Here is a 572,203-nt window from a genome sequence, read left to right as displayed (position 1 = left end):
ATAGAAATCAAGAAGGTATGTGTAAACAGGTTACAGGCCCTATGGGAGAGCTTACTACTATTATTCTGCTAAATGGACATAGTATTGAACGGACTTCTAATGGTGTATGGTTATACCTTTAGTATAACACTTTCCTCAGCCCTCATTCAAGAAGATCATTTTCACAATAGATGGTAATAATTAACACAGGAACCCAGAATGGTCAAAGTGGAGAGAATGAGAGATTGTAGAAGGTTCAACTCTAAATGGGGCATTCCAGCCCTGTTCCCAGACCTAAGAGATCACTGAGCAAGAACAAACAGGAGGAAGGGTAGTAAGAAGCAGAGGAGGTTTATGACTACAGGGAATCAGTGCTTTCTGGACACAACAGGACAGGCATGCATTCGAACTCACAGAGATTGTGGTAGCAACCAGTGTAGACCTAGGCAAGTTCAAGCCATACAAAACCCCAGCATGGAAAAGGCAGGGGTCATAAGGTCCCACCCCTAGCTAAGAGGGAGAGTCCGTTTTCTTTAAGGGTATGACCTCTGGGAATTGCTAGAAGATACATCCCTATTAGTCTTGAGTCTTGCATAGTTTTGCTTTGTGCACCAGATTGCAAGTCTTATCTTTTTCCTGAGACTGATCGGTGTTTGCAGGTCGACATGTATAAAGTGGGTCAAGGGCACACTGTGTGTATCATGTAACCTTTCACCGTGAAAGAGACTGGTTTCTTTGCTCCTTTTCCCAGAAGTTTTGGCCTTTGGCACCGAACTTCTCTTTTGCAGTAGAGTTCATTATGCCTGGAGGTATCATCTGGGTTTATTACGTCTTCCCCATGAGAGTAGGAGCAAGGAAACTGACACAAAGAGGCTGGTGCTCATGCTGCTTGCTCTGCTGTGAGCAGAAAATACAGACTCACCTGCCCCGAATCTCCTGACTTCTGCCAGCATCCGTGAATCTCTAGCAGGTTAGCTCATTGGCTCTCAAGGAGGCTAAAAGAATCACAGATGTTTTACGGCTCATGACAATATAAAACCAAAGGATTGCTACCCTGGTGGGGTTCTTTTGTTATTTCCCGATCCCTGAGATAGAGTGGGGAATCCTTGAGTCTTCCTTCCACACACTGAAATTGCCAACAGAGTAGAAAATTCTAGATTATTTTAACCACACTTTTTTTTTTTTTTAAAGTAGGCTCATGCTTACCCAACACATCCTTTTGGCCAATAAGCCATCTCCAAGGTTTATTCCTTTTCTTTTTTTTACTCCTTTCATTGTATATTTAGGTGGATATATTCATCGTGGAGGTCTGCACCCCCTGTAGCATAGCTGAAGCCATTGTGTTCCATGCCTGCCTGATATTTCTTATTGTTGCTATGGTTTACCTGCCAGTCATTGACACAGGGAAATAACTTGACTCAGAGGAGGAGCATCTTGACCACATACCGTGTTGTACTCTGTATGTCCAAGGCTTGTTTTTAGAAATTTGACAACTGGAAGCTTCACTTAGGACCAATCAGAAGAAAGGGCAGTTAGGACTTTCTGTCTAGCTAGCCAAAATAGTTTGAGTCAGAGCCAACCACCAGGCAGCACTTCTTCTGCGCATGAGCTTATTGTGTGTGGTTTTTTTTTTTTTCTCTATAAGCTGGCCCTGAGAAATGTTTAGAGCCATAACCTCAGCCTCTAAATTCTGAGCTATGGCTCTGATCAATCAGTCTTACAGTGTGTGTTTAATAAACCATCCTTGTCTGAGATAAGTATTTGTGTGGTTTGTGGGGCAACTCCTGGACACTGACCTCAGGATCAATCTGTCTGAGAGACTTGTTTTATTACTTTCAGATTTCACTCAAATTTTCAGGACACAAAGAAAACCCAGGTGGTTCTTCATATGACTATAACATAAATGGTCTCTATCTGCATTTCCAGTAGAGTCTCTGTTCCTTTCTGAAACCACATATGTTCAGACTTGACTATATGCATTTCTGTTGCTTTCAGATTCCTACTAGAATGGCTGTTGAGCTCCACGTACAGCATTCTAGGGCTTTTGTAGCCCAGAGCTCCAAACTCTTCAACATTCCACTTGCAAAATAGTTCAGAAGAGCTAAGAACCCCCACGGTCAGAATTCTTAGAGCAACAATGCTACTGCTTGCTACCAATTCCTCTATGAGTTATTTCTCTGAGGACTGTGGTGAACTACCTGGCAGAAGCGGTCTAAAGAAGAATTTCCTTTGGCTAACAGTTTGAGGGAATACAGTTCATCATGCTGAGAGGAAAAAAAATGGCAGCTAGAGAGTGAGCAGCTGACCATGTTGTACCTGTAGCCAGAAAGTAGAGAAGGATTATTGACAGTGCTTATGTGGATTTCTCCTTTCTCTCTTCTTGTATTTAGTCCATGTTCTTGGCACATGAGATGATATCGTCCACAACGAAAGTGGATCTTTTCTCCTCAGTGAATTCTTTCCAGAAATTCCTTATAGATACACTCAGAGTGTATCTCCCCAAATCTAGTCAAGTTGACAGGACGCAACTAAGGAAGAATCCCAATGGGATTTTTTTATGTGAGAAGTCTGATTATGACTTTATGATGAGTCAGTTTACTGGACCCTGTAAACTGTCAGTGTAAGCAATATGATCACTGCCAGTGCCAGACTGTGAAATCAGATGACACCATCATTGCCAAAATAGTTTCTTAGCTCCTTTCCTTTGCTGTGTTATTCACTTTAGTATTAGCCATGGCAGAAGCAGCCGCTGAAAAGTGGTTGGGTTGTATTATCCAGCTGCTATGAATCATATGGAGAGTGTGTGTGACCTTTTGGTACAAGATGAGATTTTTGGGTCACAGTCAAGACACACCAGTGGCAAACTGCCCAGACATGAGAGGGTCAAGATGCTGGAAAGCTTAAAAAAAAAAGAAGAAGCTAGTTAGCTTGATTCAGATTTCTGAAAAGCTTATCATAAAAGCTTTACAGTATAAAAATATCCTGTTATAAAATTTTCAATCATAAGACCAATCATTTCTGGATTATACTTTTTTAAAAAAGAATCACTGATTGACACCAGATCCAATGTAGGTTATTTTAATGATTATGTGTCACCTCGGCTGGATCATTGTGTCAGCTTGTGTGTGTCATCAAAATTAACTCTGGGTGTTACTGTGAGATGGTCATTTCCAGATAACAGCTTGTTTGGGCCATGATCTAATTAGACAATGCCCACACTATAAATAAGTCAAATGTATACAATGTCAGTGCTATTCAGGAGCACAAATGAACCACTGACAAATGTGACAACATTTTACAAATCTCAGAATTGTTTATAGTAACATAAAAGGCTGCATATAGGATGATGATTTTAGATATTTTTGTCCCCGCCGACTTTGTTGTATTCTCTATCTTTCCTGGTATTCTCTATCTTTCCACTTCATCCTCCATTTCAATGTTGAAAGCAAAACAAAGCCAGGTATGATGGCACATGCCTTTAATCTCAGCACCGGGAAGTTGGGGGAAAGAAGATTTCAGATCTCTGTCACATCCAGGCTCACCTAGTCTACACGACAAGTCAGCCAGCACTGTGTAGTGAGACCTTGTCTTCAAACATAAATGTTACTATAAGACATAATCCTTCTGACACTCAGGAAAACATAAAACTACACCCACATAAATCAGTCCATTGGTGTCAACATCTATAGTTAAGAATGGGGTATTACTTTCAAAGGGTTTTAGGAAAACATTCTCTATCTTGATTATGGTGATGATGTGTAAATATATGTGTGTTGAAGTCCGATGTGCCATAGCTCTCTGTATTAAAGCTTTCTTTCCATTACCAGGACACCATAAAAAATAATGAAGGCAGTAACTGGAGAGGTAATCTAGTTTATACATGCTGCTGTTATACTGTATTTCCAAGTACTTTAAGACAACAGACAGCAAACAAGGCTTTCACTATCCCCGGTGGGAAATGACTCACTCCTTTTATAATAAGAATTTATCAGAATTTAGATATTCTTTAATTTTTAATTTTAAATATTGGTCATTATATATGTATTGTTTGTTAATATAATGCATTATACCATATTAATATAATATGATAAATAATAGATAATAGAATAGTTATATGAGTAATATGTAATAGAATTACTATATAATGTATTCTATATAATATACTAAATGTTTAATATTTAAATAGAATGTCATTTTTCTATTTTATTTTATTCTATTAAGATTCTTCAAGGTTGCTGCTGGATTTCCAGCACATTCTAGATCCTCCACTGCAGGTGAATGGCTTTACTGTGACAGACCAAATCTTGTGAATCAGATTCCATCTAACTGAACCTGACCTAAGGTTAAACTCAAGTTTGCTAACGAAGTGGTGCTTAGTACCAGTTTGCAGGTTACCCCTAACAAGACCTTTGTCTAACACCAATTTCCAGGTTACCTCCCAACAAGACCTGTGTCTAACACCGACTTCCAGAACATTTCACAATAAATCTGCACCTCCAGGTTACAAGCCTGCCCCTGCCCCTTCACTTTCTAGCGACCACCAATCAGGAGGAAAGCAGAAGTTAAGCCTATGGTTTGGCTCCCAGCACCAGTCAATTATGTAACAGGCCACAGTGGCTGCTCAATCAGGTGTGTGCCAGGATAGATACCCGCTTCTTGCCTCTATAAATGCTTCCCTAAAACTAGGCTCAAGGTTCTGCCTGCCCATCCTGCTGTGTCAGGGCTGGCAGGGGACCTAAGCTCAAACTTATAATACAGAGGCCCTAATGCGATTGCGTCAGAATCAGCTCTTTGGTAGTCTTCGGTGCCTGATTGCCTATGGTCTCTAGTGAACCACCAGCCTGCCCAGCTTTCAATTGCACGCATGACATACTGGTGCCAAAGTGTCGAAAGCTTGATAGACTTCCAGGCTCCCCACTGATCACATTATCAATTCCCAGCATGCATCAGCTGACACAGCGGGCTTTTCCAAGACCAGCTTATAACCTCAGAGGTCCTTGGGCAATCCCTCTGTTAACGGAAGTCATTTGGGCCAGGACACCGCAATGCCTCATGTGCATTTCCTCCTCTTGTGGATGGACTTCACAGCCCCTGTGGGAGGATTCCAAATGCCATAGGATTAAAAAGGAATAGGCCAGCCTTTAGCCTCTGTGATGGGCCAGTTTCAACTGTCGGGTAGTCAGGGCTGAGGCTGATGCCCGTAAATCTCTTGGGAACTTCCTGCTGATCCCCCTAATTCAATGTAGTTGTTTCTTTGGTTTCATTTTTTTTAACGTGTGTGTGTATGAGTGTGTGTGTGTGTGTGTGTGTGTGTGTGTGTGTGTGTGTGTGTGTGTGTGAGAGAGAGAGAGAGAGAGAGAGAGAGAGAGAGAGAGAGAGAGAACTTTTAGAGTCCAGAAGACGGCATCAGATCTCCCAGAATTTGAGTTATAGGTGGTTGAAATCTGCCCAATGTAGCTGCTGGGTACTAAACTCAGACTCTAAAGAGGAGCAAGTGCCCTCAACCCTCTTAACAGTTGAGCCATTGGGGTTGGGGATTGGGGATTTAGCTCAGCGGTAGAGCGCTTGCCTAGCAACCGCAAGGCCCTGGGTTCGGTCCCCAGCTCCGAAAAAAAGAAAAGAAAAGAAAAAAAAAACAGAACAAAACAAAAAAACAAAAACAAACAAACAAAAAAAACAGTTGAGCCATTGCTTCAGCCTCTCCCCCACCCCTCTTTGACAGAGTCTCACTGTGTAACCCTGGTTGTCCTTGAACTCCAGACTGGCCTCAAACTCACAGAGCTCTGCCTGCCTCTGCCTGGTATTAAAAGGAGGAAACCATGGCCCCTGGCTTAAATAACTTCTTTTTTTTAATTTATTTATTCTTCTCACATACATTACATCCTGACAGAAGTTTCCCTTTCTCTACTGCCCCCAATCCTTCTATGCCACCTCCTCTGTTCCCGAGATCCAGTCCTCCTGTGTTTCCCTTCAGAAAAGTGCAGGCAAACATAGCATAACCAGTAACTAGGTTCAGACTCATATAAAGGCTTGGGTAATGCAACCCAGTAGGAGGAAAAGGATCACAAAAGCAGACAAAGACGCCCCTGTGGTCCTTTGAATAGAAATGGCCTCCAGAGATTCCTGTGTAAGAATGCTTAGACCATAGGAAGTGACTCTTGTTGGAGGAAGTATGTCACGAGGGGTGGGACTTTGAGTTCACTTATTACTAACTGCCAAAATCTCTGATTTTTTTTTTCCCAGCATCATACCTGCCTGTACTCAGCATGCACCATGACATTAGTGGACTAAACCTCTGTATAAGCCAGACTCAATTAAATGCTGTCCTTTATAAGAGTTGTCATGGTCATGGTGTCTCTTCACAGCATTAGAAACTCTAAGACCCCACCACCACCACTGCCAACTCCCACTTTTAGGACTCCCATAAGAACGCCAAGCTACACAACCATAGCATGTAGGCAGGGGACCTAGCCCCAACCAATTCAGGGTCAATGATGGTTGCTTTAATCTCTGTGAGCTTCTGTGATCCTTAGTTGATTCCGGTGGGTCTTCTTCTAGTGTCTTTACTCCTTTGGCTCCTATAATCTTTCCTCCCCTTCCCCCTCTTCTGCAGGATTCCTGAGCTCTACTTAATGTTTGCCTATGGGGCTCTGACTTTTTTGTTGCTGTTGTTGCCAGTTGTGTTTGGTCCTACTCTAGACCTCTGGGCCATCTAGCTTCTTGGTTCCTGGTCATCTAGGCAGTGTCAGGGATGGGCTCCCTCTTAATGGCAAGGGCCTCAAGTTGGATCAGTTACTGGTTGGCCACTCCCAGCAGTCTTTTGCCACCATTACCCCAATGCATCTTGCAGGCAGGACAAATTGTAGGTGGAAGATGTGTATCTCAGTTGGTGTATCAGGAAGCCTTGCCTGGTTGGCGGAGGAGACTCCTTAGAACATACAAGGATGACCCTAGTGAAGACTCCTAGTAATGGGGAATAGGAAGCCTGAATTAACTTATTTCTGTGTAAACAAACAAACAGCCCTTGGAGGAGAACTGCTATGCTATTATCTTTCTTAAGTTACTAACTTCATAACACTAAGCAGCCACAAAAAAGGGTAAGGAAAAAACCAGTTTCTTAAATTATGGCCTTATAGCTTGTCTGGTACCTTCCATAAATTTATAAACTCTGAAACCCTTCCCGTTTAGCTTCTTCTGTGATTGTAAAGAATTTCTTTTGCTCTACGGGATGGTGCTGGTCTCTACCAGGCTCCCGGTTCCACAGCTGCAATTGGTCAGTGTTAATAAAAAACCCAATTGTGGGCATGTTTTTGTGCATGGTATAAAGTTTATCCTTGTGTTACTAAATGCTCATTTCTGTTGCAATCTGGACATGGCATTGTAATGCTTATTTTCAAATATCTCCTGTTTCAAGATTGTGCAAACAATGCTAACCACTTATACTCTGCCTTGTCAATAAAAAGCTAATCAGCCAACGGCTGGGCAGAAGAGAGAATAGGGTGGGACTTCTGCCAGCTAGAGGGAGAGAGGGGTTGAAAGATCCTGAGACTCGAGCTAGGATCTTTCAGGGTGACATACTCAGAGAAAACACCTGAAGTCCGAAAAGCAAGACCAATAGCCAGATTAGCCTAGTGGATTAGAATAGATCAATGACTATCTGGGTCTTGTGCTGTAAAGATTGATTAAACAGTCTTAGTCTCATCCATTCAATAGCCAGGGAGCGGGGGTTAGAGAAAAACCACATGCTTTGAAAATTACTATTATATCCAATTACTTCATAAAGCAAAAACTAAGACAAACAAGAAATTAAATAAAAATAAAAACAAATAGCAAAAACGCCAACAAACTTTTCAACTAAATTATGCTCTTGGTCCTTCACTGTTTCCCACTATAACACTTGAAATGTTCACTTAGCTGGGTCAAGAATCAAGGCAGGTCCACTTGTTTACATTTTTTTAAACACCTTTCTTTTTTTTTAACTATTTACTTATTTATTTTACATATATAAGTGTTTCTTCAGAGGGCATCAGACCCCATTACAGATGGTTGTGAGCCACCATGTGGTTGCTGGGATTTGAACTCAGGACCTGTGGAAGAGCAGTCAGTGCTCTTAACCACTGAGCCATTTCTCTAGCCCTTGTTTACTTTCTGATCCACATTTATTACTCTGCTACAATGTAGAACAGGATACTATAAAATGCTATATTCTATAAAACCTACCTTGTAAATTGAACTTTAAGACGTTAATGTTACATTTTTTAAATTAAAGAGCGACTTCGATATTTTCTGCTATCAAAGTGCTTGACATTTGTGCTCTTACGCCTTACTTGACACCTAACAAAACACTTATAAAATTCCCTTTCATCTCTTCTTTCTTCCTTTCTTTTATTATCTTGTTCAGAACTGTCTGTACTTTCATGGCTTTTGTTAATATCAGAAATGTAATATTAGAATACTTTCCTACGGGGTTGGGGATTTAGCTCAGTGGTAGAGCGCTTGCCTAGCAAGCACAAGGCCCTAGGTTCGGTCCCCAGCTCCGAAAAAAAAAAAAAAAAAAGAAGAAGAATGCTTTCCTACTATGGTAAATTTTCTAAATCTTCACCTCCAAACTATAAATAAGGTGCTAGGGAAGGAATGGTGAACAGAACATAAAGTGAAATTCTTGTATTGTCTAGTTAATCTTTTATTTTGAGAATTCCATACATGTATGAAATATGATCATATTTACCCCTTCAACTCTCTATAAATCTCTAAGACAAACCCTTCCAATTCCTTGTTGTAATCATTTTGTAAACCACTAAGATCCATGCCTTAGGGTTTCATTGCTGTGAAATGATACCATGACCAAGGGAACTCTTATAAAACATTTTTTTTATATTGAGGCTGGCTACAATTTCAGAGCTTTAGTTCATTATCATCATGGTGCAAAGCCTGACAGCTTCCAGGCAGACACAGTACTCTAGAAGGAGCTGAGTGCTCTACATCTTGATCCAAAGGTAGCCAGAGAAGGAGACTGTCTCCCCACACGCAGCCAAGAGTGACTCTTCCTCCACACTGGGTGGAACTTGGGCATAGGACCTCAAAGATCACCTCCTCAGTGACACACTTCCTCCAACAAGGCTACATCTCCTGAAAGGGTCACTTCCCGTAGGCCAACCACATTCAAACCACCACATTCCACTTCCTGCCACCCACAGGCTTTGTTCAAATGAGTGTATAGGTGACATACCTAGATATAACATAATGTAAAAATACATTAGTCCAATTTCAAAAGTCCTCATAGTCCACCACAATCTCAACGATGTTTAAATGTTCGATGTTCAATCTTCTGAGATTCATGCAATCTCTTAATTGTTATCCCCTATAAAATTAAAATATGAAAACACATTGTGTACTTCAAGCATCAAAGAATGTATGTTACTATTCCAAAGCATCGTAGTGAGAAAATACTGGACCAAATCAAGCTGGGCAAACTCCAACCTCTCTATCTCCATGTCTGATGACAAGATGCTCTTCAGATCTCCATTCCTTTCCTCTTTGTTGACAGCAACAAACTTCTTTCTCTTGGGCTGGTTCCACTCCCTGTTAGCAACATTCCTCAGCAGGTGTCAGGTATCTCTTACATCTTGAGTACTCCAAGGCAACTTCAACCTCACGGCTTCTTATTCTAATGTCTGGGATCCACACATGATCTTCTGGGCTCCTCCAAAGGGCATGGGTCACTTCTCCAGCTCTGCCCTCTGTAGCGCTCTAGGCTGAGACTGACTCAAGTCCACTGATGTTAGTGTTCTTGGCGGTCACCCCATGCTACTGGCATCTCCAATACACTGGGGTCTTCTGCTGCAACTGGGCTTCACCAATAGCCTCTCATAGGCTCTCTTCATGGAGCCAAGACTTAACTTCTTTGCATGACCCCTTCAATCTTGGGCTGTCAACAGCATCTGAAGCTGCGCCTTTATCAGTGGCCTTTCCAGTCCTCTCATGGTGCCAGGCCTCAGCTGCTCGCCATAACCCCTTTGTGCCTTCAAATCCTGTATCACCTGGGTGATTCTCATACATTACTGGGTCTAGCTGCTCACACGAGAGACAACCTTGGCTGTAGGGGGAGGAGCTGATAACTAAATCACGTTCCCTCATTGGTTCTTGATTGGGTCAATAAAGATGGCAGAAGCTAATTGCTGGATGAAGGATAAGACAGGATTTCCAGACTGGATAGGAAGAGAGGGGGATGGAGGAGGGTAGGCGAGTCAGACCAGGCTATCGAGTGGATAGGAAACTGAAGAGTTGTAGGTCTCTCAGGGCAACGACAGTTTGTAGCCTCCACAGGCAGCTGTGGAGGCTAAAGAGGATGGGACAGGATATTCTTCGCCTAGCCTTTGAGTTACCTGGTCAGTTTTAAAATATAAAAGCCTCTAGTGTTTTCCTTCCATGGGGCTAGAGGGAGCTGGGTGACATGGCTATTGCTAGCTTTGGGCAAGGAACAAAAAGCCCAGGGTGGCTCGGTGAAGCTAGCAATGGGAGCTGGGTGAGACAGAGCAAGGAGGAATAGGCAGCACTCTTGGAAAATAGGCAGTGACTGTTCTTGAAGCAGAGCTGGGATCTTGGAAAAGCATTAGCTAGCCAAGGGGGTTGACTAACTGGCCGATGGCTGCTGATTTCAGAGCCTAGCTGGAGCAAGTGTTCATTTTTTAAAAAAATTACAGGCATGTGACTGTTTCACTCCTTCTTTAAAAGGGGAACAAGAATACCCTTAGGAGGGAATAGGGAGGCAAAGTTTAAAACAGAGGCAGAAGGAACACCCATTCAGAGCCTGCCTCACATGTGGCCCATACATATACAGCCACCAAACTAGATAAGATGGATGAAGCAAAGAAGTGCAGGCCGACAGGAACCAGATGTAGATCTCTCCTGAGAGACACAGCCAGAATACAGCAAATACATAGGTGAATGCCAGCAGCAAACCACTGAACTGAGAACGGGACCCCTGTTGAAGGAATCTTAAAAAGGACTGAAAGAGCTTGAAAGGGCTCGAGACCCCATATGAACAACAATGCCAAGCAACCAGAGCTTCCAGGGACTAAGCCACTACCCAAAGACTATACATGGACTGACCCTGGACTCTGACCTCATAGGTAGCAATGAATAGCCTAGTAAGAGCACCAGTGGAAGGGGAAGCCCTTGGTCCTGCTAAGACTGAACCCCCAGTGAACGGGATTGTTGGGGGGAGGGCAGTAATGGGGGGAGGATGGGGAGGGCAACACCCATAGAGAAGGGGAGGGGGAGAGGTTAGAGGGATGTTGGCCCGGGAACCAGAAAAGGGAATAACGATTGAAATGAAAATAAGAAATACCCAAGTTAATAAAGATGGAGAAAAAAAATTACAGGCAACACATTGCCACCTTTGGACACACAGCTTCTCTGCGCTCTCAGAAAATACTTTTAAGAAGATTTCACCTCAATGCTGCTGGCTTTTTCTTAATCAGTGTTAATTTCTTAACTCCAGCTAACCAGCATCAATTGACCCAGTAACCCCTTCTATTCTTGACTATGAAACTAGAGCCATGTGGCTGAAGCTGCTGAGCTCTACTTGCTGAAACTGGAACACCCCACCTCCCCACCCCCCCGACCCCCCACCCCCCCCACCACACCCCACCACACCCGCTTCCCCTAGGTCTGTTACATCCTTTACTGCTTAGACTTGGCTGTCCTAGAACTTGCTCTTTAAATGACCTTGAGCTCAGAGATCTACATGCCTCTGTCTCCTGAATGTTGGGATTAAAGTCATCACCTCTCAACCTAAGCTTTTCTCTACTTGGAATTTACTCTATACCAGGCTGGCCTCGAAATCAGAGATCTGCTTGTCTCTGCCTACTGGGATTGAAGGCATGTGTCACCATGCCTAGACCTAAGCTTTTCACGGCCACTATGCCTCAACGTCCTGATCAAAAGTATGTGCCATCCCTTGTCAAGTTCCAAATAGAAAGCCAGGTCTTCTAGCCCTAACCAGGTAATAATAATGCCTAACATGATATAACTATTCCTTGCTCAATTGCAAACACATAAACAATGAGCATAGCTGGGTGGGATTTGCCCCAAGGTCACCACTCCCTTAATTCCACTTAATATCCTTCAATGAAGGATTTAGCTTCATTGTACTTCCTGGTTCTCTCTTAATACTTGGACCACACATTCTGTAATTTTTCTTTCTATGCTTGCCATACTTGATCAAAATGCTCCTTATAAGAGCTAATCAGAGGCCAGAGTCTAAACTTGGTTGATTTCAGACTTCCTTTGTCAATGCAATTATTTTGAATCTCTTCACCTTGGCCTCAGGCAGACTCTTTGGACAAGGGCAAAAAGAATCCATATTTTCACCAAAATATCACAAGAACAGACTCACAGCATACTAAAATTCTACCTCTTTGAAACAACTAGTGCCAGACCCCCACAGTTTAAATTATTCTCATTATCACCGTCTTCTATGCTTCTACTAGTATGGCCCATTAAGCTCCATTTAAAGCTTTCCACTGCTTTCAAAAGTCACAAAATCCACATTCCTCCAAACAAAAGCATGATCTGGTCTATCACAGCAGTACCACAACTCCTAGTACCAATTGTTACAGTTTCAGAGGTTCAGTCCATTATTTTCCTGGTGGGAAACGTGGCTGCTTCCAAGCAGATAGAAGGCTCTAGAAGAAGCTAAGTGTCCTACATCTTGATCCAAAGGTAACCAAAGAAGGAGACTGTCTTCCTACAGGCATTTGGGGAAGATTCTTATATGGTTCTTGAGCACAAAACCTGAAAGCCCATCCCCACAGTGTCACACTTCCTCCAACAAGGCCATACCTTCTCATAGTGCCACTTCCCATAGACCAAGCATATTAAAACCACCACAAACAGTGTAGCCCATATGTATATGACAGTGAAACACAGTAATGGACAAGTAGTTGCCTTCTCAGAAACAAGTGATTCTCACTCTGCAAACAGTTATGAGCTCCTATTAGCTCTTCAGTAAAGACTTAAAGATCATCAAACCCACCTTATGCTTGGATTTCGGCTGGCTTGATCTTGCTCAGGTCTTGTGGAGATAACCACAGATGCTGTGAGTCTGTGAGTGTGATAGTGTTGTTGTATTTGGATGGTAGCATTTCACAGCACTCACCCCAACTCCCACGCTTCAGCTCTTAATTTCTGCCTCTTTTCCTGTGCTATTCCCTGGGCCTTGGTTGTGGTGAGGTGTTGGGATTGCTCTGGGGCTGCTATGTATTCAAACACTAAATACTGGCCTCCAAGATCTGGTTGCCCTCTATGAGGAGATCTTCCTGTACACCAAGTGATACTATGTAACCTTGCTCTCCAAGTTAATTGGTCATTAAAAGGTTAAAGTATGTGACTGGGCAGTGGATAAAGGCAGGTAGGTTTTCAGTTACCTAACCGGGGGTCAAGAAGAAAGGACACCAGGAGAGGAGGAAGCTATCATGAGAGGAGATGGACCATGAACATGCGGCCAAGAGAAACAACAAGTAACAAGAGGCATATGGCTGGGACGTAAGTTAGAACAGCTCCATAGCCTGCCCAACCTAGGTTTACAGCTTATAAATAAAATACCTGGAGTGTATGACTTTTATACAGGCCAGCTAGAATGTATAATTTCACTTACAGTGAGGTTACCACAGATGTTTCTTTTAGGGCTGAATATTCAGTCTTTTATTCTCAGCATTTGACCAGATATGATCTCTGCCCACTGCAAAAATGAAGCTTCTCTGACCTAGGTTGAGAGCAACCAAGGTCTATGGGTATACATATTTAAAAGGCAATTTGACAGCAAGAGTATTTATCAAAATACTAATAGCAGGTTCTACTCTGGGGCCTATGGCCTCCCAGTCAAGGGCTTTATAATACCAATTTACAACCAGAATTACAATACCATTAAATTCCCTTTTGTGAACCAGGCTTCAAATCCAATAATAAAGTGGCTGGTTACACCTTAACAGTCATGCCACTGTTTCATTAGTGGACATAATTTACTTGGAAGGTCCAGGTTCCAATGCTAGGTAGGACCATTGATATCTTTCTCCCTCATCAGTCTGCTTAGCACGTTCCAGCTCTCTGATAGCTAGCCATGAGAGGAAGTTCCCAGCACACTTGAGGTTGGCTTTTCTGTGTCCTACATCCATAGCATATGGTATTTTCAGCAATCGCATCTTACGAACTTAGAGTGAATAAAAAAGAACATTGGCAAAATCTCCTTTTATTTTATTACAGTGTTTCTCTATCTCAAATTTATCCTCACTAAATATCTAGCTTCTGAAGAATGCTGCACAAGACGTGAAGCATCATTTTTTTTCAGATAAAATTTGTGTTATCCCATAAAATTATTTTTAAAGTTTCTCAGGGTTACAATACAGATATAGTTTCGAAACTAAAGTTTACTTTACTTTGCAAGAATGTGCATGTGAAATTACCGCCAAGTAGAAAATAATTTTGTTATAAATTTTATTCATTTATTGTGTGTATGCTTGTATGTGTGCACACATGCACTTACACACTCACCACACACATGCATATCCTGCATTTGAGCACTTGCTGAATAGTCAAAAGAAGGTGTCAGGTCCCCTGGAGCTGGACTTACAGTCATTGTGAGCCATTGATTATGGGTTCTAGGTACCGAACTGCTATCTCCCAGAGATCCCAAAACCACTTTTACTCACTAGGCCATACCTTGACTGGCTCAAAGCTCAGTATCAATATATAGATCAAGCTGTCTTGGAACTCACAGAGATCCACTTGCTTCTACCTCTGCCTCTGGAGGAACAGTGTCCAAGGTCTGTGTACAATGCGCTGTGCTAAGTCTTGTTTTTTGAGACAAGATCTTTTGTTATTATTTATTTACTTATTTGTTTTCTTTTTTTTTTTTTTCTATTCTTTTTTTCGGAGCTGGGGGCCGAACCCAGGGCCTTGCGCTTGCTAGGCAAGCACTCTACCACTGAGCCAAATCCCCAACCCCTATTTGTTTTCTTTTACTTATTCATTTTACATCCCATTCACTGCCCCCCTCTTGGTGGTCACCCTCTTACACAAGCCTTTCTCCAACCCCCCCACCCTTCTAACTCTGAATGAGTGGGGGACTCCTTTGATTTCCCCCAACCCTGGCACATCAAGTCTCTGTGAAGCTAGGCACATCCTCTCCCACTGAGACTAGACAAAGCAGTCCAGCTAGAAGGACATATCCCACAGAAAGGCAACATCTTTTGGTATAGCCCCTGCTCCAGTTGTTTGGGACCCACATGAAGACCAAGCCGCATATCGTTTACATATGTGCCAGGAGGCCTAGGTCCAGCCGATGTATGTTCTCTGGTTGGTGGTTCAGTCTGTGAGAGTCCAGGTTAATTGACTCTGTTGAGTTCCTTTCCCCTTCAGGACTGAAATTCTTCCTCCTATTCTTCCATAAGAACCTCCAAGCTCCATTCACTGTTTGTTCTGCGTCTGTCTGAGTCAGCTGCTGGGTGGAGCTTCTCAGAGGACAGTCATGCTAGACTCCTGCCTGCAAGCATTATTTCAGTAATAGAGTCAGGGATTGATGCTTGCCCATGGAAGGGGTCTAAAATTGGTTGAGTTATTGGTTGGCCATCCCCTCAGTCTTTGCTCCATCCCCTGATAAATTTTGGTATGAGTCCATTGGTGTTCCTCCTTGATTACAGGGGGTGGCCTCTTCAGGGCCCATATCCTCAATGCTGTGAGTCACAGCTAAGGATACCCTTGGGTGCCTCCCTTATCCCAGGTCTCTGTCTGTTCCTGGAAATGCTCCCCCACCTCCCCACCCAAGTCAATTGCAGATTTTCATTAATTCTCATGGCCATTTGGCCATCTGTCCTGTCCCTTCCCACACCTGTTCATGACCTCCCATTCTCTTTGCTATTTCCTCTCCCACCCAGCCCCCTCCCATTAACCTATTATGACTTTTTTGGGTCTGTGTAGTGTAACTGTATTTATGGATAATATTTACTCATAAGTGAATATATACCATGCATGTTCTTTTGGGACTGGATTACTTAACTCAGCATGATATTCTCATGTTCTATCCACTTGCCTGCAAAATTCATCTTGTCTTGTTTTTTAATAGCTAAATAGTGTTTCAGTGTAGGTGACCCTTTTACTCTACCCATTCTTCAGTTGAGGGACATCTGGGTTGTTTCCTGTTTCTGGCTACTACAACTAAAGCTGCTGTGAACACGGTTGGGCAGTATCTTTGTGGGACGGTAGAGTGTCTTTTGGGTATATGTCCAGGAGTGGTATAGCTAGGTCTTCGGGTAGACTATTCCCAGGTGTCTGAGAAACCGCCAAATTGACTTCCAAAGTGGTTCTATGAGTTTGCACTTCTACCAGCAGTAGAGGAGAGCTCCCACTTGAGTTTTTGATCTTAGTCATTCTGTTTGGTGTAAGGTGGGATCTCGGGGTTGTTTTGGTTTGCATTTCCCTTATGTAGCACTAGGGATGTTGAATATTTCTTTAAGTGCTTTTCAGTCACTTGAGATTCCTCTGTTGAGAAGTCTCTCCTTAGCTCTGTATACTATTTTTTTAGTTGGGTTATTTGCTTTTTTGGATTCTTACTTCTCGAGTTCATTATATATTTTGGATATTAGTACTCTATTGGATCTAAGTTGCCATTTTGTCCTATTAACAATGCCCTTTGTCTTACTGAAACTGAAGGTTTTCAGTTTCCTGAGGTCCCATTTGTCAGTTGTTGATCTTAGAGCCTGAGCCATTGGTGTTCGGGAAATTTTCCTTTGGGTCCATGAGTTCAAGGCTCTGTCCCATTTCGCTTCACTTCTATTAGATTCAGTGTCTCTAGTTTTATCTTGAGGTTCTTGATCCACTTGGTCTTGAACTTTGTACAAGGTGATAAATATGGATCAAGTTCTTTTTTCTACAGGCAGAATGCCAGTTAGACCAGCACCATTTGTTTTCTTTTTTTTTCTACTTATGGTTTTGGCTACTCTGTCAAAGAACAAATGTCCATAGCTCTGTGGGTTTATTTCTGAGTCTTCAGCTCTATTCCATTGATCAACTTGTCAGTCTCTAGACTAACATCATATAGTTTTTAATCACCATTGCTCTGTAGCATAGCTTGAGGTCAAGGATGGTGATTTCTCCACAATTTTTTTCATTGTTGAGAATTGTTTTTGCTACCCTGGGTTGTTTTCTGTTTTTCCATATGAAGTTGAGAATTGCTCTTTCCATGTCTGTGAAGTATTGTGTTGGAATTTTGTTGGGGATTGCATTGAGTCTGTAGACTGCTTTTGGTAAGATGGCCATTTTTACTATGTTAATCCTACCAATCGTAAGTATGGGAGTTCTCTCCATTTTCTGAAGTCTTCTTAAATTTCTTTCTTCAAGGATTCAAAGTTCTTGCCATACAGATCTTTCACATGCTTGGTTAGAGTCACACCAAGATATTTTATATTACTTGTGATGGTTGTGAAGGGTGTTGTTTCCCTAATTTCTTTCTCAGCCCATTCCTTATTTGTATAAAGGAAGGTTACAGAATTGTTTGAGTTAATTTTATATCTAACCACTTTGCTGAAGTTGTTTATCAGATGTATGGGTTTTCTGGTAGAAATTTTTGGGTTGCTTATGTATACTATCATATCATCCTCAAATAGCGATACCTTGACTTCAAGTGTTGAATTTTGTCAAATGCTTTCTCAGCATCTAATGAGATGATCATGTGATTTTTTTGGTTATATACTGTATTATGTTGATGAATTTTCATATATTGAACCATCCCTACATCCCAGGAATGAAGCCTACTTGATCGTGGTAAATTATGGTTTTGATGTGTACTCAGATTCAGTTTTTGAGACTCTTATTGAGTATTTTTTTTGCATTCATATTCTTAAGGAAAATTGGTCTGAAGTTCTGTTTCTTTGTTGGGTCTTTGTGTGGCTTCGGAAACCGTGGATTCATAGAATTAGATTAGGTAGTGTTCTGTTTCTATTTTGTGGAATAGTTTGAGGAATATTGGTATTACCAATTCTATGAAGGTCTGGTAGAATTCTGCAAAAAACCCATCTGGCCCTGGGCTTTCTCTTTTTGGGGGGGTTCTGGGGGGAAGTTTTTAATGACTGCTTCTATTTTCTTAGGGATTATGGGGTGGTTTTGATAGTTTACCTGTTCTTGATTTATCTTTGGTATATGCTATCTGTCTAGAAAATCATCCATTTCATCTAGATTTTCCAGGTTATCAAGTATAGGTTCTGTAGAAAGGTCTGGTGATTTTTTTTAATTTCCTCAGTTTCTATTGTTATGTCTCTCTTTCTTTTCCGATTAATTTGAAAACAGCCTCTGTGCCCTTTAGTTAGTTTGACTACAGGCTTGTCTATTTGTTGATCTTTTCAAAGAACCAGCTCTTGGCTTTGTTGATTCTTTGGATTATTTTCATTGTGTCTACTTGGTTGATTTCAGCCCTGAGTTTGATTAATTCCTGCCATCTTGGGTGTGTTTGCTTCTTTTTGTTCTAGAGCTTTCAGGTGTGATGATAAGTTCCTAGTATAGGATTTCTCCAATTTCATTACACAGGCACTTAGTGCTGTGAATTTTCCTCTTAATGCTGTTTGCATTATGTCCCATAAGTTAAGGTATGTTGTGCCTTCATTTTCATTGAATTCTAGAAAGTCTTTAATTTTTTTTTATTTCTTCCCTGACCAAATTATTATGGAGTAGAGAGTTGTTCAATTTCCATGAATATGTGGGCTTTCTGTTGTTTTGTTGTTGTTGAAGTCTAGCCTTAGTCCATGGTAATCTGATAGGATGAATGGAATTATTTCAATCTTGTTGTATCTGTGGAGGCTTGCTTTGTGTCTAATTATATGGCCAATTTTGGAGAAGGTTTCAGGAGATGCCTAGAAGAAGGTAGATTTTTTTGTTTTGGAGTGAAATGTTCTGTAGATAGCTGTTAAGTCCATTTGGTTCATAACTTCTGTTCAGTTTCTATTTTATTTAATTGGTGAGAGTGGGGTATTGAAGTCCCCCACTATTATTGTATGAGATTCAATGTGTGATTTGAACTCTAGTAAAGTTTCTTTTACAGATGTGGGTGCCTGTGCATTTGGGGCATAAATGTTCAGAATTGAGAGTTCATCTTGGTGAATTTTTCCTGTGGTGATTATGAAGTGTCCTTCCCTACCTCCTGTGACAACTTTTGGTTGAAAATCTGTTTTATGGGATATTAGAATGGCTACTCCAGCTCGTTTCTTGGTACTGGTCATTTGCTTGGAAAACTTTTTCCAGTCCTTTACTCTGAGTCTGACTTTGCTGCTGAGGTATGCTTCTTGTATGGAGCAAAATGATGGATGGATCCTGTTTGTTAGCTTATGTTCTGTTATTGGGGAATTGATCCAATTGATATTAAGAGATATTAAGGACCAATGGTTGTGAGTTTCTGTTAATTTTGTTGTTGGGGGTGTTAGTGTGTGTGTGTGTGTGTGTGTGTGTGTGTGTGTGTGTGTGTGTTTGTTTCTCTTCTTTTGGGTTTGTTGGAGATGATTAACTTCTTGTGTTTTCTTCTGTGTGAACACCCTACTTGTGTTGAAGTTTTGCTTCTAGTATCCTCTGTAGAGCTGTATTAGTAGAAAGATATTCTTACATTTGGTTTTGTGATGGAATATCTTGGATTCGCCACTTAGGGTGTTTGAGAGTTTTGCTGGGTACAGTAGTCTGGATTGGTATCTGTGGTCTCTTAAGGTCTGTAAAACATCTGTACAAGATTTTCTGGCTTTCGTCATCTCTCTTGAGAAGTCTGGTGTAATTTTGATAGGTTGCTTTTATTTCTTATAGCTTTTAATATTTTTTCTCTGTTCTGTAAATTTAGGTTTTCTTTTTCGTTATTATATGGCAGGAAGATTTTCTCTTCTGTTCAATTAATTTGGTGTGGTATAGGTTTAGGGAAGTTTTCCTCCATGATTTTGTTGAAAATGTTTTCTGGCCCTTTGAGCTAGGAAGCGTCACTCTCTTCTCTTCCTATTTTTCTTAGGGATGATCTTTTCATTGTGTCCTGAATTTCCTGGATATGTTGGGTTAGGAACTTTTCACCTTTTGTATTTTCTTTGACCAATATGTCCTTATCTTCTATGGTATCTTCTATGCATGAAATTCTCTCGTCCATCTCTTGTATTCTGTTGGTGACGCTTGCGTCTGTTGAGACAGGGTTTTACCTGGGCTCACTGGGTAGGTTAGGCAGGTAGGTTAAATCATTGGCCAGCAACCCAATGATCTATTTATACACACACGCAAGCACGCACGCACGCACGCACTCGCGCACACACGCACGCACTCGCACTCGCACTCACGCACGCACGCACACACCCTCACTCTCATTTTTGTGGAGGGTGAGGTGCTGGGATCTGAAGTCCTCAGGCTATCCTGTGGCAGGTACTTTATCCACTGAGCCATTTCTTCAGTCTGGTTTCCCCTGTCTCCCGCCCTTTTGTTTTTGCTCGCTGGTTATAGAACTTCTTTTGCAATAGTAGTTTCTCCCTCCGTGAGAAGTCACGCATTTGTGTTTTGTCTTTCCTGAGAACTGATGTCCTTCGGTACAGCCATACAAGGACGTGTAAACAGGAAGTCAGATTATTGTTACTTGATAAACTCAGGAAACACGTGCTCTTACATTGCATATTTTTTCAGCTTTTTGTTCGTTGGATTGATTTTTGTGCTAAGGTCTCATGGTGTATCTCTGGTGGTCCTGCAACTCACTATGTATCCTAGCCTGGCTTACAACTCCCCTCACCGACCTCCGTCTACTCAGTGCTGGGATGAAAGGCATTCACTACCATGCCCAGCTTACGTTAATATTTTTACAACTATCCTAACTGCTAATTAGTACTTTTGGTTTACAATATTTGTTTGTTTTCTAAATAGATCTTAGCTTTGTAGCTTAGGCTGGCCTCAAAATCGAAACCCTCCTACTTCAGCTTCTGTGCTAGCACAGTAGTTGTACAAAACCATAGCCAGCTCTGGAAGGGATTTCATTTCTTGTTTCTCTGCTGGTTCCAGGTCGACTTCCAGATTGTCTGGGATTATACCTGCTTGTTCTCCTTTACAGGAGCCGTTTCTCAGTGGTTCCTTTTTTTCTTTCTTACCCTTACCATGAACGGATACGATCCTTGGTTGTTCCGTCCTTTCGGAATGTCTTTCTGCCTGTGTTTTTCTGATGTTGATAGTGAGACAGCGGGACCTATGCATAGGCAATACCTGTGCTCAGAGCATCACATCAGGAGACCCACATGTTAGCTTACAGGTGATTCCACTAGGCTCCTGTTAGGAGCCTAGCAATGGTTTATGTCATCTCCTACCCCCAAGTGCTTCAGGTGTGGGTTACATATAAAAAGATTGACCTGCCACAGCAGTTCTCCCCCTCCCCCTCTCCCTCCCCCTCTCCCTCCCTCCCTCTGTTCCCTTGTGTTCCCACCTGTCTTTATCCCCCTATCTGTCCTTCCCTGTGTCCCATCCATTTCTCTACCCTCGAGGCTCTGCTCTGGGCTGTCTGCCTGTCTGCCTGTCTGCATGTCTGTTCATCTGACTCTACCCCTGCTCCAGGCTCTCACCACCCTCTCTTTCCCTAAATAAACTCCCTTCTATACCAGGTCTGTTGCACGGCATAACTTCTCAGCAGCACGTCTTGCCGTGTGTCTGTCAGATATCTCCTTGCCGCAGCATTATATTTCAAAACATCAGTGCTGAGACTTGGGGGTGGGGCTCTTCCAGTGCATCCAGGCACACTGTGCCATGCCCCCTATGTTCTCTAGGATTGGCCATGTGTAGTTGGTGCCCTTCAGTATTTCACTGCATGGTTTTTTTAGTTTTAACTTTTAAATATCAGGCCATCTGTGAGAAAATGTGTTGTAATAAGTATTTAAGACCAAGCCTGAGATTTGTTCCCCACCTTCGTTGGTTCTTGGATAAAAAATACACTCAGTATTTATATTTAAAATAAGCCTTAAGCAGCACAAGAGCTGGGCAGATACCTAGCCTCTATGCTATTGGAATCTACTTTCCTATTGATAATCCCAAATTATTACTTACTACTTACTATGTTGTATCTGGGCTGCTCTTAATTCCAATTGACAAGCCCACAGAACCATGTTTTTTAAGGCTTGCCTAACACATGGTGGCTTCTCCTCCTCCTACTTGCACATTTTTCTCCTCAAGCTCCTCTTCTGATCCCAAGCTCAGGAAATGGAAAACCCCACTTATGTCTCTTCTGCCTAGCTATTGGCTGTGGGCATCTTTATTACCAATTGGAATCAACTTAGGGGCAGACTCACAGGGATCATGAGTAGACTTCAGGTCTTCAGGGCAGCACTTAATGTGGTTAAACTGGTCCTGAACATGACAATGGCAAGAGAGCATTGGACAAGGCACATTGCGTTCCTACAAATACACTTTTATAGCAGCTTTACTCTGGCCATGGCACTTGGGCATCATGGGACCTAGAACCTATACCGTGAATAATGGAATGAAAATCACATTTGAGTAAATCAGATTAGATTGAAAGTATCCCTGGAGTCATCTCTGACAAATCCCACCCTCCTCCCTGGATAAGGAAGTGCTTGCTTGCTAGTCCATCATCCTAGAAGTACCATGAGATCAGCTCTGGCTTGGTCTGCTCACTTTCAGGTGTCTGTGAGCACCGTTGACTTAAAAGCTTTCGAGGAGGCCTAGCCTTACCTTTCTTCCGTTTTGTTGTGATATAATATATGCATGTAACTGTTGCTGCCTCCATTCCGTGCAGATAAGAGGCACCACACTTCAGTGAGCTGTGCTGACAAGGCGGCGAATGTGGGCAAAAAGTCCCTTGTGTACTTCTCTGTCCCAGAGAGACTTACAACCACGGCTTGACTTTCTAACATCTTTGATTCCTAATTCCCTTTACGATTTTTCACTTTTGTAAATAAGTAAAAAAAAAAAAATGAATGAATGAATAAATAAATAAATAAAAGAATCTGTGCACCGCAACAATCGATTTCTACCACTCCCTGCTCCAAGATGATTTGAATTCTGCAAGACTCCCTGAGGAAGTATAGACTCGGGGAATTCTTATATTCCAGACAGAATAGAACTTTACATGCTCTATCCCTTATATGGGTTTCAAAGGCATAGCTTACAGGAAGCACCGAAGAAGCCAGAATTGTTAAACATGCGTGCTTTCTGTTTTCAACAGAAGGGAGATGCCTGCCTGTTTTCTTGGAAGTGCTAACTGATATTTGCTGATCTTTTGCTATTCTGTGGAGCCAGCCTTCACCCCGAATCCACACACACACACCACCCGTACCCCAATCCTGTACATAGTTTACATGCTAATCCTGAGCTTTATCTCTCTGTGATTTATTTATTGTATATAAGTATACTGTCGCTGTCTTCAGACACACCAGAAAAGAGCATCAGATCCCGTTACAGATGGTCGTGAGCCACCATGTGGTTGCTGGGATTTGAACTCAGGACCTGTGGAAGAACAGTCAGTGCTCTTAACCCCTGAGCCATCTCTCCAGCCCTGCTAGAACTCATTCTTATGGTAAAGGTCACAGGTGCTTTGCAAGGGAGTTTCAATGCAGTCACTCCTAAAGCTTCGTTGTGATAATTGTAACACGGAGACTTTTTTCCTCAAAGTTTCACTGTGTTGAAATGTGTAGGAAAAACAGTCAACGGCTTGGTTAGACTCCAAAGTTTTTGACCTGGCTCCAGTTAAAGTTGATTTCTTCTTAACTTCACCCAGATCATTTCCCTGCCAATCGTGATGCTGATGCTTGCAGACATCCCTGCAAAGGGGCTGATAATTTCCACATTTTATACTTGCAAAATACTTTAGCAGGTGTGGAGATAAGGGATTTCTGGAGGTAGTGATCTGTCTTTCCATGTTGATCTTGTGTGAATTAACGAAGGATAAATCATATTTGAGAGGATATTATAATACATGCCCACACACATAACAAATAGGCAAAAGATTTAAACAAATCATGAATATGTTAATTAGGCAATCAGAAAAGTAATGACTCCAAATAATCAATGAATTGACAGTTAGAATTATACGAAATTAAAACAAAGGAAATAAGGGAGAAGAAAATGGGAGGAACTCTGTCAGATACATATTTAACAAGATTAATATTTAGAACATGTAAAGTGATAAGTTCCCTCTGCCAATGAAATGAGCCAATTCAAGACAAATTAAAGTATATAAAGGCAGGTTTATTGGGGAAAAGCTCATGGGTGGGTTTACAGACTTTATAGGAAGAGGTCAGTGTAGTTGCCATGGAGAAGGAGACAAAGGGGACATAGAAGAGAAAGAAAGAGCATGCATGTGAAGAGAGAGGGAGAGAGAGAGGGAGAGGGAGAGGGGAAGGGAGAGGGGGAGGGGAGAGGGAGAGAGGAGGGGAGGGGGTAGGGAGGCGGAGGCGGAGAACTGGAGAGGGAGGCGGGAGGCGGGGAGGGAGAGGGGGAGGGGGAGTAGAGGAAGAGAGAAAAATGTGTGAATTATATAAGGAAGTTGGCTTTTTTTTTCTTTTTTTTTTCTAGAAGGAAGTTGTTTCTTATAGGCGATTCTTTTAGGTTTCTCCCAGGGACCTAGCAACAGCTTACCTTTTTACTCGTCACCATAAACTGCTTCCAGTTTCAGGGCAAATTCCATCTAGAGTCCAAGTCCTCCACATAGCTCTGGTTCTCTGCCTGCCAGAATGGATCCACCCACCCCTCTCCCATTCCTCTTCCTGGAAAAAAAAAAAAAGATTATGCTGTGAACTCTTGTCTAAGGATTTATAAATTGCTCATTAGGTATGGGTTAAAATTTATATAATCTGCAACAATATTTGGCTTTATATAGCCCTTGTTTTTTTTTTTTTCTTTTTTCTTTTTTCTTTTTTCTTTTTTCTTTTTTTCGGAGCTGGGGACCGAACCCAGGGCCTTGAGCTTGCTAGGCAAGCGCTCTATCACTGAGCTAAATCCCCAATCCCTATATAGCCCTTGTTAAGAATATGTGTATGTGTGTATGTAACTAAAATTCAGCTCTCTGTGTATGTAATTTGGATTTAAGTCTGTATATGTGTGTATGTAATTTGCATGCAGCCCTCATTTTAATATATATATATATAAATTTAATTATATATATATATATATATATATATATATATATATATATATATAGTGTAAACACAAGGGTTTCACTCTGCAGAAGTCCAGCATGCTGTTGTTGTGGAATGTGGGAACCAAGCAGACAAAAGCTATCTTAGAAAACATCAGGTGCCTAGGACTTCCCACCCGGGAGCTCCACAAGGATTTGCTGAGTAAACATCCCATTCTATAAGTGTCACAACCGCAATAGGGCCAGGATCCCCCACTATTCCCTCTACAGGGCCAAAGATATCTCCCTGCCGGAGCTTGAATGTATGTCATACTTACTAGTCAATAGATTTAAAGGTCAATATGCTTAGCCAACAAGTTTAGACTGTAACCTTGCTGATGTAATTTGTACCCCTAAAATGGTATAAAAAGTGTGTGCCTTTGTTCCCGGGGGTCGCCTCTGCCCCGATTGCAAAACGACTCCAGTGCACTGGACTAGTAAAACCTCTTGTTTTTCACATCGATTTCTGTCTCTGTGTCTCTGTGGGTGGGGACATCCTGGACGCAGGACTCAGTGGGCTTTTCTTGAGTTTTACATTGCCTCCCGTTACCAAGATAGACAACCAAGAGAGCTCACAAGCCTGATTTAAAGCACATTAAGGAATTCCGGGGTAGGTGACCTTTCTCTTACTCCATCTCTAGGGACCTGGGCATCCATGTTGTTCACATGGCTTGCAGCTTGCCATGTGACTTCGCCATCTTGGGATGACCACGTGGCATAAAACCCATTATAAAATATCTTAGTCCTGATAAATTCTTGTAAGTTTCAAACTTAAGGACAAAGGCTGCCTTAGGCAAACCCCAGGTGGAATTTAGGAAAACACCCTGTTCCAGGAAATGAGCTAACTGACCTTAGCAGGGGGCCTTCACTGCCCCCTCTGCATGCCAAAGATATTTCCCCACCAAGGGCCTCCAATGAATTCAAAGGACAATAGGTGGCCACCAATGAAATAAAAAAATAATAGCCCCCAGCAATGAGAAATAACTAACTCATGCTGTAACCTAAAGCCTATACCCTGAAACAGTATAAAGGGTGTGGTCGCCTCTGTCTCATTTACAGGGTCACCCCAGTGTACTGGATTATTAAAACTCTTGCTTATTGCATCAATCTTCATCTCTGCGTTTTTGTGAGTGGGATCTCCTGGAGTAGGGCTGATCGGGTCCTACAGTCTCAGTTTATTATTGTATCTCTTCTTAGACTAAGAAGGCAACAAGTCCCATATTTTAAGCTGGACGGAATTTTTATATGATGATAGAAATTCAGTTATATTTTTACAGCACACTGTGTATTTGACTCAATCCTGGTTTAAAATATTTTTTTTATAATGATGAAATTTCAAGCTTATAGATGCCTATTCAGATTAACAAAAGCTAATTTACAATGTATGTTTAACTAGTGTTTGCTAGTACATGGCCACTGCACACTGTTGGGGTCCAGGAATCACTTCACAAATCACGAAAACAGTGATCTCAGTCAGACAGGGGTAGTTTATTGAGCATATGCAACAGGACTCTTCAGCCAGGGCCATGGTCCAGATTCAAGAACTAAACCTTGACATTGAGTTAAGTTCCTACAATGTTTTTAAACCCCAAATCCAAAAACATCTGTGCCAAGTTACTTCAACAATCAGGATTTAGGGGTAGGGGATTTCCATAGGAACATGTCTTTGTTGTACGTTTAACCTGTTTCCATTGGTTGGGGTATTTAACTGTGGCAGGGGACTTGCCTTGCCCAACACTCATGTCTTAACTCACCAACCAGGATGTCAGTGGCCCACATACATATCTCTTTCTGCTGAAAGAGTCAGAGTTGGGGTCAATCTGAGGCAAGTAGGAAAATTCCACCACAAACCTCCAAGCACAAAAAGACCCCTCCCTTCCAGGGGGAGTAGAGCTAGTTTAGTTGCTGGAACAGCTACGAGTTAAACTGTTGAACAAAGCCACCTGTGACTCCCCAACCAACCCCCTCAGAAAGTCCCAGATGGTCCACTGACCATGAGTCAGTTTGAAGGTCGCTTCACCCCACCAATAGTACCCTGCCTAGTTACCATTGTTCAAATTCTGCCCTTATTGTTAGAAATCTGCCTCAATCAAAGGTATATAATTCCCTGTTAGTCTGCTTAGGGTCTTCTCTTTCCGAATGGAGGCAACCCCAGCGCGTTTAATCAATAAAGCTCCTCTTGTTTTTGTGTTGATCACCACCTCTGTGAGTCTCATTCAAGGGGTCCTGGAAGGGATTCAGTTTGGACCTCATACTGCCAAGTAGGAAGTCAGTTCCCAGGGTGGTCTTGGGAACTTCAACTTAATGAACCACTACTCAAAATGGAAATCTTATTCTAAATAGTTTCTTATATTGGTGTAAGTGTCTCTCATATGTTGGGGTCCATCCCAGGGACAGCTTATACCATAAAAGCTTATACACAGGTGTAGGAAGTGCTGTTGGGTGGTTGGTTTTGTTTCAAGCTTACTGTGGGTAACTATACAAAACAGTTCTTCTGACTTCTATTATGATCGATTTCCAAAGGCATAGAACACAACAGACCATGTAATCAATCTTAGCATTAGAAAGTTTCCTAGTAACAGCAGAAGCATATGAAAAAGTTTCCTTACAGTGGCAGACTAGTTCCTAGGTCTTAACATTTTACCTAGGCCTTAACATTTCATTTAGGCCTTAATATTTTACCTAAGTCCTAACAATACTTGTTTCTGACTGGTCTGGAATGTGTGAATGGATGTTATTTCTTTCTCCTGCCACCAGCTGTGGGATGATGTCACAGGTGAGGCAGGCACAAGAGAGAATGAGGCCTGTCATTGGATGAGAAGGAAGGATGGTGGGAGAAAAGTTTGAAGGAAGAGGAGACGGGAGAGAAACCAGCGGAAGAGAAAATGGAAGCTGACATTAAGATTCTGTGCTGTAGGGGTTAGGGATTTAGCTCAGTGGTAGAGCGCTTGCCTAGGAAGCGCAAGGCCCTGGGTTCGGTCCCCAGCTCCGAAAAAAAGAACCAAAAAAAAAAAAAAAAAAAAGATTCTACGCTGTACCTTTACAGGTTGTTATGAATGTTCTTAAGGTATGGATGTGTACAGGGCTTTGTATGTTTAGGTGGGCAATTATATCTTATCAACTGGATCAGAGGTTATTGCGTTCTTTCTTGTGGAGAATTGTATTTGGGAGGGTGTGTGTTGGCAGAGGGGTCACCACTGAGTTGGGATGTGTGTTTCTGGCATGGAAACCTGCCTTGGGAACTAGATGGGTAGAGAGATGGCTGCCAGGCTCAGAGGGAGGCCTTCGGCAGTATGATATGGGATGGAGCAAAGCGGGTGAGAGGCTTTGCTGACTGAGATGAAGATGTCTAGCAGATATCTGTGGTGTCGGACCTAGTGGGGGATTAAAGCATTTTATTTTTATAATTTTACAGCAACACCAGCCACCTAGGCTATCAATTCACTGGCTACCGGATCAAATATAATAGGAATTCAAGTATTATTTAAATATGTACAATTTTGAAGTTGTTTTATTACTATTCTACTTTATTGCCAGTTCTGAACATGGGTTATTCGCTCAAGTTTTTGAAGCACAGCGTCAAAACCATAATTATTGATTTATAAATTACTGGATTAATCCTAACAGTGATCACCCCCTCCAAGGACTCCAAGAAAATATGGGCGCAACAAGGAAGGATCCTACCTGGATGGTGGTACGCAACTGGGTAAGACTGAGCTAATGCTTTGCCTGCTGCCAGAGCCAGGACTGAGCTGTGGACAAGCAAAGGACACCCAGAGAGTTAATTGTCTCATGTTGCCTAAAACAAGGTGACGTCATTTCTCCCATGTTCCTCCCCCATAGAAAACTCGACTTCTCATGTGATGGCCAAAGACTGCTTCTGCCTACACTGCCGTGGAGACCATATGAACCTGGGACAACCGTCAGGGTAGTAGACTATGGACTAATCTCTATCATTTTAGTTAGTATATGGCATTTAGATTATAATTTATCCTCCTCAGTTCTCGGGTCACATTGACGGCTAACCTAACTGTACTTTGACAGCTAGAGAACAATAAACAACTAGCTCCTTACCTCAATGTAATCCACCACCGTGTCGTTTCATTGGTCAATTCGTTAGCGAGTTAAAACCACTAGATCTAGGGCTGGAGAGGTGGCTCAGTGGTTAAGAGCACCGACTGCTCTTTCAGAGGTCCTGAGTTCAAATCCCAGCAACCACATGGTGGCTCACGACCATCTGTAATAAGATCTTGTACCCTCTTCTGACCTGCAGGCATATGCAGGCAGAATACTGTACATAATTAATAAATAAATCTTTAAAAAAAAAAACTAGATCTCTTATTTAAAAATAAAACCAGGTTTGCCTTGCTCACAGGCTTCATATTTAAACGGTTTTCAAATTTTTATTATGCCTTTATCTAAATGAACTCTCTTTACAGTGATTTTCTGTGCCTCATTTATAGCAAATAACTGGGTAGAAAAGTGTAACGTTTATGTACGGTTTGTGGATATGAAATGTTAGGTTATGGGGTTGGGGATTTAGCTCAGCGGTAGAGCGCTTGCCTAGCAAGCGCAAGGCCCTGGGTTCGGTCCCCAGCTCCGGAAAAAAAAAAAGAAATGTTAGGTTATGAGGGTCTAAGAGAACGTTTTAGGGTCTAAGAAGGTGTTTTAAGGTTCATGAAATAGCTTTTCCTAGGCGGCTGCCGAAGATGGCGGAGGGGCAGGTTCTAGTATTGGATGGCCCGGGGCCATCTTCTGGGCCGCCTGGCGGCCATTGTGGCCAAGCAGGTACTGCTGGGCCGAAAGGTGGTGGTTGTACGCTGTGAGGGCATCAACATTTCTGGAAATTTCTACAGAAACAAGTTAAAGTATCTGGCCTTTCTCCGAAAGCGGATGAACACCAACCCGTCTCGAGGCCCCTACCACTTCCGAGCCCCAGGCCGCATTTTTTGGCGCACTGTGCGAGGCATGCTGCCGCACAAGACCAAAAGAGGCCAGGCTGCCCTGGAACGCCTCAAGGTGTTGGATGGGATCCCTCCACCCTATGACAAGAAAAAGCGGATGGTGGTCCCTGCTGCCCTCAAGGTTGTGCGGCTGAAGCCTACCAGAAAGTTTGCTTACCTGGGGCGTCTGGCTCATGAGGTCGGGTAGAAGTACCAGGCAGTGACAGCTACTCTGGAGGAGAAATGGAAGGAAAAGGCAAAGATCCACTACCGGAAGAAGAAGCAGCTCTTGAGGGTAAGGAAACAGGCAGAAAAGAATGTAGAGAAGAAAATCTGCAAGTTCACAGAGGTCCTCAAGACCAATGGACTCTTGGTGTGAACCCAATAAAGACTGTTTGTGCCTCAAAAAAAAAAAAAAAAGGTTCATGAAATAAAGTGAAAACTTAACTGGTATAAAAATTGATTTAAGATACATAAAAGAATGAAAAATACTTTAGATTTCTTTCCCCATGCTATGCTCCTGCTGTATTAAGACTTCAAAACTTCAGAGTTCTACCATTGATCAAAAAAATTCTGATAAATTATTAGTGCAGCTCTGACAAAGCCTTCCACTATACGAGCCACTATCATAATCCCAAGTTCAAGATTTTAAATTCCCTAAGATTGTCTTTTAAGTACAGACTTAAAAATATTTCTCATTGTACCAAATTTATATAGTGATGGTTTGCATTTGCTTGGCTCAGGGAGTGGCGCTATTAGAAGGTGTGGCCTTGTTGGAAGAAGTGTGCACTGTGGGGTGGGCTTGGAGACCCTCCTAGCTGCCTGGGGATGCTCAGTCTGTTTCTGGCTTCCTTTTGGTGAAGATGTAGAACTCAGCTCCTCCTGCACCATGCCTGCCTGGATGCTGTGATGCTGCCATTCTGCCACCTTGATGATAATGGACTGAACCTCTGAACCAGCCCCATTTAAATGTTGTCCTTTATAAAATTTACATTGGTCTTCGTGTCTGTTCACAGCAATAAGACCCTAAGAAGGAAGTTGGTACCTGGTGTGGGGTATTGCTGTGATAGATAGGCCTGACAATTCTTTTGTTTAGTAGAACGTGGATTTTGGGACTTTGCATTTGGAAAGCAGTGGAATGCTTTAAATGGTGCTTCAGGGGCTTTCTTAGTAGGAATGTAGAAGACTTTGTTACTGAGAGTAATCTGGCTCGAGATGGTTCAGTGAAGAAGAATTTCAGAATGTGGCCTAAAGACTGTTTTTGTGGTATTTTGGGGGAAAAAAATGTGGCTACTTTTTGCCATTGTCCAAGGAGTGTGCCTGAGGTTAAGGTGAAGAGACTTAGATTAATCGCTTTGAAAAAGGAAGACTCAAAACAGCCTGGTGTAAATTCTGTTATGTGGTTACTAAAATTCAGTCTCATGAAGAGCCTTTTAATGAAAACAGGGAAGTTGAGAAAGGAAAAATACAAAATATATGACACCCGGAAGTGACATGGAACTGAATCCTGTGTTCAAGAATATTAAATCGAATTAAGGGAGTAATGACCTTGGGGCAAGATCCCACCCAGCTAAATTAGCTCCAGGAACTAAGTACAAACCTTTAATCCCAGGAGACAAAGACAAGCAGGTCTCTGAGTTGTAGGGCAACCTAGTACAAAGCAAGTCCTGGGTGAAGAAAAACTTAAATCCATGCGTGGTGGGACACACCTTTAATCCCAGGAGACAGGCATGCAGATCTCTAAATTCAAGGTTAATCTACAGATCGAGATCCAGGACAGCCAAGTTTAGGCAGTGAAGGAGTTAGAAAAGAGGAAGCTAGTTATAATGTAATAGAACAAAGGGGCCTTGTTCCAGCTCCTGCAAGCACCAGAACTCAGCAGCTTCAGCCATGTGTCTCTGGCTTTATGTTCAAGAGGAGAAGGAGACTACTGGGGCAATTGATGCTGGTTAGCTGGAGCTAAGAGAGAGATCAGGATCACTGAGGTGAAATCTTCTGGGAAGTGGTTTTTGAGAGCTGTGTTCCATAGAGGCCAAGGTTGTACCTCCTGCTGCGGCTGGACTTGGTAATGTGTAAGAGTCACCCAGGTGGTACTGGTTTTGAAGGCATGAAGGGGCCATGAAGAGCACCTGAGGCTGGGCGCTGTGAGAGGCCGTGGAAGGCCATTGGTGAAGGTGCACCCTCAATTGCAATTGATGGACTGAAGGGGTCAGGCAAAGGAGTTGAGACTTGGCACCATGAAGAGAGCCTAGAAGGGACTATTGGTGAAGCCTAGCTGCAACAGAAGACCCCAGTGTATCGGAGATGCCAATGCCATGGGATGATCACCAAGAACAAGAGAAACAGTTTAGTGTGGCTCGACCTGAAGTTAAACTGCTACAGAGGGCAGAGATGGAGAAGTGAAGCCAGCCCTTTAGAGGATCATGTGTGGATCCCAACATTGAAACAAGTGTAACATTGACGCTGCCCTGGAGACCCAAAGATGTTAAAGATGCCAGAGCCGTGGGCTATCTGCTGAGAAAAGTTGCTAACAGGGAGTGAACCAGCTCAGGAGAAAGAAGTTTGTTGCAGTCAACACAGATGAGAAAGGAGTTGAAGATCTGAAAACCCCTTTAACATCAGACATGGAGATGGCAGAGTTTGGAGTTTGCCCAGCTGGTTGCCTGTCTTAATTCAGAGATTACAGTTAAGTGATTGGATGGATCTTGGAAGAGACTTTGAACTTTGGACTTTTAACATTGTTAATACTGCTATAGACTCTTGGTGACTTTGGAAGTTGAACTAAATGTACTTTTCTATTATGCTAAGTTTAGGTATGGCCTCCATAGACTCATGTGTTTAAACAAGCATACGGAGGCCAGGGAGTGGCACTATTAGAAGCCTTGTTAGAGGAAGTGTGTCACTGTGGGGGTTGGCTTGGAGACCCACCTCCTAGCTGCCTGGCTGTTCCTGGCTTCCTTCGGGTGAAGATGTAGAACTCAGCTCCTCCTGCACCATGCCAGCCTGGATGCTACCATACTGCCACCTTGATGATAATGGGCTGAACCTCTGAACCTGTAAGCCAGCCCCATTTAAATGTTCTCCTTATAAGAGTTGCCTTGGTCATGGTGTCTGTTCACAGCAATAAGACCTTGACTAAGATATATATGGATACATTTTTCTTGATAGAGGGAAGAAACCTCTCTTTCACAGCATACAGTCATACTGAAAATCAAGACCAAGGAAGCTTTTGTCCCTTTTCCTCTATAGAAGCTTTCACCTTAAAGAGTCTTCACACTTTTCACAAAAAAAAAAAAAAAAAAGAATTGTTTAGCAAGCTTCTATTATGACACAAAAATACATGTCAACTGTCTTTTTTTTACAATATGAACTTCAGTAAAGATTGCAAACAATGGTAATGCTAATATGTCTAAAATTTATCTTTTAGTAAACTTAAAGAAACTTTATGTAAGCTTCAGGAAATCTGCAGGTAACTCCTTGGTGCATTATGTTTTATAACAATAAACCTAAGAGATTTTATCTTCTGTCTCTGCACATGTGTTTCAGTATCCTGCCAAGGAATCTTGCATTTCCTTGAGATCTACATCCAGGTCAGCTCCACAATGGCTACCCACAGTGCTCCAGTCTCACCTCGAAGACAGTTTCAAAGGCACCTGCACCTTCCTAGCCACCGATACACTCACCAATCCTGGACAGCAGTGAAGCAGCCAGCTCTTCCAGGACTTGTGAGTCCCCAAAGACAGTGTCACCCTCAGTCAGCAGGAAGTAGTCTAAAGAACACAACACCCTCACTCCCGCCTCACCATAACTCCTCCTTAGTTCCTCATTTTTAATTAAACAAGAAGGAATGTTAGCTTACAGGTGATTCTGCTTGGCTCTTCCCAGGAACCTAGCAACTTCCATCACCATTTGCCACCATTACACTGCTAGGTGAGAGAGTGCACGAAAGAACTGCTCAGTGTAGCACTATGTCCAGTTTGCTGAGGAACTGCCAGACTGATTTCCACAGTGGTTGTACCAGCTTGCAATCCCACCAGCACTGGAGGAGTGTTCCTCTTTCCACACACCCTCCCCAGCATCTCCTGTCACCTGAGTTTTTGATCTTAGCCGTTCCAATTGGTGTGAGAATCTCAGGGCTGTTTTGATTTGCATTTCCCTGTCGAGTAAGGATGTTGAACATTTCTTTAGGTGCTCCTTGGCCATCCGATATTCCTCAGTTGAGGATTCTTTGTTTATCTCTGTATCTCATTTTTTTTATAGGATGGTTTGGTTCTCTGGACCCAGCTATACCATTCCTGGGCGTATACCCAAAAGATGCTCCAACATATAACAAGGACACATGCTCCACTATGTTAATAGCAGCCTTATTTATAATAGCTAGAAGCTGGAAAGAACCCAGATGCTCTTCAACAGAGGAATGGATACAGAAAATGTGGTATTTACACAATGGAGTACTACTCAGATATTGAAAACCAATGACTTCATGAAATTCTTAGGCAAGTGGATGGAACTAGAAAATATGATCCTGAGTGAGGTAACCCAGCCACAAAAGAACACACATGGTGTGCACTCAGTGATAAGTGGAGATTAGCTCAAAAGCTCGGACTACCCAAGAAACAATTCACAGATCATACAAAGCTCAAGAAGAAGGAAGGCCAGAATGTGGATGCTTCAGTTCTTCTTAGAAAGGGGAACAAACATCCTCATGGGAGGAAATACAAGAACAAAGAGTGGAGTAGGTACTGAAGTAAAGGCCATCCAGAGACGCCCCACCCGGGGATCCAGCCCATATGCAGCCACCAAATTCAGTCACTATTGCTGATGCCAAGAAGGAAGTGCTTGCTGACAGGATCCTGATATGGGTGCCCCCTGAGAGGCTCTGCCAGAGCCTGACTGATACAGATTAAGATGCTTGCAGCTAGCCATCAGACCCCAATGGAGGAGTTAGAGAAGGACCTGAAGGGTTCTGCAACCCCATAGGAAGAACAACAGTATTAACCAAACAGACCCGCTAGAGCTCCCAGGGACTAAGCCACCAACCAAAGAGTACACATGGAGGGACCCATGACTCCAGCCACATATGTAGCAGAGGATGACACTGTCTGGCATCAATAGAAGGAGAAGCCCTTGGTCCTGTGAAGGCTCGTTTCCCCAGTGTAGGTGAATGCCAGGGTGTTGAGGTGGGAGTGGGAGGGTGGGAGGGGGAGCATCTTCATAGAAGTAGGGGGAGGGGGTAACAGGGAAAGGGGATAACAATTGAAATATGTAAACTATCCAATAAAAAAATGAAAAAAAGAACTGCTCACCACCCTAGCTCTCCCTCTCTGTTACTAAATGTTCCCAGCTGTTCTCTCTCTCTCTCTCTCTCTCTCTCTCTCTCTCTCTCTCTCTCTCTCTGTGTGTGTGTGTGTATCTGTCTGTCTGTCTGTCTGTCTGTCTCTCTCTCTCTCTCTCTCTCTCTCTCTCTCTCTCTCTCCTCCTCTCTCTCCTGTCTCCCTTTTCTATCTTCTTGGCCCTGCTCCCGTCTGTCTGCCTGACTCATGTCTACTCATTTTCCTCTATTCCAGGCCCTCACTCCCTTCCCTTCCCCCAAATAAACCACCTTTATACCAGGTCTGATGCACAGTGTAATTTCTCAGGGGGATACTTTGGCATGGGCCTGCCAGGTAACCCCTTGGTGCATTACGTTTTATAACAATACATCTAACAGAAGATTAATGTTCAGAATACAAAGTGATAAATTATCTCCACAGAAGAAATGAGCAAGTTCAAGAAAAATAACAGTATATAAAGGCAGGTTTATTGAGAAAGAGCTCTCAGGCGATTTCACCAACCTCATAGAAGGGGGTCAGTGAGGTCACCAAGGGGAGGAGGGAAACAGAAGAAGGAAGAAGAAGAAAGAATGAGAAGTGCACAAACATAGAGAGAGAGAAAATGCTGAAGGGCGGAGGGATAAGAGAGAATGAGAGAGAGCAATGGAACACAATCCAGCGAAATGTCTGGTTTATACAGGGAAGAGCTGGGCTGGAAAGTTCAGCATAGAGGGTGAGGTATGCCAGCCATGTCCTGTAACAGGTAGGGACCGAGGGATGCTGGGAGAACCTGAAGATAAGGTACCTTGGTGTGTCAGCTGCTTTTTCTGGGTGTGAAACCCGAGATAAAGAATTAAAAAAAAAGTCAAATGCGAAAATCCCCAATAATATAATCAATAAGTGGCTAAGTGAATTGGGTAGACAATTCGCAAGAGGCACAAATGACCAGTAAATATATTAAAACTTCTTCAACATGCTCAGCCAGCAGGGAAAGGCAGGCCAAAAACCACCATAGAATTCCAGTTCACCCCAGTCAGAACTGCTATCCTCAAGAACACAGACCCATGCTGGTAAGAATGTGACAGAGAAGAAGCCCTTTTGTACCATTAGAATGAAAGTAAGATGGTGAAGGCCCTGTGGAAGTCATCGGGGAGATCCTAAGAACCAAACAAACAATCCAGCTGTATGTATCACTCTGGCAATCTACCAGGACCATGGCATACCACAGAGACCGCTGCATGCCAACACTTAGTGTGTCTACTCCTAACAGTCAAGCTCTAGAGCCTGCCTGTGTGCTCATCAACAGATAAATGGATAAAGAAAATGAGGGCACTCACAATGGAATTTTATTCAGAGATAAAGAAGAATGAGAATTGTCACTTGCAGAGTTGGAACGGGAGTGAAATAAGTTAGATTCAGAGAAGCTAATATTATGTTTCTCTCATGTGCAGAATACAGAACCTAAAATAAGAGAAAGGAGACGCTTTGTAACAAGGAAGAGGGCTAGCAGCAGGGAAGGGGGTCGGGGTGGGGAGCCAGGGAGGGTTGGGGCTGAGTCTGATCAAAGAAATGTATGAAAATGTCATAATGAAGCCTGTGATTATGTAAATCGAATGTGTCCTAATTTTAAAAGGTGATCGATTTCATTAGTCTTTAGATTAATGTAAATCAAAGCCACAAGGTGTCACTGCATGCATATTAGAATGGGCCAAATTGACTGGTGGGGCTGTGGATGTAGCTCAACGGTAAAGGGCTTGCCCAGCATATATAAAGCCTTGAAATTTTAAATTATTACTATTTCTTTTCAAGGTTCAAATATGATTACATCATTTCCCTCTTCCTTTCCTCCCTCCCAATTGTCCTACACATCCCCCTTTGTTCTCTTTCAAAAAAGTTCTTGAATTTTATTACCTGAATGGGATGGGGGGGGGACAAACAAATAAACAAACAAATAAACAAGGATCCTCAGGGACCATGGTGGGGGCCTGAAATTCCCACATTCTTGTTAATGTGAGGAGTGTTGTGAGGTCAATGCCAGTGTCAACAACATAGTCAGGCCTTATGTAAAAACCCAACCCAAACAAACAACACAAAATCTGAGCACCCCAGGTTTTCACAATCGGCTACTGCTGGCGATGTAAAATGATATAACCAGTGTGCAAAACAAGTTGACAGTTTCTTAAAAGGTTACATAAATTTTATCTTGTGGGTCCTGTTATTATTATTCACAAGAAATGAGAGCATATAAAACTACAAGTGTTTGCAGATGACGAGCTATAAGGGCTAATTTATAATAGTCCCAAACTTGGAACAAACTAAACATTCATTGATGGGTGAATGAATAAACAAATCGAAATATGTCCCCATAATAAAATACCAAATTATGATGTTTAAGAAAATAATGGGGCTGGACAGATGGCTCAGTCGTTAAGAGCACTGACTGCTCTCCCAGAGGTCGTGAGTTCAAGTCCCAGCAACCACACGGTGGCTTACAACCATCTGTAATGGGATCTGATGCCCTCTTCTGGTGTGTCTGAAGACAGCAACAGTGTACTCATACACAAAATAATTGTTCTGAGAGAAAGAAATCTGACAAAAATAAATAGGTGAATAACATCATTTGGTAAAATTCTTTAAGATTTATATGTACAGAAAGTAAATCAGAGGGAAAGGCTTTAAGAAGGAGCCTAAGAGAGGAGAATCTTGTGATGATATGATCAAACTATACATATAATACATACATATGTAAATACATATATATATCATATATGTACACATACACATATACACATGCAATAATTAGTCAAAGTAAAAGAGGCCATGAATTTGAAGGAAAATGTGAAAGGGTATATGGGAATGTTAGAAGGGAGGAAAAGAATGGGAGGGGGATATTATAATTAAATTATAATTTTTTTTTTTTTGGTTCTTTTTGTTCGGAGCTGGGGACCGAACCCAGGGCCTTGCGCTTCCTAGGCAAGCGCTCTACCACTGAGCTAAATCCCCAACCCCAAATTATAATTTCATAAGAAACAAACAAACAAAAAACAGATACCTATACCTCTAACCTTTAATGTCTCTAGGGTACGCATTGAGCTAAATTTACAAAATCTGAGTGTAGTCTGTTCAAAAGGCCCAGAAATACCGTTTGGGGGAAACCAATTTTTTCACTTGGCCACTGTGCCCTGAGCTGCTTATATAAACAAGGACTATGTAAGGGGAGTTTAGATGTCAAAATCCAAATGTTCGTCATGTTAACACAGTGCAAGAGAGCATACATATATATCAGTACAGGAGTTAATGAATTAACTGAATGAGATTAAGCAATCCAGCCCAGGTGTCCTACTTCTACATGAACTCCGGAGAACTGAAGGCTTTCTTTCCCTTTTTTTTTTTAGATTTATTTATCATATATAAGTACACTATAGCTGTCCTCAGACACACCAGAAGAGGGCATCAGATCTCATTACAGATGGTTGTGAGCCACCATGTGGCTGCTGGGATTTGAACTCAGGACCTCAGGAAGAGCAGTCAGTGCTCTTAACCACTGAGCCATCTCTCCAGTCCCCGAAGGCTTTCTTTCCAATGAGTGCATCCACTGCTATCTGCAAATACAGAGATGTGCGAATGAACTATGTGCTACCTACAGGACTTCAGAACTGTTTCACTCCTGTCCTGGTCATACAGACCTCTGTGTAAACATCTGCTCCCCTCTGTTGTGCACACTCAGATGCTGAGGACATGTGGAGCTGGAACGGAAGTGTGGTAAGGAAAGGCATCCTTAGGCTGCCTGATCCACTGTGGCCTCTTCTACTGTAGATCTAAGTGACCAACAGTCAGCTGTCACAGGTGCCTGCCCCAGCTTTTGTCCATCTGTGGTAGCTGGTTTTGACACATTCAAGATGGATACACTACTGAAGCTGGTAAGAACAACCATGGGCCATTTTGTGAGCTCTGACTGTCACATGTTCACATAGCTTTTGAGTTCTTTGAAATGAAATTTTTTTTAATAGTAAATATAAACTTGCTATTTTGGAGTTCCTCACAGGCTACTACTTTAAACAATTTTTAAGATTTCATTTGTAACATGTGTTTGTGTGTGTACATGTGTAAAAACCCAAGAATTACCATATTTTATACAAGTGCATACATTCCATCAACAAGCAAAGGATCAAAATGAGGTACAAGTAAAAAGCAGCCTTCATTTACCATGGAAAGATTAACAAGGACCCAGGAAGAATATAAAATTCCATTTGTGATTATCTGAGTGCTGGGGCCCATAACACCAATTACTAAAGTCGTATGTAATATTTTGCAGTATAGAAACACTGTTAATTATGACGTCAGAAAATTCATAAAATAGAGCAAGACTGAGTTAGTTAGAACACAATGGTCTGAGTGATACTGAAGTCCCTTAATCATTTATTCCCCTCCATTAGGGGATCTGGGCAAGAGGGGTGGGCCTCAGGGATGGTAGGTTCGGTAGTTAAGCAGTTTTGTCAGACATACATCAGTTTTCTTCCATCCAGAGTTAGCCCTATCAAAAGGATGTGTATCAACTTGGGTACCAAGCTTCCTTCTGCTTCTGTAGTAGGGGAGGAAAAAGCTCAGTGATGTATATGCCTCTATCAGTTTCTTGGCTACCCTTGATCACAGGCCCAGCCTGGGAGAGTAGCTATGGTCACAGAAGAGCCATTTAGTCCTTAGTTCAGCATCTGTAAGTGCTCTTTTTAGTACAGAAAATGGCTTACACTCATTGAGATAGTGACCCAGTCAGTCCTTGAGGCTGCTGCTGGTTATCGCTCAGAAGCTGTTGGGTGTTTTTGTTTGTTTGTTTGTTTGTTTGGTTTGGATTTTTGACTATTCCTCTGACAGAATGGCTTTCTACCCCAGGGTATTGTCCAATCACCATTGTCTTACTTGTCATATAAAAATCCCAAGAAGCTCAAATAAAATCAGACCAACTCCTCCACCTTCCAGGTGAGGGAAGGTCTGTTTTCAGAAATGTGGTCTGTGTGTGTGCCAGAAATGGCACCTTTCAGCCATAGCATAGTAGGAAGGAAATGGGGTGGGGGTGAGGGGGAGGTGAGTAAGGATGATGGCTGGGAAACCACAGCGTTCACCATGGACCCACACAGTGTAAATAATACAAGACTTGATAACCTTTTATCAGTCATGTAAATGATACTTCAGAATTGCCTCAAAAGAATTGATTAAAAATACTTAAAATGTCAAAGAAGTTTGCTAAGCCAAGAAAGGACACGGTCCAACAGGGAGGATTATGGTTAAGTAAAACACACTGAGGGGTTTGCCTATTATCTTATATGTACAACATATGAGTGTGTGACTGTCTACCACACATTCCCAAAACTTTAACGTATTCAATAGAGGGTAAAGAGACGCTATGCTTACACATGGGTACCAAGGGAAGCCTCCTCCATGTCAGGCGCTGACTACGGTATGTACTCTTTATGAGCGAGCACAGCGGTGACGCCAGTTTTACAGATGAGAAGATTGAGATGTGAAAGGATAAGTAATCTTCTGAAAACACAGCTTGGAAGCCTGAATCTACGATGCAGCCCTATGTGTGCTAACTGATTCAGCATCTTGCTCTAGCTTACAAAATGTTCAACATTATAATTCTTAGAGTTGTACTGTGCTACGACATACAAAGTATTACACGAGGTGCCAGTAACCACAAAGCACAAATAATTACCTTCTATTACAACTGAATCCCTCCCTTCCTGCCTAACCTATCAACACCACCGCTGCAGCCAACACCACTGCCTCACTCTGCCACTGCCACTGCCGCCGCCTCCGTCGTCGTTGTCGTCGTCGTCATCATCATCATCAATAGGGGCTCATCATTCAACAACCCTAGCTGGCTTGGAACTTGTTATATAGGCCAGGTTGACCTCAAACTTGAAGCGGTCTTTCGGCTTCTACATCTCAAGGTAGTGGGGTTACTCTAGCACCTGACTCAACCCGGGGGCTTACATTCTGAAATCCAGAAATACCTGCAGAATGCTCTGGAGGGAGGTGGCAGACTGCCTCATCCCCCTCACCCCCGCCCCCCAACTGGAGCCAGGATTAGGTACAGACCACAACCAAATACCAATTTCCAAACACAAAACAAATGCAAGGACATCTGTTATTAAGCAAGGCAAAGGGAGGAAGGGTCTGAATCTGAATTGGGCATAACAGCAGCAAATAGCCTTGCAAGTGTAGATTTTCAGAGGGTCAGAGGAGGTCTGTGTCAGAGCGAGCTGGGGTGTGTTGCTAAGTTCTGTTTGGGCATTTCAATTAGGTTAGTCAAATGAATGGATTTTGATTCCTGGACCTTGGGGTTTTGGTCTTTGGGTCTTGGTAATGAGTCTCAGGAATGAGTCAGTGGCCAAATCAGGGAATGGCCCTTGGTGACTAGCTTTAGGGATGTAATCTAACAGTTAAGCAAGGTGAAGAAAGATAAAGGCAAAAACTCTTGGTTCTGTTTCCCATGCTCGGGTGTGTTTGCCGTGGTTTGGCCTTTTAGAGCCCTTCAACAGTGACTGCTGAATTTTGTCTGTAAGTTCCAAAAGATACAAAGTTTATTATAACTGATACAGGCATAATGGGAGAAAACGAATCTTTTTTTTTTTTTGGTTCTTTTTTTCGGAGCTGGGGACCGAACTCAGGGCCTTGCGCTTCCTAGGTAAGTGCTCTACCACTGAGCTAAATCCCCAGCCCCGAGAAAACCAATCTTTTTTTTTTTTTTTTTTTAAATTTATTTATTTATTTTGTATATGAGTACACTGTAGCTGTCTTCAGACACACCAGAAGGGGACATCAGATCCCATTACGGATGGTTGTGAGCCACCATGTGGTTGCTGGGAATTGAACTCAGGACCTCTGGAAGAGCAGTCGGTGCTCTTAACCACTGAGCCATCTCTCCAGCCCGAGAAAACCAATCTTAAAACGAGCTCTTGCTAGTAGGGGCAAGGGTTCCTTCCTTCCTTCCTTCCTTCCTTCCTTCCTTCCTTCCTTCCTTCCTTCCTTCTTTCCTTCCTTCTTTCCTCCCTCCCTCCCTCCCTCTCTCCCTCCCTTTCTTCCTTCCTTTCCATCTGTCTGCCCGTCTGTCTGTCTTCAGAGTGTCTCACAGTATAGCCCTGGCTGAACTGGAAACCACTATGTAGAGCACGCTGGCCTTCAGCATGCAGAGATCTGCCTGTCTCTGCCCCTGGAATTAAAGGCATGTGTCACCATTCCTGGTTGCACTTTGCTGTTTCCATGTTGTATTCTTTCTTTAAGTAGCCGACTGTCCTGTCAGGTCCTGACCTATTAAAGACTCTGGTAGTAATAGCATGTTAGGACTTATTGCAGTGGTTACTGTTGGTATCAGGAACCACTCTCACCTCAAGCAGTGATATCGCCTGGTCACCTGCACATCTGTTGCCACGGCAACGGCCATACAGTCCCAGCATAACTTTGGTTCAGCTCCCACCTTCAACTGGGAGTAGTTAGGTCACGTTTCAAATAAAAAGGCAGAGCCTTTCTGCCCCTTTCCTCTTCTTTCTCTCTCTTCTCCCTCTCTTGCTCCTTCCCCCTCTCCATTGTCCCAATAAACCTTCTCCATGTGGCACGGTGTTGGCTTGATCTGGTTTGTCCCGACGCTAGCTGTGATTTCTATCCCAACAGTTACAATGAAGCCTGTACCTGCTTAGCAGCTGTCTGTCTGTTTAGTTCCTTTAGCTCCATCATCTGGTAGTTTATTGTTGCAGCGAGGTTTTGCTACACCGCTTTGTGCTCCTGGTGGGCCACACTTCCAGGCACCTGCCCACGGAATCTTTGGATCCGAATGAAAACCACACGCACATTAGCTTATTTTTAACATGCTTTACTAGCTCAGTGGTTGGGCATTTCTAAGCCTCCTGATGCTAGCATGCTCTTCTCTCTGGTACTCCTAGCTCAACACCTTCAAAATCTACTTTTAACTTTGCTTCCCTGTTACCTTCTGTGAAGAAGTTTCTGGGCAGCCTTCCCGGGGGCCACTTTACCTTTACTCCTACATTTCAGATGATTTGCAGCTCTAAATCTGTCTCCCTCCCCGTCTCCCATACCGATCCTCCTTCCCCCTCCTGCTTCTTAGTCTGTGTAACTCTAAGGGTCCCGCCCAATCTCCCTTTGCCCAGCCATTGGCTGTACAGCAATTCTTTATTGCCAATCAAATCCAGCTGGGGGCAGGCTTCCTTTAGCCTGCATACCTGACAGTGCAAACAGATTTTTGGAGGGGGGGGGGGGTAACACAATTAGCAAGAGAACACCAGTCGCTACAGTTTATCAAATGGGATTTATTTCTCATAGTTCTGGTGGCATAGAATGTCAATGTGTCAACAGACGTGGTATATTGTTTTTGATTTTGCTGTGTCAGCACATGGTGGAAAGGGCGAGGCTCTGCTGGAGGATTCTGAGCTTATTCACTAGGCTCTGCCTGTAGACCATAGCAGTCGCCATTCTGACCAGCACTTCTGAAAGAACAAGGCAGCAGCAGGCTGGAGGGTGGAGGTGAATTTAACTCCCTGGTTTTGGTACCAGATGAGTGAAGAAAAGAAATAAAAAGGAGAGGAGAGGAAAGGGCATGACTGCTTCTATGTATGGTGGAGGAGAAAGTTTATTATAAATATGTAGGAGAGCATAGTCAGAGGAAGGGACATCAGGGGGGGTCCAGAATGGTCATGACCCTGAATCATGTGGGGAAATAGGGAGGGGAAAGGAGAAGGGAGAGAGGAGAACGATGTACAGCAGCGAGGAGGACAAAAGAAGGCAGGGGAGTGAGTAACCAAAATATCTGTCTGGATTATGTAGGGAAGGGCCTCTGAGGAAAGGGCAGCCCAGTCTCTGGGTTAGAAAGTTCAAGGTAGAGGCTAGTATATGTCAGCCATGCCCTTTAACAGGTAGGGACTGAGGGATGCTAGGAAAACCTGGAGGCCAGATCCACTTTGATATATTAAGTAGGTAATCAGCTGCTTGTGTCTGGTTTGAAACTTAACCGGAGGGAAAACCGTAGCTCTAAGGCAAGCTGACCTCAGACTTTCCACAGATCTCTGAAGCATCTTCAGTTGTGAGCCATTAATGGAGATGAGGAACTATCAGGCAGCAGCAAACAGCTAAAGCCCTGAAGGTCAAATGTCTGGATAAGAAGGCATGGAGGGAAAAGGGGGGGAGCCTGGGTGCAGAACTGTTTCCCTCCAGTGAGCACCGGTGCTTATATGAAGAGTTGAAGATGCCCCACAAAAGAGGGCAACATGAGAGCAACGGGAGAAAGGAAGTCATGGGATGGTGGGTGCATGATGGGTGGGTGCAAAGAGGGAGCAGCTATATTTATGACTCAATAGGGGATGAAATCTCCATTCATTCTATCACCATATCCCTGCCTCCTCCGTCCTCCTCCTCTTTCTCTTCTTTTCCTTTCCCCCTCCTCCTCTTCCAACTTCATTCCCTCCCCCTGTGTGCAAGCATGTGTGTGTGTGTATGTATGAATGTATGTATGCATGTATGAATGTATATATGTATGTATGTGTGGTGTGAGTGTATGATGGGGTGCACATGTAACTGTGCACATGCAGCTATATGCATGTGGAGGTCAAAGGTCAATACTGAGTATCTTGCTTGCTTGCTCTCTATCTTATGTACTGGAGAAGGGTCTGCCCTTGAACCTGGAGGCAACTGATTCAGTTAGCCTAGCTAACCAGCTTATTCTGAAAGTCTCTGGTCTCTACCCATCTAGGGACAGGATCAAAGGTGGGTCAAAACCACCCAGTTTTTACTCAGGTGATGGAGATCCTAATTCCAGTCCTAACATTTTCCTCAAGCTTGAACAGCAAACATTTTACCCGCTAAGGCATCCCCTAGACCCCAGCCCTGTGTTTTTTCTTTGGGTCGTGAATTGAACTGCATTACTGCTACATTACTTGGTTTGGGTAAGTCCTGTTGCTTTAAACTCCATGTTTGGCTATCTGTCTTGGTTCACTTGCTGACTTCTGAGGCTCCAGGAGGCACAGATCCACTTGAAATCCTACCTAAACTTAGAGACATAAAGCCCACCAAGCCCTTGCCTCTGCTGGAAAGTTGGTACTTAATGCTTTCCATGGACCAAGTGCATATTTTACACGTTCCGGAATCTTTGGGAATTTTTTTAAGAGGAAGTGTTTTCCTTCATTTTGCAGATCAGAGGAAGATGAAAAAAAATTACCTTTGGCAAATGGCATTGCAAGAACCCAGGTTTAACAGAGATCTCTATACATCACCTGTCTGCAGGGCCCCAAAGGGCCTTGGGCTCATTCTCCATACCCGATTCTCCTGGGCAGTTTTCACTGTCTAGATAGAAGAGGAAGTCCGGTGAATCAGAATCTTTTCCTGTCATTTCCTTCTCATTCAAATCAATCCATTTTGTTAAAAGAAAAACGTAACACTATACTAACACAAATATTGTTAGAGACAATTCAAAGCAAGAAAAATTAAGGGATTAAGGATACTACCCCATCGTTTAACTCAGAAACAGGGGCCGTCAATCCCAGGTCAGGATTACTGGGTGACTGCCAAGTTCTTACTCGTTTTCTCTGCTCACTGTCATGCGGTCCCTCTCCTGTACTTCCTTACCAGCCTCTAGGATTAACTCGCATCTGTTGTAGGGTTATTGGGGAGTCCAGTGTCCGCTCTGCCACAGGGCTCGGGCCGCTTGGGGAGGCAGGTTTGGTTAAGGAGGCAGGATGCAGGAAGTGGACCGCGCTTACCCCACTCCCCTGCCCAGCTGGTGTCGGGCTGTGGAAAGAATCTGGACACTGCTCTGGGGGTGGGGAAGCGTGGTCCGTGGTGCAGGACACAGTCAGAGCTGGCTCAGGAGTCCCTGGGCCTGCAAGGATGTCTATCCTTGGGCATCCAGGAACCATTGGGATGTCACAGAGGAGCTGATAATGGACTGGGTGCTACAGGCTTGGGGGTGGAGGTGGCTGGGAGTGCAGGGAAGCCTTCCTTGGGAGATTAAATGGCGACTCTGTAGGTAATGGCCTTCTCTGTGGTTCCCCATGGCAGATCTTGATGAAAAGAGACAGTTCGTGGTTTTAAGGCATTTATTGTCATGACGGAAAGTGGATGAGTAAAACCGTACCTCACTTCTCAGATTGGGCATGAGACTAAATACCTTTTGCACGGAGGAGTGTCTGGAACGAAAAAGGTTACTGGCTAAGCCTCTAGGCCTGTAGATACCTTATTATAATGGAGATCTGTCTTGAGCCTATGTGACCTGTGGTCATGTCCTCTACCTGTGGAGGGGCTGTGGGCATTGCTCTTATGTGACTGATGGCCACGAGTCTATGGAGGGCTGCGGTTGGTTTCCCGTAAGTCAGGCGATTGCACCTACCATCCCTTTCAGGGTCACCGGGGATTCAAATCTCCTCAACCAGGAACCAGGGTGCCTTTCATGATCTGGTGTGGACCAGCCTCACAATGAAGTCCTCAGATGCTCTGGGCTAAACCTTCAAGTATTACGGCATTAAGGATTTAAATTGACCACAGAGCTCAATGTGTGATAAAAATATGAAATAGCTACCAGACAAGTGAATGCAATTTTGGACTGCATTAATAAATAATTGTACTGGAAAAGGTTCTGCAGAAGTTCAGATATGAAACTTTTATAAATAATTATAAAACAATGTGAGGCCATATGCTCACATACAGTCACAAAGTAAAACAGAAAGAAAAAGAGCCTAGAAGAGGAACTGACCTTTGAAAAAGGCACTGCAATACTGGTTGACAGGTAGACACTGAAGCCAGGCATCTTAGGCGAAGCAAAAGAGGGAAACAACTTGCTGTATCTGTGGAAAAGTTAGGTAGGGGCAACAAGATGGCTGCCAAGCCTGATCTGAGAGGTCTGATTCCCCAGGACTCACAAAAAGAGAAGCAAGTCCTGAATATTGTCCTTTCCCTCTTCATGCATGCTATAGTTCTCAGCTAGCTAACTAACTAACTAACTAACTAACTAACTGACTGACTGTGGTAATTTGAATAGTTTTTGCTCTCATAGACTCATTGTGGAATGCTTGGGCCACAGGAAGTGGTACTATTAGGTGGTGAGGCATTGTTGGAGGAAGTGTGTCACTGTAGGGTAGGCTTGGAGGTTTCCCATGCTCAAGCCCTACCTAGTGTGGACCACAGTCCTTTTCTACTACCTGCAGATACAAATTCAGAACTCATGGCTCCCTCCAAGTCTGCCTGCATGCTACTATGTTTCTCACCATGATGATAATGGCTAAGCCTCTGAAACTGTAAGTTAGTCCCAATTAAATGTTTTCCTTTATAAGAGTTGCCTTGGTCATGGTGTCCCTTCACAGCAATGAAAGCCTAACTAAGAGACTAACTAACTAAGTATGAATGTAATTTTTTAAAATATCTTTAAATTTTATTTATCTGAGTACACTGTAGCTGTCTTCAGACACACCAGAAGAGGGTATCACATCCCATTACAGATGGTTATGAGCCACCATGTGGTTGCTGGGATTTGAACTCAGGACCTCTGGAAGAGCAGTCAGTGCTCCTAACCACTGAGCCATCTCTCCAGCCCCATGAATGTAATTTTAAAACTTTAAGAAATAATGTAAGATAAGTTTGAGCTCTGGTTATAGCTCACTGGGTAGAATGCTTGAACAACAAGCATGAGACCTTAGTTTGATCCCAGTGCCCAATAACCTGGACATGTTATAAAGAGGCAGAGGTAGGGGGATCAGAAGTTCATGGTCATCCTTGGTTCCACAGAAAATTCGAGGCCAGTCTTAACTACATAAGATTTAGTGTGTTAGCTGCTTTTTTATTGCTTCAATAAGGCACCATGGGCAAGGTGACTTGTAGGAGAAAGAGTTTATTTGGGATTATGGTTCCAGTGGGTTCGAGTCCATGATGGCAGATTGGAGACATGGTAACTGCAGGAAGCTGAGATCTCACATTTTGAACCACAAGCAGCAAGCAGAGAGTAGCCATTCCCGGAGACATAATTCTTCCAAGTAGCTTCACACCTCTTAACCTACCCAAACAGCGCCACCAAATGGAGACCAAGTATTCAATTTTCTGCGCAGATGAAGGACATTCTAATCCAAACCTCTACATGTTACCAGAAAACAACAACATTATAACCCCTAAAAACCAAAAAAAGCCAGGAGAGATAAGTTGGTTTGGTGGCACACACTTATAATTCTGGGACTCCGGAGAGATAAGGACAGGATGACTAGGAACTCAAAGCCATCAAAGGTGACAGGGAGAATTTGAGATCAACTTGGGCTACATGACGTGTTTTGGTTTTCATTTTTAAAGATGGGAGAGGCCTTTTTGAAATTGGAAGATAATTTTTAAAGATGGGAATCCAATCATTCCTGTCCTCTAACACTGTTTCTTCTTAGCTAGGCAAGTGATAAATGGGTATTCTTGCTATCCTAAGTCATTGGTTAGTTTTGGAGACTGTCAGTCTTAGCTGTCTGACTTCCTCTGGCTCAGCTGTAGAAAGCCATCCTTGCCTGTGTGAGGCTGGCCCAGTATCTATAGACCCTCAGCTAACCTTTGTCCTGTCCTATCATCTCAGGCATCTACTGTGAGCACAAGACCAGCCCTCCCAGCCAACCTCCTGTTCCCGTCACCAGGCTGGATTCACTCAAAGAATGCTTCCCTAAATCTTTTGTTTTTAATAGAGCTTCCTCGCTGATGAAAGGGGAGCTTATTGAAAAGAGAATTTATTTTAATGGTTTCTTATCAGAATAGCATAAAAATGATTGACAGGGCCTAAGGGCTAAAAGCAGCTTGGTGGTCAGGCCAAGAAAGGAACCTGCTGTTCTAGCCTTTTCTCTACACCCTTGTTTCTTTCTTTCTGCTTCATTCATCTCTTTGTTGCCTGGCTTCTGCTGCTCACTTGTATGTAGAAAACGTGGCTACCAGCAGCTCCTGGGTCCAGGAGAAGGAGAGCAGGGAAGAGACTCTGAGTAGCCAGTTTTGATACAACCACCATAGCAAGTGAGGTAGGGGCATCACTATGACCCTGCCCGTGTACTACCTGACTACATGTATGGAGGGGCAGCTCACAGGGAAAGGGAACCTAGACCAGAAACAGGCAGAAGCTGCCAGCCACATCCTCTAAATTAAGCTGCTTGTCAGATATGGCAGGCCCTGGCCACAGGTGTGAACTCTCGTTTTGTTTTGCCTGGTGTAGCTGAAACTATGTTGTGGATTTACATGCACGGAGGCTAGAGGTCAGCCTTAATTTTTGTTTTTCAGAAGCTGGAAGTGTGTGTGTGTGTGTGTGTGTGTGTGTGTGTGTGTGTGTGTGTGTGTCTTCACCGTGCATGCACACAACTTGAGTTTGGGTTCGTGCTGAGGCAAGAGAGAGTGTCAGATCTACTGAAGCTGGAGTTGCAGTCATTGTGAATCGCCCACTGCATGTGCTGGAAACTGAAGTCCTCTCTCCCGAAAGAGCAATAAGCAGTTTTAATCACTGGGCCATACCTAGGCTGGCTCAGAGCTCAGTCTCGATGTGTAGATCCATTTGCTTCTGCTTCTGCCTCTGCCTCTTGAGTGATGCGGTCCAAGGGACCTGGGCTCACTAAGTAGGTTAGGCAGGCTGGCCAGAAACCCCAATGATCAATCTCCTCAACCCCCTTCTCTGTTCTTTTTTGGTGGTGGTGGTGGTGTTAGGATCTGGGATCCTCAGGCTATCACGGCAAGCACTTAAATTACTGAGCCATAACTTTAGCCCCTCCTCTCTTTTGGTTTTGTTTGCTTGTTCTTGTTTAGAGACAGTCTCTTATATCTCATGCTGGCCTCAAATTCATTATACAGCTAAGGCTGGCCTTGAACTTCTGATCTCCTGCCTCCTCCTCTCGAGTGCTGGCCTGACAGAGGTGCATAGTCTCATCTGGCTGAAGCGTAAGTTACTTAACGGTGAAGGCAGATTTCTTTTTTTTTTTTTTTTTTTTTTTTTTTTTTGGTTCATTTTTTCGGAGCTGGGGACCGAACCCAGGGCCTTGCGCTTCCTAGGTAAGCACTCTACCACTGAGCTAAATCCCCAGCCCCTGAAGGCGGATTTCTTAAAATTGTATCCAGCTGATCATTCGGTTTCCTGGGTGCATTAACTCCAACTCAAGGGCTGACTAGTGACACACGGACGGTGGCTGCAGCACTGGATAATGTAATAGAGAGACGACCTCCAGCATGGTAGCCCAACTACACAGCTTTCTTTTAGAGCACAGTCGTCTTTGCTTCTACCCGCAGAAACCCCACACATTGCAGTTTTGGACACTTCCTCTTGGGTGGCAGAGTATGTAATTCAATTCCCTAGTAAGCTGGCAAGAGTTTCTAAATCTCATTTGAACCCTGAGAGAGGCCTAACCTCATTACACCTCCATTTCTAGTCTTACTTACCTCAAAATGTCAGTACTAATTAATTCAATCACGTTTCTCCCTCTCATCGGGTGGGGTCAGGAGACCATTGCAGTACTCCAGTCTGTAGGAAATGGCTGGTCCACTTCTGTGGCTGGTTCCTCCCTAGTGCTGTGTGTTTGTTATCCACACATCTTCTAGCCTCTCTGCAAAATCACATCTTCTTTTCATAGGATAGAGCGATGTCTCGAGGGATGGCGGCTGATCCAAAGCCTGCCCTCTCCAGCCCTTCCTACCTCTAGATATGGCTCGGGAGTCGGTCCTCACCGGAATGTGGGAGACTTTTATGTCACCTTCAGAGTAAAATTTAAAAGGATCTCTGTTCTCCTGCTGTCTTACCCTGCCCAAATGGAAAAGTTCCTGCAGCTCCTGGGGACTGTGTAACCCGAGGATGAAACGAACTTGGATCTTCAGAGTACTCCACGGAGAAAAGCTGGTGAGCATGAAGGACACCCGCAAGGAGGCTCGACTGTGAGTGGGCAGAGAGCTGCTGAAATCTGGGGGTTGGAGCTGTGTGTAGCATCCCCTCAGACGAAAACTAACTCCTTGCCTTCAACTCCCTCTGGTTGTTCGATAGGGTCCATCCTTCCCCAGCCCCCGGAAGAGGCTCCTTCTACCACGCCCCACAGTGTCGGAACTTGGTCCTGGTATTTCTTAGGTCCTTGTTGTATCTTTCAGGTCCCTTTTCCTTTACAGTTAATCCAGCCAGTGTTTCCTAGCATGAGGAGTTGTCCTTGACATTATTATTTAGACTGTGCTTAAAAAGAGAACTTGAAGACAAATGTGAATATCAGCATTGGTATCCATAGCAACCGAAGAAAGAGATGAAGTTATATATACATCCATTTCTCTGATACCAAGTTGGAAACTACTAATCTTTCCAGGAGTCCTCTCTCGCTGTCTACAGTTCTGCCCTTCATCCATCCTGTTCCTGGGAGATGTAGGGATGTGAAGCAGATGTAGCACCAAAGGCCAAACGAAGGCTCACCCTAGAAGTTACATCACTCGCTGCTTACATCTACCCAATGTGCACACAAAGTGCACACAAAGTGCAGTGTGTTAACCCTTTAAGTAAATATTTAATGATTTATTGATACTTCACTTCAGAGCTGTAAGGAAATAAACCACATGTTCTCATATATGTGGAGTCTAGCCATATATATATATGTATATATATCCAATAATATTATATAAAGCCAATAATATATTATAAATATGTATATGCATGTATATGCAAACCAATGTACATGTTCATACAGAATGACATAGTAGGCAAAGAGAGCAAGAGGGAGTAAGTGTAAGGGATGGTAATGGCAACATTAAGAGAAGATATGTAAAGTGATCTCTAGTTCGAAGTCCATTATGGATTCCTTTGGTTCTGGTGGTGGCTAAGTGCAGACAAATAACATTTGATGCTAAAAATAGAAAATTAATTGTGAAGCTTTCACAGCTTCTGTCTGGAACTCCAGTTCCATCTCTAAGTTCACTACGTGGTATGGGTCTGCATAGCTTTAGCGTGTGATGATTTTTATTTATTTGCAAGGATGTTTGAATAATAATCTATGGTTTGAAAGAAGATCTTTGTAACTTTATATTTCCAAAAGTTCTAATATACAATGGGGTTTTTTTGTTTTTGTTTTTTTTTTGTTTTGTTTTGTTTTTTTTTTTCGGAGCTGGGGACCGAACCCAGGGCCTTGAGCTTCCTAGGCAAGCGCTCTACCACTGAGCTAAATCCCCAACCCCATATACAATGGTCTTAAGTGTCTCGAGTATTATTAATTGTCTGAAGAGAGCTTCCCTGTCCACAAAGCTTCCTAGGTTTCTGGGCTGCTTGTTAGTTTTGTTGTTGCCCACCCCTGACCAACAGACAAAAATAGCAGAAAATGAATTGTGGGAGGCAGTAATGCTGTTTTTCTTTTTTCTTTTCTTTTCTTTTTTCTTTTCTTTGAAGATTTATTTATTGATTTAATGTTTAGGAGTACACTGTCACTGTCTTCAGACACACCAGAAGAGGGCATCGGATCCCATCACAGATGGTTGTGAACCACCATGTGGTTGCTGAGAATTGAACTCAGGACCTCTGGAAGAGCAGACAGTGCTCTTAACCACTGAGCCATCTCTCCAACCCCTTTTCTTTTCTTTGAGACAAGAGTCTCTCTACTTATCACTAGTTGTTCTGGAACTCTCTGTGTAGACCAGGCTGGCCTCAAATTCACAGAGTCTGCTTCCCCTGAAATTAAGGACATACAGCTCCTCCAGCACCATGTCTGCCTGGTGGTTGCCATGCTTCCCACCACAATGATAATGGACTAATCCTCTGAAACCGTAAGCCAACCCCTGCTAAATGTTGTCCTTTATCTGAGTTGCCTTGGTCATGGTGTCTCCTTACTGCAATGGAAACCCTAATTAAGACAACAGGTAAACATTTTCTGTTTGTTTTTTACAAGTTAATCACAATACTCAGGGGACATGGTCATGGAGACAGTCTGAGCCAAATAACAAGGGATGTGATTGCTCTGACTGGAGGAGCATCTCTATCCAGTTCTGAGACTGCCTTGTGAGGGGACTTCATCCCTTTCTTACAACTGTATTCTCTCTGGGTCAGATACCTGCTATGTCTTTCACACAGGAAGCTTAATTTACTCTTGTAGGGAAAGCTTTGTTCAAAGATCAGTGAGAACCCCTCTGTTCCCACGGTCTCTTATCTGCTGAAAGTCCCTGGGCCACCTTGTATCTTCCCACCGAGAACTCCATAGACAGGCTCTAAGAGGTGATTAGGCAAGCCTTTTCTGTTCGTTCTCATTTTACTTTATCTATCCTTTTGAGAATTTCATACATGTATACAATGTAGTTTTATCAAACCTTTCTCTCCTCCTCCCAACTTCTCCCAAATCGTTCCCCACAACCTCCTGCCAACTTTGAGTCTTTCCTTTGGCTCTATAGTCCTCTGAGTCTAATTAGAGCTGCCTCTATGCTCACGGGTAGAGGGAGCCATCTGCAGGTGGGTGGGCAAAAATGGAGGAGCCACAGTCCTGAAGAAACCAGGTTCTTCCTCCTATAGCCCCATTGACTGCCAATAGCAATCAGCTTGGGGTGGGGGCTTTGTGAGCCTCCCACCATCCGTGTTAAGCAAGGATTTCTAGTGTGTGTGTGTATCTGTCACAGTGTGCATGTGAATGCTAAGAAAACAACTTTCAGGGTCTCGCTATCGTGAGTCCCTGGGATTGAACTCAGGTCTTCAGGCTTGGTGGGCAATTGCCTTTACCAGCTGAGCGGTTTGGTCAGCCTGAACGAAGGGTTTTAAAGAACACCGAGCTAAAGATTGAGAGCCGTCATCCTATGACCCTATGATTGCTACGCACCTTGGTGATTGTAGCCCAGTCTAGGCGCTGTTTCCTGTTGAAGTCAGCTTTCTGAAGAGCTGATGAGAATCCCCTATGCTGATGGGTGGACGTCACGTGCTGGCACATGGGCACATGGGCTCGCATTGTAAGCAGATCCCTTGATTAGGCTCTGGGAAGCTTGTCTTCTGCCCTTTCAGTAAAGTTCTGTTCATTTTTGATATTGAACTTGGGGGTCATAGCCTGTACCTCAAGTCACTCTGGCTACCCATCCTCAGTAAGCGAATTAGAAGAGCCAAATTAAAGTGAAAAGTAGAAAAGGAGATTTATTGAATGTGATCATGTTGGGAAGAGGGATGAAAATCTAGGGAAATCCCAGCTTCATCTTCGGAGGGTCCTGAAGTGAGAACAAAGTTTAAAGACAAGGCCCTGGTTATGTACATGTGGTCCTGGTCAAGGTCTGGTCTTGCCTATGAGGAGAGGTGTTATGAGTAGCAGAACTGGAAATCTCTTTCTGAGTTTAGGTTTCTTTTTCTTAGCCCACCCCACCCCCATCACACTGCTGGCAGTCGGTTGTCTTTTCCTTCTCCCAGCATGAGATTCCTGGTGAACGCTTTATTTCTTTGGGTGTCCATTGTCTGATAGACAGGCAGTGTCTCTTTAGAATGTCTTCACCTCAGCCAGGTGGGTTGCATTCTAATTCTGCTTCCAGCCGCTCTTCTCCTAACCCCCCAGCCGAGGTCACCCTCAGCCTGCTACTTCTGGCAAATGTAGGCTGGGGATGCCTTCCACAGCCTTTTCTGCTTCTGGTTTCTCTCTTTTACCAAAAGGTCTGAAGTTTTTGGTCTGGCACTTGAATTTTACAACTGCGCCCTCTTTTTTCTTCAGGGAAGGGCAACCATTGTAATTCTTAGCATTAAACAAACAAACAAACCACCACCAGTAAATTTTAGTCAAGCAGGTTTTATGCAGCCCTCTTGACCACTGCTCGGATATTTTAGTCCTCAGCGGATGCAGCCTGCACCAGTGCGTACAGGGTATTCCCCTGTTCTTAAAGAAGAAGGACGCTGAGCTGGGAGACCAATTTTACTTTTGTTTTTTCAATTAATTTTTTCTAATATACTACCTAAATTAAGCTACTTTTGTTCTTGAAGTTTTGTTTTCAGAGCATTTAACAGAAATCTATCCATAGCTTTCTTACTTAATAGTAAAAAATGGGTTATTAACATTAATGCACCTATTACTACTCCACTGTCTTTTTTGGATGAAATAATTTCATAATAATTTATTACTGAGAGATGGATTTGGCTTTAGTTATATGACAGGAAATAAGAACAACAACACAGTGAGAGCACTTGGACTTGGGATTTCTACCCTATTTCATGAGGTTTATTGAAAATAGACTACATTCTAGGAGTTAAGATTCCTGCATCCACGTCCACATACTACCCGCTTTTTAGTAATTATGAAACCAGCTATTTCCAAATAGTTTTTAGCTCCATTCTCCCAGTCTTCAAGAAAATGACAATAGACTCTTTATCACCTCCAGAAAGTTATCAGAAAATAGCCAATGGAAAAGTTTCAATTGGGAAAATGTCATGAAAAACCAAATGTGAATCAGAATAGCAAAGAAAGTGCTTCTGGTATTACAGGAAGCAGGAAGCAGGAAGCAGGAAGAAGCAGGAAGCTGGAAGCAGGAAGCTGGATGGACAGGCAACCATTAAAAAAAAATAGTGAGAGGGTATGGTGGTTTGATGAGCACTACCCCCATCATTCCATCTATCTGAATATTTGGTCCCCAGTTAATGGAACTGTTTGGGAAGGATTACAGGGTATGGACTTGTTGGAGGAGGTGTGGCCTTGTTCAAGGACATGTCACTGGGGATGGGCTTTGGGGTTTCAAAAGCCCATAACAGCTCCTTCTGTGGAGTAGGATTTAAAGTTCTCAGCTACTCTTCCAATGCCATGCCTGTTTGCTTCCTGTCATGATGATCATGGACTGATCCTCTAAAAATATAAGCAAGCCCCCAACAAAACGCTTTCTTTTATAAGAGTTGCCATGGTCATGGTGTTTCTTCACAGCAACAGAATAGTAACTAAGACAAGGGATATGCTCCGACATGAATATACTGTGTGCACTGATGTGCTCTGAACAGCTGGAGGGACTGACCTAACTGAGGCATTGAGGGAATGAGGAAATGACAGGTGTACGTCTAGAGAAAAGCTGGGATCAGGTGGTCTCACTTCTCAAAAGGGAAACCACGGCATCTGCCCCACCCCTAGAAGTTAAGCATATTTATTATATACAGTTGAACAAGGAAGCAGGGTTCATGGTATACAGATGAATCAAGGAGGCAGGTATGGTAGATCTCCCTAGGAGCAGTCACTTTAGGGAAGAAGTCTTCTGGCCATAAATATTTGATGGTGGTGGTGGAGTGAGAAAGCTATAGTGGATATTTTGTGCTCACACTGTCGGTATTTACACGTTGATCAGAGGAAAGATTCACCATGTGTCTGAGCCTTACCGGGGGGTAAGTCTTTGCCACTCACATGGGGTTGAGTCATTGAGGTCCTTGACACAGCCATGCCCATGTCACCCATACACATTCACATTCACTCATAACTTTTCTCTCTCTACAGTGTGTGAGTGTGTGTGTGTGTATGTGTGTGTGTGTGTGTGTGTGTGTGTGTGTGTGTGTGTGTGTGTGTGGTATAGGCACCTGTACATACACATGCAGACAGCAGGAGAGAATCAGGTGTCTTTCTCTATGGTTCTCTGTCATATTCCCTTAGGATAGGTTTTTCCATGAACCTAAAACTTTCTATTTCATTCAGATTGGTGACTAGCCAGTGAGCTCTCAAAATTTTGTCTCTGCACTTCAGTGCCCGGCCTACAGGGATAGAGCGCCATGTCTAGTTCTTCGTGTGGGCTCTGGGGATTGGAGCTGAGGTTCTTGTTCTTATCTAGTAAGTCATCTCCTGAGCGCTTACATCTTAATGAATCAGAAGTTCATTACTTTTCATTATAGTCCTTGATGCCTCAAAACTACAAGAACCAGATTCTTTATTAAAAGCTGTTTTCCATAGCCTAATTCAGAGGCTAGAAGCACACACTTCACTACCCTAGATTTTGCGCACAAAAGTCAAGTTAAATGAAATCCATTTCTTTAGTCACACCTTTAGAAATCTGAATCTCGGGCCAACTTAGAGCTAAAAGGAAAACTAGAAACAGTAAAAAAACAACGAGGAGATCACCGAGAGTCGGTCACATAAAGACAGAGCCTTTGACGCGTCCGTACCAACACAGGTAAGACTACTGCTCATCATTACTTGTAAGTGGGAAGCTCGGCCTGTGCGACTCCTCAGTGCTCACAATTTTCTTGGTAGTAGGGAAGTGACAGCAGCCCCTTTGCGTCACTTTGCCAGGCTTTTCATCTCCATGCTGTCCCAAGGTAAATCAGAAACATGCCTCCCAGCAGAACACACCTCACCACGCAACTTTGATGGAATAGCTTCTACCCAGGCCCTTGTAGAACTTATTTTTCACCTCAAAGATAAAAGACTTTTGTTGCTAATTTATAATGGTCTTAGCATGTTGGAAGGCAGTTTTTCTACTGGATTTATACTCCCATTTTCAATAAACTGCAAGACAGAATCCTGTGTGTCTTGAGTCTGGGTACTTGGGTGTGTCTTTCTCTTTCTCTGCACACCTTGTGACCTGTTGTCACTTACGAAATACAAGTGCAGCAGCACCAGCATCCTACTGTCTGAGGTTCTTGTCAGCAGGGAGATGCTGGTCCCCTACTACCTCAGCTTTGTTGCCTGAAGTTGGAGTAGGGCGTGCGGTGGGGGTGGGGAGTGATGTGGAACAGTGTTCTGAGGACCCGCCATGTCCGTGTCACCTAGAGCCATTAAGAATTCATCAATCTTAGGAAACTGACTTAAGGCACCAGCCCCTGTGAGAAAGTATATTTTACACCAGATGCTTGAATTGTCAAGTCGGCTCTGAGGCGTGACACACACCAGGGCAGTGTTGTTACCTACCCGCATACATTCGAGCTTCAGGGATTGTCTTTTAAAGGGAAGAGAGTAATTTTTGGAACAAAGACAGGTTTTATTGTGGACTCAGATTTATGTTCCTTTATTTTAACCATCGCAATGCTAGTTCGGGAGCTATTTTGGGAATCCTCCCTGTTTGCAGATTCACTTTTGGATGTCTCTTACATAGTCTCTTCCCCCCTGTAGGTTGTAAGAAAGGCTTTGCAATGCATTCCCGTGAGACTTCTCACACGTGATAAATGAGATTCGTGCAGTTTTCTCATTCGCACAGTAACTGCCTGAAAGCCAGGAAGTGGAGTGAGGGGGCGGGGCTGAGTGTGACAGATTGATGAAGATGAGAAGAAATGAATCCGGAGAGGGAAGGTGGAGCAAACCCAGGAAGAGTGTAAAAACCAGAAAAGCAATCCCAAATTGGATTTAGAGATGACAGAATGACACGGTGAAGCTTTCTGTAGGGACAAAGTTGCCAGGTTGCCATGTCTGAGGCAACCTGGAGTCTCTGCAAAGTGGGAATCAAAAAAGAGCTGGAACTCATTTGTGGATATTGCAAGAGAGACAGGGACTGACACAGGGGCAGGCTGCCTAGGGTAGCTTCTCCGGGTCTGCTGTCTTAGTCAAATATTGAGATTTGGGCAAAGGAGACGTTTGTTTACACATTATTAATTGCACACTAAATGAATGAGTCCAACTTCTCCTAGTGCTCCTGCTGGAATCCAGATTTCAATGTCCCTCACTCCCGGTCTGGTCCTGAAAGTTACTTAGGAGTGTTCTAGGTGGTCCTAGTCTTTAAATAACACCTCACACTGTATTCCTCCCCTTTTCCTCTGCACTGAGCAATTAAAAGAATAGTGACTAGAATCTATATCTGGCCCTGAGAAATAACCCTAGCATCTGGGTTCACTGGGGTCTTGGGCTCCATGTTTTTGTTTTTGTTTTGGGGTTTGGTTTTGGGGTGTGTGTGTGTATGTGTGTGTGAGATGAAACTGTTGATACTGCTTCTCCAGCCCTGTTGTCTTTGGAAAGATTGATTTCTTTAAATCTTAATTATTTCATGGGCAATAGAATTAGGTGAAACTCCATCGACTCACCTAGGTCCAAGGTTTCTATTGAGAATCAGATGAAATAAGGAATACAGATAGACACATAGAGAACTGCTTTATAAAGTAGAAGAAACACCATCCATATCTAGGTATGATGATAACATTATTCTTACAAGTTGTGTACTGTATCACTCTTTGTTTTTTAACTTCCCCTCTTTTGTATATATTCACAGCATATGCATTTGAATCTTGGTAAGTAAAATTGCAGCTTCATCAGAAAAATTTTTTTCCTACATCATCTTGAAAGTTTTACACAGTTAGATTTCAATTAGCGCTGTTGTGTCTTTATGAATATCAAATCTTCAATATACATGAAGCTTGAACTATAGGATACAAAAGGAAACATCTGTGTAGTTCAGGCTGACCTCAAACTCACACACCTCCTATCCAAGCCCCTGGATGCAGAGAGTCCAGGTAGGGACCACCACATCTGGCCAGGAACTGCCTTTATAATGAGCATCTTTCTCCATCAGTGTCAGCATCCTCAGACAAACTGAATTTAGTCATCCCCAGAAGGCTCAAAGACAGACTTATTTTTTTAAGACAAAGATGAACTTAGTGTCAGGGTTGTGCGAGAATATTATTGCTGTCCTGTCTATTACCATCTCACCGAGAAGCCAAAGGCATCTTACAAAATGTGACGGCGATACTCATCATGTCCCCCTGGGATGAAGGCTTCATTATAAACAATAAATAATAACTGTGCTGTTTTGTGAAATGTCTCCTACAAAGCTATTTGTCATGCCTTGTCATGGATTTAGAGGGGAATGGTTTACTCATGGGAATTAGGGAAGATTGTGAACGTCTATCTGTTAGAGTTTTTTTTACTGAAGAAGCAAATTGTTGAACACTTCTGTACCCTTGAAAGTTGTCTCTCGAAATTATCATTTATACTTTCAAGTTAAGAGAAACTTAGACAATTGTTGTGGTTTGCCCTGAAGTTATCTGTATTTTGATGCTAATTCCATGGCCCCAAGGACAGCTGCCTAGTCACATACTCCGGAATCAGGTGACTTCACCAGAACCTTTTCCCCATTGAATTTGTAAAGTACAGGTGAGGGGCAGGTACAGGATAGAAGGAGGCCTGTCATTGGAGGAAAAGGAAGGATGGGCGGGAGAGAGTTTGAAGGAAGAGGAGGAGACTAGAGAGAAAGAAGAGACAGGAGGGAGAGGGGGGCTGAGAAGCCGTGGCAGGACAAGATGGCAGGTGATGTTAAGATTCTGCTCTGTGTATTTACAGGTTGTTATTAATATTCTCAAGGGATGGATGGTACCGGGCTTTGTATGTTTAAGTGAGCAATTATATCTTATCAATTGGGTCAAAGATTATTGTGTTGTGTGTTCTTTTATGTGAGGGTTTGAGTGTAGGAAAGTGTGCAACTGGGATGTGTTTCCTCCAAGATATCTAGCAGATATCTTGGGCACCGTGGTGCGGACCAAGCGGGGTAAAAGACACCGATACTTTGATACTTTTTTATTTTTATATTTTTACAACAACAAACAATAGCCATATAACATAAGGGAAATATGAACCAATCATCCCATTCACTGACTTACTGAAGGTGGCCAATCCAAGCGAAGTTGACTACTGGTATATCTTCTAACAGAATTGAACAAGTCTTGAGCAGACACACTTGCTACTATGTATCCTGATCTCTTCTGTTGACAAGACAGCTTCCTGAGGCAGATGCAGTCCATGCATGAGCCTGTTACTGAGACTTGCACGGAAGAAGACTCTGGTCTGTCTTGGGCATTGCTGCTTGACTATTGCCAGGAGAATAATGGGGTTAATTGTGAGAGGAGAATGTTAAAAAGAAACGGGGTCAAGAGGCTGGATTAGCTCATGAATGAATTTTAATTCTGTCCAAGTTACAGCCATAAACGAGTAGATACTTGAGATAGAAGAGTCAGAGGTTAAAGGACCAACAGGCCAGTTCATAGGAAAGCAGGTAGGGATGTGCTGATGAGCTGAAAATTGTAGGGTATGACAAAACAGAAGGGCTGAGATAACCAGGAAAGTCTTGGAGTAAGACCCACCTTTCAGTTCTTTTTCCGAAGACCCCAAGGCTCCCAAGACCTTGATCCTACCTGGGCTCCAGTTACCGTGTACTGTGTCTTCAACTTTCTTTCTCTTATTTGGATGTCTCACAAACTTTAACCTATTTGAATTAATAATCGGTTCTTAGAAACCAAAAATATTCCCTTAAGAGAATGTACACATTGCTCATGTCTGCATGCCCATCATAGAAAAAAAAAAAAAAAACAGCCACAGTTACTTTAAAAACAACAAACAAACAAACCACAAAGGTATTGCTAGAAGATGATCCTTCAAGGTCTTACTTAGTGTCTGCCCTGTTGATATTTCGGTTTTTATCAGGCTAGTAGAGTCTTTTAGCTGTCAAGTGAAATTCCTTATTGTCTTCATTATTATTTTGTTTTAATAGCACGGATAATGGAAGGGTCAAAAGTGCTAGCTGTTCTAGCAGAGGAAAGGTGTTCCACTTCCAGTATCCATATTCGGTGACTCAAAGTCCCCTGTCACTCCAGTTTCAGGGAATATGACACCCTCTTCTTGCCTCCTCAGACACACACACACACACACACACACACACACACACACACACACACACTCTTCCAGAATTTATTTTATTAGTTCATTGAGGTTTAAGTTGTATTTCCCACAGCTTTTCCAAACTACCCTCCCTCTCCTATCTAACCACCTTTTTTGTCATCATCTAAAAAAGCAAGCAAACAAACACACCTTTAAGATTGATTTGTGTTTCTCCCAGTACTTTTGGATGTGTGCTCTTCCAATGAAGAGTGATCAACTAGCCAGGGGCTACACACTTAGAGAAAACTGACTCCTTCCCAGCACCTAATGATTGCCAGTTGATCTGTGGCTAGGAGTGGGACTTTTTATACAGCTCAAAATGCACTCTGGGATTTGGTCTGGCTTGGGCTGGCATAGGTCTTGCTCATGCTGTCATAGTCTCTTTGGGGTTATATGTTTCTTTAGAGTTGTCTACCTCCTCTGGCTCTTAAATTCTCTCTGTTCGATGTTCTACAGCAATCCCTGAGCCTTGGGAGAAGTGTGCTAGATGTTCCCTTTAGGACTGAGGATTCTGTCATCTACTATTCTCTGAGCTCTGGCCAGTTGTGGGTCTCTGTGCCAATAATGATGTACTGTGAATGTAAGTTTCTTCAGTGGGGGTTCAGAGATGTTTTGATCTATGGGCCTAACAGTAAGTTTTTAGACATTAGTTGAGACTATGTCCATTTAGTAGCATAATAGTAGTAGACTCTCCCTTAGGACCCATTAGCTATCTAGCCATAGGTTATAGGCCCAGTTGTGGTGAGAGATACGGGTTTCATCTTGTGGAGTAAGCTGTGAGTGTAATTAGTTACTCCCATAATATCCATGCTGCTGTTGGACCAGTGTCTTGCCAGGCCAGTCATTGTTGTAGCTCACAGTGTTCAGAGCTGGGTAGAATTGTTGATTCCCTTTGTCCTCTGGCAGTGTGCATAGCAGCTTCTAGTCTACTTTCCAGCACTGGGAAAGCTATCCAGTAGTGAAGAAAATTCTGAGTCATTGCCAACATGGACTCATCGTATCTTATGACTTAGTCATGGGTGTCTTTAGTAACAGGGTCTTACTATCAAGTTCTGCAGACTAGCCAAGAGTGACAATAGCCTGTTTGGGGATGTATGGGACTTGACAGTTGAATAAGTTTAAAAGATGTAACCTGTTCCTGGCTCTGGAGTATTTTTGTGTTAGTCTCTGATATCTAGTACAGGTACTGTTGCCCTGTATTGTCTGGTGCTCTCTCCATCTCTCTCTCTCTCTCTCTCTCTCTCTCTCTCTCTCTGTATATATATAATATATAATATATATAATATTAATATATATAATTATATATGCCTTTATATCTTCATACCTTATCTCTCATATCTCTTCATGTTTTATACCTTTATATTTAATCTACATTTCATAACTTTCCTTTATATTTTAGGAAGATTTTCATAAAGCATGGAGAAGCACATATTTGAGAATTCCAGATGCCCCTCTTTTCCTAGCCCATTGTTCTGTATTATCTACATACTATGTTACTCCCTACTCTCTCATTAGTAGCACAACACACACCCAAAACACTTGACAGCTTATGCTACGCTTTCTTCCTAAAATGACTAAAATTAGTGATCCCATTCGGGCTGCTCTCCTGCACCTATGCCACCGGGGGCTTCTTTTTATTCATGTGTTTATTGAAGAAATCTGGGTGGTATCATGAGTTCATGGAATGAGCGACTTCTGAGTAGATAGTCCGTTACTTTCCATTGCAGTGACAAACACTGTGACCAACTTGTAAAATAAAACTAATTTGGGGCTCAGGTTTCCAGAGGGTGAGTCCATGCCCATCATGGCAGGGAGCATAGCTGCATGCAGACAGGCATGGTGCTGGAGGAATAGTTGAGAATAGTTGTGTCTTGAGACACAACCATGTGGTAGAGAGAGCTAACTGAGAATGGCATTAGATTTGAAACCTCAAAGCCCACGCCCAGTGACATGTCCTCCAACAAATCATACTTCCACAAACTAGGGGTCCAATAGTCAAACGTATAAGCTTAGGGGAGGGGCATTCTCATTCAAACCATCATAGATGGTTTTTTTTTCCTATTACTGTGATAAAATATCCTGACCAAAGAAACTTAAGAAACAGAAGAAGGGTTGTTTTGGATCATCGATTATAGTCTATTATAGCAAGAAGGCTGTAACAGCAGGAAGTTGAGGAAGCTGGTCACATCACATCCATAACCAGGACAGAGAACAATGATAACCACATGTGTATCTTAGTTATTACCTTATGCTCCGCTCTGTTTCCTTACCTTATACAGTCCAGGAATTTCAGCTTGAGGAACAGTCCAGTCCACAACTAACATGAATATCACCGATCCGTAAATATAATCAAGATGATCACTTGCAGGCATTCGCAGTCCTGTTTCCTAGGTGATCCTAGATGCCGTCAGACTGACAGCACAAACCATCATGATGTCAACTATGTCTTATATGTTTTTTTCTCCAGCAGTAATGCTTTTGAGTTATTTTTCTTCCCTGACTTTAGGAGTATTTTACAAGTCAAACATTCCTTACATGTTTATTTATATATTTATTTCATTCCTAAGGGTATGCTTATAGTTCAGAATATAGCCAACAGTCAATATGAGTTCCTGATTAGTGTGAAAGAACTTAGCATCCCAACGTGAATTCCAGCTGAAGTGAAACAAATGCATCAGTTCCCGCTTACCTTTCTTCTGGTGAAATATTAAGAATAGCTCAGAAATTCCATGGACACCATCTGGTATTTGGGGTACACAGGGTGTACATCACTGTAGTTGCTGTCCCTCTGGTGATTTGAAATTTCCAGGGCAATCTTGATATGAAGATGCTCATTTCCCAGTGGCTGCACCTCAGGGTTTTGATAAAATGCTTGTTATCCCCATAGCCAGCCAATTGTCCTGTCCTTTATTGCTGTCTGAATTTGGATTTGGTTCATTTTAACATCTGTTTCCAGGGAGACGGACTCCTAATCAGCCCTATGGAATGGCTTTGGAAGGGTCCAAGTTTGCTTCCCAGAAACACGCACCCGTGCACGCGCGCGCGCACACACACACACACACACACACACACATACACACACACACACACACACATACACATACACACACATACACACACACACAGACATTCATGCATAACACACTTAAAATAGTAAAAATAACTTAAAATTTCTTTATCCAAATTTTAATTGAAAATTTTTAATTAAGATTATCCAAATTTTAAATAATTATTTTATCTTTGCATATGAGTTTTTGCTTGCATGCAAGGGAGGACCCAAAAGGGGTTCAGGCAGGGAAGTGAATCTATGAAGAGTTGAGAATGATAACCCCATTCAGATCAACTTTGTCAACTTAGATCAGATTTTGGGGAGTCTAATGTCGGGTGGCTCATTGCCAGTGTAATTAAAACACAGTAGAATTTGGGAAAAAGTTTCCAGGCAACGGTCATTCAAATTCCAGGTGCGTAATAAAGCTTAAGGTATGATGACATAGAAACTCCTTTACAATGTACATATGACCATGAGGGTGGGTTCTATAGCCAAAAGGCCTAGAATCTAGTGTGATCTCTGACTAAGGTAACTTGAAGGTCAGAGGGCTATAAAAACGCATGTGACATCTCCCCTATGGATGGATTTAACTTCGAGCCAAAGATAACAGTCTATGGAGGGAGACTCTGGGATAGGTATTCTAAGGAATTTGGGTGAGATTTGCCTCTATAGCAAAAGGTAGGTTAGGGCTGCCTTTGGTCCTTAAAATACATCCAGCTTTCTGGGAGGAAAACCAGTTACTTTGTCTACTCCATTGAGAAGAGTCTCCTGTGTATTTAACATTCCTTATTTCCCTAGTAATCTGTGGACAGAAGGACCTTTGTGCCTCCAACCGTATGTTTCTCAACCTTGGAGGCCAAATAGGAGTGTCAGATTCTGAGCTGCCATGTAGGTTCTGTGAATTGAATTCAAGCTCTGTGAAAAAATAAAATAAAAAACAGTGTTCTTAACCACTGAGCCATCTCTGTAATCTATAAATTAAAACTAAAAAACTGTCAATATATGTATATATGTATCCATCTATATCTATCTATTGATCTATCTATCATATCTATCTCTATCTATCTCTATCTATCTATCTATCTATCTATCTATCTATCTATCTATCTATCTATCTATCTATCATCTACCTCTTGTGTGTTCTTGCCTTCCAGGTGCACTTGTGGAAATCAGTAGCTAACTTGAGGTCGTTGGTCCTCTCCTTCCACAATGTGATCCTGGAGTAGAACTCAAATAGCAAGTTCCTATATCCAGTTAGCCATATGACTAACCCTTCTTTAATTTTTGATTGATTTGATGTGTGTTACTACTACCAAACAAAAATGAGGAAGTCTGGTGATTTGCTCCTGTTGTGCTAAGTGACAAAAGTTTCATCAGCAAGGTGAGGGCAGCCTAATGGCAAACTTTCCTATTCTTAGAGAATGAAAGGAAGCAAAGGCCCTTTTCCTTGCCTCCTCTGATTTGTTTTGCCTGTGTGGGTGCTGTGCTACCATGGTTTGATACCTACATTGTTACTCTGTAGGCTGGACATAATTTTGACTCTGATGATTTAGATGGATTTCCAACAAACCTGGGACCATCTGTAACTCTGCCCTTCCCTTTCTCGTGGTGCAGCTTAAACAACATTTAGATTACTCTTTCCTAGATATTTCCGGTCCTCATAGCTGAATGCTATGCTACACTGGCATTGTATAAGTAGTTCTGATTTTGGAGATATTAATGATAAACAAGTATACCCACAGTACCTCAGAGAGGTGCTAAGGCCCACTGACATGCTCATGCTACGCAAATTGAAAATTTGGTGAGCAATCTAACCATCTAATTGTGACAGTAGACTTCTATAGGCTCACTGAAATGATGGTCAACAGTAATAACTTTGTATCATATGTATGTTATCAATAAGAAATAACCTGTTATGAATAGAGTTTTATCTAAATCATTGACACCTTGAAGTGCTCAGGCACAATCAACATGCAGCCTGCAGGCTACCTGGAGCCAAGCATCAGTATGAAGTCAACCCAGAACAAAACCATAGACTCATGAGATTTTTTTTCTTAGCTTTTCTCTGCAACTTGATTGCATGGATTTGCAGATTAAACTTTGTGGATGACAGTATGCTGCAGTGTCAAAGGTCAAACCAGTAAAGTAAGAGGGTTTTGAGAAGCTAGAAACGGTTCTATTATTTGGACAAATTAGAGAAAGGGCTTGTACAGAGAAAACCAAGACCAAATGAAGTCATGAGGATAAGATGGGGTCTTAGTCCATGTGTTAGACTCTAACGGGACTAGGGTCTTTCTATGAGAGGAAGAAATGCTAAGTGGTTAGAAATTCAGCTCAGGAAAGTACTGTGAAGCCTGTGCAAGGATCTAAGGTTAGATCACCAATGAGAGAGGGGAGGGGGCTGTTTACACACAGAGAAAAAGGCTTCTGGAGGCGCGGACACCGCTGAAAAGTGATTCTAAGCCGACAAGAAAGGCCTCATAAAACTCAACCCACCAACACCTTGAACTTGAACTTCTTGTTGCCACAACTGTCTCTGTTGTTTAAGATGCCTTATCGGTAGCCTTTTGTTATGGCAACTTGAGCAGAGTTTAAAACAAAACAGAACAAACAAACAAACAAACAAACAAAAAAGCAAGGTTGCATAATCACCAGCAATGCTACAATCTCACATACCATTGAGAAGACATTTCCAGGGCTGATTAATTAACAGGTCAATAATGAGGGCTGGGGTGTGGGTTTTTCAGTTTTCTGCTCTACTGTCTTCACTGGGTTGACTTTTAGCTCTGGCTTTCGGTGTACAGAAGGAAGCTTTCAGTCAGTTCCAGGACTCATTTAGACACACAGTCCCATGCAACAGAGAAGTTGGCTTCCCATGAAAACCTCTTTTTTTTTTTTTTTTGAAGATTTATTTATTGCATATGAGTACACTGTAGCTGTCTTCAGACACACCAGAAGAGGGCATCAGATCTCATTACAGATGGTTGTGAGACACCATGTGGTTGCTGGGATTTGAACTCAGGACCTCAGGAAGAGCAGTCGGTGCTCTTAACCACTGAGTCATCTCTCCAGCCCCTCTTGAGAACCTCTTTAAGAGTGAAGCATCTCCCAGGGAGCAGCCTCTTCCTTGGACTCATTAGCATCAATTCCTTTATCTCAACTGTGTCACATTTTTTTTCTATTCTCTTTTTTTTTTTTCCAGAGCTGGGGATCGAACCCAGGGCCTTGCGCTTGCTAGGCAAGCGCTCTACCACTGAGCCAAATCCCCAACCCCGCTGTGTCACATTTTTTAACTGCTGCATGCCTGATTCAGAGGAATGGGCTTACTGGGATGGGATCACATCAACTGTGATTCATTGCCTAGGACCAGGGAGTTGGCAGGAAGATGGCAGTGTCTTGGGTAAGTCACTGAAAGGCACTTCTTGAGTGACCCAGTTGACTAACCTGTCATGTCTTCTGATCTGGGTAAGAAAGACAGGATGGCCAGGAATAGCCAACAAGACTGCACAAATCCCTTTGACCCCGTTCCACATTTAGTAAGCGGGTTTCTGATGATTACTCAGATTCCCTAACTACCTTGATATCTGATAGGAAGTACCCTGGATAGCGGCTGATATAATTACTGTGATGGAGCCTTGCCTGTCATAAATGAATAACTTCATGTTCTGACTTCACAAAATAGTCTCGTGAGGACAATTAGAGTAAATAGTCTGTATTTACCACCATTCAGCACGGCCTACTGTGTGTGTTAAAGACCCACAGAGGAAGTCACAGCCTATGTTTCAGAGTCATGTCCTGCACGTTTGTCTCCCTAGCCAGAGCTCAAATCCCAGGGCAGCTGCTAAGGTCACCATGCAAGGAATGTGTTCCAGGCAGCATACCCGGTTTTTCCACTTTGGCCCCTGGAACTTCTCTTGTCTAACTTTCCTTTTCTCATTCTGCTTCAGCCACGCTTGTCCTTTAACCCTTAAAGCAAATTTGTTTCTCTTGTTATTGTGGGAGGAAGTTTCACAGAAGCAGGGAGGGATGAGGGACAGTTCTGGTGAAGATTTTTCTCTTTCTCGGTCAAAAATTAGTCTCATCACGTATTTTATAAGCCTGTTGAGCTTTTGTTATTTTTTTTTCCCCACACTGACCTGACCTTGAGTTTGATTTTCCTAGCCTTTCAGTTTGTGCTAACAGTCCATTATACTCCCCAGTCCTGTGGGGAAGCAGGCACGTCTGTGTACACAGACATTCAGAGTCTTACTTCCCTTGAATAAGGAAATAGCAGCACTAACATTTCTCTCGACGTGATCTTGAAGTACCAGTTTATTAAAGATTACCTTTCCCTGCTCCTCCTGGTATTCGTCTGAAAGCATAACCGCCATTTCTCTCAGACATCTGATCTCTTATCCTGCCAAGGGTGAGGATTCCGGTGTCATGTCGATGCCTGAGCCTTCTAAGGCAGGCCATTTATAGCTTTGCTTCATGGACATAATTTTAACCTTTTCAAAAGCAGCAGGGCTGACTTCAGAGGAGAGGGGAAGCACATTGTAGACAATGGCTTCTCCCCTAGTCTGAACTGAACCGTGGTTTGGGTCAGACAGTTTTCTAATTGGTTAGAAAATCCACTACAGGCAAATTCCGATTGGATTTTACAGCAGTTCACGAGGCAAAAATCTGCTTCATCTGCACAAAGGCTGTGATTCCTTTACATATGACTACCACTGGAGGACCGGGCAACCAGTAGGGTGCCTCGTTCTCGCCAGCATACCAGGCAGATTGTTAGAGAAAGGCTACAGAGTTCCATGGCTCCTTCTCATTGATCCATTTCACTATCGCCAGCATTAGCCGTGGGATCACAAACAGGGAAGTTGCTGCTGTCCAAAGCAGCATTCATGGGGAAGGGTGTAGGTCACACCAAGCTTGCACAGCAAGCTCTGGTTTGATCCCAAATTTGTATGAACTGGGTGTGGTAGCCTGTAATCACTGTGTGCGGTAAGCGAGGCAGTTCAAGGTCATCTTCAGTCTGGGATACATGAGAGACCTTGTTTTACAAAAAGTAAAACAAGCAAAGCAGTGCGAAACAAGATGTGTTAGCACCCTCCTATGATGGCCAGCATCCACAGGTGTGCTAGCACCCTCCTATGATGGCCAGCATCCACAGGTGTGCTAGCACCCTCCTATGATGGTCAGCATCCACAGGTGTGCTAGCACCCTCCTATGATGGTCAGCATCCACAGGTGTGCTAGCACCTTCCTATGATGTCAGCATCCACAGGTGTGTTAGCACCCTCCTATGATGGCCAGCATCCACAGGTGTGCTAGCACCCTCCTATGATGGCCAGCATCCACAGGTGTGCTAGCACCTTCCTATGATGCCAGCATCCACAGGTGTGCTAGCACTCTCCTATGATGGCCAGCATCCACAGGTTTGCTATGCCAGCATCCTCCTACGATGCCAGCGTCTACGATGCTAGTACACACCTCTAGTCCTAGCATTTTGAGACATAAGGACTGTGTATTCAACACCAATCTTGACTACATCGTGAAGTTCCAGGCAACATGAAGTATACAGTGAGACCCTGTCTCAATAAACAACCAGACAAACTCAAAAAAAAAAAAAAAAAAAGAAAAAAAAAAGAAAGAAAGAAAAAAAAAAGAAAAAAAGCAGCAGGTGTTACAACTGAAACCCAGGGTAAGCTTTTTTTGTCCATGTGGGAAAAGCCTATAGCCTTCCATTTTAGTAGGTGACTGAGGAGTAGAGAGGGAGGCATGGTCTGGAAACACTGTTGGAGGAACGCACATTTGCTGGGCTGAATGATGAGCTGATGTAATCTGAGAGAACCAGAGGTTGTGGGGGATGGGGAGGAAAAGAACTAAGGCTTAAAAATATGATCCTGTGAACTTGGGTTTTAGGACGGTACCCTGAAATTCATAAACACCGGTATTGATTTAAAAAAATGTTCAAAAGTCACTTCTAAACTTGGCTCAGTGATATGCAGTTATAATCTTAGCACTTAGGAGGATGAGGCTGGAGGACCACTGGGAGTTTGATGACAGCCTGGGAAACACAGTGAGTCAAAAGCCAACTTGGCTATTAGAGTGAGACTTTGTCTCAGAACAAAACCAGAAAAAAACAAAACAAAACAAAACAAAACAAACAAATGATAAAACCAAAACGCCAAACCAAACCAAACAAAAAAAAAATGATGAGGTAGGAAACATGAGTTAAGTAAAGGACAGTGATGTCTGAAAATGTCATAGTGAACCATAAATGTTATATTGTAACCAAAAAAAGTAATCAAAAAGATGAAGGAAATGGTTGGTGGGGATTTGGAGGAATAGGGAGCCTTAGACACTAGTGTCAGGAATATGAATTAATATAGCCACCAGAGAAGACAGTATGGAGGGTGTTTAATTTCAAGAAATTTAAGACAGTTCTAGTAAATCATTCAACAATCACAGATGTGGCACGTGTGTCCGAGTGCTGTCTGCAGTCCTATATTCATTGCAGTGTTAGTCATAGTAGTTAAGACTTAGGAACACACAAGAAGTATATTTAAAATGTGTACATTTACAGTCTATAATGTATATGTATTTCAACTACATATATACTGAGCAGTGACTAAATCCAACAAATTTACATATGTATTCACTCACAGAGTTACTGCATGAAAATGGAAAAAAAGAAAAAAGAAAAAGAGAAAGAAAAGGGAGGGAGGGACCTGACTGCTTCTGTATATGATGGAGAAGAGCGTTTATTATAGATAACAGGGATAGCATAGGTTGAGGCAGGGATGTCTGGGAGAATCCAAAGTGGACATTCACAGACTGATCTGAACCACATGGAGAAGATGAAGGAGAAGGGACAGGGAAGAGGAATCAGGTGCCACAGCCAAGAGGCCAAAGGTACAAAAAGGGCAGGTAACCAAAATGCCTGGTTTACATATGAATGGGGGAAGGGTCTCTCAGACCCTGGGCTGGTGGGGTATGCTAGTCATACCTTGTCACAGATAGAGAGCTGGAGGCCAGATCCGCTTTGATGTTAGGTCGCAGCCATTTGTCCTGGGTTTGAAACGTAACAGTTACCATTTCATAGATATAAATTCAGAGTATCCACTCTTAACATTTTTTCTAGCCTGGAAGTTTACGCCTGTAATCCCAGACCTCAGGGAGCTGGAGTAGGAGACTTTTGAGTTTGAAGCTGTCAAGAGCTCTAATGAAACCCTTAAAAAGAGAACTCGTGTTATTATTAACAGTGGTCACCTTGTGCCACAATGGGGCAGCACACCCTAACAGTGTCAGTAAAGGCTGTGGATACAGAACATGGCATTCAGGTGCACAGTGAAATCCCATTCGACCATAAAGGAAGGAAACCTTGCCATTTGCAGCAACATGGATGAACCCAGAGGACGTGCTAATGAAAAACAAAAAGTCTGGCATGGGAAAGCAAATGCTGTGGGATGCCACCCAGAACATCCCAAGACCTCATTCATGGGGAAGCTAAAATGTTAATCTCATGAAACAAAGCTTTACTAGGGGGCTGTACAGTCTGAGGCCCTGAAGCTGGGGAGAGTGGGTCAAAGGAAACAAAGTTCAAATTATACAAGAGTGAGTTCAAGGGACTCATTGTAGGACAGACTCACCATTGTAACACGTATTCTTTTTAAGGCTTTCCTTGTATAGGTCAGGCTAACTTCAAAGTCTAAAGTCTCCTACCCCAGCCTCCTGAGTTCTGGGATTACAGGCACACACTGAAGCCTTGAAAAATGCTCGGAGAGTGGATACTGTGTATTCTCACTATGAAATAATAACTCTATGAGCAAACACACATGCTGGATATATATACATAATAAATATGTTTGTTTTTGTTTAGTGTGTGTGTGTGTGTGTGTGTGTGTGTGTGTGCATGTATATTAGGGCACATGGCATATAGCATGTGTGTATAGGTCAGAGATATCTTGATGAGTTAGTTCTCTCCTTCTCTCATGTGGTTTCTGAGGATCAGCAGGCTTGGTAGCCTTTTCCCTTTGAGCCATTTTACCAGCTTTAAATAGAGATGGCTTTTATTAATTAAAACTAAAGTTATTTAAAAGCATGTCTTTTTTCCTTGGGTAAATTACTTTTGCCTTAAAAAAGATCTATTATACTTTTTAATTTGCGTGTGTGTCCCGAGAGTGCAGAGGAGGGCCTGGACCCCCTGGATCTGGAGGTACAGTGGTTAGGAGGTACCAGATGTAGGTGCAGGGAACCGAACTCTGTTCTGCTGCAAGAGCAGCAGTCAGCCTTCATCGCCGAGCCAGCTAGCCAGACCCCCTTATATTCTTATTGTTTGAGATGAGCTCTTCTTATTAATTCAGGCTGTCCTAGGGCTTTTCTGTATAGTGCCGGCTAGCTTCAAGCTCCCAATCCTCCTGCCTCTGCCTCCCAAGTGCTGGGTTACTAGCATGTGTTCATGAATTCCAACCCCTTGACTAAATCTAGAGTTCTCTCCTCACTTGTCCGTTTCTTGAGAAAGGAACTTGGAATAGCCATAGCCATCCCCAGTGTCCAAGTACAGAATTGGTCAGGCTCCCGGCATCAGCAAATAGCTGGAAAAAAGAGGAAAAGAAAGGGTGGAAGAAAAAGAAAGAAGGGGAAGGAAGAGACAAAGAAGGAGGGGAAACTTCTCTTCATCAGGAGAACTGAAAACAGCAGAAAAGCAACCCGGAGAGCTGTGGCGAGAGCTGTCTTCCTTCTCCCTTCCACGGGCACCTTCTTTGGAAAGCTTCTCTTCTCTGCCAACACACCTTGGGGTCTTCCACCTGCACACGACAGCTTCACGTGGGTACTTTGTGTTGTAGAAAAAGAATGCGGTACTGAATAGTGCAGTCTGGAGTCTTCCACATGCGCTTGAACATGGCCCATCGCTGCCCCACCTGTGGGGAGAAGCAGGCAGGTTTTAATTTTTGTGTGTGTGGTTTAATTTCCCAGAGAATGACCCTCATGAGACACAAGACAGCTGGATAAATATTTGTAAAGAAATTAAAGCTTTTTAGATGAGAGAGAGAGAGAGCGAGAGAGCGAGCGCGAGCGCACGGGCGAGCCAAGCCAGGGCAAAATCTTATTAGAGTTGATGCATGTGATGCCCATTACTGAAAATGGGGTCTTTTGTGGGACATGCAAATCATTTTTTGTTCTAGTAACATTTTCATGATGCTAATTTAAAACATATTCTAAAAATAAATGCATTTCTTTGACTTTAGGGAAGCCTAATTTTAGGAATATACTTGATTATTAATTACACAGTCCTTTCTGTACTCTGGTAATAAGCTGCACACATTTTCTATACCCCTGCAAACACTTTCAGTCCTCAATTTCCCCTCCGAGCCTTCTTTCTGAAGCCTGTGTACATCAACACGAGTTATATACGGCTCAGCTGCTGGTGCCAGCGTGCAGCATTCCTTAGGATCCTCTAGGATGGATGTGTATTGTGTAGCTTCAGAGGACAATGCCTCTTTCCTCAGGAACTGGCTGTGTGACACAGGGCTGCTACTGTGGGTGTGAATAGAGATGAGGTGATTTCTAAGTCCCCGGTGGCTGCACATTCCATATCTATCATCTGTCATCTTCTGGTTTTTTGTTTGTTTGTTTGCTTTTTATTTTTAACCAAGGAAAGGAACAGGAGTCTCTCGGAGCATGTTGTAACCCCAGAACCCACTAGGGCCTCTTCATCCCTTCCATTCATTTCAAACATCAGGTACCAGATCTAGAGGTGTGTGTGTGTGTGTGTGTGTGTGTGTATGCATGTGTACACATGTGTGGTATATGCATGTAGTATTTTCTTTGTGTGCATATATGTGTACACACCTGTCATGTGTATACATGGTATGTGTATATATATATAGTATATACACACGCACACATGTACATGTATGAGACATATTCATATGGTATGTTTTCTGTGTGCATATGTATAGATGCATGTGGTATGTGTGTATATGTGGTATTATGCATGTGTATACTTGTATAGTGTATTCATGTGGTATGCTATCTCTGTATTATATGTGTATATTCATGTGGTATATGAGCATATGTGATGTGAGCATATGTGTACATGTTTAATAATAAAGACACTTAAGCCCAGACTGACTTAGGCTTTGACGAATTATTTATTAATCCAGTTATCACTGGCCACAAGTTCTGTCATGTTGGCAGATCTCCAGACCTGTAGAACTAGTAAAGCTGGCATGGACTATACCCTTGGATCCAGAGGACAAAGCTGACCCTTTTTACTATGCTACCCTCTAGAAACTACCCTTCCATTCTTTGATTTTTGTGAGTGACATCTTTTAGAAACCTCATATAAGTGGAATTAAGTTCTGGAAACCACAAAAATGCCCATCAGTGGAGCAATGGATAATAAATATGTAGTAAAAAGATGCAATGAAATATTGCTAAGCCTTTAAATTGCATTCTGAATGTCATGGACAAACTAGGACGACCTTATGCTAAGTAAAACAAGGAGGACAAAGACTGCACAGTTCTGTGGGTGAAAGACTAAGGTAGCCTTGTGAAGGAACATTTCACTGAAGCAGACACAGGGAAGAGGATGTTCTGCTAAAGCAATCACGTGAAAGGGCATATGATGAAGGATTCTTTGCTAGTGACAGGCATGCATTGGTATGCCTTACCTTGTGTAGTTGAGCTGCATTTGTTGAGACTCCATAAAGAGAAATGCACCAAAAAACTTGTGGTGGTGTGCCACAGTTTCTTGCCTCATTTGCAGACTCAGGCTGATTGGCAGAGTGATGTCAGCTGAGTCAGACCCACATGTTGAGGCAAGACACATGCTGAGGTAAGACCTGTGGAGGGAACATGATGTTTGGAAGGTGTAAATAGGACTCAATGGACAATGACGGACCTGAGTGTGGCTTGCTTATAGAGTTAGCTATGTAACACTTGCTATCTCTCATCTTGCTGATCTTCCATTCCTTGAGAGAGGCACAGCCAAGAACTTCTCTGGACATTCCTCCTGGTCCCTCTTGCTGACTCGTGCTGAGGCTGAGGCCTGGCATTGCTGCTAATTTGTTTTTGCTATTCTGACTCTTATCGAACTGGACTACTGGTCGACCCATGAAGTGTTTGTGAGGGAATGAGCTGCTGCTTCTAATCTGTGAACTGAACCACCGATTTCACAGACAACACAGACAGGAGTTGCTCCAAAGAACCTGTTTAACTAGGTCCACTTCCCCCAAATCTTTCCTTTTCCACTACCTCTGGCGGGTAATGGGCTACAAGGGAGGTTAAAGTGTTTTCGAGCCATCATTAAAAATAGGTGCTTGAAAACATTAACTATACCGGTGACTCCTAACTTGCTTTAGACACCATAATGACTTTTTATTTGCTTAGAATTTTGTGTGAATTCAGCCTCATAACAAGTCCTCCAACTGGCTGGCCTCTAGCTTTGGGTTTGATTTTGTTCTGCAGTCTACCTCCCAACCCCAACTTTGAGTTTTGTGTATCCCAGACTGGCCAATGGTCACCTTGAACTTCTGATCTTCCTGCTTCCACTTGGCCCAGGGCTAGGATCGCAGGCCTGTGCCACCACAACTGGTGTGTACAGTGATGAGATGGAACTCAGGACCTGTGTTCGCTAGGCAAACACTCTGCCAATTGTGCTACATCTACACTCCTCCATTTATCTTCACAGTTAGACTCAGTACTCACTTTGTCATTCCTCTTGATTATATATTTTATTAACTTTGGTGATTTCATAGTACCAGGAACTAACACAAGTAAAAGTAACAAAATGCCATCTGGATATAGTTTATCTTCTTATACATCAGGAAAGATTTAGTATAGACTATGGATAACTTAGACATTTTGGCCCAACCTCTTTTGGGTCTACAAGGCCATGATGGCCTTTAATGTACTCAGTGGTTGGGAGGAAAATCCTTATCACTCTCTTTGTCTTTGTTTCATGTCTTGGGCAACCTAATTTCTCTTTCCAAGACTGGTTTAAAAACCCCATGTTCACTTTGTGAGGGATCCTTTATCTTAGATAACATCAGCCATCAGTTCCAACTGGGTGTATCTCACTGACATATGCACTGTAAATCATGTGGGATAAGAGATGTCATTACCATATTTTAACATCGGAGAACTCTCTCCACTCCTCTGTCAGCACAAACACCTTGCAGCCCTCTGGCACACAAAGTGACAGTCTCGGAATTCATTTGCATGTTAAATGCTAGTGTGAGAGGAGAAAAATCAGGTTAAAAAAAAAATCGGTTGGGATCTACAGCCTGAGATATATATTCACATTTTAGATAGAACCACAATGAAAGGCTAAAGAGAGCTGTAGTTCTCTGAAGTGGCTATATCTGTGTCAAGGACTCTGCAGACTGCCACGTTGGCTGAGCGGAACATCAAGACTGTGAGGAGACAGAAGGGTATAGCATAAGAGCCAACGCTATCTTGGGCTGGTTTTTAGTTGTCTTTGATAACCATTAACCTTTAATTACCCTAATATCTATTCAACTTTTAGATCAAACTCTCAAAACCTATTTCTGAATTTGACATATTGCTGAAGCTCCCCAAACTCCAAAGTTAAGAATGCTAAAGATGAGGTCTAAATCCTATCCTGTGGTAGCCACCTCCCTGATAATACAGTTGTGGTTCTCTGGGAAGCAAGTTAACAGTTTTGGAATTAAGTGTCTCATTAAATGCTAGCGTTAGAGATGCTCTATTGTTAGAGAGGCTCTTCTATGAGTACAAAAGATGTTCCTATGGCTGGATATGTCATTCAGGTCACCTTAGATCTATTTGCAGTCCTGGGTTGTGGTCACTCATATTCTTCCCAGATTAAAGGATGCTCTTAAAGGAGTGTTGGCGGATGTATGTTAACACTAGTAAATCTCAGGTTTAGATATAATCAATGCATATTAAAGGTTGTGATCTTCCTCACATTGTTTGGGATCAGTTCTTTCACCACCTGTGTCGTACATGTCTCTCTTGAAGCACCGTTGGTAAAGTGAACATGATAGAGTCCTCCAAACTTTTGTTTTATTTGTTCTGGGGACCCATTTTGTAACCCAGGCTACCCTGGGATTTGTTGCATCCTTCTGCCCCAGACTCTCAAGTGCTAAGATTATATAGTGAGCCACTATGCCTGACTGTCCCCAACGTTTTGATAGCCACCTTCCCTACTTGAGTCCACTTTTCAGACCGCTTGGATAACTTGGCAAAATTAAAATCTAATTAGTGTACTTTCCATGCCAAGGTTTTCTCGATATCACCACCCTTCTTTTCTGACTCTTTAGTCCTTCTTTTGCCTACATTGCCTAACTTTTTATTATATTTTTTTCAGTTTTTTTTTATTTATTTAATACTTAATAATAATTCTTTGGTTTCCGGGCAAACATCCCCCTCCCCCTCCCCTTCCTTATGGGTGTTCCCCTCCCAAACCTCCCCTCATTGCCGCCCTCCCCCCAACAGTCTAGTTCACTGGGGGTTCAGTCTTAGCAGGACCCAGGGCTTCCCCTTCCACTGGTGCTCTTACTAGGATATTCATTGCTACCTATGGGGTCAGAGTCCAGGGTCAGTCCATGTATAGTCTTTAGGTAGTGGCTTAGTCCCTGGAAGCTCTGGTTGCTTGGCATTGTTGTACATATGGGGTCACGAGCCCCTTCAAGCTCTTCCAGTTCTTTCTCTGATTCCTTCAACGGGGGACCTATTCTCAGTTCAGTGGTTTGCTGCTGGCATTCGCCTCTGTATTTGCTGTATTCTGGCTGTGTCTCTCAGGAGCGATCTACATCCGGCTCCTGTCGGTCTGCACTTCTTTGCTTCATCCATCTTGTCTAATTGGGTGGCTGTATATATATGGGCCACATGTGGGGCAGGCTCTGAATGGGAGTTCCTTCAGTCTCTGTTTTAATCTTTGCCTCTCTCTTCCCTGCCAAGGGTATTCTTGTTCCCCTTTAAGAGAAGGAGTGAAGCATTCACATTTTGATCATCCGTCTTGAGTTTCATTTGTTCTAGGCATCTAGGGTAATTCAAGCATTTGGGCTAATAGCCACTTATCAGTGAGTGCATACCATGTATGTCTTTCTGTGATTGGGTTAGCTCACTCAGGATGATATTTTCCAGTTCCAACCATTTGCCTACGAATTTCATAAAGCCGTTGTTTTTGATAGCTGAGTAATATTCCATTGTGTAGATGTACCACATTTTCTGTATCCATTCCTCTGTTGAAGGGCATCTGGGTTCTTTCCAGCTTCTGGCTATTATAAATAAGGCTGCAATGAACATAGTGGAGCACGTGTCTTTTTTATATGTTGGGACATCTTTTGGGTATATGCCCAAGAGAGGTATAGCTGGATCCTCAGGCAGTTCAATGTCCAATTTTCTGAGGAACCTCCAGACTGATTTCCAGAATGGTTGTACCAGTCTGCAATCCCACCAACAATGGAGGAGTGTTCCTCTTTCTCCACATCCTCGCCAGCATCTGCTGTCACCTGAGTTTTTGATCTTAGCCATTCTCACTGGTGTGAGGTGAAATCTCAGGGTTGTTTTGATTTGCATTTCCCTTATGACTAAAGATGTTGAACATTTCTTTAGGTGTTTCTCAGCCATTCGGCATTCCTCAGCTGTGAATTCTTTGTTTAGCTCTGAACCCCATTTTTTAATAGGGTTATTTGTCTCCCTGCGGTCTAACTTCTTGAGTTCTTTGTATATTTTGGATATAAGGCCTCTATCTGTTGTAGGATTGGTAAAGATCTTTTCCCAATCTGTTGGTTGCCGATTTGTCCTAACCACAGTGTCCTTTGCCTTACAGAAGCTTTGCAGTTTTATGAGATCCCATTTGTCGATTCTTGATCTTAGAGCATAAGCCATTGGTGTTTTGTTCAGGAAATTTTTTCCAGTGCCCATGTGTTCCAGATGCTTCCCTAGTTTTTCTTCTATTAGTTTGAGTGTATCAGGTTTGATGTGGAGGTCCTTGATCCACTTGGACTTAAGCTTTGTACAGGGTGATAAGCATGGATCGATGTGCATTCTTCTACATGTTGCCCTCCAGTTGAACCAGCACCATTTGCTGAAAATGCTATCTTTTTTCCATTGGATGGTTTTGGCTCCTTTGTCAAAAATCAAGTGACCATAGGTGTGTGGGTTCATTTCTGGGTCTTCAATTCTATTCCATTGGTCTATCTGTCTGTCTCTGTACCAATACCATGCAGTTTTTATCACTATTGCTCTGTAATACTGCTTGAGTTCAGGGATAGTGATTCCCCCTGAAGTCCTTTTATTGTTGAGGATAGCTTTAGCTATCCTGGGTTTTTTGTTATTCCAGATGAATTTGCAAATTGTTCTGTCTAACTCTTTGAAGAATTGGATTGGTATTTTGATGGGGATTGCATTGAATCTGTAGATCGCTTTTGGTAAAATGGCCATTTTTACTATATTAATCCTGCCAATCCATGAGCATGGGAGATCTTTTTATCTTCTGAGGTCTTCTTCAATTTCTTTCTTCAGTGTCTTGAAGTTCTTATTGTACAGATCTTTTACTTGCTTGGTTAAAGTCACACCGAGGTACTTTATATTATTTGGGTCTATTATGAAGGGTGTTGTTTCCCTAATTTCTTTCTCGGCTTGTTTCTCTTTTGTGTAGAGGAAGGCTACTGATTTATTTGAGTTAATTTTATACCCAGCCACTTTGCTGAAGTTGTTTATCAGCTTTAGTAGTTCTCTGGTGGAACTTTTGGGATCACTTAAATAAACTATCATATCATCTGCAAATAGTGATATTTTGACTTCTTCTTTTCCGATCTGTATCCCCTTGACCTCCTTTTGTTGTCTGATTGCTCTGGCTAGGACTTCAAGAACTATACTGAATAAGTAGGGAGAGAGTGGGCAGCCTTGTTTAGTCCCTGATTTTAGTGGGATTGCTTCAAATTTCTCTCCATTTAGTTTAATGTTAGCAACTGGTTTGCTGTATATGGCTTTTACTATGTTTAGGTATGGGCCTTGAATTCCTATTCTTTCCAGGACTTTTATCATGAAGGGGTGTTGAATTTTGTCAAATGCTTTCTCAGCATCTAATGAAATGATCATGTGGTTTTGTTCTTTCAGTTTGTTTATATAATGGATCACGTTGATGGTTTTTCGTATATTAAACCATCCCTGCATGCCTGGGATGAAGCCTACTTGATCATGGTGGATGATTGTTTTGATGTGCTCTTGGATTCCGTTTGCCAGAATTTTATTGAGTATTTTTGCGTCGATATTCATAAGGGATATTGGTCTGAAGTTCTCTTTCTTTGTTGGGTCTTTGTGTGGTTTAGGTATAAGAGTAATTGTGGCTTCATAGAAGGAATTCGGGAGTGCTCCATCTGTTTCAATTTTGTGGAATAGTTTGGATAATATTGGTATGAGGTCTTCTATGAAGTTTTGATAGAATTCTGCACTAAACCCATCTGGACCTGGGCTCTTTTTTGTTGGGAGACCTTTAATGACTGCTTCTATTTCCTTAGGAGTTATGGGGTTGTTTAACTGGTTTATCTCTTCCTGATTTAACTTCAGTACCTGATATTTGTCTAGGAAATTGTCCATTTCCTGTAGATTTTCAAGTTTTGTTGAATATAGGCTTTTATAGTAAGATCTGATGATTTTTTGAATTTCCTCTGAATCTGTAGTTATGTCTCCCTTTTCATTTCTGATTTTGTTAATTTGGACACACTCTCTGGGTCCTCTCGTTAGTCTGGCTAAGGGTTTATCTATCTTGTTGATTTTCTCAAAGAACCAACTTTTGGTTCTGTTGATTCTTTCTATGGTCCTTTTTGTTTCTACTTGGTTGATTTCAGCTCTGAGTTTGATTATTTCCTGCCTTCTACTCCTCCTGGGTGTATTTGCTTCTTTTTGCTCTAGAGCTTTTAGGTGTGCTGTCAAGCTGCTGACATATGCTCTTTCCTGTTTCTTTCTGCAGGCACACAGCGCTATGAGTTTTCCTCTTAGCACAGCTTTCATTGTGTCCCATAAGTTTGGGTATGTTGTACCTTCATTTTCATTAAATTCTAAAAAGTTTTTAATTTCTTTCTTTATTTCTTCCTTGACTAGGTTATCATTGAGTAGAGCATTGTTCAATTTCCACGTCTATGTGGGCATTCTTCCCTTATTGTTATTGAAGACCAGTTTTAGGCCGTGGTAGTCTGATAGCACGCATGGGATTATTTCTATCTTACTGTACCTGTTGAGGCCCGTTTTTTGACCAATTATATGGTCAATTTTGGAGAAAGTACCATGAGGAGCTGAGAAGAAGGTATATCCTTTTGCTTTAGGATAGAATGTTCTATAAATATCTGTTAAGTCCATTTGGCTCATGACTTCTCTTAGTCTGTCTACGTCTCTGTGTAATTTCTTTTTCCATGATCTGTCCATTGATGAGAGTGGGGTGTTGAAATCTCCCACTATTATTGTGTGAGGTGCAATGTGTGTTTTGAGCTTTAGTAAGGTTTCTTTTACGTATGTAGGTGCCCTTGTATTTGGGGCATAGATATTTAGGATTGAGAGTTCATCTTGGTGGATTTTTCCTTTGATGAATATGAAGTGTCCTTCCTTATCTTTTTTGATGACTTTTAATTGAAAATTGATTTTATTTGATATTAGAATGGCTACTCCAGCTTGCTTCTTCTGACCATTTGCTTGGAAAGTTGTTTTCCAGCCTTTCACTCTGAGGTAGTGTCTGTCTTTGTCTCTGAGGTGTGTTTCCTGTAGGCAGCAGAATGCAGGGTCCTCGTTGCGTATCCAGTTTGTTAATCTATGTCTTTTTATTGGGGAGTTGAGGCCATTGATGTTGAGAGGTATTAAGGAATAGTGATTATTGCTTCCTGTTATATTCATATTTGGATGTGAGGTTATGTTTGTGTGCTTTTCTTCTCTTTGTTTTGTTGCCAAGATGATTAGTTTCTTGCTTCTTCTAGGGTATAGCTTGCCTCCTTATGTTGGGCTTTACCCTTTATTATCCTTTGTAGTGCTGGATTTGTAGAAAGATGTTGTGTAAATTTGGTTTTGTCATGGAATATCTTGGTTTCTCCATCTATGTTAATTGAGAGTTTTGTAGGATACAGTAACCTGGGCTGGCACTTGTGTTCTCTTAGGGTCTGTATGACATCTGTCCAGGATCTTCTGGCCTTCATAGTTTCTGGCGAAAAGTCTGGTGTGATTCTGATAGGTCTGCCTTTATATGTTACTTGACCTTTTTCCCTTACTGCTTTTAATATTCTTTCTTTATTTTGTGCGTTTGGTGTTTTGACTATTATGTGACGGGAGGTGTTTCTTTTCTGGTCCAATCTATTTGGGGTTCTGTAGGCTTCTTGTATGCCTATGGGTATCTCTTTTTTTAGGTTAGGGAAGTTTTCTTCTATGATTTTGTTGAAGATATTTACTGGTCCTTTGAGCTGGGAGTCTTCACTCTCTTCTATACCTATTATCCTTAGGTTTGATCTTCTCATTGAGTCCTGGATTTCCTGTATGTTTTGGACCAGTAGCTTTTTCTGCTTTACATTATCTTTGACAGTTGAGTCAATGATTTCTAGGGAATCTTCTGCTCCCGAGATTCTCTCTTCCATCTCTTGTATTCTGTTGGTGAAGCTTCTATCTACAGCTCCTTGTCTCTTCTTTTGATTTTCTATATCCAGGGTTGTTTCCATGTGTTCTTTCTTGATTGCTTCTATTTCCATTTTTAATTCCTTCAACTGTTTGATTGTGTTTTCCTGGAATTCTTTCAGGGATTTTTGTGTCTCCTCTCTATGGGTTTCTACTTGTTTATTTATGTTTTCCTGGAATTCTTTCAGGCATTTTTGTGATTCCTCTCTGTAGGCTTCTACTTGTTCTCTAAGGGAGTTCTTCACGTCTTTCTTGAAGTCCTCCAGCATCATGATCAAATATGATTTTGAAACTAGATCTTGCTTTTCTGATGTGTTTGGATATTCCATGTTTTTTTTGGGGGGAGAATTGGGCTCCGATGATGCCATGTAGTCTTGGTTTCTGTTGCTTGGGTTCCTGCGCTTGCCTCTCGCCATCAGATTATCTCTAGTGTTGCTTTGTTCTGCTATTTCTGACAGTGGCTACACTGTCCTATAAGCCTGTGTGTCAGGAGTGCTGTAGACCTGTTTTCCTGTTTTCTTTCAGCCAGTTATGGGGACAGAGTGTTCTGCTTTCGGGCTTGTAGTTTTTCCTCTCTACAGGTCTTCAGCTGTTCCTGTGGGCCTGTGTCTTGAGTTCACCAGGCAGGTTTCTTGCAGGGGAAAAGTTGGTCCTACCTGCGGTTCCAAGGCTCAAGTTTGCTCGTGGGGTACTGCCTAAGTCCTCTCCGCGGCAGCAGCAACCGGGAAGATCTGCGCCGCTCTTTCCGGGAGCCTCAGTGCACCAGGGTTCCAGATGGCGTTTGGTGTTTTCCTCTGGCGTCTGGATGTGCACAGAGTGCAGTCTCTTCTGGTTTCCCAGGCGTGTCTGCCTCTCTGTAGGTTTAGCTCTCCCTCCCACGGGATTTGGGTGCAGAGAACTGTTTATCCGGTCTGTTTCCTTCAGGTTCCGGCGGTGTCTCAGGCGCAGGGGTCCTGCCGCTCCTGGGCCCTCCCCTACGGGAACCCAGAGGCCGTATACAGTTTCCTCTTGGGCCAGAGATGTGGGCAGGGGTGGGCAGTGTTGGTGGTCTCCTCCGCTCTGCATCCTCAGGAGTGCCCACCTGACCAGGCGGTGAGGTCTCTATCCCACGGGGTTTGGGGGCAGAGAGCTGCTGCGGGCCGGGATCCGCGGGTCTATTCTATTTTTTTAAAAAGATTTATTTATTTATTATACAAAAGTACACTGTAGCTATCTTCAAACACACCAGAAAAGGACATCAGATCTCATTACAGACCATTGTGAGCTACCATGAGGTCACTGGGATTTGAACTCAGGAACTCTGGAAGAGCAGTCAGTGCTCTTAACCACTGAGCCCTCTCTCCAGCCCCCCCCTTTAAAAATTTATTTATTATATATGAGTACATTAATAGCTTTCTTCAGACACACCAGAAGAGGGCATCAGATCCCCTTACAGATGGTTGTGAGCCACCATATGGTTGCTGGGATTTGAACTTTTTATTCTTAAACTATTTGTGTGTGTGTGTGTGTGTGTGTGTGTGTGTGTGTGTGTGTGTGTGTGACAACTTTCAGGAAACAGTTCTTGGTCATGTGGATCTACCTAAGGTCATCAGGCTTGGAGGTCCTTGTCTCTTGTCTCTTTACTCCTGCATTTCATGCTGACCCGACTGCTGCCAGCTCTCCCCTTGTTGTCCTTGACCCTCTTCAGCTTGCTTGTTATCTTAGGACAATTCATGCTGCCAAAGCTTCCTTGACTTGTTCATTTGGCTTCCTTGCTAAGAACGTCATCTTGCAAATTCTCTGTAAGGCAAACATTTTCTTTTCTTTACCGTCAGCTTAAAGAATTAATTTTTTCAGGGAAGGCTTCTCCTCCACAGTAGCATTTTAGTACCCATATCATGCAATTACATTCTGACCTCAAGAGTGACACCTACATTTGATCCAAACTGGATCCTTTTTTCCTCTCACAATTGTTAACTCAATGATAACACTGAGCTGTGGTCAAAGAGCAGTGACTTTTATTCTTGCCCAAGAATAGGAGAAGCAAGAAGCAGGGAGATACACTCAGAGATTAGCCTGTAAGCCCCTGAAAGTCAGAAGCTCTAGATATTGGAACATGGGGTAAAAGAAAGAAGAGGCTAAGGGAGGTTCATTCCCGTTTCCCCCAGAGACTTGTAGTATAGTACCTTTTGCGTCTTTTATTGTTCTTTTGTTCTCATAGCAATTGCTAGCTAATAGCTGTGGGATACATCCCTTAACATGCAGATGGGGTTAAAATGACAGTAGTGAAGGTCTACCTGACCATTGGGTGATCGTTTTATGCATACCTTCTGAAGAGATGAACAAGATTAGGGCAGCGTATACATCCTCAGAGGTCAGAAAGGTAGCACAAGGTGGCAAGATGTACCAGCAGGCCCCAGGCATTGCCCTGGCTTTCGATACCAGATTGAAACTGTTGAGGTCGAAGCATCCAGCTTTATGAATTGAGGAGCTGTTGGGATTTCTACCTCTCCAACACGCATGCAGGGGCTGTTGTTGAACTGACAGTTTGTAAGCCAATCTAATAGATCTGTTCTATCTGTAATGCATGGACAAGGGCAATTGTACATGCGTGAGCACACCTGTGTGCATGCGTACACACACACACACACACACACACACACACACACACCATTGGTTCTTGCCCTCTAGAGATCTCCCCCTGCCTAACACAACATAGTTCCTACTTTCGAGAAGCTGCAGTGTCATGTGGGAATCACTCTTTTATAAGATCAAGGCAGGACTTGTTCCCCTAGCGGAATCACTCATACTTTCCTGTTATCCTCTCTTTCCTCTACCACCAGGACTTCCCTTTTCCCTCAGCACCTTCTCTATCAGGGCACCTTGCAGGAAATGATGGCATTAAAATTGCCAAATTAGAAACAGAGGCTTACTGGGTCTCAGACATCAGGGTGCAGCACAGTTACCTGGAAGGTTTTAACAACAGATTGCTAGGTCTTACTCTCTCAACTTCTAATTCCATTTCGTGTACCACCTGAAAGAATATTGCAGAAACATCTGTCAAGCCTCTCCTGGATTCCCATTGGTAATGGTATAGCAAGCTGGTTGAGGCTTGGCTAGAGTAGTCCAATATGGAACAATAATGCAAAGCATTTGTAAGAACGTTCTCTTCAGAAGCATTGACGATCTGACTCTAGTTAACTCTTTTGTAGAGTGTTAGCCTCTATCCTGTGACATGTTGGAGGGTATTCAACTCACCCTCAGCCTGACCATTGCTCGCTATTGGCCGTTTCACTCCAGAGTCTTTCCTGACCTCTCAATAACTTATGAATACTGAGCACAGCACACTCCCTCCTGTCTCTGGATAAAAAACCCCAAATGTCCCACACGTGTCCAACATAACTTCCAGCGAGTTGATCCATATCATGCAATGAGGCTGAATTAGAAAAATCATTGATTAATTTGTCTTTGTAGAAGAAATTTTATGACAGGACGGGATCCAGGTTGTCATGGCTACTGCTCACTGCTCTTGTCTTGGTTGAGGGAGATACTAGGGGGATAGAAAGGATGCGAAATGTGCATTTTGTGTAGAAAGAAGCAAGCACCTATGAAGTTGCAGATGGGGCAGATTTGAAAGCAGGTGAGCAATCGTAATTGTTAAAAGATTAGCACTGCCCTCCTTAGGATCAGATACTATTGCTGTGATAAAACGCCATAACCAACGGAGAGTTGAAGAGAAAATATTTATTTAGCTCACATTTCCGCAGTATGGTTCACCAATAAAGGATGCCAGGGCAGGAACTCAAGCATGGCAGGAACCTGAGGGCAGAGGACATGGGGGACAGCCTCATACTGGTTTGCTTCCCATACTTTGCCCAACCCATATTCTCCTAGCACTCAGGACCACTACTCACAAGGGACTGATCCCTTCCACATAAGTAACCAATTAAGAAAATGTCCTATAGGCTTAACTTGGGCCAGATCTTATAGAGACATTTTTCTCACTTGAGGCTCCTTTTTCTCAAGACTGTAGCCTATGTCAAGCTAACATAAAACTAGCCAGCACAGTTGACTCCTTGCCAACTCAACACACAAACATATCACTGTTAAGCCATAGAATTTCCTTTCTTGTTCATCCCCAAGATCGCACCTTAATAACAACATTACCATATAAACATTCCAAAATTTTAAAGTCTCAGTCTTTAAAAGTTCAAACCCTTAAAACTTAGTCTCTTTAAATCAAAGTCTCTTGAAAGCAAATGTCTCTCAACTGTGGGTGCTTATAAAATCAAAAATAAATGAAATACTTTCTTACTTCAAGAAGGAAAAACCAGGGCCCAGTCACAATCAAATCAAATCAAAACAAAAACAAAACTTTAACTGTAAATAACTCAGTATCCAATATCTGGGGTCCACTCATGATCTTCTGGGTTCTTCTGAAGGCTGGGTCACTTCTCTGACTCTGCTTTCTGCAGCACACACAGCTTTTCTTCTAGGTACAGCCTGGTTACATTTCTTCACTGCTGCTGTTCTTAGTGGTCATTCCATGGTACTGGCATCTCCAAAACACTGTAGTGTCTTGCTGAAACATCCACCAATACATTCTCCTGGGATCTTTTAAGAGACTCTAACACTGGCACACAGCGCTGAGCCCCAGCTGTTTTTCATTATCCCTTCATGTCTTCAAACCTAGTAGCACCTTTGTGACTTTTACACAATCAAGTTTAGCTGCTAACACAAGGTGTAACCTTGGCCACCACTAGAACACAGATTTTGTGTGGTGACCTTGAAGAAACACTTCCAGTAAGACTTTACGTCAATAATGCTAGGCTTTTCTTAGTCACAGTGTATTTTTTTTTAGCTCCAGGTGACCAGCATCCATTGTCCCACCAAACCGAAGATTTTATTTCAGTGGTTCTGGTATCTTGTTTGTCATAGGTGATTCTTCATCTCCAGCTCACCAGAGCCACATATTTTTCTAAGACAAAATGGCAAATGGCCCTGATATAGTCATTAAAGGACTCTCAAATTTCTCTCTGAAATTTCACAATTTAGGCCACCATCATCTGCATTGCTCGCAACATTTTTATTATTCAAGCTTCCACAGAACAGTTCACCAAGGTTTGAACAGTCAATGATTTTTTTTTTCCAGCCCAAAAAAATCCAAAATCTTTTTGGATCAACAATTCTTCCCCAAACAACATGGTCAGGTCTTTTATAGAACTACCCCACTGGTACCAATTTCCGTTCTAGCTGTTGCTGTAATGAAACACCATGACTAAAGCAACATGGGAAGGAGAGGGTTTATTTGCCTTATACTTCCATATCCTAATTCAACACTGAAGAAGTCAGGGCAAGAAGTCAAATAAGGGAGGAACATGAAGGTAGGGAATTGATGTAGAGGTCATGGAGGAGTTCTACTTAATACCTTGCTTCCCGTGGCTTTTTTTTTTTTTTTTTTAGCCTGTTCTCTTATAGAATGTAGGAACACCAGCACAAGACAGACCCATATGTCTTCTAAAAAATGTATGGAGATGCTAGATTGGGTATTTGGGTTTCAGGAACTGAAAGTTTTAAGAGAAACTTGTTAAATTCAGGTTACAGCATGAAATACCTACTATCCTTTTCCCCATCTTTACAGACAAGGTCTTATGTAGCCCAGACTGACTTTATAGCTGAGGATGATCCTGAACTTAAAAACATGTACTTATTGTTATGGTTGTGTGAATATCTGGGTAGGACACTGTGCAGGTCATCTGGTGTATTTGAACATCACAGGACAGCTTTTTATTCTTGAGTTCTACCTTGCTAAGCAGGGCCTCTGTCTTGGCTTCTTCTGCGCTGTGTATTCCAGGCTAGCTGACCTGTGAAATTTTACATGATTCTTCTGTCTCTGACTCTTGTTTTGATTATAGGAGTGCTAGAACTACAGAGGTATGCCACTGTATCTGGCTTTTTATGTATCTTCTGAACATGGAATTCAAGTTGTTATGCTTTTTGGCAAGCACTTTTACTCAACCAGCCAATTTTAGGAACTTTGACCTTGAACTTCTGGTTTTCCTACCTTCAGGTCCTAAGTTCTAGGATTATAAATTGTAACCTCATGCCTGGGTGCTAACCAGACACGCTACTAAATGAGCTACATTTCCTACTCCAACTATTATAATTTTAAATGTTTACAATTGAATTGAATTTTCCACGAAGTATGTTTTGGCATACATCATTGTACATCATGTAAAGATTATCTTTGCATTATTCAAATGCTGATTTCTGTGTCCCCATTGGTTGCAGTCCTTATTCTGAGAACTTTCTGTCTCGGTGTTGAGTTCCTCTTATCTCCTGATTGGTCAATAAAGAAGCTGAGTAGCCAATGACCGAGCAGGAGAGAATACAGCTTGACTTAGCGAAAGGGGAGGGCGTAGAGAAGTGGGGGCGGGGTGTGCTTTGGTGAGAAAGGTCAGGAGACACCATGAGAAAACGCCTGGAGCCCAGAGAGTCAGATCACTACTGAAATGCAAGGATCATGGGGATTTTGATTGGGAGGTAGCCAGATTAGTTTAGAGAATTAACGTAGAGTAATTTTGCTCAGTCGTTGTGCCCTTAACGGTCGTTAAATAAAACAGTCCAATCTCCATTATTTGGGAACTAGCTGGGTTAAGAGAAAAACTGCGATACTCTTCTAAAATGACACTAACATGTAGGTGGGGCAAATAAAATCTCTTTAGGGACAGTAAGTAAATGTAGTAAATGTAATTTGATTGTTTTGGATTACTGAATAGTTCACTTTGTGGTGGTTTCTCCACCGTCATTCTTTGGACCGAGCTTGTCTAATACAATCTGCTTAATCGTTCTTAACCATCAGCTTCAAAAACAATTTTGAAAAATGATGTTGTGGATTGAACCTATTAGACTCACACAAAGTTGCTAAGGGGTTTACCTCTAAATCATAACCCAATCCACATTTATTTATTCATTCATTCATTCATGTATTTATTTATTTATTTATTTAATGTGTATGCACATATACCACAGCATATCTGTGGGGGTTCCAGGAAAACTTACAGGCGTCAGTTGTCCTCTTTCACCATGTAATTACTCGTGATCAAACTTAGGCTGTCAGAGTTGGCAGCAAGCACTTTACTCATGGAGCCATCTCCTGGTTCCCTGTTTAATTTTTATTTGTGTGCATGTATGCGTATGTTCATGGGAGTGTGTGCACATGTGCATATGTGTGGATAGCATTTGATGTTGAGTGCATTTCTCACTCATTCTCCACATTATTAATTATTATTACTATTATTATTATTACTTATCACCATCATCACCACCACCATCATCACCATCAGTGACATCATCATCTTCATTTGGTTTTTGGAGACAAGGTTTGTCTGTGTAGCCTCAGCTATTCTGCTCTGTAAACCATTCTGGCCGCAGAGGCTATCCACCTGCCTCTGTCCCTGGGATTAAAGGGAACACCACCACTCCAAATTTTGTCCACTTTATTTTTGACAGTTTCTCACTGAACCTAGAGCTCATCGTCTCGGCTAGACTAGACAATGAGCTCCGAGAACTTGCCTGCCTCTGCTCTATTCTACTGCAGAACTGGGGTTATAAACATGTACTGCTGTGCCCAGCTTTTTACGGTGGATAGTGGGATCCAAACTCTGTTCCTCAGACTTACACAGCAGGCACTTAATCGACCAAAGCAATTCCGTAGTCCCCACTTTTATTTTGGGGTAGGATCGATCATTAAGTTGCTCGGGCTGGCCTTGAACTTGCTCTGTAGTCCAGGTGAGCCCTCAGCCCTCTTGTGTTAGCTTCCTAAGTATCTGGCATTCTAGGCTTGATTTCCTATTTACCCTTAGAATAAAACACAAACTAAAACCTGACGTTCGTGGTGAAATGACATCTTTTGTTAGCTGCCTTTCTTCCTTTGTTTCCTGTCACATCTGTTGTAGGAATTTGTATTATATTTGAATTCGAGAGACCAGGTTAATCGATATCTCTAGACCCTTTCCTACGTCCTGGGTGCCTCATTTATTTAGGTCTTCGACATTTACAGATTCGCTTCATGTCCTCACCGTTGATAATTTTTTTTTTTTTTCTGGATCTCTGCAGACCACGGTTACCTCTCTCTGTGGTACTTATTGTCCCTCACATTCATTTTGTATGCGCTCCAGACTGCTTTGTTGTTTTATTATCTATTCTTTATGTGTGCTGGTTTTGTCTCAATAAATGTTTGGAGTTGGTGAAATATTTAGTGGCGTAGACCGCTTCAGAGTCTAGAAAATGAAAGAGCGTGCTCATCAAAGGATATGCTGCTTAAGAAATCATTCGTGCCCTTGAGTAATCCTGTGGCACTGTACTGAAAAGTCAATACACTTTGGTGAGTCAGTTGCCCGGGTGCATCCTAAGACCGATGAGGTCATGGGCTCAACGAGCTAGAAATACTACTCCACGCTAAGATTATATTTGTAGAGTGAGTCTGTGACAAGGAAGGCAAGATATTTATATTTGTGTGGAAGCTTTTAGATAAGTTCTTTTGCCTGCTTATATCTTCGGAAAACCATCACAGCTGCGGAATAGTTTCTATTTACCAAGTTGGACGTTCTCTTGAGTTTCCTGACTCTTTAGAGTTCTTTTTTTTTTTTTTTTTTCCTTTTTTTTGGAGCTGGGGACTGAACCCACGGCCTTGCGCTTGCTAGGCAAGCGCTCTACCACTGAGCTAAATCCCCAACCCCTAGAGTTCTTAATATCAAGCTATCTGTCATATTGCACTGTTTTAAAGGCAGCTTGTCGTTTATTATTTATTTTCAGTAAAAACTGCTGCTCAGTATGTAATAGTTTCACACCTAGGGTATTGTCACCCAAACCTTGTAAGATTCCAGTGTGACAAGCTCTTTGTCCCTTCTGTGTAGTGCTAACCTAGTGTGTTGGGATTAGTGTGCCCTTTAGATCAATTCCCTGAGTGTGAGATACTCCCATGCTCTTTGTGGAAATCTAATTATGATGTTGACTTTTTCTTTTCGTGGGTCCTAGCTCTAATATCTTCAAATGACATTTCTTATTACCTCTGTGAGTGAGAACAGCTGACTCCCCCACCCCCCCAGCCTGACTCGCTCTCTATAATGAGGGGAAGCATTGCCTATTAGTATTTCTGGCCAAGTTCCAACACTAAAGCCTATTACTTCTTTTCAGGAAGGAATTTAAGCCAGCCTGCAATTTTTTGAATGTAGAAGCATCCACTGTTCTTTATCTTTGGTCTCCATTTCGTTTGCTCAAGAATTTCTTTGCATCTCCTACTTGGATCCTCCAATTATGTCACCTAGGTACTTAAGAATTCCGCCAAGAATTTGTCTGACTGGGACTTTGAAAATGGTGTAACATCACTTGTGACAGCAAGGTAAAAAGGATGCTGACACGAGCAGCCTTCCTCCTTCTCTTGTTTTGTGAGGACCCAGCCTTCTGCCCAGATGTACTTCTGGCCCCAGGACAATAGTTTAAAGCAAAATCAGACAATACAACAAAAGTAGCTTCATTGTTTGTTTATTTTGTTTTGTGTTAAGTGGTTTCTTTTTTCTCATGTCTTTAGCCTAATGGTCCATCCTGATTCTGGAGTTAAGTGGCAGATAATGGGTCTACTCTTATTGTCCATCTGTTTTCCCTGCGTGCTTTGGATACATTTTCCATAACAGTTTAGTTTTCTCAATTTCTACCTTATTTAAACACATTCAACAAAGTTGCGAATGACTAGCTTGAGTCTTTCCAAACTTCTAAAATCACCTGCGATTTATAGATATTTTTCCCCCTTGTTTAAATGTTTGTAGCTTGTTGTCTCTGAAGACCCTTTTGCACTTCCAGCTGCCCAGCCTTCAGTTTTAGCCGCTATTAAAAGAAAAGTTATTTAAACATCCCATTTCTTTTCTTAATTATGAGCTTTCTCAATTTATTTAAGCAAGTTTTCGTAATATTCTATGCTTTTCTAAAATATGAAAATGCTGGTGAATATGATGGCTCGGCAGGTAAAGGAAGGCATTCTCCTCAAAGCCTTATGATAGAGTCTGTGAGGCTGTGCACTCTCACGAGGGAGGGAGAGCCAACTTCTGTATATTATTCTCTGGTATTCACATGTGCACTGCAGCGTGAGAATGCCCACGTCCATGCAAACGAAAATAAATAAATGCATGAAATAAAAATGAAATATGAAGATACACTAAGCACCTGGGCTTGGAACACAAACATTCTGATTAATAGATGAGTCTCATCAATTATTTCTACCAGAGTGTGTACAACCTTCAGCTGTATGACTATTTCCCAGGTGAAGGTATATATGATCTGTCCTTAAAGAGAAGGTCATATGGGCTGATGGTGTGAATAAGCGCTGTGTGTACCATAGAAAATGTAAATGTAACAAAAAAGACTTGAGGGCAGCCGTGAAGTCCAAACTGCGCTAGGTAATGTGGATGTGTAATAGAGACAAGGTCGCACTCTTCTTGGAGGCGAAGGAATTTAATACAGATATTTAAACGACAATACAGGCAAACATGTATGGAGAGAAGTTAATAGATCGTATTTCTGAGCAAGAGTTCAGTGTGAGGTCACTGGGTGGGAATGGTCAGAGCTGCCACCATGAAAGAGCTGACACTACCTGATGGGGATCATGCAGTGACAAGATAGCAAAGGACAAGGGAGAAGGCCTGACAGGGAGGAATACTCATGAGAATGCAACCTGCAGCTGAGAAGGCAGAAGATCCTAGCAGGACCACTGTCACTTAGAAATAGGACGTCACTTCGAAAACCTTTGTTTCTAAGCAAAACCATTGAATACAGTGATCATAAGACTAAGGAATCTTGAATTATCCCCCAAATAGGCTGGAAATATTGGGTATATTATAAATCTCTTTATACTTCATTTTACTATAATGTTAGGAACAGAAATTCCTATTGCTTGGGCTTAGTGTAAGTAAAAGACGAATGTTTTAGAACAATGTTAGTTACTCAAACGCTTAGCTACCATTAGTGAGATGAATGCTGTTCTAATTGATTATTATTGGCATTATTAAAAGTACATGAGGAAATTATAGGGATGATGATAGCAGCCAATCCTGTCTCCTCAGGAGTATGGAGGAGACATATCTTGTGTGACATATCTAAGCTCACCTTTGAAATGCCAAATATGCCTCTATAAGCAATTTATTTATCATTTATTTATGATATTGATTATGAAAATGATTCTTCTCTTATATAATAGATACCTACTGTAATTTCCTTCCCTCTAATCTTCCCAGACCCTGCCACCTCTCCTCCCCACTAGATCCACTCTTACTCTGTCTCCCCCAGAAAAGAGCAGGCTGCCAAGAGACAACAAACAAACTCGGTAAAATGTATTATGGGTAGGAATCATTTCACTGATTTTTTGTTTGTTTTTGACCAGTCCTGTTTGGTTCCACCTTAGGTTTCTGGGCTATTCAATTTCTAGTTCGTGAACATCCAAGCAATGTTAGACATGGGGGTCTTTCTCATGGAGTGTGTCTCTAGTTAAATCAGACATTGGTTGGTCACTCCCACAATTGCCCCAGCATATGTTACAGACTGAACAGATTTTAGTTCAAAAGTTTTGTGGATGGTTTTGTGTCCAGATTTCTCTTTCAGTAATTTGCAGAGTACGATTCCACACCAATGAGACTAGAGCATAGAGGTGAAGGCCCCATGTAAGCACAAGCTCAACTTCTCCAAGTTAATGACCTCCTCAGTAATGGGGCCCCACTGTCAGTTTGCTGAGAGCAACTCTCTGTCCCAGTTTCAGCATTGGTTATTTGGAGATCTCTACTAGATCCTCTCAGCCAAAAACTCAACCAAAACCAACTCATTCAGGACAGGGGGAGCTTCTCCTGTTTACAGAAGATGGCAGTCTCAAGCTTCATATCTCCCATTACTAGGAGTCTTTGCTAGGGTCACCCATATGAATTCCAGAAAGGTTCTACTGCACTATTTTTCTACATCACCCTCCAAATGCCTCCCAGTTGTATTCATCTCTTCTAGTACTCTCTTCATTTGCCCTCTAGTTCCCTCCTGTTCCTGTCCCTACCTGCCCCAGTTCACACACAAGTCTATTCAGTTTTCTCCTCCCAGGGAGATATGTATGCCACCCCCTCGATCCCTTCTTGTTACTTAGCCTCTCTGGATCTGTGGATGAATAACATGATTATTCTTTGTCTAGCAGCTAATATCCACTTATAAGTGAGAGCATATTATGTTTGTCTTTCTGGATCAGAGTTACCTTCCAATGATTCTTTCGCTATCTTTTCTTTAGTTTGGATAAGGGTTTATCATTCTTGGTGATTTCCCCAAAGAACCAACACTCTGTTTTGTTGTTTCTTTGTATTGTTCTCTTTGTTTCTATGTTATTAATTTCAGCCCTCAGTTTGATTATTTCTTGCTATCTACTCCTCTTGGGTATGCTTACTTTTTTTTTGTTGTTGTTCTGGAGCTCTCAGGTATGCTGTTAAGGTATGCTAATAGGAGATCTCTCCAAATTTGTTTTATGTAGGCACTTAGTACTATGAATTTTTCTCTTAGCACTGTTTTCATTTTATCCCATAAGTTAAGGTATGATGTGTATTTATTTACATTGACTTCTAGAATGTCTTTAATTTCTTTATTTCTGTCCTGTCCTATTCTTTTATTCAGATTTCTTTACGATTTCCATGAGTTTGTAAGGGTTTTGCTGTTTTTGTTGGTGATGTCCAGCTTTAATTTATGGTCGTTTGACAGGATACAGGGAGTTATTTCAATTTTTTGTATCAGTTGAGACTTGCCTTATGACAGAGCTTGTGTTCAATTTTGGAGAAAGTTCCATGAGGCACTCAGAAGAAAGTGTATTCTTTTGTGTTTTGGTGACATTTTCTGTAAATATGTTAGGTCCGTTTGGTTTATAGCATTCGTTAGCTCCATTATTTCTCTGTTTAGTTTTTGGTTGGGTGACCTGTCCATTGGTGAGATTAGGGTATTGAAGTATCCCATTGTCAGTGTGTGAGGGTCAAATGTGATTTAAGCTATAGTAGTATTTCTTTTGCAAAAAGTGGGTGCCCTCATGTTTGGGGCATATATGTTAAGAACTAAAGTTTCATCTTGGTTGACTTGTCCTTTGATGAGTATAAGATGTCCATCTCTTTTGATTGGTTTTGGTTTGAGTTTATTTATTTATTTTTTAGATGTTAAAATGTTTACACCAGTTTATTTTTTAGGTCTATTTGCTTGGAATATCTTTTTATAAATTTTTACCCTGAGGTAAATAACTATCCTTGATGTTGATGTGTGTTTCTTGGAGGTAGCAGAAGAAAGGATCCTGTTTTTATATCCATTCTGTTAGTTTGTGTCTTTTTATTGAGGGATTGAGTCCATTGATTTTGAGAGATATTGATGACCAATGATTGTTAATTCCTGTTATGTGATATTCTGTGTGTGTGTGTGTGTGTGTGTGTGTGTGTGTGTGTGTGACTTCTTTTGGTTTTGCTGATGTAAAAATTATTCATTTTCTATGTTTTTATGGTTGCAGTTAACCTCCTTGGGTTCAGGCTTCCTTTTTCTTTCATAGGACTGGATTAGTAGATTAAACATAGCTTAAATTTGACTTTAGCATGAGATATTTTATTTCTCTTTCCATTTTTTAAATCGATGGTGATTTGATGTTTGTTGGGTATAGTAGTCTGTACAGGCATCTATGTTTTTTTAGCATCTGCAGGATGTCTGTCCAGACCCTTTTGACTTTTAGAGTCTCCGTTGAGAAGTCTGGTGTAATTCTAATATATCTGCTATATCTGTTACTTGACATTTTTCTTCTTGCAGCTTTTATTATTTTGTTCTATATATTTAGAGTTTTGATTATTATGTGATAAGCAGATTTTATTTTCTAATCCAATCTATTTGGTATTCTATATGCTTCTTGTATCTTTATAGGAATATGCTTTTCCATATTAGGACATTTTTTCTGCTATGATTTTGTCAAAAATATTTTCCTGGGTCTGTGAACTAGGATCTTATCCTTCTCTTTCTATTATTTTTGTCTTTTCACAGATTTCCTGGATGTTTTGTATCAGGAATTTTTCACACTTAAGATTTTCTTTGATTGACATATCAATTTTTTTCTATCATCTCTTCAGAGTGTCTCTCCCATCTCTTGTTTTCTGTTTTTGATGCTTGCCTCTGTAGTTCTTGTTCTCATTCCTAAATTTTTCATTTTCAGAATTCTCTCTGTATTTTATTTATTGCTTCTATTTTTCACTTTCAGATTTTGAATAGTTTTATTCATTTCTTTTAACTGTTGGGTTTTTTTCCTCACTTTTCAAAAGGGTTTTATTTCTTTCTTCCAATTGTTTGTTTGTATTTTCCTGAAACATTTTAAGAGGATTTATTCATTTTTCTCTTTAAAGTCCTCTATCATATTCATATAGGGAACTTTGTGGTCTTTTGTTTGTGTTCATATTGCTGGACTATCTCAACCTGTCAGCCACACAAAGAGTGACAAAGATCCTTCTTACTAATTATGAATGCTTAGGTCTTATAGACTATGCTTTTCCCCAACTAGCTGCTATAATTTAAATTAATCTGTGTATACTAATCTATATTCTGCAACATGACTGATTACCACTCCTCAGTTTTGTACATCCAACTTCTTCTGTTGAATTGTCTGTCTCCCCAAGATTTTTCCCAGAGTTCCTTTCTCTGCCTGCATGTCCAGGCTTTTCTCTCCTGCCTTGGTATAGGTCCTTGGTTTTTTATTAAACCAATCAGGAGGGAATGGAAAAGAATATTTATAAAAAACTGAGACAAGTGATGCTTCATAAAAATAACAATACTAAAGTCTGGCCTATACTCTATTCTCTGACAGCACAGAAATCAGTGCTTTAATAATACAAAGACAATCTTTACAAAGTGCACAAGGAGATTATCCCAACTCTTCAACAATGCTGGAATATTCAGGGCTTGCTGTAGTAGGATAGGTGAGACATATTGTACTGGTTGTTTTTGATTGTGTGTTCATGCTGGCATCTGGGCATCTGGGTTTTGGGTCATTATAGGCCTAGGTATTGATTTCTCAGAGGTCAACAGAGGATGTTCTGTGGGATCCACAGGAATCTTTAATAGAGGAAAAGGGAGGCTATAGCTGGGATGAACCTGAAGGATTTGGTCTGCTGGAAGGACTGAGAGAGCAGAGAATGTCTGTGGATAATGTGTTTCTATAATCCTTTTTTTAAAAAGATTTATTCATTTATTATATATAAGTACACTGTAGCTGTCTTCAGATACACCAGAAGAGGGCATCAGATCTCTTTACAGATGGTTGTGAGCCACCATGTGGTTGCTGGGAATTGAACTCATGACCTCTGGAAGAGCAGTCGGGTGCTCTTAACCGCTGAGCCATCTCTCCAGCCCCTTCTATAATCCTTTTAAACAAAACAAATAAACTGAGTAAAATGGATTGTCCCTTTCCACTCATGGTCCATCATCCTTTTCCAATTGATTTTGATAGTCAGAAACCTTTGCCTCCTTTCAACATCACTAATGATGTCAGCATAAGTCAATTCTGCCTGATCATATCTAAACTGTCTTGCCTGTTTGTCTGTCTGTCGTCTGTCTGTCTGTTTTGCTGTGTGTTCTTAATTGGCCTCAAACTTATGGCAATCCTCCTGTCTCAGTGTCCCTGTGTTGTGAGTATAGGTATGTGCTACAAAACTCCCTCTAAACTCTTTTATATCAAAGTGTGTCATAAATAATATAGATACAGAATAGGGCTGGGGTGATGACTCAATAGCACTTGCTGTGAAATCGAGTACCTGGGTTCAAATACTCAGCACCCGTGTAAAAAGCCAGCCTTGCCCTGGGGTGTGCCTGTAATTCCAGTGATGTAGAGGGCAGAGACGGGAGGATGTCCTGAGTCTGCCATCTACTAGTCTAGCTCCAGCCCCAGTGAGAGACCCTATCTTAAGAAAACAAGGCAAAGAATGATAGACCAGGACAGTCTATATCTTTCTTTGGCTTCTACACATGCACAGGGATGTGTAGCCATTCACACATGTTCATAGAAGCCACTCACATATAAGAGACTCTCCTTTCTACCTGCTAGGTGAACAAATGTAGAATAAGAGATCTCTGGGTCTTGCCAAGTATGCTTTTTTTCTACCCTGCTAGTCACTATTCATCCCCTCAGCTCCTATGACGTGTCAGGAATGTAGATCAAAGATGTGTCTAAGTTCCTTTCTAGTCTCCTTTCAAATCCCTTACTGGGGGACAGAAGAGAAAGGGAGGAAATGAGACACTCCACAAGAAAAGAGATGGGAATAACTGATGCTTGGGACTGCAGAAGCAGAGCCAGAGTCAGTACCAGTTCAGGGTTGCAAATGTGGGGCCCACCATTCTTTACATCCTCCTGTACAGTCCCCACAGCAAACACAGATGGAGGCATAACATCCTGAATTGATGTTGTAATTAAAAGTAATGGATTCCATTCTCTCCCCGACCACAAATTACTTTATGAAAAGGCACACGAGAATAATTTAACCAACCAGTGATTGAGGAAGTAATTTTTCCTTGTTTTAGGTAGCTATTTCTTCTGAATTGAAATGATCTTTCCTGGAGGGAGGAGGAAGGCTACCAGCTACTAAGACTCGGGATGCTCTGGAGGTTACAGAAGTCAGGAGGTCACTTTTCAAGGCTCACATGCAGCAAACAGTGTTAGGGGACAGGGGGCTATCTTCAATGGAGCCTTCACTGTGCCCAGGGAGAACCACAGACGCAGCTCTTAAGAGTCACAATTGCTGGATGCGCCTTTCATGGAAGCAGCTGCCTTTGAGTCATTCATACGCACGTAAGTAATCCTAATAAACTGACTGGTTTACCAAGTTAAACTTGGGTGGAACCATTTCTTACGGTGTCTTATCTGTGGTGAGTAGACTTTTGTTTATATCTTCTTAGGGAAGGTCACACAACACAAAGCTGTGTCAATACTCTTAAAAACAACAAACAAACAAACAAACAAACAAACAAACAAAAAGCCCCACTGTTGCTCAAGGTAGAAGTCAGTTTTATCATCTTCTTGTAGGTTTGATCACTCAGGATTGCAGCCAATGGCTAAGTCCTTGAGAAGATGATGTAAAGGTATAAGTATTATCCAGTAAGTATTCCCAGTACTTAAATTATAAAGTGTATTTATTCATGTGTTCTTCATATTTTGGGGGAAATAATTATTAATTAAAAAATGGGCCTGGTGATATGGTTCAGTTAACACAATGATTGTGTACATATATGAGACCTGAGCTTAATCTCTAGTACCCACATAGTTCAGGGGTGGTGACAAGGCCATGTAATCTTAGAGCTAAGGAGATGGGGGCAAATGGATCACTGGGGTTCAGTGTCTAGCCAGTCTAATCCAATTAATAAGCTCCAGGACTCACAGACAAACTTTGCTTAAAAAAAGAAAATGTAGTGTGGTGGTTGTCTTAGTCAGGGTTTCTATTGCTGTGACCAAGTACCGTGACCAAAAAGCAAAAAGGGTTTATTTAGCTTCCATTTCTATATTGCTGCTCAGTATTGAAGGAAGCTGAGACAGAAACTCACACAGGGCAGGATCCTGGAGGCAGGGGCTGATGCAGAAGCCATGGAGGGGTGCTGCTTACTTGCTTACTCCCAGTGGTTTGTTTAGCCTGTTTTCTTGTAGAACTCAGGACCCCCAGCAGAGGAATGGCACTACCCACATTGTGTTAGGCCCTCCCTCCCCCATTGATCTCTTATTGAGAAAATGCCCTACAGCTGGATCTCATGGAGGCATTTCCTTAACTGAGACTCCTTCCTCTCCAATGACCCTAGTTTGTTTCAAGTTGGCACAAAACCAGCCAGTAGAGTGGTATTCCTGGCGAGAAGCCACCACTCCCCTCGAGAGATAGCAAGTAGGTGGGTACTATCCAAAAAATACCATCTCTGATTTCTGCATGCATGTGTGAATATATCTGGACACACACACACACACACACACACACACACACACTCCCACTCATACACACACAATCACACACATTTTGTTATTGCACTGAATACTCTCTGTTTTAACTTTGTAGCATTATTGGATGAAAAAATGCCATACTTTTTTTTTTCCTAAGAAGAAACGGTAACTCTGACTTACCAAATTAAATAAGATTGGTTAAATACAGTAGTTGAAATATTATACGGCAGGTTCCTTTGGTTTATTGTTAAAATAGCTTGCGAACGAAGACATTAGGTCTTTCTTTCTTTCTTTTTTTCTTTCTTTTTCTTTTTCTTGATGGAGTTTAAAGAAGGAAAGGAATGTAAAAGAACTGTATGGCATGACCTCCTGTGTCCTGGGCAGAAGACTCACTGTGGAGTAACCAGCACTCTGTAGTCCTTGCTTAGTGATGCATCGTACCAGATTTAATATTAACTTCCATAAATAAACCACTTTAATTTTAATAAATCCAAGGATGCACTGACTTTTACAAACTTACTGACTTCAGAGAACTCTAGATAATTTGAAACACCATTCATTTTCTCTGATAAAGAATAGAACAGTTTACAGTAACATTTCTGCTAATATATACCAGCATGGTGTAAGAAATAATAATTTAGCTATGTGATTCCAATAAATTATTTAGTCTTTTGGGTTTTTTTTTTCAAATTCATCTGTATAACAATAAGTCTCAGAAGGGTGCAATGTGGACTATTATAAAACTATGTCTTTGTGATCCTAAGTTTAATTTGAAACAACAGCAACAATGGGAATGGTTAATAATGTCACAACTATATAATAATGACAAAATATTTGTAAAATGTTGATCATAACACCTTGAAGACAATAGGTGGCAATTAGTACTGACGTGTAACCAGCTCTTAAAACTGGGGCGGGGGGGGGATAAATAGTAATTTTAAGAGCCAGTTGTTAAAGGGTTGGGGATTTAGCTCAGCGGTAGAGCACTTGCCTAGTGAGCACAAGGCCCTGGGTTCGATCCCCAGCTCCGAAAAAAAAAAAAAAAAAAAAGAAAAGAAAAGAAAAGAAAAGAAAAAAAAAACCACTTTGGAAGAGCCAGTTGTTAAACAAATAAATTAACATACTCATAATTAAATACAATGTAGTAAATATAATACTATCAATAATAAATTTATCCCATGCTACTGCTATCTACACTCCAAGGCTACTTACAACTGCTGTGTAGTATTACAACATGGTTGTAATCCATTATGCTATTCCTTGAAGCTCTGAAGGCAGAAACTACAGGATGGCAGCTTGAAACTATGATGGGAATATTTATACCACAAGTAACAGCAAATGTTGAAAATCTAGACTAATTATCCCAAAGATAAATGGTGTTATTCGCTTGCTGTAACTCATGTTATTGCATGCCACTCAAACAAGCAAAACAACAAAACAACACTTTTTCTTCATCTTAATGTATGTAAAGTATTGGATAAAAAGTTGCCTAGACTGTTTCTGGAGAAATTAAAGTTCACTTTGATCTTAAGTGGATTAACTTGACTCTTATAAGGAGAAGCAGCCTAAGGTACAACTCCCATGGATGTCCTAGGAAGGTACTATTTTATTCAAGGTCATTTCTACTAATCGTGGATAGAGATCATTATGATTTTGATGTGAAACAAGCCCCACACGTTTATATGCTTTAGTGCTTGGTTTCCAGCTGATGGCTCTCTTTGTGAGCTTGTTGACTTTTAGCTGGAGAAAGTAAATCACTGGGCAGGGTTGGCCCAAATTTCAGTCTAGCTCTGTTTCCTGATTCAGTGGAATGTGAAGAAGTCTGGATTTCTTCTTCTTCTTCTTCTTCTTCTTCTTCTTCTTCTTCTTCTTCTTCTTCTTCTTCTTCTTCTTCTTCTTCTTCTTCTTCTTCTTCTTCTTCCTCTTCCTCTTCCTCTTCCTCTTCCTCTTCCTCTTCCTCTTCCTCTTCCTCCTCCTCCTCCTCCTCCTCCTCCTCCCTCTCCTTCTCCTTCTCCTTCCTTCTCCTCCTCCGCCTTCTCCTCCTCCTCCTCCTTCTTTGTCGTCGTCATCGTTGTTGTTGTTGGACAGTGTGGTGGTTTGAATATGCTTGGCCTAGGGGGTGGCACTATTAGAAGGTGTAGCCTTGTTGGAGTAGGTGTGGCTTTGTTGGAGGAAGTGTAGCGCTGTGAGGATGGGCTTCCTCCTAGCTTCCTGGAAGTCAGTCTTCTAGCTACCTTCAGAACAAGAGTTGGAATTCTTAGTTCCTCCATTGCCATGCCTGCCTGGACACTAACACACTTCCTACCATGATGATAATGGACTGAACCTCTGAACCTGTAAGCCAGTCCCAATTAACTGTCTTCCTTTATAAGAGCTGCCATGGTCATAGTATCTATTTACAGTAGTAAAACTCAAACAATGACCTACAGGGTTTCAGTAGGTCTCAGTCTCACCCAGTCTGATCTCAAACTCAGGATCCACCTCCCTTTGCCTCTGCCTCTTGCTCTGCCTCCCAAATGCTGTGGTCATAAGCACATAGCACATGGAGACACACCAGAGATTCTTTTACCATGCACAGCGTGTCCTTCTGGTGTCCTTTCTTAAGGCTGTTATAATAAACACTTTAATAGAAATGTGTTTCTCCTATTCCAAAGTGAAAGTTGCAGTACTGTAGGTCTCTGGTGATCTTTCACTTCCTCAATCACATACAAGGAAATCTCGTTTAGTTATCAATATGGCGCATCCAAAAGGGGGTCTATCTGTGCTCTCTCATGAGGCACTGCTTCCTAATCTCCTCGGGAAGTCCATACCTAGTGTCTTAGTTAGGGTTTTCCTGCTGTGAAGAGACACCATGACCAAGAATTCTTGAAAGGATAACATTTCATTGGAGCTGGTTTACAGGCTCAGTTGTTCACTCCATTAACATCAAGGTGGGAGCATGGCAGCATCCAGGCAAGCATGGATGCTTAGAGTTCTACATCTTCATTTGAAGATTGCTAGTAGAAGACTGACTTCCAGGCAGCTAGGATGAGGGTCTTAAAACCCATATCCATGGTGAAACGTTTTCTCAAACAAGGCCACACCTACTCCAAAAAGGCCATAACCTCCTAATAGTGCCCCTCCACAGCATATTCAAACCACCACGCCTTGTAATACATCACACCAGTGGTAGGTTTTAACGGATGCATTTTAGATGAGCCTACTAGCTAAGTTGCCCACTAGCATCCATCAAGTCTTCATGGTCCAGATGCTTCCTGGATTATTTAAGAGCAGATGGTTGCAAACCGAAACCCACAGACGAAAGTTCTGCTCCAAATCCCCGCATTTCTTTTATTAAACTTCAACTGCAATACGGCCATTTCCAGCTGTTTGTGTCTTCGTTGACTGACTGCTTTCAGACAGTGCTGTGTAATTCTCACAAAGGCTACATGGCTCACAGAACCTGCACTATTCATTGTCTGCCCAGTACAGAAAAGAATGAGCTGGCAACTGTTCTAGACACTGCAAGGGAAGAAAAACCTCTTGCTGCCTCCTTTTTAGGAAAGCATAGAAGCGACAGGGAAGTTTCACAAAGACAACAGGCGGAAGCCGCATAGCAATATGACCCTTGAATATTGAGGTAGGCATTTAAGCAGAAGATCAGCAAGGAAGTACTTCTCAGAAAACCCATTCATAGTTTTAGGACAAAAATTTAGCCATTGGTTCAATGCCATATACCTCTTGGTTGTCATGTGGGGTTTGGTTTGAGGTCACCGTGTTTAGTGTAAGAGATGCAAACGGAAATTGTAACTGATGCTCAAAACTTGCTCACTGTCAGTCAGAGAGGTAGACACTGACTGAAACAGCTCAGCCACTGGTAGTAGTACTTATCCGTGGAAGTAACTGTGAGCGTGGGTCCAAGTTTGTTTCTTGAGGACTAGGTCCCTTGCCTTGGGCGTCATCATTTTGCCCATATTGATTCTGGCCCATGGGTATTTAAGAGGAGGAATTCTGTATTGTGTCCTGTCACATTTCATGGGTCTAGCAGATAGCTTACTCTCAGCCTTTTGGGGGCTGGCATTTTGTTGACTTTCATGTGCTCAACAGTGAGTCTAGCAAAGACCGCATGTCTTTGCATGATGGGAGCTGTGCACTGTAAACTTTGTAATTCTTGTGTGCAGCACTGGGCCAATTCACAATAGTAAATGGAACAATTACCAGCTGAGTATTGGACAATGTTACCCAGGTAAATGAAGAACACAAAGGATTATGGATAAAAGGATTTGATAGTTTGCATATGTTGGGCCCAGGAGTAGAACTGTTAGGAGGTGTGGAGTAGGTGTGATCTTGTGGGCACAGACTTTAATACCCTTGTCCTAGTTGTCTGGGAGTCAGTATTCTGCTAGCAGCCTACAGTGAAGATGTAGAGCTCTCAGCTCCTCCTGCACCATTCTTGCCTAGATGCTGCCATATTCCCACCTTGATACTGGACTGAACCTCTGAACCTGTAAGCTAGCCCCAATTAAATCTCGTCCTTTATAAAACTTGTCTTGGTCACGGTGTCTGTTCACAGCAGTAAAACCCTAACTAAGACAAGGGGGTACCCTGCAAAAGGGGTAGATATAATTGGTGAGATATACATTCACATCTTGTATTCATACTTCTAAGTTTTCCACTGTCATTTGTTATTAGTTACGGTTGAAATGGGTCATGAAAATGTATTGCTGGCAGCATAGCTTCCAGGTTCCTTTGGAAGCTGGTTGCATGGGCCCATAGTTGTCCGTTTTCTGTTTGTATTTCAAAATACCCAAAAAGGAGCACTTCCTAAAGGAAAGAGGTTTATTTAAATCATAGTTCTGGAAGGTCCAGAGCAAGACACTGGCATTAGTTTTATTCTAGTGAAGTCATCGAGACAGGTGGGCTCACAGTGGTGGGGCAGTGGGCAGTAGAAAGAACACGCATTGACAAGGAAGTTGAAACAATGCCTTCCTTTATAACAACTTGCTTTTGCAACAACAAGTGCTAAGTCCCACGAGAACTGCCTTAATCCCTTCTGTGTGTACCTGCATTGGTCTAAAGGTTATCCCTTTAGGTCCCACCAACTTAAAGATCATTACCATTAGGAGTCATGTAGGATTAAGCATCCAGTGTAGGTACCCACCTGGGGGAAATGAACCACATCCAAGCACAGCAGGGTCTCATTCCATACACGGTAAGATGTGTATCATGTTTATTTTCCTTGAGACACATTCAAGCAACCCTTCTTGCAGGTGACTTGTTAACCCAAGAAGAAGCCAACTTATTTTAACTCCCTTTCACGTCTTCTCTCTGTTCTAACCGGAGAGAGATTTTTGTTATTTCATGGTTTTCTGATGAAAGATGTCACGGGTGGGAAAATCTTCAGCAGCCCTGAAAGTGTCGGAAACTTTCAAAGAGGAAGGAGAACATGCTTTGAAAGCTGAGTTAAAACCTTTCTCTTCTGAGCACCCTTCACAGCCTCAGGTCTGGTCTTTTCAATTTGGCTTTTGAAGTTCTGCTATCTTTCAAGCTTAATTCCTCTTGGAGTGTGACCAACTTACTAGAGAAGCTACATTTTTTTTCAAAAGGAATATTGAAGTCAAAGTATTCCATGGGAATATGGATTAGCAACCCTGCATTTTTTTCCTCTTGTTTGCTCTGTACAGAAGTAGATTCTCTTGCTGGCCTGGGCTTCCCTTGCTTTTGTTTCTTAAAAGAATTGACAAGGATGAGCAAGGTGAACCTTTCCTATGTCCCAGCTCCCACCAATAAAATACCTCTTTCTTCCTTGACGTTCTGTTTGAAAGAATGTATGTCAAGAGATGATATTACATGTTCCTAGAGGTCAAATGACAGATACCACTACAAGGTCAACACCTTGCATCCCAGGGAGGCCTTGAACTTTCATTTCTCCAGTCTTCAGCTCCCTTTGATTACAGACCTTCTCCAGTGGGCTCAGTTTCATTTGTTTTCGCTGTTGAGATTTGATCCTAGGACTTGGCAAGACAAGTACCTTCTGCTTGAGCTGTAACTCATCTGCTACCAGCTTATGAAGACCCAAATGTACTCAACTAAAGAGTAGGATATATCAAGGTATGTGACATCTTTGTAAGAATAGTGATTGAGCTTGGCTTGCAGACAATGCCAATACTCAAAGTTTGGCCTCTTTGTTAATGTGAGGCCTTAAGGAAATCGCCTTTCTTACCCTCCATACTACCTGGTATATTGAATACCATCCACAGCAGATGGTCTCTGAATGCATTGTGCTTTGGGTGCTGTTTTTCATCAAGTAATGAAACTTAGAGATTCTTGATACCATTTAATAAGTAGATACCATTTTTATTTAATATTATATAATTTCCTATGATCTAAATTATGCATTAACTGAAGAAGAGGGGATATAGATGACATATTTGCTTGTAATACAGAAGAAATGTCAAATATGTCATTTCATCAATTATGATAAATTTGTCAAAACAGTAATGTCAATACCTGTGTTTTGGGATCTAGCTTTCAACCCACGCTGTTTGTCAGAATCATCTTGGGATATTTAAATATAAATATCAAAATGCCTAGGCTTCTTCCCAGATCAATATACTGGGGTCTTTAAGAATGTACTTGAGACATCAGTTTTCCAACACAGCCAGGGTCAAGAACTGCTATGTTGACCATCAAAGCATCAAAGAAAAGAATTCACCTTTTTTTGAGCAGCTCTTCTTTCTGAATTGTTCATACACCAAGAACCTCCTTATATTTTCTCACCTGTCCGTATATTTCCTTTACTTGGCATCCTTCTTAGTGAGGAACAATGGGAAGCAAGGAGCTATGGCAATTTCATTTTTCATATTTAATTGCAACAAGTAAAGGAATATTGAAATATGCTTGTTTCTCATCTATGGGCCAAGGTGTCTGTGTGAGCTTTGGAAGGGTTACAGGTATTCCAAGAGGAGTTGGCCAGAGTCAGTCTACTAAGGAGGATCCAGAGGCTATGGTGACATCTTTGACATGTTTTCTAGGTTTCTAAATAAATACTATCATGTTGTACACATGTTGTACATTAAAGAGCGTAAGAAGATTTATTCCCCATGTTCTGCTCTAAAGTCAGATTCTAAGGGCTCCTGCCATTTAGGTTATGAACATGGCCTTCCTTCATGCTTACTACCTTTCTCACAAAGTTAGTTATTTCTGAGTAGAATCACAACCACAAAGATAAGCACAAGAAGAGATGAACTCCTTTGGATGGTGGGACTCACATTCGGAGGTCAGGTCCCAGCCTTGTTACTGTCTGTCACCAATTCTGCCTTTCAGCTCTAACCTCTATCATGTGAGGGGTAAAGACTGATTTGTACCTCTTTGCTTCTCTGAGAGAATTATCGATGAGATATTGAAACAGTTCAATGAACAGATGCCAATCTTACGTGCTAGCCTGCCATGATAGATGCATGTAACTCTAGCGGCTTATGTGGTTGCAAGTCAAGAACTTTTCATGAATTCATACTTGTTGCTTCTTTATTTGATGATTGTTCAAAATCATTAATGCATCAAAATCTGTTCCTAAAAGATGCGATGTGTCTATGTCTGTATTGTCCAATCAGGCATCTGAGAGGCAATAATCAACTAGTTTGATTCATGGAACAACACTTTTAATTTGCAGCTAGCTCTGCTATTGGAGAACAAGAATTTTTATTTTATTTTTTTTTATTATCTTGAGTATTTCTTATATACATTTCAAGTGTTATTCCCTTTCCCGGTTTCCGGACAGACATCACCCTCCCCCCTCCCCTTCCTTGTGGGTGTTCCCCTCCCAAACCTCCCCCCATTGCCACCCTCCCCGCATAGTCTAGTTCACTGGGGGTTCAGTCTTAGCAGGACCCAGGGCTTCCCCTTCCACTGGTGCTCTTACTAGGATATTCATTGCTACCTGTGGGGACAGAGTCCAGGGTCAGTCCATGTATAGTCTTTAGGTAGTGGCTTAGTCCCTGGAAGCTCTGGTTGCTTGACATTGTTGTACTTTTGGGGTCTCGAGCACCTTCAAGCTCTTCCAGTTCTTTCTCTGATTCCTTCAACGGGGGACCTATTCTCAGTTCAGTGGTTTGCTGCTGGCATTCGCCTCTGTATTTGCTGTATTCTGGCTGTGTCTCTCAGGAGCGATCTACATCCGGCTCCTGTCGGTCTGCACTTCTTTGCTTCATCCATCTTGTCTAATTGAGTGGCTGTATATGTATGGGCCACCTGTGGGGCAGGCTCTGAATGGGTGTTCCTTCAGTCTCTGTTTTAATCTTTGCCTCTCCCTTCCCTGCCAAGGGTATTCTTTTTCCTCATTTAAAGAAGGAGTGAAGCATTCACATTTTGATCATCCGTCTTGAGTTTCCTTTGTTCTAGGGATCTAGGGTAATTCAAGCATTTGGGCTAATAGCAACTTATCAATGAGTGCATACCATGTATGTCTTTCTGTGAGTGGGTTAGCTCACTCAGGATGATATTTTCCAGTTCCAACCATTTGCCTACGAATTTCATAAACTCGTTGTTTTTGATAGCTGAGTAATATTCCATTGTGTAGATGTACCACATTTTCTGTATCCATTCCTCTGTTGAAGGGCATCTGGGTTCTTTCCAGTTTCTGGCTATTATAAATAAGGCTGCGATGAACATAGTGGAGCACGTGTCTCTTTTATATGTTGAGGCATCTTTTGGGTATATGCCCAAGAGAGGTATGGCTGGATCCTCAGGCAGTTCAATGTCCAATTTTCTGAGGAACCTCCAGACTGATTTCCAGAATGGTTTTACCAGTCTGCAATCCCACCAACAATGGAGGAGTGTTCCTCTTTCTCCACATCCTCGCCAGCATCTGCTGTCACCTGAGTTTTTGATCTTAGCCATTCTCACTGGTGTGAGGTGAAATCTCAGGGTTGTTTTGATTTGCATTTCCCTTATGACTAAAGATGTTGAACATTTCTTTAGGTGTTTCTCAGCCATTCGGCATTCCTCAGCTGTGAATTCTTTGTTCAGCTCTGAACCCCATTTTTTAATAGGGTTATTTGTTTCCCTGTGGTCTAACTTCTTGAGTTCTTTGTATATTTTGGATATAAGGCCTCTATCTGTTATAGGATTGGTAAAGATCTTTTCCCCATCTGTTGGTTGTCGTTTTGTCCTAACCACCGTGTCCTTTGCCTTACAGAAGCTTTGCAGTTTTATGAGATCCCATTTGTCGATTCTTGATCTTAGAGCATAAGCCATTGGTGTTTTGTTCAGGAAATTTTTTCCAGTGCCCATGTGTTCCAGATGCTTCCCTAGTTTTTCTTCTATTAGTTTGAGTGTGTCTGGTTTGATGTGGAGGTCCTTGATCCACTTGGACTTAAGCTTTGTACAGGGTGATAAGCATGGATCGATCTGCATTCTTCTACATGTTGCCCTCCAGTTGAACCAGCACCATTTGCTGAAAATGCTATCTTTTTTCCATTGGATGGTTTTGGCTCCTTTGTCAAAAATCAAGTGACCATAGGTGTGTGGGTTCATTTCTGGGTCTTCAATTCTATTCCATTGGTCTATCTGTCTGTCTCTGTACCAATACCATGCAGTTTTTATCACTATTGCTCTGTAATACTGCTTGAGTTCAGGGATAGTGATTCCCCCTGAAGTCCTCTTATTGTTGAGGATAGCTTTAGCTATCCTGGGTTTTTTGTTATTCCAGATGAATTTGCAAATTGTTCTGTCTAACTCTTTGAAGAATTGGATTGGTATTTTGATGGGGATTGCATTGAATCTGTAGATTGCTTTTGGTAAAATGGCCATTTTTACTATATTAATCCTGCCAATCCATGAGCATGGGAGATCTTTCCATCTTCTGAGGTCTTCTTCAATTTCTTTCCTCAGTGTCTTGAAGTTCTTATTGTACAGATCTTTTACTTGCTTGGTTAAAGTCACACCGAGGTACTTTATATTATTTGGGTCTATTATGAAGGGTGTTCTGTCCCTAATTTCTTTCTCGGCTTGTTTCTCTTTTGTATAGAGGAAGGCAACTGATTTATTTGAGTTAATTTTATACCCAGCCACTTTGCTGAAGTTGTTTATCAGCTTTAGTAGTTCTCTGGTGGAACTTTTGGGATCACTTAAATATACTATCATGTCGTCTGCAAATAGTGATATTTTGACCTCTTCTTTTCCGATCTGTATCCCCTTGATCTCCTTTTGTTGTCTGATTGCTCTGGCTAGAACTTCAAGAACTATATTGAATAAGTAGGGAGAGAGTGGGCAGCCTTGTCTAGTCCCTGATTTTAGTGGGATTGCTTCAAGTTTCTCTCCATTTAGTTTAATGTTAGCAACTGGTTTGCTGTATATGGCTTTTACTATGTTTAGGTATGGGCCTTGAATACCTATTCTTTCCAGGACTTTTATCATGAAGGGGTGTTGAATTTTGTCAAATGCTTTCTCAGCATCTAATGAAATGATCATGTGGTTCTGTTCTTTCAGTTTGTTTATATGATGGATCACGTTGATGGTTTTCCTTATATTAAACCATCCCTGCATGAAGCCTACTTGATCATGGTGGATGATTGTTTTGATGTGCTCTTGAATTCGGTTTGCCAGAATTTTATTGAGTATTTTTGTGTCGATATTCATAAGGGAAATTGGTCTGAAGTTCTCTTTCTTTGTTGGGTCTTTGTGTGGTTTAGGTATAAGAGTAATTGTGGCTTCATAGAAGGAATTCGGTAGGGCTCCATCTGTTTCAATTTTGTGGAATAGTTTGGATAATATTGGTATAAGGTCTTCTATGAAGGTTTGATAGAATTCTGCACTAAACCCGTCTGGACCTGGGCTCTTTTTGGTTGGGAGACCTTTAGTGACTGCTTCTATTTCCTTAGGAGTTATGGGGTTGTTTAACTGGTTTATCTGTTCCTGATTTAACTTCGATACCTGGTATCTGTCTAGGAAATTGTCCATTTCCTGAAGATTTTCAAGTTTTGTTGAATATAGGTTTTTATAGTAAGATCTGATGATTTTTTGAATTTCCTCTGAATCTGTAGTTATGTCTCCCTTTTCATTTCTGATTTTGTTAATTTGGACGCACTCTCTGTGTCCTCTCGTTAGTCTGGCTAAGGGTTTATCTATCTTGTTGATTTTCTCAAAGAACCAACTTTTGGTTCTGTTGATTCTTTCTATGGTCCTTTTTGTTTCTACTTGGTTGATTTCAGCTCTGAGTTTGATTATTTCCTGCCTTCTACTCCTCCTGGGTGTATTTGCTTCTTTTTGTTCTAGAGCTTTTAGGTGTGCTGTCAAGCTGCTGACATATGCTCTTTCCTGTTTCTTTCTGCAGGCACTCAGCGCTATGAGTTTTCCTCTTAGCACAGCTTTCATTGTGTCCCATAAGTTTGGGTATGTTGTACCTTCATTTTCATTAAATTCTAAAAAGTTTTTAATTTCTTTCTTTATTTCTTCCTTGTCCAGGTTATCATTGAGTAGAGCATTGTTCAATTTCCACGTCTATGTGGGCATTCTTCCCTTATTGTTATTGAAGACCAGTTTTAGGCCGTGGTGGTCCGATAGCACGCATGGGATTATTTCTATCTTTCTGTACCTGTTGAGGCCCGTTTTTTGACCAATTATATGGTCAATTTTGGAGAAAGTACCATGAGGAACTGAGAAGAAGGTATATCCTTTTGCTTTAGGATAGAATGTTCTATAAATATCTGTTAAGTCCATTTGGCTCATGACTTCTCTTAGTCTGTCTACATCTCTGTTTAATTTCTGTTTCCATGATCTGTCCATTGATGAGAGTGGGGTGTTGAAATCTCCCACTATTATTGTGTGAGGTGCAATGTGTGTTTTGAGCTTTAGTAAGGTTTCTTTTACATATGTAGGTGCCCTTGTATTTGGGGCATAGATATTTAGGATTGAGAGTTCATCTTGGTGGATTTTTCCTTTGATGAATATGAAGTGTCCTTCCTTATCTTTTTTGATGACTTTTAATTGAAAATTGATTTTATTTGATATTAGAATGGCTACTCCAGCTTGCTTCTTCTGACCATTTGCTTGGAAAGTTGTTTTCCAGCCTTTCACTCTGAGGTAATGTCTGTCTTTGTCTCTGAGGTGTGTTTCCTGTAGGCAGCAGAATGCAGGGTCCTCGTTGCGTATCCAGTTTGTTAATCTATGTCTTTTTATTGGGGAGTTGAGGCCATTGATATTGAGAGATATTAAGGAATAGTGATTATTGCTTCCCGTTATATTCATATTTGGAAGTGAGGTCATGTTTGTGTGCTTTCATTCTCTTTGTTTTGTTGCCAAGATGATTAGTTTCTTGCTTCTAGGGTATAGCTTGCCTCCTTATGTTGGGCTTTACCCTTTATTATCCTTTGTAGTGCTGGATTTGTAGAAAGATATTGTGTAAATTTGGTTTTGTCATGGAATATCTTGGTTTCTCCATCTATGTTAATTGAGAGTTTTGCAGGATACAGTAACCTGGGCTGGCATTTGTGTTCTCTTAGGGTCTGTATGACATCTGTCCAGGATCTTCTGGCCTTCATAGTTTCTGGCGAAAAGTCTGGTGTGATTCTGATAGGTCTGCCTTTATATGTTACTTGACCTTTTTCCCTTACTGCTTTTAATATTCTTTCTTTATTTTGTGCGTTTGGTGTTTTGACAATTATGTGACGGGAGGTGTTTCTTTTCTGGTCCAATCTATTTGGAGTTCTGTAGGCTTCTTGTATGCCTATGGGTATCTCTTTTTTTAGGTTAGGGAAGTTTTCTTCTATGATTTTGTTGAAGATATTTACTGGTCCTTTGAGCTGGGAGTCTTCACTCTCTTCTATACCTATTATCCTTAGGTTTGATCTTCTCATTGAGTCCTGGATTTCCTGTATGTTTTGGACCAGTAGCTTTTTCCGCTTTACATTATCTTTGACAGTTGAGTCAATGATTTCTATGGAATCTTCTGCTCCCGAGATTCTCTCTTCCATCTCTTGAATTCTGTTGGTGAAGCTTGTATCTACAGCTCCTTGTCTTTTCTTTTGATTTTCTATGTCCAGGGTTGTTTCCATGTGTTCTTTCTTGATTGCTTCTATTTCCATTTTTAATTCCTTCAACTGTTTGATTGTGTTTTCCTGGAATTCTTTCAGGGATTTTTGCGATTCCTCTCTGTAGGCTTCTACTTGTTCTCTAAGGGAGTTCTTTATGTCTTTCTTGAAGTCCTCCAGCATCATGATCAAATATGATTTTGAAACTAGGTCTTGCTTTTCTGGTGTGTTTGGATATTCCGTGTTTGCTTTGGTGGGAGAATTGGGCTCCGATGATGCCATGTAGTCTTGGTTTCTGTTGCTTGGGTTCCTGCGCTTGCCTCTCGCCATCAGATTATCTCTAGTGTTACTTTGTTCTGCTATTTCTGACAGTGGCTAGACTGTCCTATAACCTGTGTGTCAGGAGTGCTGTAGACCTGTTTTCCTGTTTTCTTTCAGCCAGCTATGGGGACAGAGTGTTCTGCTTTCGGGCGTGTAGTTTTTCCTCTCTACAGGTCTTCAGCTGTTCCTGTGGGCCTGTGTCTTGAGTTCAACAGGCAGGTTTCTTGCAGGGGAAAAGTTGGTCCTACCTGTGGTTCCAAGGCTCAAGTTTGCTCGTGGGGTACTGCCTAAGTCCTCTCCGCTGTGGCAGCAACCCGGAAAATCTGTGCCGCTCCTTCCGGGAGCCTCCGTGCACCAGGGTTTCAGATGATGTTTGGTGTTTTCCTCTGGCGCCTGGATGTGCACAGAGTGCAGTCTCTTCTGGTTTCCCAGGCGTGTCCGCCTGTCTGAAGGTTCAGCTCTCCCTCCCACGGGATTTGGTTGCAGAGAACTGTTTATCCGGTCTGTTTCCTTCAGGTTCCGGCAGTGTCTCAGACGCAGGGGTCCTGCCGCTCCCGGGCCCTCCCCTATAGGAACCCAGAGGCCTTATACAGTTGCCTCTTGGGCCAGGGATGTGGGCAGGGGTGGGCAGTGTTGGTGGTCTCCTCCGCTCTGCAGCCTCAGGAGTGACCACCTGATCAGGCGGTGAGGTCTCTCTCCCACGGGGTTTGGGAGCATCGAGCTGCTGCGGTCCAGGATCCGCCGGTCGGAACAACACTTTTAATTTGCAGCTAGCTCTGCTATTGGAGAACAAGAATGAGTGGATCATCCTTGATTTGTTTACTTTATTTGTACACTTATAACTTTATTTAAATAATTACTTCAACTTATTCAATAATTATATTTTAATAGTTATGATTTCCCTAAATGTGTCAAATTGAATACAAATGATATTTTCTCTGGGGTATTGTGTCTCTGTAGGTCCCTGCCATTCTTTTGAGTCCCTGTGTTTCATTTTAGAAACTGCCCACTTTAGGTCCGCCATATTGTGTCTGGCACTTTCCAAGGATAAGAGGCATTAACATGCAAAAGAGGTAGAATTCAAATATAATTAACAACAAAAATGAGCTCTAATTTCTATGCCATTAGTGAACTAAGACTTTCACTTGTAAAATTCTAAAACAATGAATATTCAAAGCCTTGATTTAATGTGATGATAATGGCAATTACTTTATTGTTTTGGTCATTGTTTTTGAAACTTCAACTCATGCTTAATTAAGTATAAAATTAATCATTTAATAGAGAGTACTTAAGGATCCATGTTACCAAGAGCCAAGAGTGCTAACATAAGTAGGTAGGTGTTGACACTTGCTGACTTACTATTATATATTACAAACCGTAGAGGACAATGCCACTTGGTAGCTGACTCAAGAGAGTCTTGAAGAATTCTCTTTGAGGTTTTTGTTTGGTGGTTAGAATTTGCATTTTGCAATTTATTAAAGTATACTGGGCTTTTAGCAGACTAGAAAACTTTGCATTGCATCTAATGTTGGGGACCACATCTGTCTGGTGAGTTGCCCATCAAAGGCCAATTTATATATATATATAAAGAATCTTGGAATCTCTTGACTGAGAACCCATTAGAAAGATAAGTTTAACACATCAGTAAAACTCTAATGAAATGGTGTTTCATTTATTCAATGGAGCATTGCTTATTGGATATTTATCAATTTCTGAGTGTAACATGTTGTCTATTATTCAGTTCATCTTCTGCTTCAGTCTAGTCTCATCACAAGAGGTTTCTGACTACTGACACGGAATGAACTGCTTTATTCAGTCTTCTTTGGATGGCTGGGTTACTAGAAGGGACTTTAAAATAAGGAAAGATGGCTTTGTGAGTCTCTCTCTCTCTCTCTCTCTCTCTCTCTCTCTCTCCCTCCCTCCCTCTGTGTGTGTGCGTGCGCCCATGTGTGTGTGTGTGTGCATGCGTGTGTGTGTGTGTGTGCGCGTGTGTGTGTGTATGTGCATACTCACACGTGGGTACCCACATCTCCTGTTACAATATCTCTTTGGACATTTGGAAGCTGCTGTGTCAACAGAGCTAACAGCTTCCAGGGGCTCCTAGGAATGTTTTGGGAGCACATTGCTGGGGCTGGGCCTGGGGAGTTATGCACCAGACAGAGAGTGTAAATAAATAATTAATTTAAATAAAGAATTTTCATTGTATTCTTTATTATTTTAAATGTGTTTGAAGCGGCTGGAGAGAGGGCTCAGACTTTGAGAGCATTGACTGCTCTTCCAGGTGTCCCGGGTTCACAACTACAGGCAGCTCATAGCTAGCTATAGTGAGATCTGGTGCCCTCTTCTGGCCTGTAGGCATGTATGCAGGCAGGACACTGTACACGATCAATACACCTTTAAGATTATATTTTAAAAATTGCTTGAAGAAAAAAATTGGGAAGGCTAAGGTAATGTTTTGAGAATAATCATAAAGTAGACAATATTTTGCCTTTAATAAACAATGACCAAAATAATAATAGCTTGTGTGGTTGAATTGGCTTGCTATGTTGTAGGTGTCGACCCTGGTAATAATACTTGGTATATATTCAGTTCTCTCCCTCACTTCAAGTATTTTTGTTTCTGGCAATGTTTAGATCCTCAGTTAGAGTTCCCAAGGCCATTTCTGGATTCCACAGGGGGACTATCAATTCCACACTCCCAGAATTAAAAATTTTAAGTTTGTATCCTTAGTTGTTTTAATACCATTTTGACATTAATGGGGGAGGCTCGAACATGAAAGATAGAGACGACCCTAGCAAATTCATACCTGGTTTGTTTTTAAATCACTGTGCTTTCAGAGAAACCTGGTACAATTCCAAGAATTGTCAAGGCGAGAATAATGTAGCAGTCAGCCAGGAATGAGCCACCATTAGGGGATTACTGACCCATACACACAAGATTGTATGTCCATGTGAAGAATTACACAGTGATTGTATGCATGCCAGTGTGTCAGCATCCTTGGACTGTATTGCAGGGCACATCGTTTTCACTAGTGAAACTGCTTGTAGTGTATGGATTGAAATCTTAGACAGGTTATACCATTTTCCATTGTTTGGTTTCTGTTTTGAGATACACAGCCCATGCTGGCCTTGATCTCCAGGTTTGTCCTCAGCCTCCACAGTGCTGGGTTTATAGGAGCACACCATTAGTCCTCCTGGCATGTGAGATGTGTTCCGTTATCAAACAGTTTGTTACCAGGTTGATTAAAATAGTTTTTGAAACATTAATGTTCTGTGAGTTTGCTTTTCCCTGTGCCCATCATTTGGCTGGACCACAGCTTTGGAATTAGCATTTGAAAGGCAGTTATGCAAATTTGACCAGTTATCGTTAGCAAAAAAAACCTCTTGCGTTAGCCCCAATGAACTGTTATCATTAGCCTCTTTCAAGAGGCTTTCCAACACAGATATGTATGTCAATAACTATTACCTGTGGATTAAGCCTGTGAATATTCTAACTTTAATGGCACATTATATTTTTGTGTACACTCAATACATCTTAGAATTCAAGGCTTATTAAGTACAAGAAGTTGAAATGCATCCAGAAGAACATGATTAAAACCAAATTTTACAAGAAAATTGCCACTTGAAATCCTTTTAGGAACTAGCTGGATACATACAGTAAAAAGAAGCAATAATAAAGCTTTTCTTGACAAGTGGCCTTGTGCTGGAAGTCTGGACTGATGTTTTTTGTTTACATCCTCAACTTTAGCTTTCCTAGGTTTCTTTTCTAGTAACTGGTAAGTCTTTCAGGAAGTAGGAATATATTAGATGATCGATAAGTGCTCTTGGATCCCGTTAACCTCTGGGAAAAGAGTGTAGTGCAGTGGTTCCCTATAGGTCAGATTTCTGAGGCCTTTAGAGAAGAACCTGGGGCACAAGCTGAAGCCTTGAACACATCTTAATTTCTAGATTGTGTCTGGATTTCACAGGCTTGAAAAAAAAGGATACTGTCAACCCCTAATTTTTGTCTCTGTTGGATTAAAAACAACAATTTTAAATATGTTTAAAAATACTGGGCTAGGGGTTGGGGATTTAGCTCAGTGGTAGAGCGCTTGCCTAGGAAGCGCAAGGCCCTGGGTTCGGTCCCCAGCTCCAAAAAAAAGAACCAAAAAAAAAAAAAAAATACTGGGCTAGAGAGATGTCTCAGTGGGTAATGCAATTGCTATACAAGTGTGGGGCCCAGAACCCATGTAAATGTTGAGTGGTCCTTGTAGTTCACCTATAACCTCCATGCTTGGGTCTGGCAAGATAGGGACTCCCAAGAGCAAGATGGCTAGCCAGCCTAGCCAAATTTGTGAGTTCTGGGTTCAAGTGAGACCTCTTATCTTAATGTATAAGATTGAGAGTAAACATTGAATATACCTGAGGTCAATCTGTGGCCTCCAAATGTATGCACATACATGTGGTCTCACACACGTGAGAACACGAACACATGTATATGCAAAAAAAGGTATACAAACCATACTTTGCCACAAAATCGTGTGACAGTTCCCACTATAACTATCTTTATATACCTTGAGACTGAATGGAGGAGTCCAGAAAATAAAGTCTTTCGTTTTTGTTTCTACCATAGGACATTGTTTCTGGAAGGGTCTCTGTGTGGATTTAATAGGCCTGGTCAGTGTAGGAACTGTTCAGCGTTCCTCCCATTCTTCAGAACTGCTTATTGCCATGTGTAAAAATGTCCTTGTGATCTATGTCTGTGAGCATGGACTGATTGAACACGATCATGTTTTGTGAGCACTTCATTTTCTCTTATGCTCTGGGTTAGTTTCATATGGCTGCTACAACTTACTGTCACAATTAGTGCAAGAGAATGATAAATTTATCATCTTACATTTCTGTAGGTTTGTAAGTCCAGCACAGATTTTTCTGGGCTGAAATGAAATGGTTGTCCAGGCTGGGCTTGCCTGTGGAGGCTGCAAAGGAAAGTAATTTCCTTGCTTTTTTTCTGTTTTCAGTTGCTGGACATTCTTCTTGTCTAGGAGCTCTCTTCCTTAACTTCAAAGCCTATAAATTTCCACCTCTCTTTCACCATCCCTACCTTCCCTAGTGTCTTCCTATGCCTTGATCTTTGACTCTCAAGGAACCCTTTCATTTTATAAGATGGCCAAGACCCTCCAAGATAGCCTCTACATGTTAAGATCTTTAGCTCTACCACACTTTTAGAGTCCCTTGCCATGTGTCTTTTATTGCTTGAAGAGATAGTCACCACAGTTTGTGGTTGACTGTTTGATAGTTGTGGTGAAGAGTTGGTCACCACAACTTTTATAAAGGAAAACATTTAATTGGGGCTGGCTTACAGTTTCAGAAGCCTAGTCCATTATCCTCATGGTGGGAAACATGGCGGCATGCAGGCAGACATTTGTGCTAGGGAGGAGTTGATAGTTCTACATCTTGATCTGCAGGCAGCCTTGATGAAACAGGACTCACACTGGGTAGAGCTTGAGCATAGGAGATCTCAAAGTCCACACCCACAATGACACATTTGCTTTAACAAGGCCACACCTACTTCAACAAGGCTACACCTTCTAAAGTTGCTACTCTCTGTGGGTCAGGCCTTTAAATAGGAGTCTACAGAGACCATTCTTATTAAACTGCCACACTATGTAAGGGATTATAGTTATATGTTTCTGAGATTAAGGTAGATGGAGGCATGACATGAACCCCAGTAGAAAGGATATAGTATGACCTTTTGGTATGTGATTCTTCAGCACACCCACAAAGTTAGTTTTGAAAAGGAACATTTACCTCAATCCTAGGAGAGAAGATGAGGCAAGGACAGAAGGCTTGTCAGTTATAGCGAAACATTTAGATAAAGAAACAAAGTGATTGAAGAGAAGAAAGAAAGAAGGGAAGAATGTAGGATGTCATACAGGTAAAGGTACAGGATAGAACGAGGCCTGTCATTTTTCGAGAAGGAAGGGCGGGCAGGAGAGAAGTTTTAGAGAGAGGAGGAGACTGGAGGAGGTGGGAGAAGCAGCGGAGAGAACATGGAGGCGATGTTAAGATTCCTCTCTGCACATTTACAGGTTGTTATGAATGTTTTTAAGGTATGGATGTGTACAGGGCTTTGTATGTCCAGGTGGGCAACTATATCTTATCAATTGGATCAGAGGTTATTGTGTTGTGTGTTCTTTCGTGTGGTGATTTAAGTTCAAGAGAGTATGTGGTAGCTGGAGACACTGGGCCACCATGGAACTGGGATATATATTTCTGGCATGGTGGCAACCTGTCTTAGGAGCTGGATGGGTAGAGAGATCATTGCTGGGCTCAGAGAGAAGCCATCGGCAGAGTGATATGGGATAGAGCAGAGCAGGTGAGAGGCTTTGCTGACTGAAATGAAGATATCTACCAGATATCTTGGGGCACTACGGTGCCAGACGTAGTGCAAGATAAAAGACAGCATATCTTTTATAATTTTACAGTAACAGAAGGAAAATGCTGTTTCTATTCAGCACTGATTGTTTGATGATTTTCTACTTGAAGGAAACTTTTGGGATTATCCTCTTAGCATTTATTTTCTGTTGTAAAACCCTAATCTCATTTGGGTGCAGACCCAAGAAGTCAGGCCTGGACTGGGTGTCTGTCAGGGTACCCACAAGGGTGTGGCAGTCAGACTCATTCAGGTTCCAGAATGCTCTATGGCAGTTTCATTTTTGTGAGCCTTCATCCTAACCTTGCTTGTGACCCTTTTCCAGCTTTGCTGGCCTTGCAAGATGAATTTACTTCACACCCTGGCTTTTGCCAGCTGTCTTCTTCATCCTAGAGTGCACACTCCTTGGAGAGATGTAAGATATTCCAGCATGGCCTCATTCATGCCTTCTTGTCGTCCTCCAAGCAACCTCTTGGCACTATTAAATCTACTCGGTGTTGCCACACTGTCACCAGATATCACATGTACATATAACATGTATGTACATATACATAGTACATGCATATCTGTGCATTTGCATATATATATGTATACATATATGTATATTATATAATATATAAGACTATAAAGAGCTATATTAAAACAATGACCAGGATTAAAGTTCTCTCATCTGACAGGCAGCCCTTCCAAGATTGTTGGTAGGTTGGTTTTGTTCCTGTTCTATGTCTAAAGCTTTATGTGGGCCTTAGCGCTGATCTACCAAAGGAAAGGTAGTTTTGTCTGATCTCTGGTCTCTCAGTTGAGAAAGAAATACAAAGCTAAGTCATGTTCATTTATAAATGTCAAGGTTAGCTCGTTCTTCAACATGGTGCTACTAGTCAAGTTGAGTCATCTTTCTAGAGGGTACTTTTGAAGAATAAATCCTTTCACCACAGATTTGGAAATCTAGCAGCTGATGTGGTTTGAAGATATCTGATAGAACCTTCTTGGGAAGACAAAGCATGCTTCTTCCGTGAAACTGAGAGGACTTTCCTTTTTAAACAAGCTGCTTTGAAGAGAGGCAAGGGGAATATGAATCTGATGTTTTCTATGGGACATGTATATGGCTGTCCACTTTTCAACTCTCGAGTCTATTTCCAATCATTATGAAATAGTTCTTGGATTAATGTAAGGGACAGTAAAATTCAAGGGTGGCTAGAGAGATGACTCAATGTTTAAGAACACTTATTGCTCTTCCAGAGGACCCAGTTTTTGTTCCCAGAATCCACATGAAACTGGAGATTCAGGGGATCTGATGCCTTTGCTGACTTTTGAGGATGCCAGGCAGGCACATCTTGGCATGTACATATGTGAAGGCAAAATACTCATACACGTAAAATAAAACAATAAAAAAGCTTGAAAACAAAAGTCTTAATTTTCAACTAAAACTTGGAAATGTAAATGAATCGTAAGAAGGATAGTAAGGATCATTAATTAGAATGTTATCAGATGATCCTATTTGGAAACATGCTACCTTTACAGTAGCTATTGATAACTGACTTACTACTAAAAATGAATCAACAGGTGTGAGGGGATTTGAGTATTTTCTTAAGAGGACACAGTGGTTTGAAGTATCTGAATAATATCAACTTGAGTATTTGTTTTTTCACTACACTGCAGTAAATCTTGACTCTTTTTGGCAAGATTTGCTCTGAATCTATTTTAAAATATTCTGCATTTTTTTTACCTTGCTGGCTTACATTGTTAAGATCTTGCTGTATTTTGTCATTTATGGGGGACATTTCTGAAGTTTTCTATTTTGCTTAGGCTATAGACTCTTCTCCATTGTGAGAAATATCCAGTGAGTGTGTAAAGGAGGAGGAGGGGGAGGGGGAGGCAGAGGGGGAGGGAGGAGAAGGAGGAAAAGGAGGAGGAGGAGGAGAAGGAGGAAAAGGAGGAGGAGGAGGAGGAAGAGGAGGAGGAGGAGGAGAAGGAGGAAGAGGAGGAATAGAAGTACAAAAGATTTCAGCAGCAAGACACTGTGATCAAAACCCTAGCATTAGGGTTATGACGACAATCCAATTTAGCAAATAGTTAATGGGACATAACCAAAGTTTGTCGGCAAGGCTGGAATTTAGATTGCACTTGATTGTCATTCTCAATTGAGGAGTCTGCAGTGTTCAGGTGAGAGGAGTCTCTTAGTCCTTGTGCGTCTACCCCAGGATAATCCTTACATCAGGTGCAACACCATGGACCATGGACCCAGAAGGCTCTACTGGCCTTGTGAGCCACCCACTGCCTGGCAAGAGACTATTGCTAATGGTGCATTGACATATATCACCAAATCTAAGGTCGTACATGATTATGAGGGACATAAAACTCTTTGAGTCAGAAACATTAACTGTGGATCCAAGTATCTTAGTCATCTCCTGCATTGTTCTGCACTTAGTGGGGAACTATTAGTGCCTGAATCAAGTGTGGGTTTTTGTGTGGTGGTTTCTTTCAGGTGGCTGGGGGATAGACTTGGGATTTGAAGATATTTAACTTCATGTTTGAGAGCCTCTTGCTCTCTCGCTTTCTACCTTGGGTTCTTTGTAGAATTATAAAAGGAGTTAGGTTCCAAAATGGCGCTCCCAGTTTACGATCCATTGGAAATGTCACCATTGCTTAAACACCTCCCTCGGTTTCCACTGTTTGATAAAGCTGCACAGGGCTGCCAAGTCTCTGGAAGGAATGTGAGGTGCTCATGATGGAAAAGCAGTAACTCATTAATGAGAGTCCTAGTGGGGTGACCATAATGAGCCGTGGATTTCTCTAGAGGTCCGCTGCCTGCCCGATGACAGCAGTGCACATTTTTCTAAATAGGGAGGCTTTTAGTCCACAGTGGAAGCAAGCTATTAAGTCATATGTTCTTTATTTCTCTACCTGGCTTAGCCAGTACTGCTGTGATTACTTTTCCAGTGAAATGAGGCATGCGACTCCCAAGTTCTGCCACCAGGGGCCCCAGCTTTGAAAGCATTGCTTCAACTCATTTAGAGAGCGCAGCAACTGGAAAACACAGTACCTTTTGTTTCCTGAACTGGTTGAGCTAAGCCTGAAAGGTTGAAAGTCGGCTTTAGTCAAACAGAATCTTAGAATAAAGTCTGATTATTCCACGAGTAGCATTTTTAAATTTCCCTTAGGAGGAATAGTCTGTCCGTTTTTTTTGTTTTTTGTTTTTTTTTGCTTTTGTTTTTGTTTTTTCTTTTTCCCAAAGCAAGCACAGCATACAGAATGGTATACCAAATGGCACACTGGCACTGAGAATACATTTCTTTCTTTTTTTAAAAATATTTTATTTACTTTGTGTATGTGAGTATAGTGTATCTATCTTCAGGCACACCAGAAGAGGGCATCGGATCCCATTACAGATGGTTGTGAGCCACCATGTGGTTGCTGGGAATTGAACTCAGGACCTCTGGAAGAATGTATGTGTTCTTCACCACTGAGCCATCTCTCCAGCCTGAGAGTAATTTCTAATATTCTCACCATATAAATAGGAGCCATTTGAGGTGATAGATATGTTGATTAGCTTAATTTGATCATTTTGCAGAGCACTACAAAACCATAACGCCATTTTGTATGGTTATACAAACCACAACTGGCCAACAGATGACAAGAAATAAGAAAGAAAATGTATAATGGGACACATTAGTTCAGGGACATTTCAATTCATTAGCTGAGGCCAAATCTTAGACATGTTAGTGTCCCCATGGGGGCATAACTCAACACTCCATCCATATTAGCTGTGTGGTACGATTGGAGGACTTCTGTGAGATTAATGTGAATCCAGTGATTATGTTCCGAAATGGAAGATTCGGGGAATTTGCTCTGACAGTTGAGGCACAGGAAAGAATGTGGCGGGCTCTTTATCATAGCCCCCTTCTTGCCTAGGAAAGATGTGACTGACATTTAGAGGTTCAGACACCCTCCAGAGTCATTAGACAGTGAGGTCCTGCTGACCAGCTTATGTTGCTGTTCTGCCTGTTTTACTCTGGGGGAAACGAATGTCCTGCTACCTCAGACAGAAGAGATGGTGGCTAGATCTGTGGCGGGAGAGACTGTCCATACTAAATATAGAGGTGAAAAGGTTACTTATTTAGGAAAGGTCACCATCAAATCACCGGACAGGAGAAAGAGCTATGAACACTTATTACCACAGGGGAAACTCTTGTGATTCTCTAGGCATCCAGGTGTTAAACAGAGCCTTCTCAAATATTTCCTCCCTGGTAGGCACCTACGAGTGCAGACAAACCATTTGCCTTTTTGTCCTTTTCTGAAGTGTTTAGGTCAAAGTTAGAGTCTCTGATGTTATGGGGGGCACCCAATCTAGTGCTACTTTCCCTAGGTGGCAATGTTTATTCTCTTATTCTGTTTATGGCAATGCTGTGCGATTTGATCGCATTGGAGACGTCAGAGAGAGTTCTGAGTCCAGCAGCTCTCACTACAGAGACCATACAAGTGTTCTAATCTTATTTTATTTATTCCCTGACTCCACTGTGATGAGAGGTTCAAATACAATTGTGTTTCTTCTGTAGGTTCTCTCTCTCTGGTGCAGCAGCATGTGAATTCTGGGAACACACTTAGAGGCAGACCAACAGTAGGATTCTCTGGGGTGGCTGTTGTGCCGCAATTTCTGGAGGATTGAGATGTTTGCAAAGTGTTCTCAACCTCGTTTTTTAAGTACATCTTTACAAGGGTTTGGAAATCCAGGCATGAAGGGAATTACTCCAAGTACCCTCAAAACCACACAGCTTTCACGCTGGAGGCCAGCAGGGGGCGCACAAAGCAAAAGGCGTTTTTAAGGAAAGTTGCACATCGTGTATTTTTAATCCATTCCATTTTAAATACCACAATAAATTTAATTTTCACAATAAATTAAATAGCCATATTCAGTTTACAAAATAGAATTACTTAGTGTGAAACGGGTATTTACACCATTTACAAATATGTACAGGTCATTTTTCTTTGTTGACACACAACGAACGTGGAAGTGAAGGGTGTGGTGGTTCTCCAGCACGTGACTGACATGCTACAAATGACACCGTGGTCCGTAGGAGGAAACAATAGTGCAAAATCACCACAAGAACTTTGGAACAATGTCAATTTTATGAGCTAAGACATTCTTTCAAATGATAAGAAAATAGCATATTCTGTTTTCCTGGCACCAATCCAAGTATTTGAATTAAAGAGCCAATGTTAGCTTAGGACAAAAACAAAACAAAACACATGAACCATTAAACTGAATCCTTTACTTCCTGAAGCTCTGTAGCCAGAGGTACATTTCCACACATTCATCTTTTGGCTTAAATCTGACAATAAATAGCGGGTGACAAGTTCTGAGTCAAAGGAAGACTAACTTGACAATATCTGACGTCACTTTCCCCAGTCCCACCACCTCTTCTTTTTCCTTTTCTTTCTGTAAATAGCTTAAAAGATGCAACTATGTAGAAAGCAATTTCTTAATTATTTATTTGTAAATTTTCAGTAGAAAAACAATTGGTCTTATATTTGGTCACACACTGCATATGTACAAGTATTCGTGGAAAAATGAATTGGGGAGCTGTGTCTGGGAAAGTGCATACTTTAATGTAGAGGGGACGCCATGCGTCTCAAGATACAACACATGGTGTTGTATGCTATATTATTTTAGGGCCAGTTCAATGTCCTCCCAGTGATCTGGTAAAATTTTTGATTAAAGGGATGAAAGAATTTGCGCAATTTGGTAACGACGGAGGGGTCTACCTCTGGATGGATGCGCCCCTTGCTGCCCGCCAGGCACTTATTAAAGATAATGTTAAATCGCAAACAGTAAAACCCTCTGGTAGCATTGAAATATAAATTGTACTGACTTATCCTCGGAGGAAGGTTTAAGAATTTCTCCACCAGCTGAAGTTCTGGCAGAGGCTCGGTGATGAGACGGTCCCCGTCCACGATGTGAAACTGTTCAATGGGAAAGTACTTCAACCAGCGCTCCAGATGTTTTGTGTAGATGCTGGTCCTAACTGCCTTGTATTTCGTGTTCACCTCGCAGGTATTAGGGTCTATGGCCAGCTTTTCAAACTTATAGTAGGTTTTGTTCTTCCTCTCCTTCCCCTCTAGCACCTGAGTGTAATCAGAAATCGCTCTTGTGGTCGGCTCCCTGACAATCATCAACAGCTTGATGGATGAGTTCATCTTGTAAATCCTTTCTGGAACCTCTTCGGTGATGAAATACGCCGGGCTCTTTTCGATCGTGATTTGCTGAGGGTAGGAAAAAGGCATCTTTTTCCTGTACCACTCAATGCCCTTGGCATAATTTTCGTCATTGTCAAAGAAGTGGATCTCTTGGGAAGCTTTGACCACTGCTGGATGGAGGTTCAACATCTCTAGCAGGGCTCTTGTGCCTCCTTTCCTCACCCCAATGATAATGGCTTTGGGGAGCTGTTGGACCAGGTCATGGAGGCGTACCTGCTCCTTGGAAGAGTTGCCCTTCCGGAACTCATGCAGTAAGCCTCTTTTAAACTGCAGGGCTCGGAGTGGGAGCTCAGCCTGGTTGTGGGCAGCACCAAATCGACTTTCAACCGGGCAAATGGGCTGGAGCCTGTAAGCAAAGGAGAAGGGCTGTGAGGAACTTGTCACAACGAACTTCTTCTCATCGTTTCGCATCTGTGCCAGACTCAGAGTGAACATGCATAAATAAAGCCACTGGGTCCCAGGCTGCTGTAATCAATAATGAACATATGTTTGGGAATTTTTATGTTAAGTAACCCTGTATTCAGTGGAGCACACATAATTGATGGGATTTTTTTTTTTATTAGTGCTCCTTAAATTTTTATTCGCCAAGCACTTAATTAACTAAAGGGTGTATCGAAGCTCACAGTACAGGGTAGGCAAGTGATACCAGCCATACTAATAGCCTTTTAACAGTTCACTAGCTAAAATCATTTAGGAAATCGGGAAGGCAGAAGATTATAATCTTCAGTTAGGATGCTCAAGGGCAAAGAGGCATTGTGTCGAATTGTTTCTTTTCTTTCTTTCTTCTCCTCTGGCAGCCTGGCGGCATTGACATAGTCCTTTAAACCTCCTATCCTTCAGATATAATCTGAGAAAAGGCTGCAGTCTCTGCCCTTGGCTTTTCACATACCATCGCGTAGGACTCCAACCTTTATCCTTCCTGAACTTCCTGTTCTGTGAGAATTTCTGCCCCTTGGCCTTAGAGATAGCAAAGGAGCCCTCTACTTCTGACTGCACTTCTGCCTGAAAGGGTCAAGGTTACACTTTCATCTCGCTGATTGTAGGAAAAAGACCAAGCATCACTTTGCTGTGTATGACGAATACCCCTGGGACCAAAAATCTGGAAGAAAGTCTCTTATGGGGCCAGAAATCCCAGATCATAGTCACCATATAATTTAAGTCAGGAACTAGTAAAGAACGCAATGGACAGTGTCAGAAAGGATGAAGGGGTATTTATATTTTTCTGCAAGAGAAAGATATGGTAATACCCACAATGACATCAGAACACAATGGCCACTTTAACATGGCATCTGTACATGGTTAGAAAATTGTTTACTTTTATACATAATCTGATAATACAATGAATCAACTAGGTTGATTTAGGAAGTCATTTCACAGGATAATAATAGTCAAATTGGCTATTAAATAATACCTTTCAGCTGAACTTTCTTATTGACTGCAGCGATTTTGAGTCTCTCTCCTCTGTTACAATGAGGCCTCCCTTTGCTTTCCCAAGAGGTCCCATTGCATTCTTCAAGCTATGTTCAACCCATTATGTAGCACTCAAGGGAATAGTTTTGGATTTGCCCTATTTATCTAGGTGGATATGTAATCTTTAAGGAAAATATAAATGTGTATTAATTTTTGCGGTATTTATTATTCTTAAGACAACGTACACTCATTTCAGAAAGTTTGAAAACAATGGAAATCTACTGTGAAAACAGGGTTTACCATAGTCTTGATTAGCATTCATTTTGCTGTGATCAAAACAATCTTGAGGAGGAAAGGGTTTATTTGAGCTTACAGTCCCCATATCACAGGAAATCAGGATGGGAACACAAGGCAGGAGCCTTCTGGCAGGAACTAAAGCAGAAGTCCTGGAGGAAAGCAACTTCCCGTCTTGTTCCTTATGGCTTTCCTGGCCTGCTTTCTGAGGACCAAGTGCCCAGGGTAGCACTGTTCACAATGGGCTGGGTCCTCTGCACCAATCACTAATCAAGAGAATGCACTACAGACTTGCCTACAGGCCAACCTTGTGGATGTGTTTTCTCAGTTAAGGGTCCCTTTTCCCAACTGACTCTATTTTGGATCACGTTGACAAAAACAAAAACAAACAAACAAACAAAAAACAGAGCAACTTATGCAGGACAAGTGACAACTGTAGTTAATAATTTAGGAAAATGTGAATTTATGAATGTATGGGGATTATTATGCTAGGGCTCTAATTGGATCTTAAAACGTTGTCAACAGATAATATAGTTAGAAGCGACACCAATAAAGATAAATTAACCTCTCTGCTCTTCTTGGGTTCTATTAAGGAAGACATAATTTGTTGAGGTATCCATTGATGGACTTTCTCCTAGGCATCTAGAAGGATGCTAGCTTTGTTTCTGTGAGTACTAACACAATAGTCTGTCAAATCCTTCTCTGTAAGGTTTAATTATCTTGCTAAGGGCTAGGTGAAAGTGTTGCCATGGCATCTCTCAGAGTGATTAAGAAGGAATGGACACCCTCCTCTGCCAGCCATTCCGGTATGGAAAGGGCCACCTTCCTTCTAAACTTCCTTCTTTCTACTTCCTACGCTGGCCTACCAAACTCTGAAGGGCAATTGCTTTCAGAACTTTAGTACTAAGAGAACATCTAACCGTAGGAGAAAATATTCCACTCCCCTGCTCCGGAGCACAGTTCTAATCATGACTGCCAGACCCAAAGCAGAGTTAAAACATTGTAAGAGACAAAGGAGGTAACCTGGGGCTTCCTCCCAGACAGCAGTCTTCAATTACAAAGGGTAAGCACATGTCATTTCATTCGTAATCTGTTCAAAGTCTTCAACCAGGGATTGTGAGAAAGCCCATCGAAAGATAGAATTCTTTTTTTTTTCTTTTTCTTTTTCTTTTTTTTTTCTTTTTTTCGGAGCTGGGGACCGAACCCAGGGCCTTGCGCTTCCTAGGCAAGCGCTCTACCACTGAGCTAAATCCCCAACCCCTAAAGATAGAATTCTTATACAAGTCATCCCACCAAGGAGTTGAGAAGGTTGGAGACGAAAACTATTTCCGGTGGAATGATAAATGTGTTCCCAACTATAAGACCAATCATTCAATAAACATCAATGATTAGAAGCTAATTAAATGTGTAAGGAAGACTTCCTGCTAAAGTTCTATTATGGACACAGGACAAATGTTGACACCTCGAGGTTCTTCTTTATTAAATGCCACATCGAGAATAAACATTGGGGTTGGGATTTAGCTCAGTGGTAGAGCGCTTGCCTAGCAAGCACAAGGCCCTGGGTTCGGTCCCCAGCTCCGAAAAAAAAAAAAAAAAAGAGAATAAACATTGAAGTGTCAGCACTCCAGTGACATGCTCTCAATCGCATAGGTCATAGTTACAAAGTGGGTGGAATATTGAACGTAAAGATATTAGGGGAATTAATGTTTGTAAGTTCAGATGGACACTGACTGAAGGAGAACAGGGACTTTGCTGGATTATTTTAAAACATTTGAACTACAGGCTATAGAAGAGAAAATTGAAGCTATTTTTATTAAAAAACCTGGATGAATTTTCATTGACTCTGGGAATTGAACTGGCAAATAATCTAGTCTTTCAGAAGAAGAATTAATTTGGAAGGGGTAGGGAGTGGGGTAAAAGCAGTTCCTTATTCCAGACTCTGCATTTACTGTTCACCCCAACTGTAGAACATCTTAGGAACATTCAACTGTCATGATGGCAACTCCTGCAGGCCTAGCACCTCTCAACTGTTTGTCTATTAAGAGTCAAATCCTAACTCTGTAGTTTCCTCTTCATGGATTTTCCGGTGCCTCATGGGCAATCATTCTGTGTGACAGCATCCTTGCCAAGTATGCTCAGCTCCTGAAAGCCAGAGCTAATTAACATAGTTAAAAATCCATGCCTGTAGCCATCTTTCCAGGGTGGAGGATTGCAAACTTGATGGGCTTCTTTACTAGTGCATACATAATTGTCTGCTCATACATTTCAAAACCAAGAGACATGGTCCTATCACTACCATGCTGTAATAGCTGAAGGTCAGTACCAGATGCACAGAGGCCAATATTGTGTTCTGGTGAGTGACAGTATTATTTATTCATTATTATTTATTGTACACAGCTTTATGCATTTTTTCTGAGAACAAGTGTCAGTACTCACAGAACACATATGGATCTGGATGAAGCTTCTTGGTCTGAGCAGTGTAGAGCATGTTTTTTAAAGGTCTTTTTTTGTTTTGTTTTGTTTTTTTTCTTTTCTGTTTTTCGGAGCTGGGGACCGAACCCAGGGCCTTGCGTTTGCTAGGCAAGCGCTCTACCACTGAGCTAAATCCCCAACCCCTCAAAGGTCTTAATGAATCAAAATCAACACAGAAAGGTGTGTTTCTTGAGAGTTTTGAGAGACAATGCCCAAGGAAGTTCACATCAAGAGACACACAAAACCAAATGGGTAGAGCATACATTTAATCACCTACCTATCCAAGCTCCCAACTCTGGCAACTAGATACAGCAGGCTCCCAACAGCAAGGCTTCCAAGCACCAGGAGCTTCTGTCTTAGCCACACCTGCTGTTTGAATAGCATGGCCCTCCATCAACCTTCAGGACTGCAGCAGCCTGAGGGTAGAGAGAAAGCACCCATCAGTCGTTGTCATGAAGCCTAGCAGAGGTGGATACAGGACATTAAGCAATGAGGAGATCACATACCGACCTTGGCAGTTTTCATGGTGTACCTGATTTTAGTGAAACTTACCTTCAACAACGAAAACAAAAACAAAAAAAATGAAACACAAAACAAAACAAACAAAAAAAAAAAAAAACCTGGCCCATTCTATAAGATCAACTATTAGTTCCATGGGAGAATTATACAGAATCTGCCCTGCCCTCAACAATTTCTACAGCATATAAAAATTCATATGTATGAACATACATATGAAACTCTTAAATATAATTATATATGGCTATAGATAAATGGATAGATAGATAGGCAGATTGATAGAGTATAGGCCATCCAAAGAATATTGAGAAAATGAGCACCCTAAAGTTTCCACAGTAAGGTAACTAACTGGTAAACTGCAGTTAGAATAACAAAGGAAGAAATTCTGATTTAGTAAATGACCATATTGACCATAGCAGCAGCATCTTTAGCTTAAACCATTTTGCTTTGCTTCAGTTGTGTATGAAAGAAGAGGGCAGGATTCGAAGTGATTGCTTCCTGGGTTATCAGTGGTGAAGGTCCGCCCAACCGTGTGTGAAGACACTGGCTCACAGGAGCTTGCTGTTTGCTTTCACGTCTCCTCCCGGTCCAGGATGCTGCAAACACAGTTTGACTAGGTGTCTCTTCCCCAGGCTCCTGGGAAAGTTGAATAGGTTGGGCGGTATCAGGCTTGCTTTTGCCTTTCCGGCTTTGTTCTCTTATACATAAGAAGTGTAGTGTAAGGCTTTACTTGTGTTGTTATTACATTCTGGAGAAAAAAATATATAAAAGCTTTCAATTCAGACTTCTTATTAAAAATAAATCCAATCCCCTTTCAAGATAAGATTGTTTGCTTCTTATTGAAACTGAAAATAGGAGCCTGAGAAGAAGGAGGCTGAGGCCTGGCTGGAAGCAATCTTGCTTCAAAGGCATCTCTATGTTTCTGATGTGAAGATTCCCACTATGCAGAAGAGATATGCCGCAATGGTCAGGCTGATGTATACTTACATTTATCAAGAATCTGCTGAGTGCCAATAACATTTTCTACTCCTAGAGTAGGTACATGGGGGATTTTTTTAAATGCTCTGAATGAGTTTAAGTCCTTGGGCAACCTGTCGCGTGATTAAAGAGTCATGGAACAACCGGAGTGCTCAGTAATATGTGAATAAATGTCAGGGAAGGAGATTGAAGGAAAACACCGGAGAATATGGGCTCCGTGAAATTCAGTTTTTATTTACCAGGGAGACTGCTGGAAGTCATCCCAAGAAAGTGGATAACATCAGATGAAGGAGAACATCCACGAGCCAAGTTCTGTGTTGGATCTTACAGAGAATCATGATCAACTAAACAGACACAATTCTTGGCCACTCTCGTGAGAAAGACAGATGGTAAGCCAACACACCTATATAGGATTGAAAAACACTTTTAAATTGTACTAAATAGCACACAAGGAAATTATAGGGATGGGAGAGAAGGGTAATCTGCCGGGAATGGATGGGTTCACCTGTAGTTCTGACTTACTAGGGTTTGGCTTGTAGGCAGTAGCCTAGAAAAGAGAAAGAAGATGAAAAGAAGGTTATTGAAGCCTTCTCTGTGGTAAGTACATTGCCAAGATGCTATTTCAGGAAATCCCAAAGATAAAATAAAAAAACAAGACAAAACAAACAGACAAACAAAAAGCACAAAACAATTATGAGATAGAAGGAGTTTCGTAGACCAGGAAAGGGATGTTCATAGATTGTTTCACTTCCTCTGGCTATAGCATTGCCAAGCATTGAGAAGGCAAAGGCGGTGCCTGTGGCATGTGTAGTAGCTTCTGGAATGTCTCTCTATATTAAAGGAATTAATATATTATAGTCTGCAGTCCAACTAACCCAACAATGGGCAACGGTGAATGGAAGTCCAAGAATCTAGTAGTTGTTCAGTCCCATGAAGTTAGGTGTTTCATTTAGTCTTCTGTATAAGCTAGAATCCTGAAGAAGTAGGTACCAACAGATGTTCTGCCAAGTAAGTGCAAGTAGGAGGAGAAGAAGAAAATAGAGTTCTTCCATTGTCCTTATGTAGGCCTCCAGTAGAAGCTATGTCCCAGATTAAAGGTGTGTACTCCTTGGATCTAAGCTGTTCTGTACTTGGAATTTGCTCTGCCCCAGGTTGGCCTTGAACTAAGAGATCTGCTTGGCTCATCTTCTGGGATTAAAGGGGTATACCACCTTTTGTGGGTCTAAGCTTTTCATGGCTACTAGGCTTCTAGATCCAGATCAAAAACTATGTGTCATCCCATGTCAAGATCCAGATCACAAATGTGTCCTCCATTTCTGGATTGTAGTTCATTTAGATACAATCAAGTTGATAGGTGTCATAGCATGGGGTTCAGAAGTATTCTGAAAGCACCACTAGCTTTTCTCTGGATTGATTGCCAAGGGCGTTAGAGCAACAACAGGGCTTTGGCTTGTGCATAAATGTGAATATTGTTGCAGGATACACAGCATAAGTACACTTATATTATGTATAAGTACACTGTCTTCAGACCCACCAGAAGAAAACATCAGATCCCATTACAGATGATTGTGAGCCACCACGTGGTTGTTGAGCTTTGAACTCAGGACCTGTAGGAAGAGCAGTCAGTGCTCTTAACCTCTGAGCCATCTCTCCAGCCCCCACTCCCACATTTTTTTTTTTTGATTCTTTTTTTCAGAGCTGGGGACGGAACCCAGAGCCTTGCGCTTCCTAGGTAAGCGCTCTACCACTGAGCTAAATCCCCAGCCCCCCACTCCCACATTTTTAACATTAATTTTTCAACACTCAGGTATGCTCTCTGCCTCTTTCTATGGGATGGCAGCCCAGTTAACCTTCATAAGTTGTTTTTTCCATGACCTGTTTGGGGGTTGTTTACCAGACTCAGTCTGTAGCCAGGCTCAGTGTGATGGCCAGCTTCCTTCTCCTTCATGAGCTGTCCACACTCCCCTCTGTGCCCACTTTTCTATTGCTCTTCATCCATCTAAGCCTGATGTTCCCATTGGCCTCCTCACTGGCTCAGAGTAGCTTTCCTAGGTCTCTCTTTTGGTTTTCCTAAGTCTTACGGAGTCTTTACAGGAGTGGAGATCATGGCGGAAATATTCCAAGACAATTCCCACCACTTGGTAGAAATGGATCTGCTCCACGATGCTGATGACTAGAGGGCCAAAGGGGTGTGTCTGGACCTGGGAATAGAGCTTGGGAAGTGTCTGTATACACGTGGCTAAGTGAAGATCTAGGGTGACCGGGTGGTTGTACCCTGCTTGAGAAGAGCAGGCAAGAAAAGGAAGAGTGAGAGAGTGTGAAGGCCACTAAAGAGGTGGTCTGGGAGTTAGGGATCTATAACATATTACTTTTATTAGTTTTCTGTAGAAATGCTTATGCAAGTCTTATTCATTATGCCATTAAGCCTCACTGACTCTGAGGTTAATTTTTTTTCTATGTCCCCTTTGGATCTTTCAATCTTATCCATGCCCCAAGAAGCTCAAATATAGACTTTGACCTCTGGACACGCCCATATATTTTCATGTAGGTTTTGCTCTATGGGATACTCTGATATTCATGATATACAGACCAGTTTAGCCTCCTTGTATGCAGGATGCCTTAAACATGTCTAATAGGATTATCTCTAGCCTTTTGTGTGAAGATCTGACCTACTTCTTATACTGATTCCTTGTGTGCTATTATCAGTCATGTATGTTCAGGTCTGCTGTGATGTGAGGGGGTCTGAAAGTGAGATCACAGCTGCTATGGGAGTTTCCAGGGAGGTAGTGCACACACCACAGTCTCAGGGCCAGGAGCACTTGTGAGGAATTTGGTTTAGTTTTGCCCTGAAAACCTTCTGAATATTGTTCTCTTCATCTATAGAGTGAAGACAGTAGTGTCTCTTTTGTGGGGTTATCATGACATGGACCGTGGGAGAGAACTTTCTGAACATCTTAGCACATTACAATATTGAAGCATAATGATTATCTTGAGGAAGCAAATAAATTAGTTCTTGCAGTGCATTTTAAAGAGGCAAAGAATAGAATAAATGCAGTTCTCATGAATAGTATAATTGGACTGTGAAAAATATAGGTTCATTTTAAGTATAAATAACTTTTAATAGGATCTTCCATTAAACATTCAATACTAACACTGAAGTTTCTATTAAAGCAAGATGGTGGTCATGGACAAGGGCCCACTCACACTGACCACACAGTTAAGGCCTGTCTTTATGAGCTAAACCACCTTTGGACTTTTGAGGGACAGGGAGGTCTTACCAGCATATCCCAGTGAGACTCTTAAGTAGACATTTAAAACAACATTGCCTTCTGTTTTAGAAGGTTACAGGGATGATATGAGAGCAGTCTCAGAATAAATTTTCTTCAAGTAAAACAAAGATACTGGCCTATGAGTCAGGATGCATTTTGTTTTCCTGTAGTATCAAGAAGTGCTCAAGGGTCTACAAAAGTCGGAGGCTCAAAAGTTAGGAGTTGTCTCTCTTAGTCTGGGAAGACAACAAAATAGTATGCATTCAATCTTTATAGGCAATGATATTAAGATAGCAAATGATATTTTAGTAACGGTTCATCGGAGAAGTTGTGATGGTTAGTTTTGGTTGTTGACACAATTTGACCTGGTATTAACTAAGAAACGATGCTCTGGGAAGGTATATGAAGACATTTCCTGGAAGGATTGACTAATAGGGAGAGAAGATCCCCTCTTAGAGAGGCCAACAGGCCAGATATAGAGGAATCCAAAGGAAATGCGGTGCTGTTTTTGCCTGTCTCACTTCACTTCTGATGGTGAGATCATCTACCCTGTTTCTGCTTTTGCCACCTTCACTAACATTAGAAGCCAGCTTCTTCAGCCTTCCTATTTTGAGTGAAATCAGCTGGCTCTCCAGGAATTCTCTAGGCTCTCAGCACCAAATTAACAATCTGAGGTACCCAGCCTCTTGGCTTGAGCAGCTCCCAGGACCCTAGAGATCTTCCTTGCTTTAAGGGCAGGCAACGAGATTCTCAGCATCTCCATTGAACAGACAGCCCATTGGGACAGAATGCCCAGTTTATATATGTACTGCCCAATCTAATGTGGGGCAGTGAAAGACACCCTGGATCCCCGTTCCGGTTGAGGAGGTTTGAACCCCGGAGACCCTGAAAGGGACAGTAAGAGCTTCACCTAACTTCCAGGAAACCAGGCTGGTCACTAGCCCGCAGCCCTCCATAGATTTGTGACCATCAGTCACAGAAGGGCAATGCCAACCCCCTTCACTGGTAGAGGACGTGACCACAGGTCAAGACAGATCTCCCTTTTAATGTGGTGCCTACAGGCCTGGAGGCTTAGTAAATGAACTTTCCTTCCCAGACACTCCTCCCTGCAAAAGATATTTAATCTCAGGTCCACCCTGAGAAGTGGGGTGTGGTTTTACTCACTCATTTTCCACCCTGACAATAAATGCCTTAAAACCATGGACAGCCTCTTTCTTCATGGAATCCGCTGTGGGGAGCCATAGAGAAGCCCTTTGCCTCCAGAGCTGCCACCTAATCTCCTGCAGAAGATCTCAGAGGTGGCCACCACCAAGCCCAAGCCTGCTGACCAGACAAAGACTCTCCCTTTGGGGCCAGCCAGAGCATACCCCTCCTTTTTCCCTCCGCCTCCACTCCATCATCAGCTCTTCTGCGGCATCCCAGCAGTGCTTGGATGCCCAAGAATCTGAGAATCCAATAGCCCCAGTCTCCTTGCAGGCCAGAGCACCCCTGAGTAAGGCTGGCTGTGTCCTGCTCCCAGACCGCACTTCCCCATCCGTGGACTGGTGTCCTGTGGCTTCCCACAGCCCGACACCATCCCGGAAGTGGTGTGGAATAAGCGTGGTCAAACTTCCTGTGTCCAGCCTTCCTGAGTGGTAGAGCCCTGTGGCAGAGAGGACGCGGGACCCTCCCACTTAACCTACAATCTAACATGTCCCTTTCGTAATAATCTACATTCGTTTTACTAGTCCTGTTCCTCCAGAGAACTTGGTCTAAAGCCATTATATTGGTGATGGGCAATTTAAAAGTATTTTTTAAAAATGTTTGTGAAGTATTTTTATGCACAAAAAAGGATAAAGGCTAACTGTGATATTTAAACACTCACTTGTCGCTAGCTTTTAAGCTCTCAGTGTCTCATTTTGTGTTCAGCAGAGTCACCGTTCCTCCAGAGCAGCAAAGTTACCACAGACAGACATGGTGTGTTAGCTGAACACAGCTGAGTATCTACAAGAGAGTACGTGGCCAGAAATGACAAGCTGCAGAGACATCTGGCTGTTTTTGTAAAACAGCACTAGGCAAAGACAGCAACAATTCCCAAGCTACAACGAAGAAATGAGGAAATCCGGAAATAATAACGATACAGATATGTTCAAGTGTTGCTCAAAGGCTTGTAGACAAGGTTCCCGCAAATCCCTGGTAGCAGTCAGAGCAATAATGGGAATAGCAACACAGTTCATTAAAGCAGCTGAACTCCTATGGCAGAATGAGTCCCGGAAAATCATAGCCCTCTTTTGAGTACTAGCTCAGTCGTCCCAGGCAACAGGCTTCAGAGGCAGACAAGACCTGTGTCTTTGGGGCACCCGGCTCTTCTGTTCACATTTATTTCCTGTCCTAATGCAGCAGACTTGTAAAGTACAAGCTGTTTTATTTTATTTTTCGGGTGGATAATGAGTAGCAGAGAGATGTATGGATTATTTACTCAGGGGCATGTTACAAGCACATGGAGAGAGGGAGATAACCTAATTCAGAGTGATGTGATCTCAAAGGACGGCAGTGCCACGGAAATCCCCAGATGCTCACCTGAGAGACTAGATAAATATTTAGTCACTGATGGACCCATGCAGACAAAAGGAATTACCCCAAATAATATAAATTGTCCTTGAAACTTGAGGTAAGGGATAGAGAAGCATAAAAAAGAAGGAAAAGTTTCTAAGAGGAAGAGAACTAGAAATAGACACGATTGTGTGGTTTCAACTGGATTGAAGGAAGAAGAACGTTGGTAAGCAAAGGCCAGCACGTCAATAGAAGGTGGCTGTCATAGCTGTCAGGCACATTCTCTTTCACCAGGCCACCAGGCCATTCGAATTAACACTCATTAGAACTACGAGACCCTTACCTGCCCTCTGCTTATCCCTACGAAAGATTTTATAGTTGATGACGGAAACATTTTGACTGCCACCTGTCAGTGACTTGAGTTATCATGGGCTGACCTCCAGAAGAGCCCGGTGAAATCCATTTAATACCTTTCTGTTTTTGCTATGCCCTATGGTTTCCCCTTCCAGCCCTTTCTCTGAGTACTGTAGTCCGTGCACCTCCATCTGCTCACCAACTTACAAGAAGCCCTGGAGTTCATCGCCCTTGGCTTTTAGCTCGGCGCACTTGGTTCCTTGTTTAATGCACTGTGTGGATCCACCTGCTTTTCTGCGCTGTCATTTGTCACTACTGTGACTCAGGTCACTGTCTCTCTTAAACTAGCCATTATGGTCTCCTAAGTGGCATCCTACTATTAGGTTTGTTTCTGCCTCAATTTATTTTTTCACTCTGATGCCAGATGGATCTTTATAAATGGACATCTGATCCAGTTGCCTCCAGGCTTAATACTCTTTAATGGGTTGCTATCAGGGAGGCGGTTTTTAAAGGGGTCCTTTACCACTTTCCACAGCAGCACCCCACCCCCCAAATCTACACTTAGTAACTTCGGCACAGAGAACAGCTTGCCGTTTTGAATTGTGCATGGTCCCTACAGTTTCGATGGCTTTCTTCCGAGGATCTTATAGCCCCTAAACAGTAACTCAGAGCTCTGTGAGGAGTACAGCAGCCTTCACTGCCAGGCTAATGCTCTCCCTGACTCCCCTAGGCCTAATGTTCTCATCTTAGTTCCTTGGGAGTCTTTCTGTAAATCCAGGGTTGGCTGAAATGTTCCTTGCCTATGCTACTACAGTATCCACTGGAGAATTCTATTTAACCCCGAAATGGCTTATGTGTGTGTCCTTCTATAATGTCACTTCCCCAGATTAAGAGTGTGTCTGTTCATTATTGAATTATCACCAGCACTTAGGGTGGCAGATGCTCAGCAAACAATTGCTGAATAATCAAATCAGTTAGATGGGGAAGGACTTTAATATCCTGAAAGCTGTGACACCTGGTTGCCACCTCTCTTTAACTGAATGGAAACACTTTATCTATGCCTGGTACTTGCAAGGTCATCAAGTGCCATGCATCTAAGAGTGATCTCATTTTTCCTGCCTTTTTGAGAAAACCTGGGTGCTTATGTATCCTTTGTCTAGGTCCCACAGTTGTTAACATTTTGCTACATATATGATTTATGTCCCGCTTATTACTACGTAAACACATACTAACTTTACTAAGCCATTTGAAAATAGATGGGCAATCCCAGCCTTGCAGCATCTGAATGATGCCCTGTCGGATGGCCACCAGACTTGAGATGGAAGGATGGCAGTAACATTCATGTCTCAGAGGCTCGGGAGGTGACGTGGCCAGGTTAGAGCTTCAAACTGCCTAGTTTAACGATTGTAAGCTGCCAGCCTGGGGATCCCTACAGCACCATTCTTCCTTCCAGGAAAGTCGCAAACATTACAGGTAGAGTTGGTGTAGTCCCACCTTTCCATAAATTCAGCTTATGAAATATGGCGAGCTGTGTCACAAAAACAAAATAAAAAAAAATCAAGGTGAAAGCCAGCCAGCCAGAGGGGCATGGGATGGAGAAGATATTCCCAGCAGAGTTATTGTCCCATGCATTTTGCTTCTTCTTTTAATTTCTTTAAAGAAAGAAACCTGAAAAAGCAAGTTGTTATTCTAACATGGGTCAGGGAGGCAGGATGATGCCCATCCATTGGCATCTTACGGCTGGTTCCTGCAGCAAGCCAGATGTGCATGTGCATGCCCACACATGCACACACACACACACACACACACACACACACACACACACACACACACACGCATGCACATGCAAACACACGCACATGCTAAGACACACATGTGTTCATGTACACAACTCTTTGCTCATGCCTATTTTTCTTTCTGTCTCTCTCTGTCTCTTTTTATCTGTCCTTCTCTCTCTCTCTCTCTCTCTCTCTCTCTCTCTCTCTCTCTCTGTGTGTGTATGCATGTGTCTGTGTGCACATGTTAGTGTATGTGGAGGTCCAATATACACGAGTGTCTCAGCTGTTTTCTCTCACTGATCCTAGAGCTCACGGATTTAGTAGTATAGCAGGCCAGAAAGCCCTAGGGGTAGACCCTCCTGCCTCTCCTCCTCAGTGCTGCAATTGCAAGCTGTTTTTCACTCCACTTTAGCTTTTTACTTGGTGCTCAGGTCTTCATGCTTGTGTGTTAAGTTCTTTCCTGAGGCAGCCCAATCCCCAGCCCCTTAACGTCATTATTAAAATTAGATTATAGCCTGGTGAGGTGGCAAACACCTGTGATCCCAGCTCTCAGGAGACAGAGGCAGGAGGATTGGTAGCTAAAATCCAGCCAAGGCTGCACAAATTTAAAATTAAATACATTGTAGAAGGTAAAAAAAAAAAGTACCGAATGCTAGTCGTTTCTTGATTATCTTGGTGCATCTCACAAGTGTCTGTACTTGGGAGGTTAAGTCGATTGCATCTGTTAGGTGGGAATACCAGATATTCACCGCTTAAAATTCCATCTCACTCCACTAATGTTGGTAACAGAGAAGTAGCAATGAGGGGATGGTTCTTGCAACCGAGATTAATAAACATCCAAGCCGTCCACCCTCGCTGGAGTCTGCTTGAGGATTCACCAGCACCAAATCGCATCGATATTACTTCTGTCTTTCATTACTTCTTTCTGAAGATCTAATTTCTAAACATAGAGTGATACTGTTTGTGTAAAAATGAGGCTGGGCTGTCTTCCCATCATTCCTACTCACTTTACCATGTCCCATGCTCCTGACTTTTCCCATAAACCCACTTTCATTTCTAAGACTCCTGGGATCTTATCTTTCTGCCCCTGTGACCCTTGGTCCCTGCCTTCCTTTGTCTCCATCTGTTTTCCTCTATATTGCCACTGATTGTGTTTTCTAAATAGAAGAACCTAAAAAAGGAAATAATGAAGAAAAGTAATTTTAAAATAACGTTTATAGCAAAATAAAGTATAAATGCATTATAAACCTGTATTTAATAAAACTATAATATAATCTACAGTTAGTTTGCATGTAAAATGATACTGAATATCTTATTCATAATATAGCAAGCTAATTTTTTAGTCGAAATATTCAATTGTATGTTATTAATATGCTTCAAAACTGGGGAGATGGCTCAGCAGATAAGAGGGCTTACTGCTATTATAGAGGCGCTAGGCTTGGTTTCCAGCACCCATCTCTAACTCTAGTTCCAGGGGATTTGCTGGCCTCTACAGGTACCAGGTATTCATATGATGCACATACATAAATGAAAGGAAACATCCATACTCATAAAATAAATAAATTAAAATAAACTCCCCAACCCCTTTCTTTTTTGTTACCACTGACACCTTCCCCTGAATGCCAGCTCTCCCTTGAGAGCTGTGAGAGCTCCATCAAATATTGAACTAGGACAGCCTCTTATGTTTCCAGTCATCAGCAAGCATCTAGTAAGTACCTACTGTGTGTCAGGCAGGGCAGTTGACAAAATGATGTGGAATGGGTAAAGCGTTTGCTGCACAAGCATGAGGTCCTGAGCCTAGATCACCCATCATTCCCAAGTGCAGAGCTACTTTAACCTCAGTGTTGGGAAAATAAAGCTAGGCAGATTCCAGAGGCAAGTTTATCCTAAACAATGAGCTCCAGGTTCAGTGAGAAACTATGAAGAAGAAGAAGAAGAAGAAGAAGAAGAAGAAGAAGAAGAAGAAGAAGAAGAAGAGGAGGAGGAGGAGGAGGAGGAGGAGGAGGAGGAGGAGGAGGAGGAGGAGGAGGAGGAGGAGGAGGAGGAGGAGGAGGAGGAGGAGGAGGAGGAAGAGGTATAAAGTAACAGGAGGGGTATAGAGGTATAGAGTAACAGGAAAGTACAAGAGAGCAATCTTTGTTCATGTACTGCACACACAAGTACCCTCATGTGTAGACCCACACTTCTCCATGAGAAATGATATGGAGAACAAGGCACATAAATACTGCTCCATTATTGCATTATTGCTCCCTAAGGTCCACTCTTGGCTAAGTGTGAGGAAACACTATCTTCTGCTGCACTCAGAGCTGACTCTTCCAGCCTGGAAGTGAAGAAAGGATCTCACAGGTCAGGCCCACTGTATCTGCATGTTGTCCAATGGCCTTCAGCTCTATGTATGTCTTCTTACCTAAGCAGTCATCCAACTCCTTTCTCCAACTATAGCTCTTCCCTCATAACCTCTTGTGGATGAAGATGATGCTGGGCACACATACACATGGGCTGTGACCAAGGTGTCGCATGGGATTCTCAGCTGCAAAGTCAGCACAGCACACTTGGCTTCATGCTTTGTGGTCAATGTCTTGGAGTTACTAATCTTTGCTGGACCTTGGGGTTTTCCAATTGCTCCAAACCCCATGGTTGGTGATGTACATCTTGCTATAGTCACCGGTGTTTGAAGGACAGACTGTTGTTGTAAAAATATAAAAATAAAAAAGAGTAAAGTTGTCTTTTACCCCGCTACCTCTGGCTCCGTAGTGTCCCAAGATATCTGCTAGATATCTTAGTGGAAATACATCCCAGCCTCACACTTTCCTACACTCAAACCCTCAAATAAGAGAACACACAACACAATAATCTTTGACCCAACTGATAAGATATAATTGCCCACTTAAACATACAAATCCTGGTACCATCCATCCCTTGAGAACATTAATAACAACCTGCAAATACACAGAGCAGAATCTTAACATCACCTGCCATCTTGTCTTGTCATGGCTTCTTTCTCCTAGTTTTCTCCTCCTCCTTCAAACTTCTCTCCCGCCCATCCTTCCTTCTCCTCCAATGACAGGCCTCCTTCTATCCTGTACCTGCCCCTCACCTGTACATTAGAAATTCAATGGGGAGGTGGTTCTGGTGAAGTCACCTGATTCCTGAGTAAGTGACTAGGCAGCTGTCCTTGGGGCAGTGGAATTAGCATCAAAATACAGATAACTCCAGGGCGAACCACAACAGACAGACCATTCTGACTTCACAGTGATGCTTCCTATCTTGTCTCACATGTGACTTTAAAAGGCAGACACTGTTGTAAGTCTATCACACAGGTCCATGACCTTTCCATGTCCTCTTCCAGAGCTGGGATCCCTCTCCATTGTTTCTCCAACTTAGTTCTGTGATCCTCCCTGTGGTTCATTGCTTCCAACTGTGGGCATGGGGTCGGAATCTGCCCAGAGGGACAGAAGTACTTAAGTTTCCTCTACGCACTCTTTATAGTAGATATGTGCCAATGAAGTTAGTGTACACACACACACACACACACACACACACACACACACACACACACACACACACTACAAAGAGAGTTTCATTGTCATACATTTAGAGAAGAAGGAAGTGCTTATCAGATGAGTAACAAACCAGAGAAAGCTATCTCTGAACTTATGGTTTCCTTTAAGGAAAAAAAAAAAATCATCCAGAAAGCTCAAACTGTATCATCAACTTCGTATGTGAATTTGAATAAATCGTACCACTCCTGTAACTTCTTGATTTTTTTTTTATTTCATGTTTAAAATTTTCCCCTAACATAATTTTTTTATTAATTATTTGAGAACCTTCCTGATTTTCACTTAAGAAACACAGGACTTGAAGAAGAGGAACGTGTTCGGTAATCCTTTCTTGGTGTAAAATTTCTTTATTTGAAGAGATTTTTTTTTTATCATGATCAGCTTAGTTTGCACCTCTTGCTCCCATAATGAGATAGGGACACATCAGAAAGGAACAGCTACAAGGCGAGGGGTGGAATTTGTGCCTGAGGTCATTTTCAATTTTTAATATCTTATTTCCCCTCCGTTTTAAACAGAAGCAGCCTCGTTAAAGATGGTGCCACCCCATCGCACCGCCTATTAGGGTGGAAAATAATCGTCTGCTCCTGAGGCACGGCCTCTGTTTGAAAAGATCCTGACACTTGAGAAAGATTCTACCGACTAGCTTTCAGTTTGCCCTGCTGTCGGGAGCCCACTGGAACCACATTCTGAGGAAATTAACTGAGGGTAGTTAGGAAAGACCATCATAAAGAATCTTCTTTTATTGTATTCTGATAATCAAGTAAGAGTGCGGTGAGGAGAAGAACCGTGTGTTCAGGAGTACAAACCAGAGCGGGCATAGGAGGTTATGGGCGGCTTCAGGGCAATGCGCAGGTCCGTGTGGGTGTCGTTGGTTAATAGCTAAAGCAGAAAATACCTCAGTGAGGATGCTCATGGTTGCCCTATGAAATGGCCAAGGCAGGTATTAGCTTTTTCTTCAACCGTGAAGGTATCCAAGTTAGAAATGAGAAGGAAAAAGACTTCCACTGTAACACGGGATGTGAGTTAGTGGTGTGTTGTGAACAGCTGTGAGCCTATTCTGACTTTCCCAATGCTCCCTACCTCCATTCAGCGTCCGATACTGCGCACCCATTATTTATCCCGCTTCCCATCATTGAGGTATCACGAGGCATCCGCGGACTCCAGCTACAGCGGGATACTCAGGTTGCATTTGTAATGACCACGCTTAAAGTGGGCTAGTTACTTGCGCAGGAATCTCATTTAGGAGACAGGGAGGGAAACGGAATTCCATTTTGGCCTGGGATCTTCCAATCTCAGCGGCTCACTGGGGTATGCAACAGACATTTGTGTCACTTTTATAGGTCTAATTTAAGCAGGGCTTTTACAACAAAGATATGAGGGAGACATTATAGCTTTCATTCTATAGATGAAACAGCTCTGACTTGTCGAGTATAGCACTCAACGCCCACACAGCTAGTAGCTGACAGAGCTCGGTCCGAAAAAAATAACATTTTCTATAAAGATTTGGCCTTAATTTTTAGTTCTAGGACCTGTTAGTGCAAATTTAATCCTGGGATAATAAAGGTTTTGAAAGACCACTAAAATGAATTTTGCTAAAATATGAGTTCAGAAAATGACAAAGGAAATGTAGACTAATTTTTAATTATTTTCATATTCTCTCTCTCTCTCTCTGTCTCTCTCTCTCTGTCTCTCTCTCTCTCCTCTCTCTCTCTCTCTCTCACCAGTTTAGCAGTTTATCTCAGAACAATATCCTCATAGAATGAAAAGGATTGTAAACACACTCACCGAGAATAGCAAAATTAATAAACCACTTAATTTGATAATTTCCTAGAATAACAATATTGTAAGAGCTGTGAAATCAGATCACTAATCTAGGTTCCCCTCCCAACTAATACAACTTTGTAGTTTGGAATAACTTTATAGCTTTCCCTGAATTAGATATTATTATTTTATCCAATAATTGTTTAGATTTTTTTCATGTTTACTAATATTTACCCCTTGATAGGATGCTGTGCTTTTTACAATAACCAGGTTCACTGGGATACAGTACCCAGGGAATGCACCCATCCAAAGGGGTGGTTGGATAGGTTTTAATATATTCATGGAAATGGAGTTCGTGTGGTCCTGGACCCCTTGGCTGTCCAGCCTCCCCCTTCTCCAGCTCTTGGTATCACTGGTCTTCCTTGGATGGCAGCTGTCCCATTTTTCTACTTCCAGAAGTTTCCCTTCAGAGAGCTCAACAAACAAAAGTCCTGCCCTTTGAAACTGAACGCATATGTAGTTTCCAACATTTCTTTTTCATCCCTCTAAATCCATAGAACTTTGGATAGTCTTTAATGGATGACGGAACCCCTGAAAGATTTGTTAGTCCTTGAGAGTAACAGTGAGGTGGAATACAATGGTTTAAGGACTGGCTAAAATGTTTCTCCTCAGAAAATTAGTCTTTCTGCATCACTTCAGTAGAGACCGGATGCTGAGATGGTTAGCATTGGGTGAAAATGTGTAAGCTGGTAAGGAACCTGAGATCTGGCAGAAAGAGGCAGAGATAGTTCCCAGGAGGCAAACTCACTCCCCGGGTGTCAAACCTAAAGATGCTTTGCAGCTAGAGGCAGCGAAGACTTTTCCTACAGCACTGCAGAGTGACATCGCTATTCCTACTGTGTCTTGGTGACAGGGTATCTCAAAGAGAAAATGAGGGCTGTGTGAGGTCAACTAAGATAGGGAGTGGAAATCTACAGAAAGTAAGAAGGGGGTGTTTGGAGTGATTTATCTGTCTGGCTTTACTAACTGTCATTTATCCTAAAGGTCTCATAGACCCAGGACAGAAAATAGATTTGCAAATCGGAGAAGAAATCGATAGAAATTAGGACCCTGCCTTGTCCTTTTCACAGGGACTGAGAAGGCATGGAAACAAGAAAGGGGGAAGGGGGACAGAAACTTGTTTGAGATGGCTCCCTGAGGTTCACATTTGAGAGAGACAGCTCTAGGTGCGTGAGGAGACACTCATGAGTGGTAGAAGGTCTATGTCTTAAACACCGGAGAGCAGAGAGAGGATCTAGCATCACAAATTTCCTGAAATCGCCACTCAAAGCTGGGGCTCTGGGGACGGTTGTCAGTCAGAAACTCCTTTGGAAGCATCCGGCTGTCTGAGGCAGGCATTTTAAACAAGGCGTGTGTCATCCCAGAGACACAGGCTGAGGCTGGTAGCAGCATGCCAGATTTAAGCTATTTTAATGTCCCGCGCCCAATCCAGTATTTGAAAACTCTGGGCTCTGGGCTTTTTTTCGTTTGGTTTGTAGCCTGTTACTCTACACACAGTGATCCTCTTGCTTGTTTGCGGTTCATCTGGAGTCCTAATTTTTAAGGAGTTGTATTGTTGGCAGTCTTTGAACCTGGGGTTCAACTGGATCCTGGAATGGGAAACAGGACCGTTATTGAGTAAAGAGAAAGCTAAGCTCAGCTTTCTTCGGGAATCTCCGGAAAGGTTTCTGTTTGTGGAGAAAGCCCTTATTTCCTTTATGTGGTCCTAACAATCAAATACCTCTGGCAAAGGACATCTAGTTCCAGATTAACTGGGACAGCCTACAGCGAGAAGTTCAAACTCCTCATGACACTTCTGGTTCCTACCTTCCAAATAAAATTAACGAGGTGTAAGAGCCAAAGTTGACCTGTAAGCTCTACTCGCCCAAGGTCCAGGTAACGTACTGGAATGCTAGACGTTGTCCTTCTTGGAAAATGACGAGGCCACATGGGAACAGTGGTGGTCATATGGTTTTGTATTTAAAAGACTCCCCCAACACATGATGCACTACCACTTGCTGGGACTCCAGAGACAGAGCTGGCTAGAGTCCATCTTGGTCAGGATTTAATTAAAGCTTACTTCAAATTTGACTCAGAATTGTGGAACTGGTTTTTCTCTTGCGAATCTCAGGATTAACCGATGCTTTTTCCTGCTGGATGGCGTTCTCGACTCTTTGACGGTTTATCTCCCAATAATAAACTTTCTACCCACAGAGTGGTCTGGTTGACTGATTTCGCTGTGCCTCACTTAGATTTTCTTCCATCAGATGCCTTAGACCGTGATTGTATGGGATCATGTGGGAGGTAAGGAGAGGGCACTAAAGTCCCAGAAGCTGGAGTAATAAGCAGTTGTAAGCTAACTGAAGTAGGTGCTGGGAACCGAACTTGGGTCATTCGGTATTTACTTTTAACTGTTGAGCCATCACTGTAGATCCCACACCCTTTAAAAAGATTTGTTTGCATTTATTTTTAAATTATGTGTGTATGTGTCTCTGTGTGGCTATGCACACATGTGCCAGTTTTCATGGAGGCCTGAGGCTTTGGATACCCCTGGAGTTTAGTTACCGGTAGCTGTGAGGCCTCCCCCACCCTTGCCCCATGTGGATGTGAGAAACTGAACTCAGGTCCTCTACAAGAACAGCACTGCATCTGAATTCTTGAGCTGCCGTCTCTCCAGATCTCTTTGCTTTATTTTAATCTTTTCATTATATTTGTATATTTATGTGTGTTGGGTCAGAGCAGCCGATGATATAGATGTCAAATGACAACTTGCAAGAGTCTGTCCTCTCCCTCTATCTTGTGGTTACAGGTGCTGAACTTAGGTAGTGAAGAAATATAGTTTCATAGATATGGGAAACAAAGTTATAAAGACGAGGTTTTGAGAAATACATCTGGTGGTCAGGATGCCTATGACAAACTTGTGACCTTTCTGAGAGATACATCTGACGTCAGGATGCCCAGTGTTATGATAAAGTTTTGGTGATCAAGATATTGAGGCAATTGTGACTAAGCTAATTAAGACAAAACAATAACAACTGTTCTTCCTATTCCTCCCTGTGGTAAGTTCTGAGAACAACTGTAAGATGTCATCCTGACCCTGCCCAACCACCCAGTTCACCCCGCCTCTAAGGGATGTGCCAACTTAGCCCTTTCCCAGTAATTATCCAAGGCCAGGTTAGGGCTGGATGATGAAAGTGACTAACTGAGTCAAGAACGGCCCCTTGAGCAGGCCAGCCAATACCTGACCAGATCCTTTGTCCTGTGTACCACCAATGAGAATGAGCTAGCTAACCCTGTTGCTGAAGTCTGCCCTCTGTAAAGAATAAAAGATGTGTAATTTTGGGGTTCGGGATTGCCTCTCCCTGTGTGGATGAGCAACCCCACATATGTGGATTAAAAACCTTATACCCTCTTGCTATTACAGCGGACACTTTGACAATCTGTGCTCTGTGGGTGGCGCTCCTGAGTAGGGCCACTTTGGGGGTCTTATAACAGTAGTTAGGCTTGTCGCCAAGTAGCTCCACAAGGAAGGCAGGAATCTGTATGTCCCCTACAACCTAAGCTTTTAGTGCTACTGTGACAACATGATACATTATAAGGCAAAAAGGAATTCGTCCATGCATGTACGTGTGTGTGTTGAGGTAGGTTGTCAATGTGTAGCCCTGGACTGGCCTGGAACTCATAGAGATCTGCCTACCTCTTGGCTCCTGGGTGATGACATTAAAGTTGTTTGCTGTAACCCTGGAAAGGCAAAAGGGTTTTGAAAAATCCAACTGAAGTTACTGATTAGTTGACCTCCTGATGGAGAGATCATCCAGGTGGGACTAGAGTAATGAGAGGAGCCCTTGAATAGCAGGGTGCTTTCTCTAGCCCACAGCAGACATGGTTAGTGTAGTGGCTATTCCTGGTTGTCAACTTGACTGTATCTGGAATGAGCTACAATTCAGAATTGGAAGGCTCACCTGGGATCCAGATCTTGAGGCTGGGAGATGCAAGTTTCTGACCTGGATCTTGGCATGGAGATCTTGAGGCATTAGTGGCTATGAATCCTAGGAGACCAAGGCAAGGAGCTCTCTGAGTTCAGGGTTATCTGGGACAAAGCAAGTCCCAGATCCAGGCGTGGTGGTACACACTTTTAAACTGGACCACACTTTCTGCTGGAGACCTACATAAGGAAGAAGGAAGATGCTCTCTCTTCCTGGCCTGCTTGCCACATTGTGGGACTGAGCCACTCCTAGATCCCTGGACTTCCATTCACAGCTGCTGCTCACCACTGTTGAAGAGTTGGACTGTAGACTGTAAGTCATCATAATAAATTCCCTTACTATACAGAGACTACCCAATAAGCTCTGTGACTCTAGAGGACCTTGACTAATACAGTTAGATCCAAATAAGCTAAGGCCAAATCTACTACTGCTAGCCTAATGAGGCGAAGATGTGGAAGGCAGCCTCAGGGAGCTGAGAGTGACCCTTGCCTGGCTAACAGTCAGCGAGAGAACCAGGATCTCAATCTTCAGCCACGAGGAATTGCCTTGCATTCATTACGATAAGAGCCTAGAAGCATATTCTGCCCTGGTGTCTCCAGTGAACCTGAAACCTGACTCTGGCCTTGCGAGGCTCCCAGCATGGCATCCACCTGAGCCTGGGGGACTTCCTCACCCACAGGACTGTGATAAGCAAGAGGATGAAGGTTCCATCAAACTGGGTGGTGGGCCTTTTCTTTTCAGCAACAGTTAATGAACGCAGACCTCTTTGTTAGTCATCTGCAACTTTAAAGAGAAAACAAACCACGTTGTTCTCGAAGCTTCTTTTACTGAATAGTAAGCTTAGATGAGAAAGCAAAAGCTCACATCCAAGAGCCACCCTGTACCCATAACGACGCCAGCTCTTAGGTTTAAACTTTGAAGAGAGAAGATAATGCAATTGGGCGAGCTATTGGCAGGCAAAGGTCAATTCACCGAAATGTCAAACGCTTCTCAGTGAACTGGCAGATCATTCTGCGTGACAAGTCAGCACTCCCAGTTATAATATTCAAGTCGCTGGATTCATTTTTCCTCTCAGAACAACTGACCCCTTCGTGCCTTTTCTCCGGCCAAACCTATGGCCCTCGGTGCTGACCTGTGGACTCAGAAAGGACCACCCCATCCCATGATGTTCCAGACCTCTGTACCAAAGTGCTGTCCACGTAGCTAACAGTCGATGTCTCCTCCTTTCTAATTTCTTGGTTGGTTTCCCCACTTCATGTGTTTTCATTTTTTATAATCTTGAAGGTTTTTATTTTGAAACAGGGTCCAAGCTGGCTTTGAACTCACTATGTGGCCGCAGATGACCCTGAACTGCTGATGCTCCTGACTCCAACTCCTCCTCGACCCAGGCAGTAGATATGCAAATGCTTGAGATACGGACACCTCCGCTCAGAGTAAAGAGGCTCAGTGTGCTCTCAGCTCGGTGTGAACTGGTGTCAAAGGTCAAGGGCCACGGGGTGAAAGGATGGATGAGTAGATGGATGAGCACTGGGAAGTAAGCTGCTTACTGAACTCCGAGTGGTACTTTGACTGATCAAGTGGCAATGCTTTCATTCTACCATACTTAGCGGAAAGCAAGGATGGGGAGCAATTGGTACTAATATTTAAAACACTACTTCCATCAATTATTAACTAGCACTGAAGAGAGCCCTTTTAGCACTGGGATAGAGGCACACATGGCTTTTAGGAGTGATATGTTTCTTCCTCCTGCTCAACCGGTTACTGTGTCTCTCGATGCTCTTATATATGCAGAAGAAAGCACAAATATGCATTCAGTAGTCTTCCTAATAGTGATTTTTTTTTAATTGATTTTCCCTTTCTTTCATGTCCTGGAATATTCCATATATTTATTTATTATTTGGTATTTTATAGAGCACACCACACACACACACACACACACACACACACACACATATCATCATCATCATCATCATCATCATCATCATCATCATCATCATCATCAAACTTCCAAAGTAAATTTAGCTTTAATTCGCACCCTGACTTTGGAATATGGCAACAGAACCTCAAAACAGTTAACACGGATTGATTTAACATCATGAAATGCTGGGGGAGTAAAAAGTGCTGAAAAGGACAGGAGTTGTGTGTTCTTCTGTAGTTTTCCCAAGTATTCCGGCAGCTTATTCCAGTCTCGCTTAGGGGTTTCTATCGCTGTGGTAAAACGCCATGACGAAAATCAACTTGGGAAAGTAAAAGGTTTATTTCAGCTTATAGTTCCACATCACAGTTCAAGTTGGAGAAGGGGAACTCGGCCATGACAAGAGCTGGGAGACAGGAACCTGGACCAGAACTGATGCAGAGCCCATGGAGGAAGGCTGTACTGGCCTTCCTCCTGGTTGAAATTTATTTATATACCACAGGACCACCAGCTGAGGGCTAGTGCCACCCACAGTGCTCAGGGCCCTCTCACATTAAAACCCATCAAGAAAATGTCCTGCTGGCAGATATTATAAGGGCATTTCTTCAACTGAAATTCCCTCCTCTCAAATGTCCCTAGCTTCTGTTAAGTCGACGGAAAATAAGCCAGCACAACCCACTAGTCCCCATTTTATTGTTAAGTAACACACATTCATCATGGCTGAGGGAGTGGGAATGACATTTGGTCCCTGGTGAGAGGAAAGTCACGAGTTAATGGTGTGATCTTAGTCACCAGCTCATTCCTTTTTCTTCTGGATATTAATTCTCTTAGAATACTGCTTTTAAGGTTAGTATATAAGGAAAGAAAATAAAGTTTACTGATTTCATTAGAAATAACAGGAACTGGAATACTTGCTAAACTATTATGTATTTTGATAATTCCCTAGGCACGTACAGGATTCCACTGGTGGAAAAAAACATTTGCACACATACACACACCGCTGAGGTACTTAAGTGTGTCTCTCTTAACATCTACAACTGGCTCCATTTCTCTGGCAGCACACTGTCTTTTCCTTAATAAGTGTCAACAGCACTTTAAAAATAAGAAATTAGGAATCCCAATATTGGTGGGAAGGATGCTTTCATTGGTTTGGAAACCTAAAACATGTAGACTTCACCCTCTACCAAAGATAAGGAGACTTGGTTTTGAAATGGGAGGCTTAATTAGATTTCAAGATTTTCCTCTTTCAAAGAAAAGGCAAAAGGAATGGTGCTTGTGATTTTAAGCAAAATAAATATGCAGAACAAATTAATCAATAGTCTTAGGAGAGGTTGCAGACGACAGGGATGTCACCATCTCTCACATTTTCCACCTGGATGAGGTCTTTTGCTTGTTGTTATTTCCAGGTGATTGACCTGATCTGGAAAATCTAGATAATTAGTATACTTTGTAACTAATTGTATGCAAAATTGTAGCAATGTTTCCCCAGCTGTAGTTTATCCAGGGGATTTACCATGAAGTCGAAACTAGGGGCATAGAGGTTATCTCTCTCTTCACTTTCTCTTGGCATTTGCCCTTAGTTCACCCATGAAAGTGAAATGTAGAACAGGAGACGTGGTGAGAACATAGGTTGATGGGCGTGTCAACTGTGCCAATGCAGAATTTTATTTTTCAGTTTTCGGAAGCTTTAGCAACTGTCTCCCCTCCCCTATTGAGTTACCCTGCTCTTCCCTTCCCCCTTTCTTTGGTGTGAGATGAACACACTGAAGGTAAGTACAGATGAGATAAAGTGAGGGAATACCAAGATAAGCATTGCTAAAGGTGAGGCTAGCTTTGTAAGGATTTATTAAATGAAAAACAAGAAGATAATAATGAAGTCATCCTGCTAATTAGCTTTAGGAGTACAATCCCTTGTCAGCCGTGTCCTCCACTAGCCACAGGACTATTTAAGAAATGTTTATGCCAAACTTGTGTTGTGAATGTGAATACTTAGTTATTTAGAGAAAATAAAGTCATGGATACTCTCATCCTACAGAAAGAAGCATGCTTTCAGTTCAGGGGGGCCTAATGAGAAAACCACTTTCTATTTTTGTCCCTATTTATTTTCCAATCCTTCAGGGACTAGGTGATATTTAACAATGAAACAAGTAGCGTTCCCATGTCTAATTAAGATTTTCTTGTAGGATTAATAAGTCATGTCTCATTAGACTGATGAACTGGAAGTCTTAATCTACACCTTGGCATGCTAATCTTGAAATGTTGTCTGCGGATCAGTATTGAAGGATGTGGAGCAAACGGTTTGACTGAGTCACTGAGTCTTCAGATGCCATGGTCACGTGACTGATTCGAATGTCGCCCTCGCCTTCAAATGTTCCTTAGTGCCATTCCAGAAGAACTCAGCACTGGCCTCAGACGACTGCCAGAGAAAGTCACAATCCTGTCATTTCCAGCAGTGCAAGTCGAAGCATCTATTGTTCTTTCTCTGTGACTTGTGTTTCTTTCTATGATGACATTTTTCCCCCCTCTCTCACATGGGGGAACTCATAAAATAGCCAGAGTCTAACTAGCATAGAAGAATCATGTTAGTTTTTTAATGAAGACAGGCGGGAAGTTCTGCAACCACACCTGTGCTGACGTTCTCTGAGAGGGGTGGACTTGATTTCAGTGACACAGCGGAAGGTTAAAAACAACAACAATAACCATAACCACAACCACAACCACCACCACAACCACCACCACCACAACAACAACAGCGATATATTTCAAAGTTATATTTAGCTGACAACGCCCTGAATGGTTCCCCCATTGTTCTTCAAGATGACACCGATTCAATAGGCCAAAAAAAAAAATGGCTGTTTGGAGAGGAAAGCAAAACAGAGTGTTATTTCCTGGATTCTAATCATGCCGTCATAAAATTGACAAGCAGGGCTAGATGGTCTCCTAAGCAGATCCTCTTTTTAGAATACTCTTTCTTTAGTGAACTAATTTGTGCCTAGCTCCAGGAAGCCAAACGTGTTTTCTTTGATGGTATATCCCCAGTGCACTGCCTATGGTAGGTTCTTCATGCAGATTTGTTAAGCAACTGAGCGGGGCAATATCTGCTTTGTAATTGCCAGGGCCAGCCGAGCCTTTACGATGAGCTCAACCCTAGGAAATCTCTCATTAACGAGTTCACGCCAGCATTTGGGAAATTAAAATAAATAACCTGGGACGGAGCGTGCCTGTTCTGTCTGCATTAAATTAGTGACGAATGTGGCAAGTTTGGGGGAATCCTAAGAGGTTGGCGGAGGCTGTGCAGTCCTCATGACAGGTTGAGCTATAGGAACATGATAGTCATTCTGGATTGTCAACTTGACCTTTGATTGTCATGGTGATTTACAAATCACCGTGAGTACAGATTTCTGGGCATATTCATGAATGATTATCTAGGTTAGATTTACTGTTACCAGAAGACCAACCATAAGTGTGGAAGGTACCATGGTATGGCCTGGGACTGAAGACTAAATGAAAAAGAGGAAGTGAGCTGAAGGCAGACATTCATGTCCCTGCTTCTTGCCTGAGGATGCACTGAGACTAGTACCTCACCCTATGACCCTGACTCCTGGTCATGAAGGACGGTACGATCAGGCAGCTAACCACCAAAACCAACCTGTCCTTTATTATGTAGCTTTAGGTATTCGATCACAGAAACATACAAATTCCTACAAGTCGGAATTTGGTAGCCATTTTGGTTTTGATACCTGGAAAAAAAAATGTATATATATATGTGTATATGTATATATGTGTATATGGGTATATATGGGTATGTATATGTGTATATATGTGTATATGTATATATGTGTACATGTATATATGTGTATATGTATATATGTATATGTACATGTGTATATGTGTGTATATGTATATATGTGTATATGTGTATATACGTGTATGTATATATGTGTGTATGTGTGTATATATATATATATATATATATATATTACCAGGTGCCTGGCATTCATATATACATAATCACATTTTGTTTTTATAACCTCGTGAGACTGATGTGACTTTCCACATTTGACAGAGCAAAGGCCTGGGTAAGCTTACCAACAAGTCTAATGTCACAGAGTAAACACGAGGTGGAGTTGAATTTGAGCTGCCTGGCATCAAGTGCTCTGAGTGAACTTCCACATACACTGTGCTGCCTAAGCACAAAATCCTCTGCGTTCCTGAAGAGCGATGATCCGAGGCGCGATGCTGAGTGCGCTGGGCACACATATATCTCCCAACTTCGCGCCTCCCACGGAGCCTGAGAACCTTCCCACCCTGAACTTCATTTGCCTTCTAGGGTTTTGTGTTTAGGATGCTTTGTTCTGCGTCTTTGTTTGTGTAACTCTTTTATATGTGTTCAAGACAACTCTCTTGGCAGTGTTGATTCTGACTTTTGGATGTCAAAATATCCTTGCTCATTTTAACCCCCCATTTCCTCCTGAGTTCTGGCTCTGGCTTTCCCTCTACTTTTGTGTATGGCCATGGATCTGCTTCGTGCATCTCCCTTTCTGCTGTCTCCACTGGTGACCTAGCTTCTTCACTCTACTATATCCAGATCTTGTATCTTAAGCCAATTGTGGGAAAAGGATCACAGGCAACCCAAGGTGGGGGCTACTAGCTGAGCCACACTAAGGAAACAGAAATAAGTTTGCCCTAGGGAGGAGATGAAGAGGCTTGGTTTGTGATATGGCTCCAGCCACATATGTAGCAGTGGATGGACTTGTTGGACATCAAAGGGAGGGGAGGCCATTGGTCTTGGGAGGGCTCAATGCCCCAGTGAAGGGGAATGTTAGGGCAGGGAGCAGGAATGGGTGGGAGAGTACGGGAGCATCTTCATAGAAGCAGGGGGGAGGAGGGGAAGATAGGGAGTTCCTGGAGGGGAAACCGGGAAAGGGGATAATATTTAAAATGTAAATAGATAAAATACCCAGTAAAAAAGAATAGAAATATCAGACTAGGGAAATAGCTCTCATGGTAGCTAACATCTCATACCCCATTGTTGTGGAATGAAGGGTAAACAGGCAGATCCTAGAGGATCTGGTTATCCAGTTGGCACAAGACAGTAAGGTCCAATTTCATTGAGACTATGTCTCAAGGAATAAAGTAGGAAGTGATTGAAGCACAGACCTCGTGTCAACCTCCGTTTGCAAGGACAAGTACATCCTCCTTCCCACAAGAAAACACTAAACATAATCACACGCACACACACACACACACACACACACACACACACACACACACACATACAAACACACATACACATGAGGGGGAAATGGACATAAGAAGCTGGGTGTGGTGACTTGTCTTAGGGTTTTTTATTGCTGTACAGCGACACCATGACCACAGCACCTCTTATTTTTCTTGGATATTTTATGTACTAACATTTCAAATGTTATCCCCTTTGCCCCGTCTTCTATACCTCCTCGCCCCTCTCCCTGCTTCTATAAGGATGCTCTCATTCCCACCCATCTGCTCCAACCTCAACACCCTGGCTTTACCCTACATTGGGGAAACAAGCCTTTACAGGACTAAGGGCTTTTTCTTCCCATTGATGCTGGACAATGCCATCCTCTGCCACAAATGTAGCCGGAGTCATCAGTCCCTCCATGAGTACATATGGTGGGGTTTGGTTGGTTGATATTGTTGTTTTTCCTATGGTGTTGCAGACCCCTTCAGTCCCTTCAGTCTTTTCTCTAACTCCTCCATTGGGGGTCCCCTTGTTCAGTCCAATGGTTAGCTGTAACCATCTCATTGGTATTAGTAGAGCTCTGGCAGAGCCTCTCAGGAGACACCCATATCTGGCTCCTTCCAGCAAGCACTTCTTGGTTTCAGCAATAGTGCCTGGGTTTGGTGGCAGCATATGGGATGGATCCCCAGGTAGGGCAGTTTTTGGATGACCTTTGCTTCAGTCCCTGTTCCACTCTTTGTCCCTGTATTTCCTCCTGTGAGTATTTTGATCTCCCTTCTAAGAAGGAATAAAGCATCTACATTTTGGTCTTCTTTTTGGGCTTCATATGATCTGTGAATTTTTTCTTAGGTATTCCAAGCTTTTGGGCTAATATCCTCCTAACAGTGAGTGAATACCGTTTGTGTTCTTTTGTACCTTGCTAAGCTCACTTAGGATGATATTTTCTAGTTCCATCAATTCTATTCTATTGATCTACCTACCTGTCTCTGTACCAATACCAAACAGTTCTTATCATTATTGCTTTGTAATCAATATAGCTTGAAATCAGGGATGATGAGTCTACCAGAAATTTTTATTGTTGAGAATAATTTTCACTATCCTGAAATTTTTGCTGTTCCAAATGAATCTGCAAATTGCTCTTTCTAATTCTATGAAGAATTGAGTTGGAATTTTAATGGGGATTGCATTGAATTTATAGATTGCTTCCAACAAGGTGTTGATTTTTACAATATTAATCCTGCCAATCCATGGGCGTGGGAGATCTTTCCATCTTCTGTGGTTTTCTTTAATTTCTTTCTTCAGAGACTTAAAGTTCTTGTCATACAGATTTTTCACTTGCTTGGCTAGAGCCACACCAAGGTATTTTATATTATTTGTGACTATTGTGAAGGGTGTCATTTCTCTAACTTCTTTCTCAGCCTATTTATCCTTTGAGTAGAGAAAGGCTACTAATTTGTTTGTGTTGATTTTATATACAGCCACTTTGCTTAAGTTGTTTATCAAGTTTAGGAGTTCTCTGGTGTAATTTTTGGGGTCACTTAAGTATACTATCCTATCATCTGCAAATAGTGATATTTTGACTTCTTCCTTTACAATTTGTATTCCTTTGACCTCTTTTGCTGTCTAAATGCTCTGGCTAGATTTCAAGCACTATATTGAATATGTAGTGAGAGAGTTGGCAGCCTTGTCTAGTTGCCTTGTCTCTGGCTTTAGTGGGATTGCTCAAAGAGTCAATAAAACCAGGTGCTGGTTCTTCGAGAAAATCAACAATATAGATAAACCCTTAGCCAGTCTAAGCAGAGGGCAGAGAGACAGTATCTAAATCAACAAGATGAGAAATGAAAAGGGAGACATAACAGAAACTGAGGAAATTCAGAAAATTATCAGATCTTACTACAAAAGTTTATACTCAACTAAAACGGAAAATCTGGAGGAAATGGACAATTTTCTAGACAGATACCAAGTACAAAGTTAAATCAGGATCAGATAAACCATCTAAATACTGCGATAATCCCTAGAGAAATAGAAGCAGTCATTAAAAATCTCTCAACCAATAAAAGCCTAGGATCAGATCAATTTAGTGCAGAATTCGATCAGACCTCCAAAGGAAGCCTAATACCAATGCTCTCCAAACTATTCTACAAAATAGAAACAGAAGGAGCACTACCTACTTCGTTCTTTGAAGCCACAATATGCTTATACTAAACTACACAAAGACCCTACAAAGAAAGAGAAATTAAGACCAATTTCCCTCATGAATATCGATGCAAAAACACTCAATAAAATTCTCACAAACCGATTGCAAGAACGCAGCAAAACAATTGCTAACCATGATCAAGTAGGCTTCATCCCAGGGATGCAAGAATAGTTCAATATATGGAAATCCACCAGTGTAATCAACTATATAAACAAACTCAAGGAAGAAAAAACACACGATTATTTCATTAGATGTGGAGAAAGCATTTCCACAAAATTCAATACTCCCTCATGATAAAAGTCTTGGAAAGATCAGGAATTCAAGGCCCATGTCTAAACATGGTAAGAGCAATATACAGCAAACCAGTAGCCAACCAAACTAAATGGAGAGAAACTTGAAGCAATCCCACAGCAACCCTTCAAAAGGAAAACATTTAATTGGGGCTGGCTTACAGTTTCAAAGGTTTAGTCCATTATCATCATAGCAGGAAGCAAGGCGGTGCTTAGGCAGACATGGTGCTTGAGAAGGAGATGAAAGTTCTCCATCTTGATCCACAGGCAGTGGAAAAGGATTGTGTGTCACACTGGCAGTAGCTTGAGCATAGGAGACCCCAAAGTCCACCCCCACAGTGGCACACTTTCTCCAACAAGGCCACACCTCCTAATAGTGACACTCCCTCTGGGTCAAGCATTCAAACACATGAGTTTACAGGGGCCATTTCTATTCAGACTACCACATGGATCATACCTGTAATTTTGGCCATTTGAAGGTTTAGGTGGAAGGACCGACAATGAGTTCAAGGCCAAGCTGGGCAGCATAGTTCCAGGCTAGACAGGGCTTTGGGATTCGATCTCATCACAGAAGAAACCAAACAAAACAGGAAGTAATATTTAAAAGGCAATTATATTTAGACAGTTCTTCAGAAAGGTTAAACTTGAGTGCATGTATGACAAGGTAGGAATTGGAGCCCAGGTTCAAATGAGTGAATAAAAATCCAGAAAAAGCCCAATTATGTTGAAGAAAATATGGTTCCTTAACAGCACTGACAGAGGTACAAGGAAAGATGAGAGTAAGGATACCTGATAGGGGACTGAATCTGATTTATCCAGACCAGACACACATACAACATGCTAGGTAGCAGCTAGGTGAAGAGATGTGCAAATGGAGAACAAGGGATGAATAGAGGAATATTTTTAAGAAAAGGTCCGTAGGGCCATGTAAAAAGACAGTAAGATTATGGATGCTACCAATTTTGAAAAAGGTTTTGCTTTCTTGGGGAACTTTCAGAACGAGGTGCATAAGGAAAGATCAACCAGTTCAAGCATTGCACTGAATGTCTTCAGCAAGTAAGACCTCACTGGGTGGGAGGAAGCAAACAGGGTCAGCACATGTAGCTACGATGTCATTTGGGGTTAACTATTCTTGGATTTTCTTCTTTTTAGTTTCAAAGCAAGGAGCTGAGATTTCTCAAAAGTATATCAAATTCTGGAAGACAAACTTTTATTGAAAACATAAATAGAACCCTTTTTGTACAGGTATTACATATAAAAAAATGGAGTTATTTTTTTACCTCTTCCTGAAATGGTAGATATATTTGAGTTATACATTTTATCGTATTAATCTTAAACATGTGGTGATGGTCCATGTTAAAGTGTAATGGAATTTTCTTGGAGGTTGGTGGTCCCTTCTCTCAGAAACACTACATTCTATAAACATGAACAGAACCATGGAGTATTGGGGTAATGCTAATCTTTTTGTATACTCCTCATTCCTTGAATATGGGTGTGACCTATGTACCTGGACAAAGAACATGATAGGGTATCACTAGTCATTTTATGATATTGTGTGCAATTTTATCTCTAATCGACTTGAATTACTCTTCTTCTTTGTTCCTGACTTTGTAAAAGAAAGTTTAAATGGACCTTTTGCTGTAGGAATCTAAGTGCTGTCAACAATCATGGATTGTCCATAGATGGAAGGTTTACCCATAGTTTAGATGAGAACCAAGTCCTGGGCCAATGTCTGGCTGGCAGTCCTATGAGAGTCTGAAGCAGGGACCCCAACTAGACCATGTCTAGGATTGCCTCAAATTCAAGATCTTCTTGTCGCTGCCTCCTAAGTGACATGTGTGTGGGACTCCATTTAATGATGCATGGGTTTTTAGCTGTAACAGATGCAGAGCTTTCTTAAGCAGGATAGAAAATCAGTCTGATTTGGTTTGGTCCGCCCTCTTTTGTTGCTCTGTAAACAGTGAGAAGAGACTTTCATGCTGAGATACATAAGTCATTCTGGATTTCTCTCTGTCACTTAGGACAAACACACAGCGTCTAAGTGCTCTCCATACTCCCAGACCTGGCTTCTTACTTGTGTCTTCTTTTCTATGCTGCGTAGAAATTTCTCCTCCAAAGAAGTGAGATTCAGACCTTACAATCCATGCCTTTCTTCAAGGCTGAAAGACTATGAGAGGCTCGTGTGAATCCACGCAGGGAGACGGAGAGAAGTGGGAGCTTTGTCAAAGACAGAAGAATGCGGGATGGATGGGATGCTGACCTGAGGCAGGGTAGTGTTTGGGCCTTTGCTCAGTCCCAGTTAATTCCATTGTTGCTCAGTCCATGGGTGGTTCAGAAATTACCTTGCTTTACTGCAGGTGCATTTTAGAAACTTATATACCACTTCCTGCCTGAACTAAGTGTTAACCCCAGCTTGGATCATCTGCTCTCCCTTGTCCTACACTAATTTCCTAAAACGAAAATCTGACTGATCGTACAATATTTCCCAGTGGCATTCAAAATAAATGAATCCACCCTAGTGTCGTGCTCAGAGGTTTTCCTTAGTCAGGGTGGCCGTTGTACCTCTTGACAGATTTCCTGTGCTATGCAGCTACCACACAGTCTACGTTTCTATAAGGCCCAGTGAAAATTCATGCTCTTTCCAGATTTGTATTCTTTCTAAAGTTATTCCTCCCATGAGGCATGCTCTCACTTGTCACGTGTCAGCCCAAGCTCGCCTTACTGTTTATGAGCATACAGAAAGCCTCAGAAAGAGGCCACATTTTTTTTAAAAGTAGCAAATTTCTACATGGCCTCTGAGGTGACCACAAGATGAGAAAGGATTCCAGGATATCAGCAATCGAGCATTTACACAGCTGAAGGTATTCTGGCTACATTTTTTGTTGCTACATTTTTGCCAATGAGTGTGAAAGGGGAAGGACGTCAGCATGGGCTAGGTAACTAAGTCCTCTGAGTATGTTTAGATATGAAAACTGAGCTAACTGATTAGTCAGGAAAAGAATCAACCAAAGCTGAAAATTAACTAGAAATGGAGGTGCCACTAGGGGGCTGTCTCATATCCTACAAGTTCTGACCAACCGGGCAACGGAATCCTGACAAATGGCTCTGTGACTGAAAGTATATGCCTTAGTCACATTACCATTCGCATGGTCCCATAAAGCCTGAATATGGAACTTTATTATTTGAAGGTTTGCTAGTGTTGAGAATGCGTTTGGGCTAATTAATTTAGCAGTGCAATGTAAATATGATCCTGACAGAGAATGAAACACTGCTGTATTGCACCCAGTCTCTTTGGCACAATAAAAACAAAACAAAACAAAAAACAAGCTTCATCTAGCTCCTGATTACTTTTCTTCCTGAGTAACGCAAAGTAAAACAATTAAAAAATTTCCCACCAGGATAATTCTGCCACATCAGTGAGTCCTTATTTGAAACACTCTTTATGGATATGAAATATTGATGAATCAGCATATTGAGACATATATAAACCTATATGCAATTGAGGATTGAGTTAGTTAATAAGCATATGTAATGAGTTTTAAGACAGATGCAGCACCGGGTGAAATAAGTTATGGAACACTGGATCTTGTGTATTTGGGAAAAGGGTAACATGCTATGAAGTGTATTTCTCACCTGTTCTTAAGCAACTCAAAAGAAAAGTGTGTTTTAAACATTTCTCCCTACAGCATTTAATCATATTTATGGTATTTGTTATTACTAAGGATGAACTATTGGCTATTTATTTTCCATTCTATATTATGATTTATGTTTGTTTCCACAGATTATCAAATTATAAGAATAATTCACTGTTACTATTCTAAAATCTTGTAGCACAAATACATATTTAGAAACTGTGCATAGAATTATGGAGTGTCCTTTGTGCTCCGGAAAGTGTGAAATCGTAAAATTGAATAAATCAAGGTTATTTAAAGCCAGGCGATATTGGAGATGAGAAAGGAAAGGCAATATTCCCTGGATTTTCTTTTTAAATTATTTTTCTTTATTGCAGAATCTACTTATATTCTTTTTTGAGTTTGTTAATTACTAACAATTTCCATATTGAATTTAACTCTATTCATAATGAAAAAAAAGTCCTAGGGTAAATTTTTTTTTTAAAGGGTAAAGAGTGGAAACCTATCCTTGAGTGACAGAAGAGGAGTGATCTTTTTTTTTTTTATTACTTATTTTATTATTTATATCAGTACATTGCAGCTGTCATCAAACAAACCAGAAGAGGGCATCAGATCCCATTACAGATGGTTGTGAGCCACCATGTGGTTGCTGGGATTTGAACTCAGGACCTCTGGAAGAGCAGTCAGTTCTCTTAACCACTGAGCCATCTCTCCAGCCCCCGTAAATTTTTTAGTTTGGTAAATGATTCTTTTTTTCACATGTGAGTTTGTGTAGTATCTATGTGTGTGTACATGTTCACATGTGGGAGTGCATGGTGTGTTCATGTCCACAAATGCAAATGTGTGTATGGTGTGCATTTGTGTATGTGCATTCACATGTGTGAGTATGTGTGTGTGCAGGTTCATATGTGCAAGTGTTTGTTCACATATACTTGCCTATATATATGTGTTCATATATGAATATTCAGATGTATGAGTGTCTGCTGTGCATGTACATATATTTTCATGTGTGTATATGTGTGTTGTGTATATTCATGCTCCCATTCAAATTAACAGGGTATGGTCTATGCATTTGTGTATGAATGTTCACTTGTTCAAGTGTGTGCATGTGTGTGTGTGTGTGTGTATGCATGTTTGCATGTGGGAGTGTGATGTGTGTGTATGTATGTATGTTCACATGTGGGAGTGTGCTTGCATGTGTGTGTCTATGTGTGTATGTATGTATATGTTCATGCATGTGGAGACCAGAAGTTGATGCTGATTATCCTCCATGATCATTCCTTATTTATTTATTTTATTTTATTTATTTATTTTTTACTGAAGTAGGCTGTTTTAACTCAGCACTTTCAAATTTGGCTGGTCTAGGTAGCCAGCTTCCACTTGGAGTCCTGTCTCTGACTTTGAGCATGGGACTGACCATAGAGGCTTCCAGCATTTATATAGGTATTGGGGATCTATATTCTGGTTATTTTTGGTTTATGTGCTTGTATTTGGTTTTAGTTTTACAAAGACCAATGTAAGACATGTTTGTGTGCCACCTTCTCCAGCCCTTTAAAATATGAACATGTGTTCCAGAAGAAAGGCTTGGGATTAAGTAGCTGCAGATGCTTTCAAACTCGGACTTTCTGACAATCAAGTACAAGTACTAAAATATTCAAAGTGGTTCATAGGTGGGATTGTGATCTCTTGCTTAAGGTGGAATGCTTTTTTTCCTGGCTGTTCTCTTGATAAAATCTGGGTATTATAATGCCACACAGACAGACAAACTGCCTGCTCAAACAAATTTTCCACTTGCTAACATAAGTAAAAATAAAAAGATGAGGCAGTTAGCTCAATCTTTGGAAGCACAAGGTGGACATTACATCTGATGACAGAAATAAATGTCTAACCACTGGTTGAAACTGTATCACATACATATATGCATTTACAGACTGCATGTACGCTACACTGTAGAATATTTTTCATTCATTGTCTCAGACACATCTGAACATAGTATTTTGAAACAACGTTTATAGACTAAGTGTTAGAGAAGGAAAACTAACCGTTATTTGACAAATGGCTATATTAAGCAGCCATGCCAATCATAACAACAAAGGAAAAGTATTTCTTCTAATCCTGAACAGGATTTTCTGAGTTAACTTGAGAGTTTATGCTGAAATGAATAACTGTGTAATGTCGTGCACACTTACTTTGGTGGTTTCGAAATGAAGAGTCACAACATGAGTTAGTGTTCCGAGAAGGAGAATTCATCTTGTATTTATATATAGGCATACATATACATAAGTCCATCACACACACACACACACACACACACACACACACACACAGACACAGACACACACACACAAACATGCACACACACACATAGATACACACACACATACAAACATGCTCACACACACAAACATACACACACATAGACACATACACACATACAAACATGCTCACACACACAAACATGCACACACATAGACACACACACACATACAAACATGCACACACACATACACACACACATACAAACATGCTCACACACACAAACATGCACACACATAGACACACACATACAAACATGCTCACACACACAAACACACACACACATACACACACACATACAAACATGCTCACACACACACAAACATCTATACACATAGACACATACACACCTACAAACATGCTCACACACACAAACATGCACACACATAGACACACACACACATACAAACATGCTCACACACACAAACATGCACACACACATACACACACACATACAAACATGCTCACACACACAAACATGCACACACATAGACACACACACATACAAACATGCTCACACACACAAACATGCACACACACACATACACACACATACAAACATGCTCACACACACAAACATGCACACACACACACACACACAAACATGCACACACACACACACACACACACGTATGGATCCGTATGGGCGCCTTTCTCTTCGAACAGTTTTGAAACCATGTACTTCTGAGACCACAGTGAATGGCAATCCACAGTCTCTACCTTAATGGAGCTGACTGTGCTCTAGGAGTGTTTACAGCTATGCATGACCACAAATGTAGCAGCAGGACAAGAGGCAAAGTCGCCGGTCTAGCATTCATGACAGGCAAACTTGCCTGCCCTGGCTTCCTTCTTTTTGCTGTAGAATCACTCTTCTTCCCAGCCCCAGGGACATCCTGAAGATCCACTATAAGCTGTGGCATATTAGTTAATTACAAGGCCAGCAAGTTCTTCTTGTCTTATGAGCTATATACTAATTTCAAGTATCTTAAGAGAGGGGTCTATTCTAAACGTTCCACCAACTTAGGTCATGCATTGCACCATCTGTCTCCCCAGCTTCTAGAAATGAATGATCATCTGAAAGTTTCTACACGTCCAGCAGCTCCACACCAAAAACTTTGCATATCATAGAACTGAGACTATTGCCAAGATCCTGGGCTAATCAGGAACAACAAAAAAATAATCCCTTTGAAAAATGAAATTTTCTTTGTGAGTAAGTGTGTTAGGCCCCTAGATCAAAATAGATGGATTTAGGTTTCCAAGCTACTGTGAAGGGGATGGCCGGACTCCTTATCGGTTTATTAGGGTTTCCTCTAATCCCAGTAGTTATTACAAATAATCCACACATATTGGTGGGTGATGACCTCTCTCGTCTTCACACTGATTTCCCATTCTAATCGCCTAATATTGCAGAGTACATCTTGACCAGCCTTGCCTACTGAGTAGAAATCCCTACAGATCTGACCCAAAGCTTCGTGATTATAATAACTCCTGGCCTTTTGTTCTATCGTTAGTCAATATTTGCAAGTGCCGTAACCCATGAATAAGGCACAACTTGGGAAAGTTCTATCAGAGAAGAAAAAATAGGACTGTCTTTGTGGTTTCTAACCTATGCTGTCTTTGGCCTTTACTGTAGTTGTCTATGAACAGCAGCCTCTAAAAGTAAAATTATTCCTCTATAGTGGTTTCTGTCTTGAGACACGAGACAGAAAATCTTATATTAGAAAAAATATGTATTATGAGCCAAGTACAACAGGCTAATTGTCAACTATGTAGCTCGCACCTATTCTCACACACATTCCTCCCTCTGACACACATACTTTTCATTTTCTCCTCTGTTTCTCCCGAGCACAGGAACTCTGGGCCATTTCTTTCAAGCAGAGACTGCAGACGATGGACTGACATTCTACCATACCTCCGTTAAAGAGAGCATTTTTGATGTCTGGACATGTGTAGTCTTGTGGAAAAGAATCTTATTTCTCTCATAGACAAGAGCAGCAGTATGGCTAGCAGTATTTCCCCAGAGATGGCCTGATTTAAAAAAAAATCGATATCAACTCTTGACACATTTTCATTTACATCAGCACATGACTTTCAGTCAGGGCACAAATCAATAGGCAGCTTTTAACACGACTCAACTCTTCCTTCCTACCGCGCGGCAGGCCATTTGCCTTAACATACCATGCTTCTTCAGGAGAAAGTTTAACTTTTTTTTTTTTTTTTTTGCTATGACTAATTACAACAGTCTAAACTGCAACATTAATCACATGACCGTTTCTTTATCACCACTCACAGCCAATTGACTTTTTACTTAGCGAAACCATTTTCAGACACTGACAGTTATTCTCAAAGGGTCAAGGGGCAAGGGGAAAAGAAATATCTAGTTCTAAAACACACACAAACACACACACACATATATGTATATATCTCTCTCTAATATATATATGTATATATGTATGTGTGTGTGTATATATATGTATATACATATATATATATATACACATACATATATACATATACATACACATACATATATATATGTATATACATATATATATATATATCATATGGTTTCTTAGGGTAACACTATACCAGGCAGTCATTACAAGCTTCAGACTTTGTGGGAACTATCTGCAGACAAGGTAGGGACATAGACTTGTTTAAAATGAAAATGTTACCAAGGATCCTGGTATTTGCTCTAAAGACAATTAACCCGTTCCTTTCTTTAAGCTACAAGTTGTAAAGGGTCACTCATGATTGGCAATGCGTTCTCTCTGACTTTCAAAAGTGAATTCTTTTCTTCTTTTGAGTTTTTCAAGCTAGCTTAAAAATTCACTTAGATCTGATGCCACGTGAGCCCGGCAACCTCGGCAGTATTGGCAGTCTTCAGTAAGTGTAACAAGTAGTTCATTACTGTAGTAACTCGGTTTTCTAAATAATGAATCAAATTCCTACATTATTCAGAACCCACAACGGGGTCATTACGCTGAATAGGCAGGGCCTTGCAGAGGTTTACAGCATCTTTATCTAGGGCAGTTCCCCAGCACCAAAGTAGCATGTTTTAAAAATATATGAAAAGGCAACCTCCTGAATCACACCACCTTCTATTTGCAACAGTATCTATTAAGAGTGCGGCGGTTCAGTAAGACGTCTGTCCCCTCTGATGCTCCACCCGGAGCACTCTGTTGATGAGCGCTGATTGCGGAATGCCCCTCCCGTTGCTTTGCAGTCCCGTAAGTATGTAAAAGGAACAAAGCTATCTCTAGGAGGGAAAACTGGGGGTGTTTCCTCTGCTGCCTCCCTGTTCTGGCACATGTATGAACTTCTAGTCTTGCATATAGCTGTAGTTAGCCCATCCGACATCTGGTTTGGGACATTTTGTAGGACACAAGCTGTTTGGACTCTGTGAGAATATGGCATTGAAATGGAGCGGATCTGTTGACATCGGGAGCGCCCACTGCTGCTCCTTGTTTATCGTCCTGTCTTTTCAAACCAGAGAATGAGCGCTGCTGTTCTAGATGTTTGGACATCACCATGACAGGGACTTTGTGCCTGGGCACCTTGCCTGCACGAAGGAAGATGATGGCTGAGGTAACTCAAGGTGACAAACCTTAACTGCTATAACTGCTCCCTAGGAATTACGTATTACATATCTGGCCTCAGGATTTATGTGTTATTTATTTCCCCATTTGGAAAGCTCAGTTTAGGGCACTCAGTGCTTGTGTCTGAAAGTCACACACCATACGCTTGCTTCAACTCAGTCGTTAAAGTTGTATCACCATGCCAACATGCCTCATTGCAGCCCGTAGCTGTGGCTATGTGTAAGAAGTCTGCCTACTTAAATAGGCAATTTTGAAAACTTTCGGAACTGCAGAATGTGCAAGGCTCCCTTTCCTCTGGGAAACGGGAGTAGTCAGCCCAAGATGGATACCTTTTAAAAGCTCAACTCAAATTTTTCTTGGGATTGCACACTTCCAGATGCCTGAGTTATTCTGAAGGCTTTTTCAAACAGTCTGCAGATCACCTTAACAACCAGTGCTGCCCTTGTAGGCAGAGTGAATATGTTTGGAAAAGAACCAAATAGCATGTACTGCGGCCTCAGTCTTTGATGGCTTCTATTCTTATCCCTGAGCTTTGTGATTTATTTCTCTATTAAGACCTTCTTGTGTAGCAACATTTAAGAGGCATGATACAGTGAATTTTTTAGACATTTAATAAACATTTATTAACTTTAACATGCTATGAAATTATATAATAAAAATACCAAGCTATGTTTTTATGAATATTAGCTTTTGGATGAGACTGAAAAAAGTACAAAGGGCAAAAACAGTTGGGCTGATTTAAAGTGAAAGAAGATTTTGGTAAATAGTTTGCGTGTGTGAGTTTTTGTATGTGCACCACATGCTTGCAATGGATGCAAAGGCCAGAAGAGGGCAGTCGAGCCCTTGGAATTGGAGGCACAGGTGGTTAGTTATGCCACCATGAAAAATAATGCTGCATGAATCAGGGTGGGGTTTTGACTTTGACTTTAAAAATATAGGGATTTCTTTATATCATTCAAACCTCATGGCAAGCAAGTGAGAGGGTGTGGAACTGTACTCCATTTCCTCCAACCCTTACTGAGAGCTGGAGAGACGTGTGCATCCAGATACCCAGTGAACCTTTCCCTTCTGGTGAAGAAGTTTACACAGAAGTCAGGTGCTATGAGAATTCACTGTCTCTTTCCTGAACACAGAATAAATTAGTGCTGACTCTATTTTAACTCCAGTCCCACAGCTACTATACAGTGGGCATTTTCTATGTCTGCCCAGCATTAGCCTCTCCCAGCATTCCTCTAAACTCCACTACTCTCTTGGGTCTGCACTTGACCTCATGTCAACAGATTTCTTCAGAACTCATGGGCAAGGCTGACTTCATTTTAGTACTCCACTAGGTTTTATTTGGCTCTGTGGAGGGCAGAGCATGCTCTATGGAGCCCAGAGGTGTTAACTTGGAAAAGTCAGTTCTGCTTTCCTGGCAGCCACTGATCTTTGACAAGCGTCTATACAAAGAAAAAGAGAGCATTTTTGTCACTCAGATTACTCACAGACTAAAGTTCATGTCATCATAGCATTTTTGAGGCTTTAAAGATTATCTTCCCTAGCTCAGACTTAGTTTACACCCAAACCTTATTTTCACCTTTGATTCCATTCCCTTTTAAACCAAAGCAGATCTTAGAGTGCGTACTCTGGGATCCTGCTCATTCCTACAATCCTCAAGAACATTATTATCCAAAAACTCCATGTCAGAGACAGAGGCAAGAAGAGTCTGTGCGAATAACATCGAGTTTTAGAGAAGTAGGATCCTCTGTGGTTGTCAATGAAAGCTTCAAGGTCAACAATGGCTATGAATGAAAATTAGTTTGCAAGATGGACATATATATTAGGAAAAGGAGACAGGATCTCAAATGCGGATGGACAGCTCAGGAGAGCTGAAACATAGCATCTTCCCACCAAAGGCCTCCTAACAACACAGACCAAAGAATGAGACTGAGATTTTCAGTAAAACATGTTTCAGCTGACATGTACTAGTGTTCAGGTTACCCCCAGGCGTCTGCTACCTTTATGAAGTGTACACAAGAATAACAGTCCAGTTACCCTGTTTTATATGAGCTAAGCGTAATTATACAATATTAATTCACCAACAATTGGTATTTGCTACCCCGGCCATGGGAAAGGGGTCATCTTGGTGGTGGTCGTGTTGCTCTTACATTAATCAGATGTCAGTCCTTTGTTCGCACTAGCTTGATGCCTGGTTTGGTAGATCAAGCTGCTTTATGCCTAGGACACACAAAAGTCAAGTCAGACCAAATCAAATCCAGGCAACACAGCTCAGGAGGAGGAAGACAGAGACGTGATTTCCGCCATGCCATGAGGTGTAGCTGAGGAAGAATGCTCACAGAGCCTTCACACCGAGCCCTGCCTACCTCCATGCAGTGCAACACCCAAGGAGGCAGACAGAGACCTGCAGATCAGGATGCCACCCACAGATCTACCCTCTTGACCCACAGTACAGGCAGGCCAAGATGGGACCGAAGACACCAGCTTGCCACCATGCCACACAGCTCTGCTTCTTGACCAGAGTGGACCCAGCACCTCACCTACAGAGCATAGCAGAACTGACCCTGGTGGTGGGAGCAAAGGTGAGATGCCCCAGGGGTAAGAATGGGAGAGCTGGCCCTGACATCTGTCTGTCATGAGGTAGTTTGGTGTGGAAGCTATGCATCTCCCCTCACTCCTCACCTCTCACCCTTCACACTTCACCCCTTGCCACCTTTAGCAGTTGGGAGAGCTGACTCCAAGATCATGAAAGCAGGCGAGTGGGCTCTGCCCCCTCTCTGGTTGTAGCACTCAGGAGAGCATGCTGTGCACCTTGCCGTGGACAACACAGTGAAGCCCTGGCCCTGATGGTGAAGGCCTAGTGAGCCAGTCCCAAGCGTGTGAGACCAGGAGAGCTGGCCCAATTCCTCACAGGCTGCCACAGTTGGGAGAGTGGGCCCCTACCCTTGACTTTGAAGCAGAGCAGAGCTGGCTCTGGAGGCATGGGTTCTGTCTAGTGAGCTGACCAAGGGTATGAGAGCAGGAACGATGACTTTGCCTCCTGGGAATGGTGGCCGGGTGTCCTAGCCAGGAGCAATGCTAGAGAGGTTGCCCTGGTGGTGTAGGTAAGGGATGGTTGACTTGTTGACCAACTCAACTTCCACCCAGGCCCAGATTCAGGGCCTGAGGTGGCCCTCCCTAAAATCTATATAATCTTTGAATGTTTGGGAAGCATGAATGAACCAGTCCTGCTGACCCAAATCCACAGGATCTTCACGACACATGGCAGCAATGGGATGACTTGAAGGAGTCCCAGGCGAATATAAATGATGTCACAGATGCCAGAGATATCAATGCAGAGCAGTGACTCATTGCAATCCGTGTTTGCAAGTGAAGATGTCTGGATAGAGGGAAATGCTGTGGAACACATTGTGACATGCTACAACTTCTGTGGCAAGACGTTTTGTATGCCTTGTTTTTGTTTGTGTGTGTGATTTTATTGTTGAGGGGGAGACTACAAGGGTGAAGCATGGATATGAGGGGATGGGGATGAGTGGAATTGGTGTGAATGATGGAAAACTGACAAAGAATCAATAAAATGTTTTTCAAAATTGGTATATGCTGTATTTTTGATATTGCATTATTTTGTGTATTTGATATTTCATATTTATCCAAAGAAATATAGGCATAAGAAATATTTTCCCATGAAAAACTACCATTTCTCCTCATAAGAAGAATGACAAAAAAATAAGACTCAGTGAATCGTGGAGACTTACCTTTCTAATTACTGCTGAAGTGACCTCCCTTTGGATGACTGTGTAAATTTGACATCACACTAGCTGAGCTGGTTTTTATTTTTAATAATTTTATTTTCTTGGATATTTTATGTATTTATATTTCAAATATTATTCCCTTTCCCCCCTCTCTGATAACCGTCCCCCTCCCCCTGTTTCTCTGAGGATGCTCCCACTCCCACCCATCCACTCCAACCTCTATGCCCTGCATTACCCTACACTGGAAAATAAGCCTTCGCAGGACCAAGGGCTTTTCCTCCCATTGATGCTGAACTGGTTTTTAAACTCACATATTTTTATATGTAAGAGTATTTTCACAGAGTGTATATGTGTGTGCCACATTTGTCCTAGTGTCCGAGGGGACCACGGTGGGGGTGGGGGGACTAGATCCACTGGAACTGAAGTTACAGGCGTTTTTGAGCTGTGATTTCTGGGAGTCAAATGTGCAGTGCATGTTTTTAACAACTGTGTCATCTTTCCCGTCACTGTGTGTGTGTGTGTGTGTGTGAGTATGTGTGTGTGTGTGTATGTGTGTGTGTGTGTATGTATGTGTGTGTGTATTTAGATACACATATCTATGTATCTATGTATCTATGTATCTATGTATGTATGCATGCATGTATCTATCTATCTATCTATCTATCTATCTATCTATCTATCTATCTATCTATCTATCTCTCTCTCTCTCTCTCTCCCTGGCTGGCCTCGAACTCATGCAGATCCGGCTGGGGTTTAATTTACAGACACCTATCTGCTTCTACTTCCCAAGTGCTAGGATTTAACTGTTTAACATTATACCTGTCTTGTTTTAAATTTATAAATGTTCCAGGGAGTCTTTTGCACTTAAAAAAATTCTGTATGGCTCTGCACACATTTGCTGTCATACCTGGACCACAACACATCCTCCACAATGAGATTTTCCTGGGAAAATATGGTCCTGGTATCACAAAACTGCCTTAGGGACCGCAAACTATCATTAACTAGACAATGCAGATTTGTGAAATGGGTTGCACACATGTTCTTTTGCAAGTGGGTTTGATTACTTGTGGCACTAGCAAAATTTACATTGATTAACCAGTAAGCCGTAATGTTGTTTTCGATCTGGTCTGAACAAATCAATTTTACTTAACACTTTAAGTTTTCTTGACAGTGAGGTATTTAGGATAAGTAGGTATTATATTGCCTGTGGGGAAACATTGCACTTGTAATTAAGCAAAGAAGGTAATTTTACCAAAAGTAGAGAAATTGAGTAGTTTTCCAGGTAATCGGATTCTCTGAAATGCCAGGACTGTTCCTGCCTGAATGAAATCAATTACATTGTCATCCCCAGTGCAGCTAATCCAAGGGCAGCCATCTTCCTGCTGAAGTTGGCCACGAGACAAAATGACCAGCATATAGGAGAAGGGAAAGGAAACTCAGAGATGCTGCTCATACAAGAGCCTGGCATAGAGTCGGATTTCCATAAGCATCCCCTGACTCAAATGAGGCATGTGTAATAATAGGCATGTTCTGCATTTCCACATTTATCTATAGCAGCGTGTGTGTGTGTGTGTGTGTGTGTGTGTGTGTGTGTATGTGTGTGTGTGTGTGTGTGTATGTGTGTGTGTGTGCGTGTGTGTGTATGTGTGTGTGTGTGTGTGTGTGTGTGTGTGTGTAGGGCACAGATCAAACTTATGTTATCTCTCAGGCATGCATTGTATACCTTTCTTTCGAGACGGAGTTTCTTACTGGCTAATAGCTCACTAAGTAAGGTGAGTTCATTGGTTAGCAAGCTCCTGGGATCCATCTGTCTCTCTTTGCCCACGGCTGGCGTCACGTTTGTGAGTCATCATGCCTTGGCTTTATGTTTGGTGTATGTTTGTGGATGTATACTTGTATACTGTACATGGAGGCCAGAGGTTCATGTCCGATATCTTTCAGTTGTCCTCCACCGTCACTCTTGACTCGAGATCCTTACTAACTCTAGAGCTAGCTGATTCTGCTAGTCTGGCCAGCGAACAAGCCCCAGGGACTAACCCTCCTGTCTCCACCTTCCCGGTGCTGAGAATTCAGACGTGCACTGCCACACTTGCATTTGTCATGGGCTCTAAAGGCTGACTCTTCTGCTTCCACAGTAAGCAGCTGACCCGCCGAGCCAGTGCCCCAGCCCTACAGTGACATCTTTTATGAATTCATATGATGTGTTGATTTGGGACAGCTGTAGAGTAGGTGCACAGAGGTAAGTGTTCAATTATGGGAGAACATTTAGGATGAAGTTGAAAGTTTCACTTGGACAGGGACTTCCACCTTGTGGCTTAGAGCTGATGCTTAGGGTGTTCCTGAAATAATAACCAGTGGCTATTTTGAAGCATTAGGAACAGTGGAAAATTAGAAAACTAAGACAAACTTCTATTCCTATAAGTGACTAATGAGAAGAGGTGCCTGGACACAATGGCTGCTGGGAAAAAGTTGCCATGTATGATACATATTCTTACCAATCCTTCACTTTTTTTATTAGTGTTAAAATCAGAAGACTAGCAGATAGCATGCTGAAAAAAATGCCATCAAGCACATCTCGGAAATCTAATAAAAAAAGTTTTCACTAGAAGTAACACTAAGAAGAAATGAGACGCAAACAGGTTTTATAGACTCTATGAACCACATTGCTTAAACGCGGATTTTACAGAGCTGTCAGTATATGCTGTGTGTGTTTTTCTGGATTTCCAAATCTGCCTTTAAAATAGTTTAAAATATTAAAATATATTTCCTGTGCCTGTGAGAAAAATCAGTTTGACATTTTAAAACAAAATAGTGTACTTGTCACAGTAATAGGAAAAAAAAAGAAGCAAAACCGTATTATCACTTCACTAGATAGTATGAGAAGAATTTGACAAAATCCAGTGCTTTTTCATGTTAGAAACATTAGCCAAGGTAGGGACTGTAGGATATTTGCTTCTTTTAAATTTATGCATATGAATGCTTTGCCTACATGTGTTGTTGGGTACCACATGAGTGTCTAGTGCCTGTAGAGGTAATAAGGAAACATTGGATGCCCTAGAACTGAAGTTACAGGTGGCTATGAGCTACCTTGTGCTGTCGGGAATTGAACCTGAGTCTTCTGAAAGAGCAGCTAATGCTCTTAACTGCTGACTCACTCTTTCAGCTTCCTAAGTGAGATTTTCTTGACTCGACCTATTTCATCCACAAAATTATCACAGCAAGGCAAAACACTTGCTCCCAAGCCTGGTGACCAGGGTCTGGACCCCGTTTCTCACATGTTGAGAAGAGAAAATGACTCCTACGACTTGTGGTTTTACCTTCTTCAGGGCACCATGGCATGAGTGAGCTCCAGCAATGACTGACTGACTGAATCCATGTAATTAAACAGCTTTAAAAACCCAACTAACATTATATGTATTAATGGTTTTCCCCTACAATTAGGAATAAGATAAATATACTGGCTGTCTTCACTCTGCCTACGTAACACTGTGTTAGAATTTATAGCTGGTAAAGTGGGCAAAACAGAGGGAAGATATTTGAGAAAAGTAGAAGCAGACTCTTTATTTGAAGATGGAATCATCTATATAGTCAGAGGGATGGGACATAGAAAGATGATGCTCTTAAAATAAGAGGCTTTCCTGGTGTTGCAGAATATGAATACAGTTGTCTTGTAGAAAATAATAACAATAATTAATATAAAACCAATGCCACTAAAATATTAAAAGTGTATGGGATATTTGGGAAAGAATTTTTATGAAACATTTGCAATACTTATCCATCCAGCAAGAACAAAATGCTCGGAGAGAGGTTAGAGCGGAGTCAATAACAAATGAAGCGATGCAACCCATTTGAGTGTTAATTTTGATTTTCACCTTCTTTGGATAAAGGGCCAACTAGGAGGCTACCAAAGCACAGCCCTGGGTACATTTCCAGGAATAAGTAGACTGTGAGGGTTCTTACACATCAATATTCTTTCTACACTTATTTTTTATTGTATGTGTATGAGTGATTTGCCTACATGTTTGTGTGTGTGCTACGTGAATGCCTGGTTCCTGTAAAAGTCAAAGAGGGCGTCAGATCCCTAGACACAGCTACTGATGGATGTGAGCTAACACACGGGGCTTGGGAACCCATCTTGGGTCTTCCGCAAGAGAAGCAAATGCTCTTAACCATGGGGCCATCTGTCCAGTTCCATTCTTGGTTTAGTTCATTGGTGACTTCAGGATTTGAATAGAGAGGTTGTGGAGACACGGAGAGCAAAGCCTCCTTGGGGGAGTAGGCATGACTTTGGGAGGTGTATTTTGGCCCTTGTCTGCCTGTCGGGTCCTGCTACTCCTCTTTGTCTCCTTGATGCCATGAAGGAAGGAAACCACTCTCTTCTCCCATTTCCTTGCACCTTTCCGGGGGCTTGAGAAAAAGAAAGGCAGCTGAAAATGAACCAAAGTGTTTGAAACTGAGCCAAAAATAAATCTTAACCTTCCTTTCAATCATGTCTTTCAGCTGCTCGTCATGGAGATGAAATTCTGACTAACAGAGGTGGGAAAGCTTTGTATTCTTAATCTGCTGGTTTTATCTCAACTGACTTCCAGACCAAATGTAATCTGAATTTATATTATAGACCCCCTTTTCCCTAGTTCTTTTTGGTTGGAATTGGCAAGGATATTTGAGAATGTATAGGACCTACAATGAACAAAACATTTGAAAGAGAACGAAGTTGGAGTATTATATTTGATTTTAAGACATATCATTTAGCTATATTTTGATAAGACATAAATAATTGACCATAGCATCCATATGAGGATGAGCAGGTAGATAGATAGAATATAAGAAGGAGTCCAGAAAAGAACACATGACTACCCAACCAACTGCTTTTTTGATCTAGCGCAACTGGATAACCACGTGAAAAAGCAAACCAGGACAATGGCTTGTAAGCAGATGTTAGTTCAGAGTATGCCTCAGACCTAGTAGACAGCCCAAAGGTATAAGACCAGGAGAGCACATTGGACAACATCTTTGGGCAGAAAATGCTTTCTAATATATTACAGTTAGTAGAACATGTGTGTGTGTATGTGTGTGTGTGTGTATGTGTGTGTCCAGGAGGCAAGAAGGGGTCAAGGTGAAAGTGTATATGTGTGCATGAATGCAACACATATATATCTGCAAGATGCAAGTTTTTGACACATGCATTTAATGTACTTGGATATATAAAACACAGAAAAAAGTAAATATGCAAATAAGATGGATCCAGTCAAGACAGGGAACAGCAGAGCAATGCACATGGAAACATTTTAACAGAAGGAATAGCTAAAATTGAAGTAGAATAATTCAGGGATTGCCCAAAAGAGGTAACAAGAAGCCCACAGACGCAATAGATATAAGGGACAGGTATCATCCCAAATATTGAGAGCAGGCACATAAGAAATGACTCCATGGTCACCTGCCAACCTCTATAAGGTTGAGATATATAGACTTTATCAGAGAGAGGAAAGTCTTAGCCCAAGTAAGGATTCTTTGGTTCAGCAACGGTGCAGTCATCTGCAATTCACTGTCTAGGGCAGCAGGAGAGTCAGTCTTAGAGGTCACAGGAAACATTCCTACATAAGCCATTAGAGGATGCTGTGAGAACAGCCTGTATCTGTGGATGCTGGCCCTGCAAAGGCCTGGCACTGGAGGAGCATCAGCACTGAAAGTGCCTGTCTAGAGCACACAGTGCAACACAGAAGCAAAGCCCCAGCTGCTGTTAATCTCTACCATGCCTTCTGCTGACAGAGCTTAGTGTGCTGTTGAGGAAAAGTGTTAAAGAGTTCAGTTCTCCTCTCATGGAGTAGACAGAAGGACATTGGATCAGGAACTAGCACAGAGACAACAGAGGACTCAGGACATTTTGGGTAGCAGAGTACGGTACATGTGTCTTGATTGTGTGGTAATGGCTCCATAGATGGATGTATATAAGACTGACCAAAGCAAACATAAAATATATGGAGTTTCTTTATGTCAGTTATACCTCAACAAAACTGTGAAGACATTTGCGAAAATCCTTTTATTCTTTTTTGAGTAGAAGTAACTCGTATTTGTACAAGCATTCATACTTTCTGATATAGCTCTCTAGCTCAAAACATGTTTTTGAACATGACTTTGTTCCTTGAATAAGGCCAACCCTGAAGGAGGATGAAAAGCTTCATATAAATTCAGCTTATTCTTACAGGCCTTGGGTTGTTAAGTGGTAAAACTACTGGAGAGAGACTGACTTTGGAACAGTGCTCATAGTCTTGAGATCAAAACAAAATTAAAAAAATTAGCAGTGTGTTGGTCTCACAGTGAAGTATCTAGAGATAGGCTTCCCAGGATGTTCAAGAGATTGAAAATCTTCAAAGAACGATTTGAGGGAAGATGGATTTGGGTGTGTGAATAAAGCCATGGGAAAGCATGATATCTTGCAGATTATTAGAATGTACATTAAGATATAGTATAAACATTTAAGAAATTGTCCCTCAAATTTATACTTCCTAAAGTACGACATTTAAAAGAGTCGTGCAACTTGGGTACAAAGTTATAACTACTAACTTCAGTTTCTGCCTGCGCCCTGAGCTGAAAGCCAGTCACCAGGAGTGCTGACACACTTAAGAGCAGAGGTTAGACCAAATCTGCTCCAAGTAACTCGCCTGGTCGCCTCAGGACACACAAAAGCAGGAACAGTTTGGGACAGAAACTTCCCATTTCTGCCTGCACCTGGAGCTGAACCACTCCCATAGCTCTCTGTACCCAAATCCCATGGGAGAGAGAGCTGCTCTCTCAGAAGTGCAGAAAATCCTGAGAGCTCTGGGAAGACCTCCACTTTTGCACGCATTTCTTGAATAAGAGGAACCTGCCTAGTGCCTGTGGATACAGGAACCCAGGAGCAGTCAGGCGAAGGACCATTCAGGTTTCTGCATGTTCCCAGAGCTGAAAGCCAGTCTTTTGACACACCTAAGAGAGCAGAGGTAAGACCAACTCTTCTGTTCCAAGCAACCCGCCAGAAACTTCAGGGCACACAAACCCAGGAGCAGCTCTCTGTTCCCAGATCCGGCTGAAAGAAAACACGTCTATAGGAGTGCTGACACACATACTAACAGGAGGGTAAAGCAACTGTCAGAGACAGCAAGATAAGCTAGCACTAGAGATAACCTGATGGCGAGAGGCAAATATAGGAACCTAAGCAACAGAAACCAAGACTACTTGGCATCATCAAAGCCCAGTTCTTGCACCAAAGCAAATACTGGATATTCAAATACACTGGAAAAGCAAGATTTGGATTTAAAATCACATCTCATGATGATGATAGAGGACTTTAAGAAAAACATAAGTAACTCCCATAAAGAAATACAGGACAACACACGTAAACAAGTAGTAGCCCTTAAAGAGGAAACACAAAAATCACTTAAAGACTTACAGGAAAACACAACCAAACAGGTGAAGGAATTGAACAAAACCATCCAGGATTTAAAAATGCAAATAAAAACAATGAAGAAATCACAAAGGGAGACAGGCTTGGAGTTAGAAAACCTAGGAAAGAGATGAGGAGTCATAGACCCAAACATCACCAACAGAATACAAGAGATAGAAGAGAGAATATCAGGGGCAGAATATACCATAGAAAACATTGATACAACTATCAAAGATAATGTAAATGTAAAAAGCTCCCAACCCAAAACATCCAGGAAATCCAGGACTCAATGAGAAGATCAAACCTAAGGATAATAGGTATGGAAGAGAGTGAAGACTCCCAACTTAAAGGGCCAGTAAATATCTTCAACAAAATTATAGAAGAAAACTTCCCTAACCTAAAGAAAGAGATGCCCATAAACATACTAGAAACCTACAGAACTCCAAAAAGACTGGACCAGAAAAGAAATTCCTCCTGTCACATAATAGTCAAAACACCAAATGCACAAAACAAAGAATATTAAAAGCAGTAAGGGAAAAAAGATCAAATAACAGATAAAGGCAGACCTATCAGAATTATACCAGACTTTTCACTAGAGACTATGAAAGCCAGAAGACCCTGGGCAGATGTCATATAAACCCTAAGAGAACACAAATGCCAGCCCAGGCTACTATATACAGCAAAACTCTCAATTAATATAGATGGAGAAACCAAGATATTCCATGACAAAACCAAATTTATATAATATCTTTCCACAAATCCAGCCATATAAAGGATAATAGATGGAAAACTCCAATACGAGGAGGGAAAATACACCATAGAAAAAGGAAGAAAGTAATCTCCTTGCAACAAACCCTAAAGAAGAGAATGACGCAAACATAACTTTACCTCTAACAACAAAAATAACAGGAAAAAACAATCACTACTCCTTAATATATCTTATCATCAATGGACTCAATTCCCCAATAAAAAGACAGAGACTAAAGGATCAGATACATAAAAAGGACTCAGCATTTTGCTGCATACAGGAAATACACCTCAGTGACAAAGACAGCTACTACCTCGGAGTAAGAAGCTGAAAAACAAATTTGCAAGCAAATGGTCCCAAGAAACAAGCTGGAGTAGTCATTCTATATCAAATAAAATCAACTTTCAACCAAAAGTTATCAAAAAAGATGAGGGAGGACACTTCATATTCATCAAAGGAAAAATCCACCAAGATGAACTCTCAATTCTGAATATCTCTGCTCCAAATGCAAGGGCACCTACATTCATAAAAGAAACCTTACTAAAGCTCAAAACACACATTGCACCTCAAACAATAATAATGGGAGACGTCAACACCCCACTCATCAATAAACAGATCATGGAAACAGAAACTAAACAGAGAACCTAACAGAAGTTATGAACCAAATGGGTTTAACAGATATTTTTAGAACATTTTATCCTAAAACAAAAGAATGTACCTTCTTCTCAGCATCTCTCAGTACCTTCTCCAAAATTGATCATATAGTCGATCAAAAAACAGGTCTCAACATATATAAGGTTGAAATGATTGCAAGCATCCTATCAGATCACCATGGACTAAGGCTTGTCTTCAAAAACAACAAAAACGACAGAAAGCCCACATATATATGGAAATTATAAAATGCTCTACTCAATGATAAGTCAATCAAGGAAGAAATATAGAAAGTAATTAAAAACTTTTTAGAATTTAATGAAAATGGAGGCATAACACCCTAACTTATAGAACACAATGAAAGCAATACTAAGAGGAAAATGTATAGCTCTGAGTGCCTCCAAAAAGAAACTGGAGAGAGCATACATTAGCAGCTTGACAACACACCTAAAAGCTCTAGAACAAAAAGAAGAAAATACAGCCAAGAGAAGTAGAAGGCAGGAAGAAATCAAACTCAGGGCTGAAATCAACCAAGTAGAAACAAAAGAACTATACAAATAATCAACAAAACCAGGAGCTGGTTCTTTGAGAAAACCAATAAACCCTTAGCCAGGCTAACCAGAGGGCGCAGAGAGTATATCCAAATTAACAAAACCAGAAATGAAATGGGAGACATAACAACAGAATCTGAGGAAATTGAAAAAGTCATCAAATCCTACTACAAAAGCCTATATTCAACAAAACTGTAAAATCTGTATGAAATGAACAATTTTCTAGACAGATACCCAGTACCAAAGTTAAATCAGGATCACATAAACCATCCAAACAGTCTCATAACTCCTAAAGAAATAGAAGCAGTTATAAAAAGTCTCCCAACCAAAAAAAGTCCAGGTCCAGATGGTTTAGTGCAGAATTATATCAGACATTCATAGAAGACCTCATATCAATACTGTCCAAAATATTCCACAAAATAGAAACAAAAGGAGCACTACCAAATTCCTTCTATGAAGCCACAATTACATTTATACCTAAACAACACAAAGACCCAAGGAAGAAAGAGAACTTCAGACTAATTTTCCTTGAGAATATAGATGCAAAAATACTCAATAAATTTCTCACAAACCGAATCCAACAACACATCAAAGTGATCATCCATCATGATCAATAGGTGTCATCCCAGGGATGCAATGATAGTTCAATATACAGAAATCCATCAACATAATCCACTATGTAAACAAACTCAAAGAAAAAAAACCTACATGATCATCTCATTAGATGCTGAGAAAGCATTTGACAAATTCAACACCACCTAATGTTAAAAGTCTTGGAAAGATCAGGAATTCAAGGCCCATACCTAAAAATAGTAAAAGCAATATACAGCAAACCAGTAGCCAACATCAAACTTAATGGGGAGAAATTTGAAGCAATTCCACTAAAATCAAGTACTAGACCATGCTGCCCACTCTCTCCCTACCTAGTCAATATACTACTCAAAGTCCTAGCTAGAACAGAGAACAAAATGAGATCAAAGGGATACAAATTGGAAAGGAAGAAGTCAAAATTTAACTATTTGCAGATGATATGACAGTATACTTAAGTGACTCCAAAAGTTCTACCAGAGAACTATTAAGCCTGATAAACAATTTCAGCGACGTGGCTGGGTATAAAATTAACTCAAACAAATCAGTAGCCTTCCTCTACTCAAAGGACAAACAGGCTGACAAAGAAATTAGGGAAATGACACCCTTCACAGTAGTCACAAATAACATAAAATACCTTGGTGTGACTCTAACCAAGCAAATGAAAGATCTGTATGACAAGAACTTCAAGTTTTTGAAGAAAGAAATTTTTTTGAAGAAAGAAAGATTTTGAAGAAAATCTCCGAATATTGAAAGACTTCTCATGCTCATGGATTGGCAGGATGAATACAGTAAAAAAATGGCCATTTTGCTAGAAAGAATCTACAGATTTAATGAAACTCCCATCAAAATTCCAACTCAATTCTTCATAGAGTTAGAGAGCAATTTGCAAATTCATTTGGAATAACAAAGTACCCAGGAGAGCGAAAACTTTACTCAATAATAAAAGAACTTCTGGGGGAATCACCATCCCTGACCTCAAGCAGTATTACAGAGCAATTGTCATAAAAACTGTATGGTATTGATACAGAAGCAGATAGGTAGATTAGTGGAATAGAATTGAAGACCCAGAAATGAACCCACACACCTATGGTTACTTGATCTTTGACAAAGGAATTAAAACCATCCAGTTGAAAAAAGAGCACTTTCCGAAAATGGTGCTCATTCAATTGGTGGTCAGCATGTAGAAGAGTGCAAGTTGATCTGTTCTTATCATTCTATACAAAGCTCCAGTCCAAATGTATCAAGGACCTCCACATAAAACCAGATATACTCAATCTAATAGAAAAAAAATGGGGAAGGACCATGAACACTTGGGTACTAGCGAAAATTTCCTGAAACAAACATGAATGGTTTATGTTCTAAGATCAAGAATTGACAAATGGGACCACATAAAACTGAAAAGCTTCTGTAAGGCAATGGGTACTGTCATTAGGATAAAATGGCAACCAACAGATTGGGAAAAGATCTTTACCAATATGACATTTGATAGAGGGCTAATAACTAATATATACAAAGAATTTAAGAAGTTCAACTCCAGAGAGCCAAATAACTGTATTAAAAAATGGAGTATAGAGCTAAACAAAGAATTCTCAGTGAACGAATATCAAATGGTTGCAAAATACCTAAAGAAATGTTTAACACACTTATTCATTAGGGAAATGCAAATCAAAACAACCCTGAGATTCCACCTCACCCCAGTCAGAATGGCTAAGATCAAAAATACATGTTGGCGAGGATGTGGAGAAAGAGGAACTCTACTCCATTGTTGGTGGGATTGCAAGCTGGTATAACCACTCTGGAACTCAGTCTGGAGGCTCTTCAGAAAATTGGACATTGTACTACCCGAGGACCCAGCTATACCACTCCTGGGCATATACTCAAAAGATGCCCCAACATATAACAAAGACACATGCTCCACTATGTTCATAGAACCTTATTTATAATAGCCAGAAGCTGAAAATAGCCCAGATGCCCTTCAACAGAGGAATGGATACAGAAAATATGGTACATCTACACAGTGGAGTACTACTCAGCTATCAAAAATGTCGATTTTATGAAATTCATAAGCAAATGGATGGAACTAGAAAATATAATCCTGAGTAAGGTTACCCAATCACAAAAACACACATGGTATGCACTCACTGATAAGAGGATATTTATTAACCCAAATGCTCAAATTACCCAAGATGCAATACACAGACCACATGAAGCTCAAGAAGAAGGATGACCAAATTGTGCATGCTTCAGTCCTTCTTAGAAGGGGGAACAAAAATATTCATAGGAAGAAATATGGAGACAAAGTTTAGAGCAGAGACTGAAGGAATGGCCATTCAGAACCTGGCCCACCTGGGGATCCAGCCCATATATATATACAGTCACCAAAACTAGGCAATATTGATGAAGCCAAAAAGTGTATGCTGACAGAATCCCAATATAGCTGTCTCCTGAGAGGCTCAGTCAGAGGGTGACAAATACAGAGGTGAATTCTAGCAGCCAACCATTGAACTGTGAATGGTGTCCCAGTTGGAAGAGTTAGAGAAAAGATTGAAAGAGCTGAAGGGGCTTGCAACCCCATAAGAACAATACTAACCAACCAGAGCACCCAGGGACTAAACCACCACCCAAAGAGTACACATGGACAGACCCATGGCTCCAGGTGCATATGTAGCAGAGGATGGCCTTGTTGGGCACCAATGGGAAGAGAAGCCCTTGGTCCTGCCAAGACTGGACCCCCCAGTGTAGGGGAATGGCAGGGTGTGGAGGCAGGAAGTGTGGCTGGTTCGGGAGGGGGAACACCCTTATAGAAGAAGGGGAGGGGGATGGGATAGGGGGCTTATAGATGGATAACCCGGAAGGGAACAACATCTGAAATGTAAATAAAAAATACCCAATTAAAAAATTTGTAACTACTAAAACAATTGAACAATATGCAAACTCTTTTTGAAAGAAATAGGGCCAGTCCTTGCTCTCAGTATTGTTTTGCAAAACCTTCATAGCAGTAATTACATTCAGTTAATAATTGAAATTAAACATAAAGTATCATTTTATTGATTTTTTTATTTTACACAATAAGTTTATTATGAAGCTTGCCTTCACCACAAACTCCAGAGAACCTGGAAAACTGGCTGCTGGTTTTTAGTAAACTGACATTTTTTTTCCTGCCTTGGAAAAAAGTGTATGTATGGGCCTGGAAGACAGTACTAATGTTTTAGTAATATGGAGAAATGTGCCTCCCAGACAATTCTGTAATGGTTTTGATAGAGCAGCACTAATTCAATGCTTTCTGGGTACAATGCACCAAAGAGAAATCTCCCAATGAACACTGAGAGGAGATGACCTATATTTGTGTTAGAAAATAAAGTCTGAAACAGTTTCAGGTTCATAATAGAAACATCCTTAGCAAATTAGATACACAATATTCTCCAGGTATTATAAAAACATTCCAGATAATTCTGGCCCACCTTAGTGAAATCCTTTACACATCATTTTCTAAGTCATTTATTCGTCTGCAAATAGAATCGCCTGTCCCCACCAGAGTTTCTGTCTTTTGGGTCCTATACAGCTCCTCCAGCATCAGCTTCTTTCTCTCTTCATGCATAGCTCTCCCCAGACACTGTCTAGGTTAGGCTGGAGGAAAGCTTCCTCTAAGACAGAGCTGGGGCCAAATCCTATTTAAAATGTGGTTTGTGATCCAAAAACGATCAGATATACTTATTTTCTCAAAAATAATTACACTAGACCTTTACTACTTCACTATAACACTGGGACCAATTATAGTTTTTCAATGTGTGTATGTGCCAGTATGTACATGGATGCTTGCAGTTGTGTGTGTGTGTGTGTGTGTGTGTGTGTGTGCATTTGTGTGCTTTCATGTGTGTGTGTTATGTATGAATGCCTATGTGTGTGGCTCATAAGTGTATGTGAATGAATATATAGTGTACATGTATGTATGAATGTGAGTACATGTATGTATGAGCATATATGTATGAATGCCTGCATGTGTGTGGCACAGAAGGGTATGTGAGTAGATGTTTGCATGTGCATGTGTGTATGTTATATATAAATGTCTCCGTGTGTGTGGCTCATGAAGTTATGAGTACATGTATATGTATAGGCCAGAGACTAATGTCAGTTGTCTTTCTTCCTTAAATATTTCACATGTTATTTTGAGTCAGAGTCTCTAACTTGAACCTAGCACTTACTGACTTGGGTAATCTAGCCAGCCACTGTCTCCACTGCATCCTAAATGCTTAGATTACAGGCAGGGTAGCCTTCTTGCCTGCATTTGCATGGGTACTGCAGATTCAAACTCTGATTCTGATTCTTGTACAACAAACGTTTAACCACTGAGTCATCTCCCTAACTTCAGAGTCTTAGTTTGAAAACGTATGAGCCTTTCTGTCTTTAGAAACCACCATAACTCTGAAATCTCACTTAAAAATACATATTATATGCACCTGTATATGTGTGTGTTTGTAAACTACAGTAATGCAATAGCCAACAGATGCCAGAAAAAGGCATACAAGGGATCCCTTGGAACTGGAGTTAGGCAGTTGTTAGCCACTGTGCTTGGGTCAGGAACTGAATCTTAGTTCTTTGCAACAGCAGCAAACACTCTTAAATTGTAAATGATCACCTAGAACTTATTTTAAAATCTCTCTGTGGCCTTAGCTTCCTTCTCCTTCCTCATCAAATCTAATATTTCTGCTGTAGCAATGTCTTTTTCTTCAACTTACATAAAGTATTTATTTATTTACTTTTATTTTTTGAGACAGGGTTTCGTGCTGTAGTCCTGGAAAGCCTGGAACTTGCTATGAAGACCAAGCTAGACTTGAACTCTCATAGATTCTCCTGTTTCTGCTTCCTGAGTAGGATAATCCCATGGTAGGAATTACCTTTAAATTTATTTTAATTTTTTATTTATGTCTCTGTGTGTCTGTATGTATGCACATGTATGTGGGTGGATATCCACAGAGATTAGGGGAGGGAATCCAGAAATTATAGGAACTTGTAAGTCTCCTGATGTAGTTGTTGGGGCTAGACTTAGGTCGGCTGTGAGACCAATAACTATTATCAACTACTAAGCCATTTTTTCAATCCCAAATTCATAAATTTTCAATCAAACCCCCATTCTTTAGCACTATTAATTTACCCTATGATTATGCCTTCGTCTTGTCTCTCAATGTACATTACTTAGCTCTGTGACCAGGCCTTGGAGACATTACTAACATCCTCACACTTCTTGTTCTCCTTGCTTCACGTTACCTGGCAAAACCCCAATCCCGACGCAATAGACAGAATGCTGAATCTCTAAAGATATTACTCCAGGTCCTTAGATGTTAGCCTGCGTGGTGAGAAGATTTAAAGCTCCAGGTGATGCTAACAGTGCCAGTGAGCTGGACTTGGGATAGAGAGTGTCCTGCATTACCCAGGCGAGGCCAGTGTCACCGAGGATGTGATAGAAGAAGCAGAGGTCTGGCAGTCACTGTTATCTCTGAAGTTGAAGAGGAGCAGGAAGCAACAAGAGAGCTCCAGAAGCTGAAGGAGGCAGAGAATGGATTCTTACCCAGAATGTCCAGAAGGGGGCAGCACTTCTGATATACAAGGTTTTGCCCAGTGGCCTCCATCTTGGAAATCCAACCCCTTCTACTCCATCTTCAACTTCAAACGCAGAGGAGTAGCTTGTGTCCTACTGGGAGCACTGTTTTTACACTTTACCTTTTGGTTACAAAGGCTGGTTATGTGTTTCATCTGCACATGGTGCATATGCATTTGATTGGTGGCTCAGTCTGAAATAGCGTAATAAACTATACTTAGTTCTTAAATCACCATTATACCAAGCATGTAGCAGGTTTTCTACAAATGGCTTGATTTGCTGACAGGCTTTTTAAGGAGTTGCGAATATTTCTTGTCTTAGTGGGATTTCCTTTCCTCTGTGTGTTACAACACGATCATTTCTACCGTATTCATCACCCTGTGATTTTCAAGTGCCGACAGTGAGCGAGGGGAATAATCATTCCCATCTCTGATTTATGGAGAACGTTACTGAAGTTTCCTCAGCGGTAGATGGTAATAGCACGTACTCTGAGAGGTTTTCCACAGAGTTTTCGCTGCTGAGGATCCAGTGAGACCCCATAATAAAGCAATCTCCCAGGGCAAGGTTGCTCAAGGAACGCTGCAGGCTTCAGTATGCCCTTGGCATTCAAATCGTATATATTCAGGCAACTGCTTTTGTGAAATCTGATTTCTTGCAAGTAATGCTTTGCTGCAAGTTCTGTTTTGTTGTTAGACATGTGTTTTCCTGAACGATCCAACATTCACATTTCGATATTTCTTTCCTTGACTGAGTTGTGTAATATACAAATAAACCAATAGTTACTACTGAGGTGACAAGACAGATTAAAGAAAAAGCTTTAGTTGAAGCACGGCTTCTGGAAGAAGGTTTTATTGACCACTTCGGTTTAGATTTGTCCCCAGGAAAACACGCTCCTTTTCTAGTAAATGGGTATGTGAAGGCAGAAGCCTTTGAATCTTTGACTCGATCTGTAAAGTGCAGTCTGCTATTGTTGTTGCAAGCTTTAAAAATACAAGAATGGTCTTAGCTGAGCTATAAATGCAAAAGGGTACCTGCATAGCTCATTATTGTCCCTCCAGTGGGCCACAGTGCCTATACAAACACCAGACACATATATGCCAGGTAAAATGTGCACTTTCTGTTGTTATCCACTCACAAACTAATAGTCCCAGCATTTGCACTAGGATATATTCGACTTTTTCAAAAACTCTCTTAAACATCTCTCTCTCTCTCTCTCTCTCTCTCTCTCTCTCTCTCTCTCTCTCTCTCTCGGTATAGATTAGCACAGGAGGGCTAGCATGCTTGATGCTGTATATATCCATGTAGCAAGGTTAAATTTTTCTTTAATTTTGATTGTTTTTTTCTGACTAGACTAAGCATGTCTCAGATACACATTTGGGACCAGGAACAAATGATCTTAATGGAAGTTTGGGAATAAGTCTCCTCGGCAAGTCTGCATCACACGAAGATGGAGGGTCTTTCTTTCTCTTCTAAACTAACCAAATCTCCATTAACTCAGGCTAACTTTCTGATAAGGAGAAGGGTAATGTCCTTTATGTCCTCTTTTCATAGTAATGATATGGTGATGATGGTTTATGGGATGGTGAAGGAAAGCAGGGTGCCGTACTGGAATCCATTGGTTAAAACCCCCCAGGCTTGCCCACAAGGCACACTCCTCCGACATTCCTGAAAGCACTCTGTGTGCTGTGATTTGATCCTGTTTGTATTATATCTCAAGTCCAAGGATGCTAAGACCAGAGGCTGATCTCTTTCAGAAAGGAAATTCTATTTTTGTGTTTGAATTTCTGTTAAGCCCTGAAGCAGGCTTCCGTTGACTGCAGGTAGTAAATGACAGGCAGGGTTGAATAGCGTTCCACAGCAAAGGCTGAGTATTTTAGTGTCCATAACCCGATCTAAGGGCTATTTCTGGCCGTTTGTCATTTAGAGCAGAGAAGGTTAGTGAGGTCGTGCTGATATATGATCCCGTATTCTCATTGTACTTGGCTTGTACAACTCTCATTAAGAGACAGCCTTTGTCTTTTGATACTAAAGAATATAATAAAATAATTTTTTTCAGGTGGCTTTATTCTTCAAAGTGCAATGTAGAGAAATGCCAAACTTCAAGCTTAAAGCACTTAGCTAGAGGAATTGAGGGCATCTTTATTTTTACCCATAGGAGGAGAAGGGAGCTTTAGAATTCTCAGAAGAAAATCAAATGAACTCCCGTGTTTGGGACTGTCAGAGAGAAGCATTAAACATGAATATCATGATAAATATTTGTCTCTAACAGAAAACAAAGTTTTCAAGCGTCTCAGCACATGTTCCAAAGGGAATAGAATTTGCTAAAGGAAGAAAAGTGACTGAGGAGAGAGAAGACAGAGGATGGGAGAACCAACCTTTCAGTTTAGGGAACGGAGTCTCAGGTTCTGCTTGCTGAGCACAGGTGAAACGCAGCACAGCAAAGCTGAACATGGCTCCCAATCTCGTCTTTTCATTACCCATTTTTTTTTTGCTTTGATTTTGCTGATAACCTTCTCAAATACTTTTGTATCAGACAGCCAAGATGACTGCTCGTCAAGTCTGGCCATTCCTAAGACTTTTCTAAGTTGGCCAGCAGCTACACCTCTAAGAAAAGCATTCACAGAAGGCAAAAGAAGTCTGCCAGGCTGAATTCCTGCTTACCTCCTGCTTTGCTCACCACCTTGGCTTCCCAACTCTCTTCCCCCCCCCACTTATTCAATATTCAGAACTACTGGGGTAGCATCTTAATTGCTAGTATTCCATTTCCCCTTCTGACTTAACTACCTTTTTCTTAATTTTAAGTAGTGGTTTGTTTCACCTTAATGAATGCCTTTCATTCTGACTTTGGTACTCACTCTTTCTTTCTTTCTTTTTTCTTTTTTTCTTTCCTTCCTTCCTCCCTCCCTCCATCCCTCCCTCTCTCTCTCTTTCTTTTTTCTTTCCATTTCAGCATTTTCTTTTTTTTTTTTTTCTTTTTTCGGAGCTGGGGACCAAACCCAGGGCCTTGCGCTTGCTAGGCAAGCGCTCTACCACTGAGCTAAATCCCCAACCCCCATTTCAGCATTTTCTGTATCATAAGGACCTATTTACTTATTTGTTCTCCTGATCCATCTGTTGGGTGAAAAATTCTCTACAGAAGATGGCATCGGATGTAAAATGGTTGGATGCAAACCATCCTTTCTTGTTCCCACTGTTTTTGGGAAAGGGGGATGGTGTCGAATGGTTGGTTAATATCATTGTCCAAATATCAAGTCATTATTTAACTGGTAATTAAAGGTACCTATCCCAAATGGTTTGTGGAGAATAATTGATTTACAGAAATGATTTTAATGATCAGAACACTTAAATTAATCTCGAAGGAACCACTTTTCCTAGTTCTAAACAAAACAATTTTGAAATTGGCCTCACATGAGAGTTCCTTTATAATTGTATTTTCTATCCATCTCTCCTCTGCTACTGTGGCTTGTTCTTACCTCACACGATTTACACACGGGTGTCACCCAGTTCTATTGAAAAGCACAGAGGGAGTCCAGAATAGCAGAATAAAATATTACTTCACATAAGACCAGAAAAGACGAGTATGATTTTGTCACACCTTAGTAAGATAGCTCTGGAGAACACAAATGAACTCTTTTGTTCCAGTCTCCTAAATTATTGGTTTTCCTCTAAAGTCACAGGAAGGCTCAAATAAGATGACATGTAATGTCAAAGCTCTTTTGTTTCATTAAATTTTAATTTGTATTTATTATTCTGTGAGTATGGTCTGAGTGTGGGCACACAGCCATGGTACTTGTGCAGAGGTCAGAGGACAACTCTCGGGAGTCATTTTTCTGCCTCCTCCATGTGTTCTAGGAATCAAACTTGGGTAATCAGGTATGTGCAAGCAAGTACCTTAACCTGCTGCTGAGTTCTCTTGTTAACTTTTAACCACTTAGATGCTAAATAAATATATGATTAAGTATACCATTAAGGGCAAATAAACACTAAGTTTAAAGTGAATTAATAGCCAATTCCTCACTCAGTCTAACACTTCCCAAAAGATGTGATACTAAGCACAAAAGGACTAGTCACTATTTTATCTCGTCGGCTATGTTAGCAGAATAGAAACTTGAAAAAATGCATAAAGAATGAGCAAATATTAGTTTATCAAGCGGCTACTTGAATACAATCAGGAGTGGTTGACTCTAGCTGGCTGGGGTGTTTTAGGAACAGTCATTTCTGTACTAAGTAACGGTCACCAATTCACAAGGTTCTCTCTTTACGTAGATAGGAGTGGAACTAAAGGCAATAGAGGGAACTTAGACAACGTTAAATGCCTCTACCGTGTCCCATATCCTGAAAATGCCTATGCAATCAACTCTGGATATTATGCCTTGCAAGGAACTGGGGGAATATATTAATATTATTGTTGAAGATCAGAAAAGAAAGACAGCTAGCAATTAAATGATTCGCTTCAGGTCACAGAGGCCCCTAATGATGCTATTAGCATTCAGAATGCCCTGTCTGTGCAGCACGGCCTCTTTATTCCTTTAGTGGTGGGCTGCCCACATTAGGACAAGATTAAACAGTCACTAGGCAGATTACCTCGAGGCACAAATTTCTGAGGAGCGGCATGCAAGGAGAAGCTGATCTGTAGTCATGTAGGGGAAAAAAAATGGAAGTAAGAGACAGACCTGTGATTTGTCTTAGAAGTTTCATGTTCTTTCTACAAGGTTGGCACGTCTCAAACAGCTCCTGTATTTCTTAAGGATCAGAGTTAACTGAACTGTGAACAATCTACATTTGAAAAGCATATTAAAAGATAGGAACTTTATTTATCATTAGCTTAACTACTGCATTTCAGTGTTCTCATCAAAAGTATATGTGGCTGATAAAATAAGTAAACTTGTTTTTGTGTGTGTGTGTGTGTGTGTGTGTGTGTGTGGTGTGTGTGTGTATGTTTTTGTTTTTAACACTCAAGGATAATTTCATTAGCATAGCTTCAAGATTTTAAATCATCTCACACTTAGGACAGAAAGGAGATGGGAGAAAATTGTCTCAGGCATGAACCTTTTGATGAGCTATTTCTGGATCCTCTTTGCACGGATGGTGGGAGGGTATTTCCCATTCCCCTTGAAATGGGGCATGGAGTGAGACAATGCACTGGCTGGAGATACGACACAGTGGTAGAGGCTGTCTAGCCTGCATGGGACCCTGGGTTCTATTCCTGGTATCACATCAGAAAGCAGATGTATTAGAGAAGTGGCCTTCAGACTTAGGAGCTAGCTGCCTGTCAACTGTTCACTGAGTTAGCATAAGGACCTGACTTTGGATCCCCAGCATCCAAATAAGAGCTGGACAGGCATTGGAACTCCAAGGCTGTGGGGGAAAGAGAGGTCTCTGGAGGGATTTCGATGGGAAATGGATGAGCATAGGGTTACTAGAGGACCTAGAATGTAGAAAATCTGAGGGAAGAGGCGAGGACCTAGAATGTAGAAGATCTGATGGAAGAGGCGAGGACCTAGAATGTAGAAGATCTGATGGAAGAGGCGAGGACCTAGAATGTAGAAAATCTGATGGAAGAACTGCAGAAGGCAGTGCATGGAATGCTTCTGTAAAATGCTTTCCTAGTACACACAGCCAGTCTGAAATGTTAGTCAGCCATATCGGGAAACAGTATCCATCTGGTAGATGCCAAAAGTTGTAGAATATGATAAATTCTTGGTTTGTCTAGACAATAATGTGATCTCTCAAATGCTACTATGCAATCTTTTGGAAACTCAAGATGCTGTGAAGGGATCTCTACATTAGAATTAAGTTGGCTCAATAAGGAACAACTGCTTAATGTTAACATTGTGGACCATCTGGGAGATAAAATAACCAAAATAAGGAACATCGGTTATGAAATGTTTTAGGGATGTTAATATAAGAAATTGAGGGATAGGATAAATTGTATTATCGTAAACTCATAAAAGATTAGGAACACCTCAACCCAAGCAGAAAACTATACTGTTTCAGTGATTCATTCAACCAATGTCTGTTGGCTGCTGGCAGTTAGGATTGGTGCTAAAAGATTGGGAGTTCACAAGAGTTCACAGTGTGTTGATTAAACAATAAACAAGCTCCTATCTGACATTTATTAAGAATTTATTTGGAGTGATGATGGCAGAGCTTTCATAGATTCTTTCCATTTTTTACTCAGAGGAAATGATCTTAGGTTTAATTACAGAGATAATGAAGCCCAGGAAGATCAGACATATGTAAATGAAAACTATGATTCAAATTAAATTTCTATGAGTTGAACCATACCTTGATGTCTTTCATATGTATATCTGTGTTCACATGATGATGCTTTATATTCTTTAAAAGGTGTGTGTGTATGTGTGTGTATGTGTGTGTGTATGTGTGTATGTGTGTGTGTATGTGTGTGTGTATGTGTGTATGTGTGTATGTGTGTGTGTATGTGTGTGTATGTGTGTGTGTATGTGTGTATGTGTGTGTTTGTATGTATGTGTATGTGTGTGTTTGTATATGTGTATGTGTGTGTGTATGTGTGTGTATGTGTGTGTGTATGTGTGTGTATGTGTGTGTTTGTATGTATGTGTATGTGTGTGTGTATGTGTGTGTATGTGTGTGTTTTTATATGTGTGTGTATGTGTGTGTTTTTATATGTGTGTGTATGTGTGTGTATGTGTGTGTATGTGTGTGTATGTGTGTGTGTATGTGTGTGTGTGTATGTGTGTGTATGTGTGTGTGTATGTGTGTGTATGTGTGTATATGTGTGTGTTTGTATGTATGTGTATGTGTGTGTGTATGTGTGTGTATGTGTGTGTTTGTATATGTGTGTGTATGTGTGTGTATGTGTGTGTATGTGTGTGTGTATGTGTGTGTGTGTGTGTGTATGTGTGTGTGTGTGTATGTGTGTGTGTGTATGTTACACGCACAATGGATTTGTGGCACAGGAGAATGCAGTTTCATATATTTGCAATTTGGTCATTTGAAGTTCATTTGGATTTAGAAAACCATGGGACATTAATGATTAATCTGATGTATTCTGAGAATATGACTATAAAGTTAAATGAGAAGTATAATGTAAATTTTCTTTCTAGCAAAGCTTTGAAAAGGGACCTTAAAAGAAACTTAAGAAAAACACTTCCAAAATATAAGCAATAGGTTTATAAGCTTAGAGCTCTGACTATACTCTCTGCTTTTAGGAGTATTTTGCTCTTTCTTTTTCAGGATTGGAATTCTAAGACATTAGAAGGGAAGTCATACATGCTTTTCTCTGGATCCTAGACATGTATACCCATAATTGGAGGAATTTTGGCTGCTGGGAATATAACTTACCATTTATTATAAGCCAGAGGAGAAAATTGATTTTAGCACTCTGGAAGAAAAATTGTACCTTTGGTTCTGAATTATTTCCCCATGAGCACAGAGCCAAATATTAATGTAGATTTAAATGGAAGGAAAAAAGTGCTCAAAGCCTAATGTACTTCAAGCTTATAAAAGGAAATTTATTCACTGTAAAGTGAGTGGGATTTCCCGGAGCAAAACTACTTCTATTATTTTTGTCTTGCCGCTCCGACCATGGTTTATGTAGCACGGAAGAATGTTCTAGACTGTTGGGTGTAATTGGGACTACAACTTCTACGACAGAAGTCTCAGCAATGCTCCTCTCTCCGACAGCCCACACCAGAGCACAGCCCCACTTCGTAGGATTTCTTGAATCATACAATGTCCAGTGGAATCCTTTCTTGAATCTTGGTGCTTCCAAGAAGCATTTATTATCTATGATTTTTTTTTAAAATTATGACTGTTGAAAGAGGGAAGAGACTGGTTTCTTTTTAGCTGTGGTCATCGCTAGGCTGTCAATGCTCCTGTGACAGCCTGACACATTTGCATACTGGCAACACACACTGGTCTAGGCATTTCTTTGAAATAAAGGGCTTGACATAGAAAGGGGAACATGCTGGGATTTGGGGGGAGTGGAGGACACTCTGGGTAAAAATACAGTGAGATTTAAAATTTAAAAATTCATGAGATTTAGGGAGAGTAAATAATAATGCTACAAAAAGAAAACAACCCAAACTGGGAAAGAAAAAAAGAAATAAAGAAGGAAGGGAGGAAAAAAGGAAGTTGGGAAGAACTCTATTCATCTAACAAAAACCAAAGGTGGTATCTTGGGTCATGCTTTTTAAACCGTTTTCTTCCTAAGTAATGAAATTGTCTTATTGTGATTATTTATCCCTTTTCTTTTTAATTTAATTTAATGCTCTAGTTTTATTTCTGCTGCAGTGATAAGCAAAATGACCAACAGCAACTTGGGGAAGAAAGGAATTTATTTTAACCTATGGGGCTCCTCACAGAGGGAAGCCACAGCAGGGACCCAAGCCAGGAGCTGGAAGCAGACCCTAGGGGAGAAGTGTTGTCCATTTTACTCCCAGGCTTAAGTTCAGCTCCTTTCTTATTCAAGACAGGGCCACCTGCCCAGAGTGGCACTGGCTACAGTGGACTGGGCCTTCTTATGTCAATTATCAATGAAGAAAATGCCTCACAGATGTGTCCACAAGACAATTGGTTGGGAGAAACTCCTCAGGTCAGGTTCCCTCTTCTCAAGTGACTCTAGATTTGTGTCAAGCTGACAACTGAAGTAAACTGTGATACCTCCTAAGGAATATTTATCAATAAACAATTTAACACAGATGCTGTCAGTGAGTGATTATACAAATTTCAAACTGACCACAGCATTTGAATATTTAAGTCATTTCCAATGTTTGGTTACTTAAACATCATTCTTTAAAGATACTTGCCACAATTTCAGGAAAGTAACTGTGTGCTTTTTATTGGATATTTTTTAATTTACATTTCTTTTTTATTGGATATTTTATGTATTTACATTTCAACTGTTATCCCCTTTCCCCTCTCTCCCATCCCCTCTCTCCCCCTGCTTTTATGAAAGTGCTCCCCCACCCACCCACCCACCCGCTTCCTCCTGCCTCCCTGCCCTCACATTCTGCTGCACTGGGGCATTGAGCCTTGACAGGACCAAGGGCCTCTCTTCCCACTGATGCCTGACAAGGCCCATCCTCTGCTACATACGCAGGTGGAGTCATAGGTCCATCCCTGTGTACTCTTTGGATGGTGTAACTGCACATTTAAAAAGCTGGTATATAATTTTTGAAGCACCACATGGTACCCTACAAATAGGCCATTTTTTATGTCAAATAGAAAAAAAGTAAGTGAGAGTTTAGGGTTATTGCTTATCTGTGCTTGCTTGCCCCGCATTACACCACCCACCTCAACCATATTAATCCAGAATTCCTCTGTCAAAAGGAAATGCAGGAACAAAGAGTGGAGCACAGACTGAAGGAAAGGACAACCAGAGACTGCCCCACTTAGGGAGCCATCCCATCTGCCGACACCAATCCCAGACACTATTGCTGATGCCAAGAAGTGCATGGTGAACTGAGCCTCGTAAAGCTGTCTCCTGAGAGGCTCTTCAGATGTGGATGCTCACAGCCAACCATCGGACTGAGAGCAGGGTCCCCAATGGAGGAGACAGGTCAAGGACTGAAGGAGCTGAAGGGGTTTGCAACCCCACAGGAAGAACAGCAATATCAGTGAACAAAACCCCCAAATCTCCCAGGGACTAAACCACCAACCAAAGAGTACATATGGGGGGAACACATGGCTCCAGCTAGATATATAGCAGAGGATGGCCTTATTGGGCATCACTGGCAGGGGAGCCCCTTGTTTTTGTAGATGCTCCCAATGTAGGGGAATGCTACGGTGCTGACTGGGAATGGGTAGGCAGGTGGATGGAGGAGCACCCTCATAGAGGCAGTGTGGAGTGGGAGGGGATGGGGGTTAGTGTAGGAAAACTGGGAAGTGGGGATCATATTCGAAATTTAAATAAATAAAATAACCAAAAAAAATAAAATAAAAAAATAAAAATCACACACTGCAGTGGAGATGAGCACAGGTGATGAACAAGGACGGAATTAGTGTTAGATCTTAGCGATCTTAGCTCCTGCTTCACTCTACCTGGTGAAGTCCCATCCAAACACCAGGGCTGGCCACTTTCCTTCCTAAGTATTGAGACCAGTTTTACCCCTAGCCTTGTGCCTAGAATGAGTCTTGCTTGCATCATGCTGATGTAAACCTTCAGTGAGGATTCCCTGACACTATTCTTGTGTAGAATTTTTCTTAAGACTTATTTATTTATTATATAGAAGTACACTGAAGCTGTCTTCAGACACACCAGAAGAGGGCATCAAATATCATTACAGGTGGTTGTGAGCCACCCTGTGGTTACTGGGATTGAACTCAGGACCTCCAGAAGAACAGTCAGTGCTCTTAACCATGGAGCCAACTCTCCAGCCCCCTGATACTCTCAGCTAGTCTTGCTAATGTCAGGTTCTAGAAATTCTGATGAACTCTTAGAATCATGCATTATCCTGGAGGTGGTCTGTTGGACTCATGTCATCTCCCTGGAAAGAGTTCACTCTGAATATGCATGACTGCCCATGTCTTTACCCACCACACAATTTACTCTCAGTTCTGTATGTGGCTGAAGAGAGAACTTTACACAACACATTCTTCTTAATAGGTGCAGGCTGTATTTCAGAATAGGATGCCAATCTGTGTCAGTAAAGAAAACACTCAAAGCACACAGTAGGAACTCATCTCTGGTATCCAGTTTCAATGGTGTGTGTGCTTGGAATTATATGTTATTTAAATATTTGTGATATCTTCAGTCCTGCGTGCTTCTAAACTTTCTTTTACTAAACTTAAGATTCTCTTGTTAGTTCAAGATTAAGTGGGAATAAAGCACTGAGGATGCTTAAATCAAGCTTTTATTCATATACATCAGAAACACATCACAAAATAAAGAACCAGCCTCACGAATCCAGATTCCCTTCCATTGGCTGGGTGTATCAAGTGTAAAGTATAAGGATGCCTTGTGGGTTGTAATAATGCCACTGTGCCAAGCAGGTTGCAGAGTGGGACATAGTAACCCCCCAATCTACAGGGGTAGTTCTTGTGGAATTTTATGTGTTAAAAATCACTATCCATAAAATATTTTTCTTTTTTCACTTCACAGGTGAGGATATACATAGAGAATTTTATTTATGCTATCAAATTAAAACTCCAGATCCGAAGGTACGTTAGAAATTATGTTGTCTATAATGCTCACCATAGAAATGAAAAAAAGAAAACTGAGGCAAGGTTAAGTGACTTGATTTCCTTCATTATATATATATTTTTAATATCCAAAGCAGTTAATAATTTGACTAAAATGTAAACAGGATCTCTGCCTAAAAGAAAAATTACCTTAAAGGAGTCATGAAAAGGAAAAGAAACCTTGATGGTTATTGTTGAATTAAATACATTCCAAACTCTTAGGCCTGGCATTCAAGGTCCTTGTTGAATCATTTGTTCTAAACATGAGGTCTCCTTTTTAGCTTCGGTCCAGGTCAAGTTCAAACATAACTAACATGTTTCTATGGTGGTGCAGATGCACCATGTGTTTCAGGCATACTGAACCGTGATATGATTGTCAAATTAGACATCTGAAATCTATTCCCAGTTTCCTTCAGACAGACTTCCCAGACTATGAGTCCCTGACTCACATGTACCCTGTAAGGCGCACACATCCATTACCAGGACAGAATGGTGCTTAATAAATGTACTAAGTCACTGCTTCCATTGCTAACTCGAAAATGTTTTGTGCTCCTGACTCAAGATAGTTTAAGTTTACTCAAACTGCAGAGAGGGGCTGCTGCTGTTGGTGTTTTCAAGCATTAGATACAGATGCCAGCTTCTTACTTTATTCTTTTCTGTGGTCCCCATCTAAATGACACTCTAAGGCTGACAGGGCCTTTATAATTTCCTGCCCACTGAAAGAGAGTTTGCCAGCCTCAGCCCCTTTACCAATCCCTCACTTTGTTTCTGGAATGCTTTCTCACCCGCACCCCTAGCTTTGCTTTCTTATTGCTACTCCATCATTCCCTCCAGTCCTTACTGTAAATGCAGACATGGTGGACCTGATATTTGAGCCCCCATCTGACTTGATGTCCGGCAGTGTGGTAGGCCATGACCCTTGGTGATCCTGGTTCATAAGACCTTAGGCTAGGTCAGGCTTATCCTCAATCTGGATGGAATAAGAAACCTGGCCAGAGGGAAACACATTCATACCTGGCTTATCAAATCTTTTATTTCTCTCCATCAACAGCATCTTATTCTACAACTATTTCAAGTGACCAGTCCCCCTTCCTGGTGCTCACCCACATATATCACAGTTAACATGCTTTCATTACTATGGTCAGTAATTGAGTAAGCAAGTCTGTCCAGGATCAGTTTTTTTTTTTTTTTTTAATAAATGATGTGCTGGTGAAAACCACATCCAGATAGCAAGGAATATCACTCAGTGGGAGAATATCTCATCAGACTCTCTCTTCCCTCGTGCACTCAAGACAAGGAAATGACTCCACTATTAAAAGACAAGGGGTCATGTTTTTAATAACTATCTATTGTGTTTCATATTTACCCTGTTTGGGGGACATGTGATATGTTTTTCTTCAGAACATTGCTTGTTGATAGTAAAGAAATAGTCTGAAGTGAGTAAATTCAATGTAATATTTCAGACTTGGTCTACAGGGTGAGTGTAGCCTGGGAAAGCAGGCATTTTGCTGCGGTGGCTACTTTTGCTGGAAATATTGTGAGGCAGGATATAAGGGCATATATCTCAAATTGTCATTAAATTCGGTCTGGGAAAAGCAACTGGAATGTATTTAATTTTTCTCTAGAAGATACAGTGACCCACTGAAACATGTGAGAGGAACATAGCCAATAAACCATACGATTTTACTTTTCTGTTTTACAAATAGAAAACACATTTAAAAAAAACAAAGATATTTCTAAAGAAAAATCTCTTTAGAAATAATGGCTATTTTACTTTCGTGGCATTTCATGCAAAGGACAATTTCAGACGATACCTTTAAAATGGGGAAGCACGCACAACTTAGAAACTTGATGTTTTTCAGTAGAATTTCCAAAGCATATATATGCCTTTGGCAGCTCTTTGATTATACTGAGAAATCCAGCTCTAAAAATTAGGCTAACATATCACACAGCTTTAAACATTTAAAACTTGATTTTTGGTTTGGATAAGAACCACTGGATTCTAGGAAACCAGTCTTTAAACTTGTTAGCACTTTGTTAAATATTCAGAAAAGTCATTTATTTAGTTTTTTTGTCCATCTGTTTGTTTTCTAGTTAAATTAGTTTTTTTGACAATCTCAGACATGTGAATAATACATTGTAGTTATTTTTTTCTCTCCTCTTATCTCCCCACCACCCCTACCAAACCTATTTTTGACATCCCCTTCCCAGATACATACCTTTTGGTTTTATCGTGTGGTCTATTTTATTGAACCAGGACCTCCTTGTTGGATTGGGACCATCTGTTGGGTACTGAGGATAACCAGTAGGTACCGTACTGATGGTGACGGCGCCTCTCCCTTTCCCCGAATCTATTCACAGGAAATAGTTCAGCAGGAAGGAAGCAGCAGGGTCATGGAGTCCCTCCTGAATCCTTGTCTGGCTGCTCGTGGCTATTCTTGTGTAGACCCCATCAAGTTACCCATAGTTGCTAACAGTGTGTGACTGCAATGGTCCTTAAGATGACACCTCACAGCCCTTCCTTATCTTTCAGCTCTTCCAATCTTTCTGCTCCCTCTGCTGAAATCTTTCCGGGTGCCTGTTTAGGGCAGAACACTCAGTTGTCACTTATTCTGAACATCCTGTACACTCATAAGACTCTGTCAAAGGCAGTTATTAAGAAGTTACTAACCAATCAAATTTTCTTGCAGTGCTGGGGCCTCATATACACTCTTATTTAAGACAGCAACATAATAAATGGAGAGTAGGAAACATGAATGATACTCCTCCTGATTAATCAATGTGCACAGTGTAGACAGAGCACTCTACTGAGGCACTGCTGGTCTCCCACTAGCCTTTTCTGTGGACCCCACTCAGCATGCAGGGACCTGCCTGATTGCTTGACTCTGCCTTTAGGTGCAAATACAGTCAAGTTACCCAGCTTCCACTCCTGTTTTTAAATTTTATTTTACTAAAATTCACATAGCCTGGAAGCTAACTACAGTATTCCATACACTAGAAAATAACTCCCCTCTCAGGACTGCTCAGAATACTAGCTCCCAGAAGACACTGAAACAATCAAGCTCTTTAGGTAACCTTCGGTCTGAGAAGCTTTAATCAAAGAGCAGCATGAGCCTTACGCTCTTGCTTTTTCAGCACAGTGTATTTGGTTCCTTAAGGCACTCAGTAAGGAGCCACATCTCAAAACCATCCTCTGGATGGATCAGAAAAGGCAGCCAAGCCCACGTTCTGTTTCAGCAAAGTGTGAAGTGTGTAGAAGATGTGTTTACCAAATCAAGTACAAATAAGAAGCATAGAGACTTTGTGTGCTTTTCTAAAAGGGCCATTCATAAATGTCAACTCAAGCTGGTTCTAGTGAACTTAGGTAGAAGACTAAGTGGTTTCCCTTCCCCGGCTCCTTGCCTGCAGCCAGGTATCCATCTATCTGTCTTGTCCTCTGTTCAGGGTTTGGCAATGGAAGCACTGTCTGAATAGTCAAACAGCATTGGGCTGGAAATGCAGTCACCTTCACTTGCTCTCTCTGTAACTTTGGACTTAAACCTTGTCAATCTCACTTTATTAATCTGTAATGTGGGCATAATACCAACTTTAAAAGACCTTTCTCAAATATGTGATAGATACAAGGGTCTAGCATAGAACTTAGTCATAGTAGATTTAATACTTGGCAGTTGCTGTACTAATACCAGACTCTCTGTATGAGCGTGGCAGTAATTTATACCCAGAGCATTTCTGTTTCACAAGGCATTTCTCCAAAACTGCAAAACTCTCATGGCTCAAGTTGTCCATTTGCTTGAGATATTCCAGGCATGCCAATTGGCTGCTGGGTAAGCCTGTATTTTCTTTGTGAGCATTTCTTCTTCTCTTCAAATGAATGCACAGGAAGTTGTGAGCATGGCCTAGAAGAGGTTCAAAGGAAGGTTTTGCCACTTGCCAGCTGTATGACCTGGGGCACATCGCTACTTAATCTTTCATAGTCTGGGGTTTCTATTAAGGTGGGGACAATGATATATCAACGGGTTCTTAAGAGGATTACATGATACAAAGCCTATAAATGGGTGCTGTCAACATCCAGCACTATAAAATTGTAACTTATTACTATGATCCATTCTTTGCCCTTGTCATGGAACATGCCTCAAGAATGATAGAAATTTCTTAGCATTAAGCTACAGATAATAATTCATTTGGCCAACAATAAGCTAGAGAAAGAAACACACACACACATACACACACACACACACACACACACACACACACACACACACACACAGAGAATCATTTTGATTCAAATGCAGGAGTTCAGCATTAATTCAGCCAGCCAACAGAGAACATCACCAAAATTATCAAGATAAAACAGACAACATAGAACAAAATGGTGACTGTAAAACATGGACAGAAGTGAGAGAGGCAAATACCTAAGTTCCTACTGAAAGAGGAGTAGATAAACAGATATGCCATAGACACTCAACAGAATATTACCCAGTTTTTAAGAAAGGAAGACATTTAGATAGAATACAAATGATAACACTTGAGATCATTACAGTAAGTGATATAAATCAGCTACGGAGAGCTGTATTTGTTATAGGAGCCTGAAGTATTCAGAGTTATATAGATAAAAGTAGAATTGTGGACAACATGGCTATGGGAAGAAATACTGTGTGCTAACAATTTGTTAAAATGGTAAAATTTAATCACAATAATAAAGCACAGTAACAATAGCAACAAAGCAGGCACAAATAGTAATCATGCATAACAATTTATAGAAAGTACTAGAACAGAGAAACATAGTCTATCACAACATAATGCCAACAATAGTTACAACAATAGTTTAAAATAGAACTTTCAAATAAATAGGTTTTTCAAATTTCTGTGTGCTTGTATATGTGTTCCTGTGTGTTTGTGTGTGTTTGTGTGTGTTAGTGTACACATCTGCAGATCAGAGGATATCCTTGGGTGTCCTTCCTCACTGTCTAAGTATTTGAAACAGACTCTTGTAGTTTGGTGCTGTATTCACCAAGTAGATGGCCTGGGATTTCCTGTCTCTACATCCTATGTCCCCTCAGAGGCACAGTCCTGAGTCCTGCATAGGCCCCACAAAAAGGACTTTGTGGCATGGTTCCTGCCCATGAAGCAGGGCCAGCAGGGAGTAGGCCTTTATGAGTTTTGATGGTTGGTGTGGGCATAAGACTTGTTTGTATAATAATGTATATATTTTCATGTTCTTCCTTTGGGGAATAATCTCCCTGCTAAGGTTAATGACGCCATCATAATTAAAAATAGCACAAGTCCAGGATGCAAGGGTGTGTCTACGTTTCTCAGAAAAAATAGTGAATGCTATCAGGATGGCCCTTAAGGCTGTGGGAAAGAACTCTGAAAACATGAGTTAAAATACACACACACACACACACACACACACACACACACACACACACACACAGTTTCTCAACTATGCAAATATGTGGATGTAATATTAATTACACGAGGACCTTAAAAAACAGAGGCAGGTGCATGATGAACAATGATACTAAGGAAAGAGATATCTTTATTTAGGGAATGGTGATTGAAGGGCAAGATCCTATCCAGGTAAACTTATTGTTTGTGCTTACGAAGGCAAGCAGATTCCTTAGTGTAAGGTCAGCCTGGGACAGAGCTGGTTTAGGCCCAGGAATGGTGGGAATGGTAAACTCAGGAGAGGATCCCTCAGCTAAACTTGTTGTCTCTGTTTACAATGGTGGGAAGATCTCTGGATTCATTTGCAATGTTAAAAAATATGCTTGCTCTCTTTTTCTAGGAACCAAGGAGCTAAGCTCATAAAATGCTGATTCATCAAATGGGAACCTGAGGTAATGATTAAATTGATATGTAAATAAAAAACTGGTTTGGTTTGCAAGAGAGAGAGAGCTATCCAGAAAGAACTGACTGAAGAACTGTCTCAAGCAGAGAGCTGTCTCAAGATGAGATCTGTCTGAAGAGCCATCTCAAGCAGAACACAGGCTATCAGCTTGTACCCCATGACTTGACTTTGAGTTGTCCTTTTACTGCTCCTAAACACCATTTACTCAGAAGACCTCTCCAATTAGATATTTGACAAGAATCAACTCTAGATATTTTAGTTGTAGGGGAGATTCTGATGCTAAGTTGCTGTTACCCAATTGGTTCTTGATCTGTCAGTGAAGAAAGCCATGGGAAAATTGCTGGGCAGAAGAGACAGGTGGGACTTCTGGGTCCCTGGAGGCAAGCAGGGTGATGTGAAAGAGGAGAGACAGAGTTTTGCCATGCTTCTGATAGAGAAGTTTTGAAGAGCCATGTGAGATCTCAAAATGAAGTGGCCACACAGGCCGCTACTACAGGTGGGTGATCAGGGGAATTTACTTAAGAGTTGTGTTCAGAATTAAAGGTGTGAAGGAACTATTCAATTGTCTGAGAGCTTCTGTCATTAGAGCTGTAACATCACTGCTTGGGGAAGAGATCTGCTCTCCTGAAATTGCCTCCAGAAGCTCCCCTGTACTCCTCCCCTGCACCACCCATTCCCTGCACGCCTTGCGTGCTAATCAGTCTCCCGTTGGCTCAGTCCAGGCCTGAGCAACCAAATTGGCAGTGGTGGAAATGGGGGTGGAGCAGAACCAGCAGCAGAGGTGGCAGAAGCAGTTCTCTCTTCCTGCCTGAGTTCTTCCCCAATCACCTGAATCCGCACACCTAGCCAGGCCAGAGATCACTGTCTTTTGCCTTACAGATGCTTGGCAATTTCATGAGGTCCTAAAGAGGAACGCTCCTCCATTGTTAGTGGGATTGCAAGCTGGTACAAACACTCTGGAAGTCAGTCTGGAGGTTCCTCAGAAAATTGGACATAGAACTACCTGAGGACCTAGCTATACCACTCCTGGGCATATACCCAAATGATGCTCCAATATATAACAAGGACACATGCTCCACTATATTCATTGCAGCCTTATTTATAATAGCCAGAAGTTGGAAAGAACCTAGATGTCCCTCAACAGAGGAATGGATACAGAAAATGTGGTACATTTACAAAATGGAATACTATTCAGCTATTAAAAACAATGACTTCATGAAATTTTAGGCAAATGGATGGAACTAGAAAATATCCTCCTAAGTAAAGTAACCCAATCACAACAGAAGACCCATAGTATGCACTCACTGTAAGTGGTATTCGCCCAAAAGCTCAAATTACCCAACATACAGTTCACGGACCACATAGAGCTCAAGAAGAAGGACGACCAAAGTGTCGATGCTTTACTCCTCCTTAGAAGGGGGAGTAAAAATACTCACAGGAGGAATTTTGGAGACAAAGTGTGGAGCAGAGACTGAAGGAAAGGCCATTTAGAGACCGCCCCACCTGGAGATCCATTTCATATACAGACACCAAACCCAGTCACCATTGCTGATGCTAAGAAGTACATGCTGACCTGATCATGATATAGCTGTTTCCTGAGAGGCTTTGCCACAGCCTGACAAATACAGAGGCCAATACCTGCAGCCAACCTTTGTACTGAGAACAGGGTTCCCAGTGGAAGAGTTAGAGAAAGGTCTGAAGTAGCTGAAGGGGTTTGCAACCCCTTAAGAAAAACAACAATATCGGTCAACCAGACCCCCCTCCAAAGCTCCCAGGGACTAAACCACAATGCAAAGGGTACACAGGGATGGACCTATGGCTCCAGTCACGTATGTAGCAGAAGATGACCTTGTCAGGCATCAGTGGGAGGAGAGGCTCTTAGTCCTGTCAAGGATCGATGCCCCAGTGTAGGGGAATGTCAGAGTTTGGAGGTGGGAGGGAGGGAGTGGCTGGGTGAGGGAACATCCTTATGGAAGCAGGGGGAGATATTGGGTTTCTGGAGGGGAGATTGAGAAAGGGGATAACATTTAAAATGTAAATAAAAAATCCAATAAAAGAAAAAGAAAAAAAATCAATGGTTGAAGAATTAAAACATTTTCTCCTCATGACTTTGTCCCACAGATTCCATACATAAATTTTTCATACAGTATAGGGTTTAACCCTGTGGCTTTGATGTAGGTCTTATTGTTAACACATCCATAAGCTCTTAATTTATAGCATGTCAACATGCTGATAAAACTATATAAATTAATTCACTACTATTTTTCACTTTCTTTTAAAATGCTTAAGTAAAGCCAGTGGTGAGTTATTTGTGAAGGTGTATTGAAAAATTGTTTTTCTTTTTCTTATTTTATGATTTTTAAGCCCCCATAAACACTAATAAAAATTCCAGAATGTAAACATTAAAACGACAACAAAACAGAACAAAACAGAAAACCTCCAGAGAAAAGAAAGGGTCTCAAAGAGAGAGAAATTTATTCTTCTGAGCACCTTCCCAATCAATACTGTAAGCATCAACTATTGCTGGAATTTCCAGCATTCTAGTTTGGCCTGGGGATTTAGGCCTTGCCAAGCCCGCAACAGTATAAGATTTCCAGTCACCCCAGATCTCTAAACATGAATGATTACACAGGAATTTATAATCCTAAGAAGCCTGTATATAAGACACACAATCCAGGTATTTTAATTTCAAGCCACGAGTCTAGATTGGCCAGATCTACAGCTATACTAACTTGTTGCCCTGCTATAGAGTCCCTTGTTACTTGCTGTTTCTCCAGGCCATGTAGTTCTGATCCATGGCACCTTCCTCTTCCTCTGCTTCCTCTCTCCTCTTTCTACCTGCAGTTCTCTCACTCTAAACTCCAGGCCTATCTTACTCCCTCCACTGCCTAATCACATGCTCTAGCCTTTTATTGACAAGTTAAATTGGAGAGAAGTTTACCATGGCAGCATTTTGAGTATGTGAGTATCTGTTCGTCTAGCTCAACCACATCTTGAGGAACCAGTATTTGGCAACAGAACACAAGCAGCGTCAGACCAACCTGCTACAATGCACAAGCACCTCTGGTTGGTTGTTCCTCTTTTTGGACATCCTAACCCACAGTTCCATGAAGTTGCTTGTAATCATCTGGGAAGGTTTATGAAAATCCAGACTCTTAGATTGCACTCTGATCTCACTGAGTCAGGATCCCTAGCGGCCTTGCCTGATCATGGATAGTTTCAAAAGCATCCTCAGGTAACTCTGATGCTCATTTCTGCCGTGATGAAAGAGCTTCTGCAACATCTTGATCTAGTTCACCTAATATAGAGAACACTTCAAATGTGCACCAGCCTTTGGGTCCTTATTCCTGAGTATTTTATGATGTAAAATAATGAAACATATAAAAGCAGGTGAAACTTGCCAAAATGTAAGTGTCACAGAAGACCACAGTGTACGGATCTGAACATGTAGGATTTCAGCCCCAACAGAAACTGATTGTGCACCTGTGTCAGGTGCTGCTCTATATAGTGGAGATAAGGACAAGTACTCATTAATTAATTAATTAATTAATTAAACAATTAAATAATTAAACAAATAAATAAATCTTCTCCCAAGGAGCTTACAGGAGAGTTGGAGGACCTTAGTGAACACTGAACTGTATGCAAATCTTCAATTTAGATTTTCTCTCACACACAAAAACTGTTTTACTGATCATTGAACTTTGGACATTGAATTAAAAACCAATCCAAATAAAATAAGCCTGTCGGTCACCTGTGCACTTTTGTACATATAATTTACCGTTCCGAAGTTGAGCAGTGGGCTAGCTGACTGATAAAACTGCCGAGAACAAAGAGTACTAGAAAACAGAGTAAGCAATTAAGTTCAGTCTGGTGTGAATGATAACAAATGAATCTGGGCTTTCCCAAGTCTCGCTCGCAAGGCTAGCCCTGCTCTCAGTGATGACAGATATCGGGTAGTCATGGGTTTTGCAACAAGGAAAAACTGTGGCTAGTTTCTTGTCACTCTAGAAAAGGCTGCTGATGGATTCTTTTTGTCCTAATAGGACAAACTCCAGGAAAGAAAAAGTCAAGACTCTACCTTGCTTCCTTGCCTCCTCACCGAGCATTCAGTAAACTGTTTTTTTTTTTTTTTTTTTTTTTTTGATATCTTCCTCCTAGATTCTTCCAGGAGGAAATGAAAATCTAAATCCTTCAACTGAATGCCAGTTAGAGGTTCAACTCTCAGGAAGGCCAAGCAACGTTAATGCATGATTAGGTAGAGACAAAACACACACACACACACACACACACACACACACACACACACGCACGCACGCACGCACGCACACACACATGAGAAGGGCTCTATCATGGAGCAATAATTCTAAGGTACAGCTTGGGAAAGTAACACCCAAAGGTGTAGGTCTTAATATTGGGAGAGAGTCTAGGGGTGCCCCTCATGGGGGACCTCTGGGGTAAAGAAAGGGAGGAAAAAAGTCTGAGAAGACATCAAGGAAGGAGGTTGCTATGACAGAAATCACCCAAAGGCATTTTCAGAACAAAATATTTGATCATGATCTTGATGATGATGAGCATGATATTTAATTCATAAAATAATTTCTGATTCTTTTGTATGAGAAGTAGCTATGACATTGATCATTAAAACTTTGGGCAAAATTCCAACACATGGGATTATTACTAGTAACATTAATGGGTCTAGGGGTTTGCTATTCCATTCTTTGGTGGAAATGAAACTGTGAAGTGTGCTCTGAGAGAGAGGGAGAATTGGGCCAGCGAGGCTGCAGAGGGACATAGTGTCACATAGACTCTATTCTGCTAGATGAGATGAGGAAGGTGTATGTGACATCAGTGAACATAGCGACAGACTCTTCTAGATGGAATCAAATATGAGCACAGCAATTCAATGGTACTTGATCCGAGCTGTCCAGCATGGTAGCTATGGGCCACTTAAATTGAACATAATTACAACTGGGAAACTTTTAAATTTCATTACTCAGTTGAACACCCAAGATTTCAAGTTCTTAATGTGACAATTACTCGTTTGTTCAGCAGTCAGACAGCTAGGAATGGTCTCACTATTCCACAACATTCTAGTGGAGAGCACTGTCAGTTTTTTTGTTTTTTTAAGTACCTTTCCATTACACTTAAAAAGAAACAGACAAACAAAAAACAAACTTGTTTAACACTGTGACGGAAAAATTTTAATGTGCTAAAATTATCCAGGTAATGCCCGGCCTATCAAGAACTCTAATTCAGCACAGAAATATTTCACAGCAGCCTGAAGGCCTTCTCACGGAGCACATTCATTTAACGTTCTGTATGTGATTTGGGAAGTGGGAGCAGAAACTATGTTAATGTTCCAATTGTCTCATGTTTCAGGAAGAACTAAAGGCAAACATTTTCTTCAACAGCCATCCAGAAAGAGGGTGAGGAAAATGAAATTTGAGCAGTCAATATTGAAAGAGTGAATTCAGAAGCATAGGAGAGAAAAGTGAGCTAGACTGGACGGAGGGAAGCTTAGTCAGGATGAGTGGGTGCAGCCAGGATCTTGGTTTGTGCCTGGGTAAAGAACTCATACACCTGGGAACAGCTTCTGATAACTTGTTCAGTTTATTGAAGGAGGAGGAGGAGGAGGAGGATGAGGAGGAGGAGGAAGAGAGAGAGAGAGAGAGAGAGAGAGAGAGAGAGAGAGAGAGAGAGAAGAAAGGTGAGAGTAGAGTTTGTTGTACAGGGTTAAAGAAAGAAAGTGGCTTTTCTGGGCTGGAGAGGTGGTTCAGAGCTCTTCCAGAGGACCCAAGTTCAATTCTCAGCATCCACAGAGTGGCTTACAACAGTATAATCCCAGTTCCAGATGGTCCTGTGTCCTTTTCTAGCCTCAGTTCTTAGATACACATGTAATACTTATGCACACGCAGTCAAAACCCTTACAACATAAAAGAAATATAAATAAACCTTTAAAACATACAACAACTTTTGTAAATTTAGGGAAGTAAAAAGATATACTTTTCCTCTTTTGACAATTTTTAATATATAAATTACATAACATATTAAGGTTAAAGAAATGTTTTGAGAGTACGAAGCACAAAGAAAAATTATTTTAAGCAAACAGCATGGTGTTTACCTGACCATTAAAAGTTGGGAGGGGATAATTTGAGATCTAATTAAAAAAATATATCTTTTATTTCAGGGGAGTGGAGGGTGGCCCAGGTGGTTAAATGCTCAAACATGAGGACCTGCGTTCTATTTCTGTGTTTTATGTGGGAAAGTCTGGCATCCGGGATGGGTTTGTGGTTCTGCGCTGAGAAGGCAGAGACAGGTGGATCTCCAGGGTATGGTGGGGAGGGAGCTCAGCTGAACCCTCTACAAGCCGAGCTGTAGATCGGTGATACGTGATTTCTTATAAACAGTGTGGATAGTTCTTGAGGTCCAGCAGCTGATCTCATATGCATAAGTACATATATGTATCCTTCCATGTGCACATGTCACAAATACATTTGATCACATATGTATTCACATATAAACACACACACATACACATATATAATTGAACATTCATGTACTGCTGTATACACATACATATACACACATGCACCCTTCCTCTGACATTTATACTTGAACACACACAGACACATAGATACACACACACACACACACACACACACACACACCTGGATTACCACCTCCACCCCCCCCAACGTGAATATACAGAATTCTTTCATGAACCTCACTTTTGAAAAGCTTTTATCTTTTAGTTTTGATTTTGTCCAGCTCTCAGACAACCATCAGATGTGGTTGATTTTTCTTTTCCTGTTAAGAGTTTGAATTATTGCTTTTACAAAATTAATCCTTGTTTTTCTCTATTCTTTTGTTCTGTTGAACATAATTTATAAGCACTCGTCAGAGACTTATATGATAGATATGAGACTTTGATGATAGTCTAGTGTGCCTTATTGATCCTGGGGTCACTGGGATGTGGTTTCCCTTCATTAGTGTTTAGTGTGTTTTCTTCTTCTGTGTAATTTATTATTGCCTTATAAATATTTTAGATTTTGTTGTATTTACATCCTAAATTTAAATTTTAGCACTAAAGTGGCATAGTTCTGTACTTTCATTGTTCTTTTCTTCATCCGACTAAAAGACACGGATGATAAAATGATAAGATGATAAAATGAGAACAATAAGTGACCTTCAGTGACCATGAAAGTCCGTGGATGGCCAGAGAAGGCTTCAATTCCGACCTTATACTTCCTAAAGCAGTCTGCTGCAAAGACTGGAGTTTCCACTAAAATTTCTCCAGGAAAAGGTTCTGCGTTTTGTCTCATGCACCTACAATGAATTACAAGTTTTTGACAAAGGCGGTTTTGTTTTCAAACAATACATCAACTCTCGCTACTTATTTATACACAGTTCTCGCTATAATGCCTGTCATATCTTATTGTGCTATAGAAATGCTGGAAATGAAAGGCATCACAGTCTTGTTTGCAAAGCTGTTTGTTAGCGAAGGTAGTTAGAGAGGCGGCTCTTCCAGGAAAGCGCTGTAGGCTGTCCAAAGCAGTGCATTCACGGGCTGCCCACCTAACCCAGGAACAGTCATAAGCAGCAGTGTTGTGGCCTGAAGCTGTGGAGAGGGCCTGGCCCAAATACAGCAATGGCTTTGGCCAGGTCCAGGCAAAAGGCGCATTGATAAAGAGTTACAGACTGTGCAAATATTAAACAAAGTCTGCTTTAAGCCATGTGTGCATTGGCTGTGAACAAAGCCTAGCTCTGCTGAGTCTGGAATGCTGGGACCTGGGGCACTTCCCCCACTCACCACCAGATGCCCAGGCTCCCTTTTTAGCCCAGTCTGAGTACGGGGTTTAATTTTCTTTTAGGAGATTTTTCAGGACTGGCAGAGAGCAACCTCCGTGAAGTCCTGTTACCGCCTGGCTCTTTTCTCCACCGATTTTTGTCGTCCTGATCTCCAGTTGGCTCTCCCATAGCATCTTCCCGCTCTAAACCCAGCCATACTCTCTGCAGACAGGTCCTGCCATCCTCTCAACCCACTCAGCTCTTTCAGGGCCTGACCTCTATGTCTCACTCTTGCCTGTGACCTGTCAAGTTCCCTGTCCTACTCCCTCAGCATTGGGTTCTCTAAAGTTCTCGGGTCCTTTATCTGTGAGGTACTGGGATTAGAGTGACCCTGGGAGTGACCCTGAGTTTCTGTAGTCCATGATCCCACAGATCGTCTGACAACACAGACCAACCCAGAGATGACAACGCCAGCTACAGAAGACAGGCCTTCGTTCTTCTACCGTATCTTGCCTCTGCTTTCTCTCTCTGGGCCACTCCCTCTCAGAGCACAACATGGCTGTATTTAAATATATTTTTGGAATCTGCATACTTAAAAAAAATGTTTGTCCCAAAGAAATAATTCCATTAGTAGAAATTCTAACTTGAGAGGAGGAGAATTCGGGGGTTGGGGGGAATCTTATAGTCATTAGGAAAGATATTTTAAAGAATTTATTCAGTCAATATTTATTGAGTACTTTTTGTATGTTGTTTACTATTTCAAGTTGGTAAGCATGTTAGTAAAAAGCCTCCTGGTGTGGTCTACTGCTGTTGTTTTACTTGATGGACATATATCCATCTGCCTTCTAAATATTGATATTTACACCCATGGATTAGTGCTGTTCTCATCCTTGGTTTGAGAAGCTTCTACATTGGTCTGCAGTCAATGCAAAGACTCACATCTAGTCAAAGTGCTTAGCATAAGTGGTGGTCTGTGGATGCTTAGCAGTGAGGAGGGTATTTATATATGATTTATATATGTGCCTGTTCCCAAAGGCTCAAGGAGCATTTTGGGAGAATCATGTAAGCGTCAGAAGATGAGGAGGTCATCTATGAAATGCTATCATCTGGTTGGTACCTGGCTGGGTACTCAGGAATTAAAAACAGCTGTGCTTACCTGCACCAGATTGGCACAAGATCGAACCCATCATCTTTCCACTATGGAGGAGGGAGGGGCTCAAGAGGTTTGCCCTCCAGCTGAAGAACTATTGTTAAAATTTGCTGTAGGAGGTGGGATTATTTTCTCCAATGGTGTAGCCCTTGGTAGGTTGCCAGCAAGCAGAAGGCAACCTCATGCTAATGAAGGCGGTTCGAATTAAAGTCCTGGAGTCATAAAACCAAACAATGAAAGACAGCGAATGAAGAAGAGGAATCTGCGAGGTTGATCCGAGTGGTAGCAGTTGCAATGAAAATGACCAAAATTCTTTACACTCTCACATGACATTATCAAATTAAAAAAAAAAACACAAATAGCTAATAAATATATACTTGAAAATTTTTAAAAATAAATGGGTACAGGATGTTTGAGCTGCACCCAGAGGGATTCTGTATGGGACAAAAGTTGGAATATTTAGGGAACTTTCTAGTCTGGAGTGTACACAGGCATTCTTACAGGCTGTCAGCAAGGAGGAGAAAGAGAGCATATCAGGCACTTAGGATGTGAGAAGCAAAGGGAGGGATAGGAGAGAAGGGGGAGGAGGAGGAGGAGAAGAAGGAGGAGGAAGAGGAGAAGGAGGAGGAGGGACATAGAGAGAGAGAGAGAGACAAAGACATAGAGATAGTGACAGAGACAAAAAGACAGACAGAGACAGAGGAAGAGAGGAAGAGAGAGGGAGGAGAAAGGGGGGAGAGAGAAAGAGAGAGAGAGAGAGAGAGAGAGAGAGAGAGAGAGAGAGAGAGAGACATGTTTATGGATGCATTGAATCAAGAAATAGACATATCCTGAGGCTGGAGAACTGGGTCAGGACTTGGCAGTGTCAGACGTGCTGTACCGACTGTGAAGAGCATTCACCCACTGTGCCATCATGGCCTTCTGGGCATTGTGTGAGTATTACAGTCATGGTCCCATGGTCATTCCCATCTGTATATAGGTGAAGGCAGTAAGTTAAACACTCCATGCTGGCCTGGGTTCTGACCTATGGTTCTTCACATAAACCATTATGTATTAATTGCATTTCCCCCCTCTCATAAGGACCTTCTGGTTAGAGCTCAGTTTGGGATGTTCAGAAGCACTAAGGAAAGCCGGGGAGGAATAAGGAGTCCTGGGTTCAGCTTCAGGCAGGACTGGATCCCAATGGGAAGGGAAGCAGCTCTGATTCCAGCTCAGGGCTTTACAGTCCTGGTTGGACATGAAATCACCATCGAGCATCGTCCTGGGTCTCACATCAGGCATACTCCTTAACTGGGTCTGAGCATTAAGTTTTAAAAAATACCCTAGATAATTATAGTCTATGGCTAGACTGTGTGGGGACTGCTGGTGTTTGGGGGTAGGTGTCACTGTTTTATGTTTCTTTCTCCCTGTTGTTTGTCAATCTCTCTTCTTGACTGTTGGCTGAGATTTAAGTCCACACCGTCATCACAGCTCACTTATAATTCTAACACTCACTTAAACTCCCAGGTATCTGCATCAGGACACAGATATAAAAAGGTGGAGGGCTGAACTTGGCAAGAAAGCTTAGGGACCTAGGTTGGGAGCTTAGGCAACTCGGTGAGCCTGGAGACATACCACTCTTCTCTGTAAGCGTTAGCCAGGGGCTGGTGTTTGGTGTTTGGTGTTTGGTGTTTGGTGCTTGGTGTTTGGTGTTTGGTGGTTGGTGGTTAGTGTTTGGTGTTTGGTGTTGGTGTTTGGTATTTGGTGTTGGTGTTTGGTGTTTGGTGTTTGGTGGTTGGTGTTTGGTGGTTAGTGTTTGGTGTTTGGTGTTTGGTGTTTGGTGGTTGGTGGTTGGTGGTTGGTGGTTGGTGGTTGGTGGTTAGTGTTTGGTGGTTGGTATTTGGTGCTTGGTGCTTGGTGCTTGGTGTTTGGTGTTTGGTGTTTGGCGTTGGTGGTTGGTGGTTAGTGTTTGGTGTTTGGTGTTTGGTGTTGGTGTTTGGTGTTTGGTGTTTGGTGTTGGTGTTTGGTGTTTGGTGTTTGGTGTTTGGTGGTTAGTGTTTGGTGTTTGGTGCTTGGTGCTTGGTGTTTAGTGTTGGTGTTTGGTGGTTAGTGTTTGGTGTTTGGTGTTGGTGTTGGTGTTTGGTGTTTGGTGGTTGGTGTTTGGTGGTTAGTGTTTGGTGTTTGGTGTTTGGTTGGTGGTTGGTGGTTGGTGGTTGGTGGTTGGTGGTTGGTGGTTGGTGGTTAGTGTTTGGTGGTTGGTATTTGGTGCTTGGTGCTTGGTGTTTGGTGTTTGGTGTTTGGTGGTTGGTGGTTGGTGGTTAGTGTTTGGTGTTTGGTGTTTGGTGTTGGTGTTTGGTGTTTGGTGTTTGGTGTTGGTGTTTGGTGTTTGGTGGTTGGTGGTTAGTGTTTGGTGTTTGGTGCTTGGTGCTTGGTGTTTAGTGTTGGTGTTTGGTGTTTGGTGTTTGGTGTTTGGTGTTGGTGTTTGGTGGTTGGTGTTTGGTGGTGGTGTTTGGTGTTGGTGTTTGGTGTTTGGTGTTGGTGTTTGGTGTTTGGTGGTTGGTGGTTAGTGTTTGGTGTTTGGTGTTGGTGTTTGGTGTTGGTGTTGGTGTTTGGTGTTTGGTGTTTGGTGTTTAGTGTTGGTGTTTGGTGGTTAGTGTTTGGTGTTTGGTGTTTGGTGTTGGTGTTTGGTGCTTGGTGTTTGGTGTTTGGTGTTTGGTGTTTGGTGGTTGGTGGTTGGTGGTTGGTGGTTGGGGGTGGTAGGGAGCATGAGAGGGAAGAAAACCTATGCCACTGAAAGGACAAATGTGGTAGAAGATACGGTGTGCTTGTTCTCTAAGCCCTCCCCATAGGGGCTTCGAGACTCCAGTAGCCCGTGTCCCCTCTTGCAGAGTGTCTTCCTGTTTCCTACAGTTGGTCGTTTTTTCCTCAATTCACACACTTTTTTTTTTTTTTTTTTTTGGAGCTGGGGACCGAACCCAGGGCCTTGCGCTTCCTAGGCAAGCGCTCTACCACTGAGCTAAATCCCCAACCCCCAATTCACATACTTTAAATTCTGGCTTAGATGGTGACTAAAGGCGCCAGCCTGGGGACAACCAGAACAGATCCCATTCAGCCCTTTAAATTGCTTCCCTCGTACACAGTGCTGCCGTTAGACCTAAGTAGGTAAGCATTCCATCGCTGGGCTATGATCCTAATCTAAGCCGATTGTTAGATACCAGGAAAATTAAGTTGTAAGAAAATGGATGAGTTTTCTGGGACCCAGGATTGTGCTTACAGTGGGGAGGAGGTAGGATGTTGATCATACCACTTCTCAGACAAGGAAAAAAAATCATACCATGATATCATATCAAGAGAGAGGAACACAGACAGCTGGGAGTGTCTGAGGAGGCAATGAACACTCATAATCCACCACCGGAAGCTGAGCAGTAACAGGTGGGCTGGTCTGATGCTGTACACACACCAGCCTCTCTCTGCTCACCTATCTGACCTCTGCCTCATCCCCCACCAGTTCTCATGGACTGGAGCAGATGCCATTGTTGTAGGGAAACTGCCTCTCCTTCCGGTCACTTAATTCCCTCTTCCTTTGCACAGCAATGGCTTTATTGGTATTTCTTGTACAGGCCAGACATGTCCACTTCATTTTTCACGTCTCTCTAGAAGGCCCACCCTGATCGCCTTTCTTCCTCTCTGGCTTCATTTTTATCCATAAGCTTCTTTCTCAGTGAGGACTCTACTTTCCTGATTTATCACTGCAGCCAGCCTTGCAGCTCCCGGTTCTTTGTTTTTCCACCACGTGGGTCGTCATCATTCTGAATTTCCTCATGTTAGACTCCCATACTAATAGCAGAGACTTCTCTTGATCGCACAGAGACCAACACATAGAAGGTGCTTTGTGCTTACTAAGTCAATGCTGTCTTACATATGGCCGTTTTAGTAGTTGTATGAGCATCTCCTTAGGAAGATCCTCTTCTTCCCCTTTTTATCCTTGGATCACTTACAGTGTCTTATGATGTTTCTGTTGTTTGAAAGGAAATTGGGTATTAATTGGAAACCCCTCAGCTTTTTCCCAAGGGCCACTTCATTTTCTCTGGGTGGACTGTTGGGTACAGGAATGTGCAGCCCTTATGTTATATTTTGGCACTGGATCTTGTCATGTTACAAATCAAGGGATTTCTGCCTGTTTAAAGCCTTGTTTAGTTCAAGTGCAGACTGCAGCTGGAAATCCTCCCTTCATTTGCATATAAAGCCTGGGGACATTTTTCTGATTTGATTCTCACACCTTTTGCTTATTTTCATTATGTTATTTATGGAGTACCAACAGTCCCGGTGACTTTATGAAGGACTGTTGCGGGAGAGAATACATTTCTTTAATATTTTGACTTTACAATTTTATTTACAAGGAGAGGATACTGTACTCTTCTGAGGAACTGTTACCAAAGTATCTTCTACCTAAATGGGGATGTGGGTATAGCAGTCAAGCTCACCTCAGTAATTTCATCCCAATGGCTCTAATGACAAGAATGTCCAGCGTAGAAACCTGAGAATTCTCTACTTTAATGGGCTATTGGGAAATTATTTTTTCTCCCTTAATAGTAAACCTTTACTCTTTCTCAAGTGTCCCATTTACGGTTTGGAAGTACAAAAGTCCTGGTAGGTGGAGTCAGCTCTTTGGTGCTAGGAAATGTCACTACATACTGGGAAAGGCTTTGCTAAGATAACCAGAAGGCACACACACTTACTGGTGCCACGGAATTATCTTCTCAGTCCTATATTTCAGTTATACAGTGTTTTGTTGTTGGAATACTGAGTACAGTGTTTGTCATTGTATTGCTCCATTAATACAATCCCAGTTAAATTGGCACAGAGATATTAACTGGCCATACAGAAGAATTAAATGCCACACAATGACAAAGAATGAGAAAACCTTTTCCATGTGACAAGACAGAGGTCCTTCTCCAGGGTGAAAAGTCAACTTTTACCAGTACAATCAAGGGTGAAAGGTCAACTTTTACTGGTGCCAACTTCTAACAAGATGCCGGGTTTGTAACATGTGGGGAATAGACAAGACCAGAATTGCTCATATTTGTTAGTTCATCTTGATTTGTCCGCTAGATCATATTGAGAATTGCATAGGAGATGAACACAGCACCATGTAGTTGAGTCTGAGGGCTGTTCCACAGATGACCTTGCTGAGGTGGAGGAAGGTGGAGGACTGAGGAGGAGGAAGCCAACTAGGCCAAGCAGTCTCTCCTGCTCTTCTTGGCTGCCATCATGGGAACCTTTCTGTCCTGCAAGACTGTCTGCCATAAACGGCTGAAGCCCCGTGACCAGGAACCAAACTATTTCTGCTTCATATTGTTCAGATATTTTGTCTCAATGATGCAAAGATGGATGAGCCCATCAAAAGACACAAAAGAGTGGTTACTGAAAATAATACATGAACATGGCATTGGGCAACATGGAAATCACCCTGAGACAGTCTGCCTGCCTGCCTGCCTCCTTCCCTCCCTCCCTCTCTCCCTCCCTCCCTCCCTCCCTCCCTTCCTTCCTCCCTCCCTCCCTCCCTCCCTTCCCTTTAGTTAGTTCTCTTTAAGTTCTATTCATTCAGAGGGGCAGACTCACTCAGATGCTATATGTCTTTAACATCTCCTAAATGTTTTTCATATGTATGCATCACATATAAGACCCAGCTTGCATTTTCTGATATTAGACCAGACTTTAATAACTTTGTATTCTATGGTTTTCACTTTTCCTTTTGAGGTAGGGTCTTACTGTGTTGCTCAGGGAGGCTTGAAACAACCCTTCTATGTATCTCCCATTGCTAGGATTACAGATTTCTTAAGAAGGGTTATCTGGAATGTATGGAAAGGACTATTGACTCTCACCTATAATAGTGTCATAAAAACTAACTTCTAATAAATGCATTGAGGGAAGAAGTTTATTTGCAAGGCATATTAAATAATTATAAAAATGCATGTTGATCTGGCTAAAGTTTGAGATGTAGCGGATGGATGAGATGGATTGGAAGGTTTCTGGGATCTACATGCCCTGACGTGATATAATCTGAGACTCCTTTGGGAGCCAAATGAAGACTTAGAGAGCTGGGGACATTGCTGACTCCCTTTACCCTTATCCTGGCTATGACTCTGTCACAGGGCACTCATCACATGGTCAGATCTGCCTCAGGTGCATGGTGGACAGAGAGGCTGCCCTGTCAGACAATGGCTGCTCTTAGCTTCATAACAGGAAATAGTTCAGGGCAGCTACAGAAAGGAGGGCTTTGAAAGTAGGTAATTCTACCTTAACTAGCTCTGTGATTCTTTCAAGGCGTTTACATTTTACTTGCTTTTCTTTGCTCACCTGCAACCCCTCAGACTGCTATAAGAATTAAATGAGACATTCAAACAATAAAAAATAATTATATAATATAGGATGAATGATTGTGCTTGGGACATATAAAGTACTGCTTGATAAGTAGTCTCTCTTATTCCTAGGGAAACATAGAGGCATTTTGAAAATGATGGCCTATGAGCAACTATAATATTAGATGAATAATCTGGTTTCATTGTCCCATTGAATGGACAAATCAACTTCACCATCGGAAACCCATGTTCCACTACCTTCCTAGCCTCAGTGAATCTCCACTTACCAGAAACCAACTTCAGGAAATGGTACAGAGTCTAAATGCATTCTTTCCCCTTGTCACTCACGGATCAAGCTATAATCGTACCATTGCCATGCACAGCTAGGGACAGTTCGATGCATTAGCTGAAAAGTTTTATCATGTAAATATAGACACTAAATTTGTTCTCCAGCTTATCTGTAAATCAGTGATGAAGAAGTTATTTTTCCAATCTCCAAATTCCATATAATATTTATAGCCTCTGAATCTATTTAGAGCTAAGCATGGCAGGGATAAGAAAACGTTCCATAAGGAGAGAAATAAATATGCTAAATGCATGCAGTCTATCTGTCCTAGGAGGCTCAAGCATGCGTTATGCAGTGTTGAGGGTCTGGGAGTGAGAGCTAGGCAGCATTTGCCTGGTTGTTCTTTTTAACTATAAAGGAAGGTGATAAATTATAAATGTGCCTGAGCCAGGCAAGTATGACAGTTTTAATTTTCATTTTAACAATGTGTACAATACTGAATGCATGAGACGCAGTTGGAATATGACAAGGTTACAGCACAATGGAAAAGCTGAGCTGGGAAAGTCACCTCGCTATACCTGCCTATTTAGCTCCCGTCCTGTGGACACCATTTAGGGACTGCCAACATTCTCAGCACCTTGCCACCTTTCTGCCTATGTTCCATCTAACAGAAAGTTTGCTAGCTTCTCCCAGTTCCCATCTTCCTCAGTTTGTTATGCATGCCAATGACCACTAGGATATTTTAGTGGGTCACAGATCCATATGTTAAATTGAATAAAACAGATAGCTTCCTGCTCCTTTCCTATCATGTGTTTTCTCCCTCATTTTCTATGGTTGGCTGAGTATAATAGTCTTGGAATCTCCATCTCTCCCCCCTCAGCTCTGGAAAAATACTGAATTGTCCTTTAAAATTTTAAGACTTATACCACCTCCTTTCCCCCATTATCCTTGCTCCTTAAGCTCTTCTGCTTTGAGGCCTCATGGTTTGGTTATTTCAAGAGTGACCATATTCCGCATTCTATCTTTAGGGAGAATTGTTAGCAGAGATGTGAGGAGCAAGTTCATGGACTTGTACAATTTTAGCTAAGATTTAAGAAAGGCAAACCAAGTCCTGGATAAATAAGGTCTAAAGTTAAAGCAGACAAGCCAGTGGGAGGAAAGAGAAGACTAGAGTAGCATCAAAAAGTATGGCACTGGTTGTGTTGTCTTTCTCCCATCCCATATGGAGGCTGAAAATGACCATGTGGCAGGCACTTGGTTCTTGAGAGGTGAGGATGGTTGACAGGATGGAGGATGAGGAATGTGTGAGGGCTGGTGAAGACATTTCACACGAAGCCAAAAGAGGCTTTTGCTTAATGTCATAAAGAAAGAAATCCATCTCAACACTGGGATTGTCTTTGTTAAGAAAATGGATGGCGCCCCCTACAAGGACCTCTGATGAAACTCAAAGTCTTATTATATGACAAAACACAGCCATATAAGGAGAGACTTCATCCAGAAGACAGTAATGAAGTACATGTCTCTGTAGTGTTGTGTTGGCTAATGTTCATTTACAACTTGACTAGACCGAGGAGCATATAAGAGACATACTACTGGAATGTCCATCAGAGTGCTCCCGGAGAAAGTTATCTTGGGAAAGAGGATCAAACCTGAATGGGCAGGTACCACCACACAGACTGGGGTGCCAGACAAAATAAAAAGGAGAAAGCAGGTTGAACTATGACATTTATCTCCCTCTGTTTTCTGATTGTAGACTCAGTGTGACCAACTGCCTCAAACTACTACTATAAAGTCCTTCCTACCACAGTGGACAAGTTCCCCGTGAACCATGAGCTAAAGGGAATGCTACTATCCTGGAGGGTTCTCCCACCCCCTTCTGGGTATTTGATAACAGTCCTGAGGAAAGTAACTAACGCATAAACAGAGAAATGGAAATGTTACTGGACAGGGTCAGAAAGTCCATGGACTATGTTTAGCTCATGGTGACCCTTGCCAGACTAAAAGAAAATCCTCTGGCATCCAGAAGGGCTAGGGACTCACCATAGCTCTTTGAGTCCTCATTTTCCTCATGAGTGATTGCTAAGAGGTAATGCCGCCTTCAAAGTGTCAAGACAGTTATCTGTGATAATGACTGGTACACAGCATCTGTTCAGTAAATATGATTGTCTGTCTTATCCCCCACTCTGCCATTAGTCATGCCCTAAGTAGTGTGGGCATTTAGAGACAAAGGTTTGCCGGTGCTGGTGGAGCCTTGGCCCTTCGGACATATCAGTGGATATCGCTGGCAATCATGGAGATGCCTCTCGTCTGTTAATCTACACATTTGCTCATTTGCTCATCTGTTGCTTAAGCCAGTCTCTCTAACATCTTGATTTTGCCTTGGATATGCCTGTCACTCCTGACATCCATTATTATTTATCCTGAGCCCTTTGACTTTGAAATGGCCGTAACTCTACGTAAATTATATTCTGGGACACTGTCTATGTTCCTTTGGATTTTAGACTCAGAGTCTGTCTGTGTAATTCTAGATCAGTGGTCCTTGACTTGTGCATCACACATGACTCCTTTCCAGGGTGAATGATTTGTTCACAGGGGTCACTTAGGACATTAATATTTATATTACAAAGCATATCACTTACAACAGTACAGCTATGATGTAGCAAGGAAAATTATTTTATGGTTGCGGGGTCAGCACAACATGAGAAACTGTATTAAAGGGTCACAGTACTAAGAAGGTTGAGAACCACTTCTCTAGATGTACATTTTAGTCACCTCACCAAAACAGAGAAAACACCTAAGTACTGACTTTTCATCATCCTTTCAGGAATAGAGCTCCATTATTATGAGATTCATTCTCAAATGTTTTAGTGTTTCATATTTCCTTATGAGTATGATTTGTGATGCTTTCATCAGTGAGACTAAACTTAGTCCAAGACAAAGACTGAAATGCAATGACAATATCCACTGGAAAAAGTTACATGCCAAAATCAGGGATTGGGATTACAGGGAGAAAATAGTAGACAGTTCTCAGAATGGTTCGTATTGGTAGGAACAAGATGCTTGACACAGTAGAGGTTATATGGAAGGTCTCGAGTGAGTATGAGTAGTGCAGGTTGACACAAGACCAGGGAAGTCAGACAACACAGCAGATGCAGCAGAGAGAGTGCAAGCTGTGTGAGAATTGCAGAGGAGAGAGTGTGCTCATGCAGGCATGGTGGAGGAAGGTATATGATCATGTGACATTAGCATGGCTATTTGCCACCAAGCCAAGGCCCTATATCCTAGGATCATCATTTCTGACTGCAATGCCATACCAATCCTAGCTAAATTACAAGAACTGATGGAATATGATCTTGGTTGAGATGTTGCATTATGCTTCATCCCCTGTAAATCAGTGGACAGCTGAAAAGAAGGTTGATTTTCTTTCTTTTTTTAAAAATTTATTTATTATATATGAGTACAATGAGGCTGTCTTCAGACACACCAGAAGAGGGCATCAAGTCTCATTACAGATGGTTGTGAGCCACCATGTGGTTGCTGGGATTTGAACTCAGGACCTCTGGAAGAGCAGTCAGAGCTCTTAACCACTGAGCCATCTCTCCAGCCGGAAGGTTGATTTTCTAAAGGCTATATTTATTTGGATTATTATGGCTCTAAAGCTTTATTATTTTCCATGGGGGAAAGTTCACTTGATTTGGATATAAGACCGCTTTCAGAATTTACATCAAAATTGAAAAAGAAAGTGAAAAGTGGTTGGTTCCAAACTTACTTCTTTTTGATACTATGAATTTTCTCCTGATGACCTCTCACCGAGATGACTAAGTAAGACTTCTGACGTGGAAAGTGCTGTATATGATTAAATAGCCTCTCTTTGTCCTTCCCTCTTTTGCCTGTCACCACCTGTGATATGCAGGAAAGTTGTTCCTGCCCCTCATCTGCTGCAGCAATGAGGAGAGTGGGCATTGCACCTTGGTTACTTTTGAACCAGCCCCGAGGGTGTTGTCTGCCATGTGTTGGCATAGTCAAGGGAGAGATAGTGCAGACACTCCCATACAGACGTTGCTCCTGGTCACCTATGGCAGGAGGGAGAGCTGGCCCTGTCTTCACTCAGGAGAGCAATCCTTAAACCTCATCTGGATAGCACAGTAGAGATGGCCCTGGTTGCAGGAGTTGCATGTGAGCCAGACCCAAGGTCACAAGAGCAGGAGAGTTGGCTTTGCCCCTTGGTGGCTGTGGCACTGAATGAGTTAGCTGTGCTGGAGAGCTCACCCTGGAGGTGTAGGTGTGGGAGAGCTGAGATCTGACCAGCTCAGATATCTCCCAGGCCCAGATCTAGTGTTGAATTGGCCCATTGTAGCATCTACCATATCAATGGACAGTTGGAGTGCATGAAGGGGTCAGGATCTCCATGACACAGGGCAATAACAGGATATCCGAAAGGACTCCCATTGATGATCCTGTACTCATAGTGTAACAGAAGCCAGAGGCCTCAAATCAGACCAATGATTCACTGCAATGAACATTTGCAAGCAAAAAATGTGGACAAAAGGGTATACTGTGTGACACACTGAGATACACTACAGCTTCCATTATGAGAAGTTTTTCTTTTTTTTGGGGGGGTGTTGTGGTTTGCAAGGGCAGAGGGTAGGTTTGAGAGAGCAGGGAGATAAGTAGGATTAGTGTGCACAAAATGAATTCACAAGTAAGCAATAAGAGTTAAAAAAGAAATATCCTTTTATACAATAAAATTAAATAAATATATTCAATTTTCCTATTACAGTGAAATTATTAGCTGGACTAATTTGACAAAATTCTGAGGGAATTGTGTTTTTAAATAATGTGCCGATTTGGCTGATGAAATCCCTAAACTAGGCTCCAAAGAATGTTTCTCTCTCTACTTTTACTCAGATATGGCTAAGGAGAAATAAAGATAACGAAGAATGCCAGAATGGACAGTCGGAGGCCATGGACACCAATGGCCAAAGGACTAAAGAGTTCTGTAGGGTATAAGCAATGATCCAAATTCCCCCAAAGACAGACAGTCGCTGAACAGTAGAGTTTCATCACTACTCTGCATCATTGCCTATTAAGTGTGTCCTACTCTTTGTTTTACAAAATATAGATTTTTGTTATAGTTATTATATTCCTACATCAGTAGTGTACTGTATGTATTGGGACTACATGGGAAGAGATGCACAACTGTTTATACATCATCAGCATATGGGAACCATCTCTTCCTCTTGGTGGATAATATGGTAACCAATTTGCATTCGCACTGAGTGGAGAGAGTGGAAAGGATTTTGAAAGCACCTTATTGGACTACTCAGAGGTACAGACTTACATGCAGACTGCTGAAGACTATTTATTCCCGCCTCTCTTGCAGCTAGATGTAGCCATATGACGGAATTGGTACTAATAAAATATAAACAGAGGTGATGTATTCAACCTCACTTAAAAGAAAGCTGTTTGCTTATTACTTTCAATTATTCTTGTTGCCAGAGCAGTAACATAGCTTCAATTCAGAAGATGAGGATAACACTGAGGGCATCTTGGCTTTTTCTTGGGGCAAACCAACGGAGCAGAGCTGTACTGTCAGCCTGGACTTGCCTAAATTGTTAAGTAATTGAGAAATAAACTTCTACATGCTGAGTACCCTAATTCAGAAAGCCAAAACCCAAGCCACTCTGAGTGACAGCATAATGCTTTAGTAGTAAAATATGCACCATAAAATTTTGTGGAGTTCCTAAATTTATTTAATATCTAAAATGACCACCTACCTTGATAGATAATGTATTCTATATAGCATTTAAAAATGCAAGTATTCTCAAGTGAAAACAGCCTTGAAATCCAATCAGATTGCAAGCATTTCAGATCAATGATACTCGACTTGGCTGGGTTATAGCTTAATAGTAGAATGCTTGTCTGGTAAGGGTGAGGCCCTGGGGCTAATATCTAGGATGCCTCCACCTCTCTGTAGTATATTTAAGCTATTGTCACAATGTGGCTCTGTCATAGCAAATGTACACACTTTTATCTCAATGCATAAAATCATTATTCCAGGATGGTTTGTTGCAAGAATATAAATAGAAACATATCCTTAGAATGTTTTCAGTTTCAAGTTTTGGTTCTAGGTAGCCAGGTCTCCTTCTAGACTCAAAATCTTTAGGTCAGGAAAATCCTCAAGAAAAAGAGCATTATTTTTGGAGACAGTCTGTCATTCTACTGCTCAGTGTAGTCTCAAACTCATTGCAACCCTCCTGGGCCACCCTTCTGAGCGCTTGGATTATAGGTGTGAGCTACTACACTGGGCTGAGAGGTATTTTGGAATCTGAGGAATATCTTTTTAAATCATATCTTAAAGGCTTAATACGCACTTAGAAAAGGGCGATTGTTTTTGAGACGGGGTTTCATACTGTAGAGACAGGTTTTGCACTGTAGACCAAGCTACCCAAGAAATCACGGCAATCCCTCTGTTCTCTCCCTCAGCCATGTGCTGGGATTACAGGTGTGAACCACCATGCTCTGCTTCAACATTGGTTTCTTTGCTTTGCTATGTGACCAAGGCTAGCCTGGTACTTGCTGGTTAGATCAGGCTGGCCTTAACCCTACCAGACTGAGTTCTCACTATAGTGGGAATGGCATAAATGTTTATAATATCAAGTTGCTGGTATAGCAGGAATAGTAGATGCCTCCTTACCAAGAACTAAAAATAATACTAAGCCCTCCTGCTACCAGGATGTGAGCTGATTGCAAATGGCTGCCTGTTGCAAATGTCTGTTTTGGTTGTATTTTGGGACCAGACCTGAGCCCCTGAGCTCTCTGAGACTTTTCTTGATGTCTTGAATGCTGGGATTGCAGGCAAGGACCAACATATATTGCTAAAGTTTCATTTTATCAGTTGCTCCAAATCCGTCTTTAGTTGCCCCACCTTGTGTTAATTCCATGACCTTCCTGGAGTTCAGACTCAGGAAGCTGCTAGTGGGAGAGGTGGGATCTTAGAGCACAGCTCTGCTTTCTTGGTTAGGTAGCCGTGTCAGATAAAGGTATAACGAGACTGTGTTGAGTACCAAGTACTTGTGGCTAGTGTTACTTTTAGCTATGAGGATTTGTAATGTATTAGGAACAGAAAATGCCTCGTTATGTTTTTCTTGGCTATTAGTAAGCATTTGTACTGAAAACAGGCCTTTGTCCAATAAATCAAGAGCTAAGAAGACAAGCATCCTTAATGCCCTTCAATTTACAACTTTAGGACCTCTTTAAATTGCGAATAAGAGAACACACTGTAAATTGCAAAAGGACCTTTTTTTTTTTTTTAAAAAGTTGCACAAAACCAAGCTGTTTTTCATCAACAAAGCACCTACATGTGCCCCTGCTGGAGGAATGACACACACTTTACCCACTGACTATATCAAGAAAGAATTTCTGGTATTGTTTATTCTGGGCATCAGGATTTAATCCATAGAGTAGCTATCCGAAAGCTCATAATAGCCATCTATTCTATGACTGGGTTCTACTGTGTTGGCGTTCAGATCAAATGTCAGTGTTCTTTGATCTTTGTTGCTCAGATGTTCTCATTACATGGAAGAGAATTCAGCAGGTGTTTGATTGTTTAGCCAGCATTAGGGAAGGTGAGCTGGGATTAAATGGCTATGACATAGCTTTGTTTTAGGCTCGCTGACTCTGGCTGAATTTGGAATAATTGTGTTGCAGCAATCGCAATCTTGCTAAGTACAATAGGACTCTGGGAAGCTTGGCTCGCAGCTAATGGACTGCAGCTACCATCTGCTGGACGGAAACTAAATTCCTCTGAAAGAAAATACTCATAAATGTAACTAGCCATCTTGTTGATTAGTTTTCTGGTAGATAGGATTCCAGTTGCCTCACTGAGCCAGCCCAGCCTTTCTCCCGAAGGCAATTGCGGCTGAACAAACACTTGTTTCTGAATACACATTTGCCTTCTAAGTTCCAACACATTCAAAGCGCCTTTTAAAGAAGACACAATCAAATTATGCAAAATGTAGAAAATTGTGTCAACATTTCTCCAACTGTAAATTAAAACGGGGAGCATAAGCTCTTGTGCCAGCATTTATTATAAGGCCACATTTTCTAACCCAGTGCACTTAGCATAACCATATATCCCGTTGTACGGGGCTGCAAATGTCAAGCTTACAATACAAAAATTTATGCAAAATACAACTTTAGCATCAATTCTCAGTATTACACATAGTTTTCTCTTTTCATAGCATTCAATCTTTGCAAGCTCATACTTGTGTCCCTTTTATTGTCATGTTTATCCATACAACACATACATGCTAACACCACATCACTTGTAAATCACATATAAACTCTTGAGCTCAATCCCCTGCACCATGAACACACACACACACACACACACACACACACACACACACACACACCATCATGATTAATACTTCCACACTCTTTTTTTTTTCTTTTTTTTTTCGGAGCTGGGGACCGAACCCAGGGCCTTGCGCTTCCTAGGCAAGTGCTCTACCACTGAGCTAAATCCCCAACCCCTACTTCCACACTCTTAAATGTGGATGAACCTTTGAAACTTTGTCTTCAGAATTTTAAGTTTTGGAGATTTCATTCTTGTCTGAATTCCAGGTACATTATTATAAGGTAATTGGGAATAAACCCATTGCTACCTGAACCAAACATGGACTAGTTTTTATAAAAAAGAAGGGCTCAGGCAATTTCCAGATTTACTTTTCTCATCATTCTCAGATTTTGTCTTGCAACTCAGAGAAATCCAGAAGCTAGGGTAGACTTGCTAAAAGTAGTCAGGGTTCAGCAATGGCTGCTGTCCATCTCTATATAGTTGCTTTCTAGACTATTCTCTTTGTGCAGCGGTTAACCTAGCAATCTGCTCCTTGTGCAATCAGTTCTTATCTCAGTGGGACAGGTACTGGGATTCAGCATCCTGGATTCTTGGCTGCTTTAGACTTCACTTTGAGCTACGCTATTCAAGCTTCGGCGGCGTTGCCTGAACCCACTGGTTTCCAGTTTGCTGAGTCTGAGAATCTGCCTAAGAAGCTCCCTAACTGAGTTGCTTTCCTTTGGCTTTGTTATACCAATCTTTCTTTTCTTCTTCTTGAGACACGTTCTCATGGACCAGGCTTCAACTTGCTAGGCAGCTGAAAGACAACCTTGGATTCTGATCTTCCTGACGCTTCTTCCTGAGGGCTAGAATTGCAGGCACATACCACCTGTTGGCTTAATCAGTACTGAAATGAAAACTTAGGACGTGGTACGGTGCTTGTCACCCTAGCAACTGAGCTCCATCACCAGCCCCCGCCATAGCAATCCAGCACCAGCTTAGCTTGAGTAACATATATTTTCCATCTCCCCTGACTCTGATCAATTGAAGTATCGCCTTTGTGTTCCAGCCAATGCTTGGGATCCTGCATATCTATTAAATTTTTTTCAGGAGCTATAGTTGATGTGTTCTTTAAAGTATCAGTTCCTTACCCTAGTGCACCTACTTAATTATAATAAGTGGCCACTGCTGTTAAGATAATAGGCTCCATCTCTGGGTTTAGACTTCCTTAGAGTAGCTGGGTCATATATTCTTGTATTTTTCATATGGGTGAAGAAGTGCCGGGTCCTGGCCTCAAGTTTGTCATGCCACAGTATACCTAACCGAGTAGAGTAACTTCATTGAGTAGCAATCGGTTGGAATATGAGAACTGTTCTATTGGAATTGATTACATTTGCAAACACTTCAAAGCTCTGTCTCTACGTTTCCATTGATATACTCTTATTTCCCACCCATATCTCGAAAATATTCCGTTTCCTTGCTTGGCAAGTTTGACCGGATGTCTATTTTCATATTTGTATTTACAATTAGACAGGTACCCATCATGGCGTTTTGGTGGAATGACCAAGGTTTGTCTTGGTCTGTCATGCTTTGCTTTGTGTGGATCTGATTAACTGTTTCCGATTCAGGCAGGTAAAACAGCTTACAGCAGGTAAGAGGCTAAAGCTAAAAGTATTGGCTTAGTTCCAAATATTACTTTTTACTGATTTCTTCTGCTTCAAATTCCTTGAGTCCACCTCTTTCGAACCATTTTATTTTGTCATATTAACAACTTATCAATCACTACTTTACAAATAGTTAATGCCTCATTAGTATTCAAAGCAATCTTGCAGTCTGGCTAATTTTAGGCCCATGTTGAAGATAAGTAAAGTAAGGTCTAGATATGCTTTGATTAGTTTGCATCATGCTCTTTGGCATTCAGGTTAGTTTAAGTGGCTGAGAATGAGTAGAGAGAGTTATTTAGGAGAACGGGATCCATGGGGGTTCAGAGACCATTCACTGGGGAACAGGCATGATCTCAGGGAGGTTAGATAAGAGGTAGACAGAAGTACAGACACATCTAGCTGCTGAGACCTTAGCTTTTGGATGGCACTGTCAGCAAACAATCAGGAGGCAAAAACGGGAGGACAACATCCGAGTGTTAAATGTTATGTCTGGGATTTCTGGGATGGTGGTACACCTCTCACTCAGCTCTGACCTTTTACCATGTGGCTAGAGAAATCTGTGATCTCTTAGTGCTGCCTGCTTCGGGAGGCAAGAGTTGGGGAAGGGGAGTGGGATGTAGAAGCATACTTATTTTCTTATCCTGCTCATCTTGGTTTCAGACCAAATCCTCCTTTTTATAACTGAAACATCAACTGGAAAAATATGGCTAGGATATATATAAAAAGGCAAGGCTGTTTATAAGTATGACTTGCTGACTATATTTGGCCAAAGTCTGTGAGTGGCAGACCACCTTGTCCATTTGCATCTGATTTTGTCTCTGGCTGTCAGTCCTTTCTCTAACCCATACACTGTTCTCCCTGCTTGGTGTTTCTGCTTCAGATCCTTACTGGGCATATGTCGCCTTCCTGAAGTCCACTCCATGTAGGGATAGGTAAGGATTCCTTCTATTTCCTTGGTCAAATGTCATCTTATAGGTTTCTCCCACAATGATCACTGAGACCCTCTTCTCCCCTTCCCAGGCACCTTCTATCTTCTTGATTCCCTCATCACCTCCACCTCCACTATGACACAAATATATGCTAATTATTTTGTAGGACCATGTCTCTTTTGTTTAACACTGATATGGTTATTATGCTTTGTGTTTTATTACCGTATTACATTTTGATGAGTACTTTATCTTGTGACTCAATAACGTGTCTTTCTTCCCAACCTGTCCCCAATTTTAAGGATCTTGTAGAGATGTAAATAACAGATCATAGATAAATACAAAGGAGAAAGGAGAAAATCGGTGAGAATAGTAAAGTTTGTTGTAGTATTATAGAAGATAAAAACATCAACTGTCTATTAACCAAACCCGTGAACTCTAGTCAAGAGGAAAAGAAGCACACACACACACACACACACACACACACACACACACACACACACAAGCACATTTACCTAGTACCATTCAGCCACTGCAGGATAATATGAATTCAAATTCTGGTCTTTGTACCTATTAGCTGAACCCTTAGGCAAAGTACCTTTTTTCAGATTCCAACTTTTCTTTTCTTGTTAAGTGGATGCCATTAGGGTGTTATCCTCTGAGGGCTCTGGTGGAGATTAAATGAGAACAGAATGTGTGTAGGTCCTGAGCCCAGTGTTGGGATCATCCTGACAAATGCTGATGTGTGTAGATGAGATATTGGAAATGGGAAGCAAGATGAGGAACTTGTGCACAGCTCTACTACTGACCATGCCAACTGCTCCTTAGTCTTTTTCCCTGAAGCAACGAAGCCATTGTGGGGAGATGCAGAGTTCTCAAAAGAACCAAATCTATTACATACTTAAGAGAAGTTGAACACTTCTCAAAAGAGGTTCCCTGGACACGATTGCCCTCAGATCTCTTCTAAACACAAAAGTCCTATTCTAAGCTGAGCTTGGGCATGGTGTAAAATGGGAGGATGACCGTTTATAGATGGAAATGGGAACTGAGTTTTCACAAGGAACGGTTTCTCAGAACCCCTTCAACCAATCTGCTGCGCTTTACCCTGGTGCACGAATGGGAAGGACCTGAAGGAAGGAAGGAGCTAGTCTAGGGGGACGATAGTAAATAACAGCCAGCAGGAAAAAAAGTCCTGAGGAAAATTAATTTTCAGCAGTGGAGGAGAGCAGGGGACACAGAACTCTGCTGCTCTTGATCCTGATTTATAGCACGTCCCCTTTTCACTTACGGTAATGAATCATTGCTTTTCCCTCCTCAGTCTGCTCCGAGTTTGACTCCACAGATTTAGATGCAAGCACAGGGACTCCTCAGTTAGGATTCCTTTTTCCTTTGCTATGCCTCACTGCAACCTTTTCTCAATATTAAAGAAAAAATTACCAGAAAAATAATTATATAATGTTGAAAAAAATCTATTTTGATCTAAAGTGATGTTTATACCCGTTCTAGTTTACCCTCTACTGCTGTGATAAAATACTAATAAAATAGTTTGGGTGAGGGAGAGCTATTTTTTGGCTAAGTCTTCCGTGTCATAATACATCATTGATGAAAGACAAGGGAAGATCCTGGAGGGAGAAACTGAAACAGGACCATGGAGGTATGCTGCTTACTGACATGCTCACCAAGGCTTGCCCAGTCTGCTTTCTTGTACAACCCAGGACCACCTGCCCAAAGGTAACACCACCACCAGTGCGCTGGGTCCAGGTCCTTCTACATCAAGCATTAATCAAGAAAATTCCCCAGTCCCACTTGCCTATACTTCTATAAGATGAAAACAGTTCTTCAGCGGAGGTTCCTTGTCCCCAGGTGACTCTAGTTTGTATCAAGTTGACAAGAGGTAACCAGTACATTATTGTATTTGTGATAAGTTTAAAAATATATCATTTAACAGATAACAATAATTTAATTATTTTTTCCTCTTATGTTTATCGAATGTGCTATTCAGACATCATGTTTGTCAGGAAATTCCATCGACTTTTAGTCATAGCTTTCTTTTTTCTTTTATTTGCACTCCGGCTTGGTTAATGCTAGCATATTCTTATCAAAACGTCCACAGATCTCTTTGTCAAGACCAGAGGCTGCACTTTCAGAGTTCACTTCATTTCCCAGTGTGGGAGCATCAGTGTTGGCCAGTTCCAGCCTTTCTTGTAATAGATCTTTCTCCACTGGTCACCATGACAAACATTCTCATCTTCCTACCACTCTGAGACTCCTCGGTGTTAGCATTTTTCCCTAAGCTCTGCCCAACAATTATTATGTAGCAGTTATGTAGCAAGTGCCTGGTAGGAGCCAAGAGCCAGGTATGTTTGGTGTAGGGGCTTTTCTGTTTGTCTGCCTTTGTCTCTTTCTCTCTTCCCCCTCTCTCCCCACTTGTTCCCTTATTTCTCTCTCCTCTTTTTCTGTCCTTTTTTTTGTCCTCGTTCTTTCTCTGCTCTATGCCCCTCCCCAGACCTCCTTCCCAGGTCCCAAAGAAGTTTCCTTTTTTACTAGGTCTGCCATATTGGCTCATACCTGAGGGGGATGCCTCAGCATGGACCTGCTAAGGTACTCCCTCCTGCCATGTTTTATAAAACATACCATACCACTCAGTATCCTTTGAGGTTTTTCTTTAACTTGCATCTCCATACGGTTTTCTCATTGTAGGGCTGTCTCTTCTCATTGTGAGCTCTGCTTCGGCAACTTACCCTATGCCCAATATTGCAGCAATTACTGTGTTGGCTATATCCTCAACTAGGATTTCTTTTCTGGACTCACAGTTATTCAGTGCTTCTAGGAATTCAGCATTTAGACACCTCATTTTCTATCTATTATCTTTGTTCTCTTGCTGTTTTACCCTTGAGATGCCATGAGGATGACAGGACCATTCTAGATCAACAAATTCTTTCTTTTCATTGTCTCCCTATTTCTATTGCTAAAGACCAAAATTCAATCCGCTGTTATCTTTTCTTTGATTTACTACTCCAGCTTCCTCACCATGCCAGTCTTTTTTTTTTTCTTTTTCTATTGCTTTTCTCATCTTGTGCCAAATGGCTTTATTTATATTTGTTGACGATAGAATGTATGCATCCCGTGTTGACCCCAAACTTACTATGTAGCAAGGGATGCCCTTGAATTGCTGGTGTTGCTACTTCCGACTCTCAACAGCTGGGATTAAAGACAGGTGAGCCACACCTGGCTTAAGCCATGCTGAGATTAAACACCGAACCTTGTGCATGCTAACACTGACAGCTGAGCTATGTCCCAAGACTAAAGGTGGCTTTTATAATGGACAAATTTGATTAAGGCACTTAAATTTAAAGCTATCTACTGGCTTTTCAACAAGTATTAGGATGGATACCAGGAGGTGGGAAGTTGAGAATTGGAGAAGGGGGACAAAAAGTTTGGGGGGATTATCGGTAATGATAGTGTGTCACATATTTCAAACTTTTGGAGGGAGTCTGATTTGTTTATTTTCCATTGTAATTCATGTATCAAACCCTTATGTTGCACACACACACACACACACACACACACACACACACACACACACACCCACACACACACACACACTCACACAGAAATTTACTTGTCAACTAATTATTACTAGAGAACAATTATAAGGCTGTTTGATGACTGCTCATTTTCCTGATTACAAAGTTCCAAGTTCAGAACAGAAATCTCAGCAGACAGGTCACTGCTTGCCTTGCAGCATTTCCTCGTCTTCATTTTAGCTTAATTTCTTATTTTGATAGCTACTTAGTATCATCCTTATTGGAGCACATTACTTATCCAAATCAGCACGTTGCACTTTGATGTTTCCAGCTGTGCAGATGTCAGTCTTCCCTCTCAGTTCTTGATGGATTTTCAGTTTTTCCTATTCTAGCCTTGTAAACTTCCAGCTTCCAGGACATCTACGTGTTCCAATGCTGTTTCCCATGTGTGGTGCATCCTGTTAGGGACATGGTCTCTCCTTCTTTCATCTGTGGATGCCGATGTATCCTTCCTCTAAGAAACTTTCCTGAGGTGAGGTCCACTTTCTGTACAGTCCCATGCTGCCTAAATTTGCCCTCCCTGCTTGGTGCTAAGTGAGTTTTGGATTTGTGAGTTTCCACAGTTTCACAGTCCCTGGGTTAGTGTCCGGATTATTTGTGATAGAGTACTTATGCCCTGCCTACTGCACAGTATGTAGTCTTGGGGCCCAAAGAGGACCCCCACATTAAAAGAAATGAAAGGAAGAATAAACTTATTTGTTGAGTCATAAGTTTCTCCCAAGCATCTGTGTCTATTGATACATTTTGGAAACAAAAACTTTATTCTCTTTAGGCAGAAGTCAGAAGTACAGTCAGCCAAATGACACCTCCACAATGAACACTATCCCTTGAAGACTGTTTACTACTATTGACCTGGGAAGCATATCACACGAATTGTGCCATTTCGTCCTCAGCGATATGTAAGACAGGGATTATAATTTTCTGCATGTAGTAGAAGAGGAAAATAAACTCAAAGGAGGGAATTATTCAGCTAAAGTTAGCTGACAGAGCTAGGGCTCTATGCAATGTCCCAAGTTCATAAAGAACCATTCAGGCAGGTATATTAGTGAGTTTAATAAACACGTGTTTTGATGGATGTACGCACAACACAACACCTATTCAATTCTAGGAAATGCAAGCAGACACAGTGAGAATAGCCATTCTACATTTTTCCAGGCGTTACTCCAGTCTCTGAATTCTCCTGTATTACCTGAAACTGTACGATTGAGCCACACAGAGCATTTTCTAGCCCTTCTTCTTGAGATGGTGGAATTTCACGACTGAGCAGCACTAAGAAGAGAGTGTGGTGTATAACTACACAGTTGATCTCAAAAATCATTACTCTGAACAAATTAAGTTTTTAATTTCACATCGGATGTGTCTCTTAAGTTTGGGTCAGCCACTGGTTGACTGGTCCCTCAACTTCTACTGCATCTTTATCCATGAGCATCTTGTAGGCAGGGCAAATTTTGGGTTGAAGGTTTTGTGGCTGGGCTGATTGGAACAGAGGCTGCCTTTGACCCTGTGGCCTTACATTCCCCTCCCTCCCACCTGTAGGCGCTGACTGCACACACACTTCAACAATGCCTAACAGCTCTGTTGCTCTCACTGCTGCCCCTGGCCTCTGGTACCCCCAGGAAAACTGGCAATCACATTACCAAGCTAAAATTCTTGCAGAAAGGAAACAATTGTGAAACATTTGGATACATAATACTGCACAAATTAACATTTGCTCCAGTCGTATCATCAAGATAAATATTTCAATATGGAAAATATTAGCCCCCAAAGGCAGATATGTTTGATGTGAAAACAAGCTTTCTTTTGGCAGCACTTACCAGGGTGGAGGTGGCAGCATGAAAGCTGTTGAAATGTGGCTAAATTTGCTCACTAGCAGTTTATAAAAGAACTGTCTTTTAGACATTGTATTACTTAAAAAAATGCAGAAATAAAAATAATTGTAACAGAACTAAGATGGTTATGATGTTGTTTTGAATGTCTCAACTGTTGTAAAATGTCTGCCCCATAATATTATTCAAAATATATATGGGAGCAGTGGGGGAGGTACAGTGGGAAATTAATATGATCAAAATACAGGCTAGAGTTGTATAAAATCTCAAAGGCTAAATATACTCAAAATATATTTGCTTTTTTCCCTCTCCCACCATGTTCAAAGTTGTTGTTTTCTTTGAATTATATCTATAATATCTGTCTGTCTGTCTATCTATCTATCTATCTATCTATCTATCTATCTATCTATGAATGTATATAATGTACTATTTGGAACATGTCTGATCAATCTTGTCATGTGGAAGTACAATGTATGTTTTTAATATCTTATTAAATGGGGAATTATGTATTTTTACTATCTTCGTAGATACACTGTGTGGATAAATGTCTAACGGGAAGAAATTTCTATCAACAATTTATTGTATCACTTTACAAATTATCTGTAGGTTATTGTATATTTCTAAGTGATTTTATGAAGTAACAAATAATTTATGATAAGGACATTTAGTTTAAAAAAGACTCGAAATTTATTAAGGTTTAGAAAATAGCTTAAAATTCCCCACCCCCACACTGCATTTAGGGCAAACATTGAAATCAACATATTATTCTCTCTGGAATTAGTTATATATTAAACTGCTGTCAGGAAACCTTAGAAGTTATTAGCTTTTAGGGAAAAACACTTCCAATTCATATTTTGTACATTTAAGTAATATATTCTTACTATGACTCTAAAACCTGTCTAAACCACCATTAACATTTTGAAAGAAACTTCTCTAGTTCTTACTAAACAGAAATAAATAACACCTGACAACCGCATTAGGGAGCATAAACATAAAATTACCCGTTATTAAAAACTGAGCACATTTTTCTCGAAGAAATATATGACTCAGCTATAAACTAGTATGTTTGCCATTCACACTAATGTTTCTACATTATGTTCAATCTTCTAAAAAGCTGACATGGAAAATAATGGTGTAATAAACTAATTCATCATAATGTGTAAAAGAAACTGCTGGAATAAATTGTAATAACCTTTCAAAAACTAGCAGCTTTTAAAAGTATTAATTTCTACTCCAGATAATTGGAAAAGACACCTGGGTGGGTGGGCAATATTTTTTATAGGATTGCTCTGTCAGGAGCTCGAGATTGTCTCAGGACTCAGCACTGATCATTTAGCACTAAATGACAGCAAATCTTGCAAATGGGTCTTCTTAGATGGTGTTCGCCATAAATTACCAAACCCTACTCCCTTCAAGGTCAGCTGCACAAAAGGGCAGGTATGAAACGGCCTTTGTGGAGACCTAGAGCGGTCCTCAGGTTTCACATAAATGGACAATAGCTGTGTTGACTGCCATGAAATCAACTTAATGGACGGATGACATAAATTACTATCAAACTTTGACAGCATTTCTCTTTATGAGAGAATAGACAGGTGCTTTTATCTCAAAGCTGGGGAAAATGGATAACGATATGTTAGCATTTTTATTATAATCATAAATATTTTAACAATGTTAAGTGGGGAATGAATTAATACTTGGAGCTACAACTTGTTTTACCTGATGCATTTAAAGCAGTACCTAAGTGACACTGGCTTTCTGCCTGCGTGTAGTTTCAAAGGAAGGTTCCATTGACCTGACAATCTTTCTCCTGAACACAAATAACTAGAGGTAATAATTGTTGCTTTCTAGTCTGTTTTCTCCATGTGATCTACAAGGCTTGGGGGAAAAAGCTAGCTGCCTGAATCCTCACTATCTCAACTAAGTCATTGATTTACCTGTCCTGGGGTTCTTGCTTCCCATCTGCACAAGTGAAGAAACTGTCACACTGAGCCACTGTGGAAACAATTGAATTAACTTGGAGAAGTAGGCATCGTGAAACCCTCATCTTGGTTAGAATACCATACCAATACATTTATAAAGATAGGCTATTTTATTCTGAATTCACAATTTAAAAAAAACCAGTTGTTGGTGGAAAACACAACAGCTAAACTAAAACAGCAGGAACTTGGATGTAAATGAAACATCACTATTTAGGTTAGCTTTCTTCGGTCATCTAATTCTTGGCATCCTGCAACTGTAGTTATTAAAGAATATTGTGCTAGAATAAAGATTAACTCCTTATTAGTCAGTCTTATGCATATTCATTTTTTCTTAAAATGTAGGAATTTAACAGAATATTTTGCATAACACAAATGATGCATTGAATAAAGGTATCTTCCAAGGTGGAATTTCCTATTATGACTACTATATATAATGTTTCCATAACCAGAATTACATTGTAAAGAATACAAGTCCCGATGCAGGATGTGCTTCCTAGATAGTCACAGGGTTTCTAGTCTTTCTTTGTGCCATCCTGTCTATTTATTTCTTTCATTCTGTCCCTATTGCCACTTCTGTCCAGAACCTCATCACCTTAGACCTGAATTATTGCAGGAGCTCTGTTGTTTTGGTCTCTTTCCACTAATTCATCCTGCCTTATCCTGCCAAATTAATCTTTTTAAAAGCATTACTTTAATTACGCCACTCCTCTGCTCAAAATTTTCAATAACTGCCATCACATCGGGGGCCAAAGGCCAGAGTCTTTAGGAGAATAAAGGCTGTGGGTGTCTGACTTCTTCTCCCCTTCCAGATGTGTATTCTGGAGTTTCCCTGCACAAAACTTCACGACACAGTTTTTGTTGTCTCTCAACATCTAAGAGAACCTCCCTAGGCTGAGACTTCAATCTCTTTTCAGATGTAGGAGAAGATTTGTAAACCTTGTCCACCTAAAACCCTCCTAGTCAGGAACTTGGAGCACTCTTCTAATTTTGTTGCTTGGTATTAAACTTTAATTTATTTCGGTATTATACTATTATAAAATTGTGTCATATAATTGCTCACTAATTAATTTGCAAAGCTCATGAAAGGCAGGGTTTTTGAGTTCTTATTGTCTGTCGAGGAGGCCAGCATGAGGTCAGAAAACAGCAGCATCAATTAGACACTTGTGTAGTGATTGAATGCCAAGGGCTGCAGTAAGTCTCTTGTAAGATCAGGACAGGAGTCATTGGGATATGCTACATTCTAACTCCGGATGTTTCAGAATAACAGTTGATACTTGTGAGACAATTTCCCTGAGTTTAACAAACTTGATTTTATGGTTTTGGTTCTTTGTGACACTCTACATGATGAAGCACAAGTTCAGTGCACAAATACGTAATCTTAAAATCTTACTTTGAGGCAAATCTGGGCAGCAATAAAATCAACATAAAACTAGTGTGTGGCAATTGAATAAACAGTAACTTCGTAATAGTTTCCGGCCACCATAAAACTCATTCACTTCTAAATAAAACTGAAATCAATGAAGGAATAGAGCTGAAATCATTGAAGGAATAGATTAAGAGGAAAAGATAAGAATGACTTAGTCTGAAGGCTTTACTTAGATTAAAATATTATATAATAAAGAGAATAACTGGTACAGATCAGGAAGAGCTGTTCTTTACGAGGTATATTTTCTTGTATCCACAATTCAATGTCCTTGGACCATAATATTCTGTACAGCAAGTGGACCTCATATATGAACTTCTAATTTATCTGGAAATGCTGGGATGAATGAACCCCTTTGAGTGGTTTATTAGGGTGACGGATTTAAATCTCTGTGGAGCTCTAACCCAGCACCTGGCACATTAATACATGGTAGCTATTATTAATTATTGTTTTTGTTTTGGTTGTGTCTCTTCACGTATTCCAATCCAGCTTACCTGAAAGTTGAAGAGCAACTGGAGTTAAATAGGCTTGTGTTGGCTTTATTTTTTATTGGCTTTAGTATTTATTATCTTATTATTTATTAAACTACCTAAGCCTCAATTTCCCTAGGTGTCTAAGATTGTGAACTATCTCCATGAAGTAATTGAACACACACACACACACACACATACACACATGCACACACACACACAATACAGACACACATGCACACACATACACACACACATGAACACACACACATACACACACATGCACACACACATACACACACATGCACACACACACACAATACAGACACACATGCACACACACATACACACACACATGAACACACACACATACACACACACGCACACACACATGTACACACACATGCACACACACATACACACATACACACACATGCACACACACATGCACACACACACATGCACACACACACAATACAGACACACATGCACACACACATACACACACACATGAACACACACATACACACACATGCACACACACATGCACACACACACAATACAGACACACATGCACACACACATACACACACATGCACACACACATGTACACACATGCACACACACATACACACATACACACACATGCACACACACACATGCACACACACACACACACACACACACACACACACACACACACACACACACAAAGACCAAGAATCAGAAAATAAAAGTGTCCAGCATTGTGCTTGCTAGCTTTATGTCAGCTTGACATAGCTAAAGTCATTTTGGAAGAAGGAACCCCAGTTGAAGAAATGACTCCCCCTACCAGTCTTACCTATAAGTAAGCCTGTGGTGCCTTTTCTTGATTGATAATTGAGGTGTGAGGGGTCTTCTCACCGTGGGTGGTACCACCCCTAAGGTAGTCTTAGGTTTTATAGGAAAGCAAGCTGAGTAATTTATAAGGTGCATGCCAGTCAGAAGCACTCCTCCACAGCCTCTGCTTCAGTTATTTCTTCCAGGTTCTTGTCTTGATCTCCTGTCCCTCAGCGAGGAATGTGACTTGAGAGTTGTAAGATAAAAATCACACCCCCTCCTCCCTGGCAAGTTGACTTTGTTCGTGTTGTTTTACCACAGCAATAGAAGCCCCACTAAGTCAAGCACAGAACAGGAACCCCATGAGGAACAAATCCAATGCCTGAGTATTTTCAGACAATGCTGTCCTACTGTGTGTTGAAGAATATATGCTTAGGAACACTTTAAGTGAGAGCCAGAAACCTTTCTCCATTGTGTGGTACTACTTTGCAATACTACCATAAACTGGCATTGTACACGTGTAATTATTTTTTAAAAGGGGGAAACAGTATTTGTATAGATACAGTTTACAAAACATCGTTGTAACTGAGCACTACATCTCCCCAATATGCCCTGGATTAGTCACTTGCTGCCATCTTCCTGTAATCACTATCCCTGTGTCCCGTTCTTTCATCACGATGCTTAATAAGTAACAATAACGATCAATGCCCCCTCCAAAGGAGGCCATTAAAGACCTCAAATGAATTGCTGCCATTATAAGCTTATATTTTTAGAAATACTTGACAGTCAGAATTGGACAGACGGAATTGAGCAATTGATCATAGAGTCTCCCTCTCAGCAATAGATCTCAGAAGCAGAGCCTTTTCGGGGCAGGCTTTCACAGTGGACACATAACGCTGCTTTCCTCCTTTCTCGTTGATTTCTAAGATACTGGTGAAGGTATCCTTGAAGTTACCTGTTCTTGTACAGGCTAAAGTACGGCTTTGTAAAACAATCTAGTAGCTGGCATCTGAAACAATGGATGAACAAAAGAGTAAAAGGAAAAAATGGTAACTCCCTTAAATCTAAATAAAATCTTTATGCTGTATGCTGTGCTTCATGCACTTTTAATTCGGTAGGAATGCAATTAAGTACTAAGAAACAGAAAGAACCTCACAGTTTTCTGAGATTGAGATGTTTTTAGTATCAAAATAACTGAAGCTTATACTTAAAAGTTCAGTAAATGTATTCACTCCCCAACAGTATATACAATGTCAAAAATCCAGACTAACACAGGAGAAGACCTTAGCGTGTTCCAGGCATGCTGTGTGGTACACATGTAATGCTAAAATCTATGTATTTATAGGTTTTATTACTCATAAAGTTCCTGATAGATAGTTTGCCAAAGAATCATTCCTCAAATGAGACTCCATATACAATAGTCTTGAGTTGCAATTTTTAACCCATTGATTTAGATTGGTTAAACAATGAGTTAGATGCAGAGGAATGAAGACAACTACAGATATTTCTCATGACACTTAAAGAACACAAATCTGTGATTAGGCATGCTTGATGTTGCAGTTGAGTTCTTCCTGTTCTACAAGGAGCTAAGGTCCTGGGAGGATGTAATGAACCAGAACACAGGCAGGCCACTCCTCTTGAACGACTTCATCTTTATTATAATATCCTGAGCATTGGGATTTTGATAGCCTTCCCTCATGGGCTTTAAAGTGGGACTCAAAGGAAGATCTGTTTTTCCATGATCTGTCATGGTAGGGTCACAAACTTTGAATATGCCACCTGTCTCATAAAAGATTTTTTTACACAAAATAAAATAAAAATAGCAAGCCAGGGATCATTCAGGGCTGCTAATTTGTCCCATTTGAGCATCACTGGAGTATACTTGAATTTCTCCAAGTGTAATAAAAGTCTGCCTTTTGTATCTACTCTGCTGTTGATTCTTGCCATAGCAGACCAATAATACTCTGGGCAGTCCTCAGTCTACTGATTATGGCCATGCAGTTACATTTTAAAACATGAATAACCAAACAAACAAAGCCCCACTAAATATTGTGGGTTTCTGATATTTAAGCACTGATAAATGCGCAGCATTGGATGGGCACTGGTACTGGCCTGTGAGACCATGGAAAGCAGCCTGGGAATCTACATTCATAAAAGAAACCTTACTAAAGCTTAAAGCACACATTGCATTGCACACAATAATAGCAGGAGACTTCAACACCCCACTTTGATCAATGGAGAGATCATGGAAACAGAAATTAACAGAGACACAGAGAAACTAACATAAATTATGAAGCAAATGGATTTAACAGATATCTATAGAACATTTCATCTTCAAACAAAAGAATATACCTTCTTTTCAGTACCTCATGGTACTGTCTCCAAAACTGATCATATACTTGGTCACAAAACAGTCCTCAACAGATACAAGAATATTTAAATAATTCCATGCATTCTGTCAGATCATCATGCACTAAGGTTGGTCTTCAAAATACAAAAGAAGGAAAGAAAGGAAGGAAGAAAGAAAGAAAGAAAGAAAGAAAGAAAGAAAGAAAGAAAGCAAGCAACAGAAAGCAACCAACAGAAAGCCCATATACACATGGAAGGCGAACAATGCTCTACTCAATGACAACTTGGTCAAGGAAGAAATAAGAAAGGAATTAAAGACTTTTTAGAATTTAATGAAAATGAAGGCACAACATACCCAAACTTATGGGGCACAATGAAAGCAATGCTAAGAGGAAAACTCAGAGCTCCAAAAAGAAACTGGAGAGAGCCACTAGCAGCTTGACAGCACACCTAAAAGCTTTAGAACATAAAGAAACATATACACACAAGAAGGGTAGATGGCAGGAAATAATCAAACTCGGCTGAAATCAACCAAGTAGAAACAGAAAGAACTTTACAAAGAATCAATAAAACCAGGAGCTGGTTCTTTGAGAAAAATCAACAAGATACATAAACCCTTAGACAAACTAACCAGAGTGCACAGAGACAGTATCCAAATTAACAAAGTCAGAAATGAAAAGGGACACATAACAACAGAAACTGAGGGAATTAAAAAAAATCATCAGATCTTATGACAAAAGCCTATACTCAATAAAATGGGACATTCTGGATGAAGTGGACAATTTTCTAGACAGATACCAGGTACCAAAGTTAAATCAGGATCAGATCAACCATCTAAACAGTCCCATTACTCCTAAAGAAATAGAAGCAGTCATTAAAAGTTTCCCAATCGGATGGAGAGACTGTTCTCCAAGCAGTCTCAGTTGTGTGCCTCTGAGCTGGTTTTGTCTTCCTTCTCGCTGTATGTTGTAAGTGCCTTCTCTGTCCTGTGACTGTGACCGTCTTGACATTTTCACGAGCTCACAATACCAAGTGGCCATGTATTTTTATACCTTCGTTGAGAAGATTACATAAGAAAATGAAATGTAATACCAACTTTTGTTTACTCTTTTTTATGCTTCAAATAAAGATACTTAAAAAAAAAGTTTCCCAATCAAAAAAGGCACAGGACCAGATGGGTTTAGTGGAGAATTCTATCAGACCTTCATAGATCACCAAATACCAATACTATCCAAACTATTCCACAAAATTGAAACAGATGGAGCACTACCGAATTCCTTCTATGAAGCCACATTTATGCTTATACCTAAACCACACAAAGACTCAACAAAGAAAGAGAACTTCAGACTAATTTCCCTCATGAATATTGATACAAAAATACTCAATAAAATTCTTGCAAACTGAATCAAAGAACACATCAAACTGATCATCTATCATAATCAAGTATGCTTCATCCCAGGGATGCAATATACGGAAATCCATCAATGAAATCCATTATATAAACAAACTCAAAGAAAAAAAGTTTTTGTCATCTCATTAGATGGTCATAAAGCATTTGACAAAAATCAGTGCCCCTTTATGTGAAAAGTCTTGGGAAGGTCAGGAATTCAAGGCCCATACCTAAACATAGTAAAAGCAATACACAGCAAGCCAGTAGCCAACATCAAACTAAATGGAGAGAAACTTGAAGCAATCCCACTGAAATCAAGGACTAGAAGAAGCTGTCCACTCTCTCCCTACCTATTCAATGTAGTACTCCAAGTCCTAAATCAGAAAACAAAAAGGAGGTCAAAAGGATACAAATAGGAAAGGAAAAAGTCAAAATGTGACTATTCACAGATGATATAATAGTATACTTAAGTGATGCCAAAAATTCTACCAGAGACTCCCAAACCTGATGAACAACTTCAACAAAGTGGCTGGATATAAAATCAACTCAAACAAATCAGTAGCCTACCTCTTCTCAAAGGATAAACAGGCTGAGAAAAAAATTAGGGAAATGACACCCTTCACAATAGTCACAAATAATATAAAATACCTTGGTGTGACTCTAACCAAGCAAGGGAATAATCTGTATGACAAGAACTTCAAATCTCTGAAGAAAGAAATTAAAGATCTCAGAAGATGGAAAGATCTCCCATGCTCATGCATTGACAGGATTAATATTGTCAAAATGGCCATCTTGCCAAAAGCAATCTGCAAATTCAATGCAATCCCCATCAAAATTCCAACTCAATTCTTCATAGAATTAGAAAGCACAATTTACAAATTTATTTGGAATAACAAAAAAAAAAAAAAAACCCCAAGCAACAACAACAACAACAACAAAGGATAGCAAAACCTATCCTCAACAATAAAAAATCTTCTGGGGAAGTCACCATCCTTGACCTCAAGTTGTATTATAGAGCGATAGTGATAAAAACTGGATGATATTGGTACAGAGACAGGCAGGTAGATCAGTGGAACAGAATTGAAGACCCAGAAATGAATCCACATACCTATGATCACTTGTTCTTTGACAAAGGAGGTAAAACCATCCAGTGGAAAAAAGATAGCATTTTCAACATACTGGTGCTGGTTCAACTGGTGGTCAGCATGTAGAAGAATGCAAATTGATCTAATCTTATCACTCTGTACAAAGCTCAAGTCCAAGTGGATGAAGGACCTCCTCATAAAACCAGATACACTCAAACTAATAGAAGAAAAAGTGGGGAAGAGCCTCGAACACTTGGGCACTGGGGAAATTTTTTTGAATAGAACACCAATGGCTTATGCTCTAAGATCAAGAATCAACAAATGGGACCTCATAAAGTTGCAAAGTTTCTATAAGGTAAAGGACATTGTCAATAGGACTAAACGGCAACCAACAGATCAGTAAATATCTTTACCAATCCTACATCTGATAGAGGGCTAATATCCAATTTATACAAAGAACTCAAGAAGTTAGACTCCAGAGAATCAAATAACCCTATTAAAAATGGGGTACAGAGCTAAACAAAGAATTCTCATCTGAGTAATATCGAATGCATGAGAAGCATCTAAAGAAATGTTCAACATCCTTAGTCATCAGGAAAATGCAAATTAAAACAACCCTGAGATTCCACCTCACACCAGTCAGATGGCTAAGATAAAAACTCAGGTGACAGCAGATGCTGGGGAGGATGTGGAGAAAGAGGAACACTCCTCCATTGTTGGTGGGATTGCAAGCTGGTACAACCACTCTGGAAATCAATCTGGAGATTAATCAGAAAATTGGACATTCCACTACCTGAGGACCCAGGTATACTGCGCCTGGGCATATACCCGAAAGATGCTCTAACATATAACAAGGACACATGCTCCACTATGTTTATAGCAGCCTTATCTATAATAATCAGTAGTTGGAAAGAACCCAGATGTCCCTCAACCGAGAAATGAATACAGAAAATGTGGTACATTTACACAATGGACTACTACTCAGCTATTAAAAACAATGATTTCATGAAATTCATAGGCAAATGGATGGAACTAGAAAATATCATCCTGAGTGAGGTAACCCAGTCACAGAAAAACACACATGGTATGCACTTACTGATAAGTGGATATTAGCCCCCAAACTGGGATTACCCAAGATACAATCCACAGACCACATGAAGCTCAAGAAGGATGACCAAAGTGAGGGTGCTTCAGTCCTTCCTAGATGGGGGAACAAAAATATTCATAGGAAGAAATACAGAGACTAAGTTTGAAGCAGAGACTGAAGGTAAGGCCATCCAGAGCCTGCTCTACCTACATATACAGCCCATATACATCCAGCCACCAAACCCAGACACTATTGCTGATGCCAAGAAATGCATGCTGACAGGAGCCTGATATAGCTGTCTTCTGAGAGGCTCTGCCACAGCATGACCAATACAGAGACGGACATTCGTAGCCAACCATTGAACTGAGAACTGGCTCCCCATAGGACTAATTAGATAAAATATTAAAAGAGCTGAAGGGGTTTGGAACCCCATAAGAACAACCAACCAGAGCTCCCAGGTACTAAACCTCCACCCAAAGAGTACACATGGACAGACCCATGGCTGCAGCTGCATATGTAGCAGAGGATGGCCTTGTTGGGTACCAACTGGGGGAGAAGCCCTTGGTCCTGTCAAAGGTTGGCACCCCCCCACCCCCGTATAGGGGAATGTCATGGTGGGAAAGTGGGAAGGAGGGGAAATCTCTTATAGAAGCAGGGGGAGGGGGAATGGGGTAGGGGGTTTGTGGACAGGAAACCGGGAAGGGGGATAACTTTTGAAATGTAAATAAAAAATATCCAATAAAAATAAATAAATAAGAAAAAAAGAAAAGAAAGGAAAAGCAGCTTGATTTCATGTTGAGCTAAGGCTAGAAACCCTGGTACCCTGAAGGGACAGTAGGAGCTTTGCATGATACCTGATCATCAGGTCCCTGTCACTAGCTCCAGCCCTCCACAGATTTGTGCCCATCAGTCATGTAAAGACAAAGTTCCAAGCCCCTCTACAGGTCAAGTAGGCTCAAGACAGATCTCCATTCTAATGAGTTACCGAAAGGCCTGAAGGCTTAGCCAATTAACTTTCCTTCCCAGACAATCCTCCCTCACTGTATTTAACCTGAGGCCTACTTTGAGAACTGGGGTATGGTTTTATTCATCCACTTTTCACCAGGACAATAAAATGCCTTAAAACCATAGACTGCCTCCTTTTTAATGGGATCAGCAGCGGGGAGCCATGGAGAAGGCCTTCACCTACAGAGCCATCTAATCTGCAGTAGAACACCTCTCTGTGCTCACAGCCAAAGCCAAGCCAATCTAAACCCAAGCCTGCAGCTGTCATGCTAAGCCAAGATCAATCCTCCAAAGCCAAAAACTCTCCCCTCGACCAGCCGCTGGAGCTCCCCCTTACCCGCCTCGGCCCTGGGCTTGATCCAGCCCGTGGAACCCCACTCCATTCTCAGCTCTTCTGCGGCTTCCAGTGGTGCCTGGATGACCGAGAACCTGAGAACCAGATTTCTCCATTCCTGGCCTAAGTCTAGGGAGACCTCGAGCCTGCTCCATCTGTCCATTGCCTCAGACTGTCCCCACCCTGGAGCGGTGTCCCTGGACTTCCCTCCAGCCCGACCCCTGCCTGGCAATGGTGTGTGGTAAGCAAGGTCAACTTCCCATTCCTGCCTCTCCCCAAGCAGCCATACCCTGTGGCAGAGCAGACACAGGATCCCAAAACCCTACACTGGCCTGTTACTATTTCTGCTCTCAGTGTGCTCAACACAGTAGGCTATTTCTGTTTCTTTGATCTTTGTTTTCTTTCTCGCGTTTAATATCTTGACCATTGCCTCCCATGAGTTTGACCATTTGCGGACTTAACTGCATCGGTATTTATCTTACTCACAACTATTTGGCCGATCTACTTTTAATCTCTCTCCCTATTTTACCTTACTTAGTCTTAGGAGCAATCCAACAATATGCATAGAATTTGTCTTTTATTTTTTAATAGGATGTGGCTCGTCAAGGCTCACGGGTTGAGGCTTGCTCTCCGTAGGAAGGTCTCAGCACTTTGAAATGAATAGATTGTGTAAGTTTTCACTCAACCATGACTAAATCCTTCACTGGATTAATAGTATGATATAATTGTTGAAACATGTTGGAAAGTAGAGACAGGCTGGGGAAAGGAGGTTGTGGACATGTGTCTTTAAAGGATTCATCTTGTCCTGGACCCATCCTCCCATGCTTTGTTTTCTGCCTGCCGTGAGTTGCTAAATGTTTCCTCACCAAGCCCTTCCACCATAGTAATCTTCACCAACTCGGAAACAAGGAGTCAACTGACCATGACCCATAATCACTGAGACTGTGAGCTAAAAATCAAACTTTCTCTTTGAAGTTGTTTATCTCTGGTATCTGTCCCAATGGTAAAAGCTTGCCAACACTCTTTTTTTTTTTTTCTGTCAAGTCTTTATCAATTTTTTTTCTTTTTTATTAACTTGAGTATTTCTTATATATATTTCGAGTGTTATTCCCTTTCCCGGTTTCCGGGCAAACATCCCCCTCCCCCCTCCCCTTCCTTATGGGTGCTTGCCAACACTCTTATTATCCCTGTTCTTGGAGACCAGAAAATTAAAGAATAGAATGTTTTACCATATACCCTTAACATGGTCTGAAGAGAAAATGGCTGAATGAGTGAGCAAACATATCTACTTAAAATATGTCCGCTCTTAGTCTGTTCATCTTCCCTATCATAAGACAAGGAAAGAGTTACTTGGGAATATTGTCTAGCTAGTACAGACATCAAAGACAAAGGCTTTCTATATTCAAAGAAGTAATGATAGTTTTCAGCAAGGAGGAAATGGGAATATTGAAACTAGAGAGTGAGAAGAGATTGACAATCATACTGTAGAATAGCTCAAAAGACCAGGGAAGACCTCGTACTGAACACCCACTGAGAGGTTCTGCATAGACACTTCTGTGTGCAGGCAAGCATTGTTGAAGTACTGTTCAGAGTGCTGGTGGGGCAGCCGGTGAGGATGGCCATATGTGAGTGGAAGTGGAGAAGGTTAGAGGGAGGCCCTCCATACACATACCTACATTCAGACACGCCTCAGTTACTCCAGACAGGATTATCTGGCTAGTGGTTGTCTCATGGCCTCGTTTCACTTCCTGGTTGTCCCGTTCCTCCTTTGTAAGCACCTGGGAAATGATTATTACAGTTCGATTTTAAAATCCTTTCCTCTAGTAGCTGTGTTTACACACACACACACACACACACACACACACACACACACACACACACACACATTTGTGGAAAGAGACACAGTTTTGATGGTAGACAACGTTTCTGCCATGGTCATTCTAGTTATTTTTTTTAAAAAAAACCAATTTATTGATAAGAACCATAAATCGCAATGTGCATTTTAACCCTAGAGTACAATAAACAATTACTCATTCTTACTTGATCTGGAGGTGGGGATAAACGTGGGAGACTCCCACATATACTCCAAATAATGTTCTTAAGCAGAATTATGTTTCCTATCTGGAGACTGAGGTTTTGATGTGAGCATAACTAAATGTACTCTCTTTAAAAAATCCTACATTTTCTGCATCTTTGTGCTGACCTTTCAAGAACGCAGATGACTCTCCACATCAATCATGCTCACCTTTGGCTAGAGGCTACCAGGAGACTGAGGAATTTTCTAGCTACAGAGTGAATGTTTGAATCTGAGACTAAAGTTTTCTATGAGAGAGACTGCAAACAAGGCAGGGATGGGTTAGATCCCTGACTATATCTGAACGACTTTCTGAGGGTGACAACTATTAAATCTGGTTACTGCATAATCTGTACATAGATTATACAAAACTAACACATCACTAAGTTCCAAAGAGGCCCCCAAATCCATCTTTATTTGAATACACAATATTTAAATAAATATGAAACACAAAGGAAACATACATCCAGAGAAACACATGAGCGCGCGCGCGTGCGCGCACACACACACACACACACACACACATACACACACAGAGAGAGAGAGAGAGAGAGAGAGAGAGAGAGAGAGAGAGAGACTACATTTATAAATTCTTTTTGATTGTTTTATTCTATTAATTGTAACAGATTTTGCTCATACTCGCTTCTCCTTCCACTACTGTTCCCAGGTCCACTCTCCTTTCTCTACCCACCCAACTTTGTGTTTTATTTTTACAAAACATCCATACAGACCAATTTAGGCTGCCCAAATTCTTGGATATGTGTGGTGTGCCATTGTAGAACCATCAGCTTACCTGGCTGCACGCTTTTATTTTTTCCCTCCTTGGGTATTTCTTATTTACATTTCAATTGTTATTCCCTTTCCAGGTTTCCAAGCCAACATCCTCCAACCCCTTCCCCCCTCCTCTTCTATATGGGTGTTCCCCTCCCCATGCTCCCCCCATTACCGCCCTCCCCCCAACAACCATGTTCACTGGGGGTTCAGTCTTGGCAGGACCAAGGGCTTCCACTTCCACTGGTGCCCTTACTAGGATATTCATTGCTACCTATGCAGTTGGAACCCAGGGTCAGTCCATGTCTTTGAGTAGTGGCTTAGTCCCTGAAAGCTCTGGTTGGTTGGCATTGTTGTTCATATGGGGTCTCAAGCCCCTTCAAGCTCTTTCAGTCCTTTCTAAGATTCCTTCAACGGGGGTCCTGTTCTCAGTTCAGTGATTTGCTGCTGGCATTAGCCTATGTATTTGCTGTATTTTGGCTTTGTCTCTCAGGAGAGATCTATCAGGATCCTGTCAGGAGTGCAGGTTCTTGTCAGCTTGCACTTCTTTGCTTCATCCATCTTATCTAGTTTGGTGGCTGTATATGTATGGGCCACATGTGGGGCAGGCTCTGAATGGGTGTTCCTTCTGTGTCTGTTTTAATCTTTGCCTCCCTATCCCCTCCCAAGGGTATTCTTGTTCCCCTTTTAAAGAACAAGTGAAGCATTCGCATTTTGGTCATCCTTCTTGAGTTTCACGTCTTCTGTGTTAGAACACTATTCTTCCTTCTCCTAGCAGCTGACAATTTACAGTTAAATATACATGTTGTTTTAAGAAAAGCCATGGATCTAAAAAACAAACTTGACTAATATTAGCAATGGACCTTATTGAATTTGTTTATATTCACTGATTAATATATTGTCATAAATGATTGACAATTCTTCTATGTGAGTTCTTGTCAACCCTCTGCCATGTAGTACCTGTGGAACCTAGAATTATAAAGCAATCAAGGAAGAAAAGGTGAGCCCAGTTACTTTGGGGTGGGTCACACGTCCACTCTGCTTACCCATTAGTCAGAAAACCAAAGTCTTGGTGCTTGTGAGAAGTTGGCATGTTCCCAGGCCTGCTGAACTCAGTAAGTAATAAAACAAAACTCCAGCTACTCAGCTCCTCATTCTGTTTAATAAGCTAGATTTATTTTTCCGAGATCTCCGATAAACAGAAATAATTATAATTACGAATAATTAAAATGCTAAACCGAAGAGGGCTCTCGACATTCACTGCGCCATGAGCTGGTCCCTGGAGGGCAGCATCTTCAATTAGTTCAGTTTTACAACAAAAGATACATGTGACAATCAGTGATTGCAGGTATTCACCTCAAGTAAGAAAACAAGTTAATTCACTGTAAAAATCACCTTCTTTCAACTAGTTGGTGCCCTGCTCTCTTTGGTGTTCAACGTCTGTTCTAATTCGAGAATATAGAAAAGCACCAGATAGCAGAGGGAAGACTAATTCTGCCGTAGAAGCTGTGAGTGGATGCATGCCAGATTCATCAGTTATTCTTACTGGCCTTTGGGGAAGGTAATCAGAAACAAAAGGTGAGGCTTTGGATAGTCAGCCCTGGGCTGGGAAGATGGTTGAGATGAAATCATTTGCGGTGCAGATGTGAAGACTTGGGTTGGAGCCCTGGAATGCACGCACCCTGGACATAGTTGCATAAGAGGCAGAGACAGGAGCATCTCCTGGAACTCACAGGTTAGTCAGTCCTGAGCACACAGCAATGCATCGCAAATCCTGTCTCAAAGAAAGAGGAAGGTGAGGACAAACATGCCGGGTTGCCTCCTTGCTTCCACAGGCATATCATAGCACACATGTGCCTTCACTCACATGTATACAACACACACACAAACACACACACATACATGCATGCAGGCATGCACACACACATACACATTAGATAAAAGGAAGTTTTTTCAAGTGTGTTTCATAAGTTATATGAATATATTTACTTAATTCACAACCTGTCATTGATGCTTCAAAGCTAGATCTTACTACACAGCCCAGGCTGACTAGCCTTAAAATAATAATCTTCCCACCTCTACTCAAGTTCTGAAATTCCAATCATCACATTCTACACTCTAGCATTCATTGTTAGTTTATGCTAGATGGCTGCTAAATAGCATTGTTAGGAACTAGCAGAGTAGAAAAAGACTACGTACAGACATATTTATATGGCCTCTCAGATATAGCCTTAGAGCTATGCATGCCTATATTTTATTAAATGAAGTGGATTTTTGTGTGTCTATGCTATTTCTCATTATTCACCAATCGTAATCGGATTTTCTTTAAAGAATTAAATAAATTATTTTGATTTTTTATTCAGAACTCTTTCTATAAGTGTATTTATGCACACTCACACTTGTAGCAAAATGCACCCATTTTCTTTTCGTACTATTTTTTTTTTTTTGTCTCCACTTATTACTACTGCGGCCTATTGGGAACTAACCGAATTCACCATGTTACTCAGATTCGGCTCAGGAAATTTTGATAATTCTTTTTTTTTTAAATTTAGAGAATACTTTATTAGTTTTTGTAATCAAACCCATGTAGATAAGACCGTACATATTTAATACAGTGTGTTACCCCTGTACAAATGGAAAAAACTTAAGTTCAACATTTCTAGACCAATATGGCTGTTAATTTCTGTACAGTGCCAACTCAACACAGTAAACGGGGATACTTTTTTCCAAAGTTGACAGCACAGCTAAAGTTTCAAAAAATTCAAATTATATATCTGTATATATATATTTATATTTATATAAAAAGACCAATAATAGCAGTGTGTTATGCATCAACAGCAGCAACAGCTTTTCCAGGTTCTGCAGTCATCTGAACAAAACTGTAGAGACATCCAGCACACTCCATTAAAAAAAAAAGTAAAAAAACAAAACCCGAGAAAACAGCACAGTTCTGTTACTCTTGTGGTACCTGGCAACATTTTTTTTTAAATTAGCTTCTCAATCATCATCTGGAAAGAAAACATTCTGAGCAACATCATTAAAAACAGCTCTGATAAAGCACGGTCACTACTACGTATCATAAAGCAGGTACAAGCTATTTTACATCCACAGAGGTATGATACAGTACTGTCCTACATCTATAATACTAGAGGATACAATTTAAAAGGCATTATTTGAGACTTGATTCTACTTTTCCAGCAGAGGGCCCAAAGGATGGTGTGACACAGCTTTGTAAAGAAACATACTCTAAACAGGATTTCCTTTCACTAGTGGCACAGTTCTAAGGATTCATTCTCTCCATGAATGTCAGCTAAAACCGTTATTAAAAAAATGAAATATCCCTAGAACAAAACCGTATAACCACTGGATTCACATGACGATGACCTAGTGGAGACAAGCTGGACCTCACCTTACCAACAAGCTATCAAATCTGTTATGTTTAAACAGTGAGACCTCCAAGGAAGGAGATGGCAAGTAGTGCTTCAAAGCTTCGGACCACAATCAAACACAGCATCCTTTTCAACAGAAGCAGAAGCTCATCTGAATATGCTCAAGGATGCTGACATCAACATTTAATCATCTCCTCACTCATCCAGGAAGAAGGGGAGAACAGTTACTACTGTACTTTATTGTGTTCAACCAAATCACCATGTTACAAAAATAGCAAGCTGCCATAATAAAAAATAAGGCTCCTCTATCCAGCACCAGATAGCATCATTTTACTTTCAAGCCTAGAAATTACACACTTGTATGTAAACCAGCCGAAGATGAGGATTGAGAGTTCATCTTGGATTTTTCCTTTGATGAAGTGTCCTTCCTTATCTTTTTTGATGACTTTTAATTGAAAATTGATTTTATTTGATATTAGAATGGCTACTCCAGCTTGCTTCTTCTGACCATTTGCTTGGAAAGTTGTTTTCCAGCCTTTCACTCTGAGGTAGTGTCTGTCTTTGTCTCTGAGGTGTGTTTCCTGTAGGCAGCAGAATGCAGGGTCCTCATTGCGTATCCAGTTTGTTAATCTATGTCTTTTTATTGGGGTGTTGAGGCCATTGATGTTGAGAGATATTAAGGAATAGTGATTATTGCTTCCTGTTATATTCATATTTGGATGTGAGGTTATGTTTGTGTGCTTTCATTCTCTTTGTTTTGTTGCCAAGATGATTAGTTTCTTGCTTCTTCTAGGGTATAGCTTGCCTCCTTATGTTGGGCTTTACCCTTTATTATCCTTTGTAGTGCTGGATTTGTAGAAAGATATTGTATAAATTTGGTTTTGTCATGGAATATCTTGGTTTCTCCATCTATGGTAATTGAGAGTTTTGCAGGATACAGTAACCTGGGCTGGCATTTGTGTTCTCTTAGGGTCTGTATGACATCTGTCCAGGATCTTCTGGCCTTCATAGTTTCTGGTGAAAAGTCTGGTGTGATTCTGATAGGTCTGCCTTTATATGTTACTTGACCTTTTTCCCTTACTGCTTTTAATATTCTTTCTTTATTTTGTGCGTTTGGTGTTTTGACAATTATGTGACAGGAGGTGTTTCTTTTCTGGTCCAATCTATTTGGAGTTCTGTAGGCTTCTTGTATGCCTATGGGTATCTCTTTTTTTAGGTTAGGGAAGTTTTCTTCTATGATTTTGTTGAAGATATTTACTGGTCCTTTGAGCTGGGAGTCTTCACTCTCTTCTATACCCATTATCCTTAGGTTTGATCTTCTCATTGAGTCCTGGATTTCCTGTATGTTTTGGACCAGTAGCTTTTTCCGCTTTACATTATCTTTGACAGTTGAGTCAATGATTTCTATGGAATCTTCTGCTCCTGAGATTCTCTCTTCCATCTCTTGTATTCTGTTGGTGAAGCTTGTATCTACAGCTCCTTGTCTTTTCTTTTGATTTTCTATGTCCAGGGTTGTTTCCATGTGTTCTTTCTTGATTGCTTCTATTTCCATTTTTAATTCCTTCAACTGTTTGATTGTGTTTTCCTGGAATTCTTTCAGGGATTTTTGTGATTCCTCTCTGTAGGCTTCTACTTGTTCTCTAAGGGAGTTCTTTATGTCTTTCTTGAAGTCCTCCAGCATCATGATCAAATATGATTTTGAAACTAGGTCTTGCTTTTCTGGTGTGTTTGGATATTCCGTGTTTGCTTTGGTGGGAGAATTGGGCTCCGATGATGCCATGTAGTCTTGGTTTCTGTTGCTTGGGTTCCTGCGCTTGCCTCTCGCCATCAGATTATCTCTAGTGTTACTTTGTTCTGCTATTTCTGACCGTGGCTAGACTGTCCTATAAGCCTGTGTGTCAGGAGTGCTGTAGACCTGTTTTCCTGTTTTCTTTCAGCCAGTTATGGGGACAGAGTGTTCTGCTTTCGGGCGTGTAGTTTTTCCTCTCTACAGGTCTTCAGCTGTTCCTGTGGCCCTGTGTCTTGAGTTCACCAGGCAGGTTTCTTGCAGGGGAAAAGTTGGTCCTACCTGTGGTTCCAAGGCTCAAGATTGCTCGTGGGGTACTGCCCAAGTCCTCTCCGCGGCGGCAGCAACCGGGAAGATCTGCGCCGCTCTTTCCGAGGGGCCTCCGTGCACCAGGGTTCCAGATGACGTTTGGTGTTTTCCTCTGGCGTCTGGATGTGCACAGAGTGCAGTCTCTTCTGGTTTCCCAGGCGTGTCTGCCTCTCTGAAGGTTTAGCTCTCCCTCCCACGGGATTTGGGTGCAGAGAACTGTTTATCCGGTCTGTTTCCTTCAGGTTCCGGCAGTGTCTCAGACACAGGGGTCCTGCCGCTCCTGGGTCCTCCCCTACGGGAACCCAGAGGCCTTATACAGTTGCCTCTTGGGCCAGGGATGTGGGCAGGGGTGGGCAGTGTTGGTGGTCTCCTCCGCTCTGCAGCCTCAGGAGTGCCCACCTGATCAGGCGGTGAGGTCTCTCTCCCACCTCTTTTCGTACTATTAAATGGTATTTATTACTGATATTTTTCTTAGCTATAATGGGACCAAAATAAATTTTCAGTTGTAAGCACATTAGCAAGTAGTAAGTGAAAGTTTGCATCAAAGACTCCAGTAAACATATGTCTCCATTCAGATTCACCATATTATGTGGCCACCATGACCCTGCAAAGACTATCATTTACTATATGTCACACAGAAGAGATAACTTAAGCCATTCACTCAGTAGAGGGAAAACTCATCAGACACGTGGTGCCAATGGCTTCTGAACACTAAACCTGAAATTATTGATTCTGCTTTTTAATGCCTGTACTTGTATTTAACTGAAATGGTTACTTAGATGTCTAAAGATATTAAATTTACACACAATTGGCTAAAGTTTGTTGCTGCTGTGTCAGCCATTTGGAAACGACTTAGTTTATAGGAACATTCAAAGAAGGGCTGTAAAATGGAGTAGTAAATGGTTCAGAATCAACCTGTATCCTTTGTTGATTTCATCTGTCCCCTCAGAGTTTATATTAGGTATGACTTGAGATCTCCAGCACAGCTAATGTATAAGAGAGCCAGATGCTGACATGCCCTTGACACACTACTTAGGATACATACTATAACATTGTAGGCAGCGTATGACTAAGAAGAAAACGATGCCGATTATAGAACGGCTGTGAGCTTTAGAAATTAATTTGCTCTTAATACATTGAAGAAGACCTTCTGACCTTATCAAATCATTCATAACAACAATGTAACCAGAAACTAATTTCAAGGACATTATTTTTTTTCTAGGGCCTTCCCAGGAGTGTAGTCAATATACCCAGTGTCATTCCATTGAAGAAAACTGAATCAACGTCTCCTGGCTTTTATCAGTTTCAAATAGCTTCTTGACTGGGATCGGGACTTTGTGCCCACTTTCCCTCATTCACACTGGGAATGTCTGGTGTGAGCTTGAGTACATTTTTAACTTTAAGTTATGTAAATCAACAGTATGATCTACATACATGGGAAGTAGGAGTACGTAAGCCATGAGGCAGAACAAGTTTCCTGGGCAATCAACGCTGAGGATCATCTAAACCACTCCAGTAGCCACCTGCAAGGGGTTTCCTGTTGCACTCAGTCACAGTCCACACTGTGTTGAGAATAAAAATCCGTGAAGCAGTGAGCACCTGGCCATTTATGGCTCTTGGTACTGTTTATTAGATTCTGGATATGACCAGGGCACTGAGTTAAATAAAGACTTAATGAGGTCATATTAGGACTGTTTTCTAGACGAATGGGTCAAAGCTTGGAGGAGTCAAGGCATTCCTTTTACCTTTAAAAATCAGTAAGGCATGGAGGTAGGTGTCAAAATCTCACCCCAGAGCTCACTGACTCCAGGCTCTACTTCAGCGGGCTGGGTGAGCATTTTCAATGGTAAGATCCTAAGTACTAACACCACCACCTCTTCTACGTCAGCTTCCTCCACAGCCAAACGCTTCTCCCTCGCTGTAACATTGCAAGTTAAAGAAGACGAAAGGTAGCACATTTGTTTTGAGCATTCACAACTAAGATTTGGTACTATCATAATCGTAGTGTTCTCTTGTTTTAATTCAATTTCTGTCGCCATTATAACACACTGATCTAAAACAAGTTGCAGGGGACTGAGTTTATTTCAGCTCACAGCTTACAGTCTGTCAATGAAGGAAGTCAAAACAGGGACTCAACTGAACCTGGATGTAGGGACGAAAGAGGAAACTGTGGAGGAATGTTGCCTACTGGCTTACTTCCAGGCCCACATTTAGCTTTTTTTCTTATAGCTTCTAGGAACCCATGGGCTGGGCATTCCCACACCATTCAGTAGTCAGTAAGAGGCCCTGGATAGGTCCATAGAGTAATCTCAGTTGAGATTCCCTCTTCTAGCTATTTCAAGGTGACAATCATCAAGGTTAGCCATTAGAAGTCTATTAGAAATTCCACCCACAAGCACATCACTTAAAGCCAGAAACCTTTCCTTACCCCCATAGATCTCATGTTAATATCATCATACAACACATAACACCAGTTTTAAAAGTCTCACAATCTTTTAAGAATTTCAATAATTTAAAAGCTCTCCATTCTCTTAAGAATTCTGATACAGGGACTGTGGTGGCTTGAAGGAGAAATGTGCCCCCCTCAGGCTCACATATTTGAACCCTTGCTTTGTACTTGGTGGGGCTGTGTGGGGGATGATGTGGACGCTTTGTTAAGTTCAGCCTTGGTGTAGGGAGTACATTACCCGCAGCTGGCTCTGAGAGTTTAATTAGGTCACGTTCCACATCTAGTTTGCTCCCTCTGCTTTGGGTTTGCAGGGGACAATGTGATTTCTGAGCTTCCTGAGCCTGCCTCCATGCCTGTTGCTTGCTGCCAAGCTTCCCCTGCCATGTTTGAATCCTATTCCCCAGGAACAGTAAAAACAAAATAAAAGCGTTTTCCTCCGAGTTGTGTTTGGTCACAGTAATTTTTATCACAGCGACTGAAAAGTAACACACAAGCCTTTTCCTGCCAGAGACTGCAGACTTTTCTAATATGTTACTAAACCTCAATCTTTATAGTTGGGTGAGGAATATTTGTTCTCATCCTTCTCTGAAGTACTTAAAGCCTTCGCACGATCCGTACCTCTACCAATGAATGACACTTTAGGGGATGTTAATTGACAGCAGGCAGCAGTCAAGTGGCTGGAATCTTTCTCTTTGTCACTTGAACTGCTCTGTGGCATTGCAGGGTATTTTTGAACTCTACTGAATCTCAAAGACCTCAGATACCATCTGTTTCTGTTGCTTGCCTTTGCTCCCTCTGCTTACCTGGGCCCGTTCCCTGCACAGAATGTGGATGGTAGGTAGAAATTACTCTCCTAAGTAGAGATGAGCTTATTTTGTTGAGATCAAAGATAGTAAGTTATTGATTTTCAGCTTGACATTTCAAATACCAACCATTACCTTAACTCTGGACATCCTTAGAAGACCCAGAGCATTGAAACCGTAGCAGAAGAACTGCAATGTGGGACCACTGAGGACACGAGACTGACATGCAGGGATACCTGTCTTCTTAATCTTGTTAAGGTCTTTATCATCTGTCCTCTCAGTCTTTCCTGGCTACCATCTTACCAGAGGCTATAAGCCTTTTAAATGACTGGGATGGGACACTTCTAGACAGCACAGGTCAATATGTCAAATTTGTACTTCATGGAGAGACAGTGCTGTTAGCTGCAACAGATGTTTGTAACAGATAAAGGAGTGGTTGCTTCCTATAGTATACAGAGCTCGCTGGTAGACAACAGTTAGGTGTATCTTCACGATGTCATTGCAAGTGTTAGCAAGTCTGCAGAGAGTCCATTTGAAAGAGACTCAGGGCTAGTTTTAGTTTACATCAAATTAGAGTTATCATGAAATAAAACTGGCAATTCTTTGGAGAGAGAGGGTTTTAGAGCCTCACAAAACCCAGTAAAGTGTAGATGAGGCTGACGGTGGTGACCAGCAGTGAGATCAGGCATTCTGTGTTTGCTTTGGAATGTTAAGCGGGTTGGATTCTTTTTAAAAGAAAACATTTCATTCAGAACATTCTCCCATGAAAGCTCTCTTTGACGAAGTGTCATTTTTTGATATATTAGTACATGTCTGCCTACATTTTATATTCAAAGACAGCAAGCAGTGTTTGAACAACTTTTGACAAGCCCAGGGAATTAAAGCACCATAGAGGTGACTCTTTTAATGTGGTTCTGTAGCCCATTTTGTGTTCTCTATGATGTACTTTAGGGAAAGCTATAGCATTTTCAATTATGTCAACTTATGTTTGAAAAAGTACGGAGCAATTAGAGGTGAGTATTGAGAGTGGCAAAGTTACCTCACGAGCAAAATAATTTTTAAGCACAAAATTCTGATATTTGTTGAGAAAGAGAACCAGAGACATGATATGAATGAATGAATTATGAATGAGTAGAAAAATAAGTCAAAGATGTTTCTAATAAAACATCCAGGGGATCAGAAATTTCAGCTACCTCTTAAATACAGTTATGTATTAAACTATACACTGTCCTCTATTTGTTCCTAGTAGAAACTTCAGAAAGAATCTCTCAGTCACACCAAGCTGGCATTTACAGGAGCTATCATTCCAAATGTCACTCCTGTGTCCTTCGGTTAAACTATAGAATGGACGTCCTGACTACCTTCCAGCCGCATCTGTCCATGTGTCACCTGCGTGGCTCATCCACACGCCTTGCTTCCTTTCACTTCTTGACTGTGCCAGGCTTTTCCACCACCTGGATCAGTCAGATGATCAGTAGATGGCTTTTTACTGGTTTGGTGACAGCTGGATGTCACTTGCTTTCAGGATGAGGCCTCTGGCCATTGTTTTACCTAGTATCCCTCCTGTAGCTCTTCAGGAACTTCAGGGCTTGCCCATCATAGTCCCTATAATACCATGGTGATTGTTTCTTTTCAAGGCCACATCTCCAACAGACCCTAAGCGCCCTGATGGCTGATGATTTTGACCTTTCCTGTATTGTTTGTAACCATTCTTGGGTTATTTCAGGGACTTTTAAACTCTTTGTTATGAGGACAAATGCACAGTGGAAGGGAGAAGTTTATGAATAAGATGCATTTTTAGATTTCTTCCCCTTTCAATGATAGTGCAGATTGCTAACTATAGCCACATTAAGAAGTAGATTATATTGGTTTTCCCATGTTTACATGCCCATTTGTCTGTTTCATTTAGCTAGCAATAAGCTTCCCATTTTCGTCTATGGGCATTCTCACCGTCAAACCCTTCTTCAAAGAAAAGCCCGGGTGGGATAATCTGAGCATGAGAGGTGCTGCCACAGAACACCATACTTGGGTTTGAGTTTAACGTAAACAGTAGAGACAACAAGGCAGATTACGAAGACCAGAAATAAAATTACGGAAATGAAAGTCTAACACCTGAAATTGCTGAATGTCTTTCTTTAATGGTCAAGTCATTATAGTCTGAGAATGCTTCCATGAGTCTTGTGACTAATAAAGGAGAAAATTCAAAATGTGCACCAATTACTCTGTCAAGGAAAAGGAACTGGAGAACAGATAGCTGTGCACACTGTTACCAGACGATGAGATATAGCAATCGATACTCTCTTGAAAGGTTCTCAAATCTAATGAGGCAGCTGTGGATAACTAAATTAAGATGGTGACCAATTCAGGGGATCAGTTCAGGGCCCTTAGCCTCCAAAATTCAAATAAGTAGTCAGAGTGGGATGGCATTAGCTGACCTCTGCAGACCACCACTGGAATACAGACGACATCTGTAAGCAGGTCCAAAGTAACATCAGAGCCTAACAGCTTCCGAATTTCACACATGCTTTGGCTGAGGGGGCGGGTGGCTGTGTGACACATGGGGAGGGGATGGGTGGGCAATACTTGAAGGAGGTTAGTACAACCTTTACTCTTAAACTTACCTCAGAAGTCAAGATTAAAAATACAGTGAGTTTATGGAATGTTTTCCTCTACAATATAAAGTAATTTAAAAACAGCTTTTATTAAAAAAATTATTAGATATTATTTCTTTACTTACAATTCAAATGTTATTCCTCTTCCCAGTTTTCTGTCCATAAGCCTCCACTCCCTCCCTTCCCCCTTTCTATCCCATCCCCTCCCCCTCCTCCATATGGGCATTCCCCCTATACATCTCCCTTACTGTTCCCCCCCATATTCCCCAGTACTGGGGGGTCCAACCTTGGCAGAACCAAGGGCTTCCCCTTCCACTGGTGCCCCAAGAAGGCTATGCTCTGCTACAAATGCAGTTGGAGCCCTGGGTCAGTCCATGTATAGTCTTTTGGTAGTGGTTTAGTCCTTGGAAGCTCTGGTTGGTTGGCATTTTTGTTTTTATGGGGTTGCAAGCTCCTTCAACTCTTTCAATACGTCCTCTAATTTCTCCCAAGAGGGCCCTGAAAAACAGCTTTTTTATACACACATTAGTTACTCAACACAACTGCTCTTAGCTTTCTAGATTGGGGCTGGCTGGCTGGACTGTTGTATGTAGAGGAGATTCTTCTGGGTTTTTTTGTTTGTTTGAGTTTTGCTTTAGTCTTTGGTGTTTGTTTCTTAAGCAATCCTCCTGTTTTGAAACACTTCAGAATACTTTCCTAAGAGCACACAGAGGTCTGCTTGCTTTTGCCCTTTTGTAGGCTTCCTGGGGCCATCAGGTAGCCTGGAGCACATCATTGTGGGTGAATTTAGCAGTGAATGTGTAGTCCCCACTGAGCGACTGCCTTTTCTTTATTGAGCTATGCTTTCATCTAAAGGATTTCCATCCCACTGCCCTTCCTTTCCAAATGTTCTTGACAACAATTCTCATTTCAAACCGACTCTATGGAATCTGCGGTTTCCATACTTTTTCTGGCAAAACATCTCTTATCAGATCAGCAGAAACAATGTGAAAACATCTGTCACAGTCATTTCAACAGTCTTTCAACTGTCACATTCTACATAAATGATCCGTGGTTGCAACACGGCCCCTGAGGAAAGACTTCTTTTCTTTCTTCTTTTTTATACCAGGGAGGACATTTAATTTGGAAGTTTGTAGCTCAAGCTTTTGATACTGGCACTTGAGAGGCAGGGGCTGGAGGTGAGTTTGAGCCCAGAATATAATAGACCCTTTTTCTTGTTTAAATTATTGAATATTGAATTGAATATTCAAATATTAAATTGAACAAATATTTTTGTTTCAACAAAAGGAGAATGAAATTTGGAAGTTTAGTAGGTAGACAAAAGTTAAGAGAAAGGTTTAAGTGAGTGTGTTCTGGGAGTGTCTAGACACAGAACACACACCTGAGGCTTGTGACAGTAGGGGGGACCTTCCCGACTGAAACCTAATGTCAGAGTGGTAAAGGCCTCGTTTCAGGAAGGACTTTTTCAAGAACAGCAAATGCTGTTGAAAATGTAAATTAGAGAATCTGTAAGAGAAAGCTGTGTGTGTCATGTGCAAAAACTTAGTTTTTATTTTTATCTTCAATCAGAACCAAGAGAACAGTTTTGAAAGAGCTAATATTGCTTTCCATTCACGCAGAGCTTTCTGTAGAGATGCACGCCTACTCACAGGTATAGACAACATTCAATCAAACTCCACAGGGAAGAAGATGAAATGAGTTAGATTGGCACCAAAGTTGTCACCAGATGCTCACTTAAGGCACAGGATGAAATATCTCCCCTCACCCCATGCCAAGCCCCAAACCAAGGAAAGATAGAATTTTTGAACATATATAGGTTTTTCAAAAAGCATTGAAAAGCCTATTTATAACATGCACTATAAACCTATTTTTGATTTTTAACGTACCAGTTCTTTTCTGTGTTCTTATACATTTTCAGGAAGCCTTGGCTTCCCAGGTGAGTGAGTCTCTCATGCCTCCAGAGGTTAGAATTCTGTTCCCAAACCACTCTGTCTTCTGCAGCTAGTGACAGCCTATCATTTGCAGCTATTGGTACAACTCAAGTTCTTTTCCAAGAGCTTGAAACTTGGCATGTGCTTTTCTAGTCAATTTCCGGTTCCCATCGCCACACCTTCAGTCCCAGACCATGGGGTAGCACACATGTAACACCCATATTCAAGGTAGCAAGTGTGTATCATGATCTTGTTTACATTCTATGTGAAAGGAGACCACTAGACATAGCTAATGATAGAAACCAATGTCCTGCTATCCAGATATATTTGAATCTTCATAGTTTGGAATTAATATAGATCACATAGTGGTAGGTATTAGAATTACTTGGGGATTCCCAAAATTGGGGCATTTGTAAAGTGTGTGTAGTACTCAAGTAGGCTTCCAGTAGATTTAAGCACTCTGTGGCCCCTGATGCAGAGCCAAATGCAGCTTAGCTAAAGTTGGCAGTAGTCTACCTTCAAAGGAATGGGGCAGAAGCTTTTACTGTGTTGTAACCACATTTGTAGCTCTCTCTGTTAGTATCTTCTTAGTCTCAAGAACAAAACAAACACCAAGGAGGTGTTGACTCAGATCCATGTGTCTAGAACTTACTGTGCCCGCAAAAGACGTAGTCCTGAGAGGGCTTCTGCTATAAAAGGAGTCTCCCTTTGGTAAGAGCTGCGGAACACTCGCAAGGCTGTACTTAATGTGCCATTTGAAATCACAAACATGCATCGAAAGCAGCAAACTGAGAACTTCTATTTACCATGATCCATGGGATAAGTGCAAAACTGAAATGATGCTTGTCCGTAGCTAGCCAAAGTCATGCAATTGTGCATTTACGCTGGAGATAAAAGGGCATGCAATACCTTGTTCCAAATGAGAAAAAAATGGAAGAAGTTCAGTTGGTCTTCAACTTCAGCAATGTCTGTAGCAGTAATTTATTTGCCATAATTACGTATCCACTGATACTTTGAAAAATATTTTCTCTTACTTTAAAAAATTTATTCAAGTATGCAGTGGTTGACAGGTGGCACAAATACCTGACATAGTTCTTTTTATTTTGAATTTTATATGCATGAACGTAGGTTGCCCCAAAACAATGACGGAAAATGAGGTCTAACTATAAAACCAGAAAAGGCAATTTACTTTATTACCTTTGCTATAGAGATATTCATTTGTGAATGGATATTTAGGCAATGAAAAACGGTATATTCCTAAATGGGGGACATTTTTAACGTGTGGGCATTATGCAAGTAGGTCTCCAATTTGGTATTTACTTTGGAAGTTTTTGCTCAAGGACTTGGCAGACCAAGCCATCAAAATCTATGTATTAACCAATCTTGCACATGACTGATAAGAGTGATGCATGCCACAAACAAGAAAAATCATCATGAAATTAAACAAAAATCTCTCTAATTTCTTATGCAGGAAAAATTTAGCATTTTAATTTGCCCCCAAAGTCAGGAGAGAAGTGAATGATGGCAAGAGGCAATGGAAGAGCTCCCTTCCCCCTGTGGTGTAGCAGTTTCTTCAGACATTGAACATTGGGAAGCTTTATTAAACTGAAGGAGATAACTCAAAATAGCTTCAGAAACACCCCTGAAACTGTCCTGATTCCTGGGGTTCCTCCCTCTCCAAAAATGTATAACCAGTTAAATCTTTAGAGAGTCATTTTCAGATAAGACAAGCTGAGGAACTTTTAGAGAAGACAAACTGAGAAAGGGGAGGGAGGGAGGAGGAGGAAGAAGGTGAAGAAGATAACAAAGAAAAAGGGGAAGAAGGCGAAGCAGGCAAAGAAGAAGGGGAAGAAGAAAAAGAAAGGAGGAGGAGGAGGAGAGAAAGAAGAAGAGAAGGAGGAGGAAGAGGAGGAGGAGGAAGAGGAGGAGGAGGAAGAGGAGGAGGAAGAAGAGGAGGAAGAGGAAGAGGAGGAGGAAGAAGAGGAGGAAGAGGAAGAGGAGGAGGAGGGGGAGGAGGAGGAGACACTTGGAAAAAGCTTCAACTGTACAGCCTGCAAAAAGCCAAGAGAAGCCAAACTGCCTAGGAGGGAGACTAAGACCAGCTGAACTGCCTGGAGAGGTTCAGACCAACTGAGCTACTGAGAAAGGACATCTTCCAACCTTCTGACTGCCTGAAGGCTGTACAGTATGCTGCAGGTTGTACAGTATGCTGCAGGTTTCCAGCCTTTGTGAATTGTCATCTATGGTGGCTGGGTTTTGGTGATACAGATATATTTGTGTCATTTGTGCTCCTGTTAGTTGCCCGAGATCTATACTTCTGTTCAAGATTCAAGAAGTTGGACTTTGGTACTATTCATACTTCGGTTTGATTCTGGTTCCACATCACCTGTCCAGTATTAGTGTCACATTCTTACCTCCGTTAGATGGTTTTGAAGCTACCCAGCGCATGCTTCTAGGAACACCAAGAAAGCAATCCCGCAGCACAAATGAATCATAGTCCATTTCTACTTTTCTTTTTGCAATTTTTATCACATGCATGTGTGTGTTTGTGTGTATCTCTCTGTGTGTGTACACATGCATGCCACAGCATGTGTGCGGAGATCAAAAGATAAATTGCAGGAGTCATATCTTTCTACTATATGGGATCTGGGGATCTGACATGGATCCTTAAGGCTTGGCAGCAAGCCAAGCAAGGTTCCTTGGTGAACCCTTTTACCACCTCTTCAATGTATTTTAAGATCCTCTTCACCCTACACAAGATAAAATCTTTCAAAAATATGGGAGAGCAATATATCAAGAAACACTTCTTGTGTGCTAATGGTTTTGTTTTTTTTCCCATAAGACTCTCTTTAGAATGATTATTTCATGTGTATGGATGTCTTTGCACCATATATGTGCAGTACCCTAGCAGGCCAGAAGAGGGTGTCACATTTCCTGGGATTGAAGACTTTGGTGAGACACCATGTAGCTGCTGGGAATCAAACCCTAACTCTCTGGAAGAGAGGCCAGTGCTCTTAACTATGGAGTTATTTCTCCAGCTCTGAGGCTCTTGGGCTTTTTAAAGAACATGAAGAAAGGCTTTTAGAGAATAAAGTTGATGGATGCCTTTGTACAAAATGCTGCAGCCAACAATAATCTTTTTCGCACTTTTGAAAAAGAACCATTATTTACCAAGTATGCGACAAGCTATTTGGCAGTATACATTTCCTTTGTTTTAAGGATTTGCCAAATCGGGGTTGGGGAATTAGCTCAGTGGTAGAGCGCTTGCCTAGCAAGTGCAAGGCCCTGGGTTCGGTCCCCAGCTCCGAAAAAAAGAAAAGAAAAGAAAAAAAAAAAAAAAAAGAAAAAGCATTTGCCAAATCCAGTCCAGGAGCTGTGTGAATGACTTAGACAATGGCTTGGACATTGAGTGTGGGCATATCTGGAAACCTGTCTACTCATGGTTCTTCTTAGGAGCTTTGAAAATTAGGGATGGAGGCTCACTGAAAGAAAGCTTATTTGCTATTCTTTGGGTATCTTGGTTTAGGTTCATAAGTAGACACCCCCTCTCGAATCCCTCTTCTCTCATTTTGTTCCCTCCCTTTTCTATCCTCCCTCCTCTCTCCATTCCTTATTCTATCTCACTTTTTTGTCCTTCTCTACCTAAATTATCTTGCAAAATTTCATCTTCAGAAACAGTCCCACTGGGAGATGCAGACATATGATTTCTTGTAATTCAGGGTATACCTGATGTAACAACACAATTTATCACACTTCTCAGATCACATGTCTAACTGACACATTTGCTACCCTTGGTTTTCTGAAGTGTTTCGACTTTAATAGTTATGAGGTTTACTATGCATATCTATTGCATAAAAGTGCAATGTGTATTGGATTGGAAGCACTGTTAGAACTCTCTGTAGACAAGCCATTCTGCTGATGGGTTTTTCCTATGATAATCTTTCAGGGGTTGATAGATTTTTCAGAACATTCTTCCTTGCCAGGCCATTATCGATCAAACTCAGCACTGCATGGATGAGCACAGACTTAGAATCATGCACACAAAAATTTTTACCCATGTGACTTGGAGAACATTTGAAATTCATGCAATACATGCATAAAATTATTTGCTTTTCTTTGTCCATGGAATCTTTGATCTACAACTAGAAGAAATTTTATACACACTATGTAATGTTGAAGTGTCTCTAACATATACTTATAAATACAACTATTCATATGGTATTTTCCCATCTCAAACTCTGCTAGGAGCTCTTGTGCATGTGCACATGTGTGTGTGTGTGTGTCTGTCTGTGTGTTTATGTGTCTGTGTGTGTGTATGTGTCTGTGTGTGTATGTGTCTGTGTGTGTGTTTGTGTATGTGTGTCTGTGTATATGTCTGTGTGTGTCTCTCTGTGTGTGTGTCTGTGTGTGTGTCTATGTATGTGTCTGTGTGTGTGTGTGTGTGTGTTTATGTGTATGCATTGCTCCATTGGTTTTTAAACTGCTTCATTTGCTTTATATCTTAAAGTAAAAAAATGAACTATATTCCACAGAGCTCCCAATATATAAACAAGAGTGTAAGTGCAAGGCCACCATTTAAAGCAAATTCAAAGCACGTATTTCATCTGCATTACAGTATCTATAAGAACTTCTTGGCCATGGTGTAACAAATTATCATTGTTAAATTTCCATATTATTTATGAATATAAAATTATTCAGATATGCTACCCCTATGCTGCTAATAGGCACACATTTAGACAATATGCATAATTTCAGCAATTCAGTTGTGTAACAGATATTTTTACTAAATGACTGGAAAAGTAATTATTTGCAATAATTGGATGTTTAACGTTTCCTGTTGCTGAGAAAAACTGTTATAACTAGTCTAATTTAATTCTCTTTTTAGTTTTTCTTAAAAGGCCAACCTGTATAGGGAAAAGGTAAAGAAATGTCCTAGGTCCAGCACTGGACACATGAGTTACTGCTTTGCCTCTGGCATTAAGGAGCTCTGAGAATTGAAAAGATTACTTAACCTCTGGAACTGAGTTTTCTTGTCTTTGAAGGAGAGGATAACATAAAATTAGATGAGCTCCTAAAGTCCTTAGAGGTTTGCTCAATTTGTGATTCTAAGAGGCTATTCCTATACTAGACTCAAAACATGAGTCTTCATGAGAAAGGAAGACAGGAAAGGTTATCCACAATGAATATTATCTTTCCTATGGTTACAGCAACTAAACTTTGTCCTTATTAAGTGACACACTCCAGGTAGCATCCTGCAGTCATTCAGCTTGCAATGACTACTTTTTGTTGTTGTTGCTTTGTCATCATGACTGGGCCATGAGTTTCCCACATTAAACATTATTTCTTCATGTTTAATCTTAGGGTTTCTCAAAATGAGTTTAGCATTTGATCAGGTCAGTTCCATAAAGGAGAGTGGCCTCCATGAAGAGAACATAAATATGGAAGTGAAGATATGTTTCCTTTCAGTCTGCTTGAGCAGGGGCACTGATTCTCTTCTGCTCTTGTACGTTTATTCTGATCATCTTTCCGGGCTCTGAGTTATTTGAACACATCTTGAATCGAACTTTTAGCTTCCCTGGGTTTCTAACTTGTCTACAATGTGACTTTTCTCTCTCTGTAAGTACATAAGCCATTTGGTGTGTGTGTGTGCGTGTGCGTGTGCATGTGTGTGTGTGTGTGTGTGTGTGTGTGTGTGCGTTTGTGTGCACAGTCTTTTATTTTGAAATATTAGAAAAAGCCAAGATTATCATCTCGAAAATTTTAAAGATGATCTCCATGAGGACTGAGCAAGGGAGAATAGAAAAAGAGCCTCCATCTTATCAGAGCATATAGAAATACAGAAGGGTGGCAAAAGTACGATGGAAAAGAATGTTCTGACAGAATAGCAGATGGAAATCAGAAACACATCCCTGGACACAGAGAACAAGCAATCCATACTATAAGGTGTCAACAAAGTTGTCTTAATTGTGGTCATAGTCAAGTATTTTTTGTACAAGATAAAATTTTAGAGCAATTAAATTTGATATTTATCTGGGAAGATTTCTTTTTTCCTCTTTTATTAAAAATAGATTTTTTCTCACATATTATTCTGCTTACAGCTTCTCCTACTTCTACTCCAGCTGACCACAGTTCCTCCCCATCTCTCTTTCATCTGGATCTACCCTCTTTCTGTCTCTCATTAAAAAGCAAACAGGCTTCTAAGGGATGATAATAATAAAATAAAGTATAATAAGATAAAACAAAAGTAGACAGAAAGGCAGACTCATTCATTCACATACTCAAGAATCCTCTAAAAACACTAAATAAAACAAACATTCTAGTGAGGATGTGAGTACGGGACATTCATCCATTGCTGCATGGGAGTGCAAAGGGGTACACCTACTGTGGAAGTGAGTGTGGGGCTTTCTCAGGAAGATGAGAATTGGTCTACCCTAAGATCCAGTCATACCACTTTTGGGCATGTACACAAAGGAAGCTTTGTCCTACCACAGAGACACTTGTGAAGTGAAAATTTCTGGTTTCTTCGGAAACCCATTTGTGTCATGTGATATTTTTCTGAAAGCTGTCTTGTGAGAGGATGTTTTGCCAAAGCAGACACATGAGATGGCATGTGCTGTTTTGCTGCAATGGACACTTGAGAGGTCATGTGAGGTTTTTTTGAGAGAATATAAATAGAACCCCACAAACAATGAAAGAATGCTCTTGGATTGTGAAGCTGTGTAAACATCACTGGTCTTTGCTGGTCTTCATAGAGAGAAATGGGCCAAAGAACTTCTTGTGGTATTCCAGCTAATTCTTGCCACTTCCACTGACTCATGTCGATTCAGCAGAGTCTTGCAGTTTCTGCCTGATCTAATCACTGCTATAGATTTTGTGTTTGCTATTGGACTTGACTGCTGGTATCCTGACAAGAGTGGAACTGTCCCAAAGAACTACTAAACAATTTCACAAACCCTTTTCCTATTAACCATGTTCCTCCCCAACTTCTAGTCAGTGAATTAGAAGGGAGGTTGAAGTGGTCAGGAACCCTAAGTAAAGTAGATTTAGAAAATTTTAAGCCTATACATTTCCTCAACGATGCTCATAAATGGCCTATTCATCATAACCATAAATTGGAAACAACTCAGATGTCCCTTGACAAAAGAATGTATAAAGAAAATATGGGACATTTACACAATAGAATATTGTTCAGCTGATAAAAATGACATCATGAAATTCTCAGGTAATAGGATGGAACTAGGAAACATTACCCTGAGTGAAGTAATCTCGACCTGGAAGACACATATGGTATGTATTTGCTTACGTGTGAATATTAGCTTTTAGGCCAGTGATAACCAAGACACAATCTGTAGATATGCAGAAGTTAGGTTTAGAGTAAGGGACTGAAGTGGGCTAGATATATCTCTCTAGGAAAAGGAAATTGAATAGGTAGTTATGTGTGCATGGGGGAGTACTAGAACAGGAGGATCAAGAGGGGAGAGACAGTCAAGAGGGGGACAAGGGAGGAAATACAGGGAGCGACAGCTATAATTAGGGGGCATTTGAGGAGTAGTATAGAAATCTAATACAGTAGAATCTTCTTAAAGTTAAAAACATATATGAAGTCAATTTAAATGAAATCACCAAGTAATGGAGGAGGCAGAGTCCCACCTGGCCATTTCTTGTCACCAAACAAAGCTTGCAGTTCAGGGATTATGTTACATCTAATTGCATTGTTGGTCAATGAGGTCCTATAAAACCCCCCAAACAACCCAGGTGGTTGCCAAGACTATAGGTTGCTGTACACAAATTGGGAAGATTCCTAAGAAAAGTGTGTACACAGTAGCTTGGATCATTGTTATTGCTCATATAGTGAAATGCAAGATGGGAGAAATGTCCTAAAGACATAATTATTAATCAAAAGGAAATAAAATCTAAGGATTTCATAAATCCTCAGACTGAATATTGGAGAGATTGTAGAAGGAGAGGAGGGGGAGGGGAGAGGGAGAGGGGAGACAAGCAGGGGGAGAAGGCAGAGAGCTCTCTAGTGTAGTCTGGAATCTGTTTCATAAAAGAACAGTGAAGCCATTTGGTCTGTGTGTCTACAATCATAGCACTCAAGAGGCTTAGGATACATAGCAGTATCCTGTATAGAAAGAAAAAATTTCGTGTGTGGTTTCTGAAGCTGAATTCATTTTCGGAGAGTTTGCTTAGTGTGCACATAGCCCTGGACGGTTCAATCCTTAGCACAGCCTGAAGTGGATATTTTGGCCTCTATGCATGTAACCCCCAAGCACTAGGAAAGTGGAAGTTGGCGTTGCAAAGTCCCAATTTCATTTACAAGACTGACTTCGGCTACATGAAACTATGTATTAAAAACAATAAGGAAAAGAAGAAGTTAAGACAATCATGGTCTTAAGCAATGCTCACTTAGGTAGGAGAACTGCTCAATTGCACTGATGGATAAGAAGATGGAAATAGGATGCTTGGACACCTTGAATTTTAGAGGCAGTGGCCACAGATTAAATTGAACACTGAGCACAGCCTGTTCTTCAGAGTATGAAAACCCCAAGGTAATCAAGAGATTATCAAGGATTCATCTCAAATAAAACTGCAGAACATTGCCTCACTTTCAATATACTAGTTTATTACTGTAGTTTCCTACTGGTATAAGGCTTCTGTATACTGTAACATGTCACTTATGGGGAAATATTTATGTCATACTCCTCCTAATCTATAAGGTATATCATATATATGTATATATATATATATATATATATATATATATATACATATGATATCTTTGTACATAAGGAAAGAAAAATTTCCATCCTAGTAATTAGCAAAATTGGTAGTTAATGACATAATTTTGAAACTTTGTCCTATCTCATTTATTTTGATGTAGATTACAAGACAATTAAAAGTGGGTAGAAGTGTTTGAGAATTCTAAAATGAAACACAGTACTGCGACATATGTCTATTTCTCACAAATGACTAGTAATGCCACTTTGTAAATTCTACACTAGAAATAGTTTTCCTAAACCCCAGTGCCACATGTGGGGTACCATTCCTCAAGCTGTTGGTCAGGTTTTTCCTAAAGACCTGCAAGACAATACAGCCTATTGACACTGTTGTTATTTGACCACCAGAACTCAATAATAAGACTGTATTACTGAAGACATTATACACTTTGGCCATAGGGATGGGGGAATCAAGTTAGTACTAAGTAGGAATATTCTTCAGCTTTCAAAGTATAGGATGGTCTTACATGGACTGCTGGGGAGAAATTACCAACAGTCATATCTATAAGGGAATTCTGTAAATTATAGCAAATAAAGTATGTCCATGAGTAGAATAGTAGCACAAATATTGTGAAGGTGGCCAACCACTTTCTGATTAAGACTCTCTTCACAGGAGACCATGCATGCCCAGTACTGTAAATCTCCCTGATGAATCTTCCAAGTGGCTAGGAAGTACAGAGACCTTAAGGGTAAACTACTACCCTATTTTAAAATATATTGTATAGTATTGAACTCTATTCTCAACAAGTATCTCTATATTTATAGACTCATGCAAATCTCAATTTTATGAGCGATGAGTGCAGAGACACACAACTCTTACCTCACACAGTAAGTGTCTATTGAGTGTTCAGCCATAAAAGGGCCACAGATGTGGCATCTCCCTCCCCTAAAGTTCAGGAACCATTACAGAAGAGGAAGCAGGAAGTTTGTAGGAAGCTGAAGTCAGGGTGGACTACTTGACTACTATGACTACGTGGCATGACGCACTACTGTACTTAGGGACACACCATAGCTGTGGTTGCCTGCATAAGATCGGTACAAGATCAACCCAGCCAACAATAAAGCATGGGGGTGGTGTCTCACAACCTCCTTCCCCAATCCTTAGTTGAGGAGCCATTGACAATTGGTAGTTTCTTGAGAGAGGTAAAGTCAGTTTTCATGAAGGCTGTGAATGGAGTTTGGTATGTCAGTCATGCTCCAGTGGATGACCTCATGACCTTCGGTATATGGGAAATGCAAATTGCAGTTTGTGGATTATAAAAAAAGGGGGGAAAAGAGGCTAAAATGTTGGGAGGAGTTGGAAGAGTGTGGGAGTAAGGATCTGGGAGTAAGAAGTGAGTATTATCTAAATATCATATGAACTTCCCAAAGAGTTAAAAAAAACATTTTAAAATGTTTTTCATCCTGAATTTTACACACATTTGTTCTCACCGGCTGTGCTGTTGAGCTCTGCTAGCATTTGGATACGCTGTCCATTCTATGCACTCTGAACAAACTCTGGTATCACGTAAGGTCTTACACACATTGTGTTAAACTTCATAAGGAATACAGTCTAATTTTCATTCCCTGTGCTGGCCATACAATGTTACCGTTGGAAGACTCATATTTTCCAATTTAATGTAATTCCTTTGATGCTTTCCCTACCATTAAAATATCTCCTTTATTCACAAGAGGATTGTCCTCTCACTCAGATATGTCATCAATAGGCAATTTTAAAAATCCCCTCCTTTATTTCCCACCTTTTCATCATTTTATTTGCATTTACCCTTCCTTACATTTTTAATTTCTTATAATTTTAGTTTCCAGACATAGTTTCTGCTCTGTACCTGTGCATCTGTTATAATATACTTTTCTTCTCTGACACAGTATTTTATTTCTTTATCTTCTCTCCACTTTCTATAATATATTGCTGTTTTGTGTCAGTTAAATTAGATTCATTCTTAAAACATGTTTGCTTGCTTAGTATCTTCTGAGTAGCCAGTTTACAACTGAGAAAGAGAAAGCTCAACTGGCTTTTCGTTCTAGGGTGACCTGACTGGATAGTTACCTTAGGAAACTAAAGGAAACTTTAGGTATTAGTCCTTATCTATTTATTCGTGGGTGATTGAATTCCCAAATGAAGATTAATTGAATGTATTTGCTGTGGAAAGCTAACTATGGATTATTTTAAGCTATTGGGAAAGGTTTCGAGTCTCAACATTTCATAGATAAAGTCCTTAATTCATTCCTTTCAAAGTGTATCCTGTGTTTTCTCTCCTGCTCTATGGCCCAGGTCCTCTGTCACTGTTCTTCATGACTCATGAACAAAACTTCATTTTCCTGGTCGCACAAATTATAGGAATGTCATGGCTCTTGTCAGTCATACTAGTATTTAGATGACATCAACATTTCGGTTCTAAAGACATGAACCATCTCGAGAAGTTTCTGATGAATCTTTGGTGAAGCTGGCTTGATTCTGGAATTTTCTGGAATTCATGGCTTTGCAAATCAGCATTCCCCAGTTTGCTATGTTACCTCCCACAATCACATCAAGTTTCAAGATCTGACAATGTACTGTTGCTGTTTACTGTCCTATGCACTTTGATCTTTAGACCGTTTGTAAACCTTGCAAAGTAATTATTACAACATGACTGCCTTGCTTACAATGAAATCCTCCACAGGCTGAGCTGTACCAGATATTTCAGAAGGTGTATAGGAAAAGTGATCAGCCAAGTGAGGGAATCATCACCATAGCTTTCCATTCATGTAAACGAGGCTCCACTAACTAAGCAGAGTCACTGGTTGGTCCTATGCACAGGACTACAATAGCCTTAAGTACTCTTTGCTATCTTAGTGCAAAGTTATGTGTAGCTATGTCCTAGAACTTTGTTCTTGTGACGGTATATTTCATTAGTACAAATACATCATCTAGAAGAGAACAAAGTGGCAGTCTCCATAAATGAAAAAATGCTTGCCTGTAACTGATACTGCCATCTGCCCAGTTTTCACTTAACATGTGTATTTTTACTTTGAATAGATTCTTGGGTGGTGAGGTCACTTTCTGGTGACCTTCAAGTATGGGGTCATCACAAATAACCTCAATGTACAGCTGTGACCAAATTGGAAGATGACTTGAATTGTTGACACATGCCCTTTGTCCAGACATAATAGGGTCGAACAGCATTAAATATGAAAACCACTGGACAAAAGAAAGCATGAACTCAAAGCAACCCAGTGCATTTATCCTAATAAGTTTCCTATTATGGGAAAGGCATCAAAATGTACATTCCAGATGCTTGTGGGTCTTTCCCACATTCTCTTGATTTCTGTGTTTTTAGTCACAGAGTCAATGCTTACTTCTACATAGTACTGTAGAATTCGGCTTTAATTTTTTGTTCAAAGGGAGAATATCCAGAAATAAGAACCTTACTTTATTAGAGAGGTTTATGAAAAGGTAGTTACAAACTACAATTAAGTGTCTTGAAGTAAATTCCAAAATAATAGTCATTTTGTTACATGATACTCACTGTGTTGTGTCTTATGTAAACATTACATGTCAAAAAACCAGTTTTAAAAGAAATCTAATGGAGAAGAAGAAGAAAAGAAGAAGAAGGAGGAGAAGGAGGAGGAGGAGGAGAAGGAGAGGGAGAGGGAGAAGGAGAGGGAGAAGGAGAGGGAGAAGGAGAGGGAGAGGGAGAGGGAGAGGGAGAGGGAGAGGGAGAGGGAGAGGGAGAGGGAGAGGGAGAGGGAGAGGGAGAGGGAGAAGATGAAGAAGAAGAAGATGAAGATGAAGAAGAAGAAGAAGAAGAAGAAGAAGAAGAAGAAGAAGAAGAAGAAGAAGAAGAAGAAGAAGAAGAAGAAGAAGAAGAAGAAATTTACTACTGTAAGACACCGAAGGATACTGGGAGGGTAAAATTCTTTTGACTCAATGGTGTTAAGGCAATGTTTTGTTTAAGCAAGTAAAACAGTGACTTCTGGCTTAAGGGTCAAGATTTGATGCTTACTTTTATTTTAGTTCCCTAAATGATGGGATTATAGCTTGTATGATCACACTGGTTTCATTTTCATTTCATGTGATTGAGAAGAAAAAAACACTATTGGGACAGGTTCTCACATAGTTCAAGCTGTGCAGAAACTTACTACATAGTCAAGGATGATCACTGGCGTGTGATTCTCCTAAATCCATCTCGTTGGTGTGGGGTTTCCAGGCATATGCCACCTGACTTGGCTTCATTACTTTTCGTGTTGACACTCTAACCCAGGGCTTCATGCAGATCAGACAAGCACAATGTTTACTGAGCATCACTCCTAACCCTTCATCTCCATTTCAATGGCAGCACTAATTAAAATGAGAAGCTGCTCAAGCGCCATCAGACATCCCACCACTCAGGGTCTGGCAGTGCCAAGATGTGGGTCTTCTACCTTAGTCTAACTCACATGTATAGGTGATGATTTTCTGAGGTAAAGATGGCCCGGACCCCTATGGACCTCTGCCTACCTTAGCTCTAGGATCCATTGCTCATTTTCAAAGCATGCTTTCTAATTTGATTCCTCTTAGAGGCCAGTGCTGCATTTGTTTGCTTCTTGGTTAAGGGATCAATGGTGTAAGAATACACAACTACACACACACACACACACACACACACACACACACACACACACACACCCCAAGGAACTCTAGAGGAAGAAACTGTAATTGTGTTTGGAAAACTGAAGGATGTCCTTGTGGATGAAATGATACATGAATCGTATGCTGAAGGATAAATAACAACTTGGTGAATTATTTCAAGTAAAGAGAAATCGTCATACAATATGATGATTCTGGTATGTTTGAGGTTTGGAGGCAGCAACGGCTGTAGAATACATATGTGTGTGTGAAGAGGTGTTGAGTGGATATTTTAGATAGATTCACAGCCTTCTATCAAATACTGTCATTAACCTTGTGAAATTCATCATCAGTTTTATAACGCCTTTATTTCTAATGTAATAATAAGGAAGAAAATAGTTTATAAACTGCAGTATTTTTCAGGCACCGGTGAAATAGTATTACAAATTCCTTAGCACGGTGAGCATGTAATTGTCAGTGGACATCCAAAAGTGTTAATTGTTATTTCTTTCCTAGTGAGACATCTCATTTCCATATAAAATATCAGTTGAGTGACATTTTATATAACTGTAACATCATAATAATAGTTAGAAATATGAGATTATGTTCCTATATTCTTTTGGTCTTTCTCTTCTGTAAATCAGAAAGTTATTCCTGTAGGGTAATATTCCAGCATAGATATCATTTCTGAACATTCTGCTCTGTTCAAGGAAGCATTCGCTTACATAAATATAGAGTTAATAGAAACTCACCCAGACCTAACTGTAATAGATGTCACTATATTTCTTGTACATATACTTTAGAAGAAGAAATAAAAGGCATTTTTTTAGAGAAAATCATGTTGATAGAAACAATTTCCTTAAACCCCAATTCTCTAATTTTATCTGAATTCATTTAGTCATTTTATCCTTCCATTCACAAAATTTGCAAGACTCTAAATAATTAATTCTGGATCTCATTCACAGAATAATATTAAGTGGTTGTTTTGAGAGAGTAAAAAAAAACAAACCACATTCCATGGGAAATTTTGAAGCCATTATGAAGACCTGAAAACCTCTAAAAACCTGTGTATTGAGGTTGGGATGGTCTCCCTTTTTTTCCATTTTGGAATTCAATAAGTCAGACTGGATTCTGTGACCAACAGATCTTTCTTGGATCCTCAAAACAGGCTATCTGAAAAGGGGAAGCTGTCATGTCGGTGGAGCGAGGTAGCAGTCAAAGGCAAAGAAACTTTATGTACTGGGAGAAATGAGATAGTGCCTGGTTAGACAGACAGAAACCACAAATTGGGATGTATGTGAATTCAGCAATTGGCAGTTGTAGGGTCAGATTTGTCAAATTGCCCAAACAAAAGCATATCAATTTCAAAATAAAAACCAGTACTTCTGTGCAAAGCCAAAATATAGCCAGTTAATCTTTGGGAATATCTGAGATTCTCTTTCCTTAATTATTCTGTGTTTTTTGGTATCTGGCCTACTCTAAAATGAAGGGATTAGCCACAGCCAGTCACTTGGAATAATTTGTTAATAATATAGAAGATCAGGTAGATAAACTGAGGGTGTAGAATTTCCTGTCATATACCCTTATTTCCAGAACAAAGTAAAATTTAGTTGGTGAGACCCATATTAAGTTAGAGGAACATAAAAATATGTTTATCAGAAAATGCATTTTCTAGTTAGGATATCATGTTCTGCCTGTGAGTTGGAATAGGTCGAAAGAACCCAAGACCATAAAGATCTTTTTGTGCTGGCCCTCCACTATAGGGTTTTTTGTGGTAGAATGAAATGTTGCATTTTTTAAAAGAAGATTCATTGAACTTATTTTATTTATATCTTTGGTTTTATTCTTTACTTTCAAATGATAGAGAAAATCACACCCCAATGAGGGAGTAGCCCATGGGAAGGTTTTTCTTCAGTGGCCTAGACTTTAGCAACTGTATGAGGACAGTTCCCACTACTAAATAGCCAGGTGTTCTCCACAAAAGGAAACCCAAAGTTTGTAGTGTCTAGTCTGAGCATACACATGGGTGCTTGATGTGGACTACAGTATGTGGGAATGATAAGTAACTACATGGCTATGTAAAAAAAAAACTTACTGGTTTAGTAGAACATTGATGTTTCTCTTCTAAGAGGGAATTTGATGTCTCTGATGTACCACATATAGGTATTAATACAAACTAAACATTCATGTATAAGAATAGCAAGCTTTTGGTCATGAAAATACAGGTCTAGAATAATGACTGAAACATGATTATGTTTCTCCACACTTTCAGGAATTAGCCAAATCTTTATCAGGTCAATGTGACAGTATTATGTGTGCGTCAGTTTGTGGAATATTGGTTCGCAGACAGGCTTCAACAAAAGCTAGTAGTCCTGGGTCAAATAATATTGAGAAATATTGCAAAATTGCCTTGGAATTTGAATACACACAAGCAAATTAAAGGTTCTGAGATGGACCACTGTTTGGAAATGATTATCTTTATTTTTCAACTGGAGCCAAGCACTGTGATGAGAAGTAATGCTGTAAAGAGGATGTTTTTCCCTGCTAAAAATAACAGAAAAGACTTTTCCCATCATTTATATCTTAAAACACTTTTAAAAAATAACCTTATATTTGGGGGCTGGGGAGATGGCTCACTCCGTAAAGTGACCACTGTGCATGCATGAGGACCCGAATCTAGGGATCCAGTCCCCTTGTGAGAGCTGGGAATAGTAACACATACTGGTAATCCAAGCACTTGGGAAGCAGACAAGAGGATCCCTGGGGTTCGAAGGCTTTCAGTCTATCTACCTCCAAGTTCAATCGGGAGTCACAAAAACAAAAACAAATACAAAAAATAAGGTAGAGGAATTCTTGAGATGGCTGGATGTGTAGAAGTGCTTGCTTTGCAGCTCTGACGGTCTGAGAAGGTTCCATGGTGGAATTTTCCCATTAACTTACACACACACAAGCAAAGTTTGAATGTGAGTATTCATGCACGTGTGCATCATGCACACACACACACACACACACACACACACACACAGAGAAATTAAACACTCAAGAAAGAGAAAACTTAAAATTGCAAGTAAGCATTTTTTTCTGTCTACAATAGTACACAGAGTCCTTCTAAACCTCCGTGTTATTAAAAGGGGGAAAAATGGTGGGGGATTTAACTGGACGGGGGTGGGGAGGGACAGAGCAACACAGAGAGGGAATAAGGATTAATAACACCAATGATGTTTGAAATAGGTATAGAGTCACATAGTCATATTTTATATCTATATAAAATTACATATAGTGTATACATTTATCCTAATCTCTAATATCTATCAGTATATATGTATCATTATTTATCAATCTAACATATATTTATAGTTTAAATGAAGTTATGCTACTTCAGATGACAATGTCTTCCCTAAGAGCAAAATCCACAGCACCAGACATGAGAAACTTCCTTTTGAGTTGTTGGTCAGGAGAGTTGTAGAGATTTCCCAAACAATACAGACTATTGCTCTTCCTGTGGGTTGTCTCCCACAAATCTAAGGCAAGCTCCTATCGCTGAAGACCCCACATGTACTGAACACAGACTCAAGAGGATTTGAGCTAGATCTGACAGGAAAGCCTCCTTCCTGAGGACTAATTTTCATAATATTGGAAGGTGCAGAAAGCAGCCAAGGCAGGAAAGCAATCAATGGTGGTACCCAGCTGTGACACCTATGAACTACATACAGCAAGGACCAGCGTGGCATGATAACTCCTAGGGGGCATTAGTGGCATACACATCTAGTCAGTAAACTCCAGTCTTTAATTACATGTAAGAACTACTTAACAGGAGGGCCGTTATGCTTGGTACTGGAAACCTAGCCGACTATCCAGTCCCAGTGAGGTCATGGACCTTACAGGACAATCTAGTACTGTCATTTTATAAACCAACATAATTTCTAACTGCATTCTAATATTTATCTTTATAGTCACAGATAAGCATAGAACTCAGCCCTCACCAAAGAAACAGCTTTATAACAGGTGGAGATCATTGGAGATATCCACAACTGGTCAAAATATAGGAAACAATGGACTGGTGTGATGTCCGGTTCCAACTAAAATAAGTACAATGCAACCCTTACACCTAAAGCTTACAGGATATCATGGAAGAGGGATGGAAAGACTGTAAGGTCTAGAGGACCAAGGAATCTGCCGTGAGATTGTATCTTCCAAATAAGAGAGAGACACTATGCTCATGAAATCTCACTAGTGTGGCTGTTTAAACAAGCCCTGAACAATGGTGACATCAGTTGACATGCTAACATGGATGAAAGAAATCTCATGGGGCCCTACCCCTAGGTGAAGCTCTATAGGCAATTAAAGAGAGTTGAGAGAAAGAAAATTATTGGTCCCCTGAGATGGACCCCCTAATTGGTGATTCAATCCCAAGTGATGATCCCTAAAATATATGTGTACATACAAGAAACACTAAATGTGTGTATGTATGTATTTTTGCATGTGTGTATGTATGTCTGTCTGTATGTCTGTATGTATGTATGTAGTATGTATGTATGCATGTATGTATATATGTAACAATAAAGGGAAGAGGCTGTGAGTTTTAGAGGAGGGAATGGCAGGAAGAAAGTGAGGGGGAAATGATACAATTATATTTTAGTTAAATAAACTTTTAAAGTTATGCAACTGTTTTTTAGCTTTATGCCCCAGGAATGTCTTTTTCAGGGATTTAGAAGCTTTTACTTTTTAATGCAAACATCCAAGAGAAAAATGAGGACAGTAGTTTCTGTCCAAACAAAGGATCCCAACTCAGAGAAGCATCCTCCTCTAGCACCTTGGAGAAGGTAGAACCTTGCTAGTGTGGTTTACTAGTTCTTCCTCTGGCTTCAGTGTGCAGCAGCTTCTAGCCATAAAGACATGAGATTGGTTTTTCTTTTGAGTAATTCCGATGTACTAATCCACATAGTCACTCCAGTTACCACGCAGTCCATGACAAAAGTGCTATAAAGCCCTCTTACTTGAATACCATTTATTGTTTTTCTTGAAAAGATACATGTAATAGGTTGGATATGCAAGGCTACATAGGAATGCTTGTGAAATACCCCTCTGTTTGCATAACCCAGCAGGTTATTAGTGATGTGCATGACCTTTTAATGTGCTGACTATTCAATGATACAAGTGTTGTCTCCTGCCCTTTTACAGACATCTAGGATGGAGGAAGAATTGTTTCCATTATATTTTCCCAACACCATCCATTTCTCCATTGCCCTTTTTAAAACCCAATTTAAATTTGTAGATAATTGGAAACATTAGTTTTTCAGTGTCTTGCTTCAGGTTTAAGAATAGCTAAACAATATTTAAGCTTCCAGTGACCTTACAAATAGAATTTGAGGACATTTGCCTCAAAAAGTGGTCAGGAGCTTACACCTTTTCTACATGGCTTTCCTCATTTCGTTTTCTTATTTGAACCATGGAATTAAAACATTCTCAATTATCTCAAGAAAGCTCGACAATCAAAGTCATGCTATATGCCCAGGAGAGAGCTTGAGTACCCAGAACAGATGCTTCAAGGCTTCAGGGCATAATTTCCTTGGGAAAATCTAGTGGAGAAAGACTGCTGGTTTCTCAGAACAGCGGAGTCTGTGTGCTGATGGCTCTTCGTCCAAACTTCAGACTCATGGATGCAATGGTAACTTGACATTTCCCCTTAGAGTTCAATAAAAATTTCAGTGCAATGTGCCTAACATTAAATTTAGTCTTCTCCAGCAACTGCTTCTCAAAATGTATGTATTATGCAAGTTGATGTCTGGCCACCCTATTGTTCTAATTCTCGAGAAAATAACAAAGCAAAGCTTGACTCATTCTTGATGCTCGTTTACCTCTAAGACAGAAATCTTGTTGGCCCTCCCTTGTAATTATGTCCAATGCCGTGCACACCTCCCTCCTCCATTGCTGTCACTCAGATGTATGTTTTGTGTTGTTTTATTTTTTACAGTGTTTTTTCTAGTCCCTCTGCTCTTCCTATTGGTCCTATCCTATCAAGTCACCCTAGCAGGGCAACTCTGAATGTCTGGCCTCTTCTGGGCATACGCCTCTCCTTACTACTCATGAATATCACACGTTGTCACCTAAGGTCAAAACAGCCCTTGGCCCACATGTGTCTCTCAGCATACAACTCCTTTCTCTAACTTTTTTCGGATGTTTACTTCTCCATGTAACAACAAACTTCATCTCCTTTCACAATCCTTGATTTCTGCCTTGTCATTCCCTCCCATTCTTATTGCCTTGAAATATACTAGATAGTTTGCTTCTCTGTCATATTTCTTGCTACTTTATTACTCTTGTATTCCAAGGCTCTTTGTTACCCAGGAAGTAGTTGATGAATACTTGAACTTGTGGAACACATGGAGTTTGAAACAGGCAACAAGATGAAGTTTTGTGCAAGAAGGAAAAATGCCTAAATAGGCTTTTTCATGTCAATGAACAAAAAATTACAAAGTCATCTTTTGAAAGTCCACTGTATAGTCAAAGATGGTTTAGGGTCATTAGTGGAGTCAGCTTTAACAGAGAACAATGAAACAAGGGTCTGACAGATTCAGAGAACCTTATTTTAAGGAAGAGAAGAGGAGAGATAAAAGAACATGAATACTACGTTCTTCCTTTCAAAATAAATATGGAAGGCACTTACCAGTGAGACATTCTATTGTCCCTAATAAAAACTATCATCAAAAGCCTGCCAGTGTGGCTGGGGAAATGGCACAGTGTCTGAAAGGTCCTCTTCTAGAGGACCAGGGTTCAATCCCCAACCTCTACACAGTGGTCCAAAACCATCTGTAACTCCAGTTTCGTCTGACACCCTCTTCTGGACTTTGAGTACACACGTGATCTGCAGACATATATGTAGACAAAACACATATATACAATTATAAATAAATAAACACACATATGAATTAACAAAATAAACAATTATCTTTTTTTTTTTTTTATTAACTTGAGTATTTCTTATATACATTTCGAGTGTTATTCCCTTTCCCGGTTTCCGGGCAAACATCCCCCTCCCCCCTCCCCTTCCTTATGGGTGTTCCCCTCCCAACCCTCCCACCATTGCCGCCCTCCCCCCATAGACTAGTTCACTGGGGGTTCAGTCTTAGCAGGACCCAGGGCTTCCCCTTCCACTGGTGCTCTTACTAGGATATTCATTGCTACCTATGGGGTCAGAGTCCAGGGTCAGTCCATGTATAGTCTTTAGGTAGTGGCTTAGTCCCTGGAAGCTCTGGTTGCTTGGCATTGTTGTACTTTTGGGGTCTCGAGCCCCTTCAAGCTCTTCCAGTTCTTTCTCTGATTCCTTCAATAGGGGACCTATTCTCAGTTCAGTGGTTTGCTGCTGGCATTCGCCTCTGTATTTGCTGTATTCTGGCTGTGTCTCTCAGGAGCGATCTACATCCGGCTCCTGTCGGTCTGCACTTCTTTGTTTCATCCATCTAGTCCAATTGGGTGGCTGTATATGTATGGGCCAAATGTGGGACAGGCTCTGAATGGGTGTTCCTTCAGTCTCTGTTTTAATCTTTGCCTCTCCCTTCCCTGCCAAGGGTATTCTTTTTCCTCATTTAAAGAAGGAGTGAAGCATTCACATTTTGATCATCCGTCTTGAGTTTCGTTTGTTCTAGGGATCTAGGGTAATTCAAGCATTTGGGCTAATAGCCACTTATCAATGAGTGCATACCATGTATGTCTTTCTGTGATTGGGTTAGTTCACTCAGGATGATATTTTCCAGTTCCAACCATTTGCCTACGAATTTCATAAACTCGTTGTTTTTGATAGCTGAGTAGTATTCCATTGTGTAGATGTACCACATTTTCTGTATCCATTCCTCTGTTGAAGGGCATCTGGGTTCTTTCCATTTTCTGGCTATTATAAATAAGGCTGCGATGAACATAGTGGAGCACGTGTCTCTTTTATATGTTGAGGCATCTTTTGGGTATATGCCCAAGAGAGGTATAGCTGGATCCTCAGGCAGTTCAATGTCCAATTTTCTGAGGAACCTCCAGACTGATTTCCAGAATGGTTTTACCAGTCTGCAATCCCACCAACAATGGAGGAGTGTTCCTCTTTCTCCACAACCTCGCCAGCATCTGCTGTCACCTGAGTTTTTGATCTTAGCCAATCGCACTGGTGTGAGGTGAAATCTCAGGGTTGTTTTGATTTGCATTTCCCTTATGACTAAAGATGTTGAACATTTCTTTAGGTGTTTCTCAGCCATTCGGCATTCCTCAGCTGTGAATTCTTTGTTTAGCTCTGAACCCCATTTTTTAATAGGGTTATTTGTTTCCCTGCGGTCTAACTTCTTGAGTTCTTTGTATATTTTGGATATAAGGCCTCTATCTGTTGTAGGGTTGGTAAAGATCTTTTCCCAATCTGTTGGTTGCCGTTTTGTCCTAACCACAGTGTCCTTTGCCTTACAGAAGCTTTGCAGATAAACAATTATCTTAAAGCTTTACTAACAAAATAGTGTTGCAATTAACTCAGTTCTGGCATTATCCTCCAGTTTTACAGGTGACATCTTCAGTTCCATTAAGAATAGTTGTGTAGTGGTAATTCATTTTTTTTTTTTTAGTAAGACCTGATGGTTAGCTGAACTACAAACCATGAGGAAATTGGTGACTGACTGACATTTCAACTTTAAAATTTTGATAATCATTTAAGGAAGATTCACAATTTTTTTCAATATGAGTCTGATTCGGGGGCTTTTTATTTTCTTTCTTGCTAAGTTCCAGTCAATATTCTAATATCTATAAATCCTAGTCTATATATTTAGAATAAAACCTTGGAGATGTGCCTGAAGATATTGTTAGTAGACACGTATGTGTGTGTGTGTGTATGTGTGTGTTTGTGTGTGTGTGTGTGTGTGTGTGTGTGTATTTGTGTGTGTGTGAAATGCTGCAGATAAAACCTAGGGCTTCCTTTGGATAGTATATATTTTGAATTATTTTTTTAAAGGTAGCATATAAGTAATAGGTATCACTATGGACCTTTGAAAATGTACCACCTTCCTCCCACTTTTCACCCTGTGCCCCCTGAATGCTGCTGTCCTTTGTCCTTCTCCCCAGATAATTTCCCCTTGGCTTTCATGTTACAAACACTTTATTATCCTGCTCTTCTTTATTTCTTTTCTTTTTTTTTCAGAGCTGGGGACCGAACCCAGGACCTTGCGCTTGCTAGGCAAGCGCTCTACCACTGAGCTAAATCCCCTATCCTGCTCTTCTTATTGTCCTTAAAGTCTATTTCTCTATCTCACGATTCCCTTTTTAGTTTCCTCAACTCTCTGTTTGTTTCTTCCTCTATCTGTCTCTTTCTCTGTCTCACTGTCTGACTCTCTCTCTCTCTCTCTCTCTCTCTCTCTCACATACACACACACACACACACACACACACACATGCACACAACATATACATAATCACATTTAAATTAAAAACCTAGATTTTATATATGAGAGAAAACATGTGGCATGCGTATTTCTGAGTCTGGATTCTTTTGCTTACACGTGCCTTTGATCTCCATCCATTTTCCTGCAAATGTTATGATCTATTTCCTTTATAGCTGAATAAAGTTCCACTGTGTACAGGTGCTACAGTTCCTTTTGGTCATCTGTTGATAGACACTTAAGCTGGGCCCATTTCCTAGCTATAATGAATACTGGAGGAATAAACATGACACTCAAGATTCTGGCTTGGAGTCTTTCAGATAAGGCGCATGTGGTCATTCATGCAATAATTTTATGAGAAATCTTCATACTGATTTCCATAGTGATTACCTAATTTCTGTAATGTCTTAGCCAATTTACATTCTCAGCAATAAAGTATAAAGGTCCTGCTTTTCTTGTATCTTCACTAGCTGTTGTTGTCAATAGCTTTTTTATGAGAGTCATTCTGACCAGGGTATGATTGTATTTCAAAGCAGTTAGAATTTGTTTGTCCTTTATAATGCTGAGCATTTTCTCAAGCATTTATTGGCCATTTGCATTCCTGCTTGTGAGACTGTTACTCAGTTCATTAGCCTGTCTATTGATTGCATGATTTGTTTATTCAGTGTTTAATTTACAGTTTTTATATTTTCTAGAAATCAATCACCTGCATATTGTGTTGTTGTCCAAGTTTTATTTTGTTCCGTTCGGTGGCTGACTATTCTAAACATTGTTTTTCATTTCTGTAAATTTCATATAACCCCATTTGTCAATTAAAAAAAATCTTTTCACTGCTATAGGAATCCTTTTTTAGAAAGTCCTTTCTTTTATCTATGTCTGAAATCATTTTACCTGTTTCCTCAAGCAGTTTAAAAGTTGCAGAGCTTACAATAATGTCATTGAGTCAACTGAACTTGCCTTAAAAAACCTTATTCTTCTCTCACATGATACATCTCAAATGCAGTTTCCCCTCCCTCAACACCTCACCGTCCTCCTCCTGCTGCTTTCTCCAAGATCCATTTCTCCTCTATTTACCTTTAAAAAAAAAAGCAGACCTCCCAGGGATATCCACAAAACATGGCCTAGCAAAGTACCACGAGACTGGACACAAACCCTTATATCAAGGCTGTAGGTGCCAACCCAGTGGGAGGAAAAGGGTCCAAGCACAGGCACAAGAGTCAGAAACGCCCCCAGTCCCATTGTTGGTAGTTCCACAAGAACACCAATCTATATAACCCTAAGGTATATGGACTTGACTTCGGTGCAGGGTGACCGATCCAGGTCTAATTCCATTGTCCTGTACACGGATATCCAGTTTTCTGGCCCCACTTGCTGAAGCAGCTGTCTTTTCTCCAGTGGATGCTTTTAAAAATATTTGACAAAAATTAGTTTTTCTTTAATTTTTGTCTCCTTTATTCTGCCCTATGGGTCTACATATTTATGTTTCTGCCTGTAATGTAATGGTATTTACACCATGGTCAGCTTCCAATATTTGTCCAATGTTTGCTGAAAATCTAAATTAAGCTGAAGTTGAGCTTTAAAATATGATTTGATAAGTCCGTCTTACAGACATTTCTCGGGTAATTTTGTATTATAGGGATGGATTCCTACAACTTTAATCTTTCTAGAATTATTTTCTTTAATCTCTACGATTTATCCATGTCACTTTGATAGAACTTTCAAAGAATTTGCCTTAATTATTTTTAAAGAAGCAAAGTTCACTTGCATAGAAATTACTTTTATTTCATAGCTATGTTTAATAAGAGTTTTTAGATATGACTACATAATCACATTGAGAATGCAACTGGTATTAGAATGAAATGGTTTGGAAAGAAAGACTTGTAGATCTTGGTACGTTCATAACATACCTTGTAGACTCAAAATAAATAGTGATAGAAGGTTCTGCACTGGGCAGGCATATGTAAAAGGACTTCAGTGATAGTTAACACTTTCTATAGGAATGGTTAACAATAGTACTCATTTTCCTAAGAGACAATTCTTCAATTCTCTTACACCAACTAGATGTTCAGCATCTCAATCCCATTTAGACACTGTCTGGAATGAGCAGAGATCCACATGTTAAGTATTCATTACGACAAGTCTTCTTGAACTTCAAATTCCATCTCAGTTCTCAGGTTCTCTAACTACCTAGCTTTTGCCTTATTTAGTTGTAAATTTAGTTATAGCTTGTAATTATTAAAAAGTAATCCATGCTATGGCCAGCTAGGCATCAGCACTGGAGGTCATGGTCTGTTCCCAGCCCTATACATAGTCTGAGACCAAGACCATGTGTTTCTCTTAGCCAGTGCATCTCCCATCAACACTGGCTCTGCTTCTCCAGAGTTTCAAGATCGCTCATGGTTCCCACAGCCAGCTGCCATCGAATCACTCTGCACTCCCCACAGGTCTGAGGCTAGCTGTGGACATGCTCTCGCTAACCCATGCATGGCTGTGGTTACCTCTCCCCTGAGTTCGGTTCTTGCCCAGTCTTCCTGTTCCAAAGCCTGGCAGAATTACACCCTGGCTAATTTCTTTCCCTGAGTCACAATGAATGTAAAATACTACTTTAGAGTCAACAGATGACGCAACCTCTGGGCTCAGAATTTAATCATCCTAAATCATCAACTACTTTATATTAGAAATCTTCCTGTGGTGGAATCTGCCATCAAATCTAACAGTTCCTGGTCTACATTTTCTTTTTGCTCTGCCTCACATTAAAAAAGGCCACTTCTCTCTTCTGTGACCTCTCTTTTTCTCTCTCTGACCTGGAAGACCCGTCTCCTCCTTTTCTCCCAGTGTAATCACTTGTGGTCTTTTTTACCCAACCAATTAATTAGGGGAAAATTCTGCTACATTTAGTAGTTCTCAGAATTGGCTAATAGGATACCTACTTTGCTAGGATGACTGAAAATTTAGGAAAACTCTATGCTTACCCCGTTGCTCTCTTACTCTTTACCCCTCCTTCCTACTTAAGAGTAAAGACCACATAAATGACCTTGCATGCTCTACATGAGTGCTGTAGTACAGAGATTTCAGCTTCAATGTTGTATTTAGGATTAGTGATCACCAGTTTATTATAAATACTGCAACTTGGGAAAAACCAGATGAAGGAAATTAAAGGCAAGAGAATGGAGGTGCAGACTTTCCTTGCCTACTCTAGATGTGAACTTCCCATGCATGTTTTTCGCAACCCATCAACATGTTTCTCAAACAGAGGCCTTCAGTCTTGTTTCAGAGTTGTAAGTTTAAACTTCATTATATAGATACAAATAAAAACATTATCTGTCTTTGGCAACGTAGATCAACCTTCAGCTTTATTCTCCTCCCTGGACATTTGTAGGCCTTCTTTAAAGTTTTATGTTCTTTAATCACATGATTGTATTTTCATAACCTGTCTGTGCATCCCCTCCCAACACTCAATCACTACCAGACAACAGACATTCTTATGATTCTAGGCATGTTATAGTATTCCTAAAAGCTTTGGGTGGCATGAGGAAAATGCTAAATATATGTTGTATTAAAACATGCTCTAGCATGCTTGTGTATTTCAGTCTTTATTGAGAAGATAATGTTTAAATGCTTTTATTAAACAAAGTTGTCTAAATGAAGAAAGACAGTTGCATTCCTTATTCTATGGTGTTGCTCAGCTCTAGAAATGTGACAGAGGTAGTCATTTCAACTGAAATAAAACTGTCACAATAAAATTTTTATTAAGTAAATTTTGGGATGTATAAAACAGGCAACCAGTCATGGACTGGCCTATTTTGTTACACGTGGTTGGAGAATTCAGATAATTCTCCAAGCTAGCATTTTTTAAAAAACATAACCTTCAGGGTAAATAATATCCTTTCTTATCACATCAATATTGTGAGATTAAAAATGAGATAATGCACTAAAGCATTTGTAACTTTAAAACATTAGCCAAAAGGAATGATTCAGATGAGAGTAAATGTATATTAATCAGGGAATAAAAATGTTTTCTGAATAGCAAGAGTCTTAATAAATGCTCACCAGGAGCACTGACACACCTGAGAGCAGAGGTAAGACCAACTCTTCTCCTCCTAGTGACTTGCATGTAGGCCTCAGGACACACAAACTCAGGAGCAGACTGGGACAAGAGCCTTCAGGTTTCTGCCTATGCCCAGAACTGACTCAGGCTCGCAGATCTCTGTACCCAAATCCCATGGGGGAGAGAGCTAGACATTCAGAAGTTCAGACGTTGCAGAGAGCTCAGGGGAGACCACCAGTTCTGTTCATATTCCTACCCCAAGAGAAACCCATTCAGTGCCTTCTGGGCACAGGAAGCTAGGAGCAGTCAGGGGCCAGACTCTTCTGGTTTCTGCCTGCACCCAGGCTGAAAGCCAGTTACCAAGAGTGCTGACACACTTGAGAGCAGAGGTAAGACAAACTCTTGTGCTCCTAGTGACCCATCTGGAAGCTTCAGGACAAACAAACCCAGGAGCAGTCTGGAATAGGTCCCTTTTGGTTTCTGCCTGTACCCACAGCTGTGCTATAGGAGTGCTGACACACAGGCTTATAGGAAGATCAAGCCCACTATCAGAGACAGCAAGACAAGCTAACTCCAGAGACAATATGATGGCTTGAGGCAACCACAGGAAACTAAGCAACAGAAACCAAAACTACTTGGTATCATCAGAGCTCAGTTCTCCCACCAAAGCAAATACTGGATATCCAAGCCCACGAGAAAAGCAAGAATTGGATTTAAAACCACATTTCATGATAATGATAGAGGACTTTAAGAAGGACATAAGTAACTCCCTTAAAGGAATACAGAAGAACACAGGTAAACACGTAGAAGCCCTTAAAAAGGAAACACAAAAATCCCTTACAGAATTAAAGGAAAACACAACCAAATAGGTCAAGGAATTGAACAAAACCATCCAGGATCTAAAAATGGAAATAGAAACAATAAAGAAATCACAAAGGGAGACAACCATGGAGATATAAAACCTAAGAAAGAGATCAGGAGTCATAGACTCAAGATCACCAATAGAATACAAGAGATAAAAGAGAGAATCTCAGGGGCAGAAGATACCATAGAAAACATTGACACAACTGTCAAAAAATGTATATAACACAAAAAGACCCTAACCCAAAACAACCAGGAAATCCAGGACACAATGAGAAGTTCAAACTTAAGCATAATAGATATAAAAGAGAGAGAAGACTCCCAAAAAGGGCCAGTAAATATTTTCAACAAAATTATAGAAGAAAACTTCCCTAACTTAAAGAAAGATGTACATAATCATACAACAAGCTTACAGAACTCCAAATAGATTGGGCCATCACATAACAGTCAAAATACCAAATGCACAAAACAAAGAAATAATATTAAAAGCAGTAAGGGAAAAAGATCAAGTAACATACAAAGGCTGACATGTCAGAATTACACAAGACTATTCACCACAGACTATGAAAGCCAGAAGCTCCTGGGTGGATGTCATACAGACCTTAAGAGAACACAAATGCAAGCCCAGGCTACTATATCCAGCAAAATTCTCAACTAGTATAGATGGAGAAACCAAGATATTCTGTGAAAAAAAACCCAAATTTGCACAATATCTTTCCAGAAATCCAGCCATACAAAGAATAGTAGATGGAAAACTCTAACACAAGGAGGGAAACTACACCCTAGAAAAAGCAAGAAAGTAATCTCCTTGCAATGAAACCAAAAGAAGAGGGCCACACAAACAGAATTCCACCTCTAACAACAAAAATAACAGGAAACAATAGTTATTACTTCTTAATATCTCTTAACATCAATGGACTCAATTCCCCAATAAAAAGACATAGACTAACAGACTGAATACATAAAAAAGACCCAGGATTTTGCTGCATACAAGAAACACACCTCAGCAACAAAGACAGCTACTACCTCAGAGTAAAAGTCTGGAAAACAATTTCGCAAGCAAATGGTCCCAAGAAAAAGACTGGAGAAGTCATTCTAATGTTGAATAAAATCTACTTTCAACAAAAAGTTATCAAAAAAGATAAGGAAGGACTCTTCATATGGATGAAAGTAAAATCCATCAAGATGAACTCTCAATCTTGAATATCTGTGCTCCAAATGCAAGGGCACTTACATTCATAAAAGAAACCATACTAAAGCTCATAGCACACATTGCACCTCACATAATAATAGTGGGAGACCTCAACACCTCACTCTCTCTTGCAAACCAAATCCGAGAACACATGGAATCATGGAAACAGAAATTAAACAGAGATATAGAGAAACTAAAAGAAGTTGTGAAACAAATGGGTTTAACAGATATTTACAGAACACTTCATCCTAAAACAAAAGCACCTCATGGTACCTTCTCCAAAACTGACCATATAATTGGTCACAAAACAGGCCTCAAGAAGATTGAAATAATCCCATACAACCTATCACATTACCACGGACTAAGGCTGGTCTTCAATGACAACAAAATGACAGAAAGCCCACATATACCTGGAAGTTGAACAATGCTCTACTCAATGGTCAAGGAAGATATAAAGAAATTGAAGACATTTTAGAATTTAATGAAAATGAATGCATAACATACCCAAACTCAGAGCTGAAAGCAACCAAGTAGAAACAAAAAGAATTGTACAAAAATAACAGCAAAACCAGGAGGTGGTTCTTTGAGAAAATGAACCCTTAGCCAGACTAACCAGAGGGCACAGAGTGTATCCAAATTAACAAAATCAGAAATGAAATGTGCGACATAACAACAGAATCTGAGGAGATTTAAAAATCATCAGATCCTACTTTAAAAGTCTATATTCAACAAAATTGGGAAATCTGGATGAAATGAACAATTTTCTAGACAGATACCAATTACCAGAGTTAAACCAGGATCAGTAAAACCAACCAAACAGTCAAAGAACTCCTAAATAAATAGAAGCAGTCATTAAAAGTCTCATAACCAAAAAAAGCTCAGGACCAGATCGTTTTAGTGCAGAATTCTATCAGACCTTCCTTAGAAGACCTAATACCAATATTGTGCAAATTATTCCACAAAATAGAAACAGAAGGAACACTACCCAATTCCTTCTATGAAGTCATAATTACACTTATACCTAAACCACAAAGACCGAACAAAGAAAGAGAATGAATTTAAGACCAATTTCCCTTATGAATATTGATGCAAAAATAATAAAATTCTTGCAAACTAAATCCAAGAACACATCAAAATGATCATCCATCATGATGAAATAGGCTTTATCCCAGGGACACAGGGATGGTTCAATATATGAAAATCTGTCAACATAATCCAGTATTTCAAGAAATTCAAAGAAAAAAACATATGACTACCTCATTAGATGCTGAGAAAACATTTGAGAAAATTCAACACCCCTTCATGTTAAAAGTCTTGAAAAGATCGGGAATTCAATGCCCATACAGAGTAAAAGCAATATATAGTTAACCTGTAGACAACTTCAAACTAAAAGGAGAGAAAGTTGACGCAATCCCACTAAAATCAGGGACTAGACAATGCTGTTCACTCTCTCACTATTTATTTAATATAGTTCTCAAAGTCCTAGCCAGAGCAGTCAGACAACAAAAGGAGGTCAAAGGGATACAAATTAAAAGGGATGAAGTCGGGCTGGAGAGATGGCTCAGCGGTTAAGAGCACCGACTGCTCTTCCAGAGGTCCTGAGTTCAAATCCCAGCAACCACATGGTGGCTCACAACCATCTGTAAAGAGATCCGATGCCCTCTTCTGGTGTGTCTGAAGACAGCTACAGTGTACTTATATATAATAAATGAATAAATATTTAAAAAAAAAAGGGATGAAGTCAAACCATTACTATTTGCAGATGATATGATTATATACTTAAGTGACTCCAAAAGTTCCACCATGAAGGTACTAATTCTGATAAACAACTTCAGAAAAGTGGCTGGATATAATACTAACTCAAACAAATTGGTAGCCTCTCTTACAGACTGGGAAAGAAATTAGGGAAATGACACCCTTTACAACAGTCACAAATAACATAAAATACCTTGATGTGATTCTTTTTTTTTATTTAGAGAATACTTTATTAGTTTTTGTAATCAAACCCACGTAGATAAGACCTTACATATTTAATACAGTGCGTTACCCCTGTACAAATGGAAAAAACTTAAGTTCAACATTTCTAGACCAATATGGCTGTTAATTTCTGTACAGTGCCAACTCAACACAGTAAACGGGGATACTTTTTTCCAAAGTTGACAGCACAGCTAAAGTTTCCAAAAATTCAAATTATATATCTGTATATATATATTTATATTTATATAAAAAGACCAATAATAGCAGTGTGTTATGCATCAACAGCAGCAACAGCTTTTCCAGGTTCTGCAGTCATCTGAACAAAACTGTAGAGACATCCAGCACACTCCATTAAAAAAAAAAAGTAAAAAAACAAAACCCGAGAAAACAGCACAGTTCTATTACTCTTGTGGTACCTGGCACCATTTTTTTTTAAAATTAGCTTCTCAATCATCATCTGGGAAGAAAACATTCTGAGCAACATCATTAAAAACAGCTCTGATAAAGCATGGTCACTACTACGTATCATAAAGCAGGTACAAGCTATTTTACATCCACAGAGGTATGATACAGTACTGTCCTACATCTATAATACTAGAGGATACAATTTAAAAGGCATTATTTGAGACTTGATTCTACTTTTCCAGCAGAGGGCCCAAAGGATGGTGTGACATAGCTTTGTAAAGAAACATACTCTAGACAGGATTTCCTTTCACTAGTGGCACAGTTCTAAGGATTCATTCTCTCCATGAATGTCAGCTAAAACCGTTTTTAAAAAAATGAAATATCCCTAAAACAAAACCGTATAACCACCGGATTCACATGAAGATGACCTAGTGGAGACAAGCTGGACCCCTTGATGTGATTCTAATCAAGCAAGTGAAAGATCTATATGAAAAAAACTTCAAGTCTCTAAAGAAAGAAATTGAAGAAGATCTCAGAAGATGGAAAGATCTCCCATGCTTATGGATTGGCAGGATTAATATAGAAAAAAATGGTCATTTTGCCAAAAGCAATCGACAGATTCAATGCAATCCCCTTCAAAATTCCAACTCAATTCTCCATAGAATTAGAAAGAGCAATTTGCAAATTCATCTGAAATAACAAAAAACCTAGTATAGCCAAAACTATCCTCACTAATAAAAGAATTTCTGGGGGAATCACCATCCCTGACCTCAAGCAGTATTACAGAGCAATAGTGATTAAAAACAGCATGGTATTGGTACAGAGACAGACAGATAGATAAAGGGAATAAAATTTAAGACCCAGAAATGAACCCACACACCTATGGTCAGTTGATCTTTGACAAAGGAGCTTAAACCATCCAGTGGAAAAAAGATAGCATTTTCCACAAATGGTGCTGGATCAACTGAAAGTCAGCATGTAGAAGAATGGAAATCAAGCCATTTTTATCACCCTGTACAAAGCTTAAGGCCAAGTGGATCAATGACCTCCACATAAAACCAGATGCACTCAAGGTAAGTGGGGAAGAGCTTTGAACACATGGGCAATATGGAAAATTTTCTGAACAGAACCCCAATGGCTTATGTTCTAAGACCAAGAATTGACAAATGGGACCTCATAAAACTGCAAAGCTTCTGTAAGGCAAAGGACATAGTCATTAGGACAAAACAGCAACCAACAGATTGGGAAAAGATCTTTACCAATCCTACATTCAGTAGAGGGCTAATATCCAATTTTACAAAGAACCTGAGAAGTTAGACTCTAGAGAGCAAAATAACCCTATTAAAAATGGGGTACCGAACTAAACAACAAATTCTCAGTTGAGGAATATAGAATGGCGAAGTACCTAAAAGAATGTTCAACATTCTTATTCATCAGGGAAATGCAAATCAAAACAACCCTGAAATTCTACCTCACACCACTCAAAAACTCAGGTGACAACAGATGATGGTGAGGATGTGGTGAAAGAGGAACACCCCTCCATTGTTGGTGGGATTGCAAGCTGGTACAACCACTCTGGAAATCAGTCTGGAGATTCCTCAGAAAATTGTACACAGTACTACCTGAGGACCCAGCTATACCACTCCTGAGCATATACCCAAATGATTCTCCAACACATAACAAGGACACATGCTCCACTATGTTCATAGCTGCCTTATTTATAATAGCCAGAAGCTGGAAAGAGCACAAATGCCCTTCATCAGAAGAATGGATACAGAAAATATGGTACATGTACACATTGGAGTACTACTCAGCTATCAAAGACAATGACTTCATGAAATTCATAGGCAAATGGTTGGAACTAGAAAGTGTTCTCCCAAGTGAGGTAACCCAATCACAAACAAAACAAAACAAAACAAAACAAAACAAAACAAAAACATACATGGTATGCACTCACTGATAGTGGATATTAGCTTAAAATCTTGAATTACCAAAAATACAATCCACAGACCACATGAAGCTCAAGAAGAAGGAAGATCATAGTGCAGATGCTTCAGTCCTTCTTAAAAGAGGGAACAAAAATATTCAGAGGAGGAGATACGGAGACAAAGTTTGGAGCAGAGGCTCAAGGAATGACCATTCAGAGCCTGCCCCACCTGGGGATCCAGTCCATATATATGCAGCCACCAAACCTAGACAATATTGGTGAAGCCAGAAGCTCATGCTGACGGGAGCCTGATATAGATTTCTCCTGAGAGGCACAACCAGAACATGACAAATACAAAAGCCAATGCTACCAGCAAACCATTGAACTGAGAATGGGGTCACTGTTGGAGGAGTTAAAGGACTGAAGGAGCTAAAGCGGCTTATAACCCCATAAGAACAACAATACCAACCAACCAGAGTTCCCAGGGACTAAACCCCTATCCAAAGAGTAAACATGGACAAACCCAGGACTCCAGCTGCATTTGTTGCATAGGATGGCCTTGTTGGGCACCAATGGGAGGAGAAGACTTGGTCCTGCCAAGGTTGGACCCCCAGTATAGGGGACTGTCTGGGCTAGAAGTAAGAGTGGATGGGGAGCAGGAACACCCTCATAGAAGAATGGGGAGGGGGATGGGATAGGGAGCTTATGGATAGGAATCGAGGAAAGGGAATAATATTTGAAATATAAATTAAAAATTATACAATAATTAATAAACTTACAATAGTCTTAATAAACATACAACAAGAAAATATTAGGTGGAAGTTTATTTAATCCTGAAGGATACTGGTAAGTTTGGAGATATTCACACACAGCTCAACCTTCTCTCCCACTCTAGTGGAGAAGGTTATGGAACACAAGAGACAATGTGAAATACATCAAAAACCACCTGATTTTTAGTTCACATGCTTCTAATGCTGTCATCAACAGTGAATTTTCTTGTATAAATGCAGGAGATCCAGTATATCACATCCAAGCCTTTCCAATAAGGTTATTTACTGCAATTCAACTCTCAGCTCCCTCAGGTTTTGGCAAGATTATAGAATTTATTCTTGCACACAGAAGCCGGCCAAGAAAATCACTTCACTGATTCTATTGTCAGGCTCTGTTCGTGCACAATACCAGTAGCTTTATTTCCTTGTGCCTCGGTGTGTCTTAAAATTTAGCTGTATGGACTTCCCTTTTACGATCCTGTAATGTTGTATTGTTGTATTCTTCCTGATATTTCTTAATAAAGCACTTTTTAAAAAGTTAAGTGAGTTGGGAAATTTTCAACTAATAAAACCAGGGACAGGGTGGTAAGTACTGCAGACATTTTTCCTTATACACAAATGGTACCGGCTGATACTGAGAGGGAGATAATACAGCCTTTGTTCCTGGGCTTCAGAGCATTTAATCAGAAATAGAGAAGATGTAAGAAGCTGTGTTGGAGCAGCTGAGTGAGCTCCATGAGGGATCACCTCAGTGACTGTGACCACTCCTTGCAACAGGAGCAACGAGAAGCAGAAGCTCCCGCGACATGCTATGGTACAGTGCAGAACCCCATATGGATTCTTTGTCCTTTAGTTGACTTTAGTAGACAGCGTTTTTGGGGGCGGGTAGAAAATAAAAGACTCTATTATTTGTTATACCATTTATTCACATTTTCCTACAGGCCAAAATGGTATAATATTGTATTGTTACATATTATATGAAGCCATAATTGTAGCAAAGAGTATTCTATGCAATTATTATACTCCTTTCTACTACATTTACAGTGGGGTGCTGTACTACGTTATATATAATTTCAGAAATAGAAACTGCATATATATCTATACATATATATATTTTATAGTATATATATATTTTATAGAATATATATATACATATATATATACTTTAGAGTTATATGAAGTCCACGATATGCAGTGATATGCCACATATATGCATGTATATATGTCTTAATATATGGTTGTTGCAATGGTAGGTCAATATACTGTTCATAAATGTAGATATCAGTAATTAAGTAGCCCACAGTAAACTAAGTACATAACTGAAGCAATCAGTAATGTAAAAAAAGTCACTGTAGCAATTTTCCTTAACTACTAACAACTAGTGTTTGTAGTCACCAATAGCATGATTTCCTGAATCCTGGGAAACTTCACTGCTGTGTTTGGGTTTGAAATAGTATCTGTTACTTTGTTGTTCAGTGGCTAGATTCTTAATAACATTCTTGATAAATTCTAAAAAGTATCAGTTTCACATTGCAAATGAGAAAATGGCTCAGATTAGTAATTGATTCTAGAAGGGGTTTTCAGCAAAAACACTGCTTACGTTTGAGTGTGAAGCACTCTTCAGTGTGGGGACAGATCACAACTCTTGGGATATTTCCTTCCCTCGTCCCTCTGTATTAAATAGGATTAAATTAAATCAGATCCAATCTTCGTGGCTATCAAGAAGACGAACAGAGCATGTTCTCAGAGTGGGGAGCTGATGCTGAGAAACCTCGATTGCTACAAGAATTTCAGCAGAGTCCGTGAGTGATGCATTGGGATGTCCCACTTCCCAAACTGCCTCATTGACTTGGGTGTAAGGAGGTCACATCCTATTTATACAAAATCTACAGACATGTTACTTAGGCATTGTTGTGTCAAAACAGATTTTCTGGCTTTCTTCTCATCCCCCAATGACCTGTTTTCTAGACTTTTCTGAACTTCTCTATATTTTTAATATTCAAAAAGAAATGGTTCTACAATGGGGATTTGAGGCTGGGGTAATGGCCGTGGATAGCACGCATATTGTGAAAGCCCTGTGAGCAGACTGGGATACTCAGCACCTATGTGACACAGCTGGGTGTGTAATTATATGTGACTACATGCATGCTCGCAATTCTACTGCTAGAGGGGCAGAGACACGAGGATCCCTGAGGCTTGCTGGCCTGCCAGCTTAGTCAAAGTCAATCAATGAGAGACCTTAGCTCAAAAAAAAAAAAAAACCAAACCAAAACAAAACAAAACAAAAAAACCAACCAACCAAACAAACAAAAAAACCCAAAACCCAAAACCCAAAAACAAAACAAACAAAACAAAACCAAAAAACAAGGTAGAGACAGGACTCTCAATATTATAGATCCTCCACACTCATGAATTCATACATTTCATACATATATATGCATATGTCTATGTGAGCACACAGATACACAGACAGACAGACACTGATACACATACAAACACACACACACACATACAGAGAAAGAGAAAGAGAGAGAGAGAGAGAGAGAGAGAGAGAGAGAGAGAGAGAGAGAAGACACGCACACACGCAATTTACCAAAAACTCAGGGGAAAGCTTGATGCTGGGGAGTGAACTGAAAGGCTTACACAGGCTCAGCACACACACTGGCTTTGGGCCAGCTCCCCCACGTCTACTATTCAGTTTAATTAATTGATAATGTAGATATGTTTCCTTTCTGTTATTTTATCTGAGGTGCTTTGTAAACTGTAATCAAAAGTCAGAAAGATTGTAGTCTTACTAGTTTGGTTTTTTTTTAATCAGAGGTTACCTCAGCTGACATGTTCATTCTCAGATATGATGGTTACAGGACTATACCTGTGAGAGCCTTTGTTATTCCTGAGCAGTGAGTGTAACACCTACACTGACTAGGAAGAGCAAGAGATAACATCCAGGAGGGACTGACCACGGTAGTGGCTGGCATGAGACTTGCAGACATCAGGTAGTTCCAGCCTATTGGATTTATGGGTTGCAGGTAGATTTTTCAGCATCATTTGTTTCCTGCACTACTGAATGAGTATAAGTGTCCCCCATTTTGGGTGGTCATTGAGCACTACTGCCATTTTGAGACTTATTCGTAATGTATCTGAATTTTAAAATTTGCAGTTTAGGGCAGTAGCTCTATGGGTAAGCAGGAGGATCTCAGTTGAAGATGCTGCTCAAGTGTGGTTTTGTGTGTACGTATACACTACACTCTGGGGGATGAGAGGAGGACACAGGATGACTGGACACTGATAGCTTTCAGGCTAGCTTCAAGTTCAATAAAAAACCCTGAAAATAGAAGCCAGAAAACGTGATAAAAAGTAGTATGGCAGATCACCTGACATGCTTCTGTGGCCCCTCCACATACCCTTGCACATACATACACCACACATCTATAGCACACACATGTGCACACACGTGTGCATGCACACATATAAAATAAAATAAAAATATGCACATCTAGTTTCCAGTTCATTACTAAAAGCCATTTTTCTCTTTTATATAAAAAAACCCTGCGCATAAATTTAAGATTTTTTCCTTTGACCCAATTTTCTCATTTTAAAAAGATCTCCTTTCTTTTTTTTTTTTTTTCTGTCTTGTATTGTTTCAGCTTTTCTACTGAGCATCAGTTTTCTTTTGCTGCTCACTAAGTGGTCCTACAGAAAACAATTTGATATTCAAATTCGGTATCCTCATTACAATAAACAGAGAGCTGTTAAGCAGAAAATGAACACTGATCCATTCCTGGTCCCATTTTTCTTTAGAATCCTTTAGAGGAATGGAGATGTGTGCATGCATTCAAGTGGATTCAAAAATAAGTTTGGCTGCATTGATTCAAGAACAGAGACTCAAGAATTATGGATAAATAAAGGATATTCATAAGGGTAAAATGAGGGAAGTGATGGAGAAACAGAAGAGGTAAAGGGAAAATTTTTGTGCATGGAGGGGCGGGTAGACATTAGCTTTTGGTTCAAGCTTATTGTTTTCAGTGTAATAGAACTCTTAGGCAATGGCATAGGACACACTCCCAATGTGTCCTGAGCTTTAAAATAAAATCCATGAAATGTATGGATTTAACAACCATGTAGACTATTTCTGGCCTTTGATTTTTTTTTTTTATGCCAAAGGCCAAGGTGGCAAAATTGATGCCATCCAAGGCGAAACCATAAATACCGTACTATGGAGAGACTGGGTGGAATAAAGTAGGAAGGTTCCTAACATGGCTAGATAAAATATTCATTACGAGCAGTAATTACAAACTGAAATTAGGAAATAAAAATTCCACATGAGCAGAAGTGGTTTTGTAGCTCCATTCATCTGTGCACCCCTCTAGGTAAATTCCACATTTTCATCACATAATTTGAAAGCAGGAGCTTGCTGTAGCCTCGGACTTCAATTATATGAGCCAGAAAAAAAATGCATTTAAAAGATCCATGATCACAATTCATGTCTTAAGGGATTTTTAGCTTTTTTTTTCCTTTAAGTATTGTAGTGGCTGCTCTGACTTCTGAGAAAATGATGGGGGAAAAACTATTAGAACGTCTCCAGCTTCAGCAATGGCGTTGTCGTCATCAACTCACAGGACGGGAGCTGGTTCTTTAGGGGCTGCATTAAAGGGCTAAGTCCAAATGTTAAAACCGATGTTACATTACGTTTCCAGAAAGCAATTGGATCCTTTCATGTCCTCATAAGGGGATGTACAAAACTCTGTTAAGGTCTGGGGATCTTCTGCGTTACTTAAACCTGGGTGAGGAGAGCCTGAAGGGCACACGTTGCTGTCACTCAGCTGGAGCTCTCTTGGGATTGACGGTGACCAGACCAGTACTTTGCACCCTGCTTGCCATTGTTACTGTGAATGCTCTGCCCAGTTAAGACAAGATTCGAATGGTTGTGTATTCTACTCTGAAGTGGAAGTTTCTGGATATGTCATGGGATGCAGACTCTTATGGTGTTTTGCCGATAGACTCGTCACCGGTGAGGTCACCTCGTGTGGTGTTTGGCTGAGCCAAGGCCTGTGGGAGGACATGCTATGTTTGGGGAAGGCATAAAGAGGACTCAGGGAACAGCGACAGGGCAGTTGCATAGCTGGCTTTGCAGTGCTTCGTTGGTTTCTTGTCTTTGCTGGTGTTCACTTCACTGACAGAGGCACTGCAGAGGACTTCTCCTGTCATCCCAGCTGGTCCTGGTCTCTCCCGCTGACTTGTGCCAATTGGCAGAGACCTGGCAGTTTCTGCTGGATTATGCCAATGATGCTGATTAGTATTTGGTATCCTGACACTACTGAACTGGACTGCTGGCATCCTGACAAACAGAGATTGGAATCACCCCAAGAAGCTACTTCTAAACATGTCCATATCCCCTTGTCTATTTAGCATCTTTTTCTTTCCTACCTTTGGACAGTGGGCTAGAAGGGGGGGGGGTTGAAGCACCTGAGAACTCTTATTAGAAGTAGGTTTTCAAAAATACAAGCTTGCACTACTCTCTTCCTTCTGTCGTGCCCTGTGCTCCTCAAAGCAGCCTTCTATCTCAAAAGGCACTATCCGTTGTCCTCTCCCCTACTATGTCTTGCTTTCTTTAGGTTAAACATTCTCAGTGCGTTTAGTACACCCCATGTCCTTTTACAGAGATAGCTACTCTGAGCACATTTTGCGACTGCTCAGTGAAGTGTGACTTTTTCTCTTTTTTCTTCTTTTGCCCTCTTTGTGCTACTTAGAGGCTTAGCTCCTGTACCGCCAACTGAAAGTAAAATAGGCTGTTGTGCTCTTTGTCCTCAACACATTCTTATCACAAATAGGAAGTGATATTATTGTGAGATTTTTGACAATTACATCACTTCTCTAACTCACAGTGAGTTAAGAGAATGCTTACTACCCACATGAGTGGACTCTGGTTCCCAATGCACCTTCTCTTAAAAAATGATTAATTTTGTTCTTCAATAATTGTACACATGTATACATGTTGTATATCAATGTATAGTATATATAGGCATGTATACTATTTTATAATGTATATAGTTATCTCTACTATTGTATTCATGAATATAGATATGTACACTATTGTATGCATGCATACAATTATGTATACCATTGTATAATGTATTTACTATGATGATTCTCTCCCTCTCAGCCTCTTTTACTCCTTTTCATCCCAATCAGTCTCATCTCACATGACTACCAATCTCTTACTCAGGTATATAACTCCAAGTTTTGTGACCCATTTACTTGAACCAGGGCCATTTCTGTGAGCATCTGATTGTAGGTGTTCACTTCATTATAATGGGGTCCCCAGTCACAGTACAAGCAAAGGTAATGTTCCCCCACTTGTTGAATTTATCAGAAGCAAATAATCCTTCAGTGAGTGGCAAGACCCCTCTGAGCCCCTTCTCCATCCAGGCTAGACTGGTGCAGATTCTAGCCCATTCTGGTGCAGATCTAGGTGGAAATCTGGGCAATTGCAGCTATTGTAAGTTTGTGTTCAGATCACCTCTGTCTTGTCCAGATGATAGCATGCACAGACTTTATCTCTGCCTTACATTTTTTTCTAACCCTGTTCTACAATACTCTCTGAGCCTTAGAAGGGATGGCATAGATGTCTTATTTGGGATCAATCTTGTCTGTCACATACCCTCAGAATGACATGAATCTCCTCATTCATTATCGTTCATTTGGAAAGTCTCCTCTGATTAAAGCTGAGAGTAGCATTTGTCTCTACTCAAAAAGCAGTTCTACAGTTTTAATTTAGCTAAACAGCCTTTGTGTCTTTGGATTTCATTGGAGCATATGACTTGAGGTTCATCACTGTTTCACTTCCCCTAATATGGCCTAGAGATGTGAAGCCAGTGAAGATGATTCTGAGAGTCCATCCTGCGACTGATTTCTCATTTCAGGGCAGCCTCATGCCATTTACAGGGAGCCAGTTGTTCTCAAGATGATTCATCATCATCATCATCATCATCATCATCATCATCATCATCATCATCATAGTAACCACTGTTATAAAATAATGCTCATTCGTAATAAAAATCACTTATACTTTTAAATACATATGATGCCTTTACAAATGAGTTTTCTTTCTAGTAACTTAGGGAATTTTTGAGTCTTATAAACATCTTACCTAAAATTATTTCATATTCTGTTAAAATGAAGATAACATTTACCAAGACATATGTTTAACTTTATATAGGGAAAAATGTGTTAAAATCAGTTTTCATTAATAGATTCCTGGATTATACAGAAGGACCAAAAATGGCTTCCATTTTGATTTTTGTATTGGTGTGGGAAATACTTGGCACCACAGACTGTGCTTGCAGAATCCAAAAGAATTCAAAATAGATTGAATGCTCAAGGCTTTGGAATGGCAGAAGGATCATACAAGGTAACTGCTAATTTCTGGAACAGAGTGAATGTGGAAAAAGTGTCCTTAAGTGACATCTACAAAGTTGTATGCTTCCCAGATTTACAGGAAGTCCCATAGAAAGATATACCATCAACCACTGATTCACTGTGACTGTGTGAGAAATGGCAACCAGAGAACCATACCTCCAGCATGGTGGGGGGAGGTCTGTAATGGCGTCTCTTAGATCCAGACCAGACGGCTTCCATTCACAGACTCTTTGCTTGCCAAGAAATAAGCTGTGTGTTTGTAACCATGTCTCTTAGTAGTCACCAGCTGGGAGTGGTAGGCATATGACCATAGTGAATGTCCTTGTTATGAGATTGGGATTCAGTCATAAGTGAAAGATCCCCACTTAACATTAGTGCAGCCATTTCTTAAAAATAAAAAAAAAATTAAGTTGCCCTCTGCTTAGCCCCTAGACGTTAGACCAGAAAGTACAGAAATCACATTCCTACCCACTCTCCAGGAAGCTACCCGGGCACAAGAACAGATGATATAGCTGTAGCCTTGTCCTAGGAACTCCAGGAGGGGAAACATCTGCCAAGTCAGATATCCTTGGTCCTTGTCCTGGGAACCCCAGGACAGGAAAACATTTGTCAAGTCAGATGTCCTTGGTACTGGAATAGCTGTGCTGATATGGTTGCGGCCTTGTCCCAGGAATTCCAGGACGAGAAACATCTGCCTAGTCAGATATCCTTGGCACTGAAATAGCTGAGCTAATGAAGTTGTGTGACCTTGTGGGGGTTATATAGACTGTGTGTTCCTGCTGTCCTGGGCTCTTCTCATCCCTCCTGTGTGAGGACCGTGTCAAGCCCCAGTGCACTGGTATCCCGAGTAAACAAACCTCTTGCTTTTGCATCAAGCTGTGAGTCCCGCGTGTTCGTGGGGTGGTGGGTGTCCTCAGGATTGGAATGAGAGTCTCCTCAATCTGAGGGTCTTTCAATAGCACAAGTTAGGCCTTGGGAGCATTGTGGGATGGAGTCTTTGTAGCCCTGGTATCTTTAACCCTGTAGCCCTGTAGTCTTTAACATGGGAGTTTCCTGCCAATTAGTTTATAGATAGGAATGAGACTGTGTGCTGATATTGATGATTTTATTTAATCTTTTATGAGGGAAAAGTCCAGCTTTCTCTTATTACTTGTCACTTAAAATCTAAAACCAAGGCATGCACTATCACAATCTAAAATAGCTGGGAAGGTGAGAAGAAAACTCAAGAAGCTTTTTATTTTCTCCTAATTCGATAAGTGTGCTTTTATATCTAGAGAGTTTTTCAGTGTTTAACTGCTGAATATTTTTCTAACTAATTCAGACTTGTTTACTTTTGCAATTCCCTTAAAGAAAATTCTCTTCACTTTCTCTCCATCTGAAAATTCAGATAAAGGTGGTTAAGTTCAAACTCGCTGTTGGGTTTTATACCTCCAGCTCTCGCTGGTGAGTGAATGAGGTTTGGTCAATGCTTTTCAGACTACCTTCCAGAAATGAGTTGCCTGGCCTTTAGAGTAAAGCACTGTCTGCATCTACACACACACACACACACACACACACACACACACACACACCACCACCACCACCACCACCACCACCACCACCACCAACAGTCTTTAGTTTGAGATATTTTCTCCTGTTCACCTGCATTTGGGGTTACCCAAAAGTTACAGAGTGCCCATTGTACTTTATAGTGACTTTCTAATGTCAACTGCTTACAAACTCATAGCACAGAGATCAAAGCGAAGACATATTTAAAAAATATCCTAAAATTTACATGGATTTCATTGTTCTTTTCAGAATGCGCTCTTTCTGGTCTGAGGTCAAATTTAAGGTCCTACAGTGCATCAGTGTATCTCCCTCATCTCCTCCGTCCACCCTGTCTCCCTCATCTCCTCCATCCACCCTGTCTCCCTCATCTCCTCCAAATGGTGTCCGTTCTCTTCCAGGAAGTCAGCAAGCCCATGTCAGACTACCATTCTATTTTGTACAGGGCTATTTCTTCACTCTGCTGCAGATTTTCTGTCATGTCTGTATTTCCTATTACAGATAGTACCTATCACACAATAGACACTCAATAATTACAACTTAACTACAATGTCAGAATCAGAAAAGGCTAGGGGAAAAAGCTGCCCAATTAAATACTGATGTGTGGGCTATGAAGTCATCGAGTTATTGCAAAGGTTAGAGAGAGGAAGCTATAAGACAAAATGCTACCTGCCAATGCTGCAAGTGAATGCACTTCTAGACACCACAACAGGCTTCCCCTTCCATCCCTGGTGATAATGGTTGACTGTAGGAAGGGCAGTCTTTTAGGCCAAGCATGTAGCCTGACTTGCTGGAGTTCATTGTTATGAACCCTTTGTGTTCTGCGGCAAGATTGGGTTGTGGGCTCATGCACAGACTACTGAGTTAAAGTCATTATCCCTGCCGCCTATATATCTTTGCTTGTAGCTTTATGTTGAAAACTCTGAACAGAGAAATCTGGTCTTCCTGTCTGGGACCTTGTCATCCACCTGATTCTATTCCAAGCTCTTCATCCAGTTTGCAGCTGATGGTGTCATTATTCTTTAAACTATGATGGAAACACTCACCTAGGCACTACAGTCCCCGTTGTCTGTTTGGATGGGTTCTGTTTCTATGACATTTCTAGTACTATTACACCTAGGAGAATCCTTTGCTCACAGTTCCATGCTTTTTTGTGTGTGTGTGTGTAACATCATATCCACTAGCTCTCTTTTTTAGTCACTTCTTCTATTGCCAAGTCCCAGAATATTTCAAAACTGTGCCCATCCTCTTTATGGCTCTGTTGTCCCTATTTCACTTTGATAGAAACCTCAAATCACTTTTATCTCCCCAAATCTACACCTCCTCCTCCCTCCCCTCCTGTTCTAAAGCCCGTATGTGCCTTTTTCCTCATCTCAATTTACTACCTTTGGCCTGCTGAAGAGTAAACCCACAGACGCTTTGGTTTAGTTTGAAGGGACCCAAAGGAGGATGTTTTTCAATACGAATCTCATGCATCATTAGACTGAGATTGTCCATGAAGATTGTGAAGTGTTTTTGGATAGGAAATAGAACAATTGAACTGATATGTGTTTTAACTGGAGCATGAATGCCTCATTATTTCACTTTCTTTGGGGTGCTTTATTCAAAAAATAAGAGGACTGGAGGGTAGAATCCTACAGAGGTGTTTTGACATTAGACTTAATAAAGCATGAAGAACTCATTAATAAATAATGTTCTGCTTGGTTAGCAAATAAAGCCAAATGCATTGGCCAGAACTTGAAGTAAATCAAATTGTACATGCAGCTGTATGAGCTGCTGTCTTGCAGCAGCCTCTTCACAGCAATCTGGCAAAGCCCAGTGCTGCAGTGCACAGAAAAGGTCAAAAACTCCTAAGTGCAAGCACCTCCAGTCAAGACACATTGTTCATACTCTAAAGGCCTCATGTAATGAACAAACCTTCATAGATGTTGATCAAGGGACATTCTAATGATAGCATTAATCTCTTTAAAACAGTTCTATGTAGCCACCTGTTCACTCAATGGCTGACACACTTACACATGTCTTGACATCTCATGTCTCTTGTTTGATTACATACAGGTAGTTGACAAGAAGAAGTTAGGGAATGGGGTCATGTGTGTGGGCAGGCCACTTTATTCTGGTAAAATTGTTTCCAGTGAGATTTTTAGTATGATCCGGAAAGCTTCAGGATGTATTCAGTAATTAGAAAGAAAGAAAGAAAGAAAGAAAGAAAGAAAGAAAGAAAGAAAGAAAGAAAGGAAGGAAGAAAGGAAGGAAGGAAGGAAGGAAGAAAAGTATGGGAAAAAGAAAAAAAAGAAAGAATAACTGTCCCTTTAAAAACAAAAGTGAGGGACGGTACGTGTAAAACACACATTTTAGGCATGGAGAACTGGCAAGGTTTAAGACCGAGATTCATGGCTACCTCATCAGTGATGCTTTTCAGAGTGGTCCACAGAGCTCATCTCATGATTATAAACTGATGGCCAGCTGACCAGTGTCTGTTCAGCGTAGCTCACCGACTCCAGCTGCTCCCCAGTGTGGAGGGGTAGGATCTCCTGCTGCCTGCTCTCCTGGCCGGCCACACTCTCTACTCCCTAAAGCATTAGTCAGTAAGCAACTCTGCAGCAAGATGCAGCTATTTCCAGGCAATAGTTTTGATGAAACAACTTGTTGGGCGGGTTCAGTCAGTTTCAAGTCAACAGCTTTGCCAACCATGCCAATAAGCACAAAGTTATACAACATGCCAAACCTGTTCTATGGTTAAACTGCCGTGAAGCTGGCATTTCAATCCCTTTCCAAAGTTGTAGGTTGAAACACCACTCACCCGAGACTCAAAAATTCTTTATCAAATAATACCATTTAAAAAATTTCACCATATATATGTATATACCGTTTGTATGTGGTTCCATTATTTATAGCTTCTCCAAGTTAGTGAAAACTGAAAATTAAGGACCAATTAGCATTTAGTGTCACACAGCAAGATTTCACGTTCGGGTAGTGAAAATGCGAGTGGTCTTTACTGTTGGGCTCTGCAATGCTTGTTGAAAAGGGGGAAGGGATGAGTTGCTCCCTTGAAGTCCAGTGATTTACAAGGTTGGCAGTAGGTTCTACATGTCATAGAGGAGGAAAGTGGCTTAGCGAGATCGCACTGCTCATAAGAGGAAGTAGGTACATGAGATTAAGTATTTTTATCCCAAAGCGTACGTTCTCTGCTGTTATACCATACATCTTGCATATTACCAAGAAAGCTATGACCTGGGAAAGAGCAGGGCTTCCTCCCCCTACTCTCCCTACAACGGAATAAGTTTAGAGTTTCTCTAAATATATTTTACCATCTGTATACTTTTAAAAACAAACAAACAGGTTCATCTATGGGGCTGGAGAGATGGTTCAGTGGTTCAAAGAGCTAGATGTTTTTTGTTTTTTTTTTTCAGAGAACCTGGGTTTATTTGCCAGCACCCACGTGGCAGTTTACACTACAGACAAAACACTAACACACATGAAATAAAAGTAAGCAAATAATATTAAAAATTGAGCTAAATACATCTACATTTTGGTTCTTGTAAGCCATGATTTTACTACACATGAAATAAAAGTAAGCAAATAATATGAAAAATTGAGCTAAATACATCAACATTTTGGTTCCTGTAAGCCATGATTTTTATGTCAAAGACCAAACCATATAAAAAAATGACATTTTTCTTTTCATTCCCTGAACAATGGTGGAATTCCTATTTTCTTAACAACTGTGTTTGATATCTACCCAAAACACATACTGGTATGTGGAATGAATGGTTTTCCTCTGAGCCTAATACTCAAAACTTCAATGTTAAAATTGGTGCTTGTGTCAGAAAAGAGGAAAACCTGGTTCTTACACAACTCGGTCTAGCAGGAGACTCACATTTCTGAAGGAAAGACCTGTTTTTTTGATGAGCTTGATGTCAGCCAGCCTGAAGGAGTGGAGATGCACCATTCTTATGAGACCGTACCAGAGAGATTATTTCATCATTGTCAAAGATCAAATCTCGTAATCTTTGGTCCAAAGTCTCAATAATATATTACTAAGATTTAAATAGTGGTTATTAATTTCTGTCTGTATTTCTTTATTCAAATCTTCTGCTTGGATGAACATATTTACATAGAAAATACAGGTTGTATAATGTCTATGTTAATCCATATAGAACTTTCTATTTATTACAAGCTATCGTACAGTCTGACTTTTTATACATCTATGCTGTATTTCCCACAAAAGACAAATTACGTTTGGTTCTTTGTTATCCTTAGAGCAGAAAGTAGACTGTTTAAAAAATAATTCTACTTTCCACCGTGAATGATTTATTATTCAAGTCTGAACTCTACAGAAGGAGGGTATAAATGCAAATACTTATTCACAATAAATGTGCTGCCTCAAGGCACTATTTCTACCTCACCAGTATTTGGATATCATATTATATTATATTGTCTGTCAAGTCATACTTCTCACAGCATTATTTTTATTTCTCCCTATTTACATAATATGTAAAAAGACAAGAGAGGGAAAGATGTATTAGGTTTTACTCAGCCCAAGAGGCTAGCTGTGACTACTGGAACACAGCTTTGAGAGAAGGGACATGTGGTCCACAAACCCCCCCTGTTGGTCAAAGGACAAGTCATCTATGAAGTGATTAAAAATGGGAAAAAATCATTTACAAAAAGAATATGCAAAATAACACAAACAGCAACAACAAACTCTTGTAAATCATACCCATCTCCACAGGGGAAGAGGGAGAAAGAAGGATGGGGGCAGATGCCAGAGGACTTTACAAGGACTTCAAAGAATATGACTCCCACCAATCAAATGTAAGCAAATATTAATTATCTTTACAGCCTTTCCTTTCACTGGTAATTAGGACTACATTAACGTTGTCCTTAAGTTAATTTTAGTTATCACTGAAAATAATAATTAGTCTAAAGACCCACTCCTAGCAGGCTAATAGCTACCATATGAATAAACGTGTATTTTCCAGTTTTTAAAAAAGTGGGTATAGGTTGGATGATAATTATCTGTAACCTTGTTAATAGAAGACTTTAATTGAATACCATCATGTATACATGGACGGATAGAAGCTCAGGCTTTCATTGTCTAGTCTCATGGTCTAGTAAGAAGTCGGGTGCACAATTTAAGCTGCATGTGCTTCGCTGCAGATAAAACCTTGAACGGTTCACAGAGTACTCGCCATTCCTTTGGCTCCAGATTGTTTATAGCTTCTCTCTAGAACCACTCTCATCAGTCATTTAGAGCCCTGCACATAGATCCCACATACTTCTTCCTTTACTTAAAATTAAAATTATTACAACAATAATAAAGGGTGTGTCTAGACATATGTGTGAAATTATTGTTCTATACAACCAGAAATGTTAATTTCTCCCTAACAGATGAAGCCAGGGTTATACCCTTCATGTCCTGGGAACTTAGAAACCATTTACCACAACTACATGCACAGTATATTAAGGTGCATTAAAACGCTTAAACTAAAAATTGTCTTTCAAATACATTGATTTAATTGTTTAATATTTGTTGGTATAAATAAACTGTCCTGGTTCATCTGGCAGTCCATTTATACTTTCCTTTGTATTTTGAAAATATTGCTCCTCTGTTGTAGTAAATCGACAGAAATGATTTTTCCAGTGAGTTCTGTAATTGTCTCTTGAGCTCAGGGTTTTCATGTGACTCTACACCAGTTCCTGAGAACTCTGTGGGATTCCCATCCCAGATGTCATGCAAGTTCATTTCTATATTCATCATTTTCCCAACAAGTTTTCCTTCCATAATTCACTGAAAAACAATACAGTTGTACTTCATTTGTGTCAGATACACTGATTAATATACAAGTCTTCTCATGACTTTCTAAAAATTCTATTTCTCCAAGAACAATTCTCCAATGATTATCCTCCTCATAAAAAAGAAACAACCTGTTAGTTAGCTCCGTCGAAGCAGTTATTAATATAAGGGGGGGATTCTGGGGCTTAGAAACATCCACCAACCAGGTCACTCTGAAATTATAAGAGATGGTTAATTTTTTTATTTATAAAAGAAACATCATTCTGGTAAAAAGCAGTCAAAATCCAAGCTAGCACATTGTATTGAGAAGAAGAAGGGGGCTGAGATTTACAAGTTTGTTTCTGTCTCAGCTCTACTACTAACCAGCATCCTGGACCTGTGTGCACCATTGAATCTGTACCACCTAAAAACAGAGAAAAAAGAGAGAAGAGAGAGAGAGACAAGAGAGAGAGAGAGAGAGAGAGAGAGAGAGAGAGAGAGAGAGAGAGAGAACTTTAAAAAAAAGATAATTAAACTTAAATTTCTGGTCTTACTTTCAGCTCAAACAGGTCCCGATGTCACAGATGTGACAGGATAGTGTACGCAAAAGCAATTTGTAAAACAGCATCACAAAATGAACTAAATTAGGGATGACTAGGTTTTAATAACTATTCAAATTTAGACTTGATTACTATTCTTCTGAGAACTGCATGAAAAATTATCCAGTGGTTTCCTAACTAGGAACTTTCAACACCCACCTTTACACTAAAAATTAGCACACTAGCACCTGATCCTTTAGATATGTTTAATTGGGCTATGCTACGATGTTTGTAGCTATCAATGCTACAAGCATTTAAAATTACTATATGCGTATAAAGTATAAAGGAGAACAAATACCATCTGGAAATCCATAGCATCACTTAGCACTGGTTTATTGATGAATTGTAATAAAACTGAGCTTAGGGCTTATTAGGACATGTCGATTGTTGTTTTAATATAGGGGAACTATCAAATAAGAATCCCAAGTATAAAATTAATTAATAAAATATCATCACTCAGCAAAGTGTCAGGAGACTCTGACCTCTGAACTGAATCTATCTTGACTTCAGGACAATCAGAGTGGACATAGCAAACTTTCCGCCATCTACCAAAACTACCAAGACTACCAAGACTACCATCTAGGTACCATCTTCTTGGTCCTCAAACACACTAGCTAGTTCCTGAAGTCATAGTCCTCACTTATCTTGTCTCTTGTATATGCTTTCTTTCTCTTATACTTCTCTTGATACCACATAATTTATTTTCTTGTGGTTGCTGGTTATTGTCTGCCATTCCCAAACATAGTGCCCAGAGAACAGAGATAATCTGTCAGTTTTCTTCAATGATGCTTCTTGGGTCCTAAAATAAACTAGAGGTAAGCAATTATTCAGTATTATTATTTTATCTGCTGAAGAAATAAAATGTTCATTTATAACTGCTGTGTACCCATCCAGGTATGAATCTGGATTCTCAGCAAAAATCACCAAACACAAAATTATCATTGTATATTTACACACAAGGACAAACAGGCATATTGTGCCGGTATAGTTTACAGCCTGCACGAGGATCCCTGGGCATGCTATTATACCCTGTAGTTCTGACACTGAGGAGGTAGTGGCAGAGAGATTTGAATAAGGCTTTCCAAGACACTTGAAACAAACAGAAAAAATGAGCTTAGCTGGACAAGTGGACATTTAGTCTTACAAATCTATCTTTATGGGGCTGGTAAGTTGGTTCAATGGGTAAAGGTATTTGCCACCCCTGATGACTTGAGTTTGGTCACAAGGTCCCACACATGAGAGAATTGACTCCCCACAGTTGCCCTCTGACCTCCATATATTCTCTGACACACACACACACACACACACACACACACACACACACACACACACACACTCCATACTTGTGCATGTGCTCTCTCTCTCTCCCTCTTTCCCTCCCTCCTTCTCTCTCTCCCTATCCCCCCCCCCCTTACAGAGGGGAATAAGGATATAAATGAGTACAAAAATAATAGAAAATATTAAAAAGTAAAATAAACTAAGCATTACTATACTGGTCAGGTAGAATGGAGGTGTGGCTGCTATAGCACAGTGCCAGTGCCAATGTGTTCTGTGTATAAAAAAGTCAGTAAGGGAAGATTCAGTTGAGTTCCTTCAAGATCATGATGCTGGAGTAACCTGTAGCTGTGCAGTGTTGCCCCAAACATAATCTTATCATTTGATTTTAGCCAACCTCATACCTCTGCTAAGAATTTACATATTTTGGAAAAGGATGTAACTCAGTGCCCAAATGCTTCCCTGGTGTGTACACATCCTGAGTTTGACTCTCAGGACTGAAAAGCAGGTATTTACCTAAGGGTAAGACAAACACCGCTGTATGTATCTTTATGGCTTAGGTAACATTCAGATATGCTTACTACAGCAGGTCCAGAAAACAGACGTTGTTTGAGCAATCTTATTTTTGAAAAATGTAAGGGAATTTTGTTCCATATTGTTCAGATTTAGTATTTAGAAAGCTGAGAGGATCCAAGTGGTAAAATGCTTGCCCTGTAAGCCTGGAGTCAAGAGTTCAATCTCCAGCCAGGATTATAGCATGTCTTTTTTTTTTCCATTTATGGCACTTTATTTTATTTTTTTTTATTAACTTGAGTATTTCTTATATACATTTCGAGTGTTATTCCCTTTCCCGGTATCCGGGCAAACATCCCCCTCCCCCCTCCCCTTCCTTATGGGTGTTCCCCTCCCCATCCTCCCCCCATTGCCGCCCTCCCCCCACCAGTCTAGTTCACTGGGGGTTCAGTCTTAGCAGGACCCAGGGCTTCCCCTTCCACTGGTGCTCTTACTAGGATATTCATTGCTACCTATGAGGTCAGAGTCCAGGGTCAGTCCATGTATAGTCTTTAGGTAGTGGCTTAGTCCCTGGAAGCTCTGGTTGCTTGGCATTGTTGTACATATGGGGTCTCGAGCCCCTTCAAGCTCTTCCAGTTCTTTCTCTGATTCCTTCAACGGGGGTCCTATTCTCAGTTCAGTGGTTTGCTGCTGGCATTCGCCTCTGTATTTGCTGTATTCTGGCTGTGTCTCTCAGGAGCGATCTACATCCGGCTCCTGTCGGTCTGCACTTCTTTGCTTCATCCATCTTGTCTAATTGGGTGGCTGTATATGTATGGGCCACATGTGGGGCAGGCTCTGAATGGGTGTTCCTTCAGTCTCTGTTTTAATCTTTGCCTCTCTCTTCCCTGCCAAGGGTATTCTTGTTCCCCTTTTAAAGAAGGAGTGAAACATTCACATTTTGATCATCCGTCTTGAGTTTCATTTGTTCTAGGTATCTAGGGTAATTCAAGCATTTGGGCTAATTGCCACTTATCAATGAGTGCATACCATGTATGTCTTTCTGTGATTGGGTTTACTCACTCAGGATGATATTTTCCAGTTCCAACCATTTGCCTACGAATTTCATAAACAAAACACCAATGGCTTACGCTCTAAGATCAAGAATCGACAAATGGGATCTCATAAAACTGCAAAGCTTCTGTAAGGCAAAGGACACTGTGGATAGCATGTCTTTAATCTCAGGTCTGGTAGCAGAGACAGGCGGCTCTGGACTCATTGGCCAGGCAACCTAAGAGCCAATGAGCTCTAGACCAATGAGCATGCGATTTCAAAGCAGAAAGGTAACATTTCTGAGTGTGATGCCCAAGGCTGTCTTCAGGCTGTCACATTCACAAATACACAAATGTATGCATACCTGCACACACATGAACACATGTATATGACATGCATATAAATAAGAATTTGAAAATAATTAAACTCATGAAAACGTATGTAATTTAGAAAAACTGGGCAGTCTAGGGAGACTATCACTGTAATACAGAATCTCTTCATTACGTTTTTTTCCCCCTCTGAAGTCATACGCCATCAAGAGCAATTGACTAAGTTTCCAGTTTTGAGCATTTTCTTTTCATTCTGTCAGGAATATTATACACCAACACACATTTTTTATGCCTCCGGACAGCTTCTTTATGATTTCCCATGTTTTGTGGAGATTGTTACCATAACCACATTGCATTTGTTACAAACAGGAACTACATTAGAACAGGTATTAGACCGGATTCCACCTCACTAGTGAGGGTAAGTAACTCCACACTATAAATAAGTTGGGTTAATGTGTGAATGATGCGTTACCTGGGCCTGCAGCTGCCCAGGTGTTTCTTTAAGGGGTCTGCGAAGGAAGGGAATAAACGTGCTGTGCAGAGGATAGGAAAATTATTATCATCTGCTTTCCGAAATTGAAGGAGAATTTTAGCTCAGCAGAAACCTCTTGACTGCAAAAGTCTGAAATTGCATCCTGCTGGTAAGAATGCCCGTTCGGGGTGGTGGGAATTTGAACATCCCTTTTTGCTTCAAATCACGTAAATGTTATGAGTTTGGAATGGAAGAATGCTATCTCTTCTTTGCAAAAGGAGAAGTGGCTTGTGACCCCTTATGCCAACACTGAAGAGCAAATTCCGATTAGGAAAGTACTTCCTTTTTGCTTAATAAGTAATTTTAATAGTTATTTTTAAGGGAGAAATCTTTGTCTTTGACATAAACTTGAATTCAAGTATTTTATTTTAACATAGGATATTGCTTTCTAGACTTAATTCACCAGTTGGACTTTCTGCTTAGTGGGACATTTTTGGAAGTTAAGCTTATTTTCAGGACAAATGCTTTTGGTTATTCATAAAAATTCTGTTCATTCATGATTCTATACTTCTGCTTTACATCCCATCAGGCTTCCTTAGTCTCTGCGTCTTTTTGGTTAATACTTTGGGGGCCTGCATTTTAGCTTTTCCTGAATCTAATATTTTAAACTCAGAATTGTTTGTTTCACTGCCTTTGTCTATTTTTCCACTTTTGTCTTCTCCAAGTAACTTGCTGTGCATTGCATTCCTATGTTTTGCACTGTAGTCTAATGTGCAAAACACTCTGTTTAAAAAAAAAGAATAAGCAATTTTTTTCATTTACTGATATTGAAGAGAGATGTGTTTTCTTCTTAGGATTTTGAAAAGTTTGTTTTCCTTGAGCAGGATATATGTAGCTTTGAAAATTATGTATCACTCAGGAGGCAGAGGCAGATGAATGCATGGGTTCCAGGTTGGCCAGGGCTACACAGAGAAACCCTGTCTCAAAAACAAAATTAAAGGAAAAGAAAAGGAGAGAGAAAATAGTTTACAGTGAGTGATGCTTCTCTTAACTTCATATGGTAACCTGATCTCTTGGGACATGAGAATGCTTGTTATACCCCTATGAACAGATGGAGAAAATGGTGTATATTTTTCTCTTCCATTTTTTTCCAGATAAAAATTCAACAATACCAATTCTATTCTTCTCGTTTTATTTCTATATTTCTTTTATTTCTTTGGAAACACAACGTCATGAAGGGGAGGATGGCTTTGAACTCTCACTGGTAGCCTCTCCTACCTCCACCTCTTAAGTGGTGGTGTTAAAGGCATGAACCACCACTTTAGGCTCCAACACAACTTACGATATTCTTACATTCTTCCACATTCCTGCATTGCTTATACTTGTATAATTTGATTTGGTATATTTAAATGACATCTCCTGATTTTCAGGCATTGAGAAGAAAGCTACCCTCTGTACACTCAAAACACTTTGTATTACATCCTATGTTTTTGTTAGTCATTTCGATTCTGTACTTTAATGACATCATACTTCATATTCGAGTCTGTCATTGGATTTATCTCCCTAGTTGAAGGCACCCAGTGCTCACAATCAATCCTTTTGTGTTTTTATCAACAATCAGTTTTTTTTCCACCTTTAGTGGCTGTTTCCGAAAGGGCTTATGATGATATTGTTGCCAGAGAGTCTGCACGGGCAGGATATTTGCTTCCAAATTTTATGTGTTAGGAGCTGGCTCAACTGGTCATCAAATCAGTGATTCCCACAAAGCTGGGATAGGAATTATTCCAGGACACCCTCTACATGGTTAGATAAGGCCTCTTAAATATTTCCCTTCTCCAAGATAAAAGCAATGAGCCACAGACGAAAACTTCTAAACAGCAGTATGACTCCAGCCTCATGGGCTTAACATTCTGTCCAGTTAGTACAGGACACACACTGTACCAGCTGTCCCTGCACTCTCCCCACGGCCTGTAGAGCTATCATTTAGGAATGTTTAGGGATGGAAAGGGCCGCTGAGATATCCAATGCAAAGGTATTATTTTAGGCTGAAGAAAAGGAATGGGAAGGAACTGGAAGAAGGAAAGAGGGTTATTTTCCTTTGGTTGTTTTTTGGTTTTGTATCTTATGGCTAAGCCACTACTAGTAAGCTGTTAAGCTTTGTACCGCAGTGAGATCCATGAAAGGACCCTTTCTACTTCCTCTGTCCTCTAGAAATTCCATGGGCAGAAGTGTGTCACTGCAAGTAAGAGGGCATAGCAGGTGCCTGACACATGGGAGAGTTCACCGTGTCTGATAGCTCTTGTTATTTTCCACATTCTACCTATGGAATGGCACGCAGGTGGCGGGATTCTGCTTTTCAGTGGGGTTTGTTGTTAACTACATACGCAGCCATTTTATTTTCTGTTTCTTTTTAGAATGAGATTTTTTTTGAATATTTAATTATTCATTTGTGCACATGAATATGGGTGCTTGGGGAGGCCAAAGGTTTCAGATCACCTACAGTTGGAGTTACAGGTGGTCGTGAGCCACCTATGAGGGGGTGAGGAATCAAACTCTTACATCATTTTGAGACGCCACTAGCTTGTGCTCAAGGTATAGGCCAGATTCTTTGTTCAATACACACATTTGGCCCAAAAAATTCATTAACAAATGTTGCCATTAAACTCAGGAGGTAATTACTTTGGATACATATGGAATGAACAAAATCCTAGGCCAACTGCAGGTGGAAGAAATAAGGTTGAAGCTAGCCATGTGTTATACAAGAGACTTAAGAACAAAGACATCAACAGCAGTGCAACAAACACACAGTTATCCTCCAAATGGAAGAATCAATACAGTTAGCAAATTCCAGAAAGCATGTCGGAGTTATCTAATACTGGCAATGAGGAGCATTTCCAAGGAATTGGTTATTAGATCTGAAATTAGTAATGTGTAATAAAGAGAGATGCATGCCGAATTTTGTTCTCCTGTAACAGCACAGTTGAAGGGTTGCATCTAAAAATCTATTCAACTTAACTACTATTCCCATGCTCAATAATGAAATATAGTTTCAGATACAAGACTTTGCTTGAGACTACTTTAGACAACAATCATAGATCTGTCATGTCAATGTTTTTCAATTTAATTTTTCTAATAGTCTGGATGGTTAGCCTATGTGCACCATGTGAATACAGTGTATATGGAGGTTGGAAGAGAGACATCAGTCTTTCTGGAACCAGAGTTTGAGGCTGCCGTGAGGTGCCATATATGCTAAGAATCAAACTCACATCCTTACAAAGAATAGTCAGTGCTCTTATCCACGGAGCAATTTCCTCAGCTCCTCCCACACCTTTCTAAAATGTCAAATTTTTTCAGATAAGTAAATACATTTTTTTAGGCTTTTAAAATATTTTCAGCTTATATTAAGGATGGAGCTTTTAGTGGACTCAGAGAGTATTATGCTAAGCAAAATAAAAAGATTCTGAAGGACAAATTTTGGAGGAGTTCTACCATATATTAATGTGGAACGTTTTAAGGCAGAAAAAGAGAAGGGGGACCATATGGGAGGAAGAAGGAACCACACAGGTGAGTCAAGTCAAGATGAAGCCTGTCAGAGGTGAATAGGATCAGAGGGCTCTCAATGTGTGAGTAAAATGTCACCAGTTATTCTAATAAATAACATACGCTAATAATAACACCTCAGTTAGAAATCGTGTCAGATGATGATAACTATCGGAATTATTTTGATTAAGTAATATTCTTATTCTATTTGACTATCTCCTGATGCATTTCCAGCTTAAAAAAATAAAAGACAATAGGACCACGTTGAATGATAGTTTAATAACTTTCTGTATTTACTTATATAGATTGTGAATATTTTTTATGCTGGTAATTTTTATGTATACATTGACTTCTCAACATGTTGAGACCAATAAGCTTATTTTAATATCTTTATATGTTTCATGAATTTCTTATTACACGTGATCATAATCATTGCAAAATAGGTGGTGTATTTCTTCATGGTCAGTCACATCCGGCCAGGTGGTTGTTTCCTGTTCTTCCTGTTGGACTTTTATTCTCCAGGTTAGAAAGAGAAAAGGAATCCTAAGGGGACCAGGTCTTGGGAGCTCAATTGAGCCTTCCTCCTCTCAGATTTTATGCTGCTGTGATTCCATAACATTTCTGCCATTTAATTTCTCTTCATATATTGCTGAGCATTGCACCTGTCTCATACAGGGTCCTGAGATCGTGTTGGAACTGTGATTTAAGAACAGAGTCTGATAAATATGCTTATGATAGTAAGGTAATTCACCTGAAGACATGATTCTGCTTGCCCTCACCTGCTCCACTGCTAGGAAAGAAGAGGAAGAAGTAAGGAAAAAGGAACAAGAAGGTAGGTGTGGTCTCTTTGAAACTCAAAGATGACAGAAAGTTAACACTAAAAGACTGTTGTGTCATATTTTCAGAACTTTGTAAACTCTAAATTTGTATTTCATAAATTTTAGTATTCTCATGATGTGTAGTGCAGACTTCATATTCGGATGAGATCATCTTGAGAACAATTCCAATTACCAATACACGTACATTTATTATTTTAGTTAATACAATTCTGTAAATAATTAATCTTATCACTTACAATCTTATCACTTGCTTCATCTTCTGCATATAAATGTGTTCCATTTTCTACGTGTGATACGAATGACTAATGATATTAAGCCAAAGGATGCCAGAGGAATGTACTTCTTTATATATTTTTTCTTTTCACATTTTATGGACAAGAAATCCACTAAGCATGAATGAGTGTAGAGAGTGATAGACAGGGGAAAATGTCAATCAACAGGAAATGCAGTCCAAGGATCTTGGTTACACACGTTACTCCTTACTATGAATACGGAACCACATTAAGCCTTCAGGGACTCATCATAATGTTAAATATGTGCATGTCCCTATGGGCTACTTCTGTAGCCGGACTATAAAATAACAAACCTTTTATAAACTTCAGCCCGCAAATAATAATAATAATAATAATAATAATAATAATAATAATAATAATAATATAAAAAGTCGTTAAGTGAGATATCAGAGCAGAAATCTATAAAGTGACAGTCACCAAATATACATACATATAACCTGTCATAAATACATCAAATCATTTATTCTCACCCACCAAAGAATGAAAGTGGTGGGGGATGCATTAAATAGATTTGTTCTCTTGATATCAAAGCTGACTTTTCAAAAGTGAAAAAGAGCCCCTAGTATGCAAAAAGTCCCATCCAACCCTGGAAGGGCTTACCACTTTGTACCTTCCAGAAATTTCTGCAACTAGATACAATAACCCTAAATATCTGAATAAATTACAGCATTACACAAGACAGACTAACAGAAAGAGATAGTAAAGGGGTGCTCTCATTGTGAAAGGGAGATGCAAATTAACTCATATTCTTGATATTCAATAAAGGAATATTAATGAGAATTAATAATTCAAATTAAAGCGATAAAAAGGAAGTGCTAATTTATCAATTCTGTGCTAAAAGTCCCTCTCCTCATTCTCTGACTAAAGGAAGCTACAGAAAAGCCCAATGATAACATTCAAATTAAAAATGAAACACAATTGACTTTGAATCCCAGTTTTATAGGTTCTTAAAGGCTCCAGAAGATCTCGATCATCACCCTGGGCAAAGTGTAGACCAATCCCTGGATAGTTAAGACTCTGGAATATGCATGGAGCCAGTTCTTTAAAGACCTCTTCTATCACCCTCTGTGACTCTTGTACACATTTAGGCTTTAGAATGACCGTCTGAATAGTTTTGTGAAGAGAGGTGGATACTCAGATGATCCCTGCTTTCTGCACCCTTACCTCTTTGTCCTGGAGTTCTTAAAGAAGTTAAAGTCCTGCTCTGCTTACTTGCCAAGTTTGCTATGGGATGCCCCAAAGTGCTTATATTTCCCATATTTAACTGCTTTTAGTTTGTGTCCTTTTCAATAGCATAGCATTAACTTTTGATGTAATTAAAGCTTACGCAAGTCTCACTTACCTTCACATCTTCATGTTAATCCAGGAAGTTCTGTACATACAGAGGAGAGACTTCCAAGAATATGACAAAATGGCTTGTCTAGTGTCCGAGAGTGTGTCAGCTGGCTGTTGTAGATCCTCAGTTGGGCAACTGAAAGCACCAGTCTGAAGCCAGTAGGACCTGGTTATCACTAAACAGAGCAGAGAGAGAGTGAGGGTTGGTCACTTGTAATCTACAATCCCCAGGATCTGCTGGGGACAAGGCTACTCTCAGTAAACAGTGTTGCTAAATTTAAACTTGGCTGAGGCTGGCTTTACTGCTCCTCAATTTAGCACAGTTGTCATTTAAAATTTCATGACACTGGAAATCAGAATTACAAGATGACTCGGAAGGCAGAGGAGCCAGCGGGAGTTCCTATTGTGCTAACCAACTATTTTTTCAAACATTGAATGAAGGGGGATAGTTACTAATTTTACTAATTTTATTTTCGATATGCAGGTGCTGAGAACATACTGAATTTCTATGGCAGGCTGATGAAATACTTCTTTAAACAAAAGTCTGATATTCTATAAAACATAGGGATGGGATGGTTTTACTTAATTCCCATGGAATCGCCTGGTAATTTTGTGGCTTTCTTTCAAAGCATGGGTAATGCTTCAGAGATAATTAGGCATAGACAAGGATAAAAGTCCTTCCTAGTTCATGTGTGTGGTAGTATATGCTTTCCTACTCAGGGAAACCCAAATTCTTTGCTGAGTGAGTTAAACAGACAATGACAAGGAAAGGGGAATAAAACATTCTTAAAATTTATAATCGTCACTGCCCCGAAACCCAATGGGAGAGAGAGCTCACTGCTGGGACAGGTGGGCACTCCTGAGACTGCAGAGCAGAAGAGACCACCAACAATGCCCACCCCTGCCCACATCCCTGTCCCAAGAGGAAACTGTATATGGCCTCTGGGTTCCCTTGGATAAGGACACAGGAGCAGCAAGTCCACTGTGTCTGAGACACCGCCGGAACCTGAAGGGACCGACCAGATAAACAGTTCTTTGCACCCAAATCCCATGGGAGGGAGAGCTAAACCTTCAGAGAGGCAGACACACCTGGGAAACCAGAAGAGACTACACTCTGCCCACATCTCTGACTCCAGAGGAAAATACCAAACGCCATCTGGAACCCTGGTGCAATGAAGCTTCCGGAAAGGGCAGCGCAGATCTTCCTGGTTGCTGCCACCGCGGAGAGCTCATAAGCAACACCCCACGAGCAAACGTGAGCCTCAGGACCACGGGTAAGGCAAACCTTCCTGCTCCAAGCAACCTGCCTGGTGAACTCAAGACACAGGCCCACAGGAACAGCTGAAGACCTGTAGATAGGAAAAACTACACGCCTGAAAGCAGAACACTCTGTTCCCATAACTGGCTGAAAGAAAACAGGAAAACAGGTCTACAGCACTCCTGACACACAGGCTTATAGGACAGTCTAGCCACTGTCAGAAATAGCAGAACAAAGTAACACTAGAGATAATCTGATGGCGAGAGGCAAGCACAGGAACCCAAGCAACAGAAACCAAGAATACATGGCATCATCGGGGCCCAATTCTCCCACCAAAGCAAACACGGAATATCCAAACACACCAGAGAAGCAAGATCTAGTTTCAAAATCATATTTGATCATGATGCTGGAGGACTTCAAGATAGACATGAAGAACTCCCTTAGAGAAACACAGGAAAACATAAATAAACAAGTAGAAGCCTACAGAGAGAAATCACAAAAATCCCTGAAAGAATTCCAGGCAAACATAAATAAACAAGTAGAAGCCTATAGAGAGGAATCACAAAAATCCCTGAAAGAATTCCAGGAAAACACAATCAAACAATTGAAGGAATTAAAAATGGACATAGAAGCAATCAAGAAAGAACACATGGAAACAACCCTGGATATAGAAAACCAAAGGAAGAGACAAGGAGCCGTAGATACAAGCATCAGCAACAGAATACAAGAGATGGAAGAGAGAATCTTAGGAGCAGAAGATTCCATAGAAATCATTGACTCAACTGTCGAAGATAATGTAAAGCTGAAAAAGCTACTGATCCAAAACATACAGGAAATCCAGGACTCAATGAGAAGATCAAACCTAAGGATAATAGGTATAGAAGAGAGTGAAGACTCCCAGATCAAAGGACCAGTAAATATCTTCAACAAAATCATAGAAGAAAACTCCCCTAACCTAAAAAAAGAGATACCCATAGGCATACAAGAAGCCTACAGAACTCCAAATAGATTGGACCAGAAAAGAAACACCTCCCGTCACATAATAGCAAAAACACCAAATGCACAAAATAAAGAAAGAATATTAAAAGCAGTAAGGGAAAAAGGTCAAGTAACATATAAAGGGAGACCTATCAGAATCACACCAGACTTCTCGCCAGAAACTATGAAGGCCAGAAGATCCTGGACTGATGTCATACAGACCCTAAGAGAACACAAATGCCAGCCCAGGTTACTGTATCCTGCAAAACTCTCAATTAACATAGATGGAGAAACCAAGATATTCCATGACAAAACCAAATTTACACAATATCTTTCTACAAATCCAGCACTACAAAGGATAATAAATGGTAAAGCCCAACATAAGGAGGCAAGCTACACCCTAGAAAAAGCAAGAAACTAATCGTCTTGGCAACAAAACAAAGAGAAGAAAAGCACACAAACATAACCTCACATCCAAATATGAATATAACAGGAAGCAATAATCACTATTCCTTAATATCTCTCAACATCAATGGCCTCAACTCCCCAATAAAAAGACATAGATTAACAAACTGGATACGCAACGAGGACCCTGCATTCTGCTCCCTACAGGAAACACACTTCAGAGACAAAGACAGACATTACCTCAGAGTGAAAAGCTGGAAAACAACTTTCCAAGCAAATGGTCGGAAGAAGCAAGCTGGAGTAGCCATTCTAATATCAAATAAAATCAATTTTCAACTAAAAGTCATCAAAAAAGATAAGGAAGGACACTTCATATTCATCAAAGGAAAAATCCACCAAGATGAACTCTCAATCCTAAATATCTATGCCCCAAATACAAGGGCACCAACATACGTAAAAGAAACCTTATTAAGGCTCAAAACACACATTGCACCTCACACAATAATAGTAGGAGATTTCAACACCCCACTCTCATCAATGGACAGATTGTGGAAACAGAAATTAAACAGAGACTTAGACAGACTAAGAGAAGTCATGAACCAAATGGACTTAACAGATATTTATAGAACATTCTATCCTAAAACAAAAGGATATACTTTCTTCTCAGCTCCTCATGGTACTTTCTCCAAAATTGACCATATAATTGGTCAAAAAATGGGCCTCAACCGGTACAGAAAGATAGAAATAATCCTATGCGTGCTATCAGACCACCATGCCCTAAAGCTGGTCTTCAATAACAATAAGGGAAGTACGCCCACATATACGTGGAAGTTGAACAATGCTCTACTCAACGATAACCTGGTCAAGGAAGAAATAAAGAAAGAAATAAAAGACTTCTTAGAATTTAATGAAAATGAAGGTACAACATACCCAAACTTATGGGACACAATGAAAGCTGTGCTAAGAGGAAAACTCATAGCTCTAAGTGCCTGCAGAAAGAAACAGGAAAGAGCATATGTGTCACCAGCTTGACAGCACACCTAAAAGCTCTAGAACAAAAAGAAGCAAATACACCCAGGAGGAATAGAGGGCAAGAAATAATCAAACTCAGAGCTGAAATCAACCAAGTAGAAACAAAAAGGACCATAGAAAGAATCAACAGAACCAAAAGTTGGTTCTTTGAGAAAATCAACAAGATAGATAAACCCTTAGCCAGACTAACGAGAGGACACAGAGAGTGTGTCCAAATTAACAAAATCAGAAATGAAAAGGGAGACATAACTACAGATTCAGAGGAAATTCAAGAAATCATCAGATCATATTATAAAAGCCTATATTCAACAAAACTTGAAAATCTTCAGGAAATGGACAATTTCCTAGACAGATACCAGGTACTGAAGTTAAATCAGGAACAGATAAACCAGTTAAACAACCCCATAACTCCTAAGGAAATAGAAGTAGTCATTAAAGGTTTCCCAAACAAAAAGAGCCCAGGTCCAGACGGGTTTAGTGCAGAATTCTATCAGACCTTCATAGAAGACCTCATACCAATATTATCCAAACTATTCCACAAAATTGAAACAGATGGAGCACTACTGAATTCCTTCTATGAAGCCACAATTACTCTTATACCTAAACCACACAAAGATCCAACAAAGAAAGAGAACTTCAGACCAATTTCCCTTATGAATATCGATGCAAAAATACTCAATAAAATTCTGGCAAACTGAATCCAAGAGCACATCAAAACAATCATCCACCATGATCAAGTAGGCTTCATCCCAGGCATGCAGGGATGGTTTAATATACAGAAAACCATCAACGTGATCCATTATATAAACAAACTGAAAGAACAAAAATCACGTGATCATTTCATTAGATGCTGAGAAAGCATTTGACAAAATTCAACACCCCTTCATGATAAAAGTACTGGAAAGAATTGGAATTCAAGGCCCATACCTAAACATAGTAAAAGCCATATACAGCAAACCAGTTGCTAACATTAAACTAAATGGAGAGAAACTTGAAGCATTCCCATTAAAATCAGGGACTAGACAAGGCTGCCCACTCTCTCCCTACTTACTCAATATAGTTCTTGAAGTTCTAGCCAGAGCAATCAGACAACAAAAGGAGGTCAAGGGGATACAGATCGGAAAAGAAGAAGTCAAAATATCACTATTTGGAGATGATATGTTAGTGTATCTAAGTGATCCCAAAAGTTCCACCAGAGAACTACTAAAGCTGATAAACAACTTCAGCAAAGTGGCTGGGTATAAAATTAACTCAAATAAATCAGTAGCCTTCCTCTACACAAAAGAGAAAAAAGCCGAGAAAGAAATTAGGGAAATGACACCCTTCATAATAGACCCCAACAATATAAAGTACCTCCGTGTGACTCTAACCAAGCAAGTAAAAGATCTGTACAATAAGAACTTCAAGACTCTGAAGAAAAAAATTGAAGAAGACCTCAGAAGATGGAAAGATCTCCCATGCTCATGGATTGCCAGGATTAATATAGTAAAAATGGCCATTCTACCAAAAGCGATCTACAGATTCAATGCAATCCCCATCAAAATACCAATCCAATTCTTCAAAGAGTTAGACAGAACAATTTGCAAATTCATCTGGAATAACAAAAAACCCAGGAGAGCTAAAACTATCCTCAACAATAAAAGGACTTCAGGGGGAATCACTATCCCTGAACTCAAGCAGTATTACAGAGCAATAGTGATAAAAACTGCATGGTATTGGTACAGAGACAGACAGAAAGACCAATGGAATAGAATTGAAGACCCAGAAATGAACCCACACACCTATGGTCACTTGATTTTTGACAAAGGAGCCAAAACCATCCAATGGAAAAAAGATAGCATTTTCAGCAAATGGTGCTGGTTCAACTGGAGGTCAGCATGTGGAAGAATGCAGATCAATCTATTCTTATCACCCTGTACAAAGCTTAAGTCCAAGTGGATAAAGGACCTCCACATCAAACCTGATACACTCAAACTAATAGAAGAAAAACTAGGGAAGCATCTCGAACACATGGGCACTGGAAAAAATTTCCTGAACATGTAACTGCAGCACTTTGGAGGCAGTATCAAGAAAATTGTGAGTTTGAGGCAAGCCTGGTATGCCCAGGGAGTCTTATCTCTCTCAGTCAACCAAAAGAAAACAAACCACATCACAGCCATATTTCCATAAGCAACAGGGATCCTTTCTGTTTACCTCATTTTTAGTTAAACAACAGTCAATGAAGTGTTTAATACATACTGAGCACCAAATGTGTATCTAAATAAATCATAAACGGTATAATTAAGTTTGCCCCATGCTTTAGTTTCTGGATTATTTATGTCTGTTGAAGGTAAGGGTATATGTAGCATATTTGTTGGGAACCAATAGCTGATGACTTATAAGCACCAGAGATGAGAGGTATTTGGTTTGTTGATATTGATTAATTTACACTGGCTTCTTTTGAAAAGGCTGAAGGTTTTCCTCTCTCACAAAGGAAAGGCAAATATAACACTATTTTGTCAAGAAAGTCAGAAAAATTGGAAGCATGTCTGATTCTATGGTTGTGTCCTAATTCTGTGTAAGTTCTATGGAGAAGCATCTGTAAATATGGACAACCTTTAGTGGATAAACTCTTGTGGTTTCAAATATGATGAGATTTGTATTTAAAACCAGAGGTAAAATTCCCTATTAGTGATAATTAAAAGCTACATCTTTTCTGAGTAGATCTGCTTCATTTGGAAAATTGTTACCTTTGAATATTTATCTGCAAAGAGCCAAAGAGATTTCCATTGGTTCAAAGATGAATTTAAAGATATGTCTACTGTGCTAGCCTATGTTATACATAGACCACACTCTAAATGAAGGAACTATTTTCTAAACAGTTTAACATGAGAACTTGTGGAGGAAGCCAACAAGCCGTGGGGTAGTACACTGGAAGGATGTATGTAATCAGGAGGATGGTACCAAGCTTGCGTCCTCAGGTTCCTGACTCTATCTAGCATGGCTAGACAGTGTTTTCCAAATTAGACACAGGTAGACAGAACACGGGATTCAGAAATACAGAAATCAAGGAACCAGGAAATGGAAGCACAGACAATAAAAGTTTTGTACTTGAACAAAATTCTTCCACACTTCATCCCCCTCCCCCAGTCCTTCCAAGCAAGGTTGAAGTTTCTCAGAGCTGTTGTTCAGTCCCACATCCTTTAAGATTGTTTAGAACATCGCGTTTGTTAGGAAACGACTGAGATGGAAAGAGGCTAGAGAAAAAAGGAAGTCATTCGTCAGGAAACACAGCTTGAAAATGACTCCGAGGAGTTCTTGAAAGAAAAAAAAAAAGCCAAAGAGAAGCCTGTTTATACCTTTTCTCCAGGGTACCGAAAGATATTTCAGGAAGTTAGTGAATCATGGCTTAATACTCAATTGTTTTTCAACAAAATAGATCTCATCAGGGTGTGAGTCATGTTTTCATTTCCCCTGTGGCTCTGGCTCCAAAGGGTAGGTTAATTCTGCACCATTTACTTTTGTTCTTTGCATGTATGCATATTTATCTGTTATATATGAAAAATGAACTTAACTGAACCATAAAAGAATGTGTGCTGCTGCTATGGACCCCTCATACTGGTGTGATGAAGCTGACTCGTCACACCCAGACACTATTCCACATTGGATCTTCTTATTGATTTCTGAATCTACTGACAAAATCAATTCTTTTTTGTAATAAATTGAGGCATAGACTGAGCAGTGGTGACATCGATCAGGAAGCAAAGGCAGGCAGATCTTCATGATTTCAAGGCCAGCCTGGTCTACAGAGGTGGTTTTAAGATAGTCAAGGCTACACAAAGAAACTCTGTCTCAATGAGCGAACAAACTGAAACGACTTCTATAATTTAACATTTGCGGTTCTTTAAAAAGACTAAGACTAATTTAAGACTAAGAGATTGTTGACTAATGCTCACATTGTATAGCTGCTACTCTTAATAGTGACCAATTCTACGTCAAAGATGTTGACTACTCTACGACAACTTCCACAACAAAAAGTATATTTCTCCCTTATATTTTGAAAACTTCTCAAGGAGGCAAGAAATGCAAGACTGTAATATGGGACAGATAAATAAGTGAAACCACTATATACATGGTTACATCTAAATGATCAGTCTTCTATGATTTTATCCAGTCAGGAGGGGACTGAAAGATTTGGATACTCCCGATGCACACTTGATGAGATCTGAAAATAAGGTCATTCCAAGGGTTCAGGGTGGACCATGGCTAAAGATGCTCTTCGTGTGACAGCAGGAAAGGGTAGGCAGAGAAGAGTAGTTATTAATATTTAAAAAGAACATTATGGTACAGAGCTTATAGTCGCATGTAATGCAGTTAGACCCACAGAGACTTTAGGAATAAAAAGAGAAAATCTGGGTCTTAGAGGTTGAGCAGGATCCTGTGTCCATCTGGAATCTATGTGGCTGTCTTCAGTTTTCCCTCTGTCTAGATCCTTCATCCCCTGTCCCATAAAAACACCACATTTATTGATCAGTGACTGCCAAGCCACAAGGAGGCTGTAGGGATGTGACGGACCCAAGGATGCTGGTGTATTGGAAACTGTCCTATCCAGGTGTGCTTCCCACTCACAAGCTGACATTGTAGTTGTTAGATGTCAGTTCCTAGCAAGGGTGAGAAAACTATTACCTCCTCCAAACTCTCAGAGCAATAACATGGAAATCAGCGCCCTTGACTATGGCAGATTTCTCAAGGACAAACAAGTTACGGTGTTCATTCGAGATGATCCTGGCTTACCTGATCCATCCAGCACACTGACCCTCTTCACTCTGGTTCTTTCCTCTTTGTTCAAACAGGTGCCCACTAATGCCATTCAGGGATGTCTCTATTCTGTGCATTGTTGTGATTATGTATACAAACCACACACAGCTCACAGCAGGTAGCATGCACTGTACACAGACACCCAGTTCAATTGTTCAGTGAGGCTCACGAGTATTTATTGAACATGTGCGGCTGGTTGAAGAATTGTGAAGGTTTTTAATTCTGTTCATATTTCATAGACTATCCAGATGCCAAGTAGCTTTTTTTCCCATTTGTCCCTTGGCTCTTGATGAACAACAGTGGTGTTTCTTTTTTATGTGAAGGGTCCCCCCTGAGTCCAGGGACTGCGCCATATGTATCTCTCTGCCTGCAATTGAAGGTTGGGCTGGGAGCAGAAGCCTATAATACAGGGTGGTGATCACTACACATGGAATTTTGCATCAGTGCAAAAGAAAAAAATTGCTCTCCTTTATCTCCTATCATTTTCATTTTTTTTCTGTCAAGACAGGAGGTTTGCATTGCCTTTGAGTGTGAGCATGATATATTTAGATATGCGTTCCATCGCTCTACAAGATAAAACATATGCCTTGTAACAATCAGCACCACGATTTGATGCGGAATTGAAATATTTCAGACTTTTATGGGCGCAGCAGATACACACACAGGGGAGATAGATGTCAAAGTACAGGCAAATGTTTAACTGTCTCCATCACTGATACTGTTGGCTCTGGGCCCACTCGGTTGGTGCAGCTTTCTCAGAGAGTGAATCACACATAGAAATTATGATGACTTTGAAAGTGGGCTTCTGGAGCTGGGGAGAAAGCACAGTTTCACAGTGTGTCTTGTGTGACATTAGGATCCCTAGAACCTACTTTAAGAGAGTTGGGTATGTTTGCCTGCCCATGTAATCTCAGGACTAGGAGGTGGGAATAGATGGAAAAGGTCTGTTCACCAGCCTAGCCACAGATCACTGAGAGACCCTCACTCAAGGTTGTCTTGTGGCTTCTATAGCCAGTACATGCATGGATGCATGTATTTATATACACATGCACGCATGCGCACACACACACACACACACACGGAGCCACATGATATAGGCTATAGGCTATATGTAAGAGAAATACATGCTCTTAATGACTGATCCCTCACTATAGCCCCACAAATGAATTTATATATGATAATGTTATTTAACTATCTACTTATTTTATCTAAAACTGAAGTTATAAATATGTTTGTAAGAACTCTGGTACCCATGAAAGACTATTTAGGAGGGATGAGATAAGGAGGCAGAAAGTTCATGTTCAGTTTATACTACTGAATAACAGTGTCTTAGTTGAGAGAAAAGTATTTTAAAATTATGATGCATGGTATCAAGGAAAGATTCAGATAAGGCAAAAATGAAGCAAATATGGTTGTTGAATTGTTAATAAGATATTCTTTGGATTTATACAGAGGGAGCTTCCTGCAATCCCGACTATCTGATGACCTGAGATAAACCACCATTTTTGTTAAAGTGTCTACTAAAGAATACTTTAAAAATGCTATGAAAAGTGCTTGGATTAACTTACAGGATTTTAAACCTTGCTTGTTCAAATATACCTGGGTATGAAAAGCCCAATGGGCCAATGTTCAAGTTTGAACCTTAAAGATTTTTGTTCTATTGAACTGAGCTAAGTATCTAGAGCTTCAATCTAGAGTAAAAGCTACAAAACTTTTAGCACCCAAGAGTGTGTGAATCTATAGTTCTGAATTCAGTTCTGTCTCGAGCACACACCCACAGCCATGCTTGTTTGTACACACTGCAGTTTTATCTGGACTCTCCTTCCAGTCTCAGAACTTTTCTCAGGAAGATTGACTTTTCAACTAATACACCAGAACTCCAGCAGTCAGCATGTAAATTCCATGTATGAACTAATAGGGATGTAAGAGAGGGAAGAGAAATATAGACATATCTACAAGTCCATCAGAATTCTAACTGCCTAAAAACAGTCTAGTCTCTCTTTCAAAATGTTTAACAGCAGTGTTACTGGGTGATTACTAACCTTTAACTTTTCCCCATCTTTCAACACAATTCAGCAAACACAGAAAGATGATGATACAGTGAGGACGCTCAGTACAATGCTCCATGATTATTTACTGAATGAGTTAAGCTGGTCCTCAATACAGCTGACCATTGGAAGAACTAACCAAGCAAAGTTCTTGCAGCTCATGCTTTGCTAGGGACAGGTCCAGAGCACATTTAATAGTGTCTCTATGCAGAGCTTCTAAGGTTTGGCCAAGTGGAAGAATATGCCTACAAATTGGCCTGTGCATGGTTCTTCTATTTAGCTAGATGACTGCACTTTCATTCTGCAAGGGTTTAAGTGATGAAGAAGAAAATTTAAACGTGAGCTTGAAGAAGAATGAGAAAATTGCTATGTTAAAACTTCGTGATTTAATGCTTTGATGACCTGTGTCCTGAACAGGAGGTAAAGAGCTAACTTCCTCTTCTCTCCCTCAATAGACTCGTGACTCTGTAGAATGTCCAGGGTTTAAGTGATGAAGAAGAAAATTTAAACGTGAGCTTGAAGAAGAATGAGAAAATTGCTATGTTAAAACTTCGTGATTTAATGCTTTAATGACCTGTGTCCTGAACAGGAGGTAAAGAGCTAACTTCCTCTTCTCTCCCTCAATAGACTCGTGACTCTGTAGAATGTCCTCCTTTGACACCGTCTGCTGACAGTGTCCTTCAGTAGCACTGCTTCATTAAAAACACACAAAGTCCCAGTTAGTTGACTCTGAGGGTGTTCTCATAGAGCCTGGGCCACCAACCAGGGAGCATGCAGGAGTTGGACCTACATATTTGTACCAAATGTACAACTTAGTATTCATGTATTTCCACCAATACCCGGAACAGCACTTGTCTCTGTTTCTGTTCCCTGCCATTGGATCGCCTTCCCCCATTTGATCTTCCTGGTTGGGCTTCAGTGGGAAAGGATGTGCCTAGACCTGCTGAGATTAGATACCTCAGGGTGGGTGGTACCTAAGGGAAGCTTCCCTTCAAAGAACAGGAAGGGGCTATGGGTAGAAAAACTTAGCTGGGTCTGGTGGCACACACCACTAAACCCAGCACTTGGAAGGGAGCGGCAGGTAGATCTTTGTGAGTTCCAGGCCATCTGGAGCTGCATAATAAGACCTTGACCCAACAGTAACAACAAAATCCAACAAAAACCAAACAAAAGAAAAACTTGTGAGGGTAGGAATGGGAAGAGAGGAGGAGGGGGGCTGCTATTGGGACATAAAATGAATAAAAAAAATTAAAATAAAAATCACAATACCCACTTCAAATATTTAATTTTCACTATTCTGTTTCCTTTTTCTTAAAAGAAAGATAAATATAATTTAACTTAACTGTATGTATAGAAACATATTTATAAATAACTCAATAAAATCAAAAAGTTAACAAGCCAAATTCACTCATGAGTTGACACACAGAATAGTGACTAACATCCGCACATAGGAACAATAGATTGAAAAATGCAAGAGAAACCACGGTTCTCCAAGATTCTGGGCTTATTTGGAGACCTGAGTTTTGAGTTATCTACATTTTTTTAATTGCTTTAATGGTTTAGTGTTATTCAAAGACTAGGTCATGCCATTCCTATTTTGATCATTTTATGCATTTAGTAGTAAGAAATGTTGAAGTCAGAGCTTATGTCATGATTACAAAAGTGCTGTAGGTAAACTTTCAATTATTAATCTAAAATCTGAGACATTTCTCTCTCTTCCTCCAGTGACTATTACTTGTAAGGTATTTTGTTCATATTGTGCAAGTCCAGGTTGAAAAAATATATCCCTTAATTTGGGTTCTGCCATCAATAAGTTTTGTTGTCAAAGTGCACTAAAGCAGGCCTGCTGCTGTGTGGGCTGCTCACATGATAAATATTTATAATGTTTTATAAGACTTATAATATTTTATAAGACCCATCCCCATGCTCATCCTTTAGTAATCTCTATGTCAGACCAAAAGGAATAGCCTGGCAGTGTGGTTCAAAACTAAGGTGTGAGGACGGGTCCCCCATTTTACTGCCTTTATTTTCTCTGGCCTCCTTTTGTACAGTTAGGAGGCTTCAACTGATCATGAAGAACAGCCCTAATGGCAGAAGTAACTGCTCACAGATGAGGGACCCATAGCTGTACTTGAAAGGTTGCCAAATTCCAAGGTCCTATTTTACTTTTAAAGGGACTTCGTATCCACAAATAGGGGAACTCAGTCATTCATAAAATTCACTTAATTGTCAGTCATCTATTCAGACAATTATTTGTTGCAATTTGCAAGCTACTTTCTGTTAACCTTAAATTGTTTCAAGTTAGTTCTGAAGTCATATATACACATTCCTACTTAGACACATATATCAATAGTCATATCAAATGCACTCACGTATATTTATACACAAACATATACAACATACACAAATATACAACACAAAAGACACACACATACATGAACACACATAGACACACATGCACACAAGCATAGACACACACAAACACATACACACACACATACGCTCACACGCACGCATGCACGCACACACGCGCACATTCATTTATAGCTGTGATTTGTCTCCCTCTCTGCTGAATGACTTCAACTGACACTCAGATTTTATAGGGCTTTCTCTGTCCTTGTGTTAATGATGATGTTTCTGCTGCTGGTAGACTTCATGTTGTGTTACATTAATCAAAGTCACCTGCACTCCTCCTGACCCCAGAGGTAAGGGATTGCCCTCAATCTTACTATGTTTGCTCTTTTGCAATTAGCAAAAAGCATTAATCTTCTTAGTCGTAAAGCATTAATTTATTAGTTTTACTATTGTTGGACAACTGTAAAATTATTTCTCATTTTTACCTGAAAATACCTCAATGGAATAAAAGGCTCCAGAATATTTCAATGTTAAAATCCAGAATGTCAGATGCAGGCAGTGTCAGAAGAGACATTTGACATCTATTAGAGGTCAAGCTTGTTATTGGAAATGGTTAACCAGAAACGATTCTTTGTGGCTAAACACCCCACCAATGTGGTTGCCCTGGTTTAATTCCTTTCCAAAAACCTACAGTAAATGCACAAATATTTTTTGTGTGTGATTTTAAAGTATAAAAAGCCCACCATGTAGTCTGGACTCTCTTTTCTATGTAATTATAGTCATTTTCTAAAGTGTCTAGTATGAAAACATACAGCCACAACTGTAGTTTTCAAATTTCTCACAAAAACATCTCTGAGATCAACAACCATTATATTGCGCTCTCTGTACTCGGGAACCCAAAACTACTTAAACTCTTTGCTGTGGAACTGAGTATTGATCACAGCTGAGATGAGAGTCTGTGGTGCTGAGTTCACTCATAATGTCATCCCAAGTGCCATCCCTGGGACTTGCCGTGCTACCCAAGGAACAATGAAAGCAGAAGGCATTTGTCTGCTGCGACGTTGATATCAATGGGCTGCACAAAAGAATGGCTCACTATTGACGAGGCATGCAAAGCAGACCGAGCAGGATTTAAGAGAAAGAAATCCGGGACAATTCACAGTCTTAAAATGACATCCTTCCACCTTCTTTAAGACACATATATATTTCAAGGAACATCAGAAACTTTTGAGACTACAAAGCAAATCCTTTATGTGCCTTATCTGCAACTTCAAAAGTCAATAATTACTTTTAAGAAACTATTCTCTTCAGGAACTCTTGCTTGGATATTGCAGTGTGGGAAAGTCAAACTTTCTTTGGAGCAGTTACATACTTTCTCAGGTTAAGGACAAATAAACATTGCCAGTATTTTCCCTTTTTCTCACCAGCTCCATTCTCTGCCTTTGTCATTCCCTGTACGGCTTGTGAAGCAACGCTTTCTCTTTTCTCTGCTGGCATTCTGCATTCTTTCTATAACCACCTACTTTTTAAAGGAACAGATAAGCACCATAGAAAACAACTTGCCATCCAGCTTTTCTTTTATGAAAAGTTAGGTTCTTATCAGGTGAAGTCATAATGTGGGAACATGTTTACCTGGTAATAAGATCTTACACAATATCCTTTACTATATTGGTTTTATTACAAAGTGTGTCTTTGCTGGCAGACTCAGGAGCACAGAGAAGGCTCCCTATAAAGACCTTTGAAAAGGCATGCTGAAATATCTCCAGCTAGATCATTCTGGGAGATCCGGATGCTGATGAGTTTTATGTGGGGGTGTCTATCAGAGAGCTCTTAGGGAGAAAGAGTTGCAGAAAGTTACATGAGAAAACCCAAAACGGTTTTCCAAGGCTAGACACAAACTTTTCCAGAGTAAGCTGAAATGTCTTACAAAGACAGGTGATGGTCATGCCACACTGTTTAAGCTAATCGTTGACTATCATTGTTTTACTGTATTTTTCTTCTAGAACACCACCAGGCACAATTACTTATTGCTTTCCTTTTTTTCTTTTCTCTTTTTGTCTTTATCAAATGATTATACATTCTATAAAGACTTGCGTCTTGTATTATTAGCTTCTAGATCAGTATAGAGACTATAACATTGCTAATAAAACAGCTACTAGCTATTTGGCTATTCAGTACATGAAATATGGTGAGTCCAAACTGACATAGACTCAACCCATTGACTTCAAGATGGTTCAAAAAGCCTTACTTATTGCTTAGTAGGTGATTCACATGAAAATTATAGTGTTTTTATTTACTTGATTAGCTACATTAATAAATTTATTGTACCCACTTTTTATATCTCATGTGCTTTTGCTGTTTGTTTTCCTAGATTCCCATCTGGGGCTTGATAATGAATTGTTTAGCCATAGGAATGGTAATGCACATGCTGGTTTGAACTTTTGACCAAGACTTACACTGTTTGATCTCTAGCGCTTTAGCCATTGTGAGAACTTGCCCATCTTGACTGGATTATTTATGGAGAGGACACGTAAGACCAAATCCAGCTGCTGCCATGAAGCCTGCCTGTAACACCCTCAGCTTATCTCTGTCTAGACCTCAAACGCCCTCAGACCACTGACAGAAGATTCCTGAGTAGGATGGATGTTAATTAGCATAGCGGCTGTTGTTGCCTTGTTGGTTAGCCAGACTCACCCAAAGGGCTCCTTGCCATGGACATGGGATCTTCAGAGCTGAGCTTAGCTCAATGAAAGGATTAGCATGCTACCTCCCACTCATTCTTAACCTCTCAACCTAGTTTCTTAGGTAAATGCTTTTGCAGTGTTCACAAATACAAGACCAAGGAAAGATACTCAATAAAGATATGGGCAAGTTCCCTTCCCCCAGAAGTGTTATTTATTGATTATCATGGGGGATCTTAGGGCAAACACCAGCTGGGGTGTTAAAATGTAAATGAGACTGATCTACATAGCAGGACTTATTTTCTCAAGCACATGTTAATTTGTTAAAAGGTCTCCTTTATAAGTCTTCCTAGATTTCTATTGTTAGAAAAGGTTTGTATAACCAGCTTTATCTTGCTATGCTACTTGCTGAAGAGAGGGCTGAGTGATTTTGTTTGGTGGGATCATCATATTCTTTGTACCCAAAACACTGCTGGGAAGAAGGTTTGTGTATTGTCTAACTGGTTCTTTGTGCTTAGTGGTGCTATATAAGGGTAGTGAGCATGAAAAATTGGATTATGGTTAGAGGCATAAGAGGCAAAAAGTGGAAGTATGCCCTTTCATAGAAGACAGGGAAACTCCACCAGGATGGGGAAGGGGTGTGTGAAGGTTTGAAATGAAAGAACTCCAAGAAAATGAGGTTTTAATGCCATGGACAGCAATAGGGACAACATTGGAACAAATATCTCTGAAGGTTTTGTTTGAATTCTCTTTACTTTGGAAAACTGTACATTTGAAATATTATTTAACATATTTTTCTAAAACATATCACCATTCTGAAACTGATGGTATAGAGCTGAACTTCACAGTTCAATAGACCTCAATCAAGGCTTTTTCCTGAGGCTTCAATTACCCATAGTCAACTGCAGCATAAAAATGTTGTGTGGAATTCTAGAAATAATTTCCACTGTAAGTTATATACTATTTGAGTAGCAAAGCAGACTCGTACCATGCCATTCTGTGCTCCACCCCAACCCTACATATCAGGTTTCCATTATCCTTTTGTTCAGATATTTATGCCATGTCTGTCACCCATTAGATGCTTAGTGACTGTCCTGGTTGTCTGATACGATGTCATCGAATCACTGTGCCTGTGCAGAGGTGACTCTAATTGAATTTAATAATAGTCATGAATGCAGGACTCAGAGGCCTTTGGGCTTACAGTTGGAAAGACACATTAATTCTCCAGTAGGTGGCAACACTGTGGGAATAGAGCAAAAATGCCCATTGAGCATCCCGCACTATTGTGACTTCAGGTACCCACTGAGGATTATGGTGTGCTTGTCCATAGAGAAGGGGTCAGTGCTCCAAGTGTACGAAAGGAATCTGCTACGAAGCAGAAGCATGGTGCGGAAGTAGAACAGAGGAATCTCAAGACCTCCAAGGCCCTTGGTTGCCCATATTATTTACCAGCTGGGTAACTGACAGTGAGCTCAACCATACTCTTATTCAGCAGAGAAAAGCATCTAATGGTGGAGCAATCAGAACCCAGGACTCCTCATCTCCGAATTAGTTGAGACAACGAATATTAAGATATTTGGCGCAGTGCTCAGATAGAAACCTTGGCTCAAATACTGGAGCATGGTACCATCTTTGTAAAAATGAAAAGATAAAGCCACAGTCAATGTGAGAGTTGAACTGGACCCCTGTGCTGCACTCCCTAAGCTGTATTCCAAAATCAGGGCTGGCTGCTCAAGCAGCTGCTAATTGAAAAAATTCTATCTTCTTTTTTTTTTTTGGTTCTTTTTTTCGGAGCTGGGGACCGAATCCAGGGCCTTGCGCTTCCTAGGTAAGCGCTCTACCACTGAGTTAAATCCCCAGCCCAAAATTCTATCTTTTATGAGGTCAGTTCTTTGGAAGACCAAAGATACTACTCGCCGGTTGCAACTGACTTCCCAAGTAAGGAGAACTTCAATGCTGAAAATCATAAGCCAGTAGTTACTATGGGCTTTTAAATTAAGACTCTACATGATTACCTTACCTGCGATTCAATTATTGCCACAGGTTTCCTTCAAAGGGAAGAGAGAAGAGGTAAATTTTTTTAACCAAATATTTGCTATCTCACTTTTAACTATTTTCAGATGTTAGAGGTGAAGACGCACAGGTGAGGTGTTCTTGCCTGGGGCCATGACTGTCGCCTCATGGAATCTTAGCTTTCACCAGCAATTCAGCCAATGAATCACAAGGTGGCATCCCTGTTTTAGACACTGCTGGCATAGAAGAACTATGGAGAAAATGTTTTGTTAATTTCATATCTGTGCTTTGAAATATAATAATAATAATAATAATAATAATACATAAAAATTGATAGTTAATGCAATATAGATAGTATTTTGCTCATGGTTGACCAGAAACACAAAAGGATTAGAAAGTAATTTTTTTCTTTTTCAGGAGTTTGAAATTATAAGACAGTACTGTGCTTTTGACATAAAAGGAGGTTTAGATTTATAGGAAAGTAATGTATGCCCTCATCCACAGCTATGAGACAGAGATGGATGACCAAACCCTCTGGTTCTTCCTATGCACTGTGAGTTATACTTAGTGCACTACGGCAAGTCAGGACCATCATCTGCAACAATGACTTGGAATGCAGCCAGCCCGGTGCATAGATTGCGACACTGCAGTTCTGAAGATAAGAAGAGGTGACAATGGAATACCTGAGCATAGGTAGTTTGATGAGGTGATATGGAGACAGTCACAAGCCGGGAGGATATACACACCTCTACAGTATGCTGCGGGACCGTGTCAGTGGGCACTGACACGGAGAAAAATGGACTGCTGGGAACAGAAGGAGTCTGGCAGACTGCTTGGACATGGCACAGTCAGAGAAAGCAGCCTCATGTCAAGGCAAACTATCAAGCAATCCTGATGAAGAGTAGACTCCCAGAATCCTGGCTTCTTAGCCCTCCATCCTAAGCCAAGAGAAACAAGGCAATCGCCATGCTTACATTGGAGAAAGAAAGCAGGCACGTGCCATCGGAGTCAGATGAGGTGGCTTTATATTGATGTATGTCTCTGTAGATGGGGCCCTGCAGTTAGTTTTTAGCAAGTTTTGTTGTCCTGTGGGCAGTGGTAATGGACCTGGCTATATCTGCAGGCTTCACACGTAGGCACACTGATAAACACCAATAGAGTTTTTGCTCCTAATAACGCCTAAAATTCCTCTATGTGACAGTGCACAGACTGTTCGATATATGCACTATGGTATACTCTGTTAATAAAATGTCTTAATATAAGTTTTCAGGAAGAGTACTTTTCCAGCATTCAATTATTTCTATGATTACTGGCAAAGGAAAACACTGCAGAGGGCTGTATTTACGAACTAAATCACCAAGGAGGTTAGTGACGGCTTGCAGGCTTAGTCAGATGAGTCTTGTAATTTTTCAGATGTTGCTGCTTAAATCACAGTGTTTTTAAGAGGCTCAAAAGTGATGTTAGATATAGGCGTGACTTGTAATCCATCATCACCACACACCCATAGAACAAGCTTTAAAGGGTAATCAAGAGGGCTTTCCACAAGTGTTCATGGCAGAATTACTATACTCTCGCTTCTACTCTTCTGGGCTTTAAAAGACTATGATATGCTTCATGTACAATCACTTAAACTAAGGCAAATAAAAAGTGGCTTTAATGATAAGTTACCCAGCTGCATTTCCATTAAGGGAACAAAGGGGTACCCCAACACCATGGCTGACTCCTTATTTATAGCTTCCGGAATGTCATCTTCCTACTCAAAGCTAAAATCTTCCCTGGTTAGCTGATTTAGACCCTGATGCATCTGAAAATGACAAGACTTACATGACTAAGCCTACAAGCCTTTTGTAACTCTCCTGGCGATTTAGTTCATGGAATACTGAACAGTAAGGCTGGCCATCCTTTATTAACTGCAGTGACTACAAAGGACACAGCAGTGGCTTTGCTCTGCACCTTCAGAGAGCCAACACCGCCTTTCTAGCCCATCACTGCTTCATGTCGATAAGCAAAACCCCAGCAAGAACTCTGAACAGAGAAGTAACTCACTTGTTCCTCCTTCAGAGCCTGGTTTTGTTTGATTTCATAGTCAGAAGGAGAGCAGGAAGAGGCGACTAAACAAAGTTTCCTCCTTTCCTAATGTTATTTCGTTTTTAATCAAAGTTCCTGTCCCAGTGAAGTCATCTTCATGTGTTTCCTCCTTAATTTTGTTTCCCTTCCCATCCGCGTGGAATTGGTAATGCACTCAACTGTGAGTTATTGACTCTCATCTTTCAAAATGTCTGCCGCAGTGAGTGGAGTCCCTCCTGTCATTACTCTTGCTGCAGCCATTAGATGTTCAGCTCTGGTGAATTAAACACAAGGAGCCACATGAGAGAACACTCTGTTTCCTGGTAGAGGTGTCAGTCTGAATTGGGGACACCAGCTATCCGGACAGTGTGCAAAGCAGATGGCCATCAATAAAGGAAGCTGTGCTTTACCTGTTTCTTTTGATGACCACCTGCAAACGGGGGATCTTCCTGAGAGGAGACAGATAAAGGATGTGAAATTTCAAAGAGCAGCGGATGACTGAATTTGAAATGAGATTCCCATCCAAAGTGTCAGGGCAATTGGCAGAAATGCGACTTGGAAGACATCTGCAGATTGCAGTTTATAAATCTTGCAATTGCAGAGTATCGAGGCACATGTCCCGTAGATAGAAGGATCCACCAGACTCTTCTTAAAATTCCTCTGGGTCAGAACCAATGGAGAATCACCCAGGGTTTAGGACCCCTTTCTGCTGTTACCCACTTTTGCCCCCTTCCTTGAACATGGATGCTTGGTATCCTATCCTTTAAAATCTGTTTTCTCCTGGTTGTTTACCCTGGATAACACTGTGGATGTTAGTATAAATAACATTTACCAGAGCTACAAACTTTAATGTTTTAATGTTCGCTTAGTTTATTTTTAAACGCCAACAGAAAGTGTTCTGGCTAGTTTTTTTGTTAGCTTGGAAACAGCTTTAGTCAACTGAGGAGAAGGAACCCCAATTGAGAAACTGCCTCCAAGTAAGGCTCTAGGCAGGCCATTCTTATATTTTTGGTTGTGAGCCTAGCCTTTAACGGCTGAGCCATCTCTCCAGCCCCATTAGGATATTTTCTTAATTAGTGATTTGGGAGGGGGCAAGCCTGTTGTGGATTTGGCCTTCCTTACGCTGGTGGTCCTGAGTACTATAAGAAAGCAGGTCTAGCAAGCCACAAGGAACAAGCCAGTAAGCAGAACTACTCCATAGCCTGTGAATCAGCTCCTGCCTCCAGGTTCCTTCTTGATTTGACTTCCTGTCTTGGCTTCCCTCAGTAGATTGTCATTCAGGATATATAACCAAATAAATATTTTCTTCTTCAAGTTGCTTTAGGGCATGATGTTTTTGTCATCATCATCATCAGATTATTATTATTATTATTATTATGATTATGATTATTATAGTTTTTGGAGACAGGGTAGCACTGGCTCTCCTAGAACTCACTCTGTAGACCAGGTTAATCCCTGAGTTCTGGGATTAAAGGTGTGCACCACCACTGTTGGGCTCACCACAGCATTATTAACCCTAAGACAGGAAGCTTATTTTTCTAACTGAATTAAAAAACTTAGCCTAGTTTGATTAATGAGAAATAATATAATTTCACTCTGACTCCAGAAATCATGCACACACACACACATCTGACTCCAGAAATCATACACACACACACACACACACACACACACACACACACACACACACACACACACACACAGTGGGAGCCCTTTTAGAAGTTAGACCTGTAATGGACTACTAGAAATGGAAGACTAATTTGTTTTGAATACCATCTTGGGAAGGAATGATGAGAAAGTATTTGTTGCTAAATAAGAAGTGAGCAGTAACATTTTACTGTACAAAGTCCTGCTAGCTTGCCAAAACTGACACAGTAAACAATTCAATCACTCATCAAGCAGCGTAAGGAGAGGGCATCGTCACCAGATTGCTGCACATAATTTGATGGATAGTCTAGGTATTCATTTGCCAAACAAATGCCTGGTAAGGCAATATCTTAGTCCATAAGGATAAAATTCTCAGGTAATCTCAACAGGTCTTGTCTTTCATGGTGCTTAGTCTAATCATTTAAGCAATTTAATGATTGCCATGATCAAATCATGTTTTTAAAGAAAAACATTCAGTATTTGAAATAAAAGTTTGACCTGATATGATTGTTCAGTAGGTGAAAGGGTTTGCTGTTAAACCTGCTGACCTGAGTTGGCCCCTTGTATTTCATGGTAGAAAAGCAAAGCCAACTTCACAAAGCTGTCCTTTGATCTCTCGCCACTGCACCCACAGATAACTGTTGCCTTTGGTTCTAATATGTACAGGACTCATTCAATGGAGGTGTGGTGGCTTGAGTATGCTTGGCTCAGGGAGGTGTGGCCTTGTCAGAACAGGTGTGGCCTTGTTGTATGAAGTGTGGCACTTTAAAGGGTGGGCTGTGAGACTCTCTTTCTAGCTCTCTGGAGGCCAGTCATTCCCTGTTTGCTTTTGAAACAAGATGTAGAACTGTCAGCTCCTCCTGCATCATGCCGGCTTAGGCACTGCCATGCTTCTGCCTTGATGATAACAGGTTGAACCTCTAAACCCATAAGCCAGCCCTGATAAAATGTTGTCCCTTACAAAAGTTGCCTATGTTATGGTGTCTCTTCATAGCAATGAAATTCTAACTACAACAGGATTGTGCAATAAAAGAAATCTCCCTCTCTCTCTCTCCCACTCTCCCTCTTTCTCTCCCTGCCTCTTCTCTTCACTCTTTTCTCTTCTTTCTCTTGCCTCTTCTCCTTGTCTCGTTCTCCCATTAAATCTCTCCACATGGAAAAAAAAATCTCCACAGTGTTAGCCATTTCAGTTCAGTAGAGAGCTCCTAACTTGCAAGCAATTCTCATGGTGGTCCCTGCTAATAAAGAGAATGCTACCCAATTTCAGAATCTTGCTGAGGTTAGACCATTTAACCAACAGGATAAAAAGTAATTTCCTTGTGAATTCCCTATTTCTCTTCCTGCTTTGGAAGCAAAGGATTTCACATTCTAAACAGCATCTGAACACTCATTGCCTAGTTCTACGCTTCTTTGATTAGCATTCCTTTTGAACTCATACTAATTAAGAATTAATCTTATTGACATGGGGAACCTCTACGAAGTGACATGCTTTTCTTATTCCATCAACCTTCCATTACTGTGCTTTCATTGCTATATTCAACCATGTGCTAAACTTCCCGGAAATAATTTGTGTGAATGGCCAATAAGACAGGAGGATGAAGTATTTTATCCCTTCAAATACTGTCACTCTAATCCTCTGAAGATCCTTTCTGGTCCTGAGGGTGGCAGTGTGCTGCATTGAATTGCTCTCTAGAGATGAAGCCCTCACTATCCCATCTGCCAAGCACATTGGCAGCAGTGGTTCAAAGAAAAGAGCCCCTCTGCTGGCATTGTCTATGAGGGAAGGAACTGCCTTCTCCAAGGTATGCCTCCTCTCCATGGCTGCAGGTTTCCACCCAGTGACTGGTAACTGTGGGGCAGGAGGACCAGATCCCCTTTCCAAGTTTTAGGACTCCTCTTATGAGCTATCTGGGTCAAAAGTGACAAGATGAGGCTCCTGCCTTGAGACAGGTTTGCTAATGAGCTCTCCCTCTCTTGAACATTGCTTCTCTTACTATCTTACTACTGCCAATTCCCAAACGCTGTCCCAAACTCTGCGTTCATAGGCTCCCTAGGAGTCTGTCTTCAGTGATATTAGTAAAGACTGCAATTAGACTATTACCTGTTGTTTAATATTGAAACACGCTTTTTAATCACTCAATAGAGAAACCAATTTTATAAACCAAATACTCCAATTTGACAAAATTCAATGTTACGTTTAACACAGAATATGTATTTGAGTTACTTGGGTCAACAACACATGTGATCCTTTTTCCAAATGCTACACACATATTTTGGAATAGGAAGGAGCTAACATAATTTATAAAGAGAAGAATTCATGTAAGATATGATCACAATAAACATTGCTAACTTTTGTATGAATAAACATTTGTCCTCTCTCCATTAAAGCGTGTTTTGTTATTACAGGTGTTGGTCCTCAGATGTGATAGATTTTCATTCAGGTGAGCAGGAGGCTGTCTGGAAGGACAGACACACTATGGCTGCCTAGCATCCACATCTGTACATCCCCTCTCTGTCCAGAACTTCACTTAGTTATGCGCAACCTCAGTGTTGGTCTTTGAAGTCTTGCCAAAGTGGAAATGATGTTTTAGTGCTGTTAGAAAGTAAATAGAGAAGGAAGTGGGAAAATCTCTGTGAAATGACTACGAGAAGAGAGCTCATAAAATGAAAATTTTAGCATGAAGACCTAAGCTCCAAGCAATGCCACCATGGCATTCCGATTCCGCCCAGCAAAGCACTGTAGAAATAGGGACCAGCCCTTGAATCAAAGGAAAAGTCCCGTGCAAAGTGAAGGCAGGGTGAGTGGAAGCGAAGCACCGTCTTCAAGTGGAATCTAATAGAGAAACCCAATATGGCAAAAAGACAATAGAGAAGCTAGGTACATAACTATGGAGGCATGGGTTGGGCAGGTAATGTGTCATTTTCCTCAATCTGAGATACCTCTAGATAACATTTAGAACTCCGTGGCTCAGAGTACAGAAATCAACTGGAAAGCTCTCAGCAGTAAACAACCTTATATTCCAAGTAAACAAGCTTATATTTATTTGTTGTTTCTTAGTGTCCTCAGTTCCTCCATATACCCAGTATATGGTTTGGAAGGAATTGACTCTTTTCATGTCTCTGGGGGTGGAACCTGATTGGCATAAACCGGATATCATCTCATCTCCAGGTCACTCTAATTGGTTCAGGGTTGACTCACTAGGTTAGTATCCTAAAACACGCAAGCAGAGGAATTGCACATTGTCATGTTGTGACGGTGACAGAGGAAGTGAATAAGGCTGGGATCAGCGCTGAGGAACAACAGCGAGAACCAAAGATGAATTCATTGAAACAAATTCATCGCTGTGCTGGATCAAGAGTCCTCGGAAACCAGCTGATTATTGTCGCTACTCCTTAAATCAGTTCTTAACTGGGACTTCCGCCATACAGGGAAGCTCTGTGACTACTGTCAGTTGTGTCTCAGCACCCACAAGAATACCCAGCGTGAACAGGTAGCACACTAATTGGTAACTAACAGAGGTAAGAACCGTGGCTCGAATTCCCTGCTTGGCCCTAAGTGGTAATTTTACTTAACTACTCCAAATCTCATTTCCTTTATTTGAAAAACCAAAGAGTTCCCCCGATTCGTTATTAAAAAAATAAAGCCATTCCTCTGCTCACACGAAGTCATTGTGACTTAATGCAGATTGTTGCTGTAGTGATCTCAGACACACTAAAGACTGAGAGCTGAGGTAGCACTGATATCAGCACATAAGCTAAGCCCTCGGAGAATTTTCATTAGGCAAGGGTTAAAGCAGTTCTGTTCCTGCCTCAGCTGACTGCCTGAGTGTGAAATTATGGTAGTTCATAGATGATGCACATCGGAAACCTGGGAGAAACAAGCAGGGTCATCATCGTTCCTTTTGTAATTTCCTGAATGTGGAGCTGAGGCTCAGGAAAATTGTTGAACAAAATTGTGATTCTCGAATTCTTAATCGAAATTAAATCTGGTGATGAGTTTTTGTTCAGAATACAGAGAGGAATGTTTTCATTTAGGAAAATGCACTCTCTCTGTAGTTGGTCTAGTTTTAAGCTGAGCCTGTCTGAGACTTCTGGCAAAGCACCATCAGATCTATCACCTTTGACCTCAGGGCAGGGAGGAAGTAGAAGCTATATCTTTTTGTAATTTCCATGGTTAAGGTTGTTCTTAGTTACAATCTAGGGCAAACTTATCAGATAAATAAACAAGTGAGATCCACAAGGAATGTTAATTTTTCAATTTTAAATTTTTGATGGATGTATTTAATAAAGAGAAAACAAGTTAACTTAATTTTAGTAATTTTATTTAGCCTGTTATACTAAAGCCCTTGTTTCAGTACGTAACAATTGTAAAAATAGGGAGATATTTTGAATCTCTTTTGGTGCCATATCTTTCTGCTGTTGTTTATTTTATTTTATTATCATTATGATTTTCTGTATGTGGTGTGTATGTGTGTGTGTGTGTGTGTGTGTGTGTGTGTGTGTGTGTGTGTGTGTGGTATATCTGTGATGTGAATGTGCTAGCATGTGTACATATACACCACAGCTCAAGTCTGGAGGTCAGAGGACAACCTCACAAATTAGTATTTTAATTCTACCATGAATGTTTGTAATCAAACTCAAGTAGCTATGTTTGGAAGGCAAGAACCTGTACCTGCTTAGCTGTCTCACCAATCATGGTTCTAAATCTTTAAAATCAGAAATAACAACACTGTTTAATAACACCCAAAGAAAAGGGTTTCTCCCTCCTGCGATTTTGATGCCAAAATCAAATGGTACCTTAGGCATTTCATTTGTTCATCTCTGAGAAGCCAGAATTCCCCTTTTCCAGAAGCAATGAGACTTTAATATAGTCCAACACTGGGGAAAAACAAGTAGCAGGTGAGGAGAGTGGAGGAGGCTGAGAGCTTTGCTGCAACTTGCCCACACTTGTAGAATTGGTCCAGATGTTTACAAGTGGCACTGTTCACATTCAGAAGTCACAAACATGTTCACACAAGGAATGATAGAGGTTTTGGAACCTGCCGATATATTGACCAAATAAGAAGACAATATTTCAGCTATTAATCACTCTGTTTTTCTCTGTAACTCTTCCTTTTTCCCTTCTTCATTTAAGCAGACAGTGGGCCTTCTGCTTCCTGCTGCAGGGTAATACTAAGGGGAGGTGAAAAATAGAAATGTTCTCTCTGTTTTTTGTTTGTTTGTTTGTTTGGTTTTTTTTTTTTGGATACAAAATTCCCTTCAGGCCATTTAGAGATGTATGCAATAGGAACCTGGGAGATAGTATGGGTACATAGAGTAAATGGTTTGGACAGAAATGGAAACACGAAGGGCAGCCTCCAGGCACAGAAGCCAGAGAGAAGAGCTCAAAAGAAAGGGAGGCACTAGAAAGAAGAGAATGTGTGAGAGCCACCAGAAGAAAGACCAAGAGGGAAACAATTCTGTATAGCAAAGATGTGCCCACAGGGGTCCCAGGAGACAATTGGGTATTTGAGTCTAGAAAGGGCTGAAGAGATCTTCAGAGTAATGCACCACGCATGTCTGTGGCAGCCAGCAAGACTCAAGAATAAGTTACTCACTTGTCCCTGTCCTGATAAGTTGGCAAGGGAATCTTGTAAGAGAATATATATAAATATATATATATATATGTATATATATATATATATATATATATATATATATGGCTATTCTGGAAGGGTCAGCATAGTCTTAAAACAGCAGGCAGCTGTGCTATGGAAAAATAGTGTGCTGTCTATTGGACAAGCATTCCTGTGAATTGAGAGCTGCACAGATTGTGACAGGGGCTACAGAGTCCACAAAAATGACTGCTGTAACTCAAGTGAATAGTGAAGTCTGTACTTGGATAGCAGTCCCTCCAGAGAGATGAAATCATGTCCAATTCTACTGAGGAAGCAAGACTGGCAGTGTTTGGTGAATGGAGGTGGTAAACAGACAAAAGTAGATTCAGGGCATATCCCAAGTTGTTGAGCTAGAACTTCTGAAATATGATAATCCTTTTGAGGTGCTTATCAACTCTAGCACTGTTTCAAACTGTCAACAACTCATTTAGCCCACAGAGTACTCCTACTCTGTATACCTTGAGACACTGTTTCAGAGAAACCAAGTGATGTACTCCACATCACAGATCGTGAAGAGGAGGGGCCGTGGTTTTGAAGATGTTGAGTTCAGCATCTAAGCCACACACCGCTGCTGTTGGGTAAGAGACCACACGGAGCTCTGAAACCGATTAAACCAGGAAAAGCCTACTTGATGCAAGGCTGGGATTTTGATATCAAGGTACCAGATATCTGATAACTTCTGTCCAAATGCCAAGCCTGTCCTTATCCCTTTGTTTGTATATGTCTTACAGATGAGTTTCTTTTTAATACGCCATTTTGGAGTGCAGATCCAAATAAACTGTTCTTAAGCCAGTCTTCTAATAAGTTTAGCCTCTGAATCATTAAATACAGAGGCTCCCAATTGCCTCCTCTTATTCCCAAATAAAAGACAATGGCTGACTTTATTCACTTGAGCCCTCCTTTGAATGGCTAGTTTAACTCTGTGAAGAGGGCATGAAACTTTTTCTGTTGCTTCAGCACCTAAGAGGAGTCAGGATTTGCTTGATGGGAAATTTGAATTTAGATTAAAAACAACAGCAAAATTCCATTCAAAACCAGCATGTCTGTATCAGCCAGATAATGACAAGCAGCATGGAGGTCACTAGCAGAAGCAGGTCAAATTGGCACTGCTTCACACTTGGGAGGAGCAGGAAGTCCGAGACTGGAAGGAAGGCAAACCATGTGTCTACAGCATGCAGTGAGCTGCAGGCTTTAAGATCAGGGTCCACACTGGGGGCCACCTGGGGTGAGGCACCCCTCTGCAGTTCCCCAGACTTGTAATTGAATTCTTTTGCCCCGTCCCTTTGCTCTGGCTTTTGATCCTTGCTGGCAGTCAATTTTCCTCCAATTTAAAACCTGTTGCTTGTCCTGACCTCATGCTATATTCTTCTTACTGCCTGGAGTCCTAGTTTTGATCTTCTCAATGCTGACCTGTCCTACACACATTGATTTCTATTTGATAAGGATTTGCAGACAGTGTAGAAAGCAAATATTTACACAGAGGTTTTGGGCAAAGAACCTCCTTACTGAGGTTCAGACTTCCATTTAGTGAAATATTTATTCTTGTATAATCTACACTTGGTCATACCACACTGTCTGGACATTAGCAGTGGGCAACACCAGTTGCAGATACTGTTGTTCTGTTATGGAATTGAACCTTTAGATTAACTTCAGTTCCCCCCTGCTTCTTCCCAGCAGCCTTTATATATTGTGTACTATTGGATATTTTGACCAATTAGAGAACAGTTCTACGTAACCAAGGACTCTGGTAAAGCCAGTAAAATTTCTATAAATGAGCTTCTGTGTTTTTATTTCATGACATTGTTGCCTCTTCATTAATCTTGGACTAAATTATATGTCTGCACAGATACATGCACACACACACACACACACACACACACACACACACACACACACGATATCACTATGATGACATTGATCTTTTATAAATGCATACCATTCTTCCCTTACTAGATTACAACCATGAATCAGGACTATTACTCTTGGTGTTCTGTGCTTCCCCACATATCCATATCCCTCTCTCTCTCTCTCTCTCTCTCTCTCTCTCTCTCTCTCTCTCTCCCTCCCTCCCTCCCTCCCTCCCTCCCTCCATTCCATCCATCCATCCATGCATGGTTGGAGTTCAATTAGAATTGTGTGAGTTTGTGTGTGCTTCTGGGTGTTGTACCACAAGCACACTCAAGAATCTAAATTAGGATAATATACTTATGAGTTATATTTGTGTCTCATAAGGGATTGTGTTAAGAAAACCGGAGGGCATAGGTACCAGGCCTAGGGGTAAAAGGGATCTTCTCTTATAACGATGCGCTATAGTGATTGTATAGAGGTAACACATTAGATTAATGCTCAACCTATGAAGCATTCAAGTTAAAATCAATCAGTGGAACACATCAATGGTTCACCTTTATATACTGGGAGTTCAATCACTGAGAATTTTTATGGAGTCCTTAAATATAACGATCTGCAGAAAGGTAAAGGTTGATCTCTTAAGAATGATTTTAAAAAATCAGTATGCAAGTCAGAGTCTTCTCTAAACATCTTAAAATGTAAGTTACTGTCATGAGCATTTAACAAAAAGCAACCAATGGTGGTAAAATTCTGTTCATAAGTTGATTTGTGTTTTATTTTTTTTTGAAGTTTTAAAAAAGATTTATTTTTTATTTATTTTTTTTATTAACTTGAGTATTTCTTATATACATTTCGAGTGTTATTCCCTTTCCCGGTTTCCGGGCAAACATCCCCCTCCCCCCTCCCCTTCCTTATGGGTGTTCCCCTCCCAACCCTCCCCCCATTGCCGCCCTCCCCCCATAGACTAGTTCACTGGGGGTTCAGTCTTAGCAGGACCCAGGGCTTCCCCTTCCACTGGTGCTCTTACTAGGATATTCATTGCTACCTATGAGGTCAGAGTCCAGGGTCAGTCCATGTATAGTCTTTAGGTAGTGGCTTAGTTCCTGGAATGATTTGTGTTTTAAATATAGCTTTTAATATTATTTATGCCATAAATATCCCAAGACCAATTGAATCGAGCAGCTCCCTTTACATTATTATATGTGTTTAATACACAGAGAAACATGGTGTAATTAATAATCCAAAGGACGGTGTGGACAAAGAGAAGAAGGCCAGCTTGAAGGGTGATGTCATAGAAAGTTGAGGGATTTTGCACACTCAGACAAGTAGAGACAACGGTTCCCCAGTCGCCTTCTCAGTGTGTGCCTCCATGTCAGCCTCCAGACAATGTTTTCTGAAGTCATATTGAGGACATACCAAGAGCTTTGTGAGAAAACGGTAAGTCAGAAGTTTTACTGCCTCCTGAATCCTCCCCTTTCTACAGTCCAATAAGATTCCATTACGTGGTTGCCATGCACTGTTGCTTCGTATCATAAGTGAAGGCATCGAAATTTCTCAATACTTTACTGTCTTAATTTGTAAATTATTTATCTGAATAGTTGAGGAACAGTTCACCTACTGAGGAGTGATTTATGAATGAAACGGTTGAAGGTCTCAGACCTGACAAGGCTGTCTTGACTCTGAGTAAGAGCCTTGCTACCTCTTTTAGCAGTATTTTATAACACATAATTTTAAGTTATGGCAACATGCTTCCACTCATTTCAAATATGAAATAAAAAGGCCTTAGCACTGTTTGAGTATTTTTATATTTGCACATACTCTAACAACAAAGTTAAAGAAATATCAGTACAGTAACATCAAGTGTTAATATAGATAAAAATCAAAGGAATTTAAAAACAATTATTTGGATATCAAGGGGAACTGTAGACTGTTATCTTTCTAGTTAATTGATATTCAGTCTCTTAATCATTTTTATTTAGGCAACTCCGGTTTTTTATTATTCAAAAGGAGAAAACATACTTGCAATAAAAAAAAATCAATCCTGTGTTTTGAGTTCTTACTTTATACCATGTTTTCTCATTTAAAAAGTTAAAAATTAAAAAAAAAAAAGGTCCTCACTAGCTAGTTACGAAATATGCAGTCATTTAGACAAGATAAAGCTATTTGAACTTCTAACATATTTTCTGATTTTCAAAGTCTTGAAGTTTGTTATTTCTAGGTCACTTTCTGCCTGGCTTGTTTTAGATGGTAGTTTACTTCTTGAAGTTTCTATAATTGATTTCCAGCTGAAAAGTAAAACCAGAAAGGTCTGTGACAACTTGACTCTAACTGAAGCAGTCAGGGTGTTCCCTAAAGGTGTTTATAGACTACCAAGTAGGCACCCAGCAGCAGCCTATGCCTCCTGAGATGGCTGGGAGTGGGCTGACGTATCACCACAGTCTCCTTGAAATTTGATGCTAAGAGTAAATGTGCATGAAGACAGCACCACTGTTTCAGTACCTATCAAGGGTCAATCCGAGTTAAAAATAGAAAGGGATATCCTCACTCACTCATGGAGATATATTCGTTTGTTTGTTAATTATTTATTTTCATGGTCAGAAGGAGAAAAATGACAACACAACCATGGGGGGAGTATTGAAATACATAAACCATAAGAAACACAGCAATCATCACAGAGCCATCACCTCAGTTACCTACTCTCTGCTTACTCTTATATTTCTTCCTGTACGGCTTTTTAGGCACGACTGAAAAATACATTTATTTACTTATCTGTGGGGGTGGAACTTAACCTTTTTACAAAAGATCTAAAATGTTTTCAGTAGCCACTAAAAATAATATTTTTAGTTTCAAACCCAAATATCCAGTCATATAACTACTTGTATGATATATTCACATGTAGACCACATAAACTTTACTTACTTCATTACTGACCTGATACAGACTGCTTACACACTGTTACTATTAAGTACTATACTGGAAAACATTGCCTAGTTATCAAAATTGTAGAAGTGCCTATGTGATCTGCTTTTTGTCATGTATTACAAGCTATTCTTTTAGATGTATCAAGATATAAAAATACAAAAAAGCAAATGAGTCTAGAACCCACTCTAGGTACGGCACTGCAGTGCCCCAAGATATCTGGTGGATATCTTAATTCTCAGTCAGCAAAGCCTCTCACCTGCTTTGCTCCATCCCATTCCACACTGCCAGAGGCCTCTCTCTGAGCCTGGCAGCAAACTCTCTACCTATCTAGTTCCCAAGGCAGGTTTCCGTGCCAGAAACACACATCCCAACTCTGTGGTGGCCCAGAACAGCCACCACAAACTTTCTTACACTTAAATCACTACATGAAAGAACATACAACACAATAACCTTTGGCCCAATTGATAAGATATAATTGCCAACCTAAACATACAAAACCGAATACACATCCATCCATTAGAACATTCGTAACAACCTATAAAGGTACAGCATGGAATCTTAACGTCACCTGCCATATTGTTCTGTCACGGCTTCTCTCCCTGTCCCTCCTGTCTCTTCCTCCTTTCCGTTCTAGTCTCCTCCTCTTCCTTCAAACTTTTCTCCTCCCGCCCATCCTTCCTTCTTGTCCAATGACAGGCCTCCTTCTCTCTTGTACCTGCCTCACCTGTGACATTTTTACTTTTTATATTTTTACAACAACAGATGGCAAACAAATGTGATGGGCAAGAATCCACTAGTAATCCTAAGAGTTGAGAGAACGTTTTTCTTTTCTAAGTAAGAGGAGGCCCGTGCCATGTTAAGTCATGTGATATCTCAAGTGCGGGAATTTAAACAAAGAAACAGGGAAGTAGCCTGAGCTGTCAGGCTGTAGGTCCCCTGCTGTGTGATAAGTAATGGCAGATCATAGAGTTAGAGATTAAAAGCTGCTTTTAAAAGAAGGTTGTTTAGAAAGTCTTTCAGGATACTCATATTCCTTCTAACGTGGGCTCCACAGGAATTTTGGGTTGAAATCCTAGTTAGACAAGCTATTTCTTAATGAAAGGTATTATTAGAAGGTGATTTAAGTTTGTTTTTAAGGAGAGAGTACAGAGATTACCCGAATCACATGGGGATTTTCACCCATGGTTCAGAACTTAAGGAAAATTAGTCACTGACTCCAAGTAGAGAGTTGTGATAAATGTCTGTAACACCAGGCAGAATGAATATAGACATATATTCTAGAAGTTATTAAGGTTAAATAAAAATCTGTGGCTCCAGGTAGAGAGCTTAACAGATGGATATATTTTGGGCTAAATAAAGTCCTGGTTTGATATGTTGCTTATTGGTATTAGAATTGATAGAAGGTATTTAGTTTGTTTTATGAATTACCCCGCTAAAGGTCATATGGCTTGTTAGTACCGGCTAGTGAGATTTTGTGGCTACTTTTGATATTTACCACAACAGGAAGCTCAGGTTCTCTTAACGTGGGCTCCATGGGAATTTTGGGTTTATTTCCTGATATCACAGAGTACAAAAGCCTATCGGGCTCATTGTTTAGCTTACTTCCTTTTTAAAAAATTGTTTGATCTTCATAATGGGTGTGACTTTGAGTTTTATGGTCATATTATTACTCTGGGAGAGAGTGCAAGATACAAGCTTTTCTGGTTATAGACTAAGGAACACAGTATTTTGGGGGAAAGATTTTGTCTTTGTGTTTTTAAAAAATGTGATTAGGCTCTGGAAACATCACAGAGTCATACTGATCAGATTTGATAGAGGTAGACTGCCTAAAAAAGATTGATTCAGGAGAATCAAACAAGATATCTTGATTCTAAACTTTTGTCTTGAGAGTTGTATTTTGTAGAATGTGCTTACTTGAATTCCTGGTCTCAAGGACTTTCAGCTGGGTCCAGTCAGGACTTATCAGCTACAGCATTTGCTTCATTCTTCCTACCCCCTACCCTCAAGGATATCTCAATGCCCACATTCAGCTGGAAGAAGTTATGGAGGACTCGTAGACCCAATTCCATGGACTCTTGGGGGTCTGAAAGTGGTTATTCTAAAGTTGTTTTTATGAGTAATTTAAAACTGGTTGTAATTGAACAGGGAGGAATTAGCTAGATTGAGTTGCACAGTCATAATCTCATTTGGTAACTAAGCTAAAATCATATCTTTGTTTTGGTATAGAATTTATTTGTCAAAAAAGTTTAAAAGTATAGGGCTTAGAGCCAGTCCTTCCATTGATATCATTACAAACTTCTGAGTTGATTACACAAGTGAGTAAAGGGCTAAATAGCAAATTCATGGCTCTGACTTTGTGAGAGTACTTTCAAGATAATATTAAGATATAAAGACAACAGTCCAGATTGTCTTATAATGGCTTACCAAAACCGTCAGAAATCCACAAAATTTGAGATTTAAACTTATTTATCTTTTATTGAGACATATCTGCTCCTAACAGTTCCCCTTTGGTGGATTTAATGAAGAATGTGAACATCTCTACCTCCAGGTGAGGTAATACTTTGTGGCTAGGCAGCCCCTGGACAAAACTGCCTGTTGCATCTGCAGACTAATATTATCCAAAAAAGGACAAATTATGCAGAATAGTTGACCGATAAACTCTGTCAAGACAGGGTGATCGTTGTTTTCTACTCTCAAAATTCAAAATCTGCATTTCAACAGTTTGTCAGTTGACTTTGGGCCAGAAGGCTGAAGACTTGCACTCACACGTTGCTAACAGGGGACTGTGCTGGTGGAGATTTGTCCCTACAACCTCTCAGTTCTGGAAGCCATGTTAGGCTTCCTTTGTGTATAGATATTTGGTCATTCTCAGATTTCTGATGGGGTCAACGACTGATTATAGTCTCTTAGCCTATGAGGCTGTTTAACTCTGAAAATACATATTTTATTGGATAGTTATCAGATAGTATACAAGCTAGCCAAGATATAATATGGATTTTAAGTTTTTCTTAAGCTGGAATGGATTAAAAAATGTTCTGTTCAACTGATATAGTGTTGGACTGGGTGTTAGATATATTTTATGCTTTTAATTACAAAATAATAATAGTTGTGCTCAGCTTATATTTGAGAGAAAAGTTTTTTTTCTAATTAAACAAAAAGGGAGAAATGTGGAATGATGTCACAGGTGAGGCAGGTACAAGATAGAAGGAGGCCTGTCATTGGACAGGAAGAAAGGATGGATGGGAGAAAAGTTTGAAGTAAGAGGAGGAGACTGGAATGGAAAAGAGGGAGGAAGAGACAGGAGGGACAGATAGAGAAGCCATGACAGGACAATATGGCAGGTGACGGTAAGATTCCACATTGTACCTTTACAGGTTATTAATGGATGTATGTATGTTGGGTTTTGTATGTTTAGGTGGGCAATTATATCTTATCAATTGGGCCAAAGGTTACTGTGTTGTGTTCTTTCATGTAGTGATTTAAGTGAAAGAAGATGTGCAGTGGCTGTTCTGGGCCACCACAGAGTTGGGATGTGTTTCTGGCATGGAAACCTCTTGGGAACTAGATAGGTAGAGAGTTTGCTGCCAGGCTCAGAGAGAGGCCTTTGGCAGTGTGGTATGGGATGGAGCAAAGCAGGTGAGAGGCTTTGTTGACTGAGAATTAAGATATCCACCAGATATCTTGGGGCACTGCAGTGCCGTACCTAGAGTGAGTTCTAGACTTACTTGCTTTTTATATTTTTACAAAACATCAAGATATTCAAAGTTACGTGAAAATGCCAACTTCTTTAACATTGCTCATGAGCACTGTATTAAATTTTTATCTCACTCCAAGACTTAGTGCTAAGTTGATCTTTGGTAGCAAGTCAATCTGAGCACACATTCTTGTGCTTATTGGCTATTTTACATTTCCTTGTCCTTTTAGTTTCCCAGTGAGGCTTCTCTCTTTCTTCTTTATAGACTGGGGGGTATTTTTATGGTCCCTTTGGTGGGCCTTTGTGTATCGAACATTCAGGAAAAGCTTGGGCTGGCGCTGTAAACCTAAGAGCTTCAGCCTACGGGAGGCATTTAAAGTCCAGGAACAGATGTGATCAGCCTTAAGAAAGCTTAAGAAATAAACAAATAGTGTCTAGGACTCAAATCCACCAAAACAGTGACACATGTAAGCTGAATAAAGAATTCACCCGACAATAACAAAGAAGAATTATTGATGAGGCATTTAAGGGACCACAATAGTGTGGGTTTGGGGGTTTAGTGACCTGAAAGGTACTATTAGAAAGCCAGAGGAGGCAAAGCCAGCTGAATCCCAAATGGCAGAGAGCATACGCAAACTCTTCTGTGTGGTAGTCTGATTCTGAACACAGAGGACAAAAACTGGGCTGTGACTGCAGAGAGGGTCTGGGTCAAGTTTGAATTCACTAGCTCATTTAAATATAAAGAAAGGTAAAAAGCAATGTGCTCTAACATAATGACTTATCTAAAAAAATAAACCTCTGGTCAAGGTCACCAATGACCTTCACAGTAAATTAAGGATCATTTTCAATTCTCATCTTATTAGATATTGCTGTCACAGGGGTCAATTATCCTCTCTAGTCTGACTTCCATAGCATGGCTACTGGTTCTCTTCTGTCCTTTCAGACTGTATTTTCTAATGTCTTCATAGGACAGTTGAGAGTTTATTTTTAGTGCATTTCATTATGCATTTTCCTACCATTTTTCAGGCTCTTTTAAGGTGGTCTCTTTTTAATTATTCATGAATCATCACTTTTATGACAATAGTCCTCATATTCAAACCTAGTTGCTAAGTAGTTACAGCCCCTGAAAACACATGTCCTACTTGATGGATTGATATACATTTTGACACAAATATGCCACGGGAATCTGGAATTCAAGAATCCCAACCTAAGCTCTCCTGGATTTACCACTGTTTTCTACTCTCTCCTACGCTGATAAATACTAGATGTCATGTTTAGAAATCTTTATGACATTCTTGACCACTTATATGTAAAACAAAATCACATTGCATTGCTGATTTGAAGAAATCACTAGAGAGTAAAGGGTTAATGATAAAGTAAATTTGATTATCTTTAAGGAAAAATAAGGTTGTCTATCCAAATAGAGTTAATACATGTATGTCATATGTGATGGCAGCACGTGAGTTAAGTTTGATTTTCTAATAGAGAAGTAAAAGAGTTCATGAAAAGTATCAACAATATGTGGGGCCCAATGGGTACAAGGAAGACCACGGACACAATCCTGTTATCTGTAACAGCGTTTAAATGAGATTTTACCATCTGGTAGCTGCTAATATTCAATGAGAAGATCCTGGTATTATTTTGGCAATAGTTCTAGATAAGATTAGTTATTATTACGCTCTGGGCTCTTCAGTCTTCAGGTTGTCAACCTCAAAAGGCAGAAAACCAGCTCATGAGCAGAGCTGATGATGCTGATGGAAAAAAGCAAGTAGTCTGATTTCTTAAGTCATAGTGAATTTACTCACCTATCAAATTCTCTTCTCTAAGGCTTTTTGTCACCCTTAGTTTGTCCAGAGGAAAAATACTTGAATTTAGACACAAGGTCTATAAATTTGGGAGCATTCAGCAAAAATTGAACTTATGAAAGTTGAAAAAGTTTTCACAAGTAAATAAGAGTCAAAATTTCTTTTTCGCTTTGAATTTCTTAGGTTAAATGGAGAGGCATTAGTTGACTATATGTCTAAGGTAAGAGCAAATCAAGGAAAGCAATTATTGACTTGACTGTCACTGTTGTATTATAAAATGTAATGTGTGGGTTTCTTTTCCAGAAATTCTCACAAATGCATCAAATTATGAGGGAGAGAAAACAACAGTAGTTCTTATCATGCAGTTTTGAGAACAATAACTTGCCAGCGTTCATTTTTCTGCTCTGCAGGCACATCATCAAGAAGCTTTTGAAAAATGACAAGGACTAACTTTTTCCAAAGAAAATGTTTGATCCAACTTCTACTGATCAAAAGGCAACTAAACAACTCTTCACAATACCTACCCTTGAGCATGATTGGCTAGGCTAAGCATCTGGTTCACAATCAGGAGACAGTGATTGGTTCAAAGTCAAAATACACATGGCAAAAATTTTACTTCTAAAATTCAAGGAGACGTGGCTTTGGAATGCTCCCTCTGAAAACCTTTTGCTATCACTCTTCTCTGTTCTAGTTCACATGATATATATAACACCCCATGTACCCAATTAATGAACAGAAAAAAGCTAATTATATAATTTTGTTACTCCTACTGCATATATGAAAGTAATGTTAAGTCTCTGTGTCCTATGTACGTCTGAAGCTTTATGGCCAACAGTTATCATAGATGTCCATTTTCTTCAGCTACATTCATTGTGAAAGGGATGGAGAACATCTGGCCACTGATTCCTGGCTTTGTGACTTTGTCCATCTGGGACTCAGCCACTCCTACTCCACTCCAAGTCCTCAGGCAGCCTTTTTTCATGTTATTGTATGGGTTGATCTGCATTTATCCACAGTCCAAAATAGATGAAGTGTGTGGAGAGGTTTAATTAATTCTCTCAGTGAGGACTTGGGAAAGATTCTGAATATTATTGCATTTGGGAATGTTAAATACTGAAAAGAAGACGTCCTATCACAATGTGTCTTTCCCAGTGCTGCTTTTCTTCACAAGTTAGAGAAATGGAACAGAAGTAAGAAGTATGGCGACTCCAAAGCAAGCCCCTAATATTTTTACAAGTGGTAACTTGAAAGCTCCAACTTTCCTTCCAGCATCACAAGAAGAAATGCATCTGACATATGAGTAGACATGAGTGTTTTTTTCACCAACTTACCAGTTTCCTTTTCTCAAAGTGGAACTAAAGGTTACTCACAACTGCTTGCTTACCAAGCAGTGCCTTAGCAACACAGCACTAAATTCCCCTCCTTTCTTTCCATTTCTTTGGGCAGCAAGTTCAGGAGGAGGAGTTAAGGAGCTAGAGGCCCAGTGAGAAGTGCCTTCTCATCCACCATCCACATGTTAGTTGTCAAGATGTGCTTTCATGAGAAAGAAAGCAGACGTTAATGTCTGGACTACTTCCCGAGCAGCATGAAGGGCTCACTGGGGTCAGAGCTGAGCAGGACTCTGAAGATGCTGCTAGACCACAGGGCAGCTCTCTAGCATCCCGAGTTACAGAGGTCAATGACAGTTTGAAGTTGCATTTTTCTTTCATTATTTATTTTGTGTTATTGGGGTGAGGCAAATACCGTACAAATAAGGTTAGAAGATAACATTCAGGAGTCAGCTCTCTTCTTCCTACCTCGTGGATTCTGAAGATTGAACTCAGGCTTGGGTGAAAGTGCCTTTGCCTGCTGAGCCGACCCATTGCTCTTCAGAGGCTAATACTACGAATTAGTAATATCTATTATTCTGAAATGTTATTAGTTACTTTTCAAAGCTGATCTAAATCACATTCATTTATTGAATGCCTACTATGTGACCAATAACAGTTTAGACAACGTGTGGATTTGATATCATGTAGCCCAAGGCTTAGGAAGGAGTCATCTTCCTACTTTAAGTGTGAGGCAACAGCTTTACTGTGACTAACCACCTTTCATATTTTACAACACCAAGTAATCAAGCTAGGAAGTGTGATTCCAAAGCTTATATTTCTTGTGTCATACTATGACAACATTGTGAGAAGCTGATCATAGAACCATCAAATCAGAGATGTTGGGCACAGAAGGAACTTTAAAGATGTTGATATTCCCATTGAAGTTAAAATGAAGTTGGAATGTTTATGTGTTTTTCTTCTCTGTGAAGGGACAATTCGTAATTTTTGTCATGTTCTCAAAGGGTTAACTCATAAATTTGAAGAGCCACTGTACTTAGTAGACTGAGAAAATGACCATCATTTCCCTCCAGTCCTACCATATGGCATCTCATGCTTATTCCCAAAATGCTCAATTTTCTCCACTGATTAGAGCAAGGGCGGAAACCTTAGAAATAAGGAGATTAAATAATAATGAAGTATACGAAACTCCATTTAGCTCAGTGGGCTGCTTGGCAGCTGCCCATAGCCCTCTGGTTATCAGCACACCCCAGAGGCTACTGTAGATTCATTAATATAATTTCAGACTAGAAGATTCTTGGAGATCGTATAATCTAATTCCCTCAGTTTATAAACGATAAAAGAAGACCCAGAGAAGTATAGAGACTCCTACACCGCCCCGGAACGTTTTTGCTGGGTTGATAATGGATACATTTGCCCAGGTATCAGAAGCTTTTGGCCATCTTGAGTGCTTCCACCATCAAGGAAAGGAGAAACTTTGGGATCATGTTCAAATCGACCATTCCAGTTCTTGGATTGATTTAGCATAACTAGATACTATTTAGCTCCGGGGCTTTTAATCCTATTAGCCATGGTGGCACCACATCTGTCTGGCACCAGTGTGGTCTGTGGAAGACGTCGGGAAAGGTTGAAATGATGCTGAGAATTCTCGTATTCTAAGTCGGTAAACCCGAAAGAGGACGATGCCCTTCTCAGACGTAGCTTAATGAGGCAGACATTGCCAATTCCACTAACATCAGCCAAGGCATAATGACAAAATCAGTAATTTAATTAGTCTCTCACGAATGAAAACATTCCGTTCACACCATTATTTGAAGCATTATGATTTCATTGGTTTCTACTTCATTGGAAATGTAGAAAAAAAACTTTTAAAAGGGAAAAAGATTCTTATAAAAGTCTAGACCTTTAGACCCCCGAGAAGAAGAAATGGCTAAAATATTATTTTTAGAGGCCATAGAAAAGTTTTATCTCAGAGCATGCTCTTGGTCATGTGACATGATCCTAAGCGCTGAAATCGATTGTGTTTTTGGAATGAAAACATTCTCGGAAGCTTCCTTTAAATGGACAGAAGGCAGCATGTGTGGCAAGAACAACTCCTGAAACTGGACAAGATGTGCAAAGTGTGTTGGAGAGTTCAGTCTCTGCAGATTTCTGTTTTCTTCTGGAGAAGCATTCACAGTTGTATATATAGCTTTGTAAAGCTTATTCTTCTATCAAGTTAAATTAATTAAAAACTGAAGTGTATGACTCTGTTGTAACAATTTTATACAACAGTATACAGTTAAGGTGATTGAGCTCATTATACGTAAAAATAAAACTTTAAATCTTCCAAACAACATTTAAAATCATTCCTAAGAAAGTTTGTAAAGAATTAACACTAAATCTTTGGAGTCCAGTATTAAGAGCACTGGCTGCTCTTCCAGAGAACCCAGGTTCAATTCATAGCACACACATCTATAACTCCAGTTCTAGGAGATCCAGTGCCTTCTCCATTCATGGGGACCAGGAATGCATGAGGTACACAGACATACATGGAGACAAAATACCTATACACACATTTTTTAAATTAACAATTAGTGCAAAAAAGCAGACTAAAAATATCTGTATATTTTGGTTGGGATTTTGTGTTTCAGTAAAATGTTCTAAACAGACTCATTATTGTAGTTTACCTTGGAAGCAGAGGAGGAAGTAACAGGCTGGCACACACTACTGTTCATGATAAATGTTCCTCGGGTATAAGACAGATAGAATGTGAATCCGTCGCTCAAACATTTCAATTAATTAACAATACAAGGAAGTTCATCTGATCAAGTATAGTTGTCACAGAGTTCATTATAGTAATAAAAAATTGTTACTCAGCCATATTTTGTTATTGACCCTACTCAGTTCTGTGTGTACTTCTCTTGGATGCTGTGGATATTGTAGCATGTATCAATTTTTGTGTGTTTGTTTGCTTTTAATGATTGTGGAGGACAAATGTGCTATCATATCATGCTTGTGCCTTTATCCTTCTACCTATTCTATTGCTCCTTGTTGGTACCTATAATTTGGTTCCTAATATATAATTTTTAAAATTTTATGAAACTTTTAACAGATATTTATTGTATATTTTTAAAAAATCCATTAGCATCAAACTTTATTTTCTATTCCTGAGCCATTTTTTTATTAGATTTCTGTCCTATATCTTTTTTATATTTTCACTAAAATTTACCCTACTTTTGTTTGGGATCTGTATGGTCAAATGAATCTAATATGGACTTTCATATTCCTAGAAGATGTATATTTACCTAAAGATAAACCTTTATTCTTTTCCCCTATCTGTCCCACCCAAGGGAAGGAGTCCTTTTCTCCCAAAGAAAACAAATGTTTTACTCCTAATGTGATTCTTGCCTGCCTACAGGAAAGCCTTGCTCCACTAAGCACTATCTTTATTTCAAATCTTTCTCCTTCTTGACAAACTATTAACATGATATCAGTACACCAAAAGGGGCAGGAAAATGGTGATGGTTTAGGTGGATAATGAGTGGTATATCTCCGCTATGGACCCACCTATGTCTCTACTTCTTTACATCATCTCAGTGTGTTTCCATGGGTTCTTTGTTTCATTATCATGGTCTGCATTTTCCTCTCCATGTATAGTAATTATTTGTCAAGTTCTGGTTTTACTGCATAGTATTCTCACTTGAGGGATATTTATGTCATTCTATTAGACAGTTAATTACTAATTGATCACTTTGACATTGGGTTGGGCAAGAAAAACAGCTCACAGTAATCTATAACCCTTCTATCTGGGGAAGACATAACTCAAACACTATCTCCCTGAAAATCCTGTCATATCTTTTTATGTGGGTCACAGACAGATGTATGGTTCCAAACTGAAGACAGCTTCTTTCTAGCATAGCATCAGATGTTGGAGCCATAACCAGGTACAGAGCAAACGCTGAGCTAGCTAGGATGAAAGTTGGGAACTTTCCCCAGTTTAGTTCTCAAGCACATTGTGGTCACTTATCTCTACACCCGAGCTCCCCCACTCACCTCTGAGTCCATTCTCTAGCCCAGATCCATAGAAGACTTCTACAGAGACCTATGCATGGGACTTCCTCTGTGAATTCTCTTCTCCTTTGACATACACAGTGTATTTACTCAGATAACATTTAACTAGTAAGACAACTGAGTAAGTCATGTGGACAGCACTGAAAAGAATGTTCTGGAAACACCAGGTGCAAACACCTTAAAGTATAAAACATCTGCTGAACCTGAGGACTTACATGGTAGCCAATGTGAGACTACATTGGGATTTCACTGAGATTGCCCATGGAGTTACATCTAGAAACTTGTGAGAGCAGAGGTGAGGATATGAACTTCCTTGAAAACCACAACAAATCCCTGGATGTTGAGCAAAAATTGCCAGCGTTGGAAGGGTGAATAAGTTGAAAAATGATCTTTTTGTCCTCTTTGTTAACTGTAGGATAGTAAGGGAAGAAGACACAGAAGGATATGATAACAGTGCAGCAGAAAGATTATTGTTGTGACATCAAGGGTCACATGGTAGGCATCGTGGGAAGCAGGCAAAGCAATATTGAAGATAAAGCCATGGTGTAGGTTACTCTGGTGTAAAGTACAGCACGCTGTCTTGATGAATATAAGAACTTCCCTGAGATGAACTTTACTGACATGCAATGAAATGCTTCCAGAGAATCAACGAGAAAATCGGAAAGAGCTTTGGACCTAAGATACTTACTAGAATTATAATAGTATCATTCTTATAGAGTCCCAGGGTGAGGTCAAAGAGAGTGTTATCAACTTACTGGTTGTACTTAAAGCCGCAAGACTGGCACTCTAAGTATGTCATGGACACAAAGGGAAATAATCAGGATAGTAAGAAAGACTAGAAAACCTCCTAAAAGACGAGTGAAAAGTCAACATGTTTCAAGAAAAAAATGGAGCAAATTGACTGTGTCAAACATGAGCAAACCATAGTGAATGAACAATGAAAAATGACCAGTGTATTACAGTGGTCCTGAAAGAGCTATTTCAGGAGAACCATTTCAAGTGGAAATAGTCAAAAGAACCGAGGGGAGGAAGTAGGGATGGACTGTTCATGATGCTTAGAGAAGTTCTATCCTACACACAAGAATTAGACAAAATAGAGCCTGTTACATATGGAATGGCTCTAGACTATGAGTAAGAATTCAAAGTGGGATTATAGTTTGACTGAGAGTAAGGCATAACAGAATCAATTAAACGTGAAAGGGGGGACAACACAGCTACATACTGTGGGATTATCCAGTGAGTGAAGGAGTAGTTCAAGTTAGAAAGAGAGGGAAGAGGTTTTGGTAATGGTTAAAGACGGAAAACATGAAATGACTTCAGCATTACACTTTCAATTTTTATCTTTATAGCTCATATTTCATAAAAATAGGACAACTCTAAATCTAAAATTAGAGTCTAATGGGCATAAATAAGCCAATTTTCCAAGCACACACATTTATTCCTTTCTTCTTTCTTTCTTTTTTTTTTTTTTTTTGGACTACATAATCCATCCTGAATCAAGTCTTTTTTTCCTCATTCATATCCCTTTATTTCTACAAGAAATAAATGAAGCAGGATGCTCTCCAGCATGCTACTAATTTAGACATTGCTCAAAGACACTGTGGTTCTCTGGATAATCTGGAGTTCCTGAAGATACAGTCTCAGGACAATATCTCACTTGACAAAGAGGGGCATCTGTATGGCTTTGGCTTCTTTCTATTTCCAGCTTGGCTTTCCTTTGCAACGGAAAGATTCTATACAGAGAATTATAGAAACACATCTGAAAGAGAGCTGGGTGTGTCTGAGGCAGGTGCATAGGGAATACGAGGCCAGGCTAGAATCAATAGTGAGACTCTTTCTCAAAACAGGTAAGCAATAACAATTCACAAGGTTCCGCTGTGTTTTTCAGCTTAAATTATCAACTATTTACTGATCCCTATCTATTCAATCCTAATAAGGATGCATGCTATTAACCATTTTTAATTATTGGTTTAATTGCTTTCCCTCTGAATTCTGCAAGGTAGGATGACTGATAATGTAAACAGACCGTAGACTGCCGGTGGTGAGTAAGTTAAATGTAGGATTAGGAAAAGAGAAAAATACATCTTGTTTCTCTTCCTTCTTTACACTAGGGAACATTCTGGGGCTTATAAAAGCAATTATATGCACAGAAACAGTTATTATATCAAAATAAAGCTGTTTATATAAATGCAAATTTCAAGGTTTTTTTTTTCCTCCCTCTCTTTTAGTGGTTATCATTTTATCATCTGTGTCTGCTGCATAAACAGACATGTTCCGAGTATGATGTTTGTTGCACAAAACATTTCATAGGTGAAGGGGTGCAGGGAGGAGTTTCTGATAAGGGAATTCATTCCATACTACTCCATGCCTGAGTACACATGTGGAAATTTCATCGACTCTGGGAAAAGCCATATGTAGATATTATTCAAGGGCGGTTTAAAAGGTTAGTCCCAGAGGTTTATTCTTATATCCCTTCTTGAGGAAGAAACGCTGTCCTGAAAGGCTGCTTGGCCTTAGGTTGCATCTGGAATTACAGCCGAATGGGAACCGGTGGCCGTTTTCCTCTCTCCTCTGCTGTTTTTTTAAATATATTTGAAAATTCTGCAAACATGAAAAGGTCATCATAATTATGGTTGACGAGAGCATCACAGCTTCCCCTTCTTTCCTCTGGGGAAACTGCCTGGGATGGGCTTTGAGGTGGGCAGGTTAATGGGAGGAACAATAGATGATTAAACACGTCCTGACTGACAGCTGCTTCTCGACATTTGGGTTAAGTCATGAGGGAGGCGACCCAAACAGGGCAAAGGAGCAGGTTTACATGTGCTCTTCAATTACTCTTATGAGATTTATACAGCTCCATAAATGAACACCAGGCCGTAATAAAAAATATGTCAAAATCAATAGAAATCCTTGCTGTTCAATTCGTCTCCTGTGTGGATTTGGATGTAGGCAGTTTAAGGCATTATTCTTTCTTTGTAGTCATTATTACTAATTTTCCTGTAGCAAGAATTACCTTTTCTGCATAATTTTGCTTGCAAATTTAACAGTCCTCCAAGGTTTGAGTTGAAAGGAACAGAAAAAAATTCCTCTTTAATAAATAGTAAAATACAATGAAATGGGAGCTGAGGTGAACTGAAAAGCAGGGGAGCAAATAGGATATATATATATATATATATATATACACATATATATATACATATATATATATGTGTGTGTGTGTGTGTGTGTGTGTGTGTCGAAAATAAATTTCAGAGTTCCTTAAGAATAGTAAAGTTGGGGGTTTATGCTCTTACAAGGAACCTCCTATGGTTTTAATCATCAGTCAGCTGTCTTCAGATCACATAACCTGATATCGGAAGGCTGGAAGCTGATGGGAGAGGGTGGGTGGATACACCCTTGAGGTAGAGGGGACATGGACAGAGTGAGAGGAATCTCTGTATGGGTTGACATTAAAAAAGAGGAAAGCTAGGAGGACATATGCTTTTTTCTGCCTATAATTCATATACACACAGAGATCTCCAAGGATTCCCGAGAAAATGAGAAGAAAATCTGTTCTCCATAGGAAATAAGAGGATGAGGCTAACTAGATCTTTGGTCAGGAAACACCCACAGTCTGAGCAGGGTACCAACCTCTATGGGGAGAGTATGTTCTCTCCTCAGTCCTTCCTGGTTTGCTGCTTCCATTCCACATAGAGTAATGGTTTTCAAGGTGTGGGTTGTTGTAGGGTGGCAGGCTGTGAAAGGTACCCTAATTCCTGGTCAGGATAGGCCAAATCCCCCAGGGACCCTTAAGGTCAGCAGGCTCATTCCCAGTCACTCAGGACATCAGGGCTTTCTTACATACCTGCAGCTCCCACAGTCCCCTGTAGAGAGGTTTGAGACAGACCAATCATGTAAGGACAATGTCCCAAGCCCCTCCTCTACAGGTGAGGATGTGACCACAGGTCATGTAGGTTCAGGATAGATCAATCATAGAAGCAGGACCACACCTCCAAATATGTAGATGAGGTCTTCCCAAGCTCTCAGGCCAAACCAATAGGAAGTACCTACTGTCAGACTCTGAGCTATCCAAAAACTGTATTTAAGAATCTTATTCAGGATTAAAGGTGTGCAGGAATTATTCCATCGGCTGAGAGCTTCTGTGGTAAGAGCTGTAACACCGCTGCTTGGGGAAGAGATCTACTCTCTGGAAATCACCACCAGAAGCTCCCCTGCTCCCTTGCCAAACAACCAAAGTGACAGCAGTGGAAAAGAGAAGGACCAACAGAGGAGGAGGCAAAAGCTGTTCCCCATCCTTGCCTGAGTTCTCTTCCCCTTGCCTGAACGTGAGCACCTAGCTGGGCCAGAGATCATGGGGAGCCCCCTGTGTGCAGCCCCACATCTGGTTCCTCAGCCCCACATCTGGTTCCTCAGCCCCACATCTGGTTCCTCAGCCCCACATCTGGTTCCTCAGCCCCACATCTGGTTCCTCAGCCCCACAGGTTATGACCCCTTTTGGGGGGGTGTCGAAAAACACTTTCACAGGGGTCACATAGCAGATATTCTTCATATCAGATATTTACATTAAAACTCAAAACAGTAGCACATTAACAGTTATGAAGTAGCAACAGAATTAACTTTATGGTTGGTTGTCACCACAACATGAGGAACTTTATGAAAGGGCCCCAGCATTAGGAAGGTTGTGAACTACTCATGGACTTAGATAAACAGGCAGGGCAATGCAAGACAGTGAATGAAAACCAGGCAATTTTAATGGCAAGATATCACCTATCATCTCTTTGGGTGACTAATAGACAAAGGTTCTAGAGCTCCTTAAAGAAAGAAAACTTCTGGATTATTGCAAGCCCATTAGTTCCTTCCAGAAGAATCAGCATCTAAATCGGAACTGAGATGTGTGTGCTCATGTGTTCACCTGTGCTGAATTGAAAGACGATGTATTTCTGTCTGTAAATTGAAAGCCAGGTTGTGCATATAACAAGAACGCACTGTTTCAGAAAAATTCCCCATGAATACTCTTCTCCTTAAAGTGGTAAAAGAGAAGTAAGGACAATGTACCATGGGGCACTGTAATGGGAGCATGGTGTCAGTCTCTTTTCTTAGGGGAAAGAGTGGGATCTGAACTTTGCACACCATATGCATTTCTGAGACCAAACCAGATACTGCAGAACAAGGCTGGTCCAGCTGTTAGAATTGAAGGACAGGGTGCTCCCAATCCAAGACAGCTCCACCCATCTATGAATTCCCCCAAAGTATTCTCATTCCATTACCACCTGACACTGCCTCATTATGTTTGGACCTGGCTCAGTATGGTAGGGCTTACCTTAAGGGACAGGGCAGAATAGAGACAAGGCATGCCTGTGGCAGGGGCAGGGGAGGCCGAGGAGGGCTACCTTTCAGAAATATGAAGATTTCAGGCAAGATCATCTCCCTACAGTTTGTTCATTCAGTAGATCGGTATTTACTGAGACATTACAATGTGTAGTAAGTAGAACAGATGGCAATCACTATGGTGATTGATGAGTCAAAGCCTTGAACAGCTTATGGAGTAGCTAAGAAGCCTTTCCCCGGAGAAAGCACAGATGTTGTTGCTATTGTTGCTGCTGCTGCTGCTGCTGTTGTTGTTGTTGCTGCTGTTGTTGCTGCTGCTGCTGCTGCTGCTGCTGTTGTTGTTATTGTTGTTGTTGCTGTTTGGTTTGGATCAGTTTACAACTCCCAGGTCACACTCCATGACTGAAGGAATCCAGGGCAAGACTTCAAAGCAGAACCTGAAGCAGAGGCCATGGAGGAACGAAGATTGCTGGCTTGCTTTCCTTGGCTTGCTCTGCCTTCTTTCTTATATACCCCAGGCCCCATGTCCAGGGGTGGTAGAACTCACAGTAGACTGGGCCCTCCCTCATCAATCACTAATGCTCCGCAGGCCTGCCTACAAGTCAATTTGTTAGGGGTATTCTTTTCCAATAGAGATATTCAATAAAAGGCATGTTTGAAGTAACTTCCTGGGTGACCGTAGCTTGCACTGAGTTGACAAAAAACAAAAAAACACAGCAAAACAAACCAATCAACCCAACAACTGTCAGTATAGCAGGGACTTTAAATGCAAAGTGAGAAGGAACAAAACTGAAGAAGTGGTATTAAAACTAGACAAGGTTTTGGGTAAGCAGGCCAGCCTGGGGAAAGAGTTAAATAATCAGGCCCTGAACTTACCATGATTGAAGTATATGTGTTCATTCCTGCCTATATGTGTGCATGTATCTGTGGAGGGGGTGTGCGTGAGGAGGGTGCAGATAGAGACAGAGGGAGAGGGAGAGGGAGAGGGAGAGGGAGAGGGAGAGGAGAGGGAGAGGGAGAGGGAGAGGGAGAGGAAGAATGCCTTAAAATGTATTTTAGGCAGGAGAAGGAACCTGCAAAGAATGTAAGAAAGGGAAAATTATGTAGGTGACGGAGGCAGGAAAACTGAGACGACATAGGGGAGAGCAGTTACAGAAGGCTCTGAATGGCTGCCCTATGTCTGGCTCAAGATTCTCCACCTGCTTTCCTGGGGATGCTATACAGTAACTCAGGTGAAGATGGTAACTCTGGTCTCTCCACATTTAGCCCGCAAAGGCACATAGGAAAGTTTCATGAAAGGTGGTGACCTGAGCCTGAGTAAGCACTCTGGGCCAGCATCACAAAGCATATCTCATATAAGACGAGTGCTTGGAAACAGGCTAAGATTCAGGACACCCTATTACCAGACGAAGGGAGGGCTGAGCCCTTGACTGGGAAAGGGGGTCGAGGCCTTGTCATTGAGATTCACTTAACAAAATACCTCAGAATCCAGCTTGTCCTAATTACATAGTTGATTGTTAATAAGTCTTCTAGACATTGAGCTACTAAATTGTGTCAGATAATATTCTCACACCTTCCACAGGGTAAGTGGCATACATAATGTTCATCTCAGTATGATTCTGAGAAACTTCAAAAAGTATGATTCTTAAAAATGCATGAAGGCAGTAAATATTATGTTTATCCTTTTTGAAGAAGCCTTCAGAGACACACTTTCAATTTGTATACCTTTGAAGATAATCTGACCTGCTTATTCACAGTTCAGTATCGAAACCAAAGTAGGGCGCCACTAGCTGTAGACAGAGCCTCTAGGAAGTATAACAAGTAATAAGCTATCATCGTGAGACCTAGCAGCATCACTAGACTACAGGATATTCGCTGATGTTGGCTTTAGGTTACTGGGTTTACGTCATTTGCTCCTGGGAGAAATTTCTGCTCCTTTTAGTAACTTAGTAATCTTCTAAGTTTGGCAAAGTTCTTACTAAGCAACATTATTTTTTTGTTTTCAGGATGAAAACAAGGGCTTAAAGTTTAATTTCCAAATTCAGAATCAGAAAACGTAATTAAATAATTTAATTTATGATGGGCCCAATTCCCCAATGGTACCGATCCGTATCTCTCAATGATTTATTCAGTCTTACCACGTCTCTGTCAGCAGAAGAACTTACACAGCAGCATGCAATGGCATTCTTTAGACTCCTTGAAACGATGGGTTAAGATAACTTATCCTTTGTGAAGTACGTCTGTGTACTCCTAAGACCTAAGAGGTATTTCTTCTCCTGTTGGCCCTATGCAACAGAGTTTTATCATGAACATTAGCATGCGCCCTAAAGGGATTGAAAGTTCCTTTGAAAAAGCCACACACGTTTTCTGGTCAGCTTTGAGAAAGCTTGACAACAATAAGCATCTTTTCTCTCTGGAGCTATAACCATCACATTCTTTGCCTCCCATTTCTGCTTTGCAATCTCCCGTGGCCACTTGAAAAACAACTGCCACTGCCCTAGCATTACAGGTGGAGAGGGAGTGGGAAATCAAACGTGACGAGAGGTAAGCTTTTAAATCTGCTGTCAAGGAAAATACTGCTGCCACCACCTTTCTGAGTCTGGGCATAGCGTGAGGTCCCCAAGGGAACAGCACTGTGTGTTTTAGCTTCTCGCAGTGTGGCAAGACCCCGGGACAACACTGAATTGTTTATTTCAGAGAAGCCTTGTACTCCTCTGTTCAATCTCAGCCAAAAAGGTATGTTGATTGGCACTCTTGCTGAAGACAGGGAGAGATGGTGGGATGTTGGAAGCAGGAAATGCCCTGGAGGGAAAGACCAGCACCCGTTCCAAAGCCAGCAAGGTGCTGATGATATGAACTGAAATCACATGGGAGTTTATAGTTTAAAGGCAGGGGTGAGCTACTGGAAATTTGCTGTGGTGCAGAAGTACTCTCAAATAGGAAGTACCTTCTCCAGGCACCGTCAGTGGCAGAGGATGGCAGTCCAAGTAACTCCAGCAGGCAGCAGTGAAAGCAGAGGATCTTGACCTTGAGACCAGCATACGTATGGATGTGCATTTATCTATCAAGACATCATTTGTCTGTCTATCTATTGCCTGTCTATCTATCCCATATTTTGAACCATAAGTTTCATATGTAGAGATATGTGAGAAAACAATCATTCTAAAATGAGTTTTTGTAGTGATACCAAAAAAAAAAAAATGAACAAAAAACACCACCAAAACAAGAAATAAACACAATCCCAACCTGTGCATTTTCCAGGTTCTCTCAAAACTGTAATGTACAGCTACTGGCATTTTTGCATCTTTGAACCGAAGACTCCATTTTTCAAGCAGTCTTTCAGAGTCGAAGCCTACATTCTTGCCATATGCCAGGGGTTAGGCCATTAATATGTAAAAGAAGCTGGTATCCAGAGAATTGACTTTATAATTGGAGAACACCAGAATAAACCTAACACTTCTCCAACAATGCCCTCCACAGCTCCCTGTTCTCTGGGCTATTAGGCCATGTCCAATTTTCTCGGTCTGTTGGAGGAAGCAGATGCCTCCGTGTGCTGGAGAAACTTTAATTATGGGGCCTTTTCCTCCCACTGGAAAGCCTCTTCCTGTGGTTTGGAAGTTTGAATTATTCAAGTTCATGTTAATACACTGTGTTGAATGTGCAGCTTGCTTTCCGAGGTGCTCCTGGGGCTGTTTGCATTCTGTGGGTCTGGTCTCTCTCTCTTTGTCTCTCTCTCTCTCTCTCTCTCTCTCTCTCTCTCGCTCTCTCTCTCTCTCTCGCTCTCTCTCTCTCTCTCTCTCTCTCCCCATTCCCCCTCTGGCCTCCTTTCCCGTCCTCTCTCATCTCCTTCTTTCCCCTTTGTGAACCAAGGAAAACTCATGACTGGGACTGACAGAACTCATTTCTGGTAGAGATCGTGGGCAGAAAAAATCTCCCAGTGGACATTTCTCTTCCTTAAAGTTAGTTGGCACAGGAGGTGGGCATAATGTACACACTTTGATTGGCATTCTCACGACCTCTAAGTATATTTCTTCCAAATCCAAGCTATATAATTGTGACTTTTTCCTTCCTAAAAACTGCAGTCAGAAGATAACACTTCAGCTTTCCTATGGGTTATGAAATCTGGCCTTAACTTTTATCTTTCAAACAACATTTTTTTTTCATTGAATTTCAGGGTTTGATGAGTCTTTTTAAGGATTTGTTGGACGCTCCAATCTTGCTTGTCCCTTTTTCCATTTTGGGGAGGGGGAGGACTAGATTTTGAGTTGTCACTGTGACTTCCCAACAAACAAAATCAGCATCAAAATACTCAGTGCTATTCCTGGGTTAAGAATCACTGCAGTCTCTGGACTTGGTAGGTCACTCAGCACTTGCACAGCTTCATAGACTTAGTTTTCTTGTTGAAAAAATAGTGGTAACAATGTAAACGCCATCAAGAGATTGTGTACTAGTAGATATTTACCTACTAGATTTTTCTTTTCAAAATTATAAGTATGAATTCAGGATTTTACTGTCAGATTCATGTCACAAAGTGGCATACTTTCTGTTCCAGTTTATTGACTAGGAATCATAGGTCCACGGGGCCAAATTCTCTCCCCTTCCTACAAATTAGATCTTCTCCAGGAAGAGAAAAGCAAAAAGGCAGGGGGGGGGATGAGAGCCCTGAAAATGACCAAAGAGATATACGGATGTGTTCTCACATATAACCGAGAGCACTGGTGCAAATCACTGGCTGAAACATACTGCTAGGGGCAGTTTTAGGGCATCACAGGAGGGGAATTCTGCAAAGAGAACCACAAGTGCTTTTGTCGTTGTTTGTTTGTTTCTTTTCCCAGAAATTGATGTATTATTTAGGCAAAAAAAATGCAGACAAAAGGAATATATTCAGATGACCATCGTGTAAATCTTTTTTTAAAAAATCAACCAGTATTGTGAGGTTTTATTGTCAATGTTAAAAGCATGTTTAAAAAAAGCAAGGCTTAGTCAAGGGCTCACATCTTCATCATGACTTGGTATCAAAGAATCCCTGCCATTACATATCTCCTCAGTCATATTCCAAGGAATATAGTATCGTCCAGATTGTAAGTCTGTGTTTATAATAAGAGAGCTCTGAAACAGGGGTTGAGGTAGGCAAAACTATAGCTCAAGGATGCACAGCCAGAACACACTCAAAATATGGAGATAAGGGACTCTCGAATGTGCTCTGTGTCAAAGCTATACCCATACATCCATGTGGCAAATAGTGATGCTTCAGCCTATGATAGCTTGACAGCCACAGATACAATGGGGATCCCATAAGATACTATCCTTTTGACACAGTCTGACTATGTAGTCCAGATTGGGCTGGAACTCAGTATGTAATCATGTAATCAAGGCTGGCCTTAAACTCACAGAGAATAGCCTGCCCCCACCTCTCGTGTGCTGGGTTTAAGGGCGTGTCCCATCACACTCGGCAAACTCAAGAGAATATAATGGAGCTGAAGCTTCCTATCTCTAAGGAGATCAGAACAATAATGTCATAGCATGCTGGTCATATTTTTGTAGTGATACTGGAACATATATATATATACATATATATATATATATATATATATATATATATATATATATATATATATATATATATATGAAGAATAGCAAAATATGCCCTTTAACATCTTATAGTCACTGTGTTCCTTGATTTCTTAAAGAGGCTATGTTAACTGACTAACCTGTATATACTGTCTAGGATGTGGAAGGACACTTGATAATTTTGGCACAAGAACAAGTCAGCTTCACCATGAATTTCTTAGGCCATGTCCCCATCACTAAATGACATAACATCAACAACAGCTGTAGGTGTGTGAATAAATGCACATTTGTTTGTGTGGTAGCTCTGGGGAGAAGCATACCACATTTAAGGAAACAGTCCTTAAATTAAAACTAAAGTTGAAATTAATCTTCAGTTCAACTTTATGTAGTCTAACAAGTCCTCTGCTGTGGCAAAATGACAGCACATGGTAATACAGATTGACTGATAAAGATTTCAACACCAGGTAACACCTTTGGGCATTTATCCTAAATACACTGCTATTAAGGTCTGAAAGAGATCTATTTATTGGACTTTGTTCATTGGAAGACTATGGAAGAATAAACAAAGTCTCTCTCTCTCTCTCTCCCTCTCTCTCTCTCTCTCTCTCTCACACACACACACACACACACACACACACACACACTTATACACTCAAACACATACTCCTTAAACATACACCATATACTCACAACACACACACACACACTCTCTCTCAAATATACTTGCCGTGACACAATGTTCAACATACACATACACACACACCCTAAACACACATCATACACTCATAACACACATAGTCACACTCATACATATTGACACTCACACACTCTCACACATACTCAAACTCACACATACTTAGAGCATACACACAGACCATACACTTACAAAACACACATTTGCACACACACACACACACACACACACTCACTCGCATTCATACATACGCATATGCAATATCTGGATGCTATTTGGCTTTAGAAAGAGAGGATTTCTTTTGTTGGTGACATCATAGTGAACCTTGAAGAGGCCACACTAAGTGAAATAAACAAGCTATGGAAACATAAGCACCTCATTGCTCTACTGATAGAATTTACCCAATACTCAGACTCCCAGTATCATAAAGAAGCATGGTAGTCTCCAGTCGCAATGAAGGGAGAGACATGGGGATTTTCAACAGTGGACATAGCAACTTAAGTCAGTTCTAAGACCTGATTTACAGCATCATACCCTAGTCAACGACAATGTATTGTACATTTTTACTTTCTGCAAAGTGGAAACCTCAAGTTTCTCAATGTAGTACCTGAAAACAATTTAAGAGTACACAGGGATAGACCTATGACTCCCTCCACATATGTAGCAGAGGATGGCCTTGTTGGGGAGGAGGAGAGGCCCTTGGTCCTATCAAGGGTCCCTGTCCCAGTGTAGGGGAATGTCAGGGTGGGGAGGTGGGAGGGAGAGAGTGGGTGGGTGGGTGAGGGAGTAAGGGGGCACCCTCAGAGAAGCAGGTGGGTGGTGGGATAGCAGGTGTCTGAAGGGGAAACCAGGAAATGGGATAACATTTAATATGCAATTAGAAATGCTAAAAAGAAACCAATTTACTGGGTATTAGCCAAATACACCATATCGTATTGTTTGATTTGCTTATAACAATAGACATGTTATCATTCTCTCAGGAAGAGCCTGTGTTTCTTTTCAGTCAAATGTTTCTGATTTTGATTCTTCTGTTTTATTTTCTAACCTTGAATCAACAACGGGCTGCCATTTTTTCCCAAAAGAATACATTTAGTTTTACATTTTCCTGTGCCTCAGTTCAAGTTAAAACAAATACGAGCTTATCTTTAGAAAGCAAGGTAGAATCTACACAATGGAATATTACTCAGCTATCAAAAACAATGACCTTATGAAATTCATAGGCAAATGGTTGGAACTGGAAAATATCATCCTGAGTGAGGTAACCCAATCACAGAAAGACACACATGGTATGCACTCATTGATAAGTGGCTATTAGCCCAAATGCTTGAATTACTCTAGATCCCTAGAACAAAGGAAACTCAAGACGGATGATCAAAATGTGAATGCTTCACTCCTTCTTTAAAAGGGGAACAAGAATACCCTTGGCAGGGAAGAGAGAGGCAAAGATTAAAACAGAGACAGAAGGAACACCCATTCAGAGCCTGCCCCACATGTGGCCCATACATATACAGCCACCCAATTAGACAAGATGGATGAAGCAAAGAAGTGCAGGCCGACAGGAGCCGGATGTAGATCGCTCCTGAGAGACACAGCCAGAATACAGCAAATACAGAGGCGAATGCCAGCAGCAAACCACTGAACTGAGAATAGGACCCCCGTTGAAGGAATCAGAGAAAGAACTGGAAGAGCTTGAAGGGGCTCGAGACCCCATATGAACAACAATGCCAAGCAACCAGAGCTTCCAGGGACTAAGCCACTACCTAAAGACTATACATGGACTGACCCTGGACTCTGACCTCATAGGTAGCAATGAATATCCTAGTAAGAGCACCAGTGGAAGGGGAAGCCCTGGGTCCTGCTAAGACTGAACCCCCAGTGAACTAGATTGTTGGGGGGAGGGCGGCAATGGGGGGAGGATGGGGAGGGGAACACCCATAAGGAAGGGGAGGGGGGAGGGGGATGTTTGCCTGGAAACCGGGAAAGGGAATAACACTCGAAATGTATATAAGAAATACTCAAGTTAATTAAAAAAAAAGAAAAAGAAAAAGAAAAAAAGAAAGCAAGGTAGAAAGTTCAAATAACTGGTGTCTATTAATACTCATATAATATTATATTCATTATAATATCTAATGCTTTCTTCTTGGGAGTGGATGGATGAGTTGGCTTAGATTTAATCCTTGGATTGAAGAGGGCGAGAACCAAATGTTGCAAGTTTTCATCTGACTTCCATGTGTGTGTTAAATAATGAATGAATAAATAAATAAATAAATAAATAATTTTTTAAATAAAACTTTAATTTTTGCCCAGTAACAATCCCATGTGGAGTTGTTGAGATCTTACTAATTCATACTGCAGCACCAAGAAGACAAATAAAAATGAAACAAATATCAGGGTGATGCAGAACTCCTCTTTAGAAGGGGTTAAAGGTGGACGGAACTAGAGTATTTCTACTCCGCAGTATTAGTTTTTGTTCTTCATTTACATCACACCTGAAACCTGTATTCATATATACTTTAGACAACATTAGGAAAATTGCCCAATTTAAAAAGAAGTAAATGATCCCCTTTAATGTCAGTTAGAGCTAATCACTGAGATTCTGGATGAATAGTAATATATAACTTTAACAATATCGGACACCCACTTCGAACTCGGCTCTGAATTATTTAGATGTCTTTAGTTTCATCAAACAAATTCTCGTTTTTATTTTTATTTGAAAAATGAGGAAATCAGGGCATAGAAGTGCCGATTATCCTTTTCAAGGCCTTAGCTCAGAGAGCCTCTCACCTCATCCAGACCCTATGAAAGTGATGCAGATACAAACTTCCCCCATAAGACTCTATACTATAGGGTTAACATATTTCATGAACACATATAAATATGTCACAGAAATATAAAGGAATTATGTTAGAAACTCAGTGGACAGGACAGGACAGTGTGGTATGAAGACAGGCAGAGTATAGGGGATGCTGGAATGAAATGTCAATGAAACTCATTACGACACAGTGAACATATGCCAATGACATGTTTAAAAACATAAATGAGGCTGCGGCCGGTATAGTCACAACCTTCTAAAATCTGTGAGGTTCAGTGTGAGTCTCTCTAGGTGTCATTAAGCAGCATTCTGCTGCAGCAATAGGAAGGACAGCATCTCAGTGAAAAGGATCTTAACCTTGTCTGTTTCCATCCCGATGTGCTTCTGGAGACCTAAGCGCAAAGAGCACACCTGATCTTCTAACACGTGTCTAAGTCAAGCACCTTCTTCTCTAGGCCTACAGAAATCGGCATGGCAGAATGGACCAATGATTACCTTATTTCTAAAAGTGCTCTGCAATGCCTAGTTTATCAAAAGACATTCCCACCCCTTCCAAGTAATTAATTGTGTGCTACGTTGAAATATGAAAGTTTCCCTTGTACTATTGCCTAACCAAACTCCCACCTAAAAGATCCTTGGGGAATAGTCCTAGAAATCCCCTTCTTTTTTTTATTCTTTTTTATTTATTTATTTACTTTTATTAACTTGAGTGTTTCTTATTTACATTTCGAGTGTTATTCCCTTTCCCATCCCTTCTACTGACAGTAGAGCGTGTGAAACTTTTATTCCACACAAAGTCACATTTGCATGGTCAGGAAAAGAAACTCTTCTATTCCTTTCTAACTTAAGAGAATTGGGAATTACCAGAGGCATCTTTATAAATATGTGATGCAAAGGATGCACAAAAATGGTCAATCTGTTAGAACCATGCAATCAAGGAATACTTGCTAAGGAATGTGTAGTAGCAGTGACATCAACAGAGGAGAAGCTTTTGGGGAGCAATGACAGGGATCCACAAGGGCGACTGCAGAATGACAAAATCCACTGGGTGTGTTTTCAATCAGAAAATATATGCAGTGGTCCAGTTCATTTTGTTTTGTACACACACTTCACCAGTCACTGCCATTGTATTCAGGATTGATGGAATTCTAAAAAAACGCCACCAGTATTGGCATGTAGCTAAGTAGACACATGCCACAACAAGGTCCCTAAAAGCATTCTTTTCTGAGATGTTGCCCTTCTTTAAAGCAGAAGGACACAGGACTATAAAAGACCCACACTCTTCACTTCCTATAGCACTTGCTCTTAAAGGCTTGTACTGCCAAGCTGAGACAGGATGGATAGACAGTCTCCTAAATCCAGATGTATGATGTGTTTGTTAAATGTGAGTAAGAGTTATCTGTAGCAGGACAGAACAATGAATGTTTTATGGAGAAGACATTTATGTCATCATTACACCAACTTTTCTCAGAATATGTCCCTCCATGGTGGCTTGTCCCAAGATGACCAGGGTACTAGATATAATTTATAGTCAAAGAAGTTCATGAAACCAACTAATTTTTATGGTGATGACTCTTGTGCCCTGTCCTGTTGGAGGTGGCAGTAGTAAGGTCTCCTCTCTCTCTCTCTCTCTCTCTCTCTCTCTCTCTCTCTCTTTCGCCACTTCAGATGCAAACAAAGAGCAACAGTTCCTGAAGGACACAGACTGAACTGTGGACTTTGTAGTCTAAATAAATACTTTGTTTAGTTATTGAGAGAGAAAATCCTGTTTAAATGACTAAAATAGTCCCAACACACAGTGGGTTCTTCAGTAAGCACAACCAATGGAGTACTGGAATGGATGAGTGAGTATATTTCACCATGCCCTCAGGTTTTATCACTCACATTCTCTTATAGGTTTCAATCTGGAGTGTACACATTTTCAAATATATCCCATAGTCAGGACTGCAATATCGCGTTTGAGTTTTTACACTAAAAATATACCCTCGAAAGACAATTCAGTCACCAGCTAAAAAGAGAACTCACATTGGGCCCCGATCAGGGCTATTTATAAATTTTCCTTGGGTAGGAAAAATGATGCCATAGCTGCTTCCAAATCAGGAGAGAGTAGAGCCAGTAATTCAAGAGGAGAAAATTGCTTTGGATATTCATATTAAAATTAAAGACAAAAATCTCCAGACATCCTAGCCATCATCTGTTCCCTGGCTATTTTTAAATGGCCCCAGCCAGTAAGAAAATGCTTTGGATTTAATCACTGTGTCCCCCCATTTTCAGCCCCTTGCTCCTGCATAAGGCCATGTGCAGAGACCCCATTTCTTAGAGCTCCTCAGATGAAGAATTCACAAGCTGTGCTGTAATTTTTAGCTGATGAGACTGATGGGTGTTATGTATTTTCCTCAGAAAGGTTGTGAAGAGCACTATGGTCTAGAACTCTCTCTCATGAAGCTCCTCCCAGAGAACTATTTGCTACGTACAGATTTCATACTTTGTAATCAAAATCAGAAAGCATAACCAAGATGAAGTTTGCATGCTGCAAAGCACTTTTCTATGGGCTTTTATAGCAAAGCTAAATGCTTTATGCTCTGGCCAATCTCTTGATCCCAGTTTTTAAATACAGAGCTGCCCTGTAGGTAGCATAGTGGCAAGCGCTGTAGCTTGCATGAGGAATGAAAGGTGACAAAACTTTACAGTAATCATTATAGAAGTTGTGACGAGCTGGAATGGCTGTACTATTACTGTACAGGAATACCATTTCCTCAGCTTTCACCGAGGCAGAGCGCAGTTATAAATGGCATCTTTCCTTAAATGCCACACTAGCCTACTATTCCAAAAGGATTCACTATAGAGGAAACACCATGCAGCTTTTGTTTCTATTGCAATTACATTGGTAGACTCTAATTAACAAACCAAACGCAGTCCTTTGAAAGCCACTAACACTGTCAATCAGCTATTCCAGTGTTGCCCTCTACCAAAAGTCTTTGCTGTTTTTCTCCATGCAGGCCAGAGGAAACAGTTGACTGTCTTGTTCCCCTCTCTTTCCTTTTCTTTTTTTCCTTTCTTTTGTCTTCTCTTTTCTCCTTTCCTTTCCCTTCCTTTGCTGTCCTTTCCTCCCTCCCTCCTTCCCTCATCTGTTGTTTCTTCCTTTATTCTTTCCTTCTCTCTTGTGTTCTTCCTTTCTTCTTTCTTCCTGAGTATCTGAATAATTGGTGGTCAATCGGGCCTAAATGGAGAATTCCGTGTTGCTTTAGAGCCATCTTGGGAAGAGCCTTAAGCGGTCGAAATTCTGTTCTGCAATTTCTCATAAATTATGCCCCTCTGATGCAGATCAGACTGAAATTGGATGCTGACAGAGGGGATCACACTGAGCAGTGAAGCCCAGAGGGATTCTACCCTCTCAAGGTTGCTCAGTTCCAGCTCCTGCTTCTGGACAGCCTTGTCTTAGGAGGACTGGCACTACTGAGAACCCTTCATTGTTCAAGGAAATTTAAATACCAGATGGTCTCTCGGAGCAGATGCTAATTGTTTTCCTTTTGAAATATAGGCTATTTGGGAATGCATTTATTTTTATTTTTAAAAATCATAACCTGATGATATCTAGGTGATATTTATGTTGATACTGCCGTATCTACTAAGAACGTTTAAAAATATTAAAAGGAGATAGCTCATGTAACATACTGTGTGACTCATTTTTTAAATTGCAAGACGTTAACGTTCATGAAAAAGATATGGTCAAAAATGAGTTGTAAATGACCCATTTTTAATTCTTTTTCCTTCTGGTCCTGTTGATTGCATTATCAAGGACCAAGAGTGAAGGCAAACCTGGGGACCTCAACGTCATGCCTGACTCTGGGGACCTGGTTGTCATCAGAGCATTTCTTTCTGTACATAACTGTCAAGGGACATTCACTCTCAGGCCCCCTAGAAGCAGACTGACAAGCCGGTCCTCTGGAGAGGATGGGAGTCGTGTGTTCAGTCCACCTAGCGTGACACTCACTGCCTTAGCCCTGCTGCTAATTGAACATGTGACGTGAAAGATTTCTGCTTGGGAGCAGGCAGCAGGTTAATTAAACAGGGCCGCAGTCATGGATGCTTCATACAAGGGAGCCAGCCAATCTCTGAACAGAGTTCTTGTTTTGTCTTCACCTGTCAGTATGCTAGCACCCTTAAGGCCTCGAGGAGTAATTGCTCTCACCGTCTAAGCAGCTTCAGGTCAGCAGTGAATACAATGGGAAGAACAGGAAACAAAGTCAAGACGATCATTAATTTGACAGATATTTATGAGGCCAAATGTTGGGCAGGCACCGAATCTCGGGTCCTGCAGTCCACTTCCCCATCTGATAGATAAGATGTCTGTGCCATGTCTAAGGGAACCTGATTTCTGTGAGGCATTAGGAAGCTCTTATAATGCTCTTGTGGACAGGATGAAAAAACGTGGGTCGTCTCCTAGGAAGATTGATATGAGCGTCTGATAAATGGATGGTGCCACCGGGAAAGAGATCCGTAATGCCAGGCTCGGGAGCTCAGAGGTCAGCTGCTTCTCATTCCACATTTGTTATCACAGCTTTCGATGAAGACTTCACAAAAGGCCTCTTTTATCAGCTTAGTGGGAAAGGGCTCTGGCTCTAGGTCTGAGACCACGCTTTGACACAAGACAGGACTTAAATCATGCAAGTTTCTGTTTTCTTCTATGAAAAAAAATTATCTATACTATCATTAATGGAAGAACTCTGAGAATAAAAGGGAATGCATGTTAACTGAATGTGTGCCTGCTAACCCAAAACACAGATAAACAACTACACAGACGATGCAGGTTTCCCTGTGCTACACAGCAAAATCAAGATGAGAATGATCTTAACCATTGAATAAGGTAGAATAAGGGATATATTAACAACTAAAGACATAAAGAGACTGTTTAGTCATTTTTAAATTTCACAAATGCTTCTCAACTTTGCTTTTCAGCTACTTCTATTATAAATATGACAGACAGCAGTGTCTTGGTCTCCTTAGCACTGGGATAATGGAGTGTGTGTGTGTGTGTGTGTGTGTGTGTGTGTGTGTGTGTGTGTGTCTGTGTCTGTGTCTGTGTCTGTGTGTCTGTGTGTGTATCTGTGTGTCTGTCTGTCTGTCTCTCTCTCTCTCTGTGTGTGTGTGTGTGTGTGTGTGTGTGTGTATGTGGTCTCCAGGGATATTTACTTCTGATGGTTCTGGGGGCTGGAGCATATGAAGCTAAAAACAACCATATATGTCTTCCTTCTGTATTCTCAAAATTCTTTACTCAAAGAACACTCACTTTTTCTTATTCTCTCATTTTTTTTCCATACTGACACATTTAATGAAATAAAGGATGCAGGTTAACAAATCAAAACAAAAAACCAACCAACCAAGCAACCAAAAACAAGTAGCAAGAGTAATTTAAATCATAGTTGTCCTCTCTCCATTGTCCCTTTTTAAGTCAGACCATATGTTTTAATAAAAGAATATAGGTTTGTGAATGAAATAGAAATATAGTGGCCCTCAAATCAGTAGGCATCTCTAGAGAGCATAATGTTAGGTGCAGGAAACTCAAGGCCCTCTTCACTAAGAGACAAAGTGCTTCAATATGGCAAGAGAACTAAGTCTAAGACCAGAGAGCCACACCCTACAATCTGTGACAATCACAGATAGGTATGGGTAGCTAGAACTTCCTCAACAGAGAAGTGCCTATTAAAGTCCTACTGGAAGCTGATGTAACCATATCTATCTTCTGAGTGCTCCTTTACAGATGGGTTGCTATGGAATAAGGCTGTTTTCCTCCTAGGACCACACATATCCTTTGCTGAATTTACAAACAATAAAGACGTACTTTTCTCACCATTTCAGAGTTTGAAATGTCCTGAGTGTCTGTTGTGGGTCTTCTGACTCTGTCCTCACCTGAAAGCAGGGACAAAGGACTAGAACTGGACCCAAGCCAATTCCCTTCTGGAGTTTTGATTCTTAAAAAATCATAACTAGACAATTTCTAGGTGACATTTGTGCTGACACTGCCATGTCTACCTAAGAGTATTAATAAATACAAAACAGTAACATACTACTATGAGAATATTGATAAATAACATTTTAAAATATTAAAATGAGGTTGGTCATATATCAGATTGTGTGATGTGCAGAGCTCAGACTGAAAACAAAACCAGCATTGTATGAAGACAAAAGAGTGCAACCATACTCTTTTTGCTAGAGATGTCCAAACCATATACAAGTGGTTTCTTCACAACTTCACAACTTTTTTTTTTATATCTGCACCAAGTGGCAAAGAAAACAGACATAGCTGGGAGAGATTATTTGAATAATCCCCTGTACTAATTTCACATTCTCCTATTAGATTTTGAAGTTCCTTTTATGGTGTATCTGTGCTCCAAGTAGCTAGCTATATAAAAGATTGTCAAGGCAGAAACAGTAGAGGGCTAGATGGCCTTGCATATCTCAATGTAATGGGTACAGCTCTGTCAGAGCAGAAAATATATTTACAGAAATTAGATTTCTTATATTCACAGTGCTTCACCTCACTCTTCACAAACTACTCTGCTATATTAATATTTTATCCCAAACAGTGGCCTTTATAGGCCACTCAACTATTAATAAAAACTGACCCATGTTAACTATACTTTAGTCTGATAACCAGCAGTTTTTACAGAACAATGACTTGTGGTGGTAAATGATTTCAAGTGAAAGAATCATTAAAACTTGTGCTGAATTTTTGTTATGTGCTCTTGTCTGAAAGAAAAGAGTTGCTAGTGCAATAATAATCACATTCACTTATTAATGGTCTATAGGTCATATATATCATGCATGATATTTCTGATAAGTGCACAGGCAAATACAGCTGCATAGCAAACACCAAAATGATACTTAAATATAGTCTTAAAGACACTTTTGCTGCAATATTTGATCTCTTATACAATTCTGATCATTAGAAACTTGTAAGGTACCATTAAAAATGTCTATACAGTAAATGCAAACACGTATAACCCCTCCTGCCAAAGTGCAGAGTAGAGTCTAGAGTAGGCATTTGCAAGCATGGCAGTCCATAAGCTTTACTAGGAGGCAAGAGTTAAAACAAAGGATCTTTAAGAGCATACACAAGTGGGATTTATAAACAGATCTATATAGTCATGTATTTTTTTAATTTTATCTTTTTATTAGATATATTTCTTTACTTACATTTCAAATGTTACTCCCTTTCCCAGTTTCTTGTCCATAAGCCCTCACCCCCTCTCCCTCCCCCGATACGGGTGGTTCCCCCCAATCCACCCCACTTACCGCCCCCCCAACATTCCCCTACACTGAGGGTCCAACCTTGGCAGGACCAAGGGCTTTCCCTTCCACTGGTGTCCAACAAGGCTATTCTCTGCTACAAATGCAGTTGGAGCCCTGGGTTAGTCCATGTATAGTCTTTGGGTAGTGGTTTAGTCCCTGGAAGCTCTGGTTGGTTGGCGTTGTTGTTCTTATGGGGTTGCAAGCCATCACTGAACTGAGAACAGGACCCCCTTAGGGGGAACTAGAGGAAGGATTGAAAGAGCATGTATTGTTTTAAAATGCACCGCAGTTCCGGAAGGCTCATCCCTGACTGAAGAATGACAGCTTCTAGAGCCTCCAGGAGCTGGTGAGAGAACAGGAACCACTGAGTGAAACTAGGTATCTTGCAAGGAGACAGAAGTGCATGGTTCTTTGGGGAAAATACACAAAGAATCTGACTAAAAGCCCCACAGTAGGTAAGCATCAGCAAGTGGAATTCTGTTGAAATCCACCCACATATTTCACAGCTGGAGAGAGGCCCCAGGAGACTCCCTGGATTCTCCAAGAAAACACTACTAGTCACTAGTAGGGCTAGCCATTACTTCAACCAATCAGCACACATTTGAATTATGACACCATTACAGCCTTAGCAAGAGGTGGATCAAAAGAATACAACACAGGACATGAACTGCTTTGTTTCTTGCAAAAGCAACTCATCTGTGCTATGAGGAAACGCAAAGGGCCATGGGAACATGGAGTGACCTTAAGCATCTGTATGCTGGCAACTTAAGTGAGGGGATAAGGAACCGGATTTGAAAACCCAAAGGCACAAAAAAGAAATATTGCTCGTGGAGAAAGATGTCCTTGAATAGTTGTATCATGTCTTTTAATATAGACCTAGTAAATTGTTTTTCTTATATTACACTGCTAGCTCAAAAATTGTATTGCTTTGTAGGAATCTACTGAGTTCTCTCTGTGGATAAAGTACTGTGTTAGAGCTGAGAGACAGAATGAGTCAATGCCCTCCTTCCAGGACTGGCACCATCACAGCAGGTAATGAGCGTGCAACGGGTAAATGCATCCCATAAGTTACTATTGTGCACTAATAGGCGTTAAGTAGGAGCAGATCTGAACTGCTACAGTGTGTCACAGGAGTGAATATGACAAGACATTCTGGCAATTAAAAATTGGATCTGGGTTGGGGACTTAGCTCAGTGGTAGAGCGCTTGCCTAGCAAGCGCAAGGTCCTGGGTTCGGTCCCCAGCTCTGAAAAAATAAATAAATAAAAAAATAAAAAATAAATAAAAAATTGGATCATTGCTTTTAAAAATCTTAATGTTTCTTTGGCTTCCTGTCACTCATTTAAAAAGTCCATTCTCTTTGGGATGGTGGTGTCTCTAATCCTTCTTTTCTTAAATAAAATGTTAGTGTGTTTGTAGCAATTGAAATAGAAAGTAACTGAGAATTCTTTTGGTTGATTAGTGTGTTTTGAGAAAGTGGTCTGTTTGTTTATGTGTCCGTCTGAATGAGTTCATGTGTACCTCATGTGTACTGGTGTCAGAAATCTAGACGAAGGCATCAAGGTGCCCTGGAACTGGAGTTTAAGCCACTTGGTATGGGTGCTGGGAAAAGTATCCGGATAATTTGCAAGAGTGATGAGTCCTCAGCTGCTGAGCCATCTCTCAAATCCTATTTGTGTGCTGATTTAATGACTAAAATCAAACACATTTAATGACACCTACTGACTAAGGTGATTTACCCCTGTCAAAACGTATAAATTACCTTTTTAATAGGGAAAATATCTTAATAAAATAAAAGTATGTGATTGATCTTGATTTATTTTTTTTATTTCAGTTGTGGATGTCTAGTAGTACTTATATTCTAGATACATTTGACTTTTACCTTTTCTGAAATCATTTAACAGTAGAGAGGATATTTACTAGAATCTTCCCTGGAAAGTTTTCTGCATAAGTTAATTTTATGACGTAACAAAACTGACACTACCGCCTTCATCTTGAAATACACAAAGGTGTTTATTGCACGTCGGAAGTGCCAAAATCAATTTTCTTGAAGTACCCAACCCAGTAAGGTTTGGGTTTGATACTCTAGTTTGACAGATGAGAATTATGATGGTTAATCTTTATAATGAACTTGACTGGATTTAGAGATATGGACAAGGGACTCTAATATACTTGATAATCTTTTCCTTGGAAAACCAGCTTCTTTCTGAAGGTTGCCCATGTGTATTAGCATAGCCAGGAAATGGTACAGTGTTGGATGGTCAAAAGCTTTTAGTCAGTCCATGTAAGTGACTGATGAACAAGGAATGTATGATTCAAAGAGCCCCATTCCCAGGAGTAAATAAAGTCTATATTTAGTCTTGGTACCTGTTATAGATACAAGGTGAAGTGTCCTACAAAATGCTCTTGTTTTAAGGTCACCCAGATAGTGCTACTGGGCAGTTGATAGCTTTCAACAATGCTGAAAACATTATATGTTTAATCACCGAATGTTACCTGAATGCTGACTGGGGATAGGAACAAGTTTGAGGAAATAGGTGACTGGAACCAAGCCTTTGAAGGATACATCCCTAAATCTTCTTTCTTGCCTTTGATTCCCGACCACCATGAGGCTCTGAGCAGCTTCATTCTGAACAGATCTTTCCACTGTGATCTATTTACTCATCTCCCACCCCAAGGAACATCTCTCTGCCTATGAAGACAAGCCAAAACAAACCTTTTATATCTTTAAGTCCTTTATATCAGATATTTGGTAAGGCCAATAATATGGGATAACACAGTATTGAGGGTATTAGTGTACTTTAAGTTATCTTTAGTTCAAATAAGCCATTCTCTATTCTCCTCACACTACATGACTTCCCAACTATAGTAAATCTTCGGTTCTTTTCTTATCTAACTGGAACTGAATCCTTTACTTGAACTCTGCTTTAGGACACTGGCATTTTCCTCCTCATCTCTCTCCCAGAGGATGTGAGCATTTGGCCAAGTTCTCCACTGCATCCTGGGGCTCTATTTAGAATGGGCCAGGTCTCTCAGGACCATGACACAGCCCTGCCATAGGCCACTATCTGCTCATCACCATTTAGGTATGTCTGCCAAGTTTAGGAGGATGGAAGGGCAGTCAAGGACTTAGAAGGATCTTTTCTTAAAGGGAAAGGCTGCAGCCTCATGGATAATTAAACCCCGTTCCCAGTGTTAAATGACACTGCGTATTCATTAGATCTTTGTTGGCTTTTCATATCATCAGTGACTCACCAGGTTTGCTATCCAATTTGCAAGCTATACTGTCTGCTGCTGCTCTTCTCTACAACATTAGCCATTTCTCTCAACATTGGTGTTTGAACTTAGCAGAATGGTGTTGAGTTATTCCTGCCAAAGTGTCATCCTGAAGTCTATACTTTAGAAGTGTGCATTCATCTAATGGGAGATGAGCCTAGATTCATATATATGTATATATATGTATATATATACATATATATATATATGCTAAAGGAGATCATAAGAAAGAAAGATCATGATCACTCATTTTTGTCAACATAATCTTCAAAATGTCATCTCAAGGTAAGAGTAACCTAGGCCTGCTGGGAGCCACAGAAAATGATTATTAAGTGATCAATGAACTATGGCAGTCTGTGAGAAATACTAAGGGAAGGTCATGCTTAAGTTTATAAATGATAGAGTTTACCTGGCTTTATTTCTTCACTGTGGCTATAAGCAAAATTAAACCATCAATCATCTTCCTACTTAAGTAAAACCTAGGACAATAATTCAGACACATAGATGCCAGCCTAAAATACATTAAACCATCTGAAAAGCAATGAGGAATAATGAAAATTCCTTATAAAAAATCAGGGAGCAGATATTTGGGGTATAATAGGTGCCTGGAAACAAAAATTCGTCTTTTTTTCTGGGTAAGCTTTAGCTCTGTGATTTCATGAGCAAGGTTTGTTTCCTCATGCTCTTCATTGCCATGAGGGCATTGGGCCGCATCCTCAGCCTCAGTTCTTCAGTTTATGCCCAAATCAGTGTCTTCACTATTCATAGGGAGAACATGTCACCCTGTCTCAAGCAAGAATAAAAAGAGTACACAGCGAACCTATCAATAAATCAACAACATTGCCACTACTCATACAGCCTTTGTAGTTAGGAAGAGGACGGAGAGAGAAGGAGAGATAAGAGTGTAAGCAAAGTACAATGATACTCACATATAAAAATGAAGAAAAAAAAGAAAAGGAAGGAAGAAAGAAAGAAGGAAGGAAGGAAAGACAGACAGATTGAAAGAAAGATAAAAAGAAAGAGAAAATGAACGATTTTTTAAGGGAAAAAATAAAAAAAACTGGAATGTTTGGCTTCAGTAGACATGTGATTCTCTGTTGGCCTCAGAAAAGAAAAAATAACTTATTGAATGACAATTCTTTCCCTAGGCATAGCTATTCAATGTAACAGATATAAAAATCTCTGGGCAAAACACAAGATGTAAGAAGTGTTTCTGACTGAAAGCCATTCAATCAGCAAATACACAAAAAGTCAATAAAAAAAAAAAAGAAACATCATTCTGATGTGGTATGGGCAAGGAAGCCATCAGAGGAATACATGATGACTTCTTTCCATATGGCATCATATGTCAAGAACTTGTGCTGTTTTCTTCAGTGTCTTCTTTAGTGAATGGATTTTTAGGCACAGTATTGGACTACTAATGAAATGTGGCATCCTTACAAGTCAATTTTATTGCCTCTCCACTATACATTTATATAAAATGAATGCGCCCTCTAGTGGCTAGTGAAGATTTATTTTAGATTTGAATATCTTCCTCCATAGCCCACATTTCATAGTTTGTAATCACTAATTCTCAAGGGGGTGGGTGGGTCATCATCTTGGAGCCAGGGGAGCAGGGATGGGTTGAGGAACTGTCAAACGGCAGGCATGAACAGGAATAACAACTGGACTGTAAAAAAGGATTAAAGATAATTTTTAAAAATGTCGATTGTATAGATATTATTTATCACTCCTATGTTGATGAACATTTAAACCTATATAACTTACAATTTTTTAAAAAATTTAATAACACACCTGTTTATTATATGTCTTCATCAATAATAATAGTGAAAAAATAATTACATATTCAAAGCAAAAAGTGTAGGAAGTTGGGAAGGTATCTACTATTTTATACACTTATAAATCTACTTAACACATATATGGCATATTTGTAGTCTGTCATAAATACTTCCTTAGTTGGTTTGTTATAACATGTCATTAGTATTGGTAGAGAAATAAAAAAATAGACTGCACACAAATCTGTAGGTGGAAAAGGAAAGAGTGATTTAGTACCTTTCATGAAATTTTGAGCATCATTCTTTCTACTACAGCAAAAGTTGACAAGCAATAGAGCCTTAAAGGGTACTTGTAATGTGGAATGTGAAACTATATCAATCAACTCTAGCATATTAAAATATATTGATCTATTTTTCACTTTGAATGAATGAATTTTTAGCAAGCATAAAGTATAAAGTAATACATTGGACTCTTAACAAAGGACTATTGTTATTTCTGAAGATTTTCGAACTGTTGACACCTTACTTTATTTAAAATTAACATTCATTAATATCACCAATTACTTCATCGAAAAGCTGTCACACTAATGGTGGCATAAACATAGATTTTTCTAGTACTTTTACTTGAAATCTGGAATGCTGTCTTTATAAGTAAATATTATCCACTTTGATCTTTTTGACAAAAGATCTGCAAAATATCTAAGTTTGAATAATGCTACATTGCTAATCCTCCCTTGGGTAAAATAACTAGTACAATGAAAATGTGGCTAGTTCAGCTAGCAACTCTAACAATCCACCTGAGCCTTTCTCTCAAGAAAATGTTTGTTCTGCTGTATGCAGAACAAATGCTTTGTATATATATTCTATTTCAGCACATATCACATTTATAAAAGCACACTTGAGGGTTGATAATATAGTTAGTAATTTGAAATCTTTCATTACATTCCTAAGTAAAATTGCCTCTTCTTATTCTCCTCTTAGTATGAATGCATGACCATCAGTTCGGTGTAACTGACCACTGAGTTTTGCACCAATCATGCAAATACCGATGTAATGAAAAGAACAACATTACCTTTATCTTTTAAGAATCCCTGGACAGTGACTACAGGAAATCAGGAGTCTATGAGCCATACTTTGAAAGTTTCCCCCTGTATGTTCATTATAAATTACTAACCATCAAAATGATTATAGCCTAAAACAGTCTCATTTGACCCTAGAAGAGAAAGAGATAACTGTGCTAAAAATTTTATTTAGACACCCAGTGTAAAAAAAACATCATAAATGATTTATAACATGAGAATCTAGTAGGTTTTATAAAAAGTCAGATACCTGATAATCCTTATCTGTTTCTGAGTTTGCTAGAAATCATTATCACTTACAGAAGTCCTGAATTCTCAACACCCACTCCCTGCCTGTGAAACATAAGATTGCTTTTTTGCTTCATTTCAAAAATCTCTTCATTCCTCCTGAAACCCAGTTCTGATCACCAAAGAACAGGTAGCAGCAGCAACTGTTGGAGACTGGGGCTGGGGGTGGGGGGAGCCTGTGTATAAGTAGCTGTAGTAGCAAGAACAGAATGTTCCATAGTTGTTAAGCAAGGGACATTATCAGGAAATGCCAATCAGACTACCATCCTTGCTGATATAGGAGGTTGAAAGTAAGTCTGAGGGTTCTGAGGGAAAATTCTATACTTTGATTCCTTAGCCCACACATTCTATTGTACCTGTAGTGCTATCTAGGTCCAAGTTTGCTAAGACATCTTTCTGATTGTTACAGGATGCCTGTGGCTACATACTATGGTCCATACTTAAAATCATAGCAAAAGTATTGTTCTTCCCCTTAAGAGAATAGTGCAGAGTGTCACATTTAAAGAATGTGTATTACAACTGGCCTCACTTTTTTTCCTCACATAATAATCTAGTGAGTATTACACTCAGATTTTAAAGAATTACAATAAACCCCCCACTACTGTTGGATAATGATGCAGATGTCTAAGAGTTTTATTGCTATATTAAAACTTAACGAAGAAACTAGGATAAAAATTGGATGTATTGATACTGGTCTAAAATAAGGACTCAGAGGACATTCATAAAATAATTTTGATACTAAAAATCCATGTAAAATACAACATATCATATGCAAATTCTGCTTTAATTTATCTCCCTGTAAAGGTAAAGGGTGAAAAATTTGCACTTAAATGTTAGAGGCAGATGAACGGGCATTTACTAGTGAGCCGAGATTGGCTTTCTTTTAATGGGCAGCATGGTATTGATAATAATGCAGCCCGAAAAGCATGAAAATATTATCATTTTAATTAGCAGGAATGTGAGGTGAGGTTGGTCGCATTTATCCTCAAAAATATTCGTGTTTGTGTTGTATGACTTAGGAGTGATTTATGCGTTTTGACCATTTTGATACATATAATATTCAGATTTTTAAGGCAATTACTTGATTTGCTATATTGAGACTGATGCAGTAAATGACTTACTGAGTCGATTCACAGTGGATGCTTAAAGGTTGTATGAGAAGATGATTAATTGGGATAATATATATACTGCCACTGATCATGGGGAAGAAATAAGTAAATTCCAGAATAGTTTTTATTTCATGAAGTAAGACTAAACACCTATTAAAATGTTGAGTTGCATTTTACCTACTAATAAGTGTGGAATGTATCAGGAATAAGCTGACATTTTACAAGCTCTTTTTCAATCCTATATCTATTAATAACTTTTTAACTCTTGTCTGACTGGTCTGCATAGAGCAGAACAGTCTCAATTTACACCTACTCTGGGGTTCACTGACCACTTCAGGATAAACACAAGAAGGAACCCGCTCTTTCACAATATTTTGACTTAGCCATTGCAGTGCCTAGGGTTTGTTTCGGAAGCAGGAACAGCCCAAGTAAAGAGACAGGAGCTATACACATGGCAGCGAAGTGGATCTCCTTCTGCTCCCTCATGCCAGAAACGTCTTGATGTGCCCTTGGGGACATCCTACCTCCTGGTGGCTGAGGCACACTTGTCATGGAAGACCCAGAATTCTCAGTCAGGAAGATATAAAACAAGAGGGCAGCAGTCTGCAGACTACCTTTTGCATAACCTGGCAAAGTAGGAAGCAAGATTGAGACCTGATTCCACGAAGCACTTTTTTTGGAGAGAACATTGAATTCCTTTGCTATGTGGCTAATGGAGCCTCTCCTCTCACTTTAATAAAGCAGAGTTAAAAAGAGGAAGTAAGCCCAAGGAGGCCAACTTTTCACAAGACGTCTCCCAGAGGCTGAAAAGAGAGTCTCTTTGGTCATGGTCTAAGAAATTCTTTCTTGTTATCCACATATGCACCAGAGGAAATGAACTCTCTAGAAGGTATTTTCTTCAAAATCCCCAAAGCTTGTAAGATACTTACAGTACAAAAAGAGTTGCCCAGGGCGTGGATTTAAGTAGTTAATAGGTAAAACTTCTTCCTATAGAAATGACTTGCCAATCAGACACATACATGTATTTCTAAAGTATTATCTATCCAGTAATGAATTAAATAGTAACCTTGGGTTGAAAAAGTCATAAATCCTTTGGTGTTAGGCATCATCATTTTTCAATATGAAGCAGAAAAGACTGAAAAAAATATAACACTACATTTGTCTTCGCACCAAAATTGTTGAACATTTTAAGCAGAAAATTAAGTTTACATTAAATATTGCCTACCAGGGCTTTCTCCAATATTTATTTCATAACTATAAAAGTCAATCTAAAGAAAAGAGTTTCTAGGCTCCTTTCTTCAACAAGCTTTTGCCAGGGTCTGAAGGATAATATGTAGAAAATCTCTGAGGTAATAAAAGCCTCACGTGCAAGCTTACTCTTTCAGCAGCAGGGAAATAGCCGCACTTCGTTCCATGGAATAGTTAGAAGAAAAAATAATGCTGTAGTTTCCACAGAAGACAAATTTAGCTGCAAACTCAAATTCTAACAGTTAACAAGACCTTTTCAAGTTTTCAAGGCCCTAGTAGGTGGTTTCTTGACGATAGTAAACACATTTATTACACAATAGCACTCTGACGATACTCAGTGCGTGATTTCTGTGACAGGACCCTAAGGATGACCCATGCATTTATCCCATACAGCACCTGATGCTCAAATGACTAAGAAGTGCTTCCATTGGAAATGTTTGGGATGGTAGCTACTTTTCAACAAAGAAAAAAGGAAATGTTTAGACTCATCTATGTGGTGTGAAAATGAATGTCTACAGCAGTTCCAATCCATCTTCAAACTCATAGGTACTGTTAAGATTAATTATGCCCAAAGTATTAAAAATGCTTTTGGTGATAGAACAGGCAACAGTGTTTACTAACCAAATAGCTTCTTTTTTCCTCCTTGACACTCAGAAAAATCTTTTGTTTTTCAAATCATTTGTATTGTAGATAAAGTCTTGAAGATGATCAGTATGTGTTAGATGCATGTTTAATGATAAAATTATATTATCTCATAATTTTCAGTGATAAGTGCATATATCAGTACTTTAGCATAGTTCAACTTACATAAACTCATTTAAGCAATCAAATGTCCTCTGAAAAATAGAGTTTGGCCACTGCATAGTTTAAACTTGCAGACTATAAATATCCTCTGAGGTTGAGTAATGCTGATACAGGCAAAGACACCAAAATTGGATGTTCAGGCAGAACAATAAATTATATAAATGAAGAAACAGAGCTGCCATTTTTATTCATTGAAACAAATATTTCCATTTAAAAAAATCAGACATGAATGTAAAAATTATACCTAGTAGGATGCCATACTAACTCTACAGTGTCCTAAGGGAAGCATTAGCTTCATTTTGGCATTTTGATCTCATATTTGAAGGTACATGTACCAGTGCATTATGAGGGCTTACTTCTGAGCAGAGGGATTATGGCTGAATTAAATTACTCCCTGTTTATATCTTAATTTAAAAATCAAGCTATTTGAAATATTACTGCCAGCTAAGAAGATATCCATGTGCAAAGTACTTTCTATAGTCCTTGCTAAATCATTGCATGTTTTCCTAATTCTCTCATTATTAAGTCATTTTATTTAAAGTTTAACATCCGCCTTTGAAATGCAGGAAGATGAACATTTTTTCTTTCCCTTCTAGGAAAAACTAGAGCAAACTAGTGCTTATATTTAGGTAAGTACTAAATTCTGCAAGAATAGTTGGATCTCTTGTTAAAGTTTGAAAACTAACATCAAGTTCAAAACTCTAAGAATGATGGAAAGTATTTTAAAATTTAAAAGGAAATGTAAAATATTTTTGAAAGATAAAACACAAACAAAAAGCAACCAACCAAACAATAACAATAAAAAGCCCAAATACTTTTTTGAAGTTTTACAAATGTGCTGGAAATAGATACCTAAATGGAGGCAAAGGACAAACAAAAAATATTGGTTTTAATCTCCATACTCTCCATAAAATATGATTAGTCCTAAATAGAATATAAGCTATATCATTAATATATCAGCTAAATTGTTTGTCTTATCCAATATATGTCACAGAACATTATGAGACAGATAAAGATTTCTAAACCAAATGGAAAAGTTAAACAAACACCAAAATCTCAACAGATAGGATAATCTGATACTACAGAGGCTGAGGTTAAATGAGTTTTAAGTTTAAATCCCACCTGGGTGAGCCCTTTTTGAAAATAGAATGTGAAAAGAATTGGGGGTATTGCTCAAGGGTAGAACATTTGCCTAGGAAACTCTAGATCCAATCATTAGTGTCATAAAGAAAAAAAAACTTATAAATTGAATTCATTAGAATTATAATTGCTTATTTCAGGAAATAATTACCAAGAAAATGAAAAAGGCAAGTTACAGACTGGGAGCAAATATTTATAATGCATGTAATAATGGCACTAAAAACTTGGATTCAGAAACAAAAGTTATAATTAAAAATACAGTTGAATAATAAGAAAATCATCTGTGCTGGCTGGTTTTATGACAACTTGACACAAGCTAAACTCATCTGAGAGGACAGAACCTCAATCAGGTAAATGCCTCTATAAAATCTGGTTGTAGGCAAGACTGTACAGCAATTTTTTTAAAAAAAATTAGTGACTGATGAGGTGGTGCTATTGTGGGCGGTGCAATCCCTGGGCTGGCAATCTTGAGATCTATATAAAACAAGGTGAGCAAAGTATCCGGATATAAAATTAACTCAAACAAATCAGTAGCCTTCCCTTATACAAAAGATAAACCGGCTGAGAAAGAAAATAGGGAAACAATACCCTTCACAATAGTCACAAATAATATAAAATATCTTGGGATAACTCTAACCAAGCAAGTGAAAGATCTGCATGAAAAGAACGTCAAGTCTCTCAAGAAAGAAATTGAAGATGACCTCAGAAAATGGAGAAATCTCCCATGCTCATGGATTGGTAGGATTATCATAGTAAAAATGACCATCTACCAAAAGCAATTTACAGATTCAATGCAATCTCCACCAAAATTCTAAAGCAATTCTTCAAAGACACAGAAAGAGCAATTCTCAATTATATATGGAAAAACAAAAAAGCCAGAATATCAAAAACAATTCTTAATGATAAAAGAACTTCTGGGGAAACACCATCCCTAATCTCAAGCTGTACTACAGAGCAATAGTGGTAAGAGAAGCATGGTATTGAAACAGAGACAGAGAGGTTGATCAATGGAATAGAATTGAAAACCCAGAAATAAAACCACACATTTATGGACACCTGATTTTTGACAATGAAGGCAAAATATACAATGGAAAAAAGAAAGCATCTTCAATAAATGGTCTAGTATAACTGGCAGTCTGTTTGTAGAAAAATGAAAATAGATTCATAATTGTCACCTTGCACAAAGCTCAAGTCCAAGTAGATCAAGAACCTCAGCATAAAACCAAATACACTGAATCTAATAGAAGAGAAAGTGGGATAGAACCTTGAACTCATGGATATGGGGACAAATTTCCTAAACAGAACTCCAATGACTCAGGCTCTAATACCAAGAATTGATATATGGAACTTTGTAAAACTGAAAAGCTTTTGTTCTGTAAAGGTCACAGTCAATAGAACAAATTGGTCAACTTACAGATTGGGAAAAATATTCACTAACCCACACCTGATAGAGGGGTAATATCCAAAATATATAAAGAACTCAAGGAGATAATCTCCAGAAAACAAAACAACCCAATCAAAAATAGGATATAGAACTAAATAGATAATTCACAACAAAGGAAACTTGAATGTCCAAGAAGCACTTAAAGAAATGTTCCAAGTCCTTAGTGATCAGGGAAATGCAACCCAAAACTTCCCTCAGATTCTACCTTACACCAAGCAGAATGCCTAAGATAAAAAAAAAAACTCTGGTGACAGCACATGTTGGCAAGGATGTGGGGAAAGAGGAACATTCCTGAATTGCTGGTGGAATTACAAACTGCTACAACCACTCTGGAAATCAACTGAAGGTTCCACTCAAAATTGGAAAGATATTTAGCTGAAGACCCATCTATACCAAACCTATATATCCAAAATATGCCCCACCATGCCACAAGGGCAGGTGCTCCATTATATTCATAGTGGCCTTATTTGTGATAGCCAGAAGCTGGAAACAACTCAGATATTCCACAACAGAAGAATGGATACAGAAGATGTGGCTCATTTACACAATGGAATACTACTCAGCTATTAAGAACAAGGACATCATGAGTTTAGCAGGCAAATGGTTGGAACTAGAGAATATTATCCTGAGTGAAGTATCTCAGACCCAAAAGGACATGTGTGGCCATGTAGTCACTAATAAGTGGCTATTACACTACCCAAAGACTATACATGGACTGACCCTGGACTCCAACTGCATACGTAGCAATGAATAGCCTAGTAAGAGCACCAGTGGAAGGGGAAGCCCTTGGTCCTGCCAAGACTGAACCCCCAGTGAATGTGATTGTTGGCGGGAGGGCAGTAATGGGGGGAGGATGGGGAGGGGAACACCTATAGAGAAGGGGAGGGGGAGGGGCTCGGGGGATGTTGGCCTGGAAACCAAGAAGGGGAATAACAATTGAAATGTAAATAAGAAATACCCAAGTTAATAAAGATGAAAAAAAAATAAGTGGCTATTAGTCAAAAAAGTACAGAATACTGTGAACACAATCCACAGAACTCCAGAAGGTTAAAAAGCCAAAGTGCCCAAGTGCGGATGCTTCAAACCTACTTGGAAGGGAGAAGAAAACAGAGGGCAGTGAGAGGGATTGAACTGGGTGGGAGAGGGGAGGGATAGAGTCTGGGAAAAGGAGAACAGGATCATGTATTGGGGCAGGGGGAGTAAGAGTGAAACCCTGAGGGACAGCAGAAAGAATGGAAACAGGCAACCAGGATCCCTCCATAGCCTCTGTTTCAGCTTCTGCCCTGTTTGAACTCCTATCGGAACTTCCTTAAATGATGGCTTATGATGTGGAAGTGTAAGTCAAATTAACCCTGTCCTCTCCCAGTTGCTTTCTTTGTGGTGTTTGTCACAGCAATACAATCCGTAAGTTTTCAACCCATTGAAAAATGGCCAGAAGAAGTGATCGGAGACATCGTTATAAAAGAAAAACTCACGGCTAACAAAAACATGAAAGAAAAATTAAAATCTAAAACCATATCCAACAGCAAGGAACATAGCAGTTTCAATAACAAAACACTCAAAATAGCCAATCTGGGTGGTGATGTGGATGAAGATGGGACTTTTATGCTCCTTTTGGAATTAAGTCACGGTAGCATACACTCGAAAACAGCATTCAGTAGTTCTACCTCTATCCCTAGATAAACATAAACACACCCACCAGGCATACAGAAGAATGGTGTTCAGAAGAATGCTTTATTCACAAGAATCCAAAACTATAATCAATATAGCTGTCTAATGACAGGTGAAAGGATGAAGTCATTCAATGCATCATGACTAAAAGTTAAAGATTAATGAATTTTTAAATTAATGATGAAGTCTAAATAGTCAATTTCAAAACAAATTATCTTAAGGAAATAAAGGCTGATTTCATGTGTAGGAAGTTCTAATGTGGACAACAGTAAACAATGGTGGTAGAAATCAGATCACGTGCTAGGAGCAAATGGGGTTTCGGACTGTAAAAAATGTAAGGTATATGTAAAAACATCTTGACTTTAATAGTCATTAAAGTCATTTAATAGTCATTTAATAGTCATTAATTTTTCCAAAACTGACCAAGATGCATACTTGACGTGTTCCCGTTATTATGTAAATTCGGTATTTTTCAAGTGATTAAAACAGATTCTTCAATATGAATTAGATGAAGGAATTTCTCACGTCAGTCAGTGGGAGGGCTACTTTCTGAAGACTGAGACTGACTTCCTAATTCAGCTGGTGCAGCTCTGTAAGTTCTCAAGACTGTTGCTGTTGCTGCTGCTCGAATAGCACATCTGAGAGCGTCAGTTTTATATCACAGAGGGAAGTTAGTGAAGGAACTATAGGAGAGAGAGCCTATGAGCAGTTGGTAGACAGCAAACATTAAAGTGTCTCTAGAGTTCATGGAATAAAATCTAGGATTTTGAGCAATTTCTGGGTGGAAAGTGAGTGTTTCATATGCTTTCGTGGGGTCAAGAACACTGTTTGTGCTCTGCCTGTAGAAATAAGTCAGTGTTCAACAAATTCACACGTGATTGTGATCGAAAAAGAAAAAAAAAATCCAAAGAAGCGAAGTGACTCCTGACCAAATCCCTTTTGTGTTAAATTTTCACTTATGTATGTTTTCTTCATCCATAAGCAGTAGGCAGAAATGGATGCCTACAACTTCATTCGTTATTCATGCTTAGCACTCAGAAGTTTCAGACATAAAGGCTTGGCACAGATATTATGTAGGTCAGTAACTGCAAAGAGGATTGATAGGCGTACACCATCTAGAGCGTATTGCCAAGGCTCTTCTGGGACTGCACATGGCTCAGTAAGGGCAAATATTTTTCCAAACAAGTTTGAAGTGAAGATATTCTCAGTTTTATAGTATTTTTACCACGTCTATCTGTCACTGTTCTCTGTTTCAATTTAAGTATGCATTTGTGGAAAGTGAATAATTTTAGCTTGAATAACGTATGAACAATACAACATTTATGGATATAGAATCATTTTTATTTGTGCACATAAAATTTCATGTGGAGAGTATGTAAGCATTAAATGAGGGCCAGGATTACTTATCAGCCTTTTGGCAGAATTGCCACATCTGGCACTAGGGTATAGCACACCATGTACTTATTGTCTCCTACAGTTTTCCTTTTTTCTTACAGAAATGCAAGATATGCATTTTTAGTTTTCTGGTTCATTTGGTTTTTATCCTAAGGACACATTCAGAGGTTGTTTTAACCTTCGAATAAATTACTAGATACCTCACCGTATTCAATTATTTTCCCCCAAATCAAAAATGGTAAATACTCTCACAGATCTCCTATTAGTGGGCTCCCCCCAACACCACATTTCACAATAAATATCAGGCAAGTCTTCACATGCATGGTCCGTCGATGCACCGTGAATTCAAGGATGGAGAGAAAACAATGTGAGTGTCAGAAATCAGGCACACCACTCTTTCCTCTGTGCACCGTTTTATATAAAAGGTCTGGTTTTTATTGATTTATGTTTTTCAACAGGTTTTTCAACAGTCAGTGATCTAGATTCCATATGCATATGCCACTATGATAAAAGTGTTTCTTTTATGTGAATTCTCTTTCTCCGTTTGTTAATGTTTGCATAAAATCACCTTGCAGAGTGATATTCTTTTCATTCTCTTCTTGTCTGGGCAGTTGCTGGCGGCTTTTAATTTGGGAAGTCTCACCTCGCCTCACTGGTTTCAGCTCAATTGTTCCTCTAGTCAGCAGAGCATTTCATCTCTACTGAAGGTCACTGCAGGCTGCCAAGGCTTTGAAAACATACCGTCTTTTCATTCATGCTGTAGCCTACCCCTGCAGGGTCATTAAGAGAAATGGAAGCAGGCATGTGACTTTTTCTATTAACCATTATTGAGTTTATTGTAATATAAAGTGAATTGGGCCATCAGTGAGTGAGGATCCTCCACAGGAGTTATTTTTGTATTTAAGCAGTTTGCCTGTGTGCTGATAATTATTTGTGTAAATTGCATCATGTCATCTGCTTTTGGATCCTACTCTTCCAACCATATCACTACCAGTTGCAATAAACCAGTGATGCAGGAAGCAGCCTGGTCTAAGGACACCCATAAAGCAAACACCACATTGGCCATCTGTTGGAGGAGGGATGGCACTATACATAATGTGGACCTGGAACACATCCAGTATTGTTTATTCTGTCACATATCAAATGAGCAATGAAATCAAATTGATGATTTGTTTTTCTATTCCAAGGGGACAAGAAATGGAAAGCAGAAATGGAGCTTAGTCTAGATCTACTAAAAGTGTTGACAACTTGATCCAAAAGGTAGGGAAAATGCATAAGAGATGCTATGACAGGCAGATTACCCACATTTTACAGGACAACATTTAATCACTGGGCAACAGGTAGACTGAAATATTATTTATTACTCTGATATTAATATTACTATAAAATCAATATCTCCTATTTAAGTAAGTTAAATAAAACATCCGGATAATTTATTTCTAAGACTTTAAAAGCAATTTTTGATTTACATTTTAGGATATGAAACATGTTTTCATAGAATTTCATAAATTATGTTTCAGGTTAGCTTACATAAAAGGAATAAACTATGGATTAGGAAGGTGTTCTCATGTTTTGTTGACACTTTTAAGTTTTAAGACAATAAAACTGTTGCATAGAAGATAGACAGTCAGATTGAGAAATGAGATGTTCCTTCTGAAAACAAATTGTGTGTTTAAAGGGAGGATCGTTACAGGCAACTGATCTAAGAGCTTAGAGATTCATATAAACTGTCCAGTGACTGTGTAAGTAATTAAAGTTTTAATTCTGTCTTTCAAATGTGAAAATGCCAAACTGCAGATAAATGTCTGATACCTTCAGAAGGCTAAAGCTTCTTTTAAAGGTAAATCATCTTACTTTCGTTTTTATAAAGCACATAGGTCAATCTTGGAAGAGATTTCTGGATGATAGCATGTTATCAGGTAGAAGTGGTGTCCTCTTCCCCAAGTAATATTTTGCACTGTGGCACTGACTCAAAGAGCTAGTGACATGGTTGGGGTCTAGCTGCACGTCTTCCCCAAACAGGGAATGCAACGAATATTTCTACTCATTTTAATACCTATGAATTGCAACAACCAGTGTGGTACGATAACCCTAAGGGTGCATGCAGTAGTGGCATGACTGCCTTGCAGTAACCAGCAGCTCTCTAATTGGGTTTATCAACCACTTAACAAGAAGAAAATTAGGTTTGATTCTGGGAATATAGTCAACAATTCAGAACTAGCTGAAGTCAGGATTATTGGAAGAGAACCTACAGCCACTAATTTACTAAATCAGCATACACCTTAACAAAAATTCATGCATGAATAAATGTGAAATTCACCTTTCACAGAACGCAGAAATAAATGTGATCTTCACCTTTCGTCAAGGAAACTTCATTTTGAAGCAGACGGAGGTGTTAAAGAAAACCATAGCTATCAAAATGCAGACCTGTGGATCCTAGTTGTAACTGATAAATCTATAATGCAATCCCTGTCCCTAAGGCTCAGGGAACCCTGTGGAAGAGGGAGCAGAAAGATTTGCTAGACAGATTCCAGGTACCAAAATTAAATCAGGATTAGATAAACCATATAAACAGTCCCATAAGTCCTATAGAAACAAAAGGAGTCATTAAAAGACTCCCAACCAAAAAAAGTCCAGGACCAGAAGGCTTTAGTGCAGAAATCTATCAGACCTTAATAGAAGACCTAATACCAATACTGTCCAAACTATTCCACAAAATAGAAACAGAAGGAACACTACCCAATTCCTTTATAAAGACACAATTATGCTTATACGTAAACCACACAAAGACCTTACAAAGAAACAGAACTTCACACCAATTTCCCTCATGAATATCGATGGCAAAATAATCAATAAAATTCTCACAAACTGAGTCCAAGAACATATCACAGCTATCATTTACCACGATCAAGTAGGCTTCATCCCAGGAATGCAGGGACTATTCAGTATACAAAATTCCATCAATATAATCCACTATATAAATAAACTCAAAGGGAAATCAACACATGATCATCTCATTAGATGCTGAGAAAGCATTTGACAAAATTCAACACCCCTTCATGTAAAAAGACTTGGAAAGATCAGGAATAGTAAAACCAATATATAGCAAATCAGTGGTCAACAGCACACTAGTAGCCAACAGCAAATTAAATAGAGAGAAACCTGAAGCAATCCCACTAAAATCAGGGACTAGACAAGGCTACCCATTCTCTTCCTATCTATTCAATATAGTACTCAAAGTCCTAGTGGGAATAATCAGAAAACAAAAGGATGTCAAAGGGAAACAAATTGGAAAGGAACAATTCAAAATATCACTATTTGCAGATGACATGATAGTATGCTTAAGAGACCCCAAAAGTTCCACCAGAGAACTCCTAAACCTGCTAAACAACTTCAGCAAAGTGGCTGGATATAAAATTAACTCACACAAATCAGTAGCCTTCCTATACTCAAAGGATAAACAGGCTGAGAAAGAAATGAGGGAAATGACACCCTTCACAATAGCCACAAATAATATAAAATAACTCAATATGACTCTAACCAAGCAAGTGAAAGGTCTGTATGACAAGAACTTCAAGTCTCTGAAGAAAGAAATTGAAGAAGATCTCAGAAGATGGAAAGATCTCCCATGCTCATGGATTGGCAGGATAATATTGTAAAAATGGACATCATGTTAAGGCAATCTAGAGATTCAATGCAATCCCCATCAAAATTCCAACTCAATTCTTCATAGAGTTAGAAAGAGCAATTTGAAAATTTCTTTGGAATAACAAAAACCCAGGATAGCAAAAAATATTCTCAACAATAAAAGAACTTCTGAAGGAATCACAATCTCTGACCCCAAGCAGTATTACAGAGAAATAGTGATAAAAACCGCATGGTATTGATACAAAGACAGACAGATAGATCAGTGGAATAGAATTGAAGACCCAGAAATGAACCCACACACCTATCGTCACTTGATCTTTGACAAAGGAGCTAAAACCATCCAATGGAAAAAAGATAGTATTTTCAACAAATGATGTGGGTCCAACTGGAGGTCAGGATATAGAAGAATGCCAATCAATCCATTCTTATAACCCTGTACAAAGCTCAAGGACCTCCACATAAAAACAGAAAGACTCAACAAATAGGAAAAAAAGTGGGGAAGGGCCTCAAACACAGGCACAGGGGAAAATTTCCTGAACATAACACCAGGGTTTATGCTCTAAGGTCAAGAATAGACAAATGGGACCTCATAAAATTGCAAAGCTTCTGTAACGTAAAGGACACTGTCAATAGGACAAAATGGCAACCAACAATTTGGGAAAAGAACTTTATCAATCCGAAACCCAATAGAGGTCTAATATTCACTATATGCAAAGAACTCAAGAAGTTAGACTCCAGAGAGTCAAATAACTCTACTAAAAATGGGGTACAGAGCTAAACCAAGAATTCTCAACTGAGGAATATCGAATGACCGAGAAGCACCTAAATAAATGTTCAATATCCTTAGTCATCAGGGAAATGCAAATCAAAACAACCCTGAGATTCCACCTCACACCAGTCAGAATAGCTAAGATCAAAAAACTCAGGTGACAGCAGATGCTGGCGAGGATGTGGAGAAAGAGGAACACTCCTCCATTGTTGGTGGGATTGCATGCTGGTACAACCACTCTGGAAATTAGTTATGAGGTTCCTCAGAAAATGGGACATAGAACTACCTAAGGACCCAGGTATACCACTCCTGGGCATAGACCCAAAAGGTGCTCCAAAATAAAACAAGGACACATGCTCTACTATGTTCATCACAGTCTTATTTATAATAGTCAGAAGCTGGAAAGAATCCAGATATCTCTCAAGAGATGAATGGATACAGAAAATATGGTAAAGTCACACAATGGAGTACTAGTCAGCTATTAAAAACAATGACTTCATGAAATTCTTAGGCAAGTGGATAGAACTAGAAAATATGATCCTGAGTGAGGTAACCCAATCACAAAACAAAACAAAGCAAAGCAAAGAAAAAAACAAAACAACAACAGCAACAACCACCACAACAACAAAAACCCACACACATAGTATGAACTTGTTGATAAGTAGAGATTAGCCGAAAAGCTCGGATTACCCAAAATACAATCCACAGATCACATGAAGCTCAAAAAGAAGGGTGACCAAAATGTGGATGCTTTAATCCCTCTTAGAAAGAGGAACAAAAATATTCACAGGAGGAATATTTGGAGCAGAGACTGAAGGAAAGGCTATCCAGAGGCTGCCCCACCTGGAGATCCAGCCATAATCAGCCACCAAACCCAGACAATATTGCTGATGCCAAGAAGTGCATGCTGACAGGAGCCTGATATAGCTGTCTCCTGAGAGGCTCTGCCAAGGCAGCATGACATCTGCAGAGGAGGATGCTCACAGCCAACCACTGAACTGAAAATGGGGTCCCCAATGGAGGAGTTGGAGATGCAAGGGGCTGAAGGGGTTTGCAATCCCTTAAGAACAACAAAACCAACCATTTAAAACTTCCAGGGACTGAACCACTGTCCAAACAGTACACATGGACAGACCCATGGCTCCAGCGGCATATGTAGCAGAGGATGGCCTTGCTGGGCATCAATGGGAAGGAAGCCCTTGGTCCTGCCAAGGCTCAATGCCCCAGTGTAGGGGAATATCTGGGAGGGGGAAGGTGAAAAGGGTGTGTGGGTGAGTGGGGGAACACCCTCCTAGAAGCAGGGGGAGAGGGGATGGGATATGGGGGTTATTGATGGGAAACCGGGAATGGGGATGACATTTGAAATGTAAATAAAATAATACCCAAGTTTTAAAAAAAAAAAAGAAAAAGATATTGTAAGTGCCAAAGGACCGGGAGTTTTCTGCCTAATCTTTTGTGTCTCCTAGTAATGCGAGAAGCTACATACATACAATCACACCAACATGGCTGCTTGAGCTGAGCAAGGAGGCTGCTGATAAATATGCTAACGTGAATGGGGTGAGGAAGTAGCCCACAATGCTTCATCTCTACCCAAAGGCAACTACAGAAATAAAGGGGAAATAGCCTTCCCCAAGGAAAGAATACACCAAGAGTTATCCAGCTCCAAATGGTCAGCCCTGAAAACATGCATACCAGTAATATTATATAGACCAAGCAGGTTTTATTTAGGAAAAAAGGAACAATAATTAGTGAAAAATGGTTATGAATTTGAGAGAGAACAAGGAGGATATATGGGAGACTTTGGAAGGAGAGATGTTAAAATTATATTATAATCTTAAGAACAAACAAATAAAGGTTCTTGTTGCAAGCATGAAACTATTTTCTAGCAGTTTTCAAATGCTGTAAGAAAAATATTCTTCAGTATGGTGAGTTGTCTATAGATATGATACTTTAGTAGAACATTATTCAATGTTTTATTATTCAAGGCTTAAAAAGAAAACATTTTATTCATTAATCTGTTCTTTCACAGATATTTCAGAGTACTTAGTGAGTAGCCTTGGTGCCGAGTTAGTAGCAAAATGTGATGTGGTGCCTTACTTAATAGAGCTTATACTTTAATTGGGAAGTGAAATTAACACTAGGCACACTTAAATATTCATAAGTGAACTTATGGACTACTGCATAATGATGATGCTTGTGAGTAGGCTGGATGAAAAGGAAGGATTGGAGAAGCAGTTTATTTTGGAAGGAATGGCTAGCGATTTGCTTCCAGATCATCTAAACATTAAAACTTACCCAGAAGGAAGCAAGATGGCCTTGCTAATATCACTGTTAATTCAATTTGAAACTTAGAATACTTTATTTGATGAACTGAGGTTTTCTTCCTTTGAAAGTTCATAGCACTGGCAAGAGTTAAGCTCACGGCAGTGCGAGCAGATGCCATCTCAGATCCCATACCCTGACCTGCCAAGGCTCATTAATCTCTACCATTATATACCTCACTATTTGTGGCTCACAGTTCTGGGATGTACACCCTAGTCTGTCCTCATCATATATGGCCCATAGCATAGGTGATTAGGAAAAGCTTGAATGTCTATACTAACAGAAGCATAGTCGATATCTTTTTTTAAAATGTTAGCTGTGCATCAACTCAAGTCATCATAATTTCAAATTCCACCCGTATTACTTTTGTAAATGACCTACCTAATTATTGCTAGTCTGCCCAACATACTGTTTTTCCTTCTTAACCATGTCTGGTATTATATTTCTGAGACATTTTAAGTGGCTTTGCAATTTTTTACATACATGTGTTTAGTGTACATAGACATGCCCTAGCACACCCGTGGAATGTGCAGAGGTCAGAGGGCAACTTAAATGAGTCAGTCCTCTCCTTCCTCTATGTGGGTTACTAGTGATTAAATCCAAGTCTTTTGAGTAGAAAGAGCCTTTATTCAATGAGCAATTTTTTTTTTAGCCCTCGCAATCTTTAATCTCTAAGCAGATTATTTCTTAAAAATAACTGTCCTGTAACAGAGACCTTTGATAGGCAAATTTATGTCAATAAGATAGAGATCATTAATTCTGTCTATCACAGCCTTGCAGAAAACCATCTTCTGTCCCTACACAAGGCTCACTTGAGTCATTACTCTTCTAACTTTGAACACCTTTTCTATTACCACATTTCTCCTGCAGTTTACAATGAAGCTTAGAGTAGACAGCCTCTCGGTTACCAGTAGTCTGGGATCAGTTTACCTAAGCTCAAATGTTTGTTTTGCCTCTTGGATTTTGTGGAAGCATTGAGCAATGAGGAGACTACTTGGCTGCCATGGGAGCGTGCGTCAGTAAAGAGATATTCTAGAGCAAGAGCAACCTAATCCATCAAGTCCTTATGAGAACTAACTAAAAGGAAACTCCAGCACCACACTGTAACCTAGTACATTTTATTAGCTATTAAGAGTCCCCTAAACGACTATTTTATCAGCTCCTATTAGACCTCAGAGAAATATGACACAAGTAGTCTAATTAACTTGGTGACCTTTTTTTTTTTGCTTTGTTATATTTATTACAAAAAAAAATCAAAGGAAAGCAGAAACAAATGAAAAACCAAAATAGTGACCATGAAGAGATGTATGGTTTAAGAATTTATTGATGAATAGACTATACAGAAGGTGATTACAACTTACTGCTATTTTTGAAGTTCATTCATTTTAACATTAGAGAAGGTAAGAGTCACTGATGTTTAATTTTCTTTCTTTCTTTTTTAATCACAGCCCCTTCCTGCCTCCCTGCCCTGACATCCCTGAGGGAATCCAGCCTTGGCAGGACCAAGGGCTTCTTTTCCCATTGGTGCCCAACAAGGCCATCCCCTGCTATATATGCAGCTGGAGCCATGGGTCTGTCCATGTATAGTCTTTGGGTAGTGGTTTAGTCCCTGGGAGCTCTGGTTGGTTGGTATTATTGTTCTTATGGGGTTGCAAGCCCCTTCAGCTCCTTCAATCCTTTCTCTACCCAAATGATGTTTAATTTTCTTAATATATTTCCTTGAAATTACCCAATTTATATGCATCATTAGGCAGATCTTATGATTTAGATAAATTTTTCTCCTTTGGGGCTCAAAAATACAACTGCTGGCAGTGATATGTATACCTAAAGAGAAGAATGTTTTTGCAAATTATCCTCATTTATGCATATAGTGTTACCAGTCTTTACTGATCATTTCCATAATATCTGGGTCCAACCATGTGAAAGCAGTGTAAAGCTTACTTTAGAAATATTAGCTGTAAGTGTTGCAAGTGTGGTCACATGCATGCCTGCAATTTCAGCAGTGAAGAGATGGGCACAGGAGGATCCCCGTAGTTTGCTGACTAGCTAAAATGGTGAACTCCTGGTTCAGTGAGAGACTCTATTTCATAAGTAAAGTAGAGAGTCTGAAGAAGATATCTGACTTCAACCTTCACATACACTTGCACACACCTACATACACACAAAGAAGTACTAATTCTATTTGTGCATGAATTCGTATTGTCTGCTGGATAGCTTAGTGATATTTTCTGGAGAGCGTACATATTGATTTGTATATTATAAAGCATTTCATATCTTAAAGCATTATATTTTAGTATGCTTTAATAAAATTTGACTGTATGAAAAACACTCAATTTGTTCAGCTATATGAGTAAACACTGAGGGGTTTTTATGAGAATTTAGTTCCAATAACCCACATCCCATTAGCACAGCTCCTTTGCACACATGCTGTCAGTGGGTCTCTACCAGCCTGTTTTATCATTGTTATGGCTGTTTTTAAACTTCTCTTTCAGGAGCTCCACCACTATCCAGATAGTTTCGAGTCTCATCATGTTTCTTATCCCTTATAGAAAGGGATGGTACCTCAAGTCAAGCCATTCTCTATTTTCATTCAGCCATTTACTAGAATGAAGAAATACTAATACTACTGTTGATAATGATGATAAATAAAATGGACAGAACCTGTTACAGAGAATATATAAACATTCCTTAGAATATATATTCAGGAATTCATGTTGGGAAAGATATTTTTATTCTTGGGACTTTATGCACGATTATCTAAATTCTTTTCAGGTTTTCATAAGATAGGGAGGAGACTGACACTCTGGTGAAACTAAGAATCAGACTAAAGTCACAGACAACTAAGGCCGGGCCAGACCAGACTAGACATTTAGGCTGTCTATTTTCTAAACACTTCAATGTCTAATAGACATGTTTATTTTTTTCTTTCCTTTTATTTTGTTCTTCAAGAAATATGGCTTTCTTGTGTGATCCATGGTGATTCTAATCCTGGAAGCACTTGATCCTCCTGCCTCAGCCTCCTGAATAGTTTGGGATCATGTATGTCACATGTGGTATTTAGTGGTTTCATGTTAACTCATGATGTCTTCTGAGCCCTTCTGATGTTTTTCTGGGTGCACTAGGCCATGGATGCTCATGTAATAAATTTCCTTGGGGCTTTCTGACTTCTCCCTTAACATTAATGTAGTCATATCATAGCGTGGTTCTTTCAGGGTACACTGTGATTCTTTTAGCCAAGTGTTCATGGGCCACCATCTGTACCTTCTTCCTTTGTTCCTAGCTGATACTGATACAATTTGCAAGTGATATGAGCATACATGTGACCTAAGGAACAGTGAGGTTAACATCGGTAACATCAGCTGCAACTACACCGATTTCTTTTGATTTGCATACTAGAGAGCTGGGTATATAATGTGCAATTTAAGGAAAACAACATTTAAGGAGTTAAAACCCAAACTATGAATTCTTTAGAAATATTAAATACGTAGTGATAAACAGCATTAGTTTTCCTTTTGTTCACTGAAGTGTCCTCAGCACCTACAACAACGCCTAGGAAGGGAACAATAAACATTGTGTTGAAGAAATTAATAGATTGAACTAATTTGAGATGTGTTTGTGTACTGACTGAAACACTGAGAAACTGACTCAACTGCTAGGAGCCCCTCTAGCACCCCCTGCTTTACCCAATAGCATGGTGTGGGTAAGACTCAAGTCCCAAGTACAGTGTATAAAATACTCCAGACCTTGGGGTCGCTGCCTTCACTTTATCTGAAGCTGTTCATTATTTCTCAAGTCTACTTGACTGACCTTTCTTTCTCTGCTAGGTTTCTCCTTGCTGATGACGTTAAGTATTTGTTTCTTAGTCTTTCTTGTTTAGCTTTACTAGCGCTATCATCTCCTCGTCTTGACTACTGTTGATCTTTGCACTGGGCCTCAACACAATCCAACCTGAGCTTCTACTCTTTGGGTCACATGTCCTGGTAGGCTACCAGAGAATGGGGACTGCTTTCCCATTGCTGGTGCCCTTCCATTGAGTGTCTGCTATTTGTTACACAGTGCAAGTTTCCTGGCTGTAAAGATCTTTACAGACACATGTGACACGGTATTAATATGATACAGACATAATCCATTATGAACTCTATTCAACAACCTTAGGTTTGACACTGCGTAAAGTGTTCTGAAGAAAGTACACACTGGACATACATGTATACTTTGTGTGGCATTTGGCTATTTATCTGACCGTGGCTTCTGCCTGTATCTTGCTAATGGGAGGCAAGAGAAACTCAGGCAGTCTGCTAAATTCTGGCCACTTAATAGCCCAGTGATTTGATAGAACGCTCTCTCTCAGATTAATTATTAAAATCATACTTAGGGAAAAGCCACTTTTAATATGATCACTGTCCAATTTGCCCCTTTTATGAGGTTTAGATTAACATAATACCCAGTATATTTTCATGTATGCAGTCCCGATAGCAGAAAGGTCTTTGCCGACAGAATGCTCACACTTGTATTAGTAGCATTAACACAAGCAATGGAACTGTTCACTCTTTTCGAATTTCTATCACCAAAGCCAGACAAGGAAATTTCTCTGTGCTGTAAATCTATTTCCTACGCAACTGGAAAAATAAATGCGTTTTTAAAGTAGCTACATAATGTGTCTTTGGACAGGGATATATTTTCAATTTGTTTCACGCTAGCCCTCAAAATAAATAAACCTACCATAGCTGACTGGCTTCAAAGCAACTTAACCTTAATTTGAAAGACCATACTAAAAATATTGTCGTCATAGCCTTCCCTAATCAAGTCTGAAGGAGACAGACGAGCCTGCCTTTTCCTTGCACTGTGTTTATAGTTACAGCAAATCTACACATTTGCTTGCATAACACATTAAAAAAAATCAGCTGCAGAACTGACATCACAGAAAGTGATTCCAGAATCTAAATATAAATTATAAATTAAAAAAGGCAATAGGGCAGCCTATGAGTTCTCTGTTGACAATGACCAATCTCCACTTAAAGCAAGCAGTAACTGTGAGGAAATAGATTTGTGACAGGACAGGAATCCTGCAGACCACTGATGTGGCGACCACGAAAGGGCATTGGAAAGAATTCTCTACAGCATGTTTCCTTTTTTCTTGTCACCTAGCATGCCTTGTATCTATTAAGGTTCCCTTGGCTTCCCTAATGAAACGGCCATGTATGCTACTGAGATTGAGTAAGCATTTGTTTCGTGGTACAGACATGATGGACATGATGGAACTTCCCAAACACAATATTTCCTCGATGCCTTGACCTAGACAGGGATTTGGTTACTAGAAGACTGTGTGTGACTTGTGCTGCTTCCAGGGGAATCTGATAGAGACAAACATCTTTATTTTTTTTTTCCTTTCCTGGGTTGGGCAGCATTTCTCCTAAATGTTGTACCTATCACTGGCCTCAGAATGCAGACAATTTGGAGCAGAGCCTTTTGGTTGTAATATTCGCAGTCAGAGAGTGAAGTTTGCTTTGTCAAGAGGTGAGGGAGCATTGAGACTGATCATTTGCCAGGACGTAATTTATCATGTTCCCTTCCAATACCCAGAGTAAAGAATGATATACCGCAATGAAGGGAACCATTCTTCTTCTTCTTCTTCTTCTTCTTCTTCTTCTTCTTCTTCTTCTTCTTCTTCTTCTTCTTCTTCTTCTTCTTATTATTATTATCATCATCATCATCATCATCATCATCATCATCATCATCACCACCACCACCACCACCACCACCACCACCACCACCACCACCATCATCATCATCATCATCATCATCATCATCATCATCTAGAAGTGACAAGGGAATATTGTAAAATAAATTTGTTTGGGGGACTGGGAAAGGAGCACAGGTAAATTTGCCTGAAACATGCTTAATGCCAAGTTAAGTGATTAAGGATTCTTTTCTGAATGATCAGCAGGAAGGTGGGGATAAAGTATGAGAGGTGAGGTCTTAGACTTGCCTGTTTCTACCATGTGCAGGAATACTTACATTCTTCTCTAGAACCCAAGGCATTTACAAGTATGGGCAACAGCAGAGCAGGTGACTGGAAACAGGGGCCATAAATTTATGGAACAGGTAAGATAGGAGTTCAATTCTCAGCTGTTCAATTTCGAATGATTTTCTTAAGCTAGAACTTCTTCGTGTGTAAACGTAGGATACAGAACTACCTTCAAGGATTCTAATGAGAGAAGCAGTCAATACATGCTAGGGGGCTGTGTGATATGTCTTTTACAGTGGCTTGCTTTCCATTTCAATAAACAAAAGTTAAAGAATGTAAATTTATCAAAAATTCTGAATTGATTTTTGTTGTTGTTGCTTAGACCAAGGTGGTTGTTGCTTTGTAGACCAAGGTGGCTGAACACCCATTTCAAAGATTCTTTTAGAAAATCAAATAATTCACCTCCAGTACCGAAGAGAGTTGGGGGGATATTTTGGAGGAGCACTGAGCCAGCTAGAAGTTCTGCTCCAATCTGTCAGCAGACACACCACAGGAAGGATGATTCCAGCAGCACTGGACAGCACAGTAACTGTTTCCTGTTTCTTCCTAACCCCCAAGAATGTAAGACTCAAAGGGAAAAAGGACAAAGGGACTAATGCGAAACAAATAAAACTGGAGAGAAGAGCTGCTGTGGACTACTATGGTCATCATTGCATATAAAATTTAACTACATGGAAATGTTTATCCACTCTGGTTCCTCTTTAGATAACGGGCTGCCAGGTCTCATTGGCATCCAATTTAATGCCTGGGTGAGAAAACTAGGAAGCTGCTATGCTGCATTCTGTGAGGAAGTCACACCTGTATTTCCTTTAATATCTTTTCTGAAAACTCTCATCTCTAACCTGGCCCTGGAGGGGCAAGGACTTTGTAACAAGAACAGGCTTCTGGATTCAACTCAGCACTTTTATTCGTCATTTACATGTGACTTTTGACATTCTACCATGGTACAGAGCAACAGAGAAGACTTGAACCTGTTGAAACTTCTTGATGTAACATTAGTGTAATAGTTCTGACCTGGTTTTAAAAAAATATAAATGCTCTTCTCTCCAAATGATTTCATTATCAATGGGCTAGGATTTATTTACTACAATCTTGTACTGATATTTTTCCATCCAAATTAATTCCCCTGTGCACCTGAGGTATCACTTATCAGTTATTCTCTTGTCATAATGTTCTTGCCTTTTGCATCCAACGTCTACTCGAAACTTTGAAACAACTGGTCCAAATGTTCCTAAAAATCTCTGAATATTCTCTCTGAGAGACCATCAGCAGTTGTAACCAAGGACATTGGTGGGACCAGGGATAAGCTATGAATGAATCCCCAGGGCCTCTTTTCACATAGTTTAGGATGATCAGAACCGAAACATCATAGTGATTCCAGTTGCTGGTATGATTTTAGCAACCTCAGAAACATTAAAGTACAAAACAACTTTACCCATAGAACTGGCTAACCAACCATAAATTCCACAATTTGTGATTGATTACATGACAATAACTATGAGAAAGGAGACTTTAAACACTTAGGAAATGTGTAGGGCTGGCCCAAAGTAGGACCTAAACAATGAGTCAAATCTAGACTTGGAGTGAATGAACAGCTAAAACAGGCATCTGAAAGACACCCACACAGCCTCTACACTATCACATGTATCTTAAGCCTGAGCCTCACAAGGGTGAGGCAAGCCTGAGGACTCCACACTGTGGATGAATTATTTCAGCCAGGCACAACTAATCAATTGTTAGAATAAGAACCTAATTAGATTGCAAAGAAGCCTAGATTCATGTGAAAGGCTGAAGACCTAAATACGGAATCAAGTTGGGTTCGTCTAATGTGGATTCAAATTGGGAAATTGATCCTAAAGTATTTGAGTATAAATGTGCTAAAAGGTTTTTGGTTTTTGTTGTTTGTTTGTTTGTTGCTGTTGTTGTTGTTGTTGCAAAGGTATGCTGGCCTAAAAGAGACAGTTGCATTTAGAAGTTAGGATTTAGAAGGCGAGATAGGTCTGAACGTGTAATCAGCCCATGTGAAACATGACTAGAGATTGAAGAGTATTCCAAGACGTGCTGCATAGGAATACCCAAATTGCTTATTGATTCTACTTTCCAGTCAGGATAAGGTTTCTTGCAATCACCAATAAAGCAGATTTCAAGACAATCAGAAATCCAGTCACCCAAACTTTAGTTGGACTTCACTTGTCCTGTGACTGAGGTCCTCGAGGTAGACACTTAAAGCACTCACTGAACTGAGTTGTGATTTCAATTCATCATGGCTGAAAAAGCAAGGCTGAGTTCACTACACCAGGAGATTCTTGAAATAACAAAGATAGGGACCAGGAAGCCCAGAGCAGGGCTAAAACCTTCAAATGGCATTCTATTCTGCCACTAAGCAGGCTACATCTCTCAAGGCTTCAACAACTTGCCAAAACAGTGGCCCACATTGGAGGAGGAACATTCAAGACATGGATGTGGGGGTAACACCAACTAAAATGGAAACAATACCAAGAGGGGAATAAGGAAAGAAAGGAGAGGAAAGGGGTAAACACACTCAGTTTTGTCCAGTATCTGTGGTCTCATGGTGTAATCGTGCTCTGATTAGTCCTACTTGGTGTTTACTGTGTAAGCTTTCCCTCCTCCTGGGGCACTTCCTCTTACTTTTCTCTCACATCCACTTTCTGTTCCTCTGTTCTTCTCCCCTAACACCTCATATATGATTTCATTCACCGAGTACTTAATGAAAAGCTACTACGATGGGAAATACTCTACCATGCTCAAGAGATATTGGTGAACAAAATTTCCTGCCTTCCATGGAATTCTCACATTAAAAGACAAAAGAGAGAGAGAAAATAATGAATTAATTCTTACTTAACTCTAGGAAATGATTTACACTTTTCCTGACTCACTGACATCCCTAAAATCAAGGATCTGAGCTCTCTCCCCTCAGTACTAATTTATGAACTAGCATAGTAATTACAACAGTTGGGTAGTAGTCTCCAATTTTCTGTCTAATTTGGGGAAGTTTTGTAATTGAGACACTGTGTTGTCAAACATGCCCAATTCCAGTGAGCAAATACTTTTTTTTCCTCAATCAAAGCCCTTGGCTCTTATAAGCCCACGGTGAAAAAAAACCATTCTCCCTTTGTTTCTAAATCACAAAACGGGAACAAAATTCTGCTATCAAGAAGTAGTTCTGAGAATATGATGAGATTCGGCAGGCAGGGCCGTTCATTCCGGGCATTGGTGAAGCTTTATGACTTATTATTCAAATGACTCCAGTTATTCTAACTGCATACCTATTAAGTTATTGATACTTAGTACCCACACAACAGCTAGGTCTTCGAAGTTACTTCTAATAAAAATCTGTTAACTTACTGGAAGACTCATAAAATGTTTCCCTTTAATAGATGTGTTCCTATTTTCCAACAAAGACAACGTATTCTTTAGCTTACACACATTGATTTTGTCCTCAGCCTGTGACTGTGAATAGAGAGGTCACAGGGTATGAATGAGTGGGCATCTCGCTGGACACAGCCTCTGGGATGGCCTTGCTCTCGCACAGCCTCTGCTTGCTTTGCTCCTGGCTCTTTAGTTTATGGACACTGGGGAAAAAGGAGAAGTGAAAGCAGAGATAAAAGGCAAAGTGATGGAGTTTAATGCTCAGTTCTTTTGTGGATCAGTTTAGGGTTTCTTTATTCACATTCAACTCGTCTGCTATTGCCGTAGATCCAAGATCTGACTTTACTGTGACTGTAGCATAGACAACGGCAAATTACAAGGCGGCAATATTTTAGACTGAGGCTACTTTTGCGACTTGATATATACTAAATAAATAAATACTATCTTTATACCTTAAGACAGTACCACGGAAACACACCATACTTTTAGGTACCCTTGAGTAACATGTTTAAACGTTAGAAATTATGTAAACGAAGGATGGTAGCGTTTTCTTTTGTCACTTGATAGTTATTTTTAAAATAGCCGCAACCAATCATGCACTGGAGCTAATAATTCTGTACTTCAGGGTAGGTACTGCTCAAGTGTTGAACACATAGTGCAATGTTTCAAGTCTGAGAAATGTAGGGTAGAGTCTGCAAATGGAATAACAAGGGAAGGGGACAGCAAATCAAATGAATAAACATTGCATGTGATTTTGAAGTTTTTAAGAGTATATACAAATTCTAAGATTGAACAGACATGCTTTTGAACTATTTTGCAACCAAGAAATGTCTTTAGGATTAAAAGAAAAAGATTAAAAGAGGGAGAAGGTGAGTGGCAGAGATACAAGAAGAGGAGGCAGGAGAGGAAGAATTATAAGCTTACAAATGAGCAAGGGGGGTTGGGGATTTAGCTCAGTGGTAGAGCGCTTGCCTAGCAAGTGCAAGGCCCTGGGTTCCGTCCCCAGCTCCGGAAAAAAAGAAAAGAAAAAAAAAAAAGAAAACAAATGAGCAAGGATTGTGTTTCTATCACTGATACCCAAATGCTCTCATACTCCTACCCAAGACACACACACACACACACACACACACACACACACACACACACATAAAAACAATGGTATACATGTCGAGAATGTGAGCCAATTGTCAGCTTTGGATTACTTCTTATCGTTGTACAATCTGTCTGTTTTCGTAAAAGAGGAGAAAGGAAAAGAAAAACACTTTACAGCTACTGTTTTTCCCTCTTTTTGTAAAACCATAGACACTCCCACGCAGCACAGGCTCAATTCCAGCCAAACTGTGTGTATGTGTGTGTGTGATTTTAAATAGAAAAAAAAAATCATGTCTTCCATTTCTGTTAGCAAAGTCACCTCACCCTGCTAGAGCTAAACATGTAATAATACTTTATTGTCATGAGCAGGAATCGGCTTTGCTAATTAAATGCAGCTGTCAGTAATTACTCCTTGTCAGTATAATCTATTTTCGGTTGCTCTATTTTAAATGATAAAAGAGGGTCTAATATTGAGAGGGTGGGAGAGGCAAGGTGACTGCTTACTTCCTCAGATTAGGCACTGTTTTACAAACGACAAGTGAATCGCTCTTTTACATCAATGCCACGTTAACTGGACTATTTTGTGTGGTTCTTAGCGCACGCCGTGAGAAAAAGTTACAATTAAATTGTCTTTATTTTAAAATTTGAAATCTCGATGCCATCTCTGCTTTGTGCAACACCAATAGATCTTAGCATTTTCTCGACACGACCAGGACGTTCTCCTGACACAGCCAGAAGGTACAGCAGGTGAGAGTTGGCAAATTCCTGAGAAAAACAGAAAGAGAAGTCTCTGAAATCTCCACCAGTCCGCATGCGCCTTCTCATTGCTGTCAAACTGGGTGAGAAGAAGAAAGAATCCATTTTGAAGCACAGTAATAACTTTTCTTCGTGTACTTTTTCATTGAGATCCAGTCAGTTTCTCTGGGGAATGGTGGAGTTAGAAAAAGGACTGAAGGAGCTGAAGGGGTTTGTAACCCCTTAGGAAGAACAATATCAACCAACCAGACCCCCCCCCCCCCAGAGCTCCAGGGACTAAACCAGCAATGAAAGAGTACACATGGAGGTAGCCATGGCCCTCCCTGCATTTGTAGCAGAGGATGGCATTGTCTGGCATCAGTAGGAGGAGAAGCCCTTGGTCCTGTGAAGGCTTGTTTCCCCAGTGTTGGGGAATGCCAGGGTGTTGAGGTGGGAGTCGGAGCATCTTTATAGAAGAAGGGGGAGGGGGATGTGTGAGGGGGGAAGGGGATAACATTTGAAATGTAAACACATAACATATCCAATAAAATTAAATAAAAAAAAATCCTTAAAAAAAGAATTAGACCGGTTTAAGCCTGCCGGTGAGTTTGAAAAAAAAATACTTTCATGATCTTTGTATTTACACAATACAATAGAGCTGCATCTGCAATACTAAAACAAGGTCAGGACAAAGTTAATGCCTCCTGACTCACTGCATGAGACAGGTACTGGAGCAGCCACAGATGCTCGCATCCTGTCCAAGGTAAAAGGGAAGCGTACCCCTGACATGGCAGATGAATGTGGCGGGAATGGAGAGTGGAAGCTGGAGTCCCAAGGAGTGCTGTGACAGACTGGAAGAAGGATCAAGAAGAAAAATAAGCTCATCAGCATGTACAGTATGAGGGGAGCTTGGTGTGCAGGTAGATGCAGTCTACCTGGGATGAGAGACTTCTGACATCCTTAGAGGGCCTTGGGTGCATCATCTTTCTCCATCTACTGGTTCTTATGCACCACTGCATTAGGATCCCATGATGCTCGTTATTAATTATCTTGTCTAGTTCCCCATAAAGCTGGCAGCTTACTCTTCTGAGTGTACTATGTTTCTAAAATGTATTTGGCATATAAAATGTATTCATGTAAGTATATATATGTATATACATATATATATGTATATATGTAAGTGTATATATGTATATATTTTCATGCTAGTCAAAGAAAAGTTTTTTGGGGGGCAAAACAATGAAAAGTAAAATAAAACTATATAAATGCATGTTAGGATATATAGACAAAAGACTAGCTTGCATAGTATCCACAGTCCATTGGGAATGACATACATGCCTCGTTTTTCCATATACTCTCACTTTATCTACCGAGAAAATGTAAGCTCTTCCTAAATATTCTTATTTTTTTTTAAAAAAAAGGAACAATAATAATAATTGAAAGAATGGAAGAGACATTGAAGGCCTTACAAAATGGGGGGGGGGTGGTACGTAAAGAGAAAAATCCAAGGGGTGGGGGTGAAGAATAGGTGGGGCCTCTAATAGTTTCTGTTTTAATTTTAATAGGTTCTCTTCCCTGCCCCACTGAGTCCACAGAGAGACTGGTGTCCACTGACCTCCGTCTTCTGAATCAGCTGATTGTGGTCCTAGAATATTGTGGATGCTCAGTGGTCAGCTGCTGAGTTTTGGGTTGTAGCCATAGTACCGATTTATGTGGTAAGCACTTGAGCAAGATTTTAGGCGCCAGAGCCAAAGGCACACCTTTGAACCTTTGCATTGCTGAACATGCATTTTCTTCCTCATTTGAACCTTTGCGGGTCCCACTGGTTCCACAGTCACAGAGATTCTCATGTAACTTTGCCTCATTTTCCTACTCCAAGATAGCCTGGTCCAATGTTGGAACCCATGATCTTCCCTCCCCTGCCTCTCCCAAAGCATTGAAAAATAATTTTTTCAAGCTTGCTGCATCATTTCATGAGGCCCTGGCATGGAGACTGTATTGGGGACAGTCCCAGAGTATCCATCTGCCCAACCAGGACAGACTCCTAGAACTGGTCTCTCTGTACAGAAGACTGCTAGATGTATATGTTTATGTAATATGACCTTAGTCACTTTAGAGACTTTATGGCATTTTTTTCACCACATAATTCCAGTTTCAAACATCTTCAAGTTGATTGTCTACTTATAACACACAAAAGTCTTTTGTTCAACTTTCCGAGATTTCAATACTTTGAAACACTTTAATTGCCACATATTAATCATACATACTAGGTTCTACTATGACATCTTTATGTGTACACAGACACACACGCATACACATACACTCAAATGTATCTAACTCTGGTTAAGCAACTTTTTAAGATCTGGTTGAGTGGCCAGCAAGATGGCTCAGCAGGAAAGGCACTTGCTGCCAAGGTTAATGACCTGCATTCAATCTCCAAGATGCCCAAGGTAAAAGGAGACAACCGAGTTTTACGAATTGTCCTCTGGCCTCCACATGCATGGAGTGCATAGACAATAAATATAAATATAAATATAAAGTCATTTAAAATTAAAATACTGTTAAAACTTCACAACGGGAATTTCAGAGTAAAAATTTGAAGGCTGGTAAGATTTGCTTAGTTTTTCCCATTGGATTACTCTCAGCTGAAAGATATAAAATGAGATTCTTCTATCTCCTTAGTTAATGACATTTGTTCATGGTCTTTGTAATTTACAAAGAAAGTAAGAAAATATCCAGCAATGTACTTAACTGTGGGTTCTTGCTTCTGATTTCAGAAAGGATAGACCGACTATGTCAACTAAATGTTTATTCAGGTACTAGGTTTCTTATCTGAAGTGCTTGGATTTCAGATATCTTCCAATTGCGGATTATTATTTATTTATGTATTTGTTTATGTTGGGGATGGCAGCAAGTGTAAGCAGGAAATGCATTCATGTTTCCCATGCACCCTGCTCTCTCCTTTCACCTTTATACACTGTCTTAGTGCATCTGAGTTTTAACTGATTTGTAATGTTAGGTCGCAGTTGGAATTCTGTGTCTGTGACATCATATCATCACTTAAAAAGTTGTACATTTTGAAATACTATAATTTCTGGATTTTTACACAGAGCTTTCCCAGTATTTACTTTATATACCATAGCAAATACGTCAATATTTTTAGAGTACCGTCAAGTATACTTGAGATAATTTTGAAGATTATATTTTGTGTTATGTATTGTTGAAGAGAATATTTTATTTCATTTATATTTGGGGTTACTTATCAGGGAATGGCCGCATGCAGCTTGTTGACCAACAAGCTGCTATGTCTTTCTTAGTTGATAAACATGTGTAATGGAATTATTATACGCCATTCACTTATCTTTTGGTCTTACTGCATTTTCTATTTTGTTTGGGGTAAAATAATTTCATTTCATATTTATCTCAAATCTTCATGAATAAGATTCTTCAGAATTTTTAATGACATTAAGTATGTAATAACTACCTAAATATGTCTCTTGCTTTATAAGGAAACAGCTTAAATATATATGATTACATTATATAGTTCAAAGACTTTTAATAGAAAAATGTCAGAAAGTGAGTTCATGAAACCACCTGAATCTTTCCTAATCTTAAAGGTATAAAATAAAAATAAAATAGTCCAATTTTCTATAGACCACTGTTAGAGAAACAGACTTCTAAATTTACTGTTAAAATTAGTAAGTAGCCAGGCATGGTGACACAAGCCTTTAATCCCAGCATTCAGACAGCAGAGGCCAGCAGATCTGAGTTGGAGGCCATTGTGCTCTGCATAGTGACTTCCAGGACAGCCAGGGCTACACAAAGAAGTCAAACCAACCAAAAATAGTACATAATCTTGATAGGTACATGCTTACCACAGACCTTTAAAATTACCTAAATAAATAAATAAGTAAACAAATAAATAGATTTATGGGGAGAGGCCAGAGGGATTTCTCACTCCCTTCCTTCCCTGCTTGATCTTCTCACACCACCTTCAGTTTTCATCTCCCCATCATTTAGTAAGTAAACGGATATTTGGTTCTTTCCCTATTGGTTTTATTATCAAGCCTCTAAGTTTCCTAAGAGCATTAAGTCCCTGTGACGTCAACGTGAAGAGTACTTCCCAGCATACACGAGTCATTTGGCAAAGGAGCACTGAAATCAATCGAAGAATTTGCCAAGTAAGAAAAGGGAAGAACAGGGGTTGGGGATTTAGCTCAGTGGTAGAGCGCTTGCCTAGCAAGCGCAAGGCCCTGGGTTCGGTCCCCAGCTCCGGAAAAAGAAAAAAAAAAAAAAAAAGGGAAGAACAATGTTAGGGAGAGGAAGGGATGACATGGTTATTTTTTTCAATAGTTTCCTTTATTCCAGATAGAGTGGATGCAGGTTTAAGGTCTCTTGATGGTAAAGTGGGTGCATATGAGTGCGTGGTAGGGAACGATGAAACAACCCTCAGAGTGTGATTAATACTGTAGCAGATGGTCAGAAATCTAGCCCATTCTGGCTTTGGAATGAGCTTCAGAGAAAGACACAGGTAGTAAAATTCAGAACAGTGGTGACAAAGACACAAAGTTAGAAGAGCAGTGGACATCTATATTTATGTGTACAAAGTCATGGACATACAGAAGGGACACAGCTGTTACTGCTCGGAAACAAACACACAATTGCTTTGACACATTCGAAGAGTGGCAGGAGATGACTCCCAAACCTTGGCATTGGAAAAGGAAGACTGAGTAAGTGTAAACTTAGCCTGGGATATGCAGGAATTAAGCAGTAAGGATGTGGGTGGGGGTGGATTGTGGTCGGGTTTACAGTTAGAAGCTTTGCAGAGCACTGAAGAGGAGGGAGACTCAAAGCTGATGGACAGGGTATCATGATTCAGGTGAGAGGGCTCAGTGGCCTGAACTAAAGCGGGAGCTGGTGTGAGGGGGTCAAATGCTCATGTCTCAGATACACACCAGTATCGGACAGGCAGAGCAATACCAAGATATGTCCACTTCCCACTATGGTCCTTGTAACTATTCTGTTTCTCACTGTTCTTGGATGTCTAGGTAGACAACATTGCCAACGCAGGAGAGCAAAAGAACAGAGTACTTGAGAAGAAGTAACATTAAGAATGTAATTGTTCATAAAGTTTCTCAAGCCTTTCCTTGGTGTACAGAATTGGGAGTCCATTATTTTAAAGAATTTCAAATCTTTAAAACTAGATGCTGCCATAGCAACCCCTGAGTGTCTCTATTCATCCATTTCAAAAGCTATAGGGGTACAATACTAAGATAAATATCTAATTATGAAATTCTACCACCCAAAAAAAACAGGAATGCACACACACACACACACACACACACACACACACACACACACACATATATATATATATATATATATATATATATATATATATATATATAATAACTAAAATTTTTGGTATACCTGGCATTGCTATCAAGGTAATGGGGAATAGCATGCTCCATTTTCATGAGTCAGATATTAATGAAGATGTTTGATTGAAAGAGAGCACATGGGTGAAAGACCACAAGCCAGCCAAGCTCAGCTCTAGAGGAGCATAACCCATGATCAGAAAAGGAAAAGTCAAAGCCTTGCTGGGCACCTCTTGAGAGAAAGGCTGAGCACACACTAGCCTGTCCATCATAGAGGCCTGTCACTCACAAAGGCCTGTCATTCATAAAGGACTGACACTCAGAAGCCTGTCACTAACAGAGGACTGGCACTCACAGAAGCCTGTCGTTAACAGAGCTTGCCACATATGGAGGCCTGTCACTCATAAAAACTTGTCACTCACAAAGGCCTGTCAGTCACAGTGGCTGTCAATCACAGAGGTCTGTCACTCACAGAAGCCTGTCATTCACAGAGGCTTACACCTATGGAGGCCTGTCACTCACAAAGGACTGGCACTCACTGAGGTCTGTCACTCATAAAAACTTGTCACTCACAGAGGCCTGTCACTTACAGAGGTCTATCACTCATAGAAGCTAGTCACTCACAGAGGCTTGCCACTTATGGAGGACTGTCACTCAGGAAAACATGTCACTTACAGAGGCCTATTACTCATAGAGACCTGTCACTCTCAAAGGCCTGTCACTCACAGAGGCCTGTCACTCACAGAGGCCTGTCTCTCACAGAGGCCTGTCACTCACAGAGGCCTGTCACTCACAGAGGCCTGTCTCTCACAAAGGCCTGTCTCTCACAAAGGCCTGTCACTCACAGAGGCCTGTCACTCACAGAGGCCTGTCTCTCACAAAGGCCTGTCACTCACAGAGGCCTATCACTCACAGAGACCTGTCACTCACAGAGGCCTGTCACAGAGACCTGTCACTCACAGAGGATTGTCACTCACACAGGGTTGTTACTTCATTCTTGAGTAGAAGACTCCTTCTGGTGCCTTCTTGTTCTGTTTTGTTTCCTTTAGCTCAAAAACAGATGCAGTTAGTAATCTGAGATCTTGGCAGCTGTCTGGTCAGGTGAGAAAATCCTACTTCCTACTTACAGGCAGGGACAGTTTCTACTACTGTATCCAATGCAGTTTGAGTCAGCAGGGTACTGATGAACCCGTTAGAACCTACTTAAAAATAGATATAGAAGTTTGCCAAAACGAATGTGGTTTAATTCATTGCTTATGTAGCTACTATACACACATGCTAAACCAGTATGAGATGACGAACTAAAAGATGACTTGTTTGTTTTGTTTTGTTTTTTTTAAAGGGGAAGCTGTGTGGTACGAGGAAATGAAGAGGAGTAGAGGTAAACTTTGGAAATATTAAATGTGAGGTAGGATCATTTATTAATCCATTAAATGAAAATTACATAGAAGGGCATGGATATCTAAACGTTCTGAGCTTAAAGTGGGAATGGCAGAGTGAGTTTCTAAGTTAAGGAGTTACCTAGAAAGGAAAATTAGGAATTAAATTAAACTTTTAAAAGAAGTTAGCTCTTTAATGACCACAGTCAACATAAAGCTTTTCTCTTTATAAAATGAATACTACCTACTGCGTAAATTAGAGTCCGAAGAACACCTGTGTATCTTACAACTTTTAGCTGATATTGAAAGTAAAGAGACAAACAATTATTTTGGTAGCTTTCATGGAAACTTGTTTTTTTCCCCTTACTGTGCCTGTGACAGAGGACATACTGAGGACATATATTGCAAATCTCTGTCAGAACAGGCACAGAAGGACTTTAAGCTGGGCATGTGGCATACTCCTGTACCCACAGCACTCAAGAGGTAAATACATGCAGACTGACCCACATCTGAGATCCCCTGGGACTTGCTTAGTAAGCTACAGTCCAGAAACTCTCGGCCTCCATAGTAAAACACCAAAGGAAGCCATACCAAAAGAAGAGAAAGCCCAAAGTGCTATAATAAGCACGTGAATTAGCTCTCCCATGAGGCTTTGAGCCTTCTCTTAAGTTCTATATCCCTTCCCCACTTTATGGTGGTTCTTAGGGTGGAAACCAGGGCCTTAGGCATTCTAGGTAAATGCTCAGTCATTGAATTGCACTTCTAGCTACTCACATTCTATGCTAAACATAGGCCTTTAAGTCCAGAAATCAAACTTACGTTTTGAAACCTCTTTCTTTGTGCTCTTCCCCCAGCATTAAGAGGATACACAGACTCTGTTCTTTACAGCCCGGAAGCCTATGATTCAGTCCTATGCCCATTGGGTATCACATGGTTGTTTCCTTAGATCATCCTGATGCTGTCACAGTGATAAAAAAGACAGTGATGCTGTCACTATGATCAAACACTGAGTCATACTTGCTACTCCGTGTATTTTGTATAAATTATTATGAGGAATTCTATAAATGATGTTTCACCACCACATAGCATTTAAAGTTAGTAAGAGTGAGAAATGATAAGCAACTTACTCCAAGGTGTCAGCAATAAGCAGTCCTGAAAGCAGAGTGGAGCTCACCCAGCCCTAAGCAATCCTGTACTTGTACTATGAGAAATGTTCACATTGAAGCACATTTGATTACTGTGAGTTTCTTTAGGGACTTGAGAGAGCTAACTATGGCAAAAAGCATCATGGTGACATTTTGTTTGCAAATAGTTCCCCAAACTATACTCAAATAGCATGATCACTACTATTTCTGATAGAGCATTGAGCTTCCTCATTAGCCCTTTAAGGATCCTGCTATTTAGTGTTAATTATGTCTTTTTATGTCCTTTTAAAAACAAAGGGCACAATTACAGGCACCCTTCCCTATTTCTCAATGCAAGCGTTTGGATCTATTTATTGGTAACACTCCTTACACTCTCTCGCTTTGTCTTACCATGCCATTTCACAAGGTTATCGTTCCATGTGGCTTCAGAGATGATGATTCACAGACGATGACTGAGAGCAACATGAAACGGAAATCGTCTCCTAGACAATGCATGCCATTATGATGATAAGATACACAATGTAATTCCGAAGATGTTTGCAAGGTTCTTGGTTTGGTTTTGCCTCTAGACGAACAACTTGTGGAGTAGCCTGCTTCAGTTCATGCAGCAAAGAATAACAGAATGTTTACTGTATGCAGATGAGGTTGATGAAGTTACACTACATCTCATGCCTTTTATAATACTCAGATTTCCTGGGCAAGCACCTTTTAGTAACACATAGCACTGACCTCCATGGCAAGAAGTTCACATTATAAGGATATTATGGGGCACATAAAACATTCCGTATCAGATCTTCTGTGCTGTTAAAACTGCCTAAGTATGGCATCAGTTCTTAAAGTTAGCTAATTTAATAGCAGCTAAGCCTGAGGAAATTACCCAGTCCATTAAAACCTACATCAAGGTACAGTACTGCATTCTAGTCTCTCCTAGGTTCAGCCTAGGCTACTATTTCATTACAATCTCTTCCCTGTAAATTCGTCAAGGATTTACTTGGTTAAAAACCATTGTAAATTTCAGAAGCCCGAACACATTTCACACTACAGTTATCTTGCCGTTCACTTGAGGCTTGGCTGTTTGCTGTCTAATGATACTGGCGAAGAAAGAGTTTGTTTGGTTTAAACTTACACATTACAAAGACTCCTGGAGGGTAGGAGCAGTAGGAACTCAAGGCAGGAACCCGGAAGCAGTAAGTGAGACAATGGAGGAAAGCTACTTACTGGCTTCTGAGAAACACCTGACCAGGATTGGCACCACCCATTATAGGCGGGGCCCTTAATCAAGATCATGAGCCACAGTCTGTTTACAGGCCAAATAGATGGAAACAAGTTTTCAATTGTGGTTCCCTTTACCTAGGTTATTCATTTTGTGTAACGTTAATAAAATTTATTTAAATAAAATGAGAAAAACAATCTTATTCAAAAGCAATGGAATAGCATTGGAGGCTGCCTGGGACCAAGTCTCTGCTTTGCCACTTGGTACTTATAGAGCTTTGACTGTCATTTAGTAAGATGAAGTCCCAAATTTCCTCATCTTCAAAATGGGCACAGTAGCACTATGTATTTTCCCTCTGCAAGAAGGCTCATGACAGAGAGGTTGTAGAAATAAGTGAGTTATTATTATTCATTAGAATATTTTATAAAGTGTTAGGCACACACTGTGCCTATTACACTTCTTAATCAAATTGCCCATGAAAGCTTATCAATCCAAACTTCTTATACCAAACTTCTGAAACTCTTGTATCACGCTAAAGATGAGGCTCACTTTATAAATCATAAATGTCACAAAAGATGGTCTTCCTAGCAGGCAAAGTTATTACAACATATAGCTGTACCCAAAGACCAATATAGAAATAAATGCTTCTCCTGTGTGTATTATATATACATAAACACACATATGAGCATGTGTTGTAGAAGTACATTTACATAATTTACATATAAAACTTGGTGAAAGCAACTGTTCAAACATTTAATACAGACATAGCTTTCTTTCATTTAACTTTTCAAAATAACGGAAAATAGCTCATTGTACAAAATTTTAATAAATAATAAGGCAGACAATGAAACTTGTGTATAAGATTTAGAAAGGTTATTTATCCTTACCTGTACACTAATTATGGGGAATTCTAAATGTAATTTTTTTTTAACAATTGATAAGTGTTAACTATCTTGAACTATGTTTGATCATTGACTTAAAATGCGGTCATTGATATTCTGCTTTAGTTGTATTTTACTTGTAGTACACGGCAATATCAAAGTTCTCAGAAACAAACAGATTATATAGAAAGGGAAACTTGCTAACAACTAATCATATTCCAGGAAAAAATATGACTTAGCATGCTTTAAAGGAATCATAGTAAGTTGCTAGAAAAATTTAAGAATCCTGCTGTTCTAAATAGCAGCATTCCAGCATTCCAGTCTATAATAAAAACTTAACAGGTCCTGGCTTTAACTCGCCTCTATATTGGGGACCGGATCTGAATAAATATGAACCTGTGAACAATTATCCCTTTTTCCTATTTTTCTGTCTCCACAGTACTCACTTTCTCTAAAACAGATTATAATCCACTACAAACAATAACTACTCAATTGCAATCTTCAAGCGTTATAATAAAATATTGCTCAGAAATGTAAAATTATGTACAAACAGCAAATGAAATACGTAAGTCCTCAAATAATTTGTTATACACTTTAGTGTTAAGCTCACAGTATATTCTTAAATATGCTACAGTCAATTGTAGTAAGCACTCTTGCTATTTCCATCAATAAACATAAAGAGTTATTTTATTTATGAATAAACGTCACTACCATAAAATAAATGCATCCTGCCAAGATATGCCCAAATAGTCAAAGAAAATTCTTCCCAACTAAAATCTCCAAAAGAAATTTCACTTTTTCTTTAAGAAAGAAGGTAAACAATCATTTTTGTTAACTCCCTCATTTGCATAGAATTGCATTATTAAGAGGTGTTACTGTTTCTAAGATTAGAAAAGTATAGGGATGAGGGAATGAGGAAGCAAAAGACTGTTCTATGAACTCAGTTTGCTTTCTTGAGGCAACAGGAAGATTTGCATTTATTCATAAGTGAACACTAATGATGTATTGAGATCTGGCACTACTCCATAGACGTATACAGAAAGACAGCGCTAGAAATGAGACCCAGTGCAGATTCATGACTTACTCCTAACAGCTCAGACACCTACTCTAAGAAAGCAATCAGGAAGTTAGAGACAACATCAGTTATCTGGAGTTGAGTCAGCTACGTGACACAGGTTAAAAACAATGACAGGATTAGGGTGGAAACAAAGACACTTTAACATCTCATGTGACTTTTGAGTCAACAGCTCTGTTGGTGGATCGCCTACTTGGAGGAAGATACTGCTTCCTCAAGAAAGCCACAGTTCCACAGTTCCATTTACACAGTGCAGGAGCAAACACTCCCTCAATCAATAATCCTTCCTTGTTTTAAATAACGGCCCAGCTCAGCTATGCTTATTGTGTGCGCTCATGTGCTCAAGAAATACTTTTTGAATGAGCGCAAATTCAGTGAGGAGGAAAGTTATTCATTCAAAAACATCTGTGCAGGCCTGCAAGATGGGAAGGAGAGCGAAGCCAGCATGTCATCCAAACATTGAGAGCCTAGAGAGCCTGCACAGACAAAGTGACTTCAAATGTTAAGCTCTGGTTTAGTCTAGAAATAAGGACCCAGCACCTGGTGTGACTAGTTAGTGCTCTGCCTAAAATTTCCCTCATAAGATATATCTATCTATCTATCTATCTATCTATCTATCTATCTATCTATCTATCTATCTATATATGTATTTGAGAATATTTTATATAAGTAATGATGCCTATCTCTATTTTATTGAGATCAGAACACGTTCAAATAACTTGCAGGAGATGTCAGAGCTGTTATGCTTATCCCAGTTAATCCACAGCAGTGAAGACAGTTACAAACAATAGTTTCCTTCCCATCATTGTCTCTTGTCTCATTGCCTTGTGTTCTATAGCAGTTCACCAGCAAATAACTTTATTTTCTCGCAGAAGCCAGTCTGAGGCTGACACGGTCAGAGCAAACAATACTAGTTGTGACCAAGAATAGCGGAAAAGGTAAGGACAGGTGCTTTCGTTTTTTCCTGCTAAGAACGTCACTAAGAATAAAGAGGGGGAAAAATCATGAGGAGGACAAACAGAGATAACTTTAAAATGTGCTATAATTAATAGCAATAAAACATGTTTAAACTAGTTATACTTGATACCCAAATTTGGTAATTGCTTTTTTGTTGTCTCCCACAGCTTCTTTGAAAAGTAGACAGAAATGTTTTGAATTGAACTGTAGCAGGAAAACACCCATCTAAAGCTCAGAAATATGTAGTGAACGTTGAACAACGTCATTTAGAAGCACTCACTTTTAAGACTGTCAACACATCAGTTTACATAGGGCCAGTGCAGAGAGGGAGAGGATGCCTGCCTGATCTTTTTGTTCCAACCTAAGACCCTGCATGGTATTTATCAGGCTCAGCTTACACCAATCAGAAGAGAGTCACAGGGCAATTAAATGTATCTGCGAAGTAATAATAATAGGATATAAAGCAATTTTACAAGCATTAAATGTCCCCTGAAGAGACTAGCATTTTCCATGGAATAACAGATAGAAACACAGGTGGAGGGCAGAAGAAAGAGGAAAGGAGAGGGAGGGAGGGAGGGAGGGAGGGAGGGAGGGAGGGAGGGAGGGAGAGAGAGAGAGAGAGAGAGAGAGAGAGAGAGAGAGAGAGAGAGAGAGAGAGAGAGCAGGAAGGGAGCAAAGCACCACCCAGAACCCAGAACATACATACTCCAGTAGTAGCTTTCTTTGGTCGATACACTAAAGGAGGGCTGCCTGAGACCTGCTCCCACCACGCTGGAATGACTCAGGAGTAGTAGCGCTAGAGGTTTGCCTGGTGTGCACCTGGAACCCTAGACACCCAAAGTCCTGCACACCAGGTGGGGGGGTGCGGGGGGTCCCTCCTCACTGGGCAGTATTCTAAATGCAGGAGGCAGGAGTTTACGCTGTAGTGGGTCACAGCGGCTGCAGACTTCTTAGAAATAATAATTTGATCACTCCCCCGATTGCACCCATCCCGTGTTGTGTGTGTGTGTGTGTGTGTGTGTGTGTGTGTGTGTGTGTGTGTGTGTTGTTTTGGGTGTGGGTGGGAAGGGTTGAGCAGACTGAGGCTTGAGGAAATGGGAATTGACACTAGGAGCGGTCTGGTCTTCTCCAGAGTAGGTACCCACTTCTGTAGTAATGGGAATACTTCTGCTCCGACCTGTCTACCCTATCTGCCTTTTGCTTGAGCCTCAGTGCAGCCCACTCCCCTTAAAGCCACCATATAACTTCAAATAACAGTACACGACCATCGCAGAAGTGGCCAAGCAGGAATCCCTAAACTCAGTGTGCGATCATCAGTGACCGCGAGTTCTGCATCTGATTTTGTGAGAACTCTGGATAGAGATCTCTGAGCAAGACAGACAGAGAAACAGAGGGCAGGCGGATAGACCCGCAGGATTGCAGGCAGACCTTTAAATTCGGTAAAGCAATTGCTCCGTTTCTCTTGTCCTATTAGTTTAACCCCTACCCCAGCAACGGGCTCAAAGTCTTCCCCGGGAGACGTCTAAGAAAGCCGCGCCCTACAAAGTGCATGGGGCAGAGGAATGACTCCTCTAGGTGACTCCCCTTATCACTTTCTTCTAAATCCAGAAGGTCCGAGCCTCTAGCCCCCTACCCTCTCTCCTGCGCGAGGCGAGCAGCGCGCGGTGCTCACTCACCGTTGTCCCTAATGGTGACAGCCTGGGCTCGGAAAGCCTAGACCAGTCGCGCCGGGTCACCGAGTGGTTCCCGCGATCGCAGTGGCAGTTGTCCAGTAGTTTGGGATGCTCGGCTAGGAGCGAGCCGGCGGGCAGAGCAAACAAGCAGCACAGTAGCCCGGCTTCCACTCTGGGGCGGCGACAGCGGCGGCTGCGGTGTCCGGGGCGGAGAGCGGCAAGCGGACGTGGGGAAGAGAAGTAGTGGAGTTTAGGGAGCGTTTCGCGCACTTCCCTAGGAGGCTGGAGCCAGGTGCGGCAGGGCGCGCTCCCGCGGCGCGGGCACGTCTGGGGCAGCCGCTGGAGCCGGAGTCAGCGCTGCAAAGGGGACCGCAGGAGCTCTGCGGGAGGAGGCTCGCATTCTCCTCTCCCGCGGCGGGCACCGGCGCCGACCCGGACCCGGCACGCGAGGGGCAGAGCCTCTGGCGTCCGCGGTTATAGTGTCAGGAAGCTCGGTCCTTTGAGATGCCTTCAAAAGAGCAACAGTCAGCGCGGCAGAGATCTTCCCTCCGGGCGTCCTCCCGCGACCCGTGCCAAGCTGTGCGGACCGCGGACTCCCCGCCGCTCGCGCTGTCACGGCCGCCGCCCGGTCCCCGGCGCGCTTGAGCCGGCTGCAGCCTCCCGGAGACGTGCCCAGCGGGATGTGCGCGCGCGTGTGTGTCTAAGAGGATCTCTTCCCCTCCATCACTTCGGCTCGCGGGAGGGACCAGGTCCCCGGCGGCCAGCTGCAGAGTGGCTGCCAGTCCACACCCTCCCGGCTCTCATCCCACCCACCCCGCCCCTTCTCCTCGCGCTTCCCTCCTCCCTCTGCTCCTCCTCCCGTGGCCCCTCCTGCGCTCCTAAAGGCACCAGAGGGACCTAGAGGAAAGGGGTGGGGTGGCGGGGAAGGGTGGGGAAGGGAGCGCAGGTGTCTTTGAAGCGGAGGTGGGAATAGGCATTATAGCTCCTATAGGCAGGGGCAAGGCCCGGCCTTAAGGGTCGAAGCAGGAGGAGGAGGAGATACTGGGAGGTGGAGGACAGGCGGCTGGGCCACATCGTGTCCCACCCAGGAGCGGAAAGCTTTGGCTAGCACGCTGTAGCTGCGAGGTGGGTGATCAGGGCACCTGAGCAATCTAAGATCCCAGCTTTGAGAACCTTGATGAGATTTCTGGGCTGGCAGGACATTGATCTGATACTTAGAGACCGAAGGAACCCAGTATCTGAGGAGATGAGACAGACTTCTCTGCTGTGGTGGTGAGGAGCTAGAGCTCGAGAGGGGTCGCATAGGTGTTCAGAGAGACTACACTGACTTCAGCATGCCAGGTGAGGGTGTAGCATACAGGAGGGGCTGGTGGCGTCTGTCAGCCCCGGAGCTCTGGGCTGTTGTATGCCTTCAAAGTCACAGGGGGCGATCACTGCCTAGTTGGGAAGAGGAGCTCTGAGCTCAGGCTTCTTGCTGGTCTGGAGTTCTAAAACCCAGAGGGACACTCACCTTTCCAATTTAGTCCCTCTGTCCTATCTTTTTGCCTCCAGCAAAATGGCAGGCTAGGGAACTGGGTCTGTTTGCTGGATTCAGCTTCTTTGTCGGGTGCAAAAGAGCCCACCTGGAAGCTTATTTGCGGGACTGACCTCCTAATTTCTAGTCTCAAAAAGCATCCCTGACTAACCACAGTTACAAGAAAATTGTTACTACCCCCTCTCACGGCGGTTGCCTGAACAATCAAAGACCGCTTCTCCTTCCAGTCCTTCTTTCCCTGGTTGTTTCTGGAGTCGTAGTCCGCTTCTTGAATACTTTTCCTTGCACAAATGTACACGTCCTTTAGGAAGAAGTCACAATATTATTATTGTTCAGTGCACTAGAGTAGAAAGAAATGTGCCGTACCAATCCTATCTTTAGGGCTATCACACTGTGTTAATTCTGTCTCTCTGGAAACCAAAGGTCGGCGACAATCCCTAAGACACCGTATTTCTGGATTCCCGTTCTGAAGCAGCCCCATTTCCTTTTGGGGACCCATCTCTACCATCGCCTCCAAAGGTCATGAGCTCAGATCTCAAACTACATTTTCAAGTTGTCAGTCAATAGCCTGAAAGAGCTGTTGAGTTCCATACGGGATAAGTTAAATTTCCATAAACTTATTGACCATCTACTCCGAGGGCCGCAGCCAGGTGTATACTGTGTAACTTAAGGAGCAGTAGGAGAGGTGGCTGCTTGCCAGCTCTGTGATCCACTAACCTCTTTAGCTCATCATTGGCAACAATAGCACCCAATCACATTCTTCTGTTTGAGAAACAAGGGATTTCTTTTCCATCTCAAAATCACAATGCCACATTATAGTCTAAAGGAAACCTCAAACAATAAAAGTAATAAGAAAGGAAGAAAAACGGTTTGCTTTTTTTTTTTTTCTGAACAAATGTTCCTATTTTGTTTTTCTTAAGGGGGAAAAGTGCTGATAAGCAGTAAAGTTCAGAAAGGCATAATAGATTTTAAAGAATGCATTATTCTGCCTATCAATCCCTTCAGTTAGCAAACTATCGTTTAAATGTTTACTTATGTCATCTATTTATTGATACACACATTTGGGGGGGGAGTTAAGGAGCAAGATTACGTGGAAAGAGGTTGGGTAAAATGTATCTATTTCATTACTCTTAGCGGTGATGTTTAACAGGAGAGAAATGCCAGAAGGCTGCGCATTCTTAAAAACTCACTTTCCCTCAGAGAACTTACCCTGGGTAGCTGATGAACTTGGAACTATGAAAGATTTAGCCTTTCTGTCAAAGGGTCACCCTTTGGACTAAAGCCTAGTAGATCCAACAGTCTGAACCGTGGTTCCAGTCAGTCTCTTTAGCTCACTTAGTGGTGGAGGACAAGGTTAAGGGACACAAAACTTACAGCTCACGCAAGCTAAACTCCACACAAACTGGCACATCAAGAAAATATTTTTAAAATTTAATTTTGAAAACAGCCACAGATTTGATGTTTTTTTTTTCAAAGCTTAATCACAAAAGCCAAATAAAGGCCATCAATGAAAACACTTGGTTAATTAGAATGTTCATCTGGTAATGAAATTTCCTCCTGAATCATCCTGCTCTTTTGACTAAAAAAAAAAAAAAAAAAAAAAAAAAAAAAAAACAGCCATGGGCAATATTCAGTTCACAACTCCTAATGAAGACTGCCCACCCCATGATTAGTAAATATTTATCATTTTTAGGAAAATGGGGAGGAGTAACTATTTTACCTTCCAAATTTGATTTTTCATTTCTTTAAATGAGCTGTAACCGGCACCTGGAATCAGTTGACTAAGCAGGTGTTCACTGGAAGAACCTTCTATGTGCGAGCCATGGAGCATTAAAACATGAACCAAAAATTGCTGAATTCCATGGAGGAGGCCTATAGCAACCTTGGGAGATGTACTGGTCCCACGTCATCTCTTAGAAAACTCACTCTGTACCTACTTTTTCATGCTGAATCTACTGGAATATTTTGTCTATGAAAGAGATTTTTTTTGTACTATGTTTTGCTGTGTGTGGTTGCTTGAAAAAAGATAATGGTCCACATAGGTTATATGTTTCAATGCTGCTTGTCAGTTAGTGGAACTGGGATGTTTGGGAAGGATTAGGAAGAGTGGCCTATTTGGGGTGGCTGTGACCTTGTTGGAGGAGGTATGTCAATGGGTTGGGTTTTGATGTTTCAAAAGTCTACATCAATCTCTGTTAGCTTTCTCTCTGCCTCTGGAGAGGAAGTTTTATCCATCGTCATGGCTGCTCTGGCAAGGGATGATCTTATAAAGATAAGATCTAGCCAGAATGCAGACATGCTCTGTATTATAGTATTACAGTAGAATCTGGCTGGAATACAGATATACCTTTAGTATATCCCTAACAATGAAAGTAAGGCTAGTTGTAGAAGGAAGCAGTCATGTTTGATGTCTAATTGAGGGGCAGACAAGGTGACAGAGAAAGATCGGGCAGAATGAGTCAGAGATGGGATACCCCTAACTCACATGAGAGTAGAATAGGAAAAAGAAGCTACTTATGACTAGAGATTAGAGAGAGGAAAGAGGAGAGAAGAGAGAGGAGAGAGAGAGAGAGAGAGAGAGAGAGAGAGAGAGAGAGAGAGAGAGAGAGAGGAGACAGAGACAGAGACAGAGACAGAGACAGAGCTGGTATGGGGTGTGGTGTGTGTATGTGTGTATGGCAATATTACCAGGAAAGTCTTACAGAGACAGGTTACAGAGAAAACACGCTAGGTGTAGGTAAAGACAAAATGAGCCAGAAAATGAGAAATCAGAAGATTTGAACATTATTGCCAAAGTTAGTATGAGGCCAGACAGAGCAATTCAGTCAAAAGTGAAGAGACTTCAGATTGAGTCAGTAAGCTTGGAAGGTTAGATTGTTCAGAGGCTAGAAGCTTCCAGGCCTAGGTCTAGAGATATGGAGAATGGAGAAGGAAAGGCTCTGGGCTTAGCCCAAGCTGTGTATTTGCACAGCACAGGTACAGCTCTCATCTCATTGCTTTGTCTGAGGAAATTTAAAGTGTCATTCCATGTCTCCGATTTGCAGATCAGGATGGAAACTCTTAGCCTCTGCTTTAGCAAAGTGCAATGCCTAAAAGAACACTGTCAATAGGACAAAACAGCAGCCTGCAGAATGGGAAAGGATTTTCACCAACCCTACTTCTGACAGAGGGCTAACACCCAAAATTTTCAAAGAACTCAAGAAGTCAGACACCAATAACCCAAATAATTCAATTTAAAAAATGGGGTACAGAGCTAAACAGAGAATTCTCAACAGAGGAATCTTGAATGGTTGAGAAGCTCTTAAAGCAATTTCAAAGTCCTTAGTCATCAGTAAAATGCAAATCTAAACAACTCTGAGATTCTACCTCACACCCATCAGGATGGCTAAGATAAAAAAAACTCAAAGGACAGTAAGGTTGTGGAGCAAGGGAAACATCCCTCCATTGTTGCTGTGAGTGCAAACTTGTACAAACAGTATGCAAATCGAGTTGGCAGTTGGTGAAAAAAAACTTGGAAAAAGTTTACCTCAAGATCCAGCTGTATCACTCCTGGGCATATACCCAAAAGATGCTCGAACATACCCCAATGGCAATTGCTTAACTATGATCATAGCAGCCTCATTCGTAATAGCCATAAACTCAAAACGACCTAGACATCCCTCAACTGAAGAATAGATAAAGAAAATGTAGTAATCCACACTATTCGGCTACTAAAAAACAAAGACATCATAAATTTTGTAGGCAAATGGATGAAACTTGAGAATATTGTAAACAAGCCCCCAAAGGGTATGTATGTATGGTATATATTCATTTATGAGTGCACATTAATCATAAAGTACAGGATGTCCATGCTATTCTCCACAGATCCAAAGAAGTTAAACAAGAAGGAAGGCCCAAGTGAGGATGCTTGAATCTCACTTAGAAGGGGAAATGAAATGTCATAAGAGGCAGATAGGGAGGAAACTGGGTGGGGAGTAAGTGATTCAGGATCAGGTGTGGGGAGAGATAGGAGAGATGGCCATGAGAATGAATGGAAGTTTGCAACTGACAAGGTCAGGCAGGTGGGAGGGGCATCTCCAGAGAAGGCGCAGACCTTGGATAAGGTAGGTCACAAGGAATCATCAATAGGGGTGACATTAGCTGTGACTTCCAGCATTGGGAATATGGAACCTGAGGCCGCCTCCTTTCGCCAGGCAGGAAGCCCAGAGGAGCAATGACAAAACAAACCCATCCACAAAACTTTCAAACAAAAATTTATTCTGTCAATTAGAAATACAGGCATGGGGGATGGAGCAGAGAGACTGAAAGAATTTCCAACCAATACCTGATCCAACTTAGGACCCATCCTAAGTGCAAGCACCAATCCCCGACCCTAGTAATAATACTCGGTTATGATTGCAGTCAAAAGCCTAGCAAGGCTGTCCTCTGAGAGGCTCCACTCAGCAGCTGACTCAGGATGATGCTTGGGGTCTCTTATGGAAGAGTGTGAGAGCACCAAAGGAAATAGGAACCCCACAAAAAGACCAACAAAGTCAATTAACCTTGACCCCTGGGACTCTCAGAGACTGAATGACCAACCAAAGAACATTTAGGGTCTTGACCTCAGCCTCCCTAATTTGTAACAGATGTGCAGGCTGGTATTCATGAGTCCTGAACAGGGGCTGTCCCAAAAGCTGTCACCTGTATGTGGGATATGTTCTTCTAGGTGGGTTACCTTGTCTGGCCTCAGTGGGAGAGGAAGTGCCTACCTCGAAGAGACTTGAAGTGCCAAGGTAGGGTGATATCCAAGGGCTTCTCCACCCACTCAGAGGAGAAGGGGAGGTTGGATAGGGAAGGATTGTAGGAGAGGTTGACCAAGAGGGGAGCAGTGAGTGGGATATAAAGTGAATAAATAAAAAAAATATTTAAATTAAATTTAAAAAAAGGTGTCGGGCCTACTAGTTGCTGCCATGTTTCCCACCATGATGAGCACAGAACTATGAATCTCTGCCTCTAAAACTATGCCTCTCAATAAATATCTTCCTTTCTCAGTTGTCTTGGTTAAAGTGTCTCTTCCAATCAGCAGAATTTTAGCTAAGACTGGTGATTATTCTTGAAAAACCTAAAGGTTTAAAGTCAAATATTATTGTAAGGAAACCATCTTCAATGCAAGATACAAATGGAATTTCAAAATCTATGGGGACGGTTAAGGAGAGTTTGAACACTTTTGAGCCTTTGAGATCTAATGCTGAACAGTACAAGAATGGTGCAAGACATACATATAAGCTGTATGTGAAAATTAAAATATTCCAGCAGCCCGGAAACAGGTAAGCTAAGTTTAGCTATATATTTCATTAAAACATGTTCTAAGTAATATAATCTTAACAACTGTTCAAAATTTTTAAGAAAAACTCTTGTACTTTCACAGTATTATAGCAATATAGTTTCAGAAGGCAAGTACATGCTAATCCCTAGAGCCTAGAAGCACATTGCCTATGTTGTAAAATCGAATTTTTCAGATGAAGTTAAACTTGCAGACTGTGGTTGAATGACATGAATTCCTTTCTTAAATAGTCAAATGATATTTTTGGATAATACAATTTAGATAGTTTTAATAAAATTACAGATCTTAACCTGTGAACAGTCACTGGTTTTATATAAAAGAAAAATGAATCCTCTTTACATGATGTAAATAGTCCAAAATCATTCTCGTTTATGGACGGCCATACGTTTCAAGAATTTGCTTAAAATATGACATTCAGTCAGAGACATGTGAAAATTTGGTGACTATGAAACATAACAGTTAACATGCCATATTTTCTATATTCCAAAATTGCACTCCATTGAATCAATAGTTTAATGTTAACATGTCATTAAATATCATTCTGTTTCTTATTTTCTATATAGATAACTCTTCATGTCAACTTTATGCTACTGTTATCTGCCTCTTGGAAAAGCTTCCATTCAGAGTCATATCATGGTATAAAGAGAAGAAAATAAAAAGCAAACAGGACACACACACACACACATATGTGTGTGCGTATACATATGAACACACATATAGTATGGGTCCATGGGTATGTATGAGTTTTCATATAACACATACATGAATCCAAAACTGAACCATATTTATGCTGTACAGATTTATCATCTGTATACCCTACATAGTCCTCATGTGTTATATAGCTTTATGATTATGTTTCTATATGATTGTTTCTATCACTGATATTATTAAGCTCTGTGTTCTGCTACTTTTAAATAATATGACAGTAAAATAAATCCAGAGATGCAATGAATTTTAGTTAATACAAATTATTCTACAATTTTTATTTTCTAGAGCTTCAGTTTTGTTTAATGATGAAAGGTCTTCACAGAGGTTAATGCATGTACCTAGAATGTCTTTATTATTGTCCATGCTTGTGATGGAACCTAGAGTTTGTACACACTAAAAATCTTCTCTACCACTGGGCTCTCCCCCAGCCACTTAAAAAAATGGAGACAGTCTAAGTTGTCCAGAATGTCCTCAAAGTCACTATGTAGCCAGGACTGTCCGCTAACTCATGGAATCCTTATACCTTATCCTTTTAATGCTGGGTTATGAAGTATGAACAACCATGCTGGACAAAGGTATTAAAAGGTATTTTGTAAGTGTTACAGTTGTCCCCTGACTATGGGGCACTGAAACCAGAGCCTCACATGTGTTGAATATGTGCCCCACCACTGAGCTAAATCCCTGAGTTTTTTTATGAGTTCTTTGTTTGCTGATTGGTTTGTTTTGGAGGCAGGGTTTCATATAATCCTGAGGACTCTCAAACTTATAAAGACTTTACTGCTCCTCCTCTCACATGCTGGGATTACAGGCATGAATTCTATTGTGAACTACACTGGGTTTTTATACAGATGCTTAACATCATAACATTCAAGGATTTTCTGGGACTGGAAACAAGATTTAGCAGAAGGAGAAACCAGACAGCTTATCTCAAGCTTGGAATACAGTATGTACTTGCTGGTTTGAAGACAGAGGTGACAATGTGACAGAAATGCAGTAGTGCTGAGACGCTCCTAGCTAACAAAGAGGGATGAAAAAAAAGTTTCCTTTTCTACCACCCAAGTAATTCAGTCCAGCAGCCTGAATGAGCTTGGAAGTGGATTGTGTCCAGAGCTTTCAGAAAAGGGTGAAGCTGTGGAAAGTTTTATGTTAGCCTGAGACTCTAAGAAGAAGAAACTGTAATATTTCTGAGCAATAGAACTGTGACATAATATATAGGTATTTCACATTACTAAGTATTTGTTAGATTTTTATAGGAGCCATAGAAAACATACGCAAATACCAGGCCTTGAAATCTGGTGTGTATTTTACATGTATGACACATTTCAATTTGGAGCAGACTTTTCAAACAGCCACACGTGGCTAGTGGCTACAGTACCAGACAGTGTAAATCTACACAAAGCATCGCCGTGTCTGAGACGTGTCAGGTTTTTGGCTGGTTATGTCATCATGTGGAGAGAGAAAATGAACAAGCAAGGGCTGAGCTTGGCAAGATTTTTATAACCCCCACCCTATCCCATGTGAATGGAGTTTTGTTCATCATACAGAGAGCTGTATAAATCTTACAAGGCATTTTTCTTGTATAAAATCATCCCCGATATTATGGGTTGTATTAATTCTAGGTAAATAATAAAATCCTTTAAAATATTCTCTTAGGTAGCAGTTAAGTTTTGGAGCAATTAAAAGAGTGTTGTTGGTCTTCCCTTACATGATATTTAAGATAAAAGATTTGTCGTTTATTCTCAACATTATGGCATAAGGGTGAAGGGCAAATGTCATCATGAAGAACTCCTGAATGGTCAGGTAGATTGAGTCAGCCTTCCCAGGAAGGTTGCAACTCCTTACCAGAGAATATACCTTTCAGTACAACCTACAGTTGTATTTTTATTAAGAAGGGTGGATGTTAGACATGAGGATAAACTGATCTGTTACCTTGTGGATTGCCAGAATTGACTCGGTGCCTACACATGGTTAGGACCCTCCCTAGATCACAAGTTCATGTGTAACATTCTGGAAGTTACACACTTTGCAAATGAGACTGTTACTCAATAAAAAAATCCATGCCCTGACCAAAGGTATGTGAGTAGCTGTGTTCCTTGGCTAGGACCTTCAAATAATCTGTCATAATGAGCACTCTTCTTTTCATTCTGCTTACTTCCATGTCTAGATGCCATCTAACAGCATCTTCTCCAATGAATGAGAGTATAGCCCATAAAATCTAGACCACAGGCCAGCCACATAATCTGGAATGAAAAATACGAAGATTTTTTTTCCTAGACAGACACAAAATAGAATTGGATTCACAGAAAACCAAAAACACAGAACCGAAACCCTGAAAATAATGTAGTAATTTGAATGAGAATGTCCAACCTCAACCTATAGTCTCTGGCATTTAGAGGTTTGGTCCATGGTTCCTGTTGTTGTTTGGAGACACTTAGGAGATGTGAGCATGAAGAAGTGCCTGGAGGTGAGCTTCAAAGTTTGAAAGGTTGGTACCATTCTTAGCTTATCCTCTCTGCTTCCTGTTTGGATTTGTAACTATAAGCTCCCAGCTTCAGCTCCAGCCACTGTGTAGCTTTGTTGAAACCTTATTTAATTGAGCTTATTAAACCCTTCCTTCTACAAGTTTCTGAGCAAGTGTTTTTTTATCACAGCAACTGAAAAGTAAGTAATACAAGAGCTAAAACAGGATGAAGTGAAGAGAGAACTTCCTAGGTGTGGAGAAGACTGAGACTAGCAGTATAAAAGCAGAAAGCGGACTTCATTAGTGTGTGTGTGTGTGTGTGTGTGTGTGTGTGTGTGTGTGTGTCTGTATTAATGCATATCCCTGAGGCATCCCCTGCATCTGGAGTTAAAAGAGTTTGTGATTCTCACATTAGTGCTATAAATTGAACTTGGGTCTTTTGCAAGAACAATATATTCTTTTTTTTTTCAGCATGAGCAAAGTATATTTTATACATGCATGACAATGTCATAATCAATCTCATTCTGTAAAATTAATACATGATATTAAAAATTTGAAAACTTCACTTAGTTCTCTTCTGACTATAAGACAAAATATTGAGTACAATTTTTTAATATATTTACTAATTCACTTTACATCCCATTAACTGCCCCCTCCAAATTAGCCTTCCCACAATCTTTCCCCCATCTACTCCTCTTCTCTGAGTAGGTGGGGACCCATTGGTTATCCCCCAACCCAGGCACTTCAAGTCTCTATGAGGCTAGGTGCTTCCTTTCCCACTGAGGCCAGACAAGGCAGCCCAGCTAAAAGAAAATATCCCACATACAGGCAACGACTTTGGGGATAGCCCCGGCTCTAGTTGTTCTTGACCACTGAGCCATGTTTTGAGACAATGAATTTCAGATTAACTGTTGATAATTCCCTGCTTTAGAATTAAATTTATTTTTAATTGTATATAACATCAAATTATACATATTTATGGGGTAATGTTTTTAAAAAAATGTGTCATGTAATGTAACATTTAAGTCAGGTTACATACCATAAATACTTTTATATTCTTTCTTTAAAATTGTTTTTACATTTATTCCTTATTTGTGGGGAAGTGTAAGAGCAGATGCATATCGTGGACTTGTGCATAAAGGACAACTTAGCCAAATTGACTATCTGTCTCTACCACGTCTTTGGGACTAGAAGTCAAGTCTTCAGGCTCAGTGGCAACCACTTTTACAGGTTGAGCCGTCTCCCTCTTCCCTATCATTTCTTTTTGGTACCAACACCAAACTGACAACTCTCTCTTTCAGGTGTTAGAAAAACATAGATTCCTTCTGACCATAGCACAACATGTCTGTGAAAATCCACAGATAGCACCGAGGCGTTAGTAAGATTTCTGTCTTCACTGTGTGTACAGTGGTAGGCCCAGCCACAAATGCTTATGAAATACTAGAATGTGGCTAAGGAGGCTGAGAAGTTTATAAGTTTATAAATTAAAAGAGATATTTAAAAATACTGTAAAACATTTCATTAATCATTTTATATTAACTATTGAAGTCCTATTCTGGATACCAGGAGCTAAATAAATTATATGACAAAGCTTTTTTTTTAAACTTTTACAAATCTTTGCCACAGAACTGTGGGCTGAGTGTGAATTAGACATACTATTTGCATTATATTTTCTATGTTCTAAATCTCAAGCCCATAGGAATTAACTACCAACTTACCAACGTAGACAAGTAGTCCTTCATAGGCTGAATGCTCCTGTTGGCCAGGATGCCATACTTTCAGTAGCAAGATAATGATTCATAACCTCAAATGACCTGCAGCACAGATCAATTTAGGACGTTTTAAAGTTACAGTGACATGATCACTGCACCCCAAATCAATGAAATAAAAACCTGCATGGTATAGGCCGAGACTGAAAATTAGTTATGTATCTCTAGATGAATTTAATATAGGGCATATATGAGAGTCACTGCTTCAAAACTTCTTGAAAACATGCCAACAAAGGTAGTATTTAATAAAAGGTAAAGGAGTTATATAGTTGAGACAATTACTTTTTCAGTAGTGAGTCATTGATTTGTTAAAGGAACCATGAATCTGCAAGTCACTGTGTCTTAAATTACTGTGCCTTCTAGGAACTTAAAAACCAGCCACAGGGATGTGTTGATTACTGAAATAACTACAGGGCAACATGGGATGGGTTTAGCATGGACCACTGTCACTAGAGTCTGTAGAATTCTGGAGTGAGAGAAGCTGATGTTGGTGAAATAGTCAATAAATCCTTTAGGAAATCCTGTGTATCATGCTGTGTAAAGCATGGAGGAGGTAGCTTAATGTCATCCTCTCAGCGGTTTTAACAGAGATCATACCTGAACATCATCAGGCAGCAGAGAAGGAGAAGCCATGGACAGGGAACCTCTAAATTCTCCACACTTCTGGGAGGGAAGAGGTAGTTCCAGGGTTACCGCATTAGACACGAATAACAAACTAATCTCCAGAAAAGTTGGGTTAGAAGAGTTAGTGAGAGTTTCCATTGTAGTTCTTTTACAAGCTCCTTAGTTGCTAAGATGTACAGCTTTGTGTCACTCTAATAACACTGCCTTTTCAAATATTATTTGACTACTGGACAATATAGAAATAGTGGTATTGATATTTCCGTTGCTCGGTCTTGTTTGTGCAGCCATTTTTAGAAGGGACTGTTTTATAACTGATATCCTGGTGTTCTAGTTCTTAAAGTCTTTCCATCCCTACTGTATGATGTTCCCTGAGTCATAGGTGTATGAGCTCTGATGTTTATTCCTCATGGTCCAGTGGTCTCTGCTTGTTTTCAGTTGTGATTTTCTGTGTTGCTCTCCACTCACTACAAGGAGAAGCTTCTTTGATGAGGGATGGTAGCTATATTTGTATATATATTGTACCTATGTATAATAAAACAAGGATATGGTTTAGAATGTAGTTAAGAATTACATTGATCTAGGAAGATATATTTTCTTCTAAGACATATGAGCCCTAGGAAGTTGGCTAGATTTTTAGCATTTTTAGGACCTCTTGTTGAGTAGGCCTTAGTCCAATTAGACATCATGTATTGGTTATCTCCAACATTTGAGAGGACATACACATGTACTATTTCTGTCTCTATCTCTATCTCTATTTCTCTATCTATCTATCTATCTATCTATCTATCTATCTATCTATCTATCTACCTATCTATATCCTGTCATTCTGACTAATTTGGAAGGGGAAAATACCTCAGGAGGTCTCGGTCATTGGCAAACAACTATAGGCAACTGATGACTGTTGAGAGAGGGAGAATCAGACTCTGACAGGCACAGGTCCCCAGTTAACTATCCAATGCAAAGTGGTCAGTCCTGAAAACATATATACTCAAACAACAAAAATGGTTTTAGCAGGTTGTATTTTTATATTTGTGCATAGTTGTGTGTCCAATACAGCAGCAACAACAACAATAATAACAACAGTAATAATAGTGAGGCAATTGGCTTAAGAGTTGTCAGGGTGAGGGGAAGATATGGGAGATGTTGGAAGGAGAAGGTGTGTATAGGACTGAAGAGAAGAAAGAGAAAAAGGAAAGTGGTGTAACTTAAGAGGGAAAAAAACCATAATGGGCCTGAAGAGGTGACTCGGGGGTTAAAAGTACTTGCTGCTCTTCTAGAGGATCCAGGTTCAATTCCCAGGACTCACTCTAGTTTCCAACTATCCATAATTCATTTTCAGAGGATATGAAACTTTTCTTTCTAACTTCCACAGGCACCAGGCACAAATGTGGTGCACATTCATACATAACAGGCAAAACACCCATACACATAAAGTTAAATAAATAAAGCCAAAAATATTTCAAGTCACAGTCAGTAAATATTTTGGAAAATAATGAACAAAATTTTTTTTCTGGCACAAGAAAGACAGAAATAGACCTAGAGAAGTCTGGGGGTGGAGTACAAAGAGGATAATCAAGCAAGAATCCAGAGTGTTAGAAAAATTTGCTTTTATTTTTCTACTATGATAGGAAAAAGTCTCAAACTAAGATTACAAGTACCGATTTGATTTTTTTCCCCCAAATGCTCACTGTTCTAAATGCACAGTGCTTGCCACATGGAGGCATGGCGCAAATACTTAAGTAAATATATAATAAGTTATAAATCCCTTTAATTCTTCAATCTGGAAAGTGATATAGTCACAAGGAGCACAGCTTCACAATAATGGTGGTGTGGATGAGGGAGTTTGCAGGAGAGGCTGCAAGGGCCTCCGGCAGAGTAAATCTACTTAGTCTGCTATTTCTTCTTTCTTTGCTGAGAAGCAAAGATGATCTTGCAATTTTTCATGTGCACTGAGATTCTTAAGAGAGAAGAACAGGGGCTTATTAATGATGACGGCAGGACAGTGCCCTCAGAGTTTTGGGCAAACTGGGGTAAACCATCATCTGGAGAATAACACCTGATATTAACTGTACATTTGACTGAAGGGAATAAAGAATCATTGTACTCTAGAATTTATGAGAGACCATGGAAGTAAAATTGTACCAGTCGCAAGAGTTAGTTTCTCTTCAAACTCATACAAGGATTGAGGGTAGTTTATATCTTAACCAAAGTAGATTCTTGCCTATCAGGGAAGATGAAAGATGGTGATGTTAGAAGATTGCTAATGGAATATATTCTTAATGTCGTCCTTTCTTTGATTTGATGTGGTTATTCTGGTTAGTGTTTCTACAGCCATCTTGGGTCATGAGGCCACCTGCTCAGGATGGTGGAATAGAACAACAAAGGAAGAGCTGGGTCTCCAGTGATGGAGGAGGATTGGTACATGATCCACATTTGGTGAGGATAAATATTGACCTGACCCTGGTTAATAATTCTGTATTACTTTAGAATTTTCTGTTATAGATGCTGAATAATCCTATACTTATACTGTCCAAAACCTATTATATGATGTTAAAACCCTGTTGTGGTTTGCCCTGGAGTTATCTGTATTTTGATGCTAATTCCACTCCCTCAAGGACAGCTGCCTAGTCACATATTCGCCAGAACCTTCTCCCCATTGAATTTGTAAAATACAGGTGAGGGGCAGGTACAGGATAGAAGGAGGCCTGTCATTGGAGGAGAAGGAAGGATGGGCGGGAGAGGTTTGAAGGAAGAGGAGGAGACTGGAACGGAAAGGAGGAAGAGAAAGGAGGGAGAGAGAGAAGCCAGGGTAGGAGATTATGGCAGGGAGATTCCATGCTATGCCTTTACAGGTTGTTACAAATGTTTTTAAGGGATGGACGTGTATTGGGCTTTGTATGTTTAGGTGGACAATTATATCTTATCAATTGGGTCAAAGGTTATTGTGTTGTGCATTCTTTCATGTGTAGATTTAAGTGTAATGGAGTGTGGGGTGGCTGGTCTGGACCGCCTTGGAGTTGGGATGTGTGATTCTGGCATGGAAACCTCTTGGGAACTAGATAGGTAGAGAGATTGCTGCCAGGCTCAGAGAGAAGCCTGTGATATGGAATGGAGCAGAGCGGGTGAGAGGCTTTGCTGACTGAGAATTAAGATAACCACCAGATATTTGGGGGCGCCGTGGTGTGGGACCTAGTGGGGATAAAAGACAACCATACTATTTTTTATTTTTTATATTTGACAACAACAAAGCCCCATTGTTGGAGATACCATAAACTCTGCCTGCAGGACATAGAGAAGCTCATTTTAAGCTAATTAATAAATATATTCCCTGATGGTCATCTTTTCTAGTGCTAGAAAGTGCAGCATTTCCTGCAGGATAGAGATAACACATTGGAGGTCTTGTCCAGTAATGGGCACTGGATACTGTAATACTAACCTGCCACACCCTCTGTACTCAGAGGTGCAATGGTGGCACGGATATTATGAGAATAATTAAATACTTTCTGATTGGATATTAGGTCTGCTTCACAGGAGGAAATTGCAGACTTGTTATTATAATCATAATAATCGAAAGCCCATGGAAGTTATAGGCCCTAAGGTAAGACCTTCTACTATTATTTTGCTGAATTTTCGTACTATTCGAACAACTTCTAAATATTTATTTTTGTATCTATATACTTAGGCTTCTCTCCACCATTGTCAGAGACGTTTCTTTTTGAAGTAGGCAGCAGTCAATTGAGAGTTGTGTATCACTGGTCACAGTGCTGAGAATGAGGGAGTTGGCCGGAAATGGGACATCTATACAAACATGTTCTCTTTACCTTCTGTTTCTATGGGACATTGGGAAAAAGGAGGTAGAAGGAAAGTGAGGGCCAGAGGAGGAGGACAGAGTGGACTGCTGTGAAATGCTGTCTTTTGGATATGACATAGTTGGATATGACATAGTCGGATATAACATACACAAAGTCAAAGTAGTTATGCATAAGACCTCTACAATATCAAGATGGCCTAAGTAATGACAAAACTGGGTAGCTCTCCATGCCCAACCTCTTACTGAGAAGCATCTGGCAGTTGATATCTGCTAAAGGGAAGAAAATCTCTCTTTTGTGAGAATGGGGGTCACTGGGTGGATTCCCATGTTCCAGTGTATGTCCCCATACTCATGCAAACCTGACCAGCACTAACTGGACCCAGTGGGTTATAAAAAAGAGACATTAAGTTAAGAAAGGGATTCATTGAGGAAGATGGGGGGGTTAGAGGAGGAAATGAAGGTAAATATCATAATTCATTATATATATTTCATATATATACACATATGCATGAAATTTCACATAAAGAAACAACCCCCCACACACCCACAAACTATTAACTTACTACATGTGTAATTTATTTTTTTCTAGTAGTTTTTGAAAAGTAAATATAGATAAAATTACTCCCAATGATATATTTCATTTAGACAAACATGGACAAAGTTACCCTTTCAACATATGATCAATATGAACACTACAAATGTGATCCTTGTATGCTTTGGTTCATGCTGTCTTCACAATACCTTGTGAGTATCATCATTCTAGAGCACCCTTCTTAATACAGACTTACTGTATCTCTTTTGCTTAATAACCAGCCCCATGTGCTTAGTAATGTTGCATGGGCCAGCAATGCTTTATGCTATGACTGCCTCTTGTCACTCCATGCATGTTCTCTCTTTCTCTGTCCTCTTATTCCATTTTTATGAGAAAACGTAGATAAAACTTTTTATCTTACACAAATGATAAGTTGAAAAGAACAAAACACTAATTTTTTATATCCTAGAAACATAAGTTCCTTTAGTTTCTTTCTCAATTTTATGCATTGAATTTGGAGTCAGGAACTCATTATAGACAAGAGTTTCTTGATATATCTCTCAATAGCCTGGGTATCTCCATGATGCTAAACCACTGACATTCATGGCTTTGGGATTATCTTCTAACATACTGGGCCTCTAGACAGTCCATGCTTTAAGATCAGCACCAAAAATGGCTTATGATTTGTCACAAATTTCATAAAAGATTGATTTGATACATATTTTTCTCTTTTCACATTTTTATTTCATCCAAATATTTTAAGAAAACTATGACTTATAGAATTGAAGTTATCCCTCCAGTGATACCAGCCTCTTTTATTTAAATATATCTTGGTAAAAAAACCAAGAGAGCAAAGGGAGTTTCTGATGGATTATGCTGTGCACTTGGGAGTTATGATGCCAGACCTTTGTACTCCCTCTTCCCCTGGGGAAAGGATTGTGAATTCCAAAGATGTTTGTCGTATTTGGGATGATGATGAAATGAATTCTAGCAGGACACCATCACAGAACACAAAATAACCATAGTTCCCAAAGTTCAGGTTCAAACAGCAGGAATGACATCAGTTATAAAAAGGAAAAAAATTATGTGTATCCTTTTTGAATGAAAGAACCTATGAGATTCAAGCCTTTTTTTGTGAGCTTAAGAAGATCCAAGTGCAAAAAGGTTATAATGAATGAGTTCTCCCCAACAGGAGGGAAATAAAAACTTTCTGTCTTAACTGTGATACATGTGAAAAGTCATTCTCTTCTTGTATAAGCCAAGGATCCAGACAACATGACTGGGTTCCAGCGAGATAAGAAAGAAGAAAGACAGAAACAAAGCAGAAGATGATATACGTGGAGATGTATTGGCATAAATTTTTCTGGACTTACTTTAATAGACGTTCAACCTCCCTTCCAGCCCATCACCTACCAGAGAATAGTGGAAGAGAAAAGTTACTAGGACAGAGGGAAGTAGACCTGTTTAGAAATACTTCTTTGGGGGTTAGTCCAATCTTTCTTGTCAGGATATAAGCAGTTCAGTCCAGTAGCAAACACCACACATGAACCAGCAGCTGCAGTCCGATCCACTTGGGAGTCACTACACATGAACCAGCAAGGGGAGTTTAATCCTGAAGAAACTGCAAAGGTTGCCAACTGACTTGAGGCCACAGATGCAGCAAGAAAGCTTCAGGAGCCTCATGAGAAGTTCTTTGGCAAGTTTCTCTCTATGGCATCACCACAAGCTGAGCTCAGTGATGCAGAGTAAGGTGAACTAATATATGCAGGTCATTAGTGAAGAATGGTGAGGTGGAGCAAAGCAAACTAGTGCTCCCGCTCCCACTGTCTGTGGGGTCATATTTACATTCCTTCTGAGCATCATGCATCCTTTCTTGTGTTTACTATAGCATAACATCCTCTCACTTGTGTCTGCTGCAGGAAACGTTCTTTCATATGTCATCTTTAGCAAAACAGGCTTTTACCCATGGGCCCCAGCAAAACATTCATTATTTGACAAAACTAATTTTCCAAAGAAATCAGAGTTTTCCTCTTCAGAGATGATATATGTAGCAGAAGTCATAGAGTTTTAGTGGGTCCTATGGAAAGCACCAAGAGTAAGAAGTGCAAGATCAGGGTTGGTCCTCCAGGGGGTGGTAATAGTTCTACATTGTTTTTCTGTACATCCTGTCTTTGCTCGCTTAGCTGCCCACACTCGTCTAATTTGTAACAAAGGTATTTGATACTTTGTGAGTTTCCCTTTCTTTCCCAAGACCTGGCTAGGTTCAGATTACCACTGAGTTTTACAGCTTCAGGCAGTGCTTGTATTATGGGAACTAGGGTAGAACACGAACATATAGCACTTATGGGCCATGCCATCAAGAAACCTGGAGTTACTATAAAACATGGGTTCTATAGTATGATAACCAGAAATGGGGCATTAGAAGCAAATAACTGAGGTAATTCTAGCAGCAGCATGGGGTGGGCATCCAATGTTTACAGCAAGGATGCAAGTGACTGACTCATCATGAGACATAACTGTGTTTAATAAACCATATTTAAGGAGGCAGGATATGAGTAATTCTTGTTTTGAAAATATTCTATTTAAAATGATGAAATCTAAAGAATTAATTTCCCTGGTTTGGTTTTTGTGGAAAACCCATTAATTTCTAGTGGAACACCTTATTCTCTGATATATCAAATAAATGAGGCATTGCTAAAGTGACAGATGAGAAATACAAAATAGGGAGTAAGAACTGAAAAACTGAGAAAGGAACGGAAATATGTCACTGCCAGAGTGCCTCGTGATAGTCAGCCATTTCTGGAGTGACTCTTCCTTGAGGTGTGATTTCACCTTCTCAGCACCTTGAACCTGGTGTTGTTCGCTTTCTGTTTGATGGCAAAGCTGAAAATAAAGGAGGGTGTTACTTGGCCAAGGTCACATTGTAAGTTACACAGTAAGAGGTAAGAGGAAATTTCTTTCATACACACGCACACGCGCGTGCACACACACACAGATTTGCACATACATGCACACACATGCACATATGTGCACACATACACACATACACATACATACACACATATTTACACACATACAAACACACACACACACACACACACACACACACACACTCATGCTTATCACCACATACATATTCATGTTCCCAAAGAATTTTATCTAAAGACATGAAATGTTAGGAGCTTGAAGCAAATGTCTAAGAAGTGATGTGGACTCCGAACCTGGGTATGAAATGCTCTGCTAGAACATGATGTCTCTACCATCACTTCTCCTTTTTCCTCTTTGTCTTTCTTCTTTTCTTCCTCTTCTAGATAGATAAAGAAAAAAACAAAGAAAATATCAGGAGGAGAGCAAACCGCAAGGTGGTGAGTGGAAAAGGGACTGAAGAGAATAGCAGCTTGTTGTGTAGGTAAGAGTGCTTGCCCTATAAGCAGGAGGACCCGAGTTCAAATCCTCAGCACCTGTAAAACCTTGGGCATAGCTATTTATGCCTGTAATGCCAGCAGTGGGCATGAAGACAGGTGGATTCTAGAAACTCACCTAGTGGCCAGCCTATGTTGACAAGCTTTTAGTCAGTGAAAGAGCATGACTTAAAAGAATAAGACGGAGATAAGTGCAGGAAGATACCAGTCATCCTTGTGCATGCAGGCACAGGAGCACATGCACCCAAACACCTCCATAGATGCAATGCACGCATGTGTGCCTGTGCATGTGCATGTGCACACACCCACGCCCCACCCACACCCCACCCACGCCCACCCACACCCCACCCACGCCCACCCACGCCCCACCCACGCCCCACCCACACCCCACCCACGCCCCACCCACGCCCCACCCACGCCCCACCCACACCACCCACACCCCCACACCCCCCACACCCCACCCACACCCACCCACACCCCACCCACACCCCACCCACGCCCCACCCACGCCCCACCCACGCCCCACCCACGCCCACCCACGCCCCACCCACACCCACCCACACCCCACCCACACCCCACCCACACCCCACCCACACCCCACCCACACCCCACCCACGCCCCACCCACACCCCACCCACACCCACCCACGCCCCACCCACGCCCCACCCACACCCACCCATACACAGATACACCACAAAACAAAAACACCAGGAAACATGGGTGTGTAAAGGGTAAATGGATCAAACTAGTTGTTTCTGCTACCAGTCAGGAAAAGGACTATTGAGATGAGAGGAAAGTCTTCTCTGGGCCTTTTTGCTGCTATTACTAAGGGCAATAGCCTTCCAACATACACACCCAGTCTTTGCAAGTGCCGCCCAGATCCCGACGCTTCTTCTGGGATGTGAAAAGGCATAAAGACTAACTCAACTTCTTGGGAAATAGCTCATTTGTGGAAGCAGCATCCTCTTTCACTGTGTAACCTGCATGTGCTCAGCCACCTGGAGTGTCCACTTCTCCTCTGCATAGACACAATCATGGCATATCTCACAGGTTATTGTGAGTGGTCATGTGCACTTCTTCATAGCTTCCAAAGCCTGTTGCTTTTTTCCTTTAAAGAAATTAATATTACTTGTCCCGTGTCAAATTTTAGTGAATTCTCTGACCTAAGCTATCATTTTATGAGCTATGAAAAATAAGAGCTCAATCAAATTCTGCTATTTATTATTTCCCATTGTTCAACACAGAGATTTCATACTTACAGATATATGGCCAATATCCGCTGGCTGTTGAAATGCCTACCTTAAATGTTTTATATGGTTGTGGGCTTGTGCTGTATTCTCCTGTCAACTGGGGAAGGATTGTTCCATTAATTTAGGACTGTAAATCTGGAATTTGGTTTTTATTTCTCTAAGAAAACTTACTAAGAATATAATTTTGCACTCAGATTACCCAAGATACAATTCACAGATATGAAGCTCAAGAAGGAAGACCAAAGTATGGATGCTTCAGTCTTTCTTAGAAAGGGGAACAAAATACCCACAAGAAGAAATACAGAGACAAAGAATAGAGCAGAGACTAAAAGAAAGGCCATTCAGAGACTGCCCCACCTGGGGACCCATCTCATATGCAGTCACCAGAACCAGTCACTATTGTTAATGCCAAGAAGTGCCTATCATGAATGTCTCCTGAGAGGCTCTGCCAGAGCCTTACTGACATTGATGCGTATGCTTACAGCTAACCATCGAACTGAGCATGGGACCCCCAATGGAGGAGCTAGAAAAAGGGCTGAAGGAGCTGAAGGGTTTGCAACACCATAGAAAGAACAACAACATCAACCAACCAGACACCCTAGAGCTCCCAGGGACTAAATTACCAACCAAAGAGTACACATGGAGGGACCTATGGTTCCAGCAGCATATGAAGCAGAGGATGGCATTGTGTGACATCAATAGGAGGAGAAGCTCTTGGTACTGTGAAGGCTCATTTCTCCAGTGTAGGGGAATGCCAGTAGGAGTGAGGGAGTGGGAGGGGTAGAATCCTCATAGAAGTAGTGGGATGGGGGACGAGAGATGGGACAACCGGGGAAAGAGGAGAACATTTGAAATGTAACTACATAAAATATCCAATTAAAAAAAGTAAAAAAATAAAGAACAAAATTTCGCAAGTTGGTGTTGATTATTTGCTTTATATCTAGTATCAGAAATGTGAAGTCTTTAGGACCTTAGTCATTTAGAATGTGGGGAGGAAAATAGTATGAAATGTGCCCAAGAAAATATATGAGAAGAAATTGAGAGTGTTATAATTTTGGGAAAGTTAATATAGAAAGCTAAGGTAGAAAAGAGCTTTGGGGGTTGGGGGACCTCAAGAAGCAATACAGTCCACAAAACACATAACACAAATGATTCAGGTTGCTTTACACAACCACCGGTGCAAGCGAATTTGTAACATAACAAACGTAGTTACCAGACTAGTTAAGGCCTATCTCTTTATCCACCTACGCAAACCAACTTGAGCATGCTTTGTTTACTCAAATAATTTTGTAAGGATTGATTTGATGAAAAAAACCTAGCATTTTTGATTACATGTAATTTAGTTTGTTAATTTTACATGAGATTATTAAGTGTGAACGGATGGATTTTATTACAAGTTAAAACAGTGGCCTCATAAAGTAAACCATCCAATTATCTATTTCATATCATACCTTTCAAACACCTAAGGCTTTAGTTTCATTTATGCTTGGTTATGGAGTGGCTGCATTCTCTCAAGGGAGTGTGCGAGGCTGTTAGCTCTTTCCACTGAAGTAACTGTAAAGGGGGCCACCACTGCTAACAAGGGGACCTGTATCATATAATTCTCTCCCTTAGGATGTATGAGCCTCCCAGTGGAATATATATTATTGGAATCTGGAGTGAGGACCAGCCCTGTATGTTTTCAAACCCTTTTTCTTCTTGTAAAGAGTGTATACCTGGAGGAGTTCCTCTAAGTCCCTCTGGAAGATAGGCATGGCTCTTCAAATTGTCCTATAGGGATCCTAAAAGATATCCATTTACCACAGAACCTGCCACACTATGCTGTCATAGTGATAAACACAGGTCTGTTTAAGTCAAGTCTGGAGGTAGATTACTAATTCACCTGTACCATTAATAAACTATCTAATGTTTTTTAAGTACTGAATCATTTGAATTTTTAAATTGGCCTTTGTATGTGCATGTTGCAAACTGCTTTTCAAACTCTCTAACTATACAATATGGCTGATGCCCTATGATAGTATCATCTATGCTTTGGATGATGTTCCTAAACCTCTGAAAATAACTAAATTTGTTGCTGTTGAAACCTGATGGTTTGAAACACCACCGTAAGGTGTTTCCACAGACTTGGCCTTTCAGAACCTGGTCCTAGGCAGCCAGCATCCAGTCCTGAAGCCTTAATTTCTCTACAGTTGCCCTCAGCATTCCATTTGTTCTGTATAATAAAACAATATAAACATTTCAACTTAGTATAGTTCCACCCTTCCCATCAGCATCAGTCTCTTAAATTGTTCTCTTGCCTGGGCTACTACGATAGCTTCCCAGATGGCTGGTTTCCTTCTACTCCTCACCAAAGAAATTCTATCTTAGATCAAAGAGTTCTCATTGAACCTTGTGAATTAAGCGTCTTGGAACCATATATTGCTCTACTGGAAACCTTCCACAGCCATCTTCTCTTGTTTAGGAAGAAAGCTAGAGTCCAGACTCTGTTACAGTGTTGTCTTTGCTCTGACCACTTTCTATATCTTTCCCTTGTGCGTTGTCCTCTTGTTTTAGCCACTGTACTTCAGCATGGTAGCTTTAGTTTTGGTTCCTGGACATGCCAAGTTTATTGTCCTAGAACGTTTGACATGGCTGTTCCTTCTATAAGGAGGACACTCTTCTCATGACTACATCCTTCGTGCCCTTTGGATTTCTGCCTGGGATCTACTCTGAAGCATCTATGCAGACACTCTTTATCATATTGCTCATGAAATATATAGTACAGTATTTATCATCATAACCTAGTTATTCTTGCTTGTTAGTGTACTGCTCATTTATTTGCATCTGTTATCAGCCTTGCTCTTGCAAGAATAGAAATTCCGAGTAGGCTGTAAAAAGCTAGAAACACAGCGCAATGGAAGTTCCAGGAATCTAGAAAGGGGAATGCCATAGATAAGGCTCCTAACAGTGGGTTGTATGGAGTCTGAGATATCCACCTCCTGTAACCACAAGATTTCCAGTGGAAGGACTGGAACACCAACCCATTCACAAAACCTTAGGTTCACAGTTTGTCCTACCTACAAAACATGCTCAAGTAAAAGATGGAGCAGAATTTTAGGAAATGGTAGACCAATGTCTGGCCCAGTTTGAGGTCCATGCCATAGAGGGGGCTCACCCCTGACTGTTTTATTGATATTCTGCTATACTTGTAGATAGGAGTCTAGCATAACTGTCATCAGAGAGGCTTCACCTAGAAATAAATGGAAACATGCAGAAACCCACAGCCAAACATTAAGTAGAACTTGGGCAATCCTTTGGGAGAGGGGAAGAAAGTTTTAAAGGAGTCAGAGGGGTCACGAAAGAAAGCCAACAGAATCACAGTTGGCTTATAGAGACAAACCACCAACCCGAGAGGGTGTATGGGACACACCTAGGCCCTGTGTACAAATGTAACACTTGTGCATCTGGATCTTCATGTGGGACTGCTAAAGTGGGATCAGGGTCTGTCTCTGGATTCCTTTCTCTTAACTGAGCTGCCTGTCTAGCCTCAACAGGAGAAGGTTTTTCTGAGGAGGAGGAGGAGAAGAGGAGGAGGGTCAGATGGGGCAAAGGGAAGGTGAGAGGGAAGAACTGAGAGGAGAAGAGGGAGGGAAAGCTTCATTCAATCAGGATGTAAAGTAAGTAAAAAGCTCATTAATAATTAAATAAAAATTATGAAATTTCAGAGTGGGAGTATCATCTGTTACCCCATTTTGTGGTACCCTTTGTATTAGAACTGTTTGGCAACTAGCAAATGTGTTGAATAAATGAACTGAACGGAAGAATTCTCTCATTGCCCAAGGGGAGCAGTTTCCTGTATTCTGACTAAAGCTTTGTCTAAACATTGTCAATTCTACGTTCCACCCAGGATACTACTGTTCCCCAGCTCAGAAAAAGTATGATGTCTTTATTTGTCAAGAAAACAGTATACTATAACATAGCCATTGTCCTACTGTTATTCTTGTTGTTGTTGTTGTTTGTTTGTTTTCCAGAGACAGGGTTTCTCTGGGTAGCTTTGTCTATCCTGGATCTCAGTCTGTAGAACAGGTTGGCCTCGAACTCACATAGTTCTGCCTGCCTCTGCCTCCTTCCCGAGTGCTGGGATTAAAGGCAGGTGCCACCACCACCTAGAACTGCTACTCATTTTACCTCCAGCCTTCTGATTTCCTTTTCTTTATATGAGTGCCTTAAGAAAAAGGACCCATTGCATTCGAATGACAAAGCAAATTAGTTCTTGTATTGTATGGGAGAAGAGTGGATCTCAGAGAGGTCATACATTTGCAACCGTTCTGAACTCCATTGTCAAATATCAAAGCTCATAAAGTGAGATGGAGCAATGGTTCAGTGGTTGAGAGTGCTGGCCCCTTTTGCAGAAGACCGGGGGTCCTATCTCCAGGACTCACACAGTGACTCACAGCCAGCTTGTTACTCAATCTCAGGAAATCATGTGCCTTCTGGTCTCTGAGGACACTGTACACATGTAGTACGCTACCATTCATGCAGACAGAATATCCATATATACAAAGTAATAAAACAAAAAAATCAAAACATCTTTTTTTTTGGAAATAATTTATCTCATCATTGATCACAGACTCAAATCTTACTGAGGTCCTTAAGCTAGTCAAATTGTTGTTAAACTAGTTCAGTAATCTGGGAATTCCTGATTCCCTGTAGACTTGCTGGATAAAAAAATCTGGCTAAGGTTTAGGAATCTAGTTTTAAGGCTCCCCCAGCCATGATTCTAAAAAAAAAATTAGGTTTAGGTACCACTGAATTAGATCAAACAGAGAAAGGAAAAACTGGGAGAAAAACTTGTCAAACTAAATACACATTTTCTTCACAAGTTGTTGAAATAGCATCCAATATTAGTTACCTCAGTAGTTTAGTGACTCAGAGAGACTCCAGTACTAGAGGGCGGATGAAAGAGGTTGCAGATCCTGGAGCTGTTGGTCTAAGAAGAAGCATAGAAATTTCCTAGAAAAAAAAAAATCACAAGGCAGGAGATAGATAGGGCCTGAGGCTTGGTTGTGGAGTAAGTAGCAACTATTAGGCTGAGAAAATGTTTTGCAGTTGCAAGGAAACCCCAACTCAATTGTTCTCTTCCACCATCTTTTCAAGCGGTTTAACTCTCTGTGTTAAGTCATTCAACATGATTTTGCACCAGCAGTTAATCATTCTATGTTGAGTGGTCACAAAGGGCATTAAAGTTTTAATAATTGGTTTTATGGGCGTCTTCCCACAAACTCCCAACGCTGAGAAGTCTGGTTTGCGTTCCAGTCATGAGGTGATGACAAAAATGCAATGTTTTTTAAGAGCAATCTTTATGGGAGTATATAAAATTTGGTCAAGCACGCCTACCCTAACAGTAAAATGCTGACTCTTTCTGCACCCCCCTTGTGAGAATTGAGCCTTATCCTGTAGAAGAGATAAATGGCCTACTGAGGATTAGGGTATGGAAATTCACATCTGGTGCCTTGCACCTGGCTAACCTATTCATAGAAAAGGTCATTTTAGTGCTAACGAGTCTCCCCAGCCCTACTCTGCTGGAGAGAATCCCGCAGCAGTCAGGGGGAAAAGGTTTGCCTGATTTTAAACCATTCTGCTGACAGAAGGAGCTCCTGTAACAATGACTGAGAGAACCATGATCCTGCATTTGATATCACTATGGAGGCTGTCCCCCTGCCTTTCCCTCACTACTGCAAAATTAGAAATCAAACCATTTCAATATTCCATGTAATGTTGCCAAAGTTAACATCCAGAGTATTTTTTTTTATTTCGTTTTGACAGATATTGCAGTATGGCCTTTTGTATTTCACACTTGTTTTAGTTAGTAACTCCTTTGAATGATTGATTACAATTTTTTACTAGTTTTTTTTAAATTCAAGTGAAATGTTTTCTGCTCATTGGTAGGCAGGATACCAGGAGAAATCTACAAAAGTAACTATTGGTTGTCAGTCCTGAGATGCTCTTGGCAATACGCCCCAATGTTCAGGTTAACCTAAATGAGATTTAAAAAAAAAGTGTTTCAGGGTTTTGAAATGTCTGGATTCTTCGTAAAGTGCATGTTGGCCTGGAGGTGCTTTAAGCTGCCTGTATACAGCAACAACTTGGATGTCTGTCAACTTCGTTTACAAGGGTTGCTGGGAATATCCCAGTTTCTCATCCCTAATCCATCCATTTAAGATGCTCATAACATCTGACAAACACATATAATAATGTCCCTAATGCTATGAAAACTCGCCATTGCTTACTTTCCCCATGTCTCTGTTCAGCTTTAAACGAGCTGGAAAGAAAGGCAGGATCTACCCTGATAACGCGGAGATCTGCTCTTTGATGTTTATGGAGCCTAAATCCTCTGTCACTGCTGACCTGGATTTTAGCTCATCCATTAAATGCTGAGCTTTCCCATCCCCTCATCCCGAGGAGGCAAGTCTGTACTAAAATCATTTGCTTTTCATAGAGAGCAAAACATTCCTGTGCCCTAAATGTCAACCTTCCAGGAAGAGAAAAGTTAAGGTTGCTTAAGATATTACATGCAATTATTCTATGTTTAGCTAAAGTACTTTTTTTTTTAAGAAAAAACCTTCAAACGCACACTGTGGATTTTTTTTTATAATAAAGGTTTGATGTACTGCTTAAATATTTAGTTTAGCATGCTTACATCTCAATGATTCGCATCAAAACAAAGTTATACACCAACCAAACAATGGAGATGATTCAGAGGGCTGTTTTGGCGTCATCCTCAGGGTACCGTAAAGTCCTGCTCATTATGTGGGATTTCCTACAGGGTTCCCCACACTTAGCATTCAGACCATGGGCTTGGGCTGGGGTGTAGTAGAAATATGGAAAATCCCCTATCTCTGTTAATTTATCATGGATGAATTGGCATAATGAGTGATAAGAAATAAGCCCTTTTTACCCAGACACCAGTTACCATTACATTTTCAATGGTTTCTGTTTGAGTTGCAGGAATAAGAACTAATTACACAAAAGCTGGTGGAGGCCCAGGGTGAGAGTTTGATGTGATCACAGGAGAGGCTGCTGGTCATCAACTTTGATCCTGCAGCAAGAGATAATGGGGCAGTAAACACACACGTGGCATGAAATAAAATATTAGAGATTACTGAAATCATTTGGAAATTTAAGTATCAGATTAGTGGTTTTTCTCAGTAGAAAGCTTACTGGATTTGAAATAAAAAAAAAAAAACCCGAATATCGTGCCTTGACTTTGTTTTGTCGTATCTTGAAAATTCTACCTACATATAAAATCATAAATTTGCAAGCTATCTTTAACTTGATTTAAAAATCGGGCGCCATTTAATAAGATAACCATTGTTTTAGAAGAGAAAATTTCATTACTGTATTATCGGTTGGGCAGTAAGGTGCTTATATGTAAAATATACTTGACAAAATATGGCCCTACAATGTAATTATTATCACCAGATAACCATTTAGAGTGACATTATATCTATTATGTTTCAATAAATCGAAATGGAGCTGGGCCATAAGCACATAAAAGATTTTCCTTCACAGCCCACACTTAATATATTTTTTCTTACCCTGCTTGATAGGTTATGACATTATTTTCTATATAGTTCCATCTCTAGGAAATAAAAAATTAATATTGATAATAAGAGAAGCCATTTTGACAATCATTTTGCTATGAGAAAAGCAGTTCACTGACTCTTAACAACAGGAGGAATGCTTTATTTTGACTTTGTATCGATTTCCCTTGGATATCAATGAAAGGAAGTCTTTTAAAATCAAAATCGTAATACTACTTTATTTTATTTTTAAGGATACAACTATTTGATGACTAGCTGGTATAATCTTACTCAGATATAAATAAAAACTGTCATCAAGTTTGCTTTACTGTTTAGATAAAGGTGCATAAATGAACAACGAGAGTAACACACAATAAAATCACATATCCTGAATACTTAATGTTTGTTTACACTTAAAAAAGTTGCTCAACAGTTCTGAAGATTGCAGCACTAGGAGACTATATCTGTCCAAGACAGATTAAAGACCACCCTGTCCAAGCGGCTTCAACAATGTGTGGCTGCCTACTTTTAAAGCATAATTTGATACAGAATAGGTAATTTTCTCCTTTACAGTTCTACTTGATACTTAAGTAACATTTGAAGTGATAAATTACGTACTTCCTACTTGTTTATGGAATTATGGCTTTCATCTTTATGTTCCAGATGAAAACTGTAAATAATTTTTAGTTTTTGCAATTGATTGTTTAGCTATTTACCAAATATTTTCAACATGCCTGACATTAAAATGCTAAAAAATACAAGAAGTTAAAGACAGTATTAGATTTTTTTAATTTTTTACTTTTTTATAGTTTGTCCTGTGATGCATGCAAAAGATATTCTGTTCATAAGGAGTTCACAGTAGTTTATTGGGGTTAAAAAATGTCACAGTGAGCATTTCGGAGGTTGAGGCAGGAGGATTGCTATAACCGTGAGACCACACTAGAACAGCGTAGTGAGTATCAGGCCAGCTAGGGCAACAAGGACACCTTATTTCAAACACTGAGAAATAGAAAAAGTAAAAAGGATAGTGTAATTCTAAGCAGAGATTTTAGTAAGCAATGACAGACTATCAGGGGCCGGTGACTATGGTAAAAAACAGTGTGTACCTCAACGCTTAGGGTATCAGAGGGAAGAAGACTGATGATTATGGTCCAAGGAGCAGAGCTCTGAATCCTTGTGTGTTGACAGCAATACCCTTCATGATATTATCGCTTTGAATGTTTTGACAGTGTCAGCTAAGAAGCATGAAAGAGGTTTCATTTCTACACTGCTAATCAATCTTGCTATAAATTCCTTTTCAACTTTTAGTTTCAGAGATTGTAGAACATAGAGCCCTCTCCTAACTCCCTTCCTTCCTTCCTTCCTTCCTTCCTTCCTCCCTCCCTCCCTCCCTCCCTCCCTCCCTTCCTTCCTTCCTTCCTTCCTTTCTTTTTTTCTTGTCTCCTAGTACTTATATATCTAACTTAAATATCTTAGGGAGAATCAATGTCTTAGGACTTAGAATTTAGGAAGAAAAGAACATGTATAGGATTATATGTACATATAGTCTTCAAGATTAATGACAATCTGCCTAGAGAATTTTTGAAAATATCACAGATGTATATTACTTTGTACATCATTACAGTCATTACAAGGTCAAGGTCCTCTGTATCTCAATAGAATGTGTAGAAAATAGGAAAATTGAATGTCCTGAGATGGTCAAGTAGTGCCTCGGAATAATTTCCTCCGTTCCTGAGGAAAACAGAATTCTTTTAATTAGAGGAGAATGACATAATTCTGAATAAATGTTCTCTGGAAGCATTATAATTATATTTAACATATAAATATTAATGTACTTAATATTTAGATCTCATATTAATCCCATATATTATCCCAGAAACTTCTCTCAACTCCTAGCTAATTTTTTGGCTTAAAATTAAACAGCTTAATATTTTTCCCCATGGAAGTCTATACTCATGGACCCACAATGGAAAGTTATTTGCTTTAATATACATGATTCAGCAGGGCACTTTATGACTAGCAAGGGGTGCAGCTTAAGTGCATATCTTCTGCCCATATAGAGGTCAGAAGTAATTTGCTTCATGATATAGGAATTAAAATCAATACTCTTACTTCCTTAGGAAAACAAACATAACACAATGTAAATGAGAAACGAGTAAATTATTAATAGATGGGCTTATCTAAAATATAATGCAAGCTAAGCAAGGTCAGCCAGAGAACCGAGTTTAGGAAGAACAAGTTACAGGAAGCGTGGAGAAGCTAAATAAGTCAGCACAGCTCTGACTGTAGAGACGCACTTTCATCTCAGCGTTTTGGAGGGATATTATGCCCTAGTAACTGTCCACTTGAATAAATGTCTGCTTGGGTGACCGCTTGAGGGTGAGAGAGCTGGAGCTAGGAGTCTTGCTCAAAGTATGTTGGCTTTCTTGAGGCAGGGTTGGGGGCGGGGTAAGTCCAGGATTCTCTTTAACCCCTGATTAGTCATCAAAGTGTAGAGAATTCTATCAGCCACGTTCTGTGTTTCCTGAATTTTATACCCTTTGCCGTTGTATTGTCTCTTTCCCCAGGATCGAGTCAAGTTCTTATCCTCCTGGATGCTCATCTTCCTTCTTTCTGTGCTGGGAATGTTAACAGTTTTTGAAAATGTGATGAGAATAGGCTGACTTGGGAAATCAAAGAGGGCATTTCCTCTCCTCTGCCTTTCTCATCCAGGGCTAAAGATGGATTCCAGGGTGTGTGCATGTGGGGCAAATGGTGCAGCGCTGTCCTGAATTGCTGATTTATGTTTTGTGAGGGTGGAGTTTTTCAACCATTATCTCTCTGGATTCTGCTCTGATTTCTGGTGTTTATCACTGTATAATTTTCAGGTCTAATTTTCTAAGCCAAGAATGTACAGTTGTTTGTGTTGTCCATGTGTATGTCTATATTTGTGCAAGTGCATGTTTGTGGGGATGCATGTTCATGTGTGCATCTAGTGGGAGAGGAAAACTCTACGTATTTCTCCTCTGATGTTTCCTTCCTTCCTTCCTTCCTTCCTTCCTTCCTTCCTCCCTCCCTTTCTTCTCTCTCTCTCTCTCTCTCTCTCTCTCTCTCTCTCTCTCTCCCTCTCTCTCTCAGCAGTCTTTTACTGGCCTAGAACTTAGCTTGCAGACCACAATAGCTGGTAACTAAGTTAATTTCTACACCTTCACAGTCCTGAGATTAAAACCTATACTACCATGGTGATTATTCTGTTGTGCGTTCTGTCGTGGGTTCTGAGGACCAAACTCAGATTCTAAGTGTTGTAAAGGAATCACTAACTAATAAAACCATTTCTCCAGTCTGGAAATACTGTTCTAAGCATTTGGACAACAGTTCTTTCTAGGAAAGGTTAGAATGCTCTTGGGTTTCTTGAAGAATCCATGAATGTACAAATTGTGATCAACACATTAAAATATCCTTCAACACTAGCTCTCTTATCATCTGTGTAGTTAATGTATTTGTTCATGTACAATTTTTTCCTTACTGCAGAATCATTATTCAATGTAGAGATGGGTTCATTGACCTGCTCAAACTACATCTGAACATTACTTTAATATCAGTGCTGGAGCTAGAAACATTTAAGCCCAAGTACTTATACTTCAGACAAAGTGACAAACAATAAAATAATAATGCACGATGGACAGATTTTTTTTTAAAGTTCTATGGACACTGAGGGGAAGCTATGGCTGTTGTTGGGTATTGAACACTTACTGGGGCATCGGGTGCCACTGGAAGGATGAACAGTGTGGCTTTCCAAGTTCATGTGATACTTTAATGTTGAGGTGATTTTCATAGTAGACAAAAAGGCCTTCCTAAAGATGGATATAAATCATTATATGGTACTCGAAATCCACTCTGGTTTCAACAGGACATAACACAACCTCAAATGCCTCCCCGAGTGCAGGTAAAACTAAAGCTAAGTAGGAGAGAGAAGCTGTTACTGTGGTTGCTTGGAGCACTGTGGGTAGGATCATAGAGTTTTGATGCTTTTGTGGTCCTGTACGTATCATAGAAGATGTTTGTTGGACATACGTTCCTAAGGATATACAAAGTCATTTGCAGTATAACTTTATATTTCGATAAATCCTTCCAGAAGAAATCATATTAATATTTGACTATTAAAAATTAAAAAAGTCTCTATCAGAGAGGGTTGGAATTTGAAGCTTCTTTTTCAGACTGGAGTTGACGTTTAGAACAGAGGCTCATTGGAACATTGGGCATTAGTATTTTATCGAAGATTAGAACGCCCACGAGAAGGAAAGTTTGTTCAGAGATACATAAGCACATAAGAGGGAAATTGTGCATCTTAATGCCTTGCAGGACCGCGTGGGAAAACAGGAGTGAGGATGACATTACTTTCATCACATGTGTCCCCAGAGAAATCCAGAAATCTGCTTCAGTCTTATGTAATGGACAGCAATTCTCCTCTGTCTGTTTTGCTTCGTCTCTAACCCTTACTCAACGATAATAAAGAATCCCTGAAGACTACTGTCAATTTGTTCTTCTAACAAAAATCACCCTCACGCATGCCTGACAAGAATGCAGAGCCTGAAGAAGTAGCTCGCTCTGTAAGCCTTAACTGTCGTTACTAGTCAGGCAAACCCCTTTCTCTTGCACTTTTGCACATGGGACATTTTTCTCTTTTGGGTACATTCTCATTGTCCTTGTAGAAGGCACTGTTCTTCTTCCTCTACTCAAATGAAACCACATCACGTAACTCCTGCAGGGTGGACTCTGTGAATGCAGCCTAAGGAATCTGGTAGGATCAGAAGGACTACTCTTGTTACTTTACTTCTGTCACCAGCTAGGGCGCATGAATTTGGATGACCATTTTGTTTCCTATGCTTGAGTTTTCTTATTTAGCAAGAACAAAGGTAAAAACAAACATTATATTAAAGATATTAATATAACACTGAAGATAATTTAGGCACAACATAAATCTAAAAATCATCTTTTTCTTATTTCATTTTTTGAGATTATATGATTGCAACATTTTTCCTTCCCTCTCCTCCCTATAACCCTTCCATATTTCTCCTTCAAATTCAAGATCTTTGTTCACTAATTGTTATTGTATGAATATTTGCATTTGCATATGTATATACATATACATTCTAAATATAACCGGTTTAGTCCGTATGATCTTACTTGCATGTATGTTTACAAGGATGAGTGTTTGACATTGGACAACAAAGTGGTATGCTCCTCCCTGGGGAAGACTACCTCTCCAGCTTCCAGCTTTCCTCAGTTGCCTATAGTTCTCTGTATAGGTTTGAGGCCTCGGGGTCTTTCCCCATTCCTTTTGGCATGCTTACTGGTGTCCTTGTTCAGGTCACAATGGGGCAGTCCTGTTTGTAAGACTTTATAGGAATAGCTCCCAATATTACTAGGTGACACCAAATTGACAGCAAACTCCTTGAACCTCTTGCTCTTACAGTCTTTTTGCCCACTCTTCTGCAATATTTCTGAGTCATAGGAATGGAGTGTTTTGTAGAATGTATCCATGGGAACTGCATTCCACAGCCCTGCATTTTTATCAGTTGTGGTTATCTTAATGAAGGCAACTTGTACCAAATTCCAATGAGTTAAACTAAAGACAGTACAGAGCAAAGCTCTCCTGAGTCCACGGTTAGCCACCTATACACATTTTTAATGATATTTACTTATTAATATATATTTACTTTATGCATGTATATGCACAGTTTTTTAAATGTTGGTAATGGTATCTTATATCATAAATGGCCTATGCTGCTATCTGGGCACTATTGGATTGAAATCCTTGTTACAGTGACTAAGTAAAAGAGCAAATTTCAAGGAAGCTGCATTCAAGGGTTTTCTGTGTCACACAATAGTTTGGTGACAGTCAACATGCCACACACTCACAGATGAGTTTTATTTGTAAGAAAAAGAAATTTTGTTAAATTGTGTTAAAGTGATGTGATGCTTTTAATATTAAAGAGGGTCAAGGTTATGTTGTACAATAACAGACCATACCTAAAATTGAGTGTATGTGTATTGTATACATATGTATATGTTTAAATATATAAGCCCATGTGAACTTGTATGATGAATGGGTTGTATGTATGGATGTGTGAGTATAACAGAAATCCAGGTCAGGTTTCTTTTTCTATCTCTCTTCACCTTAGTTTCTCAGACAGGTTCTCTCACTGAGCCTGTAGCTCACGATTTGGCTACAGTAGGATCATCCAGTCTCTGCCTCTTTAATACTCAGCTTATAGGCATACATTGCCTTATATGGCTTTTTAAAAAAATGTGGGTGCTGAAACGCTGAAGAATTGAACTCAGCTCCTCCTGCTTGGGCAGCAAGTACCTTATTGACTGAGCTACATCAATCATCACAACTCTTGTCACTTAAAAATGAATTTTCTACTCATAAAGGACCCATTTTCAGGTTTGGAGCTGCTGACTGATGAGTGCTTTCCATCTGGTCTCTCACCTAACCAGACTGCTTGATCCTGGTGACTCTTTCTATATGAAAGCTCTACCGTGGCCACTTATCTATTTCTTGCAAACTTGTCTCTGGTTACGTTTCATCCTCTAGAATAAAGTCATCCCATGGCCTAGCTACTCGTGAGGCAGGTAGCTGAATATTATCATGTCTTTGAATAACATCCATTCACAGAAGTCTGGTAGTCATAAATGGATAGCACTAAGTGAGAACAGAGCAAGGACCGCTCTGATGTGAGGCTGTCTCTCATTTGTACCACAGCTGCATCTAGAATGATTTCCTGCAATGTTTCCTGAGTGAACATGAGGTCTTCTGTTTAAATAGGCTGTGCTGGAAATCACAGGAAGTCTTAGACTTCAGCTCTATATGGGCAAAGAGATTGGAACTGAATCTAGGCCCTCGGGCTTGCAGGAAAGAAGTATTTCAATGAACGATACTGTCATATATGAGGGCACCTCAGATGTGCAACTCCTACCCTTAACATTTAGTAGTGAGAAGTTTGTGTTCCCTTTTTGCTGCATAGAAACACTGAGATCTGTATGTTACACATGTCAGAGTAGAAGAGCTTTCCTGAGGAAGACTCTTGGAGAAAGGGCAGGAAGAGCATAGGATTAGTTTTTCCAATGCTGACTTAGGTTCAGGGCCATATTCTTTTTTCTTTGCTTTTAGTCAGAAAGAATGACTGTGGGAGAAGAAAGCAAGAATAAATCGTAATAATGCTCAGTCAGGTGTGTAGTTCTAGAAGTCAAGTTCTCCAAGGGAAAGCTAGCCTTACTGAAGTCTTGATGGACTGACTCCCGTCCATGTGGGCCTGGGCAGTTTATGCCATAAAGTAGATGATGACAGATAACACTCTTAGGTCAGAGCCTTTGGGATGGTAACACGCAGGAAAAGATTTTCCCAGGGAGATTTGTTCTTGCCCACTAATTGTGGTCATGTATTTTATGGCTTTGGGAATACTGTGGGTCCTAGCGCACGTCTCAGTGCTGCCTGAAGCTGTGTTTGTGTCCGATTCAGCAGAAGCTGCAGCTGCAAGGACTTCCCAGGGTGCTGCTGAGACTGCTCTTGATAAAGTCCCCAGTGGCTTCTTAACTTTTACACCCAATCATGTGCTTTCCTGCCTTGCAGAGTACAATTTGCTTACAGTTTCTGCTATTGACCACATCTACCAATTAATACTCTTCCAGCTCTATGTAGGAGTTTTCAGCTCCCGCTTTCCAAGTGCATCCTTCCATCTGGCTGCTCTTTTTCCTCCATGCTCTCTGTAAACATCTTATCTGCGAAGTCTTTAAATATTAATGCTGCCTTGAATTTGGTCCTCCTTTCTTCCCCTTCAACACATTTTCTGTAGAGAACCTTTTACCACTAAAGGCCTTTGAAAGGAGAAAAGGGAGGTCAATCTGATCATCCACTTCTCCCCCCTGTAGCACAGTGGTGTCCCCGAAGAAATCAGAGCAGTGGGTGCTTCTAAATCCTCAATGTTGCATGACCAACTACCTTTCTACTTGCTGTACAAGCTGGCTTCTCATCATCTCTGAAAAGGCAATTTTGAATCTTCATAATGAGAGATAACCTCATATTTTACTTTATAGATTTGAAATAGGCCCATTGGACAGATGAAGTAGTCAGTTAATTGCTTCAGATATTTTACAGCATTAACCTTAGAAATAAGGATACCATTGATTATTTGTTAAGGTTTTCGGCAGAGGAAATAGAGAAGAATCATACTCTGATGGGCTACACAGCTCAATGGGAGCTTCAAAAGGACCATGGCATGGGCCAAGGTTGTTTATCTTAACATTTAATTTCTTTTAAAATTTTATAGCTATTGGGTGTTTTGTTTGTATATGCACACATGATGTATGTGACTGCTTCCCAGGGTAGGGAGCAGGAAGCATCAAATTCTTTAGAATGGGAATTACAGAAGGTTGTGAGACACCATGAGGGTACATCCTCTGTGAGAGCAGTCAGTATTCTTAAGTACTGAGCCTTCTCTCCAACCTTGTTCAAAGTTTTGTTTATGACGTTGTTACTATAAAGAGAAGCATCGCTTTTTCTCTGAAAGCATACTCTGATTCCTGACTTGCTCCTCTAGACTCTCCTCTAGCTTGCGGATCTGCTTAAATGGTGGTGCTGTTTTCTGAGTTCCACAGTTACTGTTCTCAGATTATGTGTGATGAGTACCAGCTTTAACTTCTTTTTGTATCTGGTAAAATGTACACAAGATGTGAGGATAGTAGCAGACCCATGCAGGTAGAGGTTTGCAGCATTTTTAAATTGCTGTGAAAGTTTTTAAATGCTTATTATGAGATCTGGTACTGACTTCATCATGAACCAGCTCCAATCAGCCCTGACCATTGCTGGTCCTCTAATATTTTTAACCACCTTGACCTAGAAGATGTGCGGGGATTAACATGAAGCAATGGTGATTAATTGCACTCGGGACATGGGGGATTTGGAGCCCATCTGTGGGCATCCAAACAGAGACAGACATCCAGTAGATAATTAGAGCACATAATAGATGCCTTGGAGAAAAGTTAAAGATCCATAAAATCATGTGATGCTAAAGAGTTTTAGAATGGAGAATGAGGTAGATATAGAGAAACCTGCATTAAGATAAACTATTCAGAAAGAATGCAAGCTTAATGTTAAGAATCCCAATTTATAACAAACTCCAAGATATGGTATTAAATCAAGAAAATGTCAAGATATTCTTTAATGTAAACCTTCATGGTTAAATGAAACATACATCTGTAAGTCATTTTCCTTACAATCCTGGGTCCTCATATCATGGGTTCAATTAGGCAATTCTATTCTATTTTATTCTAGCTCCTCAACTTGTTCAATGAAAAATACACTGACATATTTTATTCCTGACCCCTCATATTGAGAAAAGAATGAGCTAGACAGAAAGAAGGAGGCTCTCAACTCCCCTCTGAATGATAATGGAAGAAATATATTGTGTGTGGAGAGGTGGGGTGCGTCCCACATAATGAATCACATGCAGAAAGTACAACGGAGAATTCAATACCGTACTTCTAAAACCTCAATATTGCTTACTGTAAGTGATATTTTTGTGGCCTTTTCTTTGCCCAGATATTTGTCATTCTGTAGTTGATTTAGAAAGAGATTCATGGAAAGTCATAATTATTTAAAGAAGGGAACAGGCAGAATGCTCTTTTGCCATGTCTATAAATCTTTCCTTATGTGCGTTGAAATCTCTGCTCGGGCTGCCTGCTTTGCCCATGTAACAGGAGTATATCATGGTGCCAGCATTGTCAAACCCCTAGAAGCCTCTTCAGTGGAGGACTGTAACCAGACACGAGTCTAGTGCCGCGTTCTAACCACACAGTACAAATACCGTGAAGTTGGCATGTTGACATGAGCTTAAGAATTTTCCACCCTTGTATTTTAGGTTTGTTGAGATACTTAAATATACTAATTTAGGCAAAGCTAGAATAAAAAAAAATTAAAATACAACAGAGTATGAATGTCTGCAGGAAAGCAGATGCTTCAAAGGAAGTATGAATTAGAAAACTAATGTATAGATTACCAAAACATTGAAAATGGTGGTCATGTATTTGTAATTATGGTTTCATCCATCCTATTACTCTAAGACAGCATCAGAACAACTTAAAATGTAAATATAAAATGGTAACTAAGAGGAAGATTTGCAAATGTTATTGAGTGATCTGAGGGACGATGATGAAGTCATTAGGTGGGCATTTCACTAATATTTAGGTGTGCTTATGTGTCCCACTGCTGTGTCACAAGCTCCTTAGCAGCCAATGTATTTAAACAGAAAAGAAAATCCTCATGTTTATATATACTCGGCCGCAAAAGCCAGCATTAAAGATATCTAATCTTTCAGAGGGATGATACATTTCTTGGGCTTCTTAAAAATTATTATTATTTAATGCCATACGGAATGGGCTTTGAAACAACTGCCAAGAAGCAATATTTTCTTCCTAGAAATGCTTCACTAAAGTTAGCTTTTGGGCTTCCTCTCCTTCCTTGGCTTCCACAGGCTTCCAAAAGCCTGGATCTCTTGGTTAGGAATTCACAAACACCTCGCAGCTTTTCCCTGTGGAGCCAATTCTCCCAGAGTATCATCTGGAAGGGGCTTCTGCAAAGAAAGGCACACCAGCAGGGGAAGAGACCCCACTGTCTCCCTCCATTACCAACCCTTTTCATTCATTGAAAACCAAAGAGACTTTCTTCGGTTTGCAGTGGTTCTCACCTGCTAACATCTCAGAAATCTGGGTTTGTACCTCAGGTCCAGGTCTCCACCCAGCATAATATGTTAATGAGGAACGGCCCACAGAAGTTAATAGGGTCTCTAAATAACCACCAAATTTCATTTTAAACTTCGGAGAAGAGTAAGCTTTCTAGCAGACATAGGAAATATATTTTGATAAATGAAAGATCAATTTTGATGTATGTATATGATGTGTGCGTATAGTGTACACACACATGATTATGGTATACATGAGAGTGCATACATGTAGAGGTCAAAGGACAGCCTCACTTGTCAGTTCTCCTCTTCTGCCTTGTTTGAGATGGGTTTTCGTTTGTGCTGCATATGCCAGGCCATCTGGCTTGCAACCTTCCAGGCATTGTCTCCTCCTCCCACCTCTCCACAGCGATATTTGCATTACCAGGGAAAGATACCATACCTAGCTTTTCATATGTTTTGAGATCCAGACTCTGGTTCTTACATTTGCATGACAAGTGCTTCATCCACCAAGCTATCTCTTTCGTCCTTAAAGACGACTTTGGGTAAGTTGAAAAGCAGACCTAAGTATATGCTTCGATTGCATATTTGAAAATTCTCCATCGTTTATTTAAATTAGTGACCGTGCTAGGATATTTTTTTCCCTGCTGTTTCTTGCCACTTGAAATAAAGACACTAATGCATTTAGTATTTAGTATTTCCCATTTTGCTGACAACATATTTTTAGATTAGGATAAAGCCTGGTCAGAATGACTCAGCCACAGCGGCTTTACTCATCGTTAAATTTTAGACTTATTAAAGGTTCATCCTGAGATGGCTTTGCGTTTTTCAACTACTCTACCCAGGCAGTCTCATGTGGGTCTGTAGTTAAGTAGCTACGTACTGTGCTCATTTCAAGCCTGGAGTTCTTTTCTGGTATCCAGAGTGGGCCATGTTTGTATCTGGCTCAACTTTTCAGAGTGATGCTCATGATTAGGCTACCCCTAGACTTTGTGCCGTACATGGCTCTGAAGTTTAGATTTTCAGTTCTGTTCTGGGTAATGTGGCCAGTGTAAACCAAATCTATGTAGTCATTCTGTCTTGCCTGGCCTAATTAAAATACTCACATTTTTCTCATAAGGGTGACTATAGGTTTTATGATTTCCCAATAGGCTGAGCTTCTCATCTCAAGAATGTCCTTTGTCTTTAGTTCTAACTCTTAGTGCAAGTGTTTATCTTGCCTCTCCGGTTTTAGAAATAAAGGACAAGCATTGCAAACAAATGTCACAAAAAATACAGAGCTCTGTAAAATATTAAATTTCATTTTCTTTGGTCATTTGCTGTTGCCCTTTGAAAATTTTTGCCTATTTCTCTTTTCAAGTTTAATAACAGGGGAAGGGACAAAATGACAATCCGTAAGATCTGTAAATTGCAGCTCAAAATAAAAATGCTGCTCTTCTGAGAGCAGAGTCCTTCCAGTACCTTTAAGTCTGCTGGCATTTTATGCTCACTCCATGTGGTTTGTTCAAGCATAAGGGGGTCATTGCATTAGAGATATGGCAGGACAGGCACTGTGTGCAAGCCTGGGCTGCTGCTGGTAGCTATGGGAAACAAGCCTTTTCAGTGGTGTGTGTGTGTGTGTGTGTGTGTGTGTGCATGTGCGCGCCCGCACATGTTTCTCATGGCTGAATAAGGGAAGATAGACATCTAGCTATTTCTTTTGAATACAGAAGTGTCTTCTGGAAAAACTGTTTACTTCTTGCCTTTTTGCTTTCAAAGAGGTTGAAAGAACCTACTATGAGTTAAGCACTTTGAGAACATTGTCAGGTCTGGAATATTTACAAGTTTCAACCCTTGCTGTGGCCAGAGTATTCTGAAATCTGAAATACGAGTATGGAAATACAGTGAATGCTCATAAGATAGTAAAACAAAGCTTATCATAGACAAATCTTTATGTATTAGGCTGTTGTAATAAACATCATCGACTGGTAGCTTAAAACAACAGAAACTTATTTCTCTTAGTTATAGATAACAGGAAGCTCAAGACCAAGTTGCCAATACAGTAGTGTTCTATTGAGGGCCTGTTTCCTCTTAGATGCATCTGCTCATATGGGTGGAAGGAGAAGCAAGATTTCATAAACCTCTTCCATAAGGACAGTCACCACAATCATAAAGTTTATATATGATAACCTTTATGAATATTTATGAATGATAATCTCCCAAATATTGCTCTAAGAGTCAGAAGCAAACACAAAGGTTACCACTCATAGCCCAACATCTTATTACTTTGAAGCATATAATTTCAATAATAAATTGTGTTGGAGTTGTTAAGCATTCTCTCTATAGAACATCACAGCTTTGAGCACAGAAGACTTTAAACCAATCAGAATAAAAGTAGAGAACAAGACGTCATGAGGCTTGCCCAAGGCTATCCCTAACTAGACTCGCAATACTTTTGTTTGCTGTTTGATTTCCACCATTGTGTGTGCTACAGAAGTATAATCATGTTCTCTTACTTATTATTAGCTGGGAAGATCTTTCTAGATATGTTTATTATGATTCCAGACTATTACCTGTAGTAGCCAATTGCCAGTGATACTGCAAACAAAAACAACAAATGCACAGTAGACCACAGACCAGTTCTCGTCAGAGCCTCTTCTGTAGACACCTGCACTGCCTAGGAACTTGCTAGAACACAACGTTTTAGGTTCCACCCTGACCTCCTCCATTCATTTTTACCAGGTTCTACATTTACTAGGTTCTACATGCAGGTTCTGAATTTTTATCAGTTTCTACAGTTGACTCTTAAACATTTGAGATTTTTTTCTCAAGAACCTTTCACACAGCTCAGAAACCTTTCAACTTTAATGTGTCAGGAATACCTGGGTGGTTTTTGAAAGCGCATGTTGTTGCCTCTCAGACCCAAGCTTTCAGTTAGGCAGAGGGAGACTGTCCAGTTTCCAGCTGCTCGGATATTGCTGATGGGAGACCGCATTTTACAAATCACTTGACAAAGCAATAACTTCCAGTCTACAGGGTTGCACATGAAAATCTACCAGGTTATTCTTAAAACATCACTGTCTTTATTCATGGATACATTTTAGTTTTGTGTGGAGCTTTCTTATTTGGGGGTTCTAAGTTCTAATAAGCAGCTCTGGTTAAAAACCACCCTCCCAGAAGATGAGAATACATTTTCAGTGACTGGTTTTCTAGGAACTTCCAGGGGATTTTCTTCATTTAAATATCTTCATGTATTCAGTCAATTATCCACTGGTGAAAAGTTGGTCACATCGAGACCTCAACTGTATGGCCTTGGGCATGTCATCTTTCAAGTTTAGCATTAACAGAAATAATAATAATAATTTGAACTGTGACCTGTCCTTGGAGTATTAAAGTATCAGGGATTTTATATTTTATACTACATATTTAGAAAGTCAATAGTCAATAGTTTGTTGTAAATATGATTATTTCAATTGCTTGTTTTGTATTACTCTATGGGAAAGAAGAGAATGTCTATTTACTACAAAAGGGAATGAGACCCTACGGAGTTATATATTTCATGGTAATACAGATATTTATTGTTATTAACTCTTAAGGGTTATATCCATCCAAACAGGCATATGTACAAGTTCAATGTAGAATGTGTCAATCATTTGTAATGTTTTCTATGGGAAACAATTACTTTTTACCTAATGAAGAATATTCAGGTGCGTAATAGCTGTTTATTGCAATACTTGAACAGGTGACTTGGGGTTAGTAGTCCTTTGTCACTCTTTCTCACATGAAAGCATATACTCCAAGAGTATGAGAGCTGTAAATGACCTTTGAAAAGTCTTAATGCAGCTCGCAGAGTTCACAGGTGGGATGTGAGTGTCACCGGCGAGAAGTAAAAGGCCTCCTACCCCTGAAACTGGAATAGGAATTTTGCTTTCCTAGACACAAAATCTGTTGCTCTTTGCTAGGCTGGTTAGTTTTAACTGTCAGCTTGATAAAACTAGATTGACTGAGAGGAGTGTTTAAGTGAGGAACTGTTCAGATCAGGTTGATGTGCGGACATAACTGTGGGGTTTTATCTTGACTGTTAATTGATACAGGAAGACACAGTCCACTATGCTGTACCATTTATGGGCTGGGTTCTGGATTGTGCAAAAGCAAAGAAGAAAAACTGGGTATAAGTGTTAAGCAAGCAAACAAGCAAACATCCATTTGCTTCTCTCTCCTCTTGACTGTAGATGTGATGTGTCTACCTGCTTGAGTTCTTATCTTGACCTTCTCTCAACAGCTACCATATTCTGCATACGTAAGCTGATTAAGTTGCTCTGTGGGCTTCCCAATACTACCCATAGTTCCCACACTGTTAGAGCACATCAAGCATTGCTTTGCATCAGGATATTTGTTGTAGCTACAGAAATGAAAGTGAAATATTTCCTCTTATTATTTTTATTATGTTGGTATATTCCTGAATTGATGAAGGCTGTGCTACTTTTGGGAGGTGATATTTTTAATATGTTCACAAAATATTTTGCAACTAAGCACTCAGAAGAAATAAGCAATATAAGGCATATATATCTTCATTTTATAATTATTATTTTAATTATCTGGTATTTAATAATGTATATACATGTAACTTTTTATGTGTTGATTAAACTGTGCATATAGATGCTATTTAAACGTATGAGAATGATTTAATTTTGTGTGTGCACGTGACAGCGTGCTAGCTATATAAATGGGAGAATAGTGGGCTGTTATTTTGTAACTCTTTGATATATATCTTGCATTCCTTAGCAAATAGTGACATTCTCCCTCATATCCTTGCCAGATTCTGGGCTAATAAAAAAGTCTGCCACATTCTCAACTGTGTTAATCTTAAGCTGAATTAGTTCTTCCTTATCCAACATAATTTTGGTATCAAAAACATTTTATTTACTTGTAGTTTTCACAGTCAGTAAAAATAAACTTTTGTTTCCTTTCTGAAAGCTGCAGTGTAGTCTGTAACCATGGAAGAATGAGGTACCCACAAGGAAATGTCAGTGTGTTAGTAATATGACCCAGCGAGACTGTGTTGAATTGTACCGCACACTACACTGTGATGAATGTGCTTTTAAAATATGTTCAGAAGCCAATGTTTGCTCATTTAGAAATAAAACCCACACAAGATGAGTGCTGGAAATGTCTCAAGAGCCTACTCATTATTTCCTCGAGTTCTTTCTCTAAAATAAGGGCTTGGACTTATTTTCAGATATCATCTTTCTCTTTGTTATTACAGAAGAATCGTATTTTAGGGTTTGTGTTATATTATTTTATTTATTTTGAAAAGTATGTGAAGGCAAGCAAGCACGACCTGGCACGTGTTACTTGCTCTGGTCTCAGAATGAATTGTCTTACGGGATGCTCAATTCTCCTGGAACATTACCATGAACTCATTGTTCTGTGAAATTTCAGGAACACACAATACTTACTGCATTTCGGACTCTTCAAAAAGACATTTATCTAAATACTTTTAAAATAGTGCATATTGAAGTAAATTCCTACAATGGAAACATGCAGCTAAATATCTTTATAGACAGAATTTTTTTTTTTTTAACAGAGGTGGCCTGCTAAAATCTAAGGAAACTTCTCTTACCATGTCCACAAGCATCGGCAATAAATTCAAGGGCCGAATTAAGCAAATATTTAAATCTTAGTTGTCCAACAGAAGTACAATGTTTAAAGTTTTGAGTAAACCTTAACATTTTTCCCTCATAACATTTTCAGAGTAGATAATTCATTATATTATTATTATTATTATTTACAAGTTTTATACCTACATATTAACCCAATGCTGAGCTAATGGGAAAATTCTACCATATTTCCCTTTTTACCACTCATATTGATATTACAATTATTACATAGGCACTGCTTCATTATTTCCACATCTGTAACAAATTTGGTGGAGTCTACGAAGTCGAGAGATGGTAGTATCGCAGACACCGCTTGCCCACAAATATGTTAAATAATGGTATATTTATCGTCTTTGAGAAATAAAATATTTCTGTCTGAAAGGGAAAAAGAAATATGAAAGAAATTGTAAAAACAGAGTACAGTGATACCAACTGTCCTGGTCACTTCTCTGTGGCTGTGGTAAAGCATCATATGGGTGCTTACATAAGAGAGAACTTATTTGGACTTGTCCTTCCAGCGAGTTAGGCTACGTGTGGCAGAGAAAAGGCATAGTATCAGGAGCCTGAAGCTGAGGGCTCAGGAAGCAGAGAAAGCCAAAGGGAAGTGGTGTGAATCTTTAAATGATCACAGCCCATTCCCAGTGACGTATTTCCTCCAGTAAGGCCAGATCTCCTAAGCCTATACAAATAGCATCACCAATTAGGAAACATGGATCCAATATCTGAGCTTAAGAGGGACATTTTCATTCCAACCACCACAAAAAAGGATGATGGGATTAAATAAAAACAGGAAGCAGGGCTGGAGGCATGCAGAAGCCATCTAAGTATTTCCCATAAGTCCTTTCTGACACTCAACCCCATTGCTTCTATCGTCAGAGGTGACCCTAGTAAACACAGCCATTAAAGTCCCAGCAATCTTTTCTCTAGGTTAGAGGCCAGTCAACTTCTTAATAGGACACATAATAAATGTTTTAAGCTTTTCTGATCAAGCTGGCAAAATCAGAGAGGTTGTGCAGGTACACACATAACCATTTAAAAATGTAAAATTATTTTTACCTAATGGATACCACAGAAACAGAAATAAGCACCATTAATCTTTTATAAGGGAGTAGAATGTCAAACTTCTGGCCTATATCAATTTTATAGTTGATGCTTATTTAAAATTAAATAAGTAAGAAGAGACCTTTTATATTTTTAATATATATTTGCCCCTCGACATCACTATTACTTTCCATTGAAATAACTATGTTAGTCGGAACAGAATGGTACTAAGTTCAAGATATTCTTCACATTGCTTGCACTCCGACTGAGGTACATAGCAAATGGTGACCACATATCTGCTGGCACTGTCAAGGAAAATAGCATTGTGAAGTGTGAGAGGAGATAGAGATCTGAGAAAATCTGAATGCTAAATTAATATTTGATTTTAAAAGTTTCAGAAGCCACTATTTTACATTCTATGCTGCAAGAATACATGAAGTCATTATCAAGACATTGAAATATGCTGTTTGGAAGGGAATCATATAGTTGTGCTTGAGATCTGGGGACACAAATCAACTGTAGAATAGAAATACATAATCTTGAAGGGTAGATCATGTGGAAATCAAATGCAGGCTTAGCTCTCTTGCCTTTTCCCCCGTGCTTTTATCGTACAAAGAGCAGAGCTTAGTGAGATTTTTTCTCCCATTGGCATTTATGAAATTATGTAGTTTGTCCTAATTATGCACGTAAAGAAACCTTGATTTTTTTCCTTAAATCTATGTGAATGGTAAAATATATAAACAAACAGGAAATTGGCAGGTATGAAACAGTGTATATCATAATGTTGGAGAGAGCAAAGTGTGCCAAATTATGTCACTTATTGTGTCACCAGCCACTGATGTCAGCAGCAGATGAAGGTAGACCTGTATTTCTGTTTGGTGTTGTGATGATTTGAATGCAAATGTCTCCCATAAGCTTATATGTTTGAATGCTTGGTGCACAGTTAGTGGAGGATTATGAGAAGGATTATGAGGCTTGGTCTTGTTAGAGATGGTGTATCACCGGGAGTAGTCTTTTGGGTTTCAGAGGTCCACTCTAGAACCAATGTCTCTTTCTCTGCCTACTGCCTGTGAAGTGGGATATAACGTTCTCAGCTATGGCTCCAGAGTCATACCTGTCTGATTCTAACTATGATGATCATGGACTAATCCTCTACAATTGCAAACAAGTCACCAATTGAATGCTCCTTTTATAAGAATTGCCTTGGTCATAGTGTCTTTTCACAGAAATAGAATAATAAATAAGACAGAATTTGGAACCACCAGTGACACACACGTGACAGCCTTGACCATGCTTGGAGGATATGGGAGGCTTTGGGACTTTGGACTAGAAAAGCAGTTGAATGTTTTACATGGGGCATGATAGAATGTTTTACATGGGACAGCACTAGTTGTGTGCTTTGGACTGTGCAAACATGGCTCAAGAGGTTTCAAGAGGATGAATATTAGCAGCTGACCTTGAGATCATTCTTGTGATATTTTGGCAAAGACTGTGGCTGATTTTTGCCTCTGTCTTACAAATCTGCCTAAGATTAAATGGAAGAATTTTGGATTAATGACTTTGGAAGAAGAGATTTCATAGACTATGTCACATAGTTATTAATGATCATTCACGTGCAGATCTATAATGAACAGGAGGGAACTGGACAGAGCAATATGAGGAAACACGAACCAGGGAATGTAGGAATCAAGTCTTGTGCTCAAGATGATGAGAAGTTTAAAGATCGTCACAATGACAAATGGAATAAAGTGAGTGGTGACCCCAGGGAAAGATCTAACTCAGCCAATCTTGAAATCTGTGGGAAAAAAAAACAGCAAACAACAACAAAAGCAAGCCTGAGGGACTTTATTTTTGAAAATAAGGCAAAATTAATCCAAATGCAAGTGGTGGAGAGGACCAGGTTTCAGCCCAAATAAGAAATAGAACTTGGCAGCTACAGGCTACAGTCATGTGATTCTGAATTGAGAGTTAGGAAGCATATAAGGAAGGGGCTATGGAATTTTTTTCCATGGTTAAGGAAAGCTATTTAGGTCAAGGATTTGCCAGAGTAGTCCATGCAAGGAGGCCTGGAGAAGCCATTGTGTGAAGCTGTGAAAATCTAGATTGTGTTTGTCAGGTTCAAAAGAAACCAATTTCTCTCCATGGTAGAGAGAAAATCCTGATGCCAAATTGACGAAGACTTGCTGCATACTGCCATGAATGTGCTATTTCCAGTCTTTAATTTGGGTGTTATATTCATAACCTCAAGTTACATCTCAAATGCGAATACTATGTACATTACACAAGTCATTGAACGTTGTGACCCAGGGAGGAGGCTTGCAACTAGTCAAGATGGTACTCTCCAAAGACAATTTTAGGAAAAAAAATGAACAATGAATACAGTTCTAATACTTACGGGAATAAGAGCGAGAGTTCTGAAGGAAGTCGTAGGCAGCTTGTCATTCCAACACTGAAGTGAAAAGGGGTTGCTTTTATTTCTAACCTAAGTTACTCATAAAAGGAAGCCTTTTCTTTTTAAATTCTGCCGTCACTGGGAGGAATAACAGTTGCCTTTTGTTGTAGAGAATATGGACTTCAACTATCAAGACGAGTGGGTTTTCTAAGTAACTGGAGACCAGATGAACAGGCTCATGACCCTTTAATCCCAGGTTCTGAAACCAATTCTCTTGTATTTTCTTGAATGAAATGATCAAGTATATATAGAAAACTGCACTGATTCTGCAGTGTACTGCTTCACTGATGATGCCTAGAGGAGCCATTTCATATCAGCGGTGGGAAGATATTCTTACAGTGTAACTACCTGGGAAGGCCAAATTATCATAAGCATAGTATTTTCATTTCACTCTGAGCTGTTGACAAATTTAAGCATAAATATAAACACATTTTGAGAACATAAAATAGATTCCCAAGCTGTATGTTTTGTTTTTGGAGACGAGGACCTAGTCTTTATGGAAAGAAAGAATTATTTATTTATCGGTTTATTTATTTATTGTGAAAAGCTATTTGGTGAAACAAAAAGCTCTAAGATGTTCAGGGCCTTTCACTCCCTACAGGAACAGTAAACACTTTGCTCAGATGGCCAAATGACAGTAGGAGCCACAAGTCAGGGTGCTTTTCCTGACTTTCTGGTTTGAGACCACTAAGTAACCTTGCTACATCAATGCCTACCATATATTTCCCTAGTTTCTTTTAACTACAGGGGAGTCGTAGGTTCTCCTCTGATGTTTTATTGATCACTCTATTTACTTCCCTTCCTTATATCCATCCAGTCTTTCTTTTATAATTCAACAAGAAGTACAAGAGCCTAGCAATAGAAACACATGATTTCGTATACAGTGAATTCCGAAGGACAATGGCTCTGCTATCATGGGAAGATTTCAGATTTCAGGCATTCTTGGATTTTTGTAGAGATATACATAGCTTTCAAATCTGCTTGTATAAAAAAAATTGTATCTTCACTTTTTAGAAGTCCTAAGAAGCAGTTTACTTATTTTTAGTTTCAATTACCATAGAAAGCACTGTCCTGAGCATTACAAGCTGTTCGTACCAGTGGTTTGTAGAAAGGAGGATGTTTTACAGTCACTGAGATGGACAAACCAGGATTATAAAACTTGGTCCATCAAGTTATAGGGTATTTTTATAGCAAAGAAATGAAAGATGCTTTGAATCTGGGAAGGCAAATGCCTTTGTAAAATGGTTCCTTTACAGAGACGATAGCCAGGCTGTGTAAGAGAGAGTGGTACAGTTCATTTGGTAGTGAATTTATCTTCCATAATCTTTGTTTGATTTTGTTTCTGTTCAACTTGAAATAAGAAAGTGAGGCTTTGGCAAGGACTTGAGTTACGCTTTCTGCACTTCTGTGTCTAGAATGCCCTACAAGGATTTGTGTAGACTCTTCCATTTTCTAGGTAGAAACAAAATTGCTGAGCTTTTACGGGAAGGTTAGCCTCTAACGTATCCTTCCACTCGAGACTGCAAGTTCTTTTTGGTAATTCTTGAGCACAAGTGTGAACTGTTCCTCTACGGCTGTGGGAATTATCTATTGCCTAGATGTAGGCAACATTTTTAACTCAACAGTTTCTGCACACTGCCCTTCCATGTTTTATCTGCTTTAGGTACGTAAATGGCTACTGTAGGAGATACAGTTAAACTGCAAATATTCTTGTGCTAACAAGGCTAATACATATTATTTTTATAATTATAGTAATAGTACAAATGGATTGTGTCTGTAAACCCATATCCTATATAAAGAGTGTTAGCTCTTAGTTATTTTCACTCCCATATTAATAAGCCACATGCTCATAAACTCTGGGTTAATGAGATAAATTTTCTACCTTTCCATATCTGCTTTTAAATAGTTTCAGATCTCAGAACTGTGGAAGTTGTGATGGATCATTACACTGTTGACTTGGACTAATAAAAAAACTAATTGTACATTTTTTGCAAGATTTCAGATCAATAACATCTGCTATCTTGGCCACAGATGATTTAATTTTTCAACACGTGCTTCCAACCTTTAATTTTCTGCAAAGCAGCCACATTAATTATTAATTTATCTATATTTCCTCAAAGCGAGTCAGAATTAAGATCCTTCATAAATATTTCAGAATACTGCCGCAAAATAAACAAAAACTTTTACTTGACTTTTAATTGCAAGTTTCAAAACCTGTGATTGAAAAAGCAAAAGAGAGATAAACATAGTCTTAAAATTCCAGAGACACATAAAACCAAGCCAAACCAAACAAAACAAGAAACGAGAGATTAGACTACATGGGAGGCAAAAATTTTTACCATGACCTACACTATATGATTTACAATAGTAAAGTTTGCTACAGATTGATATAATGCATAACTAGATATGATCAAACTTAACTCAGGCTCACAAGCATACTTAATTTTTGAAAGCCTACATCTCCCCTCAAACACATACATTGCACATACACTCTTAATATTAATGCTTAACAAAGTGACTGAAATAAATATCTGAATTTATAAAAATAGACCACATGTAATTAAAATCACGTGCAACCATTTTCATGATCATTAGGCAAGTCTTTTGAGATAGCTGGTAATATCTGTTGCTGTTCCTTTCAAAAGACAGGAAGTATCCTTAATCCAAGAGACCTTGTTCTGATTTGGAAGTAGGCTCTATACTGGCCTGGAACTGAGGTCACATTGAATTAGGGAGAGTGCTAATAGCTTATGACTGATTTGTTTGCAGGAGAGTTTTTAGAGAAGCCACAAAAAGCCACATGGAGGACACTAAGTGATATAGATGCAGAACACTCCCCTGCAAGCCCAGGAGTAGCAAGAATATAAACTGTAAGAGCAGCTCTAAGGAGGACCAATATTCTCCCCTAGAGACTCCAGCATGACCCCAATAAAGCCCTGATGTCAGATTTTTAGCCTCTAGAACCGTCAGGATGAACTTCCACTATTTCAAGTTACCCAGGATGTGATCCTTTGTTTCCGGAGACCAGGGGAGTGATACAGACTCAGTATGCAATATTCTCGGTATTTATTTTACGTTGTGAGCCAAGGCACACACACTCTAAGCGGAACATATATGATTAAAATGATTTCAATGCAAATGTTCATTTTACCCCCATGAACAGCAGACAGCATGCGTCTGCATCCCTAGATGTGTGCGTACACATGCTCTTTTCCTGCCACATTTTCTTTTCCCTCTAATGCTTCATCCCTACCACAGTCTCTCCCTTTCTCCCTGGTCTCCATCTCTACAGCCTTCTTGCTTTCCCCATAGCCTGCTAAACGCGTGATAGCTTTTCTTTGTGGTTCTATTTAATCAGATTGAAATCAATATAGTTTGATCTGACTTAAAACAAGAACATTAAATGAGGAAATGAATATACCTGATAAACTCTGCTTAAGCAGATTCACAAGCTATTAACTAATAAAAACACATTGAAACTATTTCAAATGGGTACATTTTAAATAAGCATATTTATTCAGTTAGGTTTATTTTATCCAAAAGTTATTTCCTACCAAGGTCATGCTGTATTTTACTTTACAGAATAGTAATATACTGCCAACTATTCTTCTTTACCAAAACATATAACTTAAAGCAAAGATAGGTTATCTTCTAGTAATAATTTTTTCTACATGCATGAACATTTGTGAGATTTAGCAAAATTTCTTGTATTATAGAATATTTGAATATAGAATACTCAATATAGAATAACAACAAAATTTTAAAAATCAATGTAAAATTTTACTTAATCAATTAACATAAACATGAGACGATACCCATTTTATTTTGTGCTGTATCATAAGACTTACACAAATATGCGTGGTTACAAAACTTGCCTACTTTATGCCTGTTGACATGTGAATGTTTAGTAAGAATGGAAAATATATAGATTTTGTTGTGGGCCAGTTATTATCACCTTGCATTACGGTGGGCTACAGAAGGAGGCAAACAGACATAATGTAGCCTATTTCATTAGTGTTGAAATGCCTGTGTGTGTGAAACTTTCAGATATCTTGTAACATTGTAACCTTTGTTCTCTGCTTTCCCGGAAGCCCAGTGTTCCCAGAAGAAATAAATGGACTAGTCAATGAAACTGTTGCTTTCCTCATGATAGGACATTGGAAGATGTAGTTCAGATATAAAAATGTGGCAAACTACAATCAGAGGAAAAGAGATTGATTCTTTGGGAAAGAAATTCATAAATGTTCAGGCTGGGCATTTTAGTGCATGATTACAATACTAGTTTATGTAAGGTAGAAGGAAGAGAATTAGGAATATAACATCACCCTCAGGGACTTAGCAAGTTAGAGGCCAGGACAGCCTCAGTGATACAAACACAGAACTGGAGTTTTCAGGCAGGGAATCCTCACGATCAGAGATAGAAAAAATTGCATTGGAGTTCTGTTGTTATTGTTGTTGGTTCTAGAGAACAAATGTAAATAATATTTATACTTAGATGTTTGCTATCCTATATTTGGTACACTGAAATTATTCTTAGCAAAACGTCAGTATCATATACTTATGGATTAAATATTGTTTAGTGAAGGGAGCATGTAAATGATTCCCATTCATTGACTCACTAATAATTCAGGTACTATTTCTAGATCCAAAAGCCCTAAGACTGCACAATTGTATTCTGCAGACTGTGACTCATAAAATGTTAATGGAAAAGGTAAGAAAGAGGTCCCCAATTTCTTAGAGACTACACCCCTCAAGTAAAATAGATGAACTAAATATTATTATTATAGTTTAGATTAGGAGAATTTCTTCTGAAACACTTAATTCAACCTGATTACAAAAATGATTAAAGACCTCTAAACCCATTATCTTCAACTTTGGTCTGTCTATTGCTCAGCACAATAATTCCGAACCATGGAACCTTCATGAAACTTGCCATATTTGTGGGAAACCTCTAAATTTTTTATGGTTTCAAAAATGTTATGAGAAGATAAAATTAAAATATGGGAAAAGTAGCATTTATATGTCATAATATTCCTTATAAAATGCCATATTAGAATTCTAGTTATAGCAACATTGCTACATTAAAGAACTTCAACAATAGTTTATGGTCAGTTATCCATGTTACCACCGCAGTGCTTAGGGTATGGTGAATAAAGGAAAAATCTTGCATTAAATATCATGTGTTCCTAAATATAAAAAGCACTTCTGTATCCTTTTTATTTGGGTGTATGTGATGCTTGACTCTTTTGCAAGTATATATTTTAAGAGGATATTCCCTCTTGCTTCTTCAAGGATTCTAGAATATTTAGAATTTTATTATATGCTCATTTTCAATTTTTAAAATATAAATTTCTAGGAATATGAATCTTCTTACTGCATTCTTCTGATTAATTTCTAATAGTATATTATCTATCTTTAAATAGATCTTGTGTTATTTCAAGTGCATGACTTTAGTTTTAAATCCCGTGTGAGTTGTAGAAGTGTTCTTAGGTGGCAGTCTCTTGAAGGATCGTGACTTTTCTCAGTCGTATTGGTTTGTATGTTAAGTTTCTAACCTGAAGTTGTCATGTTATACTACTAGCATAAACTTAAATTTTGTGCCTATCACAGCTTAGGTTTTAGAGTTCTGTTTTTTACCTACTGTCTCCCTGTACCCCCCACCCCCATTGTTTGCCGCTGGAGGAGATAAGATTGTTTGTAGACTCCACAAACCAGTGGCTATTCCTGCTATCAACCACTTCGCTCATTGAGTCCTTTCCAGATTCTTGACTTTTAAAGCAGATCTTACTTGGAGCTTTCTGCCTTGCACACGTCCAAGGTCACTCTGTCCCTCTTTCAGTGGCCAATTTCTTCAGGACAATATTTGACCTTTTTTAATTTAATTTTATTTTTTACACAGCTTATGCAGTCTGTATTCTGGCCTTGTCACCTCACTTCATTTACATAGACTCCTGTTACCTCAAGCTTGACAGCATTTTAAAGACTTTGATATGCTTCTTAATTTCTATATGGTAGTTGTTAAGGGCCGAGGAACGGGATGAGAAGAGAGGGCGCATTATTTAAATCATTAAATTCTTAGAACTAGAAATAAGTTTGGGGAGGGGGCGTGAAGAACAAGGTCGCTTTGACCCTGTCAGGGCTAACTTTAGAGTAAACATAAATGACGATGGCTGAAAAGTGGTAGAAAGAGTCAAATTGACGCGATTTTTTTCCTCTGCAGACAGCAGGGGATTAGAAAAGACGACAGAATAGATAGATAGTCTTAGTGGGAGAAGGTTGTACAGAAGGTGCTACACGTTGCGGTGCTGGGGGAGACAAAGATATAGCTTGAGGGACAGAAAAAGAAGAGGGAGACCCAGGGCTCTGCTACAGCAAGCACAGCAGGGCTATTAAACAGTCTGAGGAGCAAGCCCAGAAAAAGGGCACTGGATTTGATACCTGGTTGTGCCGTCTTAATCTTCTCCATGACAGCCCCATCTCGTTTCTCAGCTAAAATCCTTGCAGTTCTCCTTGGCTTTACAGCCACCCTTCACAAGACAGATGCCCAATTCATGAACAAATTGTGTTTGGCCTTCAAGTCTGAGCACAGGTTGAACACGTCTCATCCCTCCCCTATTTAAAATCGCAAAACAAATGATCTCGCTCTTTCTCTTGCCGCTCAAGTCTAGGATTGGATGCTCTGCTTGGCTACCCTTCCACAGCACCTCTCACCTCTGCATACTGGATTAATCACCCCTTACTATGATTGCTGGCTTGTAACTCTGCACTAGACTGTGCACAACCCTTCACACAGCGTGGCGGCAGGCACCACATCCCCGAATTACGACCCACACACCACTCCAGAAAAATGTTTTGTTTAGATTTTCCTCGTGACTCAAGATGCTAAACAAACTTTGAACATGAGGTTACAATACCTTTTATTTCTTCTGGACAAAATATTCACCAAATAGTTAAAGATGTTTAAATTTATGAAAGTAAGTGCCATCGTCAAGGATTCATGGCATGCTGTTTCTTGTTATTATTATTATTTTTAATGGAAGTTTTACCAATATACCACAGGCTGGCCTTGAACTCACTAACTCCTTTGCGTGCTTCCTAGGTACTGGGACTGCAGGTGTGAGTCACAATATATCAGTGAGATGTATCTTTTAGTCAAGTTCCACTCCATACACACAACTTGGAAGTGTGTGTATATCCATTCATAGTTATGGTCTATTCATTGATGAATAATGAAAATTAAATCTATTATATCAGTAACTCATATAGAATCAACTTTTGACTTTAAGCATAATTTGAAACAAAATGTTTTTCAAAGTTTAAAACGGAACATATATACATACATACATACATACATATATATATATATATATATATATATATATATATATGTATGGCACTGAGTGAGGAACTGCTGAACGGACATGTTGCATAACGCTCAGGGTGTAGGTTAATATATTTATCTCCTCAAACCTTTATCATTTCTTTCTGATGACCATTTGAAGTCCTTTCCTGTCACTTAGAGCTATGAAGAATCCCCTCACTTTCTAAATTCACCCTGCTAAGGAGTAGTGCACCAAACACACTCCTTCTTACTATAACCAAGTATTCATTAATGAAGCTTTTCTTAGCTTTCCTTTTTCCCCAGTAGGATTCTAAGCATACTTGGCATACTAATTTGTATGATACATTCTAGTATGAATTTCTAATTTTTAGACTGAGTGTAAAAATGGACCTCTGCTGGAGAGATGGCTCAGCCGTTAAGAGCACTGACTGCTCTTCCAGAGGTCCTGAGTTCAATTCCTAGCAACCTCAGGGTGACTCACAACCATCTGTAAAGAGATCCGATGCCCTCTTCTGGTGTGTCTGAAGAGGGTGACAGTATAGTCATATTAATAAAATAAATAAAAAAGAAATACAACTAAAAATGAACCTCATATTTTCTTTCTTTCTGTCCTCCACAATTGGCTTGTAATTCTTCCTTTAGCCTGTGTTCCCTGCCTTGTTCTTACTCACTGAATAGTCATCGCCAAGTCCAAATCTCCAAAAATGGAGAGGCAATGACTTGATGTGCTTTGTGTGGTCTACAGGTCCCATGGCATATCTTGGACCATCGTTTTCTACATAGACATTATATTCTCCCTCTTTGAATTCAGCTTCATGTTTTTAAGAAATAAAAAACCCAATAAGATAGCTGATTTTTGTATATGCATAAAAGGGTAATAGAATGCTTTAAAAAAAATCTGCAAAGTGACATATACCGAAAACTCAAATACAATTTAGTAAAGTTGCATGACAATATCTTAAATCAGCCTCTTTGTCCAACTATGCTGCAGATGAGGGTGACCATTCCATCCATAGTCATCCAGTTTCCTTTTTGAATGGAATCAGAAAAGCCATGGCAATCAGTTCTCATATGTAGTTTTTCTTTTATAATTTAAAATAGTTACCTTTAAAGGTCCAGGCTACAGTGCAGTTTATGATGAAAGAGGATCGCTTTTTACATTTTCTAAACCCTTTCCTCCCACCTTTGTTGGTTTGTTTTTGAGAGTAGAATGAAAGCAGGTGTGAGACTGAAGTGGAAACATACACTTCTTAGAAGTTCATATTTTGCAAATCAAATTTATTGACTACTGATCATCCAGGAATCTCAAAATTTCCCAGTGAGTTTCTCTTTTGCCCAGAAATGGTCCCTTTTACGTGGGACCATTTGTACAAGGGATAAGCTGTACCCTCTCAGGCTTTGTTGGAAGGTGCCCTCCCCAGTCCTATGAAGGTCGAACACTTCAAAGGGTATAGAAGCAGTGCGTTAAGGTTCCTAGTCTTAGGCCTGTGCATGTGCAAATATTTGCTGATGAATGTAAAGAAAAGGTAGGTTTGACCTTTAGCCTAAATCTTTTAGAAATTCAGAAAGAAAAATTACCTTGTGTCAACTGAACTACTTTTAGCCTCCACGGGCCTATAAATTTATTGTTTGTTGTTAAACCACTTTAACTTTAATCATCTCTATAACCAATCTTTATTTTACTGCTGTAATCTCTATATCTTAGTTACATATATTCTTTAAAGAACACTAAGTGATGTTTATAAGCTAAAGTTATAAGGAGTCAAGACGAGCAAATCCCAGAGATGAAATGCTTCTGGGAAGAACACCTGATACAATTTTGTGGGTTATTATGAATTATAATAGTTTTTGCTCTTGTGGCTATAGAATGGTATATATTTTTACTTTGTGATTTTATAGAAAAAGTGTAAGTAGCTAGGATGCTTTCTATTTTCCAATTTAATTGCTCCTACAGGGTTTGCACCAAAAATGTAATCTTGCAGAAGGAAAACCTGGGGCTTACTTTAATTCCTTTTTATTTTACCTATGTGAAAATATAAGTCACAATTCAGCATATAGTACAAAATTATTTTTATTTTTTGAACCTCATTACAGTACACAGGATAAATAGTAGAGGTGGTCTACCATTATTATTTCTGCACACAATTTTTAATAAAATATTTTACATATTATATTATCCAAAACTTTGTTTTGCATCGAAATCTCCAATTCAGGTTTTCCACTGAGAAAAATAGGGACTAGAAAAGTGTCTCAGTGGTTAAGTGTGCTGACCATTCTTCCAGTGAATCCTGGTTTTATTCTTAGCACCTATATTGTAGTTCGCAACTATCTGTGGCTTATTTCCCTCTTCTGACTTCTCTGGTCACTAATGACCTATATACAGACCAAACACAGACAATAAAAATAAACAAATAAATATTAAAATGCATATGACTTACATGTCTTGGGATTTACAATGTTCTCTACTTTTATAAATGTTTGTTATTTTAATATATTCTAATTAAAATATAATTACATAACTTTTTTCTTCCATTTTCTTTCTTGAACCTCTCCCAGGTCCTCTTCCTCCAAATTCTCCCATGGCTCCCAGTCACTTGTAAAATGATGTCTTCTTTTTCTTTGCTTATTATTGTTTTACACACACACACACACACACACACACACACACACACACACACACACAGAGTAATCCAACATGCTGGGTCTCTTTTTGCTATTTGTGTGTATACAATTTCAGAGATGACTTATTATTGGATAATCAATTAGGGGTTCATCCCTGGGTGACCCTAACTTTTTCCTTTCTTTGTAGCCAGTGTTATCAGTAGTTCTTTGTCTAGGGGTGGGACCCTGTGGGATTTTCCCAACTTCTGCATTTCTAGAAGGCACTGTTTTCATCGCAGAGTTCCTTTTCTTTTGACTCTAATAATCTTTTCTGCTCCCACTTTCATGATATTTGCTGAGCCCTGGGTATAAGAGCTTGTTGTAGATGTATATATTGGTGCTGGAATATTCATGGTTCTTTGACCCTTTACTTGTACCTTTTGCAATGGCCTCCATTAAGTGTAAAGAGTATTTATTTATTTATTTATTTATTTATTTATTTATTTATTTATTTAGAGGGTGAATGCGACAATATCTGTGGGTATACAGATAACTTTTAGAATGCATTTAGGAATTATGCTGGTTTAGTAAAGTGGCAGCGTTAAGTTCTCTTCTGAGATCCCTGTCATTATTACTCCCAAGTAGTTGGGAAATTTCTGGTATGCGATATGATTGCTCTCCTGTTGAGAGTACCTTAACTCCAATTAGAAAAACGTTGCTGTAGTACCAGAAAGTTGTATGCTGCTGGCAATGTAGGGAAGTAACCAACAGCTCTACCCAGCTATGACACCCATGACCTACAATAGTGATCAGCATGGCAAGGTATCACTAACGGGGCCATAGTGGCAGGAAGGTTGGCAATACCCAACTTCCTGTAGTTTCAAACACGAATACTTTTCTTGGGCTGAGAAAAATGTACTTGCTGTACGAAGAGTGAAAATCATGCTTTAAAAAAGAGCCCCAACTTTTTAAGTATATGTAAGTATAATAGTACTTTGTCAAGTTTTAGCATGGGCAATTTTATAACAAAAGGCGTAATTTATCCAATTATGTAAATAACTTGTTATTGAGTACCCTGAGCTATAAATACACACTGACAAGTCAGGAATCTTCCTTTAAGGATCTCATGGTGCATGGAAGAATTACAAATGCACATAAAGAAGGGAAATTACTGAACTGGTAGCATGAGTTATGGGAAAACCAGCCAGTTCAGGGTAACAGTACTTTTTGTTGGGTGGCAAGTACCAGGAGAAGTTACATGTCTACTGTGATTTCCATATTTCATAGAGACAGAAGTTTGCATCCAAAATGCATCCAGTTACAGCAAGGGATTTGTGCTTAATCAAGCTTGCTATTATGGAATGATGTCCTCTAAGCATAAAAGCCATTACTAGCTTAATTAGAGCTGCCATGATAACGTGCAAGAGACTTTCACTAGATCAGTCTTTTTGGCAGTCTCTTCCAGAGATCAGTCTTCTCTCATAGAAAACAGTACTCAGAGGAGTTGTTAGCTCCTCATCTGAGATTCCAGCCAGTTGCTAGGGTGTCCTCCAAGCTGCATGCAATTCTGTCACAGCTACACATGGTCTAGGAAAGGAACAAAAGTATATAGAGGGTAGAAAGGAAGGGGAAGGCAGGTCGAGGGGTTGAGGATTGTCCTTCAGTGCAGCAACAAGGAAGTTGTCATCCATTCTGGGTTAGGATGTAGTTTCTGTGATGTAGCTTTTGGAAACTCTGGTAATCATTGGTTTGCCAACCTCCTCTTGGGCAGTCATTCCTTAGGTCTGTCACCGATACCTTATCAGGGTGTGTAGACTTTTGTTCATATTTCTGCAGGGAATGTTAGCACAGCATATGGCTTCATCATTTGTACAGACACTTTCCAAGGTGCTACACTGAGGGGTGGGGACTGAAGAAAGTCCTGAGTGGATGCGTAGGGAATGGAGAGTGGATGAAGCCCTAAGTGAATATGCATTATTGAGAAGCCTTCCAGCCATGAGAATTGACAAAGTCTTCCTCAGGTCAGGTTCAGGGAGCTGATAAAACTTCTCCCTTCCTTCTTTCATTCCTTTGGTGTTTGCAGAGTGATCCTTATTATCTTCACTTTCTTGAGTCTCCTCAGGAATGACTGTCTTCTCATTATATTGACATTTATGCATATTTCCAGAGGGCCAAATTCACGCAAACAAAATAAATTTAACTAACCAAACAAAGACAAACAGACAAACAGACAAACAAACAAACAAAACCCTCTTATTTTATTCTTTAGAGAGTACCATGCTTGATTTAGCTTCAGTTTCTTGGATTATATAATTTCTTCTTCCCTACTTTTTTTTAACTTTACCAAGTCCCGTGATTAAGACTTAATTCAATAATATCTTCAATAAGGTGTTTTTAAGCTTTATGCTGAGAATATATTTTTATTCTATCACTGTTTTTTAAGCCTATAGTTGCTAAGTGCTGAAGTTCCCTCCTCTCTGTCTCTGTCTCTGTCTGTCTCTGTCTGTCTCTGTCTGTCTCTGTCTCTGTCTCTCTCTCTCTCTCTCGTGTGTGTGTGTGTGTGTGTGTGTGTGTGTGTGTGTGTCTGTGTCCAGGGATAATTGTTATCTTTGGATTTTCATGTTTCTAACTTCCTTCTCCACCGTTAGAGTTGTTCTGTCATTGTCTCACATCTAGCAAAATGATTGGTTAATACCATTTATGTGATAATTGAGAAATGTGAAAAAAAAACTTAACACTGACCAGTGCTAGGATTGCAAGGAGTTGAATTTCACCTTTATATAAACAAGAGATAGTGTTTGTTTCTAAACAAGACCAGTAGAGTTATATAATGAATGCTGGGCATCTCATTTGATACTTTGTGCCTGAATTTCCTGTTTTAATGATCATAAGGCTAATTAGCTTCAAGAATATAGCTGGGGAGCTGGAGGGAGGACTCAGCCGTTTATGAGTGTTTGCTTTGCTGGAGTTCATGCTCCAGTACCCATATAACCAGCTGCACATCCCATGTCTGCCTCTGACCCTTAGCCAGTTTCCATCCAGATGAGGATGGAGGTTCAGACAGAGTTCCTGCCTCAAGAACTATGTGTGTGTGTGTGTGTGTGTGTGTGTGTGTGTGTGTGAGAGAGAGAGAGAGAGAGAGAGAGAGAGAGAGAGAGATACAGAGACAGAGACAGAGACAGAGATTTTAAAAGGTGAATACTTACCACATAGCTTACATGTGAAAAGAGAAGTTATTTGTGAGAGAAAAATGATAATCTGGTAATATATTGCTTTGATACGTCTTTCAATTCTATTACGTTCCACCATGTGTGAATCCATCACGATCTTGCCTCCGTCTCAAGGTTGGCTGTAGGACATTTGCTCTGAGCTAATGTCACACCCGAGATCAGCTATTTCTCCCCGTGGCTCCCCGCGGGCACGTTGCAGGGAGCTTGTTTATTACTCCGCCACAGCATGGACTGGCTTATCACTACGCAGTCAGCCTAAAATAGTGCTCCATTCTGCTTCACGCCATCAAACACTAAAAGTTTCCCCGCTTATAGGTTGGGGGATCTGAGGAGTGCAATCAATATCTTAATACAAGAATAGAAATTAAAATGGATTTCAACGTAGCTCATAACATAATGTGGTAGCTTTCTTTTCAAGGTTTTGCAGCTGAATACCAGTGTTCAGAAAATGTTGAAGAGAAGGAATAAAGTGTGCCTAGGGTTTAGGTCAGCTTTTTGTTCTGGAAAACTGGAAAATTGCTGACTTAACATTTTTCTCTTTGAATAAAAGAAAAAGTGTTTCATCTTTGAAGAGTTTGTGACTGTTTTGCGGAGATTAGACAGGCAGCTGTGCAGGACTGTTCTCACGGAGATGGCGTGGGACAGCCAGTTTAGCTGGGCCTGAGACAGCTGAGCTGGGTCAAGGCTGCAGGACAACTGACTTAATAGCTTTTCAGGAAACAGATGTGATAGAAGATTTTTTACAACAGCCTTAGGTACTTAAGCATCAAAGGAGGATGTAAGGGCAACTCCAGAGGTTGTTGCAGTAGATGCAGATGTAGTGCGAATAGCAACATCTGCAACCTTCTCCTCTCCAGAGGCACAGGGACTGCTGCGCAGAAAGCCGTTCGGGGTTCAAAAGACCGAGGGGTGTTTCTTCTGTTTCACGTTTGCATTTTTTCTCATCCTTCATCCTCCTTCCTAATTAAAATATAACATGGTGGGAATACAGAGTGGTGGACCTTGTTTCTGTCAGCCACTGAATCCATTGGCAAAGCTTTGACTGTGGGATAGCAACTCCATCCCTCACTTGTTGCACTGTCTTTTTGCTGGAGGTCGGTTCAGTAACTTCCCTCTCCCTACTGTAGGGCAATTCATATAGGGTCCTCCCTTTGAGACCTAAAGTTCTCTGACTTGCCAGGTCTCTTAGACATTCTAGAAGGTCTTCCCAACCTCCTACCTCCCAAGGTTGCCTGTTTCCATTCTTTTTGTTGGCCCTCAGGGCTTCAGTTCTTTCCCCCCAACCCAATATCAGATCATGTTCCCCCCACCCAGTCCCCTTTCCCTCCCCTGTCCCTCCTTCCATCCCACCATCATGGTTGCTTTCTTTGCCCTTCCAAGTGAGGTTTCCTCACATGGGTCTTTCAGCTTGCTGACTTTTTTGAATTCTGTGGACTGTATCTAGGGTATTCTGTACTTTTTTTTGGCTAATATTCATTTATTAGTGAGAACATACTATGCATGTCTTTTCGGGTCTGAGTTACCCCACTCAGGATGATCAGGATGATATCTTCTAGTTCCATTCATTTGCTTACAAAACTCAGAATGTTCTCGTTCTTGATAGCTGAATAGTATTCCATGTGTAAATGAACTACATCTTCTGTATCCATTCTTCTGCCATAGAACATCTGGGTTGTTTCCAGCTTCTGGCTATCACAAATAAGGCCTCTATGAACATAGTGGAACATGTGCCCCTGAAGCATGTTGGGGCATCTTTTGGGTATATTCCAAAGAGTGGTATTGCTGGGTCTTTAGGTAGATCTATTTCCAATTTTCTGAGGAACCTCCAAATTGATTTCCAGAGTAGTTGTACCAGTTTGCAATCCCACCAGCAATGGAAAAGTGTTCCTCTTTCTCCACATCCTTGCCAACATGAGTTGTCATCTGAGTGTTTAATCTCAGACATTCTGATTGGTATAAGGTGGAATCTCAGGGTCGATTTGATTTGCATTTCTCTAATCAGTAGGGACTTTGATCATTTCTTTAGGTGATTCTCAGCCATTCAAGATTCCTCTGTTGTGAATTCTTGGTTTAGTTCTATACCCCATGTTTTGAGCGGGTTGTTTAGTTTTTGGTGGTTAGCTTCTTAAATTTTTATATATTTTGGATATTAGTCCTCTATCAGATGTGGGGTTAGTGAAGTTTTTCTCCAATCTGTAAAATGCTGATTTGTCTTATTGAATATGTCCTTTGACTTACAGAAGATTTCCAGTTTCATGAGATCTCATTTATCAATTTTTGATCTTAGAGCATGAGTCATTGGAGTTGTGTTTACGAAGTTGCCCCCTGTGCCAATCAGTTCAAGGCCCTTTCCCACTTTCTCTTCTATTAGATTCAGTGTATCTGGATTTATGCTGAGATCCTTGATCCACTTGGACTTGAGCTTTGTGTATGGTGACAAATATGGGTTTATTTTCATTTTTTACACAGTCAGTTAGACCAGCACCATTTATTGAAGATCTTTTTTCCCCCATTGTATATTTTTTGGCTTCTTTGTCAAAGATCAACTGTGCTTAAGTGTGTGGTTTTATTTCTGGGTCTTCAATTCTATTCCATTGATCTACCTGTCTGTCTCTGTCCAAATAGCTTGGCCATTTTTTTTTATCACTATTGCTCTGTAGTAGAGCTTGAGGTCAGGGATGGGGATTCCCCCAGAAGTTCTTTTATTGCTGAGAAGAGTTTTGGCTATCCTGGGTTTTTTGTTATTCCAAATGAGTTTGCAAATTGCTCTTTGTAACTCTATGAAGAATTAAGTTGGGATTTTGATGGGGATTGCATTGAATCTGTAGACTGCCTTTGGTAGGATGGCCATTTTTACTATGTCAATTCTGCCAATCCATGAACATGGGAGACCTCTCCACTTACTGAAATCTTCTTTGATTTCTTTCTTGAGAGACTTGAAGATCATAAAGATCTTACACTTGTTTGATTAGAGTTAGATTTTATATTACCTGTGGCTATTGTGAAGGGAGTTGTTTCCTTAATTTATTTTTAAGCCTGTTTATCATTTGTATAAAGAAAGGCTACTGATTTATTTGAGATAATTTTATATCTAGCCACTTTGCTGAAGTTGTTTATAGCTGGAGAAGTTCTCTAATAGTATTTTTGGGGTCACTTATGTATACTATCACATCATCTGCAAATAGTGATAACTTTAATTCTTCTTTGGCAATTTGTATCTCCTTGATTACTTTTTGTTGTTTCATATTTCTACCTAGCACTTTGAGTACTATATTGAATAGATATGGGGAGAGTGGACATCCTTGTCTTGTTCCCAATTTTAGTGGGATTGCTTCAAGAACCTCTCTACTTAATTTGATATTGGCTGTTGGTTGGCAGTAAATTGCATTTATTATGTTTAGGTATGGGCCTTGAATTCCCGATCTCTCCAGTACCTTTAATATGAAGTGCTGTTTTATTTTGTCAAATACTTTTTCTGCATCTAAGGAGATGATCATGTGACTTTTTTCTCTGAGTTCATTTATAAAGTGGATTACATAAATGGATTTTCCTACATTGAACCAACCTTGCGTCTGTGATATGAAGCCTACTTGATCATGATGAACAATGGTGTTGATGTGTTCTTGGATTTAGTTTGAAAGAATTTTGAGTATTTTTGCATTGATATTCATAAGCAAGATTGGTTTGAAGTTCTCTTTTTTGACAAGGTCCTTGTGTGCTTTAGGTATCAGAGTAATTGTGACTTCATAGAATGAATTAGGTAGTGTTCATTCTGTTTCTATTTTATGGAATTTTTTTGAGGAATATTGGTATCAGTTCTTCTTTGAAGATCTAGTAGAATTCTGAAATAAATCCATCTGACCCTGGGCTGTTTTGGTTGGGCCGTTTTTAATAACTTCTATTTCTTATGGAATATGGGCCTATTTAAAAAGTTTACCTGATCTTTATTTAACTTTAGCATATGGTTTCTGTCTAGAAAACCATTCATTTCATCTAGAGTTTCAAGTTTTGTTGAGTAAAGGCTCTTGTAGTAGGATCAGCTGATTTTATTTTGTTATTTTTTCCGTTCCTGTTGTTGTCTCCCTTCTTGTTTTTGATTTTGTTAATTTGGAAACTGCTTCTGAGACCTTTAGTTAGTTTGGCTAGGGGTTTATCTATCTTGTTGATTCTCTCAAAGGACCATCTTTTGGATTTGCTGATTCCCTGTATTGTTCTCTTTGTTTCTATTTGGTTAATTTCAGCCCTGAGTTTGACTATTTCCTGTAGTCTACTCCTCTTGGGTGAGTTTGCTGCTTTTTGTTTAAGAGCTCTCAGGTGTGCTGTTAAGTTGTTAGTGTAAGATCTCTCCAGTTTCTTTACCAGGGCACTTTGTCTTCTGAATTTTCCTCTTAGCACTGCTTTTATTGTGTCCCTTGAGTTTGGGTAGGATGTGTCAATATTTTTATTAAATTCCAGGAACTCTTTATTTTCTTTCTTTATTTCTTCCCTGACCAAATTATCATTGAGTATAGAGTTGTTCAGTTTCCACATGTGTGTGGGTTTTCTGTTGCTTTTGCTGTTACTGAAGCATCTTTAGTCTTGGTGGTCTGATAGGATGCATTAGATTATTTCATCTTCTTGTATCCGTTGAAGATTGTTTGTGACCAATTATGTGTTCAATTTTGGAGAAAGTACCATGAGGTGCTCAAAAGAAGGTTTATTCTTTTGTTTTAGGGTAAAATGTTCCATAGATATCTGTTAAATCCATTTGGTTCACAACCTCTTTTAGTTTCACTGTGTCTCTCTTTAGTTTCTGTTTCAATGACCTGTCCATTGCTGAGTGTGGGGTGTTGAAATCTCCCACTATTATTGTGTGTGGTTCAATGTGTTTTTTTGAGCATTAGTACAGTTTCTTTTATGACTGTGGGTTCCCTTGCATTTGGGGCACAGATGTTCAGAATTCAGACTTTCTCTTGGTGGACTTTCCCTTTGATGAATATGAAGTGTCCTTCCTCATCACTCTTGATAATTTTTGGTTGAAAGTCTATTTTATTGGGTACTAGAATGGCAACTCCAGCTTGTTTCTTGGGGCCATTTGATTGGAAGAACTTTGCCATCCTTGTTACCCTGAGATAGTGACTGTATTTGTTATTGCAGTGTGTTTCTTGTATGCAGCAAAATGCTGGATCTTGTTTACCTATCCAGTCTTTTAGCTTATGTTTTTTCATAGGTGAGTTGAGTTCATTAATATCAAGATATATTAAAGACAGAATTTTTGGTTCCTGTTATGTTTGTTTTTACAGGTAGTTTTATGTGCTTGTGGTTTTATCCTTTGCCTTTGTTGTGAGATGCTTAATATCTTGTCTTTTCTTTGGTAGAGGTATTTTCCTTTTATTGGAGTCTTCCTTCTAGGGTCTTCTGTAGGGCTGGATTGGTAGATAGATACTGTTTGAATTTGTTTTTTTTCCTGGAATATTTTTGGTTTCTCTGTGTATGTTGAGTCAGAATTTTGCTGGGTATAGTAGCCTGGGCTGACATTTGTGTTCTCTTAGAGTCTGCATGTCCTCTGACCAGGCTCTTTTTGCTCTCATAGTCACTGTTGAGAATTCTGGTGTAATTCTGAGAAGTCTGCCTTTGTATGTTACTTGGCCCTTTTCCCTTGAAGCCTTTAATATTCTTTTTTCTATACGTTTAGTGTTTTGACTATTATGCAATGAGAGGATTTTCTTTTCTGGTCCCATTTGGTGTTCCATAGTCTTCTTGTACCTTTATGACCATTTCTTTCTTATGTTGGGGAAGTTTTCTTCTACGGCTTTGTTTCAGGTCCTTTTAGCTGAGAATCTTCATTCTCCTCTATTCCAATTATTCTTAAATTTGGCCTTTTTATTGCGTTCTGAATTTCTTGGATGTTTTGGGTTAGGTGTTTTTTATGTTTTGAAGTTTTTTTTAAACCATTATGTCAATCTCTTTTATAATTTCTTCTACACCTGAGATTCTCTCTTCTATCTCTTGTATTCTGTTGGTGATACTTACATCTATAATTCCTGACCTATTTCCTAGGTTTTCCATTTCCTGGTTTGCCTCCATTTGTGTTTTCTTTGTTGTTTCTACTTCCACTTTTAGGTCTTGGACTGCTTTATGCAATTCCTTTACCTGTTTGATTGTGTTTTCCTGTATTTCTTTAAGAGATTTATTTGTTTCCTCTTTCAGGGCTTCTATCTGTTTTCCTGTATTTCTTTTGGTAAGTTATTTATATCCTCCTTAAAGGACTCTGTTATCTTCATGAGATAGGATTTTAGGTCAGTTTCCTGATATTCAGGTGTGTTGGTTTATTCAGAGCTTGCTGTGAATGGGAGAACTGGGTTCTGACGATGCCCACATATACTGGCTTCTGTTGCTTATTGTCTTACACTTGCCTCTCGCCATAAGGCTATCCCTAGTGTTTGCTGCTCTAGGTGACTCTGTCTAGAGTCTGCTTCTTTTGTCCCTGGGTTGCAACAGATTTCCTGGTAGGCCTGTGGTCCTGGCTGTAGCAGATCTCCTGTGGGGCCTTCCAACTGGTGGGTATCCAGGGGGGCAGAGAAGCTGCTGAATTTTTGCCCTGGCTGCAGTAGATCTCCTGGGAGGATTTCAGACTGTTGGGTCTGCTAAATTTTTCTCGTGACTGCAGTAGATCTCCTATGAAGCCTTCAGATTATTGAGTCTCCTGAGGAACAGTCACACTGTTGTCCTGTGTGAAACTGTTTTCTGGGGAAGGGGAGGAAATGGACTGTGGTTTCTGTTTCCTTGTGTGCAGCAGAACTCTAGGGAGGCTTTCAGTCTTTTGGGTCAGCTGCTCTGCATGCCACAGAGCCCATGGCAGGTTTTCAGACTATGGTGTCTGTCGCTCAGTTGCCCTGTGTACAGAGGAAATCCTGGGATGCCGTCAAGCTGTGGTATTCTGGATGCAATGGATCTTCTGGGTTGTCTCCAGTTGTGGTGTCAGATGTCCTGTGTGTAGCAGATCTCCTGGGATGCCTCAGGATGTGGTACCAAAAGTTTTGAGTGCAGTGGTTCTGGTATGCTTCAGGATATGATGTCAAATGTTCTGAGTGCAGCTGATCCTCTGGTAAGCCTCAGGATATAGCATCTTCTGGGAAGCAGACTAGCTAGCACTTTGTCTCAGTAGAAAGGACCAGGCAGAAGGGGGTTGGTATTTGGCGGGCAGGGAGTTTGGGGAAATGATGGGACCCCAAGTCCACTGGCACTCAGCAATAGCTGTGGGACCGGGGGGTGTGTGTGGTTCTTATCAAATGCTAAGTGTAGCGGATCCTCTGGTATGTCTCAGGAGATAGCCTCTTCTGGAGAGCAGAGTAGCTAGCAGTCTCTCCCTGCAGAAAGGACTAGGCAGAAGGCTGGTCCTGAGGGTTTTACTTGAAACCCCATGTCCAGATATGGCACTATCTCCCTATTATAGAGTAATACCCTTTAAACTTTTAAAATATTAATGTATGTATATTTTAGTAAGTGTCTATGTTAATGTGTTTCCATATTTAGTGATAATTGCCTTGGCTTATCCTCATCTCTCTACCATGTCCCTCTAATTTCACCCCAGTTAGTCCTTCTTGTTCTATTATTATCCCCTTACCCTTCATACATAACCAATTTTCTATTCCCTTCATTTGAAATACCTCCCACATGATCCATTAATAGTTTTCTGAGTTCTATGGATAGTCTGCTTTAAGCACACTTGTCTAAGGAGAAGATGACTGCCATGTATACTCTTTTTTCCATAAATGAATCAAAATTATTACCTACCCCGCAGTGTACTGTTGATCAGGTTGGATAGTCTAGACAAAACAGATAGCAGAAATTCTCACATGCAGTACGTTCTAAGTGATTTGTAAATGGAACAGCCTAAAAGTAGTTTAGATTTCATAATTATTTTATCAGCTAATTACATTGCATTGAACTTAAAAATATTCTCAGTATGCTGTATTTTACTTGAAGAGAATCATTCCTTCCATCAGTTGATATTGGTTAATATTTATTTGAAGATAAAGCAAACCAGTACTTGATGTCTGTTGAATTAGAGGTAGACAGAAGGTGAAGTTGCATGAACCAACAAATAGTTCTGCATTGATCTAGGGTATTAAAGAATATATATATGCAAAGTTCAGAATTGAAGACCTGAGTTTTAAGTAAGTTGTAAGAGAGAAAATATCCATATCCTAAGTCAAACACCTGGTATGCCACGTTATTTATTAGAAGTTCTATTTTAAACTTGAAATAGTGAGAAGTATGACATCAGTTTTCTATTCACTCATCAAACATATAACGATGTTACTGGACATGTGGCAGGTGCTATATTGGAGTGTCCCTGACTCTGTATAAAGTATGATAAATACAGGGTAAATTGTGGTTCCTGGCCACAAAGAGAAGAGAGAATGTGGATCATTTAGTTATAGCATAACATGTCTAAGCAAATTCATAATTCTGCTTGAAGGGGGAAGAGTCACCTAACTATTCTGTGGTATAAGTGTGCATAAATTATTACATATTGACAAACAGATTTTTTATTTTTATTTTTATTGGATATTTTATTTATTTACATTTCTAATGTTATCCCCTTTCCTGGTTAATCCTCCAGAAACTACTATCCTACCTTTGTCCCTCCGCTTCTACGAGGGTGCTCCCTCACCTACCCACCTACCTGTCTGTTGTGCTATTCCCCTACACTATAGCATCAAGCCTTCCAAGGACTAAGGGCTTCTCCTTCCCCTGATGTCTAACAAGGCCATCCTCTGCTACATATGCAACTGGAGCTATGGGTCCCTCCATGTGTACACTTTGGTTGGTGGTTTAGTCCCTGGGAGCTCTGGGGGTCTGGTTGGTTGATATTGCTGCTCTTCGTATGGGTTGCAAACCCCTTCAGCTCCTTCAGTCCTTTATCTTACACTTCCATTGGGCACCCCATGCTCAGTTAATGGTGGGCTGTGAGCATCGCCTCTGTATTTGTCAGACTCTGGCAGAGCCTCTTAGGAGACAGCTATATCAAGCTACTGTCAGCAAGCACTTCTTGGTATCCATGATAGTGTCTGGGTTTCCTGACAGTATGTGGGATGGATCCCAGGTGGGGAAGTCTCTGGATGGCCTTTCCTTCAGTCTCTGCTCCACACTTTGTCTCCATATTTCCTCCAGTGAGTATTATGATTCCCTTCTAAGGACTGAAGCATCCACATTTTGGTCTTCCTTCTTTTTGAGATTCATGTGGTTTGTAAATTGTATCTTGGGTATTCTGAGATTTTGGGCTAATATCCACTTAACAGTGAGTGCATATCATGTGTGTTCTTTTGTGATTTGGTTACATACTCAGGATATTTTTAGTTTCATTTCCTTTCCTATGAATTTCATAAAGTCATTGTTTTAAATAGCTGAGTAGTATGCCATTGTGTAAATGTATATCACATTATTTGTATTCATTCCTCTGTTGAAGGAAATCTGGACTCTTTCCTGCTTCTAGCTATTATAAATAAGGCTTCTATGAACATAGTGGAGCATGTGTCCTTGTTACATGTTGAAGCAACTTTTAGGTATAGGCCCAGGAGTGGTATAGCTGAGTCCTCAGGTAGTACTATGTCCAATTTTCTGAGGAACCTCCAGACTGATTTCCAGAGTGGTTGTACCAGTTTGCAATCCCACCAACAATGGAGGAATGTTCCTCTTTCTCCACATCCTTGCTAACATCTGCTGTCACCTGAGTTTTTTATCTTAGCCATTCTGACTGGAGTGAGGTGGAATCTCAGGGTTGTTTTGACTTGCATTTCCCTTATGACTAAGGATGTTGAACATTTCTTTAGGTGCTTCTCAGTCATTCGTTATTCCTCAGTTGATAATTCTTTGTTTAGCTCTATACCCCATTTTTAAATAGGGTTATATGATTTTCTGGAGTCTAACTTCTTGAGTTCTTTGTATATATTGGATATTAGCCCTCTATCGGATGTCAGATTGCTAAAGATCCTTTTCCAATCTGTTGTTTGACATTTTGTCCTATTGACAGGGTCTTTTGCCTTACAGATTTGAAATTTTCTGAGGTCTCACTTGTCGATTCTTAATCTTAGAGCATAAGCTATTAGTGTTCTGTTCAGAAAATTTTCCCTTGTGCCTATGTGCTAGAAGCTCTTCCACATTTTCTTTTCTATCACTTTTAGTGTATCTGGCTTTATGTAGAGGTCTTTGATCAACTGGAGTTTTGTACAAGGAGATAATAATATTTCAATTTGCATTCTTCTGCATGCTGACTGCCAGTTGAACCAGTACCATTGGGTGAAAATGCTGTCTTTTTTCCACTGGATCATTTTAGCTCTTTTGTCAAATATCAAGTGATCATAGTTGTTTAGGTTGTTTCTGGGTCTTCAATTCTATTCCATTGATCTACCTGCCTGTCTCTTTATCAATAACATAGCAGTTCTAAATCACTATTGCTCTGTAATACAGCTTGAGGTCAGGGATGGTGATTCCCCCAGTAGTTCTTTTATTGTCGAGAATAGTTTTTGCTACCCAGGATTTTTTGTTTTTCCAAATGAATTTGCAAATTGCTCTTTTCTAACTTTATGAAGAATTGAGTGTGGATTTTGATGGGGATTTCACTGAATCTGTAGATTGTTTTTTGGCAAGATGGCCATTTTTACTGTTAATCCTGCCAATCCATGAGCTTGGGATATGTTTCCATCTTCTGAGATCTTCAATTTCTTTCTTCAGAGATTTGAAATTCTTATCATACAGATCTATTACATGCTTAGTTAGAGCCACACATCATTTTATATTATTTGTCACCATTGTGAAGGGTGTTGTTTTCCTAATTTTCTCTCAGCCTGTTTATCATTTGAGTAGAGGAAGGCTACTGATTTGTTTGAGTTAATTTTATGTCCAGCCACTTTGTTGAAGTTGTTTATCAGCTGTAGAAGTTCTCTGGTGGAATTTTTGGAGTCACATAAATATACTATCATACCACCTGCAAGTAGTGATATTTTGACTTCTGCCTTTCCAATTTGACCTCTTTTTGTTGTTTAATTGCTCTGGATAAGACTTAGAGTACTATATTGAATAGGTAGGAAGACAGTGGGAAGCCTTATTAAGTTCCCAATTTTAGTGGGATTGCTTCAAATTTCTCTCCATTTAGTTTGATGTTGGCCACTAGTTTGCTGTATATTGCTTTTACTATGGTTAGATATTGGCCTTGAATTCCTGATCTTCCAAGACTTTTATCATGAAGGGGTGTTGAATTTTGTCAAATGCTTTCTCAGCATCTAATGAAATGATCATGTGGGGTTTTTTTTTTTTTTTTTGAGATTGTTTATGTAGTGGATTACATTGATGGACTTCCGTATATTGAACCATCCCTGAATCCCTGGGATGAAGCCTAATTGATCATGATGGACGATCATTTTGATGTGTTCTTGGATTTGGTTTGTGAGAATTTTTGAGTACTTTTGTATCAGTATTCATAAGTTAAATTGGTATGACGTTGTCTTTTCTCGTTTGGTCTTTGTGTACTTTAGGTAAAAGCACAATTGTGGCTTCATAGAAAGAATTGGTTAGTGTTCCTTCTGGTGCTATTTTGTGGAATAGTTTGAAGACTATTGTTTTTTGGTCTTTGAAAGTCTGACAGAATTCTGCACTAAACCCTGGGCCATGGGCTTTTTTTGTTTGGGAGATTTTAATGAGTGCTTCTATTTCTTACGGCTTTACAGGATGGTTTATATGGTTTATCAGACCCTAATTTAACTTTGACACCTAGTATTTTTCTAGAAAATTGTCCATTTTATCCAGATTTTCCAGTTTTGCTGAGCATGGGCATGTGTAGTAAGATCTGATTTTTTTTGGTTTTTTGCATTTCCTTAGATTCTGTTATTATGCTTCCTTTTTCATTTCTGATTGTGTTAATTTGGATACTGTCTCTGTGCCCTCTGGTTAATCTGGCTAAGGGTTTATCTATGTTGATTTTCTTAAAGAACCATCTCCTGGTCTTGTTGATTCCTCGTATAGTTCTTTTTGTTTCTACTTTGTTGATTTCAGCCCTGAGTTTGGTTATTTCTTGCCTTCTACTCTTCTTTGGTCTATTTGCTTTTCTTTGTTTGAGGGCTTTCAGATGTGCTGTCAACCTAGTAGTGTATGCTGTCTCCAATTTCTTTTTGCAGGCACTCAGAGCTATGTGTTTTCCTCTTAGCACTGCTTTCATTTTGTCCCATTATTTTGAGTATGCTGTGTCTTCATTTTCATTAAATTTTAAAAAGTCTTTTATTTCTTTCTTGACCATGTTATCAATGCATATAGCGTTGTTCAGCTTCCATGTATATGTGGGTTTTGTGTTGTTTTCATTGTTATTGAAGACCACTCTTAGTTTGTAGTGATCTGACAGGATTCACGGGATTATTATGATCTTATTGTATCTGTTGGGGCCTGTTTTGTGACTGATTATTTGGTCAGTTTTGGAGAAGGTACCATAATGTGCTCAGAAGAAGGTATATTCTTTTGTTTTAGGATGAAACGTTATATAGGTATCTGTTAAATTTGCATTCATAACTTCTGTTAGTTTCCCTGTGTCTCTGTTCAAATTCTGTTTCCGTGATCTGTTCATTGTTTAGAGTGGGGTATTAAATTCTCTCACTATTATTGTGTGCTTTGAGGTTTAGTGAAGTTTCTCTTATGAATATTTGTTCTCTTGCATTTGGAGCACAGACGTTTAGAATTGAGAATTCATCTTGGTAGATTTGTCTTTTGATTTGTGTGAACTGACCTCTTTTTTTGATAACTTTTGGTTGAAAGTTGGTTTTATTAAATATTAGCATAGCTAGTCCAGCTTCTTTCTTGGGACTATTTGCTTGGAAAAAGTTTTTTCCAGTCTTTTACTTTGAGGTAGTGTCTACCTTTTTCACAGAGGTGTGTCTCTTCTATGCAGAAAAATTCTGGTTCCCTTTTATGTATCCAGTCTGTTAGTCTATGTCTTTTAATTGGAGAATTGATTCCATTGAAGTAAAGAGATATTAAAGCAAAGTGATTGTTGCTTCCTGTTATTTTTGTTGTTAGAGGTAAATTGTGTTTATGTGAGTATCTTTTTTTGGATATGTTGAAAGAAGATTAGTTTCTTGTTTTTTCTAGAGTGTAGTTTCCCTCCTTATGTTGGAGTTCGTTATAGCATATCTTGTTTTCTTCATCTGTGTTAACTGAGAGTTTTGCTGGGTATAGTAGCCTCTGCTGGCCTTGTGTTCTCTTGGTCTGTATGATATTTGCCAAGGATCTTCTGACTTTTAGAATCTCTGGTGAGAAGTTTAATGTAATTCTGATAGATCTGCCTTTATATGTTACTTGACCACTTTCCTTTACGGCTTTTAATATTCTTCTTTATTTTGTGCATTTGGTGTTTTGAATATTATGTAATGGAGGAATTTCTTTTCTGGCCCAGTCTATTTGGAGTTCTGTAGGCTTCTCTGTTCATGGGCATCTCTTTCTTAAGGTTAGGGAAGATTTCTTCTATAATTTTGTTGAATATATTTACTGGCTCTTTGAGTTGGGAATCTTTGCTCTCTTCTATCCCTATTATCTCTAGGTTTGGCCTTCTCATTGTGTCCTGGATTTCCTGGATATTTTCAGTTAGGAGCTTTTTGCATTTTGCGTTTTCATGGACTGTTATCTCAATGTTTCCTATGGTATCTTCTGCACCTGAAAATTTCTCTTCTATCTTTTGTATTTTCTTGGTGATTCTTGCATCTGTGACTCCTGATATCTTTCCTAAGTTTTTCTATCTCCAGAGTTGTCTCCATTTCTGATTTTTGTATTGCTTATATTTCCATTTTTAGATCTTGGATGGTTTAGTTTAATTCCTTCCCATTTGGTCGTGTCTTCCTATAATTCTTTAATGGATCTTTGTGTTTCCTCTTTAAGGGCTTCTACCCGTTAACCTGTATTTTCCTGTATTTAAGGGAGTTATCTATGCCATTCTTAAAGTCCTCTATCATCATTTTTAGATGTTAATTTAAATATGAATCTTTCTTTTCAATTGTGTTGTGTTATCCAGGACTTGCTGTGGTGGGAGAACTGGGTTCTGATGATCCCAAGTACCCTTGGTTTCTCTTGTTTATGTACTTGTGCTTGCCTCTTGCCATCTGTTTATCTCTGGTGTTAGTTCATCTTGCTGTCTCTGACTGAAGCCTGTCCCTCCTGTAAGCCTGTTAGCCTATGAACCTGTGAACTTAGGAGTGACAGCATTCCTGGGAGACTTGTTCTTTCTAGGCAGATTTGGGTCTTGAGTGCTGTGCCATAGTGTTTATTCTGGGACACAGATGGGGACTGGAAGGATCCTGTCCTCAGTTGCTCCACAGTTCCTGAGCCCTGTGGTCTCTTGGCAGGTCCCTCTTTGGCCAGTTATTGGAGTAAAAGTGTTGGTCTCACCTGTGAACTTAGGAATATAGCACTCCTGGAAGACCAGCTCTCTCTTGGTGGGATTTGGTTCCAGAGAGCTCTGCCACAGTGCTAACTGTGGTGTGCAGATTTAGACAGGAAGCAACGATTTCTTAACTGAATTTTTACTACAAATTATCAAAGCACATTATAAAATTATAATTATTAGAGCAGTGTGGAAGGGGTTTGAATGTAAGTGATTGTAGTCACACTTTTCAGCAAAACCTGGAACTGTCAGCCTTTTGATATGGCAAATATAAGCAAAGGTTTCAGAGCAATTTAATAATTACTTGGATGTTATTTTTTTAAAGAAATCCCTAAATCATGAGTTTTTTTTACTGTGATGGCAATCAGTGAATATTTTTTAGTCTTTAAAAATGTATTTTAAATATGTACAAGCAGGTGTGCATGGAGTGTACGTGCTTATGTGTCTAGTTTATGTGTGGATTCATAAAAATCTAATTGTGCCTTGAGAACAGAAAGAGGAACAAGATTAACTGAAAGATACTAGATTGAAGACAAAAAAATTCTGCAGAATTTGATCAAACCATTTGTCTACTTTAAAGTTGTTTTAACATCAGAGAGGAAGTCAAGATATATGTTACATTGGCGAAAAGGGTTTGTCTTTATTTCCACAGGTGATGAAAGACTATGACTTCTGTGAAAATTGATAAAGATCTGATTTGAGAAATAGAAGCTTTCATATGAAAGGCAAAACTCAAGGAAGAAAGAAACATAGACAGACAGCAATACAAATGACACAGAAACCGCTTCCCCTCTACAGGGAACAGCTCAGCAAACTGGCTGAAAAGACAGATCATTCATCAGACTGGCAGATTTGAAATCCTTGACTCTGACATGGACTGTCGCTCAAGGACAGATGATCAGGAATTGATAAGGACATTTAGCTTTTTAAGTTTGTGGGATTGATAGTAGTTTCTGTTGTAATAGTTAAACTGTGTAGGATTCTTAACTTAAATAAAAAGTGGGAAGAGGTAGAGGAATTTTAATTCAGCCACATGGCTGCTCTTGGAAAGGATCATATCAAAGATGGTTTAGTTCTATTTTACCTAGCCAGAATGCAGGCATGCCCTGGATTACAGTAGGATCTGATTGGAATACAGATATTGCCTTAGTACATATGTTTAATCCCTAATAATGGATTAGTTTCTAGAAGGAAGCAGCCATGTTTGTAAGTGACATCTAATTCAGTGGCATACAAAGTGATGGATCAGAAAGATTGGACAGTATGAGTCAGAGGTAGGATATGTTCAACTCTCAGGACAACATGAGTGGACGTAAGAGCACTGCAGGTAGGATAACGAGTCAGTTCACTTCAGTAGAGTTGAGTTCCTCTTAGTTCATTTGGTGAGTTTCAGTTCATTTGTGAGTTTTTTGGTTCCGTACAGGTCAGCAGAGGCAGTTGAAGTCAGAGAATAAGGAGCCAGAAGATTAGAAATTTTTTCCCGAGTTAGTTTAATGCCAAGCAGAGCAATTAAGTGACAAGCCGACAGAAGTCTGATTGAGTCAGTCAGCTTGGAGAAGAGTTTGATTCAGAACAGCTGAGTTAAACTAGCCAGCCAGAATTCAGAAAGAGTATTCAGTAGTAAGTCTCTGAGATGACTTCTGGTGCACTTGGTGAAAAAAAGTTCTTTAACAATTTAATTTCTTTTCTTTACTTACCTCTTGGTATACTTACTAGAGCAAAAAAAATCACAAAATCTTTTTTTCAAAACTGTCATTTTTTTTCATCAAATAAAACAAAATTCTTCCCAACTTCAGTCTGGGAATTGGTTTTGCTCCTGACAAAGGCCTTATTGTATTCTTTTGAAATTTAATGTCACATATTTTATGCTCCAAATGAAACATATTGTCACAAAAAACTACATATAAGAGAAACTCATGACAAGGCAGGGTCAAATTGATATCATTTATTGTCCTATCACCACACTTTTAATACCAGAGCCAACAGGAGACAGTAATTAAGACAGAGCAAAAATTAATGCAGAGCAAAGTCAGAATAATGCAGTCATCAGCTCAACATCCTATCTGGCCTTTGACTATTTTACTTAAAGTTGTTCACGTGCAAGTACAGGTATGCCTACAAACTAAGCTTCTGGATGTTGAGGTAGAAAAATCACTAGAGGCCATGTGTTCAATACCAGCCTATGTAACATTGTGAGTCATTTGCTTTCTCTGTTAGAATTTCATTTCTGTGTTAACATATACCACAAAGCAATTTGGGAAGGGTAAGTTCATTTATTTCATTTTGTGGCTTAAAGTTAGTTCACCATCAAGTCAAGGCAGGAACCCAAGGCAGGGACCTGGAGGCAGAAACTGATGTAGAGGCCAAGAAGGAGTGCTGTCTAGCCTGATTTCTTATACAACTTAGTAACACTTGCTTAGGAGAGGCATGCCCAAATCAATCATTAGGAAAATATACCCCAGACTTCCCTGAATATTACAGAGGCATTTTTCTCAGTTGAGATTCCTTCTTGCCATATATCCCTAGCTTTTGTCAAGTAAACAAAATCGAAACTACTAAAATAAGTGTCTCAATTCTTCCTATTTGACACACGTGCAAATGTTATTGTAACTAAATTATATATAGTTTATCCATCGGCCAGTATCATATCTTTCCTCTGGAGAACATATGTAAACTTTTAAGAATCTTCACAAAAACCCTAATTTTAGACACATTAAGCCTAAAGTACTGAAGGAAAAACCCCACTCAATTAAGCATTGAGTATTAATTTTCCAGGAAATGCCCATCCAGAGCACTCTTAAGTTCCTACATCGCTGTTCATGCTTTATCCATGAGTGACATAACCTAAAATCAGTTGCTGAGGATCAGTAAGAAGATATTACCTCCAAAGTTTATGTCGGTCTCAATAGAATGAGCAGAGAGCATTGGTCTTGGTTTATGCTGCTTTATTTACTCTGACTCCAAATCCTGTCCAGGGATAGAGCCACAGATAGTAGAGTGCGCTAAGAATCCTTAAATCATAAATCAACTATGCATGTCTGTAAGAGACAGGCTAAGATTGAAGGAAATAATAGACTTGATAAAACTCTAACTGTCTCTGAGGGAGTGGGACCATGAGTTTCTCTTCAATGCTTCTGCTAGGTAGATTCCTTTGGCTTGCAACATTCCTTCCGGGAAGGAGCGACACAGGAGGAGACCATTGAAAACAAGAGTCCAGAATCTCAGAAAGCTCTGTGAGTCCCAGGCCTCTCTATAAGATTGTGTCAGTAGTAACTATTGCTGGAGACTGGTGAATTGCCTCTAAGTTGTTCAGGAAACTCCTGTGATGCAGCTTTTGTGCATTGTGATCCATGCTTGGGTGGGCTTTGCGTGAAACAGCGGCCTTTGAGTTACCCATTCTCCTGTAAGTACTGCCCCCATGCTCTGATGTAACTCTAGTAGACTCAACAGAGCAAGCTAGACACAGTACAGTTGCTTCTTTTCTATGACATTCATGTTCTCTTACATTTATACCAAGGTAAATAAAAATCTATATTCACTCTAAACCATGTACATAAGGGATGTTTTAGAGGCATTGTTCCTGATCACCCAGAATTGTAAATAACAGTGTGTCTTTCAATGGGTGATTGGACAAATGTTCACACATATAGTGGGGTACAAGAGAACTAACTCATGAATAAACGTGTGTTCACTCTACTGGTATCCTCCTTGCTAAGGTTACATGACTGTTTCTTTGTATCGGGAATCTTGGCTTAAAGGGCTTTCTCCACATCTATGTTCATCTGAAGTTGCCATAGTTCAACTTGAGGTGCAGAAATGTTGCACTCTGATTATCCGGAATCTCTAATAAAGTAGATCCATTGATTCCTTGCTCTGAATTGGGCAGAGTCTAGATTTATAGAGGGACAGTTTCTTGAGATCATCTGGTGAATTAAAGGTACTTTATGTAAAACCCTTCCTTCAAAAAACAAAGAAACTTCATTAATTAAGAAAAATTCACCAACATGCTATTCCTGCAAGATCTCCATAGACTAGGTAGTTATATATCAATGAATCGTTTCAGCCATTACTTAATGGTTAATCAAACAAGTAACACCAAAGACTGATTATTACCTCACAGTTTGAATATTTAGCAACTAAGTGATTTGAAAAGTTAATGTGTTGAAATTAAAGTTAACAATTTTATGTGCATTATGTTTAACCATAGACTGCTATAGTTACTACTATCACAATCAAGATACAGAACCATTGACTACTGGCCCAACACTCACCCTGCTAATCACAGGTTTCCAGTTCTGGATGATTATGAACAAGGTCCCTGAAGGAACACTTACATACAGGGTTTAGAATAGATTTTTATTTTTTTGGTAAATACATAAGAGTTGGATTTTAGAGGGTCATATATTTGAGGGTATACTAGAACACATCTTATATAAGTTGTGCTTTTTATACACTCAGAGCAATGCATGAGATTTATCATAGTTTTACATTCTTGTCAGCACTTGGTATTGTCAGATTTTTTTAAAGTTAAGGCTATTCTCATCAATGCACACAGCTATCTCATCATGGTTTTAATTTGCATTTCCCTAATGTTTAATGATATCGAACATCTTTTTATATGCTAATTTGCTGCTCCAGCATCTTCTTCAGAGAAACATCTGTCCCTTCCTCATCCCCATAGTTTAGGCTGTTTATTTTTATCATTTTATTGAATTTGAGGGCTCTTTAAATTCCATAGACACATAGTGAGTTTGGTGATTTGCAAATTTTTTCCCACTTTCTTTTTCATTCTCTCTAGAGTAAGTTTTGGAGAACAAATGTTTGTGTGTGTGTGTGTGTGTGTGTGTGTGTGTGTGTGTGTGTGTGTGTGTATGTTTCTTTTTTTCTTTTTTTCGGAGCTGGGGACCGAACCCAGGGCCTTGTGCTTGCTAGGCAAGTGCTCTACCACTGAGCTAAATCCCCAACCCCTTGGGTGTGTTTTAAAGTTCTCATCTCTACAGCTTTCATTTTCTACCCCAAAGCTGTATAGAAATCTGTAAGCAGGGACTGGAGGGATGGCTCAGTGATTAAGAGCACTGACTGCTTTTCCAGAGGTACTGAGTTCAAATCCCAGCAACCACATGGTGGCTCACAATGATCTGTAAAGAGATCCGATGTCCTCTTCTGGTGTGTCTGAAGACAGTTACAGTATACTTATATATAATAAATGAATAAATCTTTAAAAAAATCTGTAAGCAGCATGGAGGAGACTTAATCTTGTGATAAGTGGCACCAGCCACACAACAGAAGCCAAGCTCTAGGAACAGGTATGTGTCCCCAGCTGCTGGAGAAGTAATAATCTTCAGCATCCTCTGACTGGTAAATAAAGTGAACACGATTACTATAGGACTTAAAGAAATGTTTAAGGGCACCTTTTTTCATTTCAGAAATCTATTCTCAGGAGACAAACACATTGATCTTGAAATTGATGTCATCTATTGAGACTATCTTATAATCACTTGTTTTATGTGGCTACAGAGATTAATTGTAGGGCATTTCATTTGAGCATCCCAATCAACGCTAAGTGGAAGAACTGAAGCAACTATGAATAAAGTAATACAATATTTTTTCATTTAATTGTTGAAATAAATCCATATCTTTTTCCCTCTTTGGCCATGGACACTTGTTAGTTAACTTGCTTTTAAAATGTGAACGTGTGTGTGTTTATGTGTGTGTGTGTGTGTGTGTGTGTGTGTGTGTGCGCGCGCGCACGTGCGCGTGCCTTTTCAATGTGATTATAGCTTTGAAAAAGCTCCACTCTTTCTAGAAGAGCTGGGTATGGCTGACACAACCTCATGTTTATACACATTTAGCCCTATCCCCTAAAGAAACTGCTACTTATTCCTAATTTCCAGATTTCAAAATCTGCAATTAGAAGCTGGCAAAATAATTACCCTAACAGCTGCTGAAAACATATAGTTTACAGGAAAATGTCAAATCTGTTTTTGAATGTTGAATTATCCTAAAACAACACTCACTCTCATCTTTTTTGTTACCTAACCTTTCTCTCATTTAATTAATCATCCTGCTGAATAAATTTACCAGACTACATTCTATTAGTCTCCACTACTTTTACATGTAGTGAGGCCTTAATAGGACTACACAGGGCATCAACGGTTCACATGAAGTTGAACTATGGTATCTGAAGTACTGTTGTGGTCTTTTCTTACCACAAGTCCTTAGTTACAACGAAAGGAAGATTTTCTCAGGTCTACTAAAGAGTGACCATCCTCACTGCACAATTCTAGCTTCCACTTTAAAACAAAACAAAGTAAAACTTTTGTCTTTATTCTTTTGTCACACAATACATCCAGCCACAATTTCCCCTCTCTCCATTCCTCCAAGCCTACTACCCCCACACCGCCTCCTTTCTGTCACAGATCCAATTTTTCTCTGATTACCTTCAGAAAATAGCATGCCAAACAGGGAAATAACTGAACACGGCATGTTAAAATAAGATAATAAACAAACCCTCAAATCCATGATGGACGAGACAACTCAGCAGGAAGAAAAGGGTTTCAAGGAAAGGCAAAATAGTCAGAGACACCCGCACCCACTGTTAGGAGTCCCAGGAAAACACCAAGGTAACGACTCTTCCTTATTTGCAGAGAACTTAGCACAGAGCAGTGTAAACTCTGTGATCACTGCTTCAATACCTGTGAGCCACTATGAGTACTGATTGGTTGATTGTATTGGCTGTGTTCTACTGGTATCTTTGGGCTCCTCTGGCTTCTACAATTCTTCTTCTTCCTGCTCTGAGTGGTTTCCCAAGCTTCAAAAGAAGGCTTCTGGTGTAGATCTCCAATTTGGGTGCTCTCTGTACCTAATGTTTGGCTATGGGTGTTTGCATCTCCTCCTATCGGCTTACAAAGGGAAACTTAACTCATAATTATCGAGTTAGGCACCAACCCATGAGTATAGTAGAATATCATTATAATTAACTTACTGGGTTTTTTTTTTTCTATTTCTCGTGTCTGGGCTGTCTATATTCTGGTTCCTGGTTGGGCAGTGTTGAGCATGGGCTCCCTTTCTTGGAATGGTCCTCAAATTAGACCAGTCATTGGTTGGCCATTTCCACAAGTTCTGCTCCTCCATTGCTCCCAAATATCTTTCAGGCAGGGTAGGATTTTTTTGTGGCTAGGTTCGAATCATACCAGTGGACGTTGCCTGGCAACTGCAGGCTCCATATCTTCTGTTACTAAGGATCCAAAACAGCAAACCCACAGAATGGGAAAAAAGATTTTCACCAACTCCACATACTATAGAGGGTTAATATCCAAAGTATATAAAGACTTTAAGAAACGAACAATGAACAAACAAAATAATCCAACCAAATATGGAATACAGCTCTAAACAGAGTTCTCAATAGAAGACCTGTTCAACATCCTTAGCCATCAGAGAAATACAAATTGACATTACTTTGATTCCTGGGAGTTTCCTTTGTCCTAGGTTTCTGGCTCTTTCCAGACATGCCCTCCAACCCCATTGATATTAGATTTCAGTTTTCTCTACCTTCCTCCATTCACACTTGATTCTTCCTGTTCTCCTTAATCCTTCTCACACTGAGTTCCCTTCTTCCATCGACCTCTGATATCTATTTTACTTCTCCTTGTGAGTGAGATTTAAGCATCTTCCCTTGGAACCTCATCATTAGTTAGCTTCTTTGGGTCTGTAGATTGTAGCATTGTTATCCTGTATTTTATGGTAAATACCCACTTATAAGTGAGTACATACCCTGCAAGATGATATTTTCTAGTTTCATCCATTTGCCTGCAGATTTCATGATTTCCTTGTTTTTAATAGCCAAGTAATACTCCACCTTAGAAATGTACCATATTTTCTTTATCCATTCTTTGGTTGAGGAACACTTAAGTTGTTTAGAGTTTCTGGCAATTATGAATAAAACTGCTATGAATGTGGTTTTCCAAGTGTTCTTTGAATGTATACCTTGGAGTGATATAGCTGGGTCTTGAAGTAGAGTTATTCCCAATTTTATGAGAAGAAGCCAAATTGATTTCCAAAGTGGTAAAAGTTTGCATTTTCACCAGTAGTGGAAGAGTGTTCTCCTTGCTACATATCCAGAGCAATGCGTGTTATCACGTGAGTTTTTGCCAGGTATAAGATGGGATTTGAGTTGTTTTGATTTGCCTTTCTCTGATGACCAAGGACATTGAATATTTATTTAAGTGCTTCATGGGCATTAGAGAATCTTCTGTTGTTAAGTTTGTTTAGCTCTGGACACCATTTTTTTAATTGGGCTATTTAGTTTGTGGATATCTAGTTTCTTGATTTTCTTATATATTTTGGATAGTAACCATCTGCTGAGTATATGGTCAATGAAAATCTTTTTCCATTCTGTGGGTTCCTGCTTTGTTCAATTAATGATGTTCTTCACCTTACAAAAGCTCCTTAGTTTCATGAGGTCCTATTTATTAATTGTTGATCTCAGTGCCTGAACTGCTGGTGTTCTGTTTAGGAAACTCCCTCTTATGTCAATGTATTCAAGAATATTCCTCACTTCTCTTCTATTAGATTTAGCTCATTTGGTTTTATGTAGAACTCTTTGAATCACTTCAACCTGAGTTTTTTGCAGGGTGATAAATATAGATCTATTTTCATTCTTCTACCTGCAGACGTCCAGTTAGGCAAACAATATTTGTTGAATATGCTGTCTTTTATCAATTGTATGGTCTTGGCCCAGGAATCTATGAGAGTGACCCTAGCTAAAACTCCTAGCAACATGGATTATGGAACTTAAAATGACAACATCCTTTCTTATTTTAATTGGATATTTTGTATTTACATTTGAAATGTTTCCTGGTTTCCCATCTATAAACCCCCTATCCCATCCTCTCCCCATTCTTCGATGATGATGTTCCCCTGTCCCAAACACTTCCCTTTCTGCCTCCCGCCCTGACATTCCCCTACACTTGGGGATCCAGCCTTGGCAGGACCAAGGGCTTCTCCTCCCATTGGTGCCCAACATTGGTAGTGGTTTAGTCCCTGGGAGCTCTGGTTGGTGGGCATTGTTGTTCTTATGGGGTTGAAAGCCCCTTTAGCTCTTTCAAACCTTTATCTAACCCTTTCAATAGGGGCCCCATTCTCAATTCAATGGCTTGCTGCTAGCATTCCCCTTGGTATTTGTCATGCTTTGGCTGAGTCCTTCAGGAAACAGCTATTTCAGGCTCCTGTCAGCCTGCACTTTTTGGCAAATTGATCCGTTCTTATCACCCTGTACAAAATTTGAGTTCAAGTGGATCAAGGACCTCGACATAAAACCAGATACACTCCAAGTAATAGAAGAAAATGTGGGGAAGAGCCTCGAACACATAAGCATGGGGGAAAATTTCCTGAACAAAACACCAATGGCTTATGCTCTAAGATCAAGAATCGACAAATGGGATCTCATAAAACTACAAAGCTTCTGTAAGGCAAAGGACACTGTCATTAGGACAAAACAGCAACCAACAGATTGTGAAAAGGTTTTTTATCAATCCTACATCTGATAGAAGACTAATATCCAATATATACAAAGAACTCAAGAGGTTAGACTCCAAAGAGCCAAATAATTCTATGGGGTTATATGGGGTACAGAGCTAAACAAAGAATTCTCAACTGAGGAATATCAAATGGCTAGAAGCACCTAAAGAAATGTTCAACATCCTTAACAACCCTGAGAGTCCACCTCACACCAGTCAGAATGGCTAAGATAAAAAACCCAAGTGACAGAGATGCTGGCAAGGATGTGGAGAAAAAGGAACACTTCTACATTGTTGGTGGGATTGCAAACTGGTACAACCACTCTGGAAATCAGTCTGGAGGTTCCTCAGAAAATTGGACATTGTACTACCTGAGGACTCAGCTATATCACTCCTGGGCATATACCCAAAGATTGCTCCAACATACAACAAAGACACGTGCTCCACTATGTTCATAGCAGCCTTATTTATAATAGCCAGAAGCTGGAAAGAACCCAGATGCCTTTCACCACAGGAATGGATACAGAAAATGTGGTACATCTACACAATGGTGTACTACTCAGCTATCAAAAACAATGACTTCATGAAATTCATAGGTAAATGGATGGAAAAAGAAAACAACTTCCTGAGTGAAGTAACCCAATTGCAAAAGAACACACATGGTACACACTCACTGGTAGCCCAAAAGCTCAAAAACTCAAATGGCCCAAGATACAATCCATAGACCACATTAGTCCTTTTTAAAAGGGTGAACAAAAATATTCATAGGAGGAAATATGGAGACAAAGTTTGGAGTGGAGACTGAAGGAATGGCCATTCAGAGCCTGCTCAACCTGGGGATTCAGCATATATATATATATATATATATATATATATATATATATATATATATATATATATACAGTCACCAAAACTAGACAATATTGATGAAGCCAAGAAGTACATGCTGACAGGAGTCTGATATAACTGTCTCCTGAAAGGTCCTGAAAGACCGTGACAAATACAGAGGCGAATGCTAGCAGTAAACCATTGAACTGAGAACAGCATCCCAGTTGGAGGAATTAGAGAAAGGATTGAAAGAGCTGAAGGGCCTTGCAACCCCATAAGGACAACTACACCAACCAACCTGAGCTCTCAGGGACTAAACCACTACCCAAAGACTATACATGGACTGACCCATGGCTCCAGCTGCATATGTAGCAGAGGATGGCCATGTTGAGCACCAATGGGAGGAGAAGTTCTTGGTCCTGCCTAGTGTAGGGTAATGTCAGGGTGGGAAGGGGTGTGTTTGGGGAGGGGGAACACCCTTATAGAAGAAGGTGGATAGGGATGAGATAAGAGGCTTTTGGATGGGAAATTAGGAAAGGGAATAACATTTGAAATGTAAATAAAAATATCCAATAATAAAAAAGAGTAAGAAAAAAAGAATATGGGTTAAAATTTCAAAACTTCTTTATATGAATACATAGATATAATTTGACAAATACAGAAACACTTATTTATATGTATTACACTATAATAGAATATTATAGAATAGAATAAAAGTGGTACATATATTCCAGGGACTGGCTATATATGTACACACACACACATATGCTATATATTTATATATGTTATATATTTATATATGTGTATAAATATTCAAATATAATCTTTTGAGGGAGACTAGAAGCACTGACATCCTGTAACATTGAGTACACTGTCTCAAGGTCTTGGTTTCTCAATATTAGTGTGTGTGTATGTGTGTGTGTGTGTGTGTGTGTGTGTGTGTGTGTGTGTGTGTGTATGGTGTCCAGAGGACAACTTTGATGTACCAAGGTCATTGATTTAGTTAACATTTCTATTGCTGTAATAAAACACCAGGACCAAGGCAACTAGGAAAGGAAAGAGTTTATTTGGCCTTTAGTTCCACTTCACAATCTATCACTGAAGAAAGCGGGAACACAACAGTGCAGGAACCTGGAGGAAGGAGCTGATACAGAGGCCAGGGTGGAGTGCTGTTTACTGATTTGTTCCTTGCTGCTTTCACCTCATGGCTGGTGCTACTGAACCTTAGACTGCCATCCCAGAAGAGGCAGCAACTGTTCTGGTAAGCTGGCCTTCACATATCAATCATCAGTCAAGAAAATATATCATAGGCTTATCCACATGCCAGTCTGGTGGGGACATTTTCTCAATTTTGGTTCCCTGTTTCAAAATGACTTTAGATTAAGCTAAATTGACATGAAACTAGATAGAAAAAACACTGTGTTCATTTTTTATTTAAAATAGAGTTTTTCATTTGCCTTGGACTCTTTCGTTCTGGACTGTCAGATAACAAAAGAGAAAACACAATGTAAACCTGCAATATTCTGTAGCACCAGAAATCACTGGAAAGCAGCACAAAGGCCCAAGTATAGGTTATACCAAGGGACATGGGAATGAAAGCTATCAATGATCAGAACCACAAAAAGATGCCGTATTAGCTTGTGACACAAAACCATTTGTGAGTCATGGCAGCACAAACAAATGATCAAGTTCAGAAGTGAGTGGGGAATGTGGCAGATGTTTCTGTAGAGGTGTCCTAAAGAATATATCTTCATATTCTATATATAAAGAATATATATTTATATACTATATATAGTAAGATCTATCTATCTATCTATCTATCTATCTATCTATCTATCTATCTATATCTATTTATCAATCTATCAATCAATCTATCTCTATCCATCTATCTATATCTATATCTATTATTTATATCTATATCTATATCTATATATCTTAGTCCTCCTGGTTCCCTGCATATTTTATGCCTTATGATTCATTAAGGAGGATAGTGTAGTAGGAGATAAAAGTGCTTGATTTACTGGAATGAAACACAACAAATGCCACCGTAGTAAGGGTTAAGGTTACTCTGGTGTCATGTGGGCATCATGTGTCTCCTATCATCATGTGGTTGCATTTCAGGTGCAAATTGTCAAAAGCCACATGTTTCAATGTGACAGTTTTACATGTCCATTTGACTAAAGAATTGTGTTTAATTATTCAATCAATCAAACAGTGGTGTGATACTTTAAATGAAATGTTCCCATGGTCTGAGGCATTTACATACTTGGTAGCCAGTTCTTGGTGCTATTTGGAAGGTTAGGAGTTTTGTCTTTAATGGGCAGGGGGGGCATTCTTACTTTGCTATCTCTACAGTTTGAGATGTGAGTTCTCCATGGTTCCAACTGCCAATGCCCACTGCTGCCATGCCTCCCCCCTGTATGTTGGTGATAGAGCCTAATCTCTCTGAAACTGTAAGTGCAAAATAAAACCATCCTTCTATAATTTGCCTTGGTTATTTTTTAATCACACTAATAAAAAAGTGACTAACATAATTAGTCTGGGTGGTTTTGTCCTGATATTATATAGATGTAATTAAATTCTATAATTAGTTTATGGTAAACAAAGAAGATTATACTTGTATCTTGTATGGGTAGAAATGTTATTTCTTAGTGAAAGAAATTATTCTGTAATGTGCCTTCAACTCCTGAGTTTCCAGGGCCACCTCCCAATACCCTGTCAAACAAATTTAGTCTTGGTGTGCTACCTAGCCCAAGGCACATAAGTCAGTTCAGTCTTGCCAAAGTAGTCCATGGTACATAAGTCAATTTTTTTGCTGTCAATCTATACACTCAGTACTTTCTCTAGTAGACACAATCAGTATTGGAGAACATATTTCTACCTCCAGGCCATATATGTTTTCAATTGAGAATATTTATTGAGAGTCTACTCATCAAGACAGGGATGCCTGACATGTGGCTAGGACATCTTGACAGTTTCTGAGGTATCAAAATCAAGGCAATACAGAAGTCACCAAATTTGAAAAAGGTATCAATACATTATAACTTTTAAGTACATTGTGTTATCTTGGGTGGGATCCTGGGGTAAAAATCTGACATAATTTGAGAAAGCAAGTAAATTTTAATAAAAGTTAAGACATAAATTCTGTATCAATATTTATTTTGTACTATGACACTATAAGTAAGACAGGAGAGATAGTGGGAGTTTGGTACATATACAAGAACTTTTGGAACTAATTTTGATATATTTTTAGTAAGTCAGAAACAATGCTTTTCTTTTATGTTAAAAGTGAACACATAGGTGTACAGGCAAATGGATATTATTTACAAGGGATTGATAAAAATTATCAGACAAGTGCAGTGAATTAAGGCAAAATATCTCCATACTCCATTTTATTTCCAGTCTTGGTTCTATATCACAAAAATTTACCTTTAAAAATGAGCCATATTTTGCACTCTCCCTCTTACATGTCCAGCTTCTGATCTATGAATGAGGCAAACATCAGCCTAGAAGTCCTTTCAGGTGATATGATAGACTGTGGGTCACTGTCCTCCATCTGAGCAGGTATTTAAAAGGCTCTGTAAACAAGTATGCCGAAAGTAGAATGTAGGATTGAGGTGACATCAAACTTTCTAGAAGAGTTAGCGTCTAACATTCACTAATAAAAGTCATGTGGTGTGAGTCACATAGAATTTTTGCCCTAATGATGGTACAAATAAGTGCATATTTTCTATGTTGCTTTTGAGGATCTAACTATTTGGTCGGTCTGGTGAAACCCCACTCTTGGGCTGGCAGCTGAACATTTGTTATATATTGTCTGTTTGTGTGAGACAATGTGCAGGCATATGGAAGTAAAAAGAAGAGACAAGGTCCCTCTTTCCTCAATACAAGTTGTATCCCCTTCTCCCCAACAGAAGTTGTACTCCTCTCCCAAACAGAAGTTGTATCCCTCCCTCATACAGAACTTGTATCTTAGTCAGGCAAAAAGGAAAAAAGAAGTAAATAAATAAAGAAGAATAAACTATTGAACCTGATAAACATTATGCAAATAGCAAGAAAAGAGAGATTCATGTGCTATCTTCCCCTGAGAAGCTATTTTAGGAAGGCTTTACAGGCTGAGACAGTGTTTACGATCAAGTAAGAAATAAAAACATTGAACAAAACCCTACCATTTAAGGCTGGGTAGGCCTGGAAGAAGAGAAAAGAAATAATTGGTGTAGAGATCCAAACAGTAATATTATCTTGGTGTGTGCCAGAAGTTTATCAATAAGATAGCCCCAAATTGGATAATATCAAACATAATATAGGGTCTGGGCTATGTTTTGGCAGTTGGATAAATATAAATGATACTAGTGTAAGTGAAGCTGAATGGAGGAGAGTCAAGTATCCCAAATTTGAAACCATTATAAGGGTTATGAACTGTTGATCATTACTAGGTGGAGAAGACCCAGGAAGTGCCAGGGTTGAAGGCAAGAAAAGCAGTAGCTTTTCTTGATCACATTAGACTTCCTTGCTTATCAATGGGCGGTATCTGTATACAGTTACATCAATTTATCTTTTACCCTCAGGAACACATGCAGGTTTGGTAGCTACCAGGATAGGACTAGCTACAAATAAATACTTTTCAAACGGTCAATATAGGTCCTGGAACAATGCCAGCACTAGGAAATAGAACGTAATGACTAAGAAACAGAGCAACCTATGAGCGGGCAGCCATGAGGTGGTCAGAAATGGAGGAAGGAAGAAATCCCTATGGAATGAATGCTCAACTGAGGAGCTGATACCTGGAAGAATGATTTGGACAAGTGTTCCATGGTCTGGAGAGGACACTTGAAATATCTCTCATTAAAATCACTCTCTAGATTAAGTACTGAAATGAACACACTTGAATTACTCAAGGAAAAAAAAGATGTCATAACAGAACAGAAGCAGTGATAGTGGAGAGAGGGGGACAGCAGGTAAGGGAAGGTGTGAGAGAGGGGGACAGCAGGTAAGGGAAGGTGTGAGAGAGGGGGACAGCAGGTAAGGGAGGGTGTGAGAGGGGGGACAGCAGGTAAGGGAGGGTGTGAGGGGGGACAGCAGGTAAGGGAGGGTGTGAGAGAGGGGGACAGCAGGTAAGGGAAGGTGTGAGAGAGGGGGACAGCAGGTAAGGAGGGTGTGTGGGGGACAGCAGGTAAGGGAGGGTGTGAGAGAGGGGGACAGCAGGTAAGGGAAGGTGTGAGAGAGGGGGACAGCAGGTAAGGAGGGTGAGGGGGGGACAGCAGGTAAGGGAAGGTGTGAGAGAGGGGGACAGCAGGTAAAGGAAGGTGTGAGAGAGGGGGACAGCAGGTAAGGAGGGTGTGGGGGGGGACAGCAGGTAAGGGAGGGTGTGAGAGAGGGGGACAGCATGTAAGGGAGGGTGTGAGAGAGGGGGACAGCAGGTAAGGGAGGTGTGAGAGAAGGACAGGTGGAAAAGAACCCAAGACAGGAATGTGAAGCCTGTGACAAGCTCAGCAGGAAAAATGTAGCGTACTTCAGCAGACCTCAGCAAATTATTTTCATAAAAATTATTTAGAACCCCCATAAGTATAAAACACTACATACCCATGTAGCTGGGTTTGCTGTTATGATACCGTAATACTACACAGAAAGATAGCACTCCGTGATGACTAAATTACAAATGAAGACCATTATATGATTAGCTAGGATGCCTTTAAACAGGAAGGAAATACAATATTTTTATATTTGACTGAAAATACTGACAACTGACTTCCTCAAGTTGTCCTCTGCACTTGACAAGCACAGGTGTGTGAAAGATTGCACAGAGGCACACCCCAACATCTCTTTGGCACCAAATAAAATGTTTGAAAAGGGAAATACTGCTAGTATGAACAGCAGGGACATTTTTTCAGTGTTCGTTTATTAGCTCTTAAAGGTGAAAGGGGAATCTGTTGACAATAAGTTCGCAGAGAAAAAGGAAGCAAACTTCAGATTTAGAGAAATAAACAAACAAGCAAGCAAATAGAAACGTGAATATATATCAGGGTGAAGGTATTGAGAGTGTACTCTTGATATCAACTATGGCCTTCATATGTGCTTACATGGACAAACATAGCCCTGTCCTGTTTATGTATCTATATACATGTGTGCATGCATACTCCCTCCAACACACAACTGTTCAAGAAACCCTGTTGGACAGAACACTGAATTTAGGACATAACACCACTGAACAAGAGCTATTGAAACAGACAGAAAGAAACGATGAATACATGTAGTTGTGTTCAGGTAACTTGATAAGTGAAAACAATCTGTGATCTTGTCTGTCCGTTAAACAGTACCTGGGACTGTCCCTGGTCTAAATCAAACCCTTGATGCACACTAATTAGATGAATGAAGGATGGTGGTAGAAGAAGGAACAAGAAGTTTATGTTTAATGTTTCTATAGAATAGGTAAAACCTACAACAAAGGGGCAGGCGTACAGGTGAAGACAAGAGTCAACTGAGGAATAGAGGAGAGCAGCGCAAAGATTGCTGGGAACTCAGTGGCATCACTTTGACACATGCCACTTTTCCCACCAGCATGCATAGAGAGATGAAGACAGCAGCAGTGAGGAAGCATCATTCCTTCCAGAGACATACTTTGTAAGTGTGGCATATCTTTATTATCCTTCGTTGCCTTATGGGTATTTCACTAATCTGAGAGTATGCCCTCTGTGGCAGAATTATCTTGAGCTTAGAACAAGTATTCCATTCACAAGCATCCATGGCTTGTTCTGTGCCACTTGTGCCCCTGGCATTGCCTCCACCTGGGTTAACACAATCCTCGTTTTGGTATCCACTGGGTCTCACTATACAACACCTCTCTCCTGGATGCATTTGCCCCTCTTTTCTCTTCTAATCGCTATCATGCACTAAGAAACCTTCATCAGCTCATTTGAGAAAAGCTGCAGCTTGCTTACATGGTGTTTATGTGCGAATTAGAAAAGGATGCCCTTCAGTCAGGAATGAGTTCCAAATTCAAAGTCAAGAAAGGAGGAGGGATCCCAGAGGTTCAGGGCCTAAGGAAAATGTGAGAATCTGTAGGAAGGTAAGGCATACTTTTTTCACCATACAGACTGAGACAGATTGATGCTGGTAGGCTCCCAGGCATTCCCGTGCATGCAAATGAGATGCATGTGGGGATAGGTACATAGGACATTTCAGGGTAAGTCTACAGGTATATACGTAGACACTGACAGATAGGCTGGTCAGGAATCAGGTAAAGGCTCTAGTGTCTGAGCTCAAGATTATATATAAGCAGCATCGCACAAATAGTTATATAACAGACTACATCATGGTTTATGTTTGGAATCCCTGGACATTTCATATCAGCAGTTTGGGCTGACTCATAGTCTCTTGAATAACCAACACAGGCTCTCTTGAACATGGTTGATATCAATATCAGTGCCATGTTATCGAGACATAAGTTGTCCACTATGAACCTTCACTTTATTTTTTTCCTGCGATGAAAAGGGTCTCCCATTGACCACTTGTGTCTCCAAGAGCAGACGGTATATTTGTGTTTAAAAAGGCATGAAAACTTTCTTTTCATCTGTGTCTATAAATAGAAAAATAAGAAGGGAAATATGTTTTGATGCCCATCATCACTTTTGTCTTCTTTAAATGACCAAAACTTAATATTTTGCTAATGAATGTAGGAGGGAAGGGAAAACCAAAACACCACACAACTTTAAAACGTTGCCAGGGAAAGCAAATGATGCAATGGTGGCTATTTAAAGAAGATAGAAGACAGTTCCCTCAAACTCTCCAATAGGCACTAAATCAACCCCCAAATCCTAAGTAGCAGGTATTAAATGTCACATGCCTGGGCCACTAATTCAACTCTTCCTTTCCCTCATGTATCTCAGCTCAGAACAAGAGAAGACGAGCTAATCGTAATGAACCTACAAAGGCAGAGCCTAGAGGTAGCAGTGTCCAGCATGTTGAGATATGACGTAGCTTCACCCTGGATAGAGAGATTCAAAGGGAAGAAGCAGATAAAGTATGATACGATGTGGTTGTTTTTCTCATTGATATTGCTTTCAGGTTCAAGCAGAGACTGAAACCTTTGAGAGAACGTTTTGAGAACATCATGAAAAATGGCTATTTATTTTCAGCCTTGCTATTTTCAAGGTTGCCTTCTAAAACCTAAACAAATACTGTGGTGAAAATTTTCATTACGAAGTTTCAACAAATTCTACCTTAATTTATTAAAACATTTTAGGGCTCAAAGTAGAGCTTTTTTCTTTTAACCCTCCAATACAAATATAATCTAAAATGAATAGCTCTTTAGCTCTATGATGTCATGCTTACATTGTGGCCCCCTCTAAATGTGAAGAAACAATGTAGTCCCTTAAACAGTATTTCTTTCTATATTTTAATACTGATTTAATATCAACCATCTGAAAAATTATTCAATTAAAGTCTCTTTTCTGAACACAAATTTTTGTGTTCTACCAAGAACAGGTTCTTTGTCCTAGGGTTTCTTTTATAAGGAAGTATAAAGTGGACTGATACGTATATAGACAAACTAATGATTAAAGAATACATTCTGAAACTTTACAGAGAGAGAGAGAGAGAGGCAGAGGGAGAGAGAGACAGAGAGAGACAGAGAGACAGAGAGAGACAGAGAGACAGAGAGACAAGGAGAGGGAGAGGGAGAGGAAGAGGAGAGAGAGAGAGAGAGAGAGAGAGAGAGAGAGAGAGAGAGAGAGAGAGACTAGTTTGCCAAACATATTTTAAGAGTCAGAACTGGGAGGAATTGAGCAATTTCCACTTGAATGATAACTTAATGAGCACCTTGCTGGGTTGTACAGGGATAGTGGAATGAATCAGAGCCATCTATGTTGGGTCTACAGTAGATAATCTACTCAGAAGATAGAGGGGATAAAAATAATTCTAAGAGGAAGGAAATGAGGTGAGTCACTCAGAAGAACAAAGTCAATGGGTTCAAAAGGGAATACTCACAAGCCTTTGAAAGTAGAAAAATCTGCAATACTTTGAAATTTACCATTGGATTGAAAGATGAATGAGAGTTTGAAGGAAAAACCACTGAATCTCTGTGGAAAAACATAACCAAAGAGAGATAGGGACTTCACAAGAAGTGGTTATTTGAGTTTTGGTTATAGAAAACATCATTAAGAATTAAGAATGGAGTTCAACTTGAGAGTAGCCTAGTTGAAGGTGAACGAATGGAAATAGAATAGAGTAATTTGGATACTGGAGCATACTTGAAACACAGGCTGAGGAGGCAAAGAGGATTCCAGTCAAGGTGCTAGCAGTGGACAAAGAAACGGAAGGATGGATGGTTTTGAGGAATTTTCTAAAGGATGGCTTGCTCCTAAATGCTACTGCATTAAGTTTGGCGAATAGCCTTGCCCCATGCAGATGTAACCTGAGCTTAGAGACCCAGACAATGGTATTGATTAGCAACAGAGATAGGGATGTTGGGAACAGGACCCCCGTTGAAGGAATCGGAGAAAGGACTAGAAGAGCTTGAAGGGGCTCGAGACCCCATATGAACAACAATGCGAAACCAACCAGAGCTTCCAGGGACTAAGCCACTACCCATAGACTATACATGGGCTGACCCTGGGCTCCAACTGCATAGGTAGCAATGAATAGCACCAGTGGAAGGGGAAGCCCTTGGTCCTGCCAAGGCTGGACCCCCAGTGAATGGGATTGTTGGGGGGAGGGCAGTAATGGGGGGAGGATGGAGAGAGGAACACCATATAGAAGGGGAGGGGGAGGGGTTAGAGGGATGTTTGCCTGGAAACCGGGAAAGAGAATAAAATATGAAATGTAAATAAGAAATAACCAATTTAATAAAGATGGGAAAAAGAAACTTTTAAATAAAAATAAAAAAATTAAAATTAAAATTAAAAAAAGACTGATGAAGAAAAGCACCATTTTGTGTTTGGGAATTTGCTTTTCTTTGAATACTTGGCGGAAGAGTCAGTAGGCAAGGAAATATATTTTAGTCATACATACATCCAAAAAGCCATCAAAAAGCTTTTAAACTTGGGCTCTGGCTTCTCAGCTCACGTTGATTGGAGAGAAGTGTAAGACAAGTTAGAGAGCAAGGAGGGCTGTTTTTGAGGACAGCATTCAAGAGAGCATAGAGTGGGTTGCTGAAAGTGGAGTCCAGAGGGAAGTGCCCAGCATGAGAACTGGGTACAGAAAGATAGAGGCTACCAGTGAATGGCATTGTGCTGAGAAGATAACTGTGTGGTGTGACTGGGTATCCTTGTGGACCAGGACCGTCCCACTTCATCACTGAATATCTGCATCCTAGGAAACATTTTAGTGTTGGAAAAACTTGAATGGTTGGATATCTTACACACCCTATGGCAACATGTGACACTTAGTAGATTTACAGTATTTATTGAGTGACTACAAAAAAATGTGATAGGTTTTATTCTGAGGCTTAGTACCTTTCTTTTACACTGTTGGTAATATCCATTGTGGCCAATTAATACTATTATTATGATGATGGTGTGAAATACTGCACACAAATCCATTAAAGGAAAACAGTGTACAAATGTGAAATTTTATCAACTTGTATATATGGTTTATTTTATGTAAAAATAATGTATCGTTTGTTGAAAATTTTCACTACTCTGCTTTTTCTTTCAATGGAACTTTCAGTGCCAGTGACCTGATATTGGCACTGAAATTAGTAATTAATTCTGTTTATATGACACTCAACACCCAAGAGCCTCTAGGCACATAGCCAAATCTTCTTTTAAATATAGTCATTAAATGGAGGAAAAGAGCCAAACAAATTCCTAAACTCACAAGTGGAAAAAAAAAGAGCAATTAGAAAGCAGGGAAAAGAAAAGGTTGGAAATCAGTATCAATGAAGAAAATGTCATTCCATTATCTACGGACAAAATCTTCACCAGACTCAATAGAGAATTGATTGTGTTCAGTTAGCCACTCCTTCTCTGGACCTCAGGGTTTTAAGGAAAGCAGTGTTCTTTATTGAAAATACAATTAGGCTAATCACCTATAAAATTGTCATGTTAAATGCAGTGGAGCCCTTGCTGGTCGCAGCTTCCCACATATTTTTTTTTTATTTGAAAGTGGTTAATTGTTTTACATTTTTATTAATTAAATTTGTTCTTTAAGAATTTCATATATGTATACAAAACATTTTAATTGCTCTCATCTCCATTTTGTCTTACTGTCTTCCCCAACTCTCTTCAACATTTCTACTTCTCTAAAAGTCCACTCCCAGATTCAAGTTTTAACCAAGGGTTTCGGTGTAACCATGGGTTTAAAACTACCGGCTCGAGCTTCGTGGTCTCAGCGGTGATTACATAAAGACAATGATTATTTTTCTCCTATCACCTCTCATTATCCAAGAGCACAGCAGGGAGAAGGTGGACCCTAGGAGTCCATGCTCCATCCATGACTTGGCCAGTTGACAGGGCCAGTTTTGTTCTGGTACAATGCAGTAAACCTAAGCTCCTGGTCAAGACTGAACTGCTCTGCCCAGGAGGTAACGTGCTGGACCCCTTCTTCCTATCTTCAAGCTCAGTGTTAATGTCTTAATTAGGACTGAACACTCATCTTTTAACATATTCTCAGCACTGAGAAGCCATGGGTCTCTACATTTACCATTGTTCACTACAAAAGAAGTTTCTCTGATTAAAGCTGAGAGTCATGTTTGTTTGTGGACATAATAATAAACATTTGCAAGGCAGTTTACTGTCAAATGGCTAAACAGCAATATTGCATTCTTTCAGTATAGCCCATTATTTCCCAGGTATAAGTTCAGAACTGATTTATAGTACCAGACGTAAGTGTCCTTCTGTGGAATGGGTGACCTATACAGCAGGTGTGCCACTACTGCAAAAGTGAACACATCTCAGGCAAAAACAAGTCTATTTAACACACACACACACACACACACACACACACACACACACACACACACACACACCCTGGGAATAAACTTAACTAAGAAATGAAAGACCTTTTACAATGAGACGTTTTTAGGGACTGAAAACAGAAACTGAGGGAATGCTAAATCAAATAACTACGAAGTCTCATGAGTCAGAAGAATTCATTTTGTAGAAATGGTCAACTTACCAAAAGTAATCTATAGATTCAGTGCAGCAGCAATCAAAATACCAAGTCCATCCTCCACAGGCAGAGAAATCAATCCTAAAATTTATATGGGAGCACAAATAATAAAGGATACTCAAAATAATCCCTAACCAAAAATGAATACTGCAAGAGCACCCGATTTCAGTCTGTACTTCAACGTCATGATAGAAGAAAGGTTTATCTCTGTACTTGATTTCAAGCTACATCATAGCATCATAATAGAAACAGTTTAGTGCCAGAACAGAAACACTGCTCAATGACATGGAATCAAGGAACTAGACACAAGTCCACATAACTGCAGCTACCTCATTTTTGAAAAAGATCCCAAAGTATATATTAAAAACAAGACATCTTCAACAAATGTTTCTGGGAAACCTGGGTGCCAATACATAAAAGAATGAAACCAAATCCTTGTCTTTCACTCCACATAGTGTTCAACCCCAAAGGGACCAAGTCCCCCAGTACTTGAATTCTTTGAATGTAAACATTCATTTTTTCTGTAGGAAGAACTCTGGGAAACATTTTTTAATAGTCTGAATAAGTAAAGGGGGTTTTTCTTGTGAGTCAAAAGCCTCAGGTACCAGAATGTAAACAGATGGAGGGAATTCTCCTATTGACTCTGCAAATCCTACCACCTCCTGTTATGCAAAATCACAGTCTAACCCTCTGGGACACTTGGATTCAAATCTATCTCCAAGGAACTTTCTTTTCTACTTTGCTTGTGGGTTTGTCTCAGCTTTTGATGCTTTCTTTTATCTTTTATTTCCCTATTAGTAATTTTAAACATTACTGGAAATGATGGAATCAATGTGGTTCTGAGGTTTACTACTCAATGACTTTAATAATTTAAATAATTTAGCATGTTTCATCTTTTTTCTTTAACTCCCTCTTCGTTGCTACCTGGATTTTTCTTTTTTAAATGTATTCTTCTTTCATAAAATACATCTTGACTGCTTCTTACCCTACCTCCAACCTCTCAGTTCCATCCTCCCTGTACCTCCTCATTAGGTCTACTCTGGCTCTCCTCCCAGAAAAGACCAGGTCTATCAGGGATATCTGCTGTATTTGGCACAAAATACAATAAGATCAGGCACAAGACCTCACATAAAGGGTAGGCGAGGAAAGCCCTCAGGAGGATAAGGGTCCTAAAAGAGGGCAAAGGAGTTAGAGACAACCCCACTCCCATTATTAGGAGTTACCCCAAGACACCAAGCCAAGAACCATAGCAGGCATGCAGAGGACTTAGCACAGATCCACAGGCTTCATTATTGCTGCTTCAGGATATGTGGGTCCCAATGAGTCCTGCTTAGTTAATTCCAAGGGTATTGATTCCCCAGAATCCTCTACCCCCTCTGGTTTCACAATTCCTCATCCCTCCCTTCCTTAGGGTTGCTGGAGCTTCAGCTCTGAGGGGAGGTACCTGTTGGAGACCTCTAATCTAATCTCTCTCTACTTAATGTTATGCTGTGGGTCTCTGCCTCTCTTCCCATTATCTGCTAGAGGTTGCCTCTCTGACGACAAATGGGCCAGGCACCCATCAGTAGGAGCATCAGAACATCAGGAGGAATCATTTCACTGCGTTCTCTTTCTTTTGCCAGTCATGTTTGGTTCTATCCTAATCTCTGAGATATCCAGCCTCTGCTTTCTGGTCTGGAGTCTGTGTAGGGCCTGGGCTTCCTATTGTGAGTGAGTATCAACTTAGACAAGTCCACTTCCCAGAAGTCCTGAACCACCATTGCCACAACAGAACTTGCAGGCAGGAAAAATTGTAGGTCTATGGTATTATGCTGGGTTGATGTTCTAGTGCCACCACTGGGAGTCTTTCCTTGTTACAGACTATGAATGGTTCGGGATTTGTATCCTGCATTGCTAGGAGTCATCAGTAGGGCTCCTCTCAGAGATTCCAAAGCATTTCTACTGCACAAGTTTTCACCCCTTCTCAAATGCTTTCCAATTACAGTAATTTCTTCCAAACTCTCTCCCTCTATCCTTCTCCCCTCACTTGATCCCTCCTATTTGTAACCCCACTTGCCCCCACTACATCTCAAAAATCTATTCTATTTCTCCTTCCATTTTGTTAGCCTCCCTGGGTCTGTAGATTGTAGCATGATTATCATATATAAAACAGCTAATATCCACTTATAAGTGAATACTTACCATATTTGTCATTCTTGGTCTGGGTTACCTCACCCACAATGACTGTTTTTTCTAGTTTCATCAGTTTGACTGCAAATTTCATGTTTTTTGTTTTTGTTTTTGCTTTTTTTTCCCCCACAGTTAATAATACTCCACGGTATGCATCTACCACATTCCATTATCCATTTTTTAGTTGAAACATCTGGGTTGTTTCTAACTTTTAGCTATTATGAATAAAACTATTATGAGCATACTTGCACAAGTGTCCCTTTGGGAGCATGGAGCATCCTTTAGGTATGTGTCCAAAAATGGTACAGCTGGGACTTGAGGTAGATCCATGCCCAGTTTTCAAAGGAAGTGCCACATTGGTTTCCAGAGTGGATATACACACTTGAACTCCCACCAGTGATAGAGAAGTGTTCTTCATTTTTGCTAGAATTTGGTGTCACTTGTGTTATAGATTCTGACAAGTATAAGATAGAATACCAAAGGAGTTTTGATTTGCATTTCCTTGATGGCTAAGGATGTATACAATCTCTCCAATCCATTTTTATGTAGGTATTTAGTGTTATAAACTTGTCTCTTAGACATTATGTCCTGTAAATTTGGATATGTAAGTTTAAATATGTTGTGTTGTCACTTTAATTCAAATCTGGCAAGCTTACTTACTTCATAATTTCTATCTTTACCCACTTTTCCAGTTATTACAGAGTTGTTCGGTTTCCAGGAGAATGCAAGACTTCTGTTATTACTAGTGTTATTGGCCTCTAACTTAAATTCATGGTGGTCAGATGGGATAAAAGGTGTTATTTCAATTTGCTTGTATCTGTTGAGACTTGCTTTGTGTCCAAGTATGTGAGTGACTTGGGAGAAAGTTCCATGAGGCTCTGAAAAGAAGGTTTATACTTTTGTCTTTGAGAGACATGTTCTGTAAACATCTGTTAAGTTCATTTGGTTTATAATATCAATTAGATACAGCATTTTTCCACTTACCTTTTATTTGGACAATTTGTTTCTTGATGAGAGTGGAAAATTGACATCTTCCCTATCAGTGAGTGTCAATATGTGATTTAAATTCTAATAATGCTTCATTTATGAAAGCGGGTATGTAATATCTTTCTATATTTCTTCTGACTTGCTTTGGTTTGAAGTCCATCTTATCAGATATTAAAAATGGCTACATTAGCTTGAATCATAAACTGAAAGACTAAAACCACATGATTATTTCTGACCTTTGCCAAGATTCAACACTCCTTCATGATAAAAATTCTAAAAAAATTAGGAATAAAAGGGGAATACTCCAATACAATAAAGGCAGTTTAAAGTAAGCCTATAGCTAAAATCAGATTAAATGGAGAGAAACTCAGAGGATTTCCACTAAAATTCTGAACAAGTAATACTTGCTCACGCTTTGCATAACTGCTCAATATATTACTTAAAGTCTTAACTACAGAAATAAGGCAACTGAAGGAGATCAAGCCGATACAAATTGGAAAGAAAAAAGTCAAAGTACCTTTATTCGCATATGATATTATATAAAAAATTCCACTGGGAAATTCTAAGTGCTTCAGCAAAGTAAATAGATACAGGAATAGTTGAGAAAAATTAGTAGCCCTCCTATATACAAATGACAAATTGATTGAGAAAGAAATCTTGAAAATAACATCTTTCACAACACCAATGGAAATGGAAACTTAAAGGTTCTTTGGAAAGTCAGTTGTGTTGGATGGTGTTTTGTTAAGGCAAACACATGATGGAGTGTTTTCCTGAAATGGACACAGCTGGAAAACTAAAGCAGACTCGTGAAAGAATGTTTAGCTGAAGCAGACATATGTAGGATGATGTCACAGGTGAGGCAGGTACAGGATAGAAGGAGGCCTGTCATTGGAGGAGAAGGAAGGATGGGCGGGAGAGAAGTTTGAAGGAAGAGGAGGAGACTAGGGGAGAGAGGAGGAGACAGGACTGAGAGAGGGGGAGAAGAGGAGAAGGAGAGGGGAGAAGCCAGGGCAGGTGATGTTAAGATTCGGCTCTGTGTATTTACAGGTTGTTATTAATGTTCTCAAGGGATGGATGGTACTGGGCTTTGTATGTTTAAGTGGGCAATTATATCTTACCAATTGGATCTAAGATTATTGTGTTGTGTGTTCTTTTATGTGGGGGTTTGAGTGTAGGAAAGTGCGGCTGGGATGTGTTTCTGCCAAGATATCTAGCAGATATCTTGGGACACCGCAGTGAGGACTTAGCAGGGTAAAAAGACCACAATACATTATTATTTATATATTTTTACAACAACAAACATATGTGAAAGGATGTTCTTCTAAAGCAAGCAAGTGAAAGGACACCTAATAAAGGATTCATTACTAACAACACACATGTATTTGTCCACCTTACACTGTGTAGTTGAGCTCCATTTGTTGGAAATCCATAGAAAAAATACATAAAAAGTGAAAACAAACAACAACAACAACAACAACAAAAAAAAAACCAAAACCAAAAACACCTGCTGGTGGCGGGCTGCAGTTTCTTGCTGCTTCTGAAGACTCAGGCTGATTGGCAGAGTGATGTCAACTGAGACAGGTGCACTGCTGAGGAAAGATACATGCTAAGGTAAGAAATGTGGAGAACACATGATGTTTGGAGGATATAAGTATGACTGGGCTCACAGTGACAGAGGCAGAGCTTGGAATGGTTGTAGCACCAGCTGTAAAATGCTGGTGGCTCTTAAGTCTTCACTGATTTTGACTTTCCTGAGAGGCACAGCTGACAACTTCTCCTGGTGTTTCTCCTGGTCCCTTCTGCTGACTTGAGCCAAGGCTGAGGCCTGGCTGTCTCTGCTAGGTCAGGTCACCCACCCCTGCTGATTCGTATTTGTTATAGCCACTTTACAGAGCTAGACTTTGGGTATATCCTTGAAGTAGATCGAGCTGCCATTGCTGACCTGTGAACTCAACTGCCAATTTCCAGAAAACACAGACATAAGTTGCTCCAAAGAATCTTGCTAACCAGCCTCACTTCCCCCTTATCTTTTTCTATTTTATTTCTTTTATTGGATACTTTCTATATTTATATTTCAAATGTTATCCACTTTCCTGGTTTCCTTTCTGAAAAGTGCTATCACATCTCCCTTCCCCCTACTACCATGAGGATGCTCCCAGACCCACCCACACACTTCTTCCCTCCTGCCCACCCTGGCATTCCCCTACATTAGGGCATCAGGCTTTCACCGGACCAAGGGCCTTTCCTCCTATTGATTCCTGAAAAGGCCATCCTCTGCAACATATGCAGTTGGAGCCATTGGTCACTCCATTTGTACTTGCTTTTTGGTGACTTAGTCTCTGGGAGGTTTGGGGTGTCTGGTTGTTTGATATTGTTGTTCATCCTATAAAGTTGCAAATCCCTTTGGCTCCTTCAGTCCTTTCTCTAACTCCTCCCTTGATGATCCCTTCTCATTCCAGTAGTTGGCTGCGAGCATCCACCTCTGTATTTGACAGTCTCTGGCAGAGCCTCTCAGGTGACAGTTATATCAGGCTCCTGTAGGCATGCACTTCTTGGCATCCTTAATAGTGTCCGGGCTTGGGGACTGTATATGGGATGGATCCCCAAGTGGGGCAGTACTGGATTGCCTTTCCTTTAGTCTCTGCTCCACATTTTGTTTCTGTATTTTCCCTTGTGAGTATTTTGTTTCCCTTTTCAAGAAGAACTGAAGCATCCACATTTTGGTCTTCCTTCTTGAAATTCATGTGGTCAGTAAATTGTATCTTGGGTATTCTGAGCTTTTGGACTAATATTCACCTATCAGTGAGTGCATATCATGTGTGTTCTTTTGTGATTGGGTTATCTCACTTAGGATATTTTAGTTTCATCTAATTTCCTAAGAATTTCATGAAATCATTGTTTTAAATAGCTGAGTAGTACTCCATTGTGTAAATGTTTATCACATTTTCTGTATCCATTCCTCTGTTGAAGGAAATCTGGGTTTTTTCCAGCTTCTGACTATTATAAATAAGGCTTCTACGAACATAGTGGAGCATGTGTCCTTGTTATATGTTGGAGCAACTTTTAGGTATATGCCCAGGAGTGGTATATCTAGGTCCTCAGGTAGTACTATGTCCAATTTGCTGATGAACTGCCAAACTGATTTCCAAAGTGGTTGTACCAACGTACAATCCCACCAATGATGGAGAAGTGTTCTTCTTTCTCTACATCTTTGCGGGCATCTGCTGTCACCTGAGTTTTTGATCTTAGCCATTCTGACTGGTGGAAGGTGGAATCTTAGGATTGTTTTGATTTGCATTTCCCTGATGACTACGGATGTTGAACATTTCTTTAGGGTGGGACTTCTTTAAATCCTGGATTCTGGGGTACCCCTTTACTCTGGGTTTTGGAGTAGCAGTTGTGGCCTCTCCTGTGATCCTGGGCATTTCAGAGCACCTGGAAGTCAGGCCTTTTCTGGTTGTTGTAGAAGTGGGTGCAGAGTCAGCACCCAAGGTCTGCTCAGGGTGCAGGTTCAAACTATGATCCTGGGTGTGTTAGAGCTCCTGGGAGTGGAGTTTCCTCTGGGTGTTGTGGGACTGTGTGCAGAACCAGTGCCCAAGGTCTGCCCAGGCCACTGGTTCAGACTTGAAGGAACCCATTCACCTGGTGAGGTGGTGGCTCTTGCGTCCCTGGATCCTGGGAACCCAGTTATTCCAGGTGCTGGGGCAGATGTTATGGCCTCCTTTCCTGTGATCCTTGGTGTGTTAGAGCACCTGGGAGTCGAGCTTCCTTTTGCTGTTGTGGGACTGGGTGTAGAAGCTACAGCCCGAAGTCTGCTCAGGGCACTGGTTCAGACAGGAAGAACCCCACCGTTTCTTTTCATTCCCACTATTTCTGGTGGGTGGTGGGCTAAAAGGGAGGTTAAAGAGTTTAAGAACCATCAGTAAAAATAGGCTTTGACAAAATTAAAGTTACATCCCATTAAATATGAAATATCTTTGGGTTACTCTAACCAAGCAAGGTGAAGACTTGTATGATAAAATATTAAAACATTGAAGGAAGAAATTGAAAAAAAAATCAGAAGATGGAAAGATGTCACATGCTCATGGATTTACACGCTTAACATAGTCAAAACGACCATTTTACCAAGTTGTACTATGGTGATATAGTAATAATAACAACAGCATGTTATTGACACAGGCACATGGGAGACGCTAGACATGTTGATCAATGGAATAGAATTGAAGATCTTGATATAAATCCACAAACATAGGCATCTTATTTTTGATGAAGAAGCAGAAATACATGCAGAAAAAAATGTCAGCATCTCCAACAAATGGAGCTGACCAAATTGATGTCTGCATGTAAAAAACAAACAAAATAAGTATATCCCTACTAATCTCCCTGCACAGAATTCACCTCCTGACAGAACAAAGACTTCAAAATAAAATCAGATAGACAGAACCTGATAGAAGAGAAAGCCGGAGTAAGATCAACAACTAATAAATGGTACTTCATGAAGCAGAGAATCTTATGGGCAATGAAGGAAACCATAATTTGGACAAAGCAGTAGCCTACAGAAAGGAAAAAAAATCCAACTACACATCAATGTGAGGGCTAATATTTGAAATATATAAAGACTCCCAAAAGCTAAATATTAAAATCAAAATAACCTCATTACAATGGGTTACAGATGTAAACAGAGAATTCTCAATTCAAGGAACTCAAAGAACTGAGAAACACTTAAAGAAATATTCAACATCCTTAGCCATTAGAGAAATGCAAATCAAAACTCCTATGAGATTTCATATGACAGACATCAGAATGGCTTTGATTAATAAGACAAGTGACAGTTAATGCTGCTGAGAATGTGGAATAAGGGGAACACTCCTCCATTGCTGCTGGGAGTAAAAACTTATACAGACACTATAGAAATAAGTGTGGTGATTCCTTTAGGTAGCCAATCTACCTAAAAATACAGTTTACCACACTTGGGCATATACCTAAAAGATGTCCCACCTTACCAAAAGGACATTTCCTCATGTTCACTGCTGCTATTTTCATAATACCTAGTTGTAATAAACCTAGATGTTCCCCAACAGAGAAATGGATAAAGATTATGGCATGTTTATAAATAGAGTATTACATTACTCAGCAATCAATAAAAATGAAATAACGAATTCCACAGGTTAGTAGATGTAACTATTTAAAAGTCATCCTGAATGAGGTATCCCAGATTCATTAAGACAAATGAGGTATGTATCTGCTTATATGTAGATATTAGCTGGTAAATCAATGACAACCAAGTCACAATTCATAGAACTACAGAAGTTACGTAAAGAGTAAGTGACAAGGTGGAACAGGTAAGTAAAGCAGAATAGTTGTGGGTGGAGGTGTAACTGGAACAGGAAGTTCCAGTGGGGATCTGGAGTGAAGAGGGTGAAGGGAAAGGGAATACATAGAAAGACTTCTGAAACAGAAGGCCATTTGAGGTGACGTGTGGCAAGCTAATTCAATAAAAATGTCCTAAAAATATATACATATATGAAGGTGACCTAAATGAAGTTGTCAAATAATGGGAAAGACAGAGTCATAACTGATCTTGTCACAAAAAGAAGCTGGGTACTGGAATTGGGTTACATCTAATTCAGTTGTTGGCTAATGGGGAACCACAGAAATCCCTCCAAATGCCAGGCTGTTGCCATAGGTTGCTCTCCACAAACGATAATAGAGACCCATTGCTGAAGACAATGTTTACAACAATTCATTGAACATGAAGTCGTTGAGCTGGTACCTACATAGATCCCTCACCGCTATGGTCCAGGTGGTACTCCACACTCTATCAAAAGAAAAACATAAACACTTAGCCATCCACAAACCCTTTATTTATAATGGAGTCCTGCTTGCAAGATATGGCAGGGTAATGGCGTCACAATGCTTGTTGGAGTAACCAACCACTGTCTGATTTGACTTAACGTCCACTCCTTGAGGTGGACCCTGCAACTGACACTTCTTGGTTGGTTGACTAAGAACCAGAGACTAGATAGCACACAATCCCACAGTAAAACCAAATACTACTGTTCTAGAAAGCAGAGCAAAACAAAAATGTAGCAATAAAATATTATCTAAGAACATTTTGCTGTACTTAAAAATTAGCAGCTTGTTAACCAATCATCAGAGAAGTTTTCTCCTACATAAGAAACCACAGATATTATATAGAGAGTGAGAGGCCTTGGATATCCATCATTCAATGGGGTTTCTCCACGTAATCCCCTCCCCAAGGGTTCATAGAACACTATAGAAGATGAGGCAAGTTTGTTTTCTTATATATAAAATGAGCACTTTGTAGGTAAAACAGCTAAAAGCATAATGTAGGTAAATCACGAATATATAGTTAATAATTATTTTTTCTTATAATGCATTTTTAGTTGCCTGTCAAGCAATTTTCAAAAATTGGCTTCATAAACTTTGTAGACTAAACAAAATATAGCCACTTGATAGATGAAATAGGTATTTTGGAGAGTAGGCTTTTAATAATATGGGCTTGCATTAGATTTTAGTTTTCAATTTTATTGTTATGAAATTGTGAAAGAGGATTCTCAAGCCAGGCTTACAGTTCAGTGAATGATTCATTTTTATTTTACAAGGAAGATTTTGGTCAAACTCAAGTAGCCTTGTTCATATTGGTGCCATCTCTGCCAAAATTTGGAACATTAGATATAAATATTTCTCCTTTTCAAGTACACAAAACCAAGGAATCACGTAGCTACTCATTCAACTTTGCCTTGGGAATGAACGTTTCATTCTACTCCTTTCTCCTTTTGGCAAAAAATACTATAAAATCATTGTCTGGATGGACTTGAGAGATTTCTATTTTTAAGCTCCTTAGAAAAATTACTTCTGTTCTCCGGGAATCTTAAGGGATTTATTATGTGTAGTTAAAATACACACTTGGGTGATTTAGCACCTGCTGAAACATAGTCACGAAACTTGTTTATTTATTTTGCCCAAAGAAGTATGTCCTATTGAAGTCTTATTCTAACCATGTTCTTCCTTATTCAAATTCCATGAAGGCATTTGGTTTTTATAAACAAATTAACTGTATAAATGTGTTCTCTGTCTTAATCCCAGTTGCCAAGCCAAAAACACCTTTAAAATATAGATTCAGGATCTTTGGGTTTTCACCTTTATGTCAAAGATTTCTTTATAAATCTGTATCAATAATCATGCTGGGTGAATGGCACTGCGTTCCGTTCATAACCGACAATAAAGGAAAGCTTCGCTTAGTTTTTTCTGGATTTGACTTTATTACTAGAGAGAATGGACACTTCTACTGAGGACATGTACCTGACCATGGCTGGTGAGCAGAATTCTCGCATTTGGCCACGTTCTTCTACCATTCTTGCTTCTAATATTTTTCGAATCATTATTTAATGTGGCAGCAGATGGCATGTCTCTCAGTGAAATCAAAAGCATATGGCAGGCTGTTTTCAATGGTGCCATGCCACCTAAGTTGCAGTATTTATATTCCAAAAGGAAAAATAATCTGGGTTCTGAAACTAACTTTTGAATGTAGTTATAATTAATATGTAATTCTTCAATATTATGTATTTTGAAATCTAAAAGTCATTGTATGGGAAATCATTTCTTGAACGTAGTAGGTAAGCAAATTCAGAAAGACAGACGCTGGATCTTAAGTAGATAGTTGAAAAAAGGAGACTAAGAGAATTTTATTTTAATAGTCAACTGATTGCATTCTGAAGCCTAGATAAGATATTACAAGTCTTAAACTATGTCACATGTTTGACTTGAGAAGATGATTCGGTTGCTTTAAATGTGAGTATTTTATCAATTTCAATTTTTTCCATTTATTGATTTATAATCCAAATTCTTCTTATTTGTGTGCCTCATTAATTATGTACAAAATTTTAGTATCAGAATAGGAGTGGCTAATCACAGGACAGCAATGGCAAACATAAGATTTCTAAGAAAAAAAATCCCAGTATTTTACTTTTTTCTTATAGTGCCACAAACCTATGTATTTCAAAAGACAACATTTCAGACCTAATGTTAACTCGCACTGGCATGTCCCTCTGGAGTCCAAGGGTTTTACACACAGAAGATCACTACCAAGCAACAGGGACAGCTGCTGTGATGGCAACCCTGTAATTGTCCGGGGCTGAGCTCCCAGGAGAAGTTGAAAGGATGGTCTGAGGGAGGAGAAAACTCATGCTGATTCTCCACTGTAAAAGCATCAAGGCACAAACAATCAAAGTACTGCAGATATATTAGTCTATTTATTAAATAAATCAATGCTCCAAATTCCTTTCTTCTGAAGATGTATACATCTATTTCTTTTAGAAGGTTTGGTGTTTGCTAACAAAGCTTCTGACTTTGCAGAGCAAAACAGAACTCAGCAGCACTGTGGCCAGCTCTCATCATAAAGACTGATCTCACGCTTCCTCTGCCTCAAATTGGATGAACTCACTAGAAACTAAGAGACTGTCAGTTTAATCCAAGAGAATTTAGTAGTGCATTATATCATCTTATGGAGGATTTACAATGTGGCATACCACCTCCTGTACACTTTTTTTCGATCAGATTACATTTTTCCATTTATCTTGCTTCATCCTCGCTCTAAGGTCAAATTTAGAAGAGTCAGCATAGTGAACGCTCTGCTCAGTGTCACCTTCACCCATCTCATAGTTGACACTTGCTGATTATTCCTTGCCATTTAGGGTCTGCTCAGGAGTCTAAAATCTTACCTTTGTGCCTTATAAAGTACTTAGAATTCTTATACAGCTAGGTACTTCTGATGTCTAGGGAGTATCCTTTCCCTGTATGTGGCAGGTATAATCGGGGTGTTAGTTCTTATCAAGTGAAATGACATTGATGTTATCTCATGTTATAGTAATAGGAGCATGGAGTTTCATTTTTTTAGTAGCTAAAAATGACTAATTGAAACCTATTTAATGTTTCTATACCATCCTAGTTAAAGTTGTCTATTTAAGTCATTGGTCCTTCGTTTGTCAGTTTTCCAGCTTTATACATGCCTCAGTTACTCTATTTGTAGTGGCAATAGTGACCATGATGTAGTTACAACCATAGTTTCTATACAGAATGAGTTAATACAGACAAACCACTAAAAACAGCATACAGATACAACTATATAAATGTTGGCTACATGCTATATTAGTTTCTTTTGGTGTTAAAAATTGAACTCAATCTTATCTAGTTTTGGTGGAGATATATATATGTATGGGTCACGTGTGTCTCCTGAGAGACACATCCAGAGCATGTCCAATACAGAGGTCAATGCTAGCAGCAAACCACCGAACTGAAAACAGGACCCCCTTGGGAGGAAATAGAGGAAGGATTAAAAGAGTTGAAGGAGCTTGCAGCCCCATAAAAACAACAATGCCAACCAACCAGAGCTTCCAGGGACTAAACCACTATCGAAAGACTATACATGGACTGACCCAGGACTCCAACTGTATATGTAGAAGAGAATAGCCTTGTTTTGGGGCATCAGGGGAAGGGGAAGCCCTTGGTCCTGTGGGCGGGCAATAAGGAGGATGTATAGGTGAGAATACCTGTATGAGGGAGGGAAATGTGAACGAGTGGGGATTATGGACAAGAAACCGGGAAGGGGAATAACGTTTGAAATGTAAGTAAAGAAATATATCTAATAAAAAATTAAAAAGTAGCCTAAACAAAAAGCAGCCTCAGATGTTTTTGTTATGGCTATGTGTATCTAAGAACTGGTTAGCTGAGAAGATGGAATACATAGACCTATAAATTCAAATAAATTATGCTTAACTTACCCTAAAATGAATGCTAGTTTATAAAAGTCCTGATTTTTCACAAAAATAAAAGTAAGGTATTATATTTATAAAGTACAAAAAATTGAACTCAAGTTATCATATATACTTGGCAAGTGTTTTAACAGAACAACAACCTACTTAACTGATTTCTTTTCAAGTATAAAGTGTAAGAGGTAAAAACCATAAAACAAAACTTCTAGATCATCATCTTATTTCTGTCTTGCTGACCATGTAATGAGTCCAGCATTAGGTGAACTGCTGAGCGTTTCTGCACCTTAGCTTCCTACGCCCATAACAATGGGAATGATAATAGTTATGTCAGGAGAGTTGCTGTGAATTTAAGAAATAAAGTACAAAAGTGTTCCTTTTATTTCAGGCAGTAAATATAGTTACACACATATGCACATGCACACACACGCACACACACACATGGGTGATTGTTGTTAGTTATACTTTCTGAGTTCAATGCTCTGTGACACATGGGAAACCAATTTTAGAAAAATAAACTGAAACTGGGAATGTGTTCGTTCCGTCTATTGATTGGAAGCAAACTCACGAGGAACATATTGGGGGAAATTCGGAAACGCAGAGCAGCTGATTAAGCTAATGTTGAACCTCTTTATCAGTCTGTCCTGGCTGAGTATGTCGAAGCTCAGGCCAAATTCCTGAGCTCAGAATCCAAACCAGAGCCAAGGGAATGATCATCATGATGTGGGCTAAGAGCGGTTAATGTACGTTCACATATGGTTTTCCCTCCTTCCTCAGTGAGATTATTGCAGTGAGATTGCTGTGTTCCCAAGGTCAATGAGAACTTTGATCGTACACAGGTGTGCCTGTTCTTTGTGACTGGGATGGGCTCATAGAGCTCAGTGGCGAGCCTTGGTTTGGAAGACGAGAATCAAACTCTGTATGAATCAAATTCTCTTTATTTTAAAGTTAAAAGAACTTGAAGGTACAACTATAAATACTGATTGTATTGCTCTGGACAATTTTATCTAAAGACACAAAGCAGAATACACTTTATATGTTAGCTAACCTCACAATGCTTCTATTGCATGGGTGCTTATGTATTATTCATCGAAAATTTCCAAGTACTTACTGAGAGAAAAAAGTGCCCATTTTGTACATTTTCTTTTAAAGAATCCTGTTTTGACATGTATTTAGACATGTAAAATACCTCTTTTGAAGGCCAGACCTTTATTTTAAATAGTCTTAGTCCATAGTTTTATGGTACCAATTGGTGACATTGAATTACATTAAGCAAGTCACACAGTATTTTTTTTAATGAGTGTGCAATTAATTGGAACCCTTAATAATTTTAAAATAAAGAGAACTTTTCAACCCATTTCTTCTTGTTAAAAATATGAAAAAATAACACAAAAATATATACAAATATAAGAACTGAGCAATGTTCTTTTATTTCAGTTTCAATTTTTCCTCTGTTCTATTTTTTAAAACAATAAATCTTAACTATTTAGTCCTTTAAATATGTGATGTGGGTCCAAGGGAATAATTTAAAAATTTCCTTTTGCATAGGTTGGATGACAAAATGCTGAGACTATTAATCACAGGTTACACTAAAGGATATTAAGGTAAATTTACCAAATATGTCACTTTTATAGACATTCCTGGTGCATTATTGATTCAAATAGTTGGCTTGATGCTAAATAGCACCAACCTGTGAAATATTAATGCAGAAGCTTAAATACTGATTTGATTGACTGCTATGTGACATGAAAACCACTCATCAGAACCAGCAGAATCTCTTTGAAGATGCGGGTTCTGAGCTCCCACATTGTAACTTCAGATTCCCCGCAGTAAGAGTCCAGAACTGTGGATATGGCTAACAGAGCCCTAGGTAAGTTTAGAGCCCATGAAGGCATGAGAAATTAGGACTAGGCATCAGCACCTCCATGCTCTAGATTCCCTAAGCCATGACTGAGTTATCTGTCAATCAAAGGAGGGACATTTCTGCACAACAGATCTCATCAGTGGATGCACTTCAACTTGATGAGTTTTCAGAAAATGATTTAGCTGGACTAGTATCTGAGGATGTCAATAATTCGGTTCACTGACCATGGGTTGCATGACTGTAATAGCAGCTACTAGGGAGGATTGCTTGAGCTCAGAAGTTTGGGGTGACCTTTGGCAGCACAACACAAACTTGTCTAAGAGATAGATGGTGCAAGGTATCCAGTGCTTTCCTAGGATGCTCAAGACTAAGGTCCTTTGTGCAGCGTGTCAGCATCACGAAAACAAAATAAAACCTCAGCTCTGCACCTTGTGACTTAGAGCATATCATTCAGTGATTCTGCGAGCATTGGTTCAGATCATCAACTTTTAATGCCATGGTTATTTTCTCGAGTTTCACTAAATTTGCACGAGTCATAATCTTGAATGCATGTAACTCTTCCAATTGTGGTATAATATACTGAAGGGCTGTTCAAATAATACTCCATGAAGTAGAGTTGGACAAGAAAAAAGAAGTTAATAAAGTGACCAGTGTTAAGAATGCAGTTTGTCAAATATAGTGTCTTTTGGGACATTGAACAATATGAAAGGCAAAACAGAGAGGAAATGCACTAGCCAGGAGCATGAAACTTGGTAGGATACAGTGAGCTCAAAAGCTGTAGACCAAAAAAGGTTTATTGAATTGACGCTTGCAGAAAAAGAATCATGGTCATGGTTGCCCAGGCTAATGGGCCATTACTGGGTATCTAGGGGGTCAATACGTTGTGTTGAGATGCTAGAGTTTATGTTAGTATTAGTGATAAGAGGTCAAATTCACATTGGCCATTGATCATCAGTAGGCCACTATTCTGAATATTTTATTAATATTTTGAGATGTTAACCTATATTTTTAATTATTTTATTTGAGACAGAGTCTCGCTCTGTAGCCGCAGACTGGGTTTTAATTCACGGAACTTCTGCATTTCTCTCCTGCATGCTGGGATTACATGCATTCCACCTTGATTGCAATCTGCTTTTCTAAATAATCATTTTAACATTTTATTGGATATTTTATTCATGTATATCAAATGTTATCCTTTTTTACCATTTACCCCTCCATAAACCTCCAAACTCCCTGCTTCTGTAAGGGTGCTTCCCTACCCACCCACTGCGCTGGCATTCTCCTACACTAGGGCATCAAGCCTTCACAGGACCAAGGGTCTCTCCTCTCATGGATGCCAGATAAGGCCATCCTCTGCTACATATGCAGCTGGAGCCATGGGTCCATCCATGTGTCCTCTTTGTTTGGTGGTACTCTCTGGGAGTTCTGCAGACTCCTAACTGATCACTGGGGGAGGCTATAGCATACCCAAGTGTCAGAAAGGTGTGGCACTCTGACTCAGAAGTTCTATGGAGAAGTTATTATCTATGTCAACTCTTTAAATATAATGAGAACTGACATGAACCTATGTTAAAAAACTAAAAACAAGAGTAGTTAAAAATGTTGAGTAGAAAGGAGAGAAACTTAATATTAACCAAGTAGGGTTACCTGATGTTGCAGGCAAGAGTCTGTTCCTAGTTTAGCTTTCGGATTGCTTATTATTTTTTCAATTACAGGATTGTTATATGATGGTGGCTTCATTATTTAATGTATTTTATATTTATGTGATATAATAATCATCCTAAAAGGTGTTAGAACTACTACTCATCTCCATATAATTCTCCTGTCCTAGATTATATGCCGTTTTATTTCTTGTACTTATGTTTAATGAATGTATTTCCATATCTAAAATAAGTTATTTGTGTTTGGCATAAAAAGTAGTCCCATTACAAGGTGTGTGTTGGTAAGTAGACATTGTGATTCAAGCATAAAGTTGTGAATAAAAACAGAAAAAAGATCACAGTTACTCAAACAATTTGAGAAAATGTATTAGCAAGGAAAATGCATACATACTCAGTAGTAGTATAATATGTATGAGAGAGGTTCCTGGAAGAAATGAGCTTTAAAATGGCACCAAGTACTCTCTTTTATCATTTCAATACATGGTTTTATTAGAATATGAACACACACACAAATTGACCAGTTAAATAGTAAATATTTTCTTGATACATAATAAATTAAGAAAAAGAAAATACTAGTAATTACTCAATCTTAACTACTCTGTGGTTTATAGGGTCAGAAATTGTGCCAAATCATTTGAAATACTGTATGCACATATTGTGTTAAATAATGTTAAAGTTAAATTAAATATTAAATAGTCATTCTTTGCAAGTTCTATACATTTACACAATGCACACGGATCATAGTAATACACGACAACCACCCCTGATCTCCCTCTCAGATCTCCCTCTCCACCATATCTTCTTCTCAGTTTCATGTTCACTTTAAAATGTTATTAGGAACTCCCTGAGTGCAATTAATGGTGCCCATCTGCATACGTGTGGATATCCATCCACTGGGCTATGAACAGTCCACTGGTGCTCACAGTATCAAAGAATGGTGACTCTTTAGCTGCCTTCCCTAGCAGCCATTTTCTGCCAATAGCCCCTCTTCAGTTAGATGGGGGTTCTGTTCCTCCCACACCCTTACTAGCTGCTTGATTGACTTGACCTTGACTCCATGGAACGTTAATGTTAGCATTTATATACTATCAGATATAATGAGAATGTAAGTTGTGGAAAGTTGACTTAAAGGTTTGATACGAATGAGTAAATTAGTCCATGTAAAATAATAACTTAGTCCGAAAGAGTCATGGATAGAGTAGCAAAACCCAGGAATTCCATCACAAGACATCCTGAAACTTCAGGGGTAGAATTAATCTCCCCAAGACATAAGCTATCTAGATGACAGCTTGATCTTTCTTTCTTCTGTATATCCCTGACCATCTTCATTCTTTATTCTGTTTAAAAATCACAGCCGAAAGAGAAGGGACGTTTTCTCTGTGGGAAGAAGGAGTTAGAGATGTCACATTTCAATCACTATCTGCTGGACAGCTACAAATCCCGCGATTAATTGTGATTCTTATAAAACAAGTAATCTATGTTTATTCTAGTCATTTGTTATATTAAAATATTTGTTATATTAAAATATGCACCACATGCATAATTAATTGTATATAAATCCTAAATAAAGAATCTTGGGTTGGTTTGTAATCTAAAAATTTGGCCTATCTTTCTCATTATTAAAATTATTTGAAACAAAAGTTTACATTTTAATAAAACACACAAAACCTTATGTATTTCTGAGAATTGTATCTCGTTCCTTAAGGAGCCAGCATTTTGGTGTAAATCTCACATATCTTTGCAGGTAGAAGGAAAAACTTGACCACATGGCATTTTTGAGAGGAACATTGAAACTATAGCCAAGTTACCCACAGGTACAGACACCTCCTCTCCAACACTCCCCTGCCGTTTACAAGTGGGAAGGAGTAGGTCTTTGCCCAGAGAATGTTTCTCATATGAGATACATATACTCGGTGTCAAGGGAAAGTGAAATGAAAACCTGCCACTTTAGTCACAACTACAGTATTAGGTTTGTCTGATTGAAGCCCTACCTAGAGAAGGACAGCTTTCTATTTCTCTTTTTATTTTTTAAAGCAGGACTTGAATCTGGAAGCTTCCAGCTGTCGGTTGTATCTCATTTAAAGCTATAGCTATTCTTTTGATTAAAAAAATAAAGGAAGGTTTAGGCATCCAAATCAGAAATATTATGCTGCTATTTAATTACATGGAATTTATTGATTAATATTAACACTTAATTATAGTAGATTAAAGTTCATGATATTGCTGGAAAAATATCAAGCATGTCATTTTCAGTAGCTCTCAATGTTACCAAAAAGAGCACTGAACAGGCCCATAAATCCAAAGAGAAAGAACAAAAATGATTGCCACAGTTTTTTTTTTTAATTAACATGAGTATTTCTTATTTACATTTCAAATGTTATTCCCTTTCCCGGTTTCCAGGCAAACATCCCCCTAATCCCTCCCCCTCCCCTTCTTCATGGGCGTTCCCCTGCCCACCCTCCCCCCATTGCCGCCCTCCCCTCAACAATCACGTTTACTGGGGGTTCAGTCTTAGCAGGACCAAGGGCTTCCCCTTCCACTGGTGCTCTTACTAGGATATTCATTGCTACCTATGAGGTTGGAGCCCAGGGTCAGTCCATGTATAGTCTTTAGGTAGTGGCTTAGTCCCTGGAAACTCTAGTTGCTTGGCATTGTTGTTCATAAGGGGTCTCGAGCCCCTTCAAGCTCTTCCAGTTCTTTCTCTGATTCTTTCAACGGGGGTCCTACTCTCAGTTCAGTGGTTTGCTGCTGGCATTCGTCTCTGTATTTGCTGTATTCTGGCTGTGTCTCTCAGGAGAGATCTACATCCGGCTCCTGTAGGCCTGCACTTCTTTGCTTCATCCATCTTGTCTAATTGGGTGGCTGTATATGTATGGGCCACATATGGGGCAGGCTCTGAATGGGTGTTCCTTCTGTCTCTGTTTTAATCTTTGCCTCTCTATTCCTTGCCAAGGGTATTCTTGTTCCCCTTTTTAAAGAAGGAGTGAAGCATTCACATTTTGATCATCCGTCTTGAGTTTCATGTGTTCTAGGCATCTAGGGTAATTCAAGCATTTGGGCTAATAGCCACTTACCAATGAGTGCATACCATGTGTGTTTTTCTGTGATTGGGTTACCTCACTTAGGATGATATTTTCCAGTTCCAACCATTTGTCTATGAATTTCATAAAGGCATTGTTTTTGATAGCTGAGTAATATTCCATTGTGTAGATGTACCACATTTTCTGTATCCATTCCTCTGTTGAAGGGCATCTGGGTTCTTTCCAGCTTCTGGATATTATAAATAATTGCCACAGTTTCTTAAACTGTCAATCAAAACTGAGGTTAATGAAACGAGGAAAAAAAAACCGAAGCACCTTCTCTGGTTCATCTCCCATTGCTCTTTATAATTTCTTTTATCATAGCAACGTTTTGTCTGACCTCTTCTTCCTATAAGGTTATAGAGACTTGAAAATGGAATTTTGGTAGGTTATCATTGTGGCCGGTTTATTTTTAAGTAATTTTAAGAATTGACAAGTATACTTCAAGAGTATCAAAATCAAATAAAGTTCTAAAAACTAACATTTGACTATTTGATTCCATTATGATGTATACCTAGATTTTGTTGACTTGATATATTTTTGAAGTTAATGGAGAGTAAGATATTACTGTCATAACAACATTAGGAAACAGATGGCTTATTTAGCTGACTGTCTTCAGGCAACACTGACTTAATCAATATGATTACAAGTATGGACTTAGTAGAAGGGTTTTGGATTCAGAGTTCATACAATGATACAGTAATGTGTTCAGGAGAATATTCAATAATTTCAAACAAATATATTCGTTGTATTAGAATACATGATCATGCTCTAATTACATTTATAAATATAGTAGTTAATATCAAATGTGTTGTAAATATTAGAAATGTGAAACTGAATGGCTCTCTAGATGTCCTGATTGTGTTGTATCTATGCACACAGTCGTTTCAGAGGCCTGATTCTATCCCTGGAATTGCATTTAAGAAGTTTACAATTTATAAAAAGAAGACAAAGTATGAAATATATTATTCCAGCAAATGGTTAGTATTGTCATGACAGCTAAAGTCAAGTGGACAGAGGACAGATGAGCAAGAAGTCCTTATTAGAGCTGTGCAGTTTCTAGAATACATCCACGGCTTAAAATAGAGAGCCACCATGAGTGCTCACTCTGGGAAACAGTCTTGCATAGAGCACGTAAGAGGAATTCTCTTGGTGAGATTCCAGGAATATGTTTTATCCTGAAAACATTTATTAAGCACCTTTTAAGTCCTAAAAATCGCACTCAGCAGGATTACAAGGATGAGTGAAACACAGTTCTTATCATCAGAGATACCTAAGAAAAAACACGGAAAAGCCAATTATACTAAAAATGCCAATTACCCTAATGGGGCCATGCATGGGCCATTCAGGTATTTCTCCATTTTGTCCCGATTATACTAACAGTGAAATGACTCCCTTCTCTAATTGGCTTCTGATGAAGAACTACAGTAGCCAGGATGGTTCTATAATCAAAGGGCATGACTCTAGTTTTGGCTCTAGTGTTGTTCTGATGCCTTCTCTGTTGCATTAGCAAAGCCTGGCTGTTTTTCATTCGGGAAAGTCTGAAAATAGTGCATTAGCTACAGCTCAAGCTTAGATCCTGTCTCTCAAGCATTGTTTCCTTCAATGCTGGCTTGGTTAGCAGCAGGGTGTATTTGTAAGCAGACAGAAAATGCCACCAGTACCCGACAGACACAGATCACTTTTTAAAAAGCAAAAGTGTTTTCCACTCCTGTTTCGAATAAGGTTGCTTGACAGTAGAAGATCAAAAGTTCACTCCTAGCCAATCTTTCAGTTTCTTCAAACTCTCTACTCCGGTGTCTTAGGTTGGAGAAAGGCAAAGCCATAGAAGAGATATAACATATAAGCAGAATCCTATCCAGTGTGCAGTGGATTAGTTCTGTTATGAGGAGTTAGGGGAGAAACACTGTACTATCAAAACCAAATAGAATCTTTAATGAGTAAAGTTTATGACTTTGATCGAGTCATGCCACATCTCTGCATCCCTGTTTCTTCACTCAGAAAGTACACACCACAAGTGTTGCATTGTGTGACGTAGACTGTGACCAAGGCTAAGCACACAGAGAAAGCTGCTTAATAAATAACACTATCCGGATATTACTGATGACAGAAATTCAAGTTCGTAGCAAATTTCAGATTGAAGAGACAAAAGTGTCAGAAAAGATGGAAGGTAGATTCTTCCTTGCCAACAAATCAAAAATGTCACTGCTGGCCACCATCTGTGCACCCACGGGCTTCCTAGGGGCTTCTGAGATAGGGAGACAGAATTCATCATCTGCACAATAAAGGCCCAGCTGAAATGTAGGATCCCGAGGAAGGATCAGAGGAGGAGTAGAACACAAGGGTGCCTTAGTGTATTTTCTCAAATACACAAACACCATTAATATTTTCATTACATAAGAAAAAATGCCTGAGAGGGTTGGAGAGATGGCTCAGTGCTTAAGGAAGAATGTCTGTTCAGGGTGTGTGGCTTCTGCTGGGCCTGCTAAAGACTCGCTTTAATAAGGGCAAGGTTCTCCTTTCTATCCCCTACCTATTCAGAAGCAATTCTATTCAACCAACCATTATTTAAGCTGTGATAATGCTTATCCCCTTTGTTAGAGAGTTATAAAATAATTTCATTTGAGATGAATACAAATGTAGAGCTTTTAAGTTTCTCACTTGGCCTTCATCACTCACAGACTTGATGTGGCCATGCAAAGCAGCCAACAAGAGTCTGGCATGGACCAGGGACATAGACTTCTGGCTAACACCTTGCAGGAAAGCTTTTCTTTGCCACTGCATAGCTAGAAAGCAGGGCTTCTCAGTAGTCTATTGCCCATGATTTAAAGCCTGGGCTTCACTTCTATGATTTCTTCTCATAGGTTTTCTCATTTCTAACTTGTCTACAGACCATCTGTTCAAGATGCTGTCTCACAAATAATTTTTCTTGACGGCTGCCACAACAGTAGGGGGAATGCTGAGCCTGGCTGAGCTGCTCTTCTGGGCGGAGCCTTTTCTCTCTAGCTGGCAGCCAGGACAGGGCAGCCGTTAGTCTCTAGTTCCTGTCAAGAATTTTGACGGGTGATGTCTGATCTCATTAAACAGAATGTCCTTCAATGACTAGTGCTTCCATTTGCTCAGTGTTCTTTAACATGTCAATTAAAGAAAGGAAACACTTTGTAAAAAAAAAAGTAGGATGCCTCAGAGATCTGGGGCTTCCATATGTTTCATTTTACGTATCTTTCACTTTTCATAATGGCTTCCACTCTTCACTTTAGGTGTGTGTGTGTGTGTGTGTGTGTGTGTGTGTGTGTGTGTGTGTGTGTGTGTGTGTGTGTGGTGTGTATTTGCTGTGGTGTTTGCTTCTATGTTTAGGTAGTGACTTTTCCAGAAGCAGCTGTCTTAGCGGTTGTGCCCACTGTTTTTTGACATCCCTTAGAGGAGATAAAGCAAAGGTCGTCTCCCAGTGCTCTCACATATAAAGGAGAGAAAAACATTTAAAAATGCTGGGTCTCACAAATCTTATAATATATAAAGTTACACTTAACCTTCTCTCCTTTACATGTTCAGACTCCTTTCATCTCACATGAGTCCAGATGAATGTCAGTTTTATAATGAGTTGCTGCATTTTGATTTTTTATATGTAGAATAGAGTGACTATTGGACTCATCGAAAAATGAATGAAACAGGAGAGTCTAAACTCCTTCGACTTGTGAGAATGGGTCCTTTCTTCTCAGTTTCTCATCCTTTGGAGAGTAATGATTATGCCTTTCAAGGTAGAAAGATCCACAGACATTCTCATGGGCAGCTTTTTCTACACACTGTTTGGTGTTTCCATATGTGGAGATGGTATTAGAGTTTTTTTTTATCACGACTTTTATAGAACACACATTCTATTTAATCGCACCTCTATCTTTTGAAGCTACATAATAATATTTGTCTTTTCTTTATTCAAGAGGGACATTGTACTTAAATAAAATAAGAACAAGTTCTGAGGAGGAAAACAACATGGTTGTGTTTCCTTTTATTCTAGGACATTAATACTGTCAATGCATGAATATCTCTATGTCTGTATGTGTACAGGTGTATAAATTGTTAAAATACATGCATACACACATAAAGAGAAATAGAGGGAAAGATTTTGAGGAGAGAGAGAGGGAGAGAGAGAGAGAGAGAGAGAGAGAGAGAGAGAGAGAGAGAGAGAGAGAGAACTTTGATTTTGTGGTACTAGGCAACAAAGCCAGGGACTTATACCTCCTGATTACATGTTCTACCACTGGGTTACATCCCTACCCCAAGTGTTTGTATTTATATGTTACTATTGGTAGATTATGTGCAACATTTTATGAGTCTGATGTAAAATCATTTTTATATCAAACAAGTGATATTGTGAACTAATATTTGTGCTAAACTATTAGAATAAAAATGTGTAGTTTTGGTGAGAACGATTATAAAAAGGAAACTGCAAACCTAGTTAGGGAAGCACACCAAACTGATCTTCCCTATATTGTGTGTGACTTCTGTATTCTGAAACATTGTAAAACTGTAATAAAATATTAATATTTAATTAATACTAGGCTTAATTTTTAAAATTTTGATGCATTATATACAGAATCAGTATGTTTTAGCTTAAATAAAAAGCTCTCCCTTGGTTCCAGGGAAGTTTTACATGATTTAAGCATCTGTTTTACTTTCATCGTTTTGGTCCTAGCATTGGTTCTGATGTGATATCGAGTACTGGTAAAGTTACTAAAGAGTGTAAGTTAAGAGGTTCTGCAGAAGCACAGGACCTCGCCCATGAAAGAGGTGGTCTACAAAGAACCCCCATTGCTATCGTGACCATGTGCTGCATGGGTTCTCTCCCGTGCTCTCAACACATGCTGTTCTGTTCTATGTCTTTGATCCACACATTTGAGGAGCATGATAAGAAAATACAAGTGTGTTTGTTATTGAAGGTTTATTTTATTTCTATATCAACACTAGAATATTATACAATCTTAAATGTATGATGACATCATTTATGAGAAATTAAGTCTATTTTTGTCTCTACAGACAAAGATCTGTTAATTACAGTTGCCTTGTGGAGTGAGTTTAAGGAGACATTTCCTTCACTGTTTATCATTAATTCTTAAAACCAGTAACTAGTGTGAATTCTATAATCTAAAACTGTTGCAAGTTAGTAATTAAAGGCAGGTTATTTTGTGATTTTGTTTAAATTTTGATGATATGATTATTGGAAACATCTATATCACCAACATTAACAATCTCTAAATATCACTCTAATGTGTTGGTGTTAAGTAGCCTACCTATATGTTTTACTCTCAATCCAGGCTGGTGCTGAGGGGAAATAGTTACTCATTGCAACTGATATGATGCTGTTCCAAGCAATCCAGGGCATGTGGAAATGATCACTTCATTAATCAAATGAAAGCAAAATGCTAATGGATTGACCTAAAATGTTTGTTAAAATTTGTCATGATGAATGTTATTTAACTTTAAAAGTTCTGAAAATAAAAAAAAACATTCCTTTAGGTATCAGTCATTTCTTAAAGTAGATTTGTGGAGAAATATTGGCAGTCTGGTTGGAATTATGCAAAATTCAGTACAGTGCGTGTAAGTCCAACTCAGTGATCTCCAGAGGCTTCATAACTAAGGTACCCAAAGGGCCTCATTACAGCTAGCTCTTTGTTTGCTTTGATTTTTGTTTGTTTGTTTGTTTGTTTTAGTACATCACTAAGGATCCAATGATGCAATTGAGAGAGAGGCACAAAGGTTTAGGCTTGGTAGAGATTTTCCTTTTCGGAATGCAACCTTATCTGACATTATGTGCATCCATTTCTCTGTCTACTGATAGAGTAGAAATATTTAGTGTCCGCAAAGCAGAGGGAGAAGAGTAAAGAGAGTGTGTGAAGTGATGATGAGCTTTAACTAAGTTCTAAAATAACTCCTGAAGTAAACAGTAGTATATTATATTTGATGGTATGTTTGATATTAGACCAAAAGCCAACAGTCAAAAAAGAAAAACAAAACAAAACAAAGATGTCACCTTCAAAGTTTGTACTTCAAAAGACATTCTTAACTCATTGTTCTTTGCTGTAAAGTGATAGTGCTTATCAAGTATTAAAAGAGACATATCAGCTTTTTATTATATGCCAAACCATCAAAGGTTTAGAAAGAGAAAGCAATTTTGCACTAAGGCTCCTAATGAACTTGCTTATATATGTTTATGTCCACACTGTAAACCATTTGTCAAATAATACCCTATGTTTCAGATACATGAGGGCTTTTAAGGCTCAGTAGAGATGGCTTGTAACATGGTGACATGCACTTAAAATCTAGAAATTGCTGCAACCTGATTGGTCATTTTCTCATCTCAAGAGAAGTTGGAAGAGCTAATCAGTGATGTTATCAGCTTAGACTGCTACCGCTTCTGTGCAAAAGGTTTGCAATAAAAAAATCACCATATTCAGAATTATTCTTTGTAGATGTGTTGTCTCATGCTTGGAAGATTAATGGAGAATTCATCATCTCCTGTTTATTAAAGATACCACAATTCTATAACATTTTAATTGTAACTACGCTCCCTGACATCCTAACTAATGGTTCCTAGTAAATTAATAAAAGCTATGTATTAAGTTTAAATCCAAGATAAGGTAAAGATTGCCATTTTAATATCCCATCCATATCCTTTATCTTTCTACAGGGGCTTTCAGGCCATAGTTTTAATAACATGCATGAATGAAGATGCTCTTTTTTAACTCAAATGGTGGCACAGACTTTTTCCTTTATATTAGCACGCAATCAATTCCAATAGCTTTTTAATGCTTTCTTAAAGAATCAATTTTAAAGCAGCCGCTCTTCAGGGGACCCTCTTAAACTTCTTCACAGCCGGTCTCCTAATTTTCTATTACAATGCAATCTAAAGCAGCTACAAAAATAATGCAGATAATGTTTGCTGGGTAATGATTTCCAATTTCCCCATCCCATGTACCCTGTTATTAGAAGGATCATCTTGGTTGTGTAAATTAATTTTCAATTCACTTCAGGGGAACATTACAATGATTTATTCAACACTAGTGTAGAAGAAAGTGTTGAGGAGGTCGCAGCAATCTGAGAAACAAATCAATTGGTTCTGATTATCACCACGTTAAAGAGGGAAGAAAGAGGAGGACAGCCCAAAGAAATGTCTGAACATGTTCGAGTGTTATCTGAGCACCATGGCCATGATGCAATGCTGGGTTGTCACATTATATTACATGATCTTAGGACAAGAATACTGTGTATGATCTACCTGTATTTACAGGTTAAAAAAATAAATATTCCAGTCATATGCCTTTAATTCAAGACAACTAAGCATATATATATGTTTATATATGTTATGTATATGTATATATGTATATATGTTTATATATGTTTATATGTATATATGCATATATGTTTATATATGTTACATACATGTATATGTATGTGTATATATGTTTATATATGTTATATGTATGTATATGTGTATATATATATGTATGCATGTAGTAAATATACTGAAAATGAGGCCATAAATTTGAAGGCAAATGGGAAAGCATATGTGGGAGGGTTTTGACAGAGAAAATGGATAGGAAAAATGAAGTACTCATATTATAATCTCAAAAAAGTTTAATTTTCTTAAAAATCGGTTTTCGAAGTGCATTATAGCCAACAAGGTAGAGGAATATAAAAGTGTAAAACCAAATTTTCATATCAGCACGTCCTAACTACAAGAAACATTGTTCTTTCATCATCATTTATTCCACACAAATTGCCCCAGGATTGCTTTTGTTCAACTGTTCTTATAATATTTCATGAAGGGTTTTTCTTAAAAGTCTTCTTACCTGTGCCTTCCATCAGCTTTACATGTATTGGTCATCGGAATAAAATCTAATGACATTCATGTGTAAACGGAACTCAGTATCCCCATGAACTTCTGCCCTGCCATAAAAACTGTTATGGAAGCCAGAGAGTACAGAGAACAAAAGAATCCCTGAGGGAACATGTAATGAATGAATGAAGTCATGAGTGCGAGGAACAAATGAAGTCCAGTGTGGGTAAAGAATGGTGAAATCCTGAGTGAACAGGCGTTTTTGATATAGCCATTAAAGTAAAGTGAACTTAGTATGACTCCTGGAGCTAGAGTGCAGAATGGGGATTATATAGTCATAAAACAACAAAAAATATATATTATACATTATAAAATATTATATATTGTACATCATATATCATATCTCACATATTATAAAATACATGAAAACCATTACATATAATATGTAATATATAGTATATCACAAAATATATAACATTAATAATATATACATAAAACATTTTATATATTATATATAAAATATTTTATATATTTATATGATAGTTTATAATATAATTATATCATATATCACATATCACATATTATATACCATATACTATATATTACATATTGCATTACACATTACATATTATATATTACACATTATATATTATAATATTATGTTATATGTTATATTATATGTTATATTATATTATATATTATATATTATATTATATATCATAAAAATATAATAATAAATACTTGATATATTATTAGCACATACTATAATTAATATACAATATATACAATGCATGAAAAATAAATAATGAACATATAATATGCAGTAATATATAGGTAATATGCAATGTATAGTATATAATGTGTAATAAATATATGCTGTTTATTGTGTACTGTATACTATGCAACATGTAACATATGACACATAACATATATCACAAAGCATATAACACAAAACATATAACATATAATGGGATTTTATTAACATGTGACAGGAATATGAATGATAGCAGGGGAGTGTGGGGGAAGGGCCAAGGAAAGGGGAGCCTACTGAAACATATTTGGGTTGAAAATGCCACAATGATATATAATGGTTTTATGCTAATAAAGCTTGCATAATCTTTTTTATTTGTTTTTGCATAATATTTTTAAAAAGAAAAGAAACTATTCTTTCTAGGAAAAATTATGCCAACAATCATTACTGGATTAGAATATATGACAGCAGAGAAGGCCCACAGGAAGATTCAAAAGCCTGAGTTTGAGTTGGAAGACTGACTTTCTATGAATCTGATAGATGCTATTTTAGAAAACAGTTCAGAGATGTTCTTATTCATATAGCATTTTCAGATATAATACACAAGTCTGTGTCCTTGGCTTGGTGCTCTTTTCAAGTCAGAGCTCTGCTTCTCTGTGAAGTGAGAAGGGATCTGGTAAAGTGGTTATGTTCACACAGGTTGTACTCAACCCAGCATATTCAACAAAGCTTGGGTCTATCACAACTATAGTAGTATGTACACATTGAGTCACAGTCTTCTCCTCTACACGCTGAGGACACACATCCCCGCCATGTGTGGTGACATGATCTTGTGAGGAATAGGAGAGAAAATCTATATCTGCTGCATTAAGGACGCTCCACACCTTGCTTCCACTATTTATTTATTTCCACATAGACAAACGTTTAGGACAGATAGGTGCTTGGGTAACAGAAGTTTGAATGTAGTGCTCATCTGGGGTTAAGGACATTCAATTGTCAACCTAAGTCCAACATGCTTAGGTACTACAGGCTTGACAGTGGCATGCTACTGAGGATGAATGGATGCCTGCGAACTAGAGACCACAGATGTAGAAAAATGAGTTTACTGACGATCTGCAATAAGGAACTCAGGCTTATTTCTAGGAATCTAGCTTGTATCAGGATCCCTTGGTCAAGAACTGTGTGCCATTCATAGTGTCAGAGGTTGGTTCTTGGCCATGGGATAGGTCTCAATTTGGGGCAGTCATTTGTTGGCCATTCCCTCATGCATTGGTGTATCTTTGTCCCTGCACATCTTGTAGGCAGGATGCACTTTTGCTCGAAGGTTTTGTAGGTGGGTTATTGTTCCTGTCCCTCCCCTGGGAGTGCTGCCTGGCTAGAGGAAGAGGCCACTTCAGGATTCATGTCCCCCACTGCTGGGGATCTTAGCTAGCATTAACCCCTTAGAACCTCTGGATATTTCCCCATCCCAGGTCTCTGGCACACCCTAAAGATTGCACCCTCCCTGCCAATCTCCCTTCCCTCTCCCTTGTTCTCCCTACATATGGTTCCCTCATTTTCACTCCGCTCTTCTCCCTACTACTTTGTTTCCCTTTCTGGTATAAAATTCGACCACCCTCCCTTGTGTCCTTCTTGTTATTTGGCTTCTTTGGGTCTGTGGATTTTAGCATGGTTATTCTGTATTTTATCGCTAATATCCCCTTAACAGTTAGTACATACCATGCATGTCCTTGTGGGTCTGGGTTACTGCTCTCAGGATGGTCCCTGACACTGTTAATGATACTCTGTTATGCTTGCAGACAGGAAACTAGCATAGCTGTCCTCTATGAAGTTCCACCCAGCAGCCAATGGTAAGAAATGCTGAGATTCACACCCAAACTTTAGTTGGATCTCAAAGAATCTTATGGAAAGATTGGGAGAGAAAATGAGGAACCCAAAGAGGACAAGGATGCCACAGGACGACCAACATAATCAACTAACCTGGACTCTCAGGGGCTACCAGAGACTGAATCACCAATTAAAAATCGAGCACAGGCTGGACCTAGGTCCCTTGCACACATGTAGCAGATGAACAGCTTGGACTTCATGTTGGGCCCCCAACAACTGGAGCAGGGTCTATTCCTGAGCCTATTGTCTGCTTGCATTTGGATGCCCCACCCCTATCCCCACTGGACAGCCTCGTTTGACCTCAGTGGGAAAGGATGCACTTGTCATGTAGCAACTTGATATGGGGTGTGTGTATATGTGTGGAGGGTTGGCTCTCAGGGGTTGACACCCAGAAGAGTCCTTATGAAAGAGAAGGGGATTGGGGAATTGAGGGACGACTTATGTTTGAGGGTATTGGGAAAAGATGAGGGGATGATATTGAGTTGTAAATTGATTCATTAGATAAATTTAATAATGAAGAAGAAGAAGAGGAGGAGAAAGAGGAGGAGAAGGAAGAAGAAGAAGAAGAGGAGGAGGAGGAGGAAGAGGAGGAGGAGGTGAAGGAGGAGGAGGAGGAGGTGGAGGAGGAGGAGGTGGAGGAAGAAGAAGAAGAAGAAGAAGAAGAAGAAGAAGAAGAAGAAGAAGAAGAAGAAGAAGAAGAAGAAGAAGAAAACTGAGTCTCAGTAGTCAGTCAGACTAGAGTTTTTGAGATTTCTTTCTCTCATTGTAAGACCAGTCATACTAATACATAGAGGTTTTCACTGTTGTATAACTAGACCTTTTATATCCTAAGAATTATAATCTTTTGGGTAGAGAGAGCTACAGAAGAAAGTGCCAGATCTACAACCTTGGTACCAATACAATGGTCTCATGTTTGGGTTATAGAATTCAAACAAGTCCATCCTCTCCATTACAGTGTACCTTGAACTCTATTGTTTATCACAGGATGATTACTGGAATCAATATCTTGAAGAAGCATAAGGACTCAGAGAGCTGTACGTGGTCCTATTATCCCTTCTAAAAAATCAGTGTCAGTGTACTGTTCATATACTGGATTGAAAAACACAGGAAGTGACAATTAAATAGGTACTCTGTATCTCTACTGATGCTCTCTACAACACAAACTTGAAGAAACTCTTCATGTGAATGCATGTGTCCTTGTGTGACTGTGAAAGGCACCCCGAATCCTGGTTGTGGAGGTTTGAATCCCAGAGACCCTGAATGGGACAGTAGGCATTTCACCTGACTCCCAGAAAACCAGGCCAGTCACTAGCTCGCAGCCCCCAAGAGATTTGTGACCATCAGTCACATAAGGGCATTGCCCAAAGCTCTTTCACAGGTAGAGGACATGACCACAGGTCAGGTAGGCTTAAGACAGATCTCCATGATAATGAGGTACCTAAAGGCCTGAAGGCTTAGCCAAGGAACTTTGCATCCCAGACCCTCCTCCCTGCCAAAGGTGTTTTTAATCTCAGGTCTACTCTGAGAAGTGGGGTTTGGTTTTACTCATCCACTTTCCTCTAAGACATTAAATGCCTTGAAACCATGGACTGCCTCCTTTTACTGGGATCCACTGTAGGGAGTCACAGAGAAGGCCTTTGCCTACAGAGCCACCTTCTAATTTCCAGCAGGAGGCTTTTCCTGCACTCCCAGCAGTGGAGCCAAGCCCAAGCTCACTCCACCACACCACTGTCCAGCCAAAGAGCTCCACAATGAGAACAGCCAGAGTGATGCTCTTTCTTTCCCCACAGCCCTGGGCTAGATCCAGCCCCCAGGTCCCCACTCTGTCCTCAGCTCTTTCACACATCCCAGTGGCACCTGGATGCCCAAGAGCCTGAGAACCAACAACCCTGGCCTCCTTACAGGCCTTGGAACCCTCAGGCAGCTCACCATTGTGACCCACCATTAGACCTCACTTCCCTACCCCTGGAACAGTGTCTGGTGGCTTCCTGACACCCGCCCAGCAGTGGCATGGGTCAAGCATGGTCAAACTTACTGTGTTCTGCTTTCCTGATCAGCTGAGTTCTGTGGTGGGACCCCACCCTTAATCCTACATGTCTCCTAGGTTGAGATGTTTAATAGTACAAGAAAAAATTTTAGTGCTTTAAATTGTTCTAGTTTTAAATGATGATGTGGCAAGGATAGAAGTGTTGTATATTTGAAAACTGCATTTATCAGAGTTGATAGTATAGATCTTGAAATGTCACCAGGTTTCCAGCACAAATTTGAATACTCATTATCAAAGCTGTTGAAGACCCCATCATGACATTAAAGGACACGCAAACTACTTTTGTTAATCTCCTGACTCTTGTTTAATTTTAACAGCAAACTGACAGCTTGCATCAGAATAATCACAACTAAATGTTCTCCCTGTGTGAAAGATATTACCATCAATTTCAAATCCGGGAAGAGTAAGATCAGTCTGCAGGTTTACTACTGCTTTGTGTGAAAATGAAGATGTGGAATGTCACCTCATTCTTAGGTAAAAAAAAAAAATGATGGCCTGGTGTAAAAACATAAGCTGTAGTCACTACAGCAGCCGCTTAGGAGGTTTTGAAGACAACCTCAAGCAGAAGGCCTTTACTGTCCTTAACCAGAGAATGGGTATGTTTTCCATAAATTTAAAAGGCAATTAAGTTATCACAGGGTGATGATTCATTTTAAAAATAGTTCAGTGTTAGTGCAGTAGGTAAGGCACCAAGGTCTGATCAAGCGTTTGATCAGAAGGACTTACATAATGGAAGGGGAAGACTGATCTAAAAGTGGTCCTCTGACCAATCTAAGTGCACAGTAGTGAATTTACACACACCACACACACACACACACACACACACACACACACACACACACACACACACACACACACACACCGATGCATGCCCACACACACATTTGGTCAATAAAATGCTGCAAAACACAGACCATTACATACTTGAAATTCTTTTGAGTAAACCTGGGAATTCAAGCTCCAGACACTGACAACAGAGTTTCTGCTGTGCCCTGTAAATTTCTCAGTGGCAAAGAACCATGTTGCATTTGAAGACACAGTATATGGTGAAGCCAATGGTTTTAGCAATGTGACAGATACTGGTCCTACATCTCCCACAAGTAGCTCTCTTTCTTATTGAAAGGTCAACTATAGGATAGTAGCAGGGTTTTAAAAACTTAATCATGGTTAATGAGCTGACTACAGAGACTAAGTCTAATTGATGGTTGACATAAAAATACTTCACAGCTCAACTTGTCCATATAAGAATTGAAAAAAATAACACCAGAAGCATTGGTTTAACTGAAGCTTTGACATTAAGGGGAGCAGAAGTAAAGCGATATAAATGCAAAATATATGTTATAGGGGCCAGTTCTCTGAGCATCTTATTCTTGTTGAAATTCTTATGTTTCTATCTTACAACCTTTCAGCTTGAAATACAAAGAGGACAGTGAATGATCAAATCCAGACTAAAATAAATGATAGATAGCTAATACTAGTCGGTTTGAATTGGTGTTAATTTCCTTGGTATACGTGGGTGCAGCAAGGAAACGCCAGTGACTCTGTGGAAAGAAACAGTTAAATAAAAAAAAAGACTGCAAGGAAAAGATAGGAAGGAGAGATGATAGAGGGAAGGACATAAAACCATGCCTGCTTGGCTGCTCCAGATAGTAGATGGCAGCCCCAGGCTGTAAGAGCTTGTTGGGTTCTAGAGGAGTAAATAATGGTTGTGTGTGTGGAGGAAGACAGCTCAGACACTGAAGCCGGGGGTTTAGTGTGGGCTTCTGCCAGTCTGGGAAGATGTCCTCAGAGGCAGCTTGGAACATTTAGCTGTGGACTGCTGCAGTCAGGAGTGTTTACCATCCATACAAGGCTCCAGAGAGATGCTTACGGTTTCTGCATCCCACCTAAACCAAGTGTCCTAGTGAAACCAAGCCCAGCTGAGATCTGGACCACAACCCTAAAATACTGCTATCAGCACTGCCATTTTGGAGCTTGCTTGGAGACCTGACACTTACAACTTTATGAAAACAGATTATGAAGTTGTGTTTCACTTTACCTATTTTTTTTAAAATGAACTTTTTTCTAAGTACATGTGAAAAATTTTAAAATTGGCTGTCAATCTACTATAAAATGACTCTAGTTCTGCCAAAGACTTAGTAATTCTTAGTTATTTTTATAATACACTTAGAATCATTCTCATCCTTACTGCCATAACTAAAATCCATTGACAACATATTTTTGTTATTACCTTGAACATGTTAAATGAATAATTTTAAATATAAAAATGCTTAATCATCACAAAACTATTACGGGGAAGGAAATATTATTGTCCCTACTTTAAAGATGAGAAAACTGAGGCATGGAGAAAAAAAAAACCTTGGCAGGAAGACATTTAAGTAGTAAACACAGGAACCACAGATGTGATGTCAGGTTTTATGTACTTGGATGTTGGTCTGTGTATACATGAATACACAGAAAATATTCAGATATATTTCTGGGCATTTATATATCATTACATGGGTATACACAGATATGTATAGAATATAATAGAAGAGGAAATTTAGGTTGCCTGCTGTTCCTTTGGTGCCCCTTTGCCCTGTAGAGAAGCCAGACTGCATACTTCACAAGTTGCTCTCCCCATGGGCTTTACCTCACAGCTGCCATGTGGAGACATGACATGGGACTGGAGGGTAGAGAGAAGAGACCATGTTCTGGAGATGTGGTTCAACCAAATGCATGAACAGAAACCTCAGGCACAGTTTTCTCCTTAATGCTTAGAACACTGATGAATCCTTTCTGGAGGATTGTAGAAGCTTCTATGAGACTCACCTGCTCCAGGCATGTTCACTAAGGTGGGTAACGGTTCCTTTAGCCTTCTGACCGTGTTAGAGTCCCTTCAGATCATTTTGTTAAGTTTGTCACATCTGGAATGCCAAGAGCATTCTTTCTTTCTTCCTCCTATTCTCCCTTCCTTCCTTCCTTCCTTCCTTCCTTCCTTCCTTCCTTCCTTCCTTCTTTCCTTTCTTTCTTTGTCCCCCATTTTTTATTGGATACCTTATTTATTTATTTAAATTTCAAATGTTCTCCTCTGGAAACACCCTATCCAATCCTCCCTATCCCTGCTTCACTGAGGGTTCTTCCCCCCACCCACCCACACACTCCCGCTTAACTGCTTTAGATTTCCCCTACACTGGGGCATCAAGCTTTCCAGGAATAAGGGCCTCTCTTTACAATGATATCTGGAAAGGCTTCCTCTGCTACATGTGCGACTGGAGCCATGGGCTGCTCCTTGTGTACTCTTTGTTCAGTCCCTGGGAGATGTAGGGTGTCTGGTTCGTTGACATTTTTTCTCTTTCTGTGGGGTTGCAAATCCCTTCAGCTACTTCAGTCCTTTCTCTAACTCCTTCACTGGGGAACCTGTATCAGTCCCCAGTCAGAGGTTGGTGTGAGCATCCACCTCTGTATTTGACAGGCTCTAGCAGAGCCTCTCAGATGACAGCTATGTCAGGCTCCTGTCAGCAAGCACTTCTTGGTATCCACAATAGTGTCTGGGTTTGATGTCTGTGTATCGGATGGATTCCCAGGTGGAGCAGTCTCTGAATGGCCTTTCCTTCAATCTCTGCTCCAAATTTGTCTCTTGAGTATTTTGTTCTCTCTTCTAAGAAGAATTTAAGCATCCACACTTTGGTCTTTCTTCTTCTTGAACTTCATGAGGTCTGTGAATTGTATATTGGGTAGTCTGAGTTTTGGGCTAATAGTCACTTATCAGTGAGTACATACCACATGTATTCTTTTGTGACTGGGTTACAACACACAGAATGATATTTCATAATTTCATCCATTTGCCTAAGAATATCATGAAGTCATTGTTTTTGATAGCTGAGTAGTATTCCATTATGTAGATGTACCACATTTTCTGTATCCATTCCTCTGTTGAGGGACACTTAGATTCTTTCCAGCTTCTGGCTATTATAAAGAAGGCTCCGATGAACATAGTGTAACATGTGTCCTGGTTAAATGTTGGAACATCTTTTGGGTGTATGTCCAGGAATGGTATAGCTGGATCCTCAGGTAGCACTATGCCCAATTTTCTCAGGAACTGCCAGACTGATTTTCAGAGTGGTTGTAACAGCTTGCAATCCCACCAACAATGGAGAAGTGTTCCTCTTTCTCTACATCCTCGCCAGCATCTGCTGAGTTTTTGATCTTAGCCATTCTGACTTGTGTGAGGTAGAATCTCAGGGTTGTTTTGATTTGCATCTCCCCAAGGACTAAGGATGTTGAAACTTTCCTTCAGTGCTTCTCAGTAATTTGGTATTCCTCAGTTGAGAATTCTTTTTTTAGCTCTGTACCTCATTTTTATTAGGATTATTTGATTCACTGGAGTTTAACTTCTTGAGTTCTTTGTATATATTGGATATTAGTCCTCTATCAGATGTAGGATTGGTAAAACTCTTTACCGAATCTATTCTATGCCATTTTGTCCTATTAACAATTTCTTTGCCTTCAAAAACTTTGCAATTTTGAGGTCCCAATTGTCGATTCTTGATCTAAGAGCATAAGCCATTGGTGTTCTGTTCAGGAAATTTTCCCCTGTGGCCAGGTGTGAGACACTCTTCTACACTTTCTGTCCTTTCAGTTTCAGTGTATCTGGTTTTATGTGGAGGTCCTTGATTCACTTGGACTTGGATTTTGTACAAAGAGATAAGAATGAATCAATTTGAATTCTTCTACATGCTGACCTCTATTTGAACCAGCATCATTTGTTGAAAATGCTTTCTTTTTTCCACTGAATGATTTTAGTTCCTTTGTCAAAGATTAAGTGACCATAGGTGTACGGTTTCATTTCTTAGTCTTCAATTCTATTCCATTGATGTATCTGCCTGTCATTGTACCATGAAATTTTTATCAGTATTGCTCTGTAACACAGCTTGAGGTCAGGATGGTGACTCCCTCAGAAATTCTTTTTTTTTTTGGACCCCATTGGTAATATATAATTGCCCACCTAAACATACAAAGCCCGGTACCATCCATCCCTTAGGAACATTGACAACAACTTGTAAATACACAGAGTGAGATCTTTACGTCAGCCTCCACTGTTCTGCCACGGCTTCTCGGTCTCTCCTC

The 572,203-nt window shown here is 40.2% G+C and overlaps 1 protein-coding gene, 1 long non-coding RNA gene, 1 other non-coding gene and 1 pseudogene across 8 annotated transcripts; 3 read left to right on the top strand and 1 right to left on the bottom strand.

Moving 5' to 3' along the window:
- The first annotated feature begins 29,859 nt into the window (after window positions 1-29,859).
- On the top strand, window positions 29,860-30,487 carry Rpl13a-ps2 (ribosomal protein L13A, pseudogene 2; annotated as a pseudogene).
- A 72,086-nt stretch (window positions 30,488-102,573) lies between these two features.
- Window positions 102,574-102,648, top strand: Trnat-agu35 (transfer RNA threonine (anticodon AGU) 35). Its single transcript has one exon. It is a non-coding gene; the product is annotated as a tRNA-Thr (tRNA).
- Window positions 102,649-126,173: 23,525 nt separating this feature from the next.
- Window positions 126,174-436,939, bottom strand: Hs3st5 (heparan sulfate-glucosamine 3-sulfotransferase 5). Of its 4 annotated transcripts, NM_001106392.1 has the most exons (6): window positions 436,147-436,939; window positions 387,792-387,850; window positions 324,955-325,123; window positions 251,580-251,685; window positions 132,066-132,204; window positions 126,182-127,958 (listed from the first exon to the last, which is right to left on the bottom strand). In NM_001106392.1, exons 5-6 carry the CDS (start codon window positions 132,170-132,172, stop codon window positions 127,025-127,027), a joined length of 1,041 nt encoding a protein of 346 aa, NP_001099862.1. In that variant the 5' UTR covers window positions 132,173-132,204; window positions 251,580-251,685; window positions 324,955-325,123; window positions 387,792-387,850; window positions 436,147-436,939; the 3' UTR covers window positions 126,182-127,024. The 4 variants fall into 4 exon arrangements, with proteins under 4 accessions (XP_017457112.1, XP_017457114.1, XP_017457115.1 ...); XM_017601623.3 differs by lacking the exon at window positions 387,792-387,850 and having other exon boundaries at window positions 126,174-127,958; window positions 436,147-436,922; XM_017601625.3 differs by lacking the exon at window positions 387,792-387,850 and having other exon boundaries at window positions 126,174-127,958; window positions 251,584-251,685; window positions 436,147-436,922.
- On the top strand, window positions 334,224-366,362 carry LOC134483815 (uncharacterized). Of its 3 annotated transcripts, XR_010060866.1 has the most exons (3): window positions 334,242-335,885; window positions 354,951-355,170; window positions 362,565-366,362. It is a non-coding gene; the product is annotated as an uncharacterized LOC134483815 (long non-coding RNA). The 3 variants fall into 3 exon arrangements; XR_010060865.1 differs by lacking the exons at window positions 354,951-355,170; window positions 362,565-366,362 and adding an exon at window positions 343,019-348,615 and having other exon boundaries at window positions 334,224-335,885; XR_010060867.1 differs by lacking the exon at window positions 334,242-335,885 and having other exon boundaries at window positions 354,679-355,170.
- Window positions 436,940-572,203: the final 135,264 nt, after the last annotated feature.

The sequence above is a fragment of the Rattus norvegicus genome, chromosome 20 (genome assembly GCF_036323735.1).
Source record: "Rattus norvegicus strain BN/NHsdMcwi chromosome 20, GRCr8, whole genome shotgun sequence".
Classification (NCBI taxonomy): Eukaryota; Metazoa; Chordata; class Mammalia; order Rodentia; family Muridae; genus Rattus; species Rattus norvegicus.
The sequence above is the reverse complement of the archived record's forward strand: the minus strand, read 5'-3'. Positions and strand labels throughout refer to the sequence as shown.

What these genes read in the sequence shown, in the direction of transcription:
- Hs3st5 (XM_017601626.3), bottom strand. Translation starts at nt 132,172, where the DNA reads ATGCTATTCAAACAGCAGGTGTGGCTAAGACAGAAGCTCCTGGTGCTT. An exon ending in AGAGTTGGGAGCTTGGATAG is followed by an intron (nt 127,959 to 132,065) that starts GTAGGTGATTAA and finishes CTTTGCTTACAG; the next exon opens with GCTCCAGCCCATTTGCCCGG.